Genomic DNA, 576,716 nt, shown 5'->3' on the forward strand with positions numbered 1-576,716 from the left:
CGATTGGCAGCGAGGCATAATCTGTCTCATACATAAAAAGGGAGATTTCACACAGTGCAGCAATTATAGAGGTATCACGTTGCTGAGTACCATCTATAAGATATTCTCCACTATCTTGCTAGGCCGGATAGCCCCATACGCCCAGAACATCATTGGCCCATACCAAAGAGGCTTCACTCCAGGCAAATCAGCAACAGATCAGATTTTCTTTCTGCGGCAGGCGATGGAAAAACTGTTGGAATATGGACAACAGTTGCACCATCTGTTCATCGACTTTAAACCCGCCTATGATAGCATACCCAGGGTAAAACTGTACACGGCCATGAGAGAATTCGGTATCCCGACGAAATTAATAAGACTGACTAGGCTGACCCTGACCAATGTGCGAGGCCAGATAAAAGCAGCAGGATCACTCTCAAGACCATTCGACATCAACAACGGTCTACGACAAGGGGATGCGCTATCATGCGTCCTCTTTAACCTGGCCCTCGAGAAGGTGATCCGTGATGCTGAGGTGAATGCAAGAGGTACGATCCTCTTCAAGTCCACCCAACTACTGGCCTATGCTGACGATATCGACATCATGGGAAGAACCACCCGAGACGTTCAAACTGCCTTCATCCAGATCGAGCAGGCGGCGCGAGATCTGGGGCTGCACATCAATGAAGGCAAGACAAAATACATGGTGGCAACGTCAGCACCGAAGACGAATCAACCAACAACATCAAACCGCACTGGTCAAACACAAGCACGAACAAGAATAAGGATAGGGGAATACAACTTTGAGACCGTTGACAATTTCTCCTATCTAGGGTCGAAAATCACAACCGATAACAACTACGATGATGAAATCCGCGCACGGTTGTTGTCAGCCAACAGAGCCTACTTCAGCTTACAAAGACTGTTCCGCTCGAAACGTCTCACCATAGGGTCAAAGCTCTTACTGTACAAGACTATGATCTTGCCAGTCCTCATGTATTCCTCGGAAACTTGGGTTCTTAGCAAGAAAAATTGCTAACTCTTGGCCGCGTTCGAGAGAAGAATCCTCCGAAGAATTTTTGGCGCCCTACATGAGGATGGACGATTCCGTAGCCTACACAATGACGAAATCTATGAGCGATACCATGACCGTCCGGTTGTGGATAAAATCCGGCTCAATAGGTTACGGTGGGCGGGTCACTTAATCCGTATGGATGAAGATGATCCCACCCGGAAAGTCTATAAGGGCAATATCTATGGTAGGAAAAGAAGACGAGGCAGACCCTGCCTAAGATGGAGCGATGGCGTGGGCCAGGACGCCAGACAGCTTTTAGGGATATCGAATTGGTGGACCTCGGCGCAAAACCGGGATGTCTGGAGTTCCTTATTAAGGCAGGCCTAGACCGGATACCGGTTGTTGCGCCGTTGATGATGATGATGAAAGGTCTGGTAGATCCCCACACTCTATTCACATTTTCCTGGATTTGCTCCCTCTGCCCTCCGCGACCTTTGATTTACCTAGTTAGACTCCCCCTTGACATTTACCAATTACCAATAACGTTCCTGATATAAGGTCTTTTTCAAAGGCATCACCTTTTAATTTTCCTACAAGGGTGAAATACCTCTATTTGAAATAATAAAAAACTTTTTGTTGAGATTTTTGTTTTCGCAAACACCGATTTTTCGGGAACTACTTGTTCCCTTCATCAGTGCTCTATAATTTCCGCAGTAGGGTTGGTCGTTTTAAATCCGTTTACTGTCTGTCCGTCTGTCTGTCTGTTTTTATTCTTTTTATGAATAGAGGTGGAAATCTTACGAAGACACTGCCGCGCCAGGTTCTAGCAGTGTGTGGGATTTCTTCATCTTCCCTTCCAGTGGAGTTGCCGCAAAGCATTACTTCGCGGGGTGGACTGCGCTTTAAACGACCAAATTTTCCGTTTTTCGCGCCTCCTGTGCCGCTCCGCTTTCCCAAATTCCTCCTGTATACTTTTGATTGCGGAGTTTACCATACACCAGTTTCCCTCCGATTTCAAAATTTCCCCGACGATTGATTGATTTTCAGGGAGTCTTCCAGGCTCCTCCTCTCTGAGCAAAATCGTGGACAGTGGAACATAACATGCTGCAAGTGTTCAGGTGTGCAACCACATTCAGGACAAAAGGGAGGGTCATCCAGCCTGAATTGGTTCAGATACTTCCTGTAACCACCCGCGCAGACAATATACCCCTTGGGTCCATCATTGGTATTCGACAATAGCGTCCGCTCATTTAAGTAGCTATTGACAATAGCAGCGGGGTAGGAGGGAACGCTAATCGTCGCCAGAGACTTCCGTATAAGCTTCCAATTGGCCGAGCTGAATGCATTCTTCACATCTAGGGTTACCACCACGTAATATTTGCTGGTACAACCCCTTCCATGAATTGCATTTTCGGCCAAGCCAGTAACAAATTTGATGGCATCAATGGTTGATCGGGCTTTACGAAACCCATACTGCCAATCTGAAAAGACTCCTTGGATCTCGACAACCGGGAGTAATTTATTATAAATTACCCGCTCCAACATTTTCGCCCATAGTGTCTAGAAGATATATGGGTCTCTAGGAGGACAGTTCCCTTGGAGGTTTGCCAGCTTAAGGCAGCAGCACCAGCTCTGCCGCTTCTATGGTATAGGATAACAGCTCCGCGAATTTATGGGATCTACATTTGACGGCAAATTTGAGGGCCTTATTCGGTATGTCGTCCCGGGGCTTTGCTATCGTCTATTCGACTGCAGATCTCCTGTGGCGCGTCCTTGGTGGCAGGTGGAATCGCGTCAGATTTATTGAGAAATAACCCCTGGATTATGTTTAACAAGAGTATAGGGCACGTGATCTGCGGGGATGAACGGCCTCTGAATCATCTTGTCACGATTTTATACGCACTACCTGACCGATTTATGTCCGCTTCTGAACATAGCTTCCCTCTTACTCCGCTAGATGGCGATGTTGAGGTTCTTGCGAGCTTTTCTATAGGCATGCTCCTTTTGCCTTGATCGTTCGTCCGTTCATCTGGCTCTGTGGCAAATCGATCGAAGGCTGACAAGTTCACTATTCAACCAATAATTGGATCTCCTAGGCATCGACACGGCACATGCTTTAGAGTATGACATGGAGAGCTTTGCTAGGCAAGTCTAACCACACCTTCATGAATGTTCATTCATCCATCGCTTTTGCAGACCATCCTGGTGTTCTTTTGGAGTTCGGTTGCGGTCGGTGCGTGTCTCCTGCGTTGTGGCTCCGTCCTTAGTTCAAAGGTGATTGCCTTTTGGTAGCTGTACGTGAAGTCCTGGCTAACTTACCAGGACATGTCACGTGCCAGCCAAGAACTGACAAAAGATTTACATCGAGCTAATGTCCTAAAAACGAACCGTTCGTTTACCGGCAGCTTTTATAACAAACTATGAATCTTTTTCGGCATATTCCCACATTGGTGCGACACAATAATCTCAGTTCTGCTTTCGTAGTTACCGAACTTCATCGTGTTGTCGTTCACGCGGTACTGACTTTATAGGCGCGTTGAAAATATCTGCGTTACGTGTGTTATAAGACGCAGGACGGCAGGCGATCTCGTCAGCGGCGGAGCAGTCCATCAGACCCGAGGAAAGTTTAAAGAATGTGCATAGATCCAGATAGGATCTACGCTGTTGTAGGAAGGGAAGGTTTAGAAAGGGGAGGCGGGAGGGGTAATCCACACGAGGGAAGCTTTTCTTAAAGAAGAGGAAACGGGCGAATTTACGTTGCATATTTTGAAGGGCAAGACAATCACAGTTACGGGAGGGTGACCAGATCACGGAGCAATACTCGAGGGTGTTCCTTACGAGAGAATTGAAGAGAGCTAAGGAGGGTTGGATGGAGTCAAAATCAGAGGAGGAGCGAAGAATAAAGCCTGACAATTTTGCTGCTCGATTGATGAGGCAATGGGTGTCAAAGCGGAGCTTATTGTCGAAAGTGACTCCGAGGTCTTGAGTGGAATTTAAGCAGGATAAAGAATGTCCGTCAAGCGAGTAGAAGAAAGAAGTGGGTGAGGATTTTAGGGAGTAGCACATAGAGTGACACTTTCTAACGTTTAGCGCTAAACCATTAGTCGAGCACCAACGAACCAGAGTGTCCAGGTTATTCTGAAGGGAAACACAGCCCATAGGCGACGATATAGTGGAAAACAGCTTAAGGTCGTCTGCATAGAGCAAACAGGGACAAGTAAGGAGGGGAAGAAGCTGGTTAATAAAAAATAAAAATAGCAAAAGACCCAGAATAGACCCCTGTGGGACGCCAGAAGAGAGGGAGAAGGAGCGGGAAGTACAGCCGTCAAAAGAGACGTGGCAGAATCGGTTGGAAAGGTAAGAGGCAAGCCATAAAACAAGTGGTATGGGAGCGTTTAGGGACGAGAGTTTGGATAGAAGTATCTTGTGATTTACAGTGTCGAAGGCTTTCGCGAAGTCAGTATAAATGGTATGCACTTCTTGCCGTGAATTTAGAAATTTGGCGACAAAGTTGGTAAAGTCAAGCAGGTTGGAGGCAGTGGACCTACGTTTAACGAAGCCGTGTTGTTCTTTCATTATGTAGTGGCCAAAGTGGGCGGACAACCAGTCGCTGACATACCTTTCCAGGATTTTGGAACAGGAGGAGAGGAGGGAAATAGGACGATAATTCTCGGCAAGCGAACGATCGCCACTTTTGTGAATGGAGATAATGAAAGCCTCTTTCCACAAGCTGGGAAAACGATTCTCTTCAAGGCTTTTGTTGAAAATAAGAGATAGGGGAAGGGAGATGGACTTACCAGTTTTGAGCAAAAAGAGATTTGGAAGACCATCGTAGCCAGGTCCGATCTTGGCATCAAGTTCGCCAATGAGGTATTCGACAAGGATAGGGGTAAGAAGAGGGAATGGTAGGCGATGCAGGGCAGGCTACATCTACCATCGGGAGGGATTCGGAGGAAGGGGGAGGAACATAGACTGACGAAAAGTAGCGGCAGAGTGAATCACAAGATAGTTGGGGGGAGTTAGCTGAGAAGCCAGAGAATTTAATGGACGGAGGGGATAACTGGGCAGGGCAGCAGGAGTTGCGAATGTGGGACCAGAAAGGTTTAGATTTCCGCGCTTTAGTGAGTCTTTCACGCTGGACAAATATTCGTGTCTGGACTTACGTATTAAGGATTTAACCGAGGAACGAAGGGATTTGAAAAAAACTAAGTCAGCAACGTTTCTAGAAGACAGGAACTTCTTTCTCGCAGTCTGTTTTTGACGCAGTTTTTTGTGAATTTCAGTGGTGAACCAAACGGGGTAAGAGCGTAAGCACTTAGGAGAGGAGGGAACGTAACAAGGAAGAAGATCAGATAAAATGGTATAGAAAGTGTTGAGTGCTTGGTCACATGTAAATGGAGAGAGCAGGGGGACCCAGTTGATTGACGCCAGGGCTGAGTTCAGACCTTCGAAGTTCGCCTTACGAAAGTTGAACTTGGTAGGCTTGCGAGCGACAGGAGAGTGGAGTCGGGATATCTGAACATCGAACTCGAGAGCAGTATGATGGGCGTCAGGGGCAACGTAAGACGGAGCATGAAGGGATTGGGAAAGATAACGTACAGAAAGGTTAGAGAGGACAAGGTCAAGAGTGCGGTCTAAGTGGTTTCTAGAAAGGTTAAATTGGAGGGCTCCACAGGTGTACATGAAAGTGGATAGAGGAAGGGAAGGGTGGGTCGAGTTATTAGGGAGGGAGGGAAGGCCAGGAGTAAAGGGCCAGGAGAGTATAGGAAGATTAAAGTCACCACAGAGGATGAAAGGAAGTGAGGGAAACAGCCTCTGATAATCTGTCGAAGAAATCCTCGTACAGAGAAGGCGGGCTTAGGCAGGGAGAATATACACACGATATGATAAAGGGACATACGTTTGGCGGAAGGACACGTATGGTAATAGAATCGTAGGGGGAGGAGGAGGAGGAGGAAAAGATGATTTCGGCACGGAGAGGGGACTTAACAGCTATTAGGGCACCTCCGCCAGTTGTCTTGCCAAGCGCAACGCGGTCTCTGTCACAACGAAAGACAGAGTAACCTTCGAGGAGCTCAGAATCTAAAATCCTGTCATCCAGCCAGGTTTCAGAAATGCAGATGACATGATGTTGGAATGCTAAGGCAGACAGTTTGAAATCCAACAGCTTGGTCCTTAGACCCCTTACATTTTGATAAAATAGCGTATAGTTATTGGAATCATTCAAGTTCGGCGAGGCAGGCGGGCGGGCCGGAAATTTTCACGAAGCTTAGACCTCTGATAAGGACCTTTGACCTTTGAAACCTGAAAGTCTGACGGAAGTGGTTTATGGTTAGGTGCTCTCCGTGCGTAGTGTTACTAGTTTCTCGCTATACGCATCGACTGACAGAATTTATGCCTATATTATGTTTATACACTTCACGATACTTCACCGAAAAGATATATTAAAAAGTCAGTCGTAGGCCGAGCTCTAAAGTTAAGAGTTGTTGAAAGTGGCTATTACTTAGTTCGAAGACCTTTGCGAAACAGATTCAATGATTCGAAGATGGATGAAGGTGCACAGGAACCACGATAGCTATCTACATAGCATATGAAACGGTCATGCACCCAGAATTCACTCATTGTGAGATTTGAAAGTTTTCAAGCCTTCAATTCCTAGCTAATTGCTAATTTCGAGAATGTAGTAATAAAGAGTGAATCTGGAATACACTGCGCAGGAGCATCATTTCAGTGAACCAAATAGCTGTTGAGCTTAAATCCCCGAAGAATTTAGAGTACAAGGTAATGTTCACTTGGTTGTTATTCCCAATATTTTTTTCGGCAAAAGGCTCGACTGTAAGCTATGGTAAATGTGGACTTCCTATGCATGCCTTTACCCTTAAACACTTGCAATTGCTGTGACCTCGTCAGTGGAAATTTACCTTTTCATATTCACGGCTGTGCTGTCCATATATCACAGAATCCTTGTAAATTGATAAGCTTGGGCCGACGGATTCAAATTAAGGCTAATGCTACGACTGCAGACCAAGATATCTGCCCCCAAATATCAAACAAATCCTAATCAAAAATTTGCTGACTAAGGTGAATTGAAATTGGCTGCGAAATATTCCAAACAATTCATTCAATTTGCAAATATTTTAGATAACCAATTTGAATATTTATCCAACAACACTTCCGCATGATTTGTCAATTCCCCATTCACCATCACGTGTCCCTTCATTACGCCTACTTGGTCTAAGACTTGGGTAGTAATCCCCCCAGTCCAATATTATTGCCATTTAAGCGAACTGATTTCAACCCTTTGCCATTTCGATTCACCTAAACATCTGATTTCATGTTTTCCGGTGGCAAGCTGCCCTCGAAACTTCGCTTATCTCCAACTTTACATATCATTACATTTTCAAAAACGGGACAAAATTTATGTATGTCCTGCCCACAACCGCAAATAATGCTAAACATTTTCCGGCGTCCGGGACTCTAACGATAGCAGATCTGGAGTCCTTTCAGTTGGACTTTATCAATCGATTTAAGTTCCGTTTTCAATTTCTACTTTTCCATCGATACAATCGAGGACTCCCTGCTAGTCCTCATGAAGCGGAACCCGGGATCATTCAGAAGTTTACGAATTTCCAAAGTTAGTTGTGCGACTAGAGTAATATTAGAGAGATCGTTTAATATGGGCATGTACGTGACATATATGTGAACAGAATAGATTATTCGGGAGATACGCAATGGTAATTGCAGAGAACTTCAAATCTTAATCGTTAAAATAAGCCACTAACATCTCTTCGGGGACGTGGGGTCTGACGGAAGGTAGAATTTATTTACGAATGCAAAGTTCTTGCCCACCATTAAGGATGTGTCAGTGGAATTACTTTAATACTTTATCATAGATAAGCCAGTGGCCCAAGCTTCCAGTAGGTGCAACTAATTTGAAAGGCTCATTGCACTCCAGAGTGAAATCGGCAATCAGGAAGACATGGATTTCAGAAGCGCTGAATTTCACAAAAAGGTACTTAGTGCATATTATTGAATCAAAACCTTCTCATCTTTTTCATGGTTTGAATTAGGAGATAGTTAGCCGAAATTTTGAAGTGAAAGATTTGTCTTTGAAGAAATTTTCCTTTTGGTTGGCTAAATGTATTTGGAAACGTATGCAAATACGTATTTCGGGGACCAACTATCACCTTCTTCAGTATTTTATCTTCTAAACCTTCCATTTTGCTTGGCTGTTTCCAGGTTTTATTTTATTTCACATCGAAAAGGAAGAAGCGGGAACAGTCCACGGGAAACTCAACCGGGCACACAGGAACATCGAGTTCATCTTTCAGATCGAGAAGGAATGGGAGATACCGTTCCTAGAATAATAATAGAAATAATCCGGGAAAGAGGGAATTTTGAATTCGACCTCACCTCAAACCACGATTTCCATCATAAGATGGCGGCATACAACTTTATGATTCACAGGATAGTTACAACACCGCTCAACGAAGAGAGAAGAAATAAAGAAATGAACTACATCCTGGAAACAGCCACGAAAAAGGGATACAACAGGAACCTCATCGAAAGTTGGATCAAAGAAACTACGCCTCCACGGCCTCAAGAGAGCAACTTTCAACACTCCTCCAGGAGGTGAACACAGAAACATTAACCTACTCGGGTCGGATGCAGAACATCAAAAGGCGGTTACACCAACATGGACTCCGGTTTACCTCGACCAGTAGACGATACTTAGGGCCTATTTACAATTAGTTAGGGACAAAAAAGAGTGTACTGAAAAAAGCAGCATTTATAAGACTTCCTGCCCAGACTGCGACAAGATCAAAATGGCTAGTCCACACCAAGGTGTTAGAACACATAAAAGAGATCGAATCCACTAAAAGTAAGAATAACCCACACATGAAGTCTGCGGACATGGGCAAGAGTTTGTCCACCTTGGTGGAAGGACTAGGAGAGGAATAGAAGCTTAATTAATATATTATAATTACAGGAATAGTTATAAAAATCGAAATTGTAAAAAAAATTGTTAGAAGATAAGACACTGAGGAAGGGGATAGTTGATCCCCGGAATACATATTTGTATATATTTTTTTTTTTTTTTTTTTGTGCGTACACGGAGGTGGAAAATCTTAGAAAGACACGTCCGCGCAGCTCCGTCGCCCGAACGGCGGAACAACAGCGGGCGCGTGAGGGATTCACACCCACTAAAAACCACCCCCGGTCTCTCCAGCCCCAGCCCCGCGGGACCACCATTGAGGTATTACTTCGCGGGGTAGGTTTGCCCTTAGGCACTCATCCTTCTCCTATTTGCAGCTTTCCTCCTTCTTTGTTCTTTCAGCAACTCCTCCTGCATTTGGATGATTGCGGAGCTAACCGCAAGCCACTTCTCCTCGGACTCCAGCATCTCAGTAACCAAGCTCTCCGGGGTGACGCTCCTGCCCAGCACCTGGTTTAAGCTCCTTCTCTCCATCGCAAATCGTGGGCAGTGAAACATCACATGCTCTGGATCCTCCGGTATGCCATCGCATCTGGGACAGTTCGGAAAGTCATCCAACCCAAAGCGGTGCAGATACTGCCTGTAGCAACCACCGTGTCCCGTGAGGAACTGGGTAATGTGGTAGTTGGTATCCCCGTGTTTTCACTCAAGCCACACCCTGATGTTGGGAATGAGCCTGTGCGTCCACCGACCTTTCGCAGACTCGTCCCATCTGCGTTGCCAGAGATCAAGCGACTCTGACCTTGCCGCATTTCTACGCTGTGCATGCCCCTCCATATGTCTTGCATTGTACAGGACACTCATTTCTTTGGCCAGAATGTCAACCGGGATCATGCCTGCCACCACCAATACTACCTCATCTGATGTGGTTCTAAAAGCACTGCAAACCCTCAAAGCCATCCGCCGGTAAACCGGGTTCACCTGCTTCCGTCTCTGAGAGTTTGCAAGCGCCTCTGCCCACACATGCGGCGAGTAGAGCATGATGGAGCGCACCACTCCGGCTAGCACCAACCTCCGGCAATGTTTCGGCCCACCAATATTTGGCAACATTTTTGCAAGTGCCGTGGTGGCACTGGCTGCCTTTTGGCATGCATACTCTAGGTGCTCCCTAAAACTCAATTTGGTGTCAATTATTACTCCCAGGTATTTGATAGCCGGCTTTGATACGACCGTATGTCCACCGACCTCCACTTTTACAGTATTATTTTTCCTGCGTTTCGTTATCAAGACCGCTTCCGTTTTCGAGTCCGCCAAGGTCAGCCCGGCCTTTTCTAGCCAGGACTTTACCGCTCTCACTGTTTCCGTTGCGTAAACCTCCACATCTTCTGGGTGTTTTGCTGCAACAACCACAGCCAGGTCATCAGCAAAGCCGACAATCGTAGTCCCCTCTGGGACGGCAAGAGCAAGCACCCCATTATACATGATATTCCACAACAGGGGACCAAGCACCGATCCCTGTGGTACCCCGGCTGTGACAATGTACTCTTTGGGGCCCTCATCCGTCCCGTACCAGAGAGTCCTCTCTGAGAGGTAGTTTTCCACCAAATTCGCTAAGTATCCGGGGACACCTATGTCAGCCAACGCCTCTTTAATTCTATTCCAGTTGGCCGAGTTGAATGCGTTTTTGACATCCAACGCCACCACGGCACAGCAGCCGCCAGAAATCAGTGCACCTTTTGCCAGGTTTACCACCATGCCAACTGCGTCCACCATAGAGTGGGCGCGTCGGAAACCAAACTGGCGTTCCGACAAACCATTGCTGGCTTCGACGATGGGCAGAAGTCTGTTGTAGATGACTCTCTCCATCATCTTCCCCATTGTATCCAACAGGCAGATAGGACGATACGACGCTGGGTTTCCAGGTTGCTTGCCAGGCTTCGGAAGCAACACCAACTTTTGCTTTTTCCACTGGACAGGGAATATTCGTTCTTTTAGGCACGCCTCGAAGGTGTTGGCGAAATGGTCGGGCCTAGTCTTCACTGCCAGTTTCAAAGCTCGGTTGGGGATGCCATCCAAACCTGGGGCCTTGTTGTCACCGACCCTACCACATATTTCCCGCAGCTCCTCCACAGTTACAGGCGGTATTATGCCGTCATTTGGCTGGACAAAAACTTGCTTTCCCCTATTTTCGTGGTGAGGGAACAGAGTGGTAACAATCTGTTTCAGGAGGCGCGGACAGGTCACCTGGGGTGATTTCCGCAGCCTTTTCATCACCACTCTGTAAGCCTCGCCCCAAGGGTTTATGTCGGCATGGTCGCACAGCTGTTTGAAGCAGTTCTTTTTGCTCCTCCGAATGGCTTCCTTTAGGCGACCACGCAATTGCTTGTATGCCTCCTCTCGACCATCGCCACCGGGTTTTCCCCTGAGCCTCTGGCAAAGCCTCCTTGCCCGAAAACATGCGGCTCGCAAACTTGCGATTTCGTTGTTCCACCAGTAGTTGGGAGCAATCGCCTTCTGGGCATAGTAGCATCGCATGCTTTCGTCACCCATCGAGTGATCTGGGTGGCTTTCTCTCCAGCCGTACCATTCAGGGATATGTCGGATTTGAGCACCGCGGAAAACGTGTCCCCCTCGAACGCTTTCACTGTCCAGCCCAGCATACCACCCGGCATTTTGTGAAAACTCCTTTTCGAGCTCGATCCGCCCTTGATGTCTTTGACCCAAACGCTACCACCGCGGTTTCGGTATGGTTCACTTAGTATGGCCACATCGATGTTTTTCTCGCGGATGGTTTGCGCGAGTAGATCCTGCGCCGCCTCGCAGTGGTTGAGGTTGATTTGTATCAACCTCATCTGCGATTTGTGCTAAGGGCTCTCCTGTATTCCGGGCACCTGCTGCTGCCTGCAATGTGCCGATGGTCCACACGCTCCTTTCCTTTGCACAGTAGACAATTTGGGTCAGCTCCGCAGTCCTTGCTGATGTGGCCTTCCACTCCGCATCTCCTGCATTGCTTTGACCTGTCATTTGGGTTAGTGCATGACTTCGCAATGTGACCAAAGCCAAGGCATCTAAAGCACCGTTTTAACGCCACCTGTTCCCTAAGGCGACACATAACCCAGCCTATTCTCACTCTCCCTGCTGCTAGTGTTTATTTGAGTTTGAGTGCGTTCTCCACTGGTAGGCTGATGACGGCGGTTTGTGTTCCCCCATAGGCTTTCCTTAGCGTTTTCACCGCTGACTCTTGTAGTTCGGCAAGATCGAACTGTTTCTCCAACGCTTCGCGAACCTCCTCCTTCGTCGTGATTTCATCTATATCTTTGCAGATTATAGTGATCTCCGGCCTGCTAGCTCTTATGTCGGCTTCCTGCCCTAAAGTCTTCCCGATTTGGCTTAAGAATTTTTCCGCAGTTACATCCTTGGATTTCTTAAGTTCCAACATAAGATCTCCCTTCTACGACCGTCTAATACGGCTGATGTTGTCTCCCAAATTGGTGAGTTCGGGGTCTGCCTTCACTTTCCTGAGAATGTCGGCGTATGACCCTTCGCCTCGTTTGGAAATGAAAATCACCTCCGGTCTAATCTTCCTCCGATAATTTCTTTTCCGCGGTTCTACCTTCCTCCAAGCTTCCGCATCCGCCTTTGAAGGTTCGATCCCTTTTCTCGAGGTGGCCACTGCAGTATTTTCCCTGGTAGCTTCAAACGTACTTTTCATGAACTCCGCCTTTTTGGGAGTTGAGTCCTTTTTTCTTTTCGGAGTTTGCTGGCCTGTTGAGTCATTCAACTTCTCGCGCAGCCTCTTCCCCGGTTTCTCCCCTTTTGTGTTTTGAACCGGCGTTACTTGAGTTGCCTGGTTCACTTTTCCAATCGGCGACTTCCCTACTCGTTCATCCTGGGCCTTGCCGTACGTCAAACGGATGCCTCTTATCATAGCCAAGGTTCCCACTACTGAGGCACTGCGGTCGTTGGATATCGACGGCCGGAAGCCCGCTTGCTCACTCCCAAAAACCGCCGGCACTGGGTTTCCGAAGCCCTGCACCGTAACTTCATTCTTCTTCTGCTCCTCCATGTTTGGTTTTATTTCTGGGTATCCTTCCCATAGCCAATTTTTATCCACGGGTGGGCGTTTACTTCCCACCTACCCGGCCTGCGCATAAACATGCCCATCCACGCACATCTCCGGATGCGTGCATGTGCATGGCCATGACACATTCGCCGAGCATTCCCTTATCCGCACGAAGGGACGCGCCTGATGGGAGATTTGGCAACTCCACACAGGCATATTTGTATATATAATACAGGGTGCGGCAGCATAACTTCCTTTTTTCAAAACTCAATAAAAACTGTTGTATGCATCGGAAAATATTTATTTATTTTTTATAATGTAGGTACATGTCTAAAGTTTTTATTTACATTGTTTTGAAGATCAAATCTGTTAGGTGACGTCCCCCATTCTCCATACATTGCGTAAACCGATTTCTGGCGTTTGTCATGACTCTTGTTAGCATAGCAGGTGTTATGTTGGCAATTTCTTCTTGGATGTTGGTCTTCAAATCTTGTAGGACTCTTGGACGGTTCACATAAACACGGGATTTCAAAAAACCCCATAGAAAAAAATCAAAAGGGGACAGATCGGGAGAGCGTGCCGGTCATTCCAACTCGCCTCTAATTGAGATAAGGCGCTCTGGAAAGTGTTCCCTCAAAACAGCCATCGATGCTCTTGAAGTGTGTGCTGTTGCACCGTCTTGTTGGAACCAAGTGTCCCCCAAATCCAAATTTTCTAGCCGTGGGAAAACAAAAATCTGTAGCATGTTTACATACCGGTCCGAATTCATTGTCACTGTAACTTCATTTTCCTCAAAAAACCAGGGACCAATAATTCCAGCTGAGGAAATTGCACACCAGACTGTGACTTTGGGTGAATGCAAAGACTTTTGATGCAATTCTCGAGGGTTGGTGTCAGCCCAGTAACGCATGTTTTGTTTGTTAACCGACCCACACAAATGAAAATGGGCTTCATCGCTAAAAAAAAAACAATTTTTTTTTTTTTTTTTTTTTTTTTTGGGAGTAGGGTAGGTGAATGCGTTTACGCACAGAGTGTTGGACTCCCGCAACAGCACGCTGGCGGACTACCAACTAAACACCTCCCTGTCATCAGAGAACTAGCCTGGAACCGTTTGACACATTACTTCGGGCTAGCCCTCCCGCTCTCCCGGCTTTGGGAGCCTTCAAGTCAGGGAATTCCTTTCACCAACGGGAGGGGAGGGGAGGAAGGGAGTTGTTAGTTCAGGGAACCCCTTACCGTCCGATCCCTCTGCCGGTCGAGTTCAATCTTCTTCGTAGTAAGAAGAGCCCGAACATAATGCGCAATACGATTCCAGCTGCCAGCGCTCTTCAGCATCTCTCTGACAATGTTGTCTGGAGAGAGCTCCCCTGTGTCTGCATAAAGCTGCTGGCGGAGGCCGTCCCACCTCTCGCAAGAGAAAAAGGTGTGTTCAGCGTCATCCGCCACTCTATTGCAGAACACACAGTCAGGAGATCGCGCCTTCCCAACCCTGTGCAGGTAAGACTGAAAACCTCCATGCCCACTTAGAAGTTGGGTAAGGAAGTAATCAATCTCACCGTGCTTTCTGTTCAACCACGGGTCTAATTTGTCGATGAGCCGCGCAGTCCACTTGCCCCTTGGCTCATTTTGCCAAGAAACTTGCCACTCGTTAAGGGTGCGTTGACGTTCTTCACGGGCAACCACTTCTCTTAAGTTTTCGCCCTTACGGCGATAGATAGCTTTGCGCTCCTTGGCAAGGAGGGCAACGGGGATCACTCCCGCAATCACCATCACAGCCGGTTCGGAGACAGTGCGATAAGCAGACGCCACTCGCAAAGCTCCCCGCCTCTGCACTTGAGCGAGGCGTTTACGATGCACCTCCTTGTCAAGGGCATCAGCCCATACCTCCGCACCATAGAGAAGGACGGACTGCGTTGCTCCCATGAGGAGACGTCTCCTAGTTGATATAGGGCCGCCGACATTCGCCATTAGCCGACTCAAGGCCGCGACTCCTGCTGCAGCCCTGTCCGCGGCTGCTTTGATTTGCTCGAAGAAGCTCATCTTCGAGTCGAGCATTAAACCAAGGTATTTAACCGTTGGTTTTGACTCTATAGTCAACTCGCCGATCGATATGGGACGCAAGGTCGGGATTCTTCTTCTGGTCAGGATGACTACTTCGGTTTTTTCCAGCGCAAGGTTGAAACCGTGAGCAGTCATCCATCCGCTTACCCGTCGCATCAATATGCCAAGTCTGCTGTGCGCCTGTTCAACAGTGCGTCCGGCAACAAGTGCCGCAACGTCGTCTGCATAACCGACCAGGCGCGACTCTTCAGGCATATCGAGTCTCAGCAGACTATCGTAGGAAGCGTTCCAGAGGTCCGGCCCTAGGATGGATCCCTGCGCTACTCCCGACGTGATTTCCATCCTCCTCTGGCCCTCTAGCGTCTCATAGAACAGGGAGCGGTCTTTCAGATAATCCCTCAATATCCGCAAGAGATAGCTTGGCACGTGAAAGGAGTTCTCTAGTGTGCCCAGCATATCTGTCCATCTCACGGAATTGAAGGCATTTCTGACATCAAGCGTTATGAGGAGCACTATCCGTCGAGATCGGCGGCTGTGTGCCCCGGCTCGATTAAACGCATCTACGACCTCCATAACAGCATCCACTGTAGATTTCCCTGTTCTAAACCCGAACTGCCTTGCGGATAAGTCCCCGGCAGCACGGATCGCTTCAGCGAGTCTACCCCTGATGAGCTTCTCGAGCACTTTTCCGGCCGTGTCAAGCATACACAGCGGTCGGTATGCAGATGGGAGCTCCGGATCTCCTTTACCCTTACGGATCAACGCGAGTCTGGCCACTTTCCAGCGAGAAGGAAAAATGCCCTCCTTCAAGCACGCGTTGAACGCTTCGAGCAGCAATTCTGGCCGTTGGCGGAACACCAGTTTGTAAACTTCCGCCGGGATGCCATCAGGACCTGGCGCCTTCCTGTTTTTCATAGTGAGAACCGCTTCTTCGAGTTCTCCCATTGTGAAAAGGGGGCAATCCACGACGCTTTCCGCGCTGTTTACATCAAGCCGTACAGGGTGTCTGGGGAACAATGCCCGCACAATGCGGTCCATCTGATCGGTGCTCAGTATGCAGGGCTTCCGCAGAGCCCCGATTTTCCGAGTGACAAGCTTATAGCCAAGTCCCCACGGGTCATCATTCACCTCATTAATAAGATTTTGCCAGCCGCGAGCTTTGCTTTTATTTATAGCGCTGCGGAGTCTCCTTTTTGCTGATCTATATTGTGCCTTTATGGCACATGCCTCCTCGTTGGCGTACAAACGTTGTGCCAAACGGCGGAGCTTATGACACTCCTTCCGTAGGTCGGCAATTTCCGCCGTCCACCAGTACATAGAAGGCTTGTCGCGCCTGGGGCCTCTCCGGGGCATGGAAGCCTCACACGCCGTCGTTATCAGATTCATCACTGAATTTACGACGGTGTCAGCTGCGACACCACCACCCCCCGGAGTGCCCCCCAGCGCGGCCCTACCTGCTCCAAGAGCTTCGACGAACCTTCCGATGTTCACCTTCGCGACATTCCACACGCAGGGGGAACGTCGTGTTGGTGCTCGCCGGCAAGTAGCGTCAAACACTTCGAACGCAATGTACTGATGATCACTTGCCGAGAAGTCTTCTAGGACTCGCCACCCGTCCACCGATGATGCCAGAGATTCCGACGCAAAAGTTATGTCGGGAATGCTTCCTTCACAACCTGAGCGCCGAAACGTTGGCGTGGATCCGGTGTTTAAAATTACGAGCCCGGTTCTCGCCGCCATTTCCAGAATCCGTTTCCCTCTGGAGTCTGATTGAGGCATGCCCCATTCAAGAGCCCTGGCATTAAAATCACCGCCAACCAGGATTCGTCCCTCCGTGTTCGAAACGGCGTCCTCCAGAGCATCAAGCCGGCGTTGAAAGTCCGGAATCGACTCATTCGGCGTCAGGTAAACGCTAAAAAACGTTATCCCTAAACACCGGATCCAGGCAAATCCGTCCCCCCGGCCTTCGGCAAGAACACGAAGTCGAACGTCGTCCCGAACCCAGATGGCAGCGGTGCCCGATAAGTCGAGATACCATGAGGACGGGTCCTTGTTTCGGTATTGCTCGCTAATCAGCACTAGATCAGCATTTACTTCCGCAGCGAACTGCGCTAGCAACTGGTGAGCGGTTGCACTCCGGTGCATGTTAATTTGCAAAATGCGGATCATGGCGTTCGCACCCTAGCCCTCTCCAATTCCGCCCTGAAGATCGGACACCGTCCCGAGCCCGCAGTGTGTGCGACGCTTTCGCCAGATGCGCCACGATCCCTGCAGAGAACACAACTCTCGCTTTCCTTGCAAGTCTTCGCTTGATGACCCGCTTGGCCGCATCTCCGGCATGCTGTCCTCCTGTCCGGACCCTTGCAAGCTGCTGATGTGTGTCCATAGTCCAGACACCTGTAGCACTTGGTGGGGACTATCCGCATTCGTACCCTGCATACTACCCATCCGATTTTGATTCTCCCGCTGTTAAGGAGTTTCCTCGCATATTGCTCGGGGACATCCACCACGGCAAGTTTTTGGCCTCGAGCATTTACAGAGGTAATACCTACCCGGGCATTGGTTACCTCTGGACATTCACGCTTTAGCGCCTCCTCTACTTCGACCTTTTCTGTGAGGCAGTCAAGATCCCGTATTTCCAGAGAGCACATGGGTTCTAGGCTGGAAACAAGGGCCTTCTCCCCCAATAGCCCCTTGACCGCTTCGCAGAACGTGCTCTTGTCGGTCGTTTTTGGGCCCAGTTCGACGAGAACTCCACCACTCCTCGTTTTCCGTATCGAAGACACCTCTGCTCCGTTCTCCTCGGGTTTCATCCTGTAGCGGATTTCACTAAGGACTTCCGCAAATGTCTTGCCTTCCGTCGGCTTAATGAGCAGAGCCGACGATCTAGTCCTTCTTCGTTTCCTCGTTTTTTCCGCTACTGGCTTTGGGTTGGCAGCCTCCTTGTTTTTGGACAGACGTGTCTCTGGCGCCGGAGTCCGTTGTTTCTTTTTATCCTTTTTCGCCTTCTTTTTTTGGGCCTTGGAGACTACTTCGATAAAGTCTCCTTCAGGCACGTCGTCCTCTTTCCGCTTTTTCCCCTGTTCACTTTGCAGAGGGCTATCTGCGGTCCGTTTGACGCAAGCAGCATTCTCAGCGGGGAGTGCGACTGTTTCTGCTCTACAATCGTCTTCCGCTGCTCTCCACGTGCGTCTATAAAAGGAAATGCGGTCCAGTAGTTCCTCCAGTTCCATCAGCCCGTTTTTGACGCCTTTGCTGACGTTTCTCTGAAGGAACGTTGCCGACCGCATACGTTTCACCACTGCTGCGCACTTTCGGATGAGCCTTTCCTCTTCGGCTCTAGCGAGGACGGTCGAATGCATTTCCACTCGATTTGTGTCCAAATCCATCTGCTCAGGACTAGCGTTTCTCACTGAGCTTACTTCCAGGACAGGGACACTGCAAGGTAATGGAGTTGCCATCCCCGCACGGTCAGTCGCACCACTTGATGAGGCTTCCTCTTTATTTGGGCGCCCCGGTGTCTCATCGGGTATATCAGCCCTCGTTGCCTCTTTCATTGGTCGCTGCGGTGAACGACGCATCTTTGTACTCCGCCCAAACGCACCCAGCTCTTCCTCCTTGTCTGTTGTTTCGTCGTTTTTTTTTATAATTTTCAGAATGTTCTCCATGAAAAAGGTACCAGCGCATCGTGTGCAAGGGAGCGGGCCGCAATAGTCAAGAACGGGTATACCCTCGGGGACACAGCCCCTACCCCAGTTCCCTGAGGCCTGACCTACGCTTAGCTGATCCCGGAATTCACGGACGGATCAGCACTCGCTCGGGGCAACGCGGTCTACTAACACCGGTTCAATGCACACTTCCCGACCAGGGTCCCGAAGGGGCTGGCTCCTGATACACGTCGCAACTACCACCTTGGCAGAGCTACGCTCACATCACCCCGTCGACGCCGACAGAGAGTTGTCGACGGCTCCGGAGACTCCCAGTGTGTTCCGACGTGTACCGGTCATTCGCGGTTCGCTCTTCACCGAGAAGCTTTCTCGAGGCTACTACCTAGGACGCAGGTATGCTGCCAGCTAGGGGGCAGAACTACTTACTCGGGCACCTCGGGGACGTCACACCCCGTATCGTAAGCGACCCGTTTAAAAATCGCTAACGACCCCTGAGGGAAAAAAAACAATAGTACCCTCGGGAACGACATCAAGAAGAAGCTCACATGCGTTCATCCGAGAATTGAAGTCACGTTCTGAAAGTTCCTGCACTATCGCCATCTTATAGGGATGAAAATGAATTGAATCACGAAGAATTCTTCTCACATAACGATCGGATAGTCCAAGGGCAGATGCCGCGATCGCAACATTGACGCTCTCACTGCTTCAATGTTCTCCGGTGATCTAACGGGCCGAGGGACTCCAGTTCTTCCTTTTGTCGCGCTTGCAGTTTGTCTGAATGTCAATTGTAACAATTGATTTGCGGTCTGGAACATCCGCTTGAAAAGTAAACCTCAACGGCAAAGGCACGCTCCTCACTATTCCAACGCATGATGGCGACTGAACCGTGTCCGGACAAAACTTTACAGTATCCCCTCTTGAACGAGACCACTAGCGCTCCGCTATGACATCAACTAACTGAGTGGCGCGCATTTTAAAAAAGGAAGTTATGCTGCCGTACCCTGTATTACCAAATACTTTTAGCCAATAAAAAGGAAAGTATCTTCAAAATAAATCTTTCAATTCTCATCTTTCTTTGAAATACTGCTGGAAAAGGATGTTCATCCTGGGTAATTATATTTCAAAACAAGCTTCTCCATATCAATCTTAGATAGGAAAAATGATAGTTGTCCGGAAAATTTGTAAAAGAGTCCTTAATATGAATTAAAGCAACAAAGAAATTTTGCCATAACATATGCAACATTTTCTTCAATTCTGCGCTACAAAATGTTATGCATAAATCAGCAGTGCCTGCATTGTAAACAAATCCTTAATAGAAAATTATTATGCTATTCCGGCAAGCTTCCAGTAACCGTTCCTAGAGGGCGTGGGTATTGTTAAGCAATGCTATTATGAGCTACAGAATATTACTGGAGCACTAATAAAATGAACCTCTGCTGCAAAGCGCTCATGTGTTTACGGCATGCCAGGGATGCTGACTGTTCTCGTCTAAACATACAACCTGGGTAAATTAAAGCATTAGATCAAAGCAACTTTCAGATTGCCCCAATTAGTGTATGTAAGGGAAATTTTCAATTAAGCTTAATTTATGCAGGTTACTTCATAACATATTCCGTATATTGGCTTTCTAACGTGAGCCGCAGATGTGCTATGCATATACGGTATAGACGAGCTACGTAAAATTAATGCAGAGCTATTTTAACCATACTCCAGGATCCTTGAATTTAAGAAGAGCGCAAGTAGGGGGGGGTGTCATAAATTGTGCTTCTTCATAACATCAATTTGCTAATCTACATGAATAAATTTCACTTACGTTGAATGATATGTACTCAATGAAGATCACACTCTAATGAAGAATAATTGAATATTTAATTCATGATATCTATAATTTGTGGGATAATACAAGCTTCTGTCACGTCAATTCTGGACAATAATAATATTTAAGGGATGTCGCCCTGCGTCCTAAAAGAACTATTGGGCCCCTATAAACTATAGTATTAAACCTATAACCTTCAGAAACTTTATTATGTTCCCAATTTCCAAGTGTTTCAATTTGGTATGAAATATTCTCCTAGATGCCTGAACATAAGTGCCGGACACTGTCCCAGAACAGACAGACAGACAGACAGTACCCTTAGATATCCCTGGCTTCCCTAGGTGATAATAGTTTAGTCGACTGTAACTATTGAGAATTCCCATTATGATTCTTTCTGCATTTGTGTACGTTTGCCCCAATAAGCACCCTGGACTGCTTCATTCCTGGCAGACCCAGCCCCCCCCCCTCCTAGATTAGTTCCCTGAGTCGTTCCTCTTCATTTTTTATTTTTTTTAATTTTAGCCACGAACCCATTTCCACAGAATAGCCTTGGTCTGTATAGCGGTGTCGCTGCTCCTTTCCTGGCCAGCTCGTCAGCTGCTTCATAGCCTTCTGCCCCAATGCGGCTTGGAACCCAGAATATCCAGACCATATTGAGCGAGCTGATCATGCTCAGTCTGTTAAGGCATTTCCATACCAGTTTGGATCCTGGTAGGATCTAAGTGCCTTAATTGCCGTACATTTCAGGCGGAAATATACACCACAGATAGGTATGTCTCCTTCAACCCCTTAAGGAACTATTGGGAGCAGAATATTGCTATTCTAACCGACTATAGTTCCTTTCGAGGTTGAAGGAAGCACATCTGCCTATGCGTATATGTTCGCCTGAAATATACTGGTATGGTTTCCCATTCGTTCAAAGGGTATTTTAAAGGTATCAGTGACCCCGACGCCTGCTCCCTCTATCGTAAGGGATCCGTTAATGTATGCCAATGGGCATCAGTAATTCGCGATGCTGCCTGGAAAGAATATCAATCTTCCTCCGATTTAGGCTACTCCTTGCCTCACTGGTACTCTCGCCTTGCCTGCATTTGTACATGCGGATGTAGAAGTGTCAGTCCCAGAAGGAAGGAGGAGGATGCCGTTGGAATCGCTGTCATTGCCAGTCTTTACTCGTAGAGTAAAAATTCTTGCATTTCCTGAATCTGGGTCGCCTCCCCTTTCGAACGAGACATCACTTTCAGAAATCCGACGATTTTGCATTTTTGGCCATTTTTACGACCCGGGGGTCGTGGAAATTTTCAATTTTCCTCGATTTTTCTTAGGCTCTCCAACCATCGACTTTCTACGATATCTCGCGTTCCCGATGTCGTAGAGTAAAAATTCTTGCATTTCCTGAATCTGGGTCGCCTCCCCTTTCGAACGAGACATCACTTTCAGAAATCCGACGATTTTGCATTTTTGGCCATTTTTACGACCCGGGGGTCGTGGAAATTTTCAATTTTCCTCGATTTTTCTTAGGCTCTCCGACCATCGATTTTCTACGATATCTCGCGTTCCCGATGTCGTAGAGTAAAAATTCTTGCATTTCCTGAATCTGGGTCGCCTCCCCTTTCGAACGAGACATCACTTTCAGAAATCCGACGATTTTGCATTTTTGGCCATTTTTACGACCCGGGGGTCGTGGAAATTTTCAATTTTCCTCGATTTTTCTTAGGCTCTCCGACCATCGATTTTCTACGATATCTCGCGTTCCCGATGTCGTAGAGTAAAAATTCTTGCATTTCCTGAATCTGGGTCGCCTCCCCTTTCGAACGAGACATCACTTTCAGAAATCCGACGATTTTGCATTTTTGGCCATTTTTACGACCCGGGGGTCGTGGAAATTTTCAATTTTCCTCGATTTTTCTTAGGCTCTCCGACCATCGATTTTCTACGATATCTCGCGTTCCCGATGTCGTAGAGTAAAAATTCTTGCATTTCCTGAATCTGGGTCGCCTCCCCTTTCGAACGAGACATCACTTTCAGAAATCCGACGATTTTGCATTTTTGGCCATTTTTACGACCCGGGGGTCGTGGAAATTTTCAATTTTCCTCGATTTTTCTTAGGCTCTCCGACCATCGATTTTCTACGATATCTCGCGTTCCCGATGTCGTAGAGTAAAAATTCTTGCATTTCCTGAATCTGGGTCGCCTCCCCTTTCGAACGAGACATCACTTTCAGAAATCCGACGATTTTGCATTTTTGGCCATTTTTACGACCCGGGGGTCGTGGAAATTTTCAATTTTCCTCGATTTTTCTTAGGCTCTCCGACCATCGATTTTCTACGATATCTCGCGTTCCCGATGTCGTAGAGTAAAAATTCTTGCATTTCCTGAATCTGGGTCGCCTCCCCTTTCGAACGAGACATCACTTTCAGAAATCCGACGATTTTGCATTTTTGGCCATTTTTACGACCCGGGGGTCGTGGAAATTTTCAATTTTCCTCGATTTTTCTTAGGCTCTCCGACCATCGATTTTCTACGATATCTCGCGTTCCCGATGTCGTAGAGTAAAAATTCTTGCATTTCCTGAATCTGGGTCGCCTCCCCTTTCGAACGAGACATCACTTTCAGAAATCCGACGATTTTGCATTTTTGGCCATTTTTATGACCCGGGGGTCGTGGAAATTTTCAATTTTCCTCGATTTTTCTTAAGCTCTCCGACCATCGATTTTCTGCGATATCTCACGTTATCGATGTCGGAGAGTAAAAATTCTTGCATTTCCTGAATCTAGGTCGCCTCCCCTTTCGAACGAGACATCACTTTCAAAAATCCGACGATTTTGCATTTTTGGCCATTTTTACGACCCGGGGGTCGTGGAAATTTTCAATTTTCCTCGATTTTTCTTAGGCTCTCCGACCATCGATTTTCTACGATATCTCGCGTTCCCGATGTCGTAGAGTAAAAATTCTTGCTGGAGTATTCTAGAGTTTGTTAGCTTTCCTAAGAGTTCATCAGCAACCATGCTCGTCATTAATGGTGATAACACCTTGTGCACAATCTTGAGTTGTGTTCATGACAAGCGGCTCTTCTAGGTGCTTACTCTCTAACATTCAGCCAATCCAGACGGCCAGGGTGTTTTCCACTCCCTTGGGAATTAGGGCATCTCGTGTGCGATGTGCTATCGAACGGACCTTCGATGTTCAAAAACGCACAAAGTTCTATTTCCGTCGTTTCTGTGTCATCCCGTAATACATCCGCCAGCTGATACAGAGCAGTTTTGCTCGACCGTCCTGGACGGTAAGCTTGCTGACATGGATGTAGGTGATTGCGTAATAGAACGTCAGTTCTAATACTGTTGTCTAGGACTTTCTCCACCTTCTTAAGTACGAATAAAGTCAGACAGATTGGTCTAAAAAAATTAGGGTGAAAAGGGTCCTTTTTCCTTCCTTCCTTCCGAAATAAAGACTTCTCTTGCCCGTCTCCAAGCCCTTGGTATGTATTAAAAGGCTATGTTGCTCTTAGGGGAGACCCTAATATTATTTCTAGGCCTTTCTGGAAATAGTCCACCACCTCGAGGCACTACATTAACTCATCAATTTTCTAGTCGTTCAGCATTCAGCATTCCTGCTAGACTGGAAGATGCCGAACACAAAATTAAGTGCAATTTTGGCTGCATTTTCCACTGAACGTCTTTAATACTAACCACGGCGAAATTATAGCAAGTAGACCAGAATTTACCAAGTTTTTCGCGAAGCCGAACTGTCAAAGCACAAGCAAGGATAGAAATACCTTTGCATGGCTTTATTTTAAAAATGTAATTAATATGCGTAAATCCTCCAAGTATTCAATAAAAAGGTAAAAAAATATATCCAACTCTCTGCCGGGTCTGTAGGACAAAACAAACAGCTTTTTGGATTCCATGAAAGTAACGATAAAAAATAATGAACAAGACGAAAAAATTCCACTGAATACAATTGAACATGATGTACACAATAGAGTTACTCTGTGCGTCATTAATCATTTACACCATTAAGAGTATAGAAGGCTTCCGAACCTCAGTCGAGTACATCCTTTTTGAGCCAGTGAAAGGCAGGAGCACGGCAATTTCGTTGTATTACCGCCATGTACGTATGCATGTATATTTGCTTCTACTAGTTCACATTTTTGAGCATTATTCAATGTACATTTCTCCTGCGCCCTTTATTTTCGTAAATTTAAATAAACGATGCCAGTCCTGAGCAGTTTTATTAATAAAGGATAAGTGCTGGCATTAAAATTTCATCGAAATGAATTGGTCGTGGAATCGCTTGAAAAATATATGCCCGGATGAAACATTGTAGACTCTTATTTATTGCTTTCGGCTCTGAGCTTTCATTAACGGATGATCGGTGCTATATAACCATGTATGACCATGCAAGTATGTATGGTAATCCTTTCATAATTAAATAAGTAGAGAAAGTGAATAAGAGGCCCCATTGGGCTGCATTTCTTTCGGTATTGACCTTTGTTGTTTGCGCCGCTACAGGAGCTTATTTGTGTTCATTTGGGCGCACTTAAATATTTGCGCTCTCTCCAATATTCCTTTACTCATGTTCAGAATAATGCAGGTCGAATGGAAGGACGATAAATATACTCTGGATATAACATGGAAGCTGATAATAACGCTCATTCACAGCAAAATATTAATTTTCATGAGACGTTTTTTATGGAAAATGGATACTTGTATATCATATACTTGTGTATCGCAATCGAGCACTACTTATTTCTCCATTAAATTTCCGTGGTGCTCAGATACACAGTACGCAGTGTGATGTATTAACGTTTTTGTAATAATTAGTATGATCGAAAGTAGTTAAAGAAAATGGGTACCCAGCCTTTAGGTTATTATATTTTTATGGGTGAAGGTAGAAACTTTAAAAAGGCTCTGCTTAAAGTCAGGTTGTAGCAGTGTGTGGGGTTCTCATCCACTAAAACAGCTCCATTTCTCCGCCCATATCCCCGCTAGACCACCGTTAAGAATTACTTCGCGAGGGAGTCTCTGCTTCACACCATCACAACTAAGCCACGCGTCCGTCGCGCTTTCTGGTCTCGATCCAATTCCTGCAGTTACTGTTGTGTTTATCGCACTTCAATTTTCTTTCGACCTAAGCATCTCCTCCACGAAATTGTGGGGTCCGATAATTGCACATAACATGCTCCGGGTCCTCGGGTGTAGCGACGTATTCGGGACAGTTGAAGACTCATCCAATTCGAAGTGATACAGGTACTTCCACCGTGCCCCGTAAGGAACTTTATTAGGTGGTAATTCAGCTCTCCATGTTTCTATTCGACGCAGCTCTCAATACACGGCATTAGTGTATAGATCCATGGCTCTTTTTCGGAATTATATCATCGTTGCTTCCATCTCTTTGCAACTCCTTCCTAGTGGCTTTCCGGAACCTGACAGTCACTTTGCCCGGATTCGCCCACCTTCTCCGATGAAGACATTGTGCCTGATTCGCTAAAAGATCCAAGGAAATCATTTCCGCGATTACATACATTGCCTCACCGGATACTATCATATATCCACTAGCCGGTATCCCGAGTTGTCCTTGCCTGGTTCACTGTGTTATCCAGTGCGCACGCCTAAACAAGAGCCGCGTAGAGCAGGATGAATTTCACCACCCTTGCGGTAAGCAGTCGGCGATTACATTTTAGCCCTCCAATATTAGGCTTCCTTGATAGAGATGAGGTAGCCTTTGCTGCCTTTTCGTGTGCATAATCCAGGTGCCCTTGAAGCTCAACTTGGCATCAATCATTACCCCAGTGACCGATTTTGAAACGAACCGGATTTTTACACTATTGTTTTTCCTGCGATTGGTAATAAAGACCGCCTCCGTCTTATCTTCCGCCCGGCCGAGTTTCACCATTTGGAACCATGCTTTGATGGCATGAATGTCTTCAAAATCAATCGATGCTGCCTCCTTCGGCATGCGAAGGCCGAGCTCTCCATTATAGATTATGTTCCACAGTAGCGGAGTTTCGAGGAACACCTGCTGCCACAACATATTCCGTCGTTTGTCTCGTACCAAAAGTAGTCCCTTCGAGAGGTAACTCTCAATTATGCGAGCAAACTAACGAGGCACACTCAGTTTAGCCAGGATGCCCTTAAGTTAAAGGCATTCCTGAGACTCAGAGTCATAGCTGCGCAACAGTTACCAGCGGCTGATACCCCCCGAGCCAGGTCCAGGACCATTTCTGTTATATCGATCGTGGTCTGTGCGCTGCAAACCCATAATGCCAGCTAGCAAGTGGTCTATTGCAGAGACCACTCGCTAGCTGGACGAACGGAAGCTGTATCACCCTCTCCAACATTTTCCCTATAGCATTTAAAAGACAGACAGGGCGATACGAATAGAGTGTGCAAGGTCATTTCTGGGGTTTCAATAGTAGAACCAGCCTCTAGCTTTCCACTGGGCGGAAAACACTTCTTCTACCATGCACGATTCAAATATGCTTATGAACCATAAAGCCTGATGCCTATTCCTATCCAATCCCGGAGCTCCTCCTCGGTCATCCCAGGGATTGTGAAGTCGTCTTGTTGAACCGTTGGCTGAGGTCCACCTTCTTCCTGTTGGGAGAAAACGATTGCGATTATTTTTAACTAGAGTCGACTAGAGACGGCACTTGAACCGATTTTTGTCCACTAATCTTGTACATTACAACCTTGTACGCAGCGCTCCATGGGTTCGTATTTGTTGTTTTGCAGCAATTCTACCCGCTTACCCCTATATAAGGCTACTTCGAAGACGCGGTATTCTTTCTCCGACTGCCGATGTTTTTTTCTTCCCTCTTGACCTTTGACAAAGCCTTCCCGGTCGCAGACACACACGATGTTCTCAACAGCGCAAGTTCTTGGTTCTACCAGTAGTTTAGTTTCCATGCCTCAGTTACCCGCCGATATAGTAGGCTCACTTTCTCCAGCGCCATTCCCTTTGGGTCATGACCTCCTTCTAAAGTCACTAGGAAAGCATCTTCTTCGAAAGCTCTAGCAGACTACCCCATTTTGGTTTTTCCACTTCTAAGATTCACTCGAACGTCGCGTCTGCGGTTTCTGATGTCGAGAAAGATGACCTGGTGGTCACTGTGGATGTAGTGTTCACTCACTCGCCAGACCATCCCTCTCGCCAACGAGGCACTGAGGTAAGACAGATCGACGATTGAGCCTAGCCATCTGCTTCGGAAGGTGGGCATGCAATCAATATTGGCTAGTACGATATCCAGCTCCGCGAAGATTTCAAGCAGGATTTAGCCCCTAGTATTCGTCGCTCCACTTCATCAGTCTTAAGCCCTCACGTTGCCGGCGAGGCAATGATTTTGAGGCTGTGGTCCCTAGTGAACAAAATCAAGCGGTATAATATCTCCTTATATTGGGCTAATGTTGAACTAGGGGGAGCATAACAGCTGTAGATATGGACAACGTTGACATCGAGTTTCCTTCGGCAGAACCGAAGTAAGCTGATGCTTTTTCAAAAATGAAAGCAGAATTCACTCGATTTCTGCCTGACTTCAAAAATGAATGCCGATAATGTGTTCATGACATCATGATCTTTGCCGGAGGTAGAAAAATTGGACGTTTTAGAAATCGTCTGATGGATTTATTTATTTATTTATGATGGATTTGTTATTGGATTTATTTATTTTTTTATTTATATTTGGAGGAAACGACACGACGACGCACGGAGGTTCTTACCAATCCCTAAACTTGCCACTCATCAAATTTAGGTATCTAAAGATGAATAAAGCTTCCATCAAACACAACAATCAAATTATCCTTCAAAAGTGCTTCAGCTCGTAAATATTCATAAGCACCAAATAATGAATACAACTATTCGAAGATAATTCCCTGGAAAACTTCAAAATTTTTCCAGGGATAATTTCCATGGATTTTCAGTTATTAACTAACCTAATTTCCGAAGTAGTTGTATATGTAAATACGTACATATATATGTCATATGTTGTGACTTTATTAACCAAATTATTTTCGGCGGCACATTGCCAACAATTTTCCGGTTATGTAGTACCCTCGGAAGTTACAATTACCCTAAATACATAAAACGGTTCATTTTGCCATTCGAAAATACTCATGCATAAATAGAAAATATGTAAAATCAAAAATGTCGGTGCCGTTCGCTAATGCAATGACCTAGCAATGAAAAAATTAAATTCAATTCAGTTTGAATCCAGCGTCAGTAAATTCGGCAAAGTAGTCCTTAAACCTAGGCATGGGGAAGAACCTCTTGTTTGCGGTATTGGCTTCGTGATTTATTGGACCCTCTTAAAAGTAAACGTTGTCCTTTAAGCAGTACAGTAATTAGAGAGCGTATCTAAACTAGTCTTTAATATTCATCCCACATACGAGGGTCATAATTTTACTAGTCTTTATTTGACTTCGAACATAGCATGCACATCATCCATCCTTAAATATCATAGAAACCTTTAGCTCTACGGACGCAAACATCAACTTTCCCCGAAGTTCCAATTTTAAGTCAAACCTCCTATAAACATGGATGTGCATTAGGGGTCTCCGCTGGTGTGCATGATTTGAATTTACCAACCACCAAGAATAGGGAAAAGTTACGAAACATCCTCTGCCTGCTGGTCAGCAAGTATCAGATATTAGTTTATCATTCACTCCCCATTACTATTTGTGCTTATGGATGCTTCCATGTACAGTATGTTGCCGTATAAAAGCTCCCTAAAGACTCGGCGTCAAGTACTTGTCATGCAGATGACCATCTTATGTTGAAGGATATTCTCCCCAAGAGTGCACATCGATGGTGATGGGAAGGAGTTGTATAAGGGTTGATGCAGCTGTTTTATGGGTAAATCTTTCCATTTTTACATATTGCAAGTTTGAAAAAATCGTTGTTCCCGTTGACTAAGTGGAAGCATCGAGGGGTAACAAGGAATGGGGTAGGATTGTATTTTTAACCAACTTTGAGACTACTGATAAGAATTGGGAATAATTTATTCTCCAATTGTTTTATGCTATTCTTTCCCAAGCCAAATAAACTACCAGGAGATTCTAGGAGAGGTATAACGGAATGCCCATGTTTACTTCCTAAAAAAACTATGATTGCTACCTTTCCTCATGACCTACCCATAGTGATTACAACAAAGAAGGTAAAGGTTTCCATGTCAAAGACTTATTCTGCCTGATGAGAAGATAGGAATGGTAATGATTACTAGTCACAGAAGAACAAGCAGTGTCATGGGCAAGTCTGCAAGCAGTCTATCAAATGCTTAGAGGTGATGACCAGAAATACCCTACAGTTTAAAGGAAATTTCGAGTACAGTTGTCAGAAATTTGCCAGATCCTCTACGGAGGTGAAAACATTGTACAATAAATGAAATCGTAAAATCGGGACGAGTGACACATTCAAAGGCTCTCCAATCACACTATAGTCTACCAAAGGATCCGAAGTTTCCGATTATGAAAAAAAGAAATTGTTAATTTGAAGGCAAAACTATTTCACAACGTTTGTCTTACGCTTGTTTAATTTATTGGTGAATAATTCAGACAGTGTCAAACTTGACGCATCTGTATAAATACTTATAAACCACTTATTTTCATCCACACTAAACCACTGGCCGTCTTACTTCTTGTACATTGTATAGTCTGTCGACTGCAAGCCGATATCGCCAGTCCATCAGTCGAACCAGTGACCCATATGCCACCGTGACGGTTCCTATACGGTTCCCTCATTATGGCGATTTCCATCTCAAATTCGTCCTGCTAAAATAAATCCTGAGCGACTCTGTAATGATTGACGTTTATTTGAATAAACTTTATTTTCTCATTGCAGTCCGCGCCTTCCTAAATTCTGGACATTCACTACTTCCGGCAATATGCCGGGTGTCCTGTCCTTTTTTACTTTGCACAACAGGCATTTAGGGTCCTTATTACACTCCCTGGCAATATGGCCTTTCTCCCGGATCGATTAATGCCGCTGATGCATGCCTTCGCGAAGTGCCCAAATAACACCCGCCCAATCCAAACTTTTCCGACCGCAAACAACTTCTACGATGCCTCTACTAGTATTCGTATTGTGGCCGTTTGAGTACGGGCACAGGCTCTTCGTAAACCCACAATAGACTCCTCCGCAAGTTCTTCCGACTTGAATCGCTTCTTCAAAGTAGTATACATTTTTCCTTTCATTGTCGCTTCATCAAGATCCTCACATTGTATGCAGATCTCATGTTGTTGGGCACACACTGCGCCATTTTCCCCAAGTGAATTTTTAATCTGAGTGCGAAAGTATCAGTTTTGCCCGCGCTGGATCTTTCCAGCTTGAACATGAGATACCCTTTCTGGGTCCTTCGGATTCTCTTCAGATTTCAGCTCAGATCTTTTAAATCCGGATCAGTTTTGATCTTTCTGAGTATCTCCGCCTAGGATAGACTGCCTTACTGGAGATAACAATCGCCTCTGGACGAATTTTTGCTTTTTCTATGGCTTTTTTGCTGGTAACTTTAGTTCATCTATTGTTTTCGTTCATCTTGGGCTTCGCAACGTTGGCGACTTTCCTATGTTTGCTGTATGCTTTATTAGTGCTGGTTTTCAGAATTGCCGGTCCGCCTTTTTCTCTTAGGTGCCTGTTGATTGTTTAAAGGATCCTTCTCCTTTACGCGTACTCTTTTATTTCGCCGTAATTCGATGGCAGTACGGTTAGGCGTCACTTAGGTCGCTTATGATACTGTTGGGGCAGCAAAGTTTGGCGTATTCTAAGTATTCTTTTCCTCCATCTATGATTTATCATAGAGGGCTCTAATAGCCCTCACCATATTCTTTATGGCTTGATGCACGTTGTGCTTGTCCTTGATAAACTCGGAAAGCTTAACTATCTCTGCCCCAAGCTGGGTCAAGGGTAATTCCTTCGGATCGGGACTCTGCTCCCTATAAGCCCCGACGGGGTTGTTCCTTTTATACGCTCTTGTGCTCTCGGAGCATATTGACCTTGCCTGTACCTTATTCTTTACCGTCTTTGACATTGAATGGTCTTTTTTGGTCCTGGAGTACCTCCTGCTACCGCGGCTCTTGACCATATGCGGTGGGTGTTATCACCGTTTTTGTCATCGAACGATCTGCCTTCAATTCATCTTTTTTTTTGGTCTTGTTATCGGTGTTCTCGGTAAGGCAGTACTTCGCTTTAACACTTCCTTTCCCAAATCAGATATGACCTATCTACTGGCGTTTCCACCTTTCAGAGAGTATCCATTGCAGGGATAATATCGAGCAGGAGGTTGTATCTGTTCGTTGTGGGAATTAACACCGATTCTATGGAAGAATAAAGTAATTGTCACCTTTAAATGGGGGGGGGGGGGGGGGAGATTGGTCACCACTAAAATTCTACGAATAATAAGTTGACTCTGAAATCAACAGATCCTTGCAGGAACTAAATGAATATAATAACAAGTCAGAAACCGAAAATTTGATGATTGAGGGATGAAAAGGTTTGTTGATCTTTTGTATGAGAATATTTGAATATACCGAAATTCAATTCGATGAGGTACTGACATTTTATCTCCTAGAGAGTAGTAATTTGATGTGATAGAGACTTGACCTTTTATAACTCTGGTAAAAATATTAGGACTTCCACCAAACTCTCCATATTGAAATGTAAATTTTTGCAAATTTAAACGGTAAAAAGAGATTCGCGCATTTTTTCTTCATAATATAATAGCATACCGGAAAGAATTTTGAAGCCTAGATACCATATCTGTCACCACTTTATCATGAGTTTCTGAGAACGGATCTTTGAAGTAATTGACTCTTTTCGGACCCGGTACTCCTTTTTTTCTCAACCAATGTCAAGACTTGCACTCCTCTTTTACAGGAACAATGTAATTCACTGCATGTGTGGGGCTCTTAGTTAAACCATTCCTACCAAATTTCTCGTTAGTAGATGTAAGCGTTTCAGAGAAAAGTACGGGTGACAGACAAACAGACGGAAGGGCGATCAACAAACACTGTGTTCTTATAGCTAAACTTGAACCAATGCCAAGCAGCTCTCCCAGACAATAATTGAAAACAAAATCGACAACGTCATTGTTTGCGAACAGCACAAAGACCTACAAAATGGAATTTGGGTTTTGGAACAAGAACGGAAATTCGACAATGTAAACAGACGGAAATCTAGCCATTCAGGGAGAAATGCAGATCTTCAAGAGGGACTCTACAAAAGTGAAAATAAGTGGTTTATCCCTCTGCAGTTGCTTTGCGGCATAACGTCTTACGAGGGAGGAGTTTCCATCAATGTCGGAGAGGCTAGCGAGGGTTATAAATTACCATAACCCTTAAATAATAGTTAACAATTTTAGCGCATGCAGTTTTTTTTGGTCTCAATCTAGCAAACGCTGGATGCGTCAACACTTTTAGAAGAAGGCAAAAGGGGTAATTGATAGATGTCACATTTGCTAGTGATACTTTAGTTGAGAATCTCCAGGGGCAAAAGTTAAACACATGGCGACCGTTAGGTCATAATTTTTTAAACCAAACAACTTATTGTACAAAAATAAATTGTTCACATTAGACAACTCTAAAATGGGCAGTCAGGAGGTTTGAAACATTTCGAGATTTGCAAATAGGTTCTGCAGCAAAACACAACCCAAGAAGGAAACGCAAATAATTACGAAGAGCATGCGTTGCATTCATGGCAGGCGTAATGGTTCTCAGGAATGAATACCGAACTTCTAGTGGAACCCTGAAATCGAGGAATACTGTAACACCTGCTTCAAGGCCAGAAGAAGCGGATACGGGCAACTGCAGATAATCTATAAAAGATTACTGCTGAAAAGGCGGTTAGTCTCTCTGAGAACTAATTCGGATTGCCAAAGAGAAAGTACACGGTCGATGTTGTTAATCTGGTGGCTAGCATAGCTAAAGCCGCTCTAGCAGAGGACAAATGCTGTGCAGCGATAATACTTGACGTGAAGAACGCCTTCAATTCCGTAAGATGGAGTAAAATACTAGGGGCCATAGTTAAATTGGGTGGACTGAAGTACCTGGTGCACATCGTTGCCAACTTTTTAGTCGATTGATTTCTGTGCTGCGGTTAAGATGCTGGACCCAAATCATTTCAAACAGCATTCTGAACTGCACTCTTTTAGATAATTACGTATAACAGAATCCTCACGTTACATGTCCGGCAGGGACATTATCTTCTAGAGGCAAGATAGGTGGGGCAAGATAGGTGGAACGAGTCAGTGAAAGACCGATTGGCGCTCAGAAACATAAGGAAAATTCGGAGATGGATTGAGCGACCCCACGGGGTAGCAAATTTCGACCTAACACATGTTTCGGGCGGATTCGGAGATTATCGAGGATATCTATCGATTTCAGTTGGCATAACGTGGTAAATTGTCCAAAGTAATCAGGGGTAATGTGGACAGAAAGAGCTGAACTCAGCACACAAGCTAGGGAGTTACATAAACTTCAAAAACTAGTTTACGTATGCATCAGTAAGGCAATGAAGGCATACCTAACGGCATCCCTGGAGGTCCTGAATGCCTTAGGAGACTGAATACGCTCGGTTCTTACAACGAACTGGCCAAGAAGGACGCCTTTACATGACCTAGAAACCTTCTGTGGAATCGCAAACGGGTTCATTGCTATGGCATTAAAGCATGAAGAGAAACGGCTGCGGAAACTATGCTGGTCGAGCCTACCAGGAACGGGGCAATGCAGGGTGATTTTTGTAGGACACGCACTCAAGCGCACAAAGGACTGTTTAAACCTCACCAAGAAGAACCTCCGAATCATAGTGTCAATTCTCATTGGCCACTGTCGGCTTAACTATTATCTAGGGAAGCTAGGGATATCTACGGACATTGTCTGCAGGTTCTGTGCGGAGTGTGATGAAACCTATATACGTGTCCTAAGGCGCTGTCCTGCACTTATGCAAAGTAGGCCGACGCATCTGGGAGAATAATTAACACCAGATGCGAAGTTCAAAGACTTGGAAGTAAGGAATACACGGAAATTCCTAACCGCTATAGGCTTGCTTGCCATAATATAATTAACAGGTACATTATAACCAGTAAGAGAGGCACAATGGTCCTTTAAGGATGCAGTGCGACTTCCCTTAACAGAATAATGAAAATAACTGTAGGAGGCTAAAGGAATCAAATACACCAGATGGTTGATCATGTAGCCAAATGCTTAGCAGGATATTTTCTTAGTAGGGGAGTCGTTTTCCAAGTTTGCAGTTTTATTTCGTCAGTTGCAAATGTATTTATGAAGGTACTCAACAGAAGTTAACTTTGGTCTAATGCGTTCAAAGCGCGTAAGGGTTACTTTTAATTTTACCTGTAAATCCGTTTCAGCACGTAGTCTTTCACTCGTAGTCTTTTCAAATTGAATAGCTTTGAAAACATCCAATATAGAATCTTTCCATTACTCAAACGTTCCAATACTATTAAAAATCGAAGCCAACCCTATTGAAGTCTCTAAGACCAATGTCAATCTTTACATGCTTTTAGCTTCAGACTTACATGACTTAGACTGTCTGCTAATGGTGCAAGGCACGGGAGCAGGATTGATCTAATGCCGTGGCAAATAGATGTAGATATACGACTGTGTATCAACTTTGGATATGCAAGGATGTTCTACCATTCACATTTTATGAACGTAAAATGAAGGTTTGCGTTTGTTAGGGAGTTTAAGCTGTTCGACAAACATTTGGCTGTCCGGCAGGAAACAAACAGGAAATTCCTTTTATCCAAATCGGATGCCAATGTTTTGTTCCACTAATACTTTTCAGATTGGGGATACTTCGCTAAGTGCTGTGTGATGCCAAGTGAGAACTTGGATAAATGTGCATGCATTAAAGTATCATGGAAAATTCGCAGAATCTTTATTAGAAAAAAATCGGCACAGTAAATGCTTTTAAAAAATACATTATAGAGATTCGGTGTGTGTGTGTGTGTATGGTGGGGGAGAAGCTACAGCTTCTGAGCACTCAGGCCGTGTTAGCCCATTGTACTCGCCTCCCCCGTCTAACGGAATATTCCGGATTCGTTAACGTATCGCAGGATTTCCGTTAGTGGATGTGATGCTACCTGTCGCAATTGGAGAACATCGGCACCAAAGATCTGATGCCTGATGCGTCCATAGGCAGGGCATTCACATAGGAAGTGCTCCGTGGATTCCGCTTCCTCATTACAGGAGGGACACGTATCATCTTCGGTAATTCCTATTCTGAACATATGCCCAGCTAGTGAATTATGGCCTGTAAGAATGCCCACAATACATCTGCAAGACCTCCTGCTTTTCGACAGGATAAACTTTGCGGTACGTATGTTCGGTTCTGGCAGGAAAAGTTTGGAGTGTCGAGCAGCATTTAGGCTCTGCCACCTGTCATTATGGGAAACTTGTTCCCAGTTTTTGAAAACAGATTTAGCCAATGCCACTGATACTCCAATTGCTGGCTCCGGTCCCGGCATAGGGGAGATTGACCCCTTTTTCGTTAAAGCGTCCGAGATTTCATTTCCCTCTATGCCACAGTGACCAGGTACTCAGGGTAGTTCCACCGTATTGAATCTAGACATAGAGTTCAAACGGTTTCTGCATTCCTGGACGATTTTGGAGGTGATCAAAGGACTGCTCAATTCCCTCAGTGCAGCTTGACTGTCACTGCAGATTACGATGCGCCTGCCCTTCAACCGCTCGTCAATCACCCAGTCTGCCACCCTTAGGATCGCATAAACTTCGGCTTGAAAAACCGTTGCACATTGTCCCAAAGGAAAAGTCCACTTCTCGTTTTTATTCGAGAGGTAGACTCCGGCTTCAGAACCCTCTTCTGTTTTTGAGCCGTCGGTGCAGAAGGCTTCCGTATATCCCGCCACGCATTCCTCTGGGTCTTCCCAGTCCTCTCTACACTTCAGGGTAACTACATATCTTCTACCAAACAGATGTATGGGGACACGAGAATCGGAAGGCATTGCAAGAACTGGATTCAGTCCTCCCAGTAACTCTTCCAATGCGCTGTGCCCCACATCCGTTGTTTTCCCATAGATCTAATCGAATTAGCCTATGAGCTGCTCTCATTGCAGTGCTTTGAATAAATATATCTAGGGGGTGCAAATTGAGTAGTGCGTTTAGAGCTGCGCCGGATGTCGTGCTCATGGCACCAGTGATACCCAGACATACAGTTCTTTGCAGTGCGACTAGTTTACGGTGAAAACCTTTTTGTCTCACCTTAACCCACCACACTACGGATGCATATACGAACATCGGCCTAATGATGGCAACGTATATCCACATTACCACATGAGGTCTGAGTCCCCATGTCGAGGCAAAGGTCCGTCTGCACAGCCCATAAGCTGTGATAGCTCGTTTCATCTTTACCTCTACATGTTTGTTCCAAAGAAGTTTTTATCTAGAGTGCCTCCCAAATATTTCACTTCTACGGAGAGTTGAAGGGTAGTACCCCTCATCTCAGGGAGACAAAGTCCATCCAGTTTTCTCCTTTTTGTGAATAAAACCATTGTGGTTTTATTTGGATTAACTGACAAACCATGTCTAAGGCACCAGCTGTCTATCAAATCAACGGCACGTTGTATATTCCTACACACCGTTCCAAGATCCCGATCAACAGCAAGTACAGCCACGTCATCAGCATAAGCTTGAGCGTGTATTGGCAAATTTTGCAGTTCGCATAGCAGTGAGTCGATCAACGTACTCCACAGAAGCGGCGAAAACGCACCTCCTTGGGGGCAACCCTTCGTTACCTCCGTAGTCAGGTAGCGATCGACCCCTACCTCAGCGCACAGCAATCTTTGCGTTAGCATAGCATGGATCCACTTAATTAAAGCATCATCAACACCATGCGCTCTGACGGCATCACAAAGTTTTTGAAAAGGCGCACAGTCAAAAGCCCCTTCAATGTCCACCAACACCCCCATCGCGTACTCGCCATTCAAAGTTGCATCCTCTATCTTTGTGACCAAAGAATGAAGAGCAGACTCACAGGATTTTCCACGTTGGTAAGCATGTTGGTTTTCACTAAGTGGGTGTGACCTAAGTGCGTTTCCACGAATGTGACGCTCCACCAGTCTCTCCAAACCCTTCAGCAAGAATGAAGTCAAGCTGATCTGTCTGAAGTCTGAGATTCGGTGACTTACATTACAAGACTTACCCTGATTATTACAGGAAATTTTCTTAGACTATGACACGAGTGGAAGTGATGAGATGATACTGTAGCTTGGGAGTTGAACCTTTAGGGAGCTTCGGAGGGAATCACTGATATATATAATCCAATTCTAGGGTTTGAAATACATTTTACTATTCTCCCTAAACATCAATACACTTATTCCAATCCGTCTCTGAAGTGAGAATCCGGCAAATTCACAAAATATATTAGGTTGTTGCACATGAAATGGCCGATTTGGAAATCAGTGAAGTTTGTTGCGATTTTGCCGTATCAAACCACCACCAGTTGGCACTGTTGGTGTCGGATAATGAAGTATAAATGCTCTTCCATTTAATCAGTCATTTCGGTTTTGACCATCATTGTGATAACAGTGAATAAAAAGGATGGAAAAGAGCCAAGAACGTATACTTCTTCTGTATGAGTTCAAACTCGGTCATAAAGCAGCGGAGGTGACCAGGAACTTTAACAGCGCATTTGGAGCTAATACGGTAAGAGAACGAACCATACGGCGGTGGTTCGACAAATTCCGGTCAGGTGACATAAATCATCAAAGTGAGCCACGTGGACATCCAGGACCATTGATTGATAACGACGAGCTGCGTTTCCTAGTCGAATCCGACACGCGTCAGTCTGTGAGAGACGTTGCAGAGAAACTAGGCGTACACTATTCGACAGTTTGCCGGCACTTGCAACAACTTGGAAAGTTGAAAAACTCGACAAATCGGTTCTACATGCCCTTACGGAGGAAAACATGGCGCCTCGAATAGAAATTTGCAGTTCTTTACTCTCCCGCAACAGAAGCGATCCCTTTTGCACAATGGCTAGATGCTAATGATGCCACCGAAGTATATGCCGAAACCAAGCCTCTGTCCGAAGAAGGTAATGGTCACTGTTTGGTGGTCTACAGCTGGAGTTATCCACTATTCTTTTTTGGCACCTGGAGAAACGATAAATGCACAGCAATGCTGTGTCCAACTCGAGGAAATACACGAAAAATTGCGTATTCAAGGGCCGAGATTGGTCAACAGAGATGGTATGATACTCCTTCACGACAACGCATTATGAGACTCTGCCTCATCCACCATATTCGCTGGACCTTTCGTCAACCGACTACCACTTTTTTAAGCATTTGGATCATTTTATGACGGAAAAACAATTTAGGAACGAAGAAGCTGTCAAAATTGCCTTCGACGAATTTATCCACACCCGACAGTTGGACTTTTACGAAACTGACATACATGCTCTTGAATCTCGCTGGGAGAAGTATTTTGAATCGACTGGCACTTACATATTTTGATTAAATAAATAGATTTTTGTAAGCTTTACAGTCGTTTCAAATTTTAGTACCAAAACAGCCATTTCATTTGCAACAACCTAATACTTCCACAGCTGTATTACCTCCATATTAGTTGAAAATCGTTTCCGATGTGTACTTTTTTTAAGTAGCAAGGACAGCCACAAGTCGAAGAAATCAAATCAGGGGATAGGTTAAGTGTTGGAATATCCTATTTTAATTCACTGATTCTCGCGATGTTTTTAAAACTATGTAAGTCCACCAATGCATGCTCAGTTTTAGTTAACAATTTAAACTGAACAGTTCAACTGTACTGTCTAACCTCTACGTGTATGATTACTTCAGTAATAGTTCAACTCAACTGTACAGTTAAGCTGAGACGAATGAATTTTTACGATCAGGCGAAGTTCTGGATTTCTTCACTTCACTTCCCTTCAAAATCTCAAACTTCAAACTTATTCCGTCCTGATGATCGCTGAGAACCTGAAGGTCTAAGGAATATCTAGCTTGCTTTCTGTGAAACACTTCGTCACTATGAAGGCGAAAGTGGAGGACCGCAGATTGTCACCTTTGACGCATCTTTCAACATAGATGATTTCACCCCAATTAAGGCGATATACCGGTCTTTGATTCGCTTTCAGTGGATCAAGAATAAACGTAACTGCTAGTAAGTCAATATTACAACACCGAACTGCTACCTCCAATATTACTGCGTCAAATGTGAAGGCAGACATAGGCCAGGTGAATGTTCCAAGCTGCTGGACGAAAGTCACAAGAGTGTGAACGAATTGCCAAAACGGCCCCTTCATTCCGGATCAACCCAATCAAGCCAAAGGAACCTCACGTAATCTAAACACCCTCCTTCGCACGATCATCTGTCTTCTTCGCTGACGCAAGCAACGACAACGAAATTTCTTCGACTCCGCAGGTACCGCCAACACAGGTTATCCCAGATCTCCGTCAGTACACCAGGCAATCCCAGCAGTTACGCTGACGTTTAACACAATGATCAACCCTTTGACACCTTAGCATAGATGCTAGCATCATTGAGTTGAACATCAATTCCAAAGCTAGCCGGACTCGTAGGCCCAAGCTCGAACTGTTCTTTGGGAGAACGCAACCTCGAAATAGTACTCCTGTATGAAACTGCATTATCGTCAAAGATCCTCAGTTTACAATTTTAACCTTCTAACCTTTAATACCATACTAATCAATCACTCACACATTTTGCAGGACGCAATGAAATACTATTTTCCAACAATTTTCTAGTCACGCAGAGCTTCCTGCTTGCCAGTACCATTAAATCCCTCGAACGATTATCGCATAATAGAAACTACGCCTGACGTCGTATACATTGTTTCCCTCTATGGCCCTAACAAGATTTTTGATCCAAGCAACCTCTGTACCATCATATCCTTTTGTCAGGACTAACCCCGCCCAGCTGGCAAATCATAGTATCTAACTTTAGGAGGTGACTTGGATGCCAGATATATTTCCGGATTTGACCTTTACATATAAACAACAATACTTATGCTTCCCTTGGTATGCCAGCGCGGGCTAGCCTGTAAGTGCAATAACATCCTTAACTTCCAGACCTAACCTTGACAAGTTAAGTTATTTGAAATACTAAAACTTGTTTTTTCTATTCGCTAGTGGAGAATTTTATTTTGTAAATACCTATATTTCGCCAACAGTGCTAACAAGTCCTGATGAAGGGAAGAAGGGAAGAAATCAGTTTACTGTCTGCCTGTCTGTCACATACATTTTTCTCGGAAACGGTTATAGCCATTGACACCAAATTGGGGGGAAAGGTGGGAACTGTGAGTTCCATCATGCGAAAGGGGGTTTAGATTTCTTACATCTAATATAGTCATGTGGAGTATCAAATGCTAATTAGTATTTTCCGTTTTGACATTTTTTGAAAAAGTAGGCAGTGCATTATATGTTATGTTATATATGTGCAAATTTAAGACTTTGAATTTCAGTATCACGCGAATGTGGATATTTTCACATGATATATGCATATATTACGTGCTAGATTCTAATGGGACAAATGCCACTCAATGTTTTTATAAAGGAAACACACAAAAACCTTTCATACCTGAAGCGTCCAGGTTTCGGTTTCCCGACTTATTCATACTTATTTTCTGACCATTAGGTCATTTTTCACAAATTGTTACGCTCAATTGTGATTGGTCGATGGTCAGAAGATAATCGGGGACGACAAAGAGGGGAGAGCTGCATTAACAGCAAGAAAAGTTAACAAAACTGACCGTGTAGGGCCGCTCGTAAATACTGAAGCTCCATCGGAGTGTTTTGTTGACACACGCTTACGTATCTCTACTTATGAGGCTCGAGAATGTGGGGGGGGCTGCGGAGCCTTTTGAACATTTGAGTCTCTCACGTGTCAAACCTCCTTTTACGTGTCAACCCTCACCTCACGTGTCCTTATACCAACGCGTCGTTCCGCACCGGGACCTGAAGAACAAATAAAGCGCCAACTTAACAAAGGATGCACACGCGAGCTAAATCAGGAAATGAAAAAGGAAAGAATTGCTCGACCGTGCGTGTGGAACTGTGAAACCCTGGACCCAAATGCCGTGATAAAGAGGGATTATTCACGATGGATTGCATCTTCAATTCATGGTTTTCCTGTCTCAGATGCTTTGTGAGGCACAGGCATTTGGGGTTTCTACCCTGTTTTGTTTCCTTAGGGCATAAGCATGAAAGAAGGCCAAAGCTACTTTTCCCTTTGGTTATGAGCAGTCGCCAGAGCAGAGCTGTCCCGTAAAGACAGAAGTGGCAAACGTTGACTAGAGTAGTAAATTCGAATAAAAAAACGCAGTTCTGATCTACAATAACCTTGCTAATATTAGCAATATTCTCACCAAACTCCTCAATAAGGTGGTTTATTTTGCTTTACCTGTTTAGATAGTCGTTTTGCAAAAGCCTAAAAACGGGAAGTGTAAACCACTCAACACATATTCACTCCACAAATATATCGGTTTTTGGTAAATTTTAATTGAGTTAATGCCAGTTAGAAGCCCAATTAATTTATAAAATCAAAAGCTAGAATAATCCGCAACGTTATCGCCAAACAAATAACTGATTATATTTTGTAAATTTATTCACTTAAATCCGTGTTTGCAATCATTTCACACTTCATTCCCGTCAGAGATTGTCAATCAAGCTTGGAATAGTAACACAATAAATTAATCAATTCATCATCCTTCGCTGTCGAAACCCCCCACTCAAATCCTGCTATTTGGAAATTTGATAGAAACATAAACACTATCAGATATTGTATGTTTATTCTATAGAGTACATAAAACGAACAATATCGAGCTCAGGATGCATTGTATTATGCATATAGAGATGCAGAATCGTCCTGGCGCAATGGACGAGGTCTTCATGGAGCCGGACGGTCATTTCAGTCATGCATGTATTATTCAATATTTACCCTGAAGCAGGAACGCAAATGCACTAAGCTCGGGTGTTTGGCAATTGCAACTCGTGCTAATATAATTAGAAACCAGAATGTTTTATCGTCTCTCGCCCTGGTGGATACGAAATTGCATATGATGCATAAATGGCTGGATGTTTCGATTTCCACGCTTGCAGCCCAGTGCATTAGCAAGACGACGCTAAAATTTGATAGCAGAATATCTGTATAGGAAGAGTCGTTCGAGGGGGATATGCGGTATTCGTAATCGCAGGGATGGTTCCTATTGACCTATTAGTGAGAGAGATGCGATACTTGTATGGACGGAAGCAGGCGGGTCCATCAGGAACGGAAGCAGATCACCGGCGAACAGCAAGAGAGGAGTCGCATAGACTCTGGCAACGACGACGGGATGAGTCGTCGAAGGGTCGATGGACATACAAGCTTATTCCTGGAATTAAGGAATGCCTCGACCGACGACACCACCTCACCTCACGCAGTTTCTCACGGGAACGTATCTGCATCGTATCGGTGTGGATGATTCCCCGAACTGTTATAGATTTCGTGGGATCTTAGAGGACCCGGAGCATGTGCTGTTTGAGTGCCCGAGATTCCGGGAGGAGAGAGGAAGCCTGAGCGATGCTCTGGGCGTGAGTCCACAAAACTTAATCCGGGAAATGCTGAGATCGGAGGCAAACTGGACTTCGGTCATCCACACAATTGTGCAGATACAAACTCAACTCCTGAGAGAAGGACGCGAAGGAAGGGCTCAGACAAATGGATAGGCTGAACCCTAAAGATAGAATGGAGCTGTGAAGGAAGCAAAGAAGCGGGGAACTGCAGAGTAGGAAACATGATGGCCTACGGAAGTCAGGCCCGCCCTGTGAAGTAATGTCTAGATGGTGGTCCCGTGGAATTCGGAAAAAGAGAGAAGAGAAAAATTTACGAAACATCGTTTCCCCTACTCGGAGGTAAGATAATAGCTTTGTTCGAATTCAGAACGGACAAACATAATGTGCACCAGGCCATCCATGTACTGTACAATAGTGCCAAGGATAAAAAAAAATGCTTTAAAGGAACACAAGTGAGATCACCTTAAAATCCGAAGGTCGCTAAGTTTGAAAAGAAGAGAAGAGAGGGTGCAAACAATTCTTTCGGATCATCGCAGGACGCAAAAAGGCCTCTCACCTCCAAAGGGGGAAAGCAAACAAAGTAACTAAAATCGTGGAGATGCCGGCACCTGCTCCAATTGACCAAAGGAAGTAAAGCCCCAGAAAGGAACCAAGGAAGCATGGACCAAAGTTTGCGGAAAAAAAAATGTGACCAGTTCAAGAAAATTACGGCCTGAATTGATTATCATCTCGAAAAATTGTGATATGACATATGCCGATATCTCAGGAAGGTCAAATACGATCTGAAGCTGATGGACCCTGGAGAACCTGGTACGTCAGATACCTACTAATGGGACAAATGCAAATTCAAATGATTTTATAAAAGAAATACATAAAACCGTTCATACTTGAAGCGTCCAGATTTCGGTTTCTCGTCTTGTCATTATTTAATCATTTTGAATGATTTGCATTCTCATTTCGTTTTGACACTAACAGTTTCCTTCATTCTTATTTCATTGGGCCTACACGGATGGGACAAGAATTATGACAGAAAGTTACTCTACAACTGCATTATTGGACCAAATTTCCAGGGCAAGTTTATCGAAGGTATATGAGGTTGGAATTGTACCTATTTTGCTCTTAGGACAATTTTGGATTCTTTTTGAAGGCATTAGCTTTTTTACTGAGTTGGCATTTGATCCTTATGTGCTAAGGTCTGATGAAACCAAGGAATGGTTTTTGATAGATTAAACTTCCAGTTGCTCTACTTCTTATCGTTTTGATCAACGGCGTAATGTCTGATGTCCGGCTTAGCATTGCTTAAGGAAGGAACTCCAAATATTTTGGTTTTGAGCGAAGGCGCATCAATCCGATACCTCTCCAGTAAGGGGCCAACAATTTCCCGGAGGAATCTTCTACCGAACGCAACGCTCGCAATTTTGATTGCTATGATTTCGATTCTCCGAGGAAAATATGGGGACTGGCAAAATGCCATTGTTTATCAGGCGGCATTTACGGTATATAGCGATAAAACCTTCGAACCGCGCTATTTTATTCATTTTTGGAGTTTATTGATCGCATTACTGAAGGAGTAAATAACATCCCTTACTTATTTGGAACCCATCCGTAAGGTTTCTACTGGGATCCATATTCGGGCATGTCATTTGTCAATTGTCCTGGGTTTCTTCTGCCTCAATGCACGTGTTTTACCCCCAGAATTGCATTCTTTCGGAGATATGAACGTCTCCATTTGACGCTAGATATAAACACTCCTAGTTTTCCCAAACTTTGCTTGATGGAGGATGCAAATTCATTGACTCGCCGCAAAAGTATGCCTTCGTTTCAGATAATTCCACGAAAATCATTGCAGGGATGCTTGCTGGTAAATATGAATATTAACATTGCTTTTAGGAGATATTTGAAATTCAAATTTGAGCCCGGATCAGAAGAACGGGAATCAATTTGATATGGCAATTTTGGACGGAGTGATATCACAAAATTTTCGGAGAATTATATCATTGACGTTAGCTTAGCTTGTAATCAACCTGGCCAATGTAATCATCACTTGCTTCTACTCCGATATTCGACAAACCTTGATTTTGTTAACACTCAATTAATTAGAGCTATATTTATCACTGAGATCTATAAATAGTTTAGCTATTCATATCGGAATACCTTTGCCTTTGTTCTAAGGTAAGCGATCACTGTCAGCTTCCTGGTATAACTCATTTGTCCGCTACCCTTTCTATCCAAGCTAGTGCCGACCTATTATTCAGGACCACAGCGAAGCATTGAACTAATTGTTTTATTTTTACGCTTTTCTAAAGCAAATATAGAATAAAATCTTGCCATTGCGAATCCTCTAAGCACCAAACTCTCCTTTACATAAATTATAGCCTTTAGAAAAGATTCGAGCTCCTCATTACCATCAAGAAGCACTTTAATCCCGGATAATGAAAAGAACGCTTTGAAATTGTTTTTCTTCGAGATATTTACGACTAAATCAAGTTCAACAGCTTCCCCAATTTGGAGCTTAAATCCAAATTGTCCTCCTCCTAGATTCAGTCAGCTGCCAGCCAGCCATTCACTATTTCAAACGAATCCTCCGAACGACTTGAAATAAAACAAGCAAAAATGTTGGAAAAACAGAAACGTTTAAAACAATTTTTTTGTAACATAGCAAAATTCACTTGTTCCAGCAACCAGACGAGTCCTTTCTTTCCCGGTCCCCATTAAATCGCGGCATTAATCTGTAAATCGCATTTACACTTCCTTTGAGTTAATCCAATCTGATGAGTGTATGGATTCTGATGTAAATGCGGAAAACCAGAAGGTGGTGGCGGAGACAGCTGAGAAATCCTTCATTGTGTTTTTGAGATTCTTTTCTTGTGATGTTCCTAGGTTTTATCGGGCTTTCGGGGGATGGGCAGGATGATATTGTGAGCTCATTGTGAGAAGGACGACAAGCGCTTTAATCTGCATAAATTTCGTCGTTATTTTCTTTCCATTTGGGTTTTGTTTTTTGTGTCTTCCAATTTACGTTTTTTTCACAGATTTTTTGTCTTGTTCATTTATTTTGAATTTGCTTTTAAAGAGATCCCGCCATTGGTAGCTAAATTTGAGATAAATTTTATTGTCCTTCATTTTCACTTCAGGGAATGGTGGATGAAAGTGGAGGAGGCCTCCTTCGGTTATTTTTCCAGGAAACGTAATTATATAAAAATTGAGTTGACAAAGACCTTCTGTGAGAAAAAAAGGTAATATTGGAAAGGTAAATCAGGACTCCATGCATGAACAATTCGTTTACGCTCCAATTGAAAACTCCCAACAAATTTCTTGCACTGGTCCAAGCTATTTGCCATTTTAAACAGCGAACGTCCTACCATTTCCATTTCTGGAGGGCTTCCCCAAACCATTCACTCCTCTCTTCACATATCAGTGCACGTTCCATTGGCATGTGTCCCCATAAATTATAAACAGTCAAGGGAAATCCTTGCCGTTGGTTTATTAAATTTCGAACATGAAAAATGCTTCGCACACCAGACGTTTCCCAACTTCTTCCCAGGAGAAAGTTTCGTTCTTTGGCGTGCCAGATCTTGAGGGCGCCAACGAAAGAGTTTCGACAACGTCGGCGCTACTTTCATCGTCACTACAAGAGACAACTTACTCCTGGATTTAAAAAATATAAAGGCTCCCATTAGATGTATATATTCCACTATATGCAAATGACATGTACTCATGCATGTGTGCATAAATTTGCAACTTGCAAATAGAGTTATGGCAGAAACTCAAAATTTTCTCTAAAGGCAAAACATGGACACAGTGCAAAGCTGTCTTCCGTACGCTACAGCACTTGACCAGGAGAAAATTGAATTTTAATATTTTCACTTGGAACTTTTGGTGCAAATTTCAGTCCCAGCATAGACTTAGGACTTCCAAGCAATCTACGTGCAACTTGGATACATGTGAATGATTTCCCGAATAATATTTCGGACATATTTCCAATTTGATAAATTTGTGCAAGTTTTATGAGAATTGTTTTATTCACTAAACACGAAAGTCTGAATCGTTGAAAAATATATGCAAGATGCAAATGCAAAGTGCCGTACTACGCATAAAAAGATGGATATGATTGCGGCGAAAGTTAGAAGGATTTACACACCTCGTGCTGCATGTCCGACTTCGTGTCTGATGAATGCTGAGGAAGGCACTGACAACATCTTGCATCGGCTTGCCATGGGGAGGCGTGGTTCTGGTGACCGTAACAAAAACTGTGAAAAACTTCTGGACTTCGGCAATTTCACCATCTCGTCTCCAGCGGCGCACAGTTAGAGTACAGGTTCTGCCAATTGGCATTTCAATGGCTGGCAAGGAGCACCTACTCAAGTGGACCCCATCATGATCAGCAGTAGATTTAGAGGTTGTCTTTTAACAAAAGTCTACTGAAATCGGACGGCCTTGAAAGAGATCATGTAATGTTATTAGTGGAAATAGGAGATCAGGTCGATCATCCTGAGTGGCCGATAACGACCTAGAGGGCAGAGCTATCCCAAAAATCTAAACAAATTGGCTAAAATGACCGTGAAGGTCCGCCCACAAAGATTGAAGCTCTATTAAAGTGCTCGGTCGACACGTTCTTGCGCGCCTCTGTGCTAGCCAGGCTCGGGAATGTGGGGGGGGGGGGGGGGGGGGGGGGTCCTATGAGCGCTTTGATCCCTCACGCTTCATTACTAAAAACCAACGTGTCTATTCCGATGCGTGGGCCCGCAACGGATTCTAAACTCGACACTAATTAGGATTTCGCGACGGCCTATCGAATGAAAAACAGAACGCGAACTAAATTGGAAAATAGAAAAGAGAAAAAAAAAACCGGCTCGACCGCGCGCGTGGAGCCGTAAGTCTCCGGACCCGAGTGCCGCGATCAAGGAGGGGAAGATCCACGACAGATCACCGTCTCAATTGCTGTCTCTTCCGCCTCAGATCTTGTATGGTGAGGTGAGGTTCCCACCCTTCCTCGACATCCTCAGGCCAGTTATTCACTTTGAGGATGTCCCTTATAGAAATTCCGCGGGAGTAAGGAGGAGCGAAAGGGAGGAAGTCCTCAAACTACGATAAGATTAGTCAATCACCATTGTTCGTTGTTCAAGCATTCATTAATTATTACAAAAATTATTACCAAAAAAATGAAAATAAAAATAAACAAAATGTAAAATTTAAAGAAAAGAAAAATGAAAATAAAAATAAACAAAATGTAAAATTTAAAGAAATAAAATCATAGAAAAAAAAAGAAAATAGAAAAGAAAAGAAAAAAAAAAACAATTACTTACCCAGATGTCACTCCGAGCTCGGATTGATGCTGGTTTACTTTGTTCAAAGTTGCTTACTCTCAATTTTTAAGTAATTGCTTGGACGCCTTTCTACATTATGTTCTTATTCTAGTAACCTTAGTTTTATATGATGCAAATGAACAGCAGCACACTGAAGTCGTCCTGACGCCAGGAAGTATACGAAACACTTTTACTGAATATTCATCCAGATATCAAAATTCCAAGCCTCAGTACAGGGAACTGAAATGACTGGGGAGGACAGTACTGCAAAAACCAGATCTGCGTGCGTCCTCCAATTGAAAGCTCGAACTTATTGTGCAAAAAGAAGTGAATTACCAACCTACGGCCGACTCCAACAGGACAGGACGAGAGATTTTGTAAGTTGAGTTTGGAATTCCGTCCTGGTCAAAATGTAGGTGGGAAAACTCAATTTACACAAGATTTTCGTTTGTTTTCTGGGAGTGTTCAAATTGCACCCCGTTCACTTCAAGGAGGGAGTGCTAGCAAGTCCACGAATAGTCCTGGAATGGACCCCGTCAAACATTTGCAAAATCACTGAATTCACTCAGCGAAAGTTCCGCTCATCCATAAAATAACGTATCGAACCAGTTATACCCACAAACTGTTCTGGCGGTTCCGCTATAAGTAGGCGAGGTGAAGTTTTAAGCATCTTACGGAATCACAACGCAACGGGCAAATCACTCCACTACGCTCACGACCCTTCATGCACTCTTTAAAGCCGGCGTTCAACCCTTTCTTCTGCAAAACGTCACTTCCTTTTCTTCGATCCCAAAACTTCCTATTTCCTTCCTTCGATCCCAAAAACTTCTTTGTCCTCTCCACTCCGCCAAAAATCCAACCCCCGGTTATTTTTCCGCGCAACGCTTTCCAATCCACATTATCAATTAATCTCAGGACTGTTCATGACCATAATGAACTTCTAGCAACCTTCTCCTCACTCTACCAAACTCCTCGTTGTTTTCCTCCGCACCGCCTCTTCACCAAGCAACACTTTCCGCGTTCTTTGTTCGTGCACCCCTTCTATTCCCGCTACATAGCCTTTCTCACTCGCTAGGCAATGTTGCGGCAACATGCGCATGCGCCTGCGGATGCGGCAAATCATTCGCCCCTTGTCAAGATCAATTCGCTCGAATGCATTCAATAATGTGCAATCTGCGGCGAACATTAAGGCAATTGCACACTATTAAATGCATTGTTTCAGCAAATTAATTAAGAAAGAGCCGAATGAGATTCCGCTCCCGTCACGCAGCCGCGGTCACTACAATCATCATCCGATGCCTTCGCTTGCAGTAACGCATCTGGTGGCAAGAAAATAGTGGACCGCCTCCGTTCCCAAATACGATATGGGCCTTCTCCGCGGTCTGTTTATTGTCCAACAGTGGGAAACTGTTTTGCTCCAGAAAGGACCCATACTCCCGCCCAGGAATACTGATGAGCAGAAGACCGCTACCGAAAACATCATTATTCCTGGTGCGGGTGAAATTATCAGAAAGGCCCTATAGGGTTTGGCTTACCATGGAATAATTGAAGCGTTTATGGCTGTGATCAAGGATACGCGCAAGCAGTAAAAAAGTATGAAAAACGTAGTGTGCGCTCTGACAGTAGAAAAACTGCTGCAAACAACAATGATTTCGTTACGGTATAACGCTTCGCCCAGGCCGTCCTAGCGTGTGCGGAAGGAGATTCTCTTGAGGAATTGTCCGCGACTGCCGATAAAATATATGAGGTTCACAGAAACAATGTGGCTACACTGACGGCGGCGGTGGATCTCTTGCGTTCGAGAGAGCGGTCTCGAATTCGTTCAACGGCCGCCTCGACCAATGGGTTCGTGTAGTCGCGCGCCACGGTCCACATCGAAGTAGTACCGTCGTTGGTTTACGGATCAAGCCATGCAATGTACCTTCCCATGTACTTTTAACGCGACTCAAAAAAATTGAGTTCACTGTGGTGCGAGGCGACGTCTACTCGAATTGTATCAGCACGTCGCCTTACAGTAGATGACCCGTTAGTGGATGCAATTATCTGATAGATACAGGCGCGGAATTCTCGGACCTCCCCGTCTCCAGCCCTAACAGACTACTTCGCCAGCAGCTAAAATTAACGACAAAAATATCGCAACATTACTACCGAGCATGATGTCCACCAGCACATCAATACTACTGGTTCCCAATATTGGCAAAGGTGCATCTTCTACGACCCCAGAAGCTCGCTGTTGCGCGGGAAGAGTTTGAAGAACTACTCAAACAATTATACATCGCTTGAAACCGATCAGGCGTCATAATACGGTTAAATACAAAAATATAACCAGGAGCATCAATTATGCCACATATAGGGCATAAGTGCATTCATATTCACTTATCCGATTTCAGGATCATATCCTTTCTATTAATCTCCAAGCAACTCGTCTATATCATTTCATGCATGGAGGTCCTTGCGTGGCATTGGCACATGTGTTTTCTATGACCTGAAGCCAATGAGTATGCAAGAAGCAAATGCTGCATTACTCACAAACGTATGGACCTACATATTTGCATTTTCAAACAATCAATCTACAACTAATGCACATACTTGCACATTCCTCTCACAAATGTTAGTAATGTCGGAGCTGTGCAGCGTGTGGAGCATGCTGAAATAATGCTGAAGTGATGTCCAGGCTTCTTGGTATATGCATTTACTTAAAGTCGAGTTGTATGCAATGTTCCAGGAATATCAAGAGGTGCCCCACATCTCTTGATACCGCTCTGGACGATGCACTTCAGATGCAAATATATCTCAAGATGTGCCTTCAAGCGTATCACATCCTTGGGAATATGTGGAATGGATATGTCAAGATATTCAAGCTTGCCTACAAGTGGGATTGGTAGTCGGAGTAGGAATAGAACAGATAAGTCAAAGGCTGCGGTGGAATCATACTTGGGAAACGTCTAATAGTCTCAAGAGATCCTTAAGGACAATGTTTTTCTTTGCAACGCAAACATTACTTACAGGATATTTCGAGCGCTTAACACATATCCTGTTGTGGATTCTCACAGGTGCATAACATGACAAAAGTGTCTTCCACACATGCCAATGCATTGATGGTAAATTCAGCGGTGGTTGACGTGTTTGAAATTTCGAATGCAATATCAAAAGCCTCCTTCATATAAAGTGATGTGATACTAACAGGATAAGGGAAATAAATCTGGAACGATTTCAGTGAAAATATATGTACAGTTTAGGATATGCCGAAGCTATGGCCCACTATCACTTCTAAGGCCATGACCATCTCAGGTAGGGTAAGGCATCAGTATAAAAAATGATGCTCACACGAATGGAAGAGCGGCCGAACCAAGGCTAAGTTACTGCACCTAATTCTGGTATATAATATTCATAACGGTGACCTCATTTCCTTGTAATGAGCCCCTAATCATAATCGATTTCCAAAATACTTTTCTTGCAAACGACGCCCACAAAACGCATTTTCCTTTTATCATCAACAAAAAGGACCGGAATCGATGTCAAGATTTATGGATATTTCTTTTCACTGGTTTTTTTTTTAATCGATTAACCTCTCCTTGATGTGGCCCAGGATCTTTTTCTGTACAGAAAGGGAAATGCAATTCTCCGCTCTCATAGAAGCAGAAGAGCAGCAGAGGAAGACGTCGTCTCGACGAACCGAGTTATTAGTTCCCTCTAAAATGGCAATTATAGAAAATTAAGTGCCGTAAAATCGAATGTAGCAGAGCTTGAGTCTGGCGATTTAATTAATTTTATGATCTGAAAAAGAGAGAAAATATGGAATAATGAATTTTGCGCACGAAGTGGTTTAACATTGCAAAGCGTGCATTATAAGTGGCTCCATAATGACTACGAAAATGGGAGCAATATTTTAAGTGGTGTCGGGATATTTACGTTCAATGTTGCAATGCAAAGAGGAATCTGCAAGGTGGCAATAGAGTGGTTCCTTGATGTAGGAAGCGCTTTTCGTTTGATCCATTTGGAGTGGATATAAAATAGCAGACTGCAGTTGAAGCTTGGTTCTGATATGCCAGAAAGGATATTGAAAATCGGAAAAATTAATCTACATCCATAGATATACTATTATCTCAACGCTCCAAGAACTTCATAAGACATAACGTTATATCGACACGTGTTCGTTTTACACCAACCTGCACACTTCCCACAAGCGTAGCAACTATCAACCACTGCCATGGCAGCACATTTCAGGTGAAAAGGGAAAAATTATTTCCGCTCATCATTAAGCCCATTATCATTATCAGTGACACGACAGCCCAACTCAAACTTGTTAAAAACAAAATCTTATGATAATCGGTTGATCTGCCTGTCTGTCTGTCAAACGCACTTTTCTCAGAAACGGTTGGAACGATTGACTCTAAATTTGGTGGGAACTGTGAACGCCCATGCATGAAGTTTTATGAAGGAGGTCCATATATTCAAAAGGAGGGCGTACAATTTTTTTGTCACTGAATATAGTCATGTGGGGTATCAAATAAAAGGCCTCGATTAGTACCTGCGAAACCAGGTCTTAGTTTTGACACCGAATGCGAAACGGGGAAGTGATAGATCATAACAAGGTCACTTAAATTAAGATGCCATTCTTAGAAACTAACCATCAGAAAAATCTGAATTTGATAGTGCTTCTATATGACCCTCCTTGAGTCTTGACCTTTCGAATTGGCTATGCCCAGTTTGGTCATTCGTAACAGTTTCAGTGGGATTTCAAAGCTGAGCGGTATTTTTATACTGACATAAGCTCGCTCGAAGTCTGCGAAGATCTTGTGCATATCGATGAATAATTCAAGCACCTGATTATCTGAGGAGAGTTGCGTGACAAGGCAAAGAAAGGGGTTTCCTTTGTTAGCTTCAATTATCCTTATTAAATATAACAAGTTAACCACCAAATCAGCGGGATGAAGCCTTACACACCTCGATGCTCATCCTGCCGAGACAAAGAGGGGAACTCATTTCCGACAGAAGGGCATATTAGAGCGATGGGTTGAGTACTTTAATGCACTACTGAACAACCAGAATATTGGCGAATGGGAGATACCGGAAATCCACCCAACTACTGGTCTATGCTGACGATATCGACATCATGGGAAAAACGACCCGAGACGGACAAACTGCCTCCATCCAGATCGAGCAAGCGGCGCGAGATCTTGGGCTGCACATCAATGAAACCAAAACAAAATATATGGTGGCAACGTCAGCGCCAAAAACCAACCAACCAACAGCATCAAATCGCACACGTCAAATGGGAACAATAAAGATAGGAGGCCACAACTTTGAAACCGTTGATAATTTCCCCAATCTAGGATCGAAAATCACAACCGATAACAGCTACGATGATGAAATCTGCGCACGGTTGTTGGCAGCCAACATAGCCTATTTCAGCTTAGAAAAACTGTTCCGCTCGAAACGTCTCACCACAAGGTCAAAGCTCTTACTGTACAAGATAATGATCTTGCCAGTCCTCATGAATGCCTCGGAGACTTGAGTTCTTATCAAGAAAAATTGCGAACTCTTGGCCGCGTTCGAGAGAAGAATCCTCCGAAGAATTTTTGGCCCCCCTACATGAGGATGGACGATTCCGTAGCCTACATAACGACGAAATCCATGACCGATGCCGTGACCGTTAGGTTGTAGATAAAATTCGGCTCAATAGGTTACGGTGGTGGGGTCACTTAAACCGTATGGATGATCCAGCCCGGAAAGTCTATAACGGAGAAGACGAGGCAGATCCCATCTAAGATGAAGCGATGACGTAGGCAACTTTTAGGAATATCGAATTGGTGGACCCCGGCGCAAAACCGGGGTATCTAGAGTTCCTTATTAAGGCAGGCCTAGACCGGATACCGGTTGTTGCGCCGTTGATGATGATAAAATATAACAAGTATTCCGGAAATCAGTTTTTCCCTTTCTCAATCTTTTTTCCTTCTGAACAATGGCTTATTTGATAAGAGCAGTTGATCAGCTGTTGATCGCCCAGCTCTGAAGTCACTTTGGCATCCACTAATAAGTATCTCTCCCTTCTTATATAACGCGCATATAATTTTTTTGCACCAGGCGTCAGGTATTTCATAAGTCCAAGTCATGTAGAAAAGTTGTCCACCATAGTCCGTCTCTACCCACAGCTCCACAGGAATTTGGGAGCTTTGTTACCCTGGTCTCGCTTAATGATGGTGTTTCTAAATAAGCCATTTTCGGCTGCAGTACCTGTTGTAGTGGAATTCAGCAACTGTTTGCATTATTAAATGCATCGAGGCTAGATATCGTCTAGGCTGTTAGTAACGTTTTCTTCTTTATCTCTACAAGGGTCAGCATGCAACTTGCATCTTTGTCCCAAATGATTCGTTATTGTGTATACAGTACAGTTGCATAATTTCTGTAGCCGCTAGTAATAAAATCTCCCTACCGCTATGAGGAGGATGATATCACGACAACCACTCCGTAGGAGCTGACTAGCTGCAATTCTGCCGACTTTCTAGGCACTCCTTCGTTGGCAAACAGATGCGTGTGCCTTCGTCATATGGCGGGTCGACTTTTAAAAATATCAGCAGCGCACCGACGAATATTCAGTGCACAATCTACCCGCACTAATATCGGCCCAGGCTATGTGGCAAACGACAACAGGGCCACCATAACCAAATTTTTCGCCTATCGGTGAAACATGTTAGAAAAATTGTACCTACTTGACTTTATTTTGCCGCTACAAACACTGAATCTGCATCAGAACGTGGATTAATATTGTTTGCAGCCCCTGAAACACAATTTCCCTAGACGAATGTAGGATCCTGGCACCAAACTGCTTTCTTCCTTCTATCACCGTCTTCTTTCACCACAGAAATTTTCCACCCTTCCTGAGATGGTATTCATTTAACAGCCTCTTTAGGAAGGTAGGTAAGTGTCCGTTGGTGTGTTTCCGCTCAATGCGCGACCGGATCGGACTCACGATCCACAGATTTTCCCGAACCGGATTCAGTAGTTCAGATCAAATGGCACAAAATTCGAATCTGACATCTTATTTCTGACCGCTACCGTGGGAGTTTCCTTCAAGGATGGCAAAACGTCAAAGAGACAATTTTCCATCCTTCGGGAGTGCCTGTGAAAGGAAGTGCTGAAGCCTGGAACCAAGCCAAGGTTTAACAATCAAGGTTTTCGCGATGGGCTACTCCATTTGGAGTTCACTCATAAGGCTGCCTTAAAGTAACTCCAGTAGGTAATCCCGTTCTGGCGTTCGACCCAAATTCACATTAGTACGCAGGGCAGAACATGTCGGATTTTGGATAATTGGCCCTTGAAGAATGGCAGGGGACATTATCCGCATGCTAGGTGAGACCCGGGCATAGACTTGGAGTATTGGATTGCAAAGTTGTTGAATGCCAGAAAGGGCAATCTACAAGCGTTGAGGGTTTCAGCTTGGTATTCGAACTGGGCCAAAAGAGACTGAAGGTGCTCAGGGAAAGTCACCCATATGGTGCTTCACATTTTCCTCGATACATTGAACCTCAATCATATCAGAAAAGTGTAGACGAACAAATAATTGAAAGTGTAGCCTCTTCGGTGCGGTTTCTCGCAATGGAACTTCGTGCAGAGGATAGTGCATACAGTGGTGCAACCCCCGTATGAAGACTTGCATTGACGAAAGGACTGAAGAGTAAATCCTGCCTGCTAGTAACTTCTCCTAAATTATTTACGGAACCCGGAGACGTGAACCGAACTGACCTGATGCAAGTCTCTATGATTAGATCGCACATCGCAAAACAGTGAAGGTGTAAAAATGGAAAATAAAAGAATGGTCTGCGTGATGAAAGGAGACATTTTATGAATGAGACATTGAGCACACCTCCAGATGCGGCAGTTCTCAGAGAAATCAAGCATAAGTGGATCGAGTCTCTGGCCGAACCCGAAATTTGACTTAATAGAGTCTGTGGCATTGGATCAGCTAAGGGGCTAGGCACTTTTATAATGTGTGTCCTCATGTCAAGACGGTTAGAGGAAGCCATGCGGAGACAGTTCTGTTCCCAGGACCTACTTATTGTTACCCTACAATACCAGACTAATGGCGCGAGAAGAAACAATATAGTTTCCTCTACTTACTTACCTTATGATTCTTTATGTCCTCCACCGACGCATGAACTAAGGGATTTGGTAGCGTATGTAGAATCAAGAAGTTTTCAACTCTAAATAGGTTGCCAGAACGCTCAACATATTTATTTAGGGAGTAGCAAATGCAATCCCAGAGGAGAGAGATTTCATCACTTCCGCCGGTCTCATGAGTGCAAACGTAGGGTAGATAGGCCCCTATGTTCGCTGGACCGAGAAGAAATGAAGTAATTTACTTAACAATCTCGACATCACGAATGTTACAGTTGATTACACACCAGCGGATACTAGACGAAGTCTCACTCTCAGATCATCGATATCTAGAATTCAGTCTGACTGTTGCAGGTGAACAACCTGTAGTGCACAGACGGAATCTTAGGAAAACGGATTGGACAATGTTGAATGAACTTGTTGGCATTAAAGTGCGCTGGAAGATGTTTTGGAAACTCTGAATTGTATACTTTTAGAGTGCTATGAAGAGGCTTGTCCTAACTGCAAACCATCTAATAAACATGATTCTCATAGCATCCTGAATTGAGGGATTCTTTGAACCCGTCAATTAGCATAAAATGCAATTCATCAGTGTTGAAAAGCACGAAGGCCTATGCTTCTTTAACCACGGAGTTTTCTTTGATTCGAGTTGACAGTCTCAAGAACCTCAAGAAGTTGACCAAAAATATTCGTCATGATCGATCTATTCATTCCTTTCCATTGTAGGCCATTTGTGTTTGTAGCGTAGGATAAAATTCCTTCCAATATCGGCGTACCTGTTCATATGAATCTTTCGTACGCGTGCTTTGACAACGCAGGCTACATAATATTCTAAACGAATCAGCCCTTGTTTCGAAGAATTAGCCCATCGTCTACTGAGGTGGCCCTCCAGTACATACTTGAAAATTATTGTTGTGTACCCCAGGTGCAAGATTGTTTTGTTTAATTAGATAAAAATATCTTTAGCCATTCATTCTTACATTTCAAAGAAGCAAACTGAACTGCTTAATATTAACCTTTCTGCTCTTACTGCTTACCCCAAATGTAGAATTCATAATCACTTACTCTAAGGACTTTCAAGCTACGAATTCTTTCCATAAGTCAATGTATTTAGAGTTTCTCATCACTAAATGGCTTGGTCCTCGTCAATAGGAAAATGGAAAAGATCGAAACTTGACCTGGGATCAGTTATAGTCCGTGCACTTAAAATTTGAACAATACTACATAAATAGTCCTTATGCAACTTTTCAAACATATTGAAAAGAATATGAAACCAACACAAAGTGCCTGCAGCACATGCATGCATAATATAACTTTACTACAAGCAAAACGTACTCATTGAGTTTCATCTTGAACTTCATCGTTCGCCCATTTGATTGAAGCTCAAATTATAGGTGCTCCTTTTAGTCTATCATTAATATATCATCTTCCAAGAGCTTTACGATCGACCGTCTAGCTTCATATGGAATGGGATAACAACTATCTTCTACAGAAAGGGATAATGATTCTTCATGGCATGGATTTTAATGAGCTCTTCCACGGAATACTCTATTTGATTCCCATTTAGCGTTTTTGATAAAGTCAGGTTGTGTCTGTCAAAGAATCTGAAACGACTGTCGGAGCTTTGGATTCAACAAGCAGCCATCTGTTGATCCTATTAAGATGACTCACTGTAGAGCACCTAATCAAATAGGAAACTCGAGTCCTGACCCTTGGATTGTATTTTAAAAGATAAACTAGCTGAAAGAGGTGTACACACACGTTTTGGTCGTCATTATCGTTTCAGGCATATTAATAGGCCTGAATTTGAAACCTTTGAATGTATCGAAGTCTCTTGTATTCTGTTTTCACTGCCTAGAGGAGGGAATTTACACATTCTGTCAGTCTATGCAGTGGGAAACAACCGAGCCAAGTTCAAGGAGGAATTCCATTCTCTGTTTACGATACTCGAACTGAATAGGCTTTAATTATTATATTATAGCTGGTGACTTGAATGCTAAGCATACCTCGTGGCTAAACGCCACAAACAATCCAAGAGGGGTATTCCTCAAATCTTGGATAGAGCAATACCAGACAGAGTATAAATGCGAATTATATGGGTCAGAGAGTCCAACCTGGCCCAGGGCAAATTCCTATCTGGATTTATGCATTGCTGACGCGCGCTTGAACTTTAATTTTAGGAATCCTCAACGGAAACTACAGACTCTTCCTTACGATAGCGACCATAATGCTATTCTTATTGAAGTTCTGTTTGATGGACGAAGAGTTCGCCTTCTGCCGATGGACAGTGGCGTCCACAGGCTGAAATTTAAACAAACAAATTGGAAGAAATTCCAAGAGAGGTTCATTCGGGGATATCGAGAGGAATGCCAAACTCTTGATGGGGAAAACGATGGTACAATTGTACCAGATGACAGGAACTCGAGCAACGAGGAAATACTTCAGTATCTTCTCAAGCTGAAGAACTTGACGCTGGAAACAATTGAACAAGTCGTCCCTAAGATTAAACCTCGCAATAATATGGAAGGATATGAAACTGCAGCCATAAAATGGTTGAAAAAAGTGAAAGCCTTCTGCTCACTCGCGTCACCAAAATCTATCGGAGATATGGGGACTATCATCATCCCATATTGGTTGAGCTCAAATCACTTCTAAAGATCGCGCGGGATCTTATCCGTCAACACTACGTAAATGAAGTGAACTTCCAATGGCGGGAGAAGTTAAAGGGTATTTCACCAAGCGATCCAGATTCCATGTTTACTAAGATAAATACGTTATTCCGGAAGAAGTCACGAATAACTGTACCGAGAATTAAAGTCGGTTGCAGCGAGATACGACACCTTATTGACTCAGGTATAGACACGAATAATGTAACTGCTGATGCGCAAGGCAATTACACCATGATGGATGATGGTCTGAAACTCGAACTTATAGGGGAGCACTTTGAATCGGTGCATCGGCAGCCAACGCGACTTTTGGAAATTGTAGAACGAGATGTCCACAATTTCAAATATAGCCTGAACGGCACCACAGTTCTCCAATTCAGCTCTCCGTTGCAGGCTGATCTCATACCGAGTGATAATCTGCTTGATTACTTTGTCTCTTGTGTAGAGTTAACTTCCATATTTAGAAGAGTAAACAATAAGAGATCATCCGGTATGGATGGCATTCCCAACGTGGTCCTCAGGCATTTACCAGACATTGCCATTCGTAATTATTGCATTTTGTTCAATAATTTATTGAACAATTCCTTCTTTCCAGGACAATGGAAGAAAGCCCGAGTATTCCCGATTTTAAAGAGAGGGAAGGATTCATCCAGCCCTCAAAGCTACCGCCCAATCAGTTTGCTGCCTAACATCAGCAAGGTGTTTGAGGTTTTGGTATTGAAAGCCTTGAACGGGCATATCAAGAAGAAGCAATTATTGCCGAACGCACAATTCGGATTTCGATCTGGACATTCGACAATACATGCAATAACGAAGGTAACGTCTGATATTTGCTGGCGGATTAACAATGGTGAGTGCGTAGGCGCTTGCCTTATAGACATGGAGAAAGCCTTTGATACCGTCTGGTTGGATGGACTGATTTTCAGGCTCCTGAAGAATGAGTTTCCCAGCCACCTCGTAGCGATGATGTGTAGTATGCTGTTTGGCAAGTGCTTTGTCATTACGGACGGAAATCTCACTACTAGCAGAGAATTTCATGTTCTGAATGGATTACAGCAAGGGACAGTGATTGCGCCTATACTTTTTGCGCTATTTGCCAGGAATTACTAAGCGCTTTCGATTTTAATAAATCTCCTAAGAGGTCGTTGGTTGCTTTTGCTGACGATCTGATAGCCTACACGGCACGCAAGGTAACTGAGGTGCAAGTTGAACTTCAGAAGATGTTCAATGATGTTAAGTTCTTCACGAACAGTTGGCGGGTGAAAATCAATGCGGAAAAGTGTGAAACGATTCTTTTTCGAAATTCCTTGGTGTATGCCAGTAGGAAATTGAAAAGGAATTGGAGAGATTTCCACATTGTCGCGAACGAGAATAGTTCTGAGCGCATTCCTCATAAAAAGTGCGTTAGATACCTGGGTGTGCGTCTTGACTAGCGTCTCCAATTTAACGAGCACGTTAACACGTTGACTGCCAAGGCAATTTTCTGAAATCTGGCCAAAAATGGCAATTTGATTTTATCACATTATATTATTAAAAACTCAAATTTTAGTACGTAGGTATCATAAAAAAATTTTTTTTTTTGCTTTTTTGATAAAAAAAAGGGCATACGAATTATCTCGTAGTTGGCTTCTGGAACAGAAATCTCTTCGCGGAAGCCAACTACGAGATAATTCGTGCAAAGACACGTTTCTACCTGTCGCTTCTCTAATCTCTGAATCATAGATACGCGTGCATATTTCATCATATTTCATCAGTAGTGCTGCAGAACTTGTCGAGTACATCACATTTACATTCCTCTTGAGGGTTTTGTTTTATAGTTATTGTTATAATTAAATTATCAAGAACCCAATATGGAAAAGAAAAGACCACTGACTCAAAATGAAATGGAGTATTACGCAAATCTCAGTGATTCAGAATTTGACGAGATGTTTGATGAGGATGATAACGATAGTAGTGATTATGAACCTTCTGATAATTCAAGTGATAGTGAAGATATGGTCGTCTCCGAATGTGAAGTTGATCCTGAACCTGAAGATAATAACGATGATTCTCAAACAACAACATCAAATGCGAATGATGATTTGTGGACAGAAATTCAACAAAATCCTGAATTATTTATTTTCCAAGAAAATATTGGTGTGAAATTGGATACGGCAAATTTTACGGTACATACGCTGGTGGACTTATTTTTTTCGGATGAATTTCTTGCATTACTGGTGGAACAAACTAATTTATATGCTGCGCAAGAAATGGAAAAACGCAAAGTAATAAAAAAAAATGGAACCTTGCACTTTTCCATCAATCGAACATTACTGGAGCACAAACAAGCTATATAATGTAAACTTTTGGCGCTCACATATGAGTCGAAATCGATTCCAGTTGATACTGCGTTATTTTCATTTGGTTGATAACTCAATACCATCTGCCGACAGATTATACAAGGTGAGACCGATACTAAATCATTTCAATCATGTTATGCGTGAAAGCTATGTACCAGATAGAAATATTTGTATTGACGAATCCATGATGCTATGGCGAGGAAGATTGCTTTTCCGCCAATATATAAAAAATAAAAAACACAAATATGGTATCAAACTGTATGAACTATGTGAGTCCGACGGTCTTGTCATGAAAATAAAGATTTATAGCGGAAAATGTGAGGAAACTGATAATAAAGTAGGGCACACTGCTGACATTGTTTTACATTTACTGGAGGACTATCTGGATAAGGGATACGCAGTGTACATGGATAATTTTTATTATTCTGTTACTCTTACAAAACGGCTAACTACACGAAAAACTTATGTGTGTGGAACCCTACGAAGTAATAGAAAAGGAAATCCCAGAGATGTGGTAAATCGCAAGCTGGAAAAAGGGGAGTGTATTTGGCAGCAAAAGGGACCCGTCACTGTATGCAAATGGAAGGACAAACGAGATGTTCTTAGCATTTCAAACATGCATGCTGTTGAAATGGTAGAGGTCTGTAATCGCAATGGAAAAATTTCTATGAAACCGAATATAATACGAGATTACAATAATGGAATGTCTGGCATAGACCGATCAGACCAAATGCTTTCATACTACTCATCTCTAAGAAAGAGTATTAGATGGCCCAAAAAGGTTTCATTACATATTATAGAGATATATATACACAATGCTCACAAAATGTTTCAAAAAGTTACTTCTTCTAACGTAAAACTAATAAAGTTCAGAGAAGAATTCCTCATCGCGTTGATTGGTGAAGAAATTCAACCAGTTTCAAAAAAAATTAAATTGCAAGAGCTACATTATTTAGAGAGTTTGCCACCTACCGAAAAAAAAGAGCGCCCAACAAAGCCTTGTCGTATATGTACCCAAGCAAAAAAACGCCGAGAAACGCGTTATTTCCGTCCAGTCTGCAAAGAGAAGCCAGCCCTTTGTATGGAAAATTGTTTTAAGAATTTACACAAAAAACAATAAAATATTATGCAACCTCTTGAATTTCAATTAATTTTTATAATTATATTTTTTGTTAGTTTCTAAATAAATTTTCTGTTCGTACAAGCTAGCATTGATTTTTTGTTCTTTTCCTAGAAGCCATCTATCTATATTAGCACTGATATATTACGAGTTTCATCGTAAATGCACAAAAATGGTAAGTAAACATAGGACGAGATAACTCGTAGTTGGCGTCCTAAAAAAGATCGCAATCTACGAGTTATCTCGTAGTTGGCAGTCAACGTGTTAAAGTCACGCTAGAGGGCGTTCGCAAGGCATTCATGTCTCTTCGAAGACTCTTTCATGCACCACATCTTAGCCGGAAGGTTAAGATTATTTGCTATCTTACTTTTGTTAGACCGGGGGGGGGGGGGGGGGGGGGGTGCTATCTGGTTTAATTTGAGTGCTAGCCAAATGGAGAAAATAAGGACCTTTGAAAGGAAATGTCTGCGTGCTTGCACGGGGCTTAATAGGACTGCTTCGTTAAACTATGAGCACTATGTAACTAATGAATCGACATAGTTATCGTCAGATTGATTCGGAATCACATAATGCGTGAGAACCCTTGGGTTTCGCAGCCGTTCTACCCAAATGATGGGTATTTCGAGAAAACTCTCACGACAGGCTTCATTCCTCCCGAAGCGTTCGTGTATCTTGACAGGAATAGTCTAATACTTGATTCGCCGGTGATCCGATTATGTATCATATACATAGACAGGCCACTGACAAAAGGATAGAATACCCCCCAAATTTGACAGTGGGGGCTCCGGGATTCGACTGGAGATACTCCAGAGCGAGAGCAATTGATATTAAGCGGGATGAAGAAGAGAAATCCTGGTACTGGTGGCTGCGGGATGCCGGTTAGCGGTGGCCGTGCTCAGTTCTGCCATTTGTGTCTTGGTGGGGCTTTGTAAATATGTACATATTGAACGGGTGCTGATTTTGCCTCCAGTTGAAACTTATACATACATACGTTATTATTCTTTGTTTCTTTGTAAATATTACAATTGTTATTATTACCTTTTCTAACTATGAATGTTATTGTAAAAAATAAAAAACAATACATAATTTAAAATATATAATTATGATAGTTTTAAGCACAATAATTTAAGTTAAAAGTATCTTTTGAAGCGATAAAACATTTATTACTATTATTTCTTTATTTGCCACTAAGGCCAAGGTCTTATCTGAAAGACCGCTCCCTGTTCTATGAGACGCTAGAGGGCCAGAGGAGGATGGAAATCACGTCGGGAGTAGCGCAGGGATCCATCCTAGGGCCGGACCTCTGGAACGCTTCCTACGATAGTCTGCTGAGACTCGATATGCCTGAAGAGTCGCGCCTGGTCGGTTATGCAGACGACGTTGCGGCACTTGTTGCCGGACGCACTGTTGAACAGGCGCAAAGCAGACTGGGCATATTGATGCGACGGGTAAGCGGATGGATGACTGCTCGCAGTTTCAACCTTGCGCTGGAAAAAACCGAAGTAGTCATCCTGACCAGAAGATCGGCAAGTTGACTATAGAGTCAAAACCAGTGATTAAATACCTTGGTTTAATGCTCGACTCGAAGATGAGCTTCTTCGAGCAAATCAAAGCAGCCGCGGACAGGGCTGCAGCAGGAGTCGCGGCCTTGAGTCGGCTAATGGCGAATGTCGGCGGCCCTATATCAACTAGGAGACGTCTCCTCATGGGAGCAACGCAGTCCGTCCTTCTCTATGGTGCGGAGGTATGGGCTGATGCCATTGACAAGGAGGTGCATCGTAAACGCCTCGCTCAAGTGCAGAGGCGGGGAGCTTTGCGAGTGGCGTCTGCTTATCGCACGGTCTCCGAGCCGGCTGTGATGGTGATTGCGGGAGTGATCCCCGTTGCCCTTCTTGCCAAGGAGCGCAAAGCTATCTACCGCCGTAAGAGCGAAAACTTAAGAGAAGTGGTTGCCCGTGAAGAACGTCAACGCACCCTTAACGAGTGGAAACTTTCTTGGCAAAATGAGCCAAGGGGCAGGTGGACTGCGCTGCTCATCGACAAATTAGATCCATGGTTGAACAGAAAGCACGGTGAGATTGATTACTTCCTTACCCAACTTCTAAGTGGGCATGGAGGTTTTCAGTCTTACCTGCACAGGGTTGGGAAGGCGCGATCTCCTGATTGTGTGTTCTGCAATAGAGTGGCGGATGACGCTGAACACACCTTTTTCTCTCGCGAGAGGTGGGACGGCCTCCACCAGCAGCTTTATGCAGACACAGGGGAGCTCTCTCCAGACAACATTGTCAGAGAGATGCTGAAGAGCGCTGGCAGCTGGAATCGTATTGCGCATTATGTTCGGGCTCTTCTTACTACGAAGAAGATTGAACTCGACCGGCAGAGGGATCGGACGGTAAGGGGTTCCCTGAACTAACAACTCCCTTCCTCCCCTCCCCTCCCGTTGGTGAAGGGAATTCCCTGACTTGAAGGCTTCCAAAGCCGGGAGAGCGGGAGGGCTAGCCCGAGGTAATGTGTCAAACGGTTCCAGGCTAGTTCTCTGATGACAGGGAGGTGTTTAGTTGGTAGTCCGCCAGCGTGCTGTGGCGGGAGTCCAACACTCTGTGCGTAAACGCATTCACCTACCCTACTCCCAAAAAAAAGGCCAAGTGAATTCTGTCAGGTTTTTGGCCATTTCCCGACAACTTATTGTAAAATTAGATTTTTATTTCTTACTGTTTCTCTTCTCTGCCTGTAAATTGTTATTCGAAAACTTTGAGAGCCCACAGTGACCATTAGATTTAAGTTATTTTTGTTATTTTAAAAGATTGTTTTTTATTGTTCATTTTTCCAATCTATATACTATTGTCACCTATTTCTTAAAAATAAAAATGATTTTAAAAACCAAATCCTGCAGAATGCTAAAAGGAAGCATATAAAATCCATACCTCAGTCAACTGAGGATCAAAACATAATTCCATCCCTCTAGAGACATCTATTCAGGGACGTAGACGTAACACTGGAAAGAATACGAGAAAGCTATAAGCAATGGGATTTTGACGAAATCTACCTTGCAGTCAATCCGACTGAATGACCAGCTATTTGCTAGCAGAATAAGATGTACGAGTATGCAGCGATATGTACTGCATTCCCCTGCTTGCGCCCTCTCCTAGGGCCAAAGGAAGGCACCCAGGGTGCCTCCAACTTTGGATGCATTGTTAAACGAGATTACGTTATCTCATATTTCATTGTTTTGCGAAATGAGCTTAAGCATTCTTCCGCAAATGGCGCATACCCTACCCCCACCCCGGCACAGAAATCCCGGGCACTTGTTACTGCTCCATATAATAGCTCTTAAGCCCACGTCGCTACATCATGCAAACATCTACTTAAGTTAATCTAATAAGTGTTGCTCTTGTTGGAGCCGCTCCAGCCTTCAGGTATAATCATACTTACAATTTCATGCCATCTACTTAATGCGAGACGTCGGAATATTATGTATGTTAGGAAATTAGTAATTCTGCTCGATTCCTGACGCCAAGACGCTCCTCGTACGGGAAGAACTACCCGAAAAGAGTAATACGGCTTAGTGGGTGTCCAATTAACGACACCCAGCTGAGCTATTAACTGAAAATAAAGTGGATATCAAGGTAATCGTCTTAAAGCTAATCCTGTTTTAAGCTTGAGTGCATTAATTTGTACGGCATCCGAAAGGAGAGCGAATGAGAGTTAAATCTTGTGAAGGAATGAATATACTTTTATGGTAAGTTAATTTTTTCGCATATCTATGTCATGTGGGTAATTAACGTAATGTCTTTGATTTGACGTAATTGCACAGATTTGATTAAGTTTCTCATTATGTAGGTCAGCAGAGGGTGAAATTATAGGTGTGAATGGGTTTCTCCGAGAGAGCTAGCATGCTCAGTATCAAGGACATTCGAACGGGAGCATATTGAGTTAAACAGTAACAGGGGATGATGGGGTTATTAGCTCACTGGAAAAATTACTCCTATTCCAAAGAAATGTTGTACGGAAATCCATTTACAGCGAATATATAGTCCTTGAAAGGGACGGAGGGGGTTCATGTAGGTGCGAGTTTCGATACCCGAATGCGTGCGTTCTCCATCCAGCTGCTGGGACTCTGCGGTAACAAAAACTTAATTTGGTTTATTCGAATCCATATAGTCACGCATTGTTGAAGTTCAGGATGTCATAAATCCGGCGCTATACCAGCGAGTATGCTTTTACAAGAAATTACCCATAATAAAACCAGCAGCACACACTCCAGCGTCTTTATGCAAACGTGAAACGAATACGGACGAGATTTTTATTGCTATCAGCATTTTCATTTCCTATTCTCCGTTGTATTCATAAAACATCCAATTCCGAAATTTTATCCTTGCAATGTTAAACATTTTACGACTCTCACCTCTGCCTCACCTGCATTTCGTCGACATGGTGGGCGTTACGGAATGGAAGCAGTCAGTGTTGAGAATGCCCCATTACACTTACATTTGCTACATTAGCGAAACTATTAAAGCGTGTTCAGGAAGAATCCATAAAAGGATCCGAACCACTTAACTAATAACTGTTTATGGGTTGCACGTCAGAAGACAATAAAAATTCAATATGGCGAAATATCGCGAGTCCTTAAAAATGGACATTAACACAAGTAACAACTTGACGTTATTGGCAAATGCACAGGCAGGTGTGCGCTTTTGCCAACTTATCGTAGAAAACATTCAAAGACTTTGTTTCTGGATTTAGTGAAAATGTTGCAATAAGTAAAATTGGTGAGAAACCCTTTGCTATATCGAAGAAGATCCAGTTAAAAGCCGGAAGGTCGCCGCTTCAGGTATGAAAGGTTTCGTGTATTTCTATTAATAATACATAGATGTACGCCGATTTGATTTGTACGTAGCTTCTAGTACGTTACGCCGGATGGACTATTTCTTCACTGAGCTATTACATTAGATACATATGAAGCCTAAGAGTGCAGTAAATTCGTTAAGAATATAAGGATTTCTACTTAACTTCCTAACGTGAAATTAAGGAGATTTCCAGAAAATTTACAATATTAGCTTTAGTTATGCAAATATCGAAAGGAAGAGTATTCTGACATAAACCAGGTGTCCTGAAAAGTTCTTAGGCTAACACAAAGATGGCGCTATTAGTATTAAATCCATATGATTTTTAGTTAACTCTAACCTTCAAAAGACACATGTACAAATTTGACGCTATCGGACTATTAGTTTTTGGGATAGAACATTTTAAGTGAAGCAACTTTTGTTAGTTTGAAGAAAATGGATAAAAACAAGTTTCGTGTGTTAATAAGGCATTGTTTTCGGGGAAAAAATACTGTTGAAGCCAGCTCTTGGCTTGATAAGCAATATCTGGACTTTGCACCAGGAAAATCAACCATGGAGAAGTAGTTTGCTAAGTTTAAACGAGGCGAAATGTGCACCGAAGACGACGCACGCAGAGGACTTCCCAAAAAGGCAGTTACCGACGAAAACATCAAACAAATCCACAAACGGTCAAAGGGTAGTATATGTCCCAGGGTGAAACGTGGATTGGTACCCAGCATGGCGCATAAAATCTGGGGAACGCCTGCTGAACCAACACCAACAGCTAACAGCTAACCAAACCCTATCTGCACCTCCACGTGATGACCGCTGGGAGCTCTTCCTTAACGAAAAGCTGCAAAAGGAGAAGGATGAAGGCGAGTCTCCCGCGCCTAAAACGGAGCAAATTGTACCAACTGGTCCTTCTAGTTGAAGGTTGGGTCTGACAACCTTCCACGGAAAACAACTTCTTACGAAGCCACAAAAGGAGGCTCGGACTGGATTGGCTATACAACGACGAACTCGGCAACCACAACGGAATAACGATTTGCGCATTTTCTCAGATAAAGCGAGCAGATAAAATGCTGCTCAGCAGCTAGCCGATACCCTGTCCCAATATAAGGCTCATGTAACAGCGTTGCAAGAGATACGTTCGACAGGGACCGGTTTCCTGGAGAGGAGCCACCACACCATATATTTTAGCGGCCATCCAGTAAATCATGTATTCAGAGTAGGGGGGGGGGAATACAGACTCGGATCACTATCTCATTACCATGGTACTCCGAGTTCGAAAAACAACACCACCCAGAATCCCCTCTGACAAAACAGCCCTCCGCAACACCTATAAAGAGAACCTGAAAATGAAGCATGAAGAAATGATCTTTGCAATCCCCTGAAGAACATTATCATAAATACGGCCACAAATCTTGCCCCAGCCGCAAGAAAAATCGGAACGGCTGGTTCGACTATGAATGTAAGCTAGCAACGGAACAGAAGAATGCCGCATACCGAGTAATGTTGCATTTTCAAAGAATGCGGGCGCGTGCAGAGACTTATTACGAACTTCGGCGAGCAGAGAAGCAACTTCACAGACGGAAAAAGGAAGCCTGGGTGAACCAACAGGTCTGTGAACTCGAAAAGTACAGGGAGGAACCGCACCTGGCACGGAAGTTTTACCAACAATTCAGTAGGATGAGGCCTTATACACCTTCGTGGTCATCCTGCCGAGACAAAGAGGAAAATCAGATTTCCGACAGAGTGGGGATATTGGTGCGATGGGTTGAGTATTTTGATGAACTGTTGAACAACCAGAACATCGGCGAGTTGGAAGTCCCTCAACAGAAGACGACGGATAAATACTGCAGCCACTAAATGTAGAAGAAGAGCAGCCCGTGCAATTCAACGGATTAAATATCGTAAGTCGCCTGGAGCCGATGGGATATTGAGGCGACCAGTTACATCAAGTGATTCATCAACTCGTGTTCAAAGTGTGGGACAGCGAATCAATGCCTGATGATATTATCTATCCCATACATAAAAAGGGAGATATCACGCGGAGCAGGAATTATAGAGATATCACGTTGGTGAGCACCATCTATAAGATATTCTCCTCTAGCTTGCTAGGTCGGATAGCTCTATACGTCCAGGACATCATTCGGCCATACCAAAGAGGCTTCACTCCAGGCAAATCAGTAACAGATCGGATTTCTTCTCAGCGGCCAGCGATGGAAATGCTATTGGCATGTGGGCATCAGTTGCATCATCTTTTCATTGACTTTACGGTCGTCTATGATAGCATAGCCAGGGTAAAACTGTATACGCATGAGAGAATTGAGAAATTGGTAATACTGCGCTGGGCTAGATCATCATGATCACTCTAGAGAGATCTGGAGATTTCGGGATGCACATTAATTAAGGCAAGACGAAGTATATGGTGGCTCGAGAGAAGAATCCTCCGAAGAAATGGTTTGCCCCTTGGAAGAAGATGGACGATTTCTTAGCATGTATAATGACGAAAGCTATGAGCGATACCATGACCGTCTGGTTACGGTTCAATGGTTTGCGGTGGGTGCGTCACTTAATCCACATGGGTGAAGATGATCCAGGCCGGAAGTCTATAAGGGCAATATCTATGGTAGACCCTGCCTCAGATGGAGCGAAGGCTTTTAGGAATGTCGAATTGATGGACCTCTCCGCAAAACGGAAATGAATGGAATTTCTTTCTAAGTCAGGCCTAAACCAGAATAATTACTTTTTACACATTCAGGAATGGAGAAACATTCAGACAGTTGCCAGTAGGAAGTTTATTTAAGGAAGGTATCTGAGGGGTTGTCCAAAAGAAAGGTTGGTGCCTGGGTGAGGGCTGGCAAACCCATCTTTTAATATTCTCGTTGTACACTTACAGGAACAGCAAGGTAACTTCTGTATTGGAGATGGAAATTTGCTATTTCAATACTTAAATATTTAACAATGTATCTTGATTTCTAGAAAGAATAGTCCAACCCCCCATATTGGGGCACATGTTTAGTATTTATTTGTGCTGGTACTAAAACTTGGTAATTGCGAACAACTTTTAATTCAGTTTCTAAGGTTTCCGCACCGACATCCCCGACCCTTGAAGCGTTCCTAAATCTCCCACCGCTTCATTTGGAAACGACTACTAATAGTGCACGTATCCGCTGGCGGGTCATGCATCTACTTGGGAATCCCTTGGAAATTATTAAAAGGCATGGGACATACATACTCCGTTGTAATCGTCGAGAGACAAGAATCTGATGGCCATGATGGATTTAGTGTTGCAGACATCACTATCTTTACTGGTGAATCAACTGTGGATAAAACTGGTGTTTTAAAAATATCGGAGAATGGAATTGGTGCAACCACTCCCGGAATTGACGGCATAATTCAAGCCAGATTGTACGTCATTCTATTGGCAGAGAAAAATATGGTAAAACTGTCGATTTTGTGTATGCTTAAAATACTGAAACAAAAAGTTTCCACTCCCTCTTATTCATTAGATTTTCAAGGACTCTGCCCCACAAGCAAATTTCTATGAATTGCAGTCGCTCCCAGCGGTGTTCATTTCGGAGCCTATTAATGTTTTACTGGCGAACACTCAAAGACCCTACTTGCAGCCATTTTCATGCATAAAGCTGTCCTGACTCAAGTGGAACTTTCACTTTTCTATGAGCATTCATGCAATGACTGCTTAACGTAGCCGCCATGCAATTTCTCAACACAGAAGCATTCAACGTCAGAAATTTCACCTACTTTTCCGCTCATCCCGCCGATGTGCATTTTTAAAGTGATCCGGACCTAAGCAGAAGTTAGCAGCATGTTAACCTCGGCTCTTTCAAGAACTTTCAAAGACAACATGCACGTAATGCAGTCCTTTCACAAGAGGGCAGTTGAATACCGAGTCAAACATAACTTTGGAAATGCAGTTGCAAGGTGCAGGCTCCAAAGGTAAGCAAGAGGAGAACTGCAACCATTCAGGAAAGTTTCACGTATGCCAGCTCCTGACGATTAATTAAGGAACAAAAGTTTTAAATGCACTTTAAGAGTCCCATTTAATTTGCAAGTGGTCTATTTTGCGCTGTTTCAGGTTTCTTTTCATTTCGACTTTTCATTGCTAATTCTATTAAAGTCCCGTATTTGATCAAAGAAGTGTGGGAGTGGCGCGGCTCATAGCAAACGGAGCGCATGAATGGTTTTGTATGGAAAAATGCGCATTGCGACCTGTTTCTTGAAGTGAACTGGCAACAGCCTTAGGCCCTTCTCTCCATGAAAATGGGATTTATTTCCAGTTCCTGCTTCTCTATTACACTTCCACAAAGAAACACCAGAAAATAGTTTCCTTTTGCGGTTAAACAAGTTGAGAATTTATTTCAACGGATATTGCTATTCGCTAGAAGTCCCCTGAGGGAGTACATCAATCCTTGGAAGTTTCTAATGTTGAACGAAAAGTTTTCTAGTTCTTTCAGGAATACCATTTCTACTCGGATGAAATTCAAGTCAAAACACAAGATTTTTACTTGCTTCTGACGTTGTCTGCTCTATCTAATCCTGCGAGTGACTGGTTGCAATAAGTTGAGTGGAGCGATAAACAGGCAGACGACGTTTTATTGGAAAACTTGTGTACGCAATGTGTGGGAATAACTTAAAAATAAAATGTTACATGGCTCTCTCTTAGGTGTTCATTTGCATTGTAGGGACATTGTGAATACTGATATCCTGGTTATCAAAAACTGTATACTTCATATGACGACTTCGAAACAACCCTAGAGTTTGGGACTATCGACAGTGTTTTAAAAACTGCAGTGTTTCAGGAAAACATGACTTCTGTAGAACGTAATAATAAATAGGTATGAACGGTTTTGTGTGTTGCTTATACAATATAATCATATTTAAATAGGCATTTGTCCCATCTGTATCTAGCTCAGCTATTTAGATTGGGTAGCTTTTGAGACGGGGTCCTTGAATTAACTGACACTTCTCGAACCCCCGCACTCCTTCCCTTTACAATAAATTTAAAATCTAAGATCGATCTTGAAAAGCAAGACATGAGACCTTTCATTTAATACCCCACACGACTATACTCAGTGAAAAAAAAAATGTTACACCCCCGTTTTGCATGTATGGATCGTTGATGAGTTCCAGTTAGCATTCCAAGAATTGTGTTTTAAAACGAAGAAATCAACCAAACTGCTTGCGCCAAAAATGGCGAGCTTCTCCAGCTTATTAATGCCAAGCAGAAGATGGAAGAAGCCATAACATGTTGAGTAGACCATCAACGTGCGCTACGGTGAACAACAGGAAACTTACCGAGTGGAAAGTGCAATTGGTACACGCCCAATGTCATCTAAGTCTGCCGCTGTTGTGATATGATGCCTGATCGAACCTATTGACGAGCTGAACCTGGACCTGGAAATTCCAATTTATGTCCCGCTCCACACTTTAAAGGATAGACTTCATTCTCTGTAAAGCTAGTGGTAGGATGCATAAACAAGATCGATCGATCCGTTCATCCGCGGTTCTGCTTCATTTTTAACGTCACAGCATGAATCCGTTTCCGATTCGACAGAAGATTTCTGGCCACTGTAATGTCGTCTCTGCTCCCTTCTTAGCCAAATCGTCCGTTGTCCGCTCCTTCGATATCCTAAAACCCAGACAGTTCTATTTCTTTTATTAATTTCTATGACATTCCGTTATATATCTGTCAGTTGTTACACAGCAGTTTCGGTTGACCGTCCTGCCTGGTAAGCATGTTTACGTACGGGAATTACGTATTAAAACGTTAGTTCCAATCTAGTTGTCTATGACCTTCCCCATCTTTTTGAGTACGGACGATGTTAGGCAAATTGGTTTGAAAGGTTTAGGGTGAAAAGACCGTTTTTACCTGTGCTTGGCCTCCATGCCCTTGGTATATATCCCAGTATTATGCTGCCCCTTACCATCTTTAGAAGAAACTCTAAGATGATTTCTAATCCTCTTTGGATTAGTACTGGGAATCTACTCCTGGTGATTTCAGTTGTTTAAAAGTTCCCATTGCCCACCTTGCATTGTTCGGTGTCAGGCAGAATATTTTCGCCGTGGGATGGGATCCCGCGAAATGAGTTCTGAAAAGCAGATATACCCTGTCCTCCTTCTCCTTCTTCAGACAGAGAGAAGATTTGCTCCGTCTTGGGCTATAGCTTTGTCTAGCTTCTGTGGTTTGTCCGATTCCTTCACAGAATTTCCTGAAGCTGTTCCATTTTGATTCCCAGATCGCATTGCTGCACGCAGTCAGTGCGTTTTTGTACCTCCGCCAGTCTCTGATTTATTTTGCCCGGTTGAAAAGTTTTCGTGCCTCGGTTCTCATTTTGGGTGGAATCCTATTCCACCAGGGTAAATCCCTTGATCACTTAACTGTCTTAGCTGTAGCTGGACTCATATACGTCAGTCACGACATTGTCGAGCTCTTTCACCACTGTTTTTAGTTTCAATTCGCTTTTGATATCACCGCCCCTCTGAAGGTGAGTCATGTTGTTGCTAAGGTGCCTGGTGCCTGGGTGGTGAATCCCAATCCATTCTTCTGGGATTCATTATTATTCATTTTATTTCGGAGTTGTCCTGAATGTCAAATCTGATTATTCTGTGATGAGACATAAAGGACTCATCCAACACCCTCCCCTCCCCCTAACAGCTAATCCATCAGAGTATTCCTTGGAGTGATGTCTAGTGCTGGTCACGAATGTTGGAGTGTCCCTATGTTATAGACCCCTAAGTTATTGCCAAGAATAAATTAAAAAATGCACTCACCTCTTCGATTGGTGTTATTGCTTCCCTATACTTCGTGATGGGTTTTGTCCCAAGCCGAGAAAAAGTTTAGCGACTAACTCCTGCGGGATGCGCATGTCATTTCTTAGGAACGTAGCCTGAAGCCACCTGAAGCCCCCGGTTTCCAGTCAGACTGGGATAGCCGCAGAACTCCCGGTCAGGAACTCTGAAAGGCATATATATTTTAAATTATGTTTGAGAATAATACAAGCTCTTGGCTTTTCTTGGAATTTGTCCCAGGTACACCCAGGGCTCCTGAGCCAACACTATTCCAATTTTGTCATTGGAGCTTGCCCATGCAATCACCGCAGATGCAATTTTGGCGTGGTGGAGATTTATCTGCATTATCTAAGTGTTGACATTGGCTTCGTTATTGTTTTCGAGTTCTTCTCCACTATCGGAGTATCATCCTCCTCCTCCGTTATGGCGCTTCCTTTCATGTCGCTTTCTACCGTAAGCCCTAGAAATCTAGGTCTAGGTCGTCCACGTGATTGATCCAGTCCTTCCCGCCTCTTTTCTCGGCTTTTCCCTATGCATGTACATAGTCATGTTACCTAATTTAGAGTTTATATGGCAAAACCAACGTTTGATTGCCTCGAAGGATCAGAAGTCCACCCCGACCGTAAGGAATTTACCCTTGCCCTCTACCTTGCTTCTAAATAGTCTCCATAATTGCGAATGGAGGTCCTTATTCTGAGCAATTAGGAAGCCTATGAGATCTTCCGTTTCTATTGTTGCGGCTTTCGTGGGAAACACTTTCATTATGTATGTCCCTGGTATATCATCCCCAACACATGTCGACAATTCTGTTTCTTCCCAGTCTGGCAATTTAGGAACCATAGTCATAAGCCACTCTGCAGTGTCCTCTGTCGCGCAGCCCGCTAGTATATGACCTGGTCAAAAGCGTGTCCCCCAAAAGTTTTGCAATCCATCCCTTGCACATCTGCCTGACGACAAGGTCTTCAATAGTTTTCTGCTCCTCACGAGGGATCATTTGTTCGAGAAACGTTTTTGGCAATATGGCCGAATGCAATTGACCGTACTAACATAGTTAATGGCGGGCTCCGTGATCCCTGCCTTCTTCCCTGACCTACCCGGGTTTTCTACCCTCTTGGGTTCAGGTTGGGTTTTTTGGGAGCATTCCCCTCGCGGTTCAAATCTCACTGGTGGCACTGGAACTTGTATCGTGATCTGACGTCGAATACCAGTCGACTGAGCTGTGAATGAGTAACTGAGTCAAATCAGAGTAATAATCTCGGGCGAGCAAAATGCTGACCGTTACGGTCCTGAAGAAGGTATTCTAACATACTTCAAAGCCCTGACCCAATTGGATTGTTGTGTCAACGGTAATTATTATTATTCCCCTCTTGTGGGTTACTCTCCGCTAATCCCCCGCTTTCCTGGCTCCGAAAAGGATGGCTTAGGTCCACGAAGGTCAAACTCACTCACTGAGGCGACCAGGTATCAGTGAGGCTCTGTTAGAATACAGGCAGACTGCAAATTATCCAATGAAAGCATGACATCCTCGATTTCGGGAGGTATTTTTCGGCTCCCCTGTCTTAATCCCTAACGTTTTGTTAATAGTTGACTCACTTCGTACAGGGTGTAGCTACCACGACTCCCTAACGATCTGGTAGATGAGATGCTTGGCTCCTAGAAAACCACATAGCACCCTAGAAGAGAGACAGCTCGCTCTCAGAGAGAGATCGGTTGGCCCAAGGGGAACTATATTCCACGGCAGTCTATCCTGCAGTGCATTGCTTCGATTGCCTCCATGGCCGGCAAACTTGGCCTTTCTTGGTGATGGTTCCCACAAAAAAAAAAAACAATTTAGCCAGGTGAGACCTGGACTACGCATTGACCAGAAAACTTCGTGTTTGTGGATGTCAACCGATTCGGAAAGTTCTCTTTCAGCAAATTTAAAACTTCTACAACAATATGCAAATTTGCTCCCTCCTGTTGAACTAGGGAATGAATATCGACGCACTGATCTACGCGGGCTTCGGATATTGATTGAAACACCATCTCCGTAGGATACGGGAATCTGGTCATGCCTACAAAACGGAGGAAACACATGCAACAGGCATGCAGCATACGTCAGGATATATTTTTACTAGGCGTTGACTAATTGATTGATATTTGTGATCCCTTGGCTCCTCTAAGCGAGGATGAATTCCTAGTAGTCCAACTCAATCTTTGATAACACTGCATTTCCTTGCATACTTGGCAATATTTGCACCCTAGAATGCAGTCAATTTTACTAAACCGAATGAAATTTTCCAGATTCTCCGGTCGAAGCTTCACAATATAAGTAAAAAAAAATCCATAGTAAAATTAAAAATTATGCATCTCCTGCTGAGCGGAATATTGAATCTCGCTAAAGTATGTTTTCCTAGTGTTTCTCATCGTCCTGATTCTATTTGTTAGGGAAACTGCCTTTGCTTTGTTACCCTGAATCCTGTGCCGATAGAAAGTCAGTTTATAATAAATCCTCGTTGTGCGACTCATGGTGAGTTGAGTTACTCCTTTGAATTGCAAAGCAAAAGAAAAAACATCAACAATTTGTTGAAGGAACTCCTCAAGGATATTTCCGATGGAAATACGATTTTGCCTTTTCCCGTTCCTTTTGCCGTCATTTTGCCTTTTCGTCGATTCGTTCACCATTCAGACGAGAACCATTCAACAAAAAGAAATTTACTTCTTTTCTTCGGAGTCCTTTGTTGTTGATTGTTAGAGAGCCACTAGAGGAAGCATAACTATTGTTATTGAATTGGAGCTGAGTGCAATGTTATTGTGCTCGCTAAATGTTCCCCGAGCTCAGAATAAGTTACGTTCCAGTTTGATTTGAACGCTACCTCTTTTGGTTGTCGCTCCACGTCAGACGTAGTAAATTTGAATATACTTCACGGAAGGGTTTGCTGGAGAAAAAGAATGCTCAGTAATTTGTGCCACTTGTTAGAGCGAACATATTTACTTATGGCGCCTTTATTGAATTTGCAATGCATTTAACAACCGAACAATTTGTTCGTTGCCAATTCCGGGGTAGGCAATGTGAAAATTTCAATTTAGTGGCTCCCTCAGGGCTTTAAAACCCGTGGCTAATTTGATGACATCATCATCATCATCAACGGCGAAACAACCGGTCTAGGCCTGCCTTAATAAGGAACTCCAGACATCCCGGTTTTGCGCCGAGGTCCACCAATTTGATATCCCTAAAAGCTGTCTGGTGTCCTGACCTACGCCATCGCTCCATCTTAGGCACGGTCTGCCTCCTCTCCTTTTTCTACCATAGATATTGCCCTTATAGACTTTCCGGACTGATCATCCTCATCCATACGGATTAAGTGACCCGCCCACCGTAACCTATTGAGCCGAATTTTATCCACAACCGCACAGTCATGGTATCGCTCATAGATATCGTCATTATGTAGGCTGCGGAATCGTCCATCCTCATGTAGGGGGCCAAAAATTCTTCGGAGGATTCTTCTCTCAAACACGGCCAAGAATTCGCAATTCTTCTTGCTAAGAACCCAAATCTCCGAGGAATACATGAGGACTGGCAAGATCATTGTCTTGTACAGTAAGAGCTTTGATTCTATGGTGACCCGTTTCGAGCGGAACAGTCTTTGTAAGGTGAAATAGGCTCTGTTGGCTGGATTTCATCATTGTAGCTGTTATCGGTTGTGATTTTCGACCCTAGATAGGACAAATTGTCATCGGTCTCAAAGCTGTACTCTCCTATCCTTATTCTTCCCGTTTGACCAGTGCGGTTTAATGTTGTTGCTTGGTTGTCCTTCGGTGTTGACGTTGCCACCATATATTTTGTCTTGCCTTCATTGATGTGCAGCCCAAGATCTCGCCTCATTTGCCGCCTGCTCGATCTGGATGAAGGCAGTTTGTACGTCTCGGGTGGTTCTTCCCATGAGGCCAGTAGTTGGGTGGACTTAGAGAGGATCGTACCTCTTGCATTTACATCAGCATCACGGATCACTTTCTCGAGGGCCAGGTTAAAGAGGACGCATGATAGCGCATCCCCTTGTCGTAGACCGTTGTTGATGTCGAATGGTCTTGAGAGTGATCCTGCTGCTTTTATCTGGCCTCGCACATTGGTCAGGGTCAGCCAAGTCAGTCTTATTAATTTCATCGGGATACCGAATTCTCTCATGGCCGTGTACAGTTTTACCCTGGCTATGCTATCATAGGCGGCTTTAAAATCGATGAATAGATGGTGCAACTGTTGTCCATATTCCAACAGTTTTTCCATCGCTTGCCGCAGGGAGAAAATCTGATCTGTTGCTGATTTGCCTGGAGTGAAGCCTCTTTGGTATGGACCAATAATGTTCTAGGCGTATGGGGTTATCCGGCCTAGCAAGATAGCGGAGAATATCCTATACCTCTATAATTGCTGCATTGTGTGATATCTCCCTTTTTATATATGAGACAAATCATGCCTCGTTGCCAATCGTCAGGCATTGATTTGCTGTCCCATACCTGGAGCACAAGTTGATGAACCACTTGGTGTAATTGGTCGCCTCCATATTTAACCAATTCGGCTGTAATTCCATCGGCCCCAGGAGACTTATGATTTTTTAGCCGATGAATTACACGGACTGTTTCTCCTAAACTTGGTGGTGGCAGTATTTGTCCGTCGTCTTCAGTTGGCGGGACCTCCAACTCGCCGATTTTCTAGTTGTTCAGTAGCTCATCAAAGTACTCAACCCATCACTCCAATATGCCCATTCTGTCGGAAATCAGATTTCCCTCTTTGTCTCGGCAGGATGAGCATCGAGGTGTATAAGGCTTCATCCTGCTGACTTGTTGGTAAAACTTCCGGGCCTGATGCGGTTGCTCCCTGTATTTTTCGAGTTCACAGACGTGTTGGTTCTCCCAGGCTTCCTTTTTCCGTTTGTGAAATCGCTTCTCCGCTCGACGGAGTTCGTGATAAGTCTCTGCGCGTGCCCGCGTTCTTTGAGAATGCAACATTACTCGGTATGCGGCATTCTTCCGTTCCGTTACTAGTTTACATTCATAGTCAAACCAGCCGTTCCGACTCCTTTTGCGGCTGGGGCCAAGTATGTTTGTGGCCGTATCAATGATAACGTTCTTCAGGTGGTTGTGAAGATCATTTGTTGATGTTTCATCTCCAGGTCCTTTGTTGACTGCGGTTATTGCGGCATCCATTTCCCTCTTATAGGTGTCGCGGAGTTTTGTATTGTGGATGGCTTCAGTGTTAACTCCCACTTGATTGTCAGAGGGGATTCTAGGTGGTGTTGTTATTCGAGCTCGAAGCACCATGCCAACGAGATAGTGATCCGAGTCTATATTGGCCCCCCTATATGTTCTGACATTCATCACGGCTGAGAGATGACGGCGATCAATCAACACGTGGTCAATTTGGTTGAAAGTGGTCCCGTCTGGAGAGGCCCACGTATGTTTGTGGACCGCTTTCCGCGCAAACCAGGTACTTCCAACAACCATTTCGTGTGACCCTGCTAATTGAATAATCCGCAGTCCGTTATCATTTGTATTTTTGTGTAAGCTATGGTAGCCAACGTATCGCCTGAATACGGGCTCCTTCCCTACTTGGCTGTTAAAATCCCCAAGTATGATTTTGATATCATATCTGGGACAGGCTTGGAGGGTTCGTTCTGCTGCCTCGAAGAAGGTATCCTTCTCCGACTCTGCAGTCTCCTCTGTACGGGCGTGAACGTTAATGAGGCTTATATTTCTAAACTTGCCTCGCAAGCGCAGAGTGCATAGCCGTTCGCTTATGTTTTCAAAGCCGATGACAGCAGGTTTCATTTTTTGGCTGACTAAGAAACCTACTCCGAGCACATGGTTTACTGGATGGTCACTATAATATGTGGTGTAGTGGCTCTTATCCAGAAAACCGGTCCCTATCCAACGCATCCCCTGTAACGCTGTTATATCAGGCCTATATTGGAACAGGGTATCGGCTAGCTGCTCATCAGATTCATCTCTGTACATTGAGCGCACGTTCCATAAGAAAATGCGCCAATCGTTAATCCGTTGTCTCTGCCGGGTTCGTCGTTGTATAATCCGTTCAGTCCGAGGCTCCTGTTGTGGCTTCGTAACAAGTTGTTTTCCGTGTAGGGTTGTAGGTCCTACCCAACCCCCAACCTGGAGGACCAGTTGGTACCAGTTGGACCAGTTGTCCCGTTTTTAGGCGCGGGAGACTCGCCTTCATCCTTCTCCGTCTGCAGCTTTTCGTTAAGAAAGAGCTCCCAGCGGCCACCACGTGGAGGTAGAGATAGGGTTTGGTAGTAGAGCTGTTGGTGTTGGTTCGGCAGGCATTTCCCAGATTTTATACTCCATCGTGGGTACCAATCCACGTTTCGCCCTGGCACCTATACTACCCTTTGATGACAACGGACTCCAAAAACATACTTGAATTACTCTCAAAAATAGTCCGAATCTAAGAAATTAGGACACGGAGGTCAGATAGAAAGAAAACACCCACCCTCACTTGAATTTACTCTCAATTTATATTCTCTATAATTTACTTTTTTTCGTCACTCAAAATTATTTATAACACATCGACAATAGCCGGCAATCAGATGCGCTTTTCGCACCATCATCAAATTGACGACTGCATGAATAAAAAATATGTCGTTATCATTATAACTTAACTTCAGCCTAGATGCAACCTTCAACACTTTGTCTCACACTGAACAAATACGCATAGAGGAGTGGTTTGCCACCGTTGGTGTCCCCGACCCTGTTAAGTACAGGATAAACCCGGGTCTAAGTCCAAAGTAAGCCCGAATGCAAATCGGTTGTTTGGTATGCAAAACAATAAACTTAACCCGAGCGTACAGGGAAGCAGTGCCAAATTTCTGAAAAGAAATTTCCATTATGAATTCGATTAACATCCTGGAAGCTACCAAGGATATAGAAGCTTTGATACCGCTCACCTGCTGTACATGAATCCAGCCGACCAGTCAGAGTCTACCATTCCTCGCACAAAGGCGTCTTTGAATTCCCATTGATAGTAAATCGATCCGATGGCCTTTTGTGTCCTGTGATTGAATGCTAATGAGGAGCCAAGTTGAATCGTCTGGTGAATTTGACGCCAGTAGCTAACGTCCAGTGCTTCGGGAGAAACAGTAGCAGCCAAAACAAAACGTTCCCCTCCATATCTAAAACATGTAAATATTGAAATATGTATTTATCATTTTATAGTATGCTGGTCCCAAGCCCAGGTAAAGGAGGAGGGTTTGAGGCAACGTACTCTATACTATCCTCAGTAAAACAAAAATAAAATGCTGAGATCAGGGAAAGAGATAAATAGAGTATAGTTGGAGTTATTCTACTATGCTAAATCCTACCTTATCTCTCTTGGTGACAGACCCCGCGACAGGTCGACCAAGAAAATGCATACAATGTCATTACAAACATGATGATCGGATTGAGTCACAATCCTCGGAGAAATGCTAGGGCGTCCACCTCAGTCGACGCGGCAGGACGGGCCCCGGTCCTGTCGAGAAATGGGCAAGGGTTCTTAACGCATGGACGGAGTCAGGACGAAAGCAAGTTAGTCCGGACACAACGAACAAAACAAATACGTGTCTGCACGCTAAATGTTGGTACCCTAACTGGAAAGACGGAGGAACTCGCAAGAACCCTTCGGAAAAGGCGCATTGATATCTGCGATCTGCAAGAAACCCGATGGTCTGATGCAAAAAAGCTGCGACATTGAACGCGAACGCGGTAAAAGTGGCTACAAACTTCTCTATTTTGGTACACTCAATATGGTGTTGGCATTGCCATGTCAGAAGGTTTCCATGATGCCATTAAAGAAGTCGAACGATTTGATGATCGGCTGATGAAGCTCATCATTATATCAACAGACAGGTCGACCTGATGCCACTCATACGATTGCCGACCATTACGAATGTGGAAGAATCATGGAACCAAATGAAAGACACGATCCACAAACCGGCCTCTGCAACCCTCGGGGTCACCAAGCCGGGTAAGCGGTACATCAACCGAGATACTTGGCTTTGGAATGATGATGTTGAAATGAAGGTCCGTGAAAAGAAACGCCTCTACCACAAATTTCTCGACGATAAAACGCCTGCTAATTGGCAAATTTATAAGAATGCCAACCAGAAAGCAAAGAAAGCGGTCGCTGTCACCCGAGCGAACCATTTCAGAAATCTTTACGATAAACTGGGCACACGGGATGGCGAGAGAGATCTGTATCGACTTGCTAAAAGCCGTAATGAACGCACAAAGATATCGAACACTTCTGTAGCGTTAATGACAACAACGGTACTTTGCTTACCAACCGTCGAACCGTGACGGATAGATGGCGAAAATACTTCGAGCAGATTTCAACTGAAGAATTTGCTCATCCTCCACTTCCACAATCATTGCCGACATTTGGAGTAGTTCCACCAGTCAGCGCAACTGAAGTCGAGAAGGCAATAAAACAAATGAAATCGGGGAAAGCAACAGGACCTGACGACATCGCATCTGAGCTCTGGAAAGCGAAGAGCAGGGACCCAACACTGTGGCTCAGTGAATTCTTTAACCGGGTTATTCAGGAAGGAAGAACACCATCTGACTGGCAAGAAAGTACCACTGTTCTAATATGGAAAAAGAAAGGTAGTCCAGCGGAATGTTCAAATTACAGTCTGATCCGGTTACTTTCCCATACCATGAAGATTTTTGAACGCATTCTTCACAACCGTATTCGCGAAATCGTTGAAATAACCGTGAATTAAGCCGGATTTGCCAAGAACTGCGGAACTACTGACGCAATACACGCTGCGCGGTTACTCATGGAGAAACACCGTGAGAAGCATCGCCCTCTTTACATTGCCTTTCTGGATCTAGAGAAAGCGTTTGACCGTGTACCACACGAACTCATCTGGTATGCTTTACGACAACACTTCGTGTCAGAAGAACTCGTGCGCTGGGTACGTTTGCTCTACCACGATTCGAAAAGAAAAGTTCGAAGTATGACGGGTGTATCAAAGCCGCTTCATGTCTCTGTTGGTGTTCATCAAGGAAATGCCCTCGCACCACTCCTCTTTGTCCTTGTTGTGGACACCGTCACACGGGATATCCAACGTCCAGCGTCCTACACGCTGCTTTATGCGGATGATGTTTTCCTAGCATCTGATAGCAAAAATGATCTCGAGCAACTTGTTCAAAAATGGAATGATCGCCTCATGCAACACGGTCTCAGATTGAATTTAAACAAAACTGAATTCTTGACGACCGATCCCCACGAAACAGGCACAATCACTGTCAGCGGCAGTGATCTGCCCAGAACTGAGCGATTTAAATACCTCGGGTCAACGCTATCGGCCATTGGAGAACTGCGTTATGAAATTGCTTTTCATATTAACGCAACCTGGATGAAGTGGCGTTCCACAACTGGTGTTCTTTGTGATCGACGTATCAACGAACGTCTCAAATCGAAAATTTACCGCAATGTCATCCGTCCAGTCGCCCTCTATGGTTCTGAGTGTTGGCCGACCATAAAAGACAATGAACGGCGTCTTGCGGTAATGGAGACGAAGATGCTACGTTGGACTAGTGGCGTCACACGTCTAGATCACATCCGAAATGAGGATATCCGCGATCGTTATGGAGTTGCACCGATCGTTGAAAAGTTGTGAGAGAGGCGTCTTCGATGGTATGGTTACGCAATTCGTGCAAACGAGAATTCACTTTCCAAGATTGGTCTGAACATCGAAGTGGATGGTAAACGACCAAAAGGCAGACCTAAACAACGGTGGCTTGATACGCTGGATGGGGATTTGAAAGCCTCGAGATTGCACCCAGATCAGGCATTCGATAGAGCCAAATAACGAAGCCAATCACGACGAGACGACCCCGCTTGTGAACGGGACAAAGGCTGAAGAAAAAGAAGATTCACTTTCGCGTGCTACTAATATTCAAAGTCTGTCCACTAAATTTAGTGTCAGTTAATATAACCTTTTCTGGGAAAAATGCATGTAACAGACAGACAAACACGCTGTAAACCGATTTTAATAAGGTTTTATTTCATCCAAAACGTTGAAAACGAAATTGCCGAAAACAGGGAAAAAGATATTCATTTACAGTACCTGGTTAGGTTCTTCAATATGCTAAGTCTTACCTGATCTCTTCTACTGACAAGCGGCGCCACACGCAAGGCCAAGAAAACATATTGAATGTGGTTAGCAAAAAGAAGAAAATGCTAGATCGTTAACCTTTGGTGACGCGGCCAGCCGGGCCCAGTCTTATCGAGAAATTTACAATGATTCTTGACCTCAAAAAGTTGTCAGGAGGTAACCAAGCCACAAAAATCGATGTGTCGAACTTAATACTGGTACCATTATAGATAAGAGGGGGAACTTGGGAGAGCCTTCTCAAAGAAACACATCGATATCTGTGATCCGTAAATGTCCAAAGAGTTACAAACTAGAAAGGTAACGCGACTAAAACGGTTCTACTCCTCTATTTTGGAAACTGTCATTACGGCATTGCAATCTCTGAGTTTCTCAGACAACTTTAAAGTAATCGAACGATGACCGGTGAATGAATCGGATAATGTATTCTTTTGATGTTTATGCATCAAAACGTAACCCGGCCAAGCTTTCCTTCAAGTTGACGCTACATCAGCAGACAATTTCTTACAAAAACCTCCGTGGTATCTCCAACTGCAAATACCCTAGGCTCATTCGGTTTATTTACGACCTTAATCTTAATGGCCAAGCTAGCCAGAGCGGACCACAAAATATTGATGGTAGAAATCAAAACGCATTGCAGCTGTGGACCCAACTACTCAGTAAGTCAATAAAGTTTAGCTTGCATTTTACACTCCTACTAAAATCTACTCTGGAATTTGCTGTTCTTCACTGTCATAGATGTATCTTGGAAGTCGTTGGTGAAATGTCGAAGAACGTCCGTAAGTGCCCTCTTCGAGTAATTGCTGTCGAATTGTCCAAGTCCACAGAGCCTTCTTCGAAGAGATCAAATATTGTCCATCAGTTCAAGCTGTTTCCAGTTTCCGTCATTTAACCATGCTTTATAAAATTACACGAATCTGAAAATAGTTCACAAGGATCCTTAACTACCGCCTATGCCACCTTTTGTTCCTTCTTCGTCCTCTTCAGCTGGGCCACTTTTGCCATAGACGAAATTTACAATCTAACTTAAAATCGCTTATAAAATGAACTAATACCATTGACCCAACGCTCCCCAAAGATTTTTGAAGATGGTATGGAAGTTAGTAGTGATTAGTACAGAAGAGTATCTATACCAAGACTCCGCCGTAGCCTAAACCAAGTCATGGTTGTGAAAGGAGGAGGGAGAGATAGCGGTAGTTTGAATAGCTGAGTTACACCTAAGCGTCTCACGAATTACGTAGCCAGACCCGCACCGAGGCCACCCCTGGATATGGGTTGACAACCCGTTCATGTAAAAACTACTCCATATCAAGAAACCTGAAATATTTGCCTCGGATGGATTGATAAACGACGACGATCAAGCAAACTTCTAAGGGACTATTTTGCGGATCCTGGGATGTAGACTTCCTGAACAAATCAAGGGCGCCAACAACCTCCTTCAACAGGTCGAAATTTGCAAATTGAACATGATTGGTCAGGAAACAAATTGAATTGGTAGCGAAATAAGTCATATGAACTTACACACAATTTTCAAAAGTGGAAAACCAACTGGTCACAAGGAGTGTAGAGTTGCAATTATAGTGAGAACACAGCCCAAACCGCGAGTCATCGACTTCAAACCTATAGACGAAAGGTTGTGTGCGATTCACTCAGGACTCGTTTTTCAACCTCAGGTTCATCAACGTGCACGCCCCCACTGAAGTCAAGGAAGACGTAGTGAAGGACGGGTTTTATGCACGCCTGGAGACACTGTTCAACTCAATCTAAACACACAATGTCAAAATACTCTTGAAGGATTTTAATGCGAAAATCCTCATGAGGAATGCAATCATAATAGTCAATAATTAATTGACTTCGCCAGCAGCATCGTTGCATCCACAACCAGGCCTGCAAACCAGCAGATGCATATACCTTCAAACAAATTAATCACGTCCTCTTTAGTAAAAAATGGGCGTCTAGTGTGTTGGCAGTACGATCCTATCGAGGATTAAATTGCGGTTCAGACCATCACTTGGAGAAAGCAACATACATATCAGGGAAGAAGTCCTACTAAAATGTTCGCGGCTGGTAAACAGCATCCCAGGAGGAGCTATTATCTATGCTACACGACATCAGCAACACAGATATACCCGGGTTCTCAGGAGAATTTATAGGCGCCATCAAGGAAGTCACAGAGAATAAAAGTCGCATACATACATTTCCCGGCGAACGCGAATTGACTGGTTTGACGAGGAATACAGAATATCACTCAATGCAAAGAATGAAGCCTTCAGACAATATATCCAAGGTGCAATCAAATCCAAAAATGAAAAGTTTGACGAGTTAAGTTTATAGAAACACCAGATAAGCACATAGGCTAGTGAATACAATTAAAAACGGTTAACAACCCAGGATTTGCCTCTGCCAGGACAACGATGGAAACATCATCAACGATGCCAACAGCATCAACAAACGCTGGGCGTCCTATTTTGAAGAACGTCTGAATTCGACACCTGGCGCTCCAATACAAGTAGGCCAAATCGATGGTGGTATTGGCGATCCTGGCCCCATTACACATCTTGCGACAGCAGAAGAAGTTGATTTCGGTTTCAGGCCAGGACGCTCCACAGTCCACCAGCTTTCTACCGCTAAGCTAATTCTGAAAAAGTTCTGAGAATATAACGTTGAACTGTACCAAATTCTTATCGACTTCAGCATGCATACGATAGTATTGATGGTGGCGTATTGTACAACATAATTCTACAATTTGGCATACCAGTTAAACTAGTGCGACTGACGAATATGATCATGACCAACTCCAGCTCACAGATCAGTATCTTAAGTTCGTCGTGACACCCAAACAGGGCATGTTCGCCGAATTGTTCAAAGCGTGCATGTTCGAGGGGACATGGAAGCGGTAGAAGTTGGCAAACCTCTAGGTGGGTGATCCTCTTATAGACCCATATATGTCTAGAAACTTCATGAAAGATAGCAAGGATCCTTGCCTTGGCTATTTTCAATCGATATTGCAACGTTTGGAAGAATCTTGGCAGGCTTGCCAGGAACATAATGAGGCGGTCTTGGTCGACTTGGCTTTAGGTTCCATCAAGAGCGAGGTGTACTTGGAGGAATATAAGACCACTGAAGAAACATACTTAGACCTGCTCGCGCGGTTCAAAATGGGCATGGTGGAGCATGAACCCATCGGGCACAATATAGACAACAGTGGGCTATCAGCAACAAATCGGATATAATTGGAGCCATTGTCGATCCCGAAGTTTGGTGGGAAGTACAGTGAGTGGCGCATGTTCAACAACATGTTCAGGTCATTGAATCACCACAACGAAGCGTTATCTGCGGTTGAAAAGCTCCAGTACTTAAAGACGAATCCGCAAGGTGAGGCTGCGAGAGTGATTCAACACCTTGATGTAAGCAATGACAATTACGCCGCAGCAACACGCATGTTACAGAAGCGATTTGACAACAAGAGGACAATAGCGTGGAATTACTTGCATAAATTCCACAAACTGCCAGGGGCTAAGGAAGAATGCGATTGCTCCATCAAACCATGGATGTCACTGCATTGTTCATTGCCAAAATGCACAGCATCAGTGTCAACACAGATCATTGGGACTTGTTGATCATCTACTCAACAAGTCGGAAATTAGACGAACAATCTCGAAGATTGTGGGAAACATTTTGGGGAGCAAGTGCAGACTTACCTATTTTAAAGGCTTTTATGGAGTTCCTGACGAATCGGTTCAGGACATTAGAAGCATATCTCGAAAACCAGCTAAAATTGAAGCGTTCACAGTGACGACATCAACAACGTGCAACATTTGCGGGTAAAGGAACACTACTTGGCAGTTGACAAATTTTCGAAATAGGTCGTTTGGTGATATTATTCTCGGTCTTCAACGTCACGACCCTAGTAAATCTATCGTTTTCAAGATGAACTGCCACAATTCTTCCTAGAGGCCATTGATCAAATGATTGATTCTCGCATTTAATGAGGATTAGATCATTCATATTTATTTTTGTCTTCTTACTAAACCGTTGCTGTAACTGTGTCCAATACTCCATCGCTGTCAGAACTCGTTACTTGAGTCTTTGGATTAGTTGTCATTTTTTAGTCACATTGTCTTCTGTATCTCGGTCCGGCAACCCAAATAGATGTTCCCCCGTCAAGAAGTGTCAAAGGGTAAACTCATATGGATCAGTGCTCACTGGTATCAACGGCCTCGAATCTGTTGCTTCCACGTTTTGACCAAACAACGTTTCATACTTTTGACTGCTGCCTCCCAAATCCCTCCAAAGTGGGGACTGCCCGGTGGAATAAATTTCCAATTGATGTTGTTTCCAGCTAGTTTCCCTTGTGCTTCCTGAATCATCTTTCTGGCCGCCGCAAGCAAAAGTTTGTCAGCCCTTACAAATTGGTGCCGTTGTCACTTATCAAGGTGTGACACATATCTCTGATGTTGGTGGTTTTGGCGCCCCTATCTTTACTCCATTTAATCGTGGTCGGTCACAGCGAAATCAACGCCAGTTTGAGCAAAAGGTTTGCCAGGTTGTATCCGTTCGTACGGCAGTTCTCCCATTAATTGTTGATTCGGCTTTGCGTTTACTCAAATGGAGTGTGTACATTTCCTTCCAAACTGTTTTAAAGCGGTTTGTTTATCGATAATCCACTCTGCTGTATCTTTTTTTTTTGCTAGTCACTTTGCTAGTTAGCCATCAAAAACTGGGGAGTGATGATAGATACAAAGCTCAGTTTTAAGCACCATGTGGAATACATTTGCGAAAAGGCATCCACCGTCAATGTGACTATGGCAAGGATGGTGCCGAGTGTAAGAGATCCGCGGTATACTTGCAGACTGCTTGTTGCCAGGGTGGTGAGTTCCATCTTTGGGGAACAGCGCTGCATATCTTACCTGGCGCCAATAAACGGAGTGCGGTCTACGTAAGAACAGTTTTCTGCCTTCCGAGCCGTCATAGGTGATGCGGCATTCGTCATCTGAGGAATTGTGCTGGTCTTAGCATATGAGAAGACAAACATATATTATATAAAATCAAATCCACTTTCCCTTTATCGGAACTGGAAAAAAAGTCAATTAGAGAAATATATAATGAGATGGCAACAGCGATGGCACCACTCAAACAAGGGTCGTCGGACACACAGGTTGATCCCAGCCATAAGGGACTGGCTGGAGAGAAAACATGAGAAGAACAATTATAATCTCACCCAGTTGCTTATCAGCCATGGAGGATACCGTCAATACCTGTATAGGTTTAAATTGGACCAATTGAGCAACTAACTGTCTAAGGCAGAAAAGGTGAGGAAGGGGGGGTTAGAATTGCCGTGAGTCTACGGAAGGACAATTACCTAAAGCAAGCCAACTCCTCTGTGTCACCTAGAGGTAGTTCCATGAGGTAGGGGTCGGAGGAGTCGCGGGTGATTTTAATGGATAAAAATCCATCACACTAGCGTGTTCAGGCCAGTGTCTTTGGGAATTTCCCGCCTCCTTAAAAAACAAACAAAAAAGACAGACAGACGGACAGACATTGAATTGACATTTTTGTCAGAGAGATAGTCCACGAGAGTCAAATCCTATACAAAAGATGTGGAAGCTGATTCAGCTCAAATTCACATAACCACAACAATTCATCTAGAAAATCATTTTTTACGATAAAACCACATCATCATGGCCAATCGAGCAAAGGATATTCAAAATGTAAATTACGACTCACTTTGCTGCGAATGCAGTTTTTGCAATTAGGTCGCTACGAAACCATTCCACCAAAAGTTCTGTTCCAGCACTGAACATGTTCGTAATACTTCGCAAATAGGACAATGTCACTCTTCCTGATTTCGTGTCAGCATTGTACGCATTTAAAGTTAGTGTTGCAGATCGTCCAATATGTTCGATTGTAACAGTATTTTCGCATATTTTACTTTTCTCTAGACGCTGAAACTTTGTCTCCAACCTTAAGCTCGGGAATGGATAATAGAGAACTGAAAAATTTGACGATAGTGTACTGGGATTTATATCGGCTTCAATTATTGGTGTTTCCTGGAAGTTAGAAAAGCAAGGGGATGAGAAGCGATTGACTTTCTGGAGCTGACTCAGGTGCGCACCAAAATATTACCATACATCTTACAATGGTAGACTCCACCAATTCGAAATCCTGACGGATAAATGTGACTTAAAATCCAGCTTGTGGTGAGCATCTTATTCGGGGCCATGCCTTTCTTATATGTAAATTTGACGCCATCGAAAAATCGAGGCATAATATCTCGTGTCTTCTTATGTAAATTCGCCACATTGCCGGGATTTGGATATTGACGGTACCCCGGAGTGACCGTAAAACTTTTCGGGAATTTTCGTTCGCCACATGGTGTCCCATACTGTGGACATCCTGGATCGCATTTCATTTTCAATTTTAATAACTATAACATGAACATTATATTCAGAGCAATTAAAAGGAATCGCGTGTTGACTTCCTTGAAATCTGGGACGGGACGAAAAGCAAATGAAAATCTCAAGGATTTCAAACAGTATAAAATATAGGCTTTTTAGGTTTTTGATTTAAGAGTAAATTTTTAAGGATATATTATCAAGTTTTTATTTGAAAGGAATTTTTTGTGGTTGACATTTATTGAAGTTTGTAGTGTCATTGTTGATGGGACTGACCTACTGAGAGAGACATACTTGGGGGCTTTATAATTATTATTATTCTGTTAAGGGAAAGTCGCATCGCATCCTTGAAGAACTATTGTCCCCTTTTTACTGGTCATAGTGTACCTATTGATCATTGTATCTCAAGCAGGCCTATAACCGTTAGGAACATTAGTATGATCCCTATTCCCAGGTCTTCTAGCTTTGCATCTGGTAGGTTGTTGTTTAGGATCTGCGGGATCCTAAGTTCACATCCACGTGATGATGGAAATGAGGAGCAACTTACTCCCACGTTTTTTAGTCCATGGATCCCTAGTTTGGAGCGTAGCACCCCAAGCATTAAAAATCGAAAAAACCAAAAATTGACTGACGGTTGCGTCCAGGGCAGAGGCAACTCATCAGACGCTGCCTCACCTCTGCCCTGGGAGCAGAGTGACCGAAAGTGCCAACAGGTGGAAAGATCGCAAAAACACGACAAGGTTGCGAATTATATTGGACTCAAAACGCCAGTCGTTGTAGTCTAAGCTAGACTAAGGCTAAAGATAGGTTGTTGTTTAGGATCTACGGGATCCTAAGACCACATCCACGTGATGGTGGATGATAAAAGGAAGCGTCTTTCCACCTGTTGGCACTTTCGGTCACGCTGCTCCCAGGCAGAGGTGAGGCAGCGTCTGATGAGTTGCCTCTGCCCTGGACGAAACCGTCAGCCAATTTTTGATTTTTTCGATTTTTGCATCTGGTATTAAGTGTTCGCCCAGATGCCTCGACCTACTTTGCACACGTGCCGGACATTGTCCCAGGACGTGTATAGAGGTTTCGTCCTCCTCCTCACCAAACCTGCAGGCAATGTCCGTAGATATCCCTAGCTTCCCTAGGTGATAGTTCAGCCGACAATGACCAGTGAGAATTCCCACTATGATTCAGAGGTTCTTTTTGGTGAAGTTTAAGCAATCCCCCAATAAGCACCCTGGACTGCTCCATCCCTGGTAGTCCCGGCCAGTATAGTTCCCCTATAGTTCCCTCAACTATTCCTCTTCATTTCTTAGATTCATAGCCATGAAACCGTTTCCGATTCCACAGAAGAGTTCTGGCCCGTGTAAAGGCGTCCCTGCTCCCTTCTTGGCTAGTTTGTCCGCTGCCTCGTTGTCTTCCAACCCAGCATGGCCTGGAACCCAAAGTATCCAGACCTTGTTGGACGAGCCGAGTGGCTTTATAAACTCATGATTCTTTTTGCGTAGCTGTTTTCTTTATTTACATTTTATTAAAGTCTTGACGAGGAAAGGGGTTATCAAACATCAGGATCCACCAAACTCTGACTAAAATTGCTAAAAAACGATCTAAAATGTCATTTAAGTTAAAAAATAAATATATGATGATTGTATGGATTCAATTTCAGCCAATGATTTTCCACAGCTAGAAAGCATGAACGCAAAAAGAAGATTTTAAGAAAGCCCATCCAGAATCCTATGCACAGCTTTCCACATCAAATACTTCCAAGTTTCTTGGCACTTTTCGTATTACCTCCTGTACCAAGCTATTCGACAACAAAAGCCTTCCAGGTAAAGTTTTCATTTTTCAAATATTCTCAACAACCAAAACAATACGGTCCTTGAGTTTCCTAAGCTTCTCTAATCATCGTTCATCTTTTCTCCTGCTGTTTATGAATTCAATTCTCTAGCCAGAAGGCGAAATTCCAAATTAGACTCCGTAAAATGTCCTGAATGAACGCTCGTGTGCGGCACCATCTGTAATTTCGGTATAAAAGCATTAGGAGTTCCTGCCATTATGTACGGTTGTTTGTTATGAACAATGTTTAAGTCCAACATAAGGTCCACCTGGTCTCACCCCAAGGAGCTATAACGACGAGAAGTATTAAGAAACTGTCGAATGTGCCCAGGACATACATATAATTGACGAATAAATCTCTCTGGTTATGACTTACAGCACGATGGTGTTCCATAAACTACAACCGCATCTTGGTCATGATAAATAAATGACTGCATCAGATTGCATCATGCACACAATCCATCATATGCCAAGATGTTAATAAAATACATTGGAATTATTGGGCTAAACCCGAAGTTAGGAAGGCACTCATTCGACCCAGCAGCTCTAAGTAATCAGACCTTTGTTAGGGCCATTGTTCGACGCCATTCGCAGGCTTTTGCGAATCTCAGAACATTTTCCAGAAACAGAGAATGCGCAGACTCTTCGCCGAAGAAAACCGTACCAAGGTATATTCGTCTGAGGTCTGAGGAGGCTGGACAGCTGCATACGAAGTGCAGGACAGTCTCTTCCTCCTCCACACCAACTAGGTTGATATGTCGTTGCTGTTTATCTCCACCTGGAATATGGTCGTCATTTTTCCGAAAAATCGAGCCAATTCCATAATTGAATTTCCCGAGAACATCCCTGCGCCCAATCCGTCCTCCATGACTGACCCGTCGATGAAAATCATTAAATCTGTAATCCCAAAAGACTCGTGACCATTTATCGACTATTCCTCTTTTGTGGTGATTATGACGGAGTAATGCTTTTTCGAAGATTAATCGGAAAACCATATGATCAGCCGGCATCAAAACTACCTGATGTTTGCCAAGAAATTTCCAGACGCATGACGGTATAATTGGCTGCCTTTCCACGCATCGTTAGCTGCTTTTCATTTTACCTCGAAATGGATTGACGATACATTTAGAATAGCTTCGAGTGCCGCGGTCATCGTGCTACTCGTTGCTCTAATAATACTTAGGCAACCGAGCCTCGGAATCTTCGTCAGCAGCTTCTTCCTGTTAGCAAGGTTTAGACTCGGCCATCAGACAATGATGGTGGCAAGTCCCTAGGGCTTACGTATCGTGGTCCTGCAACATCGGAGCAATATGCAGGATTTCTGGTATTGCTCCCGGAAATGGCACTTCCACGTTAACCTGGAGTCGAGATGTACTCCTAAATATTTGACTGTTTGCGTCTAGCTGCCTCATCTGACATTCCTAGTGAAAATAACTAGTCCAGTCTTCCCAGCGTTCACCGTGAGACCATTATATGATAAAGGCACGAACTGTGCAGTGTTGCTTGCAGACGGTCACATATCGTGTCCGAAAGCATTGCCGATAATTATTATAGTTGGATCGTCCGCAAGGGCTTGAGTAAAGACCTTTGTGTCCTCCAGGAGCTGTTACAAGGTGCTCATAACTAGAAGCCATAATGCAAGAAAGAGGACATCGCAATATATTTTCTTCCTTTAGCTCGTGCAGTGCTGTCCCCGTGGATTTGCCTTACTGGTAGGCATATTGCCACCTAGGGATGTACATATCCCTTATGAACCAATTTACTTGTCTTTCCCTTGCCTTTAGTGGAAAAGAAGTTAGATTGATCGGTCGGAAGCTGTCTGGGTTGGGGATAAATATAACCTTCACATCGCGCCAACTGGTTGGAATGTAAACGGTGGACGACGCCGAGATGAGATTTTGTATGCTGCCTGAGAAGTGCACTTCAAGCAAATGGTTCGCCGTTTCTTCATCACAGACGTAAATAACCCAACTGCTGGCTACGTTCTCTAATAAGGATACGCTTTAGCGTTGAGGTTGCCTCAAGAGGGTTGATCTCTTCGCAAAAGCGCCTCCATGATGATTATTTGCACTTTGTTAGAGGTTTCTGAGCCTCTTTGTACCGAATCCAACCAATGACTGAATCAGACTTCAAAGACCGGTTGAGGACCGTTCTCCTCTGTTTCGTGAGATCCAAGTTCCTCCAGGGTGTTTTACCTTTCTTTGGCGTCATGCATGGATAGCTCTCTCTCATAGTAATTGTGATCACTTGGGTTGTTTTCTTAATTTCACTCTGTCTTACGTGGATTCCGAAATAGAGTGGGTGGAGGCGGATCCATGCCCATTACGAAACCAATGTGCCTGTGATCTGAGAGTGTGATATCGTTTGATACTGCCAAACTCTCCCGCAGGAGCCGCAATGTCAGTTGATGCCACCGTGATGTCGATGGTCTTTTAAAAATATTACTAGCAAATAGAAATGGCAAATCTTAACAATTTCAAATAATGTAATCGCTAGAAGCATCGTGAGATGACACTTAGATTGGTTTTACTACCCGCACTTGTGAAGAGGGCTTCATATTAGCATTTCTGTCTTTTAGAAACTTCATGGAAAATGCTGAAGACAGTAGTATACACTATGCTAAATTATTAATCGAAGAAGCGGTGGTCCACCAAGACGGCAGTATTCTTTCTTCTTTTGATCCATACCATGCCAATGGTTACTAGTATAAATCGAGATGAGACGCCCAGAATTGTAACCCTTCTGAATATACCTATCTTTTTTTACAGTCAAATATTCAAGAGATCAGAAAATCAAGCAAGTTCCTTTCAATCGCCGTATGACTTACATTTATTTCTAAAAGGAAATTCCAAATATAAAGGTGTTCAAAAAATTACCTAAGATAGCGGTGATGAAGAGCGAAAAGTCTAGGTTTGGCGCTAAAAACGTGAGGTTTTACTTGATGGATCCTGTTAAAGTCGATGAAGAGGAATATGATTTCCACTAACCCCTATGTGAGGCATAGCAAGCCAACTGCATTCACAGGTCCCTTTACTCTTACCCCAATGAGAGCCATAAGAAGCTACATCTGAAACACGTTGCAAAAAAAATACAAAATTGAAGCCATGCTGATTTCACTCACTTTGAAGCTCTACCGTAAAGTCATTGATACCAGAGTCTAGGAAAGAGTATCTTTCTAGTGTCGAAGTCGCATTAGCTTGCGGATACTCCAAGCCATTTTAGTCTCACATCAGCAACACCCGCAATCCCACTTCCATCAACTTTGCCGACTCCTCTTCAAACTCGCAGCAACTATCGTGTCACTTACTTTGCAATTACTTTTCCTCGGTATATAACGCCTTTCCTCTTTTTTCTAGACTTGATCTAGTCTGCCAACTATTGCGGGAGATTCCAACAATAGCTCTCCTTACCTTTCCTTAGTCGAATACCACGTTGGTAATTTTGACCCCAACGTTATTCCCGGGGCTGACAGGCTTTCTAACCTCTTTTTGTTAAAAGCTAGACAGTTAACAGTTAGTAACCTGTGGAAGGATACTCTCATTATACACAAAGGCGGTGATCATACACTGGCCGAAACTTACCGGCCTATTTCCCTCTCCTCCTATTCTAAAATCCTTGAGAGATATGTCAACGACTAGTGAACCACGCACTTCAGCCACTTTTATCAAAAGAACAACCGGACTTTGTGAAACATTGACCCACCGCTACTAACTTACTAGATTTCACCAACTAATTCTCTTGACTGACACACTTTATCATGTCGGAGTTTCATAAAAAACGACATGGACAAACACTGCCATAATATTCGGAATCAGGCTTCCAGAATGTCTGGCTTTGTATTGCATACCTGTCCTGACTTTGACTCAATCCATCCGAGCTTAACATTTTTCAACTCCCTCGTAAGTGACATTCTCGAGTATCGCCGGTCCTCTTTCCGCAATAGTGAGTGTCTTGCCATAGAAAAATATAACGTAGTTTCTCGCAGAGCTTCCCTCATGTGGATTATTCCATCCGACTCTACGCTCTTAAGGCCGCCATCCACGTTCAGTTCAGTCTGCCAATTATGCCGAAAGAGCCGATAGTCTACGCGACCACCAATTCCACTGAAAGGTCCATCAATGTACCGGCATGTGCCATCATTAATTCAACTCTGGTTGTGGAAGGCGTTGAGAGGCAAATTTGAGATATTTTTGTGTGAGAATTTCTAAAAAATGTTTACTAGGGATGCAGATGCCCATAAAATTCTTGCTCACAGCCTAAACAAACATGAAATTCTCGCTCACTGCCTAACTGGCCTGTGTACGACGACTGTCGACATGGCACATCAATGCACCTTTATAAGCATAAACTTGACCAGAAGCGACAAACATTAGCCCCTCTTTCCTGCATATGTCAGGAAATGGACTTTAAAGATGGGTACCGACATATCGCTAGTCAAAAACGAAACAATGCTTATTGAGGGCGGAGTATTACAAAAGGTATTGATTACTCTTGAGGAATTTAGCTCCGATAGATGATTGCGGTCAGGAAGATGGGCGTATACATAGCACTCTTCAGGTCACACTGCCCTTAGGGCAGAAGTTAGGTAGCGTCTGATGAGTTGCCTCAGCCCTGGCGCCGTATTCGTCCTCCTTTTAATCTTTGGAATGTTGTTTCTGCTTCAAAAGAATTCCGCATCATGACTGCGACTAAGTCAGAACAGCTAGGAGGATCATTTATATTCACTTCGCTTCCACTAAGGTGTAATAATCGTGACCTCTACAATCCAATTTGATCTAGGCCTTAAAGCGTGTTAGAGCATTTCATTCAAGAACGTGACTGAAAAATAGAAGGCAAAGTGGTCAGTATTGCGTTTACCCGTTCTCATTACCCTGATTTGAATCTGGTTCCCATTCACAGCTGAGTCGACTGTTGCACAATAAATGGCTACACCAGTGTCGGGGGCCGAGTCTACTCCCACTACCTAGCAGCCGCGAGCCTGAGATGGCGAAGACCTACAAGCTGTGCCAAGTCAAGGAGAACTTGGCCCGCTTATAACTTAGCCCGATCACGAGAGCTCCTGTGCCAGACGCGCACAAATGCTTTCAAGATTACGGCGGTCTGCCCATAGGGGACCATGCCGCTAGGCCCGGCATACCCTACAACTCGCATTGCCGAAGCTGCGGAGAAGGAAGGGAACCCTTATGCACTTTCTCTGCGATTGCCTAGCTCTGGCTAGAGTCAGGCTGCGGACACTGGGCAAACCATTTTTTGGGGACCTCTGAGAGATTTCTAGCTGCAGGGTGGGAGAGCTACTTTCCTTCGTGAATGCTACGGGCTGGCTCCGAGCGGGCTGGACTCTGCCTCCCTGCTCCCATAACAACAGTCACGGCCTTAGGAGTTGTGGCATCAAAACGGCGCATGAAAGCGCTAATTGGGCTCCTCGGGGCGGCCACTGATGCCTACCTACCTACCCATATTTAGGAGTTAGTACAATTCAGGCCCAATGCATTTTCGATAACCCCTCCCCCTCCCCGCAGGAGTCATATTGTGTGCACTATTCAACAAATTTTGGTCCACTTTAAACAACTTTCAAAAAATTATTTTCAGCCTCGAACGCACAGGAAAAGTGCACTACGCTGCTTATCTATCGCTTTATTGGTTTTCGGCCATTGCAATCTTTTCATCTTTCTTATATCCTGAACCTGCTGAAAAATACTGAAAAAGATTTTAGTTTATGCATCGGATCAGGAATTCACCCTTGCGATAAACCAGATGACTTTATAGCAGAATTGGTAGAGTCATTTTCTAGTTTTTCTGTAGAACAGCGGAGGGGTTCAATCAGTTTATTATATTTTATGGTGGTCGACAGAACTTCTTCATTGCATTGCTTGACTGCATCAGAATAAGGAAAAGTTGATGTTACTGCCATACAAATCGATTCTGGTCGTCAAGGTTCCTCCCAATTAAAGGCATTTTAATTAAAAAGTTTAAATTCCGTCCGATTTGCACAGTAGGCCAATTAAAAGTTTGATCTAATGAATTTCCCTGTCCCATTCCCTATTATACTTGGTCCGACACAATATTTTGCCTTCGCTATTTATATTTGTACACAACAAAAGCCAGGGAGTGAGAAGTCAGTTCAGGAGTGGCCCATGCAAAGGATAAGAAAACTCAACAAAATAACAACCTTGCTCCTGGATAATTTATCTCTACGAGAATCGTCTCTCAGCATTTCTCATTTCAACAATTTCCGCAAAGTAGAAAAGGAGGAATGACTGGGCTCGAAATAAAAATAACTCGAAATCTACCTTATTTTCCCAGTCCTTTGAGCGATCAGAATTCGTAACACCCCCTAAAAACCCGGCGATCCGTTCGTTGTACTTAAAATTTCAGATTTTCTATTCTCAAGTTTTCGCTGAGTTCCTTCTTATTGGATAGCCAGATAAGACTGAAAATTGGATATAAGTTATGCACGAGAGAAGGATTAAAATTTATGCATGCTAAAATTTATAGCATTCCACCTAGGACGAAGGAACTAGAAAGATGCTGCTCCATATTTAAATCGTTCTCCGGATGTTTAGCGGGAATGGGGCGCAAAACAAAGTCCTTGTGTACCACTTTTTGGTAATTTGAATATTAAATCAGGAAGGGTCCTTAAAAGTATTGTAAAGTCACATTAACCGATGGTTCATTAATTAGGAATTGAAACGTCTTCGAGCTGGCCATGCATGTGACCTCGGCCGTATGTACGAAGTCATCTATGCCAATCATGTACGAACTTAACAACCTCTGATCCTGTATCAGGAGGACTTTATAAGAGATTCGTCGATTTTTTCCCGGCACACGAACGGAGTCTTTCCTTCGGGGGCTTAGAACTTTCCGAATGAACTTTAATTGCTAAGATACGTTCCCAAAAACTTTTTCAAGAGTAAAATATGCCCGGGGAAAGTTTAGTTCGTGCGAATTATTGAAGTGGATTAAGGTGCGGTGGGTGTCTAGGCGCAACTTGCCAGACATGAGTTGTAAAATTATAAGAGGCTCTTGTCCTTTCTAAAGTAAGCAACTATGCATCTGAAGGAACTTTTAAAGAACGAAATAGTTTCCGAACGGAAAATTCTTGGCGAAAGTAGATTATGCCGTATGAACAAGTAAAGCAAGTCGGAAACTCAGCTCAGCGCTTGGGATATGAAAGGTTTTGTCGAGTTTTTATGTAACAGTGTTTGGAACGCTACCTCAGAACATGGAGTCTGCGTCTCCTGCACTGTGCCTTAGGAGTGCCTGAACCTTTCGGCCGTACCCCCTCCCTTTCGGGATGGCTTGTTTTCTGACTTGGTCAGATGGTAGATTTCTGGCAAAGATGCGTCCTTAAAAGTCCCTCACCGGAGGTTGCGACTCTAGTTTGTCAACTTATTTAACACCACAAACAACTCCAGTCCAACACCAATGTTGAATTCCTTGCTAGGGCGCGAATGGGCCATATTCAACCCCAAGGTACGTGTTCGATGTAGATTCCTCGATATCCGGTGCGATCATCCGTTCGACGGCCTTTAGGCTATTCTCGTATACTAATGAAACGCATTTCCGAGCTCTACGTGAACTCATTGCAACAACAGTTGCAGGTAATGTTCGCTTCGCATCACCAACCTCGCCAGCGGGCTACGCAAACCTTTTCATACCCCCTTTCTGATCCTAATTCTAACTCATCCATTTGACACTCATTCAAACTCCCTGTGGCCCCAGTTAGTCCATTCATTCGATTATCATACTGTCCTCTAACTTACAGAATTTTCCTCATTTAATATCTTCCATAAGTACATCAGATCAGATTTTGTCTCTGCGGTAAGCGATGGAAAAACTGTTGGAATATGGACAACAGTTGCACCATCTGTACATCGAATTTAAAGCCGCCTATGATAGCATAGCCAGGGTAAAACTGTACACGGCCATGAGAGAATTCGGTATCCCGACAAAATTAATAAGATTGACTAGGCTGACCCTGACCAATGTGCGAGGCCAGATAGAAGCAGCAGGAACACTCTCAAGGCCATTCGACATCAACAACGGTCTACGATAAGGGGATGCCCTATCATGCGTCCACTTTAACCTGGCCCTCGAGAAAGTGATCCGTGATGCTGAGGTAAATACAAGAGGTCCACCCAACTACTGGCCCATGCTGACGATATCGACATCATGGGAAAAACCACCCGAGACGTACAAACTGCCTTCATCCAGATCGAGCAGGCGGTTATTGGCGCGAGATCTTGGGCTGCACATCAATAAAGGGAACACAAAATATATGGTGGCAACGTCAGCACCGAAGACGAATCAACCAACAACATCAAACTGCACTGGTCAAACACAAACACGAACAAGAATAAGGATAGGAGAATACAACTTTGACTCCGTTGATAATTTCTCCTATCTAGGGTCGAAAATCACAACCGATAACAGGTATAACGATGAAATCTGCACACGGCTGTTGGCAGCCAACAGAGCCTATTTCAACTTCAAGAACTGTTCCGCTCGAAACGTCTCACCATAGGATCAAAGCTCTTACTGTACAAGACAATGATCTTGCCAGTCCTCATGTATTCCTTGGCAACTCGGGTTCTTAGCAAGAAAAATTGCGAACTCTTGGCCGTGTTCGAAAGATGAATCCTCCGAAGAATTTTTAGCCCCCTACATGAGGATGGACAATTCCGTAGCCTACATAAGGCGAAACCTATGAGCGGTACCATGACCGTCCAGTTGTGGATAAAATCCGGCTCAATAGGATACGATGAGCGGGTCACTTAAGCCGTATGGATGAGGATGATCCAGCCCGAATGTAAGCGCCCATCAAATGGTGGTCTATTTCGAGGCCGATGTCAGCGCTTCTCTTATTACGCACATTTAGCTGACAACTCCTAAATCTATTGCTAGTCGGGAAGTGGTCAATCTGATTGCTCATATGGCGTCGGTTAATTGAAACCCAATTGACCTTATGGTAGGCTTAGTACTTGAATAATGTGCCAGCAATGACGAGGCGGTGGAAGTTGCAGAAATCCACGAATCACACACCATCATCGTTACGGTCGCCAAAACCATGTTTCCCCATCACATGCCGGAACAATGTGTTGTAAGATCCCAAATTGGCATTTAGATCGACTATCATGATCATAAATTCACCTTCAGGAAGCTTGCTCTGAATCGCGTTTAATTGCTTGTAGAAAGCATTCTACTCCACTGCATTGGAAGTCTCCGTTGGTGCGTAGCATTCTATAATTGTGATGACCCTTAATCTGGACTGAAATCTTGCAGTTAGAAGTCTGTCAGAAACCGGGTCCCAAGTCAAGAGTACGTGCCTTGCGGCGGTCGTCGGAAGCAACCTGACACCGGATACGCGTCGGCTACCACTTAGCTTTCAGAGTATAAAGCACATTGCCGCAAGAAGGAAAGGAGTACTTTCCAGAGTCCCACAATCTCATTTCGCTTAGGCCCCGAATGTGCAGTTTATACAGCTGGAACACCTGCCTCAATTGGAGGAAGCATGTATTCTGAGGACCCACGCTACTGTTGTCGAGTAGCGTGGGCGCATTCCAGAAATCGATCATAGTCCGTTTTCGATAGCTAATGGTCGTTACCGTGAGGTCAGTCCCTATGCGAGACGTTGTTGACGTGTCGGCAGCAATTCTCCACGTACTCGAGGAGGGCGATCAGACCCGAGTCTGCAAGGGACTCATCTGAAGTGGTTCTGCCACGAAGCCTCACCGGAGGTTATCTGGTACCATGAAAACCGGGACGGCCCTCTGAGAGCATATGCTCCAGGAGAATTCCTGGAGGATTCGTTCTCGGCCCGGTTATTTGTGGTTGGCCCCTAGTGGGAGTTTCATGGTGGTTGTGGTTATGCCTACATCGCGGGCAGAGCTCCTCGGAGCTCAAGCGTGGAGTTGCGCTGTACAGCTCGGGTGCCGTACCCCTTAGATGCAGTAGAGGTGTTAGATAGGCCTTGCATCCACTGGTATGAATGCTGAGCCTGGACTCAGTATAAACGAGTACCGCTGTGGCAGTCATGGCGGGGCTCTGATTGTGGTCCCAAAATCAATCCGTGTCCGAAGAGGACCGTGGGATTATGCCTACACGGCAGGTACTCACGTTAAACCCCCGATTCCTTTCAATCTCCTATCAACTTATGTTGTAACCAAAACCGACCATCAAATAAAGACCAATAGATTATAATCCCACGTTGGGCGCCAAATTAGAATTAGATATTAAACTAGTCCCATTTTTACTTAACAATAAATTAGGTTGAATTTTCAACAACGTAGCCTATTCAAGCCGACATGTATGGAGTCACTACACATCTAGTTCTTCCTGAATATCACACAAAACTTCATCCTCATCCGCCCCCCGCAATAAACTTCCATTCATTGTTCAAGTTGCAAAGCCACATTCTGCCGCTTTCAATATCCATTTCAAGTACATTGTGTACAATAAAAGATAATTATTAGACAATTTTCTGCAATGTCATGAATTTTACAACTGAACGACACCATCAAATCCAGGAGTGTGTCCCAAGCACCATCTTGTCAGCAGGCTAACATCTGGGAGCCCTGTTCCTCGCCTGATCTGCATAGTGGCTGTCGAATTTGCAATGAAATTTTTATAGCACAATCCATTCTTGTGAATGTCCTTACGAGCGGAAAACAAAAAGCCTCTCCTGGCAGACTGCTTTTGTGCCGACAGATTTGGAATGTATTTGTTGACTCCATGAGCTCTCCGTACACACGAGAGAGTGCTGTAAATTTTGATCGTAAAACTACATGGAAATAATGTCACGGAAATCGCAGGTATGTGCACTCGTATGAGTACCGTACGTAGCCATAACAATCTGGCATTTTACTGCTGGTTGTGAACATGTCCTTAAGGATGGTATGACTACTATGTGCCAGGCAGTTCATTGGTTCAAGTTCTAATACCCAAAAATTTATTTCAAATCTTTTTGGATCATATGTGCATTTACCATGTGTGGAGCACGCAAGGGATTTGAATTGTGAATTTCGAATCGGGATATAATTTTATGGGTCTAGCAGCCAATCTTCAATGGGAAACACGAAGTAAAATGCTCAGTTCAGATAAATCTATTATTGACGTATTACCTCGCATTTGTTCGCGACAGTAAATCACTAAGAATAGTGTTGCTGTTTCCAAGGCAAACAATTGCTTTTGTTCTACATTCTAGTAGAAGGTGAAAATACCTGTGGTCGATAAGAAGAACTTCTTTCAAACAGCACTAATGGAAGAGATGACCAATCGATTATCACCTGAAAACTAGCGCTACGTCAGAATCAAAAAAGCTCGTGAACTTTATAATCATGAATTCCGCTGCTACTCTAAATCCTTGCCCTTCATTCAATCATGCCAGTGGCCCCGGGCTAAAGGTGATTGTTTCCAGGTTTGTGTTCGCCACTTCGATGGGGTACATGATACATGTATGATTACAAAAAAAGCTAGGTCGGTGCCTTTTCACCGTTGTCTTGTGTCAAACCGTTCTAATGTGACACAATCGACGATCCCTCATTCTGGCCGAAGGTATGTTTATTAAGTCATACAAGCGTAGAAGCTCGCGAGAAAATTTCAGGACACCCTGCCTGTCTTGCCGATTGATGTAACTAGTTTTGTGTTCACTCTTCGTCTGTTTTATCAAAAGGTGAGAGTTTTAAGAACGAAGAACCAACCAAAATATGAATACTGAACTCTGAGCCCCCCGAAGGGTATTTCGTTTTCCGCTGCGACATGGTGGTTGAGTTCTAATTGCAATTAAAGATCAAATCTGCGCCGAACTCGTCTTTTCCTGCACTACTGACGCACCATATGATTATGTTGCCCTTGCCCTTGCCCACCCGTTTATTGTATTTTGTATCTACGTCCCCTGTGCTAGACCTTCCCATCTGTACGAAGAATTGTATGATAGCCTGTCGGGACTCCTTACTGCCAAACTCCCTTTCCTCCCTTTCTTCCACTGCGTAGGGACAACTGGGATCATATATTATTGAACTCTCTCTCTCCTCTCCTGTTACGTCCCTTCTTCTCCTACTTGTCTTCGTTCCTACCCAACTTGGTTCACCACGGAGATCCATACTAAGATCCGCATGAAACGTTGTTTGCGGCGGAAGTTTCTAGCTTCAAAAAATGATATCGACCTCGTCCATTTTAAGGCGATGCCCTCCACTGTTAAATAGATGATTAAAATAGCGCATAAGAGATACTTGTTGAGCTTCGAACCCAACATTGCCCATGGTAACTGCTTTGGCCCTAATCTTTCCCTTCTTCCATCAACTTCACGCCTACCTTGGTTGAGTTTCCTCCTCCAGGTTCCATTCTTGTCCCCTTATATTCCTGTACCAATGAACTCCCCCATCTTTACCTACCCATGTTTACAGTACCCCGATGACCTTAAATTATTGGCTTCCGTTTCGTTTCCGTTTGATTGTGTACTCCGGCAGTCCAACGTAGACTCTTTGGTCCGTTGGTGCTCCGTTAACAAGCTAGCTCTGAATGTCAACAAATGCCACTGGATGTGCTAAGAACCCTCCCTAACATTTTTTCCCTACGCTCGTGATGGACAATCCCTTTCACCACTGACCTCCATTCAAGATATAGGTGTAATCTTCAATGACCAACTTTGTTTGACATCATCAATCGAGCTTCCAAAATGTCTGGTTTTATCCTACGCTCCTCCTACGACCTTACATTAATTCAACATAACTTTCTCAAATGCCTTGTCAAAAACATCCTTAAATATTGTTGTGCAGTCCTCCTTCGGAAATTGTAATTGTCGCGCTCTTAAAGCTGTACAAAGTAAATTCACCGGGACTCTTCTCCAGGTGGACTATCCGTCCCAACTCCGCACCTTCAACGTACCCTTTTCAAACTCTATAGTTGCCGGCATTATTTTCCACATCTTCTCTCGTAGTAAAGTAGCGAGAATATTTTTGAAATACTCTTCGCGGAACTAGACATTTACTTTCACTCTCCGATCCAGAGGCTGTGCCGGTCCTACAACGCCCTACAGCGTTTGACTCAGTTTCCTTCCTTTGCTTTAAGCGCATGTTAAACCATTTCTTGGCTCCTCCCTCTGAGGGTAATATTTAACTAGGAAATCACTTTTCTGTATATTGTCTGAATTAAATAAATAAATAAACATCACAACAACCGGAACCCAGTCTAGTCCTAACTTAGTAAGGAACTGCAGACATCTCGATCTTTTGGCGTGTGGCAATTTCTTCTTCATTTCTCCGTAGATATTGGCCTTATATACTTTCCCGGCTAGATCATCCTCACCCAAGAATTTAGTGCAAAATATTTAGCTAAATTTTACCCACAACCACGCGGCCATAGAATCACTCATAAATTTCATCATTATATAGGCTGGGGAACCGGTCATCATCCAGTACGGAGCCAAAAGCTCTTTGTCAGATTCTTCTTCCCTCTTCTTTTTTCCCACTAACTACCCACTAACTACTTTTTGACTAAAACTGGTCAGTCCACCTTCCTTCCCCTATCCATTGATTTCAATGAGAGCCACAAAAAGAATAGTTTTCCTAGTCTGTGGAAATGGACTCTCCTTATCCTCATTTACAAATATGGACGATCGCACCCTTGCTGAGAATTTCTGCTCCATTTCACCCCTATCCCCCCGTTATAAAATCTTAGAAAGATATGTTAGCGATTGGCTTTCCGCTCAGTTTGCTCATTTCATAATGAAGGAGCAAAACGGCTTTGTTATGCGTAGTTCCACTACCTCCAATCTGCTCGACTTCACCAACTTTGTGGCCAAATGTTTAGATTCACGCCAGGAAGTGCATACTATCTACACTGAATTGGTTAATGATCATCGACACTGTACACCACAAGATACTACAGTCCAGACTCACCTTTCCATGCCGACGACCTTAAGTTGTTTTTCGTTATATTTTTATATATTCTCTTGACATATTTTTCGTATTAAATCAGAACCACACTGAAGGCCTCGGAGTCACTTTCGACACTCACCGCCCCTGCCTGGGATGTTCATCATCCCGTAACTGTGATTGTCTTGTCCCTGAAAAGGTGCAACGAAAATTCACCCATTCCCTCTTCTTTTAAGAAAAAAAACTTTCCTCATGTGGACTACCCCTTCCGCCTCCGCGTAGAAGCTGGATTTAAAAACATTTCCTCGGGTCGGGTGGACTGTTCCGTCTCTTAGGGCACCATTTGCCGTCCTGCGTCTAGTAATGTTATACATGCAACGCAGACATTTTCTGTTGGTTGTTCGATGACCAGGTAAATGAAGTTGAAGTTACCCAGGAAATAAGGACTGAAGCAATCGCCAGGATATTCCCCAAACACTATGACTAAATTCGGTGTCGGACTGCGTCACAACAAATCAAACCCGACAATTTAAATCCAGCTCGTTCTTCGGACTCGATAATATTAAAAATGCGCTCCCACCGACAGACTAATGAATATCTCGTGCACTCATAGTGAAAATTGAGAAAATCCCATTGAAATCAATCGCCTCGGTTCTAACTCATCATCATCAACGGCGCAACAACTGGTCCGGTCTAGGCCTGCCTTAATAAGGAACTCCAGACATCCCGGTTTTGCGCCGAGGTCCACCAATTCGATATCCTTAAAAGCTGTCTGGCGTCCTGATCTACGCCATCGCTCCATCTTAGGCAGGGTCTGCCTCGTCTTCTTTTTCTACCATAGATATTGCCCTTATAGACTTTCCGGGCGGGATCATCCTCATCCATACGGATTAAGTGACCCGCCCACCGTAACCTATTGAGCCGGATTTTATCCACAACCGGACGGTCATGGTATCGCTCATAGATTTCGTCATTGTGTAGGCTACCGAATGGTCCATCCTTATGGGGGCCAAAAATTCTTCGGAGGATTCTTCTCTCGAACGCGGCCAAGAGTTCGCAATTTTTCTTGCTAAGAACCCAAGTTTCCGAGGAATACATGAGGACTGGCAAGATCATAGTCTTGTACAGTAAGAGCTTTGACCCTATGGTGAGAAGTTTCGAGCGGAACAGTCTTTGTAAGCTGAAATAGGCTCTGTTGGCTGACAACAACCGTGCGCGGATTTCATCATCGTAGTTGTTATCGGTTGTGATTTTCGACCCTAAATAAGAGAAATTTTCAACGGTCTCAAAGTTATATTCTCCTATCCTTATTCTTCTTCGTGTTTGTGTTTGACCAGTGCGGTTTGATGTTGTTGGTTGATTCGTTTTCGGCGCTGACGTTACCACCATATATTTTGTTTTGCCTGCATTGATGTGCAGCCCAAAATCTCGCGCCAATTACCGCCTGCTCGATCTGGATGAAGGCAGTTTGTACGTCTCGGGTGGTTCTTCCCAAGATGTCGATATCATCAGCATAGGCCAGTAGTTGGGTGGACTTGAAGAGGATCGTACCTCTTGCATTTACCTCGGCATCACGGATCACTTTCTCGAGGGCCAGGTTAAAGAGGACGCATGATAGCGCATCCCCTTGCCGTAGACCGTTGTTGATGTCGAATGGTCTTGAGAGTGATCCTGCTGCTTTTATCTGGCCTCGCACATTGGTCAGGGTCAGCCTAGTCAGTCTTATTAATTTCGTCGGGATACCGAATTCTCTCATGGCCGTGTACAGTTTTACCCTGGCTATGCTATCATAGGCGGCTTTAAAGTCGATGAACAGATGGTGCAACTGTTGTCCATATTCCAACAGTTTTTCCATCGCTTGCCGCACAGAGAAAATCTGATCTGTTGCTGATTTGCCTGGAGTGAAGCCTCTTTGGTATGGGCCAATGATGTTCTGGGCGTATGGGGTTATCCAGCCTAGCAAGATAGCGGAGAATATCTTATAGATGGTACTCAGCAACGTGATACCTTTATAATTGCTGCACTGTGTGATATCTCTCTTTTTATGTATGAGACAGATAATGCCTCGTTGCCAATCGTCAGGCATTGATTCGCTGTCCCATACCTTGAGCACAAGTTGATGAACCACTTGGTGTAACTGGTCGCCTCCATATTTAACCAATTCGGCTGTAATTCCATCGGCTCCTGGCGACTTATGATTTTTTAGCCGATGAATTGCACGCACTGTTTCTCCTAAACTTGGTGGTGGCAGTATTTGTCCGTCGTCTTCAGTTGGCGGGACCTCCAACTTGCCGATGTTCTGGTTGTTCAGAAGCTCATCAAAGTACTCAACCCATCGCTCTAATATGCCCATTCTGTCGGAAATCAGATTTCTCTCTTTGTCTCGGCAGGATGAGCATCGAGGTGTATAAGGCTTTATCCTGCTGACTTGTTGGTAAAACTTCCGCGCCTGGTGCGGTTGCTCCCTGTACTTTTCGAGTTCACAGACTTGCTGGTTCTCCCAGGCTTCTTTTTTCCGTCTGTGAAGTCGCTTCTCCGCTCGCCGGAGTTCGTGATAAGTCTTTGCGCGTGCCTGCGTTCTTTGAGAATGCAACATTACTCGGTATGCTGCATTCTTCCGTTCCGTTGCTAGCTTCCATTCATCATCAAACCAACCGTTCCGACTCCTTTTACGGCTGGGGCCAAGTATATTTGTGGCCGTATCCATGATAACGTTCTTCAGGTGGTTGTGAAGATCATTTGTTGATGCTTCATCTCCAGGTCCTCTGTTGACTGCGGTTAATAAGGCCTCCCCGTATGTTTGTGGACCGCTTGCCGCGCAAACCAGGTACTTCCAACAACCATTTCGTGTGACCCTGCTGATTGAATAGGCCGCAGTCCGTTATCATTTGTTTTTTCGTGTAAGCTATGGAAGCCAACGTATCGCCTGAATATGGGCTCCTTCCCTACTTGGCTGTTAAAATCCCCAAGTATGATCATTTAATCGCTTTGAAATGTCAGTCTATGAGCCAAATTCTCGGCATTTGCGAGAAGTTTTACTTTAGACGTTCAATTCAAAGTAATCTGGGGCTGGGATTCATTGAATACTCTCGGATACGTATAGTGAAGACCGGCATGGTAATGGAAGGGAAACGGTGTTTGAAGATGACGAGTTGACGACTTTACTCGACGAAGACTTATTCCAAACCCAAGAAGCATTGGCGGAATCATTACATGTCACTCAACCAGCTATTTCAAAGCACCTCAAAGTCCTGGGAATGGCTTAGAAGCAGGGAACTTGGGTGCCGTACGAGTTGAAATCGAGGGACGCTCAACGACGTTTGTTTGGTTTTCAACAACTGCTTCAAAGGAAACGACAGAAAGTATTTCGGAACCGTGTCGTGATTGAGGTCGAAAAATGAGTTCACTATGATAATCCCAAACGCAGAAAATAATGGGGTTTGCCCGACCATGCTTCCACATCCGCAGGCATTGCATTTGGTGGGACCAGCCCGGTGTAGTTTACTACGAGCTGCTTAAACCGAGTGAAACCATCACAACTGATAAGTTTGAGATAGACATTGAAGGGAAGGCGCCACCGATGAAAATGTACTTGGAAACGATGAAATGGGAAGTTCTAACCTACTCGCCATACTCTCCTGGTATAGCTCCATCTGATTATCAACTTTTGCGATCAATGGCGCACGACCTGGCTGATCAGCATTTCGGATCTTTCGATGAAGTGAAAAATTGGAAAAGAATGACGAGGTATTTCGATGCAAGATTTGGATAGGTGGGGAAAAGTAGTAGCCAGCGATGGGGAATACTTTCAATCATAAATGTACTAACAATTCTTGAAAATAAAGAAGAATGGAAGGCTGTAGCTACCCTTCCAGCAGCACACAGCCCTTATCCGGCTTCAAGTCAAATTTTTCATTGACAGAAAAACTGATATCTCCACATAAATCAGGAAGTCCTCTACTTTTCAAGTATAAACTTGGAGCCACCTTGAATATTCCTAACGTCACCGTCGGTCGAATTAGCAGTGCACAAATTTGAATGACAAAAAAAGGTGAGCTCTTTGCTTAATACTTAAAAAAATTACTTAAATTAATTAAAAATGTGATATTGAACCATAAGGAAATATAAAAGAATCTTCCTACATTCTACACGCAACCAGAAAAGTATCTGTGAAAGGACAACTGCATCGCCAATGGACCTAGTCGCGTTCGCCTCTTTATAGTAACTAACCTTTACAGCCCAAGACGACAACCCAGATTAATATCAAAAATTCAACTGTATCCGGCGCATATGTGTATCAGTCGAAATCGCCGTATTGCGTTACGTATAAAGTTTATTAATGCAACGGAAAGTGAATATAAATTGGAAAGTTATTGGCCCGCTCCCGAATGACGGTGGGGCGACCAACCTTAGAAGCGAAAGTAGTTCTAACCTAACAAGAGATTCTTTTACGGTCTATTGGATTTTTGTTTTCCAGGGGTGGATATGCCTTTCAATTTTTATTACCCTCCCATATCGCCGTACATTAGAAATATAACGTCAAGCCCTAAACACCCCCACCCCCAAGCCCCCACTCGAACCCAACATATGATCCTGTGTGCCGTTGCAGAGAGCGCACACAAAAAACATTCGTGCGTTTCGAAATGCTTTGATAACCCCCACCCGCTTGTGTCAAAAAAACGTCCCTTATCACATTCCGTAAATAAATAATTTTTCTTGCTACACACAAGAGCGATGAGGCTGCCTTTGGATGACCGAAAAACCAAAAAACTGGTATCAGGACGACGTAAGTTTACTATTTTAGTGATTTTCATGGTTTAATGCTTCTTGATTTTATTAAGCCTATGGATGGCAAGTAGAACGTCCGGTTACGGCTGGCCTACCCTCGACGGATAATAAAAAATGCCGTATGTGAAAGGAAATCCCGGATACGAGGGGGACTTTCCGTCCGAGAATCTTCAATTACATACTTGACCAGCGTGCACAGCAAATTGGATTACACGTGGCGGAAATTTGATAACGGTGGGAGTTCAAAGCTTCCAAATGGAAATTAAAGCCGAACTGCGATTCGAGTGGAAGCATATTTTTCGCTCGCTTAGACGGAGAGGCGTCCTCGACTCTAGAGCGGACATTTTGCTTCAGATTTTATTCCTTATCCCGTTTTGGCTTACGTTCACCTACGACCAGTCTATAATAAAATCCATATGTTTTGTTCAGTTGACTTAACTTTGAAAGAGGCTCCGTTTGGTCCCACTGAATCCTGTATTCGTACAATCGGTATCCAGGGTGGGTAAATTCCTGCCAGCTATTTGACAAGCTTCATATTTATTTTTAAATTTCAAAGAACGGATTGTTACATAAATGGCTTCGCCCAAAATAGTTTTAGGCTTTGAGTTATTTTTATTATTGACTCAGGTAAGGTCCATTTTATCGACCGGAAAATGCCCGTCAGGAATCATGCAAATTAGGTGGATACGTTGTCATAAAAAAAGACTTATTTTGAGAGAGTGTCATCACTTTAACGGGCGATTCGCCGTCAATTTGAAGATTTGAATTTTCAGTGCTATAGAAATCCTGACAGTCACTACATTTTGAATCGTAAGGATCAGTCAATCTATTCCTCAATCGGTAAGCCGACGTAGTATTATATAGTGGGTAAAAACTTCTAAACAATCCGGATCCCGCCAAGGCTCTCAACTTTTGATTTTGTGGTATATCTCCTTTCATTTGTAAGCTCTTCTTAATGAGGTTTAAGCAATTCTCCGAGCGCTTGGGTTCGGATCTCACCATGAGCACCCTGGACTGTTTCATTCCTAGTAGGTTCGCCCAGCATAGTCCCCTCAGCCATTCCTCTTCAACGTCGTAGTCATAAATACGTTTCCAATTAAATAGTCTCGTTCTACAGCTCGGAATCCAAAGTATCCAGATCTTACGTACGAACCGAACGTATTAAGTCTCTCAAGTCATTTTCATACCAGTTTGGGGTTCCCCCAGTTCGACCTGAGTGGCTCCAAAGCCGCTTAGCTGTCAGTCAGTGTAGCAATAGTCTGCCCCCTACAGTTTGTTTTGGGGGATGAAACAGGCGAATCTGTCTGCGGCGTATATTGATGATGTGAGTATTCTGTTCTAAAATTACATTATCAAACCCCACTTCTAAGGAAATATTTACCAATCGGTTATTAAGATCAATCAAGTGTTCTCACCAAACTCTTTGATCATTTTCGCAAATGCGCCTTTCTCAACCGCTGACCATGGGGTTATATGATAACATATTCTATCGCGGACTGGACTTTACATGATTCAACAATTCGCTTTGTAATTATTTCACAATCGAGGGAAACTGTACTTACATCAATAGACTTAGCATGACCCAGTTGGTGTACTACAGGCGAAGGTGGAGCTCAGTATTTCCATAGTTTTCATCAATTTTGCTAGTCGGTTTTCATGCCAACGTGCATACGCATTCTTGCAACTTTTTGGAAATGTGCTTCTTCCAGGAATTCCCAAATAAGATACCTCCCTCGTCAACTGTTCTTACTTGCCCGCCATTAATGAATAGGTTCCACTACATGACACCCCCAAAAATAGAGTTGTCACCCTTTCTCTTTTGACTTATCCACTGCCAGGTCGGCAATCTAATCAATACGCCTACGGGTATTTGACCTAAGTGACCCCTCGCCGTCATATGTCACTCAGAGAACAGTTATTATTTTCTCTGGAACTCCATTCTGTGTAGTGAACACGATGCTGTTAATGTGGTCAAGTCAACAAAAATGGAGAGATAAAAACAGCCAGCTCCTTATCCATCAAACTTTCAAGGTATTCAGCAAAAAATAATCCCCTACTTCCATTTTCTAAGAAAAACACCAAATCCCAGTAGCTCCGGATAACTCTCTTCAGGGGCTGCGTTAGACATTTGTCCGGGACCGTCAAGCTCAGCAGCTTAACTCGCTTTTATTTGGAAGTTTTTCGGACACGTGTTCGGACAGTTAAATCCGAACGTATTAGGATTCATCTGGAAACAACAATCAGAGCCTCATTGTGACTGGCACAATGGTACCAATTTATGCTGAGTGCAGGCTCAACATTCATACTGCATGGCCTACCTAAAACCACTACAGCAACTAAGGAATACGACACCCAAGTTGTACAGCTCGACTCCTCTCCACAGATCATAAATAGCTTTGCTCGCGTTGTGGGCACAACCACAACCACCATGAAACTCCCATAAGGGGGCCAATCGCTAATAACCGAACTGAGAGCACATCTCCAGGAGTTCCCTTGAGACATTTGAACTTGAAGAGCTAGCCCGGTTCCCATTGTACCGAGTAGCCTCCGGTGAGGCTTCGTGGCCGAAACCACTTTAGATGAGTCCCCAGGAAGGCTCAGGTTTGATTCGCACATTCGCCTACTGCATCCCGACCAGCAAGTCAACGTGAATAGAGCGTTTTCCGGTACCACCACGTCGGGGTTATCCTTGATCACTTGGTGTTGACTCAATCGACAGGTCTGCTGCCCCATCTACCTCCTCGCCACCTCTGAGCCCCACATGTTCGGACAAGGTGTTGTCAAAACTTCCTTCTTCCCTATATCGCAAATACTATTGAAATATTCCTAAAACTGACAGGACTCTTGCAAATAGTACTTAGTTTAAAATGAGCTCCCGACAATAAAGACGCATTTTGTGGTTACCGTAACCATTAGTACAACATGGATTATACTTTCTGGACTACTGGACTTTCCAGAGTTCAATAGTACAGTACCACAAAAAGAGGGGTGTGTTCTTCAAAGTTCCATCATCTAACCCCACCCAACCGTAGAATTTCTTGTTTATAGCGTGGATTTTGGCGTTTAACTTTTTGGTTGTCCTCAGTGTTTGAATGAAACGAAAAGATTGTTTTTAGTTAGGGACATCCTTATTGTATTTATCTTAGATGTTACTCCGTTTTGGTCCAGTTAACAATTTAACTTCAACTTTAACTTTTGTTTGTTTTTTTTTTATAGAAGAAAAAGTTTGCAAACAAAATCGATCGCAAAGAACCTGCCTGCCCGCGAGCAAGCTCGCAACCACTTAGCTATCCTCGACGCTATGAGTTCTATTCCTCTGCAAATTGTTCAAGGTTATCAGCTAGTAGCCGCTAATATAATGAAAGAACTGCAAACAAGTGACCGGTTCAGCAAGGATAGAGCAAAGGGAAAACAAAATTTCCTATTTTTATACGAGTTTCATGTAAGATGCCCCTCCGATTTCGCTTCACCCCCAAGCACTCACGCACCTTACGCCGTTACTATCAAGGTTGTCTGTCTATCTGTCGTCTGTCTGTCTGACTGTCAAAAAAATGTTTGTTTAAATTAGAAGTGTGAATCCAACGATCAGATCTTCTATTACAATTGTGCATTTGTATGTGAAAAAATTCAGATACTTTCACCCCTCCGTATGTACCAGGTGTACTCCTAATTAATTTCCGTTTTTTTTTTGTGAATAAAACACATAATTCCAAGGGAACTGTAATAGTTATTTTATTCGAAATTTTTTTCATCGCTTTCTACACATTTCTCCCACCTTTCTGGTAATTTGTGAATACCACGCCAATAGAATTGACTGTCTTTGGAGTTGAACCATTCAGTGAGTCATTTCCGCAAATTTTCGGAGGAGTCGAGGTGCTTCTCAGAAAGTGCATGGCCCAATGAGGCAACGAGGTGGTAATCCGATGGGGCCAGGTCTGGTGAGTAAGCTGCATGGTTAAGCACCTCCCACTTGAGTTTTCCCAGCGTGTCGCGAACGACTTTCGACTTATGCGATGGTGCATTGTCGTGGAGCAAAATCACCTTCTTCTGTTTTTCTCGATATTCTGGTCGGTTCTCTGCAATCGCTCGACTTAAATCTTTCATTTGTTGTTTGTAGCACTAGGTTTCAGCAGTTCAAAGTAGATAACACCGGTCTGGTCCTACCACACACACAGCATGACTTTCCGACCGTAACGATATGGTTGTGCAGTCCATGTCGATGCTTCATCTGGACTCACCCACGATTTGTTGCGTTTAGGGTTCTCCAAGACAATCCACTTTTCCTCGCCCGTAACAATTCGATGGAGAAAAGACTTTCTTTTGTACCGTTGAAGCAGCATTTCACATGTCACTTTTCGGTTATCCATTTGTCTCTCGGTCAGTTCATGCGGCACCCACTTTCCACACTTCTGAATTTTTCCCATGGCTCGCAGACGTTTCGAAATTGCTTGCCAGCGTATCTGCAAGCTGTTGTTGCGTTTGCGTGCTGTCTTCATCCAATAATGCTTGCAATTCGGCGTCATCAAACGATTTTCGCCTGCCGGAGCGTGCGTTGTCGTTCAGCTAGAAATCTACATTTTTTAATTGTCGAAACCACGTTTTAAATGTTCAAAATGTTAATGCACGATCGCCATAAACTTCCACTAGTGCACAGTGGCTCTAGGACACTTTTTTTCCTTGATTGAACATGAAATGCAATGCATGGCGCATATGTTCAAAATTCAGTACGTACGCCGACATATTTGACGCGCAGTAAAAACTTGCTGGAGGAACTTTTTGGGGAAATGTCAGCGCAGCTTAGATACTCGACAACAACTAAATAAAATGACAGGTATGTGTGACCAACAGTGACACAAAACATAGAACGCCATCTATCCAAAAAAAAACGGAAATGAATTAGGAGTACACCTGGTATCTTACCCTCTTAAAAACCTTCAAGGAATCATTCTTGCTTAGTTTTCGGCCCAGATTTACTAATTCTATCCGAACGCTTCTTCAAATTATACAAAGTTTCCCGCAGAATTAAAATTAGTAAAAATCGAACTATCTATCAATATATGGATGTGTCCTTATTCCAATCAAATAGCGAAAACCTGTCGAAAACTTTCCATAATACAAATCCAACAAAATAATAATCCGCCATCAATTCAATTTCAGACAGTCAACGAATTTTACTTTCTTCCTTTCTTCAGGACTCAGACTTTGCCAATTTAGTCTGACTGGGGAATTCAGGACGCCTTTCATTGATTTCAAACAAACTTTTCGGTTAGAACAAATGACAACGATAATGCAGTCCATTGATATCGGAACATAGTTCGACAGTCTAGTATTCCTGCACTTCCGCTGCCTCTCCTTTTTACAAAACGGAGTTTCAGCACTTGATGCAAGGAAGCTGTCATCACCAGTTTTTATATATGGACATATTTGTATATCTTTGAGTTCTTTTCTTTCTATGGGGATATGAGGGTTATGTCATAGAGTTGCCATCGTTCTTTTCGTAAAAGGGTCATTCATAGTTGCCAAGGTTTCAAAGGACGCCCATATATTAGAACTCAAGTTAATATTCCCTAACTTGAAACGGGGTAAACAAGTTCTACCATTAATTGGGGTACCGAAGGAGCATCTACAATGTACGAGTACTCATGAGTAAATTGAGGCTTTGTCTCCGTTTTGGTTTTTCGCAGCTCCCGATAACTCTCAAAGAGCAGTCTTCACAACGGAAGAGTCCAACAGGGGCTAACTTATAATGGTGCACAGTGAACCTAAGTTCAACATTAAAAGTGAATACAAAGCATTTTACCTTAAATTTAACGGTAACCCGCATCCTGACCAAGTTGATTCCAAGTTCAAAGTTTCCTTGGTAGAACGACGATTTGACGAAAAGTTGAGTTTCATCATCATTTCGTCGTGAAAAGTTAAATTGGAAAATTTTGATAGATGGGAAAAGTTACCGAAGCAAGAGGATGCCTTCTATGTATTATCACTCCGGATTTAGTCCGACGTAGTGTATTGGAAATTTTCCAGGAAAATCCTTTTTCCTTCTCGAGACGACTGTGAGACCAAGTAAAATACAAGCCGGCGGAAAATTAAAATTGATAGAACTAAGTGAAAGCTTTCCAGTGCAGGTACGAGTATTGTAGTCAAGAAATTTTTCCAATTCTTTGGACTGGCACAGAAGGATCGCAGGAGACGAGCAAGGCATGCAACGGAAGTGGATTTGTTTGAATTGTTTTGGAAGAGGAATATTATATTCATTTCTAGCAACTTCTTATAATTGAGTTTTGAAAATAGTTTTGGTCTCGTAAATAGTTTCAATCCCTGAGATACCAAAATGGTAAAAAATGTATCTCCTGAAGGCAACAGTTTTTGAAACTTTCGACTGCTTGTGTGGAGTTACTTATGCATTGTATTCTTTACTCCTTTCTTTGTTATTGTTTGTTGGTTTATTCGTGGAAACCTTCAGTTTGTTGCACTGAAAAAGTGAAGTCGGAGAACCGCAGACTGTTTTATTTCATTTTCAATGAGGTTTTGCTTCAGTTTCATTATCATTGCAACAATAGGTCTGATAGCTGGCCTAGTTTGACAGTGCTGCCGACAAACTCCTCGCGATGGGTTGTACGAAGCCCAAGTAAAACAAAAGGTAGGACTTGCGACCACGAAGGGCCATCGTATGCCATTATAGCGGCCTTCAGTATCCTCTGCCATTATTTTAGCATCCCATTGGATTGCGGGTGCTACGCGGTCTTCCGACGGCATTCGAAGCCTAGGAGTTTCCCTGACTTCGAGAACCGGGTAGACTCGAGCTGCATTCCCTGGCCAGTAATAACTTCGGCTAGAACTCCAAATCGTTGGATCCATTCCCGGAAAAGCGCCTCGACGTACGATTGTGCGAAAATATCAACCAGAAGGATTGCCCTCAGACCACCACGTCAACTTATTGATGATTGTGAAGGAATACTTGAAGCTATGCGAATCAAGGGACCAATGATGTAGATATGGATTGTATAAAAACGCTTGGCAGACCGAGGGAATGAGCTTACTTCTTTTTGTACGTGCTTGGTAAATTTACACTTCTGGCACGCGATGCAGTATCGGGCCTAGGAGTTAACATCCTTCTTCATTGAGGCCCATAAACCTTTACCAGTGACAAGTCGAATCTTTGTCTGAATATCTGGGTGCGCAAGATCGTGTATTGCATGGAATACTTCCTTCCGAAAAGTGGCCGGAATATATGGCCTAGGTCCCTTTTCAGAGGTCTCGTAGAGTATTACGAAAGTTGAGCCGAAAAGGGGAAACTACCGAAATTTGTCTTTGGGGTTATCTCTGAAGCTCTGAAGCACTTTCTGAGCTTAGGCGATTGCCTAAAAATCGACCGTGACAGAAACTTTGACCTGTGAAATGCGTGACAAAGCGTCTGGAACTATATTGTCCTTGCCGGACACATGCTGAATGTCCGATGTAAACTAGCTTATGAAGTTCAGGTGCTGAAGTTTTAGGGAACCCTTTGTCAAAAAGTGCTTAAAAGTGAAGGTAAGAGGCTTATGGTCCGTGAACACTGTGCATCCTAGGGAATATCGGATGTATTTGATTGCCATGTACGCAGCTAATAGCTCACGATCATAGGTGTTATAGTTCCGTTGAGCTGTATTCGATTTCTTGGTAAAGAAGCTCAACTTCTGTGGTGACAAGCAGGCGTTGAGGATACATTGATGTCATGCAGTTTTCGGCAAGAAACAACAATAGAAGATTCGCATGCTCAAAACCCTTCGCAGATCCTTGACTGTTTTAGGGTTGTGGGAAGTCTGTGATGTCTCGCACCTTGTCTGGATCCAGATGGATTCCCTCAGAAAAAATCGCGTGGCCTAAAAACTTCACTTGCTCTTGAAAAAGTTGCATTTTTCAACATAAATTACAAGACCAGCCTCCAGGAGACATTGGAAAATGCATTCGAGAAGTTCCAAACGTTCAGACTCTGAGTAGGAGGCTGCCAAAAGATCATCCAACTACACAAACCAAAATTTAAGGTTTCGTAGGACAGAATAGATGAACCTCTGAAAAGTTTGGCTCGCATTGCGCAGATCAAAAGGCATCCGTGTGAACTCGAATAGTCCGAAGAGTGTTCATATTGCCGTTTTCGGATTGTCTTCTGGAGCTACAGGGATTTGATGGCTAAATTCAACGTCCTGAAAACGTGGCAGTTAGCGAGGTTCTGCGGAAAGTCGTGGATGAGTGGTATGGGGTAGCCGTCTGGAATGATCTGAGCATTCAGATGGCTATAATTGCCACATGGTCTCCATTCGCCGTTGGGCTTTGGGAGCATATACATTGAAGGAGACCGGCTATTTGATGATTTGCAAATACCCTGCTATAAACTCTATAACCTGCTGAACGGATTCTTTCCTAACAACACCGAGCTTCTGGGGTGGCAACGGACGCACCTTCGATGAGATACGGGAGCCTGTGGTGCGAATATGGTGCTATACATCATGCTTAGCTGGCTATGAGAGGGTACTTTCGGTAGTTATGTTGTCATATTTTTGAAGGAGCATGCGAATATGAGAGTCGAAGTAGTCGATGATGGAAACATTGACAGTTGAGCAAGTGGCAAATTTTTCTGAATGCCTGAGCGAGACTGTGGGGTCTATAAGAGACCTATTCTACAGATTCACTAGCAATTCATAGTGGTCCAGAAATTCTGCGCCTAATATGGGACTGCTGATATTCGCTATAACAAAACGCCATAAAAACATTTGTCGAAGTTCTAGACTTACGTCCACTTGCCTGTAGCCGTAAGTGTTCATGCTAAAGGTGTTTGCCGCCGCTAGTTTGAGTTGTTTCGGAATCAGTTTGTGATTCCGCGATATCGGGAGAACTGAGACGTCGGCACCTGTGTCGATTAGGTAATATCACTTACTCAAAGGATCATAGATTATTAGAGGCGGCCTCCGGGTTACATTGCGGATATGCCGGAAGCGGCTGCAGTACTGCTGTCGTACGACATTGCGAATCTAAGCATTCATTCATTTTAATATTTACATAATATTTACATAAATAAATAAAAGAAAATGTAGGTTGCTGCTGGAGTTGCAGAACTTCTTTGAAGTGTACTTGTTTTCCTTCAACAGTCTCTCTTTTTGCTGTTACAGATTCCGTAAGTATCGATTCTGCACTTCTCAATGCGAAAGGCGATGAATTTGATACTCGTCAACAGGTTGGTACCGCTGGCGCCAATGTAAATGCTATCCCCAATGATCTTATAACTTCACCTCTAAGTGGTGCTGTCGTAGGAAGCACAGATCCTTTGGCCGGTGGCTGGGGAACTTTTTAGTCCTTTATGCTTTTTCTTCTTCCTGTAGACTTTTTATTACATGCTTGCCTTCTGCCCTGCGTTCCTTAACAAGTTTGTCGATATTGAAGCTGAATATTCTGGTAGTCTCTAACGAATCTCCCCGGCAAATATTGTCCGGATTCATAAATTTGTAACGTTTTTCTTTTCAAATAGAGTTAAGGGATTCTCGGAGAAGTTATAGACTTTTTAAATGATGTGGTTTTTCAAGGTATCTCCAATTTTTAGTTTTTTGCTTTTTTGCGGGGTCACCAATTTAGTTAATAAAACTTAGATAAACTCATCTTTATTTTTTTATTTGATTTAATTGCGAATAATTAACAACATCACAACTTAGTCTATCTCGCGTAAAATTCACGCAATGATCGGTGCTCAAATCCTTTTCTAAAGTCTGACAACTGACTGACTCCAGCCCGGTTACTATGCCGGCCTCGCGGCTCTCATCCTGATATCGACAAACAATCGAGTTGTTCAGATGAGTTTCAGTTGTGGTAAGTTGTGCTGCACTACTATGGTGTGGAGCCCGGACGAATCTCCACTATGCGGTTCCACATTGCAGTCCTGGTTAGGGCTAACTGCGTAATAAGTTTACTCCTTTATTCCACCCTCGTACCATAATCAGAACAAAATTCAATTTATCAGGAAACGCCCACCCAGTTCAACCACTTCACTCAGATGCCATCAACTTGTAATCAATTATCAAATACATTATGACTTATCAAGATAATTGCTTAAGCATTTTGAAGTCCACCGGTCCAAGAAATTTTCTTGAAAAATTGGCTTCTAGCATGCAATCAAGTAGTAAGAAAAAGGCCCTTTTTGGTCTTTATCTCTTTCTTTTGCGTTTCTTATTCCTACAATTTGCTCTTTTTACACGTCACATAAATTCTTTTAGGCAATAAAACATTTACTTAGCGCCTTTATACAATGCCAAGCGACGATTTAGCACGCCATCAGGACATTAATTTCCACTCAATTTAATTCCATTCATGAAACTGGTAAGACGTCTTGTGAAGATGAAGTCTAAAGAAAGCATCAATTTCAAGCTTTTTCCCAAAGAAGAAGTTGTTTTCTAGAAATTTTGATCTAAAATGTGTGAACTTGTGTTTGTGAACTGATTTACTATATATTTAATGTATCTACCAAAAGTTTTAGTAAGTTTCGAACGAGAAAAAGATACTTGAGTTCTGTGGTCCTTCTCGTTAGACGGGAGAAATCAGCTATCTGCGAACTGTATTCAAAGCGCTATAGTCGTGGAAACTCCACTCAATCTGACTCTCTATTACCATCTACTTCTACTAATTAGACAGAACCTAGAAGATATCTACGAAGATTCGCTTCCTCGAATAATAATAAGAACTGGTTGTTTGCGAACTACCTTAAATTTGGAAATGTAACTTTTTGAACATCATTAACTTCTGAGTATAATTACACGATATTTCTAGAGATTAAATTATTTAAAATAATTAAAATTTAGTGTTATTTATTGGCCTTGCAAATAACGATATTTCGGGAACCACTTGTTCCCTTCATCAGCGCTAACAAGCCTGCTCTTCAGCGGGTTTCATCTAAACTTGTTTCAGGTCAATATCAAAATCTTCCGCGACAATAAAGTGAGGTTCGATGAACGCTGGTCGCACCTTGAGACGGGGTGGGTCTTCTATTGTTGAATAGATGATGCCTTCCCCATCAACTTCAAAGGGCAAATCTACTTTGGACTGTAACCGCAGAACTATCAGGAAGTCGAAATTAAAATCAGTACCGATGTCATTTAGCAACATTACATATGTTCCTTCAAATGAAAGGAATTTTGGTAATAATTGAAGCTGAGATAGCTTTTGAATAACTCCGCCATGCTATTAACATAGTATGCTGGTCCCAAGCCCAGGTAAAGGAGGAGGGTTTGAGGCAACGTACTCTGTACTATCCTCAGTAAAACAAAAATAAAATGCTGAGATCAGGGAAAGAGATAAATAGAGTATAGTTGGAGTTATTCTGTTATGCTAAATCCTTCCTGATCTCAGGTCGACTAAGAAAATGCATAGAATGTCGTTACAAACATGATGATCGGATTGAGTCACAAGCCTCGGAGAAATGCTAGGGCGTCCACCTCAGTCGACGCGGCAGGACGGGCCCCGGTCCTGTCGAGAAATGGGCAAGGGTTCTTGACGCATGGACGGCGTCAGGACGTAAGCAAGTTAGTCCGCACACAACGAACAAAACAAATACGTGTCTGCACGCTAAATGTTGGTACCCTAACTAGAAAGACGGAGGAACTCGCAAGAGCCCTTCGGAAAAGGTGCATTGATATTTGCGCTCTGCAAGAAACCCGATGGTCTGGTGTCAAAAGCTGCGACATTGAACGCGAACGCGGTAAAAGTGGCTACAAACTTCTCTATTTTGGTAACCCACACACTCAATATGGTGTTGGCATTGTCATCTCAGAGAGTTTCCGTGATGCCATTAAAGAAGTCGAACGATTTGATGATCGGCTGATGAAGCTCACCATTATATCAGCTGACCGCACTATTCACTTCTTCACCGTGTATGCACCACAGACAGGTCCACCTGATGCCGAGAAAGATGCCTTCTGGCAACTTCTCGATGAAAAGACTTCTCACGTGCCTGCCGACGATTATGTAATCATTGCCGGCGACCTTAATGGTCATGGGGGTGAAAAGGCAGGCGGTAACAGGTGCCATGGGGGAAGGGGTTCAGAGCGCGCAATGAAGGTGGCGAGTGTATAATCGATTTTGCGGACACCCATGACCTTGTACTTATGAATACATGGTTCATCAAACGATTGTCTCACCTTCCCACATTTTATAGTGGGAACAATAAAACGCAAATCGACTATATTCTCATAAGACGCCAACATTTTACCACTGTCACTGACTGCAAAGTCGTTCCCTATGAGACCATCGCACCTCAACATCGGCCGTTGATTGCCGTCCTGCGAATTAAGCACCGATAAAACGGCGTGAGGAACGCACTGGCCCGCCGCGCATTAAATGGTGGCGATTTGGTGAGAAGAAAGAAGAAACGGTCTCACTCATACAATTGCCAACCATTACGAATGTGGAATAATCTTGAAACCAAATGAAAGACACGATCCACAAAGCGGCCTCTGCAACCCTCGGGGTCACCAAGCCGGGTAAGCGGTACATCAACCGAGATACTTGGCTTTGGAATGATGATGTTGAAATGAAGGTCCGTGAAAAGAAACGCCTCTACCACAAATTTCTCGACGATAAAACGCCTGCTAATTGGCAAATTTATAAGAATGCCAACCAGGAAGCAAAGAAAGCGGTCGCTGTCACCCGAGCAAACCATTTCAAAAATCTTTACGATAAACTGGACACTCGGGATGGCGAGAGAGATCTGTATCGACTTGCTAAAAGCCGTAATGAACGCACAAAGATATCGAACACTTCTGTTGCGTTAATGACAACAACGGTACTTTGCTTACCAACCGTCGAGCCGCAACGGATAGATGGCGAGAATACTTCGAGCAGATTTCAACTGAAGAATTTGCTCATCCTCCACTTCCACAATCATTGCCGACATTAGGAGCAGTTCCACCAGTCAGCGCAACTGAAGTCGAGGAGGCAATAAAACAAATGAAATCGGGGAAAGCAACAGGACCTGACGACATCGCATCTGAGCTCTGGAAAGCGAAGAGCTGGGACCCAACACTGTGGCTCAGTGAATTCTTTAACCGGGTTATTCAGGAAGGAAGAACACCATCTGACTGGCAAGAAAGTACCAATATGGAAAAAGAAAGGTAGTCCAGCAGAATGTTCAAATTACCGTCCGATCCGGTTACTTTCCCATACCATGAAGATTTTTGAACGCATTCTTGACAACCGTATTCGCGAAATCGTTGAAATAACCGTGAATCAAGCCGGATTTGTCAAGAACTGCGGAACTACTGACGCAATACACGCTGCGCGGTTACTCATGGAGAAACACCTTGAGAAGCATCGCCCTCTTTACATTGCCTTTCTGGATCTAGAGAAAGCGTTTGACCGTGTACCACACGAACTCATCTGGTATGCTTTACGACAACACTTCGTGCCAGAAGAACTCGTGCGCTGGGTTTGTTTGCTCTACCACGATCCGAAAAGTAAAGTTCGAAGTATGGCGGTTGTATCAAAACCGCTTCGTGTCTCTGTTGGTGTTCATCAAGGAAGTGCCCTCTCACCACTCCTCTTTGTCCTTGTTATGGACACCGTCACACGGGATATCCAACGTCCAGCGTCCTACACACTGCTTTATGCAGATGATGTTTTCCTAGCATCTGATAGCAAAAATGATCTCGAGCAACTTGTTCAAAAATGGAATGATCGCCTCATGCAACACGGTCTCAGATTGAATTTAAACAAAACTGAATTTTTGACGACCGATCCCCATGAAACAGGCACAATCACTGTCAGTGGCAGTGATCTACCCAGAACTGAGCGATTTGAATACCTCGGGTCAACGCTATCAGCCAATGGATAACTGCGTTATGAAATTGCTTCACGCATTAACGCAACCTGGATAAAGTGGCGTTCCACAACTGGTGTCCTTTGTGATCGACGTATCAACGAACGTCTCAAATCTAAAATTTATCGCAATGTCGTCCGACCAGTCGCTCTCTATGGTTCTGAGTGTTGGCCGACCATAAAAGACAATGAACGTCGTCTTGCGGTAATGGAGACGAAGATGCTACGTTGGACTAGTGGCGTCACACGTTTAGATCGCATCCGAAATGAGGATATCCGCGATCGTTATGGGGTTGCATCGATTGTGGAAAAGTTGCGAGAGAGGCGTCTTCGATGGTATGGTCATGCAATTCGTGCAAACGAGAATTCACTTGCCAAGATTGGTCTGAACATCGAAGTCGATGGTAAACGACCAAAAGGCGGACCTAAGCAACGGTGGCTTGATACGCTGGATGGGGATTTGAAAGCCTCGAGATTGCACCCAGATCAGGCATTCGATAGAGTCAAATGGCGAAGCCGATCACGACGAGCCGACTCCGCTTGTGAACGGGACAAAGGCTGAAGAAAAAGAAGAAGAAAAAAATAGCTTTTGAATTTTTCTGTTTTGTATACAACTCAACTTTCTAAAAATTTCTTCGGAAGGAGGTGGGTTATAAATCAGTATAAAATGTTCATTCGATTAAAGAAAATTGTGAATCATGTGTACCTCATATAATTTGTTATGCTCCAATTGAATGAGAAAAAAAATATCTATGGTTTGAGCACGCCTCTGTCGATATCTCGGCCAGAACATGAGAAGAACAGTTAGATGCTAAAGTATTAGGTCAGGTTGACTAAACATCTAACTATTCCACACCATAGCGGGATTAACCTGCTGCTCCAGTAGAATTCAAATCAGTTCATCTCAACTTCAGCTTGTATCCCGGTTGGAATAGCGCCCATCAAGGTGACTTAGTTTTCCTCAATCCCGAGTAACATCTTTCAAAATAAATAATAAATGTGTACCGTTATGCAATCCCTCCACACATGTGTAACCATCCGTACCGTTGCCCACCTACACACTGTCTAGAACGAGCCACATCCGATCCTTTCCTCCATTTCCTGAAACCCACTTGTAACGACAATGTAAAAACATTTCCCACGCAAAACGCTTTGCGGGCACAGAGGTGCCCTCGAAACCACCCCCAGGAGAGCTCCACATACGAGTCATGTCGGAAAGTTGAATATTTTCAATTTTCCAAGTTGCCTTTAAAAATCATATTTTACGATGTCAGGATACGAGGCTACAAGTAAATCATTTTTTCTTGATAGAGTGTCCGGGGTTGTAGCTTTCAAGATACAAAGATACAGCCTGTATGTATCGTAGATACCAGCACGAATGAGTGCGTTGTGGAATGCTGTAAGGAATATAATATGGAGATTTCCCAAAGGATTCATGTCCAACTATGGTGAAGGTTTTCAGAAGCAAAATTTACACTGACACTCTGCCAGTGAGCGAAATTTATTTCTTTCGGGAAAACTTTTGTAATTTTAGACAAATATGAGTGTAATTGATTATTAGATACTAAGATACATAAGTTTGCGGATAAATTTAACAAATTATGTTGCGCTCAAGTTCGTGTTCGCCGATAAAACTTCAAATGAAATATTTATAGGAGATGTGAATACTCTTGGCTCCAATAAGGTGGAATTGGAAGGATGTGTTGGTGGGAAAATTCTGACACTTGAAAAATAGGCTGGAAAAACAATTTGATTGATAGGTTTAAAATGGTAGGCAACTTTCTCTACCTTGATACTGAATTTAGCGTGAAGAGTTATAATACTCTATTTACTGGCGACAGTACCTGACTCGGCCAAGGGACCTTAGAATTTTTGAGAAACTAATGGTAATAGTCAGATTCAACTGCACTCAATACTCTGCAACAGTCTGACGTCAACCAATGGCCTGACATGCTATGTGCTTTCTTCTGGGACTTGATCAGCGCCTAATTATCGTCTTAACTATACGTCGATAGTTAACGAGTTAAACTAAAAATTTTCGCTTCAATTTTGAGGCAAATATCTACAAAAGTTTAGTAAAAATTCGTTCGGTGGAACCGTTTGCTCTCGAGATCGGATTCGCCACTTCCCTCTGTGGCAAACTTGGCCCAGATATGGTTGAAAAGTTCTCAAATCATCATCTAGCATGTGTCTTAGTTAGCCTTCGGTCATTCTCCTCTGACTTTGATCTTCATATCAGCCACCACCGAAAACACCTCTTAGTGGTGCAACCCCATAGCAATCGCAGATGCCTTCATTTTAGACATACTTGCAATACATGAAGCATACCATCATTTCATAACCAGCAATTAAGTACCTTGGATGATGTGATGATGGACGCGAGGCTGAATTACAAGCAGCACTTAAAACATGTTTGCACCAAGCCACCTAGCGTTAGCATGGCATGGTAAGGATGATGCCCAATGTTGGAGGCTCGCAAAGCACTGATAGAATGCTTGTAGCAGGAGTGATGATCTCTATACTGATCCACACAGCACCGATTTGGCCAACCGTGTTGCATACCGCATGCAATGCTCAAAAGCTCAATGATGAGATGATATTCATCTATGATGGACCCGATTCTTCCGCTGATCGGCACGTGAAGAACGCCGCGAACTGTGCCAGCTGCGATGGTATTCGGGGAGAGCCGGAGCAAAACGGCATAATAGGGGTTTGAGAATGATGGGGTCCTAAGTCCGCATCAACTTAATGCAGGACCGGACCAAATGGGGAGCAACTTACTCCCTCTTTCCTGGTCCACGGACCCCTTGCTTAGGGCTTGCACCCAAACTTTTTTTAAAAAAAAGTCAAGCGACGACGGCTTTACGGTTTCTTACCAGGGCAATCGTCAGACGATTTGCCTCTGCCCTGGTAAGACACCGTAAAGCCGTCGTCGCTTGACTTTTTTTTGACATAATAGGGATTCAGTGCAGGTTGAGAGAGGCGAAGGAAGAGGCTACAGCCAAGTCCACCCCGCGACGAAATATTTTGTGGTGGTTCCGCGGGAAACAGGAGAGGATTTAGGGTGTGGTATTAGTGGGTAAAAATCCGATACGCTGCACATGTGTATCAATCTCTTTGGAAGATTTCCGCCTCCGAAAAAAAAGACATAGACAGACCAGCAGGCAGACAGACGATAAACCGATTTTAATAAGGCCAAGTTTTACACAAAACCTTAAAAAGTGGGGGATTAAACGGCCACGTAGAGTCATAAAACTCCGGACCCGAATTCCCCGTTCGAAAGAGGAGATCCCCGGCGGGTCGCATCCTCATTCCTTACTTCTCCTGTCGCAGATATATAGTGAGGCACAACCTTTGAGGTTCCCTTTCTACCTTGGCATCTTCAAGCCACTTTTTAAATATAACCTTTAAAATGCAACAATTCTCGAAATTTTGGGGTTTGAAACAAATCAAATTAATTGGGTGGGTACCTTCATATACTGATACTGATTGAAATTCAAACGTTCCAAATTAACTCATCTTTCTTTGCGACCCTTCGCCAAATTATAAAAATGTCACTCTCGCTTCGGTGGACATTCAAAATATTACCGATAAGGAACTTCTGAGTCGGCGAGATAAGCAGAATAGGCGCCAAGCCTCCAAAAGCATTAACACTATTTAAGGGGCTTGCTGTGTGATTCACTACTGTTCACATGAGCCAATTATATATCATCTCACTAATTTGAAATGTTCTCCGGAGTTCCCATGAAAACTTCCAGTCGCCAAGATAAAACCCTCCTTTCTGTTCCCAATGCACGAATCGCGATCCTTTGGATTCCTTCGGTTTTCTGCGAAATTTCTAGGTTACTCTCTGGTCCTGAAGAATGGAGTGATACTGCGGACTACTAATCCCAAACTGTGACGATATTTGTCTTATATCTGATGAGAACGGATAGCATCTGTGCAATCTGCCCTAACGCCTCCCAATGCGCCAAACTGCACATCAAACCAACTAACCATTGGAACCGCCTTCATAGTGTACTTCGTCTTGTCGAACTAAGATCCTCGTACTTGGAAATAGCGGAGCCAGGATAACCGATCAACTAAAACAAAAATCCCAGCAGGTTCAGAAAGGAATTTAACAAAAAGATTCTACCACGATCAACATCCCAGCTCATATTGCCACCTCCCCCTCCCGTGTCCACTTCCCCCGCTCATCCCAGAAGTGACGGACACGTGAAAACAGCTTAGACTGGTCACTGTAGGGGAAGCCAACTTCACACGGCCGCTGCAAGCAGCAACTGAAAACCCTTTCAAGTAGCTGTTCCCAGCTCTTTGCTTCTACCTCGAAAAGTAGATTAACGACAATGAAAATACACCGCAAAAAAAAAAGCCTAATTAATAATATATATTATTTCTGCGTTATCAGAAACTCGGAAGATGACGGATCTTACCTAATACTAGCACTAGGAGCCAATCAGGCTTTGGTGGTGGAGGCTAGTGGTAAGTCACTAGCAAGATCCGCCTAGGACCCCCCGTAGCATCGAGCATGTTGGCAGAATGGTGTGCTGCTGCATGGATTGAACCAGACTGTGCAAGAGACCCCGATGTTCAGGGAACCCATGAGAGATTCATTTACAATACATCTAGCCGACAATATTTTTTTTTTTTTGGGGGGTAGAGTAGGTGAATGCATTTACGCACACAGTGTTGGACTCTCGATTCGGTATGTCGTCGGACTACAACTAAACACCTCCCCATCGTCAGAGAGCTAGCCCCGAACCGTTCGTCACATTACTTCGGGCTAGTCCCCGAACTCTCCCGCCTTGCGGAGCCTTCAAATAAGGGAATTCCTTTCACCAACGGGAGAGGAGAGGAGGAAGGGAACTGTCAGTTCAAGGAACCCCCTGCCATCCGGCTCCTCCACCGGTCGAGTTCTATCTTCTTAGCAACGAGAAGGGTCCGAACGTAATGGGCAACACGCACCTAAGTTGCCGATGAGCCACGCAGTCCATCTGCCTCTAGTTTCATTTTGCCAAGAGAGCTGCCACTCGTCTAGAGTGTGTTGCCGTCCTTCGCGAGCAACCACCTCCCTTGGCTCATCTCCCTTGCACTTGTATATGGCCTGACGCTCCCTAGCAGCCGACAATATTAGGGGAACTACAATGACCGGAAAGGGGACTGTCCAGCATCTCCAACGCCGAGCCACATATTTGGCATGTGTCATTCCCCATCCGCTCTATCATTATTAGCTTTTTATAAACCCGGGTGGCGCACATAAGTCGCTCCGTCTCAGCAAAATGCTCCCGTACACACAGCGAAATTTTTCTGTAGTTTGTGGCCAGCTCAGAAGAGGCCCGTTTTGATCGGTTACGCCATTCTGCTCGATCAAAGGCCTGAACTTAAAGGAGCCGCAAGAACCATCCAGGGTATCATATCAAGACCAATCTTGGCAAGTGAATTCTCGTTGACGCGAATTATCTAACCACATCAACGAAGGCGCCTCTCTCGCAACTTTGCCACGATCGTTTCAACCCCAATTCGATCGCGGATATCTTCATTGTGGAGGCGATAATGGCGTGTTACGCCCCTGGTGCAAAGCAACATCTTCGCCTCTATTACCACGAATCAATTTTCATTGTTTTTTTTTTAATCTGCCAACACTCAGAATCAAGCAGGGTGACTGAGAGGACGACACTGCGGTAAATTTTCGATTTGAGGCGTTCGCTGATACGTCGATCACAAAGAACAGCGGTTGTGAAAGGCTACTTCAGCCAGGTTGCACTAATGCGCGAAGCAATTTTATAACGCAGTTCACCATTAGCCGATATCATTGATCCGAGATATTTAAATCCTTCAATTCAGGACTGACAGTAATAATGCCTGCTTCATTGGCAGATGCTTACCAACGACGGTTTATGTGTTTAGGGATGTATTGCCTTCAATTCTCTTTCGTCGATCTGCTATTGGTCTGACCTCACCCCACTCAGAAGATTGAAAGATAGAGCTTTCAAGGTAAGTGAAGTCAGCGTCACAAACCAAGGTAAATAAGCCGCACAGCAAGTTGCCTTGGCGATGATATTGTACTTCGTCAACCACACCCTTATAACCAATGTTACAAGGCAAGCTCCACGACAGAATTTGGGTGATGTATACGGAATTTGGACACAGTAGCTAACATCCACTACTGAACCTTTTCCACATTGGTTTTCGTCCATGGCAATACTCCAAATGCATACAACAGATGGGATTTCAGCACCAGCTTCATACATCGCAAGAATGGTTGCATTCTTTTCTCTATATTCGCTTCGGTTGTCTGATTTCGTCCGGCCACAGCCCCGCTCGCTTGATTGGCTCCAAGGGACATGGCTCGTGAAGAGAAAACCGAGAGCGGCGCAATCCATCTGTGGTAGTCAGGATACGCCTGTTTTGGCGGCGCAATTCGGTGGCGTGGATCCGGACACCACGGGCTTATTGGTGTTGACAATATGACCACCCGGCTTGTCGCGGAGGTATGGGAGATGTGCCGCGGTAGCTCGATGCATCAGCGGAGGCGTTCAAAGAGGTTTCTTAGGCCCCTCGTAGTCAACCCCACAACTATCGAGTAGATAGCGAGTTGCTGTTTGCAAACCCTTGATTGTATACGGCAGCCCATCTGCTCCTCGGACAGAATAAGTAATCGATCGAGCACCGTGTCTCTTTGTAGGTAACCCCCGCGGTGAAGAAGGTCGACAAATGACCTGGCTTATGATATGTGCCAACCAACTATGTGTGGTGGCTCTAATTCGACCTGTTTATGGCTCATCGACCCACCTATTCGGTAAAATCCGCAAAATTCATCCCCGAGGTAGTGGCATGGTGGAAGTCTTTAGCGGTAATCTATCCAGTCTGATTAACATGCTGAGCGGGTAACCGTCAAAGTCCTCTACAATATTCTTTTGCTTCTGTTACCAAAACCTGCACTATCTGGTCGCTCTGTTGGGATTCGTTAAGTGATGTCAAAAGATGCTGCTGGTTCCGGGCGTACACATTCTTAACACGCTGGGGTGACTTTCGTCATACCAACACAACGGACTGCATACGACAAAAAGTTTCGCTTCACTGTGTCCAGAATAGACTCGTTCCAAGGTATTGTAGAGCTACCTTTTAACGACGTAAAAATAGTGTTAGGGGATTTCAACCCCCAGATTGGACGAGAGGGTTCTCATTGAGCAACAACTGGAAGGCACAACCTCCATGATGACACGGGCAGTATGTTATTGATTTCGTTAGCAGTAAAAACATGACGGAAAGCTTTACCTGCGTCCCACATCGCGACATTCACAAAAGGATATGAACATCACCAGATGGTTGCACATTCAATCAAATTGACCATATCCTTATCGAAGAATGGGCTGCGACTAGCATTACAGATGTAAGGTCACTACGTGAGGCCAATTGTCATTCTGATCATATGTTAGAAAGGATGAAGTTTCGATGTCGACTAACAAAAACGTATCACGAGAAGTAGAACCGACCTCAGAAATTCGACGTTGATAAATTTAGAGACAGGCGAATAACGTCTGCCTACACTACAGACCTATCTAATACTTCAATAGTACATCGCTAGCCGAACTCGACATCGACGAAACCTGGCCAAAGCTAAAAGATGGAATAAAAACATCCGCAAAATCGACCACCGGCTTCCAAGCCAAACGCATCAGTAATGAACGAAGGTTACCGGGCGGGTCACTTAATCCGTATGGATGATGATGATCCCACCCGGAAATTCTATAAGGGCAATATCTATGGTAGAAAAAGAGGACGAGGCAGACCCTGTCTGAAATGGAGCGATGTCATAGGTCAGGACGCGAGACAGCTTTTGGGTATGTCGAAGTGGTGGACCTCGACTCAAAACTGGGATGTCTGGAGTTTCTTATTAAGGTCTAGACCGGATACCGGTTATTGCGCCGTTGATTATCATCATCATCAACAGCGCAACAACCGCTGATGATGATCGTAATATGCGGACTTGGTCTGTTCTTCTGAGAGGAAAAGAAATCCTCTCTGCTCCAGATCCTCCTACTTTGACCACTGCAGTATAATATTTCTTCTTGTTATCGGTGGAATTTTTCATGCTGCCATGTCCGAACCCTGACATCTTCCTCAAACACCTTGCCTAACTTTATGACATTTGTTTGTTTTTGGTTTTGAGGAGGCGAGTATAGTAGGACTCTCTGACGGATTATTGCGCCCTTCCAATCTGTATTAATGGACAGAGCATCGAAGGCGAATATCGTTCGAAGTGCTAAATCTAGAAATGCAGCTACCTCAACACCAAAATCAAGTTTAGACTATTCTGTGCTAGTATTCTTTCTGTTTTCCGATATTGAGTACTACATTGAAAGTGACAACCACTGTCACTCGAAGGCTCCAAGCCTTCGTAAACATCTGTCTGCGACGTATCATCGAGGTATGCTCGCTCGATACTATTTCGAACGAAGAGCTTGGTCGGCATAGGCGGATGACAAGTCTGTGCACAGTGTGATGGAAAGCGAAAGTGGCATGGATAGCTCACACGTGAAGGAGTGGTAACAATTCCATTGCTAGCTCCGCTATGCAGTGGAACCCACACTGACAGGATAGCCCACGAATGCGTCGCGCTAAGGGCATTTAGCGCAGCTTAGTAGGGGACTACTGGAATCTCGGGAAGTCTTGGAGCAAGATGGAGCGCATTTCAGGTAACCGCGAACGATAGCGCGTATGTGTGTTTGACGTGCTATACCCCACCAAAGGGCAAATGGCAACCATATCCGTGTATAAACTTCTTCCGTTCTGCTCATACCCTTCCCTCTACTTAACAAACCTTTCGCGCATGGTTGATGGTTACTCATTCTGCTCCTTCTCTCCTTATTCTGGAGTTAACCAAGGCTCAATACTTGGTCCATATTATTCATATTTTTTGTTAAGGACCTTCCCCCTATCCTAACCTACTCATATTTGCTTTACACAAACGAGCTAAAATTATTTACTTTTGCTTCGTATTCCATGCACTGTGCTCTCTTGTACTCCAACCTTGGGACTTTGATTCGTTGATGACACTAAATGTTATCAAATTCAACTGAATATTCTGTTCGCTTAAACCCCCCGCAACCCAGTCTTCCTTAACGCTTTTCAACTCCTTTGTTAAATGCATTCTTGAGTATTGCTCTGTAATTTGATTTCGATTTGGTACTGTGACTGTTGCGTGATAGATAGATAGCTCGGAGACTTTTGAAAGGACCTTATGCAGGGATTTTCGGTGGATCTCTAAAAGGTAGTCATAAGGTCTCTCCAAACTCATACGAGGGATCCCACCGACTAATTTCCTCATCGTCATCATCATTAGAAGAGCGGGATGGCGGTAGCTATAAGAGATTTACAAGATAATAGCATTATCCGTAGTAGTCAGTGGGATATGGAGAAACGAAACTTCGGGTTTGAAATCTAATTATAAGGCCTTCAAGCGCACAGTAAAGATAAGACCGAACATGTTTGCCCAGTTGTGTAGAGCGTGCATTCCAGGAAAATCCTTTTCAGAATAATGGGAGTGGCAGAATGTTGATATCAAAAAACTGGCAAACCTCTAAAGGAACCATTCTCTTATTGCCGGAACAATCCGTAAGAGAAAAACAAGAAACTTATGACGAGCTTAGGCGAATAGCAAACCGGACGTGCAGGAAAAATCAGCGAAAATACAACAATGACAGAACATTAAAACTTGACAAGGACTTGAAAAATAAAAATATGCGAGCCGCATACGTCGCGATGCACGATTTCGTACGAAGTTGTAGACAAAGGAAACATTTTTGGTAACTTCGACGATATCAAGGAAAGGTGGATGGAATACTTTACGAAGGTGCTCAACCCAGTGCAAACGTCAGTGAGAAGTACAGCTTTGACGAACCCGAAAGTTCTAAACAACACACCAGTCGAACCTCCTTCTATTGAAGAGGTGAAAACAGCACTGCGCGACCAAAAACTGAACAAGGCTCTAAGATTCCATAGTATTCCAGCTGAACTATTATAGAATGGAGGCAATTACCTGGATAGTCTCTTCCATAAACTTATTTGAAAAATTTTGACAAATGAAAAATTACCTGACGACTGGCTCAAGAGCGTCCGTCATTTATACACAAAAAAGCAGACTAACTTATATGTGACAACTACAGAGGCATTTCATTATTGTGCACGAAAATCATCCAAGCTAGGTTAGAGCCATATACAGACAAATTAATTGGTAAACACCAATGTGACTTTCGAAAAGGACGATCCACGATGGACCAAATTGTCACGGTCAAACAACTACTGGAAACTGGTACGAATGACCGAACTGGCTAAAACTAAATCCCATGTAAAGGTGCTTGGAGAGCTAAAGCAATGCTTCGAAACGAACTGCGGATTAAAGCAAGGAGATAGTCTCGCCTCCATGTTTTTTAACTTAGCCCTTGAATATGTTATCAGCAAACTGGAGTTAGGTATCACGGCAACATTGCTCTTCAAACCTTCGCAAATAGTGGGATTCGCTGACGACTTAATCTCCATGGTACGTTCGATTCCAGACACCAAGGAATTATCCCTACAAATGAAAGCAGCGCAAGAAGTCGGCCAAAGAATTAGGAAAAGAAAACTAAATTCATGACCCAATCAAGAAGACAGGCATCACTACGATAGAACCTGACAATGGCTGACTTTAATTTTGAAAACGTGGACAACTTTGTTTACCTAGGAGTAAACATGGGTGGTAATGAAAAGAACGAAGTTCAGCCTTGCGGATAATGAAAAGTAAAAGGAAAAAAGGAAAAGCACAGGAAAAATAAGCTCCGAATTTGCAAGACCATAATACGACCTGTGCTACCGTAAGGCTGTGAAGCGTGGACTCTAATTCAGGCGTTAGAGAAGTCCATTGAAACATTCGAACGTAAAGTTCTACGTCGAATACTTGGACAGGTAAAAGATGGAGCGGATTGGAGAATTAGACACAACCATGAGTTGCACCAGGTCTATGACGACCCACCAGTATCAGTGGTGATAAAACTATGAAAATTTCAGGTCACGTAGAACGGATGGACGACGAGCGAATAGTTAATAGCATATTCAAAGGCACGTCTGAATGACGCCGTGGGAAGGGAAGAACTCAGTGGACAACGCCAGTAAAAAGCTGCTGAAATCCAACTGGAGGACGCGATCAAAGGATCGAGATGGCTGGTGAAAGCCTATCCTGGCGACCAAAGACCGTTTTGGCCTGTCGCGCCATTGAAGTAGATTAGTAGCGGGTGTATGCACTGAAATCCGAAATTTTTGGATGAAAATAATGCTTTATTTTAATTAATCAATGAATTTACATTTTATTAAAACTATTGTCGATCGTTTGCGATTACTTTTCCCCATCCTTCTGGTAGCAAATGAATTCCGAATGAAAAAATCAAGCCAATTTTTGATACCTTGAACAGAAGTAAAACGTGTTTCAGTGACTGCGTTTTGCATCGACCGAAGTAAATGGTAGTCAGTTGGCGTCAAGTTTCGGTCAATATGGCGGGTGAGGTAAAACTTCCAAGCCACTATTCTCTAGGTAATTTTTGACCGGTATAGCAACGTGGGGCCAAGTATTGTCATGATGGAAAGCTCATGGCTGGTCCCACACTCCGGCCGTTTTTCTGTCAATGCTCGCTTCAAATGAATTAGTTCTTTTCGGTACAGCTGTCCCGTAATGGTTTTACCTGATTTCAGCAAATCAGGTTCCTTTTCATTATTTTGCAAGTACTAAACGAGAAATTAACATTTAAAACCTCGAAAAGGGATTTCTCAGCTTTTCTCCCATTTTCGTCACCTTCAAAACACAGGCTATACACTTGCCCCTTGGTGGATCGGTCCCTTCCGATCCCATCAAATATGGAGTCGTGTATATTCGGCTTTGCCATCAAGGATCCTGGTTGGCCGGACTTCATATTTGATCCCTTGCGCTTCAGGTTATCATATTATATCCATTTTTCGTCGCCTGTAATAATTCGCGGTCCATTTCAGACATGCATAATCGCCTTTCCACATTTCTTAGCTTAAGTTCGTGTGGGACCCAAATTTCTACCTTGTGGGTGAACCCCAACGTTTTCCAAATACCTGGAATTGGTTGATTGTGTCACGCCTAGTTCTTTTGTGAGCTCATCTTGCGTTCGGTAAAGGTTTTCACAGAGGAGGATTTCTAATTCTTCGTCTTCAAATTGTTTCTATTGATCACTTTCGAAGTCTTTAAACCACTCAAAACATTGTGTTTTGGATAACACATCGCCAGCATGAACATCCATCAGCAAACGATGATTTTCGGTATATCCCGGATACTCCTTTGTGGTATCAGTGGATGTATAATAGATATGAGTGCGCATTACGCATATCTGTATTCAACCAATGCTCCTGAGGCTCTTTTCCAATGAACAAACTCTCGTAAGGGTTCAATTTGTTGACTTTGACCTCTTTCAGCACCGTTACCATCTCCATTCTATGGTCATGGTCTACAATATGCCGGACGACTGCAGAATTAATATGTGTTTTTCTGCCCCGTTTTATTAGCGCAGTTTCTTTTAATTGTTCCTTGGCCCGAGTGTTGACTAGCCGTCTGGTTTAGCCTACGTATATCAAGGGCAATCTTCACAAGACATCTTATAGATGTTGCTTTTTTTATCTTCCTTCTTCGGGTCTTTTTCCTTGCCTAATTGCGTTTTGAGCGTGTGAATCCTGCTTGATCCTAATGCTTCAATGCCTTCTTTAGCCAAGATTCGCCATAAAGCTGGGAACATCTCCGTAGAATAAGTTATCCTGGCTCGTTGTGTGTCCATCTTCATTCTCTCTTGTTCGAACAAAATTGTTAAGCGATTTCGTTCCTTTGTACCTTGAATCTTCCTAATTAAGCCCCGGATTGGAGTTGACCGAAATCCGTTTTTTTGTAGCTGTATCCATAATGTATGCCTTTTGTTTTTCGAACCTTCCTTTAGTAAGTGGTATAGACAAAAGTCTGTGCACTAAGGATCGGTAGGCGGCCATTTTATGCTGATGTGAGTGGTTAAACGTCCTGACAATAGTACGTTGTGTACTCGATGGCTTCCTATATATATCGAATTCATAGGCGTTATTCCTCTTTAGCACTTTGAGGGGGATAAGCAAATTATACTGGATCAAATCAACAAGTGGCACCTTAATATAAAATTCGCGATGAAAGAGGAATCAAACGATGGCATCCTTTTCCTCGACATCAAAGTCCTAAAGAGAAATAACGGCCTCGAATTCGATATATATAGGAAGTCAACGAGTACACAACGTACCATTGTCAGGACGTCTAATTACTCACATCAGCAGGCTTATTGGTCGCCCATTTTGTGGGAACTCCAGGTCTTTATTATTATTCTGTTAAGGGAAAGTCGCACCGCGTCCTTGAAGAACTATTGTGCCCCTTTTACTGGTTATAGTGTACCTATTGATTATATAATAGTATCTCAAGCAGGCCTATAACCGTTAGGAATTTTAGTATGTTCCCTACTTCCAGATCTTTCAGCTTTGCATCTGGTATTAAGTGTTCTTCAAGATGTCTCGACCTACTTTGCACAAGTGCTGGACACTGTCCCAGGACGTGTATAAAGGTTTCGTCCTCCTCCTCACAAAACCTGCAGGCAGTGTCCGTAGATATCCCTAGCATCCCTAGGTGATAGTTCAGCCGACAATGACCAGGAATTCCCACTATGATTCGGAGGTTCTTTTTGGTGAGGTTTAAGCAATCCTTTGTGCGCATGGGTTCGTATCCCCCAATAAGCACCCTGGAATGCTCCATCCCTGGTAGGCCCGCCCAGTACAGTTCCCTCAACCGTTCCTCTTCATTTCTAAGATTCATAGCCATGAAACCGTTTCCGATTCCACAGATGGGTTCTGGCCCGTGTAAAGGCGTCCCTGCTCCTTGCTTGGCTAGTTCGTCCGCTGCCTCGTTGCCTTCCAACCCAGCATGGCCTGGAACCCAAAGTATCCAAACCTTGTTGAACGAGCCGAGTGTATTCAGTCTCTCAAGGCATTCCCATACCAGTTTAGAGTTCACCTGGTTGGACCTAAGTGCCTTGATCGCTGCTTGACTATCGGTGAGAATAGCTATGTTCTGCCCCCTGTAGTTCCTTTGCAGATTAAAGGAGGCACATTTGTCTATGGCGTATATTTCCGCCTGGAATATGCTAGTGTACTTGCCCATTGGCTTAAAGTACATTTTCCTTGGACCAATGACACCGGCACCCGCTCCCTCTGCTGTGAGGGATCCGTCAGTGTACCAAGTAATCAGTTGCTGATTTAAGCCGTATGTCGCAGCCACGCTCTCCCAGTTTGCCTTGTTACTCCAACGTGTTTCAAACTTCTTATCCTTTGATTCACTTTTGAAACCTCGTTGTCATGTTATCCCTTGGTATCAGTAATTCGGGATACCACCTAGAAAGAATATCAATCTTCCTTCGATTTAGGCAGCTCGCCGCCTCACTCATACTACCGGCCATCCTGAATATTGATCTCCTTGCCTGAGAGGGGTTAATCCCAGAAGGACCTCCAGGGATGCCGTTGGGCATGTCCTTATTGCCCCACTGATACACACGCAAGCCAGCCTTTGGAGCTTATGTAATTCCCTGGCTTGTGTGCTGAGTTCGGTTCTTTCTGCCCAAGTTACCGCTCCATAGGTAATCATTGGCTTACTATTACTATTGCAGTATATATCCAAAGTAGCATCTTCGGGCTGCAACCCCATTTTTTTCCTGCTATGGATCTGCAAGTCATCAGAGCCCTCGTGGCTTTCCGACAAGTGTTTCCGACATTTTTGGTCCAACGTAATTCCCAAATATTTGACCTCTGTTTCTCGTTTCACCTCCATATCATGTAATGTTATGGCTCTCAGGTGATCACGCTTACGCCTCCTAGTGAATGGTACTATGGTGGTTTTGGCTGGGTTGATCCGCAGTCCCACCTTCCTGCACCAGTTTGGATTCTATCACATAGGGTATCTTCATATTTGCCCCTACAGATTAAAACAATGTCGTCCACGTAACCCTGGACCTGTATTCCAGTATTTGTTAACACGTCCAGAAGTTCATCCATTACCATACTCCACATAAGCGGCGATAGTACCCCACCCTGTGGACAGCCTTGAGTGGTGTTCATGATAATAGAATTTGTACCTGTTTGTACCTCTATTTGTCTGCTTTCTAGCATTTTGCCCTTCCAGAGTGCCAGGGTGTTTCCCACTCCTTTGCGGCTCAGGGCATCTTGTATTTCTGTGTGCGATGTGTTGTCGAATGCTCCTTCGATATCCAAAAACGCGCACAGTGCAATTTCTTTTGTTTCTATGGCATCCCGTAGTATCTCTGTCAGCTGATACAGAACAGTTTCAGTTGACCGTCCTGCCCGGTAAGCGTGCTGACAGTGATGTAGGGGATTACGCTTTAGAACGTTAGTTCCAATATAGTTGTCTATGACCTTCCTCACCGTTTCGAGTACGAACGATGTTAGGCAAATTGGTCTGAAAGATTTAGGGTGAAAAGGATCCTTTTTACCCGCTTTCGGAATAAAGACCACTTTTACACATCTCCATGCCCTTGGTATGTATCTCAGTGCTATGCTCCCCCTTACCACCCTCAGAAGAGACTCTAAGATAATTCCTAGGCCTCTCTGGATAAGTGCTGGGAAAATGCGTTCTACTTCGGACGATTTCAGTGGTTTAAAAGTTCCCACTGCCCATCTTAGCCTAGCTTCTGAGCATACCTCTTTTGCTAGTTTCCAGCTCTCCTTCCTTCCCCTTTTATTCGTTGTCGAGGTGTCAAGCAGACTGTTGTTGCCTGCCACCGTGGGGTGGGGGGGACCCCGGGAAACGAGTTCTGTCCTCCTCATTCTCGGTAAATGTCCTATCTTCCTTTTTCAAGCAGACAGAGGATATTCCCCCGTCTTTGGCTACAGCCTTGTACAGCCTGGTTGCTTCTGTGATCTGTTCGATCCCTTCACAGAATTCCCTGAAGCTATTCCGTTTCGCTTCCCTGATCGCGTTGCTATACGCAGTCAGTGCATTTTTATACCTCTGCCAGTCCCCGGTTTATTTTGCCCGGTTAAAGAGTTTTCGTGCCTCTGTTCTCATTCTGGCTAGGTTTTTGTTCCACCAAGGTACATCCCTTGATGACTTGACTGTCTTAGCCGGACAGCTGGCCTCATATGCATCAATGACGATTGTGTTGAGGTTTTCCACCACCGTTTCTAATTCCAGTTCGCTCCTGATGTCACCGCCCCCTTGAAGGTGGGCAATGTTGTTGCTCAAGTGCGTTGCGTAGGATTCCCAATCCGTTTTCCTGGGATTCCTTATTATTCTTTCTATTTCGGGGTTACCCTCAATGTCGAATCTGATTATCCTGTGACTTCGGGTCTTTACTTGGTTTTGGAATGACAATGATGGTTGCTATTTTCCAGATTTTCGAGTAGTATTCCAGTTGGAATGCTGAGTTTATTATCTCAGTTAGAGCCTCTACGATATTGTTGGGAAGATGACTTAGTCATTCATTAGAAGCCTTTGTGTCCCATCCCGGGGCTTTTCTCTTGTTCAATGATTTAATAATTTTTTCAATGTCATTGAAGTCAGTTTTGAGCTGGTATTCTTGATTTTCCTGTCAGTTTGTTGGATATGGTAGAGATGGTATGGTGCTGTCTTCTTCCTCTGTATCTTTGTCGGAAAATATGTTCTCCTGTACTGTAGTTCCAGAGAACTGGCGAAGGCCCCTGCCTTTCCTTCTTTGTAGTGTTCTAGCCCATTTTGCCAGGGTATGGTTGGTATTGGTAGTCTTGCGCCATTCTAAAAATATTTGGTCATGCTCCAGAAGTTGTTGTCCCTTGGTTCGAGATTTTCAAGGAAGTGACCTCATCGTTGATTCCTAAATTCTACGAGGTTCTACGAATTTCAGATTTTGCAGTGTTAATAGTTATGGGTTTATGGTCGGAGGATAGTTCGTCGAGGACTTCAATGGAGAGGTGTCTACTAACGTTTTTTGTTATTGCCAAATCTAATATGGTTCCAATATGCCCGGTTCTGTAGTAGATAGGTTCTAGTGGGGCATGGATAGTGAGTTCCCTGTCGCAAACGAATTTATGTAGTTCATTTCCGATTCTGTAATTTCTTCTAGCGCCTCACTGGCTGTGGTGAGAGTTTAAGCCCCCTACTAGGATTGGCACTGTATCATGTCCAAAGAGGAGTTTTAACACTGGAGTGAAATTTGTGGAGCTAGGCGGTTTGTATATTGAGATGACGTTCATCTAATGGACTTCTGTTTTTATACCCATTATGGTAGCTTCAGTTGCAGCGAGGACTGAGGTGGTGGTGGTGGGGTATATTCCTTTTTATTATAATGGCCGTTTCGCCTCCTCTTCCGTACAGCCTGTCGTTCCGGTATATGCAATAGTTGCGGATTTTGAGACGACCCCTTGGCTTTAAAAATGTTTCCTGTATGAGTAGGATGTCTGTTTCGTTGTCTATTAGGAATTGTGCTAATTTTTCGGATTTTCCTTTTATTGAGTTGGCGTTCCAGCTTAGAATCGTTAGATTAGATTCTGCCACTTTGATTTGTAGAGGGCCTTAGTGGGGGGATTTGTGCATTAAACATGCTTTGAATCATTTTGGCCATCATTGTTTCCATCATGGATTGGAACTGATTTTGCATATTAGTGAAAATTTGCTCCATTTGCACAGGGTTGGAGGCCTTTGAGGGATTAATAAGATTTTTGTGTGTTTGTTGTTGTTGGTTTGGGGTTTTCTGTGGTTTTCGCTACTTGTGCGAAAGTTTTTAGGATTTCTGGGGCACCCTCCATAACTAGTGGGATTTAGGTAGGAGCACTTTCACTATTCTGGAGAATTCACCTTTGATCGACGTATGAACGAACGTCTCAAATCTAAAATTTACCGCAATGTCGTCCATCCAGTCGCTCTCTATGGTTCGGAGTGTTGGCCGACCATAAAAGACAATGAACGGCGTCTTGCGGTAATGGAGACGAAGATGCTACGTTGGACTAGTGGCGTCACACGTTTAGATCACATCCGAAATGAGGCTATCCGCGATCGTTATGGGGTTGCACCGATCGTGGAAAAGTTGCGAGAGAGGCGTCTTCGATGGTATGGTCACGCAATTCGTGCAAACGAGTATTCACTTGCCAAGATTGGTCTGAACATCGAAGTCGATGGTAAACGACCAAAAGGCAGACCTAAGCAACGGTGGCTTGATACGCTGGATGGGGATTTGAAAGCCTCGAGATCGCACCCAGATCAGGCATTCGATAGAGCCAAATGGCGAAGCCGATCACGACGAGCCGACCCCGCTTGTGAACGGGACAAAGGCTGAAGAAAAAGAAGATTTTTAGGAAGAACCACTCAATGGGGTGGAAGCTCTGCTCATCTAGATCCTCTTTAATGTCTTCGAGGGCGATTCCCTCAAGACCTTTGATTATTATATCGAGGTCTTTATCGTCGGGGAGGAGATATGTATGGTATTGAATACTATGGTCTCTGAAGAAGCTGCATATTTTTCTGTGGTCTGCTGGTTGTCCAGGAGTTATTCGAATGCCTAAGTGTGTGCGTTTACCATGCGACACTCGGATTCTAAGGCGTTTTAGTTCCTTTTGAATTTGCGGCTCTTTCTTCGCCTGTCTTAATATAATTGGGACTGTGCCGTTTCCTTTTGGGGGCATATTTTTGTTTAAAATATTAATATTACTTACCGAGTACTTTCTAGACTTTGGTTTTGCCATTTTGGACGGTGGTATAATCTTAATTATAGGCTTCGCGGGCAGCAGTGTGGGAAATTCCGTGTCTTCCTCTTCTTCAGAAGGGCTTTCTGAGACGTCTGTTGACATCTCTTCTTCAGAGGAGGATGCTCTGGGTTCGGTGGGCGGTGATTCCAGCCTCATCCTCTTGTTATGAGCCGATTTGTCTTGCTTAGTCTCCAGCGACTTTTGACGTCCCTTGATTAGGCGCGTTAGGTTCTCGTTAAGTTTCCGCTGTTCGCGCAGGTCCTCTTACGTTGCCGCTAGTTGCTTGGTTATCTGGTCCAAGCTTTTCTGTAGGCAGGCTATTATGCTATCCTTGTTGAGGTTCTGGTTTGAGGGCTTCGGGTTTCCCTGGGTTCCCCAGTTCTCCATTTCTCCAGTTTTGGTCACTTTTCCGCTGTATTGTTTTTCACTTAAGTTTTTAACTGTTGCTTAGTTTTTTGTTTTCAGTTTCTGTTACTGATTTTCACTTTTTCGCATCACTATTACTTTGATTCCCACTCATTTAGGGTGCGGTTTTTCATTGTCTAAAATTTTAGACGCGGACCCGTCAATTAGTCAAGATTTGGTTTTTCCGATTCATTAGTTCTTGCTTTTTTTGCTAACTTGGGAGTTCTTAGCACTTTTATGTAAGTACATCTGCTTTTTTGTAGAGGTTGTAGGAGGTGCAATTGTGAGCAGACATATAACTCTGAAGAAGGGCTCAGGGCTTTTATAGGACTATTCAACCTACATAAATAGCCACGAATTAAGGGGGTTAAGGAGTTAAGGGGGTTATCCCGTGTGTGGGGTTGGAGAAATCGATTTGCATGAATTGTATCTATATATAGTGGAGAATATGTGGGCAAAGGGATTTTCCGATATTCCGAGTCGTTCGGAAATTACAGTGTTAAACAGGTGAGGAGTTTGTAGCCGCGGCTAGAGTACTCGATGAGAATGAGCATCGAATCTTTTTTTACCTGTAAGTCTTTTACCTGAGCCTTATAAATTCGAACACAGGTATAAATATAAAAAGATGGAAAACCAATCAATTGTCTAAACTTATTTGCTGTTTGGAATAAAAAGGATAATCCAGTCTAGAGTGAGCACTGAAAGGCATTCAAGCTATACTCAGTTATATTTTGTTGTAAGTATTGTGCTGTTTGTGGGTTCAGTAATTTTTTTAAATGGATCGTACGAAGGGAGATCGCTTTAACGTTCAACGTCATCCTCGTACTAAAAAACGAGTATTTCATGGGAATCGATACTTATCAGAGAAGAAAAAGGACTTCGCATCAACATCAGCAAAGAAACTTCTAGCAAGCATGAACATGGATGTTCCAATTGCGACAAGTTTTGTATATTGTATATTGGATTTTGCTGGAGTTTTCTCCGGTAATTCTGCAAATTTCTGCAAATATAATAATAAAATATACGTAGTAGTAAAAAAGGGATGCGTAGGACATGTTGAGAAAAGAATGGGAACGCGGCTTAGAAATGCACAGAAGAATCACAAAAGCATTGGTGGAAAAGTGGCTCGAAAACTTACTGATAAGGTTATTAACGACCTCACAACATTTTTTGGGCTAGCTATTCGTCGAAACGCAAATTCGATAGAAGGAATGAAGCAACAAGTTTGGGCAACTTTCTTCCATAAATGTTCTAGAGACGAAAATCCTCTGCATCAAAATTGTCCAGCAGGCGAGGACAGTTGGTGCAAATGGCGCAAAGCGGAAGCTAAAGGAGAACTGGATAGTTTCCACCACGAGAAGGCACCTTTGACTGAAGAAGTTCAAACAGTCATCAAACCAATCTACGAAGATTTGTCACGAGATGACTTCTTGAACAGATGTTTAGGAGCAGAGACCCAGAATAACAATCATCATCATCAACGGCGCAACAACTGGTATCTAGTCTAGGCCTGCCTTAATAAGGAACTCCAGACATCCCGGTTTTGCACCGAGGTCCACCAATTCGATATCCCTAAAAGCTGTCTGCCGTCCTGACCTACGCCATCGCTCCATCTTAGGCAGGGTCTGCCTCGTCTTCTTTTCTTACCATAGATATTGCCCTTTTAGACTTTCCGGGTGGGATCATCCTCATCCATACGGATTAAGTGACTCGCCCACCGTAACCTATTGAGCCCAGAATAACAATGAGTCGTTAAATACATTGATTTGGACTTTCGCTCCTAAACACCTTCATTCTGGGGCCAAGGTCGTAGAAATAGCCACTTTTCTGGCTGTAATTATTTTCAATGAAGGATTCAATGGCATTCTCAAAATCCTAGTGACAATGGGATGTCAAGTTGGTCACATATGTCAGGTGTATGCCGACCGCCGTAATGAAGCGCGAATTTGGCGGTCCGAACGACGATCGGCTGACCTCGCTAAAAGACCCAGAATTGAAACCAGAGAGCAACAATCGGCCTTACAAGACTTTTTTTTGAAGAAACGGAGGATGCTCTCTATGGACCAGATATAGCAGATTAATGGTGAGTTAAAATTTTACTGTTGATAATCACATTTAAATTTTCAAATGTATTTTTCTCGAAACTGCATCTTGAAAATCGGCTGCCACCATAGCTCAAAATCGATCCAACCAAATTCTTTGAAATTTTCACGGCGTCTTTAGTACATATTTCTACGGTCCGCAAACTAGGATAATTGCAATCGGAAGGGTAGTTTTTTTTTTATTCATAAAAAAAGCCGTAAAAAAACACCAAAATCGAAAAAATTAAGTTTAAAAGCCCACCAAAAATTTACCTTTTAATATTTTCTAATTATCCTAGTTTGCGGACCGTGGAATATTGTCCACATTAAAATGCCGTTTAGTTTTTTTTTCCTCAGATGAACACAGCGCCCTCCAGCGTGGCAGCAGAAAAACACCTTTTTTTGGAGATGGGTGCATAAATTGACACGTATTCCGAAAACTAGCTACGATATCAAGCTGAAAAATTGATCACATATACTACTACCAGACATAGAGGGAAATCTGATTCCCAACTCATTTGGATTGCTTTGTTGAACTGTTCAACAAACAAAAATTTGGGCAAGTTGGAGGTCCCGGTAATTGCACACGGACAAATGCTGCCATCACCAAGTATTGAAGAAACAGTCCGTGCAATTCATCGGCTTAAAAATCATAAGACGCCGAGAGCCAATGGAATTATAGCCAAATTGGTAAAATGTGGAGGCGTGTGTTTGGGACAGTGAATCAATGCCTGACGACGGGTAACGAGATATCATCTGTACAATGCAGAAATTATGGAGGTATCATGTGGCTTAGTATAATCTATAAGATATTCTCCGCTACCTTGCTAAGCTAGAAAGCTCCTCCATTGACGGCTCCCAAAAAGGCTTCACTCCAGGCAAAAACAGCGATGAACAAACTGTTGGAATATAGTCATCAGTTGCACTCTCTTTTCATTGAATTCAAGGTCGCCTATTACATCATAACCAGGGTAAAACTATACACAGATATGAGAAAATTCGGTACCCCGACGAAATCGATAAGACTGACTAGGCCATCTTGACCAATGTGCGAGGTCAGATAAAAACAGCAGGACCACTCTCGAGACCGTTCATTATCAATAACGGTTGAAGACAACAGGATGGCCTATCATGCATCCTGTTTAACCTGACCCTGAAGAAAGTGATCCGTGATACTACCGGTCTATGCTCACGATATTCACATTATGGGAAAAACAATCAGGAATGTACAATCTACCTTCATCCTCTGGTTATGAAGTCCTAAGTCCGCATCAAGTTGATGCCGAACCGGACCAAATGGGGAGCAACTTACTCCCTCTTTTTTTGGTCCACGGACCCTTCATTTAGGGCTTAGCATTCAAACTTTAAAAAAATTTCAGGCGATGACGGCTTTACGGTCTCTTACCAGGGCAGAAGCAAATCATCAGGCGCTGCCACACCGCTGTCCTGGGAGCAGCATGACCGAAGCGGCTCGCAGATGTTGAGTGCTTCTTTATATAATTCGCAGAACATAACAAGACTACGAATTATATTGAGCGGAAATCCGCCAATTCTTTTAACCAAAGCCGGTCCGTTGCGACATCAAGTTGATGCGGACTTAGAACCCCACAATTCTCAAAAAAATATTTTCAGCTCTGGCCAAGCTTTGGTCAATAGAATTGGCGGATTTGCTCTCAATATAATTCGTAGTGATGTTGTGTTCTGCGAATTATATAAAGTAGCACTCAACATCTGCGAGCCGCTTCAGTCACGCTCCTCCCAGGGCAGAGGTGAGGCAGCGTCTGACGATTTGCCTCTGCCGTGGTAAGAAACCGTAACCGTTTTCTGGCTCAATAGTTTTCGGTGGGCGGGTCACTTATTCCGTAGGGGTGAGTCTGATTCGGCAGCACACCTTTAAGGGATAATGAATTGGTGGACTTGATCATGATGATGAGTAATTGATAGTGTTGAAGCAATAAAGGAAAAGGAGAAGAAAGCAGGACATCTGTAGATTCGGTTGATAAGGTATGTACTACTAGATCTTAGCATTTCATTTAAAACTTTTGGAACTCAATACAACTAAGAGAAATTAGGTAGTGTTCAACGATATCAAAACCCTTGCAAAGGGCGGCTTAGACTGTCTAGATATTTTTCTTTGACTGCGTTTTTAAGATTGTGCATAATCAAAACAGCACTGCGTCAGCATGTTTTTCTATATTAAGGAAGATATTACTCATCAATAGTCACAATAATATGCAGGATGTAATAGAGACAAAAATAGGGGTGAAAATTACGCGAAAAAAATGAGTCCGCGTTGAAATCATTGAAACTTTGGCCCGGGGGCAATTTCCCCGTTCCGCTCCTCTCTCGACAGACCTTACAATACGATACGCACATAGATCGAAAAACATCTTATATGTGAGGGCTAAATCCCTCCCATTTGGAAGTATTTCAATTATGGGGCAAACGACCTTCCAGTGATTTGGGGTAAGATCGAGTCATTTATTCGTCTTATATAAAATAGGAAAAATTCTTTAAAGTGGAAAAGATATCGTAAAATGAAAAAAAAAAAAAAAAATTGCAAACATAACAGTAATCGTAAACGGGATTTACCAATTTGGGTGTATGTTTTTCCTGATCCTGATGTACCGTACGTAAGTATTGTTAGATTCTCCTCAGTTTCAATGGACTTTCGGATGCAAGTATCATATACACTCACCTGGGGCACAGCACTACTGATAATATCGGAGAAGGTGAAATGTTTCTCAGTTAAATTCTTGCCAACTCTGTCAGAGCTGTTCCTTGTAATGAAAACATTCTTATCGGTCGTATATGAGCTTGATACTACCCCATCTGTGGTTGGTGGTATCAATAAACATATGGTGAAAAAATCACGTTTCTATCTTTATCCAGTCCTCCAAAATAATTTTTCAAAAAAAGGCAAAAAAACGTCCTTCACACGGGATGACCCCCTTAAGTTTGCTTACCGTATCTATCAGAACCTAGCTCCAAGCAGCACTCATGTCGCTATGAAGGATTAATCCATATGTGTTTTTAACCCATCTTAGCTGCTCATCACCGAAATACCGTAACTATAGAGGAAAAGCTTGAACCAGAGAAAAGCTCTTCGAGAAGATTATTCCGCTTTCAATAAATGAAACAATTTTTTAAATAAGTTTTTAGGATACATTTTGTGCTCTTTTTATTAGGTTGGTTTCCTTTCATAGTTTTAATATTTCATTATTATACAGAAGATCATAAATTAGTCAATGTTCGTTTTACATATTTTATAATATTCAACAATTAAGAATTCAGGAGTGTAAAAGGAAAAGAAAACATAATAAAACAATGTTTTTCTTGAGGATCTTTTTGGGAGTCTTTCTTATCCGTAAATACTATGATCATGTACAATCTATGGGTCTATTTTCTGTTTTTATTTGATTGATAATTTACAGAGTTTATTTCTAATAGTTTATTTGTTTAAGTTGTAGTTTTCATGCTATTTACATATTTTTGCCATATTTTAGTGGTATCTGATATTTTTCTTTCGAATAATTTCAGATTTTGGATGGACGTTTCTTCGAAAATCGGGAAGTAATTTGATTCAATTCAAATGTTGGAACATCGTTGATACAATTAAGAGTTTTATGAGAATAAAGAAAAGTAATTTGTTGAATAGTTCAAGAAAAGTGAATTTTAAATTGAATTTCCTTGAATTTCGGTCGAATTGCCTTCAGTTCATTAAAAATTAACGTAAAATATATAAATTTACATCAACAGCCATTTCGGTGAAAATTCAATTGAACTTCGTACCGCATTGTTTTTTTTTGTTTTTTATCTAATTCAAATAATTTACAAAGCTTAGAGTAATATCTAAACACTTATATACTCGTAGCTTACATGTAAGACCTTACGCTACTCAAGTTAAGTTTATTTATAAAATAAATCACAAATTCTGATAAAATTTCAGCAAATCTTTTTCAGTTTTAAGTAACTCTAAAGTTTAGTGCTATCTTTTTCAATAAGTTTTTGTTGGGTTTTTATTTTTTTATGTTTTGGGAATTCATAAATAATGTTTGCTATTCACAGTATGTTTGTTACAATAAGTTACTAGGCTAGTGATTATCTTATCGTATAAACACGAACTTTGTTTCCTATGTACAGGGAAGTGAAGGAATTTGATGGACTCCTTGAAAAGGAAGTGCTCCAGCGCCAATAATCCATTACGCAATTTAAAGGAATTCATTTTATTTTAAGGATTGATTGAAATACTTATCAAACAAAGTAGATAACGCGACTTGGAGCATTTGGCCTGGAAGAAAACTTTCGTCGGAACAGTTAAGATATAAGGCCTACAAATAAGTTCTGTCGGTTTTCACAATAGATGGCGTAGCTTGTTTTTTATTCCATTGATCCACATTTCCAAACATTCATCGGAAAGCTACTGTCAATAGGCACAAACGTCAGTATAAATTATTTAATTGAAGTGTAAACAACAATACTTTTTTCATCAACGAAAATGGCCAATTTTGTACCAAATAATGTGTTTTTGCGGGGAGTTCTACTTCATTATTTCAATATGAAGAAAAAAGCAACCGAAAGTCATCGTATTTTGGTGAAAGTTTATGGTGATCATGCTCTATCTGAGCGAACGTGTCAGAGGTGGTTTGGACGGTTTAAAAGTGCCAATTTTGACTTGGAAAACGAAGAGCGCGCTGGACGGCCAACAATTTTTGAAGATGAAGAATTAGAGGCATCGCTCGACCAAGATCCATCGCAAACGCAAGAAAAACTTGGAAAAATACTTGGAGTCACTCAGCAAGCCATTTCCCATCGTTTAAAAGCAATGGGAATGATCCGAAAGGTCGGAAATTGGGTTCCGTATGAACTGAAGCCAAGAGACGTCAAACGCCGTTTTTTCACGTGCGAACAACTGCTCCAACGACAAGTAAGGAAGGGTTTTCTGCATCGAATAGTTAGTGGCGATGAAAAGTGGATCCATTACGATAATCCCAAGCGTTGGGCAATGTGGAGATACCCCGGCCATGCCTCATCATCGACGGCCAAAGCGAATATTCATGGTGACAAGATCATGCTGTGTATATGGTGGGACCAGCTGGGTGTGGTATACTATGAGCTGCCAAAACCGAACGAAACGGTAACGGGCAAACTCTACCGACGTCAAATGATGCGTTTGAGCCGCGAACTCAAGAAAAAACGGTCGCAATACCAGCAAAGACATGATAAAGTTATTTTGCAACATGACAATGCTCGTCCGTATGTTGCACAGTCAGTTAAAACATATCTAGAAACGTTGAAATGGGAAGTCCGACCACTCGGTCGATGCACCATGGCCTGGCTGACCAGAACTTCTCCAATTACGACGAACTCAAAAAATGGCTCGATGAGTGGATAGCGGCCAAGCCGGCCAATTTTTGACGCGATGGTATCTATGAATTGCCTGAAAGATGGAAGAAAGTTGTGGCTAGCGATGGGCAATACTTTGAACAATGAATGTATAATCAATTTTTCACAATAAAGCTTCAAATTTAAAAAAAAAACCGACAGAACCTATTTGTAGGCCTTTTATTTTTTTTTTTCAATTTTTCAACAACTCCCGATAAAGAGTAAAATGATATGTCTGACGGAATTGTTAGGATGGTTAGTGGCAGTAGAAGGTAACCGTTATGACTAGATTAGAAAATCAGATTGGAATTCATGGAGGAGAGGATATTGCTCGTAGACAAGCCTAACAGGACAAAGTGATGAGTCCTTTACACACATAAGTGCCACCTGCCAACACAAATTAACAGCTCCCACAAATTATCCCTGCAGACGCTCGGACGATAAATGACAACAACTGCACAAGTTATTCTCTGCACATTATCACTTCTATTATGGAACTTTGTGAAAGTGAAAAAGTTTTCTCCGGATACCATGCAATCCATACTGCCTGGGAAAGTTTTAGTTGGGAAGGATACCCTGCCCCTGCCCCAATGGGTGTCTGCTGTGTTGTAGCAGTGGAAATTACGTGCAATGGTCAAAATGTTATCCCAGGCTGCCCGGATCAACTGCATCACGAAATTTTGCGGAGCTGTGTGGAGATACGTGTGCGGAAAAGAACAAAACAGAAATTCAAATACAACAGAATAAAACTTGAAATAGAAAAACTCTGACTTGCAGTTGCAACAAGAGTACAGAAGAGGTGGTAAAGGCGATGGCAAGAATGCAATGTGGCTCTCAAGTGAGGGTGAAAATCTGAGCTTCAGTGCTGGACACTTGCTTAAAAACGGTTTAGCCTTTATCATATTTCCCGAACTTTATAGCGATTCCCGCGTTGTTATAGAAACAAACTAATTCTGGAAGCAAAGATAGTACCGACTTCCGTTTCTATCAGAAATTATATAACGTTCCGGAAAACGTATAATTTCCCAGAAATCTTAGCAAAACTTTCGAAAGCAATTTCTTGGATAGTACCGGATTCCTTGAGCCCGCATCCAACCAAAACTGCTTTCCAAGTTTGCCAGTTGCATTTCTCCGTCTTTAGTCAAGCTCCCAGCACTGTAAGGGCACCATTACGCCCAGATAACTCAGAACCGCATCCTGTCTCGTAGGTTGTTAGTATCAGGACTGCTTCGGCATCCCAACTAGGTACTCTCAAGAATCTTCGAAACTTTTGCTCTGCGTAATATTATTGCAACTACTGCTTGTATTATTTGTTGTGTTACTATTACTATTGTTGTTATTGTTGTTGGCGACAGTATTGAAATTGGTAGGGGCGAGATTGGCCGTATTGCTGGCTACCGTCGTTGCTGTTGTCGGTATCGTCACCGCCACAGGGGATTCACTATCAACTGTGGCTGGTGTTGATATTGTTGACGTTGTTGTTGTGTTGCTGTTATCTTTACCCATTCGACGATTCCATGCGAAATTTAAACCAATTTTGGAGCCACTGCCGCCACTCACGGAATTACTATTCGAATGACCGCAACTAGCTGACGTGCCCGTATTGTTACTATTGCTAAAACTACCACTATCAGTTCTGTTCAGGCTTGCACTCGCCCCCCTACCGACTCCATCAGATTCACCTCTCCCGGCAGATGTCTGAGTTTGGTGACTGTACCCCGAATCCGAGCCGAAACTTGAATCCCTTGAATAAATTTGGGGTTGCAGCAAGTCCTGAGGCTGCGGCAGGGGTTGTGGTGGTTGCGGATGATGATAGTGTGTGGGCAACCCATTCGCCATCGTTCGATATGATGTTGTATAATCCGGGAGGATGTACGGATACGAGGGCGGTTGAGACCGGAAAGGAGCTGTGCTTTTCGGATGGGCTAAGCATGCATCGTAGATTAGCCCCTCGTGGAAAACAGGCTCGGCATAGCCATAAGCAGGTTCATGGTCAATTGGTACAGCAATACGTCTTCGGTCAAGGCTTCTTGGATTCGTTCTGGAACGGTGTGAGTGAATTGGCAGCCCTTGTCCTTGATGATGACTGTTTAACAAAGTGTGGTGGGTATAGTATGGCTGCGGGTATTGCGGGGGCCTGGACAAGCTATTGTTGTAGTTTCCTCGCTCTCGGAATATTGTCGAGACAGCAGCGGGCGGAGGGTGGTGCATTTGCTTATTAATACGATTTCGCCGCTCCACATCCATATCTAGCACTCCAGTCAGTCCAGGGGTTGATTTTGCATAGTAATGCAGGTGATTGCTACTTAAAGCGTTACTACTATTGTTATTGTTGCTACTACTGTTCGTCAAACTGTTATTATTGTTGTTATTGTTATTACTAATATTCGCTAAACTATTGTTTGTGTAATGATGCTGATGATTATGATGATGATTGTTGTATGCTAAGGACATTAAATTACGGTCGTCGTAGACGCTAGGAACAATATCGGAAACGGTTGTATGTTCGGACGATGTATTCAGTTCATCGGTTACCGTCGAATTGAAATTCTTACTATTGCCATGCTTCCGAATTGAATTATTCTTATTGCTACCATTGAATGTACTGCCGCTACTGCTACTGCAAGGTCTTCGTCGTCCGACCGATGCCGCTAAGGGACGCACCAGACCGGCAAGGACTCCTCCTTGCTCCCGGCGTTGCTGATGGTGATGATCGCTTGTCGCTCCTGTGTTCGACGAGGATGTCGATGATGATATCATTGAATTACGTTCATGTGCAACATTCATACTATTGTTATTTGTAGGTGTAACACGTTCGTGATAGATTGTCGCAACAACTCCTGTATCCGGAGAATTTTTCAGGAACGATCGATCTCCAGGAAGACTCAATTCATCCTCGGCAAAATCGTCGTCGGAATGTAGTGGTGGTTCCGATTCGCCGTCTGAATCTCTGCCTGGTCCCAGCTCTTCGTATACATTGTCATTTGAACGATATGGATCAGGCCCGGGTGATGAACAAACGAACAAGGGCGGTGTTCTCGTCATTGGGTAGCCACTAGGAAAATGAATTGACTTTGGCGGAAGCATCTGGAAAACAAATGAAGAAAATCATTGATTAGCTGTTATATTATTGTTATCCACTGAGGATAATTAGCAATTTCTGAAGGAGGGTTAATGGTACACGGAAGTCTAAGGAATACAGGAAGGTTGAAATTGAATTGTATACTATGCCAGAATAGGAGAGATAAGGAGAATAATGAATGAATGAAGAATTGGCAGCAACACCAACCTAAGAACTCTGGGGTTTTGAGATAGCTTGGAATTCCTGTAAAACTAGTCCGTATGACCAAGAGAGCAACGGCCAATACACACCATACTGAGTTAAAATTAATGATGACATCTCCCTCCGTCTTGTTTAAGGGGGGGTAAGGTATTTAATTTTTTTTTTTCATTTTTTTTTTATTTTCGAAATTCAATCCGTAATATCTGAAGAATATTGTGTTAAATTTTCAAGTCAATTGGAGCAAAATTGACGAAGTTATGAGTATTTTTATACCTGCCGGATTTTTGTACCTATACCCGAACCAACCCCAACGCCCCGACCCGAGCGCGCTATTGTTACCCGGCAGATGTTTCACTCTCTATTAATGTAGTACCTTACCTTCCAGTTCCATCTATCGAAATTTCAAGGCAAGGACAAACGGGTTTATACCTGATCTGTATACTTTGTCAGTGTGGTGTACAAAATTCAGTTAGCAGAAAATATCCTATCGAGTAGACGTATCCACGTGTTCTTATTTTCGCATAATTTCACCTCCGTTTTCATTCATTTTTGTTGCTAAATTATTACAAAAATGCCCAAAAAAATTGGAAGATCTGATAGACAATCAACTGGTTCGAGATTATATCGACCCAAAACAATTTTACCTCCCCACAAACGGAAAAGCGAAGACATTACGACAAGAAGCGCGTCAGCTAAAAAAATAAAAATGACAGTTGAAGATCAAATTAGGGAGGATCTTGAACGACATTATAGGGTAATTGATTTTTTATTGGCCTTTGCAACAATTGCTACGCTAGTGAAGTGTGTGAAGTGTGATGGAAAAGTAAATTTTTATTCGACTAAGAAAGAAGGTCTTGGATTTCACATCAAAGTGTCGTGCGAAAGTTGTAAACAAATTACAAACGTTCCGTCTAGTGCTCGAATAAACTCTGGTATTTACGAAGTGAATTATCGGTTTGTCTTCATGATGAGGATATTAGGCCTTGGATTAGTTGGCTGTGATAAGTTCTGCGGCTTGATGGATTTGTCTAGTTCATTTTTATCAAGACCGACTTGCAATAATTACGTGACGAAAATGTGCTCGACTATAAGAGAAGTAGCGAATCGGTTTTTTTCATCTGCTACAAAAGAAGAAAGAGCAGCAACAGCCGAAGAAAAAAAACTGAAGATGCCGACGAAATCAGTGTATCAGGCGACGGAACATGGAAAAAAAGAGGCTACTCATCTTTATTCGGCGTCACCTCGCTAATCGGCTACTTTACTGGTAAAGTGGTTGACATTCTCGTCAAAAGTTCATACTGCCACGAATGTAAAATTTGGGAACACAAATTGAACTCTGCCGAATACGAAGAATGGCATGAAGCTCATGTAGATACTGGAAACTGTCAGGCAAATCATACTGGTGCATCTGGAAATATGGAGGTCGAAGCGATAAAAACAATGTTTCAACGCTCGGTAAATAATGGTGTACGATATCGCAACTATATCGGCGACGGTGACTCCAAAGCTTACTCCGGGTTAGTGAATTCTAAACCTTATGGTGATGATTTTTCAATAGTAAAAAAAGAATGTGTAGGGCATGTTCAAAAAAGAATGGGCACTCGTCTACGTGAAATAGTCAAAAAGACCGTTGTAGATACCGAAACTAAGGCTGGAAAGAAAATCAAAAGAAAGAGTCTGTCTGGTAAAGGGAAGCTTACGGCCAAAATTATCGATAAATTGACGGTATACTACGGATTGGCTATCAGACGTCACTCTGATTCCGTAGAAAATATGAAGAACGCTATCTGGGCAACGTTCTTTCACTACAGTTCGACGGACGAGAATCCACAGCACGAAAAATGCCCGAGCGGCGCGGACTCCTGGTGCGAATGGCAAAAAGCTGCAGCTGCTAATGCATTGGATTCGTTCAAACACACGTATTGTGCTCTTCCCAAGGATGTTTTGGATGCAATCAAGCCTATCTACAAAGATCTGAGCAAAGATGCCCTCCTGTAACGATGTGTCGGAGGCTTCACGCAGAACAACAATGAGAGTTTGAACCAACTTATTTGGAGAATCTCACCGAAGCACTTGAGTGGAACCTCTGTCGTCGTTGAAATTGCAGCTTATGTGGCAGCCAGTGTCTTCAATGAAGGTTCGTTTGTTTTACTCACCTTCATGCAAGACATGGAAATCAGTTGTGGATCAAGCGCTCATGACTGGGCGCGATCCACTGACTCCATACGCATAAGCCGAGCAGAGCAGGAAGCTGAACGACAAACCAAAAAAGGCAGGATTCTTCGTAGGCAGGAGCAAAAAGATGCATTAGACATCATCGATGATAGCAACATCCTCTATGGACCTGGCATTGATGACTCAGTGTGAGGTATGTCGATAAAATTCGCTTATAAACGTTTTAACTAGATTTTTTTGTGATTAAAACTTTAAAGCGTTTTTCCCACAACTCACGTTTTCAAAGTCGGTGCCCCTGATAACTCCAAAACTACTGAACCGATCCTTTTGAAATTTTAAACACTATTTCTGTACATCATTTACGAGGCAACGCTGTCGAGTTTTTTTTTTTTTTTTATTCATAATTTTGATTTTGCAAAAATTTGATGAAACATTCTTCGAATGTCATACTTTAATGTACCATTGGTTGAGTAAATAAATTTTAACTGTGTCGTTAGAAAAAAAATCACAAAAACATGGCTTTTTTTTGTACGATTTGACCTTACCCCCCCCTTAAATAGAAGTTCAATCGCCAAAATCAACCAATTTATGACAAACTGTTTAGATTCTCCCAAAAAAACAATAAGTTTCTGCAACTCCCCAGAAACGCAGAATGTTTAACGAAACAGTAAGGCCTGCATTCATCTCATATTCCAGGGTAAATTTTCCCATAGACCATGGACAGGCCCTTTATAAATGTCGCTTAATTCAATTTCCATACTTTATTTCCCAACCAACATCCTCCACTCTATGGGAATCATTTCCTTTTTGAAACACATCCTTACAGAACTCTCAAATGCATGGAGATCTATTACTAGAGATGTCACATCTCAACTATTCGCAGTCAATGCTATAAATGCAGGGAATTGGAAATGAGAGAAGTATTATCAGGAAGCCTAGAAAAAAAGGAGGGAATGAAACCAACATCGCATCCGGTCTCGTCTGTAAATATGATGAAGGGAAAGCATCCAAATAGAATGAAATATGCTGAATTAAACAATATCCCTGTCGACATACAAATAGTGTGCGTATAGTATGGAAGGACGACCGAATTCGACATCCGACGACACCATTGCATTGATAGGAAATCACCTTCTACAGGAAGGAAACCTCAAGACATGTCTGTTCCATTCACCATTGAAAATCATTCCTCCAGACGGCATGACATCGACATATGACATACAATGTTATGTATGTACAATGCTACATGGTTGGCCCATACAACAATCTTCGATTCCCATTTACTTTGCAGAACGAACCAAGAACAACATGTGGATTGCTTCAGATGAAGGTTGGCACCGAGTAGTAAGAGGCCTTAAGCTAAACAAGGACTTGTCATAATATTTGGATGAACGTTGTCAAAACACATGTCACATGAGACAATCGTCATTGTCGTTATCGTTACCGTTGTCGTCGTCCGTGTGCACTTATTCAAATGTTTATGACAATCAAAACCATAAGCCTCATGAATCTCATGGATAATAATAAAAGAGACGAAACAAAAAATCCCTCAAAATGTTCCCAAATTGAAGATGAAATGAATACTGAAAGGAGGCCCCTTAGTTCGTCCGAGGGAACAACCCAATCCAGGCTACGGATACCAAATTCGAGTGGCGTCGCTCGCGGAGAATGCCATCCATTTCAGATATTTCGATATCAAATGGGCTTACAAATGTCTCCGTGCACTTGTTAAAAAGGGATTGTAATAATATCGGGTTACATTATTTTTCGCCTTCGTCTCAATCTGACATGGATATCAGATTTTTTTAATGCTGGAAGTATGTGAAGCTGCTCGCTCGGAAATACGCTCGCAGGTACATTGGTTGTTTGGTGCAGTTTAATGGGGCTATAGCCACGCTAAATTGGATGCAGATAAAGCCGCATTCATAGGAAACTAGAAGAATTTATGTGGGAGTCGTTGTTGGTGTTACCGACGTTTTTGGATGAGAGGTTTGTGATATTTCTTTGCTCGCAGATTAGCAGATTAGCAGATTCTGAAACAATAATGCGTTGATCGCGCGCATGAACGGTTATTACCGATTCGCTGAAATGTATTTCAGTTCCCCCACGACTTCCCGAGAAGCTTGCTTCTCTCCACCATGCGATAGTTACGTTTTTTTCCTACTTTTAAGCCTTTGCCCCGTTCAGAAATAGGGTCGATTTTGCTCGATCGAAGGCCTAATCTGGATGGAATCGCGAGGCTTTCAAATTCCATTCCAGCGCATCGAGCCATTCCTGTTTTGGTCAGCCTTTTCGTTGTTTCCAATCGACTTCGATGTTCAGGCCAATCTTGGGAAGCGAATTCTCACTAGTGCGAATCAGTGACCATACCATCGATGACGCCTCTCTCGCAATTTTCCGACGATTGGTGTAACTCTGTATCGATGGCGGATGAACTCATTTCGGATGTAATCATGACGTGTTAGACCACTGGTCCAATACAACATCTTCGTCTCCATTATCATCCATTGTCCCTTATAGTCAGCCAATACTCAGAACTATACAGGATGGCAGGGCAAACGTCACTACCCTAAATTTTGGATTTGAGACGTTCGTTGATACATCGCTCACAAAGAACGCCAAGGTGAGTTAATGCGTGAAGGAATTTCATAATGCAGTCTCGCTTATGCACTTAAGTGTTCCCTAAAGAAATTATACCGCTCACCTCATCGGACCTGCAGAAGCTTAGATCCATAAACCAGGCAAGGAGATGAGGCAAATCGTTTCAGCAAGAATGTCTTCCACACATCAGATTCCTAAGTGGTTAGTAAAGGAATTCCAGAATATGAAAAACAATTTGAGACTAGATGGGTCAAGAATTCAGGTGAGTTCTCCAAGGCTCTTCAATCGATTAAAACGAAGCTATAGTGTCTTTCTAAAAGAGACGCAATGGTGGACCACCTTTGCCCGTTCGTCAGCGAAACATCAATTGCTAACCTGGAAGCAAAGTTAACTTCGGCGGATTGGATGCCAAAATTTTGGACGAGGTATGTGGACGGTATCTGCGCTGTCATCAAGAAAGATGATATGGAAAGAACGCCCGTCTTCCTTAATAAACTGCAAAGAAAGATCAACTACCTTTCTTGAACCTGCTTTTGAAGAAAAATCAAAAAAAAAGTAAACTTGGAAATCTACAGAAAACTGGCGAAGACCAGATGGGTTATCCCAACCCTTCGAATCACACTTATCAGTACAAAGTCACCTCTTCTAACATTTCCTCGGAGGGAGTGATTGAAGCGACGAAACATATTTTTAAGGTGACCAGACTGAATGGGAAGGAAAAAGATGTTCCAACGACAAGCACTCACTAAGCTAAGCCCCCATCAACAGATCAAACGGAGAAAAGCTTCGGATTTCAACGAAATTTCTATTTCGTTGAAAAGAGGATTGCGGGGACATGATTTGGACGTCGTCCTTAGCAGCAGGAACATCCAACTTAAAACCCTTCTTGGGTCGACCAAATGGCATAGTCTGGGGTATATGAAATCTCCTGTGCTGATTGCAGGAAAGTATCCATCGGACAAACCAGAATTAGCGGAAGGAAAGAGTGCGTCGGCTTTCAGATCAAAGGTAGCGGAGCATATCGTCCTAAATAAATACAGGGTTTCCAGACAGAACCTAAGGTTCTTGAACTGCATAAGTGAAATGAAGAAATTAGACGTGGCGAAAAGTATAGAAATTTACAAAATATCGAAAGATGAACTACTCAACGGGGATCAAGGCAATGGGCACTCCTGGCTCTTCAAATTATCAGGAAGCGCACTCATGGGCAAAATTATAATTTCCGTCCCATCGGTGAAACTAATGTGGAGAGAGTAAATGAAGTTTAAATTATTTCTGCGATACTAAGGAGAGTCAGAATAAATAGATGGATTTTGGATTTACTTTCTCATCCAAAGCTAAGAACTGAACATTTTGTTTAAAAGAAGCTTGTTTCCCCGCAGCTTGGGGTTACCTCGAAAGGTCCAGAAAAGAGATTTTAAGGAAGATTAATTTTGTAATTTCGGGAGAGTTGCACGTGCATACTGGCGATATACTGTCTACCGAGACAAATATCTCTAAAGAGATGCTTCAGATGCCTCGATTTCGGCCATTTTGCGGCGGCATGCACTAGCCAGCATGATAGGTCGAGGAGTTGCAGGAAGTGTGGGGAAGAGGGCCACCTCATCAAAGATTGCACCGGAGATCCACGGTGTATGCTATGTAGTAGGAAAGAGGGCGTGGATGACTGGCATGTTGCGGGAAGCAGCAGATGTCCGGTATATAGGAGGGAGCTGAACCGCACAGGCAAATGAGATTGATACAAATGAATCTCAATCACTGTGAGGCAAACCATTCGAGAGTCGAATGTGGATGTCGCGGTTATTTGCTAGCCGTACAGAAACCACGGCGGTGCGACTGGGGCGGTGGATGCGTCTGGCAACGCCGCAATCTGGTCGTGCGGAAGACAGGCCATTCAGGAAGTCATGGCCCCCCCGGCAGCCGGTTTTATAAGGGCGAAGGTCAACGGTGTCCATATTTACAGCTGCTACGCTCCTCCTAGTGCAATCTTAGCACAATATGAGGAGATGTTAGACAGTCTGGTGTTGGACGCTAGAGACCGCAGCCCTAAAATCATTGCGGGCGATTTCAACGCGTGGGCCCTGGAGTGGGGAAGCCGATCGACGAACACCAAAGGCCAAATTCTGTTGGAGTCATTTGCGGAGATGGAAATCGTTCTGGCCAACGTTGGATGCGTGCCCACCTTTCGAGGAAGAGGGTTGGGTTCGATCGTTGACCTGACATTTGTTAGCATTTCACTGGTGAGGGAGATGGCTTGGCAAGTGAGTGAGCACTACACCCACAGTGACCACCAGGTCATCTTCCTCCGCATTGGGAACCGGGGAACCAGTCAACGACGCTCTGGAGGTGGAAAGGCTAAGGCGGTTGGCTGGTCTATTGGAGCTTTCGACGAGGAGACATTCCTGGCCGCATTAGAGGGAGCCCATGATCCGGATGGAACAGCGGTGGAAAGGGTCACACAGCTGTCTCAGCGTGTAACCGAAGCATGCGACGCTACGATGCCACGACGACGTTTGCACCATGGCAAGAGGCCAAACTACTGGTGGAACACGGAGATCGCTGTCTTCAGATCCTCTTGTCTCCGAGCGAGGAGACTTTCCCACAGGACAAGGGGAAGGCCGGAGCACCAGGAGCGTGAGGAGGAATACAGGGTTCTACGAAGCAACCTTAAGAAGGCCATTCGGAGAAGCAAGCGGGAATGCTACCATGGAGGCTAATACGAATCCGTGGGGTACAGCCTACCAAGTTGTAATGAAGAAGATCCGCGGGCGAAAATCACCTCAAGTGACATGCCCACGGCTCTTGTTCCAAATAATCACAACTCTTTTCCCGCAGCAGGAGCAGGACGAAAGAGAACCCCAACTAGTAGCTCAGCAGGACGTCTTCTCGATCCCTGATGTTACCGAAGAGGAACTTTGGGAAATCCGCAGACGTATTGGGGACAGTAAGGCTCCGGGATTGGACGGAATTCCGAACAAGGCTCTGAAGGTGGCGGTCAAGGCAAGAACAAGGTGGTTCGCAAGCACATTCGAATCGTGCATGGCGGAAGGAATGTTTCCCGCCCAGTGGAAGAGGCAGAAGCTGGTGTTGCTACCGAAGCCCCGGAAACCACCCGGCGTGCCCTTTTCATATCGCCCTATTTGTCTCTTAGACACAATGGGGAAGATGTTGGAGAGGGTGATATACAACAGGCTGCTCCCGTTCATCGAGCTGCAATATGGGTTTCGGCGAGCCCGTTCTACGGTCGATGCAGTAGCAAAGGTCGTGGAATGGACTCGAAATGCAATGGCCATGGGCAAATGCTGTGCTCTGGTGACGCTGGACGTCAAAAATGCTTTTAATTCAGCCAACTGGGGCTGGATTAAGGGCACTTTGGCCAAACTGGGTGTTCCTGGCTACTTGGCTCGGCTCATCGAGAGTTACTTTTCGGACAGACTTCTCTGGTACGAGACGCACGACGGGCCGAAGGAGTACATTGTGACAGCAGGTGTGCCTCAAGGTTCTGTATTGGGACCGCTGCTGTGGAACATAATGTACGACGGAGTGCTTGGCCTTCGCGTGCCGGAGGAGGCAACACTGATTGGTTTTGCGGACGACCTGGCGGTAGTTGCAATTGCAAAGCATCCCGAGGACGTGGAGCTTTATGCAAATAAAGCCATTCATACCATCAAGTCATGGTTACGAATGGCCAAGCTGGACCTGGCGGACGAAAAGACGGAGGCAGTCCTTATTACCAACCTTCGTTAACCTACTGGACATGCTTCATCTTTCGAAGACTGAAACCTCCCAAGTGCTATGAAACTTATTGCATGAAATAGCATTTCCGAAACGCAAACAAAGTTGACCAAAACATCACCACTTTTTGATAATGGTTTTCCAAAACTAAATCGACAACACTAAGTCATCGACCTATCCTGCCTTTAAACTCAATTAAAGGTTGTCAGGCGTTTTGCATTGCGTTACTTTGTTGCTTCTATTTTCACTTCACGACATATTAAACATCGTGTAGTGCGTGGGAATGAATGGGTTAAGTAGTATGCAGCGAGCGCGAGACTAACATCTAAGAAGTTGAGGAGAGAAGGACGGAAAAAATGCCATGATCTTGTGACGGATACGAGATAATTCGTAGTGATCTGAGATATCCGTAACGCTTTTAATTGAACGGATTACAGCTGCTTTGACATATTACATTTGGCTTAGGGAAGGTTGCCATTGAGATCCGATTATGATCTAGATTAGTTCTATTTCAATTTGAATGGGTGGTACATGGGTTGATAAAGGAAAAGTTGCAGATGCGGTAAGGTGCTAAGGATCCATACATATATTGCCAAAGATAGTCATAGCTATGATAATTTGAAAAGAAACCCAATTGCACCTTTCTTAGTCTGTGAATTCTAATTATCACACTTAATTTTTGCAGCAGCCGCTATCTTCATTTGCAAGGACGCCCTGACGTTCTTCCATCTAAACAAGATTAGAACGCGGGACACAAGATAAAATCTGATTATGTGCCCCTGGAATTGTATCCGCACCCTCATAATTAACTCATCCGCGTTTTCAAATGATACTTACATCAACTATTGCAGGAAGGACCATCCTTTCCATGTTATTTAATTCAACCCCGAAATTGAGTTACATAAAGGCAAAGTGACTTTCCCTCTTCTTCTGGGACAAAAGTCCAAAAAAAAAATCACCCCATATATTAAACCACCATAGCATCCCCCGCATTGTCAGAATACAAAATGCATTTTCTGCAGCACCGGCACACCAACTTTTCGCCGACCATTAATAGAATGGTTCAGCAACATTTGCATGAAATTATCCTTGAAGACTTTAGCGGGCTTGCGTGCGCTCATGTGGTTTGCGGTGGACGTGCTAAACGAAGGAACCCAGTTACACATTCGTCATGGCTGTCATGAGTTGACAATGGATTGAGGGCGCAAGGCGAAGATTCTCCACTTCATGTGAAACTCTTGGCTCGTAACAAATTTAGTTTAAGCTTTAGTACTTCATAAATGGCATTCATTTTGCCGATGGCGCCCACAAAAAGGACACAGTGGCTCCAAGACGAAGATGAATGTTTGCAGCAGAAGCAGTACTTGAGTGCCACATGTCTAAGGTTCCTTCTAGCATAAAAGGGGATACAAAACCTTATCAACGCCTGTATGGCTGCTACTTTTTATATGTAGGCTCCAACCGAACCCCGGGACTATCCGCCACCATGTGTAGCCAGGATCAGCATGAGAGTAGAAACGACAACCGGGTTTTTAGTTCACATGCAAATTACGTCCCGCTGCATTCAACTTTACTTGTGAACGGGGTGAAACCCAGAAGCAGCAGAGATTGTGAACGACAGACTAGGCGAGATGTCCTGAATAAGCGGGTTGATTCTAAAAGTGACTGTAATTGAAGATGAATAATAAAGCTGTGTGAAATTAGACGCTTTCAAGTGACGTCGAGTTCTTCATTAGATGCATATGAATTGATGTTGCTTCGTTAATAGATGAGCAGTGTCTATTCCGCATAATGGGTTTGGGAATTGGTTGAAAATATCATCAATCTTACTCAACATAACGCCATAGAAGTGGTTGTCCGAAACGGTTTACGGGTTGATCCATGTTTCCCTTATCAAAAATTTTCAACATCTTATTCCACACTCGTTAAGATTTCAATCTCGTTCTCACCATCATATTGTTAAAAGATAAAAAGTCCTCTAATTTTCACACTCCTCAAGTACATCCTGAGAGTCCTTTGCATGCATATTTCAATATTTTTCGTGAAAGGCTTTTGTAAATTCAAAAGGTAATTCTTTTCCGCACCTAACATCGTTTCCATCGTCTTCACGCTCGCTGCCATCGTCATCATGTCTTTTTCACGTCCTTATTGTGTTCTTCAACTGAAAAGAGGAATTGCTGCTTCTGCATGTTATTCGAGGCAGATATGCAGCTACAACCCCCCTCAACAACCATCCATTTATTGTCAAAAGCAAGTCAAGTTCACACTATTGCTGAGAGACATGCAGCAATTCACACACAGCGGATTTTATTCTTTTAAGGGAGATCGGTTTTGTTCCTTTCTTGATAAAAATCTTGTTTCCTTTTGCCAATTTTTCCGCCCTACATGCTTCGTTTCAATGACGAGACAAAACAGAGCAAGCAGCGCCTCAGATAACATGAAAGGAGTGGAGTTTTTAAAGTGCAATTTTAGCTCCTTTCATAATTCTTTTATAACAATCTGATCCGGAGGAGCTGATAGGATTTTGAACTTCTGCACAGTTGTGCAATTGAGAAAACTTGGAATAATTATTTTCCATGCGGTTGGTTGCCTCCATTTTCCTTTGTTGCAAGAAGACAAGTGTCCTGTCTTCAGGACGTTTCGACATGCTTGAGGAAGGATAGAAACTCGTCCAGAATCTTGAACATTTTATGTGGATAGTGCCTTATTAACGCTCCCCCCTCGGACACCACCTTGTCGTGGTGGGGGAGCCTGTAGTAGTTTACTACTACACTAAGGGTGTCCAAAATATGAATATGGAAACGATGGATATAATCTCTCCAAGTGGTAAGAAGTCACAGACTTCGAATCCACCCGCGACCATGAGCAACAATGTCGCGGCCGAGGCGCGGATTTTGGAGGCGTCACCACATTCATACTCGCCTATAGATCAATCTGTAGACTCAGTAGAAAGTTTGCATATAGTGCCTACGGCGAAGTTAGCCAGAAAGGAAAGTACGGAAACTCTCAAATTAGGAGAAACTGGAAATCCGACTACGACCGGCCCGTCCGCGGTACTACAGCCCAAATCTACCCGCAAGCGGAAGAGGAAGGCCCGGCAGAAGGGAACTTTGGCCACTAAGGAGGGGGGACTGCAGGCTGAATCCTGCCTGTCAAAACCTTCTCCTTCATCCTTACCGGGAAGAGCGGAAGAACGGGAAGCTGGTGACGTGGACGCTACTGGTTTAACGCCAATATGTGGAAATGTATCCAAGCGGTCGGGACACCGTGAACCTGGAAAGCCCCTAAGCCGACGGCAGAAGAGAGCACTACGAAGGAAGATGAAGCACCTTGGGAATGAGGACATGGACGTGGCTGTACCACTAGGCGCGGTAACGCCCACACAAATCGGACGCAAGGAAGCGGAATCTCCGGCGGAAGGTGGGGATAAACTGGAAACCCCGGCACCAGACTCTTCTGCCAGCGGTAATGCGCGCAAGAAGCGTAAGACCAACACATCTGTTGTGGCCAACGCTTTATTGTGCTCCGCAGCAGGGTTTATATCCACGCGTCTCGCGGGAATTAGGACCGGTGTGCCGGGAGGTGATCAAATCAGCGAGGGAGATCTCAATGAAACTGGTCCCTCCCACAGGAATACGAACACGAAGGCGGGACGGAAGAGGACGTATGCGCAAGCTGCAGCCTCAGTTCTGACTGCTGCCGTGGGAGTTTCCTCCAAGGATGGCAAAATGTCAGAGGGACAATTTACCATCCTCCGGGAATGCCTGTGGAAAAAAATGCTGAAGCCTGGAACGAAGCCAGGATTTAACAATTAAGATTTTCGTGATGGGCTTCTCCATTTGGAGTGCGCTGACGAGACTGCCTTAAAGTGGCTCCAGCAGGTAATCCCAACTTTGAGTTCCGGCGGTCGGCTCAAGTTCACTATTGTGAACACTGTGCTACGCAGGACAGAACATGTCGGATGTTGGCTACCGGGCCCTCGAAGGAAGGCAGAGGACATCATCCGCATGCTGGGTGAACAGAACCCGGGCATGGACTTTGGACACTGGAGGGTAAAGTTCATGAATGCCAGGAAGGACCAATCTACAAACGTGGAGGGCTTCAACTTGGTATTCGAACTGGACCAACAGAGTCTGAATGTGCTCAGGGGAAGTCACCATATGGTGCTCCACTGTATTGTAAGGCATCATCTCCATTTTGAGAGCGAAGAACAATGATGGTCTTCGACTCACACAACATAGAGCAAATTGCAGCATCTTCGGTGCGCTCTCCCACAATGTAGACGTGCCCGGAGGATAGTGCATACAGGGGCGGAACCCCCGTATGGGGGCTCGCACTGCGGAAGGGACTACAGAGTGAATCCTAAATGCTAGTAACTTCTCCTACACCTTCCAAGGAACAGGTGGAAGGAAAGGAAGCCAGAGACGTGAACGGAACTGACTTGATGCCAGTTCGAGTGATCGAATCTATGCAACCCGGACACCGCAAACCAATTAAGGTGCTAAGTGGAAAACAGACCAATGCTCTGCGGGATGAGATGAGTACTTTCGTGGATGAGAACATGGGATTTGCGGTACTTCCAAGTACGGCTTTTCTCAGAGAAATTAATCATGAGGGGATCGAGCCTCTGGTGGTACAGTGTGGGGGAAACCCTGTCATACGCGGACTGCCGCATACGCTTCTAACTGTTTTCCATAAGACAATAGACTAAGTTTATGTCGAAAAACATAAAGATTGGTCAAATCAACTTGCAGCATGCCAAAGCTCCCTCCTGCCTGTTGGCAGCGAGAATGACAAAGCTACAAGATTTTCCCTATATCTTTCTGGTGCAAGAACCGTGGGTTCGATTTAACAGAATCTGTCGTATTGGATCAGAAAAGGGGGCTAGGATCTTCTACGACGAAAGATCCATAATACGGAGAGCTTGCGTCCTGATCTCAAGACGGCTAGAGGCAACTATGCTGAGACAATATTGTTCCCAGGACTTAGCTACGGCCAGATAAATGGCGAGAGGGAAAACATCATAGTTGCCTCCGCTTATTTACCCTATGATTCTTTGTATCCTCCACCGACGCAAGAGCTTAGGAATCTGGTGGCGTATGCAGAATCAAGTGGTCTCGAACTCTTAATAGGTTGCGATGCGAATGCTCAACATATTTGTTGGGGCAGTAGCAAATTCAATCCAAGAGGGGAGAAGCTATTTGATTTCATCACTTCAACTGGTCTTATGACTGGAAACGTAGGGTGCGCCCCTACGTTCGTGGGACCGAGAAGAAGCGAAGTAATCTACCTCTCGAATAAAAACAAGAAGTGGGCTTTTCCTTTGGGACAATTTGCAACGGTTTTTCAAGCCGAAATTTATGCGATCCTAAGGGTGGCAAACTGGGTGATTGACGAGCGGTTGAAGGGCAGGCGCATCGCAATCAGCAGTGATAGTCAAGCTGCACTGAGGGCATTGAACAGTCCTTTGATCACATCGAAAATCGTTCAGGAATGCAGAAACCGTTTGAACTCTATGTCTAGATTCAATACGGTGGAACTACTCTGGGTACCTGGTCACTGTGGCATAGAGGGAAATGAAATCTCGGACGCTTTAGCGAAAGAGCGGTCAATCTCCCCTATACCGGGACCGGAGCCAGCAATTGGAATATCAGTAGCATTGGCTAAATCTGTTTTGAAAAACTGGGAAGAAGTTTCCCATAATGACAGGTGGCAGAGCCTAAATGCTGCTCGACACACCAAATTTTTCCTGCCAGAACCGAACATACATACCGCAAAGTTTATCCTGTCGAAAAGCAGGAGGACTTGCAGATTCTGACAGGCAATAATTCACTAGCTAGGCATATGTTCAGAATAGGAATTACCGAAGATGATACGTGTCCCTCCTGTAATGAGGAAGCGGAATCCACGGAGCATCTCCTATGTGAATGCCCTGCCTATGGACGCATCAGGCATCAGATCTTTGGTGCCGATGTTCTCCAATTGCGAAGGTTGGCATCACATCCACTAATGGAAATCCTGCGATACGTTAACGAATCCGGAATATTCCGTTATACGGGGGTGGCGAGTACAATGGGCCAACACGGCCTGAGTGCTCAGAAGCTGTAGCTTCTCCCCCACCAAACACACACACGCCTTATTAACATAACTAAATTTATGAAAGCAATAGAATGGGGTACGCACTGTATGGAGACACAAAATTTCAAAATTCACTATGACATAATTGATTTTGAGTTGATTCTCTTATCTTAAGCAAACTCAAATACAACATCCAACACTTCAACTTATCAAATATTGAAAGGAGAATTGAACCCAAATACAAAGAATTTCTATGTCTACAGGAACTATGGTCGGCCCTGCCAAACCAATACGATGAGAACAACAGAAGTCAATAAACAGACGACAACTCACTTGAACGCTTTCCCTCAATCCTTAAAGCCTTTCGGGGAAGCTTCACTTAGAACAACAATTAGCTCGTTTGTTATATCCATCAGCGAATTTATCCCTTCGATGCCATTAAGTTGTTATTGGGTCTTTGTCAGAAACCTAAACTCAGGTCGCCTGTAATTCATTCGGGGCCTAGTCCTTTTCTTATCCTTGCCCTGGCCCCATTTTAGAGAGGATATCCTGCTCGTTCCTAATCTCTACCCTTGAATTCTTGTCTTTTGTGTTATCAAATATACAATGCCGAGGCCAGGAAAACAAGTCCAGATGGAGTATAGCAAACTTGCAGAGACGAAAATTGGATTACAGGTTAATTATTGAACGTTCAATATGGATGATGGTATTGTCCTGTCTAAGGATATACATTGTTGGTGGTGTCTACGCCCAAACTCACGTTGCAGGAATTTCGTTGATGTTGGAAACTACTAGAGCGCGTCTAGGACCACATCCGGATAATATTGATGTGATTGCTGTCAGGATGAACATAAGGACTTTCGTTTGTGATGCCGTCCTGATTGTTCTAATGTGCATATGCAAAGTGCAAATGTGCTATCAAACTTCCCAAATGGTGTTGCCTCATCATTTTAATTGGATGCATTGCTGGAAATTCTTGGGAACTGAACTTCCACTGTGGGAAACGAGGCCAACGACAAACAGAAAAATATTTAGTCAAGGATGTGTTCATAAACTCAAATAAAGCTTATTCACACCTCTGGATAGTTTCGAAGATTCATAAATACTTCCAAAAAACTCAGTTCAGTTTAGATGTTGCGTAATCCTTTTTGAGAGTAATATTGATTTGGTAACACTTTTTATCTATTAGGATCGTTGAGGTGTTCGACCGCATAGGCAGGATGTATCCGATATCGCATATGGCAAATTCGATTTCCACAAAGTGAATTGTGTACTTCTTAGGTATGTTATTACTGAGCTCTTCGACATGTATGAAATCAATGATGGTAACTACTCTTATGACGATAGTCAAGATAATGATGATTTCCACGATAACGTTGTGACCAACCAATTAAATTCAGGATAGAAATTACAACAGCCTAAATTGTACTGTAACACATCGTTCAATAAGTCCCGGGACTAGCGTAGAAATGGCGCTAATAATGCCATTTATATATCAAGGTTCAGAAGTACCAACCTTCAGATAAGATGTGTCAAAATTTGATGTAATTCGAAACATAACCAAGAAAGCTATAGTGGTTAAACTGACGCTACCTTTGCAATCGTGAAAAAATGGACCAAAACGAGTTTCGTGTGTTGATAAAACATTGTCTTCTAATGGGGAAAAAATACTGTTCAAGCTCAGCAATGGCTTGAAAAACGTTATCCGGACTCTACTCCGTCGAAAACAACCATTTGTCGGTGAAACGCGGTCGTGCTGATACAAATGATGCGGAACGTTCGGGTCGGCCAAATGAGGGAGTAACTCCCGAAAACACCGAGCAAGTATTGAAAATCGCAAAATGAAAGTGCGCGAGATGGTGAACATATCAACTGGTAGTGCATTTACTATTTTGCACCAAAAATTGGCTATGAAATAGGTTTTTTCCAAATGGCTGCCGCGTTAGCTCACAATGGAACAAAAGCAACAACGTATCAATGATTCGGAGAGCTGTTTAGCACTGTTTACTCGCAATAAACAGGATTTTTTGCATCGATATGTGACAGTAGACGAAACATGCCTTCACCATTTCACTCCGGAGTCAAGTCGGCAGTCAGCTGAATGGCGTACGACCGGTAAAAGTCGCCCGAAGCGTCCAAAAACACAACAGTCGGCCGGCAAAGTGATGGCGTCCGTATTCTGGGATGCGAATGGTATAATTTTCATTGACTACCTCGAAAAAGGAAAAACCATCAATAATGACTACTACATGGTGTTATTGGATCGTTTGAAGCCCGAAATAGCGAAAAAACGCCCACACAACGATGACCAAATTCAACGAATTAGGCTTCCAACTACTTCCTCATCCTCCGTACTCGCCGGATCTGACCCCCAGCGACTGCTGGCTCTTTACGGATCTCAAAAAGATGCTCCAGGGAAAAAGATTTGGCTCAAATGAGGAGGTGATCGCTGCTACTGAGGCTCATTTTGAGTCAAAAGACAAATCGTTCTACAAACATGGCATTGAAAAGTTAGAGAAACGTTGGAATGATTGCATTATTAAAGAATTTTGCCGATAAAATGTTGTTTTCATAGTTAGTCCCGGGACTTATTGAACGATGTGTTATTCAGTACAATAATAAGAACTAGAAAATATAGATACGGACGTTTTTCAAAAGATTTCTCCACTTTGCGGCCATTTTCCCAGCACCCAGACCCCCCAAAAGTAACTCGGAATAGAGAATGGGAGAGGCTACAGCGAAATTCAAGCATCGAATAAATACTGGAAATGCACAGTCATGTGGATTACCCCTGGCAAAAAGAGATCAGTTACAAAAGTTGGTCAAAAATGGTCTTCTTCTGTAATGTTCGTGCAAAAGCAGCAGTAAACGATTCTGAATAAATTTTATGTGACGAAAAAAGGATAGTTTTCCTCTACCTAAAATTAGGAGTCGCATATGAATACACTCGCGTATCCAGGTCTGGAAAGGTCGCGCTTATGTCACCTTTATTTTAGCGCATAAAAAACTAGCTCCTCTTTAGGTGGCGCAGTGAATGATTTCACCACAAGGCGATGTTACGATCCCTAGGTTGAAGCTCACGGTAGCCAGCGCTTCTTTTGGCAGCCATGGTAGACAACGGGCGGTTAGAGCACCGTGCACACAATAGACTTTCCCTGAAGTCGTGCTTTACTAACTTTCTCGATATGTTCACCTGCGTCACGGGTTGGGGGATCGTGATGTACTGATCTCTACAGCGATAATGGCACGGCCTTCGATGGGCCCAACAGATGCCTTCAGGACCATTTCATCACCTCGTGGGGAGAGTTATGGGTAGCAACGGTCAAGTTAGCCAAACATTACTTGACCCGTTTGGTTGGTGGCAGTTGATTTTCTAGGTAATCGGCTCAGATGCTGGTAGTTCGTCGTATCTACCACGACTTTTGACGGCGCTGACATGATGGAATGGGCCGAGTTGTCCAGTTAAATCCGGGTATGTCCCCCTACAAACCCCGCAACGAGTCTGCTTTTCGGGCAGTGCGATCACTTTATCGACAATTTCGAAGCTTCCGCTTTAATCGGGCAGGAATTTCACGATAGAAGAATTTAGCAAAGCCAGTGTAAATGGTATGCAATTCTTGTCGTGAATTTAGACATTTGACGACAAAGTTGGTAAAGTCGAGCAAATTGGTGCCGACCTACGTTTAACAAAGCGTATTGCTCTTTCACTATGTGGTGACCAAAGTGGGCCGAAAACCAGTCGCTGACATATCTTTCCAAGGTTTTGGAACAGGAAGGAAGGAGGGAAATGGCACGGTAATTCTCGGCAAGCGTACGATCGTCACTTTTGTTGGGGATGATAAGAGCCTCTTTCCACACGTGGGGAAAATTATTCTCTTCGAGGCATTTGTTGAAAATAAGGGATAGAGGAAGAGGGATGGACTGACCAGTTTTAAGCAAAAAGAGGTTTGGAAGACAATCGTAGCCACGGCCGTCATTGGCATCAAGTTTGTCAATAAGGTACCCGACAAGGAGAGCGGTAAGAAGGGGAATGGTAGGCGATGCCGGGCAAGCTACATCCACTAGCGAGAGGGATTCGGAGGAAGGAGGCGCAAGATAGACTGAGGAAAAATAGTGGCAGATTAAATCACAAGATAGTTGGAGGTAGTTAGTCGAGGAAATAGAGAATTTAATGGACGGAGATGATAGCTAGGCAGGACAACGAGAGTTGCGATTGTGAGACCAGAAAGTTTTGAGGTTTCCGTGTTTCTTTAGCGAGTTTTCAACATTGGTCAAATATTGGTTTCTGATACGATCCATTTTGGATCTTATAATGTTCTATTGGTAAGTTATCGCTGAATCTTAAGCAAAAATACTATATATGGTAATCGAAAATCATTGCACATCTTCAACCGCGATGGGAGTTGCGCGACAAAAATTCCGCACATAAGGGCTAGCCTTAGTGTCGTGTATATGATACAGGGCACTGGTGTGCGCCCACATGGCAGCATCTACCAGAACAGCAGACATTGCACAGCTGTTTATGGCTTCCCACATCCAAACGGGAACCAAAGGCAGAGCTTCCCTAAAGATTCATTTCGGATTGATGGTAATGAATCTTAATGTAATCACTGAGCGAATGCTGCTTTAAAATTGCTTTATAGCAAGCCTGGTGGAAGCAAATACGCACAAAATTTTCGGCAATTGATCCATGTTTGCACTCCTAGGAAGTGAGGAGCACATAAGCAAATGCATCTTAATTCAGGCTCTCGGATGTATCCGTTTTCTGCTGGGATAGAGTTGGGAAACACACAAACAAAAAAACCATCTAGGCGACATCAACACATCAATATACCAATTCATTAACAACATGAGTCACCGGCCACTTAACTACGTCATCCCTACCCGAAAGGTGCACAACGTGATTTCTTGCCCCTTTGCCGCTGAATTTGCTCCTCCTATATATAGTCTTCTTGATCGAAATATTAATCGATATTATTGTAATGAAGTTGGACAAGAAAAGTTGATTGGATATTTCAGATTGGCCAGAGCAAACCCGGTTCAATTTCAGAAGAGTGTGAGGAAAGACCTTTGTCCGAAACTACAAAGCCACTGGAAGAGATTGCATGAGATTACGATGGTGGTCTCAAAAGTTTTCGACCTAACAATGATAGAAGACATTTTTTTAAATTTTCTATATAGTCTCCTTGCAAGTCTACACATTTCTCCCAGCGATGCTCCCATCTCTTTAACCCGTCCAAATAGTACTTGGCTCTTTCTCCGCAAAATAATTGTTTACAAAGGTGAAGGCCTCTTTATTTGACGAAAATCTTTGTCTTCCGAACGCAATTTTTAGATTAGGGAAAGAAGTCGCTTGGGGCTAGATCTGGTGAATAACGAGGGTGGACAAGCAGTTCAAACTGTAATTCGTGGATTTTCGCAATGTAATCACAGAGCTGTGAGACAGAATTTTTTTATCTTAAAATGTGGCCGTTTTTCCGCAATTTCGACCTTTAGCTTGTCGAGTAATTATACGTAGTATGCTCCTGTAATAGTATCCCAAAAAATAGTCAAATAGTGAAGCCGATTCCCCCTTCGCAGTGTACTGTTTTGACTGTATTTTTGTTTCGGGCGTATAATGTTGTATCCAAGTTTCATCTAAATTAAATAATCTTCGCTAAAACTCTAATTTATTACGCCTAAACTTCGTCAACAGAGCGTTGGAAATGTTCATGTGAACACGTTTTTAGTTTAACGTGAGCAAACACGACACCCAACGCACTGACAGCTTTCTCGTGCCTAACTCTTCATTGCATCTGTGACAAACACGTTCTTTTGACACATTCATAGCTTCTGCTATCTCTCTCACTTTAATGCGACGGTCGTTTAGCCCTCTTTGGTGAACTTTAGCGATGTTATCGTCATTGGTTGCAGTTTTTGGACGTCCTGAACGTTCACCGTCTCTCAAGTCTGTACAGCCAGGTTTGAATTCAGCTGCTCATAGCGTACATAGCGTCCAATTCATCTTTGATTTGCGTAGGCGTATTGCCTTTCAAAAACACATATTTAATGACAGCTCGATGCTCGATGCTCGATTTTTCCCATTTTCACAATAACACTCACATCGACTCACTCAAACGATTGTCAAACAACAACTGCACTTCCAAAATGGCTGAAATTTGAGTATCTGTCAAAAGATTCCCTAGCTTTTATTGGCGAGTGCTGCCATCTTCACGTTAAGGTCGGAAACTTTTCTGACCACCTTCGTACTAAGCGAATCGATGATGACTTTTTCGTATTCAGTAACAAGAAAACATGCAACTTAGATGGGGTTGAGTAAAATTATAAAGATAACTCTGACTTTATTCGGGACAAACAACAAACAACTAAAAACAATACATCGTGCGTTTTGCATATCAAAATGAAGTATGATCAATTACATCAAAACGAACTAAATCGTCAAACAATCGACCTAGATTATTGATGAGTAAACAAGCTGCTGCTTCACTGCCAACGTTGGTCTGAATTGAAACGTGAAGATGAGCGCTCAAGTTCGTGAAAATAATTAAATCTGAGTATAAATGATAATATCCTTACTGAAGAGAAATTAAATAAAGTGCGGTTTTACCTAGCATATAGACAAAGTGGCAAACTATCGCAGGATGGAAATTGGCATACTAGGAAGACCAGATAAGCCAATAAATTCTTATGAAAGTCTTTTTAACAAACCAATGAAAACTTACCTCAACATTATGATGATGTCTCATAACTAACGGCCTATGCCCTAAATGTGCGTCCGGATCTTCATACGTCACCGAATGCCCACTCGATACGCCTCCACTCAAATGGCCACCACGTGTTGGCGTTTTACAAGGCAAAAAGTTCTGAACTTTCCGTTTATGTCTGAAAAGGAGAGAAAAAACGATTGACGTGAGAATTTAGAAATTAGTCTAGGATTCTGAAGAAAAAAAACCAAATGTTACATTTGCATAGAAATTCCTTGAAAATCATCCCAGAATGATAAAATATATCTTTTCCCAGGAAAGAAATCCACTCTCAATACCAAACAAGGACTAAAAAGATTATTCGCTTGATAGTCTTCCTTTGATTTGCCCCAGGCTTAAATTTCCTTAGATCTTAGACGATTGGATTCAACTTACGACCATCCCTAGTGCGAAAAAAAAAAAAAATCTGAATTTTTTCGGTTCAAACGTAGATATAGATATCATCGAAGACTTCTAACATCAACTGCTTTCTGGGTGCCTACCGGTCCATCGTCATGTATTTTCTGCTCAGCCGGAAATGTGGTTGTCGAAAAGGAAAATGTATCCTAGAATTCTACACTCGGAAATGCTGGCAGAGAAGTTCACTAAGCTCAAGAAAGTTGCCTTAGAGGATATCTCAAGCATGGAGTTCATTTATCACTCTTCCACGTCCGGGTATCAGGAAGTTTTCAGAAGCCTTAGGCAAGGCATAGAGTTATAGTCGGTAGGTCGACCAGAATCATTATCCTGACGATGTGTGTAGCGTAAAGGTGGGATACTAGAGAATATGACCTTAGTCTAGAAATTGAGAAATGTATTTCAAATTTGATGGATAAAATAGATATCGAGTTTCAACCTTTCAACCCCGTCATCTACTGGGCATAATTGTCGAATAGAAGTCCCCAAAGACATGTGTGGTTGACACTTTATGATCCCAACTTGACTCCCATGAATCCAAAGTCAGGATGTTAACAACAAAACAGTTTTCCTTTGCCCATGCTTTCCCTACAGACGATAATTTCCATTCACATCGAATTTGAATACGAAAAAAATATCTAAAGCTCAAGTCTAGTCTATAGTGAACGAATACAAAAAAAAAAGGTGAGAAAAGGGATTTGATTTGATATATTTTCTCCTTTTCTTTCTTGCCACACAAAGAAATTCGTCGTCCTACAATTCGTAGCCGTCGGCTGTATATTCTTTGATGGAGAAATGATTCTGACTCTGTGATAGACGACAGCAAGATGCGATAAGGCCAAAGGACTTCTTTTCAAGGCGCTCTAATAGAGTTCCGAGTAGCTGGTAATAAGCTCTAATGGAGCACTGATCTGCATGGGACAGAAGAGGAGCCGACGACCTAATGCTATTAATGGTAACAGAAAGGTATTAAAAAAGATGTTGCTCTTGTGCGGAATATAATTAAAAAAAATCGAGTTTCCTAGTCGACCGAGGAACTGATTCTCTACAACCTCTCATTGATGATGGGATGGAAGATTTTCTTTCCATCGAAAAGATGATGGAAAATGCTTTTCTTTCGCTTATGCTGCCAAGGCTTGCTATTTCGCCTCCACGACCGCAATATTATTGGTGTCTCATTGTTTTCGTATCTTAAGGGGAACAATCTTTTTAACAATAATATTCGATGTAGAACACAATGTTAACATGAAAACCAGCATTCAGGCTGTGCTTTAAATGTAATTGCATTGGATTGTATAATTTGTTCGGCGGCACGAATGGAACGAAACAGGATGGCAGAGCTTTTAACTTTAATATTAATTTCTTTGCAAACACCGTACACCGGAACATAGACTGGGTTTTTACAATCAATACTCGATAGATTTAACCATTAGACTTTATTAAATAATTTGTGTGACTGTGACTGTTTGCTCGTTAGAGGCAGAAGAGAGTCTTGCTTCATGTGTTTCTTTTCTGCCCCTAACTCATGGCACACCTTTCTCGCCGGTCCTCCACTCCCGTGGCGAGCTCCGCAAAGTGGATAGATCCGCGCCATCTATTCGTTCGCATTCGCAACATTCGAAATAAATTTCGAATGCTGCGAATCCTGCCGGGTCACAAGCTGTTGGACGAGGGTACGAATGCAATATAAGTAAATCGAGGTATCTGAAAGCAAATCGAGAGTAGGCAACTCTTCAAAATCTAAATACAAACTGAAGTGTCAGCTTATGTTGCCCTGATTTGTCTGACTTTTCAGGTTTCTATCCATCAACTGCAAGAGATACCGAGCACGTAATGTCCTTAAGTTAATCCAATAAAGCATCATATCCACAAGGAAAAACGTTCATTTTCTTGTCATCACATTGACTTCCCTAAGTAAATCCTGAAAAATTAACTGTGGGTAGTTCCCATCCTGCTGAAAATTTTGCATAGAAACGTCTAAAAGGACGATGCACAAATATTTTGTCTCTGGTCCTTGAGCTTCCCCTTGTAAAAAGGTTTCAGACTCCCTTTAGTATCAGTCATTAGTCAAGATTGTTCTTATATTCTCCGAGACTAATTCCAAATTATTTTTCATTTTAATTAAATTTTGGATGAAAATTCTAAGTACATTCTGTCGTCTTCTGCGTCCTTTCGAGCTAATCGAGATGCAAAATTCTTTATTCATTGACTCTGCTCGTTCGTTATGGCAACTTCCGAAATGGAATCGTTCAGTGACGTCAGGCTTTCAGAAACCTACGGTGTCAAATACTAAACATAAGTGCTTCATGAAGAGGGATGGAAGTAATTTGATTAATCGAAAACTTTATGACGAAAATTAAGATGCAATTGTTCCTGTATTAAAAATCACTCAACTTGAAGGCGGAATGTTCTGGGAGAAGTAAAGGACTTTTCAGTAAGGGTCGCTTACATTGAAGGAAGGGTAAGTCAATTTGATGAAATTGTCGGAAGATAATATTTGAAGTAGAACGAGGGGAATCTTGTAGTTCATAGTCGTAGTTCATTGTGGTTTATTCATTGAAGTACTAATTTTTTATTTTTCTGTTGTCAGTTGACTGAATTCTCTCAAGTAACCCAATATGGATTTGGTAATAATAAAATCTCCAGGGGTTTCCATAATACAAACGAAAGATTCAACTATAAACTCGACTCTTCAACTCAAAATCTGTATTCAAAAGTTCACTGTAGTCGGCCCCACAGAAAACGTGGAACCAGGACAAGGACGATTCGTATTTAGAGTGACACACAGTTAGTGACTACTCGGGAGACAATTGTTCTTAATAAACTTAGAGGCTGACAAGTTAAATAAGTTCTGATGACGTTCGTAGAGTTCCGAAATGAGAGAGAATATATGAAGATAGTGATAACTTTTCAGAGGGAATAGCTAGCGACACAACTTGTCTCTAGGACAGAAACGGCACGCGTGTAGTCGCTCCCCAAACTTTCTAATCAACACAAAAGTCAAAGAGCACCATAAATTGTTAAGTAGAAGGTATGATAACAATGTTGCATTGTTTATGATGCTCTCAACTGAAAGCAACGCGAATGAGACAAGGACCTAACCCTCATCAAATTGCTAGGGTGGCCGCTATGGAAATCCATGAAATAAATGGTCTGAGTTGAAATAAAAATACACTACTGGAAAGGCAGGGACAAAACATTTGAACAGACTATCTACTTAGGTCACTGTTTACTTTCACACCACAGTTGCAATCTCAAGAAGTCATATACGTTTCACCTTTCGACGGAGTCAAAATTCGTCTTGGGTGATCATCGTCCACTTGTAATCTCAATGGTTCTCTGGAACACTCAAATGATCATGTTTAGATATAAATATAGACTTCTCGTTGAGATTATCGGAAAACCTATTTCGACTAATCCATTCGTATAAAACCGAAATGAAAATACAGTGAAGGTAGCATTAGATGTGGGACCATACACCTGAGGCATATATGTAGGATTTGATACATATCCGATTGAGATATACGAGCAAACTAAACATATTTTATTGAGATCGTGAAGAAATGAAGTGCACTTTACTAGTAGGTGGACACGCTACATGTTCAAATCTGTAAGCACCTCTCAGATCACTTGATTTTCGAAGTATTTCGGCTTAAAAATAATAGTTTAAGACTTAGTGATAGAGATTGAGAAGCTAAACGAGCTCATGACGTTATTGAGTTAGTTTTTCATTTTGTCAAAATCAATTTGAAATAACGGTTAAAGTAAAAAGCGGAAATCTTGAATTCTTATAACCTTCAGAGCAATTAATAGCGACTACAGAAATTTTCGCCTGAATATACAGGGTGTCCCGTTTATGATGATACAAAGTTGAATGGTGGATAGTACCATTTGTTTAAGGAAAATTGGTCCCAGAAATGGGAAGTCTATCTTTTACCGTTGCAGAATTTTAGCATTTTTCGTGAATAATGTCAAAAAGATTGACGTTTACAACAAAATTACAATTTTCCACTCCCTCAATCATTTAATCGCAGATTTGATACCATTTTCGGAAACTACATTTCTTATAAATGGATATTTTTTCAATTGCTAAGAAAATCGGTTTTTTATGTAAATTTCAATATGCCTAATTGTAACGGTGCTTTAAACTTACAAACATGCCGAGTTGTCAAAAGTTCCCTTATTATGTTAGCTTTCAAATGACATGTAAAAATGGGAGGGGGGGAGGAGGAGGATTAAATGAATGAGGGAGTGAGAAATTGTAATTTTTTTGGGAAGGTCAAGCTTTTTGACATTAATAATAATAATCGTTGGCGCAACAATCCATATTGGATCAGGGCCTTGCAGTGTGTTAGAGCACTTCATTCAAGATCGTAACGGTACACTACAGTACACTGTAGGAGGCAATATGGTCAGCATTGCGCTCGCCTGAGACTATTACCCTGATTTGACTCAGGTACTCATTCACAGCTGAGTCGACTGGTGTCCGACATCAAATCAAAAGCTTTTTGACATTATTAACGAAAAATGCAGTAACTCTGTAACGGTAAAAGATAAACTGCCCATTTCAGGGACCAATTTTTCCCAAACAAGTGATAATATCCGCAATTAAAATTTGTACCATCATAAACGGGATATCCTGTATAGTAAATGACAACTAACCGCGTTTCTAAATAATATAAATTGGGAATACATTCATAAATTCTATATATTGGCCATAAACATATGTGGTGCACAAGACGTCAAACACAATTATGCGCCATTGCTGCCGTCGGGCGACTCTAGAAAGTGCACTTTCGATCTCCATACTTCATAGTTGTAATAAATATGTTTTTTTGGTGTCCGAGAATTATTTTAAAGTTGACTTGAGTGAGTTGAGTTGAGTGTCACCTGCGGTTGTGGAGCAATACGTTAGAAAGGGAGCGAAAAATATTTATGGAGGCTACCAGAACCCAAACTTCACAGAAGTACCATAGCATAAAGAACAGGACACTATGATCGTATTTCTGACCTAAAAGACCACATCATTACCTGTTTTTGTAAGACGCCTACCCCTCAAAGCATCAACCTAAACGTACGGGCAATTTGAAATCTAACGATATTTTGCCAACGAAAATACCGAATTGGTGGAATCGTTGGTTGGAAGTTTACGATAAGTTGAAAAAAAGGGCGGCTTGAATTCAAGGACAATGGAAATGTATAATCAACTAAAATTGCATCTGACATCAGGGTGAGTCGAGCGCGTTCCCTCGTCGCTCAGGAAAATGTGAGTCACCAGAAAATTGCGAGGTAGAATCTCGAAGATATTTGAAACTCAAAGCAGAGTTCCTCAAGGATAAATTCTATTTCCAATATTATTTGTTGTCATCGTCGGTGACACCCTCCATATTACCTTGCCCGGGGAACGTGAACTGGTTTTTTCAAACCCTTAACCCCCCCAATTACGCTAATTATATCTGTTTGCTCTCTCATCTAGTTATGTCCCATATATGCAAAAGGGGGTGTCAATTTTTTGTTCAGCAATGTTCAGCTATGTGGGGTATCAAATTAAAGGTCTCGGTTAGTACTTTTCGAAGCCGGTCTTAGTTTTGACATTTGTTGGAAAGGTGGGCAGTGCGGGGGGTTGAAAGTAATCATTTCTTTAGTGGATCTATTCTCAGAAACTACTTAACCGAAAAATCCGAAAAAAAAGCAAGAGGCTGCCACTGTATGGTGCCTAGGCTCCGAAATGCCCTCCATACCGATACTTGTTCAAATAAAGTTAATAATAGTACATTACTATGATTTTTACTAATTGGCAGGGAAACCCCCCTTAAGTTTTTCCCAGAATCACGAAATTTTGCAGCAATGTAGGCTACAACATAGAGCATAGATCTTACCAAATTTTGGTGCAAATCGCACTATTACTAACAAAGTTATAATACGTTAAAGCTGTCGCTTCTGAGCAAATTCAAAACTTTATATGTCAATATCACTTGAAAAATATCCACATAATATATGCATATATTGCGTGCTACATACTAATGGGATAAATGCACACTCAAATCTCTTTATAAAAGAAATACACAAAACCTTTCGTACCTGAAGCGTCAAGCTTCCGGTTTCCCGACTTGTTTATATCTGATTTAGTGTCCGTGGCCCTTTCAAAACTACCTACCTCAGGCATCTTCCTATCAAAAATTATTTCCGATTTACGCGAAGCTGCGTTGTACCAATGATCTGATGATTGGTTTTTACACATGGGGTTTCGCCTTCCTGCATATTTCGACTTTATGATGGCGTAAGATGTATTCGCCTTTATTCTAGTAAGGGAGACTGGAGCAAAATGGTAAATTGTCGAAATCAATAACCAGCATTATCTGTCGATCGACAACAGTTACCGACGTGTATTTCCATTGTAGGTACCAAGAATTATTGACGAAAGTTGTGGATCGTTCCCTTGAAAATTGAAGTGTACATAATCCAAAGTGTATTTTGACAGCGGTGTCGCGCATTTTTTCGCTGCCGATTGTTTCAGCTATTTGTAGACTCGGGTTTTTAGGAAATTAGGACGCGTGGGAATGTGTAGGTTTTGGATGTTTTTTTTTTGGTTTATTTTTGTGGGGTGTGTAGGTAGAGGGTATTTTTTAGCATGAGGGGCGTGTAATTTTGGAGTGAAAAGGTCGTCGGTGTTCAAAGCTGCAAAAGAGTTCGATCTTGCTCATATGACTGTAAGGAGGTATTGTCAGAGCGTTATATTCCCGGAAGAAGATACAAATTCCACTTCACCCAGTCCTTACACTAGTACACCAGTCACGTTGAAGTCGGCTGGGCGTATAACGATATTTTCTATGAAACAGGAGCTGGCTTTAATGACATACTTACCTTAACTTTCCGATCTTTATTTTGGACTTACTTCGAGAGATGTGAGACGGCTGGCTTTTCAATATGCCAAGAGTTTGCAAATTTCTGTTCCTGATTGGGAAAATGATGAAATGGCTGGAAGAGCATGGTTCTGGTATTTCACGAAGCGTCATCCTACGCTCGCCATACGGAAACCGGAAGCGATGAGCCTTCAATGAGTGACAGCGTTCAACCAAACTAATGTTGGAAAGTTTTTCAATTATTTGAACACTGTATGAGAGCTATTACTTTGTATCTGAAAAAATTGGGAATGTTGATGAGACCGGTGTTACAATGGTCCAAAACTCTAACCGAGTCATAAGTAGTAAAGAGCAGAAGCAAGTTGGACGTATAACATCGAGTGAGCGTGGTACCCTGGTCACGATGGCACTGACAGTAGGTGCAACGGGAAATACAGCACCACCATTTTTCATTTTTCTACGGGTTCAATTCATGCCTCATTTTTTGAACGGTGGTCCGCAAGGTTGCGCAGAAGCTGCAAATCCTTCTGGTAAATTGAAATATTTAAGTCTAACATTTGTTCAGGAGATATTACTGTTCCTAGAAGTTAGAATTACTTGCATTATTTTAGGATGGATGAATGCGGAACACTTTTCGGAACCAGAGTGAAATTATGCGGTGTTTCCAACGATTAATTAATTGAAATAATAAAACTTGTTGTTTCTTTTTCGTTGGTGTGGGTATTTATTCTTGCAAATACCGATATTTCGGGAACCACTTGTTCCCTTCATCAGTGCAAACAAGAGAAAACTTGTGCAAGAATAAATACCCACACCAACGAAAAAGAAACAACAAGTTTTATTATTTCAATTCACTTTTCGGAATTTTTGAAGCATTTTCAAAGACATTGCGGATCAACTAAAGACAACCCAGTTCTTCTCATACTCGACAACCACGAATTGCCCGTTTCCATTAACAATTTGAAATTTTGCACTAGCAATGGCATTGTTGTCCTTTCTCTCCCACTTCACCGCAGACATCGGTTCCATCCGCTCGATCAAACAGTTTTCGGTCCATTCAAGAAGGCTATCAATTATTTTGTTGATGAGTGGATTAATGCCATTCCCGGACGCTCCATGTCAATATACGACATTCCTGGAATTGCTTTTTCAGCTATGGATGCTGGAGTGACCCGCAACAACATCATTTCCGGCTTCAGATCAACAAGGATTTGGCCCATGAATGAATATATTTTTGACGACACTGACTTCATGCCTTCTGAAGTAAATGGCCAGCCAGCTCTCGTCCATCCTGATGTGCATCCTGTTGAACAAACCTCACATACGCTTCTAGGAACCAGTAAGGACCGTCTGAATAAGAGGGATTGAACAACGAGGTGGAAGAGATACCAGGTCCAACAAGGATTGCAACAGGTTCAATCGATTCAAACATTGAAGAAGAAACTGACTTTGAATGGGCTTTTGAAACAATTTGTCCTTATCCAAAGGCGTGGGTGTAAACGACCCATGATGGACATTTTGACTGATCAGGCGACAATGGAACAGTTAGCCAGTGAGCAAATTGCAGGGCAGAACTAAAAGCAGAACTCGAACACTGCTCCAAAAAAACCCGGCCGTCCACGCAAAAATCAGACTCTGTAATCACTTTCTTTTTGCAATATATTCAAATAAATATGAACGTTTCTTGTAATGAATTTCATCATTGAGGCACCCTCCAATTTTTCCATGCTGATTTGAGCTCAAAAATTTGTTTTGGAGAGTTGCAGACTTGATTTACACTTCATTCTCAGAATTCCCCCTCCTTCAATGGCGATGAACACAATCGGCATTTTACTGTGAAACTGTCTCCAGTATGTCGAATGCTAGACCGAAATTCAATAAAGCTGCCAGCCCGCTTCAAACCAAACGTCAAACGCAATCGGGATTTCCTTAAGTAGAAAAACAAGACCTCGGATAGACAAAGAAAATAAAAATCCAGTTCACTATTCACGGGGATCATACAATTTGGAAATTTTGGAAAACGATTTTTTGGCAGTATCATCACTATATTATTCACCGAATAAAACGTGACTCATCCACTGAGGTCATGGCAGCTGACTTACTGCATCGCCTGCGCCTTCAAGTAATGACTTTAGATGGTGGTATTACATGAGAACCACAGTTATGGTTAGACGATAACGTGTCACTAATTTCGTATTCGATTTTCACTGGCGTTCACCGAATCTAGAATTTCTTAAACCATTTTGGCTGCTTTCTTCACATGAATAAATAAGGTCGGACAGGAGGTAATTGTCGGAAGGAGAAATCAAGAAAATAAGCCAAATGAATGACGGGATGCCTCATATACCACGTTAGCATCCAAAGCAAACGTATGGAAGTCTGTATTCTATTTTTTAATGTCGTATTTAGTCACTTCCCCTTGAATTATTCAAACAAATAGGATTAATAATGAACTGAAAGCAAGGACTCAGAGGGGATTGCAGTTCCTGGTTTCCTCTGTTAAATTTTTTTTTTTGCTTTTAGAGGACGTAAATTATGCAAAGTACTAAGCCATTTTCTTGTCGTAAAAGTTCAGCGGATAAACACTGAAAACAATGTAAATGTTCCTGCAACCTTAATGTAGATAATAAAATGCTTCACCATCCAGTTTCCTCCAGCTTCCGAGTCCCGGCTAGACACAGACCGCTACCTACATTTAACCGAAAAGATTACTAACAAACATCATCTAAAATGTAGGAGAAAAAATAAACAAGTTGAGAAAATAGAAAGGGACCGACGAAGACAACTTTAATCTACTTCCTCAATTTAAAATTGATGATTCAAAGTGCATTTCGCTCTTGCTGTTAACCACTTCGTTGCCTGCTGTTCTCCGTTTTATATTCACTGACATCGCCAGTAAGCCTAGAGTGGTAGACGTGGCTTCCTTTCGCCGTGGATTTGCCAGGTTTTCAGCGTAATTCCATATTTCACGTATCACTGGTGGCTAGGATTAAATTTGAAAATGTTCTGCTTGGCCTACTCGCCTGTATCTTATTCAATCGCTGATGCCAAGTATGGCAAAGAATCTTTCTTATTCAATTCAGATTCTGAAAGGCAATTCATCTGAGGAAAAATATTGCAAATTGAAGCAGAGTTCATCATCAAGGTAATAGAAATAGCCTTAGCTATCAAGGGACGAATTGGAAATGTGAATTCTTACTGAATCTGAAAAATAACCCTTAGAAAATATTGAGAATACCAAGGTGGCAGGGTAACATTTTTTGGTACTAATTCAAAGCGCCCCAAGCTGTTCTTAGAGTTGAAGGGATAACAAATATCTTATTAGGGTAAGATACATTGCTCCATGACAAATAATGAAAAAACAAAATCCGAAAAACAGGATTAGATACGAGCATTTATTACAGGAATCACCCTCACTCAACTGCAGAGACAAATTTACGAACACAAGGATAAAATACATTCGGGTATCTACTCCAGGACATGATTGTTTAACTTCCAATGGACTGTCCCCAGGAATATCTTTATAAAAATTGACACACTCCGCAAAGGTGATTTCCCAAAAGAACCATCAAAAAGAATAACCGATAGGCGAAACAATAAATTCAGATTCCTTTTCCGACTTTTCGCACAAGAAAATCTATTTCAGATATTTTTTTGCTGATATCAAATAATTATTTTCTTTTAAATTCGATACGATAGGTAGCCGTTAATCAAATGTGTCACATCCATATCACTGCAACTCTATCTGCCAACCTGCCTGGCGTTGCATGGTCATGATTACGACTCTTGATGCTTCAATACACTTTATGTTTGGTGTAATCTAAATGTCCAAGCAATTTATGTAACATCATTGAACTCGATCACCCAAGAAGCGTATCTGTATCTGAACGCAATCCGCATGTACCATAACCATTTTATAGTCTTCCTTGTACTGTTGACATGCGCGTGGAACGAAGTAACTAAAGACAATTTGTTGCATGTTATGTCACATGTCAGATGCACATTGGAATGATGTTTAAGCCGATGATGATTGTTTTGTGGAGGCACACCACCATGGGCGTTAAAAATAACGACACTCGATTTGTGGATGGTTGTTCTGGTTCTTGCAAATGCAATCTATCTTGAACTTTTCGATGCTATAGTCCATAGTGGTATGGATGACATTTATAGAAGAAAATTTATATAGAAGGCAAAATTGATTTTTCTCAGGGAGCATCTTAAGATCTTTCTTTCATTATCCGATCCGATCAACGTTCATACTTAAAAAGGAAACATCGAAAAAATAAAATTTCGTCTAAAGAGGATGAAACAATTGAGCCAAGAATTAATCATTTCAATAATTCATTTTATTTACGATCTTCCCCCCTTTTAAGGTCTTGTATGAAACGAAACCTTATGAAAATCTGTTTACTGTCAGTCGGTCTGTATGTTACACGTATTTTTCTCGGAAACGATTACAGCGATTGACACCAAATTTGATGGAAAGGTGGGAACAGTGAGCAATCACGCATACATAATTCTACGCCGAATTTAAGGGGCGTCCACATACATGGATGAGGGAGGTGTAATTTTATTCCCTCAAATATAGCCATGTGGGGTATCAAATGAAAGGTCTCGGTTGGTACTTTCCGAAGTTGGTATTAGTTTTGCCATTTGTTGGAAAGTTGGGGAGTGTCGGGAGGTCGAAAATGATCATTTCTTTCACGGACTCATTCTCAGAAACTACCCAACCGAAAAATGTGCAAAAAATCAAGAGGTTGCCACTGTATGATGCCTAGGCTCCGAAATACCCCTCGTATATATATTAGGTTGTTGCAAATGAAATGTCGGATTTTTCAATGAGGTGAAGTTAGTTATGATTTTAATGCTTAAAACTGCCGCAAGGTGACTCTGGTGGTATGGGATAATTGAGTATAAATAGTCGTTCGTTCGATCAAGGAGTCATTTCAGTTTCAATCGTCATTGAAGTTCCAAGTAAAACTCAAAGAAAAAAGCATGGAAGGGAGTCAAAAACGTCTACTTTTTCTATATGAATTTAAACTTGGTCACAACGCAGCGGAGGCAACCAGAAACATTTGCAGAGCATTTGGAGCTGACGCAGCGAACGAACGAACGACACAGCGGTGGTTCGAAAAATTCCGATCAGGCGACATGATCCTCCAAAGTGAACCTCGTGGACACCCAGGACCATCGATCGACAACGACGAGTTGCGTTTGATAGTGGAATCTGATCCCCGATCATCGATTCGTGACATTGCAGAGAAAATAGGCGTACACTATTCGACAGTATCTCGGCACTTACAACAGCTTGGAAAGGTGAAGAAGCTTGATAAGTGGGTTCCGCATGAACTCAACGAGCAAAACATGGCGCTGCGAATGGAAATATCCAGTTCTCTACTCAACCGCAACAGGAACAATCCCTTTTTGCGCAGAATAGTGACATGCGATGAAAAGTGGATATTGTACGACAACCGTCGCAGATCAGCGCAATGGCTAGATGCCGATCAGCCTCCACAACACATGCCAAAACCGAGCCTTCACCCGAAGAAGGTAATGGTAACTGTTTGGTGGTCTGCATCTGGAATTATTCATTATTCGTTTTTGGAGCGTGGTGAAACAATTAATGCAGAGAAATATTGTGCCCAACTTGATGAAATGCACGAGAAATTACGTGTTCAGCGGCCTAGATTGGTCAACAGAGATGGAGTGATACTGCTCCATGATAACGCCCGACCTCATGTTTCCAGAATGACGGTCCAGAAATGAAATGAATTACGATATGAGACTCTTCCTCATCCACCATATTCACCCGACCTCTCGCCAACCGACTACCACTTTTTTAAGCATTTGGATCACTTTTTGGCGGGGAAACAATTCAGCAATGAAGTAGCTGTCAAAAGTGCCTTTGAAGAATTTCTTAGCTCTAGAAACCCAGACTTTTACGAAACTGGAATAAATGCCCTTGTATCTCGTTGGGAGAAGTGCATTGAAGCTGCTGGTTCTTATTTTGACTAATAAAATTAATTTTCATAAAAGTTATAGTTTTTTGAAATTTTACTCAAATATCCGACATTTCATTTGTAACAACCTTATATTTGTTCAAATAAAGTTAATAATAGTATATTACCATAATTTTTAGTAATTGGCTGCAAAACCCCCCTTAAATTCACCCCAGCATCACGAAATTCGCAGTGCAGCAATGTAGGCTATAATATAGAGCATGGGTCTTACCAAGTTTGGTGGAAATCGCAGTATTATTTACAAAGTTATAATAGGTCAAAGTTGTCGCTTCTGTGCAAATTCAAGACTTCGAATATCATTATCACGCGAAAGTGTGCTATAATATGTGCTAGGTACTAATGAGACAAACGTGCACTCAAATGTTTTTGTAAAAGTAATATGTAATGAACCTAGGGGAAATAGGATGATCAAACGATCATCCAGAGTGGCCGAAGACGACCTAGAGGGAAGAGCTATACCAGAAACCTAAAAAGTTGGCGAAATTAGCCGTGGAGGTCCCTCCGCAAAGACTAAAGCTCCATCAAAGTGCTCGGTTGAAACCGAGTAAAATGTTGGTGAAATTGACCGTGGAGGTCCGCCCGCAAAGACTGAAGCTCCATCACAGTGCTCGGTTGACGCGTTCTTGCACGCCTCTGTGCTAGCCCGGCTAGCTCAGTGGTAGAGCATGAGACCCTTAATCTCAGGGCGTGGGTTCGCCATTTGTAATGAACCTAGAGGAAATAGGATGATCAAACGATCATCCTGAGTGCCCGAAGACGACCTAGAGGAAAGAGCTATCCCAGAAACCTAAGAAAAAAATTGGCGAAATTGCCCATGAAGGTCCGCCCGCAAAGACTGAAGCTGCATCAAAGTGCTCGGTTGACACGTTCTTGCAGGCCTCTTTGCTGGCCAGACTCGGGAATGTGGGGGGGCCTTTGAGCGCTTTGATCTTTCACGTGTCATTAGTACAAAATTATCTACACCGATGTGTGGTTGCGCACCGGATCTAAAACTATACAACAAACAAAGGAATTCGGAATGGCCTAACGAAAAAGAAAATCAGAACGTGGGCTAAACCTGGAGAATAAAAAAAGCTCGACCGCCCGCGTGGAGCCTTAAGTCTCCGGACCCGAGTGCCGCGATCGAGCGGGAAGATCCTCGACGGATCATTGTTTATTATGCCTCAGATCATTATTGAAGCGCGGCCCCTGAGGTTCCCTCCCATTAGGGACATCTACTAAATAATGGCCTGAGGATGCCAAGATCAAGGTTCTATGATTTCGACGAGTACATTGCTAAGGCTTTCTATATTGATTCAAAGAAAAACAGAAAAAACATTCAATCAAATTTTCAACAGCCCTTTTACAATTTTTAGAAAGAGTTTGAGAGTTCTCTTGATCAAATACAAATCCTCTCACACGTGGTGAACTCAGCGCTCATTGAAATTTTCGGACAGTGAGCAAAAGTAAACCTGGTCGTCATAGGTTACCTCGAGCCCTTTGTGAAAACTGCGACAGAATTAACGAGCTTGGAGATCAAACGCTAAGGATCTTAGAGGAAGTAGAATATAAAAAATTATTGAATAAAGGGCCCAAATTTGACTGAATGCAATCGCGATTTGCAATTTATTGGGCAGAAACCAATGAAAGAAAGAAGTTTTTTTATAAGAAACCCAAGGGAAGGAAGAGACAATATTATGTTCAACCATTAATAGGAAAATGAGAGAAAGTGTCTATAATATACTGGAGTCAAATATTTTCCGCTTAAATAATAATTATTAATTTTAGAATTTCATTCTGAGGGAATCCAACGGCTCCCTCCTATTCCTTCCCTAAATTGGGGAATGGGCATCTTTTCAACTAAGGTAATTTCTTTTATGCAATGAAGGTCAAATTATCGGTCTCAATAATTTTTTGAGCTTCGGAAGATCATTGTTTCTAGATCACCTTTGGTTCCGAAGTGAAATAAATACATTACGTCCGATCTAACCGAATCCAGCCAAAGAACTCTATTCTATTCAACAAAGACGGGCAAATTTGCGGGAGTTAAGAATATTACCCCTTGAAACGAAGTTGCCACAATTTTTTAATGGAACTTCGGTGGTTCTATTAAGGTTTCCTATTAGGATGACATTTAGACCCTACATCATTGTATTAACCTTTGAATAAAAACGCTCAAGTGGTACACTATTCCAATTCTCTTCCTCCTCCTCACATTGGCTGCACACAGCCGAAACCACTACCCCAATCTTTTCCATATGATAGTTTAAGGGGCAGTGTCCCGTCAAAAGCCCAACTAGGGTTTTCATGTCCCACTTCTTAAACGACAGCAAAAATGCCGCTCTAGTGGCCTTAGGCTCTTTCACAAGGATTTTCGCTTGCCGGCAAGAGTCTAAATTTCTCCACTCGGTTGCGTGAATCCTTGCAATTTCACCCTTCAGAGTAGACTTGACAGTAGATGGTCGGATTCCAAGAGCTGGTTCTGGCTCCACCATTGTGGATCCAGACCCTCGGCGAGCCAGTCTGTCAGCCTCCTCTTTACCGGCGATGTTAGAGTGCCCCGGCACCCACATCAGGAATGTTTCGTTCATTCGGCCAAGTTTCAGCAGCACCTGATGACAACTCCACACCAACTGGCTTGATATGTTGTTGCCATTTAGTGCTGATAATGCCGCCCGACTGTCGGAACAGATTCGAATGGTGCGACCTCTCCATTTTTGTCGCAGACATTCTTCTGCTGCCAATGAAATGGCATATATCTCCGCCTGGAATATGGTCGTCATTTTTCCGAGGGGTCGGGCCAGTTCTATAATCGGATTCTCCGAGAACACCCCTGCACCCGATCCATCCTCAGTGACTCACCCGTCGATGAAGATTATTAGGTCTGTAATCTAAAAAGACTCATGGCCACTTGTCGACCATTCTTCTCTTTCGATGATTACGACAGTGTATGTCTTTTCAAAGACGAATCTGGAAACCAGATGATCGGTCGACATCAGGGCTACCGGATGTTTTTCAAGGAATTTCCAGATAGACGCATGCCCGTTGGATTGGCCGCCTTTCCACGCCCCAATGGTATCGAGCCTATATGCGTCGTTGGCCGCTTTCCGTTTCACCTCCAAGTGAATGGGGGTAAATTTAGGATAGCTTAAAGTGCCGCAGTCGGCGTAGTACTCATTGCTCCAGTAATACTTAGGCAACCAAGTCTCTGAATCTGCGTTAGCAGCTTCCTGCTGTTAGCAAAGTTCAGTCTTGGCCGCCAGACGATGCATGCGTACATCAAAATGGGTTTTATTATGGATGTATACATCCAGTATATCCGTTTAGGTGAAAGTCCCCAGATCTTACCTATCGCATTCCTACAGCACCAGAACAATCTGCAGGATTTCTGATATTGTTCCTGGATATGATGCTTCCACGTTAACTTGGAGTCGAAATGTACTCCTAAGTACTTGACTGTTTGTGCCAGCTGGATTTCCGCCCCTGCTAAGGTGGGTAGCGTATAGCTGCCCCACTTGATGTTCCTAGTGAACATAACTAGTCCAGTCTTCCTAGCGTTCATCGTGAGTCCATTGCGGAGTATCTTGTCGGACATCGCCTTTTCAATTTTTGCCGTAAGTTCATGGAGTGCTGTCTCCGTGGATTTGCCTTTCTGGTAGGCGTGTTGCCTATGGTAAAGTGGCCACTTAGGAATGTGTATATCCCTTATGAACCGATCTACTAGTCTTTCTAGTCCTTTTAGCAGAAAGGACGTTAGGCTGATCGGTCGAAAGCTTTTTGCGTCTGTGTAGGTGGGTTTTCCTGGTTTGGGAATGAACAACACCTTCACATCCCGCCATTTAATTGGAATATAAGCGTGTGCTAGGCATGCACGATATATATTCCGAATGTGTAGACCCAGGGCATCCATTCCTTCTATTACTAGCGCAGGAATGATGCCATCCGAACCTGCAGACTTATATCTATGGAACGAGGTAAATGCCCATTCGACTCGCTCCAGTGATACTACTTTGCATGCCAGATTCCAGTCTCTCGGTTGAGCGCTGTATGCAACTGTTGGCCCCGAGATTAGATTTTGGATGCTGCCTAGGAAGTGTACTTCAAGCAAATGATTTGCCGTTTCTTCATCGCTTTCTGTGTACTTCCCATTCTGTAAACGTAAATAACCCAGTTTCTGGCTACGTTCTTTGACCAGAATCCGCTTCAGCTTTGAGGTTGCCTCAAGAGAGTTAGTCTCTTCGCAAAAGCGTCTCCAAGATGATCGTTCAGCCGATCTTATGCTCTTCTTTAGAGCCTTCTGTGCCTCTTTATAACGATTCCAGCTAATGCTTGATTCCCCCTTCAGAGCACGATTAAGGAGCATCCTTGTCGTTCTCCTCTGTTTTGCCAAATCTGAGTTCCACCATGGTGTTTTACTCTTCTTTGGTATCTTGAGTGGACAGCTTTCTTCGAAAGCTTCTCTCATGCTAGTTGCGATCATCTGCGTTGTCTTGTCAATTCCAGCAATGGATTTGATGCGCTTGCCAGGGATCGTGACTCGGGCGCTCAATTCTGTTTGATACATTACCCAATTTGTCTTCCTCGGATTCCGAAATAGAGTGGGTGGAGGTGGATCCATGCCCATAACGAAGTAAATGCATCTGTGATCCGAGAATGTGATATCGTTTGATACTTTCCACTCTCCGATCAGAGCCGCGATGTCAGGAGATGCCACCGTGATGTCGATGACCTCTCGCCTGATCACGTTGAAGAAAGTGGGTTCATTACCTACATTTAGGATCTGCAAATCGGTTCCTACTGGATACTCCAGTAAAAGAAGTACATAGTTTTCATCGAAAACATTCATTCCACTAAAGCTTTCGATACAATCTAGGATAGCAAAACATCGCCTTATTAAAAATCTCCTGATCTCACACCTATCCAACCCTAACCTTCAAACGATACAGGACAAAATTTCAAGGCAATTTGACATTTAGGCCAACTGTCAATTTCAAAATCACAGTTTCCGAATAAGTGCATATATCTTCTGCACAATGAATGAACACTCGATCACCTTTAAAGTTTCTTTCACTGGTTTTCCTCATAGAATTAGGTGTTTTATTTCGATAATCCTTCTTTTAGCATCATCCTAAGTCTTGCAAAAACATCAAACCATTGTAGTGGTGTGGTCTTTGTGACATATTATTTATCATACAACCCACGTGAATTGTTACATAAAAATCTTTCGGAAAATATCTACTTTGTCGTTTTCGCAAAAATTTCAAAAATCAGATCTCCCCAAAATCCTTATCTAATCTGCCACCACAATTCACAAGGATTTCATCTGGCATGTTGTTCAATGATATTATTTGAGCTGCTGATTTGAGTTTATTTTCTAAACGCTATGCTGATGGTAATGGGGTGGGGTTTGCACGGTCGCTCATCGACCAAGGAGTTTCGTTAGGGTTAGGGTGGTATGACAAGTACGAAAGCGATGCCACTGTATACTTTGCATTATACGAAAATATTTAAGGTTCCCCTAAGAAATATATTCAACGACAGGGAGAGGGGTGACAAATAGGGACGACACGGTAAAGCTATGGAAAGAAAAAAGTCTACTTCCATTCCGAATGTCCATTGTTTCTCTCAGCTCCGATTTATACTATTTCTCCGATTCCGCGTTCTTGTTCCATTGTAAAACAAACATACATAAAACAATAAAAATCTACGAAAACGCAAATAGCTTCCTCCAATTCCTTGGACTCCGCATTTGTGTCTTTAATAAAACAGACGGTATTTTACTTATACTAGGGATATAACTTCCAACAGAGTGTGTATTTCGTCTATTGACAAGGACGAACGTTGGTAACGGGAAGCTTGCCGAAGTGTAACACTGTACGGCATAACGTGAGCACTGTTTCTTGTCTCACAGTAAGACAAGACTCCTTATCAGAGACTACCCTTAGTACTAGTGTCTCAAATCTCAGCTGTGTGGCATAGACGACAATGTCCTCGACGCCTTAGTTCTCCTGTTATATCCTCGCCTCTTGCTTATCCGCCACATTCTCCTTCATGATGTCGAGACACAGATGACAATTTCGAGTGGATATTTCGTTTGTTCTATTTGAATTGGGCCAATTGAATTCCTTCTCTCTGTTTGCTTAGTATTCTGCTGAATCATGATAAATTTTTATTTTTATCCTTTTGTTCGATATAACGACACATTCCAAGGCATGCACATTCCTCTCTTCCTCTCACCCTGTTGCCCACAGTATTGCGAAAAGCGGAGGCGATTTTCGCTTCTCCCGGGATTCTGTGCCTTCCACCATCGACAGGGCACGGCTGAACGGTAATTCAAAACCAGCAGCAAATCTACTTTCGTTAGGATGGTACAACCTTCAGAGGAAGCGGACTTCGTTTCTTATCTTCAATGCGATATACTTATCGTTCTCAGTATCGGCAACGAACGGACTCTTCGGAAAAACATGTACAGATAAAAAAGGCGTGGAGAAAATCTGTGAAAATTGAAACACAAATACTGCACCTGAAGGGAATACGATGAGTATTGTAAGGATATATGTTCGTGAATGTAATCGAACTGGACTAAGATATTCTACCTGCCTGGGTTAATGTGCGGAATCATTAAGTATTCATTTCAGATGAATGCGGGAGGGAAAGTCTGCGATTGAATTCAGTGAAATCTGCCGGGAGTAAAATATTGATTCAGTACGACTAGAAACTGAAACAAATGGAAACGATATCTGCTCCCGATTATCTTGAAATTATTATATCTTGAAATAATCGATATTTGTACTGAGTTTATGAGAAAGTACCGGAAAGTAGAGGAGGAAAATCAAATCGTGGTGTAAAAAAGTGGATCGACTAATGTGGATTAGAATACTATTCACTTTGCGTCGTTTTCACTGCCTTCTTATTTTAAAGTTATCCTTTCATAATGAAATGAATTTCTGACCAGGGAAGCATGGAAAAATGTTTTGGTACAAGCAAATACTGCTCAAATCTTGTTCACCATCATCATCAACGGCGCAACAACCGGTATCCGGCCTTCCTTAATAAGGAACTCCAGATATCCCGGTTTTGCGCCGAGGTCCACCAATTCGATATCCCTAAAAGGTGTCTGGCGTCCTGACCCACGCCATCGCTCCATCTTAGGCAGGGTTTGCCTCGTCTTCTTTTTCTACCATAGATATTGCCCTTATAGACTTTCCGGGTGGGATCATCCTCATCCATACGGATCAACTGACCCGCCCACCGTAACCTATTGAGCCGGATTTTATCCACAACCGGACGGTCATGGTATCACTCATAGATTTCGTCATTGTGTAGGCTACGGAATCGTCCATCCTCATGTAGGGGGCCAAAAATTCTTCGGAGGATTCTTCTCTCGAACGCTGCCAAGAATTCGCAATTTTTCTTGCTAAGAACCCAAGTTTCCGAGGAATACATGAGGACTTTCAAGATCATAGTCTTGTACAGTAAGAGCTTTGACCCTATGGTGAGACGTTTCGAGCGGAACAGTTTTTGTAAGTTGAAATAGGTTCTGTTGGCTGACAACAACCGTGCGCGGATTTCATCATCGTAGCTGTTATCGGTTGTGATTTTCGACCCTAGATTGGAGAAATTGTCAACGGTCTCAAAGTTGTATTCTCCTATCCTTATTCTTCTTCGTGTTTGTGTTTGACCAGTGCGGTTTGATGTTGTTGGTTGGTTCGCCTTCGATGCTGACGTTGCCACCATATATTTTGTCTTGCCTTCATTGCAGCCCAAGATCTCGCGCCAATCGCCGCCTGCTCGATCTGAATGAAGGGAGTTTGTACGTCTCGGGTGGTTCTTCCCATGATGTCGATATCGTCAGCATAGGCCAGTAGTTGGGTGGACTTAAAGAGGACCGTACCTCTTGCATTTATATCAGCATCACGAATCACTTTCTCGAGGATCAGGTTAAAGAGGACGCAAATCTTGTTACAGGATGATAAAAATCTGGCAGTGAGCTAAATATTTGAGCTGACCAAACACCCTTCGTAGGTCTAACAATTATTTATTTAACTTTGCGTCATAGGCACACACTTAGAGATAGGTCCCGCCATAAGCTTAAACCGATTAGGCCCAATGGCTCCAATTCTTTAACAGTTTATCTCTCCCTGATGATCTTAAAGATTCTCGTATGGAACGTGCAAAAACCTCTTTGTTCGACCATAACCGTTTTCAAGCATAATTTTTTTGAGATGGTTGACAAACCCTTTTGAGCTAAATCTGGCGACTAGGGTGAACATTGCAACAGTTTCGTCTTTAATTTACTCACTTTTGCAATGCGCTTTTGAATTGTGTGAGAGGGTGGATAGTCTCGATAAAAGAGGATTTTTTTCTTCTATAAATCAGGTCTTTTTAAGGTTTTGTGTAAAACAAAACCTTATTAAAATCGATTCAATGTCTGTCTGTCTGTCACACGCATTTTTCTCCAAAACGGCTAAACCGATCCGAACGAAATTTGGTGGACAGATGGGAACTATGAAATCCCACGCATACAGTGAGTGGCACAAATTTAGGTGGAGTTTAAAGGGGGGCTCTCCATACATGCAAAGGGGGGATTCAAAAATTTTTTTCACCGGATATAGTTGTGTAGGGTATCAAATGAAAGGTCTCGATTTGTACTTTCCGGAACTGACATTAGTTTTGGCATAAATTGCAAAGTGCGTGAGTAAGGAGTCAAAATGTACGCACTTGAAGTGAGACAGGACTCATTTTCGGAAACTACCCAACCTAAAAATCCGAAAAAAATCAGGGTGGGGCGCCTGGATGAAATCTAGGCCTCAAAATATGTCCCATTCCGATATCTGCTCAAATAAACTTCCTAATAGTATATTACTACTTTTTAGAAATTTACTGAAAAACCCCCCTTAGATTCATCCTAGGTCTTCCGAATTTTGTACCAGCATAGGAGACAATATTTCGTATATATGTACTAAATTTCATGGAAATCAGGCAATTAAGCCCAAAGTTATAGCAGTTCAAACTTAGCAATTTCGCCGAGTTTACTGCTTCCAAAGCCATGCAAATCAGATGCTGACGTCATAATTACCCGGAATAATTGACATTCGCGTGGAATATTAAAGTCACATTTATGAAGAATCTATTTATCTGCAGCCCTTTTTAAGGTTTTGTGTAAAACACTTATGTGAAATCTAATCTTCGAGAGATGTCCCATTCCGGTATCTGCTCAAAAAATTTACTAATAGTATATTATCAACTTTTAGAAATAGACTAAAAAACTCCCCTTAAGTTCATCCTAAGTGTACTAAATTGCACCGACATAGAGGACAGCCTCGTGCATACACATGCCAAGTTTCATGACAATCCAACTATTATTGGGAAAGTTACAGCAGTTCAAACTTATCAATTTCGTGCTAATTAACAGCATTCTAAGCCATACAAATAAGATGCTGACGTCATAATTAACGAGAATAATTGAAATTCCAGTGAAATATTAAAATTCCATTCAAGAAGAATCTAATTCTCCCTAGCCCTTTTTTATATTTGATGTTGGTTAAATTGTTTTCACTCGCTAATAATATTAAACTGAGAGCGTGAAGCGTATGAGGTTGACCATTATCAACACAGGGCTTTCCATCAAATGATTTATTTAAATCGCTTTCTAGAAAATAGAGGGCAATGGAATTTTTAGCTATATTACACGGAGCTGTCGTGCACTCGTCGCTCCTCACATCTTTTTCTTTTTCTTCAGCCTTCAGTTCACAAGCGGGGTCGGCTCGTGATGATCGGTTTCATCATTTTGTTTTATGACATGCCTCACCAGGATGTAATCGCGAGACCTTTAAATCCCCATCCAACGTATCAAGCCACCATTGTTTGGCCGGCTTTTTGGTTGCGTACCATTGCTTTCGATGTTCTGATCAATACTGGTTGTTGAATTCGAAAACGCCTCGCTTGCAGTTTTTCCACGATCGATGCAAACCCATACCGATCGCGGATATTCTCATTTCAGACGTAATCGAAACGTGTCACGCCACCAGTGCAATGCAACATCTTCCCCCAACATCCCCATTACCAGAAGACGCCGTTCATTGTCCTTTATAGTCGGCCAACACTCAGAACTATAGAGAGTGACAGACGGACGACATTGCAGTAAATTTTAAATTTGGGACGTGCGCTGATACGTCGATCACAAAGAACACCAGTTGGGGAATGCCACTTCATCCAGGTTGCATTAATGCGAGAAACAATTTCATTACGCAGTTCTCCATTGGCTGATAGCGTTGACTCGAGATATTTAAATCGCTGAGTTCTAGCAATGGCAGTAACCTGCCCAGAACTGAACGATTTCAATATCTCGGGTCAATGTTATAAGCCAATGGAGCACTACGCTATGCTCCTCACATAGGGAAACACAAAACCTTTTATACCTGAAGCGTCAAGCTTCCGGTTTCCCGACTTGTTTCATCTTCCCTTTGTTTTGATTTAAGACTATAGATAAAATGAACAACGGATGGAATAATTTATATTCTTTCTAAAATGTTCCAAGAGAAAGAGAAAGAGATTTTTAAGGTTTTGTATAAAACAAAACCTTATTAAAATCGGTTTACTGTCTGTCTGTCACACGCATTATCCTCGGAGACAGTTGTAGCGATCCACTCAAAATTTGGTGGAAAGGTAGGAACTGTGAACGCTCACGCATACAGTGAGGGGGGTCTCCATACATGCAAAAAGGGGATGTACATTTTTTTTGCATCAAATATAATCATGTGGGGTATCAAATGAAAGGCTTCGGCTTCGGCTAGCACTTTCCGAAGTCGATCTTAGTTTTGTCATTTGTTGAAAAGGTGGGATGTTGAAAATGATCATTTCTTTAACCGACTTATTCTCAGAAACTACCCAAACGAAAAATCCGAAAAAATCAAGAGGCAGCCACCATATGGTACTTAGGCTCTGAAATACCCCATATACCGATATATGTTCGAATAAAGTTAATAATAGTTAATTACTGTAATTTTTAGTAATTGGCTAGAAAACCTCCTTAAGTTCATCCTAGTACCATTAAACGTAGGCTTCAATGTAGAGTATGAACCTAGCAAGTTTGGTGGAAATCTCACTATTACTGACGAAATTATAATAAATCAAAGTTGTCACTTCTGTGCAAATTTAAGACTTTGAATGTCAATATCAGTTGAAGGTAGATATTTTCACATAATATATGCATATATTACGTACAACGTACTAATTGCACAAATGCACACTCAAATGTCTTTATAAAAGAAATACACAAAATCTTTCATACCTAAAGCGTCCAGCTTCCGGTTTCCCGACTTATTTTCCATTGTTCGAAAAAGTATAGTTTTCTGAAACACCTTTCGCGAATGTTCATCTTGTACAGCATGAAGGCGGTTAATAAAGCACTCACTGACAGTGACTGAACTGAACTGAGACCCTTCCTTCCTGGTTTCCATCATGATCATGATAACTTCATTACCAAGATAATTTTTTTTTATGGAATCCAAGGACACCAACTCCTTAAAGTTAGCATATTTTAATGTAACAACACTGTCTAAACATCCCTGTTTCAACTTCAATACATATTACAATCTGTCCTCAAAACATAAATCATCTTTTCATACCCGAACCAGAGAAGATAGCGCTCGAGATAAAGCCAACAGGATTACACAATTGTAAACATTCTCATGTGTGTGAAAAAGAAATGTCTTTCATTTCTTTCAGATATTTTCCGTAGCGGAGTGTTTAAGGTATATATTTACTAAGGACGGATTTTCAGAGAGAAAATTTCGGTTTAGTTATGAGCGTTTTCAGGGAATCGTCTTGTATTACTGTGAGTGTCATAGGTCTTTAGATGGAATACGTATTATCCGCCTTGTCTGATACTATCTACTGATACAGTGATACGTGTGGGAAGTAGATCCGTTTAAACAAAACATTTTTTTCCGGAAGATACAGAAAAGATGTGTTGGGAATCCCGAGCTTTTAAAGGCTTTCAAGGAAAAAGTGTGTACACAGTCACATTTCTACATGAACACATTGTACTGTAGGTTGAAATGCCTGTAAGCACGATTTATTAAGGCGGATAAATAGATAGATAGATTTGCTATGATTTGAAGGTGCTTATGTATAGCTTCAATGAGTCGTAAATCGATAAATTTGTCAGATAAATTCCGAAAAGAATTCAAAAAAATTAGACTGATTCAATTTTTAAGATTTTTATCTCCTTTTTCTGAGAAAGATGATATCAGCTTTCAAATTAGTTGCCAGCAAGAAAAAAGGATACATTTGACGAAACTCTTATCGCAGCACACCACTTCATAGCAGAAAGAACCTGAAATATACAACTTCACTCAGATAATCAAAAAGTTTATTCGCACTTGTTGCCCTGTACCTCTGAGATTCCTAACAAAGGCTCAAGTTAAAAATTATGCCCATCTTAATTATCCTCGAATTTCAAAGTACTTTGAAATCTCCTTCTTAAACTATAAGCGAGTCAAACCACCCGTTCAGTACCACTTGAACGAGTCAATGTTTTCACTAATTCTCTGAAATAGAAAATTAACTTTTTGTATTCTGCCATTTGATTTCATTACAGCAAAATCATTGAAGTCCCGTGCACCTACTTAGCATTTCTTGAAAAACTTTATCCTTACAAACGGTCTTTCGTCGTGTCATTGTCCCGACGACGCAAGATCCAAAAACAAAAATGTCCGCCATCAAGTCAATTTCAATGTTCCCTAATTAACGGGGACAATATTGAACTTTTGGCAAAGAACAAATAATAATTGATGATAGTATCCCGTCGTCATAGTATCGACAAAGACAATGGAAGGACGAAACAGAGGACACTGATTAAGGCAAAAAGTACTTTCTCTTAATTTCCGCATGTTCGCTTTCATCTCCATCTTCCAGAAAATCAGCTCACCCTAGTCCCAGTCTTCCAAGCGAAACAGAAATCGGTTGAGGAAAAAAAAGCAATTCGGAACCACCTCCCATCCTAAAACGATAACTAAAGTACGAGAGGCTGTTTCGACAACGTGGGTGCCCTTTGTTCGCTTGATACTTAACTTTACTGTGAAAAAAGGAAGAGCAACACAAATGTGGGTAGAATCTTGCAGCGGAAAAAGACCCTTGTGAGCTATAGGCAGCGTACAAAGTCAACGAGTTCTAGGCAAATCAGAAAATAATGCCAGGGAAGGGTGAACGAAAATAAGAAGTTCTGCGCCTGGAGGGGGTCCAACAGTTCCCTGGAAGTATCGTTATCAATAATACCGTTTGCCTTCTAATTAACTTCAATCCATAGTGACTTTTTTTCTAATTAGGTAATGACGATGGGAAATAGAAACAGAAGCAAAAGAAATAAATTGACATAGCAAAATAAACGCTTTTGTCGATAATAAAGTGTTTTATACCAAGAAGCAAGTTGTTTCCAAAAAGAATACAAAAGATCATTGGAAATTTAATCCCCGGTACAATGGACTTTTCAGTTGTTTGAAGATAGGTTTTTTAGAAACTTTGGATGAGATGAAAATAGCGTAGCATCTTTCATTCAGATTTGAAGAAATTTCAATCCTTCTGTCCACAGTATATAGCTTTTAGAAGCGTATCCCCAAAAGTAACCAAGCCACAATCAAGGACCCACTTTCCCTTATGCAATCTTATTTTTTGACATAGCGCACCATCTGGAAAACATCAATATTTTTTTTATATAAGCAAACACATGTTTATGTCAGTACTACTTGCCAGCCGACCTTCATCCTTTCTCCACCCCCGCACACCCTTAAAAACTACTATGTATATTTATCATTCTGATTGAATTCATTAACTTTCGAAGACATTAAATTGCAAATTCCTGTCAGGATATTTCAATTAAAATGGTTTGGCATAAGCGAATAAGGAATTCCAAAAATGCTTAAAGATTCCCTTCTAAACAACATAAGGAATACATGGACCAGAATTTGATAGAGACAAGACGATGGAGGAATCTACATATGCAGTTGCTGCCACTTATCGCGTTACCTTCCTACAATAAATTTTCCTTGTCGTTTATAGATAGTCTTATTTGCACTGTGTTGTTTGTTTAACGAAATATTCACGTAATTTCACCTTCGGGAAGTTTTGCATTCTATGCTGTGTTTAGTCGATGCAGCTGGTTTTCAGCTCAGACAACCTGTCAAGCTGCCAGGATTTTTTTTTTGCTTTGTTGAACTATGTGACGAAATAGTAGTGGGAATTCGAACATCGTAGCAGAAGCAACGCGGCTTGTACATGAACAATTTTCATCAGATTTTCTTCATACATGAACGTTTTGACAAGGAGGACCATGAGCATCTAACGATTTGTTTTTAATAGCCCTGGAGCCTGTTGGCTGCTTGTTTGGAGCGGATACGCGAGAGTTTTGGAAAAAGAAGACAAAATCGACAAGATGGGCAAAGAGAAAGAACTCGTAATTAATTCCTCAAACTTGTTATTTTTCAAATATCTCCACAAAAAAAAACTCGATGCAATCATGACTGGTGTTGCTGTGAATTTTCTCCCATTATGTCCTTTTCAGTTCTTTTTCCATCAGCAAAGGAAAGGAGTATGTATAAATTACGTGGCGCATCTCCTTTGTTTCGTAGAACTCCTGTAGAATTTCTTTGGAAACGGAGTAATAAGCCCATCTTCTATTCCTGAATTTTTCCCTCTACTTCCCTTATTGCAACGCCCAGCATATGTAAATTTAATAGGGGAGAAAATCATCACTGGCCCGAAAAAATTCTTTGACTTTGTTAGGTTTTCCTGACTCCATGTCCAATCGAACCATTACCTCTACTTGCCCACAGGAAATTTCTTATTTGGGGACCATTTCCAGGACAGTTTCTTCTCACCAGAATCCTCGATCTAGTCAACCCATCCGGCCGGTTTTTGTCACACTATCCTTTATTGTTGGAATGGTTCTCACACAGGAGGGAATCATTAAAGATATTCAGGAGCTAAGCGTCAATAAAGGACCTGGTCCTGACTTAATCCTTCCTTAATTTGTGAAATAATATGATGACCAATTGCTTACTGCTTTGCATATTATTTTTAACAAATCACTTTCCCGAGGTGTCTTTCCATCTTCTTGGAAATGCCGAAATCTCACACCTATCCATAGAAGCGGTGATAGATGACAACTACAGTTGACAACTACCGAGGTATCACCATTCTATCCGCAATTCCCAAACTCTTTGAGAAATTAGTTTGTGACAAACTTACTACTGTCATCGATCCACTTCCCAATGAAGAATAACATGGGTCTTGAAAGGGTAGGTCCACTACTACTAACCTAATAATTCTAGTTTCCGATGTCCTTTCTGAAATGGAAAAAGGAAGCCAAATTTACGCAGTCTACACAGACTTTAGCAAAGCATTTGACAGCGTCGATCATCAAATCTTAATAAGCAAATTATGCAACTTTGGGACATCTGGATCACTTTTTAATTGGCTCCAGTCCTACCACCCTACAACCACTTCGTTAAATACCAAGGTCGAATGTCTAAGAATGAATCTGCATTCGCTGGACTGCCACAGGGTGGACGTTTAAGTCCTCTCCTCTTCAATATATTCATTTCTGACCTATCACGATCATTAGCGGACATCCCTCATCTTCTCTATGCTGATGAATTGAAATTTTACCATACCATCCATTCTCATTCTGATGCAGTATTTCTCCAATCCAAACTCCAATCCCTAGTGCAGTGGTTCAATCGGAACAACCTATATCTTAATGTTAATAAGTGCCACGGGATAAGCTTTTCCCGAAAGAACACAACTAGAAATAATTCTATCTAAACAATGTCGAACTGAACTGAATTGACCATATCAAAGACCTCAGAGTATTTTTGGGCAACAAAGTGCGTTTTAACATGCAATATGACAGAGTGCTATCCATGCCAAATAAGCAACAAAAAATTCAAAAATATCTGGGTCACTAAGTCTTTGTATACCACAATCGTCCGGCCTATACTTGAATGTACTTGTATTGTCCCAACCCAACGCATGAACTACACTTCAACAGATTCGAGTCAATTCAAAAGCAATTCACGCTTTTTGCTTGGAGAGACCATTATGGTCCACTAAATTTTCATAGCTTTCCTAGCCTACAATAGAGTCTGGGGCTTTTTCAAGCTTTATGACTCTTTCATTTAGAAGGACATTACTCTGCGCCTCTATTACTCTTGATATTATTAGCGATGCAATTAATGTTGATGTTGTCTCCAACAAAATCACTTACAATGATCAACCAAGACGCGCTAGACATACAACTCTATTTAACACCTAACTGCCTATGATTATAACAAACCCAGAAATAAGTGCTGTCAAACATTCAACTCATCAAGTGCCAACTATTTATCAGGCCTTTCTAAATATTCCTTCAAGCAAAACTTAACAAAGGCCCTCCTGACATCCTTGCCTCCCCCTCTCATCGCTTCGAGCTCGTCTAAAAAAGGAGTAGGGTCGGAAATACATGGGCGAATTTGGGCAATTCTCAACAAAGAACGGAAGATTTCGTGAGACACTGCATTGATTTATGACAAGGGATGCTCACTTTTAATTCTTCACGATTTCTACTGAACAGCTAAACTACCTGTATGAACCATAGATTTTCAGATGTCAGCAAGCTAGTCGGGAAAGATTTCACAAGAACTTTTAGGAGGAGGAATAAATTACCTCTTACCACACCGTTTCTCAAATGGTTGGATCACTTCAAAAAGTATACAAACCCTTCTCTATAAAGAGCTGTGCTGTTAATACCTGATAACCACACATCCCATATCAGCCTTGATATTATTTCATTTGACAAGGATAACAACATTCATATGTTGAGTCTCCAACCACACAGCAGCAGCCGGAAAACGCAGCTTCTATACAGAAACTTTTTCAGACCATTAAAGGCATTTTATGATTCTGCCGCGAATCAATGGAGTGTTTGCCATCCTAAGCAGTTATGATGTAGCTGGTGTTTTCAAACTGCAGCCACAGTCGAGAATGCTGTAAACGGTTTCAAGGCTACTGGAATATTTCCTCGGGATCGCAGCAAATTCACTGAGGTTGAGTTCCTGCCTTCAGAAAAGACTAATCAGAGCGCAGATAAAGAAGGAAAAGAAGTGGAATTAGAGTCAGTCGAAAGACAATTCACAGCGTTTAAGGTGGATGAACAGTCTGATGTACTACAAGAAGAGAATGCTAATAAGCACAGGCAACACAATCACGCTCGAAATAGAATCATAGATGGTGTCAATGAGTCTAATTAAACAGCTTCAGTTCCTGCCATTTCTGACTCGATTATTCCCCCCGCAATTGATGAGTCAATTGTTCTACTCCACTAGAGACCACCATTCCTCTCCTCAAAATACAAATTAAACGCAAAAGTCAGGAAGAGGTTTGAAATCGCTCCTCCCCACTTTGGCACTATATCTTTTCTTCTTTTTCTTCAGCCTTTGTCCCGTTCACAAGCGGGGTCGGCTCGTCGTGATCGGCTTCGCCATTTGGCTCTATCGAATGCCTGATCTGGGTGCAATCTCGAGGCTTTCAAATCGCCATCCAGCGTATCAAGCCACCGTTGCTTAGGTCTGCCTTTTGGTCGTTTACCATCGACTTCGATGTTCAGACCAATCTTGGCAAGTGAATTCTCGTTTCCACGAACTGCGTGACCATACCATCGAAGACGCCTCTCTCGCAACTTTTCCACGATCGGTGCAACCCCATAACGATCGCGGATATCCTCATTTCGGATGTGATCTAAATGTGTGACGCCACTAGTCCAACGTAGCATCTTCGTCTCCATTACCGCAAGACGCCGTTCATTGTCTTTTATGGTTGGCCAACACTCCGAAGCATAGAGAGCGACTGGACGGACGACATTGCGGTAAATTTTAGATTTGAGACGTTCGTTGATATGTCGATCACAAAGGACACCGGTTGTGGAGCGCCACTTCATCCAGGTTGCGTTAATGCGTGAAACAATTTCATAACGCAGTTCTCCATTGGCTGATAGCGTTGACCCGAGGTATTTAAATCGCTCAGTTCTGGGCAGATCACTGCCGCTGACAGTGATTGTGCCTGTTTCATGGGGATCGGTCGTCAAAAATTCAGTTTTGTTTAAATTCAATCTGAGACCGTGTTGCATGAGGCGATCATTCCATTTTTGAACAAGTTGCTCGAGATCATTTTTGCTATCAGATGCTAGGAAAACATTATCTGCATAAAGCAGTATGTAGGGCGCTGGACGTTGGATATCCCGTGTGACGGTGTCCATAACAAGAACAAAGAGGAGTGGTGAGAGGGCACTTCCTTGATGAACTCCAACAGAGACACGAAGCGGTTTTGATACACCCACCATACTTCGAACTTTACTTTTCGGATCGTGGTAGAGTAATTGAACCCAGCGCACGAGTTCTTCTGGCACGAAGTGTTGTCGTAAAGCATACCAGATGAGTTCGTGTGGTACACGGTCAAACGCTTTCTCTAGATCCAGAAAGGCAATGTAAAGAGGGCGATGCTTCTCACGGTGTTTCTCCATGAGTAACCGCGCAGCGTGTATTGCGTCAGTAGTTCCGCAGTTCTTGACAAATCCGGCTTGATTCACGGTTATTTCAACGATTTCGCGAATACGGTTGTCAAGAATGCGTTCAAAAATCTTCATGGTATGGGAAAGTAACCGTATCGGACGGTAATTTGAACATTCTGCTGGGCTACCTTTCTTTTTCCATATTGGAACAGTGGTACTTTCTTGCCAGTCAGATGGTGTTCTTCCTTCCTGAATAACCCGGTTAAAGAATTTACTGAGCCACAGTGTTGGGTCCCAGCTCTTCGCTTTCCAGAGCTCAGATGCGATGTCGTCAGGTCCTGTTGCACTATATCATATCATTAGAAATAGGTTTCAGAGAAAGGAAACCCTAATTCAGAATGGACGATTCCGTAGCCTACATCACGATAAAATCTGTGACCGATACCACGACCGTCTGGTTGTGGATAAAACCCGGCTCAACAGGTTACGGTGGGCGGGTCACTTAATCCGTATGGATGAGGATGATTCAGCCCGAAAAGTCTATAAGGGCAATATCTATGGTAGAAAAAGAAGACGAGGCAGACCCCGCCTGAGATGGAGTGATGGCCTAGGTCAGGGCGGCAGACAGCTTTAGGAGATCGAATTGGTAGACCCCGGCGCAAAACCGGGACGCATGGAGTTCCTTATTAAGGCAGGTGTAGATCGGATACCGGTTGTTGCGCCGTTGTTTGTTTCTAAGAATTGACAAATAAATTATGACATCGACAGAAAAACTGCTGTTTTTTTCACCTTACTTTCTAGGCAATATTTGGCAAGTCGCTCCCAATTTCAGTGCGAGTTTTTACCCCACTCATTCCCAAGCAATCGCCGAATTGCCGAATTTCTGCAGAAAACCGTTACTGATCACCAAATTCACTTCATCCAGCGTAGAAAGTCTCAAAGGGATCAGTTATATACTCTTCACTTTAGTAAGAGTAAACCTCACATGTTCGCGATAGGTAAAGTGCGCTTATACGAATGCCTTCAAAATGGATTTCTTAAATTTGCATACAATAAATCATGGAATTTTACGCATAGATTGTCGTCGTCTTGGCATAAACAATTTCTTGTAATTGGAAATAAACTTATACCAATTTACATCTACCGCTCTCTCGTCGGAATCGCAAGATACTTTAGGGACACGATGATGAACGTGCTGCCAAAATTCAATAAGATACAAACGCGTAGAAGAACATCATAAAATCCATAAATAAGTTTAATACGTCACTTCCAAGGGTCATCAAGGTTTTGTCAGATTTATCCGTTTGTCATTGTGCATATGTTAGGCACACTTTTCGATTAAAATAGATTGGAGTTGCATCTAATTTTGGGCTTATCTTATTTTAAAATGCGGACATTATGTGGACATCGCAGAGCCAATCAGGGAGGGAGATAAATCTGAAATTTGCCAAGTTTTAACTGATTTCTGGTAAAGTGCTAACTTTAAATAGAGCAATCGGTAAACGCAGAAGTTATTTCATCAATTACTCAGTTATGATGTTGAGTTTCATCAGCTTCACTTTGAATATTAACGACAGCATAATATCCACTTCAATTTGGTTTTTTTCAAAGATTCTGCCTCGATGCATTTTGCCTCCGAATAATACGTTAACTCAAGCAGAATAGATAATTTTCCGGTAGAGATAAAAAAATTTAGAAATTATTTCGTCTGCCACAAGATAATTGAAATCTTTCATACCAAATATCACAGCACACATAATAAGAAAATCCCAGCAAATAGCTTGCAACACATCAGAAATTCCACCATGTTGGCATCTTAAAACGTTCATGCAAGCATAATTCCTGAAGAATTTCCCGTATATCTACCTATACGTAACATATCAGGTCAAAGTAGGTAGAATGCACGAAACTGGCGGTATAAGATTATGTATACTTTCTCCGGCAAGGAATTTATTGTAGCAGCCACACAAAAGCTTTCCTTGACAATATGAGGACGTGTTTTAGCTGGATCCTTTTATGATTATGAATTTCACCGCTGTCACGGCATACGCGATGAAAAATTCTTGAATTTTCCCCGGTACCGGTGTTTCAATATGCAAGCGGTATAATGGATTGCATGCTTTTCCCTTATAGATGGATGGATGCCTGCATGTTAGACAGGTGGTAAATATGAAACGCTGTAAGGGAACACTGAGCATATTTGAGGTGTGGGGAATACATGCTGCCACTATAAAAATAAAAGGAATTTGGAATTTCATTATAACCATTTGTGAGGAAATTGTATACAGTATTTCTCGGTTAATTGCGTCCCTTTTAATTGATTGAAGAGCAAATTTTTGTCCCTAAGAAAATGTCCACATGTCTTCCCGCTTAAATGCACAGCTAAAAATTGGTTGAAGAAATCGTAATAGACTTAAATGAATATTAGTTGTAATACAGAAAACCCAACAAATGTATATGGCATCACTGAAATGTTGTTTTCTTTCTGTCAAATGTGTCACTTAAGCTTCCAGCGTTTATAAAGATTCTGCAAGTTCATAAAGAAAGTTAAGTGTTTAAATTTCTTGTGAAATAACGGAAAAATCTAAAGTAGGTACGCATTTAAGAAATGTACACATGGTGATAATATCTAAAGTGCAAAACTTTGCATATTTTTCAGAAACGAATGAGTCCTAATAGACACGTAACCTTATCTTTAAAACAAAAGATGCAAATCATTAAGGAAATCAAGTGTAAGGAAAAAACCAAACAGGAAGTGTGTGTCAAATACAAATGCTCAATGTCTACCATCAATAGAATTATCCAAAATGAAAAAAACATTTTAGAAAACTCCAAAATGCATAACCTGTCAAGCAAGCGAATTAGAAATGGTGCATGTTACGATGTTGACCGAGCTGTTTCAATTTGGTTTGATCAAATGAGAGCATCGGGTGCAATCATTTCAACAAATATGATTTTGGAAAAATCAAAACATTTTCCTGTGACATTGAACAAGGATTTTAATCCCACTACCGGCTGGCTGTGGCGCTCGCAGAAACGTGAGGGAATATCCTTGAAAAAAATTCATGGAGAAGCTGCATCTGCCGATTCGGAAAGTACAAATAATTTCATCAACACACTTTTCCCGAATTTGATTGAAGGTTACAAATCATCAGATATATTTAACGCCGACGAGAGTGGTCTGTTTTTTAAAGCTTTACCGGTATCAACCCTAAGCAGAAAAGAAAGTCATAATAATGGATTTAAATCGTCAAAAGATCGTTTAACTTTGCTTTTCATATGTAATGTCACCGGTGATTATAAAAAAGTAATTATCATAGGTAAACCGAAAAATCCACGCTGTTTTAAAAATAAAATTGTGCCTCTTAAATACTATCCCCACCAAAAAGCGTGGATGACGAGGGAAATCTGGGAAAGTATTCTAATCTCTCTAGACGAGGAGATGGCCAAACAAAACCGTAAGATTATTCTGTTCGTGGATAAAGCTGCATCTCACAAAACAACAAAAATTCTGAAAAACATTAATATTCAGTATCTACCGGCCAATACTACCTCCTTGATCCAACCATTGGATCAAGGGATAATACACTCTTTTAAAGCGTATTATAGGCAAATTATAATACGAAAACAGATTTCTGCTATTGAAAGTGGAAAGACTATTGGAGAATTTGCGAAATCTATAAATATTTTTAATGCATTGCATATAATTAAACATGCTTGGTGGTTAGTCAGACCATTGTCTATAACAAGGTGTTTCCAAAAGGTAAATAATTTCAGTAAGTTGTGCCTTTGAATTAGCTAAGTATTATACTTTCAGGCTAAATTCATTTCCGAATGTGACGCAGCACCATCTGCAGAAAATGAGCAGGAGAATATCACTGAAACCATCAGTGACTTATCAGGGGATGAATTCGACAACTACATCCGTTGTGACGACAATTTGGTGTGCTGTGGACAACTTACAGATGAAGAGATAGTTAAAGAAATTTCATTGGAAAAGGAAGACAATGAAGACTACTCCGATAGTGATGCAGAGGATGAAATTCCTGATGAAATTCCTAGTCTTCCGAATGTGCTAAATTCCCTAACAACCGTCCGAAAGTTTTTATTGCCTCAAAATGAGTTCATACAGGAGCTGGAAAACATTGAGGAATATGTTTAGAAAAACTATTTGAAAAAAAATTACTCAGTCGAAAATTACTGATTATTTTAAAGAAACTCCTTCCTCAGAATGAAATTTTTGACGCATTCTCCTTTATTTTATTAAATCTTCATATCCATTTCTGTGATTTTTGAGTTCCTTTATTTAATATGAATTTTTATGTCTTTGAGTTTTTAAATTTTTTAGTTTAAAATTAATGATTTGTTATTGGATTTCATTCCTTTTTGTTTATGTTAATTTTTTTCATAAAATAAAATAAAACACAGGTAGTAAAGAAGTGAGTTTACTTCAAATCCAGTGACCTTATTGAAAATGTTGTTTATTGCGTTAGACACGCAATTAACGAGGATTTCCATAATTGCGTCAGGTACGCAATTAACCAGGATTTCCGTAATTGCGTTAGGTACGCAATTAACCGGGATTTTCGTAATTGCGTTCCCCGCTTAAGAGGGTTGAAATTAGTGAAATTTTGCTAGCTCAATTAACCGGGAAATACTATATTAGCAGATAAAATCAGCTCGTTAAGAGAAATTCAGCAAGAAAATTTTTGATTTTCCTTTCAAGTTGAAAAGCCTCGATCAGTTATCATGGCCATGTCCCCTGACGAGCACTCAATTACCAGAAATTTAAAGTTACATTGTACTCTACTCCCAGTGAGCAAAGCTTCGTCAAAGCGCCAACCATACACCATACCTGGCTTCGTTATTCAAAAATTCAATGTCACATTTTCAACGATCATTCAACACCATTCAATACTTTGTTTCAAATAAATAAATACAGAATGACCTAGATATGCTAAACCAGCTGAAAATATGAAATACTGCCTGGAGTATTTTCACTACGCGTTTTCGTTACACAACTGAGGGCTGAATTTTTGTTTATCTTTATATTCGAGACCAGTTTCAATGTAACGAATGTTTCCAGCAAGTGTCAGAGTCATTTTTCATATGTGACCAGAAATGTTTATGAAATGCAGTGTTGAACGTGTAAGGTGTTAATATTACATAGATATTGTCACAAATTGAGTTTCGATTGAATGGTTTGAAGGAATGCATGCACATGGACCATTACTGCAATATGGGGAGCTCAGAATAATAGTCAAAGAGAATTTGTACGTTTGTAGACAAAAATATGTAGGTACTAACCAAATATTTTCTTCATTCAACAATTAGGTATCCAATATTTTAAACTTTCGTTACAAGATATTTCGGGATCAACGCTTCAGGCAGTACGAGTACTTTGTGTCGAGTCTCTCGCTAGAGTGCAAGCAGTACAGACGTACTCTGAAGTGTTTAAAGTTTTCAAGGTTTTAGACGAATTTTTTAACTTTATAAATTTTATAACTAGTATTGGTTTTGCTAATATACCTAATTAGTTTTGTGCTCAAATAGTAAAGTTGTCTGAAAGTGGCAGAAAGCGAACAAGGGGGAATGAATCCCCGGATGATAATCTTCGAAGTAAACTGAGAGTTCTGCGAAGACCACCACCATTACCATCTGAAATGGCGGGCGCATCCAACCGGTTTAGAATTTTACAAGTAGATGAAAATGAAATGGCAGTGGATAGCGATACAGTTAATGTGGTCACCGCCACTCAAAAGAAGGTAAAAATTCCACCTATTGTCTTTCCGAAACTACAGAAAGCCGAAATTGACGAGGCGATGGATAAACTCAATGTTACTGTATACTATGTCAAGTATTCAGGCATCGGACGGAAACTTTTCACTGACACTATCGAAGACTTTGACCGAGTTATTAACCACTTCAAAGTAAATAAGACTGAATTCTTTACTTATTGTCGACCAGACAAAAGGCCGATCAAAATTTTATTATCGGGCCTGCACAGCATGGATAATAACAAACTGGCTGAGCTGCTCAAAACCGAACATGGCATTACCTGTCTAGATGTAAAAAAGTTCGAACCATCGAAATCCCGCTACACCGAGCAAACGTTTTACATTTTATATTTTGAAAAAGGTACGATCAAGCTAGCGGATCTCCGTCGAATAAAATCAATTCAGCGTACAATTATCACTTCGAGTTATTATAGTAATGCACGAAGAGGTCCCACTCAATGTCACAACTGCCAGCTGTACGGCCACGGTAGCTCTAACTGTAATATGCCTACTAAATGCCAAATTTGCAGCATTTCGCACAAAACAACTGATTGTCAGTATGCAAAACTCCAACCTGATCTAATTAGATCATTTCTAAAGTGTGCTAATTGTAATCTTCAGCATTTAGCAAGTGATCCTACTTGCCCAAAGCGTCAAGAGTATTTAAATGCTGTCAGGGGAGCCGCATCAAGACGAAATCATTCAAGTTACCGTCAGCCGACCAAAACCGCAGCCGTCAATCATTTCAACAATGAAAGCTTTCCTCCTTTAAAGTTACATGGTAATTCGAATTTGCAGCAGAGTGCTTCGAAGTCGAACTTTGAACCCTCACGAATATCGTTCAGTCATGCAGTCAGGAACGGACTGCCTACGACCAATAGTAGAAATACAATTAATAATGCGAGTAACCTGTTTTCTCCAGAGCAAATGATAGAACTGTCAGCCGAGCTTATCACAAATCTTTCAGACTGCAAGTCTAGAACAGACCAATTTAATGTCATTGTAAACTTAGCTGTTAAGTTTCTTTACGGCCCATAAACTTAAAGTAGTTCTATGGAACGCACAAAGCGTTAAAAATAAGTCCTTTGACTTTGCAATAAGTGATCATATTGATATTTTGTTATTAACAGAAACTTGGCTTAAGAGTAAAGATAAGTTCTTTCATCCTAGTTTTAAGACTTATAGGAATGATAGGCAAGATGCTGTAGGCGGGGGGGTTGCCATAAGTTTAAGAAATAACATCAAGCATAAAATACTACCCGCGTTCAAAACTGAAATTCTTGAGACTATTGCTTTAAGACTAGAGGAGTTGGATTTGAATATTGTCGTTGCTTACTTTCCTTACTCCTCCTCCTTACTTTAAATTACTGATTAGTAAAAATGAAAAATTACTCCTTTTTGGTGATTTAAATGCACGACACCGTCATTGGAACTGTGTAAAAGCGAATAAGGCTGGTAAAATACTTTTTGATCTTGTTTGTGAAAGAAATCTTTTTATTCACACTCCCACAAGACCCACCTTTTTGAACCCTAGGGGATACGACTCTACATTAGATCTTGTAATTTCAAACGGCCGAATCAGCATCGACCAACCTGTAACAGGGGACAAACTATCTTCGCCTCATTTACCAGTAGCTTTCCAACTAACTTCTGAGACTTCACTATCAAATTCAGACGAATCAGTGGATAGAATTAGAATAAACTGGTTGAAATTTAAGAAATACTTGAATGATATTATACAGCTTAAAAATTTAAATTTAGCAAAGATCAGCTCTACCGACCAAATTGACTCCCTAATTAGTACCTTTTATTGCCATATTAATAGTGCCATAAAATTCGCATCCTATCCTGAGCAAGCCGATTTATTTCCAAACCAAGTCATTGATGAGGGAACCAAATTCCTAATTTCTTCAAGAAACTACCTACGGCGTCAATGGCAGAAAACTCGAAGCAGAAGCACAAAAACCGTGGTTAATAAGCTTACTAAAGCCATTCAAAGTCGAATCTTCGGTGCTAAAAACAAGCGATGGGGTAGAATGCTTCAAGAAATTCCTAAAAACGGTGATAAATTATGGAAATTAAATAAATTAATTAAGAAGAAGAAAATTATTCCGCCCATGCGGAACGCCGGTGATATTATTTACGATGATGAGTCTAAAGCGGAACTTCTAGCAAATCAGTTCCAAAAAGCCCATTTTGCGTCAGACCACTTAGGATCGGTTTTGTTCAACAAAACCGTTCAGGAGAGGATGGAAAAACTGCGTACTTCTCTCTGTGATTTCGATGCTCGTGAACTTTATTCCCCTAGAGAAATCAAGGCAATCATAAAGCACTTAAAGGTAAAAAAGGCTCCAGGTCCAGATCGGGTAACGAACCCAATGGTTAAGAACTTTCCTAGAAAGGCGATTGTATACTATAATTTCATCGTGAACAGCTGCTTAAAGCTCTCTTATTTTCCAAAAGTTTGGAAGGAGGCTACGGTAGTACCCATCGTTAAACCAGGTAAAGACCCAAAACTGGCTGACAGTTACAGGCCTGTTAGTTTAATTTCTAGTCTCAGCAAAATTTTTGAGAGAGTTATTCTAGCTCGTGTTAATAAGATTCTAAATCAAACGAATTTATTACCTGATTTTCAGTTTGGCTTCAGACCTAAACATTCAACTTCACATCAAGTGTTTCGGGTGACCAGCGAAATCCAAAAAATTTTCAAAGATAAAGAGTCCTTAGGATTTCTTACTTTAGATATTCACAAAGCGTTCGACTCTGTTTGGCACTATGGCTTGGTATACAAGCTATTACTGTTCAGGTTTCCAATATATCTGGTCAAGCTTTTACTATCATTTTTAACTGGAAGAAGGTTTACAGTAAAAGTTGGTAGCAAACAATCCTCAGATCGATCGATTCCAGCGGGGGTTCCTCAAGGTTCTCCACTAAGCCCTATACTGTTTAATATCTACACCACGGACATTCCAACTGCCCCAGGGTGTAAACTAGCTGCATTTGCCGATGATGTTGGCATTATTTCTTCCTCTAACGATCCTTCAACAATTATGTCATCTCTTGAGAACCAGCTGGATTCTCTGTATCAGTTTTATTTTAGGTGGAAGATTAAAGTGAACCCTTCTAAAACACAAGCTGTGTTCTTTACGAAAAAGAGATGCAAAGCTAAGCTGCCAAGCAGAGACATAAATTTTCTTGGGGAAAGTATTAAGTGGTGTAATAGCTTAACATATTTAGGAGTCGTTTTGGATAAAAAACTTACATTTAAAGATCATACTGATTCAATTTGTTCGAAGATATCTAAATCATTTTGCTTGCTTTACTCGCTGCTACACAGAAATTCTAAATTATCGGTAGACAATAAATTGATTATGTTTAGAATGGTTATCCAACCAATTATTTCATACTGTGCTCCGGTTTGGTCTCAATGTGCAAGAACACATAAACTTAAAGTTCAGCGTGCGCAAAATAAAATCCTCAAAGTAATTTTAAACAAATCGTTTGACTTTTCAACTGAAAAACTGCACAATGAGGCAAAAGTCAAATATGTTGAAGATTTATGCTTATCGAACTCCGTCAGATTTATGAACAACTGCAGAACTGTTGGCAACCCTCTAATAAATATCCTATGTTCGTCATAAATTCTAGGTTAAGATAGTTCAAATTAAGTTAAGTAGGTTAAGTAGATTTAGTAATTTTAAACAAGGTTTTTTGCACTTTTCCTTGGGTAATTCATACCATAGAACGAATTTATTTATTTGCGATGCAAATTTTAATTTTGTAGAGTAAAGATGAGTCTGGTATCTACAGCCATAAGTTCTGCTATTGTATAGAAGGTTAAGATCATGAATAAAGCCGAACCGAACCGAGTACTTTGTGTCTCAAGACTTGATTAAAGCCAGTAATTGTTAGCCAGTTCATAACATTGGTTTAACATCTTAGGTCGTTTGACTTCATTTGCCTCTCCTTTGTATCACTACCTGTCAATTTTCATCCCACCTAAGAGACAGATTCGAATCCTCTGCAAAATTGACCTACACGAGTCATAAAAACGACGTATTGATTATATGAATACTAGCTGACCCTGCGAACTTTGCTCCGCCTTAGAGGCAAAAACTAAACAGAGTTTTGATTTGATTAAGTTAATTTTTTTATTTATCAAATATTTCAATGATGCTTTAATAGGTTGCACTCTTCAGTTAAGCACCTTATGAGACACGACATTTTTTGTTTTATTATCAGGCGCAAGAACAAACAACGCAGATGGTCTCCCGATCCATGAACATGCCGCATATAATTGACCAAGTGAAAAACATTGATTTTCCAGTTTCAGACCACAAACTTTCAAGGATTTACCTTGTGATTTGTTAATGGTCATGGCGAATGAAAGATGGATCAGAAATTGAAGTCTTTTAAACTCAAACGGCATATCGGTGGGGATCATCGGGATCCTCGGAATGAGAACTTCCTCACCTTTGAATTTTCCTTTGAGTACCGTCGCGTAAATCACATTGTTTAACAATTTACTTATGTTTGGAAGCATGATTACTACGGAGTCAACCTTTAGGCGTAAATTGTGCGGTGACAAGCCAGGCACATCCAAGGAGTTTAAAAATTCAATTAGAGTTGGTGGCTTCATCTTTATTTGTTACACAGTCTATGGATTTGAATGAATGCATTCTTCCAATGATATAATTCTGAAATATGTAGTTAAGGTCATCTTCATCTTTATTCTTAGCCACTAAAATTGCTCACTAACTCAACGATTCATTATTTTTGTAGTTAGTAATGATGTTTGGGAATACTTTGTTAATAAGTTCGTCTTTCGATGAGACAAAGTAACAGAAATTCGGAGGAAATAACGTCAATCCGCTCGATTCGTCGACAGGTACTCAACCATTACCGATAATCAGCAATTGCTCAGAGAAATCTTCAGCAGATGTATCATTAAGCAACTCTCATGTTTGTTGTCAGCTGGAGTTTCTTCACATAGCGCCATAGATTCTGGAATTACTGGGAGTGTTTGGCGGAAATCGCCAGAAATCATTGCGCCTCCAAAGTCATTGCGTAGATCTTTCAATGTTCGATTAAGTGGCTCCTAATGCACGTTTATGCGCGATTGTGCATTCGTCCCAGATGATGATTTTCAATGCTGATTAAACTTTGGCCATTGAGGAGTTTTTTGAAATATTACATTTTGGTTCTTCAATAGTTTGAAGATTTAACGGCAATTTTAATGCTGAATGAACGGTACGGCATCTTTCTAACAATGTGGCTGCTATTCCAGAAGAAGCAACTGCAAGCGCAATGTTGGATCTCGCACGAACAGTCGCTAAAACTACTGACATGAGGAATGTCTTGCCAGTTCCACCAGGGGCATCCAGGAAATATAAAGCACCATTTCCATTATCAATTGCCTTCATTAATGTATCATAAACTTCCTTTTGTTGGGGATTCAACAGCGGTACATTCGTTTGAACTACTAAATCTAATTCCTGGTGATCATATTCACGTTCCCGTTCCAATTCTTGATTAAATGCGTCATTCATTTCGCGATTTGGCGCTGGCATTCCTAACCTGACTAATAAACTACGGCACGTAAGGTAACACATGTCTTCGATCAAGAGTAAAGTCCAATTATGTATCTCCTCATTCATCTCAAGATCGGGATTTCTGGAACTGACAGGTATTTGATGTCAAATATCTTCTGACATATTATCCTTGTATTTATGTCACAGGTTAGATGGGTACGATGGAAAGCATGTCGAAACGATGATTGCAAATAATGTCCGTATTTGACTCGAAGATGCAACGATTGTCGTATCCCAATGGGCATCGTTTTCTAGTAAATTGAAGCACTTGCAGGACGATATATTGGGAATATTCTACCATTAACAGTCCTTAGTCACTCAAATGACGTTGGCCCACTCACATTTACCAGCAACAACTGCAAATAGAGGCATTCATCATTCTTTGGATCAATTGTATACATACGACCAAGAGCATCAGTAGAATGCACATCCGGATAGCCAGGAACCGTATCGCCTTGCTTTCGTCCTTGAAAATTCTTCGATGAAGCATTCCAAGTGTAATAACGTGGCACCTCCCAGTAAAGCAAAGTTCGTGCAAACGGATCGCTTTGGCGGATCGCAAAGAAACTGGTCAATGTTGTCGCTGGAGGCGTTTCAGCACGTTGAATGACATTCGAAGGCATGAAATATACTCGTTGACCATTCTCCAGATGCAGTGAATAGGGAATGCGAAGTAATGCCAAATCGCTTCATTGCAGTTCACATAACGACCAACTTGATAGCGCGCAATTTCATCGTTGGTATTGGAGGATTTGATGCCAAAAATCGCCATATCGCTGTCGTTCGTGACATATTTGCAAATGTATTTTATGGACTTTACTGAGTTGCAATGCTCAACGTTGCAATGTGGAAATAAGCGACGAATATGGAACAATCCAACTGTTGTCGACAACGAAATCCATTCTTTTCACTTTTGTTGTGACAGTTCGACCGTTATCATCGGGTGATCGACGGCGATGCAGCGGATAACCATCGTTGCCAGTGACGGTCTCCGCCGTTAATTTCCGTGGTTATCGTTTGGAGCACTTGTCGTTGACCATATCGAAACGCTGCTCGATTCAAATCAGCATTTGATAAATCTCTTCTTGTGCGTCGAAAATTATCTACTTGTTGATCTCTGTTATTCGCTCGACGATTTCGCATCGCCAACCGAGCCGTTTCACGGTCTGCCTCGCTTTGCTCTTGTGATTGAGAAGCACGAAGTCGAGCCATACTAACGTGGCGCTCTTCAGGGCAATTCCTTGTGCATCTTCAGTCACTTCATTCGTAATGTTTCGCATCCTTCTTGCATTACGGCTTTGTCGGGAAAGATTCGATCGTCTTCGTCGCGGCATTGTTAATAATGATTCAAAGAGAATACAAATTACTGATTATATATTTCTAACAAAATTTATATTATCAAACTTTCTACTTAACCATAGACAAAATTACGTTTAACTGTCAATTGCGTTTTGTTATTCCATATCAGGTGCGTCTTTGTTATACCACGTTTTATAGGGACTTCACGAAAACGCGGTCGAGCGAGATAAAGTTATTAAGAAATTCGAAGTATTATAAATAAGCTAAACCTATATTTGTAACGGTTCATGCGCGCCAGTACATTATACGTTTCGAAGCGCGCGGAGAAAGAGACGCTCCAGCTGTTCTCGGAGCTTGGCATACAGTCGCTGCCATGGCCAGGAAACAGTCCAGATTTGAATCCCATAGAGAACTTGTGGGCGTTCATGAAACGGCGACTGCAACAAAGATCGATATGGAACAAAGTAAATCTAGAGAAACTTTAGAAAAGATATGGCTTAATGAAATTCCGGACGATTTGCAGGGGTAATTACGGCGACGGGCGGTCATACGAAATACTAAAGACCGAAAATAAAATTTGACATTTATAGATACCTTCATTTATCTGTTTTCATTAAAAAAAAACACCAGAGTGAAATTATGCGGTGTTTCCAACGATTAATTAATTGAAGTAATAAAAACTTGTTGTTTCGTTTTCGTTGGTGTGGGTATTTATTCTTGCATATACCGATATTTCGGGAACCACTTGTTCCCTTCATCAGTGCTAACAAGTTCTTGAAGCTAACAAGAATGGGTATTTATTCTTGCATATACCGATATTTCGGGAACCACTTGTTCCCTTCATCAGTGCTAACAAGTTCTTGAAGCTAACAAGAATTTGTTAGCACTGATGAAGGGAACAAGTGGTTCCCGAAATATCGGTATATGCAAGAATAAATACCCATACCAACGAAAAAGAAACAACAAGTTTTTATTACTTCAAAAAAAAAACACGTTTAAAAAATTGTTTGTGTATAAGTTTATTTTCGACGTTTTTTTTGTACTCTACTATTAACAGACAAATCTTCGATAAACGTACCTTTTCCCTCAAAACTTCAACTTTCCTTTCCACCATATTCTTTGAATAGAACTTCTGCTGATGCATGTGAAGTGCAAACCCATGAAGCGCAACTTTATTCTCCGCTTCAAGATAAACCCGAAAAATCCCTTTTGAACTTGGATTTTCTTTGACACTCGCAGTGCGAACATTAATTTGTCGGGCACTGTATGTCATTACATATAATAGTTTTCTCACAATAAATGATTTAAAAAAGCGGTTTTTGTTGAAACCCAAAACTCCCCTTCAGAGCATTTGATCGGATAACAAAAAATCGTAGGTTTTGATGCACAAACACCTCTTTCAGACAATGTCTTACAATTTGACATGTCAGCGTCACAAAAGTTAATTCAGAGGCAAGCACCAGAGCCTAACAACATCGTCGCTGAGCTCTGCAAATGGAATATGGAAACAAGTCGGAATATTGGTGGCTGGTCGTTTCGGGTATAACGGTTATGTGTTCATCTTGTGTGGAAAATTTCCTACGCACGTTTTCCATTTTACATATTCCCCAATAAATTCACGTCAAATGCACAATTTCGACTTTCTATAACTTTGTTAATAATAGCTGGATTTTATTCTTTCCAAAACTGTCTACTATATTATTGCCTATAACGGTACCAAATTCCGAACTTCTAGGATGAACTTAAGGGAGGTTTTCTTTGAGCAGATGTAGGAATGATTATTTTGAGACCTAGATTTCGTATGGATGTACCATTATGATTTTTTTTTTCAAATTTTTCGGTTGAGTAGGTTCTGAGAACTCGACCTGTTACACTTTTTAAGGCACGCATTTTGAGCCCCACTACCCAATGTTTCACCCAGTATCAAAAATATCATCAGTACCGAGTACTAATCGAGCCGTTTCATTTGATATCCCACTAGACCGTATTGTGAAAAAAAACTGTATACCCCTTATTCACATATATGGGGAGCCCCCTCAAATCCAACATAAAATCGCTCCGCTTGCTATATGCAAAAGGATCCACAGATTACATCTTCTCACCAAATGTTGTGACAAATGGTTCAGCCATTTCCAAATAAATCGAGTGTGACAGACAGACAGACGGACATCGACTCGATGCTAATAAAATTCTGCTTCAGACAAAACCTTAAAAAAAGCAAATCCACCAAAATGTTGAAATAACCGTTCTACTCGGTTGTTGTCCCATACAATACCATGAAGAACGCATTCTTGACAGCCACATTCACGGTCACGTTGCAATTCCCAAGTTGGATTTATCAAAACCTGGGGAACTACTAACGCAGCACATACTGCACGATTGCTCATGAAGAAACACCGTGAAAAACATCGCTCTCTTTACATTGCAGTCCTGGATCTAGAGGAGGCATTTGACCTTGTGCTACACAAATTCATCTGGTATGTATTGGGAAAACACCTAATGCCGGTGGAAGAGAAATGTGACACATATATCAAAACCACTTCATGTCCCTGTGTGTACCACTCCTCTTTGTTCGTGTGATGGACACTGTCACATGGGACGTTCTAACTGCCGTGGAGTGCAGACGTTTTTTTTCAGGCTCAAAGAAAATGGACTGCCACCAACCTGCACCCGCGCCTACCCAGGGAAAATTCTCACTGCTGCTATCAACTGCCCGCAGGAGGAGTAGATATTTATATTGCCGCCAGACTGTCGCCGGACGTTGTGACTCGTCAATCAAGCAATTTTCAAAATTAAGTTTATTTTTCTTTCATAAACTAAGAAAATGTTTTTTAAAAATAAATTTTAACAATTCCAGGCAATGAAGACGGACAAAATGAGAATCACCGTACTCAAATCGAGCTGTTGGCAAAAGCCATCAGCGAACTTACGGACACAGTGAAATCCTTGCAATCCATACTGGCGGCAGTTTTTCCTGCTATGAACGTGGGACAGCACGCTGCTGCCCTGACCAAGCCAACGGAAGTATCAGCTGACTATCCTCCACTGCGCGAGCCACGTCAAGCAGTGACTTCGTCATTCCACCCAACACGGGAGGAGCCCGAAAGTGAGCCAAAGGAAAGGACCCGAAGGAGAAAAGATGTGCCTTGAGATCATCGAAGAGGAGCGACAATAATACCCTGTTAACTTCGTTTGTCGGCGGAAATAGCCTAAAAAGCAACAGGTGGGTGTTAAAAATGGAAATACTCCCCAAGTGCCAAGTGTCAGCGCCTCTTCTGCTAGTGCTTTAAAGCCCAAAAGAAGAAAATTCCTCCAATTACGGTATATAATATTAATGTCGCACAGCTACTGAAATCCCTAAAGAACAAAGGCCTAAAGACAGCCGTAGAAAAACACGAGGGGTGATAAAACCCTCATTTTTGCAGAATCCATAGGAGACCATAACAAATTTTTTTCGCTCATTCAAGAACAAGGGCTTAGTGCCACCACAAGAACCCCTCCATCCTTTAGAACTCAGTCCATAATTATCTGCGATCTCCACAGGAAAACTGACCATGGAGAAATTATGGCCGAACTCACTTCAGAGTACCCACACAAAGGCTCTCTACTGGGAGAATCCCTCGCTCCCTATAAAATCTTAATCTGCTCTTTTTATAACCAATTTTGAGCCCTCAGAAGAGCTAGGTGAAGTTTTCAAGGTGAAGTATATCCTTCGTCAAAGGATTTTCCTTCGAAAAGGCCAAACAAGTGGAGGAAGTGCAGTGGTACAACTGTCAAAACTTCGGACATATCGCCCAAAATTGCTCAATAGTGCACAGATGCGTTAAATGCGCCAAGAGCCACCGGCATGGGTAATGCTCAAGACCCACGACGAAACTGCTGCCACACTGGGCACCCTACAAATTATCGTTGATGTCGGGCTTATAAAGAGATGGTAGCTAGACGGGAAGCTGCCAAACCCCGGAAGGCAACTAAGAAATTTTTAGTCAAGCAAACAGTGACTTTGCCAGAGTTTAATCAGCCCAGGCATGCCATACGCGCAAGCTGCTAAGCAATCTCTTCCCAAAGCAGCGAATCAAGGAAACGAAAAGCAACCAAAGGAAGGTTTCCGAAGACTTCAATAGAGTGGCGTTCCACAACTGGTGTCTTTTCGTTATGGATACATAAATTTCAGGTCCAAAATCAACAGCAGCGTCTCTTCTTTTTCAAATCGCTATCTATCAAATTAAGAGCACATGCTCCGGGAGAATTCCTGGAGGATGTTTTCTCGGCCCGGTTATTTGCGGTTGGCCCCCTAGTGGGAGTTTCATGGTGCTTGTCCTCGGGGCTCGAGCGTGGAGTTGCGCTGTACAACTCGGGTGCCGTACTCCTTAGTTCCGATAGAGGTTAGATAGGCCTCGCATCCACTGGTATGAATGTTGAGCCTGCACTCAATATAAACCAGGACCGTTGTGCTTGCATGGCGGGGCTCTGATTGTGGTCCCAAAATCAATTAGTATCCGAAGAGGACCGTGGGATTATGCCTATTTACCTTTGATCAATCACTTAACTTTCATTGTATATTGGATTCTGTAATTGTAGACCTCTTTAGTGTTCATAAGTAAAACATAAATCGGATGATATTCTCAGCTTTATTTACTGAAAATGATTTAAAATTTGAGGTATGCGTTACTGATCAATGAAAAGAGGATGATGTGCACCAAGTAGCATCACCATTACACCATTAACATATAATTGCAACGAAAATTATACGAATCAGGCGATTACCATGTATTCCAGCCTTTATTGGATCACTTAGTTCGGCTACAAGAATAAAATCGCCATATCCTCACAGATAATTATTTGCAAATAAAGAATCCATCAATGCCAATTTAATAACGGTCATTATAACCAATAAAAGAAAAACCGAAAAACACCAAATTTTATTAATTACAAGATTTATTAAATGTATTTGCCAATGAAGAATTATTTTCAGTATGCAGGCAACCATGCCGTTCGTCCTTATATGATAGCAAAATATAATTATTTTCCATATGAATATTTGCAGCAGAAAATTATTTTGGGATTCATCGACGAATATCCAAGTGGAAAAATCGAAACAAAGGCGAATATTTCTGATTGGATAAATTTCGACTCTTTGTCCTTTTGCAAATGTAATGGATGGTAGCGAGCATTGTTTGTAGATAATATGAAATTAATGAGAAAATGTCCCAAAGGTACTGTTTAAATTACGAACAGACAATTTCCAATAAACGAATCTGTACTAAATAACGAATGGTACAAATGTTACACATACTTCCTCTGTCTGACCTGAGATAAGGTCATGAAAAATGTATGGTACTTATTTAGGAACAACTCAGGCAAAATCCAACAAACTATAGCGAGTTTGGTGAGGTTGGTGAAAAAAGTCATCCTGGAATGTGCTGCCAAAAACTATTAAGAAAGCTAGTCGTAAACGACAGTTGGTTTCATCGGAAACTGCGGAGCAATGTGAGGACCACTTACCGAAGGGGGGTTTGACCGACTTAACAGCCGTGGTCTCGTGATTAATTATGCGAGTTGCACCACCGGCATCGTGAGTGTAGACTGACTCCAGCCAATCCATTGGACTGACCCCAGCCCATCCATTGGACTGACTCCAGCCAATCCATTGGACTGACGGAGCGTCCTCGAATAAAGGCAGGGTGACTGCTGGCTGCCATTCGCCTATTTTCAGCGAAAGATGTCGAAAGCCGAACAACACTGCAACACGTACGACCGCGAGCTCTTTGCAATGTACAGGATCATCCAGCATTACCAGCACTTACTCGAAGGAACTCCGTTTGTAATCAAAATGGGTCATCACTTAGACCATTTACCATCGAAGGCTCAAGTATTTGGTGCAGGTTGGTTGTCCTTAAGAGCATGCGGAGACGAGTTTTCAACGTTCATCTGTGTCATTCGCCCCCGCGGCAGGTGCCACCCTTTAAGCAATTTCGAGAAAATTTGTATGACTTGCGGTATACAAAATGGCATTCGGCAGCAGTAATATTTGAAAATTGGATACGACATCTAACAGTTTTCGGTACCCGATAAAAAGTTCCAACAGGTTTATATCAGGATCAATCGGTGGAGTCGGTAGTTGAAGCGTTCTACTCAACTTGAATGTCTCGCTATGGTTCACCGAGTACTGAAACATAACGATTGAATGGTAAACGACTGTAGCATTAATATCGGCCATTACCAACTCCTCAATAGCCTGCGGAAGCACATGCGAGAACTTTGTCCACGCCCAATTGTCTGACGCAGCGGCAGAACGCTGTTTGTGCGTAAAGACTTAGGCCCATGTTCATACATTTTCGTGCGGGTCGATGCTAGTAAAAAATTTTTGGCCCAGCCACATACCGGTCCACCGCAGTCTATATAATCGAAATGAATGGAAAATTGAAAAGCTAAAACCACCCCTTCTCCCTACCAAATAGACTAAATACAAGATGAGGAATGTCATTGCGAATTCGTAGGGTAGGGGCCAGGGAATTAACTGCCGTGTTGCCCTTGTGGTTCATGTATTAGTGTGTCGGTGTGTCGATGACGCCTAGATAGTTTTATTGTGTTTATTTTACCATCCCATGTGACAAGCCCTAGACCCCAATGCACTCCATCATATACACGCAGCCCACACGAGACCTAATGCGCGAAATTTTTCTCGCTCATTTACCGTAGAACGTCGAACATGCGCAATGATTTTTTCCCATCATGCAATTTCAATCAATGCGTTAGGAGATGAATTTTCTATGATTAGTTTCCTTGCTTTCGACCGATCAGAATGATTTAACCACGACATCGTCGGAATCAGCTTCATCTATCCTACACCCAAGCCAGCTTGTGGGATTGTTCCAAGCTTATGTGTAGCGCATTCGCATTCCAGCCCATCGTCAGATCGTATCTTCGCAAAACCTGCCATTTTATCCTCTACTTCGCGGTTGCGGCCGTGGTGGACGTTTTCACTACGGAGAGAGTACTGTATAGGTTGGGTGCTTGCAGTAACAGGTGCTAGAAGTGACCGCCGGAGAACAGGAGCCAATGCTTGTTCTGAAACTCTGTCAAAGGAAGACTTTTAGGAATGTAGCAGCGACCTACCTATAATAGCTAACACAGAACCACTTAATGCAATCCGGTATGGTTTAATCGTCGGACTTCATGTTGGGTTACACAAGTCTAATCTGCTTGAAAGATTCCTGTAGAATTCATATATAGAATTAAGGTAATTCTATTGAGGGTAATGTATAGAATTAAGGAATGATCAATACTAATCTGAACATTGGCACTTGTTGGTCATTTTCGAAACAACTCAGAAATTGGACCAACAATCTCGACGATTATGGGAGACATCGTTGGAGGCTAATGCAGGGTCACCCAACCTGGAAACGTTTTTGGAGTTCAGGATAATCGAGGTGTTGAAAATCTCTCGAAAAACTTCCTAAAGTTGACTCACTGACGGCTATAACGACAAAGGCGTGCAGCATTTGCGACAAAGACCACTATGTGAATCAATACGACAAGTTTACAGAGATGAACGAGCAGGAACGAAAAAATGAAACAAAGAAAAAAAAACTTGTGTTTTAACTGTTTGAGGAAGGACCGATTATACGTAACTTTGTTCAAAAAAGATATCTGTTTTCAATAATTATTAAGAACTTTGTTTTGACATCCCCGGAAAATTAAAAAAAGTCCGAGCCTTTTGCAACTCAGCTCTCGATTCGTAGGAGTAATACTATGATTTTTAGGATGGAGATCATTGAAGTGGGTATTCTTGAATTTCAAAAATGCTTATGAGGTATGGAATCTTCTTCTTCTTTTTCTTCAGCCTTTGTCCCGTTTACAAGCGGAGTCGGCACGTCGTGATCAGTTTCGCCATTTGGTTCTACCAAAAGCCTGATCTGGATGCAATTGTGAGGTTTCCAAATCCCCATTCAGCGTATCAAGCAACCGTTGTATAGTATTTCTGGTTCCAAATATTTCTGTAGACCGTTTTTTTCACGAGTAGAAAAGGTGGATAGTGAAGTAGAGATACTGAAGAAGGGAATAATATACCCGTATATCATTTTTTGTGGAAAAAGGAACAAAAAGGACTAGAAGTATTAAGATGCAGAAGACAACTAAAGAAGTAAATAGTTGGTTCTCGAAATACCGTATATGTAAAAGAATATACAAGAATTGTTTCAAAAATGAGGTTCCCACATATTTTTTCTGGAATAAGGAATTCGTTATTTGAAAAAACGAACACACCATTGAAAACGTTGTCCTTTAAACTATTTTTCTGCAGTGATCATTTTTTTCTACGCATTTTTGATTTTCCCACCTAAAACAAGTCCACCGCCAGGCCGTTGAGAAACCTGGTCTTGCAACTCGTCGTCCGTCTCGAATCGTTGACCGCCTAGGTCCTACTTCAACTTCGGAAACAGATGGAAATCGCTCAGTGCAATGTCAGGGCTGTAAAGGAGATGGACAATGACTTCCCAGTCATATCACTCAATTAAGTCCTGTTTCCGTTCCGGACGCGCATTATCATAGTGTAATATTATGCCTTTGGTGAGTTTTTCCTCCACCACGATTTTGGATTATCGGTCTGAACTTTTTCAAGGTCTCGCAATACAAACAACTTATCGAATTTATTGTGGTCCCTCTAGGCAAAAACTTGATAAGCAGAACACCACCCCGGTCCCAGGACACCGTTGCCATTACTTTTCCTGCTGACAGCTTCTGCTTAAACTTGGTTTGGGCGACTCGGTGTGTTTCCATTGGCGAAATTGTTGTTTTGTTTCCGGAGTAACGTAATGGTATCACTTTTCATCCCACGTAACAATGGAGTCTAAAAAGTCTTCGGTATCCTCGTCGCATAAACTCAAAAACTTTCGAGCGCAGTTGACGCGCTGCTGTTTGTGGATTTCTGAAAGCATGTGCGGCACCTAGCACGCACACAAATTGGGGTAGTCTAGTATTTCCATCAAACTCTTGTCAACTGAAGTTTCAGAAGACTCACGAATTTCAATAGCCAATTGCCTGATCACGATTCGCCGATCTTTGAGCATGATTTCGGCCCTGACAGTGACGGTGAAGTCAGGCTCCACCGCGAATGGCTGTCAGGACAATACTGACCATCGCAGGCAGGCGATTGTTGGGATCGATTCTTCATATGCAAAATCAAAGTCAAAAGGTAGCGTCGATGTTCTGAAAATATTCAAACATACAAAGGCAAAGAAAAGTACTAATACAAGGATTTTTTTACAAAATTGAACACATATGTCGAAAAATGTTTAGGAGATACATCCAATATAAGTTTCAATAGTCCTGGAAAGAAACGAGATTTAATTTCCAAATCCCAAAGAGTTCTTGATCTTTCCAACAAATATTAAAAACATATTTACCCAGAACTAGTCAAAACTAATTTCAAACCACCCTTTCCAGGGCAATATAAATTCGTAACCCGATCCACTTCACCACCCACTCACCACGCAAAAATATATCCTTGCTTGATTATTTCTCATATATTATTTCACTTTGCATTGCCAAGACACAATCATACATATGTACTCCTTCTGCTTGCACGACTGCACTACAAACCCCCAAAATTTGCATTCCGACAATTTTCATAAAATTTCCAGTTCCGTTTATTTGCGGTCCTGAAACTAGGCTAGAGCAAGATTTATACACTCGTCCTTATAAGAGATTATTCTGCCAGCCACCCCCTATCGTATGCAGTGTCTGGAAATGCATTCGTGGCTCTGGCTCTGACTCGTTTCAAATGTGTGTGGCGTGTGCGGCTGGAAACGATTGTGGTTGCATGTGGAATACCCTTGATTTCAAGCAACAGAGAGAGGCTCCTTCCACTTTTAATGTTATCCTCGTTTTCGTCGACATGGTCGTTTCGATATTAACTAGAAAGTGTCGGTAGTGTGATTGGACTGTCAGGATCTTTCAGATACTTTCGTTTAGGTGTAGTGAACAGATGAATTTTGGATGTAGTACAAATTCCTTGGATCGGGAAAATATACCTAATAAAATTACGTAATATTTACTGTTAATGACACCACAATGCGTATGTAATTTCCCCATGCTATTGATTTTTGACAGATAGAAGATTTCCAACTCTTCCACTTTGCATTTGAATGTTCGTCCAGTAGATATTCTTTGGTATTGGAAAACTTCCTTTGACTAAGACTTGCGCTTTCGTCCAGGGCAGACGCAACTCATCAGGCGCTGCCTCACCTCTGCCCTGGGAACAGCGTGATCGACGTGGTTACAAGGTGGCATTTGCTCCCTTTTATGAATTCAAAAACACGTCACAGTGCTCCCAGGGCAGAGGTGAGGCAACGTCTGATGAGTTGCCTCTGCCCTGGACGAAACCGCAAGTCTTAAATTTTTCATCTTGGGTGCTTGCTCAAGGATGAGGTTTCCGTGGACCACAACCGCGAAAGCATGTTGCTTTCCAACTGGTCCGGTCCCCCATTAAGTGGATAGGGGACTTATGAATCCCTCAATTCTTAAATAAAATTTCCTTGGACTATCGAGTCATATCGCGTTGTAATATATACAAAAAGCATCCGGAGTAAAAAACACTGGTAGTCCCCCCGTCCTTAAAAACATTCAATCTATGTAAACCAAAGCCACCCTAGCTTCGCCAACACCTCTACCACCAGAGCTAAGTTTAGTATAGCGCATCATACTGGAAAGTTTCGTGTAAATACTGCTGTTAGCAACAAAGCAATAGTAGGTCAACCCAAGAGGGTCAGAAATAGTCACAGCTCAGCTGGCGCAGAGACATGCACGCGTCTGTTGATATTAGGTTGTTGCAAATGAAATGTCGGATTTTTCAATGAAGTGAAGTTAGTTATGATTTTAATGTTTAAAACTGCCGCAAGGTGACTCTGGTGGTATGGGATAATTGAGTATAAATAGTCGTTCGTTCGATCAAGGAGTCATTTCAGTTTCAATCGTCATTGAAGTTCCAAGTAAAACTCAAAGAAAAAAGCATGGAAGGGAGTCAAAAACGTCTACTTTCTCTATATGAATTTAAACTTGGTCACAACGCAGCGGAGGCAACCAGAAACATTTGCAGAGCATTTGGAGCTGACGCAGCAAACGAACGAACGACACAGCGGTGGTTCGAAAAATTCCGATCAGGCGACATGACCCTCCAAAGTGAACCTCGTGGACACCCAGGACCATCGATCGACAACGACGAGTTGCGTTTGATAGTGGAATCTGATCCCCGATCATCGATTCGTGACATTGCAGAGAAAATAGGCGTACACTATTCGACAGTATCTCGGCACTTACAACAGCTTGGAAAGGTGAAGAAGCTTGATAAGTCGGTTCCGCATGAACTCAACGAGCAAAACATGGCGCTGCGAATGGAAATATCCAGTTCTCTACTCAACCGCAACAGGAACAATCCCTTTTTGCGCAGAATAGTGACATGCGATGAAAAGTGGATATTGTACGACAACCGTCGCAGATCAGCGCAATGGCTAGATGCCGATCAGCCTCCACAACACATGCCAAAACCGAGCCTTCACCCGAAGAAGGTAATGGTAACTGTTTGGTGGTCTGCATCTGGAATTATTCATTATTCGTTTTTGGAGCGTGGTGAAACAATTAATGCAGAGAAAGATTGTGCCCAACTTGATGAAATGCACGAGAAATTACGTGTTCAGCGGCCTAGATTGGTCAACAGAGATGGAGTGATACTGCTCCATGATAACGCCCGACCTCATGTTTCCAGAATGACGGTCCAAAAATTAAATGAATTACGATATGAGACTCTTCCTCATCCACCATATTCACCCGACCTCTCGCCAACCGACTACCACTTTTTTAAGCATTTGGATCACTTTTTGGCGGGGAAACAATTCAGCAATGAAGTAGCTGTCAAAAGTGCCTTTGAAGAATTTCTTAGCTCTAGAAACCCAGACTATTACGAAACTGGAATAAATGCCCTTGTATCTCGTTGGGAGAAGTGCATTGAAGCTGCTGGTTCTTATTTTGACTAATAAAATTAATTTTCATAAATGTTATAGTTTTTTGAAATTTTACTCAAATATCCGACATTTCATTTGCAACAACTTAATAGAACATTTTAGTTGAGTTCGACGTAGATATCGGCGAATCTGCATCCATTTCTGAATTTGAGATACGAGGGTAGTTCAATAAGACCTTAGAATGACCAACGGATGGCGCGCGAATCGCCCTAAATCATCTGTTTTTAGTCAGCGCCACTTCCGACTAGATATATAGTGCAGTCACAGTCCACATCTTCTGAATTTACGTGTTTTTATAATCAATTGAAAAAAAAATTGCTTGTTTAAAAAAATGGAAAACAAGTCGGGAAACCGGAAGCTTGACGCTTCAGGTATAAAAGGTTTTGTGTTTCCCTATGTGAGGAGCATAACGTAGTTCCCCATTGGCTTATAGGATTGACCCGAGATATTGAAATCGTTCAGTTCTGGGCAGGTTACTGCCATTGCCAGAACTGAGCGATTTAAGTATCTCGAAGGGCAGGTTACTGCCATTGCCAGAACTCAGCGATTTAAAAATCTCGAGTCAATGCTATCAACCACTGGAGAACTGCGTAATGAAATTGTTTCAGGCATTAATGCCACCTGGATGAAGTAGCATTCCCCAACTGGTGTTCTTTGTGATCGACGTATCAGCGCACGTCCGAAATCTAAAATTTACTGCAATGTCGTCCGTCTGCCACTCTCTATAGTTCTGAGTGTTGGCCGACTATAACGGACAATGAACGGCGTCTTGCGGTAATGGGGACGAAGATGTTGCATTGTACTGGTGGCGTGACACGTTTCGATTACGTCTGAAATGAGAATATCCGCGATCGGCATGGGTTTGCATCGATCGTGGAAAAACTGCAAGAGAGGCGTTTTCGATGGTGTGGTCACGTAGTTCACGCTAACGAGAATTCAACAACCAGTATTGATCAGAACATCGAAAGCAATGGTAAGCAACCAAAAAGCCGGCCAAAACAATGGTGGCTTGATATGCTGGATGGGGATTTAAAGGTATCGCGATTACATCCTGATCAGGCATTTGATAAAATAAAATGACGAAACCGATCATCACGAGCCGACCCCGCTTGTGAACTGAAGGCTGAAGAAAAAGAAAAAGATGTGAGGAGCGACGAGTGCACGACAGCTCCGAGTAATATACCTAAAAATTCCATTGCCCTCTATTTTCTAGAAAGCGATTTAAATAAATCATTTGATGGAAAGCCCCGTGTTGATAATGGTCAACCTCATACGCTTCACGCTCTCAGTTTAATATTATTAGCGAATGAAAACAATTTAACCAACATCAAATATAAAAAAGAGCTAGGGAGAATTAGATTCTTCTTGAATGGAATTTTAATATTTCACTCGAATTTCAATTATTCTCGTTAATTATGACGTCAGCATCTTATTTGTATGGCTTAGAATGCTGTTAATTAGCACGAAATTGATAAGTTTGAACTGTTATAACTTTCCCACTAATAGTTGGATTTTCATGAAACCTGGCATGTGTATGCACGAGGCTGTCCTCTATGTCGGTGCAAAATTTAGTACACTTAGGATGAACTTAAGGGGAGTTTTTTAGTCTATTTCTAAAAGTTGATAATATACTATTAGTAAATTTTTTGAGCAGATACCGGAATGGGACATCTCTCGAAGATTAGATTTCACATAAGTGTTTTACACAAAACCATGAAAAGGGCTGCAGATAAATAGATTCTTCATAAATGTGACTTTAATATTCCACGCGAATGTCAATTATTCCTGGTAATTATGACGTCAGCATTTGATTTGCATGGCTTTGGAAGCAGTAAACTCGCTCGAAATTGCTAAGTTTGAACTGCTATAACTTTGGCGTTAATTGCCTGATTTCCATGAAATTTAGCACGTATATACGAAATATTGTCTGCTATGCTAGTACAAAATTCCTAGGATGAATTTAAGGGGGGTTTTCCAGTAAATTTCTAAAAAGTAGTAATATACTATTAGTAAGTTTATTTGAGCAGATATCGAAATGGGACATATTTTGAGGCCTAGATTTCATCCAGGCGCATCACACTGATTTTTTTTCGGATTTTTAGGTTGGGTAGTTTCCGAAAATGAGTCCTGTCTCACTTCAAGTGCGTACATTTTGACTTCTTACTCACGCACTTTGCAATTTATGCCGAAACTAATGTCAGTTTCGGAAAGTACAAATCGAGATCTTTCATTTGATACCCTACACAACTATATCCGGTGAAAAAAATTTTTAAATCCCCCGCTTTGCATGTATGGGGAGCCCCCCTTTAAACTCCACCTAAATTTATGCCACTCGCTGTATGCGTGGGATTTCATAGTTCCCATCTGTCCACTAAATTTCGTTCGGATCGGTTTAGCCGTTTTGGAGAAAAATGCGTGTGACAGACAGACAGACATTGAATCGATTTTAATAAGGTTTTGTTTTACACAAAACCTTAAAAACGAGTTCAGAGCGGTAATAAAACATTTTCATTTAAAGGGCTTTACTCCATATGAGATAAAAAATGAATTAGACTCGGTTCATGGCACATCTGCCCCCGCCTTAGCAGCGCTTTATAATTGGGTAAATGAATTTAAGCGTGATCGTAAATCAACAAGTGACGAACCACGTTCAGGAAGGCCCGTAGAAGCGACTACTCTCGAAATCATCAATAAAATCCACGATATGGTGTTGAAGGATAGAAGATTAAAAGTGCGCGAGTTAGCTGTGGCCGCAGGGATATCAATAGGTATTGATTGATATTATTATACATGGAAAATTAGGCATGAGAAACCTATCAGCAAGATGGGTGCCGCGTTTGCTCTCAGCTGAGAATAAACGAAATAGAGTGGTCACCTCTGAGGCTCTTTTGGCGCGCATAAGTCGGATCCTGAGGAATTTTTTCGTCGGTTTGTGACTGTGGCTACACCACTACACTCCAGAGACGAAGGAACAGTCAAAACAGTGGATCGGCATGGGTGAACCAGCTCCAAAGAAGGCGAAGACCGTAACGTCAGCTGGTAAGGTTATGGCTACAGTTTTCTGGGATGCCCGTGGAATTATCCTTATTGACAATTTGGAAAAGGGTAAAACAATTACTGGTGAGTATTATGTATCATTATTAGGGCATCTGAAAGAAGAAATTTAAAAAAAAAACACCACATTTGGCGAAAAAAAAAACGCCCGAGTTCACACGTGCTTCGTTTCAATGGCTAAAATTGAAGAATTAAAATTTGAATTGGTCGAACACCCACCGTATTCATCAGATTTAGCCCCCAGTAACTTTTTCTTATTTCCAAACTTGAAAAAGTGGCTCGGTGGATAGAGATTTACGGACAACGAAGACGTCATTGCCTCTGTAAGTGCTTGTTTTGAGGAACTTCCGAAAACACACTTTTCTGAAGGATTAAAAAAACTAGAAAAACGATTGAGCAAGTGAATAGAGCTCCAAGGAGATTATGTTAAAAAATACAAAAAAAATTTACTCAAAAAAATTGTTTTTACACTTTATTCTAAAGACTTATTGAACTACCCTCGTATTTGTGCTTTTGTGGCTGGCTCGAATGAACCTAGGTCCTAGTACTCAAGCAAAGGAATTGCTACAGAATTCGGGATAGTTTGAAAACCAGGTGTACCGTGCGATGAAAAAACGGAAATTCCTTCTTGACAGAGAGTTTAACGACCAACCCTAATAAAACAATACCTAACTAACGGTAAACTGTAGACCTAGACGAAACAGTGCTCACGAACGTCTCTAATCCAAAAACAACTTCAACGTCGTTCGTTCATAAGAATTCAGTAGCTAACATTGGGATGAACATAGAACTTGATGGGAAACGACCAGAAGACTGACCGAAACGACGGTAGCTTGAGACACTAGACCGTCGTTTGAGAGCCTATGGTCTGCACTCGGTTCAAGCCGTTGAACGAGAAAAGTGGCGAATCTGATCTAGATGAGCCGATCTAGGTAACGGAGCACAGGCTGAAGAAGAAGAAAGAAAGAAAAGGAACGTTTACGAAAAAGGGAACTGTCAACTGGTTTTTGCTGACAGCTAAGTAATAGTACCCAGAAAGATGTACGAGCAGGTGGGTACAGACTGAACGGAACTTGATCATCATGAAAATTGTGAAATTTATAAATATGATAATTTCTCCTATCCCCCGCACCTCCGAGAACCTCACATAATGGTGAAAGATATTTCTCGTTATATTTTGGTCAGGTGTCGCCAATGTAAAGCGGGGACTGCCTAGACCGGGCTTGACACTTATCTGAGTCTTTATTTGTATAAGACATGTGGAGGACTAAACTGTTCAAAGAACGATAGACACGTTCCTAAGCCCGTAGGCACGGTTAAGTTTCGCCGGTTTGCAGGGATAGGTAGCTCTTCCTTCCCAGTTGACCGCAGTCAGTCTAGATGATCATCTTAGTCATCCCTAACTTCATTAGTCGTTGCAAACTAAAACTCAGAAGTAAGGCATAATATTCCAACAAACTAAAAACCTCCTTCGTCAATTTCAGGTTATTCCCCCCAATTCTTAGAGATATCGGTCGTCTAAAGAGGAAGTCACATCTACCAATGCCGTATGTAAATAGCTTTTGGAATCAAAACCAAACTGCATAACAAATAACCGCAGTATCTCTACAAGCTTTTCGCAGCTTTGAATAAACAATTTACTTCAAGACGATAGAAAAATATTACATGCATAAGTAGAGTTATCAACGTTGAATGGGTTGATACTTTTCGAAATATTCCCTTTCCTAAATATTCCACAGTAAATATTTAACCATAAGAAAAAACTACATTTAACTCGCATCTTACTACGCAGTTTTGTAATCTGATTTTCTATGTAAACAAACGTTTCGTTCCTAATTGTTTACCTAAAACTTTAGACATTGTTTTTCGACTGTGTAAACAAATTTAACGTTTTTGCTGAAAAAGAACAGATAGTGCCTAATAAATGTTAAATGAATCAGATCAACAAATTCTAAGCTTGTAGTCAAGAAAAATATATTGGCTTGGGGAAAAAGTAATGTCGTATTTGTGATCGAATTTTAACGCTTTATTTAACATACTTAGAATTATCCGATTTAAGTCAAATATTCGCAAACTTGTTGCCATTTAGAAGGCAACTTCATTATCCCCCTCTTATAAAGCCCCCCTCCTTATTTGCAAAAAACTCAGACAGCCAGTTTTCGCAAGCCTCTTTTGAGATCAACTTAATAGCACCAAGAGCATTTTGCATGGACCGGAAGAGATGGTAATCCTTGGTGCCAAGTCCGGACTATACGGTGGGTGCGATAGGACATCCCATCCGAGCTCCCGTAGTTTCTGGCGGGTCATTAAAGTTGTGTGAGGCCGAGCGTTGTCCTGGTGGAACAGAACCCCATTCCTATTCACTAATCCTGGCCGCTTCTGGTCAATTGCCTGCTTCAAACGGTCGAGTTACTCACAGGACCGAATTAAGGGTCTGGCCATAGTTGAGCAGCTCATAGTGGATGACTCCCTTCCAATCCCACCAAACACACAGCAAAACCTTCCTGGCCGTCAATCCGGGCTTCGCGATGGTTTGGGCCGGCTCGCCGCACTTCGACCACGATCTTTTTCGCTTGAGATTTTCGTACGTGATTCACTTTTCATCACTAGTCACCAACCGCTTCAAAAATGAGTTGAATTCGTTCCGCTTCAGCAGTGCATCGCATGGGTTGATTCGATCCAAGAGATTTCTTCTGTCAACTCGTGTGGCACCCAAACATCCAGCTTTTTTTCGAATCCAATCTTCTGCAAATGGTTCCAAACGGTTCTATGGTCCTTACCCAGTTCCTGGCCAATCAAGCGAATGCTCACATGCCGCTCTACTTGGATGATTTCGACGAATATATCAGTTTCTACGACCATTGGCCTACCAGTACGGGGTGTATCTTCGACATCCACTACACCAGAACGAAACCGATCGAACCAACGCTGTGCTGTGCGAATCGGTACAGTATCGGACCCATAAACTTTGCATTTTTACCTCTCAGGTAGTAAAAATGTAAAATATGACGAATTTCTTCCTTGGTGGAGTCCATCTTTGACGCGCTATAACTTGAGACTGAAACGTACGATCATAAAACTGTCAAAAAAACACCTGTAGCCCAAATTGTCGTCTTCAAATCGCCGTATAGTATGACCCGATGCGATAAGTACAACACAAGATATATTTAGGTGTCGCCATCTATTGACAAAATACGACATTACTTTTCCTCCAACCTAATATTTGGATGTGAATCATTTACACCATACTACAAAATGTAGTGCATTGTCCGCAAACCCGCAAACCATGGCAGTATATAGCCAGCAGATTTTGCACTGATGCAAGAAACATTTAAGGACGAAATGTCCTCAGTAGCATCACCCAATTCCAGGCATCTGTTTGCATCATAAAATTAGATTAGAAGCTCACATTTCCAACGAAGCATTGAAATATTCATGACGCTGTCATCTCTTCCGAAAGTTTTAGCCATCTCCGCCACTAGATGCAAATTATATCCTCAGTGAACGTCTCAAATGTTATTCCCATGAAAGATGCAATCAGCCATGCACAATTTTAACACTAAACTCCAATCAGTCTTATTCAATCTTTAACAAGAGATGGAAATTAAATATCATCTTGCTCCTTACCATTGATAAAAAAAAGGAGAAAAAGGAAAGACACCAGCCAGATAATTTACAACTACTCTACATCAATTTCACTCGGGATAAATTGCAACATTAATTTTAGAAACTCATCTCATCGTCATAGCCTGCGTCGTTTTCTTGCCGTCGAATCTTCCCGTTGAATCCTTTTTCTCCACACGATGACGTTACGGCATGGCAAGGATACGCCAGCACGCCCTCACTACGATAATCCCTGTTTGAGTCAAAGTTCCTCAAAACAGCTTACAGACGGGACAACGCAATATCCAGCAACAACGTGCAGGGGCTGTTGTAACATATTGTTGGCTCATTAGTTTTCGCTTTAGTTTGTCAAGAGAGGGTTGACTGGCGTTGGTATACCGACAGATATTATCGGGGAATGATGATGATTCCGGCCACGAGATCCGACCCGGAGCCCGGTGGTTCATCCCCCCTTCGGCAAGCGGTAAGTGAACTCTTACCCCTGGAGTCATTAGATCAAATAAATCATTGCATCGTCCGGTCCATAGTGCGATCGCCAGGTATCTGAAAGCCATTTATCTTTGCTGCTCAATAGTTTTGTGTGCCGAGTGAACGGCAGTGAAGATGTTTCTGTCAAGGTGTTGCCAAGATAAAACTGAAGGATGTTCTCTACTTTAGTCCCTGAATTTGAAGGAAAACGGCAGAGTCGTTTATGTTCCCTGGAGTTGTTTCACTTATTTCACTGGAACCATCAAAAGTGAAGGTTAACAATTGGGCTTTTGGAAAATATCTAGGAGTTGGTATTCCTATATATGCAACCCCATTCCTCTAGACCAATTTCATAACAGATGTACTTATTTAGAAAATATATATGTCCATTTAGCTGTCACGGACACAACTTTTTCTGCCTTCTACATCTTGGAAACCTAAAATGACAAGCTGGGGCCACCTAAAAAATTGAAAGATTACGTGCAATCATAAATCATAGGGTCCTGCAAATATACTGAAGGAGCCGGTAAAGCATGGCTGAGTCTCAGCTCGAAATGAAATCGTTTTACGAAATATGATTTCCACTTAAATCTGAAAAGTCCGCCCAATCGATTTCATTCCTTTCGAATGTTTCTCGTCACCAGTTTGCCGTCTCCTTGTAAAACTCTTGACAACTCTCATCGATGAGAGGCAAAATGTGTTGTCTCCGTCACAAGTTTCCAGTAAAGTTGTTTTTAAAGTCACCAAAAGGACTCTCGGCCAGAGATTTTAGATCCCTTTGTAGAGCTTCTGTTTTTTTTCCATGGACAGACACAGATTGTACAACAAGTAGAAGATTTTCGTAGGCGGCATTGAGACCATCTGAACATCTGTTACACTTGCTGTTGGTTTTCTTCGTAGTTATTCTGGGAACTGTAGAAGCTGGAGAGCTTGCTTTTAAGTGTGCTATTATGCGATGCTAACAATAACTTTATGGCAAGAATAGGATGCAGGAAAAGTTATGAAAATCGATGAATGCAGGAGCCCTCAAAGTATCGCCCATGTCGCTCAGTTTTGTTGTTGTTATTCGAAAGTATATATGTTTATCCATTCTTTGTAATTTTTCGGCGGAAAAATCAACATTTAAATTCGAAAAATTCAGTAGAACGAATTGCGATGGCTTGGATGAATGACTAGCTTTCATTATGTGTTCTGTGTATTCCTAGAAGCGTAGCCCGATTCGGTACAGTAGCAAATATACGTAAGGTCATTCTATTCAATTTAGCAATATTTTATAGCACTAATAAGAATCCTGCTTTCGATGCCTAACGTTTAAAAGCTGTACGAGATGCAAAATGTCCGAAATAGCCACCCAGCCTGGTGCCTGATCCGCCCTGGGTGGGGATCCCTATGCAAACATTGGGTAAAGCGGAGCGATGGAAGAATGCATAAGTATAAGCCGCTAAAACAGCCATCCTCTCCACATCTGGGGATGGAGGTATGTCCCGGGGTAGATTTATCTGAATCAAGATGACAGAACTCAAAGTGGCTTATTGGTAGCGTTTTGTGGGAGCATCTAGATCTTACGATTGGATGGACCGCATCTTATATGAAAGCAGGATGGCAAACCCAGACGTTGCAAGGAGGCAGAGAGCTCGAATTGGCTTGTTGACAGGTGGTGGTGGTGATAGCGTTTTGTGAAAGCGAGCTATACATACCTGCGTAAACTTAGGGTGAGTTCCACAGATGCACTTTTTTCTGTTCATAAGATAATTTGCACAAAGATACCCAGTATATATTTGGAATGATCGTTAGCAATCTGCGAACTCACCCAAAACGTCAAAATAAAAACAAGATTGAAAGAAAGCTACCGCGCGTTTCCTGGACCGAGGCAATAAAATATCTATAGTTTATGTAGAAAGGGAAACTTCAATCATTGGGACTTTTACCCATAATCAACGTGACAAGAAGAATTAAAAATCAGTGATTTGTTCCCAGGTTTTAGGCATTTACATACTCACAGCTTATGTTACTTTCGGTATCGTAAAATCATTTTGCCACTTACCTGAAAAGATAGAAATTTTCATTAGTATATATATATATTTTCCAAAATAGTCTAAGGTAATCTTATTTAGTTTGGTGATAATAAAGCACATGACTCCAGCCTATATTTTAGGGATACCGTCTAGCAACACGAATAAGACCTGCAGCAAACCGAAATGTAACCCAGCGCACCTGATATATGGGATATAAGGCATCTCTGGAGAATAATTCAATGAAGTTAGCGTTTTTGATTGACTTTACTACTAATATTTTTAAGCTAAACGATTGGACAAGCGACCTCCACTCTCTTGTAACACGCCATTCACTCATCTGATATCTGGATCGCCTGTCGAATTCAAAAACTCAAGTCTTGTCTCCGGTTATCACCCGTTTGATGTATGTTGGGTCAGATTTAACAACGGAAATAATGCCTTGGATGAAAATTCAATACAAATTTGTTATTGCGAATTGAATTTCATTTTTAAAATTGTGGAAAATAGAAAAGACGCACACAGCCCAATATGATCATGTAACAAACTGAAAGCCAGGTGACTACACCCAAGAAGGGAGAAGTTGGGACGTCAAGCAGTGGATCCAAGGTGAGCATTGGTATACTGCATGGACTACAGCCAACGAACACCACTGCTCAAAGAGCAGGGACCAGCAAAAGCACGTCTGAGATAAATATAACAGACGTCAGGGAGGAGACAGGTCTCAGTGGCGCCGGGGTTAAATGGTACCTGCGCTATCTGAAGAAAGGCTGTGAAACCAGAAGAGGCCCTTAAGAAGGCTCAGGACAGACCTAAGCCATCTCTACCGGAGCCGAGAAAGCGGGGAGCAGCAGAGATCAGCCCGCATGAAGGGAATGCTCCCAAAAAACCCAGACCTGAACCCACGGGAGGAGAAAACCCGGGCAGGTCAGGAGTTAAGGCAGGACCCAGGAAGCCCGGCATTAGCTATGCTAGTGCGGTCAAGGGCATTCGACTGGCCATACTGCCAAAAAGGTTTCCCGAGCAAATACTCACTCGGGAGGAACAGGAAATCATTGAAGAACTTGTCGTCAAGCAGATGATCAAGGGTTGGACGTCGAAACTGGTGTTCACCGGGATACGCTTTCGACCAGGCCTTATACTGGTGGACTGCGCGACGGAAGGTACCGCAGAATGGGTCAGAACCATAATTCCTAGATTGCCAGGCTGGGAAGAGGTGGAACTGTCAACATGTGCTGGAGATGATATACCAGGAGCCCACATGGTGACAGTTTTTCTCCCAAAGGCCGCGGCAATAGTAACAGAAGACCTCATGAGACTCCTAAGTGCTCAGAACGAAGATCTCCATACTCGACTATGGAGAGTCTTCAGAAGCAAGGTGGAGGGAAAGGGTAAACTCCTCACGATCGGGGTAGATGACCGATCCCTAGAGGCAATTAAACGTCGGAGTTGTCATATCAACTACCGATTTGGCAACATACCCGTGCATGTGCACAAGGAAAAGCCAAGGAAAGAGACCTCGGAGGAGGCATCGGGTGGAAAACTTACCGAGGTCCCTGAAGAAGTCGCGGAAGCCATAGAGGCGGAAAGAACTGGATCAACCAGGGAAATAGACCTGCTGCCCAGTGAAGAGCAGAAGCTGGACGACCTAGACCTAGGACTCCTAGGGCTCGGGGTGGACAGCGACGCGCAGGAAAGCGCCATGTCGGAGGAGGAGGGTGACACTCCGACAGTGGAGAAGAGCTCCAAACAATAACGGAGCCAATGGCCAGCACTAGGATAGCCCAGATAAACCTCCACCATGCGAGAGCTGCATCTGCAGTGATTGCAAGGGCAAATTCCAAGGAGAACATTGGAATAGTGCTGGCTCAGGAGCCCTGGGTGTACCGGAGGCAGATTCGCGGTCTGCAAAGAGGAGACATGCAGGTAATTTGGGACTCCTCTTGTGAAAAACCAAGAGCTTGCATAATTCTCAAACGTAATCTAAAATACATATGTCTTTCAGAGTTCTTAACCGGGGACCTTGTGGCTATCCAAGTCTCAGTGGAAGCCGGGAGGAGCACTCGAAAGGTAGTGGTAGCATCGGGATACTTCCCAGGAGACGAGAGCCGGGCTCCACCGGAACAAGTCGCAAAGCTGACGGAGTATTGCGAGGAGAGGGCGTTACCACTTCTTCTCGGCTGCGATGCCAACGCCCACCACGAAGTGTGGGGAAGCAGTGACACTAATCGTAGAGGTGAGTACCTCCTCGAATTTATTCTTAGTAATAAGTTAGAAATATACAACGTAGGGAACACTCCAACATTTGTGACCAGCACCAGACAAGAGGTACTAGATATAACTCTAGGAAATACCCTAATGAACGGGATGGTCAGGAATTGGAGGGTGTCGGATGAACCCTCAATGTCTGATCACAGGATAATCAGATTCGACATTGAGGATAACTCCGAAATAAAAAGAATAATAAGGAATCCCAAGAGAACGGATTGGGAATCCTACACAATGCACCTGAGCAACAACATTGCCCACCTTCAAGGGAGCGGTGACATCAGGAGCGAATTAGAATTAGAAACGGTGGTGGAAGACCTCAACACAATCGTCATTGACGCATACGAGGCCAGCTGTCCGGCCAAGACAGTCAAGTCATCAAGGGATGTACCATGGTGGAACAGAAACTTAGCCAGAATGAGAACGGAGGTACGAAAACTCTTTAATCGGGCAAAACGAACCGGGGACTGGCGGAGGTATAAAAATGCACTGACTGCGTATAGCAACGCCATCAGGGAAGCGAAACGGAACAGCTTTAGGGAATTCTGTGTAGGGATTGAACAGATCACAGAAGCAACCAGGCTGTACAAGGCTGTAGCCAAAGACGGGAGAATATCCTCTGTCTGCTTGAAAAAGGAAGATGGGACATTCACCGAGAATGAGGAGGACAGGGTACACCTGCTTCTCAGAACTCATTTCCCGGGGTCCTACCCCTCGGCGGCAGGCGACAATAATCTGCCTGACACCCCAACAACGAAAAAAAGGGGAAGGAAAGAGAGCTGGAAACTAGCAAAAGAGGTATGCTCAGAAGCTAGGCTAAGATGGGCAGGAACCTTTCAACCAATGAAATCTCCCGGAGCAGATGGCATTTTCCCAGCACTTATCCAGAGAGGCCTAGGAATTATCTTAGAGTCTCTTCTGAGGGTGGTAAGGGGGAGCATAGCACTGGGTTACATACCAAGGGCATGGAGACGGGCAAAAGTGGTCTTTATTCCGAAGGCGGGTAAAAAGGATCCTTTTCACCTTAAATCTTTCAGACCAATCTGCCTAACATCGTTCGTACTCAAAACGGTGGAGAAGGTCATAGACAACTATATTAGAACTAACGTTCTAAAGCGTAATCCCTTACATCACTGTCAACACGCCTACCGGGCAGGAAGGTCAACTGAAACTGCTCTGTATCAGCTGACAGAGGTACTACGGGACGCCATAGAAACAAAAGAAATTGCACTGTGCGCGTTTTTGGATATCGAAGGAGCATTCGACAACACATCGCACACAGAGATACAGGATGCCCTGAGCCGCAAAGGAGTGGGAAACACCCTGGCACTCTGGATGGGCAAAATGCTAGAAAGCAGACAAATAGAGGTACAAACAGGTACAAATTCTATTATCATGAACACCACTCGAGGGTGTCCACAGGGTGGAGTACTATCGCCGCTGATGTGGAGTATGGTAGTGGATGAGCTCCTGGACGTGTTAACTAATACTGGAATACAAGTCCAGGGCTACGCGGACGACATTGTTCTAATCTGTAGGGGCAAATATGAAGATACCCTATGTGATAGAATCCAAACTGGATTAAGGGTTACTAGTGCCTGGTGCAGGAAGGTGGGACTGCGGATCAACCCAACCAAAACCACCACAGTACCATTCACTAGGAGGCGTAAGCTAGATCACCTGAAAGCCATAACATTACATGATATGGAGGTGAAACGAGAAACAGAGGTCAAATACTTGGGAATCACGCTAGACCAAAAATTACTCTGGAAGACACATGTCGGAAACACTTGTCGGAAAGCCACGAGGGCTCTGATGACTTGCAGATACATAGCAGGAAAAAAATGGGGTTGTAGCCCGAAGATACTACTTTGGATATATACTGCAATAGTAAGACCAATGATTACCTATGGAGCGGTAATCTGGGCAGAAAGAACCCAACTCAGCACACAAGCCAGGGAATTACATAAGCTCCAAAGACTGGCTTGCGTGTGTATCAGTGGGGCAATGAGGACATGCCCAACGGCATCCCTGGAGGTCCTTCTGGGATTAACCCCTCTCCATCTGCACATACAGATGCAGGCAAGGAGACCAATATTCAGGATGGCCGGTAGTATGAATGAGGCGGGGAGCTGCCTAAATCGAAGGAAGATTGATATTCTTTCTAGGCGGTATCCCGAATTACTGATACCGAGGGACAACATGACAACGAGGTTTCACTTCGATAAGAAGTTTGAAACACGTTGGAGTAACAAGGCAAACTGGGAGAGCGTGGTTGCAACATACGGCTTAAACCAGCAACTGATTACTTGGTACACTGACGGATCCCTTACAGCAGAGGGAGCGGGTGCCGGTGTCATTGGTCCAAGGAAAATGTACTTTGAGCCAATGGGCAGGTACACTAGCATATTCCAGGCGGAAATTTACGCCATAGACAAATGTGCCTCCTTTAATCTGCAAAGGAACTACAGGGGGCAGAACATAGCTATTCTCACTCTAAACTGGTATGGGAATGCCTTGAGAGACTGAATACACTCGGCTCGTCCAACAAGGTCTGGATACTTTGGGTTCCAGGCCATGCTGGCCAGAACCCTTCTGTGGAATCGGAAACGGTTTCATGGCTATGAATCTAAGAAACGAAGAAAAACGGTTGAGGGAACTATATTGGGCGGGCCTACCAGGGATGGAGCAGTCCAGGGTGCTTATTGGGGGATACGAACCCATGCGCACAAAGGATTGCTTAAACCTCACCAAAAAGAACCTCCGAATCATAGTGGGAATTCTCACTGGTCATTGTCGGCTGAACTATCACCTAGGGAAGCTAGGGATATCTACGGACACTGCCTGCAGGTTCTGTGAGGAGGAGGACGAAACCTCTATGCACGTCCTGGGACAGTGTCCAGCACTTGTGCAAAGTAGGTCGATACATCTGGGAGAACACTTAATACCAGATGCAAAGCTGAAACTTCTGGAAGTGGGGAACATACTAAAGTTCCTAACGGTTACTGGCCTGCTTGAGATACTATGATCAACAGGTACACTATAACCAGTAAAAGGGGCACAATAGTTCTTCAAGGACGCGGTGCGACTTTCCCTTAACAGAATAATAATAACAAACTGATCTTTAGTGGAGTAAGTCAGGAAGTGATAATTCCGGGGACTTTTTGATTTAGGTGGTATATAAGTTTTGCAAATCTGACTCAGAATTTTCTAAATCAAATTTCGAAATTTCAAAACAATTTCAGATTTTCCTAAACTGATTTCGAAGTCAATTTCAAAATTTTCCATTTCAATTTCGGAATTTTCCATTCCAAAATCAGAATTTTCCAATTTTTTCAATTTTCTAATATAAGGTTTTATATCAACATTTCACCACTGGATAAAGATGCAGCTTATGCAGTGAAAGAAATCTTAACTGACTGATTTTGGAAAGGAAAATTCTGAATTTGAAATGGAAAATTCTGAAATTGGCTTGAAGAATCAAAAATCAATTAGGAAGAATCTCAAATTGTTTGAATAATTCGGAATTTGATTTGGAAAATTTTAAATTAGAGTTCTTCTTTTTCTTCAGCCTTTGTCCCGTTCACAAGCGGGGTCGGCTCGTCGTGATCGGCTTCGCCATTTGGCTCTATCGAATGCCTGATCTGGGTGCAATCTCGAGGCTTTCAAATCCCCATCCAGCGTATCAAGCCACCGTTGCTTAGGTCTGTCTTTTGGTCGTTTACCATCGACTTCGATGTTCAGACCAATCTTTGCAAGTGAATTCTCGTTTGCACGAATTGCGTGACCATACCATCGAAGACGCCTCTCTCGCAACTTTTCCACGATCGGTGCAACCCCATAACGATCGCGGATATCCTCATTTCGGATGTGATCTAAACGTGTGACGCCACTAGTCCAACGTAGCATCTTCGTCTCCATTACCGCGAGACGCCGTTCATTGTCTTTTATGGTCGGCCAACACTCAGAACCATAGAGAGCGACTGGACGGACGACATTGCGGTAAATTTTAGATTTGAGACGTTCGTTGATACGTCGATCACAAAGGACACCATATGTTCGTATGAATAAATCATTGCCATGGGGCACAATGTGGATCATGGAGCTATAACTAAGTGACTGTTTTGTGTCAAATTATTGGACATCTCACAGAATTACAACAAAGTAAGAATGCGAATTTTATACCATCGCTGTCAGCAATAATACCAGTTAGATAGTTAAACTGACCCAGACCCAAACCAATTTGGCCAAGGTCCATGCCTCTGTTAAAAAACAAAGAGATGTTGTCTGACTAATAGAGATATTTAAGAAATAATGTTATTGTCCTGTGAAATTCTTAGGGTTTTCCGGCTTTCGCAGCAAGAAGAACATAATTGATCACAAGATGAAACAGTCTAGAAAGGCAGAACAGATTTCTGCTAAATATTACCTTAGTTTCCAATAGGCCTGTAAACTTGGATTTCAAATGATCTCACCTTGGTATACGATAAGTAAAATAGTCGTTGTTGAGGCTAAAGAAATCATTGGCTAGAAATAAGGAGAACATTAAATTTTTACAGAGATGTAGAAAACACCAAATAATACCAAAATCCCATCAAATCCATATAAAATCTAATCGTAGTATAACCGACGAGGTCAAGAAACGCATGGAACTACAGGCCCTGAATATCACGATTTCCGGTCTCTACGCGCAACAAGCAAAACAAAACCTAAAGGCATATGGCACCCATTTAAAATTGGCCAAAGAAGCAACATCAATTGGAGCCCCGCTGGATCAAATGTTGGTAAAAATCCAGAGAGCATTCGAATATGAGGTAGCTAAGAAGCGGAAACCGCATAAAATTAAATGGACTCGGCTCACACAAAACAGAATACAGAAGGAAAATCCCTTGCCTATACTAGCAAACTATGTGGTTAATAAATCATCGATAGAATTTACCCTCAGAGAATTGACAGTTTTGAATAATGGACTAGGGTACGCGTTATCAGCCACAACTAGATTAGATGAAACCATCGTAAACATCGAAGCAGGAATAAAATGGCTTAGCAGCGAGGCTAAAGAAGAGATTCGAAGTGGGATATCAAAAATTAGTTTAAAGACAGAAAAGAAAAAACTAAACGAGCATCAGGACGATCTTAAAATGGTCCGCCAACTAAGAGAAAAGCCAGTATATTACCTGAAAGCGGACAAAGGCAACAATGTCGTTATAATGGAGAAAACCGACTACGGCGACGCGGTATCATTGAAACTCAGAAATGGAAACTTTTTTGAACTGCGTAAGGACCCGATGCCCGAGTCCATCAAACGCGTAGATCGAGCTCTCAAAGAAGCCAGTACAATATTCAAAGATATAACTAAATTAAGAATGCCAAATCTATCATTACCACGCATCAGATGTCAACCCAAGATACATAAGGAAGGACACGAAATGCGTGAGATAATCGCCGACTCCAATTCACCAACTTTCAAAATTGCAAAATGGTTAGTCCACGAATTTTCAGCCATGGGAAACACATTGAGCAAATACGCAATAAGGAACATGAGTGAACTCACTAGCAAGCTACAAGAAACAGGGCAATGATGGTATCATTCGATGTTAAATCCTTGTTCCCAAACACTCCGATCATACCAGCTATTCACCAACTAGAAGTTTGGCTGAATAAATTGAACAACACAATTGATTGGAGGGCCAAAGTGAGACAATACACTAAATTGGCATCACTATGCATGGGTGAACATTATTTCACATTTCGTGAAAAATTTTACAAAACCACAGCGGGAGTCTCCATGGGCAACCCAATGTCACCACTGGTGACGGAAATGTTTATGGCATACGTGGAAACAGTCATCGAAGAAAAGGGGATAACGCCAAGGATTTGGTTCAGGTATGTCGATGCTATATTTGCCATAGTTGAAAAGGACAGGGTCGACAACACGTTAACAGAAATCAATAGGATACACCCGAAGATCCAATTCACAATAGAAAAGGAAGAACATGGATCGCTACCATTTTTGGACCTACGAGTAACAAACAATAGCGGAAAACTCGAATTCGAGATATACAGGAAGCCAACGGCAACCCAAAGAACGATACCAGCAACTTCGGCTCATACCGCAACACAAAAAATGGCTGCCTACAATTCAATGGTACACCGTCTCTACACATACCCCCTAAACAAAGATGGCTTCCATAAAGAAGAAGAATGGTTACACGGTCGGAATAATCGAAAAACTGATTAAGAGAAAGCAAGACCAGATATGGAAGAACCAACATTCAACATTGGTCGAGCAAGAAAGCACTCTAGCTGATACAAAACGGGTGAGCATACCATTATCCAAAGGCTTTTATAGAATAAAATCCTTCCTAGGAAAATACAATATAAAAGTGGTCGGATCAAGCAGAGACGCAACCCTTAAAAGCCAATTAGGGAGCGAAAAGGACCCATTAACGGAAGAGGAAAAAAGTGGGATTTACAAGATCAGCTGTAATGATTGCGAGATGGTCTACATTGGCCAGACAAAACCCCTCATCACGACTAGGTTCCAAGAACACCTAAAGGAAGTAGAGAAGGGAGAAAGACGAGGAGCCAACACGGTGCGTTCTTCGGTTGCGATGCACGTCATCGAGGAGGGTCATTCTGTGACGAGGCCTGGTACGACAAGTGAATAAGCCACACACCTTGGGCGCATGGGAGAGCTTGGAAATATTGCAAAAGGATGCGGCAAAATTGTTGAACACAGATGGAGGGAATTGTGCATTGAGGCTAATTATAAAACTCGCTGACAAACACAGGGACCGCACCACCCACTAACTATTGATAATTGATGGCCATCAACCCAAAAGTTATAATTGAAACTTTCTTTGTCTAAGCTTTGATAGCTTAAAAGTGAAAATTTTGCATACTTGGAAATGGTACTGGATTTTCCTATCCTCTAAGAACTGCGGCGTTAATCTTGAGAATTTCGCAAAAAGGAGCTTAATTTGTGATCGGCACTACTGGTAGAGGGTCTGAGCTTCAAAATGGTATATAGGTTGTGGGGTCTAGGTGCCAGGAAAATTTCTAATTTTTCGAGCAATCTGGAGAAAAACTGTAAACGCTTATATCTCCGTTAATCTTGAGAATTTCGCAAAAAGGAGCTTAATTTGTGATCGGCACTACTGGTAGAGGGTCTGAGCTTCAAAATGGTATATAGGTTGTGGGGTCTAGGTGCCAGGAAAATTTCTAATTTTTCGAGGAATCTTCTTCATTATACTCTTAACCAAGCTTCCTTGAAGGCAGGATAATGACATCCTCAACCTCTACCATGAAATTTTGATTTAAAGAACTTTAGAGAAGCACGTAAAATGTCAAGTCGATGGCTTTTATAGTTTTTGTGTTGTAACAGCGTAAATACGAAAGCAATAATTGCATCAATATTTATTATTGTCGTAAGTGTCCTTAATATACGAATCAACTCTCATGCCTTTCTAGATACAAATTTTACCCTGCTTTTGCGTTAAAGTCTATAAGCTGTGAAAGTCCCAAGCTACTATACGTATTATGTAAGAAGGCACCTTAATAATCCATCCCGTTGTCCACTATGATTTTAGAGAAGTAAAAATGCAGGAAGGACGTAAATCTCATGTATTATTTTGAGTCTATTTCCAACGGGATGCGTCCCATCAGTTGCCTTTTCGCCTCTCCTTCGCTTTATCTGCATCCATGAATTTCCTCCAACAACCAACAGCAAGGAGCATGCAAATTTGATGATATTTTAAAAATTCCATAAATACAAACAAATCACACTGAACTTTCATTAAGGTCATCAGAGTGAGTATTACCTCTCCAACATTCACGGCAAAATGATGAAAAACTTTACTTATTTATTTGTTTCCTTCTTTGCGTCTCCCAACCTATTCGTTTATCTTATGTTTTTCTACCGTCGTTTTCCCATCCTACGAGTATCTGGCTCTCTCCAGCGAATATCTCCGTTGTCTAAAATCCTACTTTATGACGTGCTTTATTATAATTTAAGGAACCAACAGCTTGTTCTTCCGTCTTCTGGCAGGCCAAAATGCGCAGGCGACGAGGTGGAAGACAATGAATGGAAGTACGTTCAGCGTCCAGCATGGAATAAATATTAAACGATCTTTAAGGGAGAGTAAATTAGCTCAGACTAAAACTAGAAGGTTGTATGTATGTATCTAAATACACGCATATCTGGAAATAGAGGCAGCCCAGAAGATAGGAGAAAAAATGGAGGACCACCCTGTTCCATTATTTAACATTGCTCCCTCTCCCATTTTCGCAAGCCCCATACCACCGTTACCTTACCTTGAGCAATGCCGACGGATGTAGACCCGGCTTTGCCCGCCGGGTATTTGACTGCCCTTGGCCCCGAAATTTTGGGGGAAAGCTCACAAAATACGATACATAAATAGTCACTAATTTAGGTGAAACAATGAATGAATTCTTTTCACGTCCTTGGACTTCAGTCTCGTTCTTCTTTTATGGTATTCGCTGGTTGATAATTGGAAGAATGGTAGTTGAGCAGAAGCTAAAATGAATTGCGAGTCAGAGCCAGTAAATACTGAAATACTTATTTAAAGAAACTACATTACCCAGCGAAAAAGAAACCAACTGAAAAAAAATATCAGGCGATGACGGCTTTACGGTTTCCTACCGGGGCAGAGGCAAATCGTCAGAAGCCGTCATCGCCTGACATTTTTGTAAAGTTTGGGTGCAAACCCTAAGCGAGGGGTCCGTGGACCAAAAAAAGAGCGAGTAAGTTGCTCCCCATTTGGTCCGGTCCAGCATTAAGTTGATGCGGACTTAGGACCACACAATTCTCAAAAAAAAATATTTTCAGCTCTGGCCAAGCTCTGGTCAATAAGGCGGATTTGCGCTCAATATAATTCGTAGTCATGTCATGTTCATAAAGGAGCACTTAACATCTGCGAGCCGCTTGGATCACGCTGCTCCCAGGGAAGAGGTGAAGCCGCGTCTGACGATTTGCCTCTACTCCGGTAGGAAACCGTAAAGCCGTCATCGCCTGACATTTTTGTAAAGTTTGGATGCAAGCCCTAAGCGAGGAGTCCGTGGACCAAAAAAAGAGGGAGTAAGTTGCTCTCCATTTGGTCCGGTCCAACATTAAGTTGATGCGGACTTAGGACCCCACAATTTTCAAAAATCAACTGAGTTAAAATGGTTTCAAGAATTTAATAAATTTCGGCGGCAAAACGCAAGTAGATACAAGAATCCTTGCTTTGCAGTGAATATATTTCTAAATAAGTTGAAAGCTCCTAATTTCATAATTATTTTCCGCTTTCAAAAGGATTTTGATATTCATTCATTTTATCTTGTATTACTAAACTCATTGTCTGAAATCCACCCTATTCCCGATATAATACTCTCCAGAACCAATTTATTGTTCAAACGTGTCTTGGAGAATAGTATCGGACTGAACTTCTAAGTACACATGGAACGGTCATATACCCAAAATTTCCAACCTGAGAAAACCACAAAACCACCTGAAGCACCAAATGCAGAAAGTGCAACCATCTAATGACATTTGTTACCCTAACAACAACAACAAAAAAGTTAGAAATATACAACGTAGGGAACACTCCAACATTTGTGACCAGCACCAGACAAGAGGTACTAGATAAAACTCTAGGAAATACCCTAATGAACGGGATGGTCAGGAATTGGAGGGTGTCGGATGAACCCTCAATGTCTGATCACAGGATAATCAGATTCGACATTGAGGGTAACTCCGAAATAAAAAGAATAATAAGGAATCCCAAGAGAACGGATTGGGAATCCTACACAATGCACCTGAGCAACAACATTGCCCACCTTCAAGGGAGCGGTGACATCAGGAGCGAATTAGAATTAGAAACGGTGGTGGAAGACCTCAACACAATCGTCATTGACGCATACGAGGCCAGCTGTCCGGCCAAGACAGTCAAGTCATCAAGGGATGTACCATGGTGGAACAGAAACTTAGCCAGAATGAGAACGGAGGTACGAAAACTCTTTAATCGGGCAAAACGAACCGGGGACTGGCGGAGGTATAAAAATGCACTGACTGCGTATAGCAACGCCATCAGGGAAGCGAAACGGAACAGCTTTAGGGAATTCTGTGTAGGGATTGAACAGATCACAGAAGCAACCAGGCTGTACAAGGCTGTAGCCAAAGACGGGGGAATATCCTCTGTCTGCGTGAAAAAGGAAGATGGGACATTCACCGAGAATGAGGAGGACAGGGTACACCTGCTTCTCAGAACTCATTTCCCGGGGTCCTAGCCCTCGGCGGCAGGTGACAACAATCTGCCTGACACCCCAACAACGAATAAAAGGGGAAGGAAAGAGAGCTGGAAACTAGCAAAAGAGGTATGCTCAGAAGCTAGGCTAAGATGGGCAGTGGGAACCTTTCAACCAATGAAATCTCCCGGAGCAGATGGCATTTTCCCAGCACTTATCCAGAGAGGCCTAGGAATTATCTTAGAGTCTCTTCTGAAGGTGGTAAGGGGGAGCATAGCACTGGCTTACATACCAAGGGCATGGAGACGGGCAAAAGTGGTCTTTATTCCGAAGGCGGGTAAAAAGGATCCTTTTCACCCTAAATCTTTCAGACCAATCTGCCTAACATCGTTCATACTCAAAAAGATGGAGAAGATCATAGACAACTATATTAGAACTAACGTTCTAAAGCGTAATCCCTTACAACACTGTCAACACGCTTACCGGGCAGGAAGGTCAACTGAAACTGCTCTGTATCAGCTGACAGAGGTACTACGGGACGCCATAGAAACAAAAGAGATTGCACTGTGCGCGTTTTTGGATATCGAAGGAGCATTCGACAACACATCGCACACAGAGATACAGGATGCTCTGAGCCGCAAAGGAGTGGGAAACACCCTAGCACTCTGGATGGGCAAAATGCTAGAAAGCAGACAAATAGAGGTACAAACAGGTACAAATTCTATTATCATGAACACCACTCAAGGCTGTCCACAGGGCGGAGTACTATCGCCGTTGATGTGGAGTATGGTAGTGGATGAACTCCTGGACGTGTTAACTAATACTGGAATACAAGTCTAGGGCTACGCGGACGACATTGTTCTAATCTGTAGGGGCAAATATGAAGATACCCTATGTGATAGAATCCAAACTGGATTAAGGGTTACTAGTGCCTGGTGCAGGAAGGTGGGACTGCGGATCAACCCAACCAAAACCATCATAGTACCATTCACTAGGAGGCGTAAGCTGGATCACCTGAAAGCCATAACATTACATGATATGGAGGTGAAACGAGAAACAGAGGTCAAATATTTGGGAATTATGTTGAACCAAAAATGTCGGAAACCCTTGTCGGAAAGCCACGAGGGCTCTGATGACTTGCAGATCCATAGCAGGAAAAAAATGGGGTTGCAGCCAGAAGATACTACTTTGGATATATACTGCAATAGTAAGACCAATGATTACCTATTGAGCGGTAATCTGGGCAGAAAGAACCCAACTCAGCACACAAGCCAGGGAATTACATAAGCTCCAAAAGCTGGCTTGCGTGTGTATCAGTGGGGCAATCAGCCCAACGGCATCCCTGGAGGTCCTTCTGGGATTAACCCCTCTCCATCTGCACATACAGATGCAGGCAAGGAGATCAATATTCAAGATGGCCGGTAGCATGAGTGAGGCGGGGAGCTGCCTAAATCGAAGGAAGATTGATATCCTTTCTAGGCGGTATTCCGAATCACTGATACCAAGGGACAACATGACAACGAGGTTTCACTTCGATAAGAAGTTTGAAACACGTTGGAGTAACAAGGCAAACTGGGAGAGCGTGGCTGCGACATACGGCTTAAACCAGCAACTGATTACTTGGTACACTGACGAATCCCTCACAGCAGGGGGAGCGGGTGCCGGTGTCATTGGTCCAAGAAAAATGTACTTTGAGCCAATGGGCAGGTACACTAGCATATTCCAGGCGGAAATTTACGCCATAGACAAATGTGCCTCCTTTAATCTGCAAAGGAACTACAGGGGGCAGAACATAGCTATTTTCACCGATAGCCAAGCAGCGATCAAGGCACTTAGGTCCAACCAGGTGAACTCTAAACTGGTATGGGAATGCCTTGAGAGACTGAATACACTCGGCTCGTCCAACAAGGTCTGGATACTTTGGGTTCCAGGCCATGCTGGGCTGGAAGGCAATGAGGCAGCGGATGAACTAGCCAAGAAGGGAGCAGGGATGCCTTTACACGGGCCAGAACCCTTCTGTGGAATCGGAAACGGTTTCATGGCTATGAATCTAAGAAACGAAGAGAAACGGTTGAGGGAACTATATTGGGCGGGCCTACCAGGGATGGAGCAGTCCAGGGTGCTTATTGGGAGATACGAACCCATGCGCACAAAGGATTGCTTAAACCTCACCAAAAAGAACCTTCGAATCATAGTGGGAATTCTCACTGGTCATTGTCGGCTGAACTACCACCTAGGGAAGCTAGGGATATCTGCGGACATTGCCTGCAGGTTCTGTGAGGAGGAGGACGAAACCTTTATGCACGTCCTGGGACAGTGTCCGGCACTTGTGCAAAGTAGGTCGATACATCTGGGAGAACACTTAATACCAGATGCAAAGCTGAAACTTCTGGAAGTGGGGAACATACTAGAGTTCCTAATGGTTACAGGCCTGCTTGAGATACTATGATCAACAGGTACACTATAACCAGTAAAAGGGGCACAATAGTTCTTCAAGGACGCAGTGCGACTTTCCCTTAACAGAATAATAATAATAATAATACCCTAACAAACACAAACAAATTTGCCCGAAAGCGCAACTTCAGAAAGAAATTTTTTCAATAAAAGCTTTCCTGTCTATCGAAAAAATAGAAGAAACGATTAGATACTTGCTGCAGAAGATAGATAGAAAGTGCGGTAATCTGGATAAGTAACACAACTTTACTCAACGACAAATGTGTATGTGTTCTTAGCAGAACTTATTCGTTCAAAGAAGTTAATTAAATCAATTCCAAAACGATAACTATTTTTGTACTGACTTGAAACTCCTTATCGTGAACAATCGCTCTTCCAAAGCAATAGCGTCAACTCAAGGACATTGGTACGTCAATCTCAAGCCTTTGTCACTACACGAACAAACCGTACCAACTTCACCAACTTTACACGCAACAATTCCATTTGTTTCCGCATTGGTTTCATAAGATGTGCTGGCACGTCCTTGTTGCCGTTGCGAATGTAATTTTGTTTTTGAATTAAACCAAGAAGGCGACAATTCTCGGAAAGTACAACTCGGAGGCAACTGTGGAAACAATTTCCCCGGCCGCTTTCCACCCCCCCTTTCTCCCCAGGATTCCCGCGCTCCATAACTAGGCCATGATGGCGGCGACAATGAGCTAACCGAATTATAAGTCACTTCCCTTTTACAAGGATATGAACATATTTACGCCTCTTCAAATTATGACTATTACCCCGGGAGCTAAGTATGTCTAAGAGCTCTTGAAGGAAGCCTTTTAATGTCGTTGCCTTTATGGTGTTGGCTGAATTTCGCCTTTCATAGCTGTACTAAGGATAGTTAAGGTGAGGCTACGGTTACTGATTTTTCATGTGCAAACTGAAGAAGCCTGGATTCGATTGTAAGATCGTGTGCATTTTCGCTCGGCTTATATTGCCCACACCCCATAATTGGATACCTAACGAATTTCGTGTTTTTTCTGCCAGTTTAAATAAAAACATGTTGCCAAAAAGGATGTTCGTGTGAACTCGTCCTTAATTCCGTCCGTCGATTCTAAAAATTTATTACAGCTACGCATTGGTTTCCTGGAAGGAATTACTGCCGCTCATCTCTCCCTCACAGGCCGTTGGTGTCAATTCGAAATCGTAGTGATGGAATCCTATTCTCAAATTACCTTCGACACTCTATCCAGGAATAAACCCCTCAAGTGGAAATGCACTCATCCTCCGCAAATCGAACGAAATTTTCTCTTAAAACTTGGTGACGGGCTTTAGAATATTTTTTGTGGAGCCATCAACCCAAAATAAGTTATACATGAAGTGGAAGGATGCCAAACGAAGGAACCCGAGAAAATGACATTGGGATAATCATTCTAATCTTTGTCACATTTCCTACTGTTAAAAGTATCTTATTATGCAATATAAGCCTTCGGCTACTCGTAGGAGGGTATTAAAGAATTTCGAGCCGGAATAGTACTTTTCCCTGAAGAGTCTTTGCCATTCATAAGTGTAGGAGCTAAACGAATTCATTGAAATTAAGAAATGGGACGATAGGACAACAATGGCAGATTAGGACATTTCAGTCATCTAAATTCCACCCTTCACGGAACCTGACCAATTCTACCAGTCATTTGTTAGCTTGACTTTATTTCGCATTCAAGTTCATGGTCTCTAGGCTTGTATGGAAAAAAGTCACGTAGATTTAGTTTGTCCCGTAGTATTCTAGCTTCGCATGCCTCAACCTGAAAGTTGGTTATATTCCAAACATGACTAAGTTTCCGAAGACGTGAAGTACAATAGAAAGTTTTTCGTCCTTTTGTCCGACACAATAAATGGAAACAATCATGTTTAGTTTCCCCAAAGTCTTCGTGTTTTATCCGATGTCCTTTTTTCGAGTGTTTTCTTGGCACTTTTATAAAATTGTTCCTATAAATATCAGACGAATCAAAAGAGATTTCAGTTCAAACTTCTACCTTTCCATTTCTCTGAGTATCTTTTTACGTAACGTGGAGATTAAGATTTCGAGAAGGATAAGATTCATTAAGTCATCGCTTTAATATTGCGCAATCTAGAAGACTCAGCTTTCACCTTCTGAGTCCTTCCAGGGAAAAAAAGGTTGGCAGAACGCAACTGCGACCTTGATTGGAAAGGTTCGCCCACCGGACTTCGTAAAAATGTAACATTTGCCTAGGTAGTTCCACCTCCTTACGCAGTCTTCTTGAGCGAATAATACATTCTAGAACTGTCAAAAGTCAAGTTATAGGAGAGGATTGAGCGTGGGTAAGCAACGAATTTCGATTTATCCAACCTTTGAACTTCATCTGGGTTCATTTTGCGTCAACATGCCATGTTAACATTGTATAAGTAGCTATTCAGTTGGGAAAGTAAATATTATTGTAGCTCCATTTTCTGTTCTTTAATTATTTCTCTGAGAATAATTTATATTCCAAAACTGTCGTATCGTTAATTCTTCGAACAAGGCTGATTGAGCGTAATGGCAAATGCGTGAAGGTTACTTTGAAAAACTAATGTCAAGCAGTGCAATCATCACGTAGATATTTTTTATATCCAATATTTTTCCTGGATGAAATGGCCTGCAATGATATTGTAGGCGATCTTAACTAGGATCAAATATTGAGAGAGATGGGAGAGCTAGGCAGAGATAAGAAAACCCGCAATTGTAGTGTGCACTATCACCTTCAGGAGAGAGTTGGCGAGTCAGGCAATTTGTACCAAACCACAATGAGCTTGCAATGCAGATTTAGTTCTCGATTACCACCTGAACAAAATCAACCAAAATTTAGCCCTTCTACAACAAAACTCAATCACCACAGCTTTTAGACCAGACACACGTAAATGCATACAGCACTATGGGCATTTGTAAGGGACATCAGCCTATAGAGACCATAACGCCAGACTCGGTATACCCTAAAATCCGCATTGTAAAAGTTGTGGAGACGAGGGACCATCATCTACTTTCTTTGCGATTGCCCAACTCTATCTAGAGCCAGCCTGGAGACACTAGATAAATAATTATGTAAAGCCCTCAAAAGGATTTTTAACTGTAGGATGGGGGAGTTACTTTCCTTCGTAAACGCTTTCGGGGGGCTCTGAAGAACTAAGCTAGTTAAACTCTACTCCCTTGTCCTTCCCACGGCAGTTGCGGTCTAAGGAGAATTGTTCACTTTTTAGTACCTAAAGTACTTATGTATGTGAAGAATTTTGTTGTCCCTTGTCGTAGCAAGTACGTCCTTGGAATCTTTGTAGATTTCAAAGGCGCATTTGATTACCGTGTTGTCGTCCGTGTTGTTGAAACTTTGTGAGTGTGGCTGCCAGGAATTAGCTCTGTGGAAAAGCTACTTCCATGGTAGGAAAACATTCGTGTGTGGGTGAAAGTGGAGCGCGGCTGACCACAGGAATCTATCGCGCGGATCCATTTATATAGAACCTGATGATGGACGAACTGTTGGGTGAGCTTTCTATCGTTGCTGAATATGTTGCTTACGCGGGTGATCTCCTCATTATAGTTGAGGAAAACAATCGACTTGAGCTCGAGCAGCGGGGTACTGAGTACATGCGCATCGTTAACGCATGGTCTCTTAAAGTCGGGAAAAACCATCGCGATGGTGCTGAAAGGCCTACATCGTCTGCCCTACGTTAACCTCAATGGAGTTTCATTGAAACGTACGGGTGCCCTATGTTATATGATTTTGTGAGGACAACACAGGGCAGAAAAATGTTCTACGCTTTTCAGCGAATGGCACTGCTAACGTGTCTTCCTGTGTGTCGTAAAGTCTCGACCGACGCCATGCAGGTCTTATTGGGTGTTCCCCCTTTTGATCTGGAGGTAGTCCGGCGTGCCACGGTCTACAGGATGAGAAGGGGCGTACCTTTGCTGCAAACAGATTTAGTAAGTGTAGATCAGGTGAGGGATCTAGGGCCGCTTGCGGTTAAAAGGATATTAGATGAGAGTGTAACATCTAAGTGGCAGCTTAGATGGAACGAATGTCGGAAATCTCGGGTCACGTATGAGTACAATGTCTCAACTTCGAATTTGAGATGGGCCTCCTCCTAACAGGGTTGTGTTCTGTGTGGGACAGACTCAGAGGATTGGTTCCATGTCCTCTGTGTCTGTCCAGCGTACTGTGACATCCGCAATCTAGACGACATGGGCGTTCACGACGTGAACGATATCTACGATTTAAGCCAGTGCATTGCTAGCAGTGATACACTGAAATGCGCTAATGAATTCGCGCGTGCTGCCTTCCGACGAAGGAGGGAATTCCGCGACGCGATGGGCGAATGGCCATAGTGGCCGTGGTGGGGAGCCACCAGTCTTACGTGTTTGATGTTATTGTTGTCTTGTGACGTCCTCTGTGCTGTATTATATGCAGAGCGATAGTTAACTGGTGGAAAGGTTGAAGTACCGCTGTGCCAGTCATGGCGGGGCTCTGATTGTGGTCTCCAAATCAATCCGCGTCCAAAGATGACCGTGGGATTATGTCTACACAACAGGTACTCACGTTAAACACCCAGGGTTCAGTACCTAAAGTACTAAATTTAGTACCTTTTGAAGTGCATCAGTACCTCAGTACTTTTCCTCCTTTTTGAGTACTTTTTTAATCAAAACAGGCTTTATTGTGGATATCTACATCCAATGAATCCGTGTGGTGAAAGCGCACAAGTTTTCCATATCGTTGTCCTACAGCACCAGAGCAATCAGCATTTTTTTGCTACTTTCCCTGGATGTGATTATTCAACGTTAACTTGAAGACGAGATGAACTCCTAAATGCTTGACTGTTTGCGCCAGTTGGATTTCACTCGCCTTGAGTCCGTCACAAGCTCATCAACTGGTAGGTGTTTTGCCTACAGTGAAGCGACTACCTAAGAATGTATGCATTCCTTATAAATGTTTCTAGATCTTTTAGTAGAAAGGAAGTTAAAGTTATTGGTCTCCTATAGGTGGGTTTCCTTGGTTTGGGAATAAGTATCACCCCAGGCAATTGGAATATATATAATGGAATGCGTGGTCGATATTCCGAACATGTAGACCCATCGCATCCATTTCTTTTATTACTGAGAATGAAGATCGGGTGCGGAGTGCCCATGTCATTCCCCTCTGTTTGATCAAATCCGTGAGCGTGATATTGTTCGACACTTTCTCACTTTTCGACAAAAGGCGTTATGTCAGAGGATATCACCCTAGAGCCGATGACATTTCGCTTGACCGCAGTAAAGAAAGTCTCATGTTGATGTTAGATCTCCCCAAATAAATGTTTTGGCTATTAATATCGCATCCTGCTACTACGCCCATGCCTTTACTCTTGGGATATTCGATAGGACGATTGTTCCACTGGCAACTTAGTCCACGTGATAGGGAAAATAAGCAAAACACCAAAAAATCTCCTTATCTCCCTGTTGACGTTTTATGGTTAATTTGACCAATGTGTTAAATAGGTGCTTTTCAGTCCTTTTCAACAGAAACTGAACCGAACTCAATATTTGGCAATAAAACGCTTTCTAAATGACAAAATGATCGAGAAGTTGAACTGGTAACTGGTCGTCACTTCGTGAAATAGGCCAATGTTTCCGTGAACTAAAAGCAAAGTAGCGGTTTCGGTGAGTGGAGCCCACATCGACATCAAAGTTATAAGTATAAAGTTACCCACTAAATTGGACATAAATTGGAACGATCCACTTTGGAAGCTGATAATTTGAAGAAGATGTGATATCATTCGCCATAGACAGAAAAGGCCGTTCGCAAATGCTACGACATTGGAGGAAGATGTCGCAACAACCACGGACGGAACAGAACAGAGTATTGTGGATAGCGAAGGTTCAAAGTTGCCCGACCAGAACAAAACCATACATTTCTGAAAATCATCAGGAAAACAGCCTGCTTTTGTGAAAAAGACTGCTCTAGCCTGCGAAAACCTTGGACTTTTGATATTCATTTCGGTGCTCTGCCAAAAATAGACACAACCTATCGACCACAACATGTGTTTAATAGATAGCAGTATATTTATAGGTAAGCCAACACGCAGTTTAAGCGACATACATGCAACTGTCAAGCATGGTGGAGGGATGGAGTTAACTTGAGGCTTCAAAGCGACCAGGGTGAGTATATTGGCATTTATTGGATAGAACATGAAAAAGAAGCCTGGAATCGGTAAAACTTAATCTGGCTGAACATTTGTATTATTGGCTCGGACTGCAAGTCCCTAAAAAGCACATCTCCAAAAGAAATGATTCCTCAGAGGCAGTGTGGCATTGTTGGGAACAAAATTTGCCCCGATGTAATTCAATATCTTTCCAATACAATAAATCGTTGCTGTCAACAATGCTGACAGTCACATTACACGATATTCATGGACATGAAACAAAATACAACAACAGAAGTGATGTTTTTTGTTTTGCATGAACCTAAGTACACTCATATAAAAATACTATTTAGTACATTTTTGTCATCTTTTTTAGCACATACATCGATTATTAATCAACTTACCTAGTGATTTCAGATAGGCCTTTGAAAGCAATGTGTGGCAAACGAGAAGCCCCTAGCCAGTATAAAGGAATCTGCATGGAATTCTGGAGATTACTGGATCGCCCGCGAAGGCCCTCTCCTCACTTTGAAAAACAGCCGCCCAAGGTAGTATTAGGAAGACCTTTCTAGTCTATCCAGCAGCGGAGTACAGTGCACCAGTATGACTCAATACCTCACTCAGAAGTTAGATGCATAACTGAACAATACTATGCGGTGGGCTCTGAAACTATCCTGGTAAGGTCATGAAGTTAGTTTGGACGGTTCTTGATTTTTTGTCCCAGATAAGTGTCTGATAGTAATTACCACCGCTATAAACTCAAAATTTCCTCTCAATTGTTCATTGAAACTTCTGTCTGACTTGAAATTATAATGCACCGTAGATAACGATCGTTGAAGATCAATATATTTTAGGGATCATTTTCCATGGACATAAGAAGTGTCATGCTTTAATTCCTCCAGATTTAGGGACACTCATATGGTCTATAAGGCTGCAAAGTGTTCTTTCGCCATTCTGGGTATCTACAATCTTCTTTCAGGGATTGGGGTTAGGTCTCGCTGCACGGAGCAGAGTTTGTGATGGTCTCCGGTATTTAACTGACCGAAAAAACGGCAAATTCAATAGTTGTAATGGGCCTGCACCTTTCCAATTTAATAAATTCACAAAATATTCCGTCTATTCTGTTGGAGTTTCTCACAAATATTACAAACCAAGGCAGAGTATTGAAAATGTAAACTTTCTCCTTGCAATCGCTATTATACTCTTCAAAGCACTTGAACTTTCCCTTTCAATTACTTTATATGTCTTCGCTATTACCGTTATTACACTTAAACTTTGTTGAAAAAAAATCCCCCTTTTTACCTGTACAACGACGAATATGTAAATACTCGTCAAATGGCAGTAAAAAGGCAGGACGAAGAGCAAATGGGCGACAGTTAATTGATGGTGAATTTTCATATTTAGACGCAAGTCATTCCAGTTTCGCGAAACGATAGCAGCACTAACATGGAGTGAGGACGTAACAAACCAGAAAACAAATATATAAACAGGAGCAACTCAGACTGGGAGTGCAGTAACATGAAAGAATAAAAAAAAGCAAGAAATTCAATATTCCTACCTTTTCGGTTGATAAATTAACGTTTTCACTTGGAAATGCCGTAACGAGCCCCTCAATAAGTTCCGGAAAAAACTTCGTCATTCTTCAACTTTGGAGCAGTGAATCTCGCCTTCTCTTTCAGCACAGCACTTGCCGTAAAAGGTACTGCTGGAAATACTACCCTCCAGACTAATATTTTGGAGGCAAGGGATACCTACCAAGCAATAAAAGAAGCTCAAATAATTGGCAAGCTAATGTGCTTTTGCTTTTACTAGCACACGTAATTAATAGAACCCAAGTCTCCTTGATGGAACATACAGAAGTTAATGGTCTTATTGTCCTTTGATGTAAAGCATCCACAGTAGATGGTAAGAAGAAAAAACTGAAAGAGAGTGGAAGGTGGCAAGATGAAGGCAAAGAAGCATAAACATTGTAGGAATTGCCGACAAGGTCCCGAACAATTTCGAATAATTCCATTAGGCCACCTATATGGCCTTTGTCGTAAAGTAAATGTCAGAGCCGGAGCAGCGCTTGAAGAGAATGTGGTCTTGCTGGTCGTCGGTGGGCTCTTTTTGTTATATTTAAAGCGACTACACTTGTGCGTTTAGATACAAGTAAAGAAGAAGAATTTAAATTCTTTAGTGGAGGCATTCGTTGACACTTGAAACAATGGAAACAGTAGCGGGAGATAGCTGACAAATATTCATATGTTACCAAGGAGCATGCAAACTCTCTTGAATTGGACGCATGTTGCCTTCATTGTACAATTAAATGAGATACTATGATTGCAATCGATATTCGTACATAATTGTAAGCTACACATCTGAAACCCAAGCGCTCCATATGCAGGAAAAATATAATATCTAAAAATTTGATGGCAATAACAGCACTTCTGAATAGAATCCAAAATAACATGCACAAAGATATGAGTCGAGGAAGGAAGGACTCTCCCAAAAAGGAATTCAACATGCTCTAGTCCAAATAAAATTTTATGACACTCAACTTTATCACGAAAGTGAATGAAAGAATGAACAAGTCGGGAAACCGGAAGCTTGACGCTTCAGGTACGAAAGGTTTTGTGTATTTCTTAGTACGTAGCACGTAATATATCCATATATTATGTGAGAGTATCCACTTTCAGGTGACATTGACTATGAAGTCTTCAATTTTCAAAGAAGCAACAAATTTGAGGTATTATAACTTTGTTAGTAATAGTGCGATTTCCACCAAACTTTTTAAGATCATGCTCTATATTATAGCCTGTATCACTGCAAAATCATGGTACTAGGATGAACTCAAGGGGGGTTTCTAACCAATTACAAAAAATTGTAGTAATATATTATTATTAACTTTATTTAAACAGATATCGGCATGGAAGGTATTTCGAAGCCCAGGCACCATATAGTGGCAGCCTCCTGATTTTTTTTCAGATTGTTCCGTTTGGTAGTTTCTGAGAATGGCCCCCTTAGAGAAGTGATCACTTTCAACCCCCCGCGCTCCCCACCTTTCCAACGAATATCAAAACTAAGATCAGCTTTGAAAAGTACTAATCGAGACCTTTAATTTAATACCCCACATGACTATATTTGATGAAAAAAAATTTTACACCCGCTTTTGCATGTATGGGGACCCCCCCTTAAATTGGACGTAAAAGGATGTAATTCACTGTATGCGTGAGCGTTTACAGTTCCCAAATTTCTACCAAATTTGGTGTCAATCGCTATAACCGTCTCCGAGAAAAATGACAGACAGGGATCAGAGCAAGACCAGACTTCGACGAGAAACGGCTAGCATATGTGAACCTTCGAGGTAGGCTTAAGCAGGCTATACGAACCAGCAAGCGAGAATGCTTCAAGGAACTTTGCACAGAGGCAGACCAAAGCCCCTGGGGAACAGCGTACAGGATAGTTATGAAGAAGATGAGAGGGCGAACACCACAACTGACCTGTCCGCATCTTCTGCTCGATATCGTGACGGCGCTCTTCCCCCCGGATAAAGGGGAGCGCAAACAACACAAGCGAGCACTGGACGTCTACACCATACCTGCGGTAACTGAGGAGGAACTTACGCAAATTTGCCGGAGAATTGGTGATAACAAAGCACCCGGTCTGGATGCTGTTCCCAATAGAGCCCTTAAACTCGCTGTTAAGACCAGACCCGACTGGTTTATCAGCGTGTTTGAAACATGCATGATAGAAGGAGTTTTCCCCGACCGATGGAAGAGGCAAAAACTAGTTTTGCTCCCGAAGCCGAATAAACACCCAGGACACCCATCATCATACCGACCGATTTGCTTTATCGACACGGCAGGAAAGATGCTCGAAAGGGTCATCTACAACAGACTGCTCCCTATCATCGTATATAAGGATGGACTATCGGAGCGACAATTTGGATTTCGTCAAGCCCACTCAACGATCGACGCCGTAGACGTTGTTTTGAAGCTGGATCGAGACGCGATGTCGTCTAAAAAATGCTGTGCCGTAGTGACATTGCACATCAAAAGTGCGTTCAATTCCGCAAGCTGGGAGTGGATAAAAAGTTCACTGGTTAAAACGGGTGTCCCTAGTTACTTGACTAAGCTCCTCAACAGTTACCTTTCGGAGAGGACACTGTGGTACGACACGGAGGAGGGATCCAAGCAGTACACCGTCACCGCAGGAGTACCACAGGGCTCAGTGTTGGGTCCTCTCCTGTGGAACGTCATGTACACTGGGGTCCTTGTCCTTCCCGTGCCAAAGGAGGCCACGATAATCGGTTTCGCAGATGATCTAGCTGTGGTTGTCGTCGCGAAAGAGCCTGAAGACGTTGAAATGTACGCTAACGAAACCATTAGCGCCATAAAAGCGTGGCTGGAGATGGTTCAGCTTGACCTTGCGGAACAAAAGACGGAGGCGGTCTTGATTACCAATCGTAGGAAGAGGAATACGATTAATATTCGCGTTGGTGGTCACCTCATCACTTCGAAGCCGGTTATCAAATACCTAGGGGTGATGATTGACGCTAAAATCAATTTCAAGGGACATCTGGACTATGCCTGTGAGAAAGCGGCAAATACCAGCGTATCATTAGCGCGGATGATGCGTAACATTGGAGGTCCAAGGTACAGTCGCTGATTACTTGTGGCCGGAGTGGTTCGCTCCACACTATTATACGCGGCACCAGTTTGGGAGGAAGCATTAGCGTGTGAGAGTAATCGTAGGAGAGTGAATATGACTTACCGCTTAGTGGCGCTAAGGGTGTGCAGCGCCTTCAGAACAATATCAGGCGAGGCAGCGTGTGTTATTGCGGAAATGATCCCGATAGACATTCTGGCAAGTGAGACACGCTGCCTGTACGAGACAAGGAAAATGAATCCTCTTGAAAAGGATGCAGAATGCCGAAAGGCGGCAAGGCGAGAGTCGCTCGTGAAGTGGCAGAAACGGTGGGATGACTCGCAGAGGGGTCGCTGGACCCACACTTTGATTCCCCGTATTGAAGAGTGGATCCAGCGACGACACGGTGAGATTAACTACCATCTGACGCAATTCCTGTCAGGACATGGCGGTTACAGGAAGTACCTGCACCAATTCAGGCTGGATGATTCTCCCTTGTGTCCTGAATGTGGTTGCACACCTGAGGACCCGGAGCATGTTATGTTCCACTGTCCACGATTTCTCTCAGAAAGGAGGAGTCTGGAAGACTCCCTGAAAACCACTCTAAGCCCGCAGAACATCGTCGGGGAAATGTTGAAATCGGAGGGAAACTGGTGTGCGGTGAACACCGCAATCAAACGAATACAAGAGGAACTGCGAAGAGCGGAGCGCGCAAGGAGGACGCGAAGAACGGAAGGCGTGGTCGCGTAAAGCGCAGTCCACGCAGTCGAAGTAATGCTTTGCGGCGGTCCCGCGGGGAAGGAAAAAGGAGTAAGTGGGGGTGGCTTTAGTGGGTGAGGATCCCACACGCTGCTGCAACCTGGCGCGGCAGTGTCTTTCTAAGATTTCCACCTCCATCCATAAAAAAAAAGGACAGACAGTAAACCGATTTTAATAAGGTTTTGTGTTTACACAAAACCTTAAAAAGGACGATATCCGTGATTTTTTATGTCACTATTGTGATGCAATTTCGAATTATCATCGATTTTTAAAGGGGATGAATTCTAAAACTCGCTATCCTTTTGTATAGAATTTCTTAAAGATGGTTTTTTAGTTGTGACACGATTCCGTATGGATCGATACACACACGATTACATGTAATAACCTCCGTTCCTTTCTACAAATTTCCATATAAATTCTCCATCTTTAAAATTTCGGTTTCTAGCTCTCCTAACCATCATCCATGTCTTACTTTTAGTCCTTTTGTGGGGCCTCCTTTCTTTAACCAAACTCCAATTTGCTTTCCTTTCTCTCCCGGGTGACTGGATATATATCAAACGTGGGAGGATTTCAATGCGTTTGGCAGGTTTTTGGCGGAAAAGACGGAACAAAAACGGAGGAGGAGATGATATTAATGCGAAAAAATCATTCGGCAAATCGATAAAATCCCAGTCGACTTGTGCTGGAGGCAACCGATACGACTACGACAAGGAGCTTGTGACTATCATCAAATTCACAAAGCATTACGTTGAAATTTCTGGTCTTATTTTTTTTCTTGAAAAAGTCGCGGTTTTTAGGAAAGAATAAAGAAAAGCCCAGGAATGATTCTGGGAATGCGAAATTGAGTTGCCATTTTATTGGGAATGCATTCATTTATTTATTCATAGCTGGAAAAAAAAGTGGGCTACTAGCAACCATGTTACCATCATCTCTCCGATTATAGTGTATTGCAGAATCTCAAGCAGCTGTTAAGACACCTGAAGAGATGTATTGGTTGTTTAGAAGAACATACATATTTTTTTATTACTTTTCGCCCACAATGTAGCTTTCCATTTTGAAAAACTACTTCCTCTCCAAGTCCGTCAGAACTGGAAACCCCATACCCACAGTAAATTCCACGAGTTGTGGAATAGCCTTTACTCGATATTTTGTGGGGGATTCGGAAAATATATCATCTCATATGTGGTTCGCTCCTGAGCAGCATCCATTCTGTAACTCAGAACGGAGCCTCCTTTTTCACTGATTCATCCGTCCGTATAGATACCAAGATATTTACATACAAATGTTTGCAAAAAGTCCTATTAAACGTCAAAGAGAGAATGTCGGAAATAGAGAAACCAAAATAGCAGAAGCCACAATTCGATGTGAACACTAGCTAGGGAAGAAGAAAGCCAGCTTCTGACCTTTCAATATTTTAGGCACAATCGAACCTGGTTTTCTTCTTCGTCTTCGTATTCAAAGTATTTAGAGAGAGTCATGACTGATGTTCCATCAAAGGGAGAATGTAATGATTTCCTTTTCGCTGAAATATATACCCACCCTTACCTCTACCTTAATTTTATTCGACTAGTTATTGAGCGATATCAACTTCATTTTAAAAATTCAACCCGCAGGTGCGTGTACACCTTGCCAAATAAGCTATATAATACGAGTAGTCTCCCTTATTTCTGAATTAAAAATATAGACTAATGAGATCCTTTTCCGTTTCAGATTTACCAACATAAAAACCGTCACTAGGCAACACCCTAATCATTAGAAGTATCACTGATAATGATGCTCCGTTATCAACATCTTGAGATGAATATATTCTTATGTAGGGGAGGACTATTATACTTAATCCTTTCAGTATAAATTTTCAGGTCTTCTTTTCTTTTGTCAAAGTTAAGGACCATTAATTTAAGAACTGTTGTATTGGAGAATATATCGAAGGATTGCCTATCCACAGACATATGTTTTTTGCTGGTAGCGAACGGAAGAACAGTGACTTCCCAAAGCTAGCTCGAATTCAAAAAAAGATAACTTCCTTAAGGGCATGTCGTTCACTGTGATCACGGACCATAAGCCACTCACTTTTGCTTTGAAACAAAAGTTCGACAAAACTTCCCCTTGCCAACTTTGGCACTTGAGTTTTATCAGCCAGTTCACTTCTGATATCCAACCCGTGGCTGGAAAAGACAATGTTGTTGCAAACACTTTATCTCGAATCTCGGAGGTCACAGTCCCCGCCGCGGTCGATTATACGGCAATCGCCGAGACACAGAAAGACGACGCAGAGCTTCAGAGCCTGAAGGCAAACTCCAAATACAAGTTCAAGGAATTTCCTATTTTCTGCTCAAACTCCTACTTACTCTACGAGACCTCAGACAAATGACCCAGGCCATTCATTCTGGCCGATTTTCGCAATACACGATCTTGCGCAACCAGGCATCAGGACGATGAACCGATTAGTCACTGCAAAGTACTTTTGGCCGTCCATGAACAAGGACGTAAACTCTTGGGCCAGACTGTGCATCGCGTGCCAGAAGTGCGAAGTCAACAAGCACGTAAGAAAGGAAGTATGCATATTCCCTAAGTTGACAAAGCGCTTCCACGCCATCCATCTCGATATCATTGATCCTTTGCGAGACTCGCCCGGATACAAGTATTTCCTCACAATTTTGAACAGGTTTACGCGGTGGCAATACTTCTGACTGACATTACGGGACAATCATGTGCCGAAGTCCCCTGTCGAGAGTGGATCACACGCTTCGGTGTACCAGGCGTAATTATCACGGACCGTGCAATTCAGTTTGAGTTTACTCTTTTACTCTTAGGCAAGCTCCTTGGCTTCAAACGACGCAGGACTACTGCATAACATCCACAGTACAATGGTCGTTTTAATGACTCGCGGTAATCCATCGTGGCCGCGGTCCTTGCCTTTCGTCCTCCTCGTTTTTCGAGCAGCTCACCAAGAGGAGTTCATGGCCAGCCCCGCAGAGATAGTGTACGGAGAGAATCTACGCCTCTTCGTCAACCTTGAGCTGAACATCAAGGCAGGGTTAAGCGACTCCGGGATACTGCGTCTGCTCAGAGACGCGGTCTCGAAGCTGGGGTCGACTCCACCGTCCCGACACACGACAACTGAGGTCGACACCCCCAGGAACCTTGGGACGTGCTCATAGGTCCGCTGTAACCACCATACGAGAGCCCTTTTAAAGTTCTGGAACGAGGTGAGCACAGGCTCGACTTTCGAGGCGGGCCCAAGTGGGTCTCCTTATCGAGATTGAAACCGTTCGATGGAGCGGCGGGCGCTTCAAAAAAAAGCGTCCGCGAAGCATCACATTCGCCTAGTAACCCTATTGGCGGGATCACGTGGTCGGGTTGCTCCACTGAACCTGCATGATTTCAGCTGGGGACGGAGTGATGTGGCGGCACATCAGAGACACGAACCACGAGCGTATCGCCGAGGTGAATTCGGCTCTGCTGATGCATTGAACGGCCACGGACACAGCTGACGGTCTGACAGAAAGCTGAGGCGAGAAAATGTCAGCGAACTGGCACTCTCGAGATTGAACCGTCAGCAGAGATAATTGTATTAAGTATCTTGTAAACTAATGAAAAAATAATAAGTTAATTTAAAATATTATTATGATACGTCCGAAGTTAAGGCAATAGAATAAAAAGTACTCCCTAGATCTCGGATGGATGAGAACGAGCACTTATTCAGCTAGTAAATTATGACTAGTCAGAATGCCCACAATAATTTTGGATAATCTCCGGTTTTCCAGCAAAGTATGTTGGTTCTGATAGAAAAAGTTTGGTTTTTCTAGCGGCACTGAGGTTTTGCCACTTGCCTTTATGGGAAGACTGCTCCGAGTTTTTAATGACAGTATTTACCAAAGCTGTTGACACTCCAATTTCTGGTTCCGTTCCTGGTGTAGGAGATATTGATCACTAATTCGCTGCTGCATCCGAAATTTTATTTCAGAACAGTGATCCACTCCATTGATGTGATGATGATTTTTGATATGATCAAATGACTGGTCAGCGACTTCAAAGTTAGTTGATTTTAAGTGTAGATTACGTAACGTCTTGCCTTCAATGGTTTGCTAATCACCCAGGCTGTCACTATAAGGACTGCATATACTTCGGCTGGAAAGACCGTTCCACATTTTTCCAAAGAAGAAATCCACTTCCTATCCATCCTATCTATCCACTTCTCTTCCAGAACCTTGTTCTGGTTTTGAGCCATCAGTATAAGAGACCACAGTATACCGTGCTAAGCATTTTATCGATTAGTTCTTGTTTTTCTAGCGATTGAAGCCAATTTTATATTTTCTGCCAAAGAGATGTATGAAGGTTCAAGAACCGGAAGGCATTTGAGAGGCTAGATTCAATCTGCGTACTGTCTCTCCCAGTGAACTGTGCCCTTATCGGTATTCCACTGTATTGTGCAGATGATCATCTGTCCTGTTGATTCAAAATTTGGTAGGAAGGTGGTGATTGTGAATATCCTTGCATGCAGGGTGTAAACTCGTTCCTTGTTAAATTTAAGTGAAGTTCCCATACATGTAAAAGGAGGGCGTAATTTTTTTTATCAAATATATTGTAGTTACTTTCCCAATTTGGCAGTGCAAAACAGAAAAGTGCGGAGGCTGAAAAGAGGTAATTTCTTTTGCCGACCCATTCTCTAAAACTAACCAACCCAAAAATTTTGGAAAAAAATCACAAAGTTGCCACTATATAGTGTTTAAATAAGGTTACCGTTACTAACAAAGATCAAAATTGTTTCTTTTGTGCAAATTTTAAGCCTAATCATGATTCAAGGGGCGGATATAAGAGTTCAAAATTAAATAAACAATCGAAATTTGATAATATATGCTACCCTTTTTTTTGGGGGTAGGGTAGGTGAATGCATTTACGCACACAGTGTTGGACTCCCGATTCGGTACGTCGTCGGACTACCAACTAAACACCTCCTCCTCGTCAGAGAGCTAGCCTGGAACTGTTTGTCACATTACTTCGGGCCAGCCCCCGAACTCTCCCGCCTTGCGGAGCCTTCAAATCAGGGAATTCCTTTCACCAACGGGAGGGGAGAGGAGGAAGGGAACAGTCAGTTCAAGGAACCCCCTGCCATCCGGCTCCTCCACCGGTCGAGTTCTACCTTCTTAGCAACGAGAAGGGCCCGAACGTAATAGGCAACACGGTTCCAGCTATCAGCAGTCCTCAGCATCTCTTCCACAATGTTGTCTGGAGAGAGATCCCCTGTGTTTAAATAGAGCTGCTGACGAACCCCATCCCACCTTCCACAAGAAAAAAAAGTGTGGTGGGCATCGTCCACAACTCCATTGCAAAACACACAATCCGGAGAACGCGCCTTCCCAATCTTGTGCAGGTAAGACTGAAAATTTCCATGCCCACCTAAAAATTGGGTAAGGAAAATAGTCAGTCTCACCATGCTTCCGATTCAGCCACGCACCTAAGTTGCCGATGAGCCGCACAGTCCATCTGCCTCTAGTTTCATTTTGCCAAGAGAGCTGCCACTCGTCTAGAGTGTGTTGCCGTTCTTCGCGAACACCCACCTCCCTTGGCTCATCTCCCTTGCGCTTGTATATGGCCTGACGTTCCCTAGCAAGAAGGGCAACGGGGATAACTCCCGCGATTACCATCACGGCCGGTTCAGAAACTGTGCGGTACGCAGACGCCACCCGTAAAGCTCCCCGTCTCTGTACTTGCGCAAGGCGTCTACGATATACCTCCTTGTTAAGAGCGCCAGCCCATACCTCTGCGCCGTAGAGCAGGGCAGACTGCGTTGAGCTCATCAGGAGACGTCGCCTACTAGACGTAGGACCCCCAATGTTTGCCATTAGCCTATTTAACGCCGAAACTCCAGCCGCAGCCTTGTTCGCTGCTGCTTGGATTTGCTCAGAAAAGCTCATCTTTGAGTCGAGAGTCAACCCGAGGTACTTTACCGCCGATTTTGACTCGATTATCGACTCGCCGAACGATATGGGACGCAGGGTCGGAATTCTCTTCTTAGTCAGGATGACTACTTCGGTTTTTTCCAGTGCAAGGTTGAAACCATGAGTAGTCATCCATCCGCTTACCCGTCGCATCAATATGCCGAGTCTGCTTTGCGCCTGTTCGACAGTGCGTCCAGCAACAAGCACGACCAGGCGCGACTCTTCTGGCATATCGAATTTAAGCAGACTGTCATAGGTAGCGTTCCAGAGGTCCGGCCCTAGGATGGATCCCTGTGCTATCCACGATGTGACCTCCATCCACCTTTGACCCTCTAGTGTTTCATAGAGCAGGGAGCGGTTCCTCAGATAGTCCCTCAAAATCCGTAAGAGATAGTTCGGCACGTTGAAGGTATTGTCTAGTGTGCCTAGAATGTCTTTCCATCTTACGGAATTGAAGGCGTTTCTGACGTCAAGCGTTACGAGGAGCACCACCCGTCGAGTTCGGTGGCTATGTGCCTCTGCTCGTCGAACGGCGTCCACGACCTGCATGACAGCATCAATTGTCGATCTCCCTGCCCTAAAACCAAACTGCCGGGGAGATAAATTTCCGGCAGCGCGTATCGCTTCAGTGAGTCCACTTCTGATGAGCTTTTCCAGCACTTTCCCAGCAGTATCAAGCATACATAGTGGGCGGTATGAAGACGGCAGTTCGGGATCGCCTTTCCCTTTAGGGATCAGCGCAAGCCTCGCAACTTTCCAACGAGCAGGGAAAATGCCCTCTTTCAGGCAAGCGTTGAAAGCGCCGAGCACTAGGTCTGGCCGGTGTTGGAATACCAGTTTGTACACCTCTGCTGGAATACCATCGGGTCCTGGCGCCTTCTTGTTTTTCATAGAGAGGACTGCCTGTTCCAACTATTTTACAGAGAAAAGTGGACAGTCTTCTGCACTCTCCGCGCCGACGTCACCATCCCATACGGAGTGTGCAGGGAAGAGTGCCCTCACAATGCGGTCCATCTGCTCGGCCTTAAGTGAACAGGGTTTCCGCAGAGCCCCGATTTTTCGGGTTACAAGTTTGTAACCGAGTCCCCACGGATCCCCATTCACCTCGTCGATCAGATCTTGCCAGCAGCGAACTTTGCTCTTGTTTATTGTCTCCTTTTGGCTGATTTGTACTCCATCATTATGGTACATGCCTCCTCCCGGTCGCCTAGACGTTGTGTTAAGCGCCGGAGCCTGTGACATTCCTTCCGGAGCTCTGCGATTTCCACTGTCCACCAATACATGGAAGGTTTGCCGCGCCTCGATGTCTTCCTGGGCATGGAGGCTTCGCAGACTGTCGTTATCAGGTTCATAACTGAATTTACGACAGTGTCAGCAGCGGCGCCACCGCCCCCATGAGTACTCTTCAGCGTGGCCCCACCTCTTCCCAGAGTTTCGACAAACTTCCCGGTGTTCACTTTCACGACGTTCCATACACAGAAAGATCGCTGGGGTGGCGCACACCGAGAGTTTGTGTTCACCACTTCGAAAGCAATGTATTGGTGATCACTTGCCGAAAAGTCTTCCAGAACTCGCCACCCGTCCACCAGCGATACCAGTGATTCCGATGCGAAGGTTACGTCTGGAATGCTACCTTCGCAGCCCGGGCGCCGGAACGTTGGGGTGGATCCGGTGTTTAGAACTACCAGTCCTGTTCTCGCCGCCATTTCCAGAATTCGTTTCCCTCTGGAATCTGTGTGAGGCATGCCCCGTTCAAGTGCCCTAGCATTGAAGTCACCTCCGACCAGGATCCGCCCATCCGTGCTTAAGATAGCGTCCTTGAAAGCCTCAAGCCTCCGACGAAAGTCCGGCATCGTCTCATTCGGCGTAAGATAGACACTAAAAAACGTTATCCCTGAACACCGAATCCAGACAAAGCCGTCCCCTCGGGCTTGGGCAAGAACCCCCAGGAGGGTGCCGTCCCGAACCCAGATGGCAGCGGTACCTGATATATATGCTACCCTGGGCAGCGATAGGGCGACCGCAAGACAGTATCCCTAGATCGATTTATTCTCGAGTCTTTGAATTCCAAAACTGAACAAAGGCCCACACAACACCAGAGTTCATAAAAGTGCGTCTCCGCAAAATGTCATTCATATTTAAAATCCCTTATCAGACGCATTTCACCTTTGATAAAATTCCAAGAAGTCTGTGTGGAGATGTTGAATAATTAACAAAAGATTTATAAATAAATGTCTGGAGTTCGTCTGTTGTAATTTTTTCATATCGTAATATGCAGATGTAGATGGCTTATTTTCTGGTGACAGACTTCGTCACTCAATTCCATATGGAAAAAACGTAAGTCTGAACCACTTTAATTCAAAAATATACAAAAACTTACTTTGAGAGGAAAATTATTGGTGTCCGTCCCTTATCGATCTACTTCTACGCCCCATGTTCAATTTTCTTCTGCTTCTTCAATAATAATCTGCAGATATATAGTTCAATATTCTTTTATCTCCACACGTACAGGACGTCCAACCTCAAGAATTTCACTAATTAATACTAGTTTGATCATAATTGCATTAAAGTCAATCCCGTGGCGTGCTTTGTTCACATCGTCCCCACTTTGCATCTGAGTTCTTACAGATAATGAAAATGCACTTACAATTAATGATAGCTTCTGGATTTAATACTATTTTAGGACCACAGGCACCAACAGTCTGCCCTCGCCTAATATTTCTCAGCTCAACTATAATATCTATAATAAGTGCATCGATAAGATGGCACATACTCGTAGATGCATTCAATTCAGTAATTTCAGCTGCTTTGGAAATTAACCATTTGAGGATTTACGAGCAATTAAATAAAATGTGTGGGGGGAGATGAGGCTCCGAGAACTAGATGCAATAGTGTTTTAGAAAGATACAGTTGAACAAAAGGGTTTGCAGCAGAGGCTGTTGTGTTTATTGTATTGACCCCGGTTCCTAGAAATTTTTTGAAAGAATTGGGAAACGAATGCACAGAAATGTTTGAGAAAGGATAAGTGGACCTATCTGGAGTATTTTTCTGACAATTTAAATAACCTGGCGTAAAGGATGCCTAATGTATATATTAGATTGGAAAAAAAGTAAAGTATCCTCCCCTTCCTTATTAGAAAAAAACTCAGACAGCCAGTCTTCGCAAGCCTCTTATGAGGTGAACTTAGTAGCACCAAGAGCGTTTTGTATGCACCGGAATAGATGGTAATCACTTGGTGCCAGGTCCGGACTATACGGTGGATGCAATAGGACATCCCATCCAATCTCCCGTAGCTTCTGGCGGGTCATCAAAGATGTGTGAGGCCAAGCGTTGGCCTCTGGCCAATCGCCTGCTTCAAACGGTCGAGTTGCTCACAGTAGAGGACCGAATTGAGGGTCTGGCCAGAGTTAAGCAGCTCATAGTGGATGACTCCGTTCCAATACCACCAAACAAACAGCAAAATCTTCCTGGCCGTCAATCCGGGCTTGGCGATGGTTTGGGCCGGCTCGCCGCACTTCGACCACGATCTTTTCCGCTTGAGATTTTCGTACATGATCCACTTTTCTACCACCAGTCACCATCCGCTTCAAAAATGAGTCGAATTCGTTACGCTTCAGCAGTGCATCGCAGGCGTTGATTCGGTCGAAGAGATTTTTTTCAGTCAACTCGTATGGCACCCAAACATCCAGCTTTTTTTGGAATCCAATTTTCTGCAAATAGTTCCAAACGGTTTTATGGCCCTTAACCAGTTCCTGGCCAATCGAGCGAATGCTCACATGCCGGTCTACGACGATTGGCCTACCAGTACGGGGTGTATCTTCGACATCCACTACACCAGAACGAAATCGATCGAACCAACGCTGTGCTGTGCGAATCGTTACAGTAACGGACCCATAAACTTCACAAATTTTTTCGGCCCCCTTCGTTGTATTCTTACCTCTCAGATAGTAAAAATGTAAAATAATACGAATTCCTTGTTTGGTGGACTCCATTTTTGACGCGCTATAACTTGAGACTGAAACGTACGATTATAAAACTGTCAAAGAGACACCTGTAGCCCAGATTGTCGTCTTCAAATCGCCGTATAGTATGACCCGATGCGATAAGTACAACACAAGATATGTTTAAGTGTCGCCATCTATTGATAAAATACGACATTACTTTCCCCCCAACCTAATATTTCAGAAAACGTGTTTCCGAATAACTTTCCTGGACTGTCCATATTTTAATGTATAAATGAATGCTTTTGCACCATATTCAACAGATAAAACTGATGTAGTTCCTTCATGACTCAAAATTGTTCAATGAACTTCTGTTCTCTCCCTAAAAACTATCTTCACACAATTCCCCGTACAAATTGGACAATAAAATTTGGTATGGGGGATCCATCCAGTATTTATAGTTTCCCTCATTGTGGAAGACAGCGTACAATTCAAAAAATTGAAATGCCATAAAGTCAAAATGAAACTGCGGCGAGAGAAATCCTTCAAGACTTCGCTCAACGAATTTTATGACCGCACATTTCGATTGGTTTTTATTAGGTAATCTTCGATGAAGTTGGTGATGGTTGCGGTGGTGGATGGATAAATGAGATGGGTGAATCTTGGATGATGGAAAAGAACGAGTTGTCTTCCATTATGTCTTTAGAGCAGTCTGATGAGTGCTGGTGGCTCCCACGAATTTTGTGTTTTTCGTTTTATAGTCAACGAGGTTTTTCCGCTGTTTTGTTTTCTGTCAGCTTTTATGTATTATGTACGGAAAATTGGTATAATTTAATGGCTCAATGATGTCGTTCAATGTGTGCTTCACGATGGGACATAAATCGTGAGGAATATTCAAAGGGACACAAATCTTTTTCAGTTATCGTTATTTGTTGAAAAGAAGTATAGTCTATTTGGTCGTAAGAAAAATGAGAAAAAACTGCATTAAATCTAGAAAGTAGTAAGAGTTGTTCGGAATAATACGTTTCAATTTTGCTCAGAGGAGCGACTTCAATTATTTCCCCATCAATTATATGCAGCCGACAAAATGATTGATAGCTCTTAACATTTATCTCAAATATCTCCTTGACATACTCTGAGGATTACACTCGAATCCCATCCAAGAGTAGGACTTAATGCAAATTAGCAATTCCATTACGACAGTATCACATATACCGTCTACGTACCCCAAATTTCCAAAACACCTTGCTTACTTTCACTTCTTAATGTCGCATGAATTCTTGCACTTGTACGCTTCTGCTCTTGACTTAAATACCTTCATATATCTATTCTTAATATCTCAATACCACCATGCCTCTGATTAAATTAAATTCCCATATAAGTAGATCTTAAATTCCTTTTAAATCATCATCTTCATCAAATGGGGAATTTCCACCTTCACTTCGACGCTTCCTCTTCAAGGCTAACGTTGTGCTTGTTCATTTATTGATTCCACTCCTAAGATGAATTTAATTGAAAGGTACACTTTCCTCGTAGTCATCTCGGCGTTGCTATAGAACTTACAAGCGCTCGTGAGTGGCGCGGGGCAGGGTAATTTTACCTTCACTCCCCACTTTCACCTGAATTATATTCAGGTAATAAGAAAATTATCCTTGACATCCTAGTGTGAGTAAGCATTTTAAGATCTAAAATGGAGTATGAAAACACACAAGACCCATTCGAATGAAGGTCAATTAGCGCTCGCGAATTGAAGGGTAGAATTAGGGCAAAGCAATTAAATGAAAATGGTAAAGCAAAGGGATTTAATTATGAGTCGATCTGATATAGGCGGAATTCATGCACCACTTGTTGGTTGATTAACAAAGCCCGATAAGCTCTCGATGTTCCAGATTTATGGTTCCTACCAAAAGGGTTTAGAGTGAGCGGTGAGATTCCGCAATGTCGTCCGTCCAATCGCTCTCTATGGTTCTGAGTGTTGGCCGACCATAAAAGACAATGAATGAAGTTAGTTCAAAACGCTGAGTTATTTTAATGTAGAGAGACTTACTTATAAACGCACTGATTGTTAATACACTCGTTAATTTATTGGAGACAAAAATTTACTGCCTCGGTTTGGCTTGGCTTTCAACCATTCAGACTAATGCTCTTCAAAGAACAGAAGAAAAAAGACGATATCAGTAAAAAAGCAGACGATTGTAACTTGCTCTCATCGCAATTATCCAAGAATCGGTTACTAAGACCCCCTCGCTTTTCACGGCTCACAAACTAGCTAGGCGCTATCCCCTCCCCAAGCAAATCAGAAACATATCAGATCAGCCCTGAAATGTGGTCAAATAACATTGGTAATTCTTGTACCCCCTTCCATTTGTTTCCGTGATTTAAACGATCCCACAACAGATTGATCGCCACAACGACACTTGTTGTATGCTGAATTGTGAAATCCAGTGAAGTCAATTATGCTTTGAGAACCCGAACCTCAGCGCTCTCGCTGTTGGCATATCACATTGCCATTAGGCGTTCATTGATTTTGTACCAATAGTTCTGACGGGGTGCTCTTACCACCCTGTCTTATTTGGTTATTAATAGTAGTAATTGATAGCGCAATAATCCGATCTGGATTTAATCCTTGAAGTTTGTTAGAAGACTTCATTCAAGGTTCAGACCCTAACAAATAGCGATATTCAAGATCGTAAAGGTACACGGGTATTAATACCTTGATTTGCCTCAGGTAGACACTCGTAGCGGAGTCGACTGATTTTAAACATCTAGTTCTTCCTTTGCAACAGCCTACACTATAACTTCTAAGCCATCCAGATACCCTATTTGGAGATGGACAGGTTAAGCTAGAACCTGTTCCTAACCTAGTTAAAAGCGTGGACTCACATAAATTCCCTCGAGGGCACTTCGAATGACAATCAGGAAAGTTCTGCCAAAATTAATAAAAATAACACCCATATGAACCACAATGCGCTAAGGAACCACTTCAGTTACAACCTACCCACGCCTAGAAATTCCGAGTACCTTGCCAAGCAAGATATCCTTAATGAAAATCCAGCTAAATCAACTTATGGTCTCCAAACAGGATATGATAATTTGATTCCACACCAGGAACATATTCTTTTTGCACCTTTGTCCCGTTATGTAACGAACGCAAGCTCGTCGGGTTCCGAATTTTTTTGGGCTTGAGCTTGGCCTGGATGGAATCTGCAGATTTGCGTATCAAGTCAGTCATTGGGTCTATGAGGCAAAACACACGCATTGAAGGTCGATATTGATTACCATCAGAGGAAGGTAGTTAAGTGGAGATAGTTTCTGCTGGACAGTCCACATGCTGTACAATAGATCGTCGAAAAAATCCGGTATTGATACTGGGTATCACCAAAAACCTGCAGTGGCAACTAATAACCAATGAATCGTGCTTTGGAAATTAAAGCATTTCACACAAAGCTGGACTTCTAGTTCAACGAAATACACAAGGTTGCGTACATCCCTACTCTAATACTGCAACTCTTCTTTTTCTTTTTCTTCAGCCTTTGTCCCGTTCACAAGCGGGGTCGGCTCGTCGTGATCGGCTTCGCCATTTGGCTCTATCGAATGCCTGGTCTGGGTGCAATCTCGAGGCTTTCAAATCGCCATCCAGCGTATCAAGCCACCGTTGCTTAGGTCTGCCTTTTGGTCGTTTACCATCGACTTCGATGTTCAGACCAATCTTGGCAAGTGAATTCTCGTTTGCACGAACTGCGTGACCATACCATCGAAGACGCCTCTCTCGCAATTTTTCCACGATCGGTGCAACCCCATAACGATCGCGGATATCCTCATTTCGGATGTGATCTAAACGTGTGACGCCACTAGTCCAACGTAGCATCTTCGTCTCCATTACCGCAAGACGCCGTTCATTGTCTTTTATGGTCGGCCAACACTCAGAACCATAGAGAGCGACTGGACGGACGACATTGCGGTAAATTTTAGATTTGAGACGTTCGTTGATACGCCGATCACAAAGGACACCAGTTGTGGAACGCCACTTCATCCAGGTTGCGTTAATGCGTGAAGCAATTTCATAACGCAGTTCTCCATTGGCTGATAGCGTTGACCCGAGGTATTTAAATCGCTCAGTTCTGGACAGATCACTGCCACTCTAATACTGCAACTATTCCAAGAAAAATACAAACTGAGAAGGAAATAGCAACGAGACTATTCTCTGTGGAAAGCCACCAGAAAGTTGGGGAATTGGATAAGAACTAATAACGAAAAGAGACGAGCACTTAATAAATTTCCGGGAAAAAAAGTACTACCGCATGTGGTGGTAAGACCTCCAATCTTATTTACGACCTCACTCAAGAAGTGCTTTCCATTTCAAATTGAAAATATTACCCAAGCAAGGGTCTAAAAAAACTCTATGGCGTAATCTGAAATAGTATCCCAAGGCTTGCAAGATTTCAGATCTCACAACAGTTTCATAAAGAAGAAGAATTGATGCGGCGCTGAGTCTGCGATGGACTTCAAGTCAACCAATTTTACTTCTTTATATTAAAAACTACAAAATGTATCGTTAACACTCATTTTAGATGATTGTGAAGGAATCACTTTTTTCCAAATTTCAATATGCCTTAGAAGCAAATCTGTGTGAAGTTATTAATATGATTGAACGGACGTTATTCACTTTAATATACTTGCAATCCGCCGCGAGGTTCCAATCAGAATAGGATTGAATGAGTGCCTTACGCATGAGATAGAATCTATGCTAAGAACCAGGGTTATTCATGGCGCCATTTTCTGTAGTCTAGGGTTCAGTCAGTTGTAGTTCGTCCCATTCATACCCACGCTTCTGCTCTGTAGTGGACTGCACTGAGCAGGGTTTATAATAAAAAAAAATGCTTAACAGGATCCAAAGAACCTTGTGAGTAGGCATGACACTACAGGGGCTTTGGCACCTTGCCCAAACGACGGCTGGACTGTATAGCGCAAGATCCACAGCAACTTGTCGTTGGGCCGGACTTCAGGGGAAACTTTGCTGGAATTCCCAGCTCGAATGGAGTGGACCAGGACCAAAAATTGGCTATGAGGTTAGAGCGCTGTTCACTTCACAACACAGATATCTGAATAGCGTCGTTTTTCAGTGTATACCAGTGTATTTTGAGAGGATAATCAGTGATACAGGTGTGATCCAAGACGGCGAAACATAAGAGATTCGTTTCCCAGTGCATTGCTTGAATTTGTATTGGGGAAGAAAAGCATTGCACATGTCCGACTTTCTTCGATCACCGTGAAATATTTCGCGCATTTACACCGTTTTTGTGCCGTGGGTATATTGCAATGCATTAGTGTGATTTGAGCACATGACTGCGTGTAGAGCAAGGACAGGAAGGGTACAAGAAAACCACCTACGCGCTATCCACACATCGACACACCCATACATGAGCCACAAAGGCCACAGGCCACTTAGGTACTTCATAAATACCGCGCAAATACACAATGACATTTCGCGATCCGACTCCCAAGCAAAATCTAACTACTTTGACAAACAGTCACGCCATTAGGGAGATTATGCGGCCTGGTTCGCAATGCCTTATAGCACCCACTGGCACACGCAAGGAAGGCATAATGGCTATAATGGCAATAGTTTCGAGAGTTATGACATTGAAAACGGGCAAAACAAAGCTAATTGTGCTATGCTTGGCGGAGCGCCCATTTTTACCTATTATATTATTATAATACTATTATAATATTTGAAAAAAGATAATTTCGTTTAGACATACAGGATTCAACTGCAGAAAAATAGAACTCTTAATGACCTTGAGATGAAAACAGATGCCTTTGTCAAACGCACCATTGACTTCCCTTAAACTTTGTCATCCCTAAAATTGAGTTTATGGAATGGGCACGCAGAATTCTACACTAGCAAATAACAGAAAAGTATACAGTACTGTTTAATTAAAAAGTGACCACTGGGGGATACCTAGAGGGGAGCAAACTACTATAAATCATAATATTTGCCGTAGAAACTTCAAGTATTATTACTACAGATTTTGAAGAGCAATGGGCAAAGAACACATATCAAGCGTCTAAAATTGAAGTTCAAAAAAACCTGATCAAAATATAAAATATAAAACCTTAATCGTTGGCGCAACAATCGCCTTGAAGTGTGTTAAAGTACTTCATTCAAGATCTTAGCGATACACTCCAGTACACTCTGGGAGGCAATGTGGTCAACATTGGACTCGCCCGGTATTATTACCCTGATTTGACTCAGGTACTCATTCTCCCCACCCTCAGTTCCTGACTTCAAGCATGCAAACTGGAAACATATCAATCTGGACCTCAAAACCAAACTTCAACTTCTCCTACTCCCATCCAACCGTACAGTTCCTAATGAATTCATCGACCTGACAGTTCGTCAATACACCGAAGCAGTTCGGCAAGTATGCGGTGAATTGATCCCTTCCCGTCTCTTAAATTACCGCAACCTAATCACCCTTCCCGACGATATTCTATCCGACATCCAATATAAAAAGACCCTCAGGCGGAGATTATTTAGGAATAGATACTCCCCGCAATCCTCTCACCTCCTCACCGAAATCCGCGAACTGGACAAGTCCATTCGCGAACGAATCCCCACCCTATATACCCAATATCTCCACAACCGCCTCTCCAACACTGAGCTGAACCCTGGTACATGCAGGGAACTCAGAAAGACCTGCCCGCGTTTGGACAAATCAGTCCAACAAAACGCCATCCTTCCCCAAAACATCCCACCCACAGAAAAAGTGAAAGTCCTCGCTGACCACTTCCTGCAAGCCCACAACTGCACCCTCCACTTCCGTGAACCAAGTTTCGATAACGAGGTAAACGGAAAGATCTCCCAACTCCTAACCCACCCTTCCTACCTCATTCCCCAACCCACACAAAATCCCTTCACCCATGCCCTCGCCGACCCAAGTCAGCGAGAGAATATCCTCCCCATCCACTTTGTCAGTCCAGACTCCGTCAGGGCAGCCATCGCCGCCTCCAAAAACAAGAAATCGGTTGGGCTTGACAAAATCCCCTCCATCGTCCTTAAGAAATGCGCCCGAAGCATTGCCCCCATTATGTCCTCTATCATCAACTACTGCCTTATCAACGTCCACTTCTCAACAGATTGGAAGAGTGCTCGAATTGTTCCTATCCTCAGGAAAAACCAAAACCCACTAAATCCCGATAGCTACAGGCCTATCTCAATCCTCTCAAGATTTTCGAGCGGACCTTCAAAATCACTATCGACGAGGACTGTGACTCCAATCATTCAATCCCACAATCCCAATTCGCCAACCGCCCCAAACACTCAGTCGAGCATGCACTACTCGTGCTCAAATCGGACGTCCTCCTCGGCCTCAGCCGGAACGCTCCGACCATAGCCTGTCTCCTCGACATAAAGAAGGCTTTCGACTCCTTATGGCAATACGGACTCGCATACAAGCTTTCTGAAGTCCTCCAGTTCCATCCGCACCTATGCAAGTTAATTCTTAGCTTTCTCGATGGGCGGAAATCTCAAGTCCAACTCCGTGAACACCTCTCCTCCCCATATTCTAGCCCGGCTGGCATCCCTCAGGGGTCAGTCCTCTCCGCTACCTTCTTTTCCCTGTTTACCGCAGACCTTCCTAAACCAACTCCACACCCAAATCCAATCAGAATCCTCCAATACGCGGATGATCTCATCCTCTACACCTCCACCAGAAACATCCCTGCCGGTGAAGCCCGCCTGAATTCCTCTACGACTCCTCCCAAACGCTCCGCATCGACGCCGTCCTAGCCTGTCATGCCCTCAAATTCCTTGAAAAAGCCATATCCCACCCAAATCCACTTATCTCCCAGGCCATGCAGATCGAGATCGTCGAAGAGAATCATCTACGAACTCATCTGTTCCCACAAATCCTCTTTATCTCTCCAGTCCCGTAACCTTCTTTTCGACCCCGGCGGTAGAGTAATCTTCTACAACGGTATCTACTCCTCATCCGAGTTTTCAAAACCTACCCATCCTTAGCGACACTCCTAGCTTCCCTTCCCAAACCCCTCCCGCATGACCCCCATCCCAACCCACATCCTAGTTCCTTCCCCGCCCGCCCGCTTTTATAAAAAAATTTAATGAATGGAGGTTTTTTTCGACTTTTCCTCCAGACATCTTTTCGTATATTTGCCATTTATTCTTTAGTGATGAGTTAGTTTAAGCCATAGTTTGTACCTTAGATTAAGCTATGCTGTTAAGGTAGTACATAAGTTAAGTTAATTTAGTCGTGTAATTTTATAGGTAGAATAAAAATGTTTGTTTTCGCAGGTACTCATTCACAACTGTGTCGACTGGTATCCGACATCCAGTCAAGATGACAAATTCGGCCTTCCGCTACGACAGTAGTCCCCGAACCACTTAAGCCATCCAGACAACTTTGCACTTTCTAAACCTTCTCATTTTTCTTCAAGAGTTATTCAAGCCTGCCACAACAATTCTAGTTTCCTTCCTAATTTTTCTTCAGGAAACACCTTTTCCGTCCCTCTTTCGTCCTTCGGTATTATATTCATGTCACCTTTATATGTTTCAATAGCAGGAAAACTTTGACGTCTGTATTAGGCGTGGGCATGCCCTTCAAACTTATCCTAAATTGCACATCTCGAGATATTGTTCTCCTATTGAACGCGTGGATTATGGTACGTAGTTAATATCACTCAAAGTATCGCCACTTCAGATTCCTGAGAAAATTCAAACACCAGGACAACGAGAAAGTACAAACAACATGTTGCAAAGGAAAAAGCAGAAAAGTTTTCTTTACAAAATCTCTCCCAAAGGAAACGACAGAGTTAAGAATTGGAGTATTCAAAGGAAAGAGGAGGAGGACTAAACAAGGAAGAGCGTAAAAGTACCTTCGAATAATTTCAAAGCCATCGTACTCATTGTGACCACTCTGGGCTTTGCAGGGTGTTGGAGCTTTTCTTCTTTTTTGAAAAGAAAAAGAAAACCTTCTTAGGGAAAAAAAACTTTTCTGGCTTACATTGTGCGCTCGTTTTAGCGAAGATTTATTTTATTCCGTAATCCATTTTATTATAAAACTAAAAAAAAAAATCTTTTTTAGGCTCTGGCTATTCAAGTTTTTCGTCCTCTTCCTATTACTGTATTTTTAGCGGTAGTTTAGGAAAGTGAAACAAACATTTCTTTTTGAAAGTATAAAAGGAAATTCTTCTTTTTCACATGAATGGGTCCAAAAAACGAAAGAGGCTATTTCAAAATTTCCAGTTCAACAAAGTTTTGCTAATGGACCTATGAATGCTTTTACACGTTACCACAGACTTCTAGATTTATTAAAGTTTCTTGAATTACATCTTTGAATCTTCTTGAGAAAGAAAAGATTTGCATTCAAGGATGAACTTTCTTCTTGCTTCTTCCTTCTCTTATTTTTTAGTGAAGAGGAAATTGGCTTTAAGGTAATATAATCTCGGAGATTAGTGGATCTCCACGATTGAAATTCTTTTTACATCCTGACAATTTAATTTAAAATTAATTTCATACAGCCTGCACCACTTTATTTTCCTTTGGACGAAATATCGGCCCGAAAAAAGCTACGAAAATTATTCACCCAGAAATCCAATGTGAATATGTGAAGGAAAATATATTTGATAAAAACTTTCAAGTCTTTTTGAGAGGTTTAATCAATATATGAAATATTTTTGAATTTGCCTCCCCTTTGTGATTTTTATGCCCAAGTATGTCCTCAAAAGCATCCTTAATGACTCGCATGATATTGTAGAATGCTCTGTGAGAGTACTTTCCGATTTTTCAGGGTTTGGTGGAAAGTTGGAATGTTTCATTTTAACACAACTTTTTATAAAATATGCGACCGAAAAAGTCATTTTTGCTCGAATCCTTCCACATGAACGGCAAAGGATTCTTTGTTCGTCCGTCATATGTAATATGGGACATAAACATCCATAAAATTTGTTAACAGTTAAATCTGACTACCATGATGAGCACGACTCACGATATGTTGGTCTTTTGGGCAGCCGTGGAGTGCAGACAATTTTTGACAGCAAATCAAGGGTGAATTTCTTCTAATTAAATATTAACATTTATCTTTTTTAAAAGGCAAGGCCCCAGAAAGCCCCAGAGGTCCAATTACTATCGGACCAAAATCATAGATGAAATAACAAAACACTTGGTTGCAACTAAAGGCAAAATTCAAGAACAAAAAAGGCAGAACGAGGATCTAACAACCCTCGTCACTCGATCTCCAAAATAGAGGGTTGAAGGATAACAGAAAGCGCATTAGAATCGAGAGCCCTCAGGTGTCAGGCACGGACGAAAGCAAATCCTTATCGAAAAAAAAGACCACGGACATCTCAGACAACCCCACTGAAGAAGAGCAAGAAATGGACTCCCTATCCCTGTGCCACCGAAATCAGCCCCGAATCTGCCATCCGTAATGGAAAAAATGGAAAGACCACAAACATCCATGAAACCATCAACGACAACAACAAAACAACGGAAATAGGTACCGTCTCAGTAATCCTCCGAAAAGTGGCCCTCAATCGAAAGGGAAAAATTAACTTCACACAGGCAAGGAGAACATCAATATCATTATTCAAAGACTCCAAGGAGTAGCACCAGAATATGTGAAGAAGGATCTAAAAGAACAGGGCTTCCACCCAACAGAATATTTCTCCATTAATACGGACCGTACAACCTACTAAGAGTTTTAATGGCAAAAAACCAGACGGGTCTATACAATGTGAAATCTCTTTGCGACAGAAACCGCGGAAAAGCCAGTAACAGTGCCACAACTGCCACCAATTCGGGCACTTAATAAATAATCGTTATGCGAAGCAAAGTGTGTGAAATGCGAAGAATCGCATCACTATACCAAATGTGAGAGGAAACAAGAAGAAGAGATAAACTACATCAACTGCAGGAGAGGACACGCAGCAAGCTACGGCGGATTCCCAAAAAAAAACCCAAAAACATCAAAAATGCTTCCCTAAATAATAAAAGTCAATCCTTTTCCAGAGGTAATCCAACCTAATCAATTAAACAAAAGCAAAATAACTGAAAAAAATATCCCAACAGAAACTCCCTCTTCCACAACGAATCCTAAACCTGTTCAAATAGATCAAGTATTAATTAATATGCAATCACAGATACAAAATACGATAGAGTCCATGATGACTAAAATGATACAGAATTTATTTAATTCACAGATCCCCTTAGCCCATCCAATCATCAACGACCATGGAAAATATTAAGCTAAATATCCTCTCGTGGAAAGCAAACTCCATCAAACGGAAAAATGAGAGAATTGAAAGAATTCTTTTACGAAACAGAAGCAGATAGTCTACTCATACAAGAAAGTTTTCTCAAACCAAGGGACCGACTAAAAATACTAAACTTTGACATCCACGGAAATACCGACTTAACGGCCGTGGAGGAGGTACCGCAATCATTGTCAAAAGGAGCTACGAGCACCATCGCCTGGAATGGAAGGACGGGATCTTCAGATACAAAAATTATATCAACCTACCGACCACCAAACGCAGCTTCCCAACGGACCTTCAACTGACGTTTAGCGAGGATAAACCTACTTTTCTCCCAGGGTATCTTAACGCGCGTCATTGCGAATGGAGAGCGAAAAGGACCAACAAAGTTGGAAGGGAACTGCACACCTTTCTAAACGAAGACGGAGTAACTCTCCACGCACTCGACGAACCAACATGTTATGGTCGCAGCGCAATCGGAGCCATACTCGATATGGCACTAGCAAAGAGCATTAACAACCAAATCACAATCAACATGTTGGACGACCTGCCTTCGGATCACAAACCAGTGTTATTCTCAATATACATATAACTTATATATTGAAAAACCAAAAACAGTAAGAACGTTAACGACATTACTGGAAACATTGGAGCAGATAGAAGTAGAGATTTCAAATCTACCCGCCCACATTACATCAGTAAAACAGAAAAGCACCACGGAATCTGAAGAGGATGAACAACAAAACTATCGACTTCCACGGAGAATAAAGGACAAAATAAAGGAACTGCATTAGGACAAGAAACAAACACAGAAGATCCTAAACTGAAAAGACAAGCAAACCAGCTCACCATGATCATCAAAGACGAAATCGACAAGTTCATAAACCATTCCCACTGCTGGTTTGTGTGGCTCCAAAAAATGGAACCAGGAAACAACACCTTCTGGCAACTCACCAAAATTTTAGAAGAGCCTCCAAAAGACGGATGCCGACAATACATGGAAATTCATCATCATCATCATATCATTCACGGATTAAGTAACAGAAAATCCCCAGGCTAGGACATGGTCACAAACGAATGCATCAAGAACGCACCAATCAAATTCACGGGGATAATCGGGACCGAACTTACCCCAAAGCAAGGAAAAAGTCGATTATTATTCTACTGCCAAAACCAGGAAAAAAATCCAACCTTCCCACAGAACTGGAAGTCCATCAGTCTATTACCAACTATTGGGAAAATAGCAGAAAAAGTAATCCATAGCAGACATACAAGACAAACTCACCGCTCTCAACACCATCCCAGAAGAACAATACGGATTCCAACCGGAGCTCTCATTACAACTGGCCAGAGAAGTCCAAAACATACGCAGTGGACTAAATCGACGAAAATCAACGGGAATAATTATGTTTGACATCTTCAAAACATTCGACAAAGTTTGGCACGCAGGCCTCGTATCCAAACTACACAAATTGAAAATACCGAATTCACTGATTGAACTAATTAAATCTTTTCTTACAGATCAGAGTGGGGGGGAGGGGGCTTTAGTCGAGCCAAGGAGACCACTTTGACCGTGTTTCCGACGTTGAGGCTATAATGATGTCTGCGTCACTCGAAGAATTCGAAGGAGCCCTCAAGAGGTGGCTGCAGCGGTCTCCGAGAAGCGTCCATCCTTATTAGGATATGCGTGTAGGATTCGAGACTACTGGGCACGCCAGCCACGGTTTTCGCATGGTAGGTGGGAGCTGGCGAATTCAGTTTTGGCATTCCGCCCTTGAGTAGACGTAACAGACCAATAGTGTTGAGTCCGAAACTGACGTCGAAAACAGAGTCGCTGCAGAGTCTCAGGTTCGCAGGTTTTCCCCATATACCGACTCCGCGGCACTTGCAGCAAGCTCTTTTCGATTGGCTGTCCAGGAGCCAAGTAGAACGAGTGGCAGGAGCCGCGACCAAGAAGGGTCCTCATTTTTAATATCCCGCGTTATATTCGTAATATAGACATCCATAACGACCTAAGACTTGAAACTATGGAAAAATTTATTAAAGACAAAGCACTCAAATTATTTTTGAGAAAAAGTGGATAAACATAATAATAAAACACTAAAAATATTAAGAATCATTCCGCGAAGAAAAGAAACGTGCCATAGCCTAAGGGCACAGACCGAATACAACAATGTCCACAGAGAGAAGGGGAGCAAAGGTGTTCAACACCAACTCCAAAATTCATCACAGTTCCAAGTCCGCCCTCCACCATTTCTCTCTCTCTGATATTACGTTTAGGAAGGCAGTGTCCAGGTGGCTTAGTACTTACATCAGGCTGTCGTAAAGTAAGGCCACGGAGGGAATCTCACTGGTGACCGAGAGATCCATTCAGCTGTGAATCAGTAGCTGAGTGAAATAGGAGTAATAAACACGGGCGAGCGCAATTATGACCACATCCTAACATAGTGTACCATTACGGCATTGGATAAAGTGCTCTAACACGCTTCAAGCCCCTAGATACCATTGGATTGCCAGTGATTATTATTATTACTAAAGCAAGACATACATAGATTACATATAAGGAAATCGACCAATTCTATTGTTGGCTTTATTATTCAATGCTATCTACATATCTCATTATTAACTAAATATGGAGGCGACCAGTTACATCAAGTGGTTCATCAACTTGTGCTCAAGGTATGGGACAGCGAATCAATGCCTGACGATTGGCAACGAGGCATTATCTGTCTCATACATAAAAAGGGAGATATCACACAGTGCAGCAATTATAGAGGTATCACGTTGCTGAGTACCATCTATAAGATATTCTCCACTATCTTGCTAGGCCGGATAGCCCCATACGCTCAGAACATCATTGGCCCATACCAAAGAGGCTTCACTCCAGGCAAATCAGCAACAGATCAGATTTTCTCTCTGCGGCAAGCGATGGAAAAACTGTTGGAATATGGACAACAGTTGCACCATCTGTTCATCGACTTTAAAGCCGCCTATGATAGCATAGCCAGGGTAAAACTGTACACGGCCATGAGAGAATTCGATATCCCGACGAAATTGATAAGTCTGACTAGGCTGACCCTGACCAATGTGCGAGGCCAAATAAAAGCAGCAGGATCACTCTCAAGACCATTCGACATCAACAACGGTCTACGACAAGGGGATGCACTATCATGCGTCCTCTTTAACCTGGCCCTCGAGAAAGTGATCCGTGATGCTGAGGTAAATGCAAGGGGTACGATCCTCTTTAAGTCCACCCAACTACTAGCCTATGCTGACGATATCGACATCATGGGAAGAACCACCAGAGACGTACAAACTCCCTTCATCCAGATCGAGCAGGCGGCGCGAGATTTTGGGCTGCACATTAATGAAAGCAAGACAAAGTATATGGTGGCAACGTCAGCATCGAAAACCAACCAACCAACAACATCAAACCGCACCGGTCAAACAGGAAGAATAAGGATAGGAGAATACAACTTTGAGACCGTTGGCAATTTCTCCTATCTAGGGTCGAAAATCACAACCGATAACAGTTACGATGAGGAAATCCGCGCACGGTTGTTGTCAGCCAACAGAGCCTATTTCAGCTTACAAAAACTGTTCCGCTCGAAACGTCTCACCATAGGGTCAAAACTCTTACTGCTTATTTTGCCAGTCCTCATGCATTCCTCGGAAACCTGGGTTCTTAGCAAGAAAAATTGCGAATTCTTGGCCGCGTTCGAGAGAAGAATCCTCCGAAGAATTTTTGGCACCCTACATGAGGATGGACGATTCCGTAGCCTACACAATGACGAAATCTATGAGCGATACCATGACCGTCCGGTTGTGGACAAAATCCGGCTCAATAGGTTACGGTGGGTGGATCACTTAATCCGTATGGATGAAGATGATCCCAGCCGGAAAGTCTATAAGGGCAATATCTATGGTAGAAAAAGAAAACGAGGCAGACCCTGCCTAAAATGGAGCGATGACGTAGGTCAGGACGCCAGACAGCTTTTAGGGATTTCGAATTGGTGGACCTCGGCGCAAAACCGGGATGCTTGGAGTTCCTTATTAAGGCAGGCCTAGACCGGATACCGGTTGTTGCGCCGTTGATGATGATAATCCGAAAGATTTTATTTATCGAAGCTACATGCAGACACTGTAACTTTCCCTGGTTCCAATTTTATTGGTCTTCATCTTTATCTCGCTGAAATGGTCAAAGTGCATTCTCCCATTTTTACGTACTTTTCGAAACTTTTCTGACCATTGCTTGTATGGGAAACTGGATAAAATATACAACGGATCTCAAGGACAAAAAAGTCCTTCTTAGTGCGCATTCCCTACTGAAACGTAAATAGTCATTGTGGGTGGCAGAAAGACGAATGCTTCCAAATCCCGACCACGTTTTCATTTTTTCCCTTCAAATCGATTACCGCCTTTAATCCCATTTAATCTGTAGCATAAACAAACACACTATCGTACAATTGCCAAGTCGAACAATTTTAACGAGCTCGTAAAATGCATCTCAAGATTTCGAAGGATTCGCTTGGCAAAATTCACCCCCACAATCGCAATCCGTTCACTTCGACATTGTATGTTTGCTCAGTCTAAAAGCTGTTTTGTGATTATATTTCAGAATGAAGGGAAAATGGATAGAAGGAAGTTTTCTCCTTAATACTCGACCCGTTCAACTATCATTTAACTTATTTGAATCAACGTCGGTGAACGGAAGGGTCGCGAGTTGCATTGAAAGGGCTGGTAGTGCTTGGTAAACAGAAGGGTGTCTACATTGTTTGACTAAGGAAAAGAAGCCAGATCATTGCTTTGTTATCAACTTATTTGCATAATTAAGGACATGACAACGCCATCATTTATATTCCTTAATTTTCACTTTAGAGTCAAAATGTCGTCTCGACATGGTAAGGAGCTGATTAACTCAGGACAACGACGATAGAAGAAAACGCAAGTTTATCGTGTTAATTGTTGGAGATGTAGGGTTGGTCCAGGATTCAAGGAACACCAAATTAAAAACCCAGTTGAGCTTTATGATTTCCGAACATATACATATATATATTGATCCGGGATATGAGATTTGGCTCGTATGCGATACTCACTTTCGAATTAGAAAATAAAATAATGAGTGTTTGCGCATATTTGAATTTGAACCAGACTCGCGCTTCCTTGTGGCGCGATGATCGCCGGAAGGCGCTCGCTGCGCCGTAAGTTTACTTAACGCTATGAAAGCTCTCCGAAGCAAAAGTCACTTTTCTTTCTTTCTTTCTCTCTCCGCCATACCACCGGCCTAAAGCATTTTTTCGTAGCTGTTAATTTTGTTTTAATAAACTAAGTTTTTAAGTTTATACCGGTATTTTCCTTGCCTCCAAGCCAACCTACATACAGTCCACTATTCCTACCTAACAATGAGCAATAGTCCTTTTCACTAAACAAGGCTTGTTATTTGATTTTATTCTGAAAAAGGCCCAAGCAGAAGTGAATGAACCCACTCCCATGTACCCCAACTCGGTAAACTCAAACGTCAGAGCCAGTTACGAGGAACTCTTTTTCGAAGCTCGAAAACATCTTCACTCTGGATATGATGTTGACGCTTAAGTACTTGAGAACAAGTAGGTACTTAGTTGCCACGTTGGCACTGTGTTATAGTCCCAAACAAGACACAACACTAACATTGGGGGTGAGCCGAAATCCGAACAACACACAAAGTCTTGACATCATCATCAACATCGTTGCCGTCGCAGTCGTCGGCATCACCATCATCATCATTGCGTAGTGTCACAGTCATCAGCAACATCATCATCCTTCCAGGAATATTGTTCTAAAACTCCATTCGATTCCTCTGAATTTCCCGCGGATACTCATCATGATGCCAGGATTTGAATCCGGGACCAAGGCGACCGGGATCGAAACGTTACCAACGCCGTGCGGTATTGTGCTATTTGATACAAAGCACTTCACTTCGTTTTAAAGACTTATAACCTAAGCCGCGTAATGGGTTGCCATCACGTCATTGTCTGGGGGAAGATTTGGGAAATCATAACAGAAAATCTCTTGAAAATTTATGAATGTGTCATCTCACAGTACGCTTGTAGCGACTGAGGCCGTAGGATACACACGACGAGGATGGGAAGTGCGTGAAGGATGAACGTACGCCACATGAACATTTCACCCTATTTCCCTGCGCTAGGGTGTCGGCCTTTGAACTGATTGTACTATTTTTGGGCGAAAGACCTTTCGAGTAAATGAAATTTGTTGTCTTGGCTCGTGAATTTAGTCGAACTTCAATTTTGAAACTTGGGAAGTCTGTTTATTCTGGATTGCTATTGGGTATTCAAAATGACGTAATTACGTAAGAGCAATATACCCGCTTGATTCAGGGAATAATTGGAAGCACCACGTGGGATCTCCTTTTCATTTCATTCGTGGTTCATTCACTTCCTTTACAGAGAAATTTCAAACATTCCTTGGAACTTCCAACCAGTAAGCAAAATTCCGACAAAAATCATTACTTTTCGAAAAAGAACCCCATCCTCAATTGTTCCCTCCTTTCAGGAATAGACGCACAGGAGACATGGTCTTCCATGAAATCGTCGTATTTTGAAAGAGCCCACGCATCCTGGAAAAATACAACCCGCCACCCTAGGTAACAAACATTACTGGAACTTTCCATCCACTCTGCGGAAGGCACTTAGACCAATTTAAAACGACCGATCTAAGGAGGGTTGAATATGAAAAGCTGACAGAAACAGGCACAACATTCAATGGCATGGAGCAACCATCAACCTGTACGCGATTTGGTAATATCAAATTTCCCGGGCGGTTGATTCCAAACAATTTCCCGGGAAAATCAAATACAAGACACATGCGGTAAGGCCAGGTCCTGTGTTTCCAAAATAAGACATGTGTATAAAGCACATAAGCCGTTGTTTCCTATCATCCTTCCGATTCTACCATATATTTTCAATACTTATCTACTCTGAGTGGAATTACCCCACATGGCAACAACAATCGCAGGCAATATTTCTAAGGACTCCTTGCAATCAAAGCGGAGCAACGGGTGCTGGCGTTTGTTCACTTCACTAGGATTAAGATCAGCTGAGCGAGTAGCTTCTGGGAAAATTGATTTCTTGGAAAACAATGAAGGTTTGTGCATACGTTTGCCGGAAGGACGTAATTAGATACTGGTAAATTTTAATTGGCTTGTAATTAGAATGTTAATGTTTTTGGCATGTTTCAAGGTATGAAAAATAGAAAGCAGCAAAAAGGAAATTTTCAAGTTTTCAGTTTCGGACTTGGTTACGACATGCGATATATCACATCAGAAATGAAGTGAGGGTAGCTATTGATGGCTGTAGTGAGTTGGACAGGAGATTCTTTCTTCTCCAATTGGGTGTCGAACTTAGGTAGAGAAAGTTTTATGGACACTGAAGCACATGATATTCATTTTCCAAAAAAAAAAGAATGGATTAGCTGATAACCGCGTGGAACTCATAAATTCCCAGAGTGACGAGTAGGTCGCCGTAGAAACTCGACGTGCTGAACAGTAAAGGAGTGCAGGCTCGGAACGACGTAGAGAGTGGAAGCATATTTCAGCGAAATGGCAACAATGACGCGGAAGAGTGGTTTAAGGATTTGTGAAAGATTTTTCGGGATAGCTGAGTGGTTACAGCGCTGGGCTGTCGTAGTGGAAGGTCACGATTGAAATCTCACTGGTGGCAGAGAGATTGCTTCCCACAGTCTGTTGTAGTGTTCCGTTACGGTCTTGAATGAAATGCTCTAATACACTTCACGGCCCTGATCCAATATGGATTGTTGCGCCAACGATTATCATAGTTATCACAATCTTGGCAGATGCCTAATACTAGCACTAAGTGCCAAGCATTTAGGCTCGGACGATCCTACCTACTTAAAAACTAAAGGGGCACTGGTGGTGGTGGCCGGTGGTAAGTCAGTGGGAGAATCCGTCCAGTACTCCCCGCAACATCGAGCACGTATGCAGAATGGTGTACTTCTGCATGCTTTGAACCAGACTGTGCGAAAGTCCCAGGACATCAAGGGAAGCCGTCAGGGATTTAGGTACAATACCTGTAGCTGACAATATTATGGGAACTACAACCACTCGCTCGAGACGCCAAATTTCTTTGATTTCCCGAGCCAATGGCTCATAGTTCACCTTCTTCTCCACGTATTTATGTTCAATGTTGCTATTATGGGGGATAGCAACATCAATAATATACGCGGAGCGACCTGTCTTGTCAACTAACAGTACGTCAGGCTTGTTGTGTGCGATATGGCGATCAGTCAGAACTTGCCGGTCCCAATACATGCTGTAAGCAGAACTATCAAGTACTGCTTGCGACTCATATCGGTAAACCGGACATGTTCCCGTGATCAGCCCATGCTTATATGCAAGGTTTTGATGGATAACCTTACATACAGCATTATGCCTGGTGATGTATGGCACCGGTGCGATAACAGTACAGCCAGAAATGAGATGGTCCAACGTCTCTAACGCCGAACCACACATTCTGCACTGGTCGTTCTCCATCCGTTCTTTCATGATAAGCTTTTTATAAGCTCGGGTGGCGACCACGCCATCCTGAATGGCACACATGAACCCCTCCGTCTCAGCAAAGAGCTCCCCAGCACACAGACAGATGCAAATCGACAAATGGCTGCCAAAGACAATTCACATGTTTACCGTGCATTGCCTTCGACTTCCATTCATCGATCCGCTCCTGGTCCGACTTCACCCCACTCAGAGGATTGAAAGATCGATTCTTCAAGTTAAGTGGAGTCAGTCCACAGTCTGCCTTACAGACAGCCGCATGCAAGGGGCTCGCCTGCTCTTTACTATAAAAATAAGCGCTCAGCGAGTCGACTTGGCGATGATGTTGTGCCGCCACGTCAACCACGCCCCTACATCCGATGTCACGAGGCAGGTTCATCCGCTCCACGGCAGACTTTGGGTGATGCATTCGGAATTTGGACATAGTTGTCCGTATCCGCCGCTGGACGTTTTCCAGGTCGGTCTTCGGCCACGGCAATATTCCGAATGCATAAGCCAGTGAAGGGATAGCGAATACATTCAACGCGCTTATTTTATTTTTCCCCGAGAGATGCGATTTCAGCACCAGCTTTACACGTCGCAGGAATTCGGACAGCAGAGCATCCTTCAGATCACCAACTCGAGGATGGGTTCCTTGCAGAATTCCTAGGTACTTGTAGAAGTCTGTCTCGGTCATCGCTTCGATGTGGAGGTCACCAATGCTATGTCCGGCATGTGACTCGTGATGACTTTTGCGGATGGTTTGGATTCGACATTTGGCTAATCCAAACTCCATCCGAATATCACGGTTGAACATGTCTATTATTCGCAACAGACTTCTAAGATGGTTGTCAGTACCAGCATACAGCTTGATGTCATCTAGGTACATCAAGTATATTAGTTCGCACTTAGCACGTAGGCCATATTTTATTGCAAAACCATGCCCTCTAGCATCATTCAGTAGCCATGAAAGGGGGTTCAGTGCCATACAAAACCAAAGAGGACTCAATGAATCCCCCTGGAAGATGTCCCTCCGTATACGGATAGGCTCTGAGGTATTAGCACCATCAGATGTACGCACCGATAAGGTGGTATGCCACCCTTCCATGACTGTCGCCAAAAACTTAGTTTCGGATCAATGCGATACAGATGTAGGGTATCGATTAGTCAGGTATGCGGAACGCTGCCGAAAGCTTTGGCATAATCGATATAGCAACTGAAGAGGTTTCTTTGGCCTCTAGTTGCTTGTCCTACAACTACCGAGTCGATAATGAGTTGCTCTTTGCAAACCCCTTGACCCAACTTGGCAGCCCTTCTGCTCCTCGGACAGAATGTTGTTGGTCTCGAGGTGCGCATTGATCCTTCCACTAATAATGGACGTGATGAATTTGTGGAGGGTTGGTAAGCAAGTGATCGGTCTTGTGTCTGCGGGGTCCTGCACCGTGCCCTTCTCAGGGATAAGGTAGGTAATACCCGCAATGAGGAAAGGTGGAAATTCCTCCGGCCGACTCATGACCTCATTTATACTGCGTGCCAACCGACTGTGTACGCTGCTAAATTTCTTATACCAGAAATTCTGCACTTGATCCAGACCTGGGCCCCTCCAGTTCTTCGAGATGTTTATGGCTCGTCGAACTTCCTCTTCGGTAACATCCGCAAAATTCATGCCAGGTGTATTGGCATGGCGGGTGCCTTCGGCGGTGATCCACTCAGCATGCTGGGCGGGTAAACCCCAAAGTTCACCCCAATACTCTTTCGCTTCCGTCACCGAGAACTGTATTGTCTGGGCGCTCTGTTGGGATTCGTTGAGAGATTTGAAAAAGCTCCGCTGGTTCCTCGCGTATGTTGCATTCTGGACACGTCTGGAATAACTTTCGCCATACCGTCGTAACCGACTGCATATGACAGAAACTACGGGTGTTTCACTGGGGATGGAATAGTTCCGGTAAACCCCCTGAATTTTATTTCTCACCCGTCGGCTGGCATTGCCAGTGTTGATCTGAATCAGTCTAGCAATGTCCTGCCTTAGTGAGTCCCGCCGACGTTCCAGACGAATTTTCCATGGTGGATCTCTGTGGTCACTCAAACCAATAACACGAAAGCGAATCTGCTGACCGTACAATCTGATAGCCGCAACTGCACCACAATACACAAGTGATTGTAGTTGCAGCAGCAACATATCAGCACACAGTCGAGATGCAATTTCATCATTGATTTGAGATAGAATTCCTGGAGTTGCTAGAGATGCATAGAGCCTGGGAATACCTGGTCTATGCAAAGGATCCATATCCGAGAATTCTATACACGCTCTTTGGAATTCGTCCCGAACCTCAGCGGAAATCTCAGCTGGACGGTGGAGAAGAGGGCTTCGGCGAGTACTGAACCTGTTGCCTGCAGTGCGGCGTGGTGTTGTTGATGCCGCCGCCTCTGCCCCCATCGACTCTCGGTCACCAGTTTCCCCCATGAATTCAAGTCGAACACGTTCCCTGATGTTGGCCGGGATTGTGTCGCTGCGAGTAATAAAGCGGTACTGGTCTGCGACTCGCTGCACAGTCACGTGCGCGAATTGCGGGAAACGCTCGACGAATCTCTGGTGCAACAAGGGGCGGTAAGATGTTGTACCCGCCCCCGCCGTTATTTCGTAGTAGGAGCGGAAGATGAAGAGGTTCATTTCTTCAGTCCATTTCATCCGCTTCCTACGCGAACCTGCTGAAGTGGTCGCCACAGATTGTGGCGAAATAGCTGCAGCAGGCGGAGCTGTGCTCCTGGTCGTCGTGGCGCCTAGACATCGAACCGCCCCACGACTAGCGGTTTCGACGTCTTGCTGTCCATTACGAGAGCCCGACCCAGTCACCAAGTCAGACGACTACCGCCGGTTATCCGTCCCGGACCTTAAATTTCTCCTTCTTCTCATTTTTGGTGGTGCATTTTATCCCTAGCTGCCAGGTGTTGAGATAGCTTCCTTAGTGAGTAATCTGCAAGACTGCAAAGTTCCTGCACTTTCCTCACCTACCCCCTGAGACGCTGCGGTGGCGTACAGCCATTCAGACTGAAGCTATCCATCCCTCCTCCTTTCACAACCGGGCTTGGGACCGGCTTCGGCTTATTATTATTATTATTATTGGAAACACCACATTTCGTCATCAGGGACAATATTATAAAGGAAGGTTTTGTCCTTTTTCGGCTCTTTAACGATATCCTTACAATGTTGGATTGTGAGCAATTTTTGGTCGTCAGTAAGTTTGTACGGCACAAAGTGAGAACAAACCTTCCGATTGCCCAATTTTCCGGTCACACATTCCCAATTCTTTTTCCATAAAACGCAACGACGATTTACCCTGAATTTTGAGAAAATCAGGCATTTTTCGATGCTCTCTGGCGTAATCACGAATTTTGCCCTGGGCAACATGAGGGTCGTCATTAATGTCTTCACGACGAGTTTTAAACGGCGTATACCACTCATGAACTCTTCCACAATTATCGCCATAAAATTGTTGCATCAATTGAAATGTTTCGGTAAACGTTTTACCGAGTTTAAAACAGAATTTAATATTGGTTCTTTGCTCAGTGCTCATTTTTGTACCGACAACGCAAACATACTGTCACTTTAGGCGCAATAATGTTGCTTTCAGTGAACCAAATGTCATGAAATTTTTACTGGAAGTCGGGAAAAGATGTACCTTTCGAACGCCTATCAAGATGGCACCACCATAAATATCTCTATTGAAAAAGACCTGTTTACTTTGAAGCAAACTGTTTATTTTTCAAATGCAAACAGGTTTGCTCTGCAAAGGGTGGCAGCTCAATTTCAAGTCATTGTTTTCGGAAGATGACTTGAACGCTACTAACCGCCTGAATTACAGGGTAGTATACCAGTCGTCTATTTGAAGAATTGAGCTCTCGCTTCATTTCCGTTATTTTTGGAGTTATCGAACATTATTTCAGCAATTGTTCGAACGACGAGTCCGGTGGATTTAGTGAAGCGACTCGTTTGGTGAGAACATATCTTCGAAAAGTTTGATCAGGTTGTTCATCAACCAGTGTTTTCAAAAAAGAACGAAAAAGTTGACTAATGGTTTCGTCCAGGGCAGAGGCAACTCTTCAGACGCTGCCTCACCTCTGCCCTGGCAGCAGCGTGACCGAAAGTAACGACAGATAGTATTCGCTCCAGTTAAATATAATCGCAAACACGTAACGTACGAATTATATTTGAGTGAAATCCGTCATAAGTTCAGAACTAAACCAGGCCAAAGTAAGGATGCTGAGAGTCCTGAGTCCGCACCCACTTGGTGACAGACCGGACCACTTAGGAAGCAATTTTCTTCCTCTTGTAGTCCATGGACTCCCCTTTTTTGGGTTAAACAAAAAAAAACGTAAGTTTGGCCAGATTATCCATCAAGAAGAATTTTCAATTACAACAGAATGAAGAGCGAGTTACCCCTTCATTAGTACAAAGCTACTTTCTTACACTTAGTTTACTACAAGAATCAGGATATGATCCGTCGTGAATCGTCCATTCCCCGATTGCGACATTCGTATTTTGAGCCTTCCGGCTCCGTTTTGCATCTTCTCACGATTTCCCCAATATGTAGGAGTTTTAAGTTTCAACCTGAAATTTAATGCATGACAGTTATGAGGCGAAGTATCCTAAAAGCCGAATTTCATCCCCGAGTCTGGCTGATGCAGTAGCATGCAAGCAAATGTTGAGGGAATACTTCATTGGAGTTGCACTTGCATTTTCGCGGGTCGGCACTGACAATATTCGCTATTTCTTCAGTTTTGCGCCAGCTCTTCCATCATGATTGTTCACAGTCAATCCTGGTAGCCGTTTTATTCTTGAAGAGCCATTAAATAATGCTACTTTGGTGTCCTGCCTACGTTCAACACGCGACCATGCAACAGGATAACCTGCAACGATTTATGGACTGCATACTTTCTAAATTTTCAAATAAAATAAGTCAGACCTGGATGACCGATGCCAAACTGATCGTGTAAAAGACGTTTTATAAGATGGCATGTCAAAAGGATTAACCATTCAAGACTCTCAATTTGTCACATCAGAAACTGATGACAATACTTATCTTAAATTACGATTAACAGCATTCTTTTGAAATGTTCAACATTAACTGAGTTTTGAATGTGAATGATTGCATGTTGGCCTCATGACACCGCACAAACAGATCGGCATTTTCAACATTCTCATTTAAGGTCCTCCCCTACTTGTGGGAATACTTCAATTCCATTTGAATTGCGGATATATTTGCTGAAATAGAACCTCAAACTTACCCAGGAACACTATTCGAACACCTTGCAACATTTCAATATTCAAATTCAAATCATATCGATTCGTAGATGCTAGCAAAATTCATCTCCTGGAAACATCAACATTTCTGTTTTTGAAAATATCTAACACAATTCTATCAACCTAACTCTTATTGACAAAAGCTGCATAAACGACTAAACGTTTGGCCTGAATGTTTTGACCCCATCCGCGCCGCATTCAAACAATAAGAATGAGCCATTTTTCAAACAATCCATCATTGCACACATGACCTAAATATTTACCAATTCAACAATCCATTGCATAGAACTTCAATTTCATCGGAATTAGCAAATCCCTGCCACCCCCCGTGCAACTGACCATTTCAGCGTTAGGCAAAATTCATATATGTCCTTGATATCCTGGAAATGAAATTGTGTCCTTTTCGAGGGCGAAACTGTGCGTTTTTTTTCGTTTTACTCTCAATTTCTATTAGTTTGAACAATTTTTTTGTTGAAATGGTACGACGCCGGTTCAAATTTTAGTCATCAACACAATTGATATGTTGTAGAATTCAGCTTCAGCAATTCCATAGAACATAGATAGGTGAGAACTAGAAAGATTGCACTTATGACTTGGTCTCATTTATCGTACAGGGTGCGGCAGCATAACTTCCTTTTTTAAAATGCGCGCCACTCAGTTAGTTGATACCATAGCGGAGCGCTAGTGGTCTCGTTCAAGAGGGGATTCTGTAAAATTTTGTCCCGACACGGTTCAGTCGCCACCATGCGTTGGAATAGTGAGGAGCGTGCCTTTGCCGTTGAGGTTTACTTTTCAAGCGAATGTTCGGTTATTGCAACACAGCGTGCATTTCGGAATCGCAAATCAATTATTACATGGGTCACTACATTCACTGGAGTCCCTCGGCCCGTTAGATCACCTGAGAACATTGAAGCAGTGAGAGCGTCAATGTTGCTAACAAGAGTCATGACAAACGCCAGAAATCGGTTTACGCAATGTATGGAGAATGGGGGACGTGACCTAACAGATTTGATCTTCAAAACAATGTAAATAAAAACTTTAGACATGTACCTACATTATAAAAAATAAATATTTTCCGATGCATACAATAGTTTTTGAAAAAAGGAAGTTATGCTGCCGCACCCTGGATATGATGAAAAGCTGTCAAAAGTTGAAGATTGCTTGCAGACGATTTGAATGGTTGGAATTTATCATGCCCTTGTAACATGAAGAATCAAAGGAAACTATCACCACTAAAAGCAAAAGGGGATGCTAAACTATCAAATAAGAAACTGTCAGCAACCAAGAAAAGAGCTTCGTAAAGGTCTTTTTCTTCCTAATTCGGCATCCAGAATCTCCCACGATGCATATCAGAAAATGTCTGAACCTTCCAGGAAGCATTAATTCATCATCTGTAACCATATATACAAAAAAAGGATTTTTACAGTCTTACGATTATTAAATCTCATTTTATATGTCTTGGGGAGAAAAAACCAAAAACGATCGTCATCATCTTTCCATATTATTGCAGAAGACGTGAATGATTTAATTTTCCCGAAATATACACATATTTCCTTGGCATCTTTTATAACCCTCACAGACGGAAAAAGATATGTATCTTCCGGAAAATTTCAGTCGTCCATCACTCTCTTCTCCCTTACAATTTTCCCTACCGGCACTGCTTACTCCTCTCTCGACACTTTACAACGAATGACTTCACTTTAAATTACCGGAAAAACGAAGAAAATTTCATTTTGGATTTTCTGTTCCGCTTCTTATGGTTGCCGTTACGTTCTGTTACGTTCCATCTTACCAAATAATTTCATTATATTTTTATGAAGATGCGAAGCGAACGAAGGTGGTACCTAGCACCGGTGCTGGGTGGGCGGCACAAGCTCCTTATGAGCCCTTATATGTATGGAGATATTCCAGGAAATTGTATCACATCAAATTTTGTATGTTGTTGGGAACTAAAAACTGTCTGTCGCTCCTGTCTGATATTCCATATTGCGCGAGTAGCATATTGAAAGTTCCATTCCTTCGTCCTGGCCTGACTGGCAAAGATTATAGCCCTACACGTGTGTCTGAGGTCTGTCCAAAATGATTCTTGTACTAGACCTGCAAGACATACAGAATTTCTTTAAAAGGGACCATGTTTTATGCTACTAAATATTGCAAATTCAATGGTAGTCTATTAACCGGTCGCCAAGTTTTATTTTTTTTCCTTTTCCGTACTGTTAGCAGCAACCATATCTAATTTTTTCACCTGTGATTTTTCACCTGGCTCAGTCCTCCAGTATTCCATTTACGATGCGATATGCTCCTAGCATTTTCGCTAGCTCAAGTGGAATGAAAAACTGTTTTTTAATATTTAATTTAAGCGTCTTCAATTTGTACCGTACCTTTGCCTTTCGAGGACGAACGACGAATGTCGAAACGATTGGCAAACGAGCTGGCTTCCATGAGCCTTTCCACAAAGATAGCTGCAATGAAAATCCCGGCGGAAGGTTGCAAGTGGAGAGTTATTTTCGTGAAATAAAAATTTTGATTTTGTATATTTTATCAATCTCGAGGCATATGCTCCCCGTTTCAATCTTATTTCATTTTTTATGCAAAATGATTCACTACAACCCCTCCTCATATGCAGATTTTCTTGGATAATAAATAAGTAATTCATATGCTCAGGAAACGTCGGGGAGGGAAATAGAACGTAAGAGATCCTTTGATATTCCATTGATGAATGCTAGAAAATATGTATGCGTGCATAGTTAATGCACTGTTTATTATGATGAATGAATTTTCGAGCAGAGATGATTCGTAGGAAATCATACTATAAGATAAATCCGTTCACGAGGGCAAAGGATGCCAAATGACAACATACCAACAATTTCGGCACGATTAAATCCGCTCATCCTTTCGTAATTTTAGGTACCAATGCGGTAATATATCATTTTCCTTCTCCATGGTGCTACAGGCTGGCCTCGATCTTTGCCCTCAATAAATTCCTGCATTTACTTTTCCCGATCGAAAATGAAACGGTCTATAGCTCTCCTTTTCAATCGAGTTCCTCCACCTGCTTCGCTACGTTCTAGGTAAGCGTCTGGCCCCACCTTTACCTAGACTTTGAGTAGGCATCCAGGCATTTTGTCGTCCGTCCCCTCTTCATCCTCTGCACAGTGGAGCTTCTGAATTTTAATGCGATGTAGTAAACGTTGAGGATAAAACTCCCCTTTCCCCCAGTAACTGTGAAGCTTTTAAGGTTGGAGAGCCTTTAACATTAGCGCTTTAAATACATTAGGACGCCTGAATGGTACGGCTAGAGAGAAAGCCACCCAGATCACTCGATGGGTGACGGAAGCATGCGATGCTACTATGCCCAGAAGGCGATTGCTCCCCAGTAGGCAACCCAACTACTGGTGGAACACTGAAATCGCAAGTTTGCGAGCCGCATGTTTTCGGGCAAGGAGTGTTTGCCAGAGGCTCAGGGCAAAACCTGGTGGCGACGATCGAGAGGAGGCACACAAGCAATTGCGTGGCCGCCTAAAGGAAGCCATTCGGAGGAGCAAAAAGAACTGCTTCAAACAGCTGTGCGACCATGCCGACATAAACCCTTGGGGCGAGGCTTACAGAGTGGTGATGAAAACGCTGCGGAAATCACCCCGTCCGCGCCTCCTGAAACAAATTGTTACCACTCTGTTCCCTCACCACGAAAACAGGGGAAGGCAAATTTTTGTCCAGCTAAATGACGGCATAATACCGCCTGTAACTGTGGAGGAGCTGCGGGAAATATGTGGTAGGTTCGGTGACAACAAGGCCCCAGGGTTGGATGGCATCCCCAACCGAGCTTTGAAACTGGCAGTGAAGACTAGGCCCGACCTTTTCGCCAACACCTTCGAGGCGTGCCTAAAAGAAGGAATATTCCCTGCCCACTGGAAAAAGCAAAAGTTGGTGTTGCTTCCGAAGCCTGGCAAGCCACCTGGAAACCCAGCGTCGTATCGTCCTATCTGCCTGTTGGATACAATGGGGAAGATGATGGAGAGAGTCATCTACAACAGACTCCTGCCCATCGTCGAAGCCAGCAATGGTTTGTCGGAACGCCAGTTTGGTTTCCGACGCGCCCACTCTACGGTGGACGCAATTGGCAAGGTGGTAAACCTGGCAAAAGGTGCACTGATTTCTGGCGGCTGCTGTGCCGTGGTGGCGTTGGATGTCAAAAACGCATTCAACTCGGCCAACTGGAATAGAATTAAACGGGCGTTGGCTGACATAGGTGTCCCCGGATACTTAGCGAATTTGGTGGAAAACTACCTCTCAGAGAGGACTCTCTGGTACGGGACGGATGAGGGCCCCAAATAGTACATTGTCACAGCCGGGGTACCACAGGGATCGGTACTTGGTCCCCTGTTGTGGAATATCATGTATAATGGGGTGCTTGCTCTTCCCGTCCCAGAGGGGACTACGATTGTCGGCTTTGCTGATGACCTAGCTGTGGTTGTTGCAGCAAAACACCCAGAAGATGTGGAGGTTTACGCAACACAAACAGTGAGAGCGGTAAAGTTCTGGCTAGAAAAGGCCGGGCTGACCTTGGCGGACGCGAAAACGGAAGCGATCTTAATAACGAAACGCAGGAAAAATAACACTGTAAAAGTGGAGGTCGGTGGACATACGGTCGTATCAAAGCCAGCTATCAAATACCTGGGGGTAATAATTGACACCAAATTGAGTTTTAGGGAACACCTAGAGTATGCATGTCAAAAGGCAGCCAGTGCCACCACGGCACTTGCAAAAATGTTGCCAAATATTGGTGGGCCGAAACATTGCCGGAGGTTGGTGCGCTCCATCCTGCTCTACTCGTCGCCTGTGTGGGCAGAGGCGCTTGCAAACTCTCAGAGACGGAAGCAGGTGAACTCGGTTTACCGGCGGATGGCTTTGAGGGTTTGCAGTGCTTTTAGAACCACATCAGATGAGGCAGTATTGGTGGTGGCGGGCATGATCCCGGTTGACATTCTGGCCAAAGAAATGAGTGTGCTGTACAATGCAAGACATATGGAGGGGCATGCACAGCGTAGAAGTGCGGCAAGGTCAGAGTCGCTTGATCTCTGGCAACGCAGATGGGACGAGTCTTCGAAAGGTCGGTGGACGCACAGGCTCATTCCCAATATTAGGGTGTGGCTTGAGCGAAAACATGGGGAGACCAACTACCACATTACCCAGTTCCTCACGGGACACGATGGTTGCTACAGGCAGTATCTGCACCGCTTTGGGTTGGATGATTTTCCGAACTGTCCCAGATGCGATGGCATACCGGAGGATCCAGAGCATGTGATGTTTCACTGCCCACGATTTGCGATGGAGAGAAGGAGCTTAAACCAGGTGCTGGGCAGGAGCGGGACCCGGGAGAGCTTGGTTACTGAGATGCTGGAGTCCGAGGAGAAATGGCTTTCGGTTGGCTCCGCAATCATCCAAATGCAGGAGGAGTTGCTGAAGGAACAAAGAAGGAGGAAAGCTGCTAATAGGAGAAGGATCAGTGCCTAAGAGCAAACGCACCCCGCGAAGTAATATCTCAATGGTGGTCCCGCGGGGCTGGGGCTGGAGAGACCGGGGGTGGTTTTTAGTGGGTGTGAATCCCACACGCGCCCGCTGTAGTTCCGCCGTTCGGGCGGCGGACGTGCATTTCTAAGATTTTTCACCTCCGTGAACGCACAAAAAAAAAAAAAAAAAAAAAAACATTAGGACGCCTACACCTGTAGCAAAAGATGCTTATTTCCTTCAATTGCTGTGGGGGACGGGGAAGTTCCAAAGGTTTTCCCGGAATCAGAACCGGACTCCAGGAGCCAATGCAGGATGTCATTGCTTCCTTCCCTCATCATCGAACAAAATCGGGATATTAAGTGGACTTTCAAGATACCTTACAATAAGTTCTGTTCTAATCAAGTTTTGGTTGTCCAACTGTTTTCGTCGTTCGCCGGAGCTGCACTCCGGGGTAAAAGTCGTGTCGAAAAGAAGGAAAAAATCAACAAAACTGCAGAATATACAACTGATGCTCATAACAAGATTGGAGTTTCGATTGCACGTTCCCCGTATCGTGATTCAATCTGTGCCCTTCTGGTTCCCTTAGGATCGCCAAGCTTTCTTTTGCCGTCAACTTCCTCCTGCTCCCGCATTTCTTGATGAGTTCTACGTTGTCCCATGAAATGCTACGTCTCATGAATGATGTGCCGTGCTATCATTGATTTTTCCGGCCATTTCCGCTTCTCTCTCGTGCTCTTCCCAGCGTACCAAAACCACTCTTTTCGTTTGTTCTATATAGCATTTCTCACAATTTGGACCTGGAAATTATAACAGCCACAAACTCGCCCACACAAAATATCGCCAAGGGCTGTTGAGTACGTTTGAGGAACTAGGGGGGATGCCGGCTGGAAAAGCCATCAGGAGTAGGGAGGACCTCATCCGGAAAACAAAGGATGTGGAATTTACAACACCGTACATTCCAGTGAAGGAGGCACTTCTGTATCTGGAGTAAGTAAAAATCACACATCCTGGACGTAGAAAAGGGAGGCAAGGATGCTCATGAAACTTGCGGTGGTTTGCGTGAAGGAGAGGTACTTGATATTCAGAGGGAAGTTCTACAAAGGAACCAGAAGTGCAACAATGGGGAACACCCAAACGGCCTATTTGAGACATATTCATGCACAAATGATCTACATTCCAAAGCCTTGCTCCCAAAGATCTGGTCAAGGCATTTATATGACATTTTCATCATTGTCCATGAAGACAAGATGGAGGAGATGCTGGAGGTCCTGAATAAGGTCCATCGGAACCGAAGATTCAAAATGGAGATAGATGGCAATGGACAACTCCCGCGTCTTGATTTAAAGATCATTAGAGAGGAAACAAGGTTCTCTTTTGATACCTATAGAAAGCCAACAAACACGCAGCGAACGACACCAGATAATTCGAACCACTCCCACTCACATTAAATGGCGCTTTTCCATGACATGATCCACCGATTGTTTACTGTGCCCCTCAGTGTTGTAAGATTTAACAAAGAAAAGGAGGACTCCGGAGTGAAAAATGGCTTTCAACGGTCGATTATTGAAAGACTCATGTGGGAAAAGACGAAACGGCAAGAAATAAGGACAATGTGTGATATCTCGTTAATAACGGGAGAAAAGAATAGGGTCACACACTCTGCGGTTTGTCGAAACATACAAAAATCATGAAAGGATTACACATCAACATGGTGCCATCGAATAGTATTTATCAGCTGAAAAGCAGGCTGGGAACCGCCAAAGATCGCAAATTAAAGCATGAATTCAGCGGGATATATAAAGTGACATGTCCGGTTTGTGAGAAGTGCTATATAGAACAAACGAAAAGGCTGATTTCGGTACGTTGGGGATAGAAAAGCGGAGAAGGCCAGGGAACAGAATAAAAAAACACAATGCTCAAATCAATGATAGCACGTCATATAATTGAAAAAAGACACACGGGACAACGTCGAAATCATCAAGAAATGCGGAAACAGGAGGAAGGTCGACGCGCAAAGGGCTGGGTGATCCGAAGGGAACCAACAAGGAAGAGATTGTACGACGACACGGGTGACGTGCAATCAAAGCTCCTGAGAGAGTTGACAGGTGAGACACCGGCATACATCCATTAAGGCTCGTGTTTCCAGAGAGTTTGGAGAGACCATTATTTATGGAGTTTAACTCGAAACGTAGCCCGCGGTGGGTTATTACCACTGGTTTAATATATTAAAGAAGTGGAAACTTGAATTCAATTTTAAATAAAGAGTAAGGACCTAGAATTGGTCCATAATTATCCACCGTTGTGAGTTTTCCCAGCAAACTAGTGCAAACTAGGAAATCACTCATATACGCTTAAAAAACTACGAAGCTAAGCGAAATGAATATATGAACCACTTTCTAATATGCCGATTTATCTAGCAGAGTTTATACGATGCCATCCTTCAACTAAAAACTTAAGGGAGAAACAAACAACCAAACTCGCACAAATCAGTCTCCATCAAATTGAACAGAGATGAATAGAAAAATTTGTCCCAGGATGTCAATAGCGATGACTATTATTAATTATCGGGTCTGACGAAAAGGGAGTGGAAAGGGGGCAGATTCCCCTCGGGCCCCGAGTTTTCTCGTGGGCCCAGAATACAAATTTCAATGAAAAAATTTATAACAGATGCGCCCCCATAATTTTTACCCCAGGCCCGTTTGATTTCGCTCGGGGCCCCGATTTTATCTCTACGGTCTTGTTAATTACCGCCATATTTTTGCCAAAGGCCAATACCCATTACTATTTTATAATATTTCAAGCAATCAACCAAAGGGAGCAAAAAGAAATATCCAAAAATCTAGTAGTCATGCGTGTCTGAAAGGACTATCTTTTGATCTGATATGAAGCGATTTGTGTTAATCAAGAGCTATAGATTTCCTTGAAAACCGAAGAAATTATGGAATAAAAAAATTCAGGAATAAGCCCCTTTTATGTAAAATGAATTATTGATACTTCATTGTGCGAGCAAGGAAGCCAACATAGAAACTACAAAACAGCATCCTTACACATCCAAGCACCAATAATTCGACACGCAGATTCACTCTGTTCTCCCATCAAAAATAGCGTACCCACATATTTTACATTACAACCGTCATCATTTCTCTTACATTACGTTCTTATTCTTTACTTTTCCTCGCAAATATGTTCAGCAACAATAATGACCATCCATCCTGTCTGTCCGCCTGTCTGTCTGTCTATCTATCCTAACTAAATTCGCCGAGAGTATCATCTGCTAAATGAGTACTTTTTCTTGTTCATTTCCGACACCGAAAGATGTTGTTCTGCCACATTAAATCAATTATGCACAAGAATTTCATGGTGTTATTTATTGTGCGTACCATGAGGGCCTGAACTTGGGCCACGGCATCACTTCGATACAATGAACACGCCGAATGAGGGACGGGACGCAACAATCACTCTCCGTTCCTTGCCCTTCAACTCTCTCCTCGGTATATGGTTCTGCAGCTTATAGTACCTCATCCGAGTCCTATTGTGCGTGTCCTTCGTTGCGGATTTTTCAATGTTTTTGGCAAAAGGCATTCTTTTCGAAGAAAAAAGGAGAGAGAGAGGGAGAGCTGGTTACAGCCATCCAGAGATGCCGGTGTATCATGATGCTGTGAATACTGCTCTCTTACGTATGAAATAAACGCCGTCGCGAGATCTCTATGTCTTTTCCGGAGAAATTTATGGTCGACTTTTGTACACATCTGTCCAAAGGACGATTTGAGTGAGTCTTTTAATGTGAATTCCATTTGTGATTGGCATTTCTAATTTGGTCCGCCGTTTCTATTGGAACGAATGGGAAATCTAGGATTGGACGACGACAGAATAGAATTTTGCAATTTCTGGTATGTATTTCGTATGCGTATTGCGTTAAAATGTTCACAAAATCTTAAGGGAATCGAAGAAATTCCGATGTGGTCAAATGTCGGTAAGATTTGAATGTTGGATTGACAAATCTTTATTTGGTTTATATTGGTAGATCAAGAACTGCCCATATAGAATAGACTTTTTATCCCAGGATTCAAGGGCAGAAAGGTTTAGGTATATTAAAGTTGTGAAAAAATACCTAAAACAAAAACTAGCAGAGTGGTCCAGTTCCCTTTTAACCAAATCTTCAATAATTCCCTGAAGTAAAGTGCAATTTGTGGATATTTTAAAAGTTAGTCCACGAAACCAACAAATTGCTTCCTCCGAGTCATCACACATGTCACACATCCAAATTTAACAAATGTCCGCTCCACACATTGAAAATGACAAACATCTTGGCAAATATCTGATTCTATTCTAAAGATATTTTTCATCTGAAACGACAGATCAAGTTTTTTCAACGTTTTGCGGCAAGCACTTTTCTTTCCTTTCCTCTCCTCACTACATTGACTTGATCACGCTATCCTCATCGCTAGCGTCTACATCACTCCTGCTGCAAATTTAACCCTAACCTTAGAGCGATAAAACTGAGTATCTGCAAAATAACAGTGGATGTAGAGGGAAAGAATCCCTTGGTTTTTGCCAAAAGGGACAGAATAATAACGTTATCCAAAAGATCTCTAGACTAAGCAAGATTTTTTTGTTTTAGATGAAATGACAGCCATTGATCTAATTTGGAGCCACCAAACATAATAAGCTTCATTCTAGATCGTGAAACCATTTTATGTTACAAACTTTGAACCAAAATCATTTAATCTAAAAGAATAATTTTCGCGATCGCAATCCGTGAAGAAGGCGTGACAACATCGTCAGTCATTCCTGACTTTTACGGCATATGTGGATGGATCTTTTTTGCTCGCTTGATGCTCGTCTTCTTCAAATTAATGTTTTTCGTCACTTTTTCAGATGTATTCACTCCCATTCTTTTTACTTGCCTGTCTTTCCGCTAATATAGATGTCTCGTATTTATATAACTCATAATAAATGGCTTTTAAAAACGCCCCCTTTTTCCGGCTAGTTTTTGATGTGCCTTCCTCGGGCGAAACTAGTTTTTTTCTTGAGTTCTTGTATTTCTTCTTAAGATTCCGCTGGGTAATTTGGGAGTGTCATTCAGTAAGCAAATGAATGATTGGCAACGTCCCAAAAATCTTCTAAATGCCTAGATAGAATGGGAAGATCAACGCATATAAAGTTTTTGGTCCAATCATTGAATTTAAATGGAAAACCGTGGGAGGCAACTTAACTCTTCTTACCAGCATATACCGAATCAATCATTGGAAAGTGCCAACATTTGGAATTTTTTTACCAATGAAAATGAATGTTTACAGATTGTTTTTATTATCTGGAGATACATCTTCAGTGGAGATAGTAAATCATTACTAAACGGGATAAGATATTTTAGTGTTTTTTTTTCTTTTTTAAAAAGACATATTTTCTTAAAGATGAAACAAACCTTTTGTACATATGCACATGATGAGAATTTACATAAAAAACATGGTCACAAAAATTCCGTCCCCATTTAGAGCGAACACAACACTCAATATCGCCTGTTTCTTGCGGTTACAAAGTAGCAAACTATTTGCGAAATCGATCTATATTGAATATCGCTTGAATGCAGATGGCCACACCAATTTGAGAGGAAGACTTTCTGTTTTTTTGAAGTGGAAATATTTTGAGTGCCCTTATTCAGAGGAACTTAAGGAGGTCAATCCGGTGTAAAGGCCGTTTTTTTTGGATTTTTTTAGAAATTTTTTGTGAAGAACTGGATGAAGGTACAATTACGAATTTTTCACAATAGATTTACTAATATCTTGAGCGTGCATAGTAATTTTTCCAGCCCGATCACATAGTTCATTATTGAAATACAGAGCAATTTATACACCCATCTCCAAAAAAAGGTGTTTTTCTGCTGTCACGCTAGAGGGCGTTGCGATCATCTTAGAGAAAAAAAGTAAACGGCATTTTAACGTACAGACTTAAATACAGTCTGCAAACTAGGATTATTAAAAAATATTAAAAACTAAATTTTTGGTACCTTGTTAACCTTTTTTTTTTAATTTTGGTGTTTTTTACGGCTTCTTCAATGAAAAAAAAAAAAAACTACTGAATGAATCGCAATTATCTTAGTTTGCGAACCGTAGAAATATGTTCTGAATAAGTCATGAAAATTTCAGAGAATTTCGTTGGATAGATTTTGCGCTATGGTGGCAGCCGATTTTCCACATGCGGTTTCGAGAAAAATAGATGCAGTAAAATGCGATTTTTAGCCATAAAACCTTAATTGACCATTAATCTGCTATACCTAGTCCATAAACCTTAGATTTTTCGAAGAAACCCATGTACGGCCTTGGCTTCAATTCTTGTCCGTTTAGCGAAGTCATTCGAACATCATTCGGACCGATAAATACGAGCTTTATTACGACGATTGACATAAATCTGGCATGTGACTTACAAGTGTTTAACGCTATAATTTCCGAAAGACTCCGAATATCAAACCCCCCTTAAACATAGTTTTTTTTTTAATATAAATATTATTTGAATGGCTTAGTTACTTACTTCCAAACAAAAAGCGACGAAATTAAGACGACTAGAACTAAAAGTAACGAGAAAACTGCTATCATTGCTGATGTTTGTAACGATGGGCTGCTGTGGTAACTTGCGTCGAGAATCTGCAAAGAACAAAATAAAATATAAATCTTTTTTTCTTTATATTGTAATAATATGGAAAAACAGATATTTGAATTGCAACTGCTCTACATATAAAAGATACAGTATTTTAACAGCCGGTGAAGCATTACTTGCAGTGGCTAAGTGAGACAAACCTAAACCATTTATCGGGTAAAGGGAACTTCAGCCTTTCGCTCTTTGATGAGAAAATCTCAGACAGTGGTACTCTTCGCTTAGGGGAATGCAAAAGCTTTGACAACTGCCACTGGGCAAAACGCTTCTTTGTACGTAACCAAAAACAAGTCATCATCAACGACGCAACAACCGATATCCAGTCTAGGCCCCCCCAAATAAGGAACTCCAGATATCAAATTTTGCAACGCGGTCCACCAATTCGATATCCCTAAAAGCTGTCTGGCGTCCTGGCCTACGCCATCGCTCCATCTCAAGCAAAATATTGCCCTTATAGACTTTCCAAGCTGGATCATTTTCATCCATAAGGATCAAGTGACCCGCGCACCGCAACCTATTGAGCCGGATTTTTTATGGTCATAGTATCGCTCATAGATTTCATCGTTATATAGGCTACTGAATTTTGCATCCTCATGTAGACAGCCAAACATTCTTCTCTCGAACGCAGCCAAGAATTCGCAATTTTTCCTGTTAAGAATCCAAGCCTCCGAGGAATACATGATGACTGTTAAGATCATTGTCTAACCAGTAAGAGCTTTTACCCTCTGGTGAGACTTTTCGAGTGGAACAGAAGCATCAGTCGATTCAAAAATCGAGAAGCGGATACAATGTTTTAAGAAGTTGAAAAATATCGATAGCCTTGACTGATGTATAAAAGAAAAGGTCGGGCATATGGCATACCACTGTTGTCCGAAATACACCATGCCAAATGACTAGCATGAGCACAGAAAAACACTAACTCAGTTTTCTCCAACGAAGCTTCTGTTTGGAATTTTTCAATCATACTACCGGCTTGGTGTTCCTCTCTAAACCAATTTGCCCATCGTACTGTCAAATATTCAATCAAAATTTATCTTTGGGCAGTTTTTCAGAAAAGCGCCTTGGCGTTTCTCAAGTCTTTCCCAACAACATGATTGCTTCCAAAATGGTCAAAATGCAAGAAAATCTTACTACCAATTGCCGAACTTTAATTTACCAGAATGGCAATGGTCGTAAACAGTACAACTCTTCACAATTGTCTAATACTGATCCCCCCAATGGCCAATAAAATCAAATGTGATAGCCGAGCTGGTTCGCTAGGCACTCGACCTCGTTGCCTTTTGTTCGAGTCCCTAGAAATTTATGTTCGTCCTTGCGTTGGTCTGCTGTAGGCATATCACTTACATAGCACGGAATGCGGTGGTATTCAAACAGAAGCACCGTCTGATTGTAAATCCAATAAGGCAAAAAAAATAACTATACGAAACAGAAACGGTTCAGATGACCTATACTCCACGAAGAAACAATTAAATCATTCTCAGCAAATAGAATATCGATCTTCATTATAATCAATGGCTGACATCCGGTTTAAGTCTACAGCAACTGAAAATTCCAGATGTTCTGACAAATTCCTGGTATCCTGGCATACACCATCGCTCCATCCAAGGCAAGGCCTGCCAAATCTTCTGTCAATATAGATGTCATCCTTATGGACTTTCCGGGCAGTGTCTTCCTCTTCAATTCGGATCAAGTGACATTCCCTGGGGAGCAGCTTCGTTAATATATTTTCTTAAGTCTCCCACTAATTTCATGTGACTTATTTCCAATACTAACTGGCAGGCAGGCAGGCAACAATATACAACAATCTAATAATATGCTGTAATGACAAAATGGACTCCACTATGATCAGGCGACCATCATGAGTGGCCGGAGACGATCAACGAATAGCTATCCCAAAAACCTAAAAAAAAAAATGGCTAAATTTACGATAAAGGCCACCCGCACATTTTGAAGCTCCATTGAAGCGCTACACGTGCTTGCACGCCTCTCGGGAATGTGGGAGGATTCTCGAACACTTCGATCCCTCACGTGTCATTATATAAAAATTCACGTGCTCTTGCCGATGCATGGGTCAGCACCGAGTCCTGCAAAATTCTTAAACAAACGCGAGCACTCGCATGCACCTAACGAAATAAACACGAGCTAAACCTGAAAACAAAAATTAAAAAAAAACGGCTTGACCGCGGGCGTGGAGCCGTAAAACTTTGGACCCGAGTGCCGCAATCAAAAAGGGAGGATCCACGACGGATCACATCCTCGATCGATGTTTTCTCTTGCCTCAGATGTTTCGTGAGGTGCAGCCTCTGAGGGTCCCGCCTTCCTTGACATCCTCAAGCCATTATATTGGAGGATGTCCCTTGTATAGAAGTTTTGCGGACTAAGGAGGAGGAGGGAAAATGGGAATGCTCAAATTAAAGAAAAATTTATCTGGCATTCATCAGATTATAATTAAACTCAAATGTAATAATAAAAAATAGCAAAATAAAAAATTAAATACGGAGAATAATAAAAATTAAAGAAATATAAATCAAAAATTACAAAACTAATGAATCAAAAAGTAAAAAAGGGGAAAACGTTTGATCACCCTCGCCCAAAGCTCTGTGTGATTTGTTTTTTGTGCTAAAGTTTATTTTACTTCTAAGCTTTACTGTTTCACGTTTTATTTTAACTTCAAATCCTGTGTCCTAAAGCAGATGTCGCAGAGAACTTCGTTATCCATGTGGTACGTTTCGTCTATGTTCTCGAAAAATTGATGTACAGGCAATGTGACATTCTATGGTTCTACAATGTTAGCTACTCTACCATTGATACTCTTCGGCTGACCAGGTAATACCACCCAGTGCGTATCGTGTCTTTTGGCCCAGTTACTACCAACACTGGATTGTTGAATACGAAATTATCTGGTCGGAAAATTTGATCCAATGGTCCGCTAAGTACTGAATCCATGATGACTGGTTCTAAATCAACCAATACGGCACGCAGCACGCATTTACCGCCGAATGCTTCATTATAGTAGTAGTAGTTGATGTGTTTCAACTTTTGACTCACGGATTTATTTTTACAAAATTAGAAACCTTTTTAAGAACGTACGCTCTTTCTTTGAAAACACAATTCTCTGTCCGAGACTTCCTTAAAAAGTGAAAATTGCCGGTCCAGCTGTCAACCGATCTCGGTCCCGCGCATTTCGTGTCAAATGCACTTTCAATCGCCTCAACCAGGACAACCGTTAGGCCTGCATTTCACAATTTGACCCGATCAAATTTAAATGTAAGGTCAATGTTCCCTTTTGATCGGTTATACAATATTCGAACATTGTTATTATATACAAATTTATAATTTGTATATATAATAATTCAAAAAGCCCACGGACCCTCTTCCCGCCCAACCGGACCGAGGGGCGACCAACGCCCACATCACAGCGATGATGCGTTTTAACGCAAAGTGTGTGCAACCATGCGAAAATGTATTACTACATCCCGATTGTCGCAAACACTTCAGCCAATGACGCGAAGGTCCTACACTACAGAGACATGGATCTTATATCGAAGACAGTGCGGATCAAGACTGAAACCCATTAGGTCAGATTGTTACCGGACAGGCCTCTTCGGACTATAGCACAGGTTGCAAGGATAACTGCTTTTTGCATCTCCATGTATAGTCCAGCCCTAAGATCGAGTGTTTTCAGCGCTTTATGTAATTTCTGCGGGACTAATCCCGTCGCTGAAATTACTACTGGGACTACTTCGATCTTTTGTAGTCTCCAAGTCTGCTTCATATCGTCTGCCAAGGGGCCGTAGTTCCGGATTTTTTCGTGCTGTTTTTCAACAGTGTTCCGGTCCAACGGTACGGCTACATCGATTATAAAACACGCTCATTCTTCCTTCAGAAGCAGAACTAGATCGGGTCTGTTATGATTAACACTGTGGTCGGTGGCAATAGTGTGATCCCACAGTAGTTTGACCCGATCATTTTCCAAGATTCTCTGCGGAGTATACTTATAGTAAGGATGGTAGGTTGCCACTAAGTTATACTTCAACGCAAGGTTTTGATGGAGAATCTTGCAGACGGAGTTATGACGATTGGTGTACTCGGTACCGCTCAACATCCTGCACGCAGATGTTATGTGCTGGATGGTCTCCTCTTCACAGTTGCATAACCTACAACTGGAGTTGGTGATTGAGGAGTCGTGAAGAATGTACCGTTTATAATTTTTTGTTGGGAGCGAAGCATCCTGAATTGAAGTTAGGAAAAGTACACCATTTGTCAACCATTTCTTGGAGGCTTCGATGTCAATGCCTGACAACAACAAATTTTTTATATGACCTCCGTGAATGGGTTTCTCTTTCCACATGTCGATCTTCTGTTGGACTGAAGTAACATTCGACATGGGATCCCATTCTCTGCTTCTCAAGTTCAAAGGAGATAATTTATTATCTGCCATGACGGTAGCCTGATGTATTTGGCTAGAGGATTGTTTCTCATAGAAAAACTCACGAAGAGAATGCACTTGATTGTAGTGCAACGTTTTTAAATCAAGTACCCCCCTTCCTCCCTGATGACGTGGGATAGTGATCCTCAATTTTTCGGCAGCTCTATTGTGCATGTTGTTGTTTGCAAGAACTACCCTTACCCGTCTATTGACAGATTCTAAATCAGTATTACTCCACTGTATCACACCGAAAGTGTATAGAAGGACGGGAATGGCGAAGGTGTTGATTGCCATGATTTTATTTTTCCCGTACAGCTCAGTTTTAAGGACAAGATCCAGACGCCGTTCAAATTCCCTCAGCAACTTAGATTTGATTACTGCCACAGCAGGTGTTGTTGCTTGCAATATGCCGAGGTATTTGTAGATGTCGTCCGAATCCATGCCCTCAATTCGGATGTTATTTTGGCTGTATCCTTCGTTGTCGGTGTGTTTTCCCCGAACAATTGTTTTTATGCGACATTTCTCCAAACCCAGCTGCATGCCGATATCCCTGCTGAACTGGATGGTAATGTCCAGCAAGGAGCGAAGTTGGTTCTCGTCTTTGGCATACAATTTGATGTCGTCAATGTACATCAAATGGCTTAATGTACATTTCGACAATATGCCATGCTTGACTTGGAACCCGTATTTGCTTTCATGCAAAAGATGGGATAGCGGATTCAAAGCCAAACAAAACCACAGTGGGCTTAGAGAGTCGCCTTGGAAAATGCCACGCCTGATTGGTATCTCTCCTGATGTTTGTGAGGATACCGATAGCTTCGTGCTCCAATTCTTCATTACTGTTCTCAGAAGAAGAACGACATTCGGGTTGATTTTATACAAGCGTAACACTTGTAGTAACCACGAATGTGATATGGAGTCAAAGGCTGATTTATAATCGATGTAGGCTGTCGAGATGTTTCGTTTTTGGTGGACAGCCTGCTTTACAGCTACCGTATCGATTATAAGCTGTTCTTTGCAGCCTCGGGAGCCTTTTGCACATCCTTTTTGCTCCTCAGCTATCAATTTATGAACATCAAGATGTTCGCGCACAGAACTGAAGTGAAGACATTGTAGATTGTAGGAAGACAAGTAATTGGTCGACATTTTGAAGGGCAAGAGACACCCTGTTCCTTGGGGATGAGGAAAGTTATCCCCTTAGTGAAAAATGGTGGAACTAAATCAGGATCGGCAATCATCTGATTAAATTGATTTGCCAATATCCTGTGAGTGCTCTTGAACCGCTTCAGCCAGAAGTTGTGAATCTTGTCAACTCCTGGCGCCTTCCAGTTACCTGCCTTGTTAAGGGCTGCTTCAACGTCGACTTCAGTTACGTCAGGCATGGTCATTTCGGGGAGGGCCTCGCATGAACGCATAAGGTGTGGGAGCCACGCTGCTTCTAAATTGCTGCGGCTGGATTCGCTCCAAACACTTCTCCAGAAGTCTTCTGCCTGATCCAGATCGAGGTTACTTTCCCTATCTGAGTTGGTGAGATTTTTGTAGAATCCCCGTTGGTTCTGGAAGAACAAGGTGTTGTCTGTCCTTCGCTGAAAGCTTTTCTGATACCTACCGATGCGATTGGAGTATACCGCAAGTTTCTGCTTCAGCACCTCGAGGATTTCTTCGATTGGCATATCATTGGACAGATGGTAGTTTCCAATGATGTTCGCAACGCATCTGTGCACTCTTGGTGATAGATTTCCAAGGAGTGCTTGCGTCACACGACCAATCTCCTTTCTCAACTTTTCGACTCTTTTGTTGAGTCGAAACACCCAGAACGGTAAAGTCCTTCTGCGCATACCTCTGTTATTCGCTCTAAGATGTTGGTTATAGACACTAATAACCGTGGCAGCTGCAACGTAGATCAGGCTTTGAACCTCTGTAGCAGTAATCTCGCTAGCCAAAGGATCAGCCAAAATTCTGTCAACGGCAGCAATGATGTTAGTAGTTGCCGAAGTAAACTTCAGTTTTGGGATCTTTGGCCTAGCGTCTGGGAGAATCTCAGCATACTCTGGGAATGCGACCTGGAATGCGGTCAAAGCCTCATTAGAAATTGAGTCAACATCCCCAGTTACTAAGCTTCTCCTGACTACTGGATTCATGGAGTGCCTTACAGGTGGAGTACTTGTGTCACTCCTTTGACTAGTCCGGTAATTTGATGACTCCAGCCCGAGCTCAAGTGAAACCTCTTGAAAGATTTGTTGCCTAGTTGGTAAGGCAACTCGGTTGTTATTCACTATCACCCGGTACTGGTTGACGACGTTGTTCCGGAACATGACTTAGCTCCGGAAATCGGGTTATGAACGCGTCATGTAGTCGATGTCTGTACCCTGATGGATTCCGTTCCAAATCCGTGACACGGTAATAGGCGCGGACGATAAATTCGTTGAGTTGGTTCGTCCAAACCATACGACGCCTAGGTCTCCCGTCCCTGGTGGTTGACGACATAACCGCCAAAACATCCAAGGGCGAAGAGTCGCTCTGATGTTGTTGAACGACCCTTAACCGTATTAGGTACTGTCTTCGTGTCCCTGGGGTCCCATTAATAGAAGTTAAATTGTTTTCCCCAATTTTATTCCCACGAGTATTGGGGAAGCAGTCAACCCTGCAACAGAGCCCCAATGTTGCAATGCCCCATGGTTACCTCCAAAGGTAGGGAAGGTATTTGGAGGGGAGCCGCTGAAATACAGTGTAACGTCACTGCAATTCATCCGATAGGCGCGTCGATCCCTTCACCCCGGATTACGGATTTGTTAAGGAGGTTTACTCCCCCTGAAAGGGAAGAATCGGTAAGGGAGGACGAACACAAAGGGAATCGTTCTGCTTGTCCGCGGCTACTTATTTACAAGATTAACTTGCGATATTCGTAGCTGACCCGGTGGGTCATGTCATTATCTGCAACCCATGACACGCGACTGGTCGCATGCAGCTCTGCGTTTGCAACTCAGGTGAGGATAAACCTGGTACGCCAGTATACGCCAGTATAAATATATAATATTTAAATTTTTTAATGATGATCATGTAAATGATTATCGAGGATGGGAAAAAGGAAATTGGGAGAGGTAGTACTTTACGGTTATAATCTTTCAAATTGCTGTTTCGCGTAATATTAAAGCGTTGGATCTAAGCAGAAAAAATGTTTATTGACAAACCTTTTTCTGCTCAGCAGCCTTGTCATATTGAAGATATACAGCGTGTTAGCCTCTTCGTCAGATATACCAGGAAAAGCACGCTCTACGTTCACTTATTAAATCCCATCAACCATAAAACGCCAATCAAATATAAATAATTCAACATTCACCCATTCTCTCAATCTCATGTAAATTTCAAAGATCAGGTACGTAAATATGAGAAAGCACTTTTGGTTAAACGGTCATCAAAATTGAAAAGTCCTTGTATCGTCCGCTTAATGAACTTCGAAGTGGTCCAGTGACCCTTGTCCACTCGTCCGAGGACGTAAACGACAACGAGCACATTTGTTGAATTCTAACCGAGACTAAAGACATTGCCAAGAATGAGGAAAATGGTAACAATAGAAAGACATCTTTACTGGAGTTGAAAATCTCTACATCAAGAGCACACATCAGAGCCATGTGTGCTGTTTTATTGTGTAGTAGCTACACACTCGCGTATATATGGAATTTTCAGTTGAATAGGAAGACTCCTGGTCAGGGCCCGATGAGCTAGAGCTTCCCTCAGAACTTGGAGCGGAAAGAAACGAATAGCAGTCTTTACAATCTCATTCACAATAAAAGTGGGCACATTATATAGCCCAGAACTGAGGTATTACATATATTTGCGTATGTCACACATTTTCGGTTAGTTTTATAAACCATAGCCCACCGAATCTAGAGAGAGGGGTTGCCTTCACGACGACATAGATAGAAGGTAATGGGCTCTTTCAAATCCATTAACCATGCGATATTTCAGTTGTCCAGGAATAGGCAAAGGACCCTTGGCCTCTTCAGCACATGTTCCTTTACTTGTAGCCATGGTTAACTCAAGGACAATAGCTATCCTTCTGCCAGACGCCCGATACAAGTATCTTGCATATGTGCTATAAAATACGGTAGTACCTACATATAGATGGGGACTAGCCATCCTTGATCTCGAATAAGATTCTGAGAGTTATTTGCAATGAGGCTTAAACCATCCATAAACTAGAAGATGAGATTGCCTGGAATGGTCAGGATTAGGTTTCCGTTATCCTTAAAGGGCAGGTGAAGCTATGAATGTAAGTTTGGGGGAGACCAACAGAAATTCAGTAATTTCCAAACTTTTACTTCAGGTATAATGGCAACGGATTCCGTTGTTAATACGATGATAATGCTGGAGATTAAGTTATATCTACATGCTTCGACCGCCTTTTAAACAAACAGCAGCCATCCAAGTTCTAAAACCTTAAAGCAAATAAAGCCAACTTTAGAATGTTAACTCAGATTAGAAACTTGACTTCCAACGAATAGAATACACGAAGCAATACTGGCATGACACTAATGTCTGGGAGGACACAATTCGTTGTGTCTGGCCTGATATTCGGCATTTATTTTACTCACATACCCGGCATTGGGGTCCACCGTCGTCGGTTTCCCACTATCACACATGGCATGAATGCGGTAGGGCAAGTAAAAGTCGATTAGTGTTAAACAAAATGGTAAATCCTAATTCTAGAAGTGAAGGGATACATGTATCTTGTGTTGACCTATTTCACCCTCATTCTCCCCATTGTGACGGAAAGTTCCGGTTAGACAAAAGCTTCTCTGAATCAGAAAACTAAAATGGAAATTTTTGGATGATTGTCACAAAGAGTTAGACCAGTCCTCCGACTCCCAGTGGAGTTTCATATGCCTATGGAGAAAAATCATACAAGTGTAGATAGCAACATTGTTCATTTGAAATAAATGATTCGGGTTACTTTGCCAGATGTGAACGATGACTTCCATTAAATAGAAGTTAAATGTGTACATTTTTATCATGGCGGAATTTGGTTCCAACTGTGGAAATGGGTGGGGACGAGATCAATAACTCAATTTGCTAAAAAATTCAGTTACATAGTTCAAGTGTAGCTCCTCGTATGCCTCTTCAAATTTTACTATTCATGGAAAACTGGTTGCGTTGAAAACTTTTTTTCACTGCTTGCATCAGCGGAAAATTTGAAAATGCTACTACCGCGTTTAAATAGACTCTGCCCTGGTTTATAAAAGCAATACATAGTGTTTTGACCTATGACCTTTTGACAGGAAAAAATGGAATACAAAGATATTGAATAGAATTTTATTGATTGGATTTCCAGAAGTTGGAAATGAAAATCTGCAGCAATCTATTAGCGGGGCGAGTTGTCATTCATAAGAATGGATTTCAATTGAATCGTTTTCAATGATTTGAAGATGAACAAGGATAAATTGACCTTTTCGTTGATTGGTTACGGTTACGATTCACGATCTGAAAAAAATAAAGAAAGTATTAAACATTTGTCCTCGGTGTCCTCGATGTCACGGTAGTAATCATCCCGTGATGTCGAGGACACTGAGTAACTCCATTAGATGTTTTTCGTCATATTCAAGCGACGAATTTTCAAGTCTTCCGCCTACACGCATGATGGTTTCGTCGTTGAGAAAGGGTATCTGACTTTGAAAAGGGCTGTTGAGAGGCACCTTTTGATAACATTTGTGGCTTTGCTGCATATTTTGAACGATGATCCTTAAAACGTGATGCATCACTGCTGCAGATTTGATTGGCGAGCCTCCTTCCAAATGCCTGAACTTCAAAACGTTCGCGATGATACCTTGGACCCGCCGAAATGAATTGCCACGGTTGATAGAGTCTAGAATGCTAAGCGGGCTTGTGGTTGTGTGTGTCATTAGGCAGAGTTTTTTTTGGCCACTATGATTCCAATTTGTGTAAAAATAAGGGACCACGCGAAACTTAACACACAAAAGTCATACAATGACTCATCATCATCATCATTAACGGCGCAACAACCGGTATCCGGTCTAGAACGGCCTTAATAAGGAACTCCAGACATCCCGGTTTTGCGCCGAGGTCCACCAATCCGATATCCCTAAAAGCTGTCTGGCATCCTGACCTACGTCATCGCTCCATCTTAGGCAGGGTCTGCCTCGTCTTCTTTTTCTAGTTTCCGCTGAAGTGGGCATCTGTCGATCTTGATCAGGCAGAACCTTTTTCCCTCGGATGTAACCAAAGACCTATGGGGTCGAGATGGACTTACTCGAAACGACCCGCTGATGGAAAAGCTCCTCTGAGTGTGAAGGTGTACTTGTGGATCTTCGATCGTTGGCAAGCTGTGCAAGCTCGCATTCATTCTCCAATATCGTGATTCATGTTTAGCTAGAAGTAGCGTTGAGAAACAAGCATTCGAGCAGCTCGGATCCCTGGGAGGCTGAGCCCATGAATGCCGTCGAAGATGCTTCTTCTGAAGTCGGCTGGCATCCATCCATGGAAGTCAAAGGTTCGGATTACCCTGTAAGTCCCGTAAGGATGAATGGTCTCTCCATGCGCTGGCTAGTCTAGTTGCATCTTTAGGTAGACTTACTTCTTCCGCCCTGGGAAGTGCATCGGTGACTGTGTTCTTGTTTCCGTTCTGGTGCATTATGTCGGTGGTGAATTGGTTAATGTAGAGTTGCCTTATTCTCCTTGGTTCGGTATTTTTTTTCTGGTTGAAAATAAATTCCAAAGATTTGTAGTCTGCGCGGATGGTAAATTGTCTGCCTCCAAATAATTGCTGAAACTGACGTACGGCACTGTAGATAACCAGAAGTTCTCTATCACACGTAGAGTACTTGCTTTGAGCTTCGCTGAATATCTTTGAATAAAACCCAGGCGGTTGCCAAGTTCCGTTGACTCGTTGGTGAAATACAGCTCTCATACCGTGATCTGGCGACCAAAACACATTCGAGTGAATTCGAACAACCCAAATGGCGTTAAAATTACAGTTTTGTGTATGTCAGCAGCTTCTATTGAAATCTGGAAGTAAGTTCCTTCCAGATCGAGCTTAGAGAAAATATATTTACCGTGTAGTCCCACACTGAAGTCCACTATGTTGGGCACACTGTACCTTCAGGAAACTGGGTGAGGAGATACTGGTTACCTTCTGGGACCATCGATAAATAGCTTTGCATCACACTTCCTTTCGTAGTGAGGCCGGTTTTGCTGTCGATCAGTTGTCGACGCTGGAAAGCTACTGCCAAAAAGTCGGCTCCTATGATGAGAAGCTCTATTTGTTCGACGACAAATTCTCACTGAAGCTGTCGCCTTAGGTTGAAGTCCAGAACCTTATTGGTTCTGCCGAAAGTCTTTATAGTTCTCCCGTTGGCTGCGTAGACCGTGTAAGACTCTGATGCCGGAGTTTTTAGGTAGGGGCAAGATTGAGAGTGCTGAGCCCGTGTCGGTGAGGTATGTCTTGTTTTTCCGCTTATCGTTGATGAAAAGGCACAACGGTATGCTAGTACCGGTTTCCGCCATTAACGTTGCTGAGTGGAGTTTGACTTGCACGCAGCGTGATATCTGCGTATTTCTATGCCAAATTTATGATGGTAGTAACAGTTGCCAATCGCACAATTTGGGTTTTGAACTACTGCGCGTCCCCGCGTTGTTTCGATGCGGCGTTCTCGATCGCCCTTGAATGCAGTCAGTGTACTGTGGATTTCACTTCCTCGTTATGGGATAGACACCTATCATGTTCCTATTGGTAGGCTCCTATTTAGAACTAGTGATCTATAACAGATGAGTAACTCCAGCCAATTATGTTAGTGATGCCACTCATCCCAAAAGAGATGAACAGCTACAAAAGTGGCGAATCACCATAGAACAATCGATGATGTTGAATCGCTTCAATTAAAGTCATAAAAATCAGTACCAAATATTACATCGCACAAACTAAAACGCTACACATCTAACTCAGCGAAATTTGGTGATCAAAGTACGATTTGAGTGAAACATCGACTGATGAGGTGCTCTTACAACCCCACAGCTGAGAAAGTGCACAGGTATGAAAGGGGAGGGGGTTGCTAACATGAAAATAGACAACACTTCGGCACTGCAACTTTTTAATAGGTAGACATCATCGCCATTATCTAACGGGAATAGAGAGGGGGAACCTACTCATACTCTCCCTATTCCGTCTTCTCGAAGAGTGAGGTTGGAAAATCAAACCTGGAGTTGCACAATCAAACTTCGCCGTCATGATATCAAACTACCCCCCCCCCCCCGCTCCTGGAGGCGCCATGCCCAGAGTTCTCTTTCGATTTTAGAAAGAGGCGCATGATTAATGCGAGGTCGAAATAAAGAAATTTCAACTGTGACTACTAAGTACACCTTACACGAGATCTGTTTGCCGTTATGACAAAGGACTGTATATTTGATACAGGACGAATACTTGTATTGGTGTTTGGCACTGATGGGAGTGGAAATTTGCCTATGGACCCTCAACGCATTCAGCAACTATGAGAGTGAGAGTCCTGTCTGCCCTCGTTTTCTTAAAAATATTTCCAAACTTTTATCCTTCAATGCCTTCACCAATTGATGTCCTTTAACTTGGTAAGAGAAGGAAATTTCATCTTTCAAGAGTTCGCAATTTTTCTTGCTAAGAACCCAAGTTTCCGAGGAATACATGAGGACTGGCAAGATCATAGTCTATAAGTCTACAATGACTGTCTCCGTTTTATCTTTTGGCCTTACGTACATCACTGCTCCATATGCTGCTTTCAAGGCATCTACAAATACGTGACGGTGACGTGCCGTATTATGCGATTAGTGTTTTGATGTCATCTAGGAACGCTAACGATCTAGATTGAATGGCTTGAGGTAGTACTACTATTGAGTTTCACCAATTTTTGCAATATAACCTTTGCGAAGATGATTAGTGGTGGCTATGGTTCCTCTAGTAATCTTTTCACGAGGCACGTCATATACTTTTATGGAGGTCTTGTCAACTTGTCCTTTGAACGCTGCCAACCAAACCCCAGTATCTTGATTGATTCGTCGTTGTTTTCAAATAGATTTAATTCTTTTTCTGTGTTCTCAAAAGGAATTATTTCAAGAAGTTTTGAGTGATTGCTGCTCCATTTATGTAACTTAAATTCACCTTCAGTCAACAATTCTATCGTTTGCTTCTGCATTTCGAGTGCTTCCGTGAGACTGTCTGCTAACATGCTATCCACGTAACAATTGCGTTTAAGTACTTTTGTTTCTAGTGGATATTTATGTTCTCGATCCTTTGCAAGTTGCTAAACACATTTGATAGCCAAATACGATGATGCTGTACTTCAGAAAATGAAAGGTAGAACTAGCGCAAAGCCATATCTTTCGATTCCCCTATGTTACTTGGATTACCAGCAAAAGGCAACTTGATTGTAAATCTGCGTTTCGTGTCGTTGTTTCTGTGAAAATAGCTTCAAATCTCTGTTCTGCGGTCGTCAAGGGTCGCCGTTTCAACTTCTTTTGATTTAGCCACTCTTCTTCTGATGGTATCGCATATTTTGGTCCATTCATGTGCACGTTGTCCACTTTTCCAATTACGATCCAACCAAAAACTTTTCTTTGTAGCATCGGTAATGTATCACCCAGCTTGATACATCCTGGACTTACTAGTTGATGCTAAAATTCCGCACCTAACTGTTAAATTGTGGGTCAGCCAGAACAGTATCTTCCGAAATATTCCAACTGGATACGTCTATTTATTGGCTTGGCTGAGGTGTAATTATCGTTGACAGCACATACGCATCTATTCTCTCCAATAATTCTCCCACTCAAAGATATAAGCTGACATGCTTACAATTCTTGTGTTTGAAACCACCAATACCTGGAATTCGGTTACAAATCAAGGCCAGCGGCAACTATAATTTTTTCGTTATTTGCTCGGTGATGACATTTATTTGAGAGCCTCTGTCCAATACTGCTCTCCACATCAAAGTTTTTCCATTGGCTTCCAAGTCGATCACCGTAGTGCCTCGTAGAATGTAGCTGCATGGTTTGGTTTTGTCGAACGCTGTTAAAGACACTTCATGTCTTTTGTAGTTTGTCCTTCGCTGATGTGTTTGACTTCTTGGTTAGCTGTGGTGTTCGTACGTTGTTCATTCGAATGTAGCAAAGTATTGTGCCTTTTTCCGCATTTCTTGCATCCTTTCGGTACACAAGTCGAGATAAAATGTCTTGATTTAAGATAATTCAGGGACAGTTTATTGGTCTCAATCGTGTTGAGTCGGTCGTCAGTTGAAGCTTTGACGAAGTGGTCCCAACTGTACAAAGGATGGAGTCCTTTCTTTACACTGAACACATGTTACCATTGTAGCAGACAAAAATTTTTGTGGCTTACTTTAGTTTGTCTCCTTCTTTCCTAGTGCTTCCAAGGTTTGAAAATAGATCTCCAGGAACTCTAGCAAATTCTTTAATGATGGGATCTCACGAGGGTTCTTCACGGATTGTTCAAATAAGGTGTGAGTAGTTCTGTCGACATTTTTCAAAACAATATGCGCTACGATCGGATCCCATTCACTTGTAGGAACGTCCAGATTCTCGATATTGGTTAAACATTCTTTGGTGATGTTATGAAGATTTTTTATATTTAAATAAGATTAGACTTCCTTGTGTTTATGTGAAAGTATCTTATTTAATTGGACTGCTACTAATAGTGGCTTGTTGTTATATGGTTTTTCTAGGATCTTCCAAGCTGTTTGATGTCAGTAAACCTCTTATCAGTTGTCCCACTTCGCCGGTTACATTGGTCTTAAGGCACCATAACTTTTGGCACTCTGTTATCGGCTGCTTGTGCACTTATTGCATGAATAAATCCTTGAACTGCATCCATTTGCAGTAGTCACCATCGAATCTCGGTAGTGTCACTTTTGGTAACTTGACATCAGTTTTGTCAGAGTCGATATGTTCGTTAAGTTTGATTAAAGTCGTTTATACTTGATCTTCGTATATCCCAAAAATCTGTCGTAGTCGTACTCGCTTTGGTCAGCATTCAGCTCTGCTATCTGTAGATCTAGATTTTCGATTTGAGACCATGTTCTGTTGATAGTCTCTATTTCAACAGTTGCGTATGATTTTGTGAGGTCAACCCGATTTAACAGTCGATCTAATGCCTTAAACATAATTTGTTGTCGACAAATGATTCTGGCGATACTCGGTGAGGTTTAAGCCCAAATACCTGAGTTAAACATTTTTCTTCTCTCAAGTATTTGGGGTTAAACAATACCCCCTATTGGAGCATAGTGACTTTCGATCTTTTAGCTACAAAAATTATAATAAACTAGTTATGCTCAACGCAATTGACGATAGGGAAACCTAGGAAGCGCTAGACAGGTTTTCTGGATGAAGAAAAACTGGAATACGCGATCGAAGGACTGAGACTATTGCAGATAAAAAAATCTGAACAAGGACAGATTTTTAAAGCTTTCGCAGCCCACAAAGGATTCTGCAAAACATCTATCCACTTTATAACGGAACGTTTACATTGTCCTACCACTGTTTCAAGTCCTCGTTAACTTCAACTATCTTACTGAGTTATTTCTGCGGTGTTATGAAATTGAGTACTGAGGAGTCCATTGTTCTAGTATCGTTCAATATGGAAAGCTTTTTAGTCGCTTCATACTAACCGCAATGAAAAAAAGGGACACTCAGAGAACCCTTCTGAGTATATTTTAGGAAAGTAATTCCTTATCTAATTTCCATATAAACTTGGTGAATTTTTCCGTTGTCAAAATACTTAAACTTTTAATTCAGAAATCTGGATTGAATTAAATCAGTTTAGCTTGGTCAGGATTCTGGCCCTTTTCACTACAGAGAATTTGGTTCAGGTCATCACCTCAGTCACAATGCAAGACAGACAAATTTGTGACGTCATATCATTTGTTTGAAATTAATGATACATAAAATACGTCCTTAACGTGTTTCAAACCCAGGTGGGAGGAATTCTGTAACAAAAGCTAACGATAATAAAATACTCCTCTTTTGGCTTAGCCAGAAAAAATATCTTGAATTTAATACCTTTCTCATCCTCAATCATTACTACCTTTTCCTTGGATTATATTCTTTCTCATGCAACTTCCTTCCTTCCGTCACATTTTCCTCTTGGTCTCACTCTCCCCTCCGCTTTCCGTATTTATCTTCCGTAAAGGATGAAAATTCCAATTGTTCTCGAAGCACTAAAAACAGGACTAATATAATAAACCTACCACGATAAATCAACACTTGATGAGTCCCTTTTTAAGAAAAAAAAAAACACTTTTTCCTCCTTTTATTTTAGCTTTCTTTTCTATTCTCCTACGCTCATTGTTATTATCAAATTTCTTCTATTCAGGACTCAACACTTTCGTTGAAAGGGAAATACAAACAAAAGATGAAACACACAGCCAGATACATTCCTTTCTGTGGATAGATACGATTGTATTTAATATCATTTCTAGGAAACAGGACCAAGCAAAATTCGCTCAGGGACACAACAACAAGATAGGAAAAAAGCGAGAAAAATGTAAAACTTAGGATTTCTTCTACTGTCGTGGACATAAAGCTTTTGCTTTAAGATAAAAGAAAGATGTCCTTTAGTGTTGATGTAGGAGCTCCTAAAAGGGGGTGAGAAGTGACACAGTGCTCTAGTGCGCTGTAAAAATCAAATAATGTTGAGATTATCTTTCCGCACTAACTTTTGAAATAATTTCGATTCGAGATTAGTTTCATAAAGTACAGGAAAAATTGGACCTCGCCATAATCCACAAGCCAAAAGATTGGAATATATAGGAACTGTTCTCACAGCAGCTTAGTCTCGGTTTCAACATTTTCCATCCAATAACCATTGCTTGAGAATTTTCAATAATCAACTCGAAAAGTGCATCAATATTTTTTCCCGTATTGTGTTTTTACTCGCTTGCAAAACGAAACACAGCCGGCTCAAGTACAGAGGACGAGTCCAAAGCCAGATAGAGTGCCGGTGAAAGGGTTGAAAGAGCAAGTTTAGCAGACAAACTTCCACTTCAGACCGAAACTATTTAATCCAAAGGAGAGCATTTTCATTAATTTTTTTTTGTCGCTTTCTTATCTCGAGGTACTCGAGTCCACAACTACTAAAGAGTTTCGAAATTGTGGAAATACCGAGAAGGCATTTCCAGGTGACAAAAGGATGTACAGGAAGTGTGCATGTACTAGAGAAATATATCATATATTTTGCAGGTGTTGCACGGCAAGCGACAAAACAACAAAATTCCAGGAGTATGAACTCTGAAACTCTGGTATTTAGTCTTCTCTAGCACTTTTTTGATCCTGGCCCAGACTATCTTGTCCCACTTTTTCTACTTCCTTCCGTCGTTAGTTCAAAATTACTGGAACCGTAGATGACATTGATACAAAATGCCAACAACCATGAGGAGTAAAGGATAAAACAAGTATGAAATGCAGCTAAACGTAAATGGGAACACCAGCAATGCACCTTCGACAAAGCAATGATATTACGGGATAACCAGATTGTAAAGGCGAATGGAGAGCGCCAGTATAAAGGGAACGCAGCACATGACATTTAGTGCATAAAATCATAATGGTTTTCACAATAGAACGGGACGAAAATGTTGACTGAAGTTGGCATTAGCATATAGACGTGAGCCACGGTTCCAAGGATATTTTAAAGTATTAAATTATTAAATTCTGGAATTGAAATACGAGAAATTGCGACAAGGACACGGGAAAGGGTGATTTGATAAATCGGTAGCTTATTGCTGCCAAAACCAAGTGCAGATTATTGCAGAAACAGATGCATAACCTCGAACTAAGACTAGAATTTCAACCTGGACGATCTTGCATGCATGTAAACATGATACAAGGAAATTCCTTCTGACTTTTCCTGGAAGACATCAATCGATGAAGTTAAATTTTCGACTTAAGACTACTAAATATAGTGCAGAGATCCAGTGGCTACCGCTGACGGCTTGAAGCAACCTGCAAGCACTTCAGTGAAGAACCAGAAGGAGTCAGAATGACTTCTATTTGTTATGGAAGCTAAAGTCCCTACCAAACATAATAGCACAGTGGATTTGATTTCCTAACATGTTAAAGAGTGCTTCTTAAATTCACTTGCAGTGAACCTCAAGCGAAGTTGAGTACCTTACGTTTGTCAGAATACGAACAACGAACCAATTAAGCTCAGTAAATAGCAATAATGTCCGCAGTCACCCTTAGAATTAAAGACAGTAGCGTTATAAAAGACGAGGTTAGGAGTCCTTAAAAGACGTATCTCCTCCACACATATAAGGGATCCTAAAATTTTCAGAAAAAAATATGTTCAAAGTTTTTTCTCTAGGGAGCACCTGACAAGAAAACAAGTTGGAAAGGATAAAAAATTCGGGATACCGGAAGCCGGACACTTCGGGTATAAAGGTTTTGTATTCATCTTCTTCTTTTTCTTCTTCAGTCTTTGTTCCATTCACAAGCGGGGTCGGCTTGTCGTGATCGGTTTCACCATTTGGCTCTGTCATATGCCTGATCTAGATGCAATCTCGAGTCTTTTAAATCCCCATCTAATGTATCAAGCCACCGCTGTTTTGTCCGACCGTTTGGTAATTTACCATCGACTTTAATGGCAAGTGAATTCTCGTTAGTGCGAAATACGTGACCATACTATCGAAGACGGCTCTCTTACAGTTTTTCCACGATCGGTGCAACTCCATATCAATCGCGAATATCCTCATTTCGGATGTAATCAAAACGTGTCACGCCAGTAGTCTAACGCAACATCTTCGTCTCCATTACCGCAAGACGTCGTTTTTTGTCTTTTATAGTCGGCCAACACTCAGAACCATAGAGAGCGACAGGACGGAAGACATTACGGTAAATTTAAAATTCAATTTTATTCAGATTCAATCTGAGACCGTGTTGCATGAGGTGATCATTGCATTTCTGGACAATCATCATTTTTCATTTTTGCTGTGGTGGAAGGGAGTTCCTTGATGAAAACCAACATAGGCACGAAACGATTTTGATACACACGCCACACTTCGCACGAGTTCTTCTGGCACTAAGTGCTGTCGTAGAACATACCAGATGAGTTCGTGTAACACACGATCAAACACTTTCTCTAGATCCAGAAATGCAATGTAAAGAAGACGATGCTTCTCACGGTGGTTTCTCCATGAGTAATCGTGCAGCGTGTATTGCGTCAGTAATTCCGTGGTTTTTGACAAATCCGGCTTGATTCACGGTTATTTCAATGATTTCGCGAATACGGTTGTCAAGGATTTTTCGTGTGGATAGATTCTGAGAACGAGAGCTGTTTCACTTTTTGAAGCACACATCTTGATCCCTATCAGAAATAAGCTTCCTCGGAATAATACTGGATGCAAGCTTTTCACAGAATGTCTTTCAGTGTCGCCTGCTGACCTGGCACTTTTTTGCTACCGATATTTTGCTATGTCTGTTATTAAACAAAGAAACTACCAGAAAAGAATATTCGCCAAGTTGAGATAATTTGTTACCTGCCTTAAATGTCACTTCAAATTGTTCCCTTATGAGACAATGTAATACTTTAGACATTTTTATTATCTATAATTATCCAAATGTAAGCTGTAAGCAAAACTACGTTAAATAATGGAAAAAAAAAACACAGAAGGAAAAAATATATTCAACTGCATCGTGAACACGACCCTGATGCTGAAATAATCTCTAGCTTTCACTAGCCCTCCATCCATCTCCATTATGACCAGGACACATCCACACATAGTCCAGTAAACTTTCCGATTAAATTATTTAGTTTTAGAGCCAAGATTAACGTTGACACTGATTTAGTTACCGTCAGACAATTAATCAACGTCAATTTAAAAACTTGGAAGCGCTGAGAGAAACGGTGCTGGGTAACTAATTGTTCGGGTCGAGAAGGGTCGTTTGTCGAAGACTCTCAATAAATACAGTATTTGTCCCCCCTGGGCTATTTGTTCTACTGCGCTGGACAAATATTTAAAGTAAAAATGCATTCGATACTGATAAGAGTAATCCAGACCAGCTCCTAGAAATCATCTTATCAGTGTTACAGCAGGCGTAGTTAAGATTAATGCACATAGCACTGTCAGTCGTGAGTAGGACATATTTATTTATTTGCTTTTTGTTTTTGATGATGATGTGGTGGGTCTGATAATCTTCGGTCTAATTCGTTGGCTAGTTTATGGCTTTTCAATATTTACACGGCAGTCTTTTCGGAGTTTCACTGGATTTCCTGTGTTTGAATGTTGATAGTTACTCACTGCAATCAATAAGGGATGGCGACATTCTGATGAGAGTGATAAGAAAGTGAAAGTACAATGACCTTATGAGCGGTGAGTAGCTACCTTTTATTTGGTGAGTTGCTTTTTTTCGAAATTAAGGTATGGTGTATTAGGAACCTCGTCTTCGTATTGAATTTATTTTATCAACTTTCAACGTAATATCTCACTGAATCAATACAAGATAATGCCTTGTGTTAGTCGGAGGTTCCCACGCCAATTCAATACATTGGCTTCCGAACAATCCTAGTTAAAATGCCAGCTGCTAATGTCACATAAAAAGGTTTAGATATTACGGAAGATTTTTAATGCTAAAAATATGAGCGCATATCGCTATTGCAAAAATGTACACTCCGCTAAATGGTCCTCCTTTTTAACCACGTTCGCAAAGCTCTAAACAAAGGATTAGTGATTTCCAGATGTTTTTAAAAAAGGCAAGGTCGCCCTGTTTTATATTTGAAAACATGATGATTATAGCAAACAGGAAAAACCAAAGCCCAAAGCAACCTAATTCATGTGAGCTCTCGTTTTTCACCGACAACAAAACTAAAGTGCGCTGTTTGATAAAGTTTCCTATAGTTTAATGCCAAGCTCATTTTTCTCTCCCTCAGGCGATATAAAAGCTAAAAGCAAACCGAAGCCAGGTCAGAGGAAACATTACCAACCACTTATTTTGCCTTGTGCTCTCTTGCCAGTAGGTATTTGTAAACATGCTATGTAAATTTTTGGGATTAATCACACAAAGACACGGCAGCCGGGATGTTTTCAGTCTACATCACCTCAAACTTCAGCAGCCACCGTACCATACACCTTTGAATTTTATTGCAGATAATGGTTGGCTCCATATAAATTTTCCCTAAATGAAAAGTTTCTAAAATCCGGCTATAACCTGAATGAATTTTGCTTATCTGTGCATGCTTGGATTGCACTCAGTGGTCGAGATCTTATATTTGCATTTTCGGGTAAAATTTTCCACACGAGATGTAAGCTTACCACGGAAAAGTAGTCGATCCTTGCATCGAGGTTTACTGCAACCCGAAACAGCCAGAGTGCGGTTGCTTATTTTCTCAGAAGAACGGTCCACCTCAATTGCATTTACTACCCTTTGCCTAGCATTGGAAGGGACAGATGCATGTATGCCCTTTGAAAATAATTTCGCTAATGGTTAAGACCGTATAAACCAGGTTTTCCAGTATTTAGTGAGGGAAAACTATGCACTTGAGCGAGATTGATTATGCTTGGTTTTCTTTATTCAAAAGCTCGAATTTTAACTGCAATTTTTCATTTAGTTCATTTATTGAAACAATTGAGTAGCTTATCAGAAGACTTGTGCACCTTACATGGTAGTATTAGGTTGTTGCAAATGAAATGTCGGATTTTTCAATAAAGTGAAGTTAGTTATGATTTTAATGTTTAAAACTGCCGCAAGGTGACTCTGGTGGTATGGGATAATTGAGTATAAATAGTCGTTCGTTCGATCAAGGAGTCATTTCAGTTTGAATCGTCATTGAAGTTCTAAGTAAAACTCAAAGAAAAAAGCATGGAAGGGAGTCAAAAACGTCTACCTTTTCTATATGAATTTAAACTTGGTCACAACGCAGCGGAGGCAACCAGAAACATTTGCAGAGCATTTGGAGCTGACGCAGCAAACGAATGAACGACACAGCGGTGGTTCGAAAAATTGCGATCAGGCGACATGACCCTCCAAAGTGAGCCTCGTGGACACCCAGGACCATCGATCGACAACGACGAGTTGCGTTTGATAGTGAAATCTGATCCCCGATCATCAACTCGTAACATTGCAGAGAAAATAGGCGTACACTATTCGACAGTATCTCGGCACTTACAACAGCTTGGAAAGGTGAAGAAGCTTGATAAGTGGGTTCCGCATGAACTCAACGAGCAAAACATGGCGCTGCGAATGGAAATATCCAGTTCTCTACTCAACCGCAACAGGAACAATCCCTTTTTGCGCAGAATAGTGACATGCGATGAAAAGTGGATATTGTACGACAACCGTCGCAGATCAGCGCAATGGCTAGATGCCGATCAGCCTCCACAACACATGCCAAAACCGAGCCTTCACCCGAAGAAGGTAATGGTAACTGTTTGGTGGTCTGCATCTGGAATTATTCATTATTCGTTTTTGGAGCGTGGTGAAACAATTAATGCAGAGAAATATTGTGCCCAACTTGATGAAATGCACGAGAAATTACGTGTTCAGCGGCCTAGATTGGTCAACAGAGATGGAGTGATACTGCTCCATGATAACGCCCGACCTCATGTTTCCAGAATGACGGTCCAAAAATTAAATGAATTACGATATGAGACTCTTCCTCATCCACCATTATCACCCGACCTCTCGCCAACCGACTACCACTTTTTTAAGCATTTGGATCACTTTTTGGCGGGGAAACAATTCAATAAATGCCCTTGTATCTCGTTGGGAGAAGTGCATTGAACCTGCTGGTTCTTATTTTGACTAATAAAATTAATTTTCATAAAAGTTATAGTTTTTTGAAATTTTACTCAAATATCCGACATTTCATTTGCAACAACCTAATATCATACAAAGCCGAACAAATTTTCCGAAGAAGCGGATGTAGTACAGACAGAGTTTCTTATTGGTTAGGGTAGTCAGGGGTGCTAAGTCCACATCCACTTGATGTTGGACCGGACCAAATGGAGTTTCCTCCCGGCTCAAATTATGGGGTGACATCTCAAGTTTGTAGTCTCACTAGAAAGACTTCACTACTGATAGAATTGAGACAAGATCTTTCATCAAGCGCCCCGTTATGGCGACATAATCTCCATGCTATAGACTAGAAGGTCCGCTCAAGTCTGCATCTTTAGGAAAGGGATGAGTGTATGAGTGGAGCAGGGAATTCTCTGGAGAAGGACAAAAAAAGAAAACAAGCCAGCAAGGAGTGGAGAAAAAGCAGTGAAGGTGCATCAGTAACGATTAAGACGAGATTCTCTTCTGCGGTAGCGTGTGTGCAGCAAAGGCTGAAGGAATGTCCGAACAGCTATTCGGGGAGCCATCAAAAAGCTACCAATTCATTAGGAAAAATGTGTTTCCAAAGCGGGAGATTAAGTGGAAAAATACCCATGTTTTGTAAGTCTTTGAAATAAAGGAAAAGTTAGTAAAAAAACTTTTTCACATAAAACTTTGCTCATCTACACTAAGCAAAGAACTTTCTTAAGTTCTACCCCGAAGTTGATAAAATTTATTTAAAGGAAAGGCAGAGATACATATACAGCTGACCGAGTGAAAGCTTCCTTCAAAGTGACGTATCCTCACGACATCGATGCTATCATCCAATTTTCCTTTTGGCTACAGCGAGTCTTCATCAAGCCTCGTCAGAAGACTAAGCTTCGTGAAAATTTCAGGCCCGCCCGCCTACCTCGCCGAACTTACAGCTAATAACTACAACAAAATAACTGCTGAAAACTTTACACTTTTTTATCAAAATGTGATGGGTCGGCGGACCAAGATGTCAGATTTCAAAATGCATTTCTGAAACCCGATTATCCGGATAAACCCGGATAATAGTATTTTAGATTCCGAGCTCCTCGAAGGTTTTTCGTTTTGACAGACTGCGTTTCGCTTGGCGAGACAACCTGCGGAGGTGCCCTAATAGCTGCTAAGCCCCCTCTCCGTGCCGAAATCGTCTTTTCCTCCTCCCCTATACGACGATTTCTTCGACAGATTATCAGAGGTCCTAATCGTTTTGTTTCTCCCACTTCCTTTCATCCTCTTTGGTGGCTTTAATCCACCCATGCTCTCCTGGTCCATCACTCTTCTCCTTCCCTAATAACTCCACCCAACCATCCGTTCCTTTATCCATTTCCATGTACACCTGTGCCACCTTCCAGTTTAACCCTTCTAGAAGTCACTTAGATCGCACTCTTGACCTTGTCCTCTCTAACCTTCCAGTGCGTTGCCTTTCCCAATCCCCTTAAGCCCCGTCTTACGTTGCCCCTGACACCCATCATCCTGCTCTCGAGTTCGATGCTCAGATATCCCAACTCTACTATCCTGTCGTGTACAAGCCTACCAAGTTAAACTTTCGTAAGGCGAACTTCAAAGGGCTGATCTCATCCCTGTCACTCAACTGGGTTCCCCTTCTCTCTTCATTTACGTGTTACCACGCACTCAACACCTTCTATAGCATTCCGTCTGATTAAGATCATATTCCCTGTTACGTCCCCTACTCTCCTAAGTGTTTACGTTTTTACCCTGTCTGGTTCACCACTGAAGTCTACATATAACCAATGCTGACGTATTTTTTTTTTCTCAAGATTCTGCGTTGTTCGATCAAATTCTTAATAAGTAAGTCCAAAAACGAATATTTGATCAGTATTGAAGACTCACTAAAGCACGGAGACCTCAAACCTTTCTGGTCCCACATTCGCAAGTCCTGCTGTCCGGCAAAGCCAGATCAAGCGCAAGGTGCTTGATTAACAGCCTGGACTCTACCACATGTTGTCCTGCAAACTTTAGAATGTCTTTCAACTTGCAACTACTCACTAACCCTCACCGGTGATACCAATCATTTTTTGATCGGCCATAATTGCATTATCGCCAGCATAGCCAATATGGTTAGCCCGTTGCGGGAGTTTGATGCGTAGTACATCCTCATATATCACATTCCAGCACCGATTCTTGAGGCATTCGGTCGGTTACCAAATATTCAACTCGTCCTACGTGGGAATCATAGAGGAGCTTTCTTTTCACGAAATTGTCCCTGATAATTAACGAAATACACGTGGGCACATTCACCTAGCCTAGAGATCATACAACATACTACCATTGTGATAAGGTGAAAGCGTTCCTCACACCGAGGGTGACGCTAGCACAATATTTTTTTATGTTATGTTAGCTTATATTCTTCTGACTTTAGCTTCCAATTTCAACTGGACGAGTGACGGTGGAGGAGGTCACATGCAGAAAGCCTACAGGTTGCTTTGATTCTTCCACACAGGATGCAAGGGTGATGGACGCCTATAACGTGTTATGAGCTGAAGCACTGTTTCGAGCGATATTTACTGCTATCCAGTATTCGAATTTCCATACACTCCCAGTGCACGCTACATAACATCAGTCATGTTGCCATGAATTGGAGTGAGGCTGCACCCAAGGTCCATACTAAGATTTTGATAGTTGCTTCATCTTGGACTGAGAGCTGACGTATAGAGACAACGCCTGTACGTTTCGGCCAGTCTTATTCGTCTCCTGCCTAAGTTAGTGCAGCAAAGTACGAAAACGGTTTGGATGAATTATGAGTCTTTTGTATTTGGCTATATATTTTAGGACTAATGAGTCGATCTACAGTAGACAGGATCTGATATTATGGCTCGTGACTGAACGACATCGAAAAGCCGTCAAACAACATGACATTTGTGAGTAGCTTTAGCGATTCTTTGCTGACCGCGATTTTTTTAGACATGCTTCAAAAGAAACGTTAATTTCGGTGGTCTAGAAAGCTATCCTGACTTTTGATGTTCTGAAAGCAAATATTTCTTTGGCTCCGGTCTAAGGCAGTTCCGATTTCTTAGTCAATATGGCGCAGAAACGATTCTGATACAAAGGACAGAAGAGCGAGATAAAATTCCCATAGCGTATAGTTGAAGAAACTTACTTAGGTTCATAGAAAGTACACTGTCGTTGAAAATGAAAAGTAAAACCTAAGGTGCATTGCAGTTGCGGTTATGTAAGAATAAAATGACGTGCAAAAGACGTCAATCAGCCTGACTTCTAATAATAAGCACGTTTATCAAGTTCTTCTTCTTCAGCCTTTGTCCCGTTCAGAAGCAGGGTCGAATCATCTTCATTGGTCTCGCCTTTTTGCTTAGTCAAATGCCTGTTCTGGATATCATCCCATCGTTGTTTCGGCCGCTCTTTCGGAATAGTTTATTGAATAGGCAGATGGTTTACAGAATGGCCGCTATAATATATGGTGTAGCGGCTCTTCTCCAGGAAACCGGTTCCTGCCCATCGCATCTCCCGCAACGCTATTATATCAGCCTTATATTAGGACAAGGTATATTCAAGGTCTGTTCCTTGAGAAAATGCGCAAATCGTTAATCCGTTGTCGTTGCCCTCCGTTCATTAAATTCTCTGGCTCCTCAGCTAACACCCCCAACTATCTTGTGATTCGTTCTGGGGCTACTTTTCCTCAGTCTATGTTCCCCCTCCCTCCTCCGCATCCTCCCTGCTAGTGGATGTAGCCTCCCCCGCATTGCCTACCATTCTCCTTCTCACCCCTCTCCTTTTCAAGCACCTCATTGGCAAATGGCCAATGTCGGCCCTGGCTACGATGGCGTTCCAAACCTCATTTTGCTCAAATTTGGTAAGTTCGACAAAAGCCTCGAAGAAAATCATTTTCCTGGCTTGTCGAAAGAAGCTCTATTCATTCCCATTTACAAAAGTGACGATCGTACGCTTGCCGAGAATTACCGTCTCTTTTCACTACTCTCGCAGCAAGAAGTACATACCATTTACACTGATTTCACTAAAGGTTTCGACACTGTAAATCACAAGATATTTCTATCCAAACTCTCGTCTCTAAGCGTTACCATACCATTTGTTTTATGGCTTGCCTCTGACCTTTCCAACCGATCCTGCCGCGACTCCTTCGATGGCTGCACTTCCCGCTAATTCTCCCCCTCCTCTGGCGTCACACAGGGATCTTTTCTGAGCCCTTTATTATCTTTATTTTTTATCAACGACCTTCCCCTTCCTTACTTGTCTCTGTTTGGTCTATGCCGACGACTTACGCTGTTTTCCGCTATACCGTCGTCTATGGACTGTGTTCCCTTCAATCTAACCTAGACACTCTGGTGTAACAAAGTGTCATTCTATGTGCTACTCGCTTAAATCCTCACCCACTTCCTTCCCCTACTCTCTTAACGGACATTCCTTATCATGCTTAAATGCTCAAGACCTAGGAGTCACTTTTGACAACAAGCTCCGCTTTGACACCCATTGCCGCGAAGTCAACAATCAAGCAGCAAAATTGTCAGGCTTTATACTTCGCTCCTCCATCCAACCCTCCATAGTTCTCTTCAACTCCCTCGTGAGGAATACCCTCGAGTACTGCTCGGTGATCTGATCACCTTCCCGTAACTGTCTTGCCCTTGAAAATGTGCAACGTAAATTCACTCCTTCCCTCTTCTTTAAGAAAAGCTGGATTACCTTTGCGCTTCCGCTTTCTGAACCCCCTTACAACAGCGTAGATCCTATCCTGATTTAAGCACATTTCTTAAACCTACCTCGGGCCTGATGGACTGCTCCGCCACTACCATCACGTACCACGACATCACCTGCCGCCCTGCGTCTTATATACACACGTAACGCAAACATTTTCAACGTGCCCTTCACAGAGCTCGAAGTCTACTTCCATTCCCCGAATCTTAGGCTTTGTTGAAATTACAATGCACAAGAGCTTGGTCCTTTTAATTTCTCTATTTTAAGTAGTTTTAAGCGTAGGATAAGATTATTGCTTTCTCCCCCTCCTGAGGACAATAAGTAATTGCACATAATTGACAACAAACAGAGTAATTGTTGTCGATTAAATAAATAAATAAATAGTTTAATATGTAACTTCTGATTCAGAGAACGAGTTAAATAGAAACGACCATTCTTCTTCTTCTTAAAGAGAATTTCAGTCGAATATTGTAGATTTTTAACCTCCCGTCTTCAGTAGTTCTTAGTTTATCATAGACGCAACATATTAATCTCATTTGGGTTTTGCTCTTTTAAGGTTTTGTATGAAACATAGAAGAGTAAGTGCTCAAAATGTATGCCCCGAAAAGTGTTACAACTTTTGCTCTCCGGAACTATCCAAAAGAAAATTAGGAAGAATAACTCACGGTTTCAGCCAGGGCAGAGGCAACTCATCAGAGGCAGCCTCACCTCTGCCGTGGGCAGAGCGTAACCGAAAGTGACAACAAATAGAAATCGCTCCTTTTTATATAATCACAAACAAGACAAGGGCGCACATTAACATATATCCAAGTTAAAACTTTAAGCCTAAGCCAGGAGGGCCAATCGTATGCTGCTGAATATTATTAATAATAAGTACATAAACAAACTCCATGTTTCAAGTATGCAAAGTTTTCGGATCTTTTATGTAAAAATATTTGATTATGAGATGATTCCATTTATACATATTTCGAAGTGCATATGCGTTGAATAAATACGATATCCAATTCGACGACATTTTATCACTCAAGTAGAAACAATCTGACGAGAAAGGTACAACTTTGATCTACTATAACTTTGTTGTTAATAGCAGGATTTACACCAAACTTTCCAGAATGGTGGCCCATACCAAAAGCTATATTACTGAAATTTTATGGATTTACGATGAATTCAACGGGAGCTCGCAGTAAATTGACAAAATAAAAATCACTAATTTGGTTCTTTCATGAGGAAATATTTGATCTGGCTTTCAATGAAACAAAAGATTTTCATGTAAAAAGTACCAAAACCTGCTCCCCACTTAATCCTGATGGTTCCTGCTAAGGAATAAGGAATAATCTGACCAGGTCATAACGTAGATTATTTTCGAAGAACAAAAAACAAGTTGCAACGGGGAAAATACCAAGCCATTATTCGCATTTAAGGAGATAGCATCTGTCCAGAAAAGTTTGCAAGGTTGCTTGCCAACTTCCTGTCGCGGTCATATTTCAAAACAGATACTCAATTACCCAATTTAGCAGAACGAGATCCCTGCATAGCGCAAAGTCAGTCGCGTGGCGCGCCTGTATAGTTTGCTCTTAGGAATCCTCCAATTCCACTCCAGCTCTACTAAGCTCACTATCATATTCTCTACGTAATAATCATAAAAGATAAAAGAAATGAAATGAAAACAAAACTGGTATCCGTACACAATGGGATAAATGTATTCACTGCTTTCATTCGAAGTTGCTAAGACAATAATAGCCAACGAAACCAGTCTCCAAGAAAAAGGAAGTGGCCTAGTCAACGAAGACTCTTCTATCGGATAGACACACAAGGAAACGAAGGCAGAAGGAAATAGATACTTTGTTAGGGAATCAAATTACATGATGAGACCATCAGCATCATCATCATCATTCCGACAAGGCGCTCTCCAAATCTACAGTCGAAGAGAAGCTCATGCCAATTTTCATTTCGGATTCCGGATTATGTGCGGGAGGAGTGTGTGTGATGGTAGCGTTCGGATCAAAAGCTGTTCCGTAATAGGGTATACACCACTTCGTCTCACTGCGACCTTCAAACATCCATCTGAAATGCCGGGCCGAGCTTAATGCGGCAGATCCACCCGCATCCGCCCTTCCCGCTCCCTGACCTTCTTACATTTTCATTCATTCAGTCATTCACTCACTTCGGTCACTTTTCCATGAAAAACATTTCATTTACGGAAAATTTTATTCGGAAGCAACCAAAAATCTCCAGAAGATTTTCTTTGTGGCGCGTAGTTGATTAGGTGAAGGTTTGATGTTATTTCTATTTCTATTCGTTTTTTTGCCTCGTAAGAATTGAGAGGGCTCATTATGTGGGGGTTCTTGCTGAAACGCGTGACGTGGGACGTCGAACAGAATGAAATTGGAATGTATGAAGATGATTTCCATGGTTCCCGAGAGTAGAGGTGATTCCTTTGAATATTATCACTCAAGAGAGAGGTTCTTTCTGTTATTCAGTTCGCTATGATTCCTTCGAGGAATTGTGTAAGAGGTAACCCCACCTGGTTAACTAGCGGCATTCTGAAATCGATAACAATATATCGTTCTTGTGCAGCAGTAACTGGAAATTCAATATTTTTGTGAGGTCCTTAAGGAAATTGTTATTATCGAGCAGATAATGGAAGCTTCAAATTTTGAACGACGGAGCTTTGTATGGCATTCCAGTTGTTTTAGTTGGAATTCGCATCTCATCTATTGGCTGCTTGCGTGTGCATTTTGGATGTACGAAATATCTCGTGTTACCGGGATATCAACTTCATCTGGGTTCCGCATCTTAAAAACTGATTTTTAGAAAAGGAAATTTCGGCAAATTGTTTGTTACTGTTTGACTAATGAAGAGAAAAAAGCTTCTTCACATAGGAACATTATTGCAACACAGATTCAACATGCATTCCTTCCGAGAATTATCGCTATTGGTGAAACGTAGGTTAAAAGTTTTGAACCAGCGTTGAACTTGCCGATTGACAATGCACAATTAAAGCTGAAACAATTCAACGTATCAGGAATTTGAAGCGGAACATTACAAGACTCCACAATGCGTTCATCATACGGACTCAGTTATATCACCCGCGAAGAACTCATCCACAAAGCTACCAGTACCTCCGCAAGCATCAGAAAGATATTACTCATTCGGCAAGTATACCAAAGCCCTCTATGATTTCACTTCCCGCTGTATCCTTTGCGTCGCCTTTTACATGAACATTACCACGTTGAAAAGGGGAAACACCAGCAATGAAAGGTCTACTACAATATCGGCATAGAAGGCATATTAAAAATTTGTTGTTGCCAACATGTCTCCAACATGGTTGGCCACTGCTCTATTAGGAAACATTCGTTACAGCTACTCAGGATGTTGCACTCTTTAACCAAAAACTCCAGCCCACAATTTCTAAATCACTCTTCAATGGATAAATCAAGTTGACAATTGTGGAACTGTGAAGAGACTATCCATGTTTAACAGCTATCATAGCTCCACCTCCCATATTCCACACCAGAAATCAAATATATTGTAAATCACAAGAAATTTTGGGCAACGACCAAGTCTACGAAAAAACATGAAAAGAGCGGACCAAGGCAATTTTAAAGAAATAGAATGGATATATAGGGGGAAAAAGGATCATCTATAAAAAGTACAACTATATTTCGATAAATACGGCTAGGCTTTATTTAACCGAAAAGCATATTTACTTGAGCTCAGAGCCTCGAAAAACATCCTATATTTGGCTAGGTGAGGATCCAATAGTGAGGGACCTCGAAGGCAGCGTTCCTTTTATTCTCGCGCTGTTAACGTTTGGAGAGAACCGGACGACAGGTCGCCCATCAACTGCTGACCCCGCTGATTCGAATATTTCGCACATGTTAGGCATCTGTTCAGCTCGGTTTGAATCCTCTGGGAATCCAATACCGCATCCTAATGTAATTGTGTGTGTGTGGAAACGCTACCATGCAAGGTATTGCATGTATGATGTTTAGAAAGGTGACATGATGATCTCTCGGTAAGAGAATCGGATGTTTATAGTCGTTGGATATGTCCACATTCCACAGCCTGCCCCCAACCCTGAACAAGCCTTGATGACAAGTTCTAACGGGACATGTAGGCCACGACCACGAAAGTTCCCTCTTTATCCACGCCAATGCGATTGTGGAGTCGGACCAGCGGTCCACAGCAGACTCATCTAGCCGTAACGTTGACCTCACCAGATGCATCAGATCGGCGAACAGCAAACCACCATTGATTTCTAGTTTCGACAAAGTTACCTTTGCTTTCAGCGGCATCAGCTTAGGCTTGGTGCGGAGTCCACACAGTAACACGGAAACTCACAGTAATGAACCTTGAAATAATGGATCCATCGGAGAATTCGGATAGATTCCAAGAGCTCTACCTCAAAACGTTCCCATTGTGTGAAAATCTCGTCCGAGAAAATTTCATCTCAACCAATTCCTGACTGTCAAATTTTCTGCATTAAAATTTTGGCGGAAAATCACTGCAATGTTTGATAGCAACTTCAGCTGTCAGCTTCCTTTATGGATCAAATTTGTTAATTTTGAAGCAAAAGTCGTCCTTCGTAGGGGTCCATATCAGACCAAGGGCGGGAATCGTGAAATCCTGTATGAACTCATTCAACCCCACTTCCCTGGATTCCTCAGGAATATCGCTTAAAAGGCTGGGATCATTTAATGCTCACTTGCATCCACCGGATCTTCATATGTCCGACATTTGTCTGATGAAAATTATCGCTTCCTGTCTAGCGCCTGCGCCACTAACCAATTACCGACATAAAAATCCATCCTTAATATCTTTGCCGCAAGTGCAAGCGCTTCCTAATCATCGGCAAGCTGCAACAATGTTCTGATGGGCAGGAAAGTAACGGGGGCTTTTCCAAGGGAAATGATTGTGAGTACATACTCCTGGATCGGCATATGCTTCGATGGCCTATATAGCACACGTTGAAAATCCTGATGGCAAGGTTGCATCCTAGCCATCCAGAACATCTTTTCAATATCAGATAAGATCACGAATTCATGCTTTCTCCATCGAAGCAAAATTCGCGCAAAGCCATCTTGAAGTGTTAATCCGGTATACAGCTTATCGTTGAGGCTGACCCCGGTTGTTAATATTGTCGAACTTTCGTGGTTGAGCTCTCCATCTTGATAACCGGATGGTGAGGTAGATAATGCACGACTCAATCTTCCCCAGTGAATGGTACCACTTGTCGCATGTGGCCCAGATCAATACATGCCTGTAATGCCTTCTGATAAGAATGCCGAGGATCCGGATCTCGATCAAGGCGCCTTTGCAGCTGCTTGAAGCAAACCTTCTTTCTGGAATGTCCCAGAGGAGCGATTGCATGGTCGTCCTTAAACGGTAGCGTTATAGCATATCTACCGTCTGCTTCGCGGACTAATGAACTCTGGTAACTGACTTCACATTTGTCCTTTGAGGGCACGCCCACGATCGTATAGTCAGTATCGGAGAAACGTTGGAGCTCCTTTTGGAAATCTGCAGTGGAGATGTTAGATATAAATTTGTTGATTCTCGTTTTGCGAAGCGGCACCTTTCCGGGCAAGATTCAGCCTGGCCTCGTTTCCTGAGTTAACAACGCTCTGCCCTTCCTCAAATCTCTTCGAACACCTCTGCTCCTAAGATTAGGTCGATTCCTAATTTAACATTGAAGTCCGCCAACTGCTAGAAGTCAACTCGGTTTATGAAAGTAAAGTCGTCAATGAGTCCATCACGTAGGCCTCCACGAGTAGATTGAAACTGGATTGGAAAATCGGTGAATGGTTTACGAATACAATCTCGCGTTTTGCTGTTGCATTTCCAGATGTCGGCATGTGTTAGGCAATTTCAGCACAACTTCTCCTGTTTCGCAAACCGATACCTTTCCTCGATCGTAAGCTTCTTGAAAGCATCGTAGGCAAAAAGCAAATGTTCACATTTGCAGTGGGAGCAGGTTTTGTTGGTAGGTTTTGGCAAAGCAACAAACGATTTGCGCTTAGCAAGCTGAGAGTTTGGAGGTTGCGTTGTTTGCTACCACTAGTTGGTGCCTCTTTAAAAGAAATGTGGACAGTCTGTCCACCGTCTGAAAATCCTTTGTATCCTTCATAGGTTCTTCGAATATGCGTAGGGTCTTGCTGTCCAACTACCACATAACGATGCGGGTCACTATGGGACTCCATCTTGAGTTGCGAACTCCAACCTACGTAATCGAGGGAGACAATTGCAGATTGGAGTGTACATTAACATCACACCAATCGCGGACCTGTAATCCAACCTTTTAATGTCGATGATTGCATCTATATTTTCAACTGTGGCTTGTCGGATGTTGGCAAACCGTTCCTTCAGAATAGTTAATGCCGCCGCGTAATTTGCAGTACTCAACTGAAGGTGGGATACCGCTTCCTTCACGGTCGCTTGTAAGTATCCTAACAGATACTGCAATTTCTGAATGTTTCCCAAGGACCGATTTTTATGTATCACGACCTTGAGCAAATCGAAGAACTAGCTCCATTCCATACTCTGGCCAGTAAAAGTGGGAATCTGAATCGGCTGTAATTTCGGTAATTCTTAGCAGACTAGCATTGCACCGCCATTTGCGCCTTGAGGTGCAACTTCTTTTTTCAAAATACCTGCAGCAAAGAATTGTGCCTGATCAACTTCCTCATAGTCCTGAATTTCGTCTTCATCTCCTTACGGATGTCGAAGTATGACTTGTCTGCTGGTAGAGTCGGCACTAGGTTGTCGTGAGTTGAGAAATAGTTCGCGATAGGCTCCTTGGGCTTTTCAAGCTTCCTAACCAGGTAGTTTGGAGTCTTACGGACTACTCCGTCCTTCTCCTGATTGATCGAGAAAGTTTCAATGTCCTTGACCATCTGCGTTTGCCGTTTTAACGTTATCCTGGAGGCTGGAGTTCAACGGAGAATGTTTAACAAGAAGGATATTAGAATTTAACACACAAACTATCCAAGGTAGAGTGGATAGCGAATGGTTTTCACAGCAATGAGATGTCAATAATTTGATGGTACGAAAACTCTCCAGTATTGAATTTTTGGAGAGCTCCTAGTTCGACAAGTTCACGTAGTTTTCCCAGAAATGGTTACTCAATTTTAATAATCTGCAAAAGTAAAAAGCTAAAGCGCTGAACTCTGTTCAAGTGAAAACGTTTTTCTTGTACGCCCTAAACCGTTCACCAGTTTTCCATGCTATTTACTTTCTCAAGCCACCCCCGGCAATACTTTGTCCTGCACCCCAAAAGTAATTCTACACATATCCCCGCATCACTTTCACTTTGCAGGCAAGAATCAAAAATAACAGTTAAGGCAACCATCTAAGTTTTCAGCATCATTTCATTTGGGACTGCTAAACTGCAAACATATATTCTTCTGGCTTGGAGAGTTCCGAAGCAGAGAAAAATCTAACAAAAAACACATACACATGACATAAAAATAGCAAAGAAATCCACTTAGCAGTGGGATACCAGCACGTAGGGGGCTGACGAAGTAAACGAGAGTTAAAGGAGATGAACTTTGATAGAAGACCGCGTCACATCTTGTGGCTCTAGTTCTATTGCTCTTATGGCCATGTGAGGCAGGATGCTCTCCCCCATATTTCGCTTCAAAGAACTTCCACATATTCCAGTTTTTAGCCGTGAAAATGGCTAAAGTTACAATGGAACAAGTTAAAAAAAACTTTGGCATCAGATATGCGTTGTCTTAAAGTGTTAGGAAATAGTGGAAGTTGCACTAGCTTCAAGGTGTAGGGAACCAATTAAAACTTAATGAGATTGCCCCTCACAATCTGAACACGTCTTAAATAGATTGAGAATTGCAAGTTGAAGATTGCAAATCAAAAATTATTTCCAAAGCCGTAATATCAACGATTTTGCAAACGTTGAAAGACATTCAGGATTCCATATGACACGGTACTCACCCCAGGAGCTATATTCTTATACATCAATATAACACGAGTAGGTATCCAAAAAAGAGCTTCCAAACAATTTATTAGGAAAGTGGTTCGAAGACTAAATGTGACTGTAATCAAAGAAAGAGTTTTTCTCGTCGTTCGCTCAGGATTTGCAATGAAGCAAGATGAAATGTGCTGCCATTCCCTTGTCTTTGTCATATGAGTCTTATCAAAATAAGCAGCGGAGTCGAGAAGTAAAAAGAAACAAGATATATATCATCGACTAAAGCGGCTTCTGTTGGCCACACGACCATCAAAGGACAACCATGTATCGTTTGATGGCTGCTGAAGACGATATGGACACAAAAATATAACTAGATTCCAAGAGACGACCAGCCTATATACAGCTATATGCTCGTACGAGCGACTTCTATATTAATCTATCTACCCTTCCATCATGTTCTGGCGCAAGGACATGAATAGCTTCAGGACATTTTTGTGCTTGTAGTTCATATATAGCAGTTGATATGTGTGTATGTAGCTAGGCAGGCAGGAAATCATGTCTAACTGTCAGGCTATTCTGAGGTTTTCCTGCACAGCTTCGCCGACCAACCTTACGTCCTTCACATCTCGTCGTATATCCCAAGCTTGGAACAGACTGCTGGACGTCAGTCAACTCGTCCGTCTGGCCGCGCGTCACGGCCGACTAACTGGCCGCTTGCTTGAATGATTGAACGACAAAAACCTTCTTAAGTGGAATGAATGCTTGCCGAAAGAGGCTTGCTTGGGAACTAAACCATTCGTTAAACACAACAAAGTTAGAGGACACACAAGAGAAGTTTCTGTTTTATTTGTTGTCTTCCTACTCGACCAACTACTACCACTATTCACTGGCTGCCCTGTAGAAAATGCTTCCTTGCTACTTTCATTCTGTTCAACCAGCGCTTCTGTTAATATCGTTCAGCTTTTTTTCGGGAAGAGTCCTTTTCAGGATTTTGTTACGGTTATGGTTTTATTTACCGATTTATAGCCCTTTTGGCTAGTGCCTTTTCAGCGTTGTGTTGCTCCTCACATGTGCACACATACAACAAGGGGCCCACAGCAGAAATAGGATAAGCAAAACCGATAGAAGGGAGGGAAAGGTTTACTCAATATAAGACTTGTGTCCTTCAAGCATTTATGTTACTGCTTAAAACTTTGTCAGAGGATTACGAGTTGGGCCATCTGAATTGGAAACGAAGAAACTTTGGTAAATTTTATTTACAATTTGTGTTGATTGGAAAGGGAACTTCAAACAGTGACTGAAGCGTTTAGGCTCAAGATATTGGTTGAGATTCTTTTGATTTTATTGAGGTAGGTTTCAATATTGGGAAAGTTCAAGGGAATATATCTTTCGGATAACAATATTTACCGAAACATGTGAGTGATCCGCGTGAGTATTTCGTTGTTAGATATTGATTAGCAGCAGTTACCGCACTTTTCTTCTAAGGGAATTAAGTATACTGTTGAAAAGAGAGAAGACTCTGCTACAATTTTGGAGTAGGTACCAAGTCGATTGGACTCACGTGGAAAAAGCTGTAACTCATTTACTGAAATGTTCCAAAATGGCCATTTTCAAAATTTCAATGCAAAACACAACATTTTCGGAATTTATGTAAATTTATTGAATTTAAAGGCCAACGGGAGACTTTTGATATTAATTTGATTTAGCTAAAAAACAAGTCGGGAAACCGGAAGCTTAACGCTTCAGGTATAAAAGGTTTTGTGTTTCCCTATGTGAGAAGCATAACGTAGTTCTCCATTAGCTTATAACATTGACCCGAGATATTTAAATCGCTTAGTTCTGGGCAGGTTACCACCATTGCCAAGTGCGTACATTTTGACTCCTTACTCACGCACTTTGCAATTTACGCCAAAACTAATATCAGTTTCGGAAAGTACAAATCGAGACCTTTCATTTGATACCCTACACAACTATATCCGGTGAAAAAATTTTTTAATCCCCCCTTTGCATGTATGGGGAGCCCCCCTTTAAACTCCACCTAAATTTATGCCACTCACTGTATGCGTGGGATTTCATAGTTCCCATCTGTCCACCAAATTTCGTTCGGATCGGTTTAGCCGTTTTGGAGAAAAATGCGTGTGACAGACAGACAGACAGACCGACAGACATTCAATCGATTTTAATAAGGTTTTGTTTTACACAAAACCTTAAAAAAAGAATAAAAATCATTGGCGCAACAATCCATTTGGATCGGGGCCTTGAAGTGTGTTAGGGCACTTCATTCAAGATCGTAACGATACACTATAGGATTACCCTACCCTATAGAAGGCGATCTGGTCAGCATTGCGCTCGCCTGAGATTATTACCCTGATTTGACCCAGGGTACTCATTCACAGCTGAAACGACGATACAAATCCCACTGCCACCAGTGAGATTTGAACCGCGACCTTCCGTACGATAGCCCAGTGCTCTAACCACTGAGTTATCCGGAAAAAAAGAATAGTTGGGAAAATAATGGAAACTTCATTAGTTGTTCTCATTAGCGGAATCATAATCCGGACAAAGGAAGAATACTTCAGTTTTTTCAACGCAAGTGGTGTGACCTAATTATTGGTAGCTGTGGTATCGTCTTGAGCTCTCGGCGGTAATTTTGGGTGGCATTTGTTCACAGCAGACGAGGGAAAACTCGTTACTGTCTTCATTTGGTGATTGGCATTTCTTCCTTCACTTTTGTGACTTCATTTTTGTTTTTGCTAGTAATTTACGTTTCCTTGAAGATGCACGTTCTTGGCGCCTGTCTGCGTCAAGTTCTTTCCGAGCTTATGTAAGATTTTCTCACTCTTGTTGTTGTCGAAGAGCGACTTGATATTGCGGAGACGTTATATCGGAAGTAATTTTCGATTTGCCGTTTCAGTTTGATTTTTCTCGCGGTGGTGCTTTTTTGAGAAGACAAGTGTTTGATATGATGGAAGGGTAGCTATTGCCGGATGTTGAAGGGGTTCGGAGTTCAGGTGATCAGGTGTGGAATCAGTTTCATTTCTAGCAACCGATAATCCACAAGAAAGATCAACGATTCGACGCTGTTCTTCCTCGTCAAACTGTCTCTGAATAAAACTGGCCTCTGCGTTCGTTTCAACTAGGTCCTGCGAAGAATAATCCGAACCTTTAAACACTCCAGGGTTAAATGGGCTGATACCAGTGGCTTTGAAGGCATTTGCGATGTTCTTTGAGACCATCAGAGGCGCCTTCACAAGTCGAGAAATGAGCATGTCGAGAGTGCGACCTCATCCACCCATTGTGTTGCTGAACGCATGCGCCTTTCACGGGTCCAAACCTTCCAACATCAACCGGCTATAGTTGATGGCTACAATGCGGTGGGAAGTCGAGCATTTTCACACTATTTTCAACAGCCAAATTAATCGCGTGCACTGAAACGTGAGATGCGTGGTTATCCAATAAAAAAAAGTGTCGGTGTATTTTTCGATGAGTACGTGTATTTTATGAAGTGCTCCATGAATTTTACAAATTCAGCTTGTTGCATCCATCCGCTTCCGTTTGCGTACCTCACGGTTTTTTTCTATGCATACCCAAGATACGCTGGCACCGTCTTCTTTCTCGGGAATAAATAGAAAAGTGGAATCGTATTTCCCACTGCATTGATTGCAAACGCCAATGTAATCATGACACCTCGTTCACCAGAAGTGACATGACCTCGTGGATAAAGTTGTCTTTGCAAAACGCCTCTGCACGACTCATGCTTGTTTGTTCCGGCCTTCTTAACGTTAGTTTTTATGACGTAACATGAACCCGTAATACCACTGCTTTCCAGCCGTTTTTCCCCATCCCCAAGCCGCGGCAACTTACAAACCTTTCCCCTACCTTTACCTCCAACGAAAGACACAATTAATATAAATTGGTAATAGCAATTCTAGGCTATGAATTGACTAATTCTAGAGAGTTTAATAGTCCAGTCATTAAAGCTTAAAATGGGATGCGACCTCCGAAATCTTTCAGCCAAGACCGATTGGCATGACATCTGGGGTAGAAGTAGAAGGTGGCCTAAGAAACTAAAGTTATATAGTGCCGACGTGCGCTTCAAAACTGCACAATCTAGTGTGGGAAAAAAAAATAGGTTATAAAGCAAATGATTAGTTCGCTATAAACAGATTCTGTGCTTTAGACGGTCCTTAAGGGGCAGTCAAAACCGCTTTATACCCCGGACATCTTGATGCCACGTTGAAAGCGAGCTGAAACAATGTGACTAACTTTATTCCAGCTTTGTTACAAAAAGCGTGGAATGCAGCATCCACGAGAAGTGCTCCCGTTGCCTTTTTTTGTATAAACAGCAATAAGAACTAAGCTATGAGCTTCAAGGAGCAGATTGGCAAGGGAGACACCCTTTTACTGTTAGAAATTATTTCAGTGATGGCAATAAGGTTCTTACCTATAATGGGCGTTTAAATAAAATAACAGCAATTCTTCTTTCAATTTTCCACGATTGATGCAACCCCCATATTGATTACGGATATCCTCTTTTCGAGTGTGATCAAGGCGTGTTACGTCATTGTTCCAATGCAACACATTGGTCTCCATTACCACGAGATGTCGTTCATTGACTTTCATAGTCAATCATAACCAAAAAGTACGACAGGGCGGACGACACTCCGATAAATTTTCGATTTGGAGCATTCGTCAATATGTCGATCACAAAGAACACCTGTTGTGAAACACCACTTCACCCAGGTTGCGCAATTTCATAACGAAGTTCACCTTTCGCTGATAGAATTCTTCTTCTTCTTTTTCTTCAGCATTTGTCCCGTTCACAAGCGGGGTCGGCTCGTCGTGATCGGCTTCGCCATTTGGCTCTATCAAATGCCTGATTTGGGTGCAATCTCGAGACTTTCAAACCCTCATCTAGCGTATCAAGTCACCGTTGTTTAGGTCTGCCTTTTGGTCGTTTACCATCAACTTCGATGTTTAGACCAATCTTGGCAAGTGAGTTCTCGTTTGCACGAATTGCGTGACCATACCATCGAAGACGCCTCTCTCACAATTTTTCCACGATCGGTGCAACCCCATAACGATCGCGGATAGCCTCATTTCGGATGTGATCTAAACGTGTGACGCCACTAGTCCAACGTAGCATCTTCGTCTCCATTACCGCAAGACGCCGTTCATTGTCTTTTATAGTCGGCCAACACTCAGAACCATAGAGAGCGACTGGACGGACGACATTGCGGTAAATTTTAGATTTGAGACGTTCGTTGATACGTCGATCACAAAGAACCACCAGTTGTGGAACGCCACTTCATCCAGGTTGCGTTAATGCGTGAAGCAATTTCATAACGCAATTCTCCATTGGCTGATAGCATTGATCCGAGATATTTAAATCGCTCAGTCGTCAAAAAAATCTATTTTATTCAGATTCAAAGAAATTTGGTGGGAACGTTCAGGAGTCTGCTTAAAAAGATATATTAACAGATTTGGTAGCCCTGGATAGGCTAATTCCTATTCTTTTGAGTCTAACTATTTTGGCCGCTAATTCAATATCAGACAATATTTTGTACAATACAGATCGGATTATGCTGTCATCGCCGGGGCACACAGCCGCCGATCTCAACGGATAGTGCTCCTCATAACGCTTGATGTCAGAAATGCCTTCAATTCCGTAAGATGGACAGATATGTTAGGCACACTAGAGAACTCCTTTCACGTGCCAAGCTATCTTTTGCGGATATTGAGGGATTATCTGAAAGACCGCTCCCTGCTCTATGAGACGCTAGAGGGCCAGAAGAGGATGGAAATCACGTCGGGAGTAGCGCAGGGATCCATCCTAGGGCCGGATCTCTGGAATGCTTCCTACGATAGTCTGCTGAGACTCGATATGCCCGAAGAGTCGCGTCTGGTCGGTTATGCAGACGACGTTGCGGCATTTGTTGCCGGACGCACTGTTGAACAGGCGCAAAGCAGACTTGGCATATTGATGCGACGGGTAAGCGGATGGATGACTGCTCGCGGTTTCAACCTTGCGCTGGAAAAAACCGAAGTAGTCATCCTGACCAGAAGGAGAATCCCGACCTTGCGTCCCATATCGATCAGCAAGTTGACTATAGAGTCAAAACCAGCGGTTAAATACCTTGGTTTAATGCTCGACTCGAAGATGAGCTTCTTCGAGCAAATCAAAGCAGCCGCGGAGAGGGCTGCAGCAGGAATCGCGGCCTTGAATCGGCTAATGGCGAATGTCGGCGGCCCTATATCAATTAGGAGACGTATCCTCATGGGAGCAACGCAGTCCGTCCTTCTCTATGGTGCGGAGGTATGGGCTGATGTCCTTGACAAGGAGGTGCATCGTAAACGCCTCGCTCAAGTGCAGAGGTGAGGAGCTTTGCGAGTGGCGTCTGCTTACCGCACCGTCTCCGAACCGGCTGTGATGGTGATTGCGGGAGTGATCCCCGTTGCCCTCCTTGCCAAGGAACGCAAAGCTATCTATCGCCGTAAGGGCGAAAACTTAAGAGAAGTGGTTGCCCGTGAAGAACGTCAACGCACCCTTAGCGAGTGGAAACTTTCTTGGCAAAATGAGCCAAGGGGCAAGTGGACTGCGTGGCTCATCGACAAATTAGACCCATGGTTGAACAGAAAGCACGGTGAGATTGGTTACTTCCTTACCCAACTTCTAAGTGGGCATGGAGATTTTCAGTCTTACCTGCACAGGGTTGGGAAGGCGCGATCTCCTGATTGTGTGTTCTGCAATAGAGTGTCGGATGACGCTGAACACACCTTTTTCTCTTGCGAGAGGTGGGACGGCCTCCGCCAGCAGCTTTATGCAGACACAGGGGAGCTCTCTCCAGACAACATTGTCAGAGAGATGCTGAAGAGCGCTGGCAGCTGGAATCGTATTGCGCATTATGTTCGGGCTCTTCTTACTACGAAGAAGATTGAACTCGACCGGCAGAGGGATCGGACGGTAAGGGGTTCCCTGAACTAACAACTCCCTTCCTCCCCTCCCCACCCGTTGGTGAAAGGAATTCCCTGACTTGAAGGCTCCCAAAGCCGAGAGAGGGGAAGGGCTAGGCCGAAGTAATGTGTCAAACAGTTCCAGGCTAGTTCTCTGATCACAGGGAGGTGTTTAGTTGATAGTCCGCCAGCGTGCTGTTGCGGGAGTCCAACACTCTGTGCATAAACGCATTCACCTACCCTACCCCCCAAAAAAAAAAAGATACTGTCATCTGCCTATTTGAATGCCACGAAAAATTAATGTACCACATCTTTGTACTCCCAGAATTTTACCAAGTATTCACATCTACCACCATTTAAATGAGCAAAATGAGCAAATTATTCTGTTGCACATTCATGTCATTCCAGAGATCACAACGAAGAGCTTCTTGAAATTAGATACCATCCCAAAAATATGCCTCGAATTAAAGGAATCTCATAAAAATTTCCACCGAAAAATTGGAAGAACCTCCACCGGGATCCAGAATGAGCACGTTGAAAACAGAGTAGCGAAGGGGGAACCCACCACCCAAAACACATGCGCCCAGACTAGGTACAGCTAAAAAGATGAGTACGTACCAAGCAAATAAGGAGGCAAATTTTAATGCTAAACAGATGGCAGAGTATTTAGGATAATGTTGTTTTTGAGGCGAGCACAGCGACTTTCCCTTTACTTTTCATAACTGGATAAGCTTTCGTGGCGGAATAAATGTTTATGAAATTAGTTGAAAAACGTTTTAGTAGCAAATATCGTTGCCATTGTTGCTATTATTGTAGCCCAAGTAATTGAAACTTACAGAGACCGCATGTCGCCGACGTTCCTCGACGTCAACACAATGCTGACAAGAAGCATAAAAAACAGAATAGATTGCAGAAAAAAGAAGGATATTGAAAGTTTGGAGGAAGGAAATTAGATGGAATGGAAAAATGGCTTCCGCATACAGAACTGTGACAGGTAGTCTTCCCATTCCTTATTCTCATTTCAGTTGCGTGATTTGATTTTAATCGTAACTTTCGAAACGGGAATAAGTATTACTCTACTAATATTTATTATTCCCTTTGATAAAGTCATGGACTCATCGGAGGAAACGAGTAGTATTTTCGTGAATGAAGTATAGAAAAAAGAAATTTTCGACTCACCGGGATCGCTTCGCACATATCGTAATCCATCAGCAACGCATCCTCTGCTCCACATTTTGTTAGCTCCTGCATGAATGGCGGCCTTGGTGGGGGTGGGATTAGAAATTTCGGTGGTGGACCAGGACCACTACATTCATCACACTGTACGTCGTCGTCCAACATTTCCCACATTAATATTTATTGCGATTCGTGCAAGTAAACTATCTTTACGCAATCAGATTTCAAAGCTGAGGAGTCTCCCCCGTGTCTAACCGAACCCCGCAATTGAATCGAAGCAAAACGATTCGGCGGTTCGAATTCAAACTTTAAAAACATAAAAACCAAAAATGAACGAAAATAATTGAAACAATTTCTTTCTCCCGAGAAAATTCCTCGTTTTAAATAATAAATATCGTATCACCGCGGATATGTTTCTCTGGAACAATTCAGTTTTTTTTGTGATTCACTTGTTCGCAACATTTTCGATGGAATCGATTACAGCATCACACAGAAATGATACATTACGGGGCAGGAGAAGCACTAGGACGTTGATGTGTTTTCTACTCGTTGACCTGAAAATGAGAGACAATGAAATGCATATGAGCTACAATAAATTAGCAACATAATTAAATAAATTGATAAGGCTATCGTTTTAATACAACAATGGAACCAGCGAAACCCTTTCGCAATCACCCCCTTCCATAGGAGGCAACAAAGTGGACGAAAACAAGGGAGCACCATTTACATTTTCAAAGATCACCACAATCGATAATTAAACCTTGTCCACGTAACATATTCATCACTCATAGCAGAAATGCAATATAATATGCAGCGTGTATGTTCCAACCCGTTATGGTGTGCCAATTATGAGCCAATTATTGTGAAATGGTGTTTCGTTGCATCCAGCTGGTCGCAAAATGTTACAGCCCTCGGTGGTGGATAAAGGCTAAAAGATAATCGAATACCTGCAAAGCAATGTATAGCAGTTTGCTCATGGGACCAAACCACCCCAGGAGTAAAAATAAAAGTCTAAAACTGTATCGGGATAAACACTAAGGTTGGTTTAAAATAAAACAAGGATGTACAATTAAAAAGGAGCACCACAGCAATGTAAATAAGGGACAGTCATCCACCTGGCATGTAGTGATTTCGTAACCAGCGCCGTGACCACCATTAAAAATTTATTCATGCGAAAGTGGACTTTGCATAAGCTACCAAGGACTCTGGAAAGCACCACACTCTCGTACTCGTCCTACTCATATCTAGCCATTGACAACGATATTGCAGCTACACATTGGAGACAATTACAACACGTGTGAATGCAAAAACAAAGCGCAGCAAAGCAAGTGTAAACATAAAGTTCGTAGTTTCCATTCAATGCACACTGTTTAAGGACAAAAAAAGTGAATATTGAAATGGCCTGGATTCACCCACCATGCCATAGCAAAAAAATACTGACCCCAGTTAATCACAGATGAATCAACTCAAGTGTCAGACAGCAATGACAGCTATGAATCCCGGACGACCTGTTAGGTACAAGTACAAGTGAAGCTTAATCATCAAACCTCGAAAAATTAAGCCTCCTTTCTTTAAGAGTATCCTGCGCACTTTAAAAACGAGGTAAAATGCTTTTTCTGATTTATGATGGCATCGCATTTAGAACGAATTAGCACTTTTGGTGGTTACTCGCGCCGCCTGCCCTCTTATTTTCATCGATCGCCTGCTGAATGGAGGGAGAATTGAGCACGACCGTCACTAGTCATCATCCCGAAGCCAACAGTACCAAGATTTCTCCTTTTCATCCCGCTTAACTTTAATCGCCGTGGAGTACCTCCAGTCAAATCCCGGAGTCCTCACAGTCAACTTCCGGGGATATTTTATTTTCTTGTTGGTGACTCGCCTATATATATGATTCATAACCGGGTCACCGGCATAAACAAGAACTAAACCGTTCCTATCCAGATATACGAAAGCTTCGGTAAGAATGAAGCCTGTTGTGAGAGTTTTCTCGAAATACCTATCATTTGGGTAAAACGGCTGCGAAACCCAAGGGTTCTTACCATGTGAAGCGGATCTCACTATATGATTCCGAATCAATCTAACGATAACTGTGTCGATTCTCGGCACAGGAGCAGGTGCATACCTCACCTCATTAGTGACATAATGTTCATAATTTGACGAAGCAGTCCTGGTAAGCCCCGTGCAAGCGCGCAGACAGTTCCTTTCAAAGATCCTTGTTTTCTCCATCTGACTGGCACTCAAGTTAAACCAAATAGGACACCCGAAGGTGAGTACTGGTCTAACCAGAGTAAAGTAGCAAATGATTTTAGACTTTCGGCTAAGATCTGGAGTATAAAACAGTCTTCGAAGAGACATGAATGTCTTGCGTGTTCATTAAATTGAACATGTTCGTCAAGACGCACTTCTTATGAGGGATGCGCTCAGAACCATCCTCGTTCGCGACAATGTGAAAATATTTCCAATTCCTTTCCAAGTTCCTATTGATGTACGTCAAGGAATTTCGAAACAGAATCGCTTCACATTTTTGGGCATTGATTTTCATCCGCCAGCTGCTTATGAGGAACTTAACGTCATTGAACATTTTCCGAATTTCAACTTGCACCTCAGTTACCTTCTTATGTGTCGTGTAGGCTATCAAATCGTCAGTGAAGGCAACCAATGACCTTTTCGGAGATTTATTGAACTCAAACAAGTTAAGTAATTCGCCGGCAAATACTGCAAAAAGTTTAGGCGCAGTCACTGTTCCTTGCTGCAATCCATTCAGAACAGCAAGCACCTACGCACTCACTATTGTTAATCCGCTAGCAAATATCAGAGGTTACCTTCGTTATTGCATGTATTGTCGAATGTCCAGATCGAAATCCGAATTGCACATTCGGCAATAATTCCTTCCTCTTGATAGGCCCTTTCAATGCTTTCAATACCAAAACCTCAAACACCTTGCTGATGTTAGGCAGCAACCTGATTGGGCGGTAGTTCTTAGGACTGGATGAACCTTTCCCTCCCTTCAAGAACCCGGGCTTTCTTCCATTGTTCTGGAAAGAAGGAACTGTTCAATAAATTATTGAACAGGATGCAATAATTCCGAATGGTAATGTCCGGTAAATGACAGAGAACCACGTTGGGAATGCGATCTATACCGGATGACCTCTTATTGTTTACCCGTCTAAATATGGAGGTTAATTTGCCACATGAGACAAAGTAATCATTCCCACAAAGGTCATCATATTTTGTCATCATAATCCCAAGTAAAATATCGGATTTCCAAAGTGCTATACTGCTCGTACGAAACTACTGACTTTTGTACATTAAAAGGCCTTCATTGGCGGAAACTAACTCATAACAGAAATTTTAAAAAGTTGTCATTAATCTGTAAGAGTTTGAAACTTTTACCAGTGAGTAGAGGAAGGATACCTTGAATGAAGGGTATTTGGTTGCCCCTTACTATTAAAGAGACAATCGGTACGGCACGAATAAAAGGACACCTCGAAGGCCTAATCGATAAAAAGTAGGTTAATTTTTAATCTACATCCTCATGTGCTCATATTATTTCTTTTCTATATCAGTGATATCCTTTATGCTTCCTTAGTGGAGATTTCGTGAAGAAGGAAGTGAGACCGAAGATAAATATGCAACCTTTCTACCTACCTTATTGCGCGTCACATAGGAGTTTATTGCAACCAGCAAGCCCAACCTTATAATGATGTATGTAAAAGACAATACAATGAGGACATACCCAACGGAATCCATGGAGGTCCTTCTAGGATTAACCCCTGACCATCAACACATACAGATGTAGGCAAGGCGGGCAATGTTCAAGATGGCCGTGAGTATCAGTGAGGCGGGGAGCTGCCTAAATCGAAGGAAGATTGATATTCTTTCTAAGCGGTATCTCGAATTACTGATACCAAGGGATAAAATGACAACAAGGTTTCACTTCGATAAGAAGTTTGAAACATGTTGGAGTAACAAGGAAAACTGAGAGAGCGTGGCTGCGAAATACGCCTTAAACCAGCAACTGATTACTTGGTACACTGACGGATCCCTCACAGCAGAGGAAGCAGATGCCGGTGTCATTGGTCCAAGGAAAATATACTTCGAGCCAATGGGCAGGTACACTAGCATATTCCAGACAGAAATATACGCCATAGACAGATGTGCCTCCTGTAATCTGCAAAGGAACTACAGGGAGCAGAACATTGCTATTCTCGCCGATAGCCAAGCAGCGATCAAGGCACTTAGGTCCAACCAAGTGAACTCTAAATTGGTATGGGAATGCCTTGAGAGACTGAATACATTCGGCTCATCCAACAAGGTCTGCATACTTTGGGTTCCAGGCCATGCTGGGTTGGAAGGCAACGAGGCAGCGGACGAACTAGCCAAGAAACCTTCTATGGAATCGGAAACGGTTTCATAGCTATGGCACTAAGAAATGGAGAGGAACGGTTGAGGGACTATACTGGGCGGGCCTAGGGATGGAACAGTCCAGGGTGCTTATTGGGAGACACGAACCCATGCGCACAAAGGATTGCTCACCATGATTCACCAAAAAAAAACTTCCGAATCATATTGGGAATTCTCACTTGTCACTGTCAGCTAAACTATCACCTGGGAAAGCTACGGATATCTACGGACACTGCCTGCAGGTATTGTGCGGAGTGTGACGAAACCTCTATACACGTCCTGGGACAGTGTCCGTCACTTGTGCAAAGTAGGTCGAGACATCTGGGGGAACACTTAATATCAGATGCAAAGTTGAAAGATCTGGAAGTAGGGAACATACTAAAGTTCCTGACGGTTATAGGCTTACTTGAGATACTATGATTAATAGGTACACTATAACCAGTAAAAGGGGCACAATAGTTCTTTAAGGACGCGGTACGACTTTCCCTTAACAGAATAATAATAATGTAAAAGACATCCATTTCAGGATACTCAATTATCTATTATAATAATCTATCCATCAACCCAAAATATGTAGATGGCACCGGAAGAATACCCATTTTAGCTGTTTGCAGACTTCAAAACTTTTACAGCAAACGCCTTCACCGAATTTTTAGTTTACCCCCATCGAACCAAGCAAAGAAAATTCCTATTAATTTAAAAAGAAAGTTTCCTATGCACCTTCCGACTATTCTGTTGACTTTTGTAATCTCAAAATATTCACCTCAACTAAAATGTCTTCTTTTACGAAACTAACTTGACGTACAATTCTTGATTTTCCTGCCAATCCATTATTTCAACTTTCGCCTCGACATCCTTCTTAACTTTTTCCAAATTTCCTTCAAGGACTACATATATCTACAATATACAACCCGGAAAACCCTGAAGGGGCTAGTAACAGAGGGAAGATAATAAGCAACTGACAATTGCCCTGAATTATAGATATACTAGGCGAGGTTGGTGCCAAGCATGCCCAGGACTTAACACCAGTAGACGCTGCGGCTCTTACTAGAATATGCGTACCGTTAATGAATAATGCACGATCTGAATGCAAAAAATTTAAAAGTTTTCGGTACCGTACCGGATTACTGTTTCTGATTAAGGACGACCCTGACGGTGGGTGTTATTTTCAAGGATTTATTCACTTTGGCTTCTTTCACGCTATTTCTGACGCTAAATTTTTATTTTCAATGTCCTTCTGTGCACCGACCTTAAATCCGATTACAATTTTAACGAAGGGTTGGTAGGGTTCCTTTTACGTGCAGTTACTTTACAACATTCGAACAGTGACAGATGTTATTTTCCATTGTGATATTTTTTTGGATACGGTTCCTGCATTACATCTCATTCGTCTTTAATGTTTCAAACGGCTCTTCCCGGAGGATACAACGACTTTACCTCTGCATTTTGAGTGAGAAGGCGGAACGATTGCTTCGATGGGTTGCGATTTGTTGAGGACATAGTAACTTCATGTGTTGTGCGTTGCTCAACATTTTGGTATACATAAGTGGCCCTCGAGGCATCACTTTCATGGAAGACAAGATGTGTCGTCAGTGGCCGAAATCCTGCTCCAGTCAGTCGTCGTCTTATAAGTATTCTCCTCCTCGACCTTGGCGTGGTTTTGATTGTCAGATATATGATACCTAACTTGACTTATGGTTGCTGTTTATATTGTGTTTTCATAGAGGTTTAAGGCAAAAGGTGAACGTCTAAGGATATATTGAAGAGCTGCAGTTTTGGGAGGAAAGAAACGGGAGACGTTAAAATGCTAATTTGTGACGATTAAAGTTTAAAATTGAAGCACAAATGTTTCACTACAGTTATGGCAAGGCAAAAGCACCCAGTGTCATCTGTTCAACTTTTCACTGTTAGTACAACAAAGTATGCTTGCATCTTGTTATAGGCAAACAAACCATCACAGTCTGCTCCTAAACGTTCAACCAGACACGACTTGCTCTTGCTTTTAATTCGTTATTTGTTCTCTTACGATATTTGTTTGTAGTTTCCATTTAATGCACATCAGTACGTCGATGGGCTTTTACTTCAACTCACTCACAATTCTATTCTGTCTGAGCAAACAATTTTCAATTAATCTCATTCCGCGAAACTATATGACCAGCGTTTGGCCCATGTACGTTTCCGTCTCGTCTACATGCCGCTCGAACCCTCTCAGACAAGTGCACATAGGGCGAGCGTGCAAACAAACAAATAGTCGAAAATTTGTGGCAAATAGACTTTTATCGGGGGAGAGTCAGAACAAGGGCCAGAAAAATTCTACTTCAACCAAACACAAACATTTTCCCTGGAAAAGGAAAAACGATACGTAATTGTTGCTCTCCGATTTTCCCCGAGTACAAAAAGAAATAAACACTCATTATTTCCTAGCCACCGCAGAGAGCCCAAAGCACACATCGGGGCTGGCATACCAAGGAGGACGAGGCAATTGAAACAATCGTGATCCCGAAATTAATCCACTGAGTAAATTTTGTCCTTCATAACTCAACGCATTTCCCAATGGAAAACAAATTTGGTAAGGCTCACTTAGACCTAGCAAAATCATCAGAGTCATCCAAGTAGCGGATGAATTTCCAGAGAAGGCACAAGCCTGTGAATATACCGGGGCGCAAAAATAAATATTTTCCTTTCTCAACGATAATGCTTATGATTACGATGACGATGATAATTACAGTAATGTTGATAGTCTGGGCGGAGAATTGAGCCAAGGACTTTGTATGATTTCCATAAAACAATATGGGAGTAAGGGTAACTCAAAATAACCAGGACAAGAAGAATGGGAAGCGGAAAATCTTAAATATCTGTATGGAGGTGCAATGGATGACATTGAACGTGTTTTTAATCAGAAGTAGACTTTTAAAAACACACTTTTTTCTAACACACAATAAACGAATTCTAAATTGCTCATGATCGTCCAATTAACTCTCGTACATCCACTTCTGATACTCAGGACCCTTCACCTATATAAAATGACTTTTCCTCCACAAAAGAACTACACCCTCCCCAATGCATGATTTCATTCTCCAGACATTGTTGGCTGCGACACTACTGGCACTAATACCTGCATATTTCATTCGTCAGCGCGCCATCCCTCAAGCGTGACAGACTGGTAATTGAGAACTACTCTACTCCTGTCACCAAACTAATTACATTAAGATCTGCGAAAATAACGGACGACGAGGAAACATTATCTTAAGAAACTTGAGGCAGCACCAACCAGACATACTTTGCAAATGCAGTTGTAGAGAAACTCGGGGAGAAGAGTAAGGCCAACGAAGCTTTCCCAACCATGGAAGACGAGGCATACCAGCACAGGATCCAGCCATGCGAGCTAAATCGCCTTGGGGCCGTCAGACTGCAACTCGCTCTCCGGTCTAGCTGGCTGATAGCGATGCCTTGTCCTATGCTTTTCTTTCAATGAAAATTAGTTTTCTTAGTGAATTTTTTACCATCACGGAGACAGAAAAAAGACGCCACCTTCACCGTAAGGGCGTAAAGATGTTTGCATCATCGAAGACGTTAACGTCTTCGCAAAGACAAAAACAAGAGAGACGGAAAGCAAGATGCCGGCAATGTCTTTTGTCGGCATCAGCCACCACCACTCTTAACGCCCCAGATCCACGTCCTTGCCCTACTCGAGCTTCATTTTCTACTCCACTCAGCCGTCAACATTCTGGTGGAGAACCATCGTTATCCTCGTCGTCTGTTTACATTTTACACTATTTTTCAAGTTGGGATTTTATCCCCTGAAGGATTTCCATTTTAAATGAGTTGAATAAAGGAAATAAAGGCTAGTGAATATAGGACCTGTAAGCAAGGAGGCAGACCGTGGCGCAAACCGACAATGAGACAGAATGGAGGTGCATTGTACACACAAAACGGGTACCTTTTTATTTTTAGTTTTGCATAATACTTTCACCGTAGTTGTACGAACACTACCAACGTGCAACCCTTTTCAGTTGATTTGGATCACTCAGTTTAGCATTCTTTTATGGTGTGGCTTAGATTTCCGGAAAATCGTCTGATGCTGGACGTTACACGAATAATTTAGAAAAGTAACGTCATTTTTCGATATTGCCCTTATCTTCCACCGACGAAGTGTGATCTACTCGGAAGGACGAACCACGCAAATAGTGTACACGGATACAATACCCAAAATCTTGCTGGAAGTATTTCAGTTAAATCGTGCATAATATAAAGAATATTTAATTTCAGGGATACTCAATGTGAATTCCAGGATATTCAGCTATTTGTAAAAATATCATGTCAAAGTTAGATAGTCAGATAATGTTTACATTAAGCCAATGAAAGTAATTAATTTCTAGTTCTCTCTTAGCACTCCTTTTGGGATATGCAAGCCTGATCTGTTTCAGTATTGACAATCAAGTTGCCGACTGGAAGTAACACCATAAACCCAGTAAGTTGACTATGACTAATCGAGACCTTTCATTTGATACCCAAGATGACTATATTCGGTGGAAACCCCTCCCCCTCCTCGTAAAAATCAACTTAGAAACATGTAGCCTACTACATGTGCGGGGGTTCACAGTTTCCACCTTCTTACCAAATTTCGTATCAATCGGTGTAGCCGCTTCTGAGGAAAGTGCGTGGGACAGACGGATAGACAGCACTATTGCTAATATCAGAAGTATCTATACCTTCTGGAAAGGAAGGATAAGTTCAGTGGTAGTTTTTTCCTTCGTAAGCAGTGCGTTGATAAGGGACATTACCTGGCGAGTTAGTGAACCCTACACGCATAGCGACCATCAAGCTATGCTGTTTAGTGTAGTGGAGAACAGGAGAATTGAGCTTCCGCGAAACATAGTTATGCCGGACGAAGCAGTGGAGTTCAAAGATGGGATAGTTTTACACCAACAGGTGCAGCAAGAGAAAAATCTAAGTATATTGTCAGAAATATGGTCGCAGCCTGTGATGTCTCTATGCCAAGGGGCAGTAATAACACTCACCGATTACCGAAACCGTGGTGGAATGACGAAATCAAACGACTGCTTGCCATATGCCTGCAAGAAGAAGAAATTACTGACGCGCAAATGATAAGCAGGAAATTGCACAGAGAAAGGCGAGATACAAAACTAGTCGAAGAGAACTGCAGAAGACGATCCGTGAAAGTGAACGGAATTTCTTTAAAGAACTCTATGAAGAGGCCGACATCAACCCGTGGACAGGAGCCTATAGGGCGGTAATGGCTAAGTTGAAAGGAAGCACGGCCCCGCAGATAAAGTGTCCAGTTTTATTACGAAGAATAGTGACCACTCTATTTCCACAGCAAAGCAAATACACTATTGCGGTCGGAAGAGAGCATCCCACAAAAGATATTTCAAGTATAACAGAGAATACGAAAAGGTAGGGACTAAAAAGACACCCGGACTGGACAGAATACTGACCGTGACTTTGAATGCGGCGATAAAAGCAAGACCGGAGTGGTTCATTTCCACTTTTAATACCTGCTTAAAAGAGGGCACCTTCCCGACTTGGAAAAGGCAAATGCTAGTACTGCTACCAAAAGTGGTAAATCACCTGGAGAGCCATTGTTTTATCGTCCCATTTATTTTCTGGACAGCATGGGAAAGTTGCTGGAGCGCATTATATGCAACAGGTTGCTCCCAATTGTAGAGGAAGCAAGAGGCATGTCCAGGGGTTTTCACGCTGGCCGACCAACGCTGCATGCTATCAACATAGTAGTCAATCTGGTGGCGGGGCGGTACCAAAAAATACTGGGCCATCATTACCCTCGACATGAGGAATGCTTTCAACTCACCGCAATGGCAACATATAATTAGACCCTTAAGCCAGTTGAATGTCCCCACGTATATTACGCTAATCATCAGGAATTACTTCGTGGATAAAAAGCTCCTCTATGATACCGACATAGGCCCAGTTGAATATTTGACAACCGGTGGAGTGTCTCAAGAATCAGTGCTACTGTGGAACGTGATGTATGGCCATGTGCTGCGTATCAAACTCTCGTGACAAGGTACTCTTATCGGTTATGCAAACGACGTCGCAATTGTTGTAGTAGACAAACACCTAGAGGATGTTATCTGGGCATGTGACACATCAGTTAGGCTGATCAAGGTTAGTTGGTGTCACATGGATTAGCGTTGGCGGAACACAAAACTGAGGCTGTAATAATCAGCAGCCGTAAACTGGAAGAAATTCTACGGTTTCGTGTGGGACAGCATGTAATAGAGTCCAAGCCTTTCATGAAATACCTCGTCGTTATGCTGGATCATCGATTGAAATAGATAGGATTTTACTGTACGCAGCACCAGTTTGGACAAAATGTTTAGGCGTATAGGAGAAAATGATCACCAGTATATCGTCTGAGCGCGTTAAGAGTCGCTAGCACATTCCGAACATCAGACGAAGTAACTTTCGTAGTCGCTGGAATGATGGCAATTGACATTTTGGCTGAGGAGATGCGAAGACTACACAATTGAAAAGCATGCAGTGACCATAATGTCGAAGATTGATGACGAGAAGAGAGAGCGCTCACAATTGGGGTGTGGCAGGAACGTGGGGATAATTCTCACAAGGGAAGGTGAACGCACAGGCTGATTCCAAATGGATTATGCGCAACCATGGGCATGTCCACTTATACTTGACCCAATTTCTAACTGGGCATGATGGATACCGTAGGCATTTAGACCATTTTGCACAGGACGCCTTCCTTATGTCCTGAGTGTATAAACGAATACGAGGAGCCGGAGCACATACTCTTCGCATGGCCCAAGATTTCCAAATGAGAGGGAACAGCTTCAACTTCTCTTGACAAGATCCTTGCAAATGCTTGAATCTCAAGAAGTGTGGAATGCAGCTAGTGGCATCAAGCTGTGTTCAAGAGGGGAACAATTGTCACCGTAGGAGTAAACCGATAGGGATTTAACCCGTACCACAATGTTACCGTTACTGGTGACCGAGTTCTGGGCTAAACGGCGAGAATATCGATCCGTATCGGCCCGGCCGCCACATATACCACGTCTCCCGATATAATAAAAGCGCTTGCAACTTTGAGGGCACTCAGTCGGTATATTATTCCCGATTTTCTGTGAGCTGATCTCTTTATGGTTTCCACCGAAGTAGATCCGGAATATTTATTAAACTGACCACTTTAGATGGCAAAAATCTTTTTGATCTCTCGTTATCGGGAATTTTTTCTCCTCCTCCTTAAGCAACCCAAATGATCTTCCGTTTGGCCCAGTGTTAGCTTCGTCACATAATTGCTCGAAGTAACGGTGCCTGCTTTCCCTTATTCTTTCCCTCAACTTTTTCGTCGAAACATTAAATGCATCCTATGCCGTTATTATGCTGCAATGGTACCTCCTCCCTGCTTCCAGCCATCCAGCTCTTTGCCAGCAAATGCCCTCATTCAACAGATAATTAAGTTCTATATTCTGGTTACCTGTTTCCATAGTCATAGAGCATAAGAGACAATGAGGGTGATAACAAAAGCTTTCCATTGAGAGTTTTGATGGCTTATTTTCTTTTCAAACCCTTATCACTCGTCTACCAGGTTTGTGTATATGAAACCGCTGCTTACGCATAGAAGGCTGTAGTTTCGTGCAGAATTACCGATTGCTAGCATATACCATGGATTTTCCCATAAAATATTTTTGGTAACATTCTGCAATGCACTTTAATGTTTATATAAAAATGTACGATTTTGAGCCTTTCACCGTCGATGTACCGCAATCATTACGTTTTTGTTTGCCAATAAAGAGAAGTACAGCGGAATCGCATCGAACGCTTTGCGAGGTCTATGGCAATTGTGCTTTATCTGAATCGCAATGCAGAGCTTGGTTTCCCAATTTTCAAAATGGCGACTTTGACATCCGCAATGAAGAACGTGACCGACCGACAAGAAAGTTTAAAGACTCAAAACTGGAAGCCATTTTGAGCAAAGATGACACCTTGAGTCAACAGCGAATAGTAGGTATATTGAAAGACAATCGGACAACTACATATCTCACGACGTTTGCAAGCGATGGGAAAAACTCACAATTCAAGGAAATGGGTACCACGTCAACTGACTGAAATACAAATGGAGAACAGGGAACAACACCTCAGAAATTTGGCTTTAGGGACACAACGAAAAGGGTTTCCTCCATTCAAGAGTTCAAACAAGAAAAGTCATGGATCGATCGTGGACAACCAGCAACATAGCCAGCGAAACCAAGTAATATTGCGTGTTTAGTGGGACCAAAGAGGTGTGGTTTATCATGAGCTGTTGAAGCCTGGTGAAAGGGTAAATGATGACCACTATCGATTGCAAATGATCAACTTGAACCAAGCGAGAGAGGCGTCTTCGGTGATATGGTCATATAATTCGTCCTAAAGAGAGTTCACTCGGCAAGATTTGTCTGAACATCAAAGTCGACGGTAAACGGCCAGAAGGTCAACCGGTGGCTTGATGCGCTGGATGGTCATTTTAAGGTCTGATGATACATCCAAATCAAGCCTTTGATAAAATAAAATGGCGTAATCGATCCGACGAGCCGACCCAGCTTGTGAACGGGACAAAGGCTAAAGAAGAAGCACTTGGACCAAGCACTGATCGAAAGAATGGCCAACAAGACTACCTTTCAGGAAGATTCGGTAGAAAAATTTAACCCTAAATCTGCTCCAAGGTAAACCCGAGATAGAGTTAGCAATGGAATTAAAACAACATAAACTCTACTTAATAGGCTCCCCAAACATACATCTAAAAAATTACGCAAAATATAAATTTATCCCAGCTTGCCATTTTCCATTCGAAGCACCCAGATTTCGAACCGCAGCACCAACCCCCGCTTCACCGGCTGCGCTCACTCTACTCTGTATCACACATATAACAACCTGAATGCGGTTCCTTGTTTTCCTCTCAATGTTCCGGTTCTCTACTTCGCGACATTGTCGTAATGTTAAGCTTATCCAAAATTTACAATTCACCTCACGTTCAATACGGAAAGGATGGCTGGCGCATGTCTCCTGTCCACGCCAACGGTCCTTGTTTCTGAATGAATGGAATCGTCGTGGCGTTTGATGACGACCATGACTATAACTCTCTACACCCGGACCAGGGAAAAAGAAATACATGACGGCGAGGGTGCTGATGATACATTGAATTTCACCCCGAGTCAGTTAGCATAGGTACCCATCTTGTTGCTAGTGTCCGTTTCATTTCATCTCTCCATTCTTCGCTTTTTATGGCCACTTTACACTCAGTGGAATGCGTATGCGAAGTTCTTGATCCCAAATTCGGTGGAAAGAATGCGAGCATCTTCTGCGTTTACGAGCAGTTTTCATAATTCATAAGCGCTTTTTTATTCGTTGCCTCGAACTTTAGGACGCAATCAAATGTGCTTGTTTTACTACGGAAGCAAAAAAGGACTCTCTCGAAGCAGGTTTATGCCATCCGTCATACCAGGAATAAATGTTTTCAAAACAGGGAGTAGCCTCGGACGGATAACTCTTGTCTGGTTGAGCGGAAAGAGTGTTTCAGCCCCAGGGCCATTGCTGAAATTTTACGGCACCCTCTTCGCTCACTTCTAATCTGTTTGCGACCAACTGGTTTTTTACGTGCTTGCAGAGGTTGCTTCCTCGGCCCTTGTCATAGACAGTTTCGGTAATTCGGTTTTCATGATGGACACGTTCTATAAAAACTCTTCACTAAACAGCTTAATCGCAATGTTAGCATCGCATGTGATGGAGCCAACTAATTTTGTTGCGATAGTACTGCAACAAAAAGAAAAGGACGAAAAATTCAAAAGGAAAATGGACGTTTAGAAACGTATGAATGGCTGAATCCGTGAGCCTCGGATTAATCGTTAATGGAAAATAGAACACAAATTTGCATGGTTCTCAAAGATGATTACTTATGCTTATTTTTCCATCTGAGACTCTTTTTAGTGATGACCCTATTTTCGAATTACGACCCCGCCCAACATAGGCTTTATTTTCGGAACATATTTTTGGCATAATACAAAAGTTTTTTAAGCCCCATTATCGAGAAACCTCTAAGCCTTGAAGAGGTTCGAGGGAATTTCATCTCAAGAGTCTAATTTGCGGACCGCACCTTAGATACATTCCTTTAATCATTCATTATATTGTTGCCGCCCCCTCAAGAAGAGGTTAACAAATAGGATCCCAATGAATGCTACTTCTATTAATCTTCCGTCTTCAATCAATCAATCGAATTTCTTAACACAACGAGTTCCATTCTTTTACTCCATGGATAAATGCATCCAGAGACAATAATAAACATTTCAACACGTGTTGGAGCTAGCGCCGCGAAGATTAGATAAGCACGTTCTCCGCAGGGTTCCATCATGCTGCCTTCCGTACACAATCGATAGAGAAATTAGCATAATAATCTGTGCCTACAAATCCATTAAGTTCATATACGCATACGTTTGAGCATACCACTTTCCTCCTTCCCCATTTTGGGGCACGTAGCCAGCACTTGCAACAAATGCTTTGACATGCGTTCCAGCACTTAGAATGTCACAATAGAATGTTTCCTTTGTTAAATCTTCACATTGGCACCTACATATATCGAACACACAGAGGGAATCACTAGAAACGAAGTCTGTAGGTGCTGAAATCGAACTCAATTTTATGTCGTCCTCTTTTATACTCCCAGCAGCTCAGGGAACGACTTCTTTCTGATAAATGATTTATGAATGCAATAAGACTCCCAATTGTCTGCACAAAGCCGTTACCAGCTACTGTAGTTGTCTCCACTTACTATTGCCAGTCAACCGTCAACCATGCCGGGGAAGCCGCGAATTGAATACCACGCGTCATTAGCTTCTGTGATGGAATATTGGACGGCTTCGGGGAAAAGCAGGGAGAAGCGAAGAAAAAGCCTCATAATTGCAATTACCATTTGTCTGGAAAAGAAATGTATTGAAATCTGAACTAATAATTTTCTTTTCAGATTGCAACGGAAATGACCCAATATGTTCATCAAAAGCCATCACTTCAATAAAATCAGGAGGAGGCAACTAACAATAATGCAGTTATGCGCTAAGAATGCATTGGCTTCTTTGAACCACTCCCAGTTTTTCAACCCCACATAAATTACCTTCACTTATTGCTGGGAAAATTGTGGCTGTAGAAGCAGCACTTTTAACTCCACCATAGATGGTCCCAAACTTTGTTGAAGGAAGAAAAACTATTTATTTATAAATGGAAGATGGTGGTCGCGTCTTTATTCTCGTGCTTCGTATTTGAATCCCGGTTGCGCCACGGTTGCCGCAAGCTTATCAATTGCACAGAATTGAGCTACTCCAGGTAGCTTTCCTGGCTTTGAAGATGACCATGGAATACTGCAACATTGGGGGCCTATTGTAAAACTGACTGCTTCCCGGTTATACTTGAGAAAAAGACTGAGGACGTTATCCTTACTACTAATTAGATCCTAGGAACAGGCAGAATTCGAAAGAATCGCCCAACAGCACTAGAACCATTCTTGGACATTTTAGCGGTGATGTCGCCAGGGACGCAAGATATATGTAAGCGTCAAATGATTTAGACCGATTTCTATTTCGACTATAACAATTTATCATCGGTGCCTATTATCTAAAAGGTACCTCATACCCTGCAGTCAGAATAGGCTTTGACAACTGGAGATACTCGTTCAATTAATGAGGCTTTGTCGGCATTCCATATTGCATTCGTATAAGATATGATCTCAATCTCAAACTCAGGACCATTATGGGTATCCCTAGTCAACAAAATGGTCTAATTGAAAGGAAAATCACGCCACGCAATTGCACCTTGTACCTTCCTCACGAAGAATATATAGATATGTTTCTTACGTCATTGGTAACTATCATCCGCCCAGATACAACAATCACTGAAATTCAAGATTACAGTTGTCAATCAACACCAGGTACTTCTAAGACCGAAGAGACTTTGGTAAAAGTCTTGTCTATTCAAATTAGGGTAGCAGTGTCAGCCCGGATTCAAGCGGCAGCCTGTACCTTGGGGTTTAAAATCCTTGGCGAAGGTGGGGATCACACTGTCACTCACTTCCTTGCACTTGTCGAAACATGGTTTATAAAACTTTGCATTTCCGGTCCACTTTTCTGACATCCGTACAGTTTCCCCCACAGTTATCACCACCCCTAATGTTGTGCAGGCAGGTGATGAGATATTAAAAGACTCACATATCTCATGTTCCTACATTTAAATAGGACGAACAGGAAAACCCACATCAATTATGGCCGCCATTTTTACACCATCACTGACAGTGAGGCCATCACAGCCCAACGCTGGCCTGCCACAACATAAATGGTAGCTGTTTTTACAGAAAGTAGACGAAGTAATTCCCTTCACGCGACTGCTGACCATCATCAGCGTCATAGAAGCGTGGAATGAAACCAAGAAAACGATCCACATAGCGGCATATGCAACCCTTCAGGTCACTAAGCCCAGTAAGTGATTCGTCAGCCAAGATAGTTAAATTTGGAATAGTTATGTCTAAATGAAATTCTGGGAGAAGAAATACCTCTATCATAAGAAAGCGATCGCTGATACCCGAGCAACTCACTACAATAACCTTTACGATAAACTGAATACTTGGAATGGCGAAAGAAATATGAAATCGAACACTTCTGCTATGCTAAAGAATGGTGCGTTGCTTACCAACCGACGGAAACAATATGGTTTTGCACCCATCATGGGGAAATTGCTAGCCAGACGTCCTCGATGGTGTATCGTGCTGACGAGAACTTACAAACCAAAATTGGCCTGAACATCGAAGTCAATCGAAAACGACTCCAAGGGACTACCGAAACAGCTCGACTTTGATTTGAGAGCTCCCTGACTCCATCCGGATCAGGCTCGAAACCGAAAAAAGTGACAACTCTATCTAGACAAGTAGATCCCGCTATTGAACGGTCGTTGTGGGGCTTGGAGGATTCTTCGCTTTCTCCTCGTAAATTCAAGTTAAGCTCGCCCAATTTCATATGGCAACAACGCTACAGGCGCCTTCGCACCCCCCGACCGTCCAGGTGGAACCATTTTGGCAACGTAACCCTGAGGCCTGTTTTTGTCAATTAAAGGCGAAGTTCGCGCTCGCAGGCATCACTACTGACGCCACGGGATTTAATCATGCACTCGTACGTCTGGACGAAGAGTCGATTGGGCTCATCGCCAACGTATTCGAAGAGTGTTCTTACTCAAAGTTAAAGAGCACGCTCATCAAGCGACTGTCGGTGAGTCAGCAAAGCTGAATCACTGCTGACGGAGCTAACCTTAGACAACCGCTCCTCGAGCCAATTGCTGCGTGAGATGAAGCAGTTGGGTGGGGACAAGGTCGGGATAGATCTTCTGAAACCGCTGGGGTTGTTGCGACTCCCGGAGAGCACCCAAGCCATCTTGGCCTGTGCGGACTTCGAGTCTTTGGAAGTGTTATCGAACACCGATGATAAAATCCACGAGGTGCATGCGTGCATGAGCTCCGGCGGCGCATGCTGAGAACACAGCTCCACGCCGCCTAACGATCTACGATCGTAGTGTGGACAAGCGCCATTACCTAATCGACACATCGGAGACGTCTCAGTCCTCCCGGGATCACGGAATCACAAATTAATCCCGCAACAACGCGAAGGCAAACTCTTCACCTATACACACTTAGGGATACAGGCAAGTGCACGTAAGTCTGAGACTTCGGCGGCGTTTTGTTTAAGCAGACATCAACAGCCCCATATTAGGCGCAGGCTTCTTAGGCCACTATATATTGCTGGTGGATCTGCAGAACAGGTCCCTGTATCCACTGTAAGCATAATGATAAACCTGGCAACAGAAGCAGTCAATGTGTGCAAAAACCATTTAAATCCACCAATTGAAATTAAATTAAACGCAGATTGATTGAAATAGGTTTTCCCCAGACATTTTGCGAAGTTGGTCGAGAATTACCTCTCAGTGCCGCAGGAAATACATGGTCATTGACTGCGAGCAAAAAAGGTCAACACTGGACCCTGTGCTATGGAATAGGTTATACGTGTAACGAAATGCTCGTACTTAGTCTCGGAATATGTTGGCACCTAGAGGATGTGAAGGTACTGAACCCAATGAGAGGTGTCAAATGACGGTATGCTGATAATGGCAAGCATGATCCCAGTCAACATACTCGTGCAGGAAGGACCACACATGAAAGGTGCCAGTGAAGAGTCGGTGAATGGACAAACTGATTTCTAATATTAGGGAATGGCTCCAGCGAGGTCATGGGTATACCGATCTGTTAACCGGAGACGGCGGGTGATATATTTGCATCGCTATGGAATGAAGATGTATGCTACCAAAAGGCTACCACCTCCGTGTAGAAACAAAAAAAAAATTTAATATCATATTGAGCCACACACCTACGTATGTGTCCTTCAAAGTTAAGAATTTCAGAAAGATTTGTTATCGGTTTTAATTGAATTTTTCCGGTTACCTCAATGATCCTATTTGTTGAGGTTCACTTTTCAATGTGTATAAAATAGTTCTTTTAAAAATTAAATTAAATTAAAAATTAAAAAAAATTTGACGATAAAGATACAACTTGACTTGATCAGACTTTTTACAATCGCGTCAGCCCGCTTGCGATCGTATATGCAACCACAGACAATTTTATAATTTCTCACCACTCATGATTATAAGGGAAGGAGCATCATTTTACGTCAATTCCAATTTCGATGCCAAGAAGTCAAGAAAAGATCTATTTTGCAACGAATAAGGCACTGACTACTGACTGATTATGCAATGCGCCTACATTACTCTCTGGTGAACTAAATCAGCTCCACACTTTTGGAGATTACTTCATTTAATGACGTGCTCCAACACTAGATTGATGGGAAGGGAGGCGGGAAATCATAGTCATGATTAAGGGCGAAATATGCAGGTCAAACACAGTCATTAAATATTCAATTCTTTGTTTGGTAACACGATAGTGAACTTTATCTGCCATGTCCATTATCCATTAGCTGGTCGTGTAATTATGGTTCTCCAGTTTTTGCCAAATCAGTCTTTTATTTGCCATAAAAGGTAAGTCTAGGTATTTTTCTAGTTCTGCATTTATAGTCTATCCTAGGATTTTGCTACAATGCAAATTGCCTAATAGAGAGGCAAGCAGAGTTGAAGATAAACACCAACAAAACTAAGGTTCTCAGGCTGACGGATCATCGCACTCTCCATATCTGCATTAATGGGCGGGGCATCGAAAGCATCGAACAATTTGTATATCTAGGAAGCGTGGTTTCTGCCGACGGCGACAATGAACTAGATGTTGCCCGACGCATTAAGACCGCTAGATCCGCTTTCGCTGTCCTGACACTATCTCAAACGAACAAGTTGGTCAGCGTACAGGCTTGGCACTCGTATGCGACGTGATAGGAGGAAGTGCAGTGGATAGGTTACACATTAAGGAGGGGCGAGAATTACATCGCGGGCTGTGCCATCCAGTGGAACCCACTGTCCCAAGATGCCCAACGATTGGGTGGCCCCAAAGAACACTGGGTGCAGAACAGTAGAAGACGAGTGCGAGTGTCTCGGGAAGTCGTGGGGGGAGCTGAAGCGCATTTATGGTAACCACGAACGATGACACGTGAGTGTGGTTAACGAGCTATACCCGACATAGGAATGAAGGGCAACTTCACTTTGTAAACCCCTAGACATCGCTTCACGGGATGAATTAGAGCACAAATGATTTTAGAGATAGCGATACCAATCTAACAATAATGGAAAACATTTCTATGTCTTGCCAGTATACAGTGCAGTATGTTGACTGATGTGAGTAAGCAGAAGTATCCAAATCCAAACTCCGTGGACAACCTCTAAATCATATTTTCACGTGGCATCAACACAATCAAATCTAATTTCAAAATACAAGAAAATCCAAACGCAATATGTAATTGTCAAACAATCTTGACCCGATTATTATTGTATACTTTCACCCCGAAAGGAAACGAATCGAGACAACTTCCCACCAAATGATAGCGATGTGCCATTCAAATGTTGAAGCAGTTCAAAAAGGTAATTCCTGTAACGATTCAGGAAATCTATGGTATGACAACATAGCAAAAAAGGCATTTGGGCAATCGGGGAGAACGTTAGAAAAGCAAACTAGGACATCTCCGTGTTGGAAAAGGAAAAGTCAACTGCTAACGAGCTTCAAGTCAATTAGCACAAAACATACGACATTCAGGTAAACAAGCAATCAGAGTAGAGGGAATAGATGTCTTGCTCACTTAGAAATTGGACAAAGAGACGAAAGTATCTTAAGATACTGGTAAATCTCTAGTGATTGAGATTGACAACGAAAGAGTAGGACCAAGTATTTCCTCCAACGATTGATTCAAATCAGATTTTCTAAGGAGACTGTCACGTAGGAGCGCATATTGCCCGACTGTTTTTCCTGAATCTTCCTCCAAAACAACTATGGAGGGCAAGCAAAGTCCAATTGTATCCCGGGTACGTGAGCCTCCAGTTAGTTTCCAACGACAATATTTTCTCAAAATCAAACCAATTTCCATACTGTCCCGTACATTCTCCCACATTGCTGTCATCATCGATGTCAACATCAACTTCTTTCAATTGAAATTCGATTGATATCTTGAGTTGATTAGCGATGTGGTCCTCATTCATGTTCCTGTCGTCCACAACGATGTCCTTATTTCCAATGCAATGCCAGCACTTCACTGTCACCAGCACTATTACCATTGTCATTAGAGTAATTTCTTTATTCCGTAGCTTTTCCCGGTCGCACAAGAAGACTCGTTCCACTTCTTCGTGCTTACACTTCTATCGTGGTCGGCCTTTTGCTCTGGCTCTTGTTGCTGCCGTTCCCGTCGTCCTCGTCATCGACCATTGAATTATTGATGTAAATAAATTAACTGCCGACGACAGGCAATCGAACTCTCAAACTTGCCTAGGACACGAATCCTAAGAGCCTGGAATTGCTTTGGTTTCACCACTGTTCGAGCGCCACGTCGCGTCAGTGGGTATTTTCAATGACAAGCATCCAACCATCGAATCAAAGTCTTATTTAATTTCACAATTCGATGAATTAGAGTTTCTTTTTTCTGGTCTCGGACGGACGTGCAGGAAATTTTAAGGAAATCGGGAAATCGCAGAGTAAAGAACTGAGGATTGCTTATTGAAAATGTATATATACATAAGCTTTTCCTGGAGCACCAGAGACAAATACCGTGGCTTAGTTAGTTCTCCCGAAATAGAACAATAAACCTTAGCAAAATAGAGCCACTCGTGATAAGAAACTAGATCTAATTCCGAGGTATTCTCCGATAACAAATATGGAGAAAGCTTGGAAGTATTCAATTATTCACTGACTGCCTACGCGACAAAAGTTTCTGATTTGGTAGTTAACATGCATCAAGATATATTTGCTCCCAATGTCTCTTATCAATTTAGCATTTTCCCGTGAACACGCATTCGCTTCCAACTCATCGACAGTTTCCGGTAAGAGTATCAGTTCCAGATGAGATTGCGTGTTCGGCTGTCGTCCCTGTGCCCGTCCTGTCTACCAGTTACCCTAGTGGAACCTTCAACCGCTCGTTCTCCGAGGCCAACGAAAACGACCCAACTCAAATTAGGTAAAAATTTACATCTAATAGCAACATTTCTCTGTTCCAGTCAATTATGGAGGTACCAGAAAAAAGAAAAAGTACAACGGAATAGCATTAAGTATATTATTATGAGTAGATAAGTTGACCTGCTTTCCGGGTCGTCTGAGTCTAAGGCGGCGGAGAGGGCGTGGAAACTTAACTGCCAGCATAAGCTTATCGGAACCTCGAAGTAGTCAGAGCCGCTCTGATATTTATCTAAGTACAAATGAGCATTTGCATTCCGAAACAGATACAATAACAAAAGTTTGTCGTTTTGGTTTTCTCATGGCCTGAACTGTGTAAAATGCATGCATAAAATTGTGCTACTCGTTGTGGCCAATTTAGGAGACAATTAGTTTTCAGGTCATAGTTTTGAGTTGCCTTCAGATACCAGCGGTTGGTCGTGGCAGTATTCCATGAACATGAAACTATCTTGTATGGAAAATATCACTTTCATCGCTGGTCCAATCTCGTTAAGAAATTGTTTCAAAATGGAACTCAAGATAAGAAATGGTAATTACATTGGGTTTTGTTTAGAGTGGAAGTTGGGTGTGATATTGGCTCAGGTAGATATGACTTTCCTGTCAGCAGATGAGATCGATATATATATGAATGTTCTACTCCGAGATCAAGTCATGATTTCATTTCATAATGGTTGTCTTTATCTCTGGATTTTCTCTTGACAAGTATGACACAACAGAAAGCACGTTAACATTCACGCAAAGAAGGAATACGTAGTTGGGAGCCTCATTTTATCTCATCACTAAGTTTGCCAGCTAAAATGGACATTCCCCCGTCGCTCCCTATAGTTCTGAGTGTTGACCGACTATAAAAGACAATGAACGACGTCTTGCGGTAATGGAGAGAAAGATCTTGCGTTAGACTAGTGACGTGACACGTTTTGATCACATCCGAAATGAGGATATCCGCGATCGATATGGGGTTGCACCGATCGTGGAAAAACTGCGAGAGAGGCGTCTTCGATGGTATGGTTACGTAATTGGCGCTAACGAAATTTCACTTGCCAAGATTGGCAAACAACGGTGGCCTTATACGCTTGATAGGGATTTAAAAGCCTCGAGATTGCATCCAGATCAGGTATTTCATAAAATAAAATGGCGAAACAGATCACAACAAGTCGACCCCGCTTGTGAACGGAATAAAGGCCGAAGAAAAATTTTAAATTCTTCTATTCGCACTTTATTTTTTATCTGCATAGATAAGTTACCTAATGTCAAATCAGCTGCTGCTTAGCGAATATATCTAACCAGTTACCGTAGATGGCGACGAGCCAATCGTTTTCGTGAGAAAAAAAGAAATTATAGATTTTAAGCTATTCCTTATGTTCTGCACTATCGAGAGATGATGCTTCCACAGAAGAAATACACGTAAGCAAAGGCGAATGACCGACTGATCTGGAACGTGGACTTATTGTTTAAATGCGGTGCGCCTCATGTCTGCAGAAAATTGCATCTAAAAAGTGTTTTTTTTTGTTTATAATTTTTTATGATAAGTGTAAAATAAAGGAGCAAATTTTCGTGAAATTTCACATAGATGTTTCCTCCTCTCATTTTTTTTCTATTTCATCACACATAATGCTGCAATGTAAGTGACAATCCTATATCAGCGGTACAGCACGAAGATCAACGCAAACATCCACTAAAAACCGGAATTCGAGGCAAGGCAACAAAATCAAGAGACTGGCGCTCAACCAGCTCGTCCATCACACCATCAATCTACTGGTTTTGAATTTTTCTCTTGACTCACGCGATATTCGCCCAGAAATCGTTGCACCTGCACCAACTAATTCAAAAGTCCCCTTTTTGCTAAAAAGAAACTTATCACTTTTGGGTTTCTATCTTGGAATGAAATTGCAAATTAACAATGAGTGTTTTCACTAAGTGTAAGTTAAGTAGGCAGTAGGAATCGGAAAAACTCCACGCCCGTTAACTCGTTGCGTACCAAAGAAAAAGGTGTTCTCGTCCTGAGAGTCGAGGCAGAAGAGACCGGTTGATTCTTTTCCGAGACCCGTTTGTTATCAACCAACGGAATTTTCACCGTTGGTTTTCCCCTCTCGTGGCGAGTTCGAATAAGCCACGGCGAGTGCCGGGGGCGTCATCTATCTGCTCGCATTAACAGCGTTCGATTTGTTAACCTAGGGGTTTCAGCGACTGAACCTGGAACTGCGTTCTTCATCATTCCACGAAGCGAACGCGACGTTGTTTTGGGGCACACATGGGTTTCAGCCTAGATAAGGAGACCGCCTTTTAGTGTCCTCCGATCTCGAGCTGGAAGAAATGCTCTCCCCGCTCGAGAACACGGTACGGGAGGCTGCAGCGGCTTCCAGACGGCATCCATCCTGACCAGGACATGCGTGCACGTGTCCAGCTCCTTGGGCATTTAGGCAGGTGCGGACGAGTGTCGGGTGGGAGGTGTGGCTTTGATACGTCTAAGATTGTCCCTCAGCAGACGCAGCAATCCCGAATCTGTGAGACCCGATCTCTTGTCGAAGACCGGATCACTTGGTAGCCTTAGATTCTCCCCGTATATCAGCTCCGCGGGGCTGGCAGCAAACTCCTCTAGGCGGGTTGTTCGTAGGCCGAGTAGGACGAGAGGCAAGACTCGAGTTCAGGACGAATCATCGCATGCCATAATGGCGGTTTTCAGCGTCCGGTGCCAACGTTCTAGCATCCCATTGGATTGCGGGTGGTATGCGGTAGTCCGCTGGCGTTTGAAACCCAGGAGTTTGCCTAACTCCGAGAAAAGGGTGGACTCAAATTGCATTACCTGGTCAGTGATGACCACTGCCGGGACGCCAAAGCGAAGTATCCACTCTCGACAGAAGGCTTCGGCACAATATTGCGCCGTAATCTCCTTCAGAGGTATTGCCTCAGGCCACTGCGTAAACCTGTCGATGATTGTAAGACAATACTTGAAACCATGCGAGTCTCGCAGGCCTACGATGTCTAGGTGTATAGTGTGGAACCGTTTGGTAGTGCGGGTAAATGAGCCCACTTCTTTTCTTACATGCCTGGTGACTTTACACTACACTCATACTAACCCATTTGTTGTCCTGATGCCTGGATGCGCTAAGTCGTGACTGCGTGGAACACTTCTTTGCGAAAAGTGGCCGAGGTCCCTTTTCCGAGTCTTCGCAGCAGAGAGAGAGGTCCAAGCCGAAGATGGGCAGCTCCCGAAATTTATATTTAGGGTTGGATTTGAGACTCTGAAGTACTGCGTCATTTTCCTGCGCTTTGACAAAGGTGCCGAGAAGTTGAGTGAGGCGGGGATGTTTACCTCGGAGACACGTGACAAAGCGTCAGCAACTATGTTGTCCTTACCGGGCACGTGCTGTATGTCTGACGTGAAGCTCATTAAACACAATTTTACAAGAAGATCGGTTACCGTGATTTAATGTCAATAGGACATGTTGTCGTGAACGTAATTAGTAAACTGAAGATCATTGGCAACTATAAGCACCAAGATTACTCTCGTTATCTGTCTACACCATTAACGATTTATGGCAAGTAGACCCTTTATCATGCATCCTTTTGAACTTAGCCCTAGAAAATATGTCCTGTGAATGTCAAAAGCAGTATCACTCTCTCCCAAGTTCTGGTTTATGCATGATAGGGATATCAACTTGGTGGAACTAAGTGAAAAATCGGGACGTTTGGAATTCCTTACTAAGACCGCATAAACTGGAAAACAGTTGTCTCACATCAAGGAAGGGTCGCAACTCCTACGTCATGCAGTGAAACCCACGAGTGGGCCGCCCTACGAGCACATGGTGATCGACGCGATATGCCCCATTAAGGAGTAAATAAGTATTAAAATAAAATAATTTTGTTTGGGAGGTAGAGTAGGCGAATGAGTATACGCTCAGAGTGTTGGACTCTCGCCACCGTATGACGTCAGGCTACCAACTAAACACATCCTCTTCGTCAGAGAGCTAGCCTGGAACGTTTGTCACATTACTTCGGACTAGCCCTCGAGCTCTCCCTTGGCCTTGGAAAGCTTTCAAAACAGGAAATTCCTTTCACCAACGGGAGAGAAGAGGGGGGAAGTGAACTCTATCTTCTTTGCAATGAGAAGACCCCGAACGTAATGCGCCACACAACTCCACCTGTGTTAGCATCTCTCCGACAACGTTGTCGGGAAAGTTCCCCTGTATTTAAATAAAATTGTTGACAAATCTCATCCCACCTTCCAAAAGAAAAACAAATGCGATCAGCCTCGTCCACAATGCCATTGCAAAAAAGATACAATCAGGAGATCGTGCCTTCCCGATCTTGTGCAGGTAACATTAAAAACTTCCATGCCCGCTTAGGAGCTGAATAAAGAAATAGTCAATCTCATCATCCTTCCGATTCAACCAAGCGCCTAGGTTGCCAATGAACCGTACAGTGCATCATTTCCGCGATTACCATTACGGCTGGTTTAGAAACAGTGCAGACATCACGCGCAAGAAGCAATTAGCCTACTTAAGGCCGAAACTCCAGCTGTCACTTTAATTTACTCATCTTTGAGTGGAGCGTCAGTCTAAAGTACTTAATCGTTGGTTTTAGCCAGATTATCGTCTCGCAGATCGATATGGGACGTAGAGTTGGGATTCTCTGTCCGATCAAGATGATCACTTCGGTTTCTTGCAGTTTAAGACTGAAACCATCAGCAGTCATCCATTCGCCTATCCGTCGCATGATTATTCCAAATCTGCTTTGCGCCTGTTCGACGCCGCAATGTCTTCTACATAACCGACCAGGCTCACCAGACTCCAGGCACCAGACTCTTCTGGCATGTCGAGTCTTACCAGACTATCGTAGGAAGCGTTCAAAAGATCCGATTCTAGGATGGATCCATGCTCTATCCCCGACGTGACCTCCCTCCTCCTCTGAACATTCTAGCGTCCCATAGGGCAGGGAGCAGTGTTTCAGATAAGAGATAGCTGGACTTGTGGAAAGTACATATTGTCTACTATGCCTAGAATGTCTTTCAATCTTACAGAATTGAAGGCATTTCTGACATCAAGTGTTACAAGGAGCACCATCCGTCGAGCTCGGTGGATGTGTGTCTTCGCTTGAACCGCATCTCTGCTCTAAACCAAAACTGGCGTTGGGGTAAGTCTCCGGCAGCAAGTATTGCTTCAGCGAGTTTATTTCTGATCAGCCTATCGAGCACTTTTCCGGTCGTGCCAAGCATAGAAAATGGTCGGCATGCAGATGACAGCTCGAGCGAACAAGGAAAAATTTAGATAAAAAAGGGGTGTATATTAAAGGAGATAAGAACTAAGCGTTTACGGAACTAGTCAGACGATTCAGGCTTACAGATGAAAAACTAACTAAGGTCTTTGTTCGGTTTGGAGCGAACAGCGAGTATAGATGGGCGATGGACCGCTATCAAAAGCGATTTTGCCCCGGTGCGAATGAAGTTATCCTCCACGCCTCAAAAAGACGTTACAATACCTTGTTAACTAAAGGAACGTTGAGGAGGATCGATGAACGTAAAGAGCTGAGAGTCTTGTAATTGGCTACGACCGGAATTGAGCATGACGCGTTTGAACTCCTTTGCAGTGAAAAAACCACGTGTTGATCGAACGCCGCCACCTCTCAGCCTTGATGAATATCAGAACATATAGGGGGGCCAATATAGATTCGGATCACTATTTCGTTGGCATGGTGGTTCGAGCTCAAATAACAACGCCACCCAGAATCTCCTCTGACAATTAGGTGAGAGTGAACATTGAAGCCATCCACAACACAGCCCTCTGCAACATCTATAAGAAGGAAATGGATACCGCAATAACCGCAGTCAACAGAGATCCTGGAGATGAAGCATGTATCCGAGTGGTATGGTCTCTCAGGTTAGGCCAGTGTAATCCAAGCGGAAGTACTAGCGATACTGGAAGTTTGTCAATCGATGGTGCATGAACCGAGCCCCAAGCGTAACATAGCCATTCTGACCGACAGCCAAGCAGCCATTGAGGCCTTGTATTCAGCGAGAACATCCTCCTGGCTGGAGGGGCAGACCAGAAATGCGCTGGGCAGTCTGGGTAGCCCTCAAGCACTTCTTTTGCGATTGCCCAGTTCTAGCTAGAGTCAGGCAATGGACACTGGGAAAACCATTCTTTGGGGATCTCAGAGAGATATCTAGCTGTAGGGTGGGTGAATTGTTTTCCGTCGTGAATGCTACGGGCTGGCTCTGAAGATAGTTTATTTTTTGCCTCTTAGGCGCCTTTTGATTCCCTAAAAGATACCTGACTCTTTTCTTTGCTGGCTGGCACTACGGTTCGGTATTATAGAGGACCACAATGGTTCTCACCATGTTTTTAATAGCTTGGTGAACGTTGTGCTTGTCTTTGATAAACTCGGACAGCTCTGCTCTAAGCTGCTTGAAAAGTAGTTGCTCCGAGTCATGGTTCTGTTCTCTATGAGTCCTGGCCGGATTATTCCTTTTAAACTCATCTTCACTCGTAGCATTTAACGTGCTTTCCTGCGTTTTATTTTCAGCCGTATTTGGCATTGGTTGAGATCGGAGAATTGAACGGGTCAAGTTCTTGGTCTCGGGGTACCTCCTGAGGTCGTCTCTCCTAGACAAATCCGGTGGGTGTCGAAGCCGTTTTAGTCGAGCAGCGATCTCCTTTCAACTCATCATTTTTTGCATTCATTATTGGTGTTCTTGGCAAGGTCATGTTTCGTTTGAAAACCTCCTTGTCCAACTCTAAATCATTTGCTTGCTCACACTGCGCCGGTACTAGCGTTCCGAGCCCTTGCATAGTAAATTGCCTCCTTCTCTCTTCTTCGATGTTGGTTTTATTTTATGGGTATCCTACCCATTGCCATTTTGGTCCACGCACCAGGGATGAGCAAACACTCGCCCATGCAGTCAGAAGAGAAAGTGCATGAACACATATTTACACACTAATAGGTGTGCCCCTATCCGCCACCTGGAGTCGCGCCTGATAGGAGACCTGCCAACTCCTCATTGGGGTTTACTGTCTGTCTGTCTGTTACACTCATTTTTCTCGGACACGGCTGCACCTATTGACACCACATTTGGTGGAGGGGGCTGGAAAAGGGTCACTTATTTTTCGGGACCTTTCTCAGAACCTACCCAACCGAAGAATTGAAAAATAATTAGGAAGCTACCACTTCATGGTACTTATGTTCCGAGGTATCTTTCATACCGATATCTGTTCAAATAAAGTTAATACACATTACTATAATTTTTAGTAATTGACCTTAAGTTCATCTTAAAATCATGAAATGCAGTAATGAAGGCTATAGAGCATGATCCTTCCAAGTTTGGTGGAAATCGCACTATTACTAACTAAACCCGTCCCTCCCGTTCATTGTTTCTTGTGTATATGTCCCCTGTGCTAGCCCTTCTCACCTGTATGAAGAATTGTTTGACAGTTTGTCTGAACTCCTTATCGTCAGTACGATAAGTTCAACGTAGTGTGCGCCGTGACAAAAAGAACTACACTATTGCACTCTTCCTCTTATAACGCAACTTTTTTCAACATAACAGTGTACTGGCTGGGGTACAGAACAAACAAGATTAGTCAGTTACTCAGCGGAACCAGGGATGACAATTCATGCTCTTAGAATATAATTCCCGATATAAGGAAACTTATTTTTGGATACAATTTTGACGCCTCGAGAGATCATGTGCAACTGAATAATTACACGATCAGTTTTTCTGCGTTGAGATTGATTATTGTAGAACGAGGTGATTCAGGTTCCGTTCGGTTGGTGCTTCTAAAGTTTTTAACCTTTGCGGATGTTATTTACAGCAATAACGGAGGATTAACTTCCAATCCATGACACCAATAAAGACTCTTTTATAAAGGAGAACCGCAAGATCTGCAGATCTGGAATGCAAATCGTCGTTTTGTTACTTGTTTTGCTCACTCGGCAAATAAGATACTCTCAATTCCTTACCATAATTAGAACTTCCCATAGCCATTACGAAGTGATCCATCTCTCGCAGTTTGGTTTAATTTACATGGAATTTAATAGATCATTCATTCTTCATTTTTCATTCTATAAAAATCTACGTGTGAGGTAAACTATCAAATAATTATTCGAAACGTTCAACTGCTGAAACAAACACTCCATTGTAAGTTCCTTATGGGGGCATAAATATGCAAATGCCTAAAATTATTAATTCATTGTATTTTTTACTTTTCAGGGAGCCGCAAAGTTACTCAGGTTCTAATTTCTTAATTTTTCATTCGAATGTTTATGGTGTGGATCTTGCACTTTCTAATTTGCATTTTTTCTGCTATATGATTCCACATTTTATGTCTTAATTAGTAAAGAGTTCTAGGAAAGGAAAAAGGTTTAGAAAATCTTAAGAAATTACCTATTAAAATTTAATTTTGCTTTTCAAACTTATGAAGTCGGCTTAAATAGCCCAAAGGGATTTCCCAGTAGAAACCACGAAAATGCGAACTGAGGTGATATATATATTTTATATTTTATACTACTACCAACTTTTATAACTCTGAGGTAAACTTAAGGGGAGTTTTACGTTAAAGAAATCATCACTTTCCACCCCTCCCACTCCCCGTCTTTTTAACAAATCACAAAACTAAGACCGGCTTCGAAAAGTACTGATTAAGACCTTTCATTTGATACCCCGCATGACTATGTTTGGTAAAAAAAATGTTTACACCCCCCTTTTACATGTATGGGGACCCTCCCTAAATCTCAACGTAAAAGGATATCACTCACTGCATGTCTGGGGGTCCACAGTTCCACACACCTTCTCACCAAATTTCGTGTCAATCGGTATAGCCGTTTCTGAGAAAAGTGCCTGTGACAGACAGACAGACAGACAGACAGACAAACAGACAGTGAGTCTACCGACCCTTTCCCGATCTTGTCATCTGTTTATGGATCGAGCGGTGGAGCGCTCGGGAAAGGATCGGTGGACTCGCAGGGTCATTCCTGTCATCAAAAAGTGGTTAGAGAGACGACACGGTGAGATTAATTATAATCTCACCCAGTTTCTCACGGGACATGGAGGGTATCTCCAATACCTTCACAGGTTTAAATTGGAGACCTCGCCCAACTGTCCAAATTGTGATGGAGTCCCAGAGGATCCAGAGCATGTATTCGTCCACTGTTCAAGATTTATGGAAGAAAGTAGGAATCTAGAGGAGACTCTAGGAGATGTGATGATACCAGAAAATCTGGTGCCGAAAATGCTAGCACATCAAAAGGATTGGGATGCGGTCAATTCCATGATCGCATCTATTCAAGATAAATTGCGAAAGACAGAGGAAAAGAGAAAAGAGCGGTCACGTGCGACGCGTATAGAAGAAATGCGATTAAGCTAGAGTGAGCTGACTCCGCCCCGTGATGTAATACCTTATGGTGGTTCCGCGGGGCAGGGAGGAAGTCGGGGGTGGTTTTAGTGGGTAAAAATCCCACACGGTCGTGTGTCCAGACCAATGTCTTTTGAAGATTTCCACCTCCTCAAAAAAAAAAAACAGACAGACACAGAGACAGACAGACGGACAGACAGACAGACATTGTGGCTTCACAGACGATTTTGGAGTAACTATCGTCGCACAAGACATTGATGAGATGGAGGTACTCACAAACGAGGCAATTTTTGAAATCAGGTCTTGGCTAGAGGAAGCTGGTCTGACACTTGCGGAGCATAAAACCGAGGCAGTTTTGATTACAAAGCGAAGGAAGCAGACGTTGATAAAGATCAGGATTGGAGAACAAATAATACAGTCGCAGCCAACGCTTAAGTACCTAGGAGTCATGGTTGACTAAAGACTGAAATTCAAGTCGCATCTTGAAAATTTAGCAACCAAGGCTTCTGGAATGGCTACATTGTTGGCAAGAATGTTGCCAAATATAGGTAGTTCTAGGCAAAGCCGTCGGCTCCTGATCTCGAGTGTTGTTAGCTCCATCTTGCTTTATGCAGCTCCAGTCTGGGCATCGTCTTTGAAGATGGAAGCAAACAGAAGAAAAATTGCAGCCCCATACCGATTGAGCACATTACGTACGTCATGCGCTTACCGTACAACTTCAGATGAAGCAGCTTGTATGATAGCCGGTATGATCCCCATCGACATCTTGGCGAACGAGGGCCGACGCCTCTATGATCCATCATATGCAATTGGTGAGTCCTATACCAATCGTCGGCAATTGGTACGAAGTGATTCTATTTTGGAATGGCAAAAAAGGTGGAATGATTCACCTAAAGGGCGCTGGACACACAGGATTATTCCAGATGTCTCTAAATGGATCAAGCGAAGGCACGGTGAGGTTAGTTACCACCTAACTCAATTCCTAAGCGGACACGGAGGGTACCGTGCATACCTTTATCGCTTCGGGCGTGACGACTCCCCGTATTGCCCGACATGCGTGATGATTCCGGAAGATGCGGAGCATGTTGTTTTTAACTGCCCGCGGTTCGCTGCACACAGAGCGGAGGCGAAAATTGACGCCGAGGCACGGTTGACACCCGAGAATATCGTGGACCACATGCTAGCCTCTGAAACATCTTGGAGGGCGGTGTAAAAATTAATGAAGGCGATCCACAATCTGCTGAGGAGAGAGGAGCTTCGGAGGAAAGTTACAAATAACGACAGAAGCCGCAGTTCATAACTGATCCTGCCCCGCGATGTAATACCGAAATGGCAGTCCCGCGGGGTAAGCGAAGGAGAAGGAGGTGGTTTAAAAAAACAAGACAGACAGACATTGAACCGATTTTAATAAGGGTAAACCTTAAAAACAATAAACAAAGGATTGAAAACAAGCAGAGAAAACCATCGCAGACAAAATCAACAAGGTTGAAGGAAGTCGAGGCAAAATGGAAAAGGCTCAATTGAAACCAAAAAAAGACACTCTAAAAGAAACCAAAGCCGAATCAATACAAGCATCAAATTTATCTTCAACATTTATTGTATAATTAAAAAACGAAAAAGGACAGAAATCTGACCAGTTTTGCTGTAGGAACTAATATATGGATATCACTTGTCATTTTTTCAGTCCAGTCTTAAGAAAGCGAAATATAAACGGCGAACAGCAGAGGAGATTAAAAAGGTGAAAACTAGCGATCGACAACAAACGCAACAAACAATTGGAGCTTGATATTTATATATGTCCTAGATTAGTAAAAAGCTAATATTGTATTAACAATGCCAATAATTCATTCTTATTTTAATAATCCCGCAACGCAAACAAGAGTAAAAAACTAAGCTCGGTAAACAACGTTGATGACAGAAGATTGGTATGTTAAGAGTTAAGACCGCAATATTGCCAGCGCCAAATACTACCGAACCCTAAAGTACGTCAAATTCCATTGGTACTGGCAGAAACTGCATTTTCAAACTCGTTAGCCATTCACAAAAGCCCGCAGATTATTAGTAACTATCTTAGTTGTTAGTTTGGATTTTTCATCAATAACTTTCTAAACGGTCTGAAACAGGAAAATTAATTTATTGTGATAAATACAGAGGTTGTTGTCGTGAGGTTCGTGGGAGCGCCACCAGACGCGAGGAAAGTTGAAGTGGTTCTAAGCCGAAAGCTTGCTGCAAAATAAATAAATTTTCTCAAAGTATCGGCACTTATCAATGGCATGGAAACGAAAAGATTTCATCCCAGCAAAGGATATACTCCTTCAAAGCTAAACAAGTCGGGAAAACGGAAGCAGTTTTAATCATCTTTTGCAACCATGGATATTGCCCCTAAAGGCCTTTCGGACTTCACCAATGACACTCGCACTCCAATCCTATGCTATTCAGACAGATTTTCTCCACAAACGGTGGTGATATCACTCATAAATTTCTATGTTGTTTAGAGTTGGCAAGGATACTCTGACCATGGTATTTAGTATAAACATATTTCAAGCTTTTTACTATAATGTAAATTCAGCGCTGCAGTAAAGTTATACGAAAGTGATAGCATTAACCTGTTATAACTATGTTAATAATAACAGAATTTCCATATCTGCTTTATAATTATCTGAAAGAACATAAAAAAATGAAGTAAAATTTTCGGATGTCCTCCATCTTAGAACGCATTCCTTACAACGCTTAACCTCGATAGCAACGTGGCTGGCCAAAGTTAAAATTTTCAAATTTCAAAATGCGGTTATTAATATATTTAGAGTAGAGAAGATTGTATTTAATTAATAATTTTCACATTGCTTAATAAACGAAATTGTTGGAGTGGGATTTGCAGAATGATCATTTAATATTTTAAAGTTAGCGAGAATACTCTCGCCATTCTTTTCACTTTTGATTTGATACTGACGCCCTACAATGGCTTAATGTGCAATGAAATCTCACACAAATTGCAGCTGTAACCGATTATAACTTTGGTGGTAAAAGCAGAATTTCCATCAAAACTTTCAGTGTCATGCGTTATAGTATTTTCTTGTATCTTGACTCTTAGAATCAACATAACTTTTCAAAAATAGATTAATACACTATTAACTTCTAATTTTTATAGAGAGGCAAAATCATTTTCGCTAAATTTCCTGAAAATAGCCTAAGCAGTTTTCAAGTAAATTTGGTGTGACAGAGACACAGGCAAACAGACAGACGGGATTGAATCGATTTCAATAAACTTTTGTTTTGCACAAATGGCACGATTATCTAATTTTAAAACTGAACATGCTAAAAAGTGATTATACCACTGAACGCTTCACCCTCTTATCAACGAAAGCGAAAACGCTGGCAACAATGGCTCATTACCACCTAACATAATTAACAGCTTTTAGAAAGCGATAGAAAAATTACCAGAGAAACAAATCTAGCACCTTATTTGTGGTTCAACCATTGAAATTATCGGAAGTATCACTAACTTAGGGGAATAGCTCGAACGATCGCCATTGTTGCTTGTCATTGTGTAAAACAAAACCTTATTAAAGTCGGTTTACTCTCTGTCTGCCACAAGCATTTTTCTCGGAGACGCTTACAGCGTTTGACACCAAGTGGAAAAGTGGGAACTGCGAACGCTCACGCATACAGTGAGTTACATCCTTCTATGTTGAATTTAAGGAGGAGGTCATCAAATATAGTCAAGTGGGGTATCAAATGGAACGCCTCGGTTAGCACTTTCCGAATCCGATCTTAGTTTTGACGTTCGATGGAAAGGTGGGGAATGCAGGGAGCCGAAAATGATCATTTCTTTAACAAACCCATTCTCAGAAACTACTCAACCGAAAAATCTGAAAAAGATCAAGAGGCTACCACTATATGGTGCCTAGGCTCCGAAATACCCTCCATACCGATATCTGTTCAAATAAATTTAATAATAGTATATTACTATGATTCTTAGTAATTGGCCGCAAAACCCCCTTAAATTCATCCTAGAACCACGCAGCAATGTAGGCTATAATATAGAGCATGCTCCTGCCAGGGTTGGTGGAAACCACACTATTACTAACCAACTTATAATAGGAGATTAGAGGAGATTGTTAAAGGACGTGAACAGCGCGAACCCTTTGTAGACAAAACAAACCTCCGGGACTACCTCGAAAACTAGCCGTGTTGTGGTTTAAATTAATATTGACGGTAGGAAATTATGGAATTAACAACGGAAGAAAGGCAAAGAGGCGGCTACAATTGATGTAAAATTTTCGGGGAGGCTTGCCTGCGACAAACCATTCATATAGCCGGATTCGGTAGGTATGTTTTCGCAACCCGATCGGGAAAATCCTCGCACACAGCATTTGAAGTCACCGAACCCAAAGAGGTTTTCTTGTTTATTATAAAAAGATAAAAAAGACAAATATAAACAATTGTAAATTTTGTTTAGGAATTCCTAATGTTCTTAATTTTCTTCCCACCACAGAATTGTTCACACCGCGGAGCTCGGAGTGTTTAATAGCAAATGTAAGTGTAAAATTTTTTACAAATTAATTTTTTTTGTTTTGTGTTAGTTTTTAATTTAATTTTGTTTTATTTTTTTTTTTATTATATTTTTTATATATTTGAATTTTTTGAATAATTACATTATGAATTCTAATTAAGTCTGGAATGATTTGAGGACTTTCTCCCTCTCTTTTCCTCCTTGCTCCCGCAGAACCTGTTCAGGGACATCCTCAAAAGGACAAACTGGCCTGAAGATCTCAAGGAAGGGTGGGAACCTGAGGGGCCGCGCCTCATTCAAGATCTGAGGCGGAAGAGGCAATAATCGGGACTGTGATCCGTCGTGCATCTTCCCTACGGCTCCACGCGCGCGGACGAGCCGTTTTTTTATTTTTCAATTTTAGCTCGCGTTCTGGTCGTTATTCGTTAGGCCGTCGCGAATTCCCTTGTATTGTCTATTTTGGAATCCGGTGCGGACCCGCGCATCGAAATAGACACGTTAATTTTGTAGTAATGAAGCATGAGGAATCAAAGCGCTCAAATGACATGAAAACCTTGCCTATCAATCGGTATACTCTCTGTGAGTCACACACACTCTTCTCCAAAATGGCTACATTAATTCAAACGAAATTTGCTGAGCATATGGGAATTACGAAATCCCACGCATATGTGACGTTTAAAGGAAGGCTCTCCAATCATGCAAACGGACGATGTTCATTTTTTTCACTAAATGTACCCATGTGAGGTGTCAAATAAAGGAGATCAATTAGTACTTTCACAAGCAAAATGGACGAATAGAGGGTCAAAATGTGAAAGCTAAAAGTGAGACAGCCTACATTTGCGGGAAATACCCAATTCAAAAATTTTAAATAATTCAAACGAAGAAATTCAAAGTAGTTTCCGCAGTTCACGTCAATAATAAAACACAGTCTTCGACATGTATGGATCTGAGCTTCATTATTATATCATTGGTTCCAAGTAGGTTCTTCAGCACCCTGGTTTCTTTATATCTATTATGTCCTTTTTGTTAATTTAGAGGTCAACTTCTTATGCAGCATTATCAACATTGCATCGAGAAAGGATCATGACAAACAGAACAAGTTGTGATGTACTCGGCATGCGTTGGTTAGATTTTAATTGTCAACCTCATACTCAAGTGCTAAATTTAAAAGCCAGAAGGTCCATCCATTTTCACTGCAATCCTGATCGAGAAAAAAATGCGTTGGACAGCCTGTCATGCTTCCGCTGAAAACGAAGAAAAAAGCCATGATTTTCAGGTTTAATCCAAGCAGGATTCTATTCGAGGAGGTCACGCGAAAAAATTAGCATTGTCGACTTGAAAAAAAAATAGGGAGTATTTTGTCAAAAATAGGATTTTTCAATTTTAAAGGGTCCGATTTTTTCTATCAACTGCAGTTATTATATTGAAAAATCCTGTGATATTCTTCGCAGATAGCGAAACCTATGTTGAAACCAATTGATATAAGAGTCCAATTGCGATTTGCCGAAAGACACCAACTTTAGAGGCTTTGGATTGTATATAATGGACGATCACCGCTGTGCTTTATATTATGCAATATGCACGCCAACATGTACGTAGAACTGCTTATTTGACAATGTGCTTATAAAATTTACTGAAGAAATTTATTGGGTAACTGGACTTTTCAGCAAGACAATCCTACGATTCATAAAACGAAGATGACCATCGCGCCTTTTAAATTCACAAATCTATCCTTGGGGGAGTGGCCTGCCAAAAGTTCAGACAAACAAAAATGTATGGAGTGTTCTATCGGCAGCAGTTTCCAAAAACGGAGGACAGTTTGGGGCCATTGTGGATTTGAAAGTCGCTCTGCAAGACGAATAGCAGAAGATGAAAAGAAGATGAAAATCTACTAAAACCGATAATTATTTTATTCGGCTTCTTCGTTTATTATTATTTGTTGTTGATGTGTATTATTATTTTCATGAAATAAGTATTTATTATGTAATGCCTTCATGTTCTCATTGCATAAATAATTAATTTAATTTTAATTTTTTAATTAATTTATCAAAGGCCTGATCTGAATGTGATCGCGTGGCCTTCAAATCACCATCCATCGTATCAAGCCACCGGTCTTTTGGCCACTTACCATCGGCTTACAATTGGCCAACACACAGAATAATAGAGGGCGACAAAGCGGACGATACTGTGTGACGTGCTGGATTTGGGACGTTTGCTAATACATCGATCACAAAGAACACCAGTTGTGGTACACCACCTCATCCACCTTGCGCTAAGGGTGAGGCAATTTCATAACGCAATTCACCATTGGCTACTAGCATTGACCCGAGATAATTAAATTCCGCAGTTCTTGACAAGTCGCTACCATTGATAGTGACAATGATTGTTTCACGGAGATCGATCGTCGAAAATTCAGTTTTATTCAGATTCAATTTGAGATCATGTTGCATGAAGCGATCATTTCATTTTTAGACAAATTATTCGAGATCATTTTTGCTATTAGACACCAGGAAAACAACATCTGCATGAGGCATTATATAGGGCGTTGGATGTCCCGTTTGACAAAGCGGACTGGTGAGAAGGCGCTCCCTTGATAAGCACGGACAGAGTCATGAAGCGGCTTTGATAAACCCGCCACACTTCGAACTTTTTTTTCGGAACCTGGTAGAGAAATTGTTCCCAACGCACGAGTTCTTCTGGCACTAGGTGTTGTCGTAGAGTATACCAAATGAGTTCATGTAGCACACTGTCAAACAATTTCTCTAGATCCAAAAATGCAATGTAAAGAGGGTGATGTTTTTTACGGTTTTTCTCCATGAGTAACCGCGCAGCGTGTATTGCGTCAGTAGTTCCACAGTTCTCGACAAACCCGGCTTGATTCACGGTTAATTCAATGATTTCACGGATACGATTGTCAAGAACGCGTTCAAAAATCTCCATAGTATGGAAAAGTAACCGGATTGGACGGAAATTTGGACATTCTGATGGTGGACTACCTTTCTTTTTCCATATTGGAACTGTGGTAATTGTTTACTAGTCAGATGGTGTTCTACCTTTCTCAATAAACGGATTAAAGGATTCATCGGACCAGTGCTGGATCCAGCTTTTCCCTTTCCAGAGTTCAAATGAGATATCATCAGGTCCTATTGCTTTGCCCAGTTTCATTCATTTTATTGCTTTCTCGACTTCAGCCGTGTTGACAGGTGGAATTGCCCTAAATGTCGGCAATGCTTATGGAAGTGAAGGGTGAACAAATTCTTCGTCGATTGGTAAGCAAAGTACCGTTCTTGCCATTAACGCAACAGATGTGTTCGACATCTTGTGCGCTTTTGTGTTGAACGCAAGTAGTGTTGTGAGATACATCAGTTTACATCCAGAAGACTATTTCAGATTTTTCGCTATAATATGATATTGACATTATGAAGCCTTAAGGTACAGAAAATTTACACGAAACAGCAGGTCTGGCGTACTATAACTGGTGTGCATAATAGTAGTAATTCCACCAAACTCTCCAGTATCTTTCCCTATACTACGATAAAGGGCGCTATATTTCTGCAAAATTTTGTGCATCTCGCAAGACCCATGTGACGGACAAAAAAAAATTGTTTCAAACGAAGCCTTGAAAGGGGGAGCTATGATTATAGCACTCAGCGCTCAAACATTTGCTTAATCACTGAAAGAAGCGTACACTTTTCTGTTTTCGATAAGGCACTTACGAGAAAAATGCATGTAATATATAGTTGCAAACTGAACCTCGGAACTCATTCATTCACCAGATGCGCTGAAAGGACCGGCCAGCACTACCACTACTTGGAATCACTAGAGAATCTGTATAACACCAGAATAAAGAGATTCATTGATCACTACTTGATTTATTCGTTATCAATCACCATAGGCTGATAATCTGGTTTCCTCTAGATCTAATAGGCCATTTCATCATTGTAACTCTCTCCAAACCGAGCACCTGCTCCTGTTCGGTGAGCGGCTGACAAACCCTACAGTTGGTCACGATTTATCAAGTTTCTAACCAGTCATATTCCCACAAAAGCTCTCCAGTTACCCAAGATGGACTCTTTAAGGTAAATAACCCTCAACTTATAAATCTTCCGTTATTCTCCCAGGACAAAGGATACTCTCCAATTTACATTCGTCTTGGGCTAATCTTGTACATAATCCCACCGAAGACAATTTACTAGGCGTCAAACAACATCCAAGCAAGCAATCGGCCTAGAATGCCAGAAACTGCTATCGTATCCCGCGTAATCCTCCCCCAACTCTGTCGCCTGTGCTCAGCACAAAACCGCTAATCCTTGAACTAGGCCACCAACAGCTCAATATTTCGGCGAGTAGACAAATGAAACGTTCGAAACTCACGGGGGATCGGCAACAGACGGACCAGACTCTTAATAAAGGACCAGACATATTTTCAGTTGATAGTGTCCGGGAAAATTAAGCTGGGAAAATTTATTGACTTGACTGTCAGGCACTTTGGCGGTTGAATGACTGCTCGTGGAAGCATTAGAAAGTACTTACGTTTCCGTCCCTGCTGAGGTGAGGCTTCTGAGCTGGCATATCCTGAAACCGAAGGACTACCTGCAGTCCCGCGACTCGAACACTTGCGAGGATTCAACAGAAAACAAAACTTTCACTTTCTAACGGAATTCAAACCGATTTTCACAGTTCTTCCGACTCTGTTTTATCCTTTTCCAACAAAAACAGAAGAAAACTCAAAACGTAAAGGGATGTGGGGAGCACATGATAAAAAATTCAAACTGAAAGGAACGAAACTTCTGACACTTCACATCAAGAGGTTCTCGGAACCAGGAGTAAGTTTGGGGGCAAATTCCGGACCGGAAATAATTCTCACTGAGGCTGAGTGAAGTCCTGAGTTGTCACCAAAGGACCTTGCGATTTTGAACGGTAAAATCCGGTAAGCGCTTTACTGCTGGACAGGTTCGGTACTTCTGGCGATTCACGGAGGATGACCAGAGCATCTGAGTTTTCACCAAGAGTTAGGAGTTTGTTAGGATACAAGAAGGACGTTACGAACCGACACTGATGAAGACTCTGGGCGAAATCGATTGACTGCAGTCCCCAAGTTGAGAGGCTCCCGGTATATCACTTCCCGGACAATCGCTGGCTTATGCAGTAAAAATCAATTTCGCTTCACTTCCGGACCGCACTACACTCCACAAAGCCAGACAACAGGTGAGCGCGGAGCACCTGATTCAATTCGCATGCAGGCGAGATTGAATCGAATCGAATGAAATCCTATCGGAAAACTGCTGAACTCTCGTCGCGATAATTTTCTGCGCGCTGCAACCGTTCGACGATAAAACGATAGACGTCCACCACTCAACGCTTCTCAGCAAATACTGGAGGCAAGGTCTGCATTCGAACAATCTTTTCCTGCCCGCAACACGACGCGACGCCATGCAGCATTGTCGTCAGCCGTTGATAACAGCAGAAACGAAATCGAAATTTTCCCAGCGACGGGGAAAGTCGCTTCCAACGGAACGAGCAATTGTGCGTCCGCTTGCCCCGAGCTGAGCCGTCCTCATTCTCGGCAGTTTCCCATGCCGTCCGTTAGTAAATTGGTCCAGTGCCGCCATCAGAGTCGTCCCAGCCGGCGTAGTTTTCCACTCCTCAGATACGCACAGCATCCGTCAGGGTACGTTGGTAACCACGAGATGATATCTCGACTCACGCGACGATGCAGCATCTCTACTGGACCCAAGTCGCCGAGGCGGACCCGAGTGCGGCCCAGCCGAGCACGAACGCACGTAAACAAATGCTTTCCAGTGTTTTCACTGGAATCCTGGGAGAATTTACCTGAGACTGGAAACCGTCGGCTAGCAACGACGTGCTGCCAGGTGTTCAAGAAACGTAGCACAACGCACTTCCAGTGGAACGGTGTCTCCGCTGGAAACCCCTTCGGGAAAGTGGGAACAGTTTTCACTTTTCCTATTCCCGCCACCGACCCTTGAGAAACGGAAACAGTTCTTTTTCACACTCGTACGGAGTTAGTGTGGGGAGTTTTCTTCTGGCCAGAAATTCATGCATTTGTGCGTGGGTCTGGGGTGCATAAAGCGCACTCGGCATCTGTTTGGATTTTCGCTTGTTTGCAGGCTCACATTCACACGTAAATGTGGCCACGTCAAGTGCGAACCCTCTTTGAACCGACAGCACAGGATGGACGGTCCTGTCGTTTGTAGATTTCGGATTTTGAGGACAAGAAAAACATTTTCCTGATTTCCGAGTGATTTTCTCGCCTGAAAGAAAACATTGCGCGCTGAAAGCGGCGAACATATGCCTGGAAAATGACTGCGATGGCAAGTGCGTGGGTTCCTGATTTGCTTTACGGCTTGCGACAGGTTCTCAGGACAAGTCAACAGGGGAAGGTTTTATGTCGAAATTTTTGAGTGGTTTTCTGAAACTGAAGAAGGTTTGCAGACCCGTTAGCCCCTGCTATTTTGAGTCACCTCGCCAATGGATTAACAAAAAAAAAAAAATCTCAGCGCATCTGTTTTTAATTCAAAATAAAAAAATGCGAACTCTACCATGTTTGAGACAAGAATCCTCCGAAGAATTTTTGTCCTCCCTCGTTCAAAACCCAAAACCAAGCGTAAACCCACTAAGTTCAACTTCCGCAAAGCCAATTTTGACGGTCTGAACTCAGCTTTAGCGTCTTTCAACTGGGTACATATATTAAGCAATTCATCGTCTGATACCTACACTGCAGAAGAACTTTCGGGCTTCTAAAAACAACGCCGACCTTGCTCACTCTCTAAGGCTATAGGCTCTACTGTGAAGTCAATGGTCAGAAAAACGCGTAAAAGGTACCTATTGAGCGTCGAAACCGCCCTTGCCCGCGGTAACTTAAAACCCTTTTGGTCTCACGCTCGCAATTCTCGTAATCCAATTCAATCTCTCCCTTCTTCTATCAGCTTCGCTGATTCCACTGCCAACTCCCCACAACAACCCTGCGACCTTCTCTGCACCTACTTCTTTTCTGTGTTTTCTCCCTCGAACCCTCCTCCCTCTATACCTTTCATAACTACAGACTCCTCCGAATCTCTAGCTAGTCCTCTCCTTACGTCTTCCTTGGTTGAGTTCCTCATTGGTAACCTTGACCCCAATGTCGGACCTGGCCCCGATGGGCTTCCTAATCTCTTCCTCCTTAACTGTAGAAAACACATTTCCCTCCCCCTGTGTATAATCTACAACAAAAGTCTAAATGAATGCTACTTCCCCGTCTCTGGAAAGAGGCGTTTATCATTCCTATCCTCAAGAGCGGAAACCCTTCTCTTGCTGTGAACTACCGCCCCATTGCTCTTCTCTCCTCTTGCTCCAAAATCCTAGAAAGATACGTCAACGACTGGTTGACCGCACACTTCGGTCACCTCATTGTCAAAGAGCAGCATGGTTTCGTGAAACATAGATCAACGGCTTCAAATCTTCTGGTCTTTACCACCGTTTTTGCTAAATGCTTGAATTCACGACAGGGGGTACATGCTATTTATACTGAATTCTCCAAAGCCTTTGACACCGTTAACCATCACATTCTCCTCTCTAAACTTTCTTCGCTAGACTTCCCTCCCTCAGTCATCTCCTGACTTTCCTCCTATCTCTCATACCGTTCCTGCAAAATTTCTTTTCATGGTCACTCATCTGGTTTCTTCTCTCCTTCCTCTGGTGTTCCCCAAGGCTCCACATTTGGCCCCATACTCTTCCTGTTTTTTATCAATGACCTCGCATCCATCCTATCCTGTCCGTATTCGCTTTACGCAGACGACCTTAAATTGTTTGCCTCTGTTTCGCCTCCGTTGGACTGTGCTCTTTTACAGTCCAAACTTGATAATTTAGCCCGTTGGTGTTCGGTCAATAAGCTAAGATTGAATGTCAACAAATGCCACTGGATGCCCTATTCCCTTAAACGCTCCCCATCATCCTTTTCCTATTCTCTCAGTGGACAACCCCTTTCACTACCGAACTCCTTCAAAGACCTGGGTGTAACATTCGACGATAAACTTCGTTTCAATTCCCATTTCGTTGACATCATCAACAGAGCTTCCAAGATGTCTGGTTTTATCCTACGTTCCTCCTCCGACTTTACCTCAATCCAGCCCTCCTTAACACTCTTCAATTCCCTTGTCAGAAACATCTTTGAATATTGCTGTGTAGTCTGGTCCCCAAGCCGCATCCGTGACGGTCGCGCTCTTGAAGCTGTACAACGCAAATTCACCCGGGCCCTCTTTTACAAAAAGAACCTTCCACGGGTTGATTATCCGTCACGACTCCGCACCCTCAATCTCCGCTCCCTACAGCAACGTTGTATCTTCCTTGATATGTGTACTCTGTTCAAACTCTGCAATGGTCTGATGCACTGCTCCCCGAACTCGGGTATTACTTTCCGTGTCGCCTCGTCTCATAACACACGTAATGTGGACATTTTTGATGTACCCTTCGCCGAGCTCAAGATTTACTTTTACTCTCCGATCCCGAGGTTTTGCTGGTCCTACAATGCCCTACAGCTTGGGTCCTTTGACTCTATGTCCCTCTCTAGCTTTAAGCGTAAAATATGCCATTTACTGGCTCCTCCCTCTGAGGACAATATGTAATAAGAAATTTGCTTCTATATATTGTCCTCATTAAATAAATAAATAAATAAATAAATAAAAGGATGGACGATCCCGTAGCCGCAGCTCCCAGCACTCAAGCCATTGTCAGGCCCATTGTACTATCTCCATAAGTTGCCTATTCAATGGCTTCCCGCCTACGGTGTTCGCAGGCTTTAGCGCATCTGAGAACATTCTCCAGAAGCAAAGAGTGTGCAGATTCTTCATTGAAGAAAACCTTGCCAAGGTGTCTCCGTCTGAGATCTGAGGATGCCGGTCAGCTGCATAAAAAGTGCAGGGCCGTCTCCTCCTCCTCCTCACATTGGTTGCACATAACCGAAACCACTACCCTAATCTTTTCCATATGGTAGTTTAAGGAGCAGTGTCCCGTCAAAAGCCCAACTAGGGTTTTCGTGTCCCACTTCTTAAAGGACAGCCAAAATGCCGCTCTAGTGGCCCTAGGCTCTTTCACAAAGATTTTCGCTTCCTGGCAAGTGTTAAAATCTCTCCACTCGGTTTCGTGAATCCTTGCAATTTCACCCTTTAGAGTAGAGTTGACAGTAGATGGTCGGATTCCAAGAACTGGTTCTGGCCCCACCATTGTGGATCCAGACCCTCGGCGAGCCACTCTCTCAGCCTCCTCATTACCGGCAATGTTAGAGTGCCCCGGCACCTACATCAGAAATGTTTCGTTCGGCCAAGTTTCAGCAACATCTGATGACAACTCCACACCAACTGGCTTGATATGTCGTCGCCATTTAGTGCTGATAATGCCGCCCGACTGTCGGAACAGATTCGAATGGTGTGACCCCTCCATTTTTGTCGCAGACATTCTTCTGCTTCCAATGAAATGACATATATCCCCGCCTGGAATATGGTCGTCATTTTTCCGAGGGGTCGGGCCACTTCTATAATCGGATTCTCCGAGAACACCCCTGCGCCCGATCCATCCTCCATGACTGACCCTTCGGTGAAAATTATTAGGTCTGTAATCTGAAATGGCTCATGGCCACTTGTCGACCATTCTTCTCTTTCGGTGATTACGACAGTCTATGTCTTTTCAAAGACGAATCTGGAAACCATATGATCGGTCGGCATCAGAGCTACCGGACGTTTTTCAAGGAATTTCCAGATAGAGGCAGGGAAACTGCAGTTCCCGGCAATAAATTCGGCCGCTATTGGTAGCACTGCGACTCTTTGCCGGATCTTTATTTATGACAAAATTACAGGCGCTAAATTCTTTGTTGATACTGGTGACGATATATCGGTTGTACCCGCTAATCGTACCAACACACTAACACCCAGGAACCTCCAACTTTATCCTTCTAATTCAAGCAGAATCGCAACTTATGGCCAACGAGGTCTCACCCTCAATTTGGAGTTACGACGACCTACCTCCTGGACTTTTTGTGCAGCGAATATACCTTACGCAATTATAGGTGCTGATTTGTTCCATATATTAGTGGTCTTAAAACGTGGTGGGATTATGAGGAAATCCGCGCATGGTTGTTGTCAGACAACAGAGCCTATTTCAGCTTACAAAAACTGTTCCGCTCGAAACGTCTCACCATAGGGTCAAAGCTCTTACTGTACAAGACAATGACCTTGCCAGTCCTTATGTATTCCTCGGAGACTTGGGTTCTTAGCAAGAAGAATTGCGAACTCTTGGCCGCGTTCGAGAGAAGAATCCTGCGAAGAATTTTTGGCCCCCAACATGAGGATGGACGATTCCGTAGCCTACACAATGAGGAAATCTATAAGCGATACCATGACCGTCCGGTTGTGGATAAAATCCGGCTCAACAGGTTACGGTGGGCGGGTGACTTAGTCCGTATGGATGAGGATGATCCTACCCGGAAAGTCTATAAGGGCAATATCTATGATAGAAAAAGAAGACGAGGCAGACCCTGCCTAAGATGGAGCGATGGCGTAGGTCAGGACGGCAGACAGCTTTTAAGGATATCGAATTGGTTAACCTCGGCGTAAAACCGGGATGTCTGGAGTTCCTTATTATGCCAGGCCTAAACCGGATACCAGTTGTTGCTTTCAACATCTTGTCGTCTCTCCTATCCATCTCCGTTTTTCGCCTTAAGTGAGAATGCCTTTAGTGTAACGTACCTCTGCTCCAGGTGTCCTCGCTCTGCAATATGGCCACAATTACGGAGTCCGTCGACATGTGATGGGAATGCGCTCGTACGTTCTGCAGAAGAAAAATCTGCAGGAGGCAACGTCCACAATCTACCACACCCTTGCAGTAAATGCAGTCAAACGATCGTGATTTTTCCGATTGTGCGCAGGTAAGGCTGAAAATAACCGTGTTCGTTGTGCAGCTGGGTTAGGCAACAGTTAGTCTCGTCGTGCTTTCGATAAGAAGCACATCCACATACTCTCGATTCTCTTTCCAAAGATTCTTGGCATGGGCTGGAAGTGCAGGCTTCCTCTTCATAACCGGAGGCTTCCTTATTTCCATGTCCTTTTCTGAGCCATATGAACTTCCACTCTGCAGCATGGAGAGCTATTGAAATAACTTCTGTACATCTCCTTACTGAGGGAACCAGCATATATTCCGGAACCGTATAGGTGAATAGACAAAAAAAACATTCATCAACAAACAACGCCTACTGGATACGGCATCTCCGACATTAGCCATCAGCCAGCAAATCGCAAACATTCTGTCTGCGGTGTTCTCCTGCTCCGATTTGAAGGACTTCTTTCTCCCTTTGGCTGCTGATTAAAATGTCCTCTATCCACTGGTGGCGTAGGCTCTAAATTCTTCGAAATCCGATCAAAAAGTTCCAGGACTTTCTCAATAGCTCTTTATTACAAATATTTACAATTGTTCTAATTTATTCTCTTCAAAATACTCCCCTTGGGAGTGAATACACTTCTCCCATCGGTGTTTCCACTCTTCCGTGCATCTGGAAAACTCTGTTTTATGGATGCTATTCAGATGGTCCAGATTTATTTCTTGATCTTCTCTATCGTCTGAAACCGTTGTCCTTTCATTGGATACTTGAGTTATTGAAACAGCTAAAAGTCACACGCAGCCAGGTCAGGAGAAAAAGGTGGATGGAGAAGGGTTGTCATTGAGCCTCTGGCGAAAAACTCGCGAATGTGGAGCGGAGTGTCACAAAGGGCGTTGTCGTGTGGAAAAAACCACTCGCCTGTTGCCTACAATTCTGGCCTCTTCCGACGAATTGTTTGGCCAAAAGTTCTCAGGGTTTGGAGGTATCGATAACTCTCACCTTGTGAGGGGAATTCATGATGGATGGCTTTCCTTGATCTCACCTTTTGGTCTTGGTGAACTTTTTGACTTCCAGTGAGACGACTGCACCTTGGGTTCCACGTCGCATAAACCCTGGACTCGTTACATGTAATAATGGTTTTCAAGAAGTTTCCATTCGCATTGGCTATTTCCAAGAGCTCCTGACAAACCTCCAGGCGATGTGCTTTTTCTTCTGTCATCAGTCGTGGAATGAACCCTTTTCATCTCCAATTTTCGGGTCAAAATCTCCTCGCATGACCCAAATGAAATGTCACACTCCTCCGCCATGTCGCGAATCGTCGAACGACGAATGGAACGCTTAAAGGCATTCACTCTGGCCACATGAACGTCGTCAATTAGAGTTGAAGGCCTTCCTGAACGAGGGTCATCTTCCCTTAATTGACGACGATAATTGCGGCGTCTGTTAATATAATGGCCTGAGGTTTCCAAGGCAGGATTTGAGACGTTCCCTGATATGCCGCTCACAAAGAACACCGGCTGTGGAACGCCACTTCATCCACGTTGCTAAGCAATTTCATAACGCATTGACCAATAGCATTGATTTGAGATATTTAAATCGTTCGGTTCTGGGCAGGTCACTCCCACTGACAGTGATAGTGTCCATTTCATTGGAAGCTCTCGTAAAAAATTATGTTTTATTGATATTCCATCTGACATCTTGTTGCATGAGGCGATCATTCCAATTTTGAAGAAGTTGTTCGACATCAATTTGCATAGCAGCCAGGAAAACATCATCTGCATAAAGCAGCGTATTAGGGCGCTGAACGTTGGCTCTCCCGTGTGACAGTGTTCATGACAAGAACATAGAGGAGTGGTGAGAGGGCGCTTCCTTAATGAACACTACCAGAGACCACAAAGCGGCTATGCCCGCCACCATATCGTTAGGTCCTGATACTTTCCTCAGTTTTATTCTTTTGATTCATCCAAATCTGTCCATTGAAGCTGGTCTGTCGGTAATCAAAGTGCCGTTCTTGTCATTAATACAACAGAAGAGTTCAATATTTCGGTTTGGTTTGGTTTCGGTTTTTGATAAGTCCATACAAGTCTCTCTATCCGTCCCGAGTGTCCAATTTACCACAAAGATCGTCTTTTTAACTTGATCCCTTGATTCTTCAACAGTTGTTATGCTTGACAATCGCGCCTGAGGTTTCCAAAGTACCCTTTGTTCGTAACCTCGAAACTCCTCAGGCATAATCCTTCACGATTATACACGCTATATCTGCCTTTACATCTTGCAGAATATTCCAGAGAGGCGCGCAAATACTTTGTTACAAAACTACTTTCCCATTTTGGCACTCCAGCCATCTTTTGTCAGTTGGGTAGTTTCTGAGAATGGGTCCGTTAAAGAAATCATCACTTTCGACCTCTCCCACTGCCCACCTTTCCAACAAATGTCAAAACTATGACCGGCATTGAGAAGTACTAATCAAGGCCTTCAATTTGATACCCAACATGACTCTATTCGGTGAAAAAAATTAACATCCCCCTTTTGCATTATGCCCCCTTAATCTCAACGTAGAAAGATGTTACTCGCTGCAAGTCTGCGCGTTCACAGTTCCCACCTTCTTACCGAATTTCGTGCCAATCGGTATAGTCGTTTCAAAGAGAAGTCCGTGTGACAGACAGACAGAAAAAAATTAGTTTCCGAAGCAGGCCGCAACAACCCAATAATAAGCTGGCGATTTTAAGGCTTGGGCCGAAGATTGAGGTAGCCGCGAAACAAATGCTAGAGGTCGCATATTGCTCGAAGTATTTCACGTCTGAATGTCGTTCTGCCAAAAACCAGCGGCGTTAATATTTTTCAGAGATGGGATATGGGATCGGCGATAGACCTTACGTTTGTTAGCGATACATTATCTAAGTATCTCCAATGGCAGGTGAACGAGGAATATACGTACAGTAAACATCAGGCTGTCATCTTCCAGATGGAGCATAGGACAGGAGCAAAACGAATCATGAAAACTGCAGTAGAGGGTTGGACATCCAAAAAGCTTGACAAGCAAATGTTCGAGGAAATACTTCTGCAGAAAGTAAAGCCGGTGGAAAATACAGTGACGCAGATTTTTGAAAAGACATAAAAAGCGTGTGATCCTTCCATACCCCGCCGAACTGTACTCAAGAAACGAATCCCCAAGTTCTGGGGGAATGCCGAAATCGAACAACTTCGTAAAGTTTGTCTTAAAGTCAGGAGACACAGCCAACGTAGCAGTAACCGGCCTGAATCTAAAGAATTGCACAACCAATATAAGAAGATGAGGAAAGAAATGCAAGCAGCCATCTCGCAGCCATCTCTAAAAGTAAAACTGAACACTTCAAAAGGTTATGCAAGGAGGCGGACTTCAACCCATGTGGAGGTCCATACAAGGCAATTATGTCGTCAATCAAGGGTAAGCGCTTACCGTCGATCACCAACCCTGATTTGCTGCAGGATATCATTAGTACTCTCTTCCCACAAGTAAATCGAACTTATCCACTGTCCAGATAGATTCCAATGAAATTCCCGAGATAACCACTGAAGAAAATTGCCGAAAATGAAGCTCCATGTTTGGACGGCATTCCGAATAAAGCAGTGACAGGCGGTCAAAACAGTTCCAAGGATTTTCCTAGAAAAGTCTGGGAACCAGAAGCTTGTCCTTATCCTGAAGTCAAATAAACCTTGAGGGATGATCTCTCGTCTTGAAGGCCTATATGCCTGCTAAACGGCATCGACAAACTCCTCCTACAGGTCATCTTTAATAGGCTTGTACCAATCACAGAAAAGGAGGACAGACAGGCAGTTCGGATTCCGAAAGGTAAGCTCTACTGTCAATGCGCTCAGCACGGTGTCGGACATTGCAGAAAAAACAATGGAGGCCAATAAATCTTGCGCGATAGTTACTCTCAACGTGAAAAATGTCTTCAATTCGGCAAAATGGACGAAAATAATTGCGGCTTTAGCCAAATTGGGCGCTCTTAAATACCTGGCGGGCTTAGTAATGGAATTTCTCCGGGAGAGGATATTGTGTTACAATTCAGACGATGGACCTAAGATGTATAAAACAATCTGACGATTCCACAAGGATCAGTCCTCGGTCCTCTCCTGTAGACAATAATGTACGACGGAATTTTAAAGTCGCAACTGCCCAAAGGAGTTTCGAGCACCTCACGAGCCTCTTATATTCACGTTGTGAGTTCCTGAAATTTAACCAGTCTTCGTCCTTGTTACTTTTGCAAGCACGCTTTAGAAGTCGCCTGGTTGATTTCCTGAGTTTTTGCAGTTCTCGGTTCCACCAAGGAACCGTTTTACCGCTTCGGCCTCGGGAAATAAGACAAGCCTCTTCATAGCACTCTAAAAGTGTGTAGTTCAGAGTTTTCAATTCATCTTCCAGCACCAAAGGAGTCCTTAGTCGCCTAGGGAAGGTAGGGAAGGTACTTTATTGCCAAGAAGTTCATTGAACTTTGCCCAATCCGTTTTCCTAGGGTTCCGTCTTTGTACTGCAGACTATTCGCCCGCAATAGTCAGATTGAATTCTATGATAAATATCGGTGATCTGACAGTGAGACCTCGTCTAGCACTCGCCAGTGTGTAATCAACTCTAACAGTTTTGGGGTACAGATTGTTAGGTCAATTACTTCGCTTCTTCTCGGTCCCACGAACGTAGGGGCGCATCCTACTTTTGCAGTCATAAGACCAGCTGAAGTGATGAAATCAAATAGCTTCTCTCCTCTTGGATTGCATTTGCTATTGCCCCAACAAATATGTGGAGCATTCGAATCGCAACCTATTAAGAGTTCGAGACCACTTGATTCTGCATACCCCACCAGATCCCTAAGTTCTTGCGTCGGTGGAGGATACAAAGAATCATAGGGTAAATAAGGGGAGGCAACTATGATGTCTTTCCTCTCGCCATTTATCTGGTATCGTATGATGACCGTAGCTAAGTCCTGGGAACAATATTGTCTCAGCATAGTTGCCTCTAACCGTTTTGACATCAGGACGCAAGCTCTCGGTCTTATGGATCTTTCGTCGTAGAAGATCCTAGCCTTCTTTACTGATCCAATGCCACAGATTCTGTTAAATCGAACCCACGGTTCTTGCACCAAAAGGATATAGGGGAAATCCTGTAGCTTTGTCATTCTCGCTGCCAACAGGTAGGAGGGAGCTTTGGCATGCTGCAGGTTGATTTGACCAATCTTTATGTTTTTCGACATAAACTTAGTCTATTGTCTTATGGAAAACAGTTAGAAGCGTATGCGGCAGTCCGCGTATGACGGGGTTTCCCCCACACCGTACCGCCAGAGATTGATTTCTCTGAGAAAAGCCGTACTTGGGAGTACCGCAATTCCCATGCTCTCATCCACGAAAGATCTCATCTCATCCCGCAGAGCATTCGTCCCTTTTCTACTTAGCACCTTACTTGGTTTGCGGTGTCCGGGTTGCATAGATTCGATCACTCGAACTGGCATCAAGTCAGTTTCGTTCACGTCTCTGGCTTCCCTTCCTTCCGCCCGTTCCTTGGAAGGTGTATGAGAAGTTACTAGCAGGTAGGATTCACTCTGTAGTCCCTTCCCCAGTGCGAGCCCCTGTATGCACTATCCTCCGCGCACGTCTCCATTGTGGGAGAGCGCACCGAAGATGCTGCACTTTGCTCTATGTTGTGTGAGTCGAAGACCATCATTGTTCTTCGCTCTCAAAATGGAGATGCTACCCTATAGTTTCCTGATATGACTGAATTTCAGTGTATATAGGAAAAAGTGGAGCACCATATGGTGACTTCCCCTGAGCACATTCAGACTCTGTTGGTCCAGTTCGAATACCAAGTTGAAGCCCTCCACGTTTGTAGATTGGTCCTTCCTGGCATTCATGAACTTTACCCTCCAGTGCCGAAAGTCCATGCCCGGGTTCTGTTCACCCAGCAAGCGGATGATGTCCTCTGCCTTCCTTCGAGGGCCCGGTAGCCAACATCCGACATGTTCTGTCCTGCGTAGCTCAGTGTTCACAATAGTGAACTTGGGCCGACCGCCGGAACTCAAAGTTGGGATTACCTGCTGGAGCCACTTTAAGGCAGCCTCGTCAGCGCACTCCAAATGAAAAAGCCCATCACGAAAACCTTGATCGTTAAATCGTGGCTTCGTTCCAGGCTCCATCATTTTCTTCCACAGGCATTCCTGGATGATGGTAAATTGTCCCTCTGACATTTTGCCATCCGTGGAGGAAACTAACACGGCAGCAGTCAGAACAGAGGCCGCAGCTTGCGCATACGTCCTCTTCCTTCCCGCCTTCGTGTTCGTATTCCTGTGGGAGGGACCAGCTTCATTGAGATCTCTCTCGCTGATTTGATCACCTCCCGGCACACCGGTCCTAATCCCCGCAAGACGCGTGGATGTAAGCCCTGGTGCGGAGCACAATAAAGCGTCGGCCACAGCAGATGTGTTGGTCTTACGCTTCTTGCGCGCATTACCGCTGACTGAAGAGTCTGGTGCGTCCAGTGTGGATCTTACCGGGGTTTCCAGTTTATCCCCACCTTCCGCCGGAGATTCCACTTCCTTGCGTCCAATTTCTCTGGGCGTTACCGCGCCTAGTGGTACAGCCACGTCCATGTCCTCATTCCCGAGGTGCTTCATCTCCCTTCGCAGTGCTCTCTTCTGCCATCGGCTTAGGGCCTTTCCAGGTTCACGGTGTTCGGACCGCTTGGTTCCATTTCCACATACTGGCGTTGAACCAGTAGCGTCCACGTCACCAGCTTCCCGTTCTTCCGCTCTTCCCAGTAAGGATGGCGGAGAAGGTTCTGACAGGCAGGATTCAGCCTGTAGTCCCCCCTCCTTAGTGGCCGAATTTCCCTTCTGCCGGGTCTTCCTCTTCCAGTTTCTCCCAATTTGAGAGTTTCCGTACTTTCCTTTCTGGCTAACTTCGCCGTAGGCACTAAATGCAAACTTTCCACTGAGTCGGAAAGCATGCCTTCTACAGATTGCTCTATAGGCAAATATGAATGTGGTGAGGCCTCCAAAATTCGAGCCTCGGCCGCGACATGATTGCTCATGGTCGCGGGTGGATTCGAAGTCTGTGACTTCTTACCACTTGGAGAGTTTATATCCATCGTTTCCATATTCATATTTTTGGACACCCTTAGTGTAGTAGTAAACTACTATAGGCTCCCCCACCACGACAAGGTGGTGTCCGAGGGGGGAGATAAAACCGAGGTAGTTTTGATCATCAAGCTTAAATACCTAGGAGACATGTTTGATCAAAGACTGAAGTTCAAGTCCCATTTTGAAAATTCAGCAACCAAAGCTTCCGGGTTGGCTATATTGTCGGCAAGAATGTTATCAAATATAGGTGGTCCTAGGCAAAGCCATGAGCTCCTTGTCTCGAGAGTTGTCAGCTCCATCTTGCTTTATGCAGCTCCAGTCTGGGCACCGTCTTTGAAGCTGGAAGCCAATAAAATGAAAATCTCTAGCTCCATACCGATTGTGTGCATTGCGAACGTGGTGCGCTTACCGTACAACATCAGGTGAAGCAGCCTTGTGATGGTAGACATGGTCCCCATCGACATCTTGGCGAACGATGGTTCATGCCTCTATGACCCATGGTATGCAATCGGCGGGCCCTATACCAAGGTGAATCTTTTTTGGAATGAATGGAATGGAATGAAAAGGACACTGGACACACAGTATTATTCCAGATGCCTCAAAATGGATCAAACAAAATGGCAGTCCCGCGGGGTAAGCGAAGGAGAAGGAGGTGGTTTTAGTGAGTAGAAGTCTCATATAAGCGTATGGCAGCAGCCAGAGGTAGGTTTTGAACCTTTCCATCAAATATGAAGGTTCTTCTCCCTGTTTTTTGTGATTCTAATCGCATATCACATTATGAGTTCCTGCTCTAGTAAAGAATACTATCAAGTGATTATGTGTCATTTATGCAACGCAATCTACAAAAGCAGGCTATGACATGGCATGATGTCAGGGGCATTTGATTTGATTGGGTCTGATTAAATCCCCACCCAACCAATTACTAAAATTCTTAAAACTCCAAACAATATTTTCCAATAATTATCCCTGGAGGCAATAAGCTCAAAAGCAACATGAATCTGCATCTGGATCAAGTCAAACAATCGCAAATTGATATCTGATGTCGAATTATTTTAGAGAACTAGAAGCTTCAATATACTGAAATCTATCGGGGTCAGAGGGTAGAGTATGCACACATGAACTGTAGCTTCCAGCAATTAACATATTACCTGGAATGCGGAATAATTAGCGACAGTAATTAGCATCACGTAGAATTCCATCATGAGCGGTTTCGCTACTACATTATTACCAGCTCTACATCATATCGACGGGGATTCGTCTTTGTTGTCGGAAACATGGAAATTGGATTAATTACGTTGCATTTAACATGGAGAGGGGATACGTAATGATCTCTTAGTGCTTCAATCATGGATTCGTTAATGGAAATTTCAGCTCAAGGCGAAATCAATTGCCACTTTTTGATGAGCTCCGTAACATGGCAACAAGAAGGACTGCATAAAGCCAGGGAGAGTGCTGGATCAATCTGATATCTTTCACGGTTCTAGGCCTCCTATTAATTACTAAAATCTAAGATTATTACCAAAGTAAGGCTGAAGATCTATCATCAAAGTCGCCAAAATGCAACGCCTCCTTGCACCTCATTCTCTTGCCGCTTTTCCGGCTCAACTCATTTAAAGATACGTGTGTGATTGTAACCGACTGATAAGATACCAACGAACCATAAACATTTCTCCAACTTTCTGTGATCCAGACTGGCTTAAATCGAAAATTTCATAATTGCCGACGTAATTAGATGGTATCAACAACTACGGGTCGTTTCCATTGGCCTTTCGCCTCGACCTGCTGTCTTTGAAACCGGATATGATCATTAAGGGATATGAAGGTCGAGGAGTTTGCCCGCTCCTTGTAATCTTTTACATAGCATCAAAAAGACGGTAACGGTGTCCTCGTTTCGAATGAGAAAGGTAAGATTTTGAGGTTGATAACGCGCGGCACATATACATACGTACATTCGAAAGTAGGCGACGATAATGGTCAGGTTGGCAATAGATCCCAAGTGACGATTGGACATTGTTGTTCTATCCTTTTACATTTAATTTAACTTGATGATGGCCCCATAGATCATTTAACTTTTAGTTTTTATTAAAAAGCACGAGGTTGAATTCCAGCAAATTCTATTCTCAGATTTGTTAACCTTTTTGGAGATTTTCATTTAGATTTGGCCCTAAGATATGAAAAAGGATAATTCTCCTTTTGAATAGCATTCCCTTTCCCAACCGAAATATCTAATGCAAAACCGTTGTTTGCAATAGTCGTTGTCAGGGAAATGAGTTAAAGACAAACGTTTCTTTGGATTGGATAGCTTTTGAAGAGATTTGAAGATGGATGCAGATGAATGTATCTTTCTGCAAGTGTTTCTTCATACGGAGCTTGCTGCAGGGGTTTTTGTAGTATCTGAAACATAAATGAATCAAATGGTAGTTTCAAAAATATACGGAACTCATAAAGAGCCGACAAAGTGCCTTGAAATACATTCCCTCATCCCCAGCGCTGGGAGCAAATTTCAGCCCCATGCCCCCAGTTTAATGACGTCAGTTTTATTAATTAAGAAAAATACTATCTGAAGCTGCATTTGTCGCATATCGGATCCATCCCCTGCCCGTGAAGCTATCAAAGCCAAAAATTTGATTTCTAAGAGTCGTTACATGAAAATATGAAAGCGTGCATGGACTTCCTAATGAAATTCGTCGTCAGGTTTTCCCATATCTCCTGACCTGGAAGCAAAGTGCGCTCTGAAGCTGTGACGCTTGGGAACTATTACTGTTGCCTTTCGAAGTCATAGTTCCAACTGAAAAAAATTCATAAAAGTTGCGACGGAATATGAGGCTACGGAATTCCCTGAGTGTGTCCCACATCAAAGCGTTTAATGTTAAAGGTGCAGTAACGATGTCACTCGAGTGGGTGGCCTTTGAAGTGCAATTGGGCGAATGGGAAATTCAGTAATTTTTTTAAAGTTATTTCCAGGTTCAGTAACCCAGAAAGTGTTGCCGGTGTAGCCAGGAGAAATATTCAAGACCAGATCAGTTCGCAGGTAGACTGGGTAATCAGGAAGACTTCTGAAATGGTATTGTGGGAAAGCCGATTGGGAGTCCGTTTCTTTACAAGAATTAAGCAGTATCTTTGAGAGAAAACCACGACCCAGGGTGAAAACTATACTGGGTCCTCTATTATCGCTTTAGTTTTAGTTAGTTTATTGTGTGTCTCTAAATCAGGCCTCCACGAAAGTTCCTGGGATGTGAGGTAAATTGCCAAACTCTTTCTTACTCTCCTCAGGCCTGAACCACCTATAAATATACTATACAACTCCTGCGCTCGGCATCACACTGGCCTCGGTTTTACTGTCGCTGAATATTTTGAATCATGTATGACCAAGAAAATGCATAGAATGTCGTTACAAACATGATGATCGGATTGAGTCACAAGCCTCGGAGAAATGCTAGGGCGTCCACCTAAGTTGACGCGACAGGACGGGCCCCGGTCCTGTCGAGAAATGGGCAAGGGTTCTTGACGCATGGACGGCATCAGGACGTAAACAAGTCAGTCCGCACACAACGAACAAAACAAATACGTGTCTGCACGCTAAATGTTGGTACCCTAACTGGAAAGACGGAGGAACTTGCAAGAGCCCTTCGGAAAAGGTGCATTGACATCTGCGCTCTGCAAGAAACCCGATGGTCTGGTGCCAAAAGCTGCGACATTGAACGCGAACGCGGTAAAAATGACTACAAACTTCTCTATTTTGGTAACCCACACAATCAATATGGTGTTGGCATTGCCATCTCAGAGGGTATCCGTGATTCCATTAAAGAAGTCGAACAATTTGATGATCGGCTGATGAAGCTCACCATTATATCAGCTGATCGCACTATTCACTTCTTCATCGCATATGCACCACAGACTGGTCGACCTGATGCCGAGAAAGATGCCTTCTGGCAACTTCTCGATGAAAAGACTTGTCACGTGCCTGCTGACGATTACATAATCATTACCGGCGACCTTAATGGTCATGTGGGTGAAATGGCAGACGGTAACAGGTGCCAGGGGGAAAGGGGTTCGGAGCGCGCAGTGAAGGTGGCGAGCGTATAATCGATTTTGCGGACACCCATGACCTTGTACTTATGAATACATGGTTCATCAAACGATTGTCTCATCTTCTCACATTTTATAGTGGGAACAATAAAACGCAAATCGACTATATTCTCATAAGACGCCAACATTTTACCGCTGTCACTGATTGCAAAGTCGTTCCCTATGAGACCATCGCACCTCAACATCGGCCGTTGATTGCCGTCCTGCGAATTAAGCCACCGATAAAACAGCGTGAGGAACGCACTGGCTCGCCGCGCATTAAATGGTGGCGATTTGGTGAGAAGAAAGAAGAAACGGTCTCACTCATACGATTGCCAACCATTACGAATGTGGAAGAATCATGGAACCAAATGAAAGACACGATTCACAAAGCGGCCCCGGGGTCACCAAGCCGGGTAAGCGGTACATCAACCGAGATACTTGGCTTTGGAATGATGATGTTGAAATGAAGGTCCGTGAAAAGAAACGCCTCTACCGCAAATTTCTCGACGATAAAACACCTGCTAATTGGCAAATTTATAAGAATGCCAACCGGGAAGCAAAGAAAGCGGTCGCTGTCACCCGAGGGAACCATTTCAAAAGTCGTTACGATAAACTGGACACTCGGGATGGCGAGAGAGATCTGTATCGACTTGCTAAAAGCCGTGATGAACGCACACAGGACATGGAACACTTCTGTTGTGTTAATAACAAGAACGGTACTTTGCTTATCAACCGTCGAGCCGCAACGGATAGATGGCGAGAATACTTCGAGCAGATTTCAATTGAAGAATTTGCTCATCCTCCACTTCCACAATCATTGCCGACATTTGGAGCAGTTACACCAGTCAGCGCAACTGAAGTCGAGGAGGCAATAAAACGGATGAAATCGGGGAAAGCAACAGGACCTGACGACATGGGGAGCAACTTACTCCCTCTTTCCGGGTCCACGGACCCCTCGCTTAGGGCTTGTACCCAAACTTTTAAAAAAAGTCAAGCGACGACGGCTTTACGGTTTCTTACGAGGGCAGAGGCATCTGCGAGCCGCTACGGTCACGCTGCTCCCAGGCCAGAGGTGAGGCAGCGTCTGACGATTTGCCTCTGCCCTGGTAAGAAACCGTAAAGCCGTCGTCGCTTGACTATTACCTATGCTAAACGACATCAGCAGCACAGATGTACACGGGTTCGGATGCAAGTAGCCCAAATCTATGGCGGTATTGGTGACCCTGGACCCACTACACATCGTCCGAGATTAGAAGAAGTTGATTTCGCCGTGCGGTCACTGAATTCAAACAAAACGCCGGACGCGGACGAGATTCCAGCCGAGCTGCTAAAATCCGGTGAAACGGGTCTACAAACACCATACACCAACTATTGCTGCGAATCTGGGAGGACGAGGAGATCTCAGATGACTGGCGTAGGAGCATCATCTGTCTCATCCACATAAAGGGATGTAGATTGCGTTGTGAAAATTACAAAGGCATTTCACTAGTCTGGACGTCCTAAAAAATACTGATGAAAATTCTGGGGAATAGAATAAGACCATACGCCGATCAACTCATTGGCGAGTACCAAGGCGGTTTCATTATTTGAACTGCAGCGTTATTGACAAACAGTAATAAAAATATCCGAAACTACGACCCCTTGACAGACGAAATGAAGTAGACTTGGAGACTACAAAGATCGAAGTGGTCCCAATCGTACTTTCAGCGACGGGATTAGTCCCGCAAAATTTACATAAAGCGCTGGAAACGGTTGATCTTAGGGCTGGGCTATACAGGGAGATGCAAAAAGCGGTCATCCTTGGAACCTGTGCCATAGTCCAAAGAATTATGTCTGGTAACAATCTGGCCTAGTGGTCTCCAGTCTTGATTCGCACTGTCTTCGATTTAAAATCTATATGCTTGAAGTGTTTGCGACCATCGGGGTGTAGCAATACACGCATCATTGCTGTGATGCGGTTGTTTGGATGTTGCCTTCAGCCCATCCTTAGGTTGGTCGCCCCCCGGTCCGATTGAATGGGAAGAGGATTCGTTGGCTTTTTTAATTACATATATATATAATTTCGGCGACCGTGTACAGCGAAGTTAAACGGTATTCCAAACCCTCTGTTCTCTAGTTCACGACCTTGACCAATGCTCTCGCTCAGACAGTAGGTATTCAAATCTCCATCTTTGTCTGATTGATTATAATACTACCTACCTACTCAGTGTTAGGAAAGCTAATCACCAGAATAGACCATATTCCACGTTACCGAAGAGGAACTTTGGGAAATCTGCAGACGTATTGGGAAGAGCAAGGCTCCGGGATTGGACGGAATTCCGAATAGGGCTCTGAAGGTGGCGGTCAAGGCCAGACCAAGGTGGTTCGCAAGTACATTCGAATCGTGCATGGCGGAAGGAGTGTTTCCCGTCCAGTGGAAGAGGCAGAGTCTTGCTACCGAAGCCCCGAAAACCACCCGGCGTGCCCTCTTCATATCGCCCTATTTGTCTGTTAGACACCATGGGGAAGATGTTGGAGAGGGTGATATACAACAGGCTGCTCCCGTTCATCGAGCTTGCGGGTGGTCTTTCAGAGCGGCAATATGGGTTTCGGCGAGCCCGTTCTACGGTCGATGCAGTAGCAAAGGTCGTGGAATTGGCTCGAAATGCAATGGCCATGGGCAAATGTTGTGCTCTGGTGACGCTGGAAGTCAAAAATGCTTTTAACTCAGCCAACTGGGGCTGGATTAAGGGCGCTTTGGCCAAACTGGGTGTTCCTAGCTACTTGGCTCGGCTCATCGAGAGTTACTTTTCGGACAGACTTCTCTGGTATGAGACGAACGACGGACCGTATTGGGACCGCTGCTGTGGAACATAATGTACGACGGAGTGTAGGCCTTCGCGTGCCGGAGGAGGCAACGCTGATTGGTTTTGCCGATGACCTGGCGGTAGTTGCAATTGCGAAGCATCCCGAGGACGTGGAGCTTTATGCAACTGAAGCCATTCATTCCATCAAGTCATGGTTATGAATGGCCAAGCCTGGCGGACGAAAAGACGGAGGCGGTCCTCATTACCAACCGTAGGAAGAACAACACGGTTACCATTCAGGTTGGTAATCGTGAGGTCGTCTCAAAATTGGTTGTCAAATACCTGGGGGGTGATGATCGATGCCAAGCTGAGTGTCAAGGGACACTTGGATTATGCGCGAGAGAAGGCAGCAAATGCCAGCTCCTCCCTTGCAAGGATGATGCCTAACGTGGGAGGGCCGAAGTATAGTCGCAGGTTACTCATCGCGGGAGTGGTGAGGTCGATCCTGCTATACACGCTGTCAACAGGAGGAAGATAAGTTAAGGCATACCGGTCAATTGCGCTAAGGGTGTGCAGCGCATTTAGGACGGCGTCGACGGAGGCAGTGTGTGTCATCGCAGGAATGATCCCTATAGATCTTCTTGTGGGCGAGGCACACTGTCTCTACGAAAAACGGAAGGCAAATCCAGCCGATGTGAATGCGGATTTCCGAAAAGCCATCAGGAGGGAGTTGTGTGGCAAGTGGCAACAACGATGGGATAACTCCGACAAGGGGCGGTGGACTCATACATTGATCCCGTGTATCGAGAAATGGGTCAACTGAAAGCACGGAGAATTGAATTACCACCTGACACAGTTCCTTACGGGACACGGTGGCTATAGGAAGTACTTGCATCACTACGAGTTGGACGAGTCTCCCAACTGTCCTGAATGCGGTGCTACACCCGAGGACCCGGAGCACGTTATGTTCCATTGTCCCAGATTTCTGCAGCAGAAAAGGAGGTTGAACAGGATCTTAGGACCTGGTGGAAGAGATGCTGAAGTCGGAGGAAAACTGGATGGCGGTAAATGAGGCAGTAGTCGTGGTGCAGACAAAACTTCTGGAGTTGGATCGAGCTCAGAAGGCGGCGCGACGGAGACGTGACATGGACGGGCTGGTATAGCGAACTAGAGCCTCCCCCGCGAAGTAATACTTCACGGTGGTCCCGCGGGGAGGGGCGGAAGAGTGGGGGTGGTTTTAGTGGGTGCGAATCCCACACACTGCTGCAACCTGGCGCAGCAGCGTCTTTCTAAAATTTCCACCTCCATCCATATTAACGTCGAGCTCTGGTATATAACTATCTGCAGAAGTAAACTTGCTAATCTATTGGGTCACGAACCCTAAAATTCGAAACTTAATTCTCCAAAGGAAAAATTAGTTGACCTAATTCAATTTATGAAATGGCAGCACTACCAACAGTTTTTGTCCTACGAAATTTATCCTCAGGCCTGATGCCTCCCAGAAAGTTGTTCGTATCGGGAGCAAGCTCGGTGACAAACATGAAGTTCCCCCGTTACTACAGAATAGCGTAAAACGAGCGAAAAAGTTAAGAAAAAGGAATCCGTGTTGGAGACGACAATGAGCTAGTGGTGGCTAAATGGATATGCAAGGAAAAGGCTGAATCGAGAGTAAACGGTCGTACCACTTCCTCAACCTAGCATATAGCACGAATGCAATTTTAGGTTGCACAGAACGACTAATACCTACTTCCATTGTCGACGTAATTCCATTCCAGGCGAGTTTGCTTTACGCTCAACATTAATAAAAACCTAATTAAGAGTGCTTTATAAAACTAATTATAAAATGTTTTGCCGACCTCCACTTGGATGACACGAGAGGCCCAGCAAAGGGCGGTGAAACTGAGACTACTTTTTCGAAAAGTTCTGATGTACCGCAGAGCTGAGAGGGTCCTGCAGTTGGAACTCGATTAGTTGCACGCTCACGATCACGCTCCGAAACGTTTGGAGGAGAGATGTGCTTGCTGTTTGCCAGCATAATGAAAGGGTAGTGCTCCCTGGTGAACTCTGGGATTAGCTACGTTTTTGAGGTGATTTCTTGTGATGAACAGATGTCATTCCTTTTGGGATTCACCTCTATATTATGCAACTAGGACATCAAAATCTATGTAAACGGCGAGGTGTAAAACTAAGTGCAATCGAGTGACCACGGAATAGTGCAGGGTAATCAGAATTTAGTTCGAGTCTATCTACCTTGCCTATAACACGTAATTTAACTTTCATAGTCCTGCTATGTTCATTACTTAGAAACTCTCCTTCATTTGCCACAGAAATGACGTTCTCGACTTCCAGTGGAAGCATGTGGGTTGCCCACTCTTCCTGTTTGTACATATATTAAAAGAAATAGCACCATCAAAGGGCGAAATGAGGAGCGCTAATGCCTTGTGGCTGAAGCTCTTAGCATCAAAAGACTAAATTACGTGGTGGAAATTCCATTATACGCACGCTTTTCATTTACAACACCCCCACAAGGACTAAATGCACTGCACGGCAACAGTTCGCCATATCGTTTCTGCGAAAGCATTGGAGCCGAATTATTGACGTCGAAGGAATTTCGAAGTGATACCGCATCGTCTGCATTATTCATAGTAGGCCCGCAATTTCGTGGTGCAGAACGACGAAGGATTCGCACATATAAAGGACTTTTTGCATATCCTATAAACGGCCCCATGTGCTAGTGTAGAGGGTCCCCGTAGCAAGGCATCTTGTGATTTCCATCAGGTGCATTTCTAATGGAGCATACATAATCCGTTTTCCATGATGCGAATGGTGATGATGGCGCTAAGGATACTCTTCAAGCAGAAAGCTTGAGATTAACTCCTGGCGTCGGAGAGTCGACGACACAGTCAACGATGCGATTGTTTGCTTTAAATGCAATTTACGCGAAGATTTATCCTTCTTCGCAGGTTCTATTCATTGCTTGTCAGGAGTGCAATCGTGAGGAGAATGTAACATTTCGAATGCAATTACTGGGACACTCTTAGCAAGTGTTGATGTGACAATTTTTCACTCTTTAATGAGATGAGTACATTGAGTTTATTTGCAAAATGGGTTCCTTTTGAGCGAGTGAGGAGTAAAGTTACTTGGCTGGAGTTAGATATGGCCACTCCTCATTTAATGATCGCCATTCTGCAAAGGATATAAGTATATTTATGTGCGTATGATGATTGTATTATCCACCCTCCCGTTATGGAAAGTATGAGAAAAGAATGGTTACATATTTTCAAAATACTCCTTCAAGATCAAGCTGCAATCGATGTCTGCGTTTCAGGCACAACCCAATCCCTCTTGCAACCTTCTATAGTATTATGAGAAGATGTATCTTTTTCTTCAGCCTTTGTCCCGTTCGCAAGCGGGGTCGGCTCGTCGTGATCGGCTTCGCCATTTGGCTCTATCGAATGCCTGATCTGGGTGCAATCTCCAAGCTTTCAAATCCCCGTCCAGCGTATCAAGCCACCGTTGCTTAGGTCTGCCTTTTGGTCGTTTACAATCGACTTCGATGTTCAGACCAATCTTGCCAAGTGAATTCTCCTTTGCACGAATTGCGTGACCATACCATCGAAAACGCCTCTCTCGCAACTTTTCCACGATCGGTGCAACCCCATAACGATCGCGGATATCCTCATTTCGGATGTGATCTAAACGTGTGACGCCACTAGTCCAACGTAACATCTTCGCCTCCATTACCGCAAGACGCCGTTCATTATCTTTTATGGTCGGCCAATACTCAGAACCATAGAGAGCGACTGGACGGACGACATTGGGGTAAATTTTAGATTTGGGACGTTCGTTGATAGGTCACAAAGGACACCAGTTGTGGAACGCCACTTCATCCAGGTTGCATTAATGCGTGAAGCATATTATGAGAAGATGTATCTGAAAATAAAAACAAAATTTGTGAGACCACAAAAAGAAATAGCTGACGACAAGTGTCCCGACAGGTCGACATGAAAAACTATTGAATGCTGTTAACTCCAACTGATTATTTCACTCAACGATGCTTTCGCATTTATGTTAGGGTGTGATCCAGCGACAACTTAACAGGGAACGCCCGGTCACTGACCAGCATATGTAAGCTTTTTTAACGCAAGGATGCTGTGGTAACGTTAGTAAGCTAGTCCCAAGGATCCAGTCTGTGTCTACCCAATTGCGATTTGTACATTCAATAAAAAGATGGATACACTTACGAGTATTCTCCGAAAGAAACGCAACGAAGTCTGCGCTTTAGTGCAAATAGTTATGATACGTGCCGTAAACATGGCAAAACGGCTATATTGCTCTCCTGGGAATTCATAAAACGACGTTAAAAAAGTTGAATGATCTGATGATCTACTTACGTCACAGGGACAGGTCAATACGATATCAAGAAAAACACTTTTGCCCAATTACTGGAAACAAAGAACAGCGCCATCATCCCCGATTACAAACAGTGTCATGGAAGGTTTCGGCTCATCCTGCCAAGGTGGGGAGCGTATCGTCGCATTTGAGGACACTCACGGCTATATCCTTGATCATGCACGGTTTATTAACGGCTGTTAATATTTTCGATCAAAGGGTAGTATAGGTCCCAGGATTGGTACCCACGATGGAGCATAAAACCTGGGAAACGCCTGCTGAATCAACACCAACAGCTCTACTACCAAACCCTATTTTCACATCCACGTGGTGATAGCTGGGAGTTTTTTTTCCTAATGAAAAACTGCAGACGAAGAAGAATGAAGACGGGTCCCCCGCACCCAAAAACGGGACAAATTGTACCAACTCGTCCTCCAAGTTAGGGGTTGGGTAGGGCTGACAACCCTACACGGACAATACAAGTTACGAAGCCACAGAAGGAGCCATAGGGGCCAGACTCGGATCACTAACTCAACGGCATAGTCCTCCGAGCTAGAATTGCAACACCGCCCAGAATCCCCTCTGACAATCATGAGAGAGCTAACACTGAAACCATCCACAACACATCCCTCCGTATAAGGGGGAAATGAAACTGCTGGATTATGGACATCAGTTGCGCCATCTTTTCATCGACTTTTAAGTTGCTATGACAGCATAGCTGGAGTAAAACTGTACACGGCCATGAGGGTATCCCGACGAAATTGACAAGACTGACTAGGCTGACCCTGACCAATGTGCAAAGCCAGATAAAAGCAGCAGGATCACTATCGAGACCATTCAACATCAACGACGGTCTAAGACAAGAGGATGCCCTATCATGCATCCTTTTCAACCTGACCCTGGAGAAAGTGATTTAAGATGCAGATGTAAATGCAAGAGGCACGCATGGTTGTTGGCAGCCAACAGAGCCTATTTCAGCTTTCAAAAACTGTTTTGCTCAAAACCTCTCACCATAGGGTCAAAGCTCTTAGTGTACAAGACAATGATCTTGACAGTCCTCATGTATTCTTCGGAGACCTAGGTTCTTAGCAAAAAAAATTTCGAAATTTTAGCCGAGTTCGAGAGAAGAATCCTCCGAAGAATTTTGGGTCCCTACATGAGGATGGACGATTCCGTAGCCTACATAATGTCGAAATCTATGAGCGATACCATGACCGTCCAATTGTGGATAAAATCCGGCTCAATAGGTTACGGTGGGCGGGTCACTTAATCCGTATAGATCAGCATGATCCAACCTGGAAAGTCTATAAGGACAATATCTATGATAGAAAACGAAGACGAGGCAGACCTTAGTTGAGATGGAGCGATGGCGTAGGTCAAAACGCCAGACAGCTTTAAGGGATATGGAAAAGGCTTCGTAAATGAGCCAAATAACTTCATGCCCATATCCCAACTATCTAAGTTAGGTAAACTCTTTGAGAAACCGTGGACAATTGGGCTGGTCCAGCATTTCAATCTCAATAACATAATCCTAGATCACCAGTTCGAGTTCCATTTCAAACACAACACGCGTTAAGCTACCTTCACGACACAGTCGCCTCAAGATTAAACGTCAACAGCAAACCGATCGTTGCGTGAGTTAGAAAACGCCTTGATTCCAATGGGTAAACGGACTTCTATGTAAATTAATAACGGGTTCCCAGTTCCGATAATTCGAATTTCGATAAGCTTCTTCGAAGCTAGGCACTTCTTTGTCAGCGTGGAGGATGAATTCTCCGATCTCTTGCGGGTAACATCGGAAGAACTGCAAGAATGCATTTCAGGACCAACCCTTAATAATATCTTCACGATTCATGTTTCGATCCTCGATAAAGGCGTGTCTTCGACACAAGAAAGGAGGTTTTAACAAAAACAAGTCGGGAAACCGGAAGCTGGACGCTTCAGGTACGAAAGGTTTTGTGTATTTCTTAGTACGTAGCACGTAATATATGCATATGTCCACTTTCGGGTGATACTGACATTGATAGTCTTCAATTTTCAAAGAAGCAACAACTTCGACGTATTATAAATTTGTTAGTAATAGTGCGATTTCCATCAAACTTGGTATGATCATGCTCTACATTAAAGCCTACATCATTGCAGAATTTCGTGCCGCTAGGAGCCAATTACAAAAAATTATAGTAATATACTATTATTAACTTTCTTTGAACAGATATCGGTATGAAAGGTATTTCGGAGCCAAGGTATCATATAGTGGCAGCCTCCTGATTTTTTTCAGATTTTTCGGTTTGGTAGTTTCTGAGAATGGCCTCCTTAAAGAAATGATCACTTTCAACCTCCCACACCCCCCACGTTTCTAAGAAATGTCAAAATTAAGACTGGCTTCGAAAAGTACTAACCGAGACCTTTAATTTGATACCCCACATGACTATATTTGATGAAAAAAAATTGTACACTCCCCTTTTGCATGTATGTGTGAGCGTTCACAGTTCCCACCTTTCTACCAAATTTGGTGTCAATCGCTATAACCGTCTCCGAGAAAAATGTGTGTGACGGACAGATAGCAGGCAGACGGACAGACAGACAGACAGACAGACGGAGTCCATTGTGAGTTTGCGGAAAGCCTATGGCAATACTCAGACGGCCACATTGCGATTGCCAGTGGACGCCGCGCAGAAGTTATTGGCGGCCGGGAAGGTTCGAATCGGATGGGTTGTTTGCCGCCTGAGAGAGCAGATTTCTCTAAAGAGGTGCTTCAAGTGTCTCGCGTTTGGTCATCTCGCGAAGGCATGCACCAGCGGCATTGATCGGTCCGATCGATGCAGAAGGTGTGGGGAGAAAGGCCATATTGCCAAAGCGTGCAATAGGGACCCCAAATGCTTATTATGCGAAGGAAGTGAGGGACGGGATTACCGGCATATTGCCGGAAGTGCTAAATGCCCGGAATTTAAGAAGGCGTGACTTCAATGAAAAAATGAGGTTTATTCAAATAAACCTCAATCATTGTAGGGTCGCTTAAGATTTACTCGAGCAGACCATCTACGAATCCGAGGTGGAAATTGCCATCATTAGCGAACCCTATAGAAACCGTCACGGTGGCATGTGGGTTATAGATTCGTCTGGTGGAGCGGCGATATGGGCATGCGGTCGACAAGCGATACAATGTACTGGGAATCAGACATACAGCGGCTTTGTGTGGGCGGAAATAAACGGGGTATATGTGTACAGCTGTTACGCCCCACCAAGCCTGACACTGCCCGAATTCGAGGAAATGCTTGAGAGGCTTGTTCTCCACGCAAGGGGTCGTAGTCCAAGGGTGATAGCTGGTGACTTCAATGCTTGGGCCCGTGAGTGGGGTAGCAGAGAGACAAATGCAACGGGCCGCAGTCTATTAGACACTTTCGCACAGTTGGATGTCGTTCTGGTCAACGAGGGAGATGTAAACACCTTTCAGAAAGGGGGGTCTACCTCAATCGTAGACCTAACTTTTGTCAGCCCTGCACTGGCACGTGGTATGTCTTGGTGTGTCAGCAACCACTACACCCACAGCGATCACCAGGCAATCTTCTTTGGGCTATGGGGAGTCTATGGGGAGTCACCGGGCATAAGATCATCATGCCCGAAACCGAGAAAGATGTCAGGCTGGTCCGCTAAAACTCTGGGTGAGCAGACCTTCATGGAGGTGTGGTTAGACCAACCTAATAAAGCAGGCGCCTCTACGGAAAGAGCTGCCCATGTGGTCCAATGCATCGCCGAAGCGTGTGACGCGTCCATGCCGAGGAGGTGCTCATTCCCCAGTAGAAAACCAAACTACTGGTGGAATGCTGAACTGGCCAGCCTTCGATCAGCCTGTCACCGAGCCAGAAGAGCGGCTCAAAGAGTGGTAGGCAGAATCGACCAAGGCCAAAAAGAGCGCGCCTATAAGGAAGCCCGCAAAACCCTCAAGCTCGCCATCCAACGGAGCAATAGGGAATGCTTTAAGGAGCTCTGTTTAGAAGCAGACGTAAACCCGTGGGGGAGCGCCTATAGAATCGTGATGGGGCGATTCAGAGGCCGATCATCTCCGCAGATCAAGTGCCCTTCACTCTTGTTAAAAATCATCCAGGGGTTATTCCCTCAGCAAGAGGAGGGCGTAGACAGCTTCCAGCGACCTCTGAACGACACGGCAATACCGCCAGTCACCAGTGACGATCTGCTGGAGATCTGCACTAGGATAGGAGATAATAAAGCTCCGGGTCTGGATGGCGTGCCGAATAAGGCCCTTAAGCTTGCCGTGAAATCCAGACCGGACATGTTCGCTGAGCTGTTTGAAGCGTGCATGTCCGAGGGGATATTTCCTACATCATGGAAACGACAGAAATTGGTGCTACTGCCCAAGGCTGGCAAACCACCAGGTGAGCCAACCGCTTACAGACCTATTTGTGTTTTGGACACTGTGGGCAAAATGCTAGAACGAGTAATCTATAATAGATTACTCCCGGTTGTTGAGACCCAGGGAGGTCTCTCAGATCGGCAGTATGGGTTCCGTAAAGCCAGATCAACCATTGATGCCATCAAAATGGTTACTGGCTTGGCCGAAAATGTAATCCATGCAAGGGGCAGTACTAGCAAATATTGCATGGTAGTGACCCTGGATGTGAAAAATGCATTCAATTCGGCCAATTGGAACCTAATACGGGAATCTCTGGCGAAGATTGGTGTTCCCGCTTATCTTGCAGCTATTATCAATAGCTATTTACAAGAACGGAGGCTTTGGTATGACACCGATGACGGACCCCAAGAGTACGTTGTCTCCGCGTACAACGATGTTCTTAATCTTCCCCTTCCGGAGGAAGCTACGGTGGTGGGCTACGCCGATGATATAGCGCTGGTTGTTGTCGCAAAGCATCTCGAAGATGCTGAGTTATACTCATGCGAAGGGTTGGCTTGAGAGTTCTGGTCTGACACTTGCGGAGGAAAAAACGGAAGCGGTCCTTATCACCAAGCGCCGTAAAAGAAATTTTGCCCGTATTCAAATTGGGAATCATATCATCACTCCTAAGCCTGCGATCAAATACTTGGGAGTGATGATAGATGGGAAGCTTAGCTATAAAGCACATGTGCAGTATGTCTATGACAAAGCATCCACTGCGAGTGTGGCCCTGGCAAGAATGATGCCGAACGTGGGAGGGCCACGGCATGCTTCCAGGTTGCTTATAGCTAGGGTAGTGAGTTCGATCCTGCTCTATGCAGCTCCAGTTTGGGGAAAGGCATTGCAGAAGAACAGCCTCAAGAGTGTGCTCGGCATTCAGGACTGTCTCAGATGATGCAGCATTCCTCATTTCTGGAATGATGCCCATTGACATCTTGGCAGACGAGATGACGAATATATATAATGCGAAGTCTATCTCTCCTTTATCGCAGACGAAGAACGCCGAAAGGGAGACATCGTTAAATAGATGGCAAGCGCGTTGGGAACGCTCGGGAAAGGGTCGGTGGACACACAGACTCATCCCTGCCATCAAGGAGTGGTTGGAGAGACGGCACGGTGAGATTAATTATAATCTTACTCAGTTTCTCACGGGGCATGGAGGATATCGCCAGTACCTGTTCAGGTTTAAACTGGATACCTCACCCCATTGTCCAAACTGCGATGGAGTTCCAGAGGACCCAGAGCATGTATTCTTCCACTGTCCAAGGTTTGTGGAGGAAAGGAAGAGCCTAGAGGAGACTCTAGGAGAGGTGCTTGTGCCAGAGAATCTGGTGCGAAGAATGCTAACATGTCAGGAAGACTTGGATGCGATCAACTTCATGGTCGTATCTATCCAGAGCAAACTGCGAAAGGCAGAGGAGATCAGAAAAGCGGTTACGTACGCCGCGTAGAGACGAAAGGGGACGAAGCTAAAATGAGCTGACTCTGCCCTGTGATGTAATACCGTACGGTGGTTCCACGGGGCTTGGAGGGAGCCGGGGGTGGTTTTAGTGGGTAAGAATCCCACACGCTGGCGTGTCCAGGCCAGTGTCTTTTGAAGATTTCCACCTCCTTAAAAAAAAAAAAAAAAAAAGACAGACAGACGGTAAACCGATTTTAATAAAGTTTTGTGTTTACACAAAACAAATAACCCTGTACCAAAGGCTTTACTAAGACTTGGATCACATGCTCCAATAATGCCATGACAAAATTTTACAACTGGAACACCAAAAAAGTCAGCAAAAACACTGAAGTATATAGGCGAGCCAAAATCAAACCGCTCCGAGAATATGTTCTCAGTCTCCTGGAAAAGTTCTTCTTCACTAATTCGGAAACTCTACTAAGAGGGTAAAATAATATCATTAGCCAGATTTTTAAGGCCGGACCAAATCGTGAGTCCAACCCTAAAACCTAAAATCCTTTTCCTCTATGATACTTCTGGCTTGGTAGGCGTACGTAGGGGCTAAGTCCTATGCCGACATCCTCAGAAAGGTGAATTCAGACCCGGAATTGAAGGATTTGGGGGATAGTGTGAGCCGTATCAGGCGAACACAGAGAGGGGATCTGATGCTGGAGTTAAGTAGATCCGCCGACAAATCGGCCGATAACTTCCGCGGTAAGGTGGAAAGTGTACTAGGAGAGGAAGCTGAGGTAAGAGCTCGGAAACAGGAGATAGTGGTTGAATGCAAGGACCTAGATGAGGTCACCTCACGGGAGGACATCTGTGCTGCGCTAAAGCAACAGTCCAACCTTAGCGATACAGACCAGAGTGCCGTAAAAAGTATGAAGAAGGCATATGGTGGCACACAGACCACTATTATTAGTTTGCCGGCGGAATCAGCTATTAAGTTAATTACCGCGGCCAAGGTAAGAGTAGGTTGGATCGTGTGCAGGTTCAGGGAGCAAATATCTCTAAAGAGATGCTTCAGATGCCTCGATTTCGGCCATTTTGCGGCGGCATGCACTAGCCAGCATGATAGGTCGAGGAGTTGCAAGAAGTGTGGGGAAGAGGGCGACCTCATCAAAGATTGCACCGGAGATGCACGGTGTATGCTATGTAGTGGGAAAGAGGGCGTAGACGAGCGGAATGTTGCGGGAAGCAGCAGATGTCCGGTATATAGGAGGGAGCTGAACCGCACAGACAAATGAGATTGATACAAATCAATCTCAATCACTGTGAGGCAGCTCAGGACCTGCTCTCGCAAACCATTCGAGAGTCGAATGTGGATGTCGCGGTTATTTGCGAGCCGTACAGAAACCACGACGGTGCGACTTGGGCGGTGGATGCGTCTGGCAACGCCGCAATCTGGGCGTGCGGAAGACAGGCCATTCAGGAAGTCAGTCAAATTCTGTTGGAGTCATTTGCGGAGCTGGACATCGTCCTGGCCAACGTTGGATGCGTGCTCACCTTTCGAGGAAGAGGGTTGGGTTCGATCGTTGACCTGACATTTGTTAGCACTTCACTGGTGAGGGAGATGGCTTGGCAAGTGAGTGAGCACTACACCCACAGTGACCACCAGGCCATCTTCCTCCGCATTGGGAACCGGGGAAGCAGTCAACGACGCTCTGGAGGTGGAAAGGCTGAGGCGGTTGACTGATCTATCCCAGCTTTCGACGAGGAGACATTACTGCCCGCATTGGAGGGAGCCCATGATCCGGATGGAACAGCGGTGGAAAGGGTCACACAGCTGTCTCAGCGTGTAACCGAAGCATGCGACGCTACGATGCCACGACGACGTTTGCACCACGGCAAGAGGCCAAACTACTGGTGGAACACGGAGATCGCTGCCTTGAGATCCTCTTGTCTCCGAGCGAGGAGACTTTCCCACAGGACAAGGGGAAGGCCGGAGCACCAGGAGCGTGAGGAGGAATACAGGGATCTGCGAAGCAACCTTAAGAAGGCCATTCGGAGAAGCAAGCGGGAATGCTACCAGAAGCTCTGCATGGAGGCTAATACGAATCCGTGGGGTACAGCCTACCAAGTTGTAATGAAGAAGATCCGCGGGCAAAAATCACCGCAAGTGACATGCCCACGGCTCTTGTTGCAAATAATTACAACTCTTTTCCCGCAGCAGGAGCAGGACGAAAGAGAACCCCAACTGGCAGCTCAGCAGGACGTCTTCTCGATCCCTAATGTTACCGAAGAGGAACTTTGGGAAATCTGCAGACGTATTGGGGAGAGCAAGGCTCCGGGATTGGACGGAATTCCGAACTGGGCTCTGAAGGTGGCGGTCAACGCCAGACTAAGGTGGTTCGCAAGCACATTCGAATCGTGCATGGCGGAAGGAGTGTTTCCCGCCCAGTGGAAGAGGCAGAAGCTGGTGTTGCTACCGAAGCCCCGAAAACCACCCGGCGTGCCCTCTTCATATCGCCCTATTTGTCTCTTAGACACCATGGGGAAGATGTTGGAGAGGGTGATATACAAAAGGCCGCTCCCGTTCATTGAGCTTGCGGGTGGTCTTTCAGAGCGGCAATATGGGTTTCGGCGAGCCCGTTCTACGGTCGATGCAGTAGCAAAGGTCGTGGAATTGGCTCGAAACGCAATGGCCATGAGCAAATGCTGTGCTCTGGTGACGCTGGACGTCAAAAATGCTTTTAACTCAGCCAACTGGGGCTGGATTAAGGGCGCTTTGGCCAAACTGGGTGTTCCTAGCTACTTGGCTCGGCTCATCGAGAGTTACTTTTCGGACAGACTTCTCTGGTACGAGACGGACGACGGGCCGAAGGAGTACATTGTGACAGCAGGTGTGCCTCAAAGTTCTGTATTGGGACTGCTGTGGAACATAATGTACGACGGAGTGCTTGGCCTTCGCGTGCCGGAGGAGATAACGCTGATTGGTTTTGCGGATGACCTGGCGGTAGTTGCAATTGCAAAGCATCCCGAGAACGTGGAGCTTTATGCAAATGAAGCCATTCATACCATCAAGTCATGGGTATGAATAGCCAAGCTAGACCTGGCGGACGAAAAGACGGAGGCGGTCCTCATTACCAACCGTAGGAAGAACAACACGGTTACCATTCAGGTTGGTAATCGTGAGGTCGTCTCAAAATCGGTTGTCAAATACCTGGAGGTGATGATCGATGCCAAGCTGAGTTTCAAGGGGCACTTGGATTATGCGCGATAGAAGGCAGCAAATGCCAGCTCACCCCTTGCAAGGATGATGCCTAACGTGGGAGGGCCGAAATATAGTCGCAGGTTACTCATCGCGGGAGTGGTGAGGTCGATCCTGTTATACGCGGTCCCTGTCTGGGCGGGAGCGTTGAACCATGCTGTCAATCGGAGGTAGATACCGGCCAATTGCGCTAAGGGTGTACAGCGCATTTAGGACGGCGTCGACGGAGGGAGTGTGTGTCATCGCAGGAATGATCCCTATAGATCTTCTTGCGAACGAGGCACACTGGCTCTACGAGAAACGGAAGGCAAATCCAGCCGAGGTGAATGCGGATTTCCGAAAAGCCATCAGGAGAGAGTTGTGTGGCAAGTGACAACAACGATGGAATAACTCCGACAAGGGCCGGTGGACCCATACATTGATCCCGTGTCAACCGAAAGCACGTAGAATTGAATTACCACCTGACACAGTTCCTTATGGGACACGGTGGCTACAGGAAGTACTTGCATCGCTTCGAGTTGGACGAGTCTCCCAACTGTCCTGAATGCGGTGCTACACCCGAGGACCCGGAGCACGTTATGTTCCATTGTCCCAGATTTCTGCAGCAGAAAAGGAGGCTTAGGGGCGGACATCGAGCCCTCGAACCTGGTGGAAAAGATGCTGAAGTCGGAGGAAAACTGGATGGCAGTAAATGAGGCAGTAGCCGTGGTGCAGACAAAACTCCTGGAGTTGGATCGAGCTCGGAAGGCGGCGCGCCTCCCCCGCGAAATAATACTTCGCGGGGGTCCCACGTGTAGGGGCGGAAGAGTGGGGGTGGTTTTAGTGTGTGCGAATCCCACACACTGCTGCAACCTGGCGCAGCAGCGTCTTTCTAAGATTTCCACCTCCATCCATAAAAAAAAACAAAAAAAAAAGATTCTGCCACTTTTATTGTTTCAAAATAGTGAACTTTTAGGAGTCATCAGATCGGGAAGAATTGATGGCCTGTTCATTGATTTGAGCCCATTACCGTATTATTCTTTCTACGACAATTCTTCGTTTAACGATATTCTCACATAAATCACACAACTGTAATAAAATAAGCTACGATGATCATCTCTTATGTTTCCGCTCAAAGGGGATTTTTTTCCAAATAGTATTAAAGAAGAAATGAAAATATCCTTATCATCAAACCAAGCCGCACCACTTTGCAAACAATTTTCGTAAAGTGTACAAGCATTGTGTCACCAAAAATTGAAAGTACCACAAACTCAGCCAAGTCACTGCATCAAAGATCCCAAATAATGAAAAATTATTTGCCACATCCTGCGAGACAACAATCTCAGAAAGAGTCCTTTCTTGTTGACACAGTAGATCAAAGTAACACCGAACGCGACAAAAGAGACAGCTCCTGATTAGTTCATTCGGAAAATTTAATCTGCAGAAAAAATCGGCAGAAGAAAATCTGAAAAGGAAACATAGCCAGGACTGCAGGTACTGCGCCCAGTAAGAATCATAAGTATCAATCTAATCCCAGGAAATATTGGACATCAGAATTATGTAACGCAAAAAAACGACCCTAAATGCAAGCAAAGAAAAGGAAAGTTGGCTGCCTTGAATGGTACTAATGCCATTGAATCTTAGTCGACTTTGCTCGGATGGTGATAATGATGCCCGGCAGGATTTGCGGTCGTCTTCCGATGAGGTTTTTGTTGAGCAGCAAACAATAGCCAAAATGTTATTGATCCTTTCATTTCGGCAACTTTTATCGGGTTGTCGGGGAAAACTCTTTGATGTTTGATACAAGGAAGGACTTATAATGGATGCCGCCAGTAAGGTGGGTTATCGAATAAAAATTCAATATTTAGGTCGCCCTCGTGTTTGCTTACCAAGAACAGGTTAATATGGATTAGGTATCTTAGGGATGGTCTCCACTAAGGTGCTACATATTTTTCACAGCTACGTCTTGCAGTATTCGTAAAACTCGAACCTAAATTATCAATTTTTCTACTGAATGGAAAAGTCGATTGCATTTTACCACTTAGTGAGCAGCTTGCGGCCACATCACTGTTAGGATGATAACCACGCTCACGTCTACTGTCATGATGGCAAAACCCTGGGGGGCGATTGATTTTTTTTCATATTTTTTTTTTCATGAGAATAGAAACTGACTCCGACCGTTAAACTTGAAGTGCGATAATTAACCCCTAGGGGTTTCCCGCTGACGACAGGCAGACGAGCTTATTTCGCAGGTCCTCGAAATGCCCGATGCAGGCCAGACCAGCCAGTTTTTCTTCCGAATATTTCAAAACCGCCCAGGGAATTGCAAACGCAATTTAATTAGGGAAAAGTATGAGTGGTTGCAACCCGGCTTCCCGTCGCAAGTGGTAGCCATGAAACTCTACCTAATTTCGTTATCTAATTTTCTCCTTAGCTACCTTTTCCATTATTCGTCGCCTTACAATCTTATTTCGCTATCCGGTTGGTACTTCATAGAGCTGCACTTGCTATGAGGGGATTTTGATTATTCTCAGGAATAACCAGGGGTGACTACGAGAAAATCACATTTCGGGCGTTATTTATGACCCCAAAATTGATTAAGGACGAATCACAATGCACTGCGATTAGGATATCGTAGGAAAGCTCAAACGGATTCGATCAGGGGTCAAGTAAACAGAATGAGCACTTTGTATTTTATCACACACAACTTCGGGGTGTGGAACGGCCTTGTGGCAGCCTCACGAATAACAAAACCTTGCTGCCTTGCATAGTAATTGCACAGGAGGGCGGTAATGAGTGTTTTGTGTTCCATTAAAACTTCTCTGACATTAAACAACCTCCATTCTGGCTCCCGAGTGGAAAGGCTGATCCTTGCTTATACCAAAGGGGAGACAATGTGCAGGTTAGCCAAAAAGGGAGGGAGAGAAAGTGAGGGGCTGTATGTATTTGTTGATCTCTCTAATGTTAGCACAAGACTTAAGATGGAAATTGATTTGGTTAAGATTTTGATGGAATTAATATTCTGCTAATGGCAATCGTAGAAGAGATTTTTAATTATGATTAATGACACGTTGTCGTCGATATTGGCTCCGGAAGCGGAGGGGAAGTTCGAGAACAGAACGTTTATTCCCTTCCGTGTATTTTCTATTAGGAATTATGGAAAATATAAGAAGATCAACGAATGCAGAAAGAATGTTTACTTCATTAAATAATGAAAGTAAAGGCAATGAAAATATAAATGCTAAATGAAAGAAAGATATCGAAGTCAACTAACAACTCAAGATTCAAAATTGCAGACGTCATTGGAAACAGTAGGAAAGTATAATCCGATTTGAAATGATTAGGGCGAGAAGGGGAAGGAGAATATTCTCCGTTGACCTGTTGCATTCAGTTTTGATGCCCTTAGTTTCTGTGGAAATCTGCATATCGATCAAGAATGAAGAATCTCAATAAAGCCCTCTGACTTTCTTACGATCGATAATTGTGCCAAGTAGATTCAGAAACAGCCAACGATAAACCGTGGTTTAGCATAAGGATCTACTCGGCTCACAGCTGATCGATTTAGCTAACCCCGGCTGAATCGCGAGGCACCTAAAGCCTATGTCACATGCTCATTTTGATCCCATCTCTATCTTAGTAACTTAACTGGGATTATATTGAGGTTGACAGATTGATGTAACTATTTGCCTCCTTATTCAATACAAAACAGACCATAAGTTGCAATCCTTAAGATCTGCCATTCGTCCACCAGTAGATAAAGGAATCTTTAGATGTGAAGATTTTAAGGGATCCGGCCCCTGTAGAAAAATCGGGTAACACATCGTTCAATAAGTCCCGGGACTAACTATGAAAACAACATTTTATCGGCAAAATTTTTTATTATTCATCAACATAATCTCCTTCAAGGGTTATACAATCATTCCAACGCTTCTCTAACTTTTCAATGCCATGTTTGTAGAACGATTTGTCTTTTGACTCAAAATGAGCTTCAGCCTCAGCGATCACCTCCTCATTTGAGCCAAATCTATTTCCCTGGAGCATCTTTTTGAGATCCGCAAAGAGCCAGCAGTCGCTGGGGGCCAGATCCGGCGAGTACGGAGGATGAGGAAGCGGTTGGAAGCCTAATTCGTTGAATTTGGTCATCGTTTTGATTGACTTGTGGCACGGTGCGTTGTCTTGATGAAAGATGACTTTCTTCTTCTTCATGTCTGGGCGTTTTTTTCGCTATTTCGGCCTTCAAACGATCCAATAACACCATGTAGTAGTCGCTATTGATGGTTTTTCTTTTTTCGAGGTAGTCAATGAAAATTATACCATTCGCATCCCAGAATACGGACGCCATCACTTTGCCGGCCGACTGTTGTGTTTTTGGACGCTTCGGGCGGCTTTTACCGGTCGTACGCCATTCAGCTGACTGCCGACTTGACTCCGGAGTGAAATGGTGAATCCATGTTTCGTCCACTGTCACATATCGATGCAAAAAATCCTGTTTATTGCGAGTAAACAGTGCCAAATAGCTCTCCGAATCATTGATACGTTGTTGCTTTTGTTCCATTGTGAGTAAACGCGGCAGCCATTTGGAAAAAACCTTTTTCATAGCCAATTTTTGGTGCAAAATAGTAAATGCACTACCAGTTGATATGTTCACCATCTTAGCTATCTCGCGCACTTTCATTTTGCGGTCACCCATCACGATTTTCAATACTTGCTTGGTGTTTTCGGGAGTTACTCCCCCATTTGGCCGACCCGAACGTTCCGCATCATTTGTATCAGCACGACCGCGTTTCACGTCGAAAACCACCGACAAATGGTTGTTTTCGACAGAGTAGAGTCCGGATAACGTTTTTCAAGCCATTGCTGAACTTGAACAGTGTTTTTTCCCATCAGAAAACAATGTTTTATTAACACACGAAGCTCGTTTTGGTCCATTTTTTCACGATTGCAAAGGTAGCGTCAGTTTAACCACTATAGCTTTCTTGGTTATGTTTCGAATTACATCAAATTTTGACACATCTTATCTGAAGGTTGGTACTTGTGAACCTTGGTATATAAATGGCATTATTAGCGCCATTTCTACGTAGTCCCGGGACTTATTGAACGATGTGTTAATCCCTGTATCCACCGTGTCCGATTAAGAACTGAGTCAGATCGTATCTCGTCTCACCGTGGTTCCGTATAGTCCACATATTTATGTCTGGGATAAGCTTGTGTGTCCACCGGTCATTCTCCGCCTGGTCCCATGCTATTTGACCGCGCTCACTTTGCTTGTGCCATGTTGCCTCATATGTTGTTCGGTAGGCGCATCATTTTCGGAGTGCGCTTAACCGACATGCAGCACCGATGCTCACACTGGTGCCGCGTATAAAAGTACAGAGCTGACGACTCGCGATAAGAGTTCGGGCCGCCTATATTTGGAAGCATTCTTGCCAATGATGAGCTGATAGTCGCCGCTTTCTCCCCAGCTTTAAGTGGGGCTTAAAACTCAACTTGGAGTCAAATCTTAATTGCAGGTATTTCAGCAATGGCTGAGAGCTAACAATATGCACCCCGACTCAAATTTCAACAGTTTTATGTTTCCACCGCTTTGTAAAGAGCACAAATTCCGTCTTGTGTTCGGCAAGTTCCAGCTCTAGCAGAATTGAATGCGTTCTTGATGTCAAGAGTCACCATTGCCCAGTATTTCCTTCGTCGTAGGCTTTTCTGCTTAGGTCAAAAACAAGTTTGCAAGCATCAACCGCTGACCGCGCTTTCCGGAGACCAAACTGCCACTATCAATTAAAGGATATAGCCGGTTATATATTACCCGCTCGACGACTTTGCCTATTGTATTCAGGAGACAGATAGGTCTATAGGATTTTGGTTCACCTATCGGCTTACCTGTCTTCGGGATGAATACAAGCTTTTGTATTTTCCACTCTGCGGGGAAGGACCTTTCTTTTAGACAGTCTGTAAATATCCGTGCGAACATTCTTGGTACCATTCGCACTGCCAGTTTCAGCGCCTTATTGGGGATTCGATCAATTCCGGGGGCTACGGTATCCCAGACTCTTTTCACTGCTTCCAATATTTCGTCTGTGGTTACTGGAAGGATGTCTTCAGCGCTTATTGGTATTATTGGGAAGATTGTTTCCAGATGTTGGGAGAACAATGTCGAAACTATCTCCCACAATAATCTAGGACACATAATAGGAGGGGACCTTTTGCCTTTTATTGCCGACATAACCGATTTGTACGCTTCTCCTTATGGATCGGAGTCTGCTTCATCATAGAGTCGCTTGAAACATTTTTCGTGAAAGCGCACTGCACCTTTTTGAGTGCCTGGTTATATTCGAGGTACCATATTCTGGCGTCGACTCCGCCTTCTGGCTTTCAAGCATCTCATACGACGCTCCGCTATTTCAGCGTTCCACCAGTAGTTAGGGTTGCGTTTCCGAGAGTGGCATGGAAACGTCACATGCTCGGATTATCTGCTGGGACAGTGGCGATGCTTTGTCTATGGCAGTTCCAGTAAACATGGTGTTCCACATCAATACCTCCAGAAATGTAACCTCATTGACTTATCATGATGACCAACGCATTTCTGGTTTCTTCAAATGAGGATGTCTGTCTGTCTGTCACACCCGATTTACTCGGAAACGGCTAAACCAACTGTTACGAAATTTAGTGAGAACATGTGATCTGTGTGTCCCTTTACATGCAGCGAGTGCCGCCATTTGTGTTAGCTCCCCATACATGCGAAAGGAGGGTGTACATTTTTATTCACAAGACATGGTCATGTGGGATATCAAATGAAAGGGCTCAATTAGTACTTTTCGAACCTGATCTCATTTCTGACATTAAGTGAAACATAGGGAAGATAGTACCTCAAAAAGTGAAACAGGTCTCGTTCTCAGAACCTATCCAATCGAAAAATTTGAAAAAAATCACAGTGATGCAACCATATGAACTTATATGAACGGGAGGATCGATGGGGACGTTTTAGTTTTCCTTTCTTGGTGTTTTTTAATTATTTGCATTTGAGTGTCAGTTACTCGACATATGTGTACCTGGTTACCAACGGTTTTTAATTTACCTACCTTTACTTACTTTTAATTTATTTACGTAACATATATACATATGTATGCTTTTGATCTATTTTTAATAGGTAATTTAGGTAGGATGATAAAGTTAACAAAAATTTAATTTATATTTAACAAGTCCGGAAGCTGGACGCTTCGGGTATAAAGGTTTTGTGTTCATCTTGTGTAAGATATTTCCTATTCATGTTTTCTCATTCGTATATACCCCTCTCTCCCGTATATATGAGTTCACTTTATATAATGTTGACGTTATACATGGCTTAGAGTGTGATAAATTGACGTGAAATGCATATTTTGATTTTCTATAAATTTATTAATAATAGTTGGATTTTTGTTAAACTTTCCAAAATTATACATTTTGATATTGCGAATTGGTGCACCAAATTTCGTGCTTCTAGGATGAACTTGAGGGCTGAACTTTATTTAAGCAGATATCTGAATGGGATGTATTTTGAGGCCTAGATTTCGTATGGAAACGTTATTGCAATTTTTTTCAGATTTTTCGGTCGGATAGATTTTGAGCCCTCACTCGCTTATCCTTCATTTAGTATCAAAAATATCATCAGTTTCAAAAAGCACTAACTGAGCCCTTTCATTTTATATCGCACATAACCATATTGGGTGAAAAAACAATTTACATCCCCCATTCATATGTATAGAGAGCTCCCCTGACACTCAACACAAAGTGACGCCACTTGCCATATGTAAAGAGATTTACGGACTACACATTCTCACCAAATTCCTTTGCAATTGGTCAACAATGGTCTACGACAAGGGGATGCCCTATCATGCATCCTCTTTAACCGGGCCCTCGAGAAAGTGATCCGTGATGCTGATGTAAATGCAAGAGGTACGATCCTCTTTAAGGCCATCCAACTACTGGCCTATGCTGACGATATCGACATCATGGGAAGAACCACCCGAGACGTACAAACTGCCTTCATCCAGATCGAGTAGGCGGCGATTGGCGCGAGATCTTGGGCTGTACATCAATGAAGGAAAGACAAAATATATGGTGGCAACGTCAGCATCGAAGACGAACCAACCAACAACATCAAACCGCATTGGTCAAACAGAAACAAGAAGAAGAATAAGGATAGGAGAATACAACTTTCAGACCATTGACAATCTCTCCTATCTAGGGTCGAAAATCACAACCGATAACAGCTACGATGATGAAATCCGCGCACGGTTGTTGTCAGCCAACAGAGCCTATTTCAGCTTACAAAGACTGTTCCGCTCGAAATGTCTCACCATAGGGTCAAAGCTCTTACTGTACAAGACTATGATGTTGCCAGTCCTCATGCATTCCTCGGAAACTTGGGTTCCTAGCAAGAAAAATTACGAACTCTTGGCCTCGTTCGAGAGAAAAATCCTCAGAAGAATTTTTGGCCCCTACATGAGGATGGACGATTTCGTAGCCTACATAATGACGAAATCTATGAGCGATACCATGACCGTCCGGTTGTGGATAAAATCCGGCTGAATAGGTTACGTTGGGCGGGTCACTTAATCCGTATGGATGAAGATGATCCCACCCGGAAAGTCTATAAGGGCAATATCTACGGTAGAAAAAGAAGACGAGGCAGACCCTGCCTAAGATGGAGCAATGGCGTAGGCCAGGATGCCAGACAGCTTTTAGGAATATCGAATTGGTGGACTTCGGCGCAAAACCGGGATGTCTGGAGTTCCTTATTAAGGCAGGCCTAGACTGGATACCGGTTGTTTCGCCGTTGATGATGATACAAAATGAAACTAAAATCAGTATTCTGAAAATCGAACTCCAATTTGATCCTTTGCGAAATCAATAAGCGAAAATTATTTGGTAGATCTTTTTGCTGTGCTCATTTTCCAATCAGTCATTGAGTAATTAACTCCCTTCCCAAATAATCCCCCTTTTCCTCCTCTTCTAAGGAAGTATTTTTTATGCAGATAGCGATCTTAATGACGTTGTAATTACAGGATAAGCCAATGAATTGTTGAGGAGCCAACACCCTACCCAAATTCGATTTCTGCTCCCCAAATGCATTTTCAAGCTTTCCTCCCATTTCCGAGCTATTAAAATATGAAACCATACAGTTATCTTCACTTTCCCATTTGCCACTGCCAATTCCCTAGCCCCACGCTCCGTCATTTTTATATTCGTTTTGAACAAGAAACTTATCTAATATCTATTAAACGGCTTTTCCTTGTCATTAGATTGAGATCGGAAAATGTCGGCAAGGGACAAGGGAAAACAGAATAGAAAGGAAAGTGAATCGATTCATTGTGTTCCCATTCCCATTGATTTGCTTGAAAGATATAACAATTACGCCATTATTGACGGGAAAGGTCTATTAAATACAGGCGGAGACACAAGGAGACACAAGGAGACGTGGAATCAGTCCCTTAATGTCACTTCAACTGAAAGCATTTCGGGCCTAATCGACGGCGATTACAACACTATAAACGATGCCTTTCAATCCCATCAAGATGATAAGCCACGAAAAGTGCAGGGACGACGACATTTTCTGTTTTTTTTTTGTTGCGTTGTATGCGTGATCCTGGATGGCTTTGTGTTATTGGTTCAATCAAAAGAAAGGTAACTTGAGGTGAGATTTATGACTCGAGGGAAAAGGAAGCCCTTTGGATGCTAATTTGGTGGCATTAACTGGATATTATTAGACGATTAGTGGTGATTCTGTTTTCAGATTCATTTTACTCACCGAGGACTGGCTCGTCAATAGAGATTGAGATTTAATATGTATTTATTTGGGTTCTTATCACTGAGATGGGGCGGTTTAAACTTTGGACATGGGAATTATCCAAAAGAAACGGAAACATTGTCAAAATGTTGTAGATAATGGATGTTCACCCAATCATAGCGCATTTGAAGCTTGAATTTCCTTTCTGAGCTCCTCTCTGGCCTTGATTAACGTTAATTATGAAATCACTCGTCTACAGGCATCTTCCCTGACCATAGAAAATTCCATCAAATCGCATCCATTTCGCTGCAGTCTTCTTGGTGTGCAGCCGCCAGCACTCTGTCCGTCCATCACGCGAATAAGTCCTTCGTTGGTTTATCTTAGCCCTACAGCATTCTCGAAGCTGTAAAGTGTGTGGCACTTACTTTCAACATGTCGGACTTGTCTTCTTGGCTGGCTGCGAGCAACAAAACACAGTTGAGCGCGGCATCTGCTTGGAATTAAGATGGATATGTTGCCTCGTCTAATTTATCATGAAATCTGATGGAGCGTCTTCACAGAAAATGGATAATGTGCTGGTAAATTGGCCGGTGATGACTTTATTTTCATATCTGCGATCGCGGATGATGTTGGTGGGATGCTGAGGAGAAGACAATTCTAGCACTTTGTGCGGATCAGCCTTTGCACCATGTCAATGGAGCTAGTGTTACTTCTGACATTGCAGTGTGGATTTTGATGTTGGATGATGTCTGCTCGACACAATACAGTGCAATTGTAAAGTAGGATGATATGAAATCGAAGTTTGGTTCTTGATTGTGAAAGTTGGACAGCAGAATAAGAATTGAGATGACATTATCAGGTCTGCCAAATTCTTCTTCTTAAAAAAATATGACTTGCTCGTTTTGAGAATGATGGGGTCCTAAGTCTGCATCAACTTAATGCTGGACCGGACCAACTGGGGAGCAACTTACTCCCTCTTTCCTGGTCCACGGACCCCTTGCTTAGGGCTTGCACCCAAACTTTTCAAAAAAGCAAGCGATGGCGGCTTTACGGTTTCTTACCAGGACAAAGGCAAATCGTCAGACGCTGCCTCACCTCTACCCTGGGAGCAATCAACATCTGCGAGCCGCTACGGTCACGCTGCTCCCAGGGCAGAGGTGAGACAGCGTCTGACGATTTGCCTCTGCCCTGGTAAGAAACCGTAAAGCCGCCATCGCTTGCTTTTTTTTATATGACTTGCTGTTTCGTCCAGGGCAGAGGCAACTCATTAGACCCTGCCTCACCTCTGGCCTTTGCTAATTTTTATGTTTTTTATTTTATAAATGGGAGGATAGGAGCTAAAGGCGTATTCAATCTTAAGTTGGGTGAAACTAAGATTTTCTGCATCACTGTAAGTGCTTTATGGGGCCGAGTACCCGAGGCAACTGTTTGGGACGTCTATTACTTTTCCATTCACCATACTTCCGTCAGGCAAGACCACAAGCATTCAATTCTACTTCTAAACTGAAATACTATTTAATAAACATGATTAACCCTAAAGAACACTTTTATTGTTTTAGATCACATGATTGTTCCTTTATCTCGTTACAGGTAAAGTAAAAAGTACAAACAATCTGGTGGTGGTGGCTGGCGAGTTAGTTGGCAATCTTGTCCACGTTCTACTTATGGATAATAGGATGAGATACGGACTTTTTCAAACCCTATTTTGCATCCGATACCCATCCTGAAAATGAGCAATTACTAACGGGGACGTTTCATTTGATACAATTGCCCCATTGCAAGGGTGGAGAGCTCTGCACTCTCCCCCTTCAAATTTCGTGTCAAATCATGCTATTCACCGAATGGGTGGGATTTCACATTTCCTATATGCATGTCTGCCAAATTGCATTTCAGTAGACGAAGCTTTTTTCGAGCTATATACGTCTGATGGGCAAACATATTTATAGATAGTAAATCGATTTTGATGTACTTTTGTTTTACAGAATACTTTAAAAAGGGACGGAAAAACTGACCTCAGTGGAGAGTATGAGCCAAAAAATAAATTCTGAGTCAGCTACGAATGATACGTTGACGACTACACACGTAAAATAAATTAAAATCTAGTTAGTTCTCAAATAACACCTTCACCATGTGGGGGCTTCACCGGGAAGCAGTATATATCAACGCGTTAAATTAAGTAACCTAATATTGAACTTCAAGGACAGCGAGCAAAGGCGAGAGCTAGAAGCCTGTTTAAAATTTTTTCTTAACCATCAATTTCCCTTTTGTCGCTTCTATCCACGCTTTCTAATATAATCTCAATAAAATACAATTGATTTCTTCCTGAAATGGAATAAATTATTTCTTTGTATGTACGTATTTCGGGTACCAGTTGTGCGATTCTTCAGTACCTTGTTTCCACCAAACTTTGTATGATCATGCTCTATGTTATAGCCTATATTACTACAATTTCGTGGTCTTCGGGTGAACTTAAGGCTTGTTTTGCAGTCAATTACTAGAAATTATTGTCATATATTATTATTAACTTTACAATACAGCTCCCACTTTTCACCGAATTTGGTGTTAATCACAATAACCATATCCGTGAAAAATGAGTTTGACAGACCAACAGACAGACAGTAAACTGATTTTAATAAGATTTTGTTTGACACAAAACCTTGAAAATGATGGCAGGCCTGATTGAAGACATCCGGTTCCGGTACCGAAATCGCATCGGGAAAATGTAATCAAACTCGAAAAAGCAAGAATCTTCGATAATCGGGTTTTATTTAACACTCGATCAAACATTTCGATGGGCAGTTAGCTAAGGTAACTTTGAGGGCATACAGTTCCTATTTAAAACTTGCGGGAGAAATCGAGGTAAGGAAAGGGGAAATACTCTCCAGATCCAGAGGGCCTTCCACACAGAAAAGAGTAAAGTGTCGGGCAAAAAGGTTAATCCTAACAGAACAGCAAAACTTCCGGAGTTCGTACTAAACAAATCCCAGCAAATCTTCAACAAGGACCAAGAGGAATTATTAAACATGGGTTTGAACTTCGCACCCCAACCACCAAGTCGAAGAAACAGATAATCACCGATATTGAGGCAGGCATTCAATTTGGAAGTAACGAATTAAAAGAAGTAGCCCGTAACAATGTAGCTAACGTACTTTCCTCGCATAATAAACCTGGCCTCAAGGAACTACGGATACCGGAAAGACAAGGAAAAGTCATGACGGAACTCATAGAAAACCTAGTATTTTATTTAAAAGCGGACAGAGGAAATGCGGTCGTAATAGTGGAGAAAACGGACTTTGACGCGGCAATATTCGAAATACTTCGGACGGAAGGATACTTTGAATTGAGGAAAAACCCATTACCGAATTCCATTAAATGGGTAAAAAAAGTATTAAAGGAATGCCGCTACATAATTGAGAATCCAGCCAAACTTCAGATGCCCAACCCCGTACTGCCAAGAATAAAGGGTCTACCAAAGCTGCACAAACCTGGCAACGAATTCCGGGAAATTATAATAGCCACAAGCTATCCCACATAAAATATTGCCAAGTGGCTGTTCAGGACGAAAAAAACCATCAGGAATGGAGAGGACCTCATCAGGAAACTAAAGAATGTGGAATTTACGACACCGGAAGAATGGCTAGTGTCATTCGACGCGGAGGCCTTGTTTCCAAGCGTTGGAGGTCGGACAACGTTTATAGTAGCAAGACGAACACATCGGCTGATGTCCCTATCCATTGGAAATATAAAAGAGTCCCTGGGAACGTTCTGCCCCGCCCAGGTTTTTCAACTATAAGTGATCTTTCAACTACATTTTTGTCCCAACAAGAAACTCGAATGACGTGTTTTAACTGGTTTTCCTAATGATGATCTTCAATGTTCGTTAAAGCCTATCGACGTGTTAACACCTTATGGCCAGAAAGTACCGAGAATTTATTACATAAATAAAATAAAAATAACTTAATTTTCAGACAAATTTGTTTTATCTCCTAAAATCCATCTGAACACGTATGCCAGGGCTTGTCCCACTCGGCCATGCACTACTGGTAGGCCACCAAAGAGATGGCGGCACTCGGACTAGTGAAGACTTGCCTCCATATCAAACTCGTAGACTTAAGTCTCATCACAAGTAATAATGAGTTTCATGAAGATCTGAGGATTATTTCCTTCAGAAATCATGTCCTTGATGTTGTTTTTGTACGAAATTCAGGTCTGCTGAGACTACCCGGATGTTACACGTCTCACACGCAAAATTTCTACCACAATATGCTGAGCAGTTCCACATACAATGCCAAGTTCACTAGAAATCTCTCTTAGGCTGATATGATGATTTGCGAGCACCATTTCTCTCACTTTTTTGACGTTTCCTAAGGTATTTAAGGTGGATGGGCTTACGGAACAAGACAAATCCTCTACCATCACTTGTAAAGTCTTTATTCCACTCGTATGCTTTTTGCTTCACAATTCTATCCATATTAAAACGCAACAAAAGGAAAAAGTGAACTGATAAAAACAGACGTCAGGCAGATACTAATGATGCATTGGTACTAAAATATTGACATGCATGTCAGCTAAGGCAGTACCATCTTAAAAAAGCCCGAAAATGACCGGTTCTGTCATGCGTCATTCGCTTAAATTAAAAATGTCCAGTACTTTTTGAGCATAGGGTACCATTCTAGCGGGTTGGACATAGACATTTTGACCAGTATAGCTACCATAAAGAGACTTATTTTTTCTCTTTGGCATTTTCTCGTGGTACCTCGAAAGTTAATAATACGTACTCTATTCCCTGGTCTTTACAACATTACGCAAAAGTCCTTGTAGTGAAAATTGAGCCAAAGTCTTAGATTGATATGTCCTTAACATTTTTAGATGACAGTACTGGCCCTAAAAATCCGCACAATGGCTGCTTTGCCACTACAACATTTCATTCTAGTATTGACCCGAGATATTGAAATTGTTCAGTGCTGGGCAGGTCACTGCCGCTGGCAGTGATTGTGCCTGTTTCATGGGGATCGATCGTCGAAATTTCAGTTTTATTCAGATTCAATCTCAGCCCGCGCTGCATGAGCGATCATTCCATTTTGAACAAACCGCTCGAGATAATTTTTGCTATAAGACACCAGGAAAACATCATCTGGATAGAGCAGTGTATCGTTTGCTGGACGTTGGCTGTCCTGTGTGACAGTATACATAAGAAGAATAAAGAGTAGGAAAGGAGAGGGCGACGTTTCTCACGGTGTTTCTCCGTGAGTAACCGCGCAGTATGTATTGCGTCAGTAGTTCCGCAATTTTTGACAAGCCTGGTATGATTCATGGTTAGTTGAACGATTTCGCGAATAGGGTTGTCAAGAATGCGTTCAAAAATCTCCATGGAATCGCAAAGTAACCGGATTGGACGATAGTTTGAACATTCTGCTGGACTACCTTTCCTTTTCTATATTGGAACTCTGGTACTTTCTTGTGAGTCAGATGGTGTTCTACCTTCCTCAATAACCCGATTGAATAATTCACTGAGCCGCAGTGTTGGGTCCCGGCTCTTCAGAGTTCAGATGTGATGTCGTCAGGTCCTGTTGCTTTCCCAAATTTGATTCCTTTTATTGCTTCTTCGACTTCAGTGGCGCTACCTGATGGTATTGGTCCATATGTCGGCAATGCTTATGGAAGTGGAGGATGAACAAATTCTTCAGTTGAAATCTGCTCGAAATATTCTCGCCATCTATCTGTCGTGATTGGTCTGCCAGTAAGCAAAGTACTCTTCTTGTCATCAGCTTTAGTATCCTTTTACATAAAGCTTAAAATTATAATACATAAATCCTTCAAAACTCAGATAAGGAAGAAAAATGTTTGCCTATTTCAGCGTTCAACCTTTTTTCCGGGGGAATTTTTGGAATATGGGTCCAGCTTTTTCGCATCGTTTGCTTCTTTTACGATCACGGCGTTATTCCACGTCAAATGGTTTCTTTGTTCTGCTATCTGTTCAGCTACTGTGGCCTTTATGCAGGGGTTGATGCTCTTTTTTGATTAAGCCTCTTTCATATACTTTATTGCCCGGGTGTGGGCCAGTCGTTTGGTCTGTCCTATGTAAATCATTCTACAGCCTGGACAGAAGATCTCGCATACGCTGTCCTTTTCGGTGCTTTCTTTTTTGTCCCTAACAGATTGTGCCCGAGTCCTCAGTAAGCAGCGTCTGCTGGTTGAGGTAACCCACAATTCCCGTTTTTGGAGTCGGTTTCTGATGTTATGCGTTAAGCGTTGCTCCCAATTGCTCCTAGGACGGAAGCCCTATACTTACTCCATGCCCCTACGGTATATGCATATGAAAGTAAATACTAGTAAAAAAAATCGTCTAATTGGTCTCAATTGGTCAGGGAATTGTTCTACATAAATGTAATATAAAAGTCATTAGGAATCATATTGATGGTAAGGCTGCCGAAACTGGAAGCATTTTATACACGTCCAATTCACCCCGGTATGATTTTATAGAGACATCGCGTAGAAAACTGAAGTTGTTGATCACTGGGTTAATATCCATTGTAGAAAATTTTTCTTTTAAACAGGAAAATATCCAGTGGGTTTATCATTAAGCTGTCATCTTTGCCTATACCCTCGCGCACCATGCGGCGCTCGACCATATTCATATCTTCATGGCAAGATCTCTGATATTAAGACATTACCAGAGACTACGACATGAAAACATAAACCAAGGGGTCTAGCCGTTCATGCAATTCCCCTGGTCATGACCCAGACCCCGGTCGGTTCAGACTTGTTTCTACCGTGTTACAAGACGTTTTTCGTCATGATTAATTGAATGTTATTAATTATCATTAAAGGTGTATCTGATTAGCACACGTTGGTGCTTACTCGGACTAGCATCTACGCTAAGTATACTCAAGAATCGAGCCTATGTCTAGACTGAACGAGACGTGTAGGGGAGTATATTCTCCTACACTTTCTGTTCCTCCGGAAAGAAAGCCAAGTTCATAAAAGAACATAACAATATCTATCTAACCTTATGCAGGCTTGAATTCAAATCTGCCCGTCATTAAATAATTTATCCAAGGAAGTGAGCAGAATGGCGTTTCACAAGAAGCGTTTATGGTGATGGCCGGCCCGCTTTGATAGTGTTCCACTTTGTCGGTTCTCTTGTTTCCAAAATTTTCATAATTGCTTTATGAATTAAATTTGAAACCCTTAGCGTTGGAAATGACTGTCACCCGGGCTACTCGACTCTTCAAATTATTGACTTAATGAGACATTCAAAAATTTATTGTGTAACAGATTCTTGTAAGTGGATTTTTTGGGAACATTGACCTACTTTTTAAAGTGCTGCTGAGACCATAGTATTGACGTATTGGCTTTGATGATGATGAAGACAAAATGATTTCTAGAAACTGAATAAATTGGCCGAATCAGGATGCAGATTATAGAAGCGATGATCAAATTGGGGGTTTGGTCTTCGGATAATCGGGGCAATAATTATGGAAAAAGTTTTATCACCAAAAATCCCTGAGGGCGAATTACCTTGTCGTAATCCTAGTCTTTCTTTCTATGTGAATGGATGCCGATAATCTTTGCACAATGGTGACATTTTTCTAACATAACATATATATATTGAATCAAATTTAATCGAACTGGAACTGTTATGAATACTCGTACTACTATTCTGTAGGGAGTCATACGAAGCCCCTCTAGGCCGAATTGCCAAAGAGTAAACATGTCGAGAAACCGAAAGTTGACCCTCCAGGTATGAAAGGTTTTCTGTTTCCTTATGTGAGGAACGTTGAGTGCATTACAGGTCAACTTGTACATAGTTAAAAGATCAATTGAGCACTATTTTTCAAGAGCCACTTAGACAACTAATTTGTTCCGGAAAATGCTATATCGATAATAGTCAACTTCACACACTTCATATTAGAAGTTCACTTAAAACAGATACTACCATAAAAAGAAATGGGGAAAAGTAGATACTTTATATAAGGGACGTAAGTATTATACTCGTATTAGTCGTTAAATATAATCAAAAATCGTAGCGAAGCGAGGTCGAAAATAGGTAGGGGCCTTAACTTTTGTGGAAAGAGGTGCAACTATTACAGTAGAGATATGCTTCAGTGTCAATGGAAAATATATGCCTCCTATGATGGTATTTCCCAGAAATAGGATGGACCCTCAGTTAATGCTCAACGGAATCCCTGAAGCATGGAGGTTATAAGTGCCTCAGATTCGATTACTGTAGAATTGTTTTTTGGATGATTTAAGCAATTTATAAAATTCAATGGGGCCACAATAGATCGACCAGTATTGCTTCTACTGGTTGCACCCACATAAAAATCATTTATCTAATAAATGAAGCTCGATGCGACAGGGTTATAATATTATATTCCCACCGCATTCCACTCACCGTCTTTAGGTCGCTGATGTTGTTTTTATAAGACCGTTGAGTAATCATTATGATTGACAAATTACGGTCTGGTTTCGTAGTAATCCAGGGATGGTTGTTACAATGCGGCAAGTTGCGAAAATTTTTGGGGAAATCTTCATATCCAACGGTCTTCTCGGAAAGCGAGTTTGCTCCGTCCTTGGTGACCAATATCCCTCCCACACAAGCACTAACCACAGCAAGTAAAGCATTAAACAACGATCCTATTACCGTTACAGCGTCATCCGAACCCACAATGTCGAATATTACACAAACAGACCCAGTCAGGGAATCTGCATCGGCGGTATCAGCAGTCAGTTATGTCGCTATTATGACACCTACGTCAATATTAGTACCTACCAAGGTAGAAACGCAGCCCATTATGGGTGCTGGATATCACTGAAGCTACTAGCAATGCAATGCAACTAAACCTCGCCCCGCAGTGACAAAGCTGTTGCAATCACTCGAGGTTGAAACAGAATCGATTTATGCAACAAATCCGGATCTTTCGGCAGCAACCACTATTTAGGCGATACTTATAATAGCGGTTGTCGCCTCGTCGAGTTTTGAGCCCGGATCCTCTTCGTGGTTTGATAGTAGATCAATAACTCCACAACAGTGAAAATATATATCGGGATACTAAGTTTATTAGGAGTCTAGATATGAGGAGGGTTTGTATAAAACATGTTTGCAGAAAGAATATTATCAGTCATTGAAGATGACGTAACTGTACTGCAGTGGTCTTTATTTGCATTTTAATGAAGGCTGCGCTGGATGTTCCATAAATGCCAATCGAGCACAATGTTTCAGTGCTGGTGTGGATGATGACGACAATGAAGTTCAGCTGCGAATACTGCAAGCAATAGAACCTATATTGCTGTACCCCATCTTGTCTCCCGAAAGTACCCCATCTTACCCTCACCAGTGACCAGACACCGTGGGCCATTTTCTTTACTTTACTTTACTTTACTTTAATAATATGAGTATTCCTCAAGTGATAAAAACTTTAAAGATCAGTTACCAGAAAAGATTACGCCCTCTAAACGTTAGATACCCCATCTTGCCCTACCCTCCATTACCTGCTAAAACTGGTCGATAGGAAATTACCAAGAAGCTGATCGAAAGAACTATGGTTTCAGACGCTAGACGGTAATATGGTCTATAACTCAGAAAAATGGCGCAATATCAATTTGCAGGAAAAATGTGGGGTTGGTTCCGGCACGATCGTCTTAGCAACCACATTCAAATATAAATTTTGATCTGCATATTAGGATGCGATGCTGTAATAAACGAAGTGAAATTTTCATGGAATGCCTAGCGAGGAAAATGGAAGGACAGATAATCAAACCTAGAGTTTGGTTACGCTATATAGATGACGTTCTGGCCATTGAAAAAGTGGAGGATAAGTTACAAGTGGCACCCCAATATAAAATTTACGATAGAAGAGGAATTAAACGGTGAAATTCCTTTCTTCGACATCAAAATACTAAAGAAGAATAACAGCTTCGAATTCGTTATATATATAGGAAGCCATCGAGTACACAACATACCATCGTCAGGGTGTCTAACCTAAGTTACCAGCATAAAGTGGCTGCCTATCGATCCATGGTATAGAGAGTTTAAACTATACATGTTATGAAAGAAAGGTTTGAAAAATGAAGTCGTACATTGCGGATACAGCCACTTAAAAATGGATTTAGGCCAACTCTAATCTATACCTTAATAAGGAAGATGCAAGATACAAAGGAACGGAATTGCTTAACAACTTTGTTCGAAGAAGAGAGGATGAAGGTGGGCACACAAGGAGCCAGCATAACATACCCAATGGAAATGTTCCCAGCTGTACGGCGAATTTTGGCCAAAGAGGACATCAAACCAATAGGATCAAGCAGGATTCACACACTCAAAGCACAATTAGGCGTTTTGCGGATATATTGCGAAGCACTCGGATCAAGGAACATTTAAAAGGAGCTGAGCTAATAAAACGGGGCAAAAAAACACATATTAATTTTGCAGTCGCACGGCATAGCCATGTTGGAGTCGTTTCGTTGGGGTTCTCCACTTCTCTTAGGGGTGGGGTTAACAGGTTTTTAAAGCATGGTTCTGTGTGCTAAATTATTGCTGCTTTAGGGGTCTTAGTTGTTTCCCATAGGCTTGGATATTCAGGCCCATTTCGGTCAACGAGTTAGCCTTAGTGCGGTTAACATTTATTTATTGTAATATGGATGCACTTCTCTATATGTGATATATGTTGGGAATATCAGTTGAATGCATAGCTGATCTTTAATGTGAACAAGAATTTAGGTTATGTCTAGCCACCCTTATGCTGTCTTTGAAATAACGATCAAGCTTAATATTATCGCGAATAGAAGTGACATGCTAATGTCCAAATAATCGATGAACTTTAAAGGTGTATTCACATGTTTACCAAACTTTAACAAACAGTCATCAATACAAACGTATGGATAGGGTTTGCAAGCGTTTGTAGGCAATCTGGCGCGTCCACACACTTGCCAAACCTTACCAAACCGTCGCAAATGCAAACATGGGGATAGTGTGTTTGGCTTGGTAGGCATAGGTTCGGTATCGCGTGCCGCCAATATGATCGAGTGTCGGCTTTTGACACAAATCAAAGGGGTTTTTTCACATGTTTGTGAACCTGTGTCTCATTTATGCACTGGCGGCGATCACATGTGCGTGTTTTTTAGTGAAACCTTTGACTGGTCTAGGAGGATGCACTAAACTTCCTGGAATGTGTGTGCGAGATAAAGGAGGGGTGTCAAATGAATGCAGTCGTATAGAGCGATGCATAATAACTAGAATTTCCAATGTAACACGCGACAAGCGAATGGAGGTTTGTGAAAAACCCTTGCCGACTTTGAGTGAAGTTCGCTGACGTGGAATGCTCATTCTCCACTGCAGTTGCAACCGAGTCGTAGCTCACCCCGCACGTTTGTGGAGGGTTGAAGTTTACGGCAATCGGCAAATATATGGAGGTGGCTTAATACTAGTAGCGCAGCGAGATTACGCGTTTTTGGGCAAGTTGCGGTTGCAGCGAAATTGCACGGGCGTGGATAAGTTGCGGTTGGCGGATCAGGTTGCGGCTATCGCAATTAGCCTACAGGCATGTAATCTCGCTGAAACTAACAACTTGGTTGCACTTCTGTGACTAATGTAACGCAGCTGCAAACGGTAATGAAATTTGATACGCAAATTCAGTCAATCTCATACGCTGACTCCATATATAATGTGGCGAACACGCTTTTTTGTGGATAGAGAACGCTCGCTTCACAATGGGCATTTGTATTTTTGTCCTAACTTGGTAAGGACTTGCAAACTGACAAAGCTATCCGTGAGTTTTTTTTATTGAAAAAACGTATTTAAGTAATAAATATTTGGTCTACACCACAAAGAATGGTTACGCTTATCCCCGTCCGGTGGGAATGACCCGTAATTAGACGGTAGTGTGAGGTAGTAAGTCCCTGGAACCAATAACCGATAGTTTAGATGCGCAAGTAGGTAGGGGATAATTATTATAGACATAGGGAATATTAATGACATAGAGAACATTAGGAATGAGAATATAGCATATATATCTCTTGATTTTATATTAAAAGCCTACGGATGAGTCCACTGGGAACGGACGAAATACGTATCTAAGCGCTCGCAATGGGTTTCGATTCCCACATAGGAGTGAAGTCTTCCAAGGTCTCCATACATCCTCCTTGTCCCAATAATGCGCTGACCTGAACTATGTCAAACAATAGATAAAGCTTAGAAGATAGAATAGGTCAAAGGCTGGACATATACGATATGCGACAAGCCAATATACTTCTCTTTGAATTAATATACGGTGCATACATACCTTTTTCTTAACATGCAGCACCAAGATTTTTAAAGCAGTTTGGAAGGTTATCTTGAGATTTCTTTATTAATGAATGACGATATCGCTACACCGATCACTGAAATTATAACCGCCTTATTTATTATTTCATTCATTATATACATTTATATACACCTTTGGTCCCATACGGGTGGTCACCATCTGACAGTTCTCTTTACCACTACTCTCTCTTGCAGCTGTTGAATCATGGTGGACATTCCTACAGGTTGTGGACTTTTGAGATTGAATGAGAGGTTAGGTTTCTGAAATCGCAGTTATGAATTCACCAGATGTAGAGAGGCTGATGTACTACTGGGGTGTCTACTCCTCCACCCATAAACAACTTATGTCAGGAGTCATATAAACGGTGTAAGACAACCCTTCTGAAAACAGTAGGGTTCCCAAAATCGTTAGGAATTTTTTTTAATTTTTAATTTTGAAAGGACCAGGTCTTTCGCTCGACGCATCTATGAGGGTTTAAAACTCTATCGCGTCGCTCCTATCTGAGTCTACATGCCAGTTAGAAATTATATTTTAGTTAGAACACTTGATTAGAATTCCACTGAATATAATCAAATTATATTGGAGAATAATACATGGTCTGCACGGCTAATGCATAGCCTGAGGAACAAACAGTGCCCGATAGTGGTAATGCTCAAATAAATTAATAAGTAGAGATCGTTACAAACATAATAGCATAATGTAGCAGAATAACAAGAGGTTGCATGATTTGCAAAGGTCTTGGCACAGAAAAATTAAAGACACACAAGGTAGCCATATCAACTAATAGATGAGATATAGCTAGTGTGATATACGGGGAATAACCCAGATAATTTACGGACCGGCGTAGACAGTCTAGGAAGTAGGGTAGATGAAACTAGGGAAAATTAGTAATCTACCAACTACATAGAAGGGAGGATAATAAGCCAAGAAATAGGTCCCAATGGAGACACAAGCATAGCCTTCACGGCAGCATGCAAATCCAGAGGGTTGCTGTAACATTGTAGTTGACCATGATCATCAAGGATGTTCTCCATAGTTTTGGTAGTAGATGTCTGTGTTTGTCTTCGACTTCCTCCTACCGAGAAGTTGTAACTTCCAGCGCATCAGCCGATAATTAAACTGTGACAGAGACAATGTGATGTTCTATTCTTGGCAACGATGCGATCTGAAGTTATATGTATACAGGACTAAGTGATTTTACTTTGTGAAAATGATTGCTTTCAACCAGGATTCAGTATTTTATTTTCAGCACAAAAACTTTCCCTAATACAAGTTGAATTACTTATGTGCGCCCGAGATTTCGAATATTATAAACTATCTGAAAATCCCGTTGATATCTACAGCTCACTAATATCCACCTAAAAATATGCATCTAAGAAGAAATGAACATTCAAATGTCCTCGTTTTCATCCATTATACAGCGATGACCATTACTTTTCAACAAATCTAAATCACTAGGTGATGATATACTAATCTTTCCTCAATTTTAATTCAAAGAAGACAGAAACATATCAGATTCCTCCCGAAGGGTCACATCGTGTAACACCCGAGTATCTATAAGCGCTTATGTACCGTATGTGTTAAAAGATACAAAATGCCCTGATAACAAACAACCCATCCAGGGTGATAAATTTCCAAACCTTTGTATCTTATGGAAATTAAAGACGGGTTCGATCTCGTTTCTGAACAACGTTCCGCTGTGTAAAGCATTGACAACATGCTCACATTTGAAGGTCCATAGGGGTCAGTATGAATTGTGAACAAACTTTATCTCGATCTTTTCGTTGAATGTATCTTCGAAAGTATCTTCTGAAGATTCTGGTTTTATATGCATACATACGAGTATGGAACCATATTTTCTGTTTCCATTCAGATGCAATCTGTTTTAGGGATTGAGGATGCACGAATGACTCAATTAGGTGGCTTATCGTTGACCATCAAATTGTCGTTTTCATATTATTTCAATTTACTATTCAAGCATTTTTCGGAGATAAAACGTAAAAGAATTTATCGTTTCTTAAATCATAGCCCAAATCTTTAATTTTCATATGGGCGTTTTAGTTAAAGTGAAATTAGGTGTGGAGCTTCTTTACCGCAATGATCCACAATCGTGGAACCACTTTTTCATTTGACATCACGTGGAAAATAGACTTCCAAAAGTCCATTAGAAACAAGCATGGAAACATTTCAGACCATAACCAATATTACCTGGGAGGAATCTAGGTTTCAAATGTCTTCCAATCTGCTACACTATAGTAAACAGGAAACACGAAATACACAAAAAAATCTCCAGAATTTATCTGAAATTCGATACCGCTCCGTGCAATATCGGTCTTAGTTGTCTCTAGATTGGGTTTTTTTTTGTATCCATTGCATTCACTATGATACCGATGCGATGCGATCTTTGTATCTAACTTGGGATTCCGTAGAGCGTACGCGTGCATCTTTTGAACGGGCGATATTCTAATTAAGATTTATTGCGGTTGAACGCACATGACGCGGCGAATTATTGGGATGCGATAGACTAAAAATTATGCCTGGAGCTTTCCTTTTTCTAGTCGGTTAGGACTGTCAGCTACAAGTTAATTATGGAGTCGTTACATATCTAATGTTTAACAGATGATAAATTAAAAACATATAAAGATATGGTTTGATAATGGCGTTGTGGGGTAGTGAATGTATGCGGTTTGCATCTATTAGCATTTGAAGATTGTAAAGTCATTTGTTAGATTTTTTGATAACATATAATTTTCTTTCTGTTATTATGCATGTGTAGCTGAATCAAATTTAACTGTAAAGTTGCATATATTACATATTTGTGCTGGAAAAGTATGAAACCCAAAATAGTCATGCCTTCAGTATGACTATATATACACAATTCCGGGAAAAGTGAGTGGAATGGAAAATTCCAGGAATATTGATTTAATATTCCCGGAAATTAGTTATACGTAATCATATGTAAAAAGAATGTGGCGGAACTCAGTTGCTTGGTTTCTGTAAAATTTTTCAGGGAATTTCTATAATTATTCACATAGGCACAACATAAATTGGACCAATAGTTCAGCCTTAACATATAACGTTCTATCTAAGTAGATATCTAAGTTCATAGCGATAAAATGCTACTAGTCCACGTTTGTCCTGGGTAGATATAGGACGATACCTATTTACCTATATGCCAATGGAAGAAAATTGGCTCCTTTCCTTCTGCCAACGATGACATAATCAAGCCCAGTGATTCAGCAGAACCACTAAATACCCTCGGGAACGTGATTCGCAACGCTGGTGCCACGATATACGAAATTGTCTTTATCAACGTGTTCTCGGTGGGATAGGAATTCGTTCGACGAGGCTTTGGCTTCTGAAAATCCGATTCCTAATGTGCTTAACAGTGTAGTCTTCTCAAGAGTTTGTGCAACAGGCCTCTCAATCTGAGTTGATTTTATCTCCAGGCTAGCGATCGCAATTTCGGACGCTGTAATGCAGTACATAAAGAACGAAGCCGGTTTACATTCCCGTCTGTCCTGTGTCAAACTGACAAAAGACAGCAAACCCGACCGAGTGCTAGCGGCTTTTAAGAGCACTTACCCTCAGGAATTTTAGATCCGTGTTTACTGTCCGTCTGTTCTATCAAAATATTAGGTGTTTAACAACCAAGCTAGGGGACTTCAATTTATTCGGGCTGGCTCAACAGGATCTCTGTATCTCTGAAAGCTGGCTGGGCGATGCCATATTAAATTCCGAGCTCCTTGAATGATACTCCATTTTCCAATGTGACAGGGAACGGGATGCATCACGTAAGTCCACCGGCGGTTGGGTCGTAATTGCAATGAAAGATACATTCCACGATGAACTCGTCTTCTCCTCCTCCGGCTCTGCTTATGAACGTGTTGCTGTTCGTGTCTCCCCGCCCAACGTCCTCCCGTTCATTGTATTTTGTATACACGTCCCCTGTGCTTGTCTTTTTCACCTGTATGAAGAATCGTTTGACAATTTGTCGGAACTCCTTTTTGTCAGATTCCCTTCTTTCCCTTTCTTCCGTTGCAGAGATTTTAACCACGCCTAACGATCCTAGCTACCCTCTCCCTTCCTAAAACTTTTCCCTTCCTCCCCTCTACTTTCTTCCTTTATAAACATTTGCTCTGCCCTCAATTTCAGACTCCCTTGGCTGCATTCTCGATCTTTCCCTTTCTAACTTGCGCAAGCGCCACCTCTCTTTATTTCCTTGCACATCTCCGTATGCCAAAACTGACACTCACCACCACCACTTGGATTTGAGGCGGAGCTCCCGCGTTTAAACTATAAAACTGCGCGTTAATCTACTAAGTTCAACTTCCACAGAGCCAAATTTTACGATGTCAATTCAGCTTTAGCGTCTATCAACTGGGAAACATATTATGTAACTCAACGTGTGATCAAGTTTTCAACACCTTTTACAGAATATAACCTATCTTATCCCCTCTCCTGTTATGTCCCTTCTTCCCCTGCTTGCCTGCGTTTGAAACCAACTTGATTCACAACGGAGATCCTTAATCACATCTACCTGATACATGCTCTGCAGAAGAAAGTTCGGGCTTTTAGAATGACGCCGAAAAGATTATGATTAAAAAAGCGCATAAAATATACTTGTTGAGCGTCGAAACCGGCCTTGACCGTGGTAACTTGAAACTGTTTTGGTCCCACACTCGTTATTCCCATCCAATTTCTTCCTTCTTCTAGTAGTTTTGCCGACTCAAGTGCCAACTCTTCACAACAAGCCTGCTATTTTCTCTGCTCTTTGCTTCTCTCTCTCGAGAGATACGTCAACGACTAGCTAACCATGCACTTCGGTCACCTTATTGTCAAAGGGCAGCATGATTTCGTGAATCATAGATTCACAGCTTCAAATCTTCTGGTCTTTACCAATTTCGTTGCTAAATGCGTTTGCGGAGTGAGCGTTTCCCCTTGTAAGGGTTTTGTTAAGAGGTGGTGAAGCTGTTCCCTCGCGTTTCTAAATTTCGGACATGCGAAGAGTATGTGCTCCACTTCCTCGTATTGGTTTATACACTTATGACAGAAGGGAATCCTAACGTCCAAAACAAATGTAAATACCTACGTTTCTCCCATGCCCAATTAGAAATTGGGTCAAGTAATAGTCGACATGTCCATGGCTGCGCATAATCCTAAGCTGGATATTTGGAATCAGCCTGTGCGTCTCCACTACATTAAGGGAGGTGGCTAGCAAGAGCCTCAACGGTGGTTTGGGTCCTCCAATATTGGGCATTATGCCAGTTAACTTTCGCTGCTTTTCGCCCGCGTAGCTCAAGAGTTTCTTGAAGGTCAATCGATGATCCTGCATAACGCCGAGGTAATTGATGAAAGGCTTGGAATCTATCGCATGCCGCCCCACACGAAACCTTAGAATTTCTTTCAGTTTACGGTTGCTGATCAGTACAACTTCAGTCTTTTGTTTCGCCAACTCTAATCCATGTGATACCAATCAATCCTTGATCAGCCTAACCGATGTTTGTCTACTACAACAATTGCGATGCCGTCTGCATAGCCGATAAGGGTAATTTGTCGCAGCAGCATGTTCCAGAGCGGTGAGCCCATCCCTGATCTTTGCGGCACACTCCACTCCACTGATTATCAAATATTCAACTGGGCCTACGTCAGTGTCATAGAGGACCTTTCTATCCACGAAATAATTCCTGATAATTAGCTGAATATACATGGGCCCATTCAGGTGGCTTAAGGATTTTATTATATGCTGCCTTTGCGGTGAGTTGAAGGCGTTCCTCACGACGAGGGTGATGACGGTACAGCATCTTTTGGTACTGTCCTGCCACCTTATACCTGCAATTGCTTTCTATGTCAGATTGAATACTGAATTATTAGCATCCAGCGTTGCCGCCACGAAAACAATATTGTTGTATGGACATGCCTCCTCTATAATTGGGAGCAGCCTGTTGCATAAAATGCTCTCCAGTAACTTTCCCATACTGTCCAGCAAACAAAAGAAACGATACGACGATTGCCCTCCAGGTGGTTTACCACTCTTTGGTAGCAGCACCAGCATTTGCCTTTTCCACTGAGTCGTTGCCCCCTTCTAAGCAGGTATTAAAAGTGGAAATGAACAACTCTGGTCTTGCTTTTATCGCCGCCTTCAAAGCCACATTCGGTATTCCGTCCTGCCCGAGTACTTTTTTGGCAACTACCTTTTCGCAGGTAATGGTGAGCTCATCCTCTGTTATACTTGGGATATCCTTTGTGGGATGCTCTCTTTCGACCACAATAGTGTATCTGCTTTGCTGCGGGAATAGAATGGTCATTATTCTCTGGCATAAAACTACGTACTTTATCTGTTTCCTTTCAAATTAGCCATTACCGCTTTATAGGCTCCTCCCCATGGGTTAATGTCGGCTTCTCTGCAGAGTTCTTTAAAGGAATTCCGTTTACTTTGACGGGTCGCCTTCCGCAGCTCTCTTCGACTAGTTTTGTACCTCGCCTTTCTATGTGCAATTTCTTGCTCATCATTTACCCTTTGGTAGTTTCTTCTTGCTTGTGGGCATATGGATCGACAATCTGTGAGCGTTATTTCTGCGCTTTGTCATAGAGACATCACAGGCTGCGAACATGTTTTTGACAATTTGCTCAGATTTGTCTCTTACTGTAGTTGTTGGTGCAGAACATTTCCAAGTTAAAGATCTTTGAATTTCACTGCTTCTTCCGGTTTGACTTTATGACTCTCGGATGCCCCATTCTTCTGTTCTCTGCGAGACTAAAGAGTATAGCTTGATGGTCGCTATGCGTGTACACGCACTATCTTGCCTGGTAATGTCAATCATCAACGCCCTGCTTACGAAGGTAAAAACTACCACTGAACCTATCTTCCCTTTCGGGAAGGTATAAGTACTTCCGATATTAGCAAGAACAATGTCCAGCGAAAGAAAAGCATTCAGCAATATAAGCTCCCTGTTATCAGAAGACTTGCTTCTCCACTCGGTAGATCATGCGTTGAAGTCCCCCGCGATGATAATAAGGGAGCGTACACTTGCGTCTAACGCCAGTTCATGTAACATTCGCTCATATTCCACGCTTGTTGCAGCAACTATAGACATGAATACTGTTAATTTTAGCTCTTACCAACCTATTTCCAAACATTTCGGTTATTTCTTCGAACGCGTATATTCCTATTGTCCTAATTGCTCACTTTTCTCGGTGGCCCATTCCGCGTTATATCTTCTTCTGTATGGTTCGCTAATAATCTCTACGTCCACATCGAGCTCTTGGACTGATTTGCTCAAAAGATCGTGTGCGGCTCACAATGGTTGAGATTTATCTTAATAAATCTTATTTACTCCTTGTTTTTGATTCCCTCCTTCACAACGGGCGTTTTCCAGTTCCCGCGTCGTGGCCCTTATTATCAAAACCTGCATCTTTACACGACATGCATTCAGGGTCTTTTTTACAAATTCGTGCCAGGTGTCCTTTTTTTGTCACACCGCCTGCACCGGTCAGGCCTGTCGTACTTGCTTGTGCAAGATCTGGCTATGTGATCGTAATCCAGACATTCAAAACACATAGCAGGAGATATTTTCCCCCGAATCCCAAAACCCTCCAAAAACCCCTCCAATCTTGACTTTGCCAGCTTCCAGTAATTTGTTTGCCCAAACAGCTGGCAAGCTAATGATTGCCGTGTTCGTGTTACCGTATGTTTTCCGCAAGTTCTTTCTTGCGCCGATATTACCGTCTGAAATTGCCACACCAGTTCTCTCCATATGTCGTCCTTCGTCGTAATCTCTTCATGGTTCCTGCACTCCGCAGTTATCTCGTGGGATAACTTCCTCATCTAAGGATCTACCAATCCAGTTCTTGTAGTTGAGCATCTTTTTGTCCTGCGTCTTCCGAAGCTCCAGGAGTAGTTCTCGCTTCTGGGTTCTTTTGATCCATATAAAATTGACTCCCAGGTCGCTTTGCATCGGATCTCCCTTGAATTTCTTCAGAATTTCAGCGTAAGAGAGGTTACCTATGCTGTCGATAACAATTGCATCCGGACGGGGCTTCCTTCTTTTACCTGCTTCCTTGGCATCTTAGTTGTCCAAGCATTTGCAGTCAGTCAACCAGTCGTCGCCACAAATGAAATCCCAGTCATTTGTGGCGACGACTGGTTCTTAGGCGTTGGAAGCTTTACACCAGTATCCTCCATTTTTTCTCTGCTCCTCTTTACGCCCTTTACAACTTTCCACTTTGAACTTGTTTAAGTGGTTCGTTCTATCCTTAGCAATAGAAACCTGCCCAATGGGCTCTTCGAACCTAACTCACCCATGGCATTTGCGTAGGTGTCTTTAAGGTTTCGAACAACTACCCGAATATAGCAATGAACATTATGTTTCGGCCCGACGAATTCGTGGAGGCTGTTCAAGGTATTATTTATCTCCTTCAGGCAAGTTTTCACCCTGAGTACTTTTGCTAGCACTGCATCAATTCTCTCAACGTTGACATGCAAAGCTTCTTCCTTGCCGTGTCCGGTCTGTCTGTCTGTCTGTCAGACGCATTTTCCTCGGAAATGGTTATAGTAATTGACACCAAATTTGGTGGAACAGTGGGAACTATGAGTGCCACGCATATAGATACATCATTATACATCGAATTTAAGGGGGGAACCCCATGCAAAAGGGGGGTGTAAATATGTGAAGATACACCAAATATGGTCATGTGCCAAGCTTTCTTACTGAAGCGTCCAGCTTCCACTTTCCCGACTTGTTTATGAATGCTCATGCACAAAAATATCTCCAATTTACATCTCATCGCCTACCATGCCTACAGTTGAAATAATGATGGCGCTTGGTTTGCCGGTATGTGGATGGTGCTTTCAGTTCAACTGACGGCGGGATGAACTGCAGAGTTCTTCCGGCATAACTGGCACACCGAACTGAACGTGGATGGTGCCTCTTCGACGCCTTTTGGTGTTTGACATTTTAGGAGTGCAGCAAATTTTTCCAACAGTAGAAGATACAATGGTAGGCAATGCCACATATGGTAACAGGCAAATCAATTTTATTGTTGGTTTCCCTTTCCCTTACCACATGACTTCTCCAAAATAATTAGACCTGGTTTCCTGGATTCATCAATGCAATCTGAAAGATACGCTATTTTAAGAATCTGTAATTAAAAGGTTCCCATTAAGAATGGCGAATTTAGATAAATGCTTGTTCCGACGATGCTAATATTAATAATTACTTGTCACATGCATTCCTGCACCAAGATTTGTATGCACTCAGTCTCTCATTACCCGCTTAGTGCTCCCAAATCCATCATGATCTATAAACTATTAACTTTCTGCATTAGCACGTCCTCCACAGAACGCCGCGCATATTGTATGTGTGCATTTCATAGCGGGCGGTATCCACTTTAATTTTGTTATTTTTCAATCTCACCGAGCATCCCCAAGACTTTGCGCAAGAAGTCTTCGTCTTCTCTTGGCGGATTGTCCGTCAGATTAAGACATTTCAGATAAAGGTAATTGCACTAACAACTCAATTACCGCGATGCACGAAGAACAGATGTATCTATGTAGGTTGGATGTTGTGGTTCAAGCCGTGGCCGGCAAATCGGCCAGGTACCTGTTCTCAGGTTGACTATGGCTTTGAGACCTTTGTCCGGTTGGCGGTTCCAGTGGGCGAGATGAGTTTAATGCTACGCGGACGGTTTCAATGGGGAAATAAGTGCAGAGTTGGGTCTAATAAGATACCAAAGAGGACGCTCTTTAGAGTAGTTACGCTGAGTAGTCCCTCGAAATTTGTAAAGGAGATTCCAGGATTATTTATTATAGAAGAAACTAGCAGCAATCGGGAGAATAGCTAATTAAAACCTGAAACGCATCAAAGGTCAAAGATGATTTGCTCGCCTTGAAGTTATTAAAGTGGAGTCTTTCCAGACATTGGAAAATACAAGTTTGATGTTGGCACTTAGCTGTTCCTCCTCGGCGAGTTTGTAGAGAGATTTACGGGAAATTCTGCAAGGTATGACTTAGCATTTAAGACGATTTGAAGATACCTGGTGCATACATGAGATGTAGAAAAGGGCGAATACCAACGTACACCACCAATCACTACTTCGGTGGTCTTGACGTCTTCTCGCTGTTGGAATCAAGGAGCATTCTATTCGCAAAAGTTGAGTGGATCAGGATTGAATCTTAAACATATGAACGTGGTGGGAAATTGAGTTATGTTTAGGGTAGAAATACATATGAATGCATTTCACCTAAGTAGCTTCAAATCTGTGCATCCCCATACTCTGTGTACGCATGCAAACCTCTTGTCTGTGAATAGATACGAGTGTATTACACCTTTTTAAGTAGTTTATTAAAAACTTTGTAGTTTGACGGGGATAACTTTTATCATAAGTGAGACCTGTTTCTCGGCCTAGAAAATTGAAGTTATGAAGTTATGCCTTTGAAAGTTTCACGATGCAGACGGCAAAGAGAGTAGCGGAGCACACAGTCCAAATAATCTAGTCACCGATATTCTGCATGTAAAGCACTTAAAGCAGCTCTAATATTATCAAATAATACAAAATTTGATATGGAGGTTCAGCAGGGAATCCGAGTATTTTTAAAACGATCAGCAAGCCGTTAATTATAAATATAGGCCTACAAATAAGTTCTGTCGATTTTCACAATAGATGGCGTAGCTTGTTTTTTATTCCATTGATCCACATTTCCAAACATTCATCGGAAAGCTACTGTCAATAGGCAAAAACGTCAGTATAAATTATTTAATTGAAGTGTAAACAACAATACTTTTTTCATCAACGAAAATGGCCAATTTTGTACCAAACAATGTGTTTTTGCGGGGAGTTCTACTTCATTATTTCAAAACGAAGAAAAAAGCAACTGAAAGTCATCGCATTTTGGTGGAAGTTTATGATGACCATGCTCTATCTGAGCGAACGTGTCAAAGGTGGTTTAGACGGTTTAAAAGTGGCAATTTTGACTTGGAAGACGAAGAGCGCGCCGGACGGCCAACAATTTTTGAAGATGAAGAATTAGAGGCATTACTCGACCAAGATCCATCGCAAACGCAAGAAGAACTTGAAAAAGCACTTGGAGTCACTCAGCAAGCCATTTCCCACCGTTTAAAAGGAATGGGAATGATCCGAAAGGTCGGAAATTGGGTTCCGTATGAACTGAAGCCAAGAGACGTCGAACGTCGTTTTTTCACGTGGGAACAACTGCTCCAACGATAAGAAAGGAAGGGTTTTCTGCATCGAATAGTTACTGGCGATGAAAAGTGGATCCATTACGATCATCCCAAGCGTCGGGCAACGTGGGGATACCCCGGCCATGCCTCATCATCGTCGGCCAAAACGAATATTCATGGTGAGAAGATCATGCTGTGTATATGGTGGGACCAGCTGCTAAAACCGAACGAAACGGTCACGCGCAAACTCTACCGACGTCAAATGATGCGTTTGAGCCGTGAACTCAAGAAAAAACGGCCGCAATACCAGCAAAGGCATAATAAAGTTATTTTGCAACATGACAATGCTCGTTCACATGTTGCACAGCCCGTTAAAACATATCTAGAAACGTTGAAATGGGAAGTCCTACCCCATCCGCCGTACTCTCCAGACATTGCTCCTTCTGATTACTATTTGTTCCGGTCGATGCAGTATGGCCTGGCTGACCAGCACTTCTCCAATTACGACGAAATCAAAAAATGGCTCGATGAGTGGATAGCGGCCAAGCCAGCCAATTTTTGGCGCGATGGTATGTATCTATAAATTGCCTGAAAGATGGAAGAAAGTTGTGGCCAGCGATGGGCAATACTTTGAACAATGAATGTATAACCAATTTTTCACAATAAAGCTTCAAATTAAAAAAAAACCGACAGAACTTATTTGTAGGCCTTTACGTAAACAACCAAAAACTAAAATATTTTGGTAAACCACCTCTAGAAGCTAAATCGCGCCATGCAATTCTTAGTTTTTAAGGTGGGGCTCTGAAAACTCCAGTATACTTCTCCAATGGCAGTAGGAGTAGGCAGTAACAGTGTATAGTAAATAAGTGTTCATTGCCCACCACCTAGAGCTGACAACCAAATATCAATACTTCTGAACACAAAATTATATTTGGCAATCCAGCGTAATTTTAGTATTGCTAGAAGTTCTAGGGAATTAGCACCACCACAGCGTACGATAGACTTTGATTAGTATATATCGTTCTATGGCAACTTGATTCCCCAAGAGAATTCATTTCATATGTAAAAGGGTTGTATAAGCGTTACGGCTTCAAAATGAGGCCTGCAAAATCACAGTCCAATAAAAGGGAATATAAATTGTTTATTATTACCCTAAAGACCAGAATGCTTGAAAGTGAAAATTCAGACAAATGGTGCTTTGCTTATTGATCATCCACTGGGACTACAAGAAGCAAAACTAAAAGATTGCTTAAAACGAAGGTAACAAGCTATCGCCGCTTGGCACACCAAATTCCAACTCAAATTTTAGCTGGAAGATAGCAATTCATTACTAGAAAGAAAAAGTAACAGCGCATGATACCACAAATGCACAAAGATCTACGACTGTATTCCAACTGCCAAGTTCATAGATTAAGTGGCTAAGGCGAATGAAGATGCATGTTCCATGAAATTAGCGGGACCGAGATCGGTTGATCGATAGACAGAGGAACAGCTGGACCGGGGAATTGATGATTTATAGATTGGCACCTGAGACGGGAAGTAAAAATTCATAAAGATAAGTGCAGCTTGTGACAAAATGAACGCCAACCTATAGTTCGGTTGTGGCTAAATAAATAGTGGAGCAAGTAAGGAAAATACGATTTGATTCTAAGGAAGTGCTCCCTTTCGAAAACACGTGGAGAAGATGCTGATTTGGAGAGAGTTGTGCGGACAGGGTCCCAATTGTCGCAGAAAAATGAAAAGAGTGTTATTCCCCCGACATCAGTGGCATTGGGATCCTTATACCAGCAACTGCAGAGGACGACCAATATTCCCGTAAACAGAATGTGAGTCAGTTTCATAGTTTTATTGTGTTGTATTAAAATGTTTTATTGATTAATCTGACTGCAATAGACGTATCTCAGAAAACGCATATAATAGGATTGCAATCTGCAGTGAATAGTATTTGTAATATATTGAGAGCTTGTCAGCACCAGATTCCGCAACTGGATTCCGTTGATTATTTATCCACGGTTATTGAGAATAGTTTCAACTGGAAGTTCCTTGCTTTTGAATGTGCCCTTGTGTGAAAGAGTGGAGAGCATCGGATTTTGGTAAGGTGAATTTCGCCTTTGGAGCTCTCTCTTTTTTATTTTTATTATCATCTTCCCTAATTTCATTCTAGTTCAGTGAATTTTGGTTTGGCTTTCTTTTATTTGCTTATTATTTATTTTTTTTTTTAAAAATATTTTTACATATTAATTTTGGTTATTCCTGTTTATTATTTTATCATTTTATATTTTTCTTCTCTACGATTCTGTTTATTTCTTTTCTTCGTTGAATGGACTAACTTTAATCTCGTTATTATAGAAATACACTTTGTAATGAACTATCACTACGCACTTCTGATTTGAGCATTTTCTTTTACTCTACTCCTCCCTAGCTCCGCAAAACTCATAAATACAACAAAGGACATCCTCCAAAATCATGGGCTGAAGATGTCAAGGAAGGGCGGGAACCTCGGAGACCGCTCCTCCCAAAACATCTGAAGCAGGAAAAACATCGGCTCCACGCGGGCGGTTAAGCCGTCTTTTTTCGTATTTTAGTTACAGATTTAGCTTGTAGACCCTTCATTTCGATAGGTGCACGCGAATCCCCTTGATTGAGCATTTTTCAGGATCCGATGCAGACCCACGCATCGGAAAGCACGCGTAAATTTTTGTGGAGATGACACGTGAGGGATAGAAGCGCTCAAAGGAAATCCCCTCCCATGCCCCCACATTCCCGAGCCTGGCTAGCGCAGAGGCATGCAAGCACGTGTCGATGGAGCACCTTAATGGAGCTTCAATGTTTGCGGCCGGACCTTCACGGTTAGTTAGGTTTTCTGGTTTAGCTTCCCTCGCTCCGGCCACTCAGGATTGTCTTTTGTCATTACAAGAATTTCTGGATTGATTGTGAGGGGGGGGGTATGACTATTTTTAAAGGGGGGTATGACTATTTTTAAAGAATCTGTTTCGCTACTTTGAACCTATATATAAAGTAAATATTCCTTTGTATTTTGGTGAATATGGTGCGGCGTTTCTCATAAACATATATTTTTCTTGCTCGTAAGCCAATAAACACAACTGTAGTCAGTTCTCTGGTTGGTTCGACAACTCAGCTGTCGCTTTCTGGGTTGCATTCTTGGGGTTTTATCTTGCAACTATTTTGCCCGACGATGAAGTATTGGTGTGGGAATCCAAATGCATGACGCAATGTCGAAGTTGGAAGCCAATTAGTTTTTAACTTTTTATGAGTCTTTAAATACAGTTTGAAAGCTAATAAATGTAAGAAAATAGTTAGTTTTAAGCTAATGATGTATGCACTACAACGTCATACGCTGACTTAAACTATTCTACCCCGATCACAAGAGCAAAGTGTGATAGGTATCTCAAACCCACTCCGCGCCTTGGTCTATCAAGGAAGCGCTTCGGCACTCCTCTTCTTTCTTCTTGTTATGGATACGGTCATGCGAAACATATAATTTGTAGCACTCTAAATTGGGTATGATGTAAATGATATTTTCCTAGAGTTTCACAACAAAGCTTATCTTGAGCAACTTGCCTAAAAGTGGAATGATCGCCTAATGCAACACGGTCTGCAACTGAACGTTACAGGCACTATCATTGTCAGTGACAGAGACCTGTTCAAACTGACTGGTTCAATTATCCCGGATCAGTGCTCTCAGCCAATGATGAACTGCGGCATGAAATTAATTGTCGTATCAGCACAACCTGAATTGAATGGGACCTGACGTCTTGTACGATCGACATATTAGCGAAAGTCTCAAATCTGAAGTCTGGCTCGGTGTGGTTGGTTGTTGTTTCCGAGTGATAGTCAGCTATCAGAGACAATAAACATCTCGCGATAATGAAGGCGGCGACACTCTATTGGTTCAGTGGCACACCACATTATAATGACATCCGGAATTTGGACATTCACAATCGTGAAGAACTTGTGGAAAATGCGCCTTTCATGGTGATATGTGGTTCTCTCTAAAAACAACTCGCTAGCTAAGATTCGCCTGAGAATCCAAGTCGAACCTCTCGGTTCCACCTGGGCTAAGCTTATGACCAAGTAAAGTGGCGAACGTGGGTCAAAAGCAAAGAAAGATGAAAGATCAACGAAGAATCTTCATGTGATCCAATGAATCCAAACCTATACAAATCAGTCTTCGGTATATGTAAGGGAAGGAATATCAAGGTGAACTTTGTTGCTATCAGGGACATCAATTTTATCAAAGTTGCCGATGAACAAGTTCGCGAACATATAAACAGTTCAAAGAAATAAATCTGCCTTACTAGGAATGGGCGCAGAAATCTCATTAAAAACAGTTCAGTAGAATACACCGCCAATGGGGAAAAATTAAGCCATCAACCGACATCCATTCTTCAGCAGGATATGCTTATATTCTCCCTAGAATCGATACGGGGCAGGAGACTTCAGATATAGGATCGATAGCCTGATTGTCAATCCTCTCTAACGTTTGCAGTAAGTGTTTGGCCCCTACACCCGGCTAGTGAAAATTCAATGTGTCTACGCTTCCATAGATTTTTCAGTCAGTGCGGTCATATGAAGGTAATATCACCTCAGAGTTTGACATTCGAATATAAAAGCTAAAAACAAATCAAGCTAAATAACTGCACCCAATGCCTTCGCTCTCCTTTCACCTGCAAAGATGGATACAAACTATTTTGTCCAATTAGAGGATTCAATATTGAAGGTAATAGGAAAGTTGACATTGTAATGTAACTTTCTCCCTAAACCGATTAACTTCGCCGTCGTTTTTGCAGCAAAGACCATGTGGAGTGACTCCAAACAATTTAAACAAGTCGGGAAACCGGAAGCTGGATACTTCAGTTATGAAAGGTTTTGTGTATTTCTTTTACGAAAACATATCCTTCCCCTAGCGCGTAATATATATGCCTATATTATGTCAGAAAATCCACCGTTAGGTGCTGCTGACATTGAAAGTCTCCGAATTTGCACTGAAGCGACAACTTTGACGTGCCTACCGAACTTGGTAGGATCATGCTCTATATTATAGCCTATATTACTGCTTTATGATTCTAGGATGAACTTGAGTGGGGTTCCCCTCCCTTATAAGGTAAATGCCGAAATTGGGAAAGTTTGGAAAAGTACTACTCGAAACCTTTCATTTGGTGCATCAGATGACCACATTTGGTGAAAAAAAATGTGCACCCCCTTCCTGCATCTACCACTCCTTATCATAGTATAGCCATTTCCAGAAAAGTGCATGTGACAGACAGACAGCAAACTGATTTTAATAAGGTTTTGTTATACAAAAAATGTTAACAACCGACCATAAAGGGTAAAGGTCAGCGTAGGTGCATCAACTGGCGTTAGGTAAAGATGAGTTTTATCCCCCATATCACTGTAACTATGTCGAAAAAATTCCTTGAAGTTTGCCTTTCAGTCTTTTTTATTGTAGATGGGATCATCCGAGTCAAACTGCATGAAATTATCATTGCCCTACTGAGGTCAAACTGGCATTAGCCAAAATTGTGGTAACGAATCAATAATAAAAAAATCACGTAGTTCAGTTGTGTTTTCAGACTTAGTGGGGAATGTGGCAAGATTTATGCCACCAAAATGACTTCTTTTCTCAACTTTGCGTATGTATTCATCATTTTGTTATTTTTTTTTTTTGGGGTAGGGTAGGTGAATGCATTTACGCACACAGTGTTGGACTCCCGATTCGATACGTCGTCGGACTACCAACTAAACACCTCCCCATCATCAGAGAGCTAGCCTGGAACCGTTTGTCACATAACTTCGGGCTAGTCCCCGAACTCTCCCTCCTTGCGGAGCCTTCAAATCAGGGAATTCCTTTCACCAACGGGAAGGGAGAGGAGGAAGGGAACTGTCAGTTCAAGGAACCTCCTGCCATCCGGCTCCTGCACCGGTCGAGTTCTATCTTCTGAGCAACGAGAAGGGCCCGAACGTAATGGGCAACACGGTTCCACCTGTCAGCAGTCCTCAGCATCTCTTCGACAATGTTGTCTGGAGAGAGATCCCCTGTGTTTAAATAGAGCTGCTGACGAACCCATCCCACCTTTCACAAGAAAAAAAAGTGTGGTAGGCGTCGTCCACAACTCCATTGCAAAACACACAATCCGGAGAACGCGCCTTTCCAATCTTGTGCAGGTATCACTGAAAACTTCCATGCTCACTTAAAAATTGGGTAAGGAAATAGTCAGTCTCACCATGCTTCCGATTCAGTCACGCACCTAAGTTGCCGATGAACCGCGCAGTCCATCTGCCTCTAGTTTCATTTTACCAAGAGAGCTGCCACTCATCTAGAGTGTGTTGCCGTTCTTCGCGAGCAACCACCTCCCTTGGCTCATCTCCCTTGCGCTTGTATATGGCCTGACGCTCGTTAGCAAGAAGGGCAACAGGGATCACTCCCACGATCACCATCACGGTCGGTTTAGAGACAGTGCGGTACGCAGACGCCACCCCCAAAGCTCCCCGTCTCTGTACTTGCGCGAGGCGTTTACGATATATCTCCTTGTTAAGAGCGTCAGCCCATACCTCTGCGCCGTAGAGCAGGACAGACTGCGTTCAACTCATCAGGAGATGTCGCCTGCTAGACGTAGGACCCCCAATGTTTGCCATTAGCCTACTTAACGCCGAAACTCCAGCCGCAGCCTTGTTCGCTGCTGCTTTGATTTGCTCAGAAAAGGTCATCTTTGAGTCAAGAGTCAACCCGAGGTACTTTACCGATGATTTTGACTCGATTATCGACTCGCCGAACGATATGGGACGCAGGGTCGGAATTCTCTTTTTAGTCAGGATGACTACTTCGGTTTTTTCCAGTGCAAAGTTGAAACCATGAGTAGTCATCCATCCGCTTACCCGTCGCATCAATATGCCGAGTCTGCTTTGCGCCTGTTCAACAGTGCGTCCAGCAACAAGCGCTGCGACATCATCTGCTTAGCCGACCAGGCGCGACTCTTCTGGCATGTCGAGTTTAAGTAGACTGTCATAGGTGGCGTTCCAGAGGTCCGGCCCTGGGATGGATTCCTGTGCTACCCCCGACGTGACCTCCATCCACCTTTGACCCTCTAGTGTTTCATAGAGCAAGGAGTGGTTCGTCAGTTAGTCCCTCAATATCCGTAAGAGATAGTTCGGCACATTGAAGGTATTGTCTAGTGTGCCTAGAATGTCTTTCCATCTTACGGAATTAAAGGCGTTTCTGACGTCAAGTGTTACGAGGAGCACCACCCGTCGAGTTGGGCGACTATGTGCCTCTGCTGGTCGAACGGCGTCCACGACTTGCTCCCTGCCCTAAAACCAAACTGCCGGGGAGATAAATCTCCAGCAGCGCGTATCACTTGAGTGAGTCTACTTCTGATGAGCTTTTCGAGCACTTTCCCAGCAATGTCAAGCATACATAGTGGGCGGTATGAAGACGGCAATTCGGGGTCGCCTTTCCCTTTATGGATCAGCGCAAGCCTTGCAACCATCCAACGAGCAGGGACAATGCCCCCTTTCAGGCAAGCGTTGAATGTGCCGAGCAGTAGGTCTGGCCGGTGTTGGAATACCAGTTTGTATACCTCTGCTGGAATAACATCGGGTCCTGGCGCCTTCTTGTTTTTCATAGAGAGGACTGCCTGTTCCAACTCTTTTATAGGGAAAAGTGGACAGTTCTCTGCGCTCTCTGCGCCGACGTGATCATCCCATACGGGGTGCGCAGGGTCCGGTGCGGTCCATCTGCTCGGCCTTATGTGAACAGGGTTTCCGCAGAGCCCCGATTTTTCGAGTTCCCAGTTTGTAACCGAGTCCCCACGGATCCCCATTCACCTCGTCGACCATCATTTTGTTAATTGGGCTATTGGAGTAGTACCAGCGATAGGGTCTCTTGAAGTTCTTGTACGGAGCCATCTAATATGACTCAAATTAGATTATTCCGATTATTTTCTGATTTTTCGATATCACCATCTTCACAATGAGATAAGCCTTTCGGCGAAACTGCATCACAATTTTAAATTGAATACAGAGTATACTAGGTTGGCCTCTTCCAATTCGGTGAGCACACATCGCTCTTCTGCATGATATATAATATTAATGCTATCCAGTAATAGTTTTTGTCCTTAATCTGGAAACAATCTCAATCCCATTGAAACCATCTGACCCGAACCATATGCTCCTTAACATTTTCCCCATATTTGTTTCCATTGAATAGCTCTGAACCGTTCGTTTATGGCATTGATTCCTTACAAACGACCTTAAAATGAAGATCTCATAGTCATCTAATGAATACTCATCACCCTGCAAACAACAATGAAGACCAGAAATTTAACAGATGTTACAAATGGTGGAATATTTATTATTTTATGGAGATTTAAAAAGATTTCGGAGGCTATTGGAAACCAACAAGTCTTCAAGAGTCTAGTAGAATCCTTGAATTACCATTGATGCATGCAAACCCGCAAAGGATTTCCACACATTTAAGATGATCAAGAGCAACTGCATCCACTCACATTCTCGAAAATCTTTTCAATTGTGGTAAAGACCTTCTGACCTTCTTGAGATTTTGACAGGTATATGGCTACCTGTTGCGTGGTTGATAGGTTGATTTTTTCATCGTGCCCTTGGATTCTTGTTTTTTCACTTCATCTCAGAAACAAATAAGATACAAAATCATCTTCGCATCATACTGACGGATTTCTCAAAGAATCTATGGAAATTATTGATGGATGACCCTGGCAATCGACAAACATGTTTGCTGGAATGACTGATAACCACAATGGGCGGATCGATGAAGTTGTCTTGTGCAGCCACTGTGACGGTTTGGAGAAAATTGAATTCGTTTCGGGACTGACTTGGAAAGAAGGGAATTTTCTAGGAACGTGGTAGTGTTAAAATGTTTTAAATCAAAGTCTTAAACGCATGCAAGTGTGCATACAGAAGACTTTAGGCTATGGAGTAGGATTACTGTTAGATAGTAGATCCAATACCGGATATAATTGATTTCGAATGGTTTGTCACTGAAGGAAACATTCAACGAGGCATATGGCCGATTGGAAACGGACTCGGTTCAGTGAAAAATAGAAATTAAAAATTTGAAACGCAACCCATGAAGTCATTTTCCATGCTGGCGTTGGTTTTGTAGTATGAGTTTTTAATTTACAGTTCACTGACAATGTCAGAAAAATTTTTAACCATTTTATTAGTGAAGTGATGATCTCCCTCGACGATTACCTACCTTGTCGTGGTGAGGGAGCTCAGTAAGGAAGATCCTCCAGGAAAGTGGAGATGACACCTGAAGCCAAGCGGTAATCAAAACCCCAAGCCAAGGTGTGACTACCGTGCCGAGGGTCATTTTCCATGCTGGCGTTGGTTTTGTAGTATGAGTTTTTAATTTACAGTTCACTGACAATGTCAGAAAAATTTTTAACCATTTTATTAGTGAAGTGATGATCTCCCTCGACGATTACCTACCTTGTCGTGGTGAGGGAGCTCAGTAAGGAAGATCCTCCAGGAAAGAGGAGATGACACCTGAAGCCAAGCGGTAATCAAAACCCCAAGCCAAGGTGTGACTACCGTGCCGAGGGCTGAATGGTCACAGGGGGTAAGATGTGGCCGTAAACGGTGAACTCTGGATACCAGGCGACCCCCAGTTTCAACTAGCCTTGTCTCGGCAAAAAGGGGCTCTGCCGAGATCGACTTACTTTCCCCGGAAAAATTGAGGCCATGGCAGCCAACTATGAAAAAACAAAAAAACAAAAACATAAACCTATAAAGTAAACACTATTAAACTTCGATCGCGACGATCCAACCCCGAGTGAAGGGGCAACCCTGAGCTCATCGATGGAGAACCTGAGTCTAGACTCAGATTCCCCACTTATTCAAGTGGGAACCAATTCAATTGGGACCCAGTCCTTAACGGAGGAGCCGAAGCAGGCCCCTTCTGTCAGTACTCCTGACCCCAGGCTCCAATCGGCGCCACCTGCTGAGGCTAAAGTCTTGCCCATGGGTAAGCACTTGTCCACGGACAGCAAACTGCCTTCGGGCAAACCGCCTTCGGGCAAACAGCCTCCGGGCAAACCGCCTTCGGGCAAACCGCCTTCGGGCAAACCGCCTTCGGGCAAACCGCCTCTGGGCAAACCGCCTTCGGGCAAACCGTCTCCGGGCAACGCACAACCAAAGAGCTGTGCCAAGGTTGAGGGGAAAGGAGCGTTCGGGGCACCTGCGGCTAAGGGGAAACCGAAGCGGCAGCGATCCTCGGATGATCCTAATTCTTCGACACGAAAGGCAGCAAAGAGGGCTCGGCCGGCAACGGCTAGGCCTTCATTTGCAGTCAAGGCTATCGAAGCCGATGGATGGGTCCTGTATGACGACTCTAATCCATCCGGCTACGATACTGAGCAGTGCGAACAGCTTAGGAGGAAACTCCTCCAAGCTGTAAGGGCTGCGTCCGCGCAAGGCATTAAGCTTTGCTTTGAGTCGGTAGGTGTATACCGTAAAATGTTACGGCTGAACTTTGTCGACGAAGACACGAACGAGTGGCTCAGGCAGTACTGCTCCTCCCTTAACGATGTGTGGGAGGGTGCGCGACTAACCTTGAAAAGGGTCTCTGAGCTTCCATCGATCAAACAGTGCTTTCTCTGGCTTCCAGAAGAAGAGCGAAATGCCGTTGAGGTTCTGGAACAACTTGGTGTACAGAACAACCTTAACACTTCCACCTGGTTGCTGCTAGGCAGCAAAACAGGAGAGAGAACCGATAGGCCGGGAACTTTTCTCACTATCGGCGTTCCCGAACCTGATGTTAAGAAGGTTCGGGAAAAATCGGGTTGCCGGCTCTACTATGGACTGGTGACCGTCACGTTACAAGTGTCGGCTCCTAAAACCATTGAAGGGGACACGCAGCCCCCGGCATCTACACCTGAAACGTAGATGAGGTGCCACATTTCCCAAGTAAATTTGCAGCATTGTAAAGCGACGACTGCACTTATCAGTCGTCGGATCAATAGCTGCAAGACATTTATATACCTCATACAAGAACCGTGGGTTGTTGGTGGGGCAGTCAGGGGCCTAAACTTCCAACATGTTGACCTATTGTATGCCAATGGAAGCGATCGACCCCGCACCTGCATGGTAGTCTCCAAAGACTTCCAGGCTAACCTGGTTAACGACCTATATGATGGCGACACCACATCGGCTAAGCTAACCGCAAAAAGTCAACAGGGAGATAAAGAGATACTATGGTGCTCTGCATATTTCCCCTACGACGCAGAAGACGTTCCCAGTGGAACATTCATCAGAGCTATCCAATATGCCAAAAGTAGAGGCATGGGGGTAATAGCAGGATGTGATGTCAACGCTCACCACATATGCTGGGGAAGTTCGAACATCAATGCAAGAGGATCGAGACTACTGGAGTATCTAGTAGGAACCGATTTACAGATCCTAAATGTGGGTAATGAACCCACTTTCTTCAACGTGGTCAGGCGAGAGGTCATCGACATCACGGTGGCATCTCCTGACATCGCGGCTCTGATTGGAGAGTGGAGAGTATCAAACGATATCACACTCTCGGATCACAGATGCATTGATTTCGTTATGGGCATGGATCTACCTCCACCCACTCCATTTCGGAATCCGAGGAAGACAGATTGGGTAATGTATCAAACAGAATTGAGCGCCCGAATCACGATCCCTGGGAAGCGCATCAAATCCATTACTGGAATTTAGAAGACAACCCAGATGATCACAACTAGCATGAGACAAGCTTTCGAAGAAAGCTGTCCACTCAAGATGCCAAAGAAGGGTAAAACACCATGGTGGAACTCGGATTTGGCAAAACAGAGGAGAACGACAAGGATGCTCCTCAATCGTGCTCTGAAGGGTGAATCAAGCACTAGCTGGAATCGCTATAAAGAGGCACAGAAGGCTCTAAAGAAGAGCATAAGATCGGCCAAACGATCATCTTGGAGACGCTTTTGCGAAGAGACTAACTCTCTTGAGGCAACCTCAAAGCTGAAGCGGATTCTGGTTAAAGAACGTAGCCAGAAACTGGGTTATTTACGTTTACAGAATGGGAAGTACACAGAAAGCGATGAAGAAACGGCAAATCATTTGCTTGAAGTACACTTCCCAGGCAGCATCCAAAATCTAATCTCGGGGCCAAGAGGTGCATGCAGCCCTCAACCGAGAGACTGGAATCTGGCATGCAAAGTAGTATCACTGGAGCGAGTGAAATGGGCATTTAGCTCGTTCCATAGATACAAGTCTGCAGGTCTGGATGGCATCATCCCTGCGCTAGTAATAGAAGGAATGGATGCCATGGGTCTACATATTCGGAATATATATCGGGCATGCCTAGCACACGCTTATATTCCAATTAAATGGCGTGATGTGAAGGTGTTGTTCATTCCCAAACCAGGAAAACCCACCTACACAGACGCAAAAAGCTTTCGACCGATCAGCCTAATGTCCTTTCTGCTAAAAGGACTAGAAAGACTAGTAGATCGGTTCATAAGGGACACACACATTCCTAAGTGGCCACTTCACCATAGGCAACACGCCTACCAAAAAGGCAAATCCACGGAGACAGCACTCCATGAACTTACGGCAAAAATTGAAAAGGCGATGTCCGAATAAAGAATAAATAAAGAATAAATTTGTGATGCAGCAAGACAGCATGGAATCGAACCGCTGCTAATCAGTTGGATCCTTCACATGCTAGAGTGGAGAAAAATCCACATATCGGTCGGCCAGAAGTCTATTGAAGCAGGATGTCTCAGGGGCTGCCCACAGGGAGGGGTTCTCTCTCCACTGTTATGGCTCTTGGTAATGGATACCCTGCTGTGGCTCCTGGAGGACAAAAAAGTCTTCGCGCAAGCATTTGCGGACGACTTAGCCGTAATAATTACCGGCAAGTTTGCGGACACAGTATGTGACCGCTTGAATGCAACTCTGCATGTAATCCACAGCTGGTGCCTCCGCAATGGACTCACGGTGAACGCTAGGAAGACTGGACTAGTTATGTTCACTAGGAACGTCAGGTGGGGTAGCTATACGCTACCCACCTTAGCAGGGGCGGAAATCCAGCTGGCACAAACAGTCAAGTACTTAGGAGTACATTTCGACTCCAAGTTAACGTGGAAGCATCATATCCAGGAACAATATCAGAAATCCTGCAGATTGCTCTGGTGCTGTAGGAATGCGATAGGTAAGACCTGGGGACTTTCACCTAAACGGATATGCTGGACGTATACATCCATAATAAAACCCATTTTGATGTATGCATGCATCGTCTGGTGGCCAAGACTGAACTTTGCTAACAGCAGGAAGCTGCTAACGCAGATTCAGAGACTTTGTTGCCTAAGTATTACTGGAGCAATGAGTACTACGCCGACTGCGGCACTTGAAGCTATCCTAAATTTACCCCCAATTCACTTGGAGGTGAAACGGAAAGCGGCCAACGACGCATATGGGCTCGATACCATTGGGGCGTGGAAAGGCGGCCAATCCAACGGGCATGCGTCTATCTGGAAATTCCTTGGAAAACATCCGGTAGCCCTGATGCCGACCGATCATATGGTTTCCAGATTCGTCTTTGAAAAGACATATACTGTCGTAATCACCGAAAGAGAAGAATGGTCGACAAGTGGCCATGAGTCTTTTCAGATTACAGATCTAATAATCTTCACCGACGGGTCAGTTATGGAGGATGGATCAGGTGCAGGGGTGTTCTCGGAGAATCCGATTATAGAACTGGCCCGACCTCTCGGAAAAATGACGACCATATTCCAGGCGGAGATATATGCCATTTCATTGACAGCAGAAGAATGTCTGCGACAGAAATGGAGGGGTCGCACCATTCGAATCTGTTCCGACAGTTGGGCGGCATTATCAGCGCTAAATGGCAATAACATATCAAGCAAGTTGGTGTGGAGTTGTCATCAGGTGCTGCTGAAACTTGGCCGACTGAACGAAACATTCCTGATGTGGGTGCCGGGGCACTCTAACATCGCCGGCAATGAGGAGGCTGACAGACTAGCTCGCCGAGGGTCTGGATCCACAATGGTGGGGCCAGAACCAGCTCTTGGAATCCGACCATCTACTGTCAAGTCTACTCTGAAGAGTGAAATTGCAAGGATTCACGCAACCGAGTGGAAAAATTTGGACTCTTGCCGGCAAGCGAAAATCCTTGTGAAGGAGCCTGGAGCCACTAGAGCGGCATTTTTGTTGTCTCTTAAGAAGTCGGACATGAAAACCCTAGTAGGGCTTTTGACGGGACACTGCCCCTTAAACTACCATATGGAAAAGATTGGGGTAGTGGTTTCGGCTGTGTGCAGCCAATGTGAGGAGGAGGAGGAGACGGCCCTGCACTTTTTATGCAGCTGCCCGGCATCCTCAGATCTCAGACGAAGACACCTTGGCAAGGTTTTCTTCAATGAAGAATCTGCACACTCTCTGCCTCTTGAGAATGTTCTCAGATTCGCTAAAGCCTGCGAACACCGTAGGCGGGAAGCCATTGAATAGGCAACTTACGGGGATAGTACAATGGGCCTAATAATGGCCTGAGTGCTCGGGGCTGCGGCTCCCCCAGTTAACTAAACTAACTAACTAGTGAAGTGATCCTGCTTTCCGAGATTGCAAATCCCCATCTTTATTTTACAGGCAAAGCAACTTATTATGAGCTGGGCAGGACTGAAATCAAATGATTACAAAACGCATCATTTTTTTGCAAAGGGATGGTTTTTTCGTATCTAATTGGCGGTAGAATGTATCTTGCATTTCTAGTGGTCAACTTTAGGGTTTTGAGTTTCTAATGTGGTGGTATAATGATGAGGCTCAGAAGTTTCATATTGAGATTGTTAGCGGCAACATCATCAACAAGAACAGTAAAAGCAGCAATTAGAAAAGCACAACCGAGGTTAGCAAACATTTTTAGAAGTAGTGGCATTACACAATGCTCGACAGCTCTCGCATCTAAAAAGGTAATGCCAAGTATAAACCCTTTTCCAAATAGCATGAAATTAAAAGGATATCCTCTCCGGATCTCTTCTGAAAAGGTAGCGAAATCCACTGTCCCAGTGTGGAAGGCGACATGAATTAGTAGATTTACTGGTGAGAGAAAAGAATACCTTTAGTAACCAAAAAGAAGGGACGTCTTCGAGTCTGAGGTTGAAAAAATTATATTGGTGAAAAACAGTGATAAAGCTATCCACCAGTTGTGGCAGAGAGTAGATCTCATTCGGAAAAGAAAGGCAGAGAAAGAGGGAGTGTTCAACAACTGCGAAGAGGGCTTATAGAAAATGAAAGCTGGGCCTGGAGTCAAACAAAATACCTCCATCGACAGTGAAAACCGCATAATGGAGATAGAAGAACTCGTTTATCAACAAAGCTTTTGAAAGGCTCCCGAAGAGGAATTGAAATAGCTACTGTAGTCCCTGGCTGAGTACAATAACCAGCCGGAGGGAGAACAGCCAACTGTACGAGAGGGTGAGACTGAATCTGCCGCTAACGACGGAACAAGTGGAAATCCACGAGTTGGTAACCAAGCGAACCCACCACCGTCGAAATACAACTGAGCTGCAGTACCAACAGCGTAAGTTGGACAATGACCATAATGACCCTAGTATAGTAAAATTAGAGTCAGTGATAGCAATAGCGGCACTAAAGAAAAGAATGAAGAACAAACTAGGACAAGACGCCCTACTCATCAAGCAGAATGGTGGGGCCCTTTTACGAAACTTCCTCAACAAATTCGTCTACAGAAAAAAAAGGAAAGTACTCATGATTCTGGTTCCTGGTCTTCAAAGGATGACTTGCATACTGCGAGTGAAAATATGCAGCCACGGGACTACTTGCGAAGCGATGGGGTCGATTGTGTGCAAAGGACGACCTGACTCCTTGCTTCTCGGTGAATTGTATTAAAATAAGGGCTCATCATTGTCCTACCCTAATAGATCTGCAATACCATAAACTTACGAGTGGGTTTTTATAACCTGGAGGATGGTTTCCCCTAGGTTTTCTGTGCGGAAATATTTACTATTTTTCAGGGTGGCACGGGTTTCAGGAAAAACTTGTTGTGTTGGAAGTTGAAATTTCGAATATGGAAGACAACAGCCTAGTTAGAGGAGACTTCAGCGGTAGAATTTTTGAGTGGCAGATAACTCAACCAAGCTATTGGAGAATGTCTAGGCGGGGACTATTAATTCTCAATTATAAAGAAATTGGGGAAGATAACCTTATCCACAAAGAACAGAAAAGCCCCCACACCGAATGGCATTTCCACCGAGTTGTAGAAGCTTGTACTTTGCTCTAAGGTTTGGTACTCAGGACGTTCTACGCATGCATGGCAGTCGGTATTTTTTCTCCTACTGAAAAATTGTGAAGCTTGTCCTGATAAGCAAAAGCAGAAGAGACCCTGGATTGTTGGTTTGGATTGGTACCATCCTTTCAGTGTGTTCAAAACATTGAAAAATTTCTCAATAAGCTCAATAAACGATCACTGGCTAATGCCTTGCATGCTGCGGTAGATCTGCTGCCAAAACGATGTTATTTTACAGCGGAGAGATTCTCATTTGGTCCGAATGAGAAAGTGGCCCAAGTCCTGGGCGCACAGGGAACGAGCACAGCGAGTTAATAGATGAATAACTGAATAAAGATTTTCCGTGGCTGTGGAGAAAGTCGAAATAGTCGCGCTGACCTTACCGTATATAAAGATGCAGCTGGAATGTTGCGATTGGTCAGCAGATAGCCAATATCGGAGGACCTACATCCGGTAGACGTCGTTTGATAATGAGCGTCGTTCAGTTCATCTTTCTCGACGGTTCTAAAGTATGTATTGGTGCCTTAGTAAGCAGATGCACCACAAGCGGTTAGCACAGGGACGAGGAGTGTCCTTCTGCCAGGCCACCTCGGAACCAATACTATCGGCGAGAATACATGTAGTCGATTGACATGTTATATTCGAAGCTTTCCAAACCAAAGAGATTGACATAGATTGGATAGACGGCTGGGTAGGTGAGACTCCCTGAACTATCTTTGAAGCTTTTGTGAATCTCATATGCTATTAGATGACCTTATTTTTTCAGTACTTCAGCTATATCCCTTTCCTTGGCATCGTAAGATAAATCGTCGTTTGCAGTGCATTTCCTCTTTCACAGAGTGTGGTTAACCGTTTCAACCTTGCAAAACTTCACAGCTTCATGCCGCCTAACAGGGAATAAATAACCTTTAGTAATAAATCTTATAAAATGTGAATTGGAGGTAATAAATAAATATAAATTGTGATCAATTTTGAATCGAATTGAATATCAGCTGCTGTTACTAATAGCCCAAACCGAACTTTACTGCCGAATCATAAAATGAATCCTACAAATTGTAACCTTCCAGGCTACGTGACTCTGTAAATCATTTCCATCAAGCCATAAAATAATGAAAACATTAAAATGTATGTCTTTTCATTTCTTGTAACTACGCTGTGAACCATAAAATTGTAAAACACAAGAACAGGAGACCCCTGTCACGTTAATCATAGTTCAGTCCTTCCAAGAGGACGCAGAGGTCAACCTCTACCTCCTGCTGTCTTTGTCTAGCCAGGAGCGAGTTAGTCACTCGATTAGCAACACTGTTTTCCATTGCTTTGTTACATTATAAAGTAATTAAATGTTGCTCTTAATTCTCCTAATAATGTCTTTTGTAATGGCATAACTATAGTCCTGGGGGTCAGCCATGAGCATAGGGTAGAGTTGGATCCAATACCGAGAGATTTTTCCCTTCGTGTAGAAAAGAAGAAAGGCAGGCTACTAGCTAACACCTCTAACACCTTTCGACTTAAAAAATCTTGACGTAAGTTTCGTCTAAAAGCTGGCAAAGAAGCGCAGGAGAGATACTCCCAAGTGGAGGAGAGAAGTCATATAACTTTTTGGAAGTAATTTCCCTATGAAGTGACGAAGTGAAATTCGGTACACGGTGACAAAATGACCACTAGGACTAAAACAACTGAATGAAACAAAACAATTTTTCCATAGTAGGCTGAGTCCCCCTGCTGTTATGCCTAGAACTTTTCTCCGGCCTCCCCTACGTCGCCCCTCAGTTTAGTCCTGAAGTACCGCAAGTATAATTCACACATCCTCCCTGGCTGACTTTTCGACATTCGAACTCGGTATTAGTTTCGTTAGTTTTCTCATTCGTTTTCTTCTTGTTTCACTTGGAGAAGTTGTAAAACTTTAATTGCTTGAGTGCCTGTCATAAATCAAGTTTGTCTAACACATAAATTTTGTGTCCTTAAGGATTCATTATGGCGACGAGGTCCTTTTCTGTCGTATTTATGGTCACCATATTATGGCCGGTCACAGTATTTTCTTGGTCCATCGGTCTTCAATGCTATTACAAATTCACCCACAGAGGAAAATTTTCATTCAACAAATGATTGCGGAAAAACCAAAACCATCAAAGATTCAAAGGACACGCAGTGCGGGGTAGGAGATTTAGGAATTTAGGTGAAGTGTGCGAAATATTTAGGAAATAATTTTTTTATGCTGGTGATTTATGTGTACATGTCGGGAAAGTATAAGTTTCGAAGGTTTTAGATGGAATTTAGTGTAAATTTTAAATGTAATTTATGAGATTACTTTCTTAATTATATTTGGGTTGCTTGAGAGTTAAGTGAGAAAGGATTGCCTCAACAAATTTTTCGTGTCAATCATTGGATGTTTGTTGGAAGGGCAGGGCAGGGATGAGGCAGCTTCTACTGAGTTATGTCTACCCTGAACGAAACTGTAAACTATTTTTAAAATTTTCTATACAGCTATAAGTATGGCCCTATCCGCCAATTGTGGTCGCGTCTGATGGGAGACTTGGTAGCTCCTCACAGCGCGTCTGTCTGTCTATTGATATTGCTAAGACATTTTTTGTAGGAAGTGTGAACCCCACACATGCAGTGAGTAACATCGTGCTACGTTAAGCTTAAGGGGGGTCTCCATACATACAAAAGGGGGCCGTACATTTTTTCCTCCAATATAATAATAAAGCTGACCAGTTCTGGCATTTGATGCAAAAAGGACGGATGATGCCCAGGCTGAAAATTGATTCCTGATTCTCTGAAACTGCCCAAACGAAAAAATTGAAAAAAATCACGAAGACCACGGTGCATAGGCTCGAAAATATCCTTCGTACCGATCCCTTCTCAAATAAAGTTAGTATATTACTATATTTGTTAGAATGTGGCTGGAAACCTTACGGTATGCCTTAAGTTAATTCTTAATTGAGTAATATAGGCATGATACTGACAAGTTTAATGGAAATCGCATTATTACTAAAAAAGGTAAAATTTGTCCCATTTGTGCAAATTTATTTCAATCTAAGCTTTTGAATGTTAGTAACACACTAAATTGAATAGTCTAGCATAGCAAATGCCACAAATGACAAATGTCCACTCAAATACTCTTGTATGAGAAATACACAAGACCTTCCATACCTGAAGCACGAATCATCTGTTTTTTAAGGTTGTGGGTAAAAACAAACCTTATTAAAATCGGTTTACTGTCTGTCTGCCTTTTGTTTCTTTTATGCGTTGGAAGGTGGAAAGGTTCAAAACCTACCGCTCGCTCCTGCCATATGGTTATGTGAGACTTTCACTCACTTAAACAACCTCCTTCTCCTTCGCTTACCCCGCGGGGCTGCTATTTTGGTATTACGTCACAGGGCAGAATCAGTTACGAAATGCGCCTCGTGTTGTTATTTGTAACTCCCCTCCAAAGCTCCTCTTCCTCAGCAAATTGTGGATCGCCTTCATTCATTTTTCCACCGCCCTTCAAGATGTTTCAGAGGCTAACATGTGGTCCACGATAATCTCGAGTGTCAACCGTGCTCCGGTGTCAATTTCCGGCTCGCTCTGTGTGCGGCGAACCGCGGGCAATTAAAAATAACATGTTACGCATCTTCCGGAATCATCACGCATGTTGGGCAATACGGGGAGTCGTCACGCCCGAAGCGATAAAGAAATGCACGGTACCCTCCGTGTCCGCTTAGGAACTGACTAAAGTGGTAACGCACCTCACCGTACCTTGAGACATCTGGAATAATCCTATGTGTTCAGCGTCCTTTATCATTCCATCTTTTTTGCCATTCCAAAATAGATTCACTTCAAGCTAATTGCCGACAATAGGTAAAGGACTCGCCAATTGCATATGATAGAGGCTTTGACCCTGGTTCGCCAAGATGTAGATGGGGACCATGCTTGTTATCACACAGGTTGCTTCGTATGATTTTGTACAGTAAGCGCATGACGTTTGTAATGCACTCAATCGGTATGGAGCTGCGATTTTCATGCTATTTGCTTTCAACTTCAAAGACGGTGCCAAAACTGTCTGTCTGTCTTTTTTTTTTTTTAGGTATTACATCACGGGGCGGAGTTAGCTTACTTTAGCTAGGTCTCCTTCCGTCTACCCGCGGGGTCCGTAACCGCGTCTTCCTCACTTCTTCTGTTTTTCGCAGTTTTTCCTGGATTACAGCTATCATGGAATTGATCGCATCCCAGTCTTCCTGACAGGCTACCATTCTTCGGACAAAATTTTCCGGTGATAGCACTTCACCTAGAGTTTCCTCCAGGTTCCTCCTTTCTTCCACGAACCTAGGACACTGGAAGAAAACGTGCGCCGGGTCCTCTGGGACCCCGCAGTTTGGACAATTAGGCGAGGTGTCCAATTTAAACCTGTACAGGTATTCACGGTATCCTCCATGGCCGGTGAGAAACTGGGTGAGATTATAATTGATCTCCCCATGCTTTCTCTCCAGCCACTCCCCGATGGAAGGGATCAACCTGTAAGTCCAACGACCCTTTTCTGACTGGTCCCATCGCTGTTGCCACCTGCTTATGGATCTCTCCCTTTCGGCTTTTTTCACCTGAGATAAGGGAGAGATGGACCTGGTGTTATAAATGTTCATCATTTCGGTTGCCAGGATGTCAATCGGCATCATTCCCGAGATGACGAACGCTGCATCATCTGAGACGGTCCTGAAGGCAGAACACACCCTTAGGGATGTTCTTCTGTAGACCGCATTCAGTTTATGTGTATTGCCTAAAACCTGCAGTGCTTTTCCCCAAATGGGACTGCATACAGCATGATAGAGCTCACTACTCTGGCTATGAGCAGCCTGCAAGTATGCCGCGGGCCTCCTACGTTCGGCATCATCCTTGCCAGAGAAATACTCGTGGTGGATGCTCGTTTACAAGTATGCTCTATGTGCTGCTTAAAATTAAGTCCTCCGTCTATCATCACCCCCAAATATTTGATGGCCGGCTTGGAAGTGATGATACGATTCCCGATTCTAATGTAGGCGTAATTTCTTTTGCGGCGCTTAGTGATGAGGACCGCTTCCGTCTTTTCCTCCGCAAGTGCCAGTCCAGCACTCTCTAACCAAGCCTTAATAACACTGATTGCTTCGCTTGAGTACAACTCAGCATCCTCGAGATGCTTTGCAACCACAACCAGTGCTATATCATCGGCGTAACCCACCACCGTAGTCTCCTCCGGAACCGGAAGGTTGAGCACATCATTATACATGATGTTCCACAGTAGCGGGCCCAGTACAGAGCCCTGGGGGACACCCGCGGAGACAACGTACTCTTTGGATCCGTCATCGGTATCATTCCAGAGTGTCCGCTCTTTCAAGTAGCTATCGATAATAGCGGCGAGGTAGGTGGGAACTCCAATCGTCGCCAGAGACTTTCGTATAAGGTTCCAATTGGCCGAGTTAAATGCATTCCTCACATCTAGGGTCACCACCAGGCAATATTTGCTGGTACAACCCCTTCCGTGAATTGCATTTTCGGCCAAGCCAGTAACCATTTTGATGGCATCGATGGTTGATCTGGCTTTCCGGAACCCATACTGCCTATCTGAAAGGCCCCCTTGGCTCTCGACGACTGGAAGTAATCTATTATAAATGGCCCGCTCCAACATTTTCCCCATAGTGTCTAGAAGACATATGGGCCTATAGGAGGACGGTTCACCTGGAGGTTTGCCAGCCTTAGGCAACAGTACCAGCTTCTGCCGCTTCCATGGTGCAGGAAAAATACCCTCCGACATGCACGTTTCAAACAGCTCCGCGAACATATCCGGTCTACTTTTGACGGCAAGTTTGAGAGCCTAATTCGGTATGCCGTCAAGACCCGGAGCTTTACTGTCGCCTATTCGGCTGCAGATCTCTAGCAGCTCGTCCCTGGTGACTGGTGGAATCGGCGTCACATTCAGGGGGCGCTGGAAGGTGTCAGCACCCCCTCTTGCTGGGGAAATAACCCCTGGATTATTTTCAACAAGAGCATAGGGCACGTGATCTGCGGAGACGATCGGCCTCTAAATCGTCCTGTCACGATTTTATAGGCGCTACGCCACGGATTTATGTCCGCTTCCGAACAGAGCCCCTTAAAACATTCCCTCTTACTCCGCTGGATGGCGAGCTTGAGGTTCTTGCGAGCTTCCCTATAGGCATGCTCCTTTTGCCCCTGATCGATCCTACCTATTGCCCTCTGAGCCGTTCGTCTGGCTCTGTGGCAAATCGATCGAAGATTGGCAAGTTCACTATTCCACCAATAATTGGGTCTTCTAGTGGGGAATGAACATCTCCTAGGCATCGACGCGTCACATGCTTTAGAGATGCTCTGTGTGACATGGAGAACTCTATCCGTGGAGGTGCCTGCTTTGCTAGGCAAGTCTAGCCACACCTCCATGAATGTCTGCTCATCCATCGCTTTGGCAGACCATCCTGGTGTTCCTCTGGATTTCGGCTTCCGGGGTGCGGATCTCCTGCTTTGTGGCTCCATCCTTAGTTCAAAGGTGATTGCCTGGTGGTCGCTGTACGTGAAGTCCTCACTAACTTGCCAGGACATGTCACGTGCTAACGCAGGGCTGATAAAAGTCAGATCTACAATTGACCCAGTTCCCCCTTTCTGATAAGTGTTTATATCGCCTTCGTTGGCCAGAACCACATCCAACTGGGCGAATGCTTTTAATAAGCACCGCCCCCTTGCGTTAGTCTCTTTGCTGCCCCACTCGATAGCCCACGCATTAAAGTCACCGGCTATCACCTTTGGACTCCGTCCCTTTGCATCGTGAACAAGATCGTCTAACAGTTCTTCAAACTCGGGCAGTGTGAGGCTCGGTGGGGCGTAACAGCTATATATGAATATACCGCTTATTTTGGCCCACAGAAAGCCTCTAGCCGCCTGACCCATGCCATATTGTATGGCTTGACGACCGCACGCCCATATCGCCGCTCCATCAGTGGAATCTGTGACCCATACAGCACCGTCAAGATTTCTGTACGGTTCACTAATGATAGCAATCTCCATTGCGGATTCGTAAGTGGTCTGCGCAAGCAAATCTTGTGCGACCCTGCAATGATTAAGGTTTATTTGTATTAACCTCATTTTTTCACTGCAGTTAACGCCTTCCTAAATTCTGGGCATTTCCCACTTCCGGCAATATGCCGGTTATCCCTTCCCTCCTTTTCTTCGCACAAAATGCATTTGGGGTCTCTATTGCACTCTTTGGCAATATATCCTTTTTCCGCACATCTTCGACATCGATCGGACCGATCGATGCCGCTAGTGCATGCCTTTGCGAAGTGTCCAAACATTAGGCATTTGAAGCACCTTTTTAAGGAGATCTGTTCCCTTAGTCGGCAAACAACCCATCCAATCCGAACCTTCCCCACGGCCAACAACTTCTGCGCTGACTCCACTGGCAGTCGCATTGTGGCCGTTTGAGTACCGCCATAAGCCTTTCTTAGGCTCACGATGGATTCTTCCCTGAAATCCTCCAACTTGAATTGTTCCTTCAAGGCAGTGCAGATCTCTTCTCTGGATGTTACCTCATCGAGATCCTTGCACTGAATATAGATCTCATGTTTTTGGGAACGAACCGCGACATTCTCCCCAAGTGAGTTTAAAACTTGGTTACGAAAGTCGTCAGTTTTACCCACGATGGATTTTTTCAGCTCAAACATGAGATCACCTTTCTGGGTTCTCCGGATTTTGCTAACATTTCCGCCTAGGTCTTTTAGGTCGGGGTCAGATTTCACCTTCTTCAGTATCTCCGCATATGTTAGATGTCCTCTGCTGGAGATTACAATTGCCTCCGGGCGAATTCGCACCTTTGGTTTCTTATTTCTTTTTTTATTCACGACCTTAGTCCAACCATCGTTCTTATTTTCTTTCAGTTTCGGTTCGCTAGCCGACTTTCCTACTTTTGGTACTTTGGGCCCTTCTGAACTTTTAGTTCCCTTTGTTGGACTGGGAAAAACCCCTTTTTTCCTTTTTGGGGCCTGTTGATTCGCCAAAGTTTCCCCCTCCTTGTCTCTCCCTCTTTTACTTGAGCGAAGGTCGGCGACTTTGTGCTTGGGTGTCACTTGGGTCGCCTGTGACACTGTTGAGGCTGGGATGTCCGGCTTTTCCTTAGGCTTTCTTATTTCTTCCTGTGACCTATTATAAAGCACCCTGATGGCTCTCACCATGTTCTTAATGGCTTGGTGCACGTTGTGCTTGTCCTTGATGAATTCGGACAGCTCAACTATTTTAGTCCCAAGCTGCATAAAAAATAGTTCTTCTTGGTCAGGGCTCTGTTCTCGGTGAGTCCTGGCCAGACTACCCCTTTTACTGACTCCTTCACTTTTTTCAGTTGTTGAGCTCCCATGAGTTTTCTCTTTTGCCGACTTTGATATTGGAGGAGATCGTAAAATTGATGAGCTTCTCCTGAATGGATCTATTTGCTGCTGCTGGAGTACCTCTTGATCAGATCCGATGGGTGTCGAAATCGCCTTTTTTGGCCAGCTATCTCCTTTTAACCCATCATTCTTTGCCTTCGCAATTGGTGTTCTTGGCAGAGTTGTGCTTCGTTTGAACACCTCCTTCTCCAAATCTAAAACACTTGTAGTATTAGATGCAACGGTGGCCAAGTTGTCCACCACCGAAGCACTGCGGTCGAGGGATATCGACGGCCGGGAGCCCGCTTGCTCACTCCCAAATGCCGCCGGTACTGGGGTTCCGAGCCCCTGCACCGTAACTTTACTCCTTCTCAATTCGTCCATGTTGGTTTTATTTTCTGGATGTCCTTCCCATAGCCATTTTGGTCCACGCACCAGAGATGAGCAAACACTAGCCCATGCACAGTCAGAAAAGAAAAGTGCATGAATACATATTTACACATCAATAGGTATGCTCCTATCCGCCACCTGGGGTCGCGCCTGATGGGAGACCTGGCCACTCCTCACAGGACTGTCTGTCTGTCTGCCTGTCCGTCCGTCTGTCTGTCTGTCACACGTATTTTTCTCGGAAACAGTTATAGCGACTGATACCAAATTTGGTGGAAAGGTGGAACGGCGAACGCTCACGCATCCAGTAAGTTACATGAATGATGTACATCGAATTGAAGTGGGGAATCACCATTCATGCAAAAGGAGGCGTGTAATTTTTTTCACCAAATATAGTCATATGGGGTATCAAATGAAACGGGAGTGCGGGGGGCCGAAAGTGATCATTCATTTCACAGATCTATTCTCAGAAACTACCCAACCCAAAGATCTGAAAAAAATCAGGAGGCTTTCACTATATAGTGCCTAGGCTCCGAAATATTCTTCATACCGACATCTGTTCAAATAAAGTTAATAATAGTATATTACTATAATTTTTAGTTGTTTGGTAGTTTAAAGGTTTTGTAGCTTGATTGTCCAAATAAAAGTTGAAACTTGGATCTTGGATTACCAGATATGAAAACTTACCATCTTTTACAATGAGATGCAATTAATGGAATCTCAGACGTGAATAAAGGATGACTACCCGAGGAAGGATACGAGCTCTGAATATTAATCCGCTCTGCGGTATGTTTTTGAGTTTTATTTTATATGCAGGGTTTGCTAGTAAGGACTTTATTTGTAATACCGATTTTACGCCGTTCAACCGAAAATATTACAATTCATTCAATGAAAACCAAATTTAATAGAAGTTTAATTTCACATAAAAAGTGTCAGCAAGATCACTTAATTTAACGCAGTTGGATTTCTTGGCGCTATCAACAATAAATATCGTTGAAGGGACGAAATACGTATTTAGGAGTTCTCATTAGATTTTCTCACCCATTTACGGAAAAATGGCTCTTGTTTGGTCCCTAGCATCGTTCCCTGAGAAAGATGTCCTGATCAGGTGTCTCATATAGCTTTGTACAGTAGATACAATTTGTAGCTTCATGGTTCAAGGGCATTGGCATGGAGACATGCCATCTAGCCACATAGGCGATAGGCACATTATAATATTAATTCCTATTCACACTTATTTACTTTGAGAGAATAAGATAGTAGTTGCGGAGAAAACTGCTATATTCATGCTTACGATTATCCTAGGCCTGTACGGCCTTCTGGAAAACTCCGACGCAATGCACTTTCCTGTCCATACCATTGTACGTCGTCTAAGCATCCTCGTAATTTGTCGGTTATATGTAAAATTACTTTTGCATCTGCGGTTCTCGGGGATGACCGAGCGACAACAGTGCCCAATCTCAGGACGAATCATTTATTTGTAATTACACCCGCACGATGACTTAGAATGTTGCAACGCATATATGACTCAAACTCTAGTACTGCTTATGCAACAAGACTCCAAAGATACCTGGTGAATACTTTGTTACCGGATATCTACTTATTATACAAGTTCTCCGTAGTTTCCTGAACGGAACACTATTGAGCTTGTAGCCAGAAACCAGGTAGTCCACTGTACTGCTTGCTGGATCGGGTCTTAGGTACACTGGCTATTGTGTGGAAATGGATTGCTACAGTCGAGCACAATTCATAATTAGCAAGGACCATCACAAGACAACAACATAGAGAGCAGTGGTTCTGTTGACCTCCAAAATTAAAGCAATGCTATGCCGTCAGCGTAGCCTACAATGATACCCTTTTCAGCAACCGACACTTTGAGGACCTTGTAATACATGATGTTCCATAAAGATGGGCTCAACGTAGAATCCTGTGGGAAAGCCCCGGAAATAAAGTAGTCCATTTTACTATTGTGTTCTTTTTTCCAGATAGTTATCTATAAGTTCGGCCATTATACCGTCGCTAGGACTCTTCTTAACAAGTTCTCTAAATATATGTGATTGTCAATATTCGCTAAATAGGGCGTCAAACCATTATCCTTTTCACCCATTGAATTTGACTATGTGGAAACCGAATGGTCGGTCTGATAAGTTTCCCACACTTTCAACAACGGGGAGACGATAAGTTCGTGGTGATCGCTATGGGGGTAGTGTTGTCTAACAATTTTGTTCTTTCGCCTCCGAAACCAGATTGCTCCTTATGTCCCTGAAGTTAGCTAATATGAACCTTGCAGGAGCAAATCAACTCTAGATGTTTAGGCCACCTATTGAGGTTCACACAAAGCTGATTGCTGGCAGACCTATATACTATATTCCTGTATGCTCTGGTTGCCTGACGTCACTAACGTCACTTCACACGTCAAATTAATCACCTACATTACTTCTGAGGTTTCCTTAGGGCTCACTTATCATAATAGCGTGTGCTTCCGGTTCTTGGATGGTCTGCGAAAATAGATCCTGGACGAAAGTACCGATCGAGTGGATTTTTGATAACATGAACAAACAATTGCTGGTTAACTATGGTAAAAACACAGTGAATGGATCAAACGATTAGCGAGAAATACATTAGGTTTTTGAATATCTAAAAGGTATGGATATATTATGGACCATCACATCAAAAAACCAATATTTTAATAATTACTCTAGATATTCATCACACGATCAGTTAGAATTTCAAACACAGTCGGTCGCCCACATTTTGCTGAATCCATTTTAAAAAACTGCCCACTCGGACATTAACTCCAGCCTTGTGAATCAACCCACATTCGTGGCGATACCCAATTATTCCGATCAGAAATTGCCGAACGTTTAGGAAGTAAGCAGGACCTCCAGTATCAAGAACGCAACCTCCTCTCGGCGGAGTATAAGTACAGATTTCCGTATTATAAACTTCCGGCATTATTTGTTGACATTCGGAAAGTGATATAACTGAGACCTTAGTTTTTAACAGAACTGCTGATCGGCTCTCATTAGCTCCTGTTTGGCCCCAACCAACCATTGTTAAATATTGTCCTAAGAAATCTGAATCTCTGTAAAATAGGAAAGTGTTAATGAAAAACATTTTCAGAAGTTAGTGAACTGTCCACACCGATAATAGAAAGGAAGACATGCGGGGCCTACTGCCAAGGTCCATTCCAGTGGTTTTGTAAGTTTAAGAAGCGCTAAATAGTAAACATTTGTCTTCAGCAATTGATATGACTCTACCATGATATGTTGCGTATATTGTGTTGGATGAGCTATAAATGATAAAGTTGGGGATTCGCTTTTATTGAGTGAATCAATACTTAGAAATGTTCTTTATGTGACGTTTATGACTATACCGAAGCTAACTAATAATTTACCTAGATTCGTAGCATGTTGTCCAGCAACCACCATTAAACTTCCAGGTGGTTTATAGTTTCGTATGCAAGTTGCGGTACTCAACACATAAAATGGTGAAACTATGAAAATAGAGCATGGAGAATTTAAAATTGAAATCCGATTATTGGAAAAGCATATGGGGATTTCCAAGGTATAAACTCGGTCCAAACTACGGTTTAGAATAGAGGAGATTCTGGAAAGCGCGCTTTTGAAATTTTCATGTGTTACTCTCTTCTCTCTAAATGGGGATTATAATGTTGTACAGCAGTAAGCCTTGCGGGAGCGCAAATTCGAGCGTAGCACCGATTTTGAAGAGATGTATGGAAGGAGCTTCCAGAAGGGATCATTACGGCCGTAATGGAGTGCTTAAATGGGAGACAGGTTTTAATTAAACTTTGATCGGAAAGTGTCTACTGCTGTAAATTTTTGACGAGTGTAATAATTTGTACTTTACTTTCTGCTTGTCACCTTTATTCATTTGTGGCATATATTGTTTGGATCACAAGAATCAGTATATTGAATAGAATGCTTGGAGGTTCCGACATCGAGGCTCAAGCAACCCGTCAAAACCTTACGGAAGAGTGGAGGTGTAAACTTTTTCTGAAATACCTTGCGCTTCTGAATCGTCTAACCTCTCAATCTATGCTAGTATGGTTTATATAAAAACATTGGCAGGATCGAAGGAAGCATTTGGATTTATGCAAATGTACTCTGGGTACAGCTCCAGGTATAATTGGTCCCATTACTCACTTATAGTAGCACCACAGTATATCTCATATTGTCCAACACCTTCTACATTCTCGCAGTTTCCATTACAATATGTTCCAGGGGGATTAACAGCAACCAACCCCACAACAGAAGGAAATTCAAAAAGTCCAGCTTCATTTCCGCCAGCAATTTTGTCGGTAAAACTCCATCCACAGTCACAGTCTGCAGGTTCTTCCTAAACCGCTTCTATTAAACAATTAATGGTGATGTTTTTGCTTATCTGTGCAGCTACTGTCAATGACTGAAATAATGAAGATGTCATAACTCTTCCACTGGTACAGTAAAATCGTGTGTTTGACAAATCCCGACTGCCAACATTGTTCAACGCAAGGAACTCGCGACCACAGACGGAACTGAGCTGGTGAAAATGTGTGAATTAAGCCCCTGTATCTGTCAGTTTACCATTTATATGGTAAATAGTGGTTAAAAGTTCCTTACCTCTGCAACTTCTATGGTACAATTTGCTGCAACATGATATTCAATTGGAGCTTTAAACACGATGCGGCAGGAAGACATTCCGTTTTCTGGAACATGTGGAATGCCAAAGGTAATGGGTTCGTTTGGACTAACCAACTGGTCGAAGTCACAGTTTTCAAAGAGCGCGGCACAAGGAAGAACATATTGGAATAGTATGAACCAAGTTAGAAGTGCTGATAAGAAATTTACTTTGAATCGACCGTTTTTAATTTTCCCATTTCTTTGTATTATTTCGACACTACAGAACTGGATCATCTCTTAAGGTTTAACTTCAAATACTGCAAAGATAGATTATATGATTTCTACTTTTAGAAGTCTTTATGGTTTTATTACACCCACAGAGCACCATATGAGCACTGCATTTAAACCACAAAATGCATTCATTCATATTTTATTACTACATATCGTAAAATTTCTACCGTTATTAAACATGGCACGGCGAAATCACAGTTGGATACACATCTGTCCTTACAAACTGAAAGGCTCTTACCTAGGGCAAGTTGGTAGCCCCGTGCTTTAAGTGACCATATTTTACCCTGCCCGAATTTTCTTGCACAATCCGCGATTCCAAGCTTCGCTTGAACCATTGCTTTTGCCACAGTTTACCCCAGTTTTCTTCCGATTAAATCATTTCTCTGATCAAATTGTGGGGGGGGGGGGGGGGGGGGGGTGAAGTATTGCCAAATTTTCAGAGCATCTTCTCACCTCCTGATTGAATCAGTCACCGTCAAACTCAGCAGGTTTTCTACCGCAACAGAGTATTGCTTAAATCTCCAGTCAATATCGCGTCAAACAGTCTAAATTAGCTTCCTTGCATAACCAGGGACACCTGTTCAGCCAATGGTTTCTTAACTCTATCTTAATTGTGTGAAATGAGCCAGATTGGAAAGTGTGGTGATAGGTGTCCCAGTTGTTTGCTGCGCCTTGATAATAAAATTAGTCCTCTGTCCTCTAAATCAGAACTTTCCAAACTGATTTCAGAAATTTCCAAACTAACTTTCCACTTTTCCAAGTCAATTTCATAATTTTCCATTTCAAATTCAGACTTTTCTGGGCTTCCCATCAATTTTGTGTCATTAGTTGCTTTGATGAATCGGTCTGAGAACATAGTGGTCTAATAGCATCCTCTAGGACGGATAAGTGTAAATTGAAACTTCTTAATACTTCGGAAGCCCTTTTGGTTGTCAGTGGACATTAATGCGGTTCTACAGGAAACGGCGAAATTAATTGCAATCACAAGTACATGATTTTATATCCAGGGATCATGAAAAAATTGCAGATTTAGGGGATTATATTTTTTCCAAGCCCGAACACCAGGATCCCTTAAAAGAAAGGATGGCATCTTCATTCTTACCCAGTAGTAAAAGGAAGTCTAAAGCTTGATACTAAAATATTGAAAAAATTCTGAATTTGAAAAGGAAAATTGTGAAATTGGCTTGAAAAAGTCTAAGGTTAGTTTGGAAATTTCTGAAATTAGTTTGCAAAATCCTGAATTGGTTTAGAAAATTCTGAATCAGAGTTGGAAAACCTACACAGTGACGAAGTTTTATTCTACACGAGGTTCCAAGTTAAAAAGATCTTTTTTTTTAAAGACATTTGTACCCTGAACTTCACATAAAACTCTAGTCAGTTTATTTTCATTTAAAGTTATCAGATATCTTCGATCAGTGGGATGGTTCATTTCTCGTTGACAGAGGGCAGGTTGTTTTTTTAGAGCAGGAGTGGTATGTGAGCTTTATGTCTGGTTGGCTTTAAATTTCAACAATAAAAACTATGTTTCAACTTTTTGAAGGTCGTCATCGTCAAGTTGGAATGGATACTATAAGTAATATGGTAATTTTTTTTTAAATTGAGTTTTTTTGCTCCTCTACCATATTCCTGTGCAGTTATGGCAGTTTGAAAGGATATTGACAGGTAGAGGAAAAATGTGGCAATTTTAAATATTAGGCCCTCCTGCCAAATTGTGTCCATAACTTTGACTACATTTAAGGATATTGCAGAACGCCTTTGGAATGCTGTGGAGAGTTCCACTGTCGAAAAGGAGTAGTGAACGATTAAATGTATACTTCAGAATTAAAAACCCAAGCGCAACCTCTTTTGACTTTTTATAGCTGTCCTGGAAATAATATTATATGCTAACTGAGGCAGAATCAAGTTTTGCTAACATGGCTTGCACTACACTTTGATGTGTTGAATAGTCTTAACTCCTCAAAGCCAGTTACTAGCCTAGGAACAGTCTAACGCCAAAGAAGGAATCATCCTATTTTTTCTTCATTTCAATAGTGCCATGTCGATCCTTCGATTACATCCTCCAGTTGGAAAATTTCGGCAGCTTTTTAATGGCCTCGTCTAAAGTGTCCTCTCAACGTTTGCGTGGCTTTCCCACTGGGCAGCGTTCTTCGGGTGTGCCTTTGGATAAGGTATTCGCTTGTCGTCCAACCGTTCCACGTGACCGGCCCACTGCAATTCTTGTAGTTTTACCACCCGCGATGCTGGTACAACTCATGGTTGAATCTTCATCTTTTACCGGTTCAAGTATTCGACGTAGGACTTTATGTTCGAATGTGTCAATGGATTTCTCTAACACCTATGTTAGAGTTTAGGATTCACAGCCGTACAGTAGCTAAGGTCCTATTATGGTCTTGTAAATTAGAGCATATTTTTCCAGTGTACTCTTTTACTACCCATTATCCGTAGGACTGAGTAGTATGATTTGTTGGCCGTCATTACTTGTCGCTGAACTTCGTCCTTTTCACTACCATCCTTAGTTATGTTTACTCCTAAGTATTATACATAAAGTTGTCCACGTTTTCAAAATTAAATTAAAAGGTCTAGTCGTATTCGTGCATGTCTTCTTGATTGGGTCATGAATTTTGTTTTCTTTTCATTAATTCTTAGGCCGACTTTTTGCACTACTTCATATAGCTGCAGGAGTACGCACGAAACATTTTCACAAAACATTCTTTGCTTAGAACGGATTATCTAAACGATTTCTGTGGTTATTTCGAAAAAAGTTCACTCTCGAGAGGGGGCATGCACCTTCTGGCGGATTAAGCGCACATTGGCGCTACATACCTTTTGTTTCTTATGCTACCCTCTATTCTCAACCCAAATTTCATGCCAATCAGCCTTGACTGAAAGAAATCGGGGGTTGAAACCTTCAATTGCTGGAGTGCGTTGGGGATCTGGGATTCGTTACCTTAACTATCATCATCATTATCAACGGCACAACAACCGATCTCCAGATATCCCGGTTTTGCGCCGAGGTCCACCAATTCGATATCCCTAAAAGCTGTCTGGCGTCCTGACTTACACCATCGCTCCATCTCAAGCAGGGTCTGCCTCGTCTTCTTTTTCTACCATAGATATTGCCCTTATAGACTTTCCAGGCTTTCCGGGATCATCCTCATTCATACGGATTGAGCGACCCGCCCACCGTAACCTATTGAGCCAGATTTTATCCACAACCTGACGGTCATGGTATCGCTCATAGATTTCGTCATTGTGTAGGCTACGGAATCGCCCATCCTCATGTAGGGGGCCAAAAATTCTTCGAAGGATTCTTCTCTCGAACGCGGCCAAGAGTTCGCAATTTTTCTTGCTAAGAACCCAAGTTTCCGAGGAATACATAAGGACTGGCAAGATCATAGTCTTGTACAGTAAGAGCTTTGACCCTATGGTGGGACGTTTCAAGCGGAACAGTCTTTGTAAGCTGAAATAGGCTCTATTGGCTGACAACAACCGTGCGCGGATTTCATCATCGTAGTTGTTATCGGTTGTGATTTTCGACCCTAGATAGGAGAAATTGTCAACGGTCTCAAAGTTGTATTCTCCTATCCTTATTCTTCTTCGTGTTTGACCAGTGCGGTTTGATGTTGTTGGTTGATTCGTCTTCGGTGCTGACGTTGCCACCATATATTTTGTCTTGCCTTCATTGATGTGCAGCCCAAGATCTCGCGCCAATCAGCTCCTGCTCGATCTGGATGAAGGCAGTTTGTACATCTCGGGTGGTTCTTCCCATGATGTCGATATCGTCAGCATAGGCCAGTAGTTGGGTGGACTTGAAGACGATCGTACCTCTTGCATTTACCTCGGCATCACGGATCACTTTCTCGAGGGCCAGGTTAAAGAGAACGCACGATAGGGCATCCCCTTGCCGTAGACCGTTGTTGATGTCGAATGGTCTTGAGAGTGATCCTGCTGCTTTTATCAGGCCTCGAACATTGGTCAGGGTCAGCCTAGTCAGTCTTAATAATTTCGTCGGGATACCGAATTTTTTCATGGCCGTGTACAGTTTTACCCTGGCTATGCTATCATAGACGGCTTTAAAGTCGATGAAGAGATGGTGCAACTAATGTCAATATTCCAACAGTTTTTCCATCGCTCGCCGCAGAGAGAAAATCTGCTCTGTTGCTGATTTGCCTGCAGTGAAGCCTCTTTGGTATGGGCCAATGATGTTCTGGGCGTATGGGGCTATCCGGCCTAACAAGATAGTGGAGAATACTTATATGATAGATGGTACTCAGCAACGTGATACCTCTATAATTGCTGCACTGTGTGATATCTCCCTTTTTATGTATGAGACAGATAATGCCTCGTTGCTAATCGTCAGGCATTGATTCGCTGTCTCACACCTTGAGCACAAGTTGATGAACCACTTACACAATACTTTCTTGGCATCTGAAATTGAATGTGTCATGATGTTTGTGTTGTCAGCAAATCCCATTATTTGTAAAGATTTGAAGAGCAATGATTCCCTGGTGCCTAACTCCAGTTTGCGAATAACATATTCAAGGGTTAGGTTAAAAAAGCATGGGGGCGAGTCCATCTCCTTACTTTAATCCGCAAGTTCGTTTCGAAACATTGCGTTAGCTCGCTAAGCTCCTTTATTTGGTAACCCACGCATGATAAGAACTAGTTCTTTTAGTTTGTTGCTATCATACACTTGAAGAAAATCGATGAAGAGCTGATGAACATCGATATTGAATTCATGACACTTTTCCAGTAGTTGTTTGACAGTGAAAATTTAGTCCATCATGGATCATTCTTTTCGAAAGCCGTATTGGTATTCACCAATTAATTTATGTATATATGGTTCTAACCTAGCCTGGATGATTTTCGTCAGGGTCTTGTAGAATATGGACTAGAATGAAATGCCTCTGTAGTTGTCACAGGTAAGTTTGTCTCCTTTTTTGTGTATAGGACAAATTACGCTCTTGCGTCCATCGTCAGGTAATTTTTGATTTGTCCAATTTTTTGAAATAAGTTTATGGACGAGATTATCCACGCAATTTCCTCCCCTCTGTAATAGTTCAGCTGGAATCCTGGGGCCTTGTTCAGCTTTCACCTCTTCAATAAAAGGAGGTTCAAGTGGTGTGTTGTTTATAATATCCGGGTTCGTCGAAGCAGTACTTCTCGCTCATCCTTTTTTGGTCGACTTGTAATCCCATGTCCAATTAATATAATATGGGAAGTACTTTTTTTAAGAATTGTGGAGTCCTAAGTACCCATCCACTTGATGCCGGAGCTGACCAAATGAAGAGCGACTTGCTCCCACTCTTTATGATCCACGGACTCTTCTTTTTGAGTTTTACACTCAAGGTTCAAAACGTAAAAGAGGGACCAAGACGGCTACGGTTTCGTACCAGGGCAGAGGCAACTCATCAGACGCTGCCTCACCTCTACCCTGGGAGCAGCGTCACCGAATCGGCTCGCAGATGTTATACGTTCCCTTTTATAATTTGCAAAACACGACGGGGACGTAGTTTTCTCATGAAATAGAATGAATCTGCAGGGGTAATATCTTAGTGTTCATCACTACCAAGTTTGGTGGAGAGGAAACCTCCCAAGCTAGAATCTGCGATTATCGTAATCTGGAGGCTTTTATTGAGTTGAGCTGGAGTCTTTATTCTTACCAAAAGAAAGGAGGAGGGTGTTCAATTGAGTTGTATATATGTATATATCTTTTCTGTCACTCGCAACTATTGAGAGCTCTATAGCATTATAGTGTAAAGATCGTGCGAAAACAAGAATCATGAAATGAGATTTGACACAGGTATTCAATAGTCATTATTGAAAGGAAGATGATGGAATGCAGCATCAAGTTGAGGTTATACGGGGCCAATGTCTCTCTGTGCCACTATAGAACATTTCCTTTGAACATTTCAAAGCACCTGGCATGGATGGCATCTATCCGGCAATGCTAAAGGAGGGTATGGAGCATTTAGAGCGACCTCTAAGAAATATTTTTCGAGGATGTCTTGCTCTGGGCTACGTGTCTTCTTCTTGGCAACAGGTTAAGGTAGTTTTCATGCCGAAACCTGGGAAAGATGACTATTCTAATCCAAAGAACTTCAGACAGATCAGCTTGACTTCATTCTTGCTGAAAGGTTTGGAAAGACTGGTGGAGCGTCACATTCGTGGAAAAGCACTTAGGTCACACCCACTTAGCGAAAACCAATATGCTTACCAACGTGGAAAGTCCTGTGAGTCTGCTCTTCATTCTTTGGTCACAAAGATAGAGGATGCAACTTTGAGTGGTGAGTACGCGATGGGGGTGTTCGTGGACATTGAAGGGGCTTTTGACTGTGTGCCTTTTCAAAAACTTTGTGATGCCGCCAGAGCGAATGGTGTTGATGATGCTTTAATTAAGTGGATCCATGCTATGCTAACGCAAAGATTGCTGTGCGCTGAGGTAGGGGTCGATCGCTACCTGACTACGGAAGCAACGAAGGGCTGCCCCCAAGGAGGTGTGCTTTCGCCACTTCTGCGGAGTATGCTGATCGACTCACTGCTATGCGAACTGCAAAATTTGCCAATACACGCTCAAGCTTATGCTGATGACGTGGTTGTACTTGCTGTTGATCGAGATCTTGGAACGGTGTGTAGGAATATACAGCGTGCCGTTGATTTGACAGACAGCTGGTGCCTTAGACATGGTTTGTCAGTTAATCCAAATAAAACCACAATGGTTTTATTCACAAAAAGGAGAAAACTGGATGGACTTTGTCTCCCTGAGATGAGGGGTACTACCTTTCAACTCTCCGAAGAAGTGAAATATCTGGGGGTCACTCTAGATAAAAAACTTCTTTGGAACAAACATGTAGAGGTAAAGATGAAACGAGCTCTCATAGCTTATGGGCTGTGCAGACGGACCTTTGCCTCGACATGGGGATATCACTGGTGGACGATGGGGGTATCACTGGTGCCATGAGCACGACATCCGGCGCAGCTCTGAATGCACTACTCAATTTGCAGCCACTGGATATATTTATTCAAAGCACTGCAATGAGAGCAGCTCATAGGCTAATTCGATTAGATCTATGGGGAAACAACGGATGGGGGGGGGCACAGAGCATTGGAAGAGTTACTGGGAGGACTGAATCCAGTTCTTACAATGCCTTCCGATTCTCGTGTCCCCATACATCTGGTTGGTAGAAGATATGAAGTTACCCTGAAGCGTAGAGAGGACTGGGAAGACCCAGAGGAATGCGTGGCGGGATATACGGAAGTCTTCTACACCGATGGCTCAAAAACAGAAGAGGGTTCAGGAGCCGCAGTCTACCTCTCGAATAAAAACGAGAAGTGGGCTTTTCCTTTGGGACAATATGCAACGGTTTTTCAAGCCGAAGTTTATGCGATCCTAAGGGTGGCAAACTGGCTGATTGACGAGCGGTTGAAGGGCATTGAGCAGTCCTTTGATTACCTCGAAAATCGTTCAGGAATGCAGAAACCGTTTGAACTCTACGTCTAGATTCAATACGGTGGAACTACTCTGGGTACCTGGTCACTGTGGCATAGAGGGAAATGAAATCTCGAACGCTTTAGCGAAAGAGGGGTCAATCTCCCCCCCCATGCCGGGACCGGAGGCAGCAATTGGGGTATCAGTAGCATTGGCTAAATCTGTTTTCAAAAACTGGAAACAAGTTTCCCATAATGACAGGTGGCAGAGCCTAAATGCTGCTCGACACACCAAACTTTTCCTGCCAGAACCCAACATACGTACCGCAAAGTTTATCCTGTCGAAAAGCAGGAGGACTTGCAGGTGTATTGTGGGCATTCTGACAGGCCATAATTCACTAGCTGGGCATATGTTCAGAATAGGAATTACCGAAGAGGATACGTGTCCCTCCTGTAATGAGGAAGCGGGGTAAACATCCGTTTTGATTAGAAGGTGAAAGTAACATAGATAGGTCACATATCAAAAAGGAGGAAGAGACAACTCTATTGCTGATTATGCCATGAAATGGGTCCAATTATCCCAGGATGGCCAATGAGTCGCGCTAGAGCTACGAGACGCAGTACAAGTCAAGGGCGAATTTTAAACACATTGCCAGGAACAGACAGCGCTGGCGCGTGAACGTGGTTGACGCACTATGCCCTACGTAGGGGTTTATGACAACCATATACGTAAATTTCAAGTTTGTTGTTGTTAAAAAACAGGATCGTGTTGGACCGAAGTGTCACCCTATTTTACAAAAAGAATATGTTGCGAATAAAAATAAAAATATTCTCAAGATGTTGTAAAGACAGGGGATCACATCGCATCACATCACATTCCCTTCACTACTTTAATTCAAATTTTACCCCGTTGATCAACATTTGCGAGTTTTATTTCGCGGGTATTTGTTCAGGGCTTCGATCACTATCCTTCTATTTCTACCCTCTTAAGATGTACTCTAATGACTTCGCTACCATTATTGTGTCAAGGAAGCTTGAAATTGTGATATTATAATATTATCAAGTAATGATTTGGCTCTCTAAGTATAGTAGTAGTCATCGAAATGCGAAATGCCCAATGGACCAAATGTAAAAACTAGTCTGAAATTTTAATCGAATTCCAAATTGTGCAATTCATTTCAAATGTCATTAAGACAGTTTTCTTCTTGAAACATCCACCATTGTTTTCCAAAACAATAACAAGCGTTGTGATCCTTAACAGGACCATCAAGATAATACTCTGAAATTTTTGAAATTTTCTGTTAGTGTTTTACTAAATACATGTCTAATGTAACATTACTAGCTTTCCTTGTTCATTCTCTATTGTATCAACAAAAGTCGAAAATGCCGAGAAAAGATTATGATCTTATCTATGCCTTGAAAAATAGTTACAAGTTTGAAAATTGGTTCTAAGGGTGGACGAAGAGTAACAACAAAACAGCGAGCTCACCTGAACGACTTTATTAGGAAACCGTCTGTTGTTTTTTCCTGGATTTTTAGGGCTAAAAAGGCACATCCCACGTAATTATCAGATTGGGACTGGGTGAGTTTGGAACTCATTCGCGATGAATTTATAGACCTGGCTTGGGACTGATCTGAGGCTTACAGTTTTGTAGATATTATGTAGAGGAGAAGTGATTCCTTTGTAATTTCTGGTAATTTACTTTTTGCAGGTTGAATAGACAAAGTCCTCTTTTTGGCTCATCGTATTTTTGACAGATACAGTACTTAGGAATTCAGTTGTTTTAAGTATCTTATATCTTCCGTATTTCTGGAAAAGACGCATTGGGGCTGCATTGGGGCTACATTGTTTAACATAAAAATTTTAAACGAGCTTACAGTGCCTAGTTCGCATATACAGTTATACATACAGAGATAATCCTTAAATGAAAAGGAGAAGAATTTATTTTCGAGTTTGTAACCTTCTTTTCCACCGCCATGTGTCTCGTATTCCCCTACACGACTCGATCTTCCCCCATCCAAGATACGTCCTTTCAGATTGAGAAATTACCTTAATGCTGTCAGGTGAGATTGGTGATTAGTGAGACCGCCAGACGTTTGATGTTTCAATTCGGCACATTTTCAGTTGCCTGACCCAGTCCCTGGCAAGTTTTTTTGTTTCTCAATTCAGGGGTTAATTTCGTCAAGGGATCAGACATGATCAGGCAAACTGGTATTCCAACGAATGAATTATTGAGCATTTTGTAAGAGATTGGATGTGTAAGATAGCAATGCAATTTACGAGCTGATAACTGTTTTTATGATAGAAGTGCAGAAGGTGTCGATTTTATGAGTCTGAAGAGTAATAAATTTGTTAACAAAAGTTTTTATTTTGAGGGTGGCAATAAAGTAATATTTTTCTCCAAAAGGATTTTTTAATAGTCTTAGAATAGTAACCATTTCACACTTGAATTATTGCACAAAGATTGGTTAAAATTTTTAGGTTGAATCTTGATTGATGAGAGAGTTGCAAATTCATAAAAAGGATCGTTATTAAAAAGGTATACTCGCGCTCTTTTTTTGAAGGACAATAGAGCTCCGGTTAACTGAAACAAAAGCTGTTTCGGATAACGAATTTTTCGGTTAAGCCATGACTGTTTAAAAATGACGTACGTAAGGAGTGTTAGGAAAATAAATATCAATAAAGAACGATTAAATTAACACTTATGTATAAGTCTCAAAAAACTGATTTTTGATTCAAATCATTTCCGAGCGGTGACGTCCCGTCATCTTTTTATGAATAAACCATCAGCTGGTCCTTTGCACTGTTCAACAAACTTGGGGGCAACCTAAAGTTACAAAATCTAATGTAGTTTCTGACTGTTATTTAAAAAAGATACATACATATCGTTAATGCAGTTAGAATAAGCATGGCACAAAGTACCGACTGAGCAGAGTTAGCGCTTAATTTAAAATTGACAGCACGTCATCTATGTCGTCTTCATTGGAATTTTCTGTTGTGTTGTTAGCTGGCTGCAAAACTACCTCTATAAAATCTTGGTTTATAAGTTCTTTTGAGTCATCCGCAACAATCCATTCGCACTGGAAAAAACCGAAGTAGTCATCCTGACTAAGAAGAGAATTCCGACCCTGCGTGCCATATCGTTCGGCGAGTCGATAATCGAGTCAAAATCGGCGGTAAAGTACCTCGGGTTGACTCTTGACACAAAGATGAGCTTTTCTGAGCAAATCCAAGCAGCAGCGAACAAGGCTGCGGCTGGAGTTTCGGCGTTAAGTAGGCTAATGGCAAACATTGGGGGCCTACGTCTAGTAGGCGACGTCTCCTGATGAGCTCGACACAGTCTGCCTTGCCCTACGGCGCAGAGGTATGGGCTGGCGCTCTTAACAAGGAGGTATATCGTAGACGCCTCGCGCAAGTACAGAGACGGGGAGCTTTACGGGTGGCGTCTGCGTACCGCACAGTCTCTGAACTGGCCGTGATGGTGATCGCGGGAGTTATCCCCGTTACCCTTCTTGCTAGGGAGCGTCAGGCCATATACAAGCGCAAGGGAGATGAGCCAAGAGAGGTGGTTGCTCGCGAAGAACGGCAACACACTCTAGACGAGTGGCAGCTCTCTTGGCAAAATGAAACTAGAGGCAGATGGACTGCGCGGCTCACGGCAACTTAGGTGCGTGGCTGAATCGGAAGCATGGTGAGACTGACTATTTCCTAACCCAATTTTTAAGTGGGCATGGAAATTTTCAGTCGTACCTGCACAAGATTGGGAAGGCGCGTTCTCCGAATTGTGTGTTTTGTAATGGAGTTGTGGACGATGCCCACCACACTTTTTTTTCTTGTGGAAGGTGGGATGGGGTTCGTCAGCAGCTCTATTTAAACACAGGGGATCTCTCTCCAGACAACATTGTGGAAGAGATGCTGAGGACTGCTGATAGCTGGAACCGTGTTACCCATTATGTTCGGGCCCTTCTCGTTGCTAAGAAGATAGAACTCGACCGGTGGAGGAGCCGGATGGCAGGGGGTTCCTTGAACTGACAGTTCCCTTCCTCCTCTCCCCTCCCGTTGGTGAAAGGAATTCCCTGATTTGAAGGCTCCGCAAGGCGGGAGAGTTCGGGGGCTGGCCCGAAGTAATGTGACAAACGGTTCCAGGCTAGCTCTCTGACGATGGGGTGGTGTTTAGTTGGTAGTCCGACGACGTACCGAATCGGGAGTCCAACACTGTGTGCGTAAATGCATTCACCTACCCTACCCCAAAAAAAAAAAAACAATCCATTCGTTCACGTCACTTTCATTCAAGTATTCGCATCCAGGAATTGTATGAATCATCTCTGTCAAGTTTTCAAACTTTTCGTTCCTCCTTTTTCCAGTCCAGTCGTACAGTTTTCTTCAGCATCTTTGCATGGCTCCATTTTGAACTTTTTCCCAAGCTCGCGTACACCAGGAATACTACGTGCTTCAGAGTAGCTGACTTTAGCGCTTCATTCATATTTCGAGTTTCGCAATCCTGCAGAATGGTTCGCAGCGACAGCCCCCGATAGTGTAATTTTTTATGTTTCCATAACGCCTTGATCGAGTGACATTTGACATTTGAAGGAAGGAAGTGAACGATTTTAATTCACTTCACTGGGATGTGAGGGCGCGTTATCAATTAATTAGGTAGCTTTTTGGGGTAAACCTTTTCCAGCTAAAAACTGTTCAACTTTTGGCATAAACTGGTTTAAAAACCATTCTTCAAATAATTCAGAAGACATCCACGCACTTGTTTGTGCTCTATGAAAACGGGCAAAGAGTTTGGCGTAATATCCTTTAATGCACGTGGTTTTTTGATTTGCCGACACACATTGGTGACAGTCTAAACCTGATGCATTTGCAGCAAAAAGGACTGCTGTCCGTTCTTTTTTCATTCTGTGACCCGGGGCAGCCGCTAACAATTCAGGTATTTCTTGCAGTATTGAACCAGTGATCGGCATCCTTTTGTTTCTCTGTTGTGTGGACCGCAGATACAAAGCTTCCTCTAATTTTTCAAAATCCTACGTCTTCAACGTTTTCCTGTCAGAATTTCTTACCGGCTTGCTCTTGAAATCTAGACTTCGATTTTACCCAGTTTGAAGCAGTAGAAACTCCAACATCATGATTCGCTGCAACAGTTTTTAGTGTACATCCCAACTTTTTTGATGGCAACTAATTTGTCGGCTACAGAAATCACAACACGCTTCCGTTTGGATGCCATCTTACAACAAAACACTTCCCAGCGCTTCACTAAAAACAACACAACCTCACGCAAACAAGAAAAGGAAAACATTTGAGACTGGATCGCGTTGGCGGGGATGTGGTTAGTAGAGGGAAACTATAAACAAACAACGACAAGGTCAGCCTACTCCAACCGCGTTAACCCGGGTTTTGGTTAACCCGAGTTCGGTTAACCGCTTGGCACTACTGCAATTGCACAGCACTCATCACCTTCTAAATAAATTGCGTTAAATCAAATAGTGAATATTTTATACAAGAACATCCACATCCCAGCTTGTTATGAGAAAATAAGGATTCTACCGATTAATCCTTCTTTGGTGTTATGAAGGAAGTACCTAGTCATTTATCCTAGGAAGCTTAAGTCAAGCAGTTCTAGGCCCTCGTGTCTCATATATTATACCATCTGCACTTTTTCTTGCCATGCATGCACAGATGCCCTTCAGATCATACTTAACAGTGGATGGCTTGACGCTAAAAGTTGGTCCTCCTTGCACTATTACGAAACCAGATTACTTGTGGTCAAATCTGTCAGGCTCTGGATTATCAATAATGTTCGAGGACTCTGGTGCTTGTATTTGGAAGGCTTCATTTAGTACCGCTTAATGGTCTGCACTGATTTTAATCTTGTGACCTAGCTAGTTACACCGTAGCCACTGAAATATGGCCTTAATTTTTCCATGGTACTGAACACTCCCAATCTAAGGGTTTCCAAAAAAATCCTTGAGTCCAAAGATCTTTACGTCTGTAATGCCAAGCGACCTGTGACTATCTGGCGTCCATCGTAGTGAACGTCCCACGTTTTACCTATCCCAGCTTTGCTAAACTTTTGGGATAGTATCTGGATATTGTGGTTACAGGTTAGTTTGAAATTGAGTTGTATTCCTAGATACTTACCTATTTAGGCTAGTTAGATTTTCAGCCCCGATAAAGTGGCTAGCGAGCAATTTATTATTCTTCGGGAGCATAACTAGCATAACTAGTCGTGAATGAAGAATCTCCGGACAATGACCACAAATGGCTGCACCAAGCACCATAACAAGATATCCACTACTATGAGCTAAAGCAAGAGAGTGCGAATCCTTTCTTGTAGACAGCTCCCAAGACACCTTGGGTCAATTAACTCCCTTTCGACAACAACATGGATTTTCCTTTACAGGATGCAAAGAATTGATTAGTCAATCGAATCTCATCTTATCTGGTACTTAAATTACCTTCCTCAGCAAAAAATCTGATGACAGGTAATGGCAGTGCCGCTTTACAATACTGTAAATATATTTCTTTTGGGGTGGACACTTGCAACATGATACAGCGAAGAAATCCTTAGGAAAATTGACAGCACGTTTGATCCTGAACTCCAGGCTGTTGTGGTCAGACTCCTTTGGACATGAAGGTATTCCGATTTTTTAGAATTTTCCCTAAGAAAGTAAGTTGATCTCGAACACCCCTTTTACCCAGGTAGGTTGAAACGTAGAACTGAGTCGCTTGGTACCTTAGTACTCCCTGTTCTTGACCTCATCTTAACCACTGAAATTATTCAACTCTCTGCATGATAATCACACTTTGGCTTGGGGTCGACCACCACTTAAAGAGGAATTATAGCATTTTGCCAGGAACCATCGATCGGTCAGGCGGCGAGTTTAATTTTCGCCCTTTTCAAAGATAACTTGCCAAATTCAACCTTGTCATTTTTAACAGAGTAGCAGTAATATTAGGATCAGGACTTTAACAAGCTGCTTTCTGTGTATATATCATGTCATGGGTAGGGGTAGGTATCAATGGCCGCTCCGAGGAGCCCAATTAGCGCTTTGGTGCGCAATTTTGATGCCACAAACTCCTAAGACCGTGACTGTTGTTATGGGAGCAGGGAGACAGAGCCCAGCCGACTTGGATTTTCAGAGCCAGCCCGTAGCATTCACGAAGGAAAGTAGCTCTCCGACCCTGCAGCTAGAAATCTCTCTGAGGGGCCCAAAGAATGGTTTACCCAGTGTCCGCAGCCTGATTCTAGCCACAGCTGGGCAATCGCAGAGATAGTGTATTAGGGTTTCCCTTCCTTCTCCACAGCTGGCATTGTGCCATCTGGGCCTGGAGATTTGTATGCGGAGAAGCTGTTTATAGCCCAGCCGATCCTATCCTCGGTCATTACCGATTTTATAGTCTCGCACAGCTGGGGTTGCCACAAACCCTCCAAGCAACATTCTGACTCACAGTTCTCCCCGCTGAAGGGAAAGTGCGTTTGAACCAGCAGCTCTAAGGTTTCGATAGAAGATTCCGTCCAGGAGCCTTCCGACTTTTTAAGGAAGGATGGGCTCTTATGTTCCTTGGACAGAATCTTATTGAGCCTCGCGGATTCACTAGTGCTTTTGATGTTCTGACAATAGTCCAGCCAAGACCGCCTCTTGGCGGTCCTGATGGCCGACTTGTACTTCTTCAGGCAGTCCTTGTATGGCTGCCAGTATTTTTACCTGTAGCAGATGTTGAAGATTTCTTTGGTCAGCTTCTTGAGACTAGAGAGATCTTCGTTCCACCACGGTGGTGGGGTCTTTTTGCGTGTACTTAGCAGGGCACGAGCCTTTGAAGGCGGTATCAAATGCTTTCTCCAGAGCCCCGACCTTTGACTCCAGTTCGTCTGTCGTACCAATCCTACCAATTTGCGCACCGGAGAGTTTGTTCGTAATTACCTCACCAAACTTTCTCCAGTCGATCCTCCTGGGGTCTCTAAAGGGCTTGGAGACCTCTGCGGCGAGATCTAGGCTGAAAAAGTATCCAACTGTGGTTAGAGAAGGATCTCTGGTCAGACACTCTCCAGTCCTCCACCCTAAGGATCTCATTGTCGGTTATTAGGGTGATATCAAGGACCTCCTGCCAACCGTCACAGTTCTGAGACCAGAGGAAATGGAAGGTTGGTGTACTGCCTCTGTTACACACTGAAAGATTTGAAGTAATAATAAAATCAAAGAATGACTCACCTCTTTCGTTGATTTCGGAGCTACCCCAAAGCGTATGCCTTGCATTCGCGTCGCAGCCTATCAGCAGGTTGGGTTTCTTTGTTGTCCTGGTGTTCGTCAGATGTTGTAGTTCTTCTGGCGGAGCTGATCGTTCATGAGCCATGTAAGCCGAGGAAATATACACGTTCTCTGCTCCCGCTTGTTCCAGCTTGACCACAACTAGGTCACTGGAACTCTAGGTCCGGGCACAGGAAAGCGTGCAGACTCTTCCTCGCAAGAAAACATGCAATAGGTCTATCCTGATCAGCGTCTCCTGTGCTGTGGAATAAATTAAAATAGGAGCCTTTTGATGGTTCGGTCGCTTCCGACCCAGGGCTCCTGTATTAATGCGATGTCGATGTCTTCCTCTAAGAGGAAGATGAACAGATTAGCCGAGGCGCCCTTCGAGTGCTGCAGATTTATCTGCGTTACCCTCAGCATGATCTGCTTGCGTGGGGGGTTTGTCACCCCCGTCGGATCGTCGATCGTCATCTCCTCCCACAGCTCGTTGGCGGCGTCGATTGGGTCTAGGTCATCGTCCGGTTTTGCAGAGCGCAACACTTTTACTTACGGCCTCCTTATTCTTAATAATCTTGCTGAGAACATGCATGGCCTTCTGGTACTGGCTCTTGAGCAGAACACCCGTGGACCTTCGCTTCTTAGCCGGTTTCCGGGGACCGACATTGAAACATAATTGAGTCCATGTCTTGGTCCCACGAGTAGTCCGGGAAGAGTGTCCACCCTGGCTGGCCCAGCCACCAGGGTAAGGGTCTTATTTGAAACTGAAGGTGCCCAAGGTATTCAGAGTTCGCATACTAAAGACCAAGCTCCCCATTGGCCACGCAGCCCTCGGCATATGCTGTTCCACCTTGGCTTGGGGTCCTATTAGCACCTTCTCCGGTGCAGGGAGGACGATCCCCGGGCTGTTGCTTCAGTCCATCCCCCCGCCAGATCTACTTGCCCCTAACAAATGGCCAGCAGACAAGCAGATCCTCGTCAGTTGGATGAGCCTACACACTCTTGGCTCACCCGAAGACGGTTTCCAGCGGCCACCATGCGGAGGTCGTGCCGAATTATGCATCATGTCATATATTTAAAATTTTCGGGGTAAGTTCCTAGTAGCTTCGCATTCGGGCAATAAGCGAGACAAATTCTAGAGTGAGAGGGTAGCCCCTCACGTGCATTGTGGACACCGATTGCTTTGAATTCTTAGTCAAACGATTTTGGGTTCTTGGACTTTCATTCACATATAAGACTACTAATTGCGTAGGGAGCGAGTATTCATATCAAACAACGCATAACAAACCATGGAGTTGCCTAAAGCCCGATATGAAATAAACATTATTCTTGCTTCATAAATTTTCCAAACACTTCCGCCGAATGCAATGAGTTTTATTTTCCAAATAGAACTGGCTTCAACGTTTTCATATAATCAACATTAAACCCATCCATACGCCACTATCTCATGCATATTTACTGTAAATAATGGCCCAGAAGGGTTGATTGCTTGATTGTCCTGTGGCAATTATTGTCAATTTCTAACCCTTTCGCTTTATTTGTTTTCATATTCAAATTTCCACCATTCCATAGGTAGCGTGTGTGCAAGAGCAAGTGGAAAATGTTTAACGTGACCAACAAAATGGGTTGTTTACCGTCGACACAAATGACTTGTTAGTCGAGGGGGAAATGGCGGATACGGCAAGAATTACTAGACCTGCAATGGCCAACAAGAATTTTACTAATTGGACGTTGTAGTTGAACTGAGCATATGCCACTATTCATTGAACAACGAAACTACAACCGCCACCTACCGCGAACCTGATAGTTTCTAATTTGTTACAATCTTGAATTTGAATTGTTTACGGTGGAGGATTCGCCGCCATGGGTGCCAAATAATATCATTAGGATTAATTGTCGCTATTGTTATTAAACATATGAAGCGACTCAGTCTTTCCGTTCGGATGTGAATTAGAGCGAGGGCAAGATCCTTGCGAAGGGATGCGGGCTTTTAGGATTCCCTTTCGAGTGGAAATTTGAAAGGAAGTTCAATTAGAATTGATTAATTGAGACATAGAACGATCGCACACGTCTTCTTCCAATTCGACTTGTTCATAAATGATTCGATTCACACGATTAAGTCGAATGAGTAATGGTTTTGAGTTTAAAAAATATGGGAACAATAAGAATAAAATTATGCATTTCCTGCAGGGTGGTACGGGAAGCGCATTTTAATTTACCATTTCATTGTTATAATCGGGTTTGTAGTGGCATATTGGACTGGCATTTGGCATTTGGACTGCCTCTAGAATAAGGTGTTATGTGGCATACACTGCAATATACTTTTTATAATGTGGCATGCGTCATGAACAACTTGTAACCGTTTGGGGTCTAGAAAACCATACTTCTTAATTCTTTTCCTTAGACTGCATACAATTCTGAATAGTTTACAGAAAGTCCCATAATAGTAGCATTAAAATTAGATGAAACTTTAAGATTAAAGTCTTTTCACAAAAGGCGGAAAAGAGGTGAAAATTGACCGACCAGGTCCGAATGGCCCTTTCCCTGTTTCAGCCCCCATATGGTCATACACGAAAACGGGTATAGTGCGTAGGTATTTCCACTTGACATCTAGTATTAAGGATTCTTCCAGGTGTCTCAACCTGCGAGCCAAGTGTTTTTAGTCTCTCAAGGCACTCCCGTGTGCTTGCCTTTTTTTGGACCAATGACCCCGCTGCTATGAGGGATACGTCAGTGTACTCGGTAATCAACGCCCTTCCAGTTAGCCCTGTTACTCGAACGTGTTCCAGACTTCTTACCGAAATGAAACCTTGTTCTTATGTTATCCCTTGGAATGAGTAATTCTGGATTCCGCTTGAAAAAAATATTAATTTTTTTTTCGATTTAGGTAGCTCCCCGTCTTACTGATACTCCCGGTCATTCTGAAGTTCGCACTCTTTGCCTTCATCTGCATGTGAAAATGGACAGGAGTTCATGCCAGAAAGACCTGCAGCGATGCCATCGGGCATGCCCTCATTGCCCCACTGATACTCATGCATGTTGTGCTGAGTTCAATTCTGTCTGCCCCGATTACCTTCAGACTACCATGGGTAATCATTGGTCTAACTATCCTAACTAGTCTATATCCAAAATAGTATTTGCTTTTACGTACTTCTACCGCTGTCACCAATTGTTACGTTCTTAGCTATTCGTCCCTAGTTACGTTACTTGTTCTACGTAGGCTCGTATCACTGGATTGCGTAGCACTATACAAAAAACCCGTTCTATAACTTTAATCCAAGCGTTTATTAAACACTAAATTAGACAAACGTACTGCACAATTAATTATAGAACACTTTATTTAACTAGCCCCATAAAACTGCCGTTCGTTCTTCGCTAAAGTTCCGGTAACGTCCAAATGCTCACTGGTTACTACTTCATGGTGCTTGAAAATGATGTCCCGTGTCGTTGCTCGTAACGCAACCATCAACATTTGCACAACTCTACGACCTTCATTTTCCGAATCGTTGAACACGTATCTTCCCACGTGTCGCATAAATCTTAGCTATCCAAATTTTGACCACTATTTCAGCCCAATTTTGTTTTTGGTTGTGCTCCTCCAGTTTAATTGTTTCCTTTACTTTTATCATTTTTCCAGAGCGATGCCATACTTGCTCGATAGCCAGCTCTTTCTCTGCCGTAGCACTCAAACGATAATCGCTCCACGACACTCACTCGTGTGTCCTCCTTACTTTTCAATTTTTTTCTATTTATCACTTCGCTTCCTTCACAGTAGTAATCCCAAAACTCTTGCCTTTTCCGTGTGCATGTATCCATTCCTTTTGATTCCTTCCACTTCTTGCGACGCTTCTTATAATTCCGTGTTACGTACCTTCCTCTACTCCAATCATGGCACTTGCTTCTAAAAATATGCATAAGTGTTACGCTCACCAATTTTACAACTCGGCGAACTATTGTCTTCAAGTCACTAAGCGAGTTGTAAACTGCTAGATTCCTTCCCGTCCAGCATACGCCTGTTGCTACCTCTATCCTGAATGGTCTCAAGTTCTTGCTTCTCGCCATTTAACACTTTCCGTCTGCTGACGTATCGCTTCTCGATTTGTCATCTCGTCCGGCTTTGTACTGTCCTGCCAGGTATGCTCATGGCCTCCTCCTGCTATTTTACATCTTCACTTATGACCTCTCCATGGTCTACTGCTTCTCGGCAGTTTCGCTCCTCCTCTTTAGTCACCTCCTGACTGATCACTTCTTGTGATTTTCGAATATCCTGATTGGACTACAACATGTCAACTGCCTTCTGCCGTTTTTCAAATTCTTGCGCCATCTCTTCCATCGGCTTTGGAATTTCATTGGCGTTCTCATGCTGTATCACTTCCTTCTGTACACTCACTTCTTGATTACTTACTTTTTGAAGCACTAGCTTCACGTTCTGACACACTACAGGTCCATCTTTTCTTTCCTGAGGTTCTTCAGGGGAATCTCGCAATTGCTTTGTAGTGTCTGCTATTTACTTTACTACTTCTGCAGTACCTTCATACTGTGATTTTTCATTCTCTAGGCGCTCTACTTCCTGAGTGTTTTCCTTTTGTTCTTCGTTCACCTCTTTTTCATTAAATATTTCCTGCAACCATTCATCTTGACGTCTCAACCATTCCTCATGTCGTCTTCTAGATTTTTCTATAAATTTTGCCCGCCTTTCGTCTTGTCGTCTTGTACATTCTAGATACATCTAGCTTTCTAGATTCTTCTTGTTGCTTTTTAAATTCTTCTTGTTGCATTCTATACATAGCTTGTTGTTCTTCATCGCGATCGTCATAGCTGCTTCTTCGCGACTCTCAACGCACGGTTTAGGCTCACACTGGAATTCACGCTCTTCGACATTAATACCTCGCCACTCCAGAACTTTGCGAAGTCTCTTTTGTAATTCTACTTTGTTCCCTTCTATAGAGAGCCCCAGCAACGCCAGCTCACCTTTGAGCTGCTTCATACTTAAACCCTCGAATTTAACCATCCTGGCTTACGCAATCCCACCACTGTCACCAATTGTTACGTTCTTAGCTATTCGTGTTCGTCACTAGTTACGTTACTTGTTTTACGTAGGCTCGTGTCACTGGATTGCGTAGCACTATACAAAACCCCGTTCTATAACTTTTAACAAAACCTTATTAAAATCAAATAGCCAATTGAATATCAGTCTGTCCTTCTAGCCCCCTGTCCATCTATGTGTCTTTTTGTCTGTCTGTCACACCCGATTTACTCGGAAACGGCTTAATCCTTTGGCATGGAATTTCATGAGAACATGTGATCCCTATGGCCCTTTACAAGCAGAATAATATTTCCAACAAAAATGGAGAGGTCGCACCATTCGAATCTGTTCCGATAGTTAGCCAACAGGTGCTGCTGAAACTTGGCTCCCTTAAGAAGTGGGACATGATCCTAGTATGGCTTTTAACGGGACACTGCTCCTTAAAAAATCACATGTGAAAAAAATCGGAATGGTGGTCCAGCCTCCTCGGACCTCAGACGAAGAGACGTTTTCTTCAACAAGGTTTTCTTCAACGAAGAGTCTCCATATTCTCTGTCTCTGAAGAATGTTTTCAGAGCCGCGAAAGCCTGCGAACGTCGTAGATAAGGGGCCGACGAATAGGCGATCTCCGGAGATAGTACAATGGGCCTAAAAAAAGTTAAATTAATGTCCCTTTACATGCATCGAATGGCATCATTTTCCGTTGGGAGTAAGGGGACTCTCCATATATATTTTTTTCACCAAATATAGCCAAGTGGGGTATTAAATGAAAGGGCTCGATTAGAACTGATGATGATAATCTTCTTTTTGATTGAATAAAAACTTGCTTTCTCTAGTATTATTTATTGGTACTAGGGCAGACTTGTTAGCACTGATAAAGGAAACAAGTGGTTCAAGTGGTTTCAAATAATTTAATCACTAGACACACTCAGTTATTTTTGGTATTAGGTGAACACGAAGAAGTAAAGACTCAAAAAGTGTGCTCTAAAAAATGAAACAGGTCTCGTTCTCAGAACCTATTCAACCGAAAAATCTAAAAAAAATCGTAATGGTGCATTTATATAAAATCTAGACCTAAAAATATATTCCGCTATCTGCCCAAATAAAGTTCTTTTTTTTCTTCTTCAGCCTTTGTCCCGTTCACAAGCGGGGTCGGCTCGTCGTGATCGGCTTCGCCATTTGGCTCGATCGAATGCCTGATCTGGGTGCAATCTCGAGGCTTTCAAAATCCCCATCCAACGTATCAAGCCACCGTTGCTTAGGTCTGCCTTTTGGTCGTTTACCATCGACTTCGATGTTCAGACCAATCTTGGCAAGTGAATTCTCGTTTGCACGAATTGCGTGACCATACCATCGAAGACGCCTCTCTCGCAACTTTTCCACGATCGGTGCAACCCCATAACGATCGCGGATATCCTCATTTCGGATATGATCTAAACGTGTGACGCCACTAGTCCAACGTAGCATCTTCGTCTCCATAACCGCAAGACGCCGTTCATTGTCTTTTATGGTTGGCCAACATTCCGAACCATAGAGAGCGACTGGACGGACGACACTGCGGTAAATTTTAGATTTGAGACGTTCGTTGATACGTCGATCACAAAGGACACCAGTTGTGGAACGCCACTTCATCCAGGTTGCGTTAATGCGAGAAGCAATTTCATAACGCAGCTCTCCATTGGCTGATAGCGTTGACCCGAGGTATTTAAATCGCTCAGTTCTGGGCAGATCACTGCCGCTGACAGTGATTGTGCCTGTTTCATGGGGATCGGTCGTCAAAAATTCAGTTTTGTTTAAATTCAATCTGAGACCGTGTTGCATGAGGCGATCATTCCATTTTTGAACAAGTTGCTCGAGATCATTTTTGCTATCAGATGTTAGGAAAACATCATCTGCATAAAGCAGTGTGTATGGCGCTGGACGTTGGATATCCCGTGTGACGGTGTCCATAACAAGGACAAAGAGGAGTGGTGAGAAGGCACTTCCTTGATGAACTCCAACAGAGACACGAAGCGGTCTTGATACACCCGCCATACTTCGAACTTTACTTTTCGGATCGTGGTAGAGCAATTGAACCCAGCGCACGAGTTCTTCTGGCACGAAGTGTTGTCGTAAAGCATACCAGATGAGTTCGTGTGGTACACGGTCAAACGCTTTCTCTAGATCCAGAAAGGCAATGTAAAGAGGGCGATGCTTCTCACGGTGTTTCTCCATGAGTAACCGCGCAGCGTGTATTGCGTCAGTAGTTCCGCAGTTCTTGACAAATCCGGCTTGATTCACGGTTATTTCAACGATTTCGCGAATACGGTTGTCAAGAATGCGTTCAAAAATCTTCATGGTATGGGAAAGTAACCGGATCGGACGGTAATTTGAACATTCTGCTGGGCTACCTTTCTTTTTCCATATTGGAACAGTGGTACTTTCTTGCCAGTTAGATGGTGTTCTTCCTTCCTGAATAACCCGGTTGAAGAATTCACTGAGCCACAGTGTTGGGTCCCAGCTCTACGCTTTCCAGAGCTCGTCAGGTCCTGTTGCTTTCCCCGATTTCATTTGTTTTATTGCCTCCTCGACTTCAGTTGCGCTGACTGGTGGAACTGCTCCAAATGTCGCCAATGATTGTGGAAGTGGAGGATGAGCAAATTCTTCAGTTGAAATCTGCTCGAAGTATTCTCGCCATCTATCCGTTGCGGCTCAACGGTTGGTAAGCAAAGTACCGTTCTTCTGATATGTTGGGAAAATGCCATCTGTTCTGGGTGCCTTCAATGGTTTAAAGAGTCCCACTGCCCACTTCCGTGATCCAACTTCCGAACATATCTCTCTCCTTAAGAGACTTTTGATCTTGGGAGATTAGGGCAACCTCGTCCTACTCTCATTCAAGGATTGTCCTAAGCCCGCATCCACTGATGTCGGACCGGACCAAATGGGGAACAACTTACTCCCTCTTTTTTGGTCCACGGACCTCTCGTTTTCACACATATAAAGGAGCATTTAACCTCAGCGAGCCGCTTCGGTCATGCTGCTCCCAGGGCAGCAGTGAGGCGGCGCCTGACGATTTGCTTTTGCCCTGGTAAGAAACCATAACGCCGCCTTCGTCTAATAAAATTATTCCAGTTCTGAGTTAGGCATATTGGCCATTATAAAGTGTGATTCATTTGTACCATTTTTAGAGTAAGGTTTTTTGTCAGATCGTGCATGATTCGTGTGAAACTGACATATGACTTTTATTGAGTATTCTTTGGGAAATTTTCTTGGAAAGATTGACAGCGTAACTTCATCATTAAATTGTTCAGCTGCACTATGAAAATCAGCAGTCAGTTAAAAATGTTTCTAGTGTACTTAGAGGTACTCATGGTGCACATTGTTGGCGCATTTCTGGCTCAATGAATAAGTCAGTAAACAAACTTGCCATATTTGGTTTGCTGAACAAGAAGAGTTTCAAGAGCCACCAGTATTTTTACAGAAAACCACATATTGGTGTGATTTATGGACCGGTGGAATCATTGGCTCATATTTCTTCAAAAGTCAGATCAGACAGTCTGTAGTTGTCAATGGTGACTGCTATCGAACCATGATAATGGATTGCTTGCAATCTAGAATTGAAGTTTGTGATCTTAATAAGTTTCGATTTCAACAAGCAACACTTTTAACACTTGCCACACGGTGTGCTAAACGATGAACTTATTCGGGAATTGGTTATTACCGCGCCGAGTTTTATTAGCTTCGGTGGAAAGTTACCATATCCATGTTTAATAATTGCGTCGCGTCGTCTCTTAAAATTTCTAAACTTTCTCCAGCATGTGATGATGTGTTCCTTGAATCTAGTCATTGTCAGGCATTTGGTCTGTCCTATAAAAATCGCTGCATGTTATTCCATAGATACCGCCGCATAGCCAAAGGATTCTTATTGCTTCCCAGTAGATTTCGCAATTGAGGCTTGGAAAATTGGAGAATGGAACCTTTTTCAAATTGTGAAACAACCCGCTACCCGAATTTTCAAAATGGTCGATCGACCGTTCCCCACCATTGTGAGACTCCGAATGACAAATCCTGCGCTTCCAAGAATCAGTTGTCAACCGAAAATCCGGGAGGATGAAATGCGAAATATTATTGCCGATTTGAACTCATCGACCTACAACATCGCCGAGTGGTTGATCAGTGAGCGCCAGATCCCTGGGATGGTGAGCAATAACTAATCCAGAAGCTGCAACGCATTGAGAGGAAGGGTGGAGACGAAGTGATGGCATCGTTCGACGTGAAGGCATTGTTTCCTAACACGCTAGTGAAAATGTCAATTTTTGGACTCGAAAGATAGCTGAGCAAGTTTGGGCCGGACTCGGAATTGAATTCTTGTCGATTTTACCAAACAACCTTTGACAAAACTAGAAATGTTCGCTTATTTCAAATCCCTCGGATTGAGCGAAAGGGAATTCAGTCCAGCAAACACACCTACTTTTTCAACCCAAAGCTCCAATCTACATCAAAATACCGACCTGCAATTAATAGGTGTTCTTCAAATGGATGAATTTATGGTAGCATACTACAGCGCCACTTCCAGTTTGTCTTTGTTTAAACTCTTGCCCATTAAATAGTAATTTCCTCCAAATTTTTCATATAATTGCAGGGCCACTGCTACATTTTGTTCGACAACCACAGAACAAGGGAAAAACAGTGAACACCAAACCAAGAACGCCAAATCATCACTACCAATTGACATAATTGAGATGTGCTGAAAATTAGGCCTTGCGTCTCTTCCAAATTTCCAAATGCAGCGGCGATAACCCCATTCATATCCAACCACGGCCATTGCAATCACCATCACCATATCTTGTTCGTCATCAGGCCAGCATTTTGGGAATTCTGGTGCGTTCTAATTGAGTTATTATCTCCAAAATGTGTACAGCTTCGCACAATGGAGTCCTCGAAACTATATCTTGTAATTTTCGTATGATTTTACAATGGAAACGGAGATGAAAACTCGAGCGCCATTGCTTCCGCGGCAGCCCGGTTGATGATACGTCAGCATTGTTTGGGAATACAATAGACAAAGTGTTGAGTGCTCCAGAGACCATGAACGAAAGAAAGGAAGCCTCCTTAGATAATAATATGCTTCGATTCGAAGATGATTCCTCGCGATGCTACTATAGAAGCGAAACGAATGCTTACTCATGAATGGGAATCGGGGAAAAACAAAGCGGAAGCACCACAAAAAGTATATAATTTTCTGGCGAAGATGCTAATTGGATTCTAGAGAGAAAAATGTATTTTAATTAGACGATAATAGGGAAGCGTTTCAAGAAAATGTTTAATCATGAAAAACTTTGCTGTTAATGAAATGGAGATTTAACAATCAGTAAGACCTTCTGGGAAAATAATTGAAAATATTTTTTAATAGGAAGTACTAAAATTTATGAAGGTGCAACTAAAGCTCGACAAAGTCCTCACCGTCTCTTCTGCTTTTCATTAACTATTCCCTCGAAATTGGTCTTATTCAAACTATAATTTCATTAGACCATCGAATCGTATTTATTAAACTTGCAATGGCCACAAAGTCTACTTGAAACCCATGAATCATTTCCCCCTGACAATTGGTCTCCAAATATCACTTCATTTTCCGACTAATTTCCATCGATTCCCGAATTCGCTCTAGTGCCTATCAAAAACTCCTTCAAAGTATTCATTTAATCCTTATGAAGAATCTGGCATCTGGAAATGGATGGCTCCATTGTCTGTACGGATATTTGACGGAAATTCTATTTGAATCCGTTTATGGATTATCATTTTACGATGTCCCTCAGTCTAGTCTGGGCCGTTGGAATTGTGTCACCTTCAGATTTTACGCCTTCTGCAAATTTGAGCAGTTTCTACTTTAGCTTAGTTTTCAAACGCAGACACACTTGTCTATCGCAACGATGCTAAGGGGGTAGTGGAGTCCACTACAGAAATCGAATAGAATGGAATGAGTAAACAAAAGGCAGGTTAATTGCCAAATCACCAGCTTAAGGACTAAGCTTTCCCAAGCTCATATTTTACCTACAGATATGACGTCGATAGTATTCTCATGAGTGCAAATTTCTGGTAATAGTAAGTCGAACTATGGGAGAAATCTTCAAAGGACTCAGTTGCCATAAAACATGGCCAGTATTGAATTTCACTCACCCTTCATATACAATATAGATAAACAACACACGGGACAAAGTAACAAGTTGAAACATAAGATTGTGGCTAAGTTGTCTTCAGTTCAAATTTTGAAAGGACAACGGTGTAGTTTGATGGCTCTGAATGCATTTAGTACGAACTTTTGTAGGGAACTTGACTACTAATATGTCTACTATCCTTGTTCGATTATTATTATTCTGTTAAGGGAAAGTCGCACCGCGTCCTTGAAGAACTATTGCGCCCCTTTTACTGGTTATAGTGTACCTGTTGATAATAGTATCTCAAGCAGGTCTGTAACCGTTAGGAACTTTAGTATGTTCCCCACTTCCAGAAGTTTCAGCTTTGCATCTGGTATTAAGTGTTCTCCCAGATGTAACGACCTACTTTGCACAAGTGCCGGACACTGTCCCAGGACGTGCATAGAGGTTTCGTCCTCCTCCTCACAGAACCTACAGGCAGTGTCCGTAGATATCCCTAGCTTCCCTAGGTGATAGTTCAGCCGACAATGACCAGTGAGAATTCCCACTATGATTCGGAGGTTCTTTTTGGTGAGGTTTAAGCAATCCTTTCTACGCATGGGTTCGTATCCCCCAATAAGTACCCTGGACTGCTCCATCCATGGTAGGCCCGCCCAATATAGTTCCCTCAACCGTTTCTCTTCGTTTCTTAGATTCATAGCCATGAAACCGTTTCCGATTCCACAGAAGGGTTCTGGCCCGTGTAAAGGCATCCCTGCTCCCTTCTTGGCTAGTTCATCCGGTGCCTCATTGCCTTCCAACCCAGCATGGCCTGGAACCCAAAGTATCCAGACCTTGTTGAACGAGCCGAGTGTATTCAGTCTCTCAAGGCATTCCCATACCAGTTTAGAGCTCACCTGGTTGGACCTAAATGCCTTGATCGCTGCTTGGCTATCGGTGAGAATAGCTATGTTCTGCCCCCTGTAGTTTCTTTGCAGATTAAAGGAGGCACATTTGTCTATGGTGTAAATTTCCGCCTGGAATATGCTAGTGTACCTGCCCATTGGCTCAAAGTACATTTTCATTGGACCAATGACACCGGCACCCGCTCCCTCTGCTGTGAGGGATCCGTCAGTGTACCAAGTAATCAGTTGCTGGTTTAAGCCGTATGTCGTAGCCACGCTCTCTCAGTTTGCCTTGTTACTCCAACGTGTTTCAAACTTCTTATCGAAGTGAAACCCCGTTGTCATGTTGTCCCTCGGTATCAGTAATTTGGAATACCGTCTAGAAAGAATATCAATCTTCCTTCGATTTAGGCAGCTCCCCGCCTCACTCATACTACCGGCCATCCTGAATATTGATCTCCTTGCCTCCATCTGTATGTGCAGATGGAGAGGGGTTAATCCCAGAGGGACCTCCAGGGATGCCGTTGGGCATGTCCTCATTGCCCCACTGATACACACGCAAGCCAGCCTTTGGAGCTTATGTAATTCCCTGGCTTGTGTGCTGAGTTGGGTTCTTTCTGCCCAGATTACCGCTCCATAGGTAATCATTGGCCTTACGATTGCAGTATATATCCAAAGTAGTATCTTCGGGCTGCAACCCCATTTTTTTCCTGCTATGGATCTGCAAGTCATCAGAGCTCTCGTGGCTGTTTCCGACATGTGTCTTCCAGAGTAATTTTTGGTCTAGCGTGATTCCCAAATATTTGACCTCTGTTTCTCGTTTCACCTCCATATCATGTAATGTTATGGCATTCAGGTGATCCAACTTACGCCTCCTAGTGAATGGTACTATGGTGGTTTTGGTTGGGTTGATCCGCAGTCCCACCTTCCTGCACCAGGCATTAGTAAATCTTAATCCAGTTTGGATTCTATCACATAGGGTATCTCCATATTTGCCATTAGAGATTAGAACAATGCCGTCCGTGTAGCCCTGGACTTGTATTCCAGTGCTAGTTAACACGTCCAGGAATTCATCCACTACCATACTCCACATCAGCGGCGATAGTACTCCACCCTGTGGACAGTCTTGAGTGGTGTTCATGATAATAGAATTTGTACCTGTCGGTACCTCTATTTGTCTGTCTTCTAGCATTTTGCCCATCCAGAGTGCCAGGGTGTTTCCCACTCCTTTGCGGCTCAGGGCATCCTGTATCTCTGTGTGCGATGTGTTGTCGAATGCTCCTTCGATATCCAAAAACGCGCACAGTGCAATTTCTTTTGTTTCTATGGCGTCCCGTAGTACCTCTGTCAGCTGATACAGAGCAGTTTCAGTTGACCGTCCTGCCCGGTAAGCGTGTTGACAGTGATGTAGGGGATTACGCTTTAGAACGTTAGTTCTAATATAGTTGTCTATGACCTTCTCCACCGTTTCGAGTACGAACGATGTTAGGCAGATTGGTCTGAAAGATTTTGGGTGAAAAGGATCCTTGTTACCCGCTTTCGGAATAAAGACCACTTTTGCCCGTCTCCATGCCCTTGGTATGTAACCCAGTGCTATGCTCCCCCTTACCACCCTCAGAAGAGACTCTAAGGTAATTCCTAGGCCTCTCTGGATAAGTGCTGGGAAAATGCCATCTACTCCGGGAGATTTCATTGGTTGAAAAGTTCCCACTGCCCAGCTTAGCCTAACTTCTGAGCATACCTCTTTTACTAGTTTCCAGCTCTCTTGCCTTCCCCTTTTATTTGTTGTTGAGGTGTCAGACAGATTGTTGTCGCCTGCCGCCGAGGGGTAGGACCCCGGAAAATGAGTTCTGAGAAGCAGGTGTACCCTGTCCTCCTCACTCTCGGTGAATGTCCCATCTTCCTTTTTCAAGCAGACAGAGGATATTCCTCCGTCTTTGGCTACAGCCTTGTACAGCCTGGTTGCTTCTGTGATCTGTTCAATCCCTTCACAGAATTCCCTAAAGCTGTTCCATTTCGCTTTCCTGATCGCGTTGCTACACGCAGTCAGTGCATTTTTATACTTCCGCCAGTCCCCGGTTTGTTTTGCTCGGTTAAAGAGTTTTCGTTCCTTCGTTCTCATTCTGGCTAGGTTCCTGTTCCACCATGGTACATCCCTTGATGACTTGACTGTCTTGGCCGGACAGCTGGCCTCATATGCGTCAATGACGATTGTGTTGAGGTCTTCCACCACCGTTTCTAATTCTAATTCGCTCCTGATGTCACCGCCCCCTTGAAGGTGGGCAATGTTGTTGCTCAGGTGCGTTGTGTAGGATTCCCAATCCGTTCTCTTGGGATTCCTTATTATTCTTTTTATTTCGGAGTTACCCTCAATGTCGAATCTGATTATCCTGTGATCAGACATTGAGGGTTCATCCAACACCCTCCAATTCCTGACCATTACGTTCATTAGGGTATTTCCTAGAGTTATATCTAGTACCTCTTGTCTGGTGCTGGTCACAAATGTTGGAGTGTTCCCTACGTTGTATATTTCTAACTTATTACTAAGAATAAATTCGAGAAGGTACTCACCTCTACGATTAGTGTCACTGCTTCCCCACACTTCGTGGTGGGCGTTGGCAACGCAGCCGAGAAGAAGTGGTAACGCCCTCTCCTCGCAATACTCCGTCAGCTTTGCGACTTGTTCCGGTGGAGCCCGGCTCTCGTCTCCTGGGAAGTATCCCCCCCCCGCTACAACTGCCTCTCGAGTGCTCCTCCCGGCTTCCAATGAGACTTGGATAGCCACAAGGTCCCCGGTTAAGAACTCTGAAAGACATATGTATTTTAAATTACGTTTGAGAATTATGCAAGCTCTTGGTTTTTCGCAGGAGGAGTCCCAAATTACCTGCATGTCTCCTCCTTGCAGACCGCGAATCTGCCCCCGGTACACCCAGGGCTCCTGAGCCAGCACTATTCCAATGTTGTCCTTGTTTGGAGCTCTTCTCCACTGTCGGAGTATCACCCTCCTCCTCCGACATGGCGCTTTCCTGCGCGTCGCTGTCCACCCCGAGCCCTAAGAGTCCTAGGGCTAGGTCGTCCAGCTTCTGCTCTTCACTGGGCAGCAGGCCTATTTCCCTGGTTGATTCAGTTGTTTCCGCCTCTATGGCTTCCGCGACTTCTTCAGGGACCTCGGCAAGTTTTCCTCCCGATGCTTCCTCCGAGGTCTCTTTCCTTGGCTTTTCCTTGTGCACATGCACGGGTATGTTGCCACATCGGTAGTTGACATGACAACTCCGACGTTTAATTGTCTCCAGGGATCGGTCATCTACCCCGATCGTGAGGAGTTTGCCCTTTCCCTCCACCTTGCTTCTGATTGTTCGATACATATTGTTTTCTTTAAAAAAATTTTATGGACCAGAGAAAGTCAACTGGTATTGTAGATTCTCAAATGTATTATATAAAAGGACATAGCCAGATTTTGTCAAAAAGGCTGTAACTTGCAGCTCATTTCTGTGCATGTTCATTTCAAGTATGGCTTTGTAAAATACTGTTCACATCGGTAAGAATAATATTCATTTATGAGGAAAATGAACTTATAATGATGCTGAACGGAAGGGTAACCGCTACGTATTTACTCTAGTTAAGTTTGTCGGGACGCTGTTTATGAGTAAACGGTTACATATAAAAACTTAACTTAATTCTTATTCCTGGTAATCTGAATACCCTCAATATGCAGCGGCCCAGATTAACTCTTCTCAAACTTTTTTTTTGTGAATCATTCAACCTACTGCAGTTGTTCTGCTGGAATACCAGATGCCGTGGATCGAATTGGGAACCTTTCAGATCAGTCGTAACCTGATTTTCTTCTGAATAATTGAGTAAACTAAAATATTTCAACCAAAACTAGAAAATAAACAGCTGAGCAGATTTTCTCAGCTAAGCAAATACAATGTACAAAGTAAAAATGTTGATTTACGTCAAATTTTCATTAACTTTAAATAGGCTTCCTCCAGCATAAACCGATCTATACTGTATAAAATTCTGTCTGAACAGACTCCGGAATGAAACCAGAGACAGGTTGGCCCTAACATAACTCAGCACTGTCTTGAAGTACTTGCTGACATTTAGTGCCAATTCAACTAAATAGTGAAGCAAAGTGTAGGAAGGTTAGGTCTACTGCGGACGAAATAGAGGAAAAAAGCCTAGTATCATCGTTGTAAACGAAACAAGGGCCAAGGAAAAGAGGTGGAAGGCCATTAATCACGAATAGAAACTTTAAGTTATAAGGTAACTCAATGATGAAATTCATTACAAAAAAAGTCCATATTTATTTCAATATACTGCAAAAAGAAAATAATTACACTGCGCTGTAGTTTGCTTACTAGCCAATTGTTCTATTGTCGCCTGATCAGTCAAAATGGCCGTCAAACGACGTAGTTTTCTCCCAAGATTAGATGATGCAAGCGATGCCGCGTTTGGATATGGACGAATTGTTAGTTTTTCTTCATTGATCGATTGAATCGATCGAACCTGTTGAAATCCTTGTTGGACTTGGTGTATCTTCCTCCTTGCTGTTCAATCCCTCTTCTTCAGATGTTCCTTGCTGGTTCCACGAAGCCGTAGATTGGGTTTCTGCAATAAAATGCACATCAGGATGGGCCTGAGCTGAGCTGGTCAGTTACTTCAAAAGGCATGAAGTGAGTGTCGTCAAAAACATATTCATTCATTGGCCAAATCCCTGTAGATCTGAAGCCGAAAAAGATGTTACTGCGTGTCACTTCAGCATCAATAGCTGAAGAAGCAATTTCAGAAATGTCGTATATTGACATGGAGCGTCCGGGATTAACATTAATCCACTCATCAACAAAATAACTGATAGCCTTCTTGAATGGACCGAAAACTGTTCGATCGAGCAGTTGAAGCCGTTGGCTGCAGTGAGGTAGGAGAGAAAAGACAATGCCAATGCAAAATTTCAAATTGTCAATGGAAAGGTGCGATTCGTAGTTGTTGAGTATGAAAAGAACTGGGATGTCTTTGGTTGATATACCCTGCCTGAGGAAGACATCGGTAAATGTCTCATTCTCCTTCTTCAGACAGACGAAAGATTCCCCTCTTTGTGGTTATTGCTTTATATAGGCTCAATGCTTCTGCGGTTGGTTCTACTCCTCCACAGGGCTCCCCAAAGCTGCCTCGTTTTGGTTTCTTAATTGTATTACTGTACCTTGTCTGTACTCTTTTGTGCCTCTACCAGTTCCCAGTTTGTTTTCCCCCGTTGTAGAGTTTTGCACCACCTTTTTCATCCTATTTAGGTTGCTGTTTCACCAGGGTACCCCCTTGGACGACTTAACAATTTTATTCGGACACCAGGCCTCATATGCGTCAACAGTGACTCTGTTCAGGCCTTCCACCGTTGTTCCTAACTCCACTTCGCTCCTGATATTACCGCTCCCTGGTAGATGAGCCATGTTGTCATTTCGCTCTCTTGCGTTGGAGTCTCAATCTGTTCTCCTGGGATTCCTCGTTATTTTATTTCCATCCGGGTAGCCCGCAATGTTGAATCTAATTATTCTGTGATCCGCAAGGGAAGCCTCATCAGACCTCCTCCAATTCTTGACCAAGCCGCTCATCAGAGTGTTTCTCAGAGTTGCGTCTAGTACCTGCCTGGTGCTTATCACGATTGTTGGCGTCTTCCCTACATTATGTATTTCCAACTTATAACTAAGGATGAATTTCAGAAGATACTCTACTCTTTGGTTAATGAAAAAGAAGTGGTTGCGCATTCCTCTCACAGAAGACCATTAGTCTAACCACTAATTTCGGTAGTATCGGCTTTCGCCTGCTGGGAAATAGCCCGATGCCAAGAATGCCTCTCGAGTGCTTCCCCTAGCTTCCAGTGAGACTGGGACTGCCATGAGACCTTCAGTTAGAAACTCTGAAAAACATATGCATTCTAAGTTTCTTTTGAGAATGATACAAGCTCTTGATTTTTTCCATGAAGAATCCAAAATCAGCTACATGTTTCTACCTTGCAGATCGCAAAACTCCCTCCGGTACACTCAGGATTCTTAAGTCTGCATTACTACGATCTTACTTTTCGAACTTGTCTTTGCAACTACTGCAGATTGCGGAGGTATACTTGGACTATTTAAGTGCTGGCCATCGGCTCCGCTAATGCTTGGAGCTCTTCTTCAATCTTGGAGTAATGTCCTCCTCCTTTCCTCTTCCACTCCCTGCTCAGCCCTGCGCTTTCAGCCACAATTGTCTCCACAATTATATGGTCCTGAGTCAGTCCACTCTATCCTCCGTCGCTCAGGTCACCAGTGTAAGACCTGGTCGAAAGTGTCTGCGGTGAACACAAGCTCCTTATTCCATCCCTCACACATTTACATGACCATAAAGTACTGAAATACTTTGAATATTCCTTACCGCATGAGCATAGCTAACGGCGGGACCCACTTCTCCTGCCTTCACCCCTAATTGCCTCGAGATTTCCTTTCTCTTGGGGTGGAGTTTACGTTTCTTGGAAGCAATTCACTCTTTCGGACTATTTTCCGCTGCTTTTCGTTTTCTTGGGTCTGACAATGAAGGTTTATGTCTGCCCTGGGGCTTCTTCAGAGCCACCTCTGGTTCAAGCCTTCCTTCAAATAGCACACTTACTATTTAGCAACTGTGCCTCTGAGGTTTTGACGTCCGATGTAACCTCAGACATACAATCGCTCCTCCCTGCTTTTTGAGAGAGGACCTTTGTTGGTTGCCGTCTTCATAGAAGGTCAATTGTGACCTTGGGTCCACTGTTTGACCTCCGAACTTCTCCCTGCTTGGATGGGTTCAACTGACTCTCAATGATACTGAGATGTATCTCAGCCTGATGGGCCAGCTTGTGTGCGGTACGGGGTCCCGCTTGTTTATTATATGTCTGTTTGCTGTATTTATTTTGTGTAATCATTTGAAATGCAAGACTATGGGGGTTAAAAGATCCAACGTGCAATAGCTCCTCTTAACACAGTAAGGACAAGCTTTCTCACTGAGCCGAACAGGTATCAGCTAATCTCGAATACTCTCACTGCATCCAATAGAAACGGTACGCATAACACCCTGAATTGGGTGAGGTGTTTTTTGATTCCTCCGTCTACATCCGTAGCGCACCTGATGCTTGGCTCCTGGAGAGCCGCATATCAACCCTAGAGATAGATTCGTTAAAGAACAAGACTTCATTCAGCGTCAGTCTGTCTATTTGAACGATGTCGCCAATACGGTTCCCAGCAATGGGTTAAACAATCTTCATGGTATGGGTCACATCGTAATTTGAGCACTCTGCAGTATATTGGAACGGTCGTGCTTGCCAGTCAAACGGTGTTCTACATTCCTCAATAACCCGGTACAGAACACACTGAGCAACAGTGATGAGTTCCAGCTATTCGCTTTTCAGAGCTGTTGCTTTCACTTCATTTCATTGCTTCATTCTTCTTCTGCTATTCTTGCTGGAAATCATCCAGGGGCATCCCCACCCATAGTGGGAAACGGGCAGCTTCCAGCAAGCTTAAATGTGGCAATGCTTCCACCAGTCATACATTTTCCTTCAAATGACACCGGCACCCGCTCCCTCTGCTGTGAGGGAACCGTCAGTGTACCAAGTAATCAGTTGTTGGTTTAAGCCGTATGTCGCAGCCACGCTCTCCCAGTTTGCCTTGTTACTCCAACTTGTTTTAAACTTCTTATCGAAGTGAAACCTATTTGTCATGTTATCCCTTGGAATCAGTAATTCGGGATACCGCCTAGAAAGAATATCAATCTTCCTTCGATTTAGGCAGCTCCCCGCCGTATGTGCAGATGGAGAGGGATTAATCCCAGAAGGACCTTCAGGGATGCCGTTGGGCATGCCCTCATTGCTCCACAAATACACACGCAAGTCAGCCTTTCGAGCTTATGCAATTCCCTGGCTTGTGTGCTGAGTTCGGTTCTTTCTGCCCAGATTACCGCTCCATAGATGATCATTGGCCTTACTATTGCAGTATATATCGAAACTAGTATCTTTGGGCTGCTCCCGCGTCCACCACCACTACATACGGAATAACTCCTGCTATCTGCTCATCTTGGTCCCTTCTGTGTTGTGTGATCCCAAGTCATAGACTTGTTATTTTCGCCATCTACCACTACACAGATGATTTCCCATGGTGGAGTCTCCTTTTGAACGCCAATGCATCACTAGCTGCGATAATAAAGCTCATTGGTGAGTTCACTCACGGTTCATTTGCAGTTTTTCTACTTGCATCCAAGTCTCCTGGGTTATTTAGTCCTCCCAGAAAACTTCGGTATTTTTTCTAATTTTTCCGATGTTCCACTTGGTAGGTATTTGCTAGATGTCGGAACATTGGTAGGAATACAACATCATTTTATAAAGTTGTGCTTTTCTTTAGTTATAAGGTAGCCAAAGTGAGCGGACAGGCCTCTCTCAAGAGGGTTTTCTAACCAGAGAAGAAGTTCACTCGTTATAGTACTCAGAAATAGTTGCAAAAGATAATCTTTAAGTTAGATTATCGCAAATATGAAAAAGAATGATAAACCAATTCACAAAAAGTAAAATAAAAATGTTTCAATCCCTAAGAAACTACTCTATACCTAGGAACAGGAGCTATCGATCCACATCAAGCAAATGCACAAGTCATAATCAAGGATAGGATGACCAACGCTTTTAAGAAAATATATTTGGATTACAATATGACACAACACGAAAATAATGGACGATTATACAACAGATACTACATGACTGCAAAGCGCAGCATTTCAGGATTCCATAACGTCCATTATTTCAGAGAGAACCTACCCCCTTAAAGACAAACTTGAATCGAATTTTAATGTAGAACCCCATCCTGTGTTAACTCATCCCGTTTTCAGGGCTGTCAATCTACCCTGAATGGAAGCAAACAAAAGTGTCTGCTTTTCCACGGATCTGAAGAAAATGAGAATTTCACAACTGATTAATAAAATTTTCAGTGGTGTATAATATCCCGAGTCTCTCATCCTGTCCTAAATATTCGACTCTCCTATAAATATCCATTGGATTTCCAATTCGGTGAAAGTTTTTACATGTCACACTTCGGATAGCGAAAAACTGGACAGCGGGTGGGATAGCAGCAAGGACTTTGGAGTGGTTTTAAGAGCAATTCAATGTTCGAGAATTTTAGGAAAAACTTTCCGCTGAACAGTGAAATGGAAGTTTCTTATGGAAAATCGACTTGGATTGAATTGGCGAGATCATGTATTGCTACAATGTCGAGCTCTCTTCGCCGCTGTTGAGCTCTTTTAAGGTTTTGTAATGAATGTATTTATTTTTTAACTTCGAATAACGCACATTAAGGCAGAGGTTAATCGTGTGTATGGTATGGATCTAGTATAGGTCCATTCCTTGCATCAAGATACAATGCGGGGTATATGTATCTAAAATTGTCCTAAGATAAATATAAAATCTCACCTTTATATGAATGATTCTCTGCCGAAACCCATCGATATTATGGAACGGAACCTCAAAACCCTACACCGGAAAAGCATTCCCTTACTTTGCCGGCCAGTTTTAATTATTCATAGTTGGCCTTCGTATTCTTAGTCTTTGACAAGTGTCTGGCGAATGGGTTCGATAAAGTGAACTCTACTGAATCTATGTATAATTAAAATGGATGGCAAAAAAAACTCTCCTCAAATGTGCGCTGGACCTTTTCTACTAGAATATGAATTGATTGATAGAATAAAAAATTCGATTGATCTGAAAATAGGATTTTTCGAAACGTAATTGTTCACTTTCCGTCATAAAATTTGCATGAGGAATTGAATTAGGACGGAAGCCAGTATTTGTCCTTTCTCGAGCAGTTTCATTTATATGATGCAGTTGAAATCAAAGTGATTTATTGATTGTCTCACCGGGAATAATATTCTATTTATAATTAGGGACAGGAGAACATGAAGAAAAGGAGAAAATAGGACCTACGCCTATGCAAGAATGAATCACAATGAATCCTCTTCAACAGTTTGCAGATGTACTTACCTTCATCGTAGTGATATTCTGCACTTACAGTTGGGTCACTTATTTTCCGCAACTTCAAACGTTTTAATTTATTAGCACCAAATGCCTAAGAATTATTTGTTGGCTCCGAAGGAAGTATCTTCCAGCTCTCTAGGGGAGAAAGTTGGGAGTAAAAAAAAAATTTGCATACCATTTAAAATAATAATATCCTACCTCCCTCCTAATAATGGTGCTCAGAGGTGGCGGCGAGGAAGATGGGGCGGCAATCCTATCGGCCAAACCAAAACCAAGTGGTCGAGGAGAATCTCCATAGTGGTGGCACCGGGAGACGCTGTAATCACTTTGGTTTTCCGGCCGTGATTCAGTAGGCGAATGCTCCAAAGACCTAATCAGGGCGATCAGACCCGAGTCTGCTCGGGGACTCATCTGAAGTGGCAAATTGGTCACGAAACCTTACCAGGGGTATACTGGTACCATAGGAACCGGGAAAGCCCCTAGACTCACATACTTCGGGTGAACTCCTGTTGTATGTGAGGACAGCTCAGTTATTTGCGGTTGGCCCCCCTAGTGGGAGTTTCATGGTGGTTGCGGTTATGCTCAAGCGAGAAGAGACCTTCGGGCCTCGACGTGGTGTTGCGTATCAACACGGGTGCCGTACTCCATAGTTCGGTAGAGATTTAGGTAATTCTTGCATCCACCAGTATGAATGCTAAACCATGCACTTGGTATAGACTGGTACCGTTGTTGCTTGTCTCAGCGGGGCTCTGATTGTGGTCACAAAATCAATCCGTGTCTTAAGAGGACCGTAGGATTAAGTCTCACGACAGGTGCCTACGTAAAACACTATGGGCTTCACTCCTTCCTAATAATAATATCCTGTAAGGCGCATTGCATTTCATGGCACATATGCACACTGTAATAAAATAGTACCTTCCGTGCTGAATGTACAGGGTGCGGCGCTAAAATCTGAACAAACTTCAATTGAAATTTCCCGGCGTTCTATACCACTTCGATAGATGGCGTTTAGCATTTAAATAGCTTGATGCGTGTACTAAACATCCATGACCTCAACACAGTTGTAATGATAAAACCAAGCAGAGTACACTCGAAAAACTGCGATTATCGAAAGTATTCGCACTGGGCGCTCAACGACCGAAACCATTCGATTCTTCGGGTACCCAAGATCGACGGCGTATTATGTCCCTCCCTTTTCCCGGAGTTAGGCAAACTGCTCCGCTTCAAATGCCTCCGAACCACCCCCAATCCAATAGGATAGTTGAAGGATGCCACAGGCCGCTGAAAGCGACTATAATGACTTAAGATGACCCCTCTTGATCGCAGCCTAGTTCTATTTAGCCTCGGAATAGCCAATCGCAAGGAGTTTGTTGCAAGTCCCGTGGAGCTAATGTAGGAGAAGAACTTGAGACTCCCCAACGACCCTGTATTCGTCATTAGCCGGGTGTCAACACCTATTATTTTGGCATTTACTCAAGGACACAGTGCGGAGGCTACCACCAATCCCTATACAGAAGGAAAAATCTGACCAATGTTCTTAGAGAACTCGACTCCTGCGTGTATGTGCTACTTACGAGTAAGACGAACGTACTCCCGGAAGCTGAGGTCCTTGAGTGAAAGCCACTCAATTTCAGTCTCGACGTCTAGTCTCCAGCCTGCCTGACGTGACTAAGCCCTTTCTTCTCGGAAAAAAACGCAGTCAAGAAGGAGGACGCACGACACTTCCATCCTGGTTTCAGTGACCAAGGAGATAGCCATCTAGTTCCTCGCTGAAACCGCTTTGATTTCAACTGAGGGTAGAGTGTTTTGGCGGAGCGAGCAGTAAGGATTGCAGCCGGTTTTGAACGCGCTGAAGAAAGTGAATGCGCTGCCGCTCCGAAAAATTAGTTTTTGGCAGTTAACGAATGATAATTGTTTTCGCATGAACCAAAGCCTCGGCTTGAATTAATATTAAGATAATCTTTGAACAATTGGATTATTTTTAAAAAAATCAAATTGTTTTATAACAAAGACAAGACATGACTTCCAAATTGGTCGTAAAGGGAGCACCCGATACGAAAATTAGAGTCCCGTTCTAGGTGGGGATCGTGATTCATGAGAGCGTTGTACATACTACGGGCTTGGCGTGGTGTTCAGTCTTCAAAGCAGAACTAGAAAGAAATGATACGCGGTTACCATGATCCGCAGTCTACAGATCAATATGCACCCGACGGTAACCGCTTATGGGTTACTAACGCAGTTCATTGATAAGATGAAAGCTGATCTACTGCTCATCAGTGAACAGTACGGAAACAAGGACCTAGCTTATGGCAGTCATCTGGGTTCGGGGGGCATTCGCCTCAGGGTTATTGCCCAAGCGCAGAGTATATATGCAAAGTATAACGAATCGGAAAAGTGTAACAAAGGTTCTGCAACACCAGCAAGCAAAGTTCACTGAAAGCAGCTTGTTGTCAGGACGCCTGAAATCGTTCAATGGGCACAGGAGGAGGAGTGACTTTTTTCCGACGAAAAAATGTTTACTGTTGATGCGAAAGTCAATCGCAGAAATGATCGCTGGCTCGCCCATGATCCTGAAGAACTCGTCATTATTTCAAGAATGAAATTCCCAGCGGATGTACAAGTCCTAGGTGTTGTATCCAGTCAGGGTGATGTCATGCCACCTCATTTATTCTACCTGCAGTTCCTTGCTGAATTGCGTCATGTTCTTCATCATACTCCGCCATGTTTAAGTGGAATAAATGAAATTGCTGACGTTCTCTAATTTGAAGTCCTCCATTTTTTTTCTTGCCATTGTGAGACACTAGCAAACGTGCGAACACTGCTACCTCACCAAAATCCTAAACGTCGATAACGACAAATTTACATTTATTGCGATCAGAACATGATAATCTAATACAATTTAAGCGTAACCTTTTAATGTAAACTGAACCAATTTTCTTACGAAATTCAAAAGGTGATGTCGAGTAGTTTTTGGCTGGTCAATAAGCCATCTATATCTTAGCCTATATATATCTATATCAAGTCTCAACGAATTTTCTCCAAAAAAGCACACATGTATCCATTCAAAATATCAAAGAGGTACAATGTCAGGCAGCAATTTCTAGATGCGGTAGCTAGGGTCGATAGATATCAGTGGCCATTCGGAGGAGCCCTATTAGCGCGGTAGTGCGCCGTTTTGATGCTAAGACTCCTAAGAACATCACTGCTGTGGTAAGAGAGAGAGCTAGCTTCGACAATACGAATTGTAGGTTATGCCGAGTTTGGCAGCATGATCCCCTATAGGCCAGTGTTGTTATAGGCGGGCCAAATACTCTTTAATTTGGCGCAGGTGGTGCGCTTTCGCCATGCGACAGCCGCGACTGCTAAGTAGCGCGAGTAGATCCTTCACTTAACAGCCATTAGTGAGACACAGACTATACCCACCAAGAGCAGAGCCCCACCTGGCCAACCCGTCAGCCCGCTCATTCTCCTCTATGTTCCTATAACTGCAAATCCAAAGCAGATATCGATATGTGGAGTATTTTCAGGTCTGGACACCGTATAGAGGCAGCTTCATGATTTCTCTCTCAGATTTTTCGGTTGGGTATTTTCTGAGAATGAGTCCGTTAAAGAAATCATCACTTTCGGCCCCTCTCGACTCCCCGCCTTTCCAGCCAATATCAAAACTAAGACTGGCTTCGAAAAGTGCTAATCAAGACCATTTATTTGATACCCAATATGACTATATTCGGTGAAAAAAAATGTACACCCCTTTTGGATGTATGAGAACCCTTCCCTCCCTTAACCTCAACGTAGAAAGATGCCACTCACTGTATGTCTGGGCGTTCACAGTTCCCACCTTCTCACCAAATTTCGTGTCAATCGGTGTAGTCGTTTCAAAGAAAAGTGCGTGTGACCGACAGGCAGACAGACATTGAATTGATTTTAATAAAATTTTGTTTTGCAAACAAGGTCCTATGTTGCTTTGACAGAGTCTCGCAGCTAACATTCCGATCTTACCAGTTTGCACACCGAAGAGTTTATTCTTGATAATTTGACCAAACTTTCTTCAACCCATGAGGCCTTTGAAAGAGTTGAAGAGTTTGCACCTCTGCGGCGAGATCTAGACTGAAGAGTATCCAACTGTAATCTTAGGAAGATCTCTAGTCAGAGACCCTCTAGTTGTCTACAATACGAATCCCATTATCGGATGCTAAGGTGGCATCAAAGACTTCCTCCCAATCATCACAGTTCTCCGAGCTGGAAAAACGGAAAATTGTTTCGTTGTGTTCTGAACTGTCGAGAAGGGTTTGCCTTGCATTCGCAGCCTATCAACAAGTTAGTTTCCTTTGCTGCGATGGTGGACGGGAAATGTTGCAATTCTTCTGGTAAATTCGAGGAAACATGCACGTTCTCCGCTCCCGCCTGCCTACGGTTAGGTCGCTTAAACTCAAGTCCCGACAACAAAAACCGTCGAAAGTCTTCCTGGCGAGGATACATGCTTCAGGTCTGTCTCGGCCAGAGTCTCTGGTGAAGTGAAATAAAATGTAATATTTGATTTGGAGCCCTTTGATAGTTCGGTCGGCTGCGACCCTTCTTTAAAAGTGGGACGTCAATGTTTTCCCCTAGGAGGCGCGCTTCACCACGTCGCTGGAGGGTTTCGCAGGTCGTGCCTCGTCGGTCGGCTGTTGCTGCTTACTTGTTGAAGGAGGTTGCCTTGGGTCCAAGTCTCTGCACAGTCTGATCCGCTTGTGTTCCTGTCCGACCTTGCGCAGGCCATCCCATCTCATGTCCAGTGTTTGTTTGAGTGTTGTTTTCGGGAGGGCTATTTCCCTGCTTTCTGGAAGACTGCCAGGGTGGTTGTGCTCCTGAAGTCGCCAGAGAAGGATAAGAATAGTCCTCGGTCGTACAGGGCGATATCTCTTCTCCCGGCCTTTGGAAAGGTCCTGGAGAGGATTATGGTCCTGCGACTGACGGTGAAATCATCCCATCTGACGTCTGACAGGCAGTATGGCTTCCACACTGGGAGGTCCACCAACGACGCCTTGATGCATGTTAGGAATTTTGTTGTCCGTTGTCCTCGCAAATACGTCCTTGGAATATTTGTTGATTTCAAAGGCGCATTTGACTACCTAAGTTGGTCCTCTGTGTTGTCCAAAATTCGTGAGTGTGACTGCCGGGAATTGGCTCTGTGGAAGAGCTACTTCCACAGTAGAAAGGCATTCGTCCAAGGTGTCAATGAGCGTGTGTGGGTGAATTTTGAGCGCGGCTGCCCGCAGGGTTCTATCGCAGGTCCATTTATATGGAATCTGATGATGGACGAACTGCTGGGTGAGCTTTCTTCCGTGGCTGAACGTGTTGCCTACGCGGATGATCTCCTCATTCTTGTTGAGGGGAGCACTCGCCGTGAGCTCGAGCAGCAGGCTGCCGAATACATGCGCATCGTTAACGCGTGGTCCAGTAAAGTCGGTGTCGCGATCTCAACGGAGAAGACCGTCGGGATGATGCTTAAAGGCATCTTACGTCGTCCGCCTTGTGTGAAGTTGATCGGAGGGTCTTTAAAGATCCGGTAGAAAGTGACCTACTTGGGAGTCACGATCGCGGAACGCATGTCTTTGGTCGCGCACCTCAGGCTGCGGCTTACAAATTTAGCGTGGGGTCTAAGAAGGAGAGCTTCTAGAACCATTTATGTGGGGCTCTTCCTTGCGTGTTCTACATATGGGTCCCCTATGTTGTATGACTTGGCGCTGACGGCGAAGGGCAGGCAGCTGCTCTACGCTTGTCAACGAGTGGCTTTGGCGTGTCTTCCTGTATGTCGTACGGTCTCCACCTACGCCATGCATGTATTGTTGGGTGTTCCTCTTCTTGATTTGGAGGTAGTCCGGCGTGCCACGGCCTACAGGATTAGGAGGGGCGATTTAGTAACTGATGATCAGGTGGAGGGATTAGGACCGCTTGCGGTCAAAAAGTTGTTAGACGAGAGTGTAACATCTAAGTGGCAGCTTAGATGGGATGAATGTGGGAAAGGTCGGGTCGCGTATAAGTACGTTAGGAATGTGTCTGCCAGAGGAAGTTCCGTCGTGGACTTTGGGCTTAAGATGGGCTTCCTCCTGACTGGGCATGGTAGCTTGAATGAGTTCCTCTTCAAGCGCAACCTTGCCTCCAGTCAAGGCTGTGTTTTATGTGGGGCTGACTTGAGGGATTGGTTACATGTTCTCTGTGTCTGTCCAGCGTACAGTGACATCCGCAATCTAGACGACATGGGCGTTCACGTATTGAACGGTATCTTCGATGTTAGCCAGTGCCTTGCTAGCAGTGGGACGCTTAAACGCGCTAATGCATTCGCGAGTGCTGCCTTCCGACGAAGGAGGGAGCTCCTCGACGCTGCTTCGCTTGCAGTTGATGGGCGAATGGCCTAGTGGCCCCGGTGGTCAGCCGCCAGTTTTTGTGTTTGGTGTTAGTGTTGTCTTGTGATCTCCTTTGTGTTGTGTTGTACGCAGAGCGGTAGTCAGCTGGTGAAAGGTTCCGTCGCGGTTCTCCGCCTCGGGCTGATTCCAGTTAACCCGTTGGGGAGTTCCGTCCCCACGTACTCGAGGAGGGTGATCAGACCCGAGTCAGCAAAGAACTCATCCGAAGTGGCTCTGCCACGAAGCTTCACCGGAGGTTATCTGGTACCATGGGAACCGGGATGGCCCTCTGAGAGCATATGCTCCAGGAGAATTCCTGGAGGATGTGTTCTCACAAAATCAATCCGCATCCGAAGAGGACGTGGGATGAAGCCTTCACGGCGGGTACTCACGTTAAACCCCCAGGACTTTTGTGTCCGATCTCGCCGTCCGATTGCGTTTGAAGGCAATAGACTTCGCCTTGTGCCCAGGCGTTTATTGTTATATTCTTCAAGAATCACCTGGTTTTAGAGGGATCCTTTTCATCTCTCTCGTCACAGTACCGGCTCCCTTGTCCTTCGCAATCTTGCTCAGAATATGTTTGGCCCCCTGGTACTCAAGCAGGACCCCTGTTTTTGCTTTTAGCACAGCGGTGTAACTGCTGCTCGGCGGCTGCTGTCTCCTAGCTGGATACCAGCAGCTCGTCCTCCGATGATAATGTGTCTGGCATTACCATCTCTTCTTTTTCTATCAACAGTTTTTTATTTTTATGTTAAATTGGAATCCATGTCTTGGTCCTACGAGTAGTTCAGGAAAACCTCCACCCCATTTAGCTCGGCCACCAGGGTAAGGGTCTTATTTGAAGCTAAAGGGGGTGCAGGCAGAAGGATTTCCAGGCTGTTTGCTCCTAACAGAAGCTTTGCTAAAGCAAACACAAATTCAAAAATTTTACCATTTACAAAACAAATGGGAGAGACATCAATTTAAAATATATGTACAGACATAGGTGAATAATTTAATGGTCTAAATGATATCAAATAGAAATTGGTTAAAGTCCGTTGGTGTTAGCGCATTATGAGTGAATCCCTCCCGCCATTTAACAAAATACAACTCAAGCGCAAACATCAGCATTTATTTACATTTATTGTCCCATAAACTCCAATAGTTAACTCTGAGGTGTCAGACAATATAGGTGAGCAATAAAGGTGTCTTGAAACAGCACTTTGTAAACATCCGATAAAACTCGTTGGATGTAATCGACGAAACGATGTTTGCTTTGAAATGTCGTTCTCAGTGTTTGCAGCGTGCACACCTTGCTGATGTCTCATCTCTGCTCTTACGCCACACAGCCACTTTCTTTGTTCTGAGAATCATGCCCTTCTTATTTATCAATGGTTTTCTTCTCGCTTTATATCGTCGCCGCCAGCTTGCCGTACAACAGATCACACAGCATCCGCGAAAATAAGATAAAAGTATCTTCGGTGGACAGTGTTATCGTCATGGGTTCAAAAAGTGCGAGTTGGTTTGAGTTCCTTTGTCCTATAGCAAGTGAAATTGGACCCTTAAAATGGTTTAGATTCACCAATGATTTTGAAAAAGGCGCTGATGGAGCGAAGGATAATTTTGATTTAGATTTCTTTGGGTGCAACTAAACATTTCCAACCGGTCCACCCTATGGAAGAATTGCTACTACTTGCAACCCTGCCACCCACGCCTAATCAAAGGCGTTGCAGTCAGGTGCACAAGAATGGTGCCTGGGTCGTAAACGATGTCGTCAAAGAATTTCCGGGAGAATTTTTGTGTTACTTTCTTGTTACAAAAATTATATTTGTTCATTTTCTAAACAAGAAAACAAGTTTCCGCTTTTTCCATGTACATCAGGACGTGCTTTTTTCCCGGGTCCTTGTGTTGATTTGTTTACAGGAAATAAAGTAAACTCGTGGGGATCGCATTTACAGCTAAGGCGAATCCTACCCGCATACTGCGATGCAGTGATAGAAGCCGGGCTAGCACCCCTGCTCTGCTTTGTTTGGAGTTTGTTCAAATTTAGGCCCCATACAACCAAATCAGAGGCCACTTTGATTGTGGTACAGGTGGAGGAAATTAGGGATGATTCGAGATATCGTGGAACGGAAATGCTTTTCAAGATTTTTCCTTTCATCTAAAATTATTATTCGTGCAATTTCCATTGAAATCATCATCGACTTTGCATCCCTCACCTTTTATGATTATTTCACGTCTTTAGGGGTTGGAAATTTATCTTAAGGAAGAAAGTGGTTGCGGCAAGCAGATTGCATTTTCCCAGCTCTTCCGAATGAAACTACCCAATGAGCACTTCTTTCCGCTAAGTGATATACATAATTGTATTACACGAAGATGGTGTTCCACAGTCATAACATGACGCGGTAGCCATGCTATGTCCTCGTTCTGGCTTTGATTGTTCCCCTTGCAAGGGGGAGGCAAAAATTATTTTTAACAACATTAACAATTGTGTAAACACTTCATTGAAATTATTTGAAATTTGTGGCTTTCTTCGTTGACATTCGATTGACGTTTGTTTACATAGAAGAAATGACTTGTTTGCTTTTGCGATGCTTATGGAGGAATTACACAAATGACTTGGCCGTACTATGTATTTCCAGGAGGGCGGACATTTTTAATAGGATTTTCTTCAAGTTTGGACTCTTTTTGATACCAATGGTTTTATTGAATCGACTTCAAGATGCATCGATTTTTAGAGTTTTATATAAAACTAGCTGACCCGGCAGACTTCGAACTGCCTCAATCGATTTGTCAGCTCGAACGATAATATTATGGCTATCAGATGGCATCCGATCCAATGCTATTTTGAACATGTTTACTAAATTGTTATTCTGATTCAGTAACATTTGTAATTCATGGACAATGGTTCTCTTCACTGTTGGATTGTGAGCACAACGATTATCAACTTCCGCAGCTGAATTGCCCATAAAATAAATTTGTAAAAATTGATAATCTGCATCAGGTATTGGTAACAGTGTCCCCAATAAGTGATAAATTTGTCCTTGTATCTGTAATTTTTAAAAATTTGTCCATTAATTATTTCTGATACACACATTTTAGTACATATTGAATATTATAAAAAAATATTATATACCAGAACCTTGAAAGTGGGCATGAAATTGTCCTGTATAATATGTGTAGCGCCAAATGATATCATCTGGAAACAGCTGTTATATTTCTGAATGTTGGCCAAGAAGTGCTTAGAATCATTTCCAATCCCAGAAACTAAAGATCGTGAAGGATCTGGTGGTGGGAGCAATTGTGGCAATTTTACTTTGCCTCCAGCACAACATAATCCAGTAGATCCATGAGTGTATTTTAACGCCTTTCAATATTTACAAATTATTTTCATTTCCCCAATTGTTACCGATTTGTCAGCAATTGCCGGATCATATTGCAATGCAGCTCGTTCAAGAATCACAGGAGCATTCCGTCTGCGGATTCGATCAATTTCATTATGTCGTGATTGCTGTTGTTGTGTTTGATGTGCACGAACTCGTTGCATTCTAAGCCTATCTACTTCATTATCACTCACTAAATAACGCAATTCTGACATAGCAATACGACTATTTTCTTGATCTGTCTCTCTCTGGTCATCAGTGCGGTTAGCACGTGAGGTAGCTCTTCGCACATTTGATTGACTGCGACGACCTAAGTCAGGTCGTCTTCTCCTCGGCATCGTAAATTGTAAATAATCAAAGTGAGAAAATTTTTCGCTCACTTAGCAGTAAAGTGTCACAATCGCAAAATATCAAAAAAAAAGAGCACATTTACTGGAATGTAACTATCACAAAAAATCGCCAAAGTAAAGAAAGCTTTCGCGCACTCATAGATATCGTAATACTTCTTTCCGTGTTCTAAAGTGCAAGAGGATGGATTGACATATTAGTTGGTTGTCAAATCTAATGTCAAATATTATCGTTGCATTCAGACATTTAATTTGTAACAAAACTTAATATCTAGTCTAGGTCTAGGTAGTCTAGTTTGGTCTTGAAATATTTATGGAACTTCAGAGAAGGTTTAAACGGTGAGAAACAAAAATACTAAAAACAAAAATTCTATTTTCCAATACAACATGTTCTGAGATTTGAAACATTTGATGTCTTTTGTCTTTTTAGAAATAAAAGATTGTCACTTGGTTGTAATATGAGGTCCGATGAATATAGTGAGTGATTGAACTTTATTGAATATCAATAAAGTTCAAATTGACTCTAAATTTTATTTAGAACAAAACGTTTATATAGGAAGAAGAAAAGTCCTGTTTTTAGGGTTTTACCGGCAATTATTCGAATTTTTCTCACCTTTTAAACCTTCCCTAGACCTCCACGGACATTTCAAAACCAAGATAAGATAAATCTGTTCAGCCGTTCTCGAGTTTTAGCGAGACAAACGAACAGCAATTGATTTTTATATATAAGACAAGAAGCTATTGAAATCGATTCACTGTCAGCCTGTCTGCCACAAGGGCTTTTCTCTATGAAAACGGCTGGAGCGAGAAAAACAAATGTTGGTGTACATATGGAAACTGTGAACCCCCGCGATGCTTCTGTATTTTTTATGTGAGGAAATTTGAGTGCATAACGGTTCCACTTATACCTTCATATCTCACTCCGGCGGAAGTTTACAAACTGGTATTCCGCCAACGGGCAGACTTGTTGCTTGGGGTATTCAACGCTTGCTTGAAGGAGGGCATTTTTCCCTGTGGCAGGAAGGTAGCCAGGCTCGCGCTGATCAGCACGGGAAAAAGAGGCCCGGAGCTACCGTCTGTATACCGACCGCTGTGTATGCTTGACACGGCCGGGAAAGTGCTCGAAAAGCCCATCAGGAGCAGACTCGCTGAAGCAATCCGCGCTGCCAGGGACTTATCCCCAACGCAGTTCGGTTTCAGAACAAGGAAATCCAGAATGAATGCTGTTATGGAGGTCGTAGATGCGGTTCATCGAGTCGTGGCACACAGCCGCCGATCTCGACGGGTGGTGATCCTCATAACACTGGATGTCAGAAATGTTTTCAATTCCGAAAGATGGATAGATATGCTAAGCACATTAGGGAACTCATTCCAAGTCTCAAGCTACCTCTTGCGAATATTGAGGAATATCTGAAAGACCGCTCCTTGCTGTATGAGACGTTAGAGGGCCAGAGGAGGATGAAAGTCACTTCGGGAGCAGCACAGGGATCCATCTTAGGGCCAGACCTCTGGAACGCTTCCTACGATATTCTGCTGAGACTTGATATGCCTGAAGAGTCCCGCCTGGTCGTTGCGATATTTATTGTCGGACGCACTGGCATATTGACACAACGGGTAAGAGAATGGATGACTGCTCATGGTTTCAGCCTTACGCTGGAAAAACCTAAGTAGTCATTTTGACCAGAAAGAGAACCCCGACCCTGCGTTCCATATCGATCGGCGAGTTGACTATAGAGTCAAAACCAGCGGTTAAATACCTTGGTTTAATGTTCGACTCGAAGATGAGCTTCTTCGAGCAAATCAAAGTAGCAGCAGACAAGGCTGCAGCTGGAGTCTCAGCCTTTAGTCGTCTAATGGCGAATTTTGGTTAAATAAACCAAGAGGCGGATGGACTGCGCCGCTCATCGACAATTTAGATCCATGGCTGAACCGAACGCACAGTGAGATTGATTACTTTCTTACCCAACTTCTAAGCGGGTATGGAGGTTATCAATTCGCCGTGTAAAACTAAATGATCTCAGGGGAGAAATTAAAACAGATCTGCGTCCTAATAAAACTCTTGACTATGAACTTATTATAGGGAGAATACTAAAGGAATTGCCAGAGAAGGGTCTAGTCAAATTATTACAAATAATTAATGCAGCTTTCAGATTAAAATACGCCCCTCGATAATGGAAAGTGGCCGAAATTATATTATGCTACAGCCATGCTATTTAAAAGGCTACTTCTTACAAGACTGAAGCAAATCATTGTGGCTCGAAATTTAATATCACCTCAACAATTTGATTTTCGCGAAAGCATTCCACAATCCAATAGGTGCACAGGACCACGAATCCGATAGAAAATGCATTGGAAAAAAGCAGGTATGCTCAGCCATCTTTTCGATGTCGCCTAGGCGTTTGATAAGGTGTGACATCAAGATATGTTGTATAAATTGCATAGGTACCTCTCAGGGGAATTTTTCGATATATTTATCAGAGCGTCTATTCAGAGTAAAATACAAAGCAACATACTCAAAAGAAAGAAGCAAAAATAAAGTTGCAAACAGCTATTGACAACAGTGTCGAATGGACCAAGAAATAGAAATGCAAACAAAAAAGAGAGTCCTGTTAACGTCATCATAAACGGACAAGATGTGCCACAGGCGATTAAGATAAAATATTTGGGTATGACACTTGATGCTAAGCTCAGCTCGAAAAGACACATCCTAAGAAAGAAGGACGAGGTAAATGCCAGATACAGACAATTGTACTGGCTATCTGGGAGGAATTCCCAGCTGACCATCGACAACAAGCTGCTAATTTATAAGCACATCCTAAGGCCCGTATGGACATACGACATCCAGCTCTGCGGCTGGTCCGAAGAATCAAACCTGAAGTTCATAAAAACGTTCCGAAATAAAGTGCTTAGAAGAATAGTAGACGCTCCCTGGTTCATCCTCATTACGAAGATCTGTATAGGGACTTGAAAGTACAGTTGGTTAGTGAAGCCATCAAAGACCAAGCAATTAAACATAGCCTCCGACTGCGCTCACATGAGAATAATGAAGTTCAAAAATTGCCGATATCACTAATATAATAAGGCGACTGAAAGGAGTAAAGCCAAACAACTTGCTAACATAAGGGATGCCTAAAGATATAAGCTACTGAGGAACAGCCAATTCCTCAGCGAACCCAACCAAAGTGCTGGGGTGAGCCACAGAGTTTTCTCCCAATAAAAATGAAACCTAAATATGCAAAGAAAACTGCTGGATAGGGAAGTCTTAGTCGTAGCTTGGCGAGAGGTGGTTTTAGTGGGTAAAAATCCCACATTCTCAAGGATGGTGAACCCTAAAAAAAATTAAAACAATTCCTTTCCTTCCCTAAAATTTTACGATTTTACGATGAGGATCCATACGAAATGCAAGACAAAGTTAGCGCCGCCATCCCCGATTAATTCGGACTGTCAATTACGCCTGAACATCCCGCAGTTAACCGGCGGCCGGAACGTGGGTGGGATGCGGTTGGTATGTTAGTTGAGACTGTTCAGGCGGCCGGCGATCGAATGAAAAACAATTCGGCTGCCTTCGTTCGGTTCGTGTGCTACCAGATCAAGCCTCCGGTCCGGTACCAATTAAGTCCTGTACGACTCAGTACTGGGGGCTGTCTAGTTAATAAAGAACAATTGATGATTTGTGGAACCTTGGAGTGTCATATATAAACTGAAACCGAGAGTCATCGGAAGCAACTATGATTTGAGAACGTAACTCCGAAAACTGTTGGTCAATTACTTATTAATAACGCATTGATACACTGTTTTTGCATTCAAAATTCATGTAACAGTGCTTGGGCGGTGTAGTGACAAACGGATATTTTAAAAGACAACCCACCTTTATGTTGTGAGCTCTTCTGAAGATAGCAAGTGAAGAAAGAATATCGAATGGAAGGTCTATAGACAAATATTGTTTGGAAGAAATTTGAGGATAAGCTTAGATGTCGCCTAGGGTGTTATCCATTGCGTTTGATATTGCGCTGCTTACTCGATCGCAAGTTTACAGTTTTAGCAGGACAGAAATAGGCGATTTACAATATTTGATGACTGATCGAAGGTAGACCATAAACCCATGAATAATTTCAAAACTATTATATCCGAACTTTGCATTTTTTCGTCGTATGTAGGTGCTGGAATACGATATTTGAAGGATCCTTTATTACACATATTACGTACATGGGCACGGTCATTCACACAATTAATGTGAATTGTGATTCTATTCGCCACTTCCAAATGAAATCCAATTTGTTCAATTGCTCGCCCGGTTAGCAAATACGCGAATACATTCATAATAAATCCTGGATATTTCAGTATGAATTCGGTTCGTTCCTCTCGAGTAAATCTCTTTAATTATGTATTAACTATAAAATAAATGACCACGCAATTGACCATCCACTCCTAGAACGAATTAATTATCATTTTCTTTTTGCAGTTGAGCACGAACCTGCTAGGGTATCTTCAGTGTCTCCTTCAACTTCAGTCATGGCCTTTGCATCAGATCAAATTGAAAACGATAATCGTTGAAGACGTCGTCAATTAAAAGCGTACGCTTATCGTCCGTTCGTCCGCCTCCTTGGAGTCATTGTGTCCATTCAAGATAATCGGCACAAAGTAACGATTTTGATGTCTTCATCAACGGACTGTAGATCCACGGCGGATGCCCGAAGAAGGATGCAGACATTATGTGTGGCAGCCTCACGTAGCTGAACTTTCTGAGCAACATTAAAAGGAAAACTTGCGTACGTGATCCACAACCTCCAATCATATCGACGATATATGGAGGAGGGTGTACTTTAACCTTTGCAACATGGTAAATGTTTTTGTTTCTTCCATGCAAACATACAATGTTTTATTAGGAGTAATTCGACTGCGGTTCCTAATGGCAGAAAGGACACATTCAATTAAATATTTTCGATGGAGAAACTATTCTACTTTTAATTAATTTTTAATGCTTGTCCATACTCCACGTCAGGATGCTGACGGATATTACACTCTAGTCTACCCTTTAAACGTCGTTTTGAAGAGGATTAATGGAAAAAGATTCCCATTTCAAGGCATAACTTTCCTGTGAAATGAGCAGTTCGGACCACTTGAATGGACAGAAAATGCGATTAATTTTTGCACGCAAACCCCAATTGAGGATACATTCAAGAATCGTTTAGGCGAGCCAACCATGAAATTGTTATTATCCTTAAAATGCCTGTATTTCGTCATGCTGGAAAAAAGAAAATGTGCGTGTGTTGAAAAATATTCTTAGTTCTGAAAAGGTCACGAATTAACTGTCAGTGTTGGTTCCTTTTGAATGAAATACAATTTATTTGAAGGAACCTACGGGAACGTTGGTTAATTTTCGACTGTTTCGGGCTACTAATAAGCAAGGAATGCGCTATTTGTATTGACGACATGTAACATGTCTGCATGGAAAACGAGATGTTTCATGGTTGAGATAAATACCTATCTCGTGTATAGCGTAACAGGCACTCTTAACGTACTGTCGTTAACAGGTCCTATCATTATGCTTCAGTTCCTCCAAGACCTCCAAGGCCATCCTAGGGTAACAGATTCAATTCACTAGCCCAACCAGTATTGTTGTGTCCGTTCTTCCTTTGAAAGTGTCTCAGACAGTATACTCCGATAACATAACATAGAAATGTTAATGCAAACATTGGAATCTCCAGTAACAGTGACGACCACTGGTATTGAGATATTTACTTCCTCCAATTTTGGATACAACAACGAAGCCGGAGTTAGTGCTAGTAATGCGCAGAGTGATAATGATTCCGGTGCACCGTCAGCAGAATCAAGGATATGCAGTTGTGTAAGTGCTTAGTTCGACGTTTGTGATGTTGCCCGTGTTGTTGCGTACTCGAGGTACTTAATGAAAGACTGCTCCATCCATTGAGCTCCTCTGTCCCGTCGATTATAGCTACTAGTGACGCACCGAGAGTAAGCGCAACCTGCCACCAAGCCGGTTAGGGAAATTGTAGTGACCTGGTCGTCGACATAAGAGATATCCTTGGAGAGACCGGGTTGTTGAGCCTACTACGAGAGGCCGTGCCCAAATTAAAGCCACTTCCGCCATCTCGTCACACGCAGCCGGGGGTTCACACCCCTAGGGAACTTGATGTTGTTCGGTTGAGGACTGATGCCCTTCGGAAGCCGCTGCAGCCACCATACGAGGGCCCATATAAGATTCTCGAGCGTGGGGAGCACTCGTTCAGTCTGGACGTCGGTGGCAAATCGAAGAGGATCTCTTTGGATAGGTCAAAGCCTTGCTTCCAGGAGGTAGACGGTACTGGAAGGAAGCGAGAGCGCAACCTGCCACAAGGTCGGTTCGAGTAATCGTGTGAAGTAGGCCTTGACGGTTCATTTTGCTATGCAAAAATTGTAGAAAAATAATTGAATTGAGATTATGCTTTTCAATCACGGAGTGAAAATATATTCCCAATTTTACATTTTTATGAGAATTAGAAAGTTTAGTTATAAATAAATATAATAAAAGCTAAAATGTAATAAGCAAAAATAAAAATAAGTAGAACGTAACTCCGCCGCTAATCGTGGAGCGGTTCGACATTGACGCGTCACAATAACCAGGAGCGTTGCTCCGCCTGTTGCAGCTGTTTCGGCACCACCAGAGATTCGTCGAGCGCTTCCCGCAATTCGAGTGAGTCGCAGACCAGTACCGCTTCATTACATCATTCCGGTCAGGGAGCATGTTTGACTTCAGGTCATCGCGAAAACTGGTGACCAAGAGTCGATGGAGGCAGAGGCGGTGGCATCAACAGCACCACGCACTGCAGGCAACATTTTCAGTACTCGCCGAAGAATTCTTCTTCACCGTGCAACTGGACTCTCCGCTGAGGTTCATGACGAATTTTAATGAATGTGTATAGAATTCTGGGAAATGAATCCCTTGCATAGACCTGGTATTCTCAGGTTCTATGCAACTCGGTTGGTACATAGTGTAAATTGGGTCAGACCAATGCGCACCTCGAAACCAACAACATTCTCTCCGAGGAGCAGAAGGGCTGCCGAGTAAGTTCAAGAGGTTGCAAAGAGGAATTTATTATCGATTCGGTAGTTGTAAGACAGGCAGCTAGAGGCCAAACAAGGCTCTTTAGCTGCTATATCGATTATACCAAGGCTTTCGACAGCGTACGGCATACCTGACTAATCAATGTCCGAAACTAATAAAGTTTTTGGCGATAGTCATAGAAGGATGGTATACCACCTTATTAGTGCTTTTATTTGAAGGTGCCAATACCTCAGAGCCTATCGTTGGGTCCCCTTTGGTTTTGCATCGCGCTAAACCCCATTTCATGGCATAATTTTGCAATAAATTATGGTCTACGAACTAAATCAGAGCTGACACACTTGATGTACCTAGATGCCATCAAGTTGTATGTTGGTACAACCGGCCTTCTTAGAGGTCTGTTGCGAATAGGGGACAGATTCAGCCGTGATATTCAGATGGAGCTTGGATTAGACAAGTGTCGAATTCAAGCCATCCAGAAAGGCTATTACGAGCTGCATGCCTGACATAGCATTGGTGACCTGCATATCAAGGCTATGATCGAGACAGACTTCTACAAGTACCTAGGAATTCTGCAAGAAACCTACGCTCGAGGTGGTGATCTGGAGGATGCTCTGCTGTACGAATTCCTCCGACGAATAAGGCTGGTACTGAAATCGCATCTCTTCGGGAAGAATAAAATAACGGCATTGAATGTATTCGTTATTCCTTTACTGACGTCCAGCGGCGGATACGGACTACTCTGTCCAAATTCCGAATGCACCATCCAAACTCTGCCGTGAAGCGGATGAACCTGCCTCGTGACATCAGCATCACCGCCAAGTCGACTCACTATGCGCTTAGTTTTACAGCAAAGAGCAGGCGAGTCCATTGAATGCAGCTGTTTGAAAAGCAAACTGTGGGCTGATTCCACTTACCTTGAAGGATTGATCTTTCAATCCTCGGAGTGGGGTGAAGTCGGAACAAGACCTTATCGATGTGTGGAAGTCGAAGGCAATTCACGGTAAACTCGTGAATTGTCTTTGGGGTGCCATTTGTCGATTTGCATTTGTCGGACAGATGGCTGTGTGCTGGGGAGCTCTTTGCTGGGGCGTAGAGATTTATGTGTACCATTCGGGATGGCGTGGTCGCCACTCGAGTTTATAAAAGCTCATAATGAAAGAGCGGGTGTAGAACGAGCAGCGCAGAATGTGTGGTTCGGCGTTAGAGATTTGGACCATCTCATTTCTGGCTGCACTGTCAACATGTCCGGTTTACCGATATGAGCTGCAGGCAGAAGAAGGTGAACTATGAGAAACTGGCTCAGGAAATCAAAGAAATTTGGCGTCTCAAGTGGGTGGTTGTAGTTCCCCTAATATTGTCAGTTGCAGATAGTGTACTCTCACACAATATCGTTCAAACCATGCAAAAATACACCATTCTGCATAAGTGCTCGATGTGGCGGGGAGTTCTCGACGGATTCTACCACTAACCTTCCACGGGCCCCCACCACCAGCCTTTATTTTTTAAGCAAAACGACAACGCGGTAGTATCTAGACTACTCAGACCTATTGTTACTCGCATGACAGCAACAACAGTAAATACATCACGAGACAAAAACTACATACTAAGGGATCGTAAGCAACTTGTAATTTTAACATAGGTATAATACATGCACACATATATCATAGCTAATGTGGGGTTGTTCCAAACTGAGCTAGTAGAGAAATAAGTCCCTTCACCGCATTTTCATTTTTTTTAAATGGATCGTACGAAGGGAGATCGCTTTAACGTTCAACGTCATACTCGCACTAAAAAACAAGTATTTCATGGGAATCGATAGTTATCAGAGAAGAAAAAGGACTTCGCATCAACATCAGCAAAGAAACTTTTAGCAAGGATGAACATGGATGTTCCAATTGCGACAAGTTTTGTATATTCGATTTTGCTGGAGTTTTTTCCGGTATTTCTGCAAATAATAAAATATACGTGGTAGTAAAAAAGGAATACGTAGGACATGTCGAGAAAAGAATGGGAACGCGGCTTAGAAATGCAAAGAAGAATCACAAAGGCATTGGTGGAAAAGGGGCTGGAAAACTTACTGGTAAGGTTATTAACGACCTCACTACATTTGTTGGGCTAGTTATTCGCCGACACGCAAATTTGATAGAGCGAATGAAGCAAGAAATTTGGGGAACTTTCTTCCATAAATGTTCTACAGACGAAAATCCTCAGCATCAAAATTGCCCAGCAGGCGAGGACAGTTGTTGCAAATGGCGCAAAGCTAAAGGAGAACTGGATAGTTTCCACCACGAGAAGGCACCTTTGACTGAAGAAGTTCAAACAGTCATCAAACCAACCTACGAAGATTTGTCACGAGATGATCTCTTGAACAGATGTTTAGGAGCAGAGACCCAGAATAACAATGAGTCGTTAAATGCACTGATCTGGACTGTCGCTCCTAAACACCTTCATTCTGGGGCCAAGGTCGTAGAAATAGCCACTTTTTTGGCTGTAATTATTTTCAATGAAGGATTCAATGGCATTCTCAAAATCCTAGTGACAATGGGATGTCAAGTTTGCCACATATGTCAGGTTAATGCCGACCGCCGTAACGAAGCGCGAATTTGGCGGTCCGAACGACGATCAACTGACCTCGCTAAAAGAGCCAGAATTGAAACCAGGGAGCAACAATCGTAATAAGGTAACAAGCACACTTCCTGCATCAAAAGAATGGAGCAAGTTTTTCTTTCAATAACATTGTGAACCACAAAATCGTTTGGTCTTAGATAGCACTTGTAACCTTAATGCCTGCGGGTTTATCACCGTTCATGGAAAAAGCCAAGTATGACCAGGCAGTTTTTCGAAAATTGGAGAATGGAAACTTCTTCGAATTGAGGAACAACCCACTGCCCGAATCCATCAAAAGGGTCGATCGAGCGTTGAAGGAAGCTATTGTGGTATTCCCGAATATTGGGCGACTCCGTATGCCTAATCCTGCGCTTCCAAGAATCAGATGTCAACCGAAGATCCACAAGGAAGGAGATGAGATGAGAGAAATCACTGCGGACTCGAACTCACCAACGTACAACATAGCCAAGTGGTAGATTAATGAGTGCCAGAACCTTGGGACGACGAATTAAGTACTCAGTTGCTAACTCCCATGAATTAATAGAGAAGCCGCAACGCATTGAGAGGATGGGTGATGACGAGGTGATGGTATCGTTCGATGTAAAGGCATTGTTTCCCAACACACCAGTGAAAGAGTCAATTTTCGAACTCGAGAGATGGCTGAACCAGTTTGGATCTGGCCCGAAATGGAGAAGAAAAGTTCGTATCTATGCAAACCTTGCCAGGCTCTGCATGAACGAAAACTATTTTACATTTCGGGACACATTCTATAAAACTACTTCGGGAGCAGCGATGGGGAACCCCCTCTCGTCGTTACTCACTGAAAGGTTCATGTCATCAATCGAAGAAGAAATTGAATTGAGTGGAATAATGCCTAAAGTATGGTTTAGGTATGTAGACGACGTTTTTGCGATTGTTAGAAGAGACGATATAGACATGGTCATCTCCTCTATAAACAAGATTCATAATAAAATCGAGTTTACACTAGAGGTAGAAAAGGATGGGGTTCTACCTTTCCTGGATCTAAATATCGTCAACTCTAACGGAAAGCTTAAGTTCGAGATTTACCGTAAGCCTACAGCAACGCAGAGAACGATACCAGTAACTTCACATCACACATTTTCCCAAAAAATGGCTGCCTATAATTGCATGATTCACCGACTGATCACATACCCTCTTTCGGAATACGGTTTCAATAAGGAACGGCAATTTATTATTGACACCGCTATTAAGAATGGTTATAACTCTCAGACCATTGAGAAATTGATTGGAAGAAAAGTCAAGCAACACAATAGGAATGCCTATACAACGCTATTTTTGCAGCAGAAGGAGGTAACCACTAGACGAATTAGTATCCCATATTCCTACCTATTTAACAACATCAGGAATTGGGTAAAAAAGTACCAACTGAAAGTCGTAGGTTCGAGTCGATCGTCCACCTTGCGGAATTTATTGGGAGGCGTTAAGGATCCTTTGGCAGCGGACGAAAAAAGCGAGATTTACCGAATAACGTGCAGCGACTGCAATAAATTATACATAGGACAAACGAAACGCCTGATAACGACGAGATTTAACGAACACATCAAGGAAGCGGTAAGCAGTGTTCGGAAACAAAAGTCGTGCATAAGGTCATCAGTGCCAGCGCACATCGTAGAAGAAGCCCATATCATTCAACGCGAAGACCTTGAACTTTTGCGACATACTAACCGAACGACAACCTTGGACCCTTGGGAAAGTCTAGAAATTCTGAGAGAAGACGCGATGCGGTTATTAAACACAGATTCCGGCAATTGCCCCTCAAAATTAATAAGACTTGCCGCGGTAATTAGTAGATAATTAGGTTAACAATTTAATATTTTTTTTTTGTTGTTAAAAAGTAATTTAGGTAATTAGTGTTTTTAGTATAAATAGAACCGTAGAATCGCAATTGTTTTTAGTAGCTCTGTACGGAAGAAGGGAGTAAGTTGCTCCCGAAATATATATATACATCATAAAATAAAATTGTAGTTTGGAGTAAGCTACTGGTCTATTAATTTTAGACTTAACTACAAAGAGAAGACAATATCTAACGTTTTATCACCGTTTTCCGATTTTGCCCACTTTTCGCTATAATATCTACATCTGTCACATATATATGTAATATATATCTTTTTATAAATCGCACCCCACCCAAACCGACCATTCCACTGCTTTCGGCATCGATTTGCTTCCCAAAACCGCTTCTTGTAATTAAAATTTGTTTCCGTCAAATGGAAAAGACTCCATTGACACCACTATAAAAGATACATAGAAACCTCAAAATTATCCAGAACGAATTGTAGAAGTTGTACAAATGTTCTGTTCTACTATCTTCACGAATCATTCGCAGATCAAATTATCTATTGCCGCCAGCAGTAAAGTTTCCACGGCGAAAGTTTCCGTCGACATCAAATAAGGGAAAAGAGAGGAACCGCATCGTAGCCATTGCGGTGATGATGACCAAAGGCATTGCAGGATGAAAAGGAATTTAATTTTGACCGAACATTATTTGATCCTCGAATTTATTACATTCGTTCGAGTTCTGGAACTCTCTGCAGAAACACAATTAAAATGGTGGTGGTTGCCGTCTCTATTTGTCAACGGTTTGAGAAATTCTTTCACTTCTCTGTCTTCGCATCTTTTTTAAAGATATTTTGTAATTTCTTTTACACTTGGGCGAAATCAAGACAATTTCTTGATTAAGTCCTCTGTGACTTTGCTGGAATGGAATTTGAGAGAAACAGTTTTAATCAAACTTGAAAAGTTACCGCAAGCTGATTTGGGAGTTCTATCCTACAGAGATCAAAGGTGTCTTATTACTTCGCTAATGAATTTTGTACAATCTTTTGAGATCAAGAATAATTTTGGATTCTAGGCTCTCTTTTGGGTCACAAACGTGTACTTTCTTTACTTGTTTTGAAACGTGGAAAGATAAGTCAAAATTTAAAAATATTTTTCGATGCCTGGGCGACATCTTAACATACCTTGGAGACATCCCATCATGTAATAAATATGTTCCGTAGCCATTATCGCTGCACCTTTAGTTATCATATGAGCATCCGTAAGTACCTCGCCTTGACAATTATATCTTTTAATTTTCCTCGAAAATCAGTACTGCGTTTCCTTCTGTTGCATATGCCTTTACACCTGGGCGTTCCCATTGTTTCCCGAAATTACAAGGCAGGAAGTGGGTTGGAATAAATCCATCCTTTTTAATTCTTTTTTTTCGGGGTGAATAACTCAATTCGAATATGTGTTAACTTTTTTCATTGTTTTCATCGTAGGTCATAAAAGGGGACCGACAAACGAATTGCGTGCTTCGCGGCCCTCCATCTTTCAATTGAGCAGGTGCTGTGACGACTTCATTATTGGCTGTGGCGGTTATTCTTTTCATTTCCACCTGTCCGTTACCTTTGTTAAATTTGTCCAATATTTGAGCTGCGGCTGACCAATGAGGGTATGGCGAACTGGTTGGGTTCGGGTATCAGAATTTATTACACAGCTTAGGGGTACTTGGAATCAATACAAAATGGAGAAAAGATTATGGGATACACAATAAGGGCAACAATAGAGGTGGGTGGATTAGCGGCTTAATCATAAATATCATTTGAAAAGGGAGAATAGCAGGTGATTAAATCTTCTTAATTTTATTATAAAACAGAAGTGTAGTCTTGGAAGTGAAAACTGGGAAACAGTCAAATATAGATTAGTCGAACAGCTGAAGTTTATGGCAACTGTTTCAAATATCTGGTAACATAGATTTTGTGATGATTGTGGGAAGTTGGAAAATTAAATTTCTTGAATTATCAGGAGCTTTTACTACCTCATTACGATACAGACAATTAGTGACGAAATCGATGACCTGTAGTTCTGTCAATGTCAATTGCAAATAGTACATTGGTACTATTTGCGCCTATTATTGGAGCCACCCCATCCCAAAGCCTCATTGGGAATATAAACACTAAGTGTTTTGATTTCGGAAACCTTCCAGGACACTGGAGAAAAATTGTTACCAATGTACTATTTGCGCCTATTATTGGAGCCACCCCATCCCAAAGCCTCATTGGGAATATAAACACTAAGTGTTTTGATTTCGGAAACCTTCCAGGACACTGGAGAAAAATTGTTCGCAAGTTGCGCGTCAAAACGCTCTTGGTGAACCGGGAAATTTGAAATATAATACTTTTTGGCGAAGAAGAAGTTAATGGAGTGATCGGTGGCAATAATCCTCCAATATTCCAATGTCGATTGCCTCACGAAAATTCTAGATAAAAGGGGAGACTCTTCCTATAGTGTTAGGCTCAAAAGATATCCTTTTGTGGCGCGGCAGGATTCGCGGCATTCGAAATTTATTTCGAATCTTGCGAATACCAGCGGACAGATGACGTCACCGGCGCTCCACTCAGTTCAGACCTCGCTACAAGAGTGGAGAACAGAATAGATGACGAGAAACGTCAGATAAAAAAGATAATAATTGAAGTTAAGAAAAAAGAGGTTTGACATGTAATTTTCAAACAAACTAAACTAATTATTGAAGTTGTGAAATTATTCGACGGAGCCAATTATTCCTTTATATCAATAAAATCATTTAAGCTGCGTTTTCTATGTTTATTTTAAAATGTATTACTAAACTTTCAACATACTCGTTCTGTAAAATATGTATGTTTAATTAAGTCGTACCAAGACTAAACTCAACTCCTTCACTGTCTTTGGACGCGGGAAGCTTGCTATCGCTTGCACCTTGTCTGGGTCGGGCTGTATTCCTTCAGGAGAAATGAAGTGGCCGAGGAATCTCACCTGTTTTTGAATAAATTTGCATTTCTCAACGTTTAGGACTAAACCGGCCTCAAGGAGACGTTGAAAAATGCACTCGAGATGGGCTAAGTGCTCAGACTCAGTGGAAGAAACGACCAAAACATCATCCAAATATACGAAACAGAAATCGAGGTTTCGCAGGACTGAGTGAATGAACCTTTGAAAGGTTTGCGCCGCATTGCACAATCCGAAAGTCATTCGGGTGAATTCGAAGAGTCCAAAGGGTGTACATATTGCCGTCTTTGGAATGTCTTCAGGAGCTACTGGGATTTGGTGATAAGCCTTGGTTAAGTCCAAGGTCGAAAAGATGCGGCAATTCGCGAGATGATGCGCAAAGTCGTGGATGAGTGGAATTGGATATCGGTCAGGAACAGTCTGTGCATTTAGCCTTCTGTAATCCCCACATGGGCGCCATTCGCCGTTTGGCTTAGGGACCATATGCAGTGGGGAAGACCAACAACTGCTTGAAGGCCTGCAGATACCCTGTTGAACAAGTTGTTCAAACTCTTTCCGTGCAATAGCCAGTTTCTGGGATGATAGAGGACGCACCTTCGAGAAGATCGGGGAACCAGTAGTGATAATGTGGTGCTGCACATTGTGCTTCACTGGTTTAGAGAGACTACACTCGGTAGTAATCTGGCTGAACTTTTGGAGAAGTGCTCGAACACGAGAGTCGGTAATGTCTTCTAAAAGAACGGAAAGGTTATTGCCTGGGTGAGATACCATTTGTCCCGACGAATTAAAGTTGGTCGTGGAATCTATAAGAGACTTGTTTTACAAGGCTACCAGCAATCCATAGTGATACAGGAAGTCCGCGCCTAGTATGGGGAAGCTGATATCCGCCAGGATGAAACGCCACGAAAACGTCCTACGCAAGCCAAGACTCATGTCCACTTGCCTATACCCGTATGTGTTTATGCGGGAGGAATTTGCTGCCGCCAGTTTGAGCGGTTGTGGAAATAGTTGATGTAACCGGGGTACGGGAAGAACCGAAACTTCCGCACCAGTATCGATGAGGTAGTTGCGCCTGCTGAGAGGGTCTCACAGAATCGGGGTTGGTGCGTCTGCTGAGAGACAATCTCCGACGCATCAAGGCCACTCCTCCCACCCAACACTCGTCCGCACCTGTCTGTGCGCCCAAGGAACTGGACACGTGTACCCACGTCCTGGTCAGGACGGATGCCGTCCGGAAGCCGCTGCAGCCTCCTTACGAAGGCCCGTACCGCGTTCTCGAGCGGGGAGAACATTTCTTCCAGCTCGAGATCGATGGACACAAAAAGGCGGTCTCCCTGTCCAGGCTGAAGCCCGTGTGCAACCCTAAACAACGGCGCGTTCGCTTCAAGGACTGATGGGGAATACAGTTCCGGATTCGGTCGCTGAAACCCCTCGGATTCACTTTCATTTCATCCATATTATTTCTGATCAAAGGTTTTATGAACGGTGTACCCGTATAGAAAGATAAATCAAGGCACTTGCTTCGCAATATTTCGCTGCAATTAGGATGAATTAATTTCTCGATTGTACTGAGGGGCGAAGAGGACAGGAACTTCAAAGGAACTAAAATCAGAAAGTAACATTTTTGTTGTAAGCACGAGGTAAAAAGTGCATTTCCCTTGAGGGGAATTACATCCAAAAATAAAAATTATAATACTATACTGTCCATTTATTAATTATCTTAGGGTACGAACTTATTAGCCGTCTTTCGTAGATCGGATAGAACAAGATTAGTTTTTCTTTGTTATTATTCCGAAAACTAATTGAGAATGAGATACCATGCAGGGGAAAAATACAGTGCCTATCAACTACTTCATAAGTAAATTCCTCCTGACAAGTGATATCGAAGAAGTCGAAAAAGTCGCACAAACACCTTTTAGCACGCAGTTGCCAAAGCGTACATTTCTAAAGGTTTCTCGAAGATTGTATTGACGTATCAGCAAACGTCTCAAATCTAAAATTTACCGCAGTGTCGTCGGTCCTGTCGTTTTTATGGTTCTGAGTGTTGGTCAACTATAAAAAAATATTGAATGGCATCTCGCGGTAATGCAGACGAAGATGTTGCGTTGGACTAGTGGCGTGACAAAGTTTATTCACGTCCGAAGTGGGGATATCCACGATTGATATAGAGTTACACCACTCGTGGAATTATTGCGAGAGCAGCGGCTTCGATGATATGGTCATGTAATTCGTGCTAACGGTAATTCACTTACCAAGATTGATCTGAACATCGAAGTCGATGGTGAACGACCAAAAGGCCGACCGAAGTAACGGTGGCTTGATACGCTGGATGGCGATTTGAAGGCCCTGCGACTATATCCAGATCAGGTCTTGGTTAAAATAAAATGGCGTAACGGTCGAAACAACAGTGGCTTGATACGCTGGATGGTGATTTGAAGGCCTGATAACCACTTCCAAATCAGCCAAGCAATTAGCTGCCAGCTGCCAAAGAGTTTTCTTCCCCATGAGGATATAGGAGGAGTAGGATCAGTAAGGCAGAAAACTACTCTAGGACGGTGCAAGATTGATAAATAAGAAGGTTCTTCCGGTAGAAAGTAAAGTATCGAAGTATCGCTATATCCCATAGGATTTCGATTTTGACCGAATCGAAGAAACTTCATCAGAATGAAGTTGAGTCGGTTTTGGTGAGACCTTAAAATTCCAGCAAGAATGCTACACCAGATAAAAAAGAAAGCTGATCCAGAATTGAAGCAGTTTGGGGATAGTGTGGAACGTATCTGGCTAACAAAGGAAGGGAACATAACGCTAGAAAGTAGATTGCGCAAGAGAAATCATTGAGAGTTTGTGCCGCTAAATCGAGAGGGTGCCAGAAAAACAAGCTGAGGAATGATCCTGAAAGCAAGAAATAACAATGAAATACAAGGCTTACAGAAGGTTACTTCAAGCGAAAATATTTGTGATGATTACTGAGATGATTACCGGGGGCAAAATAAAAATAGGCTCCATCGTATGCAGATAAAAGTGATGATAGAGATGTCTTAATTTTGTTCAGTCAACATGACAGATTGAAAAGATACAGGAAATGCCAAGAAGACCACGACCTGGCCAAGAATTGCACCTACGATGTTTGTTGGGGAAGAAAAGACTTCGCAATAAAACCGATGGTAGTGGGTGTCCAACAAATACGTAAAGGGGAACTGAATCATACAGGCAAGGAAAGGCTCGAGGGATTTGAATCACCCAAATCGAGGCAATTACTTGGCTGAAGTATACGTTTGGAATAGAAGCCATATAGCTGCTGTGCTATTCCAAGTAAAACAATAGCACAATATGGGAAAATTTGGGCCAATTTGGTGTTGGTCGCTACAGGTCGCGGCTCTAAGATAATTGCTGCATTCTGACCATCTTTGGATATTGCGTATGTGCGTGTTAATGAAGTTTGCGGGTAGTGACTAATTCAGATAGATATATTTGTACGTTAAACCTGCCGTATTTAATATACGTACTATATATGTACATATGTATGTTTTTGTGCATGAAGTAAATCGGAAATATGAGTACGATCAGTTTATATACGTTCATATATATATACAATATTAGGAAATAGGCAGTTTATTTGTTTAGGGTGAGAATAACATCTATGGCTGTAATATGTACGTATATCTTGTAGTTTGGAAAAATATGAAGGAATATGTTAGATTTGTATCTAAAAGACAACCACAAAATCTTTATACCCGAAGCGCGAGCTTCCGGTATTCCGACTTGTTTTTTTTTTTGGCTGGGGGAAATCGATCATGGATACGCATCTAAAATCTAGGACACGCATGCCGGATTTTTACTGACCCCCCATATTTTCTCCACACTCACCCCGCGGGACCATCGTTCTAGTATTGCTTCGCGGGGCTGTTTTGTTCTTAGCTGATTACTCTAAACAATCTGCTACCGCGTTGCGAGGCGTTAATTGCAGTAGCTTCCCTTCTATGTCTCTGTTGCGCTTCTGCTGCTTTTAGCTGCTGGTAGATCTGATTTACCATTGCAATTACCGCGTCCCATCCTGTATTTGATTGCACCATGTATCTTATCAGATTTTACACCATTAAACGCGTATTTAGCTCTGTTTCAAGCTTTCTCTTTGATGTTTTGAATCTTGGGCAGGCGAAGAATACTGCATTTTCGGCTGCACCTTCACACGTAGGTCAATCGGGTGATTCATCTAGACCGAATCTATAGAGGTAATTCCTGTATCTACCGTGTCTGGTTAAGAACTGAGTCAAATCGTAATTCGTGTCACCGTGGTTCCGCATAGTCCACATATTTATGCCTGGTGCCATGGTGTTTGACATGCAGCCAATGACCGCATACACTCACTTTGCTTGTTAAGGCTCGCTTCCTGATTCTTGTACAGACGACTTGCTTCATCGGTTGAAGAAGAAAGGAAGACGGTGGCCACTCGTTGCGTAAGTGCCCGAATCAGCTCAGGGCTAGTCCGTGCGCGTTAGTTTTTTTGGTGATTTTTGTCCCCTCCCTTATTAGGCTGTTTGGCAGTTTAGCTGCTGTGATAAAAAAAATTTTGATGATATCAACCAGCGTCGAGACTTCACGTATTTATTAGAGTAAATTACTCTGGGTGGGTTTAGTTTTTTTTTGACTATTGAGTCTACAAACGTGAGTAAAATCTCTATGCCCTCACAGGGAGATTATATTTGAGACCCAAGAACCCTGATCCCAATCTCGCCGAACTGATAGCATTCGGGTTAGCCCCAGCACGTGCCGTCCGGTTTCATATATTATCTCGCGCAGTCGGTATTTACGAGTGGCAAACCTACTTCAAAATATTTTACTTTATTCGCTAGAATATTATACTTTATTTGAAGATTTGACCATCGGAAAGTCGTTCCTGTTGCTGCTGGAATGGTTTCATTATGAGGATATAACAAAACTGATGTTATTTAGAATGCAGTTGTCCACAATGTCATCTGAAACTAAGTATCTTTATAACCGTGTCTGTATGTTCGGGTAAATTTTGTATGCTCACGAAATTATCAGAGTACGCTAAGTGAATGAACAAAGTAACTCCCTTGGGTTTTCCGAATGCACAACTCTTCCCAAAAAAGTGATTTATGTAAAGAACATTAATTTACCGCAGAGGATAAAAATGCTCCGCTGCAATGTCCCAACTCATTTGTGACTGTCTTACATGACATCGACATTCCTTCCAGAACCTCTGACTAAAGTAAATGCCCTCAGGAATTGCACGCGCGCTTCACTTTGAGCCTTCGGAAAGCCTTGTTCATACACATAGATAATTGCACGCTAGCCGCATCTAACCCCTACCAAACTCCAAAATATCTGGTCTTATTTTCATATTGCTCTCCACTGGAGCTGGATACACATAGTACACTGGTTAGAGTCTTTTTGTTTCGATTGTTAGCTCTCAAAGCACTCCGGAGCACATGGCTGTCAACAGTGACCATCAACAAACCATAAATCAACACTCACAAAAAATGTTGAGGAGGTGTCATCAGAGGATTGCGAGACGAATTAAACGAATTAGTGGAATCGTTGAAAGCCGTCCTGAGACAACAATCGCACGGATGTATAGTCTCCGGGGAGCAGTAATGAGTTCGGAAGCCTTTGCCAGAAAATTCTTTGCAGATACATATGCTACTCTATGTACATATGTACGAAGCAACTTGAAATTGGACTCGAATCCGCCAACTTCTAATAGGACTGTTGAAAGATGCTTTTAAAGTCGATGTTGTTTTAGGTTTGCGACAATTAAAGTGGCTCAATTTCTCCACACAGTTAAGTAAATTTTCAAGTAAAATATTATTCACGATATCTCTTCAAAAATATTTCGACCATAGATTCCTGAGAGAATTTATATATTTTCACTGGTTCACCTGAAAATGTACATCACTTTTTTAAGTCTAGTAAATCAACCCCTAAATAGCACACATTTATTCCCGCATTCATGGGTATCAAGAACAACTTAAACATGCTTCAAACTCTTGTAGACAATTTACCGCCTCCGGAATCTGGATGCTGAATTCTGTCAGACTTGTCTTGCAACCAGACAAATCAGGCCACAATATTTTTGTTTGTTTTGATTCAAGTCATTTATCTGAAATTTTGTTTAGATAACGCAACAACTTAAGTGCAATTAATCTACAGAAATTATTGGCTGTGAAGATCGTTGCGTGTTGCAACTGAAACCGTATGTGCATCCGCTGCATCATGGAGAATTGGGAGCATTGAAAATTTGTTTATTTGAAATAGAGATAAAGTACCTGCCAAACTTGGTATTCCCACTATGCAGTGTTGAAGCAACATTTCCGTTCTGTGGGTGGCTTGGCGAGTGGTGATTGATAAGCTGGGAAGAGGTAAGATACTCCAATGCTGCGATATTTTTGGAAATTGTAGGATTGCTGAAATTTTGAATTTCATTTCTCTGATCAGCTTAGAAGTTTCAGACCTGGAATGCCGACATGACCTGAAATGTTCAGATTGTTTAACTCTCAATTGTCATTTTCGGAGGGTATAGTTTGTAGTCTATAGATTCCCCAAATATCTTCTTAGAAATAATTACAAATGTCGGATATAAACAACTATGTATCTAAACTACACAAAAGAGAAACAAGTCGGGAAACCGGATGCTGGACGCTTCAGGTACGAAAGGTTTTGTGTATTTCCTAGTACGTAGTACGTAATATATGCATATATTATGTGAGAGTATCCACTTTCGGGTGAGATTGACATTCATAGTCATGAATTTGCAAAGAAGCAATCACTTTGACGTATTATAACTTTATTAGTAATATTGCGATTTCCACCAAACTTGGTAAGATCATGCTCTATATTATAGCCTATTACTGTAAAATTTCGTGGTGCTAGGATGAACTTAAGGCGATTTCCGCAGCCAATTACTAAAAATTATAGTAATATACTATTACTAGTAATACTATTATTAACTTTATTTGAACAGATATCGTATTTCGGAGCCCAGGCACCATATAGTGGCAGCCTCCTGATTGTTTTTTCAGATTTTTCGGTTGGGTAGTTTCTGAGAATGGCTCCCTTAAAGAAATGATCACTATCAACTCCCCGGACTCCCTTTCTAACAAACGTCAAAACTAAGACCGGTTTCGGAAAGTGCTAACCGATAGCCCACATGACTATATTTGATGAAAAAAAATGTACACCCTCCTTTTGCATGTAAATTCGACGTAAAAGGATGTAATTCACTGTATGCGTGAGTGTTCACAGTTCCCACCTTTCTACCAAATTTGGTGTGAATCGCTATAACCGTCTCCGAGAAAAATGCGTGTGACGGACAGACAGACAGAATCCCTCAAGCTCGCCATCCAATGGAGCAAGAGGGAAAGCTTTAAGGACCTCTGTTCGGAAGCGGACGTAAACCCGTGGGGGAGCGCTTATAGAATCGTGATGGGGCGATTCAGAGGCCGACCATCTCCGCAGATCACGTGCCCTTCACTCTTGTTAAAAATTATCCAGGGGTTATTCCCACAGCAAGAGGAGGGCATAGACAGCTTCCAGCGACCTCTGAATGACACGGCAATAGCGCCAGTCACTAGTGACGAGCTACTGGAGATCTGCACTAGGATAAGAGATAACAAAGCTCCGAGTCTGGATGGCGTATCGAATAGGGCCCTTAAGCTTACCGTGAAATCCAGACCGGACATGTTCGCTGAGCTGTTCGAAGCGTGCATGTCCGAGGGGATATTTCCTGCATCATGGAAATGACAGAAGTTGGTGCTAGTGCCTAAGGCTGGCAAACCTCCAGGTGAGCCAACCTCCTACAGACCTATTTGTCTTTTGGACACGGTGGGCAAAACGCTAGAGCGAGTAATCTATAATAGATTACTCCCGGTTGTTGAGAGCCAGGGAGGTCTCTCAGATCGGCAGTATGGGTTACGTAAAACCAGATCAACCATTGATGCCATCAAATTGGTTGCTGGCTTGGCCGAAGATGCAATCCAGGGAAAGGGCAGTACTAGCAAATATTACATAGTAGTGCAGATGTGAGAAATGCATTCAATTCGGCCAATTGGAACCTAATACGGGAATCTCTGGTATCCCCGCTTATCTTGCAGCTATTGTCAACAGCTATTTACAAGAACGGAGGCTTTGGTATGACACCTATGACAGACCCCAGGAGTACGTTGTTTCCGCGGGTGTCCCACAGGGCTCCGTACTGAGCCCATTGCTGTAGAACATCATGTACAACGATTTACTTAATCTTCCCCTTCCGGAAGAAGCCACGGTGGTGGGCTACGGCGACGATATAGCGCTGGTTGTGGTCGCAAAGCACCTCGAAGATGCTGAGTTATACTCATGCGAAGCGATCAAGGCTGTTAAGGATTGCCTAGAGAGCTCTGGTCTGACACTTGCGGAGGAAAAAACGGAAGCGGTCCTCATCATCAAGCGCTGTAAACGAAATTTATTTTTATTCAAATTGGGAATCATATCATCACTTCTAAGCCTGCCATCAAATATTCGGGAGTAATGATAGACGGGAAGCTTAGCTATAAGCGAGACGTGCAGTATATTTATGATAAAGCATGCACTGCAAGTGTGACCCTGGCAAGGATGATGCCGAACGTGGGAGGGCCACGGCTTGCTTCCAGGTTACTCATAGCTACGGTAGTGTGTTTGATCCTGCTCTATGCAGCTCCAGTTTGGGGAAAGGCATTGCAGGTTGCATTTAACTCTAACAAACTGAGTTCAGTCTACAGTTCAGTTCAGTCTAAGGGTGTGCTCGGCATTCAGGACTGCCTCAGATGATGCAGCATTCGTCATCTCTGGAATGATGCCCATTGACATCTTCGCAGATGAGATGACGAATATATATGTAATGCGAAGTCTATCTCTCCTTTATCGCAGACGAAGAACGCCGAAAGGGAGAGATCTCTAAATAGATGGCAAGAGCGTTAGGAATGTTCGGGAAATGGTCGGTGGACACACAGGCTCATCACTACCATCAAGGAATGGTTGGCGAGACGACACGGTGAGATTAATTATAATCTTACTTAGTTTCTCACGGGGCATGGAGGATATCGCCAGTACCTGGTCAGGTTTAAACTAGATACCTCACCCGATTGTCCAAACTGCGATGGAGTCCCTGAGGACCCAGAGCTTGTATTCTTCCATTGTTAAAGGTTTGTGGAGGAAAGGAAGAACCTAGAGGAGACTCTAGAAGAGGTGCTCGTACCAGAGAATCTGGTTGCTAGCATGTCAGAAAGACTGGGATGCAATCAACTCCATGGTCGTATCTATCCAGAGCAAACTGCGAAAGGCAGAGGAAAATAGAAAAACGCGGTTACGTACGCCGCATAGAGACGAAAGGGGACCAAGCTAAAATGAGCTGACTCCGCCCAGTGATGTAATACCGTACGGTGGTTTTAGTGGGCAAGAATCCCCCACGCTGGCGTGTCCAGGCCAGTGTCTTTTGAAGATTTCCACCTCCTTAAAACAAAAACAAGACAGACAGACAGACGGACAGACAGACAGACAGTAAACTGATTTTAATAAGGTTTTGTTTTACACAAAACCATGAAAAGTACATATGTATATGAAAAACGAAGATGCGCCACAGTTTTTCTAAATTTCAGAGTAGAAGATCAATCGCACGAAAAAAGTCCAGAAACGTCTCATTAATCAAAAAATAATGCATCAGTTGGGAAAATATTGAAAAGCGGGGACATGACTTTTGATACGAATGTGATTTTCCGGCTTCCACAAAGTCAAAAGAAGATCACCAGACGCATATTAACTTTTTTCCAGACGTGAAAGATGTGAAAAATTCTAAATAATTTCACTGTTGGCTGGAAAAATGGAGTTGCCATAAACATTAATCCGATATTGGAAAGATAAAATAAGCAATGGTTTTCAACTGTACATAAAAATTGTCTGCAAGAACAAGGAGTACGCAGAGCGGTAGTTAGCTGGTGAAAGGTTCCGTCGCGGTTCTCCGCCTCGGGCTGATTCCAGTTAACCCGTTGGGGAGTTCCGTCCCCACGTACTCGAGGAGGGTGATCAGACCCGAGTCTGCAAAGAATTTATCTGAAGTGGCTCTGCCACGAAGCCTCACCGGAGGTTATCTGGTACCATGGGAACCGGGATGGCCCTCTGAGAGCATATGCTCCAGGAGAATTCTTGGAGGATGTGTTCTCGGCCCGATTATTTGCGGTTGGCCCCCTAGTTGGAGTTTCATGGTGGTTGTGGTTATGCCTACATCGCGGGCAGAGCTCCTTGGAGCTCAAGCGTGGAGTTGCGCTGTACAACTCGGGCGCCGTACCCCTTAGTTGCGGCAGAGGTGTTAGATAGGCCTCGCATCCACTGGTATGAATGCTGAGCCTGCACTCAGTATAAACCAGGACCGCTGTGCTTGCATGGCGGGGCTCTGATTGTGGTCACGAAGAGGACCGTGGGATTAAGCCTTAACGGCAGGTACTCACGTTAAACCCCCAGGACTTTCGTGTAAGAACAAGGAAATCGGTTTCCATTTCAGTAAACATTCGTGTAACAGATACATGCTACACCAAAACTCAAGGGTGGCAGATTTATTTGGCGTTTTTTGGTTCAATTCATGATTACATTGCTTTCTCACTGGTGTAGTTCTACATTGTATTAGATGATCCAAACTTTAGTTAAGGAGAAAAATTGGGGGTCAAAACCTGAACAGTCAACTAGAAGGCCTCACTTAAAATTTTTGGAGGCAATCTTTACTACTCATTATTCAAATCGATTATACTATTAGCATCTATCACATCTTTTTCTGATAATATATTATACCCCTATTAAAATTATATAATTATTTCACTCCAAGAATTCCAATCGTACCGCAATCGTCGCTTATTGAATAGCCAACCCTGAAAACAGCCCCATATGCATCTGAATCTGCGGGCTCTTCTCAACGTGATGCTGCGTTGATCTGGTTTCACTAGTCATAAAGGTCTTCTAGAAATGATATTCCCAAGTCATTCCCGGGCGCCAGTAGCTATCATTCATGAAAAATGCCAAGTTTTCAATCATCTGAAAAAAATCCATCTTACATATTTTGAGGAGATCTCTTCTTGACAGCATCTTTTCTTAGTGGGTGTTAATTCTTTTAATTAGATGTGTCGACATTTATTTCGTTCCATACATTGTGTGAACATTGACGGTGATTTCTTTTTGACTTATGAGATTTTAATAGGATCGCAGGAGTTAGAACAGTATTTATGGATATTTTCGGAGGCAGAAAGATATTTTGAAAATTTTGGTATTTTTGAAGGTGACTTTACGCTTATTTATTTCTAAATGAAACTGAATAATTCTGGGAAGTCCATCACTGAAAGTTCCATGTACTTAGGATTTTGAAGGGTTCATTTCCTGAAGAGAAATAGATGACAAAACAAGGTTTGTTTAGCCTTTTTCTCTTTATTTCATATTATTTCAAAGTGAAGCAATTCAAAAATAATAAATTAAAAGCGGGCGAATATTTAGAAATGTAGATCCGAGGCAACTTCACAAACGGCTGAAATCAATCGTATCCCCTTCGAAAGTCACGAAATAATACCTTTACCACAAAAATTCATTTCTAAATTTTGGGCTGCTTCTCTATAGTGAAATTTTTTTGTGTTTTGGGTAAGAAGGTGGAAAGCATTTGCGCACAAAGTGCCGGACCTCTGTCTCAAACAGACTACTGACTAAAACACCCCTTGAACTGTTCCGGAATCGTTTGCCGCATTACCTCAGGCCAGGCCTATTCAGTCTAGGAGCAAAACTCCGTGGATTTAGGGAGTCTCCATCTCCCCCTTTTTCATCTTAAAAATGTCTTAGTATAACGTGCCACTAGGCTTCACATGTCTTCGCTCTGCAGCATGGCATGACATCCCGAGAAGCAGCAAGTCAGTTCTTCTTTCTTGCACAATCTGCCCTATCAAGTCGTGAGCAGTTACACTCCTATCCATGTTTGCATATTTGGGTTTGCCACACTTGCAACACAAAGTGTTTCTCCCCTGCCCTTTGCAAGCCCCTGCTATATGTCCGGATACCCAGCGCTTAAAGCAGCGACCTGGAACTGGCCTTCCCTGTATTTTGCAAATAATGCACCCAACCTTTATTTTCCGGCAATGGAAAAGTTAGCTCGCTGTCTTCTCAGGGACAGTGACAATGCCAATTTTTGTCCTGTAGAGTTGACAGACTTAACTCCCACCTTAGGGTTGCTCACATCTGGCTAATCTATTTTTATAGCCTCCTTCATCTCTTCGGTATTAGTGAGACAATCCAGATCCCTTATTTTAAGGATGCAAATGCGTTCTGACGTCGTAGTAGACTTTGATTTTGCTACAGCGGAGCCACATTTTCTCCTATTTTCGACGTTGCGTGATCCGCTTGGTCACCACCTCGCGGAATTCTTCCTGCTGCGTCCTCGTCGGCAGATCCCCATTGTTTCCCCCCCACCCCTCCTTTTCTCGATTTTTTGTCCCCCTCTGATGGGCTGAGGGCACTGCGTGTTGCGCACCTAGGAGCTGCAGAAGCGATGTGCTTTTTTCACAGCTCCTCTTCAGATGTCATCCAGGAGCTTCCAGCAGTTCTTCCATCTGCATTAGGCCATTTTTAACACCCATGGAGATTTTTCGCTGGACGATGGTAGCAGCCTTCATTTTCCATAACATCACGCCGCACTTCGTAAGTAGCCTTCTTTCACTCTTGTCTTTCGGATGAGGTCCATCCTCTCCGGTGCACTTGCATTTCCGCCTGATTGGAGAGTTTGTCAGCCTTTTTTCCCGACAAAGGGGTAACACGCAGCTGGGAGTTTGCCATTTTTTCTCGTAGCCTCTTTTTCGAAGTCAAGTTCAATAGTATTTCTATGGTTGTTTACAAAAAACACGCGTAACTCGGAGATAATTAAACCTTTTGACAAACAGATGCCTGACAAAGGTTATAGACAGTCCTACCTTCTTTTTCTTCAGCCTTTGTCCCGTTCACAAGCGGGGTCGGCTCGTCGTGATCGGGTTCGCCATTTGGCTCTATCGAATGCCTGATCTGGGTGCAATCTCGAGGCTTTCAAATCCCCATCCAGCGTATCAAGCCACCGTTGCTTAGGTTTGCCTTTTGGTCGTTTACCATCGACTTCGATGTTCAGACCAATCTTTGCAAGTGAATTCTCGTTTGCACAAATTGCGTGACCATACCATCGAAGACGCCTCTCTCGCAACTTTTCCACGATCGGTGCAACCCCATAACGATCGCGGATATCCTCATTTCGAATGTGATAAAAACATGCCACTCCACTAGTCCAACGCAGCATCTTTGTCTCCACTACTTCAAGACGCCGTTCATTGTCTTTTATGGTCGGCCAACACTCAGAACCATAGAGAGTGACTGGAAAAAAAAATTACTTGCCTTCCTAATGCCCGGAAGTTTTAAATGACAATTTCACCTTACTTTTTAATCACAGTATATATTTTTAGAGAATGCGTAGACCTGACTCAGCTGACTATAACAATTTAGGGTCAAGGGTATTATTATAGAGGGGACAATTGGAGGAGCTGCTACCGGCTATTTTAACAGTACATTTTCAATATAAAAAAACCGATTTTCTTGAGCCTATAATACTACTACTGCACTACTGCCTTAACCCTTCCCAATTTAAGTTTCATAAATAAAAAAGTGTAAGGTACTTATCCGAGTCCCCATGGCTTATCTGAGATGAGGTTGTAGTATTGATATTAGATTTTTTCGGTTGCTTTTCAAAAATTCTACAAACTATTCTGAATCCGAAGTGGACTAAGCTCACTCTCAAACCGAAAATAGTTCGAATTTAATTATGATCCTTTTTCGATATATTCTGGAAATTCTCTGTCTACATTGTCTTCAATAAGATTACATTTCCATGGATAATAAACTGTCGACAGCTGCATTGAATAAGATACTATCACTTTGCCAATTACTTCCAGCCAATTATCACTTACCAGAAACTGGAGCCTTTGAACTGAAGAATTTTTCCTTCATTGTCTCTCGTCCATTACAATAATTGGAAGAAATACTTTACTGCGAAATTTTTCGAATATCCAAGCAACAGTTGGAACGTTACGTGTAATTGGACTTGGCAACTTTTATTGTGAAACTTTTGCCAACATACAAACATATGCATGTATGTATATTGGCATTCATGATCATGTGTATGTTTACATGTTTGCTTTTAACAAAAGTACTGGATTGTGCAGATACTTTGTTTGCTGAATAAACGGTCCTCGTTGATAAATACATATTTCAAGGCTCTCGTATCATTTTCTGCCATTCTGCCATTTCCATCCTCCCTGTTTGTGTGGCGGCCATTCAAAAGATTAATATCTTGCTGCAGATTAAAATAGTCAGATAGTAGGAATTGCGCACGCCAAACACAAGATACAATAACTTGGGAAAAAATAGTGGCCGTCAGCTATGACACCGTCGAACACTGAACAATTCACAAATCTGCATGCCTTGCCGCCTTCATACCTTTATCAAATTGGGTTTTTATCCGGATAAGACCATGCATAGTTAATCCAGAAATTAACACCTAAACGACGGAGATATAATGGGCGTAAAGCCGGAGGAAGTTTGGGGTATTGAGGTCACATCCTAGATTTGGAATGAGCCAAATTGCCCATTTTTACACCAACCTGTTGTGGCGCTACTCATTATACAGTTTGAAGAATCAAAAAGATTGTAATATGCAATTGAATGGCACTCTCACCTTTTTAGTGTTAGAACTCACGTTCTGTTTTTGGGAAGAACGTTTTATTGCGTTCTCAATTCAATTGAGTTAAAAGATTCTGCGCGGTGTCTTTTATTATAATGTTTGCATTGAGGCTTGGGTGGTTCAGAGGAGAGATTTTGTACACTGATAAAAGATACATACATATATTGACCTCAAGATAGGCGAGTATCTTCTCCATTCAGTATGCTGTTTTCTAATTATAGTGTTCCTCCCTGATAGCTGTGTAGATAGCTGATACATTGTTGCAAATATGGAATTGGTGGCATGGTTGTATGTAGCTATGTCTCATTAATTGAATTGTTCTCGTGCTGTAATTCGGAGATCAAATTTACTATTTTGTTAATTTGAATTTACAAAATGTCGATATCGGGCACAATTGATTAACAAAAACATTGTAAAACAATACTTACACTTAAGGGGGTCATCCTGTGTGAAGGTCGTTCTTTTCGTTTTTCTGGAATTTTTTTGTGAAGAACTGGATAAAGATACAAATACGAATTTTTCTCCATATATTTACTAATATCTTGAGCATCCGTAATAATTTTTCCAGCTTGATAGCGTAATTCATTATTGAAATACGTAGCAATTTATACACCCATCTCTAAAAAAAGGTGTTTTTCTGCTGCCACGCTAGAGGGCGCTACGATCATCTCAAAGACAAAAGTGAACAGCATTTTAACGTCAAAACTTAACTACAGTCTGCAAACTAGGATTATTAAAAAATATTAAAAGGTAAATTTTTGGTGCCATCGAGTTCATCTGCTTCCGTCTCTGAGAGTTTGCAAGTGCCTCTGCCTACACACATTTTTGCAAGTGTCGGGGTGGTACTGGTTGCCTTTTGGCATGTATGTTCTAGGTGTTCCCTAAAGGTCAATTGGGTGTCAATTATCACCCCCAGAGGACAGATGACAAACCTAGTTATTAAACATTATCATCATCTTTTGATGTACGATCCGTCCCAATTAGTACATTCGATAGTCTCGGGCTCAGCGTCTGATCAATGGCCTCTAGGAATAATTATGGCAGTTCATCCTGGAAACGATGGACTGACTAGGGTCGTGACGCTGAAGAGCGAGAATAATGTCATCAAACGACCTATTTCGAAAATTTATCCACTGCCAAGCAATGGTGAATGTGAAGTAGATCCAACGATGACTGACATTGGCATCCGTCCGAATAGACAGAAAAGGAAACAAGAATCCCGGCCTGTGGGAAAGACATCCAAATTGTCCAAACTGATGATGAACTTGGTCGTTTTGCTAGTTTGCGTTATGGGAGCAAAAAGCAACTACACCATCAAATACCTGAACCAGGATATACATCGAAAAAGGACAATTCCGGTTGAACGTCAATATCTCGACTGAAGAGATCGTGTCTGATCTGGAGCACACTCACACACAAATATATAAGAATATGTCCAATGTCATGTACACCTTTTCGCTAAGAAAGTCGATCAGGTCTTCAAAACAATGGCAGAAATGACCCCCTGGTACACCAACCAAAACCGAACTAGCCTTCAACTGTTAGATGTGATCAGGCAGCGTTCGCTTGGCTGCTCAAAACCACTATGAAATGATTTACAAAATTAAATCAGGAGTAGGAAGTATTTCAGACCATCACAACACCATTAACCATAGCAACTACTCTCACCCGGATACAAGATAGTAGTAAGTAATTAATGTCTTTTGCCACGTTTACTACCATAGTAATTGCGCCCATTATAGGGTGGGCATGTCGGAAATCAAACTGGCGTTCAGACAAACCATTGCTGGCTTTGACGGTGGGTAGGAGTCTGTTGAAGATGACTCTTTCGATCATCTTCCTCATTGTATCCAGAAGGGAGATAGGACGATATGATGCTGAGTTTTCAGGTGGCTTGCTAGGTTTCGGAAGCAACACCAACTTTTGCTTTTCCACTGGACAAGGAATATTGCCTCTTTTAGTCTTCTCTAGTCTTCACTGCCAGTTTCAAAACTCGGTTGGGGATGCCATCAAAACCTGGCGCCCTGTTCCTGCAGCTCCTCCACAGTTACTGGAGGTATTATGCCTTTATTTAGCGGGACAACTGTTTGCCTTCCCCTATTTTCGTGGTGAGGAAAGAGAGTGGTAACAACATGTTTCAGGAGACGCGGAAAGGTCACCTGCCGTCTTTTATTACCACTCTGTAGGCCTGGCCCCAAGGGTTTATGTCGGCATGGTCACGCAGCTGTTTGAAGCAGTTCTTTTTGCTCCTCCGAATGGCGTCTTTTAGGCGGCCACGCAGTTGCCTTTGTGCTTCCTCTCGACCGTCGCCACCGGATTTTCCCCTGAGCTTCTGGCAAAGCCTCCTTGCCCGAAAACATACGGCTCGAAAACTTGCGACTTCATTGTTCTACTAATATTTGGGTTGCCTACTGGGGAGCAATCGCCTTCTGGGCATGATAACATCGCATGCTTCCGTCACCCATAGGGTGTTTTGGGTAGTTATTAGTTTG

General features: G+C 42.9%; 3 protein-coding genes across 5 annotated transcripts; all 3 read right to left on the bottom strand.

Moving 5' to 3' along the window:
• Window positions 1–80,757: 80,757 nt before the first annotated feature.
• On the bottom strand, window positions 80,758–91,084 carry LOC119659585 (mitochondrial import receptor subunit TOM40 homolog 1). The gene is made up of 4 exons (XM_038067744.1): window positions 90,539–91,084; window positions 90,151–90,473; window positions 81,211–81,435; window positions 80,758–81,132 (listed from the first exon to the last, which is right to left on the bottom strand). The coding sequence occupies exons 1-4, from the start codon at window positions 90,833–90,835 to the stop codon at window positions 81,018–81,020; spliced, it is 960 nt and encodes a 319-aa protein (XP_037923672.1). The 5' UTR covers window positions 90,836–91,084; the 3' UTR covers window positions 80,758–81,017.
• A 60,802-nt stretch (window positions 91,085–151,886) lies between these two features.
• Window positions 151,887–401,049, bottom strand: LOC119659741 (putative uncharacterized protein DDB_G0277255). Its single transcript, XM_038068003.1, has 5 exons — window positions 400,193–401,049; window positions 359,743–360,293; window positions 315,620–315,732; window positions 176,392–176,551; window positions 151,887–154,884 (listed from the first exon to the last, which is right to left on the bottom strand). Exons 2-5 carry the CDS (start codon window positions 359,911–359,913, stop codon window positions 153,049–153,051), a joined length of 2,280 nt encoding a protein of 759 aa, XP_037923931.1. The 5' UTR covers window positions 359,914–360,293; window positions 400,193–401,049; the 3' UTR covers window positions 151,887–153,048.
• A 93,889-nt stretch (window positions 401,050–494,938) lies between these two features.
• LOC119659978 (venom serine protease 34-like) lies at window positions 494,939–497,178 on the bottom strand. 3 transcript variants are annotated; one of them, XM_038068346.1, is made up of 5 exons: window positions 496,889–497,178; window positions 496,433–496,803; window positions 495,664–495,762; window positions 495,411–495,558; window positions 494,939–495,351 (listed from the first exon to the last, which is right to left on the bottom strand). In XM_038068346.1, the coding sequence occupies exons 3-5, from the start codon at window positions 495,695–495,697 to the stop codon at window positions 494,988–494,990; spliced, it is 546 nt and encodes a 181-aa protein (XP_037924274.1). In that variant the 5' UTR covers window positions 495,698–495,762; window positions 496,433–496,803; window positions 496,889–497,178; the 3' UTR covers window positions 494,939–494,987. The 3 variants fall into 3 exon arrangements, with proteins under 3 accessions (XP_037924274.1, XP_037924273.1, XP_037924275.1); XM_038068345.1 differs by having other exon boundaries at window positions 496,433–496,808; XM_038068347.1 differs by lacking the exons at window positions 495,664–495,762; window positions 496,433–496,803.
• Window positions 497,179–576,716: the final 79,538 nt, after the last annotated feature.

The sequence above is a fragment of the Hermetia illucens genome, chromosome 6, assembly GCF_905115235.1.
Source record: "Hermetia illucens chromosome 6, iHerIll2.2.curated.20191125, whole genome shotgun sequence".
NCBI classification, from domain to species: Eukaryota; Metazoa; Arthropoda; class Insecta; order Diptera; family Stratiomyidae; genus Hermetia; species Hermetia illucens.

Bases quoted from the DNA above. Each gene is read 5' to 3' on its own strand.
- LOC119659978 (XM_038068346.1), bottom strand. From the start codon at position 495,697: ATGGTGGTTGCTGGACAACATGCTACGAATCTAG. The intron at 495,559-495,663 runs GTAAATTATTAG...TATCATTTATAG, and splicing joins ACAACATGCTACGAATCTAG to CTCATCCAACACAATATACG. The intron at 495,352-495,410 runs GTGTGGACAGTT...CCTATTTTACAG, and splicing joins TGTCTTCCTTTCTATTATCG to AGATTCAGATTTCTTAGGAC.
- LOC119659585 (XM_038067744.1), bottom strand. From the start codon at position 90,835: ATGAAATGCGATCCAGGATGTCCACAGTATGGGACACCATGTGGCGAA. The intron at 90,474-90,538 runs GTGCGCACCTGA...TCTAACTTCCAG, and splicing joins AGATGTATGGTAATATTTTG to GAAACACCAATAATTGAAGC. The intron at 81,133-81,210 runs GTGAGCGGTATC...ATTTCTTTTCAG, and splicing joins GCTGGATTCATGTACAGCAG to AAATTTGGCACTGCTTCCCT.
- LOC119659741 (XM_038068003.1), bottom strand. From the start codon at position 359,913: ATGTGGGAAATGTTGGACGACGACGTACAGTGTGATGAATGTAGTGGT. The intron at 315,733-359,742 runs GTGAGTCGAAAA...TGTTCTTTGCAG, and splicing joins ATATGTGCGAAGCGATCCCG to ATTCTCGACGCAAGTTACCA. The intron at 176,552-315,619 runs GTAAGTAACTAA...TCTCCTTTTCAG, and splicing joins TCGTCGCTTTTTGTTTGGAA to ACATAAACGGAAAGTTCAGA.